The 538,439-nt window shown below is 44.8% G+C and overlaps 8 protein-coding genes and 8 long non-coding RNA genes across 64 annotated transcripts; 9 read left to right on the forward strand and 7 right to left on the reverse strand.

Annotated features, from left to right (window-relative positions):
• Positions 1 to 242: 242 nt before the first annotated feature.
• RIF1 (replication timing regulatory factor 1) lies at positions 243 to 29,521 on the forward strand. 2 transcript variants are annotated; one of them, XM_084523900.1, is made up of 35 exons: positions 243 to 431; positions 1,123 to 1,201; positions 1,797 to 1,893; positions 3,994 to 4,124; positions 4,242 to 4,336; positions 4,641 to 4,830; positions 5,736 to 5,828; positions 5,924 to 6,062; positions 7,317 to 7,468; positions 8,185 to 8,305; positions 9,157 to 9,330; positions 9,574 to 9,684; positions 9,942 to 10,004; positions 10,710 to 10,810; positions 11,174 to 11,260; positions 12,202 to 12,275; positions 12,398 to 12,578; positions 13,138 to 13,245; positions 13,471 to 13,620; positions 14,708 to 14,807; positions 15,888 to 16,152; positions 16,966 to 17,008; positions 17,297 to 17,499; positions 17,929 to 18,028; positions 18,406 to 18,537; positions 19,559 to 19,701; positions 20,734 to 20,823; positions 20,911 to 20,965; positions 22,219 to 24,960; positions 25,480 to 25,617; positions 25,906 to 25,983; positions 26,093 to 26,208; positions 26,941 to 27,094; positions 27,351 to 27,453; positions 28,364 to 29,521. In XM_084523900.1, the coding sequence occupies exons 1-35, from the start codon at positions 334 to 336 to the stop codon at positions 28,582 to 28,584; spliced, it is 6,927 nt and encodes a 2,308-aa protein (XP_084380026.1). In that variant the 5' UTR covers positions 243 to 333; the 3' UTR covers positions 28,585 to 29,521. The 2 variants fall into 2 exon arrangements, with proteins under 2 accessions (XP_084380026.1, XP_084380027.1); XM_084523901.1 differs by lacking the exon at positions 25,906 to 25,983.
• On the reverse strand, positions 28,708 to 148,925 carry NEB (nebulin). Of its 22 annotated transcripts, XM_084523878.1 has the most exons (155): positions 148,871 to 148,922; positions 148,109 to 148,142; positions 147,416 to 147,481; positions 144,606 to 144,650; positions 142,920 to 143,123; positions 141,871 to 141,978; positions 140,275 to 140,379; positions 139,849 to 139,953; positions 139,648 to 139,752; positions 138,840 to 138,944; positions 137,714 to 137,818; positions 137,410 to 137,517; positions 136,810 to 136,926; positions 136,050 to 136,151; positions 135,862 to 135,969; positions 135,663 to 135,767; positions 135,208 to 135,306; positions 134,636 to 134,740; positions 134,435 to 134,542; positions 133,640 to 133,951; positions 133,304 to 133,510; positions 132,555 to 132,659; positions 132,082 to 132,189; positions 130,940 to 131,251; positions 129,694 to 129,900; positions 129,345 to 129,449; positions 128,761 to 128,868; positions 127,754 to 128,065; positions 126,710 to 126,916; positions 125,931 to 126,035; positions 125,661 to 125,768; positions 124,949 to 125,260; positions 123,994 to 124,200; positions 122,929 to 123,033; positions 121,995 to 122,102; positions 121,155 to 121,466; positions 120,801 to 121,007; positions 120,215 to 120,319; positions 119,177 to 119,284; positions 118,112 to 118,423; positions 117,715 to 117,918; positions 117,129 to 117,233; positions 116,201 to 116,308; positions 115,538 to 115,849; positions 114,673 to 114,876; positions 114,224 to 114,328; positions 114,018 to 114,125; positions 112,657 to 112,968; positions 111,770 to 111,973; positions 111,322 to 111,426; positions 111,116 to 111,223; positions 109,755 to 110,066; positions 109,016 to 109,219; positions 108,567 to 108,671; positions 108,361 to 108,468; positions 107,414 to 107,725; positions 106,476 to 106,679; positions 105,608 to 105,712; positions 104,815 to 104,922; positions 104,009 to 104,320; positions 103,419 to 103,622; positions 102,830 to 102,934; positions 102,228 to 102,335; positions 100,562 to 100,873; positions 99,967 to 100,170; positions 99,161 to 99,265; positions 98,873 to 98,980; positions 98,151 to 98,462; positions 97,605 to 97,808; positions 97,307 to 97,411; positions 96,482 to 96,589; positions 95,499 to 95,810; positions 94,963 to 95,166; positions 94,666 to 94,770; positions 93,438 to 93,545; positions 92,425 to 92,736; positions 91,889 to 92,092; positions 91,592 to 91,696; positions 90,209 to 90,316; positions 89,360 to 89,671; positions 88,306 to 88,509; positions 87,975 to 88,079; positions 87,364 to 87,468; positions 85,880 to 86,191; positions 85,478 to 85,582; positions 85,116 to 85,214; positions 84,468 to 84,569; positions 84,162 to 84,269; positions 82,909 to 83,220; positions 82,687 to 82,791; positions 82,500 to 82,604; positions 81,705 to 81,809; positions 80,526 to 80,633; positions 80,316 to 80,429; positions 79,362 to 79,559; positions 78,387 to 78,491; positions 77,707 to 77,811; positions 77,511 to 77,615; positions 76,953 to 77,060; positions 76,152 to 76,265; positions 75,460 to 75,657; positions 74,640 to 74,744; positions 74,049 to 74,153; positions 73,643 to 73,750; positions 73,153 to 73,260; positions 72,116 to 72,223; positions 71,390 to 71,494; positions 71,198 to 71,302; positions 70,910 to 71,008; positions 70,595 to 70,705; positions 70,315 to 70,419; positions 69,536 to 69,640; positions 69,002 to 69,106; positions 68,441 to 68,545; positions 68,014 to 68,118; positions 67,792 to 67,896; positions 67,154 to 67,258; positions 65,239 to 65,343; positions 63,501 to 63,605; positions 63,221 to 63,328; positions 62,022 to 62,126; positions 61,222 to 61,326; positions 60,995 to 61,099; positions 60,330 to 60,434; positions 60,108 to 60,218; positions 59,530 to 59,640; positions 58,951 to 59,052; positions 58,722 to 58,820; positions 57,236 to 57,334; positions 53,989 to 54,099; positions 53,742 to 53,846; positions 52,828 to 52,932; positions 51,443 to 51,547; positions 50,477 to 50,587; positions 49,878 to 49,988; positions 48,562 to 48,675; positions 48,244 to 48,348; positions 47,689 to 47,793; positions 46,988 to 47,092; positions 46,008 to 46,100; positions 43,914 to 44,006; positions 42,450 to 42,542; positions 37,679 to 37,771; positions 36,771 to 36,863; positions 36,107 to 36,199; positions 35,558 to 35,650; positions 34,588 to 34,680; positions 34,207 to 34,299; positions 33,845 to 33,937; positions 33,324 to 33,431; positions 32,805 to 32,988; positions 32,049 to 32,141; positions 31,560 to 31,709; positions 31,158 to 31,267; positions 28,708 to 30,743 (listed from the first exon to the last, which is right to left on the reverse strand). In XM_084523878.1, the coding sequence occupies exons 3-155, from the start codon at positions 147,446 to 147,448 to the stop codon at positions 30,570 to 30,572; spliced, it is 21,726 nt and encodes a 7,241-aa protein (XP_084380004.1). In that variant the 5' UTR covers positions 147,449 to 147,481; positions 148,109 to 148,142; positions 148,871 to 148,922; the 3' UTR covers positions 28,708 to 30,569. The 22 variants fall into 22 exon arrangements, with proteins under 22 accessions (XP_084380004.1, XP_084380023.1, XP_084380024.1 ...); XM_084523897.1 differs by lacking the exon at positions 57,236 to 57,334; XM_084523898.1 differs by lacking the exon at positions 52,828 to 52,932.
• A 19,142-nt stretch (positions 148,926 to 168,067) lies between these two features.
• On the reverse strand, positions 168,068 to 177,586 carry ARL5A (ARF like GTPase 5A). The gene is made up of 6 exons (XM_084523292.1): positions 177,351 to 177,586; positions 176,534 to 176,594; positions 173,466 to 173,613; positions 172,442 to 172,525; positions 168,814 to 168,965; positions 168,068 to 168,288 (listed from the first exon to the last, which is right to left on the reverse strand). Exons 1-6 carry the CDS (start codon positions 177,394 to 177,396, stop codon positions 168,240 to 168,242), a joined length of 540 nt encoding a protein of 179 aa, XP_084379418.1. The 5' UTR covers positions 177,397 to 177,586; the 3' UTR covers positions 168,068 to 168,239.
• Positions 177,587 to 177,738: 152 nt separating this feature from the next.
• On the forward strand, positions 177,739 to 188,493 carry LOC311438667. Its single transcript, XR_014694261.1, has 4 exons — positions 177,739 to 179,909; positions 181,700 to 183,009; positions 184,225 to 184,460; positions 185,992 to 188,493. It is a non-coding gene; the product is annotated as an uncharacterized lncRNA (long non-coding RNA).
• Positions 185,401 to 249,891, reverse strand: CACNB4 (calcium voltage-gated channel auxiliary subunit beta 4; the record flags this gene model as incomplete). Of its 7 annotated transcripts, none has more annotated exons than XM_084523305.1 (15): positions 188,297 to 188,434; positions 190,984 to 191,036; positions 192,418 to 192,603; positions 197,491 to 197,586; positions 199,946 to 200,097; positions 201,388 to 201,497; positions 204,099 to 204,157; positions 206,001 to 206,081; positions 206,191 to 206,210; positions 206,586 to 206,662; positions 208,595 to 208,725; positions 210,654 to 210,776; positions 211,126 to 211,245; positions 249,667 to 249,750; positions 249,852 to 249,891. In XM_084523305.1, 14 exons carry the CDS (start codon positions 249,858 to 249,860, stop codon positions 190,986 to 190,988), a joined length of 1,299 nt encoding a protein of 432 aa, XP_084379431.1. In that variant the 3' UTR covers positions 188,297 to 188,434; positions 190,984 to 190,985. The 7 variants fall into 7 exon arrangements, 5 of the variants coding, with proteins under 5 accessions (XP_084379429.1, XP_084379428.1, XP_084379430.1 ...); XR_014694259.1 differs by lacking the exon at positions 190,984 to 191,036 and adding an exon at positions 191,732 to 191,797 and having other exon boundaries at positions 188,370 to 188,434; XR_014694260.1 differs by lacking the exon at positions 188,297 to 188,434 and adding an exon at positions 191,732 to 191,797 and having other exon boundaries at positions 190,993 to 191,036.
• Positions 249,892 to 252,277: 2,386 nt separating this feature from the next.
• STAM2 (signal transducing adaptor molecule 2) lies at positions 252,278 to 273,520 on the reverse strand. Of its 2 annotated transcripts, none has more exons than XM_084523300.1 (14): positions 273,370 to 273,520; positions 267,276 to 267,360; positions 265,857 to 265,932; positions 265,554 to 265,649; positions 263,441 to 263,587; positions 261,741 to 261,810; positions 261,207 to 261,393; positions 260,003 to 260,097; positions 259,505 to 259,587; positions 259,231 to 259,318; positions 258,682 to 258,736; positions 257,896 to 258,049; positions 256,183 to 256,352; positions 252,278 to 255,948 (listed from the first exon to the last, which is right to left on the reverse strand). In XM_084523300.1, exons 1-14 carry the CDS (start codon positions 273,407 to 273,409, stop codon positions 255,717 to 255,719), a joined length of 1,578 nt encoding a protein of 525 aa, XP_084379426.1. In that variant the 5' UTR covers positions 273,410 to 273,520; the 3' UTR covers positions 252,278 to 255,716. The 2 variants fall into 2 exon arrangements, with proteins under 2 accessions (XP_084379426.1, XP_084379427.1); XM_084523301.1 differs by having other exon boundaries at positions 273,374 to 273,394.
• Positions 273,521 to 274,057: 537 nt separating this feature from the next.
• Positions 274,058 to 275,800, forward strand: LOC311439235. Of its 2 annotated transcripts, none has more exons than XR_014694611.1 (2): positions 274,058 to 274,670; positions 275,286 to 275,800. It is a non-coding gene; the product is annotated as an uncharacterized lncRNA (long non-coding RNA). The 2 variants fall into 2 exon arrangements; XR_014694612.1 differs by having other exon boundaries at positions 274,058 to 274,607.
• Positions 275,801 to 283,684: 7,884 nt separating this feature from the next.
• On the forward strand, positions 283,685 to 388,128 carry FMNL2 (formin like 2). 8 transcript variants are annotated; one of them, XM_084523906.1, is made up of 28 exons: positions 283,686 to 283,939; positions 328,470 to 328,553; positions 334,746 to 334,826; positions 337,489 to 337,565; positions 338,712 to 338,795; positions 340,262 to 340,414; positions 348,949 to 349,057; positions 349,817 to 349,893; positions 352,329 to 352,422; positions 363,242 to 363,316; positions 366,885 to 366,995; positions 368,075 to 368,224; positions 369,993 to 370,094; positions 370,803 to 371,118; positions 371,528 to 371,725; positions 372,849 to 372,869; positions 374,719 to 374,843; positions 375,399 to 375,601; positions 376,777 to 377,011; positions 377,771 to 377,839; positions 378,001 to 378,081; positions 378,458 to 378,587; positions 378,892 to 379,055; positions 379,735 to 379,836; positions 380,342 to 380,440; positions 381,345 to 381,468; positions 383,207 to 383,340; positions 385,960 to 388,128. In XM_084523906.1, exons 1-27 carry the CDS (start codon positions 283,823 to 283,825, stop codon positions 383,296 to 383,298), a joined length of 3,273 nt encoding a protein of 1,090 aa, XP_084380032.1. In that variant the 5' UTR covers positions 283,686 to 283,822; the 3' UTR covers positions 383,299 to 383,340; positions 385,960 to 388,128. The 8 variants fall into 8 exon arrangements, with proteins under 8 accessions (XP_084380028.1, XP_084380032.1, XP_084380030.1 ...); XM_084523904.1 differs by lacking the exon at positions 383,207 to 383,340 and adding an exon at positions 384,609 to 384,702; XM_084523908.1 differs by lacking the exon at positions 383,207 to 383,340 and adding an exon at positions 384,609 to 384,655.
• Positions 388,129 to 390,021: 1,893 nt separating this feature from the next.
• On the reverse strand, positions 390,022 to 411,284 carry PRPF40A (pre-mRNA processing factor 40 homolog A). Of its 7 annotated transcripts, none has more exons than XM_084523911.1 (26): positions 410,775 to 411,284; positions 409,410 to 409,547; positions 406,524 to 406,604; positions 406,080 to 406,110; positions 405,842 to 405,864; positions 404,573 to 404,674; positions 404,361 to 404,471; positions 403,797 to 403,917; positions 402,489 to 402,513; positions 401,709 to 402,008; positions 401,224 to 401,332; positions 400,623 to 400,687; positions 399,838 to 400,002; positions 398,228 to 398,336; positions 397,866 to 398,016; positions 396,928 to 397,061; positions 396,535 to 396,649; positions 396,282 to 396,385; positions 395,994 to 396,110; positions 395,369 to 395,506; positions 395,155 to 395,250; positions 394,381 to 394,467; positions 394,201 to 394,297; positions 394,044 to 394,105; positions 392,650 to 392,784; positions 390,022 to 391,257 (listed from the first exon to the last, which is right to left on the reverse strand). In XM_084523911.1, exons 1-26 carry the CDS (start codon positions 411,138 to 411,140, stop codon positions 391,165 to 391,167), a joined length of 3,075 nt encoding a protein of 1,024 aa, XP_084380037.1. In that variant the 5' UTR covers positions 411,141 to 411,284; the 3' UTR covers positions 390,022 to 391,164. The 7 variants fall into 7 exon arrangements, with proteins under 7 accessions (XP_084380037.1, XP_084380043.1, XP_084380039.1 ...); XM_084523917.1 differs by having other exon boundaries at positions 396,282 to 396,373; positions 404,573 to 404,650; positions 410,775 to 411,283; XM_084523913.1 differs by having other exon boundaries at positions 404,573 to 404,650; positions 410,775 to 411,283.
• Positions 411,285 to 417,911: 6,627 nt separating this feature from the next.
• On the forward strand, positions 417,912 to 421,136 carry LOC311438908. Its single transcript, XR_014694426.1, has 3 exons — positions 417,912 to 418,047; positions 418,160 to 418,250; positions 421,068 to 421,136. It is a non-coding gene; the product is annotated as an uncharacterized lncRNA (long non-coding RNA).
• A 19,370-nt stretch (positions 421,137 to 440,506) lies between these two features.
• On the forward strand, positions 440,507 to 480,963 carry LOC311438903. Of its 5 annotated transcripts, none has more exons than XR_014694416.1 (6): positions 440,507 to 440,525; positions 448,262 to 448,381; positions 460,770 to 460,882; positions 463,397 to 464,559; positions 464,655 to 464,737; positions 478,360 to 478,818. It is a non-coding gene; the product is annotated as an uncharacterized lncRNA (long non-coding RNA). The 5 variants fall into 5 exon arrangements; XR_014694418.1 differs by lacking the exons at positions 448,262 to 448,381; positions 460,770 to 460,882 and adding exons at positions 440,673 to 440,788; positions 480,359 to 480,963 and having other exon boundaries at positions 440,508 to 440,525; positions 478,360 to 479,344; XR_014694419.1 differs by lacking the exons at positions 448,262 to 448,381; positions 460,770 to 460,882 and adding exons at positions 440,673 to 440,788; positions 479,072 to 479,852 and having other exon boundaries at positions 440,508 to 440,525; positions 478,360 to 478,500.
• Positions 479,412 to 481,307, reverse strand: LOC311438905. The gene is made up of 3 exons (XR_014694423.1): positions 480,989 to 481,307; positions 479,847 to 480,142; positions 479,412 to 479,548 (listed from the first exon to the last, which is right to left on the reverse strand). It is a non-coding gene; the product is annotated as an uncharacterized lncRNA (long non-coding RNA).
• A 13,059-nt stretch (positions 481,308 to 494,366) lies between these two features.
• LOC311438904 lies at positions 494,367 to 502,244 on the forward strand. 2 transcript variants are annotated; one of them, XR_014694421.1, is made up of 6 exons: positions 494,367 to 494,435; positions 495,526 to 495,606; positions 495,788 to 496,429; positions 499,466 to 499,531; positions 501,650 to 501,707; positions 501,791 to 502,244. It is a non-coding gene; the product is annotated as an uncharacterized lncRNA (long non-coding RNA). The 2 variants fall into 2 exon arrangements; XR_014694422.1 differs by lacking the exons at positions 499,466 to 499,531; positions 501,650 to 501,707; positions 501,791 to 502,244 and adding an exon at positions 496,966 to 497,009 and having other exon boundaries at positions 495,788 to 496,918.
• A 3,170-nt stretch (positions 502,245 to 505,414) lies between these two features.
• Positions 505,415 to 507,340, reverse strand: RPRM (reprimo, TP53 dependent G2 arrest mediator homolog). Its single transcript, XM_084523923.1, has 2 exons — positions 506,219 to 507,340; positions 505,415 to 506,129 (listed from the first exon to the last, which is right to left on the reverse strand). Exon 1 carries the CDS (start codon positions 506,994 to 506,996, stop codon positions 506,652 to 506,654), a length of 345 nt encoding a protein of 114 aa, XP_084380049.1. The 5' UTR covers positions 506,997 to 507,340; the 3' UTR covers positions 505,415 to 506,129; positions 506,219 to 506,651.
• An 11,384-nt stretch (positions 507,341 to 518,724) lies between these two features.
• LOC311438906 lies at positions 518,725 to 525,557 on the forward strand. Its single transcript, XR_014694424.1, has 4 exons — positions 518,725 to 518,786; positions 522,874 to 522,996; positions 523,807 to 523,899; positions 525,389 to 525,557. It is a non-coding gene; the product is annotated as an uncharacterized lncRNA (long non-coding RNA).
• Positions 525,558 to 534,329: 8,772 nt separating this feature from the next.
• LOC311438907 lies at positions 534,330 to 535,175 on the forward strand. The gene is made up of 2 exons (XR_014694425.1): positions 534,330 to 534,410; positions 534,522 to 535,175. It is a non-coding gene; the product is annotated as an uncharacterized lncRNA (long non-coding RNA).
• Positions 535,176 to 538,439: the final 3,264 nt, after the last annotated feature.

Raw genomic sequence — 538,439 nt, forward strand, 5'->3', positions numbered from 1 at the left:
GACCGCCTCGCCGCCTCCCTTGACGGACAGCCCCTCGCCCCGCCCCCTCCGCCTCCTCCACCAATCAGCAGCGGGCCCACACGGGCGCGGGAAGCGGCCGATGGCCGGGCGCCGCTCACCGCCCTCCGCCTCGGCCCTTAGCCCCGCCTCCCGGCGCTCCCCATTGGCTGAGCCCCCGCTGCCCGGGCTCGCGCGCCGGCCGTCCCGGCGCCTCGCCGCCATCTTAGGCCGGGAGGCAGCGGCGCGGCCGCGGGCGGGGGGCTCGGGGTGGGGGGCTCGGGGCCGCCGCCGCTCGCCGCGCCTCAGGAGGCCCGGCCCCCGGCCCGCCGCACCATGAGCGCCGCCGCCGGCCTTCAGCCGCTGCTGGAGACGCTGGAGGACCCGGCTGCCCCGCCGGGAGAGCTGACGGACGCGCACCTCGCCATCGTCAGGTGGGCGAGGGGACCGGGGTGGGTGGGGGGCAGCCTCGTCAGGCTCCAGGCGGTGCTGGTCTGAGGTGATTTTAACGGCTAACGGCTGTGCAGGCAGGTCTGGTGGTGTGTTCCGGGCCGGCATGCTTCAGGGGTGTGCTCTGAGCTGGGTGGGACTGGTTCTTAGTGGTGTGTGGGGCAGGGGCGGCTCTGCTGGTGCGGATCGGGGCTCCCCTCAACGCGGAGCCTGCCCCTGGAGCAGCCCCTGAGGGGTGTGTGCGCGGCTCACGTGCTCGGTGAAGTTCGTCCAACTTCCAGTAGTCGCACGGAGTTCATGTATTATCCATTAAAATATTAAAGTTAAATGCCATAATGTCTTCCACATCCCATAAGCACAAAACCCGTTGTTAATCACTTCAATTTTCCCGATATACCAGCATAAACATACTTCATAACACGCTGTTTTATTGGTATGTCAAGCAACACGTGCTGGCTGCCTCTTCTGTACTTCACCATCTTCTGTTTTAACTTCCCAAGGAGTGAAATAGTGCCCTGATGTCCTGGTCTAACTCCCTCCTAGCCGAAACCAGGACACCTAACCCCTGTTTTTAAACTCACTAATAAAGCGTGCGCTATAATAGCTTCAAAGTTACATAGATGATAACAAGTTTAATGGGTGAATGTTCCTTGTTTTCCCTTCTGCTCCGTAAAGTCGCTTGACTGGTGAGGAAGGCAAAGAATTCACTGCTGATGTTAGAAGACACTTCCCTCAACTTTGCAAAGTGTTTAAGGTACGTCTTTTCCAGATCAAAGATATGATCAGATGGTCAAGGCCAGACTAAGACTTGAACATGCGTTCATGTAATTATGAATTCCAGCTAGTAACATAGTATTAAGGGTTTGTTTGTGAAACACTTCTTCAATGTTATTAAAAATTACTACAGGGGAAAAAGAAACTTAGGGACAGGGATTCAGGCAGGTGTTATGCATTCAAATCAAATATTTGAGAAAAAATGCTATGTGTGTATACTAAATGCCATTTTTTTGGGAAGATTACTGTAAAGACTGTCCATTTTTTTCATGTGTTTTAGAATCAAGTCAAGTGATAGCACAGGGAAAAGCAAGGAAGTGAAGAGCTGCTGATGTGTAGCACATTCTTCAGTAAAGATGTCTAATTACAGAGAACAAAAATGTCTTCAGAACTTCAAATTGTTTTAAAGATCTGGAGTGTGTATAAACAGGAAGGCTTTCCTACATGGCTATATTTTCCATCAAGCATTCATTTTGACAGGTCTCTTCATTCAGCAGGTGTTGGTATTAAGACAGTTAATACTTTACATTTATTTTATAAGCTGAGATTTTTACATGCGTGTAACTTTTTTCCAGGCACACATTTCTAGCACAAATTCAGAGCTGAGTAATGCAGCGTTACAGGCCTTAGGATTCTGCGTTTTTAATTCAAAGATCACGTCTGAGTTACCAGGTAAGCAAACAAACTTCAGTGTGGTTGTTGGTTATGTGTATCTCTGTACCATAGTCCTTCCTTTATTTCCTTGTTAGCATATAAGACAATTTTGGCAGATGTTCCCAAAGTGGTATATTTAACAAAAAGTGATATATGTAACAAAACTGTTCCCAAGTGGTTATAATAGTTTTGTCTCTAGATCAGTGTGATCAGATCACTAGTTCCATCTTGTGCAAAAAAAAAAAAAAAAAGTTTTTTTCATGCTATTCCACTAATACTGGCGTAATAACTCATAGTTTGGTTGCATGCTTTGGTAGCAGTTAGGTTCTGTAATTGTTCTCTGGAATCTGTAATCAAAAACCACCCAAGTGGAAAAATAATGAAGAACATTTTTTTTCTCTGTAGAATGCGGGCCTGCCTGGTAGTGCTTTTCAGTGTTTTCCAGTGTTTACCTGGTAATTCCTGTTTGGTACATTAAAATAGCTTAACTTGAGATGTTTAACAGCACGACATTTAAAGTACTCCAAAACCTTACAGCCTGCGTTCCTGGAAGATGCTAAATCCCTGTAACAGCAGGTTTTGGTGCTGAAAACTTGAGGCTTATTCCTCAAGGTAAAAACAGTGGATTTTGTTAATCCAGGAGAGCTGATGTTCAAGCTGGCTGGTCCTCAGGAAGTACTGTTATGGGGTCAGGCATATCTAGTTGCAGTGGCATGGTCAGAAGCAGCTCAGTGTCACCTGTCAGTGTGCGTGTGGACAGGTTGTGTAGTGGTGGAAGGTGAAGGCTAAACTAGTCACATGTGGATGGTCAGAGAGCATTTTTACACAACGCTTTTTCTCGGTTTTTCTGTTTATATTTTCCAGTGTTTCTTGTCTTTTATTACTTAAACTGTAATCTGATTTCTTGAGGAAATGAAGCATCTGTAGCAGTGTCTGTGTGGTCCCTTTCCTTTCCCCTTTAGCTTTTTTTTTTTTCTTTTTTTTTTTTAAACCACTTAATAAACTGCAGTCAAACTTGCTAGATAAGGTCAGGTCCTGAAAATAGGTGGAGTTAGGAAGGTGGGACAGAAAGCTCAAGTTAGCTCAGTTCTTGCTTTTCCTCTTTAATGGTGAAGGCTTTTATAGACCTTAACATGAATTTATATATGTCAATATAGCAGGAAAACTGACTTTTTACAAAGTACTCTTAAATGAAGGTGAAGGCTCAGGAGTTGTAAATAGTTGAATATTCAGTCTTTAGCTCTGCTCCTTTTTAGGTAAAATTATCTTTTGGTTGTGGTGGTTTTACCTGGCTGGGGAGCTAAGCTCAACCACTTCCTCTCCTCAAAGGAAAAGGGGGTGAAAATATGATGGAAAGGTCTCAACAGTTGAGATAAGGACGGGAAGATCTCTCACCAATTAACATCATGGGCAAAACAGACTCAGTGTAGGGAGATCCATGTAATTTATTGCCTGGGTCCAATTTAGTTACCACGGGGTCCATCCCCCAGGAGCAAACTGCTCCAGCACGGGTGGCAGCTTCCCCCAGACCCCCTGCTCCTGCGGGGGCTCTCCATGGGCCGCAGGGGAACTGCTGCTGCTTGTCTGGAGCACCTCCTGCCCCCCTTCACTGACCTTGGTCTCTGTTTCTCACTTCTCTCTCCCAGTTGCTGTTGCACAGCAGGTTTTGTTTTTTTTTTTTCCTGTTCTTAAATGTGCTCTCCCTGATGGCCAACCCGTGCTGCTGATTGTCTCAGCTCTGGCCAGTGGCAGGTTGTTTTTGGAGCTGGCCCTTATCTAATGTGGGACAGCTGCTGGGCTCTGCTCACGGAGGCCACCCCTGTGTGCCCCTGCCACCAAACTCTTGCTACATAAACCCAAATATTTTGGGTTTTCTGGCTTCTCGTGATACCACATATAAGCTACGTCAATAGTATCTATATGTATTAATATGTTTTGATTTTTTTGATAAAATTTCATGAGAAACTTCCAAAAATTACCAAAAAGAAATGTTCAAGACGTTAAATTGCAGTCTAGTTGAATGGATCTCGTTGCTTTTGTAATGTTATATGAGCAAAATGACCTGAGGCTTGCTAAGAAGCCGGGTGAGAGTTTGACTTCTATGCATTCTGCTTTCAGCAACTGAAGTACACGACTTGCTTTCAACGGTAAACAGCATTGCTGTGAAAACTCCAGACAAAAACACTCGCACTCGAGCACTTTGGGTGATTTCTAAGCAGACGTTTCCTTCTGAAATTGTTAAAAAGGAGGTAAGTTTCTTAACTTTTTCATAGCCTGGGAAACAGAATCTCATGTTTCCAGCTGCTCAGGGAGAAATATTTGTATTTAAGTGCAACGTTCACTTGGATGTTCTTGTGTTTCCTCAGGTGTCCAATATTATTTCTACACTGGAAACAATACTTACTAAAGGAGAAGTCCAGTCTATGATCGTTGAATATGAAGCACTGAATGTTGTTATACGGTATGTGCACTGTTTTTTATTGACTCTCAGTTCAGCTCATATGCTTAAAAAAAAATACTGATGGCATATACAGGACAGCTGTAAATGTCAGTTTGTTCTGCTTTTGGGGAGGTTGAAATAACCTGTCAGCATTGCAGTTAAGTAAACCATTGAAATGGGATGTTCTAAAATTGTTCAGAATGGCTTCCTCTAAATCCAGAGTCGAATTAGAGCACTTATCAATGATACTAAGACTGTCTGAGTGTGTGAGGAGTATGCTGCCTGCTAGAGATGATCAATGCTTGTATTTGTTTTTTCAATTCAGCTTAATGGAGCAAACTCCGACCCAGATGGGAGAAGAGGCTGTGAGGTGGGCGAAGCTGATCATTCCTCTGGTCGTCCATTCAGCTCATAAAGTGCAGCTCCGAGGTGCCACTGCACTGGAGATGGGCATGCCCCTGCTGCTGCAGAAACAGCAGGAGGTGGCAGCTGTCACTGAACACCTAATGACCACAGTAAGTAGAAATGTGCTTTTTTTCTAGATACAGCAGGAGTAGTGATCAGGGTTTTTGTTTTGATGTTTTTTATAGTCTAAGTAGTAGCTTTTTGCTGCCACTAAGTGTTCAGAGCAACCTCATGATGGCAGCAATTGCGACAAAAAAATAATACAACAGCAAGGTTAAACATAGGACCACTGTAAAAAAAAAAAAAAAAATCTTAATGTTTCTGGCAAGCATTATTGATAAGGAAAGCTTCTTTTTAAATATTCTTTAGATACCTGTCGTTACAGCATTAATTCGTGGTATCATACTTTTGTTTCTTGAAGAGAATTTGGTGACAGAAATAGGGTCTATAGCAGAACTTGGTATGGCATCTTCCAGCTTTACCTCCTACAGAAGATGGGGCTAGCTTCAAAGCTAAGCTTAGTTGCTCAAGGTCTTTACCATTTGAACTGTGAATATATTGAAGGAAGGAAATCCTACAACCTTTCTGGGCAGCTTGTTCCAGTGCTGAACCATTCTCATTGTAAAAATAAACTTTAAAAGCAAACAAGCCACCACCAACAACCAAAAGAAGTAAATCCTTTGGCTGAAGTAGAATTTGCCACTAATAATATCAGTGTGACTTGAGAGTTGGAGAGGCTACGGGTAGTGAAGGAAATTGATTTTGTTGGTTGACATTATCAGCAGAAATAATTGATACCAGCTATTCATTTCAGCAAAGAAGGTAATCAAATAGTAGCAGTGTTTGACTGACTCACCAGGGAATGCTACATGGTACAAAACTTTATCTTTCTGATCTAGAAATAAGTTATTTCCAGACTGCATGTGTCTTTCCAGTTATCATTGATTTGATTACATAATTTTTACAATATCTTGAATGTATTCCTTGTATAAATTATTTTTCTTTTTGCCGGCAGAAATTAATCTCAGAACTTCAAAAGCTGTTTTCTACAAAAAATGAGACTTACGTCTTAAAATTATGGCCGCTGTTTGTCAAATTACTTGGAAAGGTAAGCAGAAAAACAGTCATTTTACTTATCTGAAGGTTAATAACTAAGTTCTTGACAGCTTAATTAATTGTAACTTTGAACTTCTGTATTTGCAGACTCTGCATCGTAGTGGCAGTTTCATCAACTCATTGCTGCAGCTGGAGGAACTTGGATTTCGTAGTGGCTCACCGGTAGTAAAGAAAATAGCCTTCATTGCATGGAAGAGTCTAATAGATAATTTTGCTTTAAATCCAGGTAGATTTAAAAAAGTTAACCTGAATTGCTTTGAGTATTGCCACTTTTTATAACTGGAAGAGTATAGATTGTTTCTCTTTCTTACCCTGGTGAAAACTATGGTATGTGCCACTGTATATACACAGTATATATGTGGTGTATACATAGTAATATATACTGTGTGTATAGACATAAGGGAAAGTGATGTAACTTGACCAGTAGTTCTGTCTTAGTTTTGCTACTAGGAGAATGGATAAAATTAGAAGCCTTTTTTGTAACACTTTAGTTGAGCCAAACAGTCAGCAATCAAATGGAGAAAAAACTTTGTTCTGTGTATAGTATTTAGGACTGTATGGATTAACTGGGGGGAGAGCCATGCATCAAGATTCTGAAGATGTAAAACATGTACTTCAAAATCTGTTTAAAGGGTACAAAAGAGACCGGAACAAGTCCAGTACATATATATCACAACACCCAAAATACCTACCTTGATTGTACTTTCTGTCCTGAAGAGGAAGCTAAATGCGGACATTTCTTAGTTTAGCTGAATTTCAGTTAAGTTGCAATTCTGAATTGTTTGCCATGTGGTCACTTCTAATCACTGTTTTCCATAGATAATTAACAAAGATATTTTTTTTTCTAGATGAAATCACTGGCATTGTTAGCGTACGTGTTGCATGCTTTATCATGGCTAACAAGGACTGCATGCTGCAAAAGCAGTCTGTCAGCAGTTTCTTATAAATCACTGGTGGACAGGTTCTGCTGCTGCTGAGCTGGCTAAAAGTTTTTTTCCCTTTAAGCACTTAGGCTTGAGCAAACTTCTGTCCAAACATGCTATGCCATTTCTGCTTCAGTGGCAAATGATCATTTGTGGCCTTGGTATGCCATATTTAAGGTCATTCATTCTCATTTTGTTGTTGATACACAGGTACGTTAAGTGTTTGGGTTTTATTTTGCTGTGGGAGATGTTACTCTTTAAAATAGCAAGCAGAATGGATTTTCTTGTGTTTATGTTGGTATGCAGTAGATTTCACTTCCTTTCTGGTATCAGGAAGAAATGCCTTCTATTTCCAGGGTCATTCCAGACACCATTTAAAGCAATTTAAATAGTCTGAAAGATTAGTGTGGTATTGTAGTTCTGCAAAGCATTACTGTATTTTAAGGTAAAACACAGTAAGAAGAAAGCTAATGGTTTAAAAAGTTCCCTTTTTGTTATTTTGCAATCAAATTATTTAATTACGTTGATTAAAAATGCTTTTTTTGTTTTTCTTCAAGATATATTGTGCAGTGCTAAAAGGCTGAAATTGTTAATGCAGCCCCTGAGCTCAATCCATGTGAGAACAGAGGCTTTAGCACTGACGAAACTGGAGGTCTGGTGGTATTTGCTCATGAGGCTGGGACCTCAGCTGCCTGCAAACTTTGAACAGGTAATACCACTGAAAATAGCTGTAGTGTAATCATTTAGCTGGTGTTCACTGTGCAAAGCTGAACTCCGTTACCATAGCTTTTGTGTACCTACTTTGTCCTTCTCTAGTTTGTTATTAGTATAAAACTGTCTTTAGGAACCAAACATGCTTTTTGTTCATGTGTATGTTATATAGGAGCATTTAGGAACATTTAGGGCTGTGTGCGCGATCTTTTTCAAGTTTCAAAAGACGTGAGAGTCTGTCTGCCTATAATTTGAGTATCTTAGTGAACATTTCCGCTCAGTGCATGGTAATAATAAACATGAGCAAGTTATTTAAGGATTGTTTTGTCCTTTTAAAAATATTCCTTAATATCATGGAGAAAAATATTTCAGTTGTTTCATTACTACTCACATTGTAATCAAAATGAGCAAAAAGTTTCTGGCTTCTGAATTTTGTTAAATGAAACTTCAGGATGGCAGTAAAGAAAAAAATGCAACTTTAAGCGAGGTACAGTTGGATCACTTCCAACATGAATTTTTATCAAGCTGTTTCATGTTTGTTCTTCAATATATGTTTTATACAGTGCCTTGGAAATAACATTATAAGGACCCAAGAAGCTCTGAAAAATTGATGCTGTGAATAGCAGTACAGCCTATGTGATATTTAAATTGTGTGATTCTTTGTGACTTATGGCTTGTTTGTGTTACTTTTATTGAGATTTGGTATTTTTGCAGGTTTGTGTACCGTTAATCCAGAGTACTCTAAGTCTAGATTCTTCTGCTGCATTGCCAGGAACTCCCTTGCGTGCACCAACAAACCAGAATCTAGGTTTGGCAAACTCTGCACAGAAATCAGGTATTAAAATGCAAGCCTGTTTCCACCTGTGTTTTAGATGCAGGAGCCAAGGTGTTTTGTGTAACGTATTTATGGTTTTTAATTTGTCTTATTATTGAGAACAGTAGCTTCTCAGATGAACATGTAGGAAACTTAGGTGGTGGTTTACATTGGTTAAGCTGAGACTGTAGTCAGTATCTCAAGCTACAAAATCATGATAATCCAACTGCTGAGGGCCCATCTTTAATGTCTAGGTTTGTGTTCACTTTTGCAATGGAGCTTTGACTTGAAACTTAAGTTTTTTGTGTTATATGCTCTATGTATACTAGTCTCAGCTCTGTAGCATTTTTAGGTTCTGTCTGAATATTACTGTAGTGATCATAACACTGCTCATAATGCTGTAAGTACGTGTGAAATCACATTAACTTGAGTGTTAGATCCAGGTGCTGAGGTACGGAACTGCCTCTCCCCTGCATGGAAAGCCTGATGTTCTCATATAATTCTAGAATGTTGCAGTTAAAAGCCTCAGGTTCATTGTCCAGATGTCCTCAATGTGTTTATAGTGTAGCATGTAACTTGTTCTGTTGCCGCAACTTCCATGGCAACTTTTGTTGCCAAAATAAAGTTTGGCATCTGAGACTGAAGTCCTTGGAAGACACATGCTTTCAAAATACATGATTAAAACTGTGATGTTAAACCCTGTCAAGTACGTAATGTCTGACTGATAAGAGGTTCCTTTTAGCCACCACTATGATATGACTTGCTCTTCTCACATTTGCTGTGGGGGTTCTCGTTTGTTGGATTTTTCTTCTTACTACAGGTGATACATGAGGTAACTTTTTCAACTTTTCTTTTTTACTCCGAACACTCAGGTTCTTATCCATTTGCAAGTCCAGCCACACCAAGAATGAACTTGAATTCTAGTACTGCAGGAGTGGTGGTGATTCCTTCTATTCAGCTTCTGGGAATTGAAATGCTGCTTCACTTCCTGATGGGACCAGAAGTTTTGGATTTTGCGAAGCAAAATAAACTTGTACTTAGTTTAGGTATGTGAGTTACATTTTTCCAAGTACTATTATGTTCCAGGTTTTGTTGGATATAAAGGTGTCCAGTAGCGTGAAATGCTTTAAATATTTAAAACTGCTAGTGGTCATCTTTAATATTGGAAATTGTTTTTAATTCTGTGAAATACTGTAAGTATACACATTCCTGATTTCTTTTTAAGACTTAATTTAAAAACAGACTGAAAAAATAGCTGATTTACAAAACAGGCTTTGTTCTTCTCCTAGAGCCTCTCCAGCACCCACTCATCAGCAGCTCATCTTTTTTTTGTAAGCATGCCACCACACTTATAAATGCCGTTCAGGATGGATTTATTGCAATTGGAAAAGAAGTTCCTGGTAAGAATTTAGTGGGAAAACTCTTTGTTTTTTTTTTCCTGAAAAATAATTTTGGGGGAGGAAAACATAAGGGGGAAAAAAATAGCTGCTTTCTGTAATACTTCTGTCTGCGCTATTTAAATAGAACTTACCTGACTTGGTCCAAAAGCTTATGCCAGTTTCTGCTCATGTCAATGTCTGTTAACACAGCTTGTGTTTAAATATTGTTTGTTTAATGTCTTTATTGCAAAGTGAATGGAAATATTTTTATCTTGTAGATTCTATGCTGAATAGTATATGGAAGGACATAAATGGATACGTAAAAACAGCTATTGAATCAGGTAACCTTTTTTTTTTTTTTGTCATAGCTTACCCATTAGTGATTGTCTTCTTTAGTAGACTTTAAGAAATGTTTGCTTCATTGGTAGTAAAACCTGTTTTTAGGCATCACCAACAGTTTTTTGGAATTGATCTCTGTAATCCATGTGCCAACAATACAAAATCATACCGAATCAATCCATTCAAGCTTGTCAGGGAAGACACCAATAGCATATGGGTGCAGCTGTGTGTCTTTTAGCAATAAGACACAAACACCTGAACTGCTTTTATGACTGAAGAAATCTTTCAATTTCCAAAAAGAATCCCATGCCAAGTCTTTGGTATTAAGAAAAACTCTGAAATATTATACAAAATATTAAAAAATATTTAAATAATAGTTTTTTATATTGAATGATCTAACTGAAAAGCATAATAGAAATGACGTGTTACTTGAACGCTTGCAAAATTTCACAGCTTTTTTTTAGTATGATGAATGTTAACAGGAAGGTGTTCTATTTTACTTGGTAAATTTAGTTTTTCTGTTTAAACCTATCGGTTTCAGTTACACTGCTCTTCAGAGGTACTTGGTATCCAATTTGATAAAGTACTTGATAATGTTTATAAGTATACAGAACTTCTTAGGATCTTACAGTCCTTGTATTTAAGATGTAAGTAATGGTCACTGCACATTAATTTGTTCTGCTGTAACTAAATTTACTTTATTCTAGGTAATAAGAAGGAAAAACAGGGGTCAGAAGTACTGACTATGTTACTCCAGGCCTTAAAAAACACTGTTAGATCGAATTCTCTTCCTGTGCAGAAAATACTGGTAAGTTGAGTGGGTTTGTAGGGTGTGTGTTTGTTTTTAAACCTAATTTCTTCTTGAATATGTAAATTCTGTTTGGTGGCAGTCTTTTGCACCTAATTGACCAGACTGGTGTCTTGAGAACCAGTGTTTGGTATGAACTGTGTAATTCTAATGATATGCCATAATGTTGCTTAAGGGTTTCTTAGGCGTTTTTCAGATTTATTAGCAGGATTGATCTTATTGAGTATATAATTCTCAGAACCTTCTGTTTCAAAGGGAAGCAGTTGCTACAGTTGTGCTTGCATTTGTTTTTACATTAAAATACTGCTATCACAAGGAAAAAAAAAAAAAAGAATTACACTGTTTTCTTCTTTTTCCTTTTAGTCTCTCATTGATATTACTGTTAAGGAATTACCTCCCAAAGTATTAGGATCACCAGCTTATCAGGTTGCTGATATGGATCTTCTGAATGTAAGTGACTTCTTTCCAGAGCTTTCTTTATGCTTAAAGGCATTAGGATATCATGTAAGCACAAATGTTTTTTTTTAAAATGTTTGAAGCTATTGTCTGCTACGAAAAGGTGATGGTAGTCAGTACTATTGAAAACTACTCTGTTCTACTCTGGTCCTAGTGAGCCGTAGCTGTACTGAGTTCTGTGTACTGCGTTGGAAGGGGCAAGTGGGTAACAGCAATCTGAAAAACAACCAAAAAAACACTACCACCTTTGAGAAAAGACGACGTTAGATTTCTTTTGTTGTTGTTGTTATGAGAAAATTTAAGTGTAACAAGGTTACGTGCATGCCTCAAGTGAATAGCATAAAGTTTTGTCTACCAAAACTTAGAGCTCAACTCTGTAAGTTTATCTCAACTCCTTTCCTGAGTTTGGATTTGGAGTTTTTTTTCCTGACTTAGTTAATGTAGTCAAACTTTAATTAAAGTGATTCGAGCTTTAATTGGCAGGTACTACATGCATTTTTCTAAATGCTTTAACATCAGCAAGAATGAAATAATAGATCTTTAACAGAGGTTGTCCAAAAGATGTTATGCTGTGAAACTGAAGAAAGCCAATCACATCATGCTCTATCATGTTTCAGACATCATAACATGTAATGCTTGCATTATGCACACCCACCTTATGGTGTCAAGGAAATAGTGATTAAGTACTATAAAACTCATGTGATGGTGGTTTTTTGCTTCAGCTATAGTGTAATTGCTGGAAAGTACAGCATCTAGCAGAATTCTTATAGCTTTTGCCTCTTTTTATTTTGAAATGTTAGAATTGACGATTTCTGGCAACTTGTAAACTTCTGGCTTACGGTTAAAAATTGAAGATACGTACATGTTTAAGTGAGGCAATTGTTTTATTTGTTTAGCATATATATTGCTTTGACATCTGAAATTTCTCTTGCAAGGGAACGCCAGCTTTGTTCTTAATTCAGCTGCCTTTCCATGATAACCTCTTGGAACGGTGTGTAACAGATGAGAGGTATGTGTTTCTTGGTTTTTATTTTGTTTTAATTAAATAAATTCCCCGCAGTTTAAGACTTCTTAATTTTTGTCTGAACTTCAGCTGAAATGTGTTTTACCTATTGAATTTCTCTTCCCTAGGTTCTTCGTAATCCTGGAAACTCTGGTGGGTTATGTTTTATCTGGGCCTACATCTCCACTGGCTTTCAGTGAATCTGTGTTATGTATTATTAAGAAGAATGCAAAGCTGGTGGAAAACAAGGAACATCTTTGGAGAATGTGGAGTATTGTTGTTAACCCGCTAACCGAATGGATTAATCGGGTATGGTTACTTTGGTTCTCTTTACCAGAAAACACACGTTCTGTGCTGATCTTCTATCTTAATGTATTTTTAGAAATTGCATGTCTTGATGGTAAAATTATATAAGCCTTGATGGCATTTATGAGACTGCAATGTGTGCAGCATTACCATGAACATTTGCAGTGACACTGTAATATTCAACAGGTTCTGCGGATGGCTTACTAGAAGTCCATTGATTTAACTAATCTCACAGTCATGAGATGTAAAAACATTAAAAATAGTTTGCTTTAGATATTCTGGGTATTAGCATCACTGCAACTGAAGTAAGCTTAGAAAAAGCACTTCTTTTTAATCCTTCAAATTAAGGGGTTATTCTGGAATTAAACAAAGCTTTTTATCTGTTTAAATAGTAGGATCAATGTGAACTCTTATAGAATGGGGGAATAACTAAATTCAAAACACCGTTGGCAATTCAGCTAGTGCAAATTTTACGTACAAAACAGATGATAGATAAGATTGTTCTAAATGCATTTGAACCTAGCATTTGCTTAAGAAATAAATTGCTTTTTTATCATTGCAGACTAACGAAGTAAATCAGGGTGATGCACTGGAACACAACTTCAGTGCTGTTTATAGTGCACTGCTGCTACCAGTAGCCCTTATCTTGCCTGTTCAGGAATTTCCACAGGTAACAGTTGGTACCTCATGCTGATTAGAAACAATGTGGGTTTTATAAAACTAAGTACTATCTAGTGATCTCAGAGTAGCATTTCTTTTACAATACATGTATGTATTAAGACTGCTGCTTTGAGGCTAGAATTCCTGAGTTGTATAGTCTTTGACAGAATACAATTTAAATTTTATCTCTGTCCACAGACACTAATAATCAAACTTTTTCTTTCTGTTGTTAAAGCCAACCATGAAATCCTTGCTGCGCACTTGGTCAGACCTGTACAGAGCATTTGCTCGCTGTGCTGCTTTAGTTGCAACTGCAGAAGAAAACCTGTGCTGTGAAGAACTTTGTGCCAAAATAATATCTGGGCTAGAAGGTGAAACTCCAGTAGTGAGTATAAACCTGTGACATTGAACTATATAAATATTTTAGCAGGCATTTTCAGTTAGATACATGTGTGAGAGCCTATTGTAAACTTCAGTGTAGTGTTTTCTATAATTGAAAGTGTTTGGGGTAAGACTTAGAGCTATAACAACATTCTTTGTATTAATGGGAGTTGGAATTGAACTAGAAATGGATGGAAAGAAATGAATGAAAGTAGTATAATGCTTGAATATTAAAATGAGTTAAGCAGTCTTTGGTTTGTCTTCTAAATATGTAAGTAATATTGTTTTGGTGAATGTCATCAACATCATGGTAAATATAATTTGGCCAGCTGGAATTCTTACATGAAGGATCTTCAGGTTGAATTAACAAGTAGCACCAGAGAAGTGTTATGATTAGGAAGGATAGAGTAGCAGTGTGGCATTTAGAGGGCATAACTTGATTTGGAGGGTTATGTCATTGTAACTTCTTGATGTGGCTGTATTCTGATAAACTTCAGTTTTCAAAAACAGACTTGTACGTAGAACTTAAGTATAGAAGTCGAATTGATACAAACTTTTTTGGCCCTTTTAATAGCAATGTTTTAATTATTTAGAGTTTGTGATGAATTGAAACAATGCTTTACATGGATCTCAGTGTGTAGCAACAACTCATTGTGCTTCCCTTAATGTAATTCTGTTAAAATCTTGTTGTTGTGCCTACAGTGGCTTTTCTGAAAATCAGATTTAGTACAGTTACTAAATTTAAGCACACACTGGGATGTGGTAATGTGTTATGCTAGGTTGTTAGTACCTTGTACATTAAATGCTAACATTTTGCTGTACGTTCTTAAATCTAACACCACCTCACTGCTGTCTGTTACTGTTTTGCTTCCTTAATTTATGCATATATTCTTGTGTCATTTGTTAAGAGTGAAAAGACTGAATCTTCAGCTTGCTTGTAAACTTGATTTAGTCTCACCTGACCATGCACAAAAACTTCATCCCTGCTTTTAAATATAAAAGTTGTTTTGCACTGCAGTTCTGAATGGCCAGCACAGTTTTCTGTCATCACAGTTCTGGGCTTTGCTGATGACTTGTGTTTTTTTCCTCAGGTGTCTTCAATGATGGATGGTCTCACCCATATTATATCAGTTATGGTTGACTGCGTCAACTTCGCACCCTATGGTATTAAATATCAGCCAAAAAATAGATGTAAGAAAACATCTTGAGTATTGGGGTTTTCTGTCTCTCTCTTTCAGGTTTGGTTGGAAGTAGGAGTTGCTGCAGATGCAGAAGTGATGACTGTAGGCTATCAATAGTCAATGTATGTTACTTGTATTAGCAAAGCATTGAAGGGACTGACAAACATTCTTAAAAATGAGCTGAAAACATCATCCATGCATATTTAAGTACTAGAGCTATTCTGATTTTTTGAGCAGCTGAGAAGTTACTGGGGAACTTGGCAGAGAACACTTGAAATTCATGTCACCATGAAGGCTACGTTCCTTGTAGGACACAGCTCTGTCTGGAGTTGCATTTGATATTTCAGCTATAATTTATAGATGAAATCTGCTTCTGCTTTGTGCAAACATAATCTGAAGCAGTAATGCCTGATCACTCTGTAGTCTAAATATGTATTAAGTACCTGTCTGAAATTGATGTTAAGCTGTTAGTGTAACAGTGAAAAGGCTACTGCTTGTGAAGCTGCTTTGCATTATAATAGTATACGTTTGTAATACAAAAGATCTTTGTATGCAAAATAGTCTTTGTTCCCTGCTTCTATTTAGAACTGCAGAACTGATTGCCAAAATAACTTAATTCAGTGTAAAACTCAGTATTTTTATAACTTCTCTGTCCCAGCTGAATTTGTTTGGTAGCAAGCCATTTTGTTGGACTGCTGAAAGAATGAAGTGCTTTAATGGGAAATGCTAATGAGAAAAAATGTGATGAAAGCTTTAGTTTTGAATGAGACTTGATACTTCCCCTTCTCTCCCCTCACCTGTTCCAGAATTTACACCTATCAGCTAACACTTCTAGGTTGGTTTACATCTCTGGCCAGTAGGCATGAAAGATGCTTAAAAACAGTGATTTGTGTGACCAACCATGAATAAAATGGGAGGAATAGGATCCGTATCTGTAGTGGTATGATAAAGTTATGTATTAAAAAATGTATGTCCTGTGTTAGGTCTGGTTTTAAACTATTAGTATAGTATAGTTCCTATGCACTGTGTTGTAATGCATGTTATATATAAAAATATTTTCTATTTTCTCTTTTTTTGTTTTTAATGTTAGCTCCACAGACACCTACAGACTGGTCTAAGAAGAAAAGGGAGCCCCTTGGAAAGCTTTCTTCTCTATTTAAGCTCCTGGTGATGTTAATAAACTCTTTCCATACGTTCAGTTCCAACGAAACCTGTTCAGAAGCATTGGTCTCTGTTGGTCCTTCAATTATTGCTATTCTTACCAACATCATCAGCCATGTTTCATTGCCTTCAGTGATTGGGATGATGTTTGCAATTTTTTCAAAACCACTGGCGGTGTTCTTTGAAAAAACAAAGTGAGTATTTGGATTCATTGTATTGCTGCATATTAATGAAATCTTGTGTACTGTACATCACTCTGTGCTTAAACATAGCTCAGGGTTATTCAAAGCACTGACCCTAGGACACTAAGAATGTTCAGCTTCTCTGGAGCCTCAGCTTTAAAGGCACCAGCCACTTTGCTGTAGATTCAGCCTAGCTGGTGCGTGCTACTCTTGTGGTGCACACAAGCACTGCAGAAAGAATGGATCTGTAAGATCATCACTCAAGTTGTCCTTCTACAACTGTTGTGTGTGAACTGAGCTGCTGGCACTTGAATGCATGGTGGTGCCAGAGCTAAGGGGGGCTGCCAGAGGTGGCCCTAGTGGCTCATGGCAGCAGTCAGCACACATGGTGGTCCTCGGTTCTTGCTGATGCAAGAACCTTTTGGGGGATTCCAAAACCATGCTTGTGAGTGGCAGTCTCCATTTGTAAGTTTTTTAGAAATAAAAACAAAAACTAGGTATTTATACATGGAACAGAACCTTCAGCACTTCTGAAGGCTTAATATTTCCAATGTTGCCATTACGTTCATGCCAAAGAGACATTTCTGTAAGACTACATTGTTTGGCTTCCAGCTGCCATTGAATTTCAATACTGTGATGATATTTAGTAACAGTACTTCATTTTATAGTGGCTAGATACTGGGGTAACTTGTGTAAGGTAATTTACATTGTGCAACATAATTTCATTGTTGTGTAGCAAACCTAGTGTGCGGTGCTTGTGTGTGTTTAATTCTTAGGATAGATGAGAGCAAAACATTTCATAACTCTTTTTGTTTGTTTTGGCAGGCTTGCTGACGTACCTAAAGCATACAGTAATCTTAACAACAAGGTAAATTTGCTGGAGAAACAGCCGTGGGGTGGGAAAATATATGGCATTGTAGAGTTCTTGCTGTTCATTCTGTGTTCTGAACAATATTGTAGTGAAGGTAGAGATTTAACTGTTTTAAACTAAAAAAAAAAAAAGTAACTAAGACAAGTAAGCGTAGGTATTAGTGAGGCTTCTGTGGTGTTCAGTCTGTAATATTATCTGGGTTTTGTGTGTTTTTAAACAAAAACAAAACAGAACTTTTAAATAGCAAATGAAATACTAAAACTAAATACTTCTTCCTTCCCTCAGCTTGAAAAACTCCTGGCAGAGATAATTCAGTGTTTGCAGTCTCACTGCACTGGCTCTTACGACAGCGAACTGCTAGAGCAGCTTTCTCCTTTGCTCTGTGTAATGTTTCAGCATAAGAGCAAACAGATCCGCAAACAGTGTGCCCACTTCTGGAACGCAACATTTGCTAAGGCTGCATCCTTGACATACCCTGAAGAATTAAAGTAAGAAATGTTTTTTTGTATATTGTGTGTGGCTTGGACTGGAGCAAAATATAAATAAGGGCAGTGCAGCTTAAAGCAGGTCCTCTCCCTGACTGTACGAGCTAGACCTAGTGAAGTACGTAGCTGTGGAAGGGAAAACATGGCTAGTATGCTGTTCAGTTATGCAGGGTGAGATATACATGTTGTTTTTTTCTAGAAAGCTTGGAAGAATGTTCAAGGAATAAACCTAGAAATCAAGGAATAAGCCTAGAAATCTGTATAGAGGTTTACTTGACTGTAACGCTTCAAATAAGAGATGTCAGGTTAGGTATAAGTGAATTAGCATTGTTCTGGTCACTGTTTATGTTCTGCCTCTTGTGAGAACTGGGGTGTCTGCTGGTCTCATTGCATACTTCTACCCTCATAAGTCTAAATTTTTGTGTTGAGCAGATCTGTGTTAAGCCAAGCCAAACAGAAAATTCCACTCCTGCTGCCTGGCTTTGAAAGCATTGAGATAGCTGAAGAACATAGTGCACCGTTCTCTGATGAGGTAAGTACTTTGTACCTAGTGGGTGCCTTCGTTGTGAATGAATTCCCCACTTCACCTAGTGGGTAACTTCCTGGGAGTGCAGAGGTCAATTTTGATTTTCAGTGTGATTGTCTTACAATTAACTTCACGTCTGGAATGATGAACTGTGCTGGATAAACACCGTCACGAGACTGAGCTGGCTGTTAACAGTTTATGCATTTTAAAACTTGGGGTTCTCTGAACTTGTTCAAAATAATGAATTTTTCCAGTGTCCTCCTCTACATAGTTTACATGAAAAAGGGAGTGTGTGTAGTTGTAGAAATGAATATATTTCAGGGTGGATTTGTGAGCTTGGAGTTTCTTCATACAACATATTGACTTTATTTTTCCTTGATTAGACGGAAAATTCACAGTGGGATGCAAAGATGAGTGGGATGGAAGTGAATCTGGGTCGAAAACGAGACTCCATATTGGCTCAGACAAATGAACTCAAAGACAAGCCCAGTAATGTGCAAGTAACACCTGCAAAGGTAAGGTGTTCACAAATAAGTGTGACAATCAGGTCTGTTATATTCTGCAGCTGAACATCGTGGTGTGAATGCTGAGGTAAAACTAATGAGTTGTATGAGATTTTTTTAATCTTAGCTGTACAGTGCACTTATTTTTTTTTCTGTTCAAATTCTCTAATAACTAAGTTTACAGATGGCTGAGTTTTTATGTGGGAATTGTGGAAGGCTGCTCGATGGGTCTGCCAATCTGTCACTTGGATTAGGAAGCAAAGGGTAGGACATCTCTGTTAGAAGGAGGAGGCTGGCAAGTTTATAGCTGTTACTTTTCTTGGATCTGGAACTTGAGTTTTGAGACTTTTTTGGTAAAGTAATTAATAGTTTGTGCTGTTACACCATCATTGAGATGTTCTGCTTACCCATGTGCTTAGCAACCAGCTTGTGGTAGATGAAGGTGGCAGGAATCATGTTCAGACAGTCACAGCTCCTGCGGTCCCTCCTAAAGCTGCAGTTGGGAGCTGTTGAAAAGGGTAAATCTGCCTGAGAACAAGGAGGGGTACTGGTGGGTTTCTGTCCTTTGAGTGTGGAGATGGCAAGTACAGATGCTGGTACTTCAGTTGCCCAACCAGGGCGGTGCAGTGCAAATTTTTAATGTGTTTGTCATCCTTCAGTGATATCAAGCTGTTCTTTCAGTGGGAGCCACAGTATCATATTCTTAAGAAACTACTAAGAAACAGCAAATACTAGTCTTTATAAATATTGAGGTACCCCCATGTGTTACAGATTTTGAATTTTGAGATGCTAAAGGAAGTGCAGAACCTTACAGAAGAGCACAGAGGAAGGGGTTGCAGAAACTCTCATAGGCAGTAGTGTTGGAAGAAAAAAGAAAAGGCTGGTAAAGAAAAATCAGCACCTACTGAAGGATTTGTGTCAATTAATATGCTGAAAGAACTGTGGTTACCTGAAAACTTTTCTATTTAGGATAGCTGTACCTGGGTCAGGAAAGCGTTGTCTTGTTTCTAATCCACGTTTTTCCTTTCTGTAGTTAAAACTAGAATTTTCATCTTCGAAGGCTAAAAGTGAGATCCTTCTGGAAGAAGAGAAATCTGTAGATTTTGTGTTCATTCCTCCAGAAACAAAACCAAGAATATTGACAGAACATCAAAAAGAAGTGCTTAGGTCAAAGAGGTTTGTAATTAATATTCTTTTAAACTTAGCATGAAATGTCATTACACTGAGTACGACATAACTTCAGTTCTGCTATCTCAGCTTGCTCAGACTGTGGTTAAGCCCCACTCTCCCATACAAGTTAAAATGTTCAAAGCTAACAAAGTTCCCTGGCTTACTGTCTCAAAGCAGTCAAATTATTTTCTGATCTGCAGTTCCTTCTGTGGCTAAACATAGTCTGTTATCCGTTTGGAGCTTGATACTTGGATTTCACACTTTTACTTAATGACTCTGTTTGCAATATGAAACAGAAGCTGGCATTTTTCTTGAATTGTGGAAACTTTGTTTTTCTTTCCTCATCTGATGGAAAAGCTCTAACTTTGAAAGGGAAGTCTTATGCAAGCAGCATGTCAAATTAGGCTATTCCCAGAATCCATCTTTAATTTGAAGATTCTTTTTCAATTTTCTTTTTTTGTGTGTGGAAAAAATAGCACTAGAGTATCTTCTCAGCAGATGTTCAAAAACAGACTGCAAGCAAAATTTGTGTACAGCAGCTCTTTACAGGAACCCAGCTGGTTAATACAGTCAGCATGTGTTGGTGAATTCTTTGCACAGTGGGATCCCAACCACAGCTCTTCATTCCCTACCCTTCCCCACGCACACCCTCCATAAGCATGTTGAAAAAGATTGGGTGCAGCTGAATACAGCAGCCTTCCACTCAGGAGTTGAATCATGATCTGCATCTGCTCGGTGCTTTCTTTTGCCAGTGGGACTGCTCAGGTTGTGGCAGCAGATAGCAGTGCCTTGTCCTTTCTTTTCCAGAATGTGGAGCAGAGTGTGTGGTCGCAGTCTCCTGATTCTTGGTGCACATTGCTTTGCTTTTTTTCAGCAGTCTGTGCTTTGGTGCATGTTGCTGTTTGAGTAGCCTTAAGAGTTTGGAAGTTCAATCTTCTTCTTACAAGAACTTGCTGTCGTGTGATGAATGCATTATACTACCCCATCTCACCTTTTTTTTTTAATACTCCAACGTAACCATTTCTGGTTTTGTTTCAGAATTGGTATTCCTGCTATGTACAACAATTTAGACACTTCACAAGATACTACCTTATTTTCTCAGTATACTCAGAGCCAGGAAGATTCTTTGTAAGTAAAGCGGCCAGTATAATGTTAAAGGTTCCCTCCCCCCTTTTTGTTTTGCAGCCCTTCTAATTTAATTAACTTTTATTTTAGGGAAAAGCCATCTTTAATAGAAAATGCAAAAGAAGATAATAAAAACAATCCTCAGGTAATTTCTCGTTGTCTAATGGTAGTTAAGATACCAGAATTGTAACCATATCCCTAATGTTTTCTTCGTATTAGTAGGTCTGATAATTGATGGCAAAGCTCTTTGATTACTGTGTATGATAAATAAGTGGGTTTAAATTGCTTTGAAAACTATTTGAGGGAAAAAAATGTGCCCCCAAATGTATCTGTTCACAGGAATCCTTTTCTTTCTCCATGTTGATTAACCTGTAAAGTTCCCAAGAATATCTTGTTTGTTTTTTTAAACCTCCTCTATTTTTTCCCATTTCTGCGTAATACTGATCCAGACTATAGAATACACTGAGAGCTCTTACAATTTGTATTTCACTTCATCAGTAGGTTTCAATTCGATACTAATTGTAGTGTTTTTCGTGCTCTGTTCCATTCTGCCTGACTTAGACTAGAAGAGGCCAATCATGAAATGTTTGAATTTAATTTCAAAATGTGAAGATTTAACAAGGGTTTTAATAACAGTTTTAACAAGGGTGCATTTAAATTACACAGCTTACTGGTATCATAGGGACTTACAGATCAACCATTTGGATGCCCCACCAGATATATTTTACTGGGGGGAGGAGGGGATTTGAAAGCTGCAGCGTAGACATACTATGACTGAACTGTGGTGCTGTTCTGCAGATTTCCTCATTGCCTAGCTTTATGCTAGGAATCCTAACGCTTGCTAACTTTTCCATAACACGTTTCCTTTCAGTGAGTGTATTTTGTATGCATCATGTCTTTCTGTAACTCTTTTAACTTATGAAAGTCTTCCTGCTGATAGCCGTTACTCAGTGACTGTGCTGAGGCTGCCCCATCCCTGCAGTGCCCAAGGCCAGGCTGGGTGGGATTTGGGCAGCCTGGGCTGGGGGAGGTCCCTGCCCGCTGCAGGGGTGGCACCAGGGGGCTTTGAGGTCCCTTCCAAAGCAAACCCCTGTGATTCTGCGGGTCAGCAATGTGCCCTTGCCACTAAGAAAGCCAATGGTAGTCTTGGCTGCACGAGGCAAAGCACTTGCAGCATGCAGGGGGTTGGCATAGATAACATCCAGAGGTCCCTGCCAGCCCCAGCCATTCTGTGGAAGAATAAACAAAAAAAATTGAAGGATATGTTGTAAGATAATTTAAAGGAAGGGTGGCTTGAAAATCCTCACAGGTGTTTTGTTTTCTATTCTACTAGATCTGCTTTTTATTTCATATCCATAGCAAAAAAAATAGATCTTGCTGTTCGTGTTTTTGGGACAGGAAGAAAATGAAAAGAGTGAAGGCTGCATCGCTGAACCAGATGAAATCATGGGGGACTGCAAATCAGATAACTCTCTTGAGGATATGTCTGCTACTCACATGGAGACCAACTCAGCTGTAAATAGTGAAGGGGAGTCAAAAAGCGATACAGCTGAACCGATGCAGGAGGAGCCAGCAGCTGAAGAGGGATTAGAGAAAAGTACTACAGAAACGGCCTTGAAGGATTCCTTAGGAGGAAACGGAGACGTTTCAAATGTCAGTAGCAGTTCGACTTCAAGTGATGTAATTTCTGGAACTCCCCAGCCTGCAAGCCGAAGGCAATCTTTTATTACTTTGGAGAAATTTGGCAGTTCAGAGAACAGACCCTTTAGCGCTTCGGCATTAAGCAGTGCATCAGAGATGTCTGGAAGCCCTTCTGTGCCAGATAAACAGGAAAATACAAATGTGTGCAAGACTGGTACTAAACCAGAAAAATCTAGAGAAGAGAACAAAAATTCTTCACAGTCTGAACAAGTATTTACTGCAATACGGAGGCTAACTCGCAGGCAGAGTAAAATGGAGCAGCTAGGAAATAAGCATTCTGGGTTAAGTAGGTCAGAACAAGAGAAAAGTGCTCAAGAGTCTGTTGCCAACAGTATGGAAACCAGTCCTGGACCATCTCCTGCCATGGAGGACACGGAACGTGTTCTCACTGCTCAGTCCCAAGCTCTCAGTTCTACAGAAGCAGAAATTAAAAAAGTTGAAGATACAATAGCAGAAATAGAAAGGGTTCGGGCTTTAGATATGGATACGAAAGAAAATACACCCCCAGAGGCAGCTGGTTCGTCCAGCCAGGTAACAGATGAGGATAATCAGGTCCCACACGTGTCCCCGAGTCAGAAAACACTAAGGCGTTCTGCGAGGCGACGGTCAGAAACTGGAGAATCAGCAGGTAGTCAAGATAAGGAAGATGGCCACCAAAAAAAAGACAAACGTAAAGAAGATGAAAAATCCCTGCAAAAGAAGTTGCCACAGACTAAAGACGATATATCCCAGAAGCAGAAAGCAGTGTCAGGGAAAACAACAGACACTGCAAATAGAAAAGAAAGCAGCCTGCCTGAGAGAACTGCTGCAGAGGATTTGGGCTCAGCGGGTGATGAGGAGGCGAACAAAAGCACTAGGAAGTCAGAAGATAAATCGAAGATGGACGTGGAAGGTCAAGACTGTAGCTCAGGTACCACAGGCGAGAAGAAAAAGGAACGCCCGCGATACCACACAAGAAGAAGCTCACAAGGATTGCTGTCCAGCATAGAAAACTCAGAGGCTGACGGCTGTGAGACCAAGGAAGAAAGCATAAAGAGGAAAAAATCTGGAAAAATGAAAACAAGAAGTGAGTCTCTTGAAAGTAAATTGAAAGATCTACAGCCAGGAAGCCATGGCCAGGAGGAGTCTTCCCAAGAAAACGAAAGTAAAAATCTTTCGGAAACAAACAGAAGTGAGCTAAGTGATGAAATCAGCACAGAAATGTCACTGTCTGAACCACAGGAGCTGAAAAAGGACCTGAAAAATGAAGTAATTCCTACAGATGCTGGTGGAGCAGGGGGATCTGCCTGCCCAGAGACTTCACCTGATGCACAGAACACGGGTGGGGAACAAACCAAGACTGGGGTGGTGACGGAACCTTTTACTGACCCGTGTGTATCTGAAGCTCTGAAAACAGGAGAGGAAAACACGCATGTTGAAAGGCAGGGAAATGCAGGAGACCGTTCAAGTGTTCTGCCTGAAGATGTGCAAGGAGCAAATGCTTCAGGTAACGAGCCTTCCTCTTTGCAAGTACCTGAGTGTCAGCACAAGAGAAGCAAAAGGCAGAGAAAGCTGAGGAGCTGCGATTGCTGTTACAAAAAGGCAAAGCAGACAGCAGTGTCATTCACTGAGCTGAAAACTGATGACAGTTCTGACCTGCATGAGCCCCGAACCACCCCAGTTCAGACAGCTGCAGATGCATCAGAAATGTCTGCTAGCTCAAATTTTGAGGAGAGCTTGGCCATGGCACCTTGTGCAATGAGCACACCACGGCTTCACTCCAAGGAACCCAGCACGCTCAACTTGGAAAGAGAGAGAAAACCTGAAGATAACCTGCAAGGGAATGCTGGCAGTATGGAGGAGGAGGAGGAAGCAGCGTGTGTAGCAGGTGAACTTAGCGATTCCATAATGGAAGTAAAAGTAGATACTGATGAGAGTGACGGAACTGAACAGGGTGTATCTGAGTGTGCTTCAGATGAGCCTGATGACAGCTCTCTGGCTGCAGGGAATCAAAGTGAAAAACCAGGAGATGCAGTAAAGGAAGAAGAAAATGAGAATGGACCAATGGAGGAGGTACCTGGGGCACTGAGCATTGCTGGTAGGCCTGAGAGAGACCAGATGAACGAACTAGAAAGCAATCAGGATGATAAAGAACAAGCTGAGAATGCTGTAGCAGAAAGTTATGCTATTTTGGATAAAGAGATGAAAGAGGAATTGTTAGAAGCTGAAATTACAGTGCCTGAAAATGTGGCTGTAGAGGGTGAAGGTGCAGTAGAAAATAGCAACGTGGATTCACCTCAGAAGGCAGAAAATGTTGATTCTTTTGCTTTAGTAAACGAAAGTCCTAACGGTATGCAGGCACGCTGCATGTGGTCTCCTTTGGCTTCTCCATCCACGAGTATTTTAAAGAGAGGTGTGAAAAGAAATCAAGACGATGATTCCCTGTCACCTGCTAACAAGGTACGGTGATGCGATTCGGTCTGATACTCACAATTCATTCTGTCCATAACTGGGATACGGAACAGTATAACGAGTTCCAAAGGCACTCAGTTACTGACTTTAACAGTATTTACAATGAAAAATAATGCTGAAGATGAAGACCTGTGTTTTTTTTTCCATAATGCACAAGCACTGGCAGGCTTGTGTTATTGGGGTTTGGGAGTTTAATTTTGGCACAGCTTCAAAGGCCAGTTCGCATGCCTGAGTGACAGTGGAACAAAAAACTGCAAAACCATTAAATGCACAGGCAGGGTCTTACCAGTGGGTTTTGAGAAGCATTTCTACAAAATGCATTGCATCTTCCCTTTAGCAGTGAGGTAGCCGCAGTTTCTGTACTTGGGTGAAGCATGATTAGTGTCATTCAAGAACTTGAGTAACTTTACCCATTTCAAACTGAGTTATTTTGTCTCTTCAGACTTCTTTCACCAGAGCGGGGTGGTTTGAGTGCATCTGATTAAAAACTACTTTTTCTAAAAACAGATTCGTCGTGTCTCTTTTGCAAATCCCATTTATCAAGAAGGATTGGCAGATGACATAGACAGGAGGAGCCCTGTCATTAGAGCCCATTCTTCACCATCTTCACGAAGTCTTAAAATCTTATCTAGCGTTCAGGCTAAGGTAAGTTCTTACATGTGTTCTGTATGTTGTAAGTCTTCTGTTTCTCATATGTTTCTCATATTAATGTAGCTGTAGTGTATGTTCATGGTCACTTGCAAACAGTTAACAAATAGTTAAAAGGGTGAAGAGTTAGAGAATCAGTAAGTTTAAGAAATAGCTGTAACTGTTTTAGTCTTGTTCAGTCTGTTGCTCTCTAAAGACAGATACAGTCTGATATCTAGATAGCTAGGAAGTTAGCTAACCGAATTCGTACAATCCTGAGAGATTTTTTCCTCTTTTTCTATCCAGCATATTACCACTCCAACCAAAGGATTTCTGTCCCCAGGATCTCGTAACCCTAAATTTAAGAGCTCAAAGAAGTGTTTAGTAAGAAGTGCTTTGGTTCATGTTTCTCTTACTTTTCTTGTATTCTTTATTTTTTCTTGTATTTGGTTGTGTGATAGTTAAATTAATAACTTCTCTCTGTTATTCAAAGATTACAGAAATGGCTAAGGAATCACTGCCTTCTCCTACAGAATGCATGTATCCTGCCTTAGCTAGCTGTAAGGCACCAGTTGATGTAATTTTACCTCAGATTACATCAAATATATGGTAAGTACATTGTTGCTCTGGAAGATCACATTTCAGTAGAAAATTCTTACTGGATCTTCAACAAAAAAAAAAAAAGGCAAAAGCAATATTTGTGATGCAAAGTGATAAATTAGAGAGACCTTTTGCGGGGAAAAAACGAAGCTTTTTTTAAAAGGGGAGAGGTTGGATGTGTGAGGGAGACTTCACTCAATTCCAGACCAGTTGTCTTTCCTGTGAAGAGCTTGCAGTCAAACACAGGGAACTTTCCCTAGTTTGTGAGACAGAGCAGACTGATCTTAACAATCTGTGACAAAGCAACTGGAGCTTGCAGTACGTTGAAGATGCCACCATCCTGCTGCTGTTTGGGAGTACCACAGACCAAGTGGGATTTTGGTGGAAAAGATCTACGTTTCAAACACAAACACCAGGTGCTCAGCTAATGAGACTTTGATATGTCAGGAACAAACTATACACTGTAGCAGGAACTGCTCTGAATGTTGTTTTCTAGCATACTCAGCTTCTTTTCCTTCCTCTTATGTGTAAGTGGGCTTTTGAATCCCATTTCCTGATTGGATATTGATAAGCTGCAAGAAAGTGTGCTGCTGCAGAGAGAAGAAATGTCTCTGGCATGTTTTTTTCCTTTAAGTGCATGTGAATTGGCATTTGTGTAAGATTTATTTAACGCACTACAGTGTTAAGGAGAAGGGACACATGGATTTTAGTATAATGAACTCTTTTTCTTCCCTGCTGCAGCGCAAGAGGTTTGGGGCAGCTCATTCGAGCAAGGAACATTAAGACAGTGGGTGATCTGAGTACTCTGACAGCATCAGAAATCAAAACTCTTCCCATCCGTTCTCCTAAAGTTTCCAATGTTAAGAAAGCTCTGAAAGGATATCACGAGCAGCAGGTAAGGTTTAATCCTAGTTCCCAGAAAGGTAATGTTAACCTAATGAACTGCTAACATTCCTCATGAAGAATAATGTATTTTTTTGTACAAGACAAATTTTCTTTAAACTGTGATCTGTCAAAGGTGGTCTTTCATGGTACAGGACTTGGTTACAACATAGTTATTGGGAATGAGGATTACATCTGGTATGGAGTAAAGCATGTCCCACCTCATAACTTTCTCTCTGAACGTGTCCTTTGTTCTCTCAAATGCCCAGGTAAAATCTCGAGGGTGTGAGGAATTGGTAGCGCTCGAAGATGAAGAGAAAACAGTAAACAACGTAGAGGATAAATCTGCTGATGAAGAGAAACTTGCAACAGGTAACTCTTGCCCACTTGTTGCATAGGATTTGAGTGTTTCTGCTGTTGCTGCTTCTCTTCTAATGGGAACACCGATGTTTGTTTTTGGAGCTGCATTAATAGCTGACATTATCATATTAGATGGGCATTAATAGCTGATATTATCATATTAGATGGGTGATTGAGTTAGCCACTTCATGAAGCCCTGTAGTAATGGCTTTTTTAAACTTGTTCTGTATTTGTGAGCACGATAGCTGTGTTTTTCCCTAAACAAGCTTGCATAAACAGCATGTCAGGCAGGGCTCTGCATCATTCTCTTTCCAAATCTCAACCAGGGTCTCTCCTGAGCTGTTTAGTACTGCAGTAACTTGGTTCTGGGCATGCCCAGAACCAAAGCAAATTGAAACTGCAGAGCTGAAAAGGTGCCTGGTGGCAGGGGAGGCAGTTCAGGTGTTTCTCAGGATACTCACTTGGGATTTAGGGGACTAGATTTTTATCTGAATGTTCCTGTGCATTTTTGGAGTTTGCCATTAGTTTATGGAGAGGCATCCCTAATTGTTCTTCCTGCAAGAGACTCTGAAGCATTTGGTTAACCAGAGAACAAAACCCAGGAGTAGCTTCTCATCTGTCCGATTTAAAGTTGGATGTTCTTGGGGTAATGTGTCTTGAAGGAAACTGTCAGTATCTTAATAGGATCGAATATTTTGGTTTCAGTCCTTAATTTTATTGTATAACCATGATCAAATATAAAGAAAGATCAGCTATAAAGTTCTGAGGGGTGCCTTTGTCAGAAGCTCACTCCACAAATACTTTGTGAATACATTTTTTTTGTACAAAAGCTGCAACATTGCACTACAACATAGTTCTGCTGGGACTTACACCTGACCACTGCCTGTGCTGCCCTGCCTACCCTCCCCTTCCTTCTTTTCAGATTTGATTGAACCGGTTGTCATGAATGCAGACGGCCAACCCCCGGCAGATCTTCTGAGCCAGATCGATGCCCTTGCTGCTCAGCTGACCTCTGAAGTTCTCTATGGCTATTCAGGAAGCCAGCTCTTTGAGATGCAAGAAAAACTCGCGGGCATGACAAAGTGTATCATGAAAAACCTGCAGTCCCGCTGGAAATCACCTCCCCACGACAGTTCCGATTAGTTGCTTGTCATTCCTAATTAAGGAGGATTTTGTTACAACAATTTTTCCCCAAAATTTAGCTTTCTTACTGGTGAATTAATCCTTAAAGTGTATGGTTTGTACTATAGAAGATTTTAAAAAAAAAAAAAAAAAAACACTCTATGAACAAAATATATCATGATTTTTCTTTTTTCTGTTGTGCTTTTAACTCATGGGACTGCCTATTCCCCGTTGGAGGTATTTGTATTATATTGCTATGCATATTTCTTTCAGGTGGCGAAAGAAAACTTGATGAAGGTGTGCAATAGCAAAGACTGTGAAACCAAACTAACAGAGTAGTTAACTTATTTTTTCACATCCAAAGTGTTCTTATGACTGCAAATTCTGTGGTAGGAGCTGGATCTTACAGCTCTGCTTGTGTGCTTCCCGGGTCTGTTTCCTTGGGAGTCGCTGAAACTCTTCAGCGCTGTTGGATATCGGGTTAAGCTGTGCTTGGTTCCTTGCAGTGGCAGTGGTCCAAAACCCTGGTGTCCTAGAACTGGACGGCATCCCTTTGTGCATGCCTTGTTACCGGAATCCCACTAAAAACTGACCGTAAAATGCACCCTGGCAAGTGCGAGACTTTGCAAAACTTCTCAGGCTTTTTCCTGTGCTCTAACAGCTTTGTTTGCAGCAGTTCTCTGGTGGAGAAGACCTTTTTTTCTCTGGTGGAAGTGAGTGGATTTGACTTGGGTTCTTTGTATATTATGTACAGACTTATAACTGCAAATGTTGGTTAATAATTTATGATGGAGTTTTAATTGCATGGAATGCATTGCTGCTTCTCAGAGACCTTCAGAGTTCTTGGGTTTTACTCCTGAAATCTAATTTGTATATATTGGACACTTATGGAGAGGAATTGCTGCAGGTGTTTTTAGAACTTACATATGTGCAAATAAAACAGCAATTAGTTCCTAAAGGTGTTAATGTCAGTCTTTAAGTTTAAATGGAAAGAAATGAGTGTCCTTTCAAGCTGGCTGCATACACCATGGATTGCTTTAGATTCCTTCTGAACACAGACCTTCAGAGCTAACAGCTGCATCTCCTCCTACTGTTAACTTACTGTGTGTACTTTTGTTCAAGATAAACTGAAGTGTTTTCTACCATTTCACCAGCCAGTCTCCAGAGATAGGAGCAGATGCTTCAGGAGAAGCAGATAACCAGTGTTCAGGTATGAAATAACCTGCCCAGCTCATTCACAGCCCCTCAGAGTTTGACTTAACATTGTTGTGGCTGTTTTTTTTCAGTTTTCTGAAGAAAGCCAAGTTATTTTAAGTGATTCCTGCTCTTCAGCATGAGTTAATACATCAGAGATACTGCAGAAACATCAGCTTTATTTAGTCGCTAATTTACAAGTAACAACTTCTGACCCCAGAACAACTGCATGAAAAACACATGCATAAGAGCTCAGCAAGCAGAGGGAAGAGGCTTTTACTTTGTGATATTTCCCCTTCTTCCCTGACAGATAAACTTTGGTTTGAGATACTAAGCTTACATGGAAAACAAATATATTCAAACATTTTTAGAACAGTCCAGAAAAATGTCTATATGGAAGAATGAATAGAGTAACGCTCGGTAGTCTTGGCCTTAATTTCATGTGTAGATGTTCAGTGATACTGAACTGGATTAAAATTCTAGTATTAGAACATTCTGATGGTAATCTGTATATAAATGTTTTAAATGAAAGTCTAGGTTATTTGGAAGAAAAGATTTTGGACACTAGAAGCAAGACAGCTCCCATGAGTGCTGTCTAGTAGTGTGCTTACGGGTAGTTGTCACATTTTGGAGAGCTGTTTTGGAAGTATTTTGTTCTGCAGGTTTTTTTTTTTCTCTGGTGGTTTATAAGGCACCATCAGCATGGAAGACAAGAAAGCACTTCAGAAAAGTGTTAGAAACTCTTCTAAGGTGTGAGATGCTGCTGGCATGTCTGGGCCATGCAGATGTGCCTTAGGGAAAGGGGTTTTGACTTAGACGGCTTCTACGTAGTTGGCTGGCAGCATGCCCGTCTTGCCAGTCCTCTGGACAGTCCCGTACATCCAGCCTTCATCGATGGCCTGCACGTTTACGATTGTGTCACCGTCTTTGAAGGAAACTTCATCAGCGTCAGCTGCCATGTAGTCATACATGGCCCGATACGTCTTCTGCAAGGTTGAGAAAGGAGAAAAAGAAAGACACACTTATACCACTGCTGTTAGTTCCTGGTCAGAATCAACACCTACATTCCAACACATTTCAGTACTTAAAGGTACCCCTGATGGCAGGAGCATTACTGGTCTTTTAAATAGGCTGGTTTCAGATCACAGAATGCCCTTTTCAATAAGGACACTGAAATTCAGCTTCAAAATTCAACTTCAACATCCTTTTTTTTCTTTTTTTTTTTCTGTTCAATTAATTCTCCCATAGATAAAGCCTTGTTTCTGAGAGATAGCCAGCACCCTGCCGTAGTGATTCCATGGTTTTGTGATTCTGAAGATAACCAAACACTTCCAGAGTCCATTTGAGCAAGAATACTTGCTCAGGCCTGGCTGTCAGTGCAGCTGCTCCGTGTTACTTACGCCAGCAGTCGATGGATGGGAAGGAACCGACGATACCGTTGTTTGCTGGGTGGCAACTGAGGATGACCTTTGTTGTGGCAACTCTATGGTTTTAGCATGCTTGTAGCCCACTGCGAAAGGAGAAAAAATGTTTTGTGTTAGTTCTTCTCCACTTAATGCTTTTATTTATTATGGTATTAGCAATGGGATTAGGCTCACTCCCAATAAAGGTACTGCGGTAGGTCAGGAGGTGGCTCAAATCTGCCTTTTACCCACTGAAACACCACTTGACATCAATCAGTTATGGCTGTGCCAGGTGTGCTTTTCCCTGGCCAAAGGAGTTGGAGGCAGTGACGAGCACTGTCCTGCTGGATGGTCTGGGTACTGTCTGTCCTTGGATAAAGCGCAGTTTTGTTCTCCTACCTGTGGTAGTTGAGGTAAAGAAGCCCCCGTTGCTGTAGTAGGACAAATGTTGATCCACCCCTTCTGAGGGCTCAGATTTTTCATCCCCACCGCTGATGCTCAAGGCACTGGCAGAGCGGGAGTGCTCCCGGCTGCGGCGCTGGGCTTGGACTGCAAGGAGAAAACAAACAGTGGGAGCTGAGTTACCTCCTTGCTTTGTAAGGAGAGGCATTTAAAAACAAAAAGTGCACATGTATACAGGTGCCTTGTGTGTGTGTGTAAATACATAAATACAGTTATCCTTATGAAAAAGAGCTATAGCTAATCTGTAGCCACCGTTAATTCATAAACGACCTGTGCCCATGTGTAACATTTTGAAGTACATTTGCATTCCTGCACGGGCAGAGTGACTGAACTGTCCCTTCATCACCCAAGCTCTTAGAGTTTTACTGTTCACATGTGTGTAAGCATAAAGCCTGTTTTGCATAAATAGCACAGACTGGAACAAACCTGAGATCATGTGTAAGCTTCTGGACTGAATGTTGTCTTCTGCTGGGTCGTAGTCAAAGACTGAGCCAGGATTGGTGCGCCACACACGAAGACCTGTAAGAGAAACAGCTTTTCTGAGGAGAAGCTGGAGCTCAAACATTTTCTAGAGAGCTTAAGCAGCAACCATCTGTCCTGAATGAGAGTAAAACTGTATCAGTAAAAGGGAAGCAGGACTTCATAATTCGTGTTTCTCAAATCTATAGCACAGACTTCTTATTGTTTTCATTTATTCTACATCGTGAGCTTTAGCATTCCTGCAACAAATGTGGAGGTGAACTTAATACAAGAAATTAGCATCTGTCACCTAGCATCACGTTATACCAGTGGGCAGGATGGGAGAGGCAGAGGAGGCCACAAAGATGATCAAGGGGCTGGAGCCCCTCTCTTACCGAGACAGGTTGATTAGATAGTAGGAAGAAATTCTTCACTGTGAGGCGCTGGCACAGGCTGCCCAGAGCAGCAGTGGCTGCCCCATCCCTGGCAGTGCCCAAGGATGGCACACAACCTTTAAGTCCCTTTCAGCCCAAACCATCATTGATTCTATGGTTTACAGCTGCTATCAGAGAATATATTGCACACTGATACAAAACATCATCTCCAAGTAATGAAAAATTTAAATTGATAGGGCTGAGCTTAAATAAAACAATTTCTTAAGGTCAGCTTACATTTTGTGTAAGTGATGTATTCTGGTCTTGAAAAAAAAATGCTTCTGCTTACCTGTGAGATTCTCTTGGTCCTGGTCCACACGCTTTCTCTCCATTTCTACTACTCGCCTTTGAATGCCTCTGTAGCTGATGTCACTGAAGTCCTGCATGTTCTTTTTCACACGTTCTGTAATGGGGTCAGTAACTACAGGTGTGAAAGTACCTTTGTTTTTCTCAAAATCTTCATGGTATTTCACCTGCAAAGTACAATGAAATGATGAAATGTTTGTCCCTCTGTAGATCAGACAACAGATTGGTTTTATTCCTGCTTTCTTAAGTAAAATGCCTAGTAGAGAGGCGTGCTGCAGTTCTGAATTTTTGCTTTCTCCCCCCCAAAGAACAATGAGGGAGAGCCTAATCCCAACCCTGCCTTTCCTGTGGAGTCACTCTTGCTTTTTGCATTTAGTGACGTGGGTGACCAGTTCTCAAACGTACATTGTCCCTGGTAATGGCAACCCTGGCATGTCTTGAGAACAAGGTCTTGTTGTTAGTTAAATCACTGCCAATTTAATACTCCCATAAATGCTCTTACCGTGGAAATGTGTTTCTGGGTCTCTCGTACACGCCGCATTTCAGGGGTATCCAGTACATAAGCAGCTTTGCCTTGTACTTGTTTTCGGAAGCTATCTGAATAAAGAACCTGCCAGGTGGGAAAAAGGAAGTGAGCACAAGGCACAAAACTAATTCTGCAGCATGAGAGAAATACAAAATATAGTATCAATACAAAAAATATTGCTACTGAAGAATATTTTATATTTCATACAGTATAAGACAGTAAACACAAGATATTTGCAAGAGATCTGAAGGCAATGTAGATTTTTGAAATTGAGTTATTGAAAAAAAAAACACAATAAACTAAAGCATTTAATCACACTGAAATAGTTGTGGCATAAAGTGAAACAAAAGCATGAAAGGATTTGATTTTAGCATTGTTACTTCATTCTTCAAAACTGGGTAGCCAGGTAGTACTATTAACATCTGCACTGTTAATTTGCTTTGAGTGTGGATTCCAGAAGTTTAAATGTTAGTTTTTAAAGTGTCTTTAGGACGTACCGAGCTGATGTTTTCTTGATTGCGTTTAGCTCTCTCCATCTCTGGAGTCATTGGTGTTGGAGTTCCTTTTGCTAGGTGTTCTTTGTACAAAACCTGTGGTGTACAAACAAGTCAGCCTGGCAGAACTCACGGCTTGGTCTGTAAGTGGGGTTATTGTTTAAGCATACTCATCACTGCAGGGGTAGAAAAGATCTGGGGAAGTAAAGCATCTAAAAAGTTATTTGCTAGAGCAGAAGGTAAAAACCAAAGGGAAAAATAGGCGAAAATAAGGAAAATTGAGTGAAGAAGGACATATTAGAAGTGGATTTTTTTTCAAAATGGTTATTCTTAGTACAAGGCAGTTGTCTGTCTTCTTTCAGTACCGAGCTAATCTGTTCTTGATTGCGTTTGACTCTCTCCATCTCTGGAGTGACCGGTGTGGGGGTTGCCTTCCCTAAGCCTTCTTTGTATACAACCTACAGACCACAAAGTAACCCAAAGTCACAAAGGCACAGATTGAAAAATGTGATGTTACTGGTTTTAGAATAAACGCCATCCATTATGAAAAGGAAAAAAAAAAAAAAAGAGGAAAAATGGTATTAAAAAGTTAATTGATAAAAAAATCCTTCATGTACTGTAATTTTAAACTATGACTTTTTACATTTGAGGGGAAAAATTAGAGGGTTAAATAAAAACCAGGCAAACTTAAGTTATTATTTTTTTTTAAGTTCTGTTTTAGCCCCTTTACTTCTTCCAGACAATACCGAGCTAATTTGTTCTTGATTGCGTTTCACTCTCTCCATCTCTGGAGTGATAGGTGTGGGGGTTGCGCGCCCCAAGTTTTCTTTGTATAACACCTGTGGGATACAGAACATGTATCCGGTATCTTAAAAAACAACAAAAAGTCAATAGGCTTTGAACACAAGCTATTACTTAGTTATAAAACTTCGAAAAAAGTCGTGATGGGTTATGATGCGTAGCACTGCACAAAAGCCAAACATCTAAAGTTATCGGGAGGGGTAAGAAAAACTGTAAAAGAAGAGCTTGTTATATCTGGGAGGGAGGGAGGGTTAAAAAAAGAAGGGCTCTATCCAGCTGCAACTATGACCGTGGCTCTACAGGTCTTGGGGAAGCTGCCTGTCTCCCTAAGAAATGTTTCATCTACCCCCCTGAGAAAGCAGCTCTGCCTGCTCTCTAGTTGCAGTTACAAAGCAAAAAAGGGAACAAATGGGATGAGGAGCTAAATGTGTGAATCTGAACCACTGGAGCTGGTTATGATCCAGGAGGCGCAGAGAATCAGCCCCCTGAGAGCAGACCCTGGCTGGAAGCAGGTGGTGAGGTTTCCACCTTCACGGCACTACGGTCACCCGTGGGGCAGGGAGGTGGGGTTTTCAGGGCAGGGTGCTGGGTTTTTGTTTATTTCCTCCCCCACTGAAGTCAAACACCACCGAAAAGCAACTGAGAGCTGGCCCACCAGGCACAGGGCCAGCAGGACACGAGGCTGCTGATGTCTGGATGGAGCCCCCGGTAACAGACCTGAGCTGCAGAAAACTCGTCAGTTTTTGGATCAGCGTGTTAACACCAAAGCCAAGTTATTTCAGAAGAAGAGAGATTAATTTGCAGAAACAGCTATATCTATTTTTTAAAACTAAAACCAGTTTTCAGTTGGAAGTTAGAAGGTTACTTTTTTAAAATATAGGCGCAAAGGGAAAAATAATCAATTTTTTAAGGTACCGAGCTAATGATTTCTTGATTGCGCTTGACTCTCTCCATCTCTGGAGTGATTGGTGTTGGGGTCACTTTCCCCACATTTTCTTTGTACAAAACCTATAGGATACAAGGGAGTATCCAGAGATCATTATAAAGGTAACAACACAACACCAACAACCACAAACAATAAAGCTTTGGGGTTATTACACCTAGGAGGGGTTAGGCTTGGCACCACTGCTGGTCCTGTGGGAAGCAGTAGGAGTTTGCCCATTAATCTATAAGATGCAGCAATGGACCCGTACGATATCAATTGGGCATGAAAGCAAAGAGCAATAAAAAATAGTTAAAAAAAAATGCAAAGAAACAATGTCCATCAGAAGAAAAAGAAAAAAGTCAAACATTCCTAGTAAAATCCTGCTTCAGTCAGTGTTAAACGGAAGCTATTACAACGTCTCTGTAATTTTTTCTACGACACAGGCTTATTTTTTAAAGTTAGGAAGCACAGATTATTAAAACTGCTACAGGGTGTTAAACACTTCAGATCTGTAGGAACTGGTTTCCTGTTAAAAATACCGAGCTAATGATCTCTTGATTGCGTTTGACTCTTTCCATCTCAGGAGTGACAGGTGTTGGGGTGGCTTTCCCTATGTTTTCCTTATACAATACCTATGAGACATAAAGGAGCCAAAGAAAGCAACAATAAATAAACAGTCAGCTGTAGAAAACCGTGAAGCCTAAGGCATCTTTTTCTGTTATTTAATGCCACAGGGCCTAGGCATTACATATATACATTTAAGGAAGGTACTTAGCAACATTTCAGTAGGGAGGTAGGGTTTGGCACACTGCGTTTTTAACCAAGGATGACCCAATACATAACTAGGTACCATACAAATGCGGCTACAAACTACTGTGCTGAGGGGCTGAGGATGTTATGAGTATTCAAATTACAATAAAAAGAACGTCAGCATTGCAGAGAAGATGAAGAAAGTTTGTTAAAAGTTTGTAGGATTAGAAAAGGGCATCAAAATAAGTCTTAACCACAACAAAAAGTGTCACAAGTCAACGTTATCACTGGAAACCACGGTGAGGGGTGGGTAAGAGGTAAGCAGGTATTGAAGCTGCTTTAGAGCTAGGATCGGCATTATTTTCGAGCAAATGTTACAAAGTCCATTTATCAAAACTGTTAAAGTGTTCGTTTAAATAGTGTTAAAGGAGACTTTTTTTCTTGGCAAAGTACCGAGCTACAGATTTCTTGATTGCGTTTGACCCTCTCCATCTCTGGAGTGATGGGAGTGGGGGTCCCAGTCCCCACGCTCTCTTTGTACAACACCTGTGTGGTAACAAGAAGCATCCAAACAAAATCAGAACTCAGTAATAATTACATTCAATGTGAAACCAAATATTTGAGTCTTCTGGATCTTAATCTGCTCTCATGCAGAGCTCTAAAAGCTACCCCTGAAGGCATTGAAGACTGGGATTGCACCAGGTAGGGTCTGAAGGCAAAGCTGTCCCTGCTCGTATCTTAGAAGGTGCAATGATCCAACACTGAAGCCTCTTACATCAATACCACTGCACAACTACATTGTCATGGTGGATGGAAGCTTTCAGACTGCCACTGAAACCTGCTGGAAAATCAGACCCTCCCTACTCTATGGAAGAGCACTAAAACAGGAAAGTGATAGGATTTAAAAAACAAAACAACAACAACAATAAAACATAGTAAAAGGAAGTAAAAGGAAATCGGAACAGGGAGCAAAAATGGTTAAAGGTATTTAGGAGTATGTGAATAATTACAGAAATGAAGAAACACACCCTCCCTACTCTATGGCAAGAGCACTAAAAGTGGAAAGTGATAGGATTTAAAAACCAAACCAAAAAACAACAATAAAACACAGTAAAAGGAAATTGGAACAGGGAGCAAAAATGGTTAAAGATATTTAGGATTATGTAAATAATTACATAAACGAAGAAACAATATGTAAGTAAGACTGGAAAATACAGTACAGTGAGGGAAAAGGATATTTTAGGAATTGATTATGTTGATTATATGGAAGGAAGGAGTGGAATTGTTCCATTTTTAATAAGGGTTAAAAAGTTCAGTTTAAGTGGAGTTAAAGGGAATACATCTTTTCCTCCACAAAATACCGAGCTAATGTGTTCTTGATTGCGTTTCACCCTCTCAACCTCGGGAGTGACAGGTATTGGGGTTCCTGTCCCCAGATCCTCTTTGTACAACACCTGTGGGCAATAGGGCTGGATTAAAAAGAAGAAACAAGCAAACAACAGTAACACGCAGCTTGCTAAGAAAAAAAGACTGTTTTTCAAACTCGCTCTGAGCCAAAGCTTGGAATAAAAAAGAAAATTTAAAACCTTCCTAAAAATGATAAAGCTTAAGACAAACTCTGCAGAGACTCCTGGAAGAAAGCTAGAGTACCTTTGCTATTTTCTTCTCAGAATGTATTTAAAACAAAAAACAACAGCAACAAAAAAAACACATCTGCAACAGTAGATAAAGACTTCCTAAAGGAAGACGGTATATCAAATAAAAGACAAAAAGAACAAAGGAAAAACTGTTTCATTTACCCATTCCATAAACATCACAGCAGGTTAAGCTGGCATGTATTAGAGCACTGTTACACTGAGCTCATTGCCACGGCTTTGTCAGGTGCAAATAGTTTAGTTTTGATATGGAAAGTAAAAAAAAAAATCAAAAAAAAAAAAAAGAAAGGAAACAGGATGAAGTGATTAACAGAAGGAAAATCTGGATATTATTTAAGAAAAAAAAAAAAAAAAAGATAATCAGAATCAAAAGAAGGGTGAAAGCTAAAAGCTGTTATTATTAACATTGCATAATCAAATCTGAGGAACAAAAATGATGTAAGTAATGATTACAGAGGAAAAAAATCTCAAAGGGAAGAGGATATTCCTTTTTAAGTTGATTATAGGGGACCAAGAGTATTTTGGGGTAGTAGAATTATTTTTGAATAGATCAAAAGGGAATGTTCTGCTTTGCAAACTGAAAAATACCGAGCTACAGATTTCTTGATTGCGTTTGACTCTTTCAATCTCAGGAGTGACAGGTGTTGGGGTTCCCATCCCCACCTCCTCTTTGTACAACACCTGTGGGATAACACGGCTACGTGAAAGGAAGGCAGAGGAACAAGCAGACAGGAGGAGCATTTTGTTTGCTGAGAGAACAAGTGGAACACGAGAGAGATGTTTTCTGAGTTGCCCTGGACAATCACACAGATTAAAAACCCCCAAATCCACAGCTAGCTCAGCACTTGGACGAATGAGTTGAACACCAAACACCACTACGGCTTGTAGCAGGACGCTGGAATACCTCCCTGGCTGGGCTGGCCGCTTCTCAAGGTACACATTTAAGACTGCTGGGTAGTTAGGACATTAAGTCTTTCATAAGTTATAAGGACTGATTTTTTGTCTTTTACTAGTAGTGATGTAAAGTTGTTCCTGGCTGTACTTAAGCCACTGGAGGGCCAGGCCCTAATGCTCCATCCCAAAACTTTGCCACACACCACAATGACGAGTCAATCCTTTCCCTAGGAGAAATGCTACCAATTATCCAGAATTTATCATCACAGAATCTGGTTTGCTTATTACAAGAAGTGCAAAGAGACATGATCACAATACAGGTGTACGTATGGACTTGAGAGAGGAGAAATCAGTTACTGGTACTCTCCTACCTTACTGGAAACTTTCCTCACCCCACAAAACATGCTAACACTGCCAATTCGTTACCCTGCAAAGCTGGGCTGCCAGCATATCTACAGCCTACACCACCTGGAAATCCGGGCCACTGGCTTTCTGCAGCAAAATTAAAGACCTCCTAAAGGACGAAGGTATCAAGTACAACAGGAAAGGAACAAAGAAATAAACGTCATTTCATTTACCTGTCCCATAAACATCACAGCAAGTTACACCAGTAGGTATTAGCGCACTGTTATGCTGAGCTCATTGCTACAGGTTTGTATCAGACCACAAATGGTTTAGTTTTTATATGCAGTAAAACCAGGATAAAAACAACAACAACCCACAACCAGGGATTGAAGTGATTAACAAAAGGGAAAAGCAAATATTAAAGAAAAAAAAATGTTGAGTCAAAAAAAAAAAAGATTGGAACACAGAACCCAAAAGGTACCATTGTTAAAATGATCTAATCAAAACAGGAAAGAAAAGGAGAAATACAAAAATGGAGTGAGTACCAATTATGGAGGAAAAAAGGTGAAAACAAGGGGAAGAGGCTATTGGTCTTTGTGTAAGTTGATTATAAGGGACCAAGAGTATTTTGGGGGTATTAAAATTATTTTTAAATAGATCAAAAGGGAATGTTCTGCTTTGCAAACTGAAAAATACCGAGCTACAGATTTCTTGATTGCGTTTGACTCTTTCAATCTCAGGAGTGACAGGTGTTGGGGTTCCCGTCCCCACATCCTCTTTGTACAACACCTATACGGTGAGATAGTAGTGTAAAAAAATTGAGAGCAAAAGGAAGAATGCATTTGATAGAGGGAACATGTCACAGTTATCTTTTATGCCCACCACATCCATTAGAAAGCAGGAAAAATGAGGAAGTTTAAGCCAGTTAACAATTGTGATCAATTCAAGAAAGTGTTCTGAGACCTAGAAATAATGCAGCCTAGGTCTGAGGTATGCCTCAACACAACCATAAAGCATTAGGAAAATGGAATTAGGCAAATTCAGAAAACGTTTTTTTAAAAAGGCAAAACACTTCAAGCTTCACAAAAATCATTAAAAAAAAAAAAAAAAAGAAAGAAAAAAAAAGAAGAAGCTTTAAAAATTAAGGGTCATGAAGCATTATGTGTTAAGATTACCAAAATACCTTTTAAAAATGATTGTGTAAAATATAACTAACAATGATTAAAAATTTAATAGCGGAAAGGGAATGTCTCTGCAAATTAATTACTGAGAGCAGAACGTTTACAAGTGTTAGAGTCTTCTAAAATGAAGTTATAGGGATCATTTTCTTAAATTGCACAAAAGTACCGAGCTAAAGTTTTCTTGATTGCGTTTGACCCTCTCCATCTCAGGAGTTACAGGTACTGGGGTCCCAATTCCCAGCCCCTCTTTGTACAACACCTGTGTGGCAACAGGGAGGTATTTTGGGGGGTTTGGTTTTTTAAGGAAAAAGAAGGGAAAGAGGAAGGTTGGGGAGAGAGAGAGAGAAGAAAAGTAATTTAATATAGTGAAACTTTGAAGTATGACAAATACAGTTTTGTCAGCCTTGTTCAATAGCTAGCAAAAAAAATAAAATTAAAAAAAAAATCAAAATAACCAGCTAATGGCTAATGTTCCTAGGAGGTTTGCTGTCTTCTCACCTGGGCATGCCTGCAAGAACTGCAAGAATGTTTTTTGTGAAAGCAGAGCTCGAACTACACCACCTGAAAAACTTTTTTTTGCATTTACGCCTTCTTTCCAAAAGGAGTCTGTTTACTTACATAAAAGATCTTAGTGGTCAGCTTTGCCTCTAAGATTGCCTCTCACCAGTATAAAAGAGACGTGATGATCACAGAGACAGTTAAACATAATGAAAAGTTGTAACAGTGGTGGCGTCTCTGAACTGTCCTATTAATCTCAAGTCAGGTCTGAATTTTGTATCTGTTACATCTGAATTTGGTCAGACTGAGTCAAAATTAGTCCTAAGACACTATAATTAAAACTGAAATGTAACACAAAATTACGACATAAAGCACTTCCAGTTGTGCTGGGGGACAGGAATGTGTTAGAAGCAGAAACAATTCTGGACAGAAATGCATTGCTACAGTAATTGTCCCTTAATTACACAATTTTCTTCATTTTTCACATTATAGTGATACCGGGATGCTGCCCAGGTTTTCTTACAAAGCCCTGTAGGATATAAGAAAGCATCCAGCACAACAAAACCAGGAAAATACAAACACAGTCCGGGTGCATTAGATTGCTTTGCTCACAGTGTTAAGAGTTCATTTTTCATTTGCACTGCACCAGCATGGTCTGAGGACTGACTGTTAGAAGGATTGACTTTGTTACCGAGGAGAAGTCACTCAGAAAGTCACTATTTCGGTGGGAAGGAAACATAAGGAACTGCTTAGCTGCTTTAAGTAAATGAGGTTAAAATTTCACAGCTGGAATAACTTAATGACAATTAAGTTAGACTGAGGTAAAAAAATAAAATTTATAGGATACTCACAAGGTTTTAGTTATTTGATTAAGAAAAGTTTGTTCAAAGTTCAAAAAAGAATTGAAATAAAAAATTAATATGGAAAAGTTACAGGGATTCAATTTGCGTTCTAAACAGCAGGTTGTGTTTCATTTAGTACTACCGAGCTAATGTTCTCTTGATTGCGTTTGACTCTCTCCATCTCTGGAGTGACCGGTGTGGGGATGCCAGTCCCTAAGCCCTCTTTGTATAATACCTGTGAGGTACAAGAAAGTTTCCACAAAAAAACAAACCAAACCAAACCAAAAAGAAAAACCACCACACTCAACACAGGCAAAATAATTAAATCTCACTATTTAGTGAGTTATGTTTAGTGTTATGGTCATTTTTTAATTAATTACACACTTGTTCTAGAGGCTAATATTAAGGAACTGGCTGATGGTTGATTATTCTGTAAATATGACTACAGACACCAGGAGATAAAGGGTTAAGATAGAACAAACATGGGGAGAAACACTGGATTGCTTTCACAGCTTACTGCCAGCTTTGTTTCTTAAAAGAAACTTATGAGATGTGGTAAATCACTCAAAAAAGTTAAACCACAAAAAGGTGGAAAAACTGAGTTAAAAATATTGTCAGGGAAGAGAAAGGAGAAGGGTGAGATTCTAAATCACTGAAGGAAACCAGAATACATGTTAGGATGTTATTCAAGAATGAGTTGCCTATTTTTTTAAATACCGAGCTAATGTGTTCTTGATTGCGTTTCACTCTCTCTATTTCTGGAGTGACAGGTGTTGGGATACCTGTCCCTAGGTCCTCTTTGTACAATACCTGCAGAACACAAGCACCCAGAAAGGTGAGAAGATCATATTCCTTCTGTAATACCTACAATACATTTGGATAGGCAATTTACCTGGTTAACAGATAAATACAATCTGGGATTATATGTAAACATGTGCAAAAAGTATTTTACTCAGTAAGTACAGTTACCAGCTCAGAAAAGCTCTTAATGTCTATATTCAGGTGCCTGGAAACACAGAAGTCAATAGAGGACTTCATTATAATAGGACACACATTTAAATACTCTGCTAATCTGGCATGAGAGGTAGGTATTTTCTGCTTTTCATCTAACTTTACAAAATGTCATGGTACTGCTTTTCAGGCAGTCACTATTCCAGAGTTTTTTTCCATGGTGTTAACAAACATCTGAATTTAGTTGTGGGGTACACCTCATTTTGATCTCTATATTTTCAGAACATTATTATTTTATTTCATTTTAAGGCTCAGTGAGAAAACAATCTCATATTATTAGATTTAATTTAACCTACAATTGTTTAACCAAAAATTGTGTTTTCTATGATGGAAGACACATAGACGTCCTGTCTAAAACCTAATCATGTAGAAACACATTACAAATGCACCAGCAGTTCTCGCAAATTTGTAAAATACTTGCAAACTGCATTTCATTGGTTGATGTCGTTGAAAAAAAAGAAAAAAAATAGAAAAATAAAGAATTCACAGCAAGGGAAAACAAATTACATAACTTGAAAGTTAGAAAAATGACTAATCATTTAAAAAAAAAAATCAATTATGTACTAGTGACCTCTAGAAGTCACTAGTACCATAAACAGCTCAAGAGAGAATCAGTACTTAAAATTAGGAACAGTAAATCATGAGATATTCACTGTACAGGAGCCATTGCTCCTCATTGTATAGCAAACATCTGAGGTACCAATAATCAAAAAAACATATCCTCCCTCAACACTGCGTTCAGGAAATGCTGGCTCAAAATCTGGAGAGCAGAGTTTAATTATCAGAATCTACACTTAACTAGATATGAGAAAAGCCAGATACTTTTTCCCATTTAAAACTGTTAATAGTTTTTGTGACTACAAAAAGAGGCTCCACGTATTTTTTTCCACAAAGTTCTCTCTAGCTGCTCATTTTTTTCTGAATAATTTTAAGATATCATCTGGGTATTTTTTGTCTTTAGTTCTGTGTTTAGAAAAGGTCACAGAAATAATGCAGGGAAGTGGCTGATGGTAATGATTACTGCAAAATTCAGACGTTTAAACTTCCTGACGCTGACTATAGGGATTTAAGAGATCTGTTCTTTCAACAATAAATACCACAAACAATATCAAAGGCTGGAGCTTGAGCTCTGCAAGATTATATGGGTAAGAAGAAAATATTGGCCACTACCGAGCTGATGTGCTTCTGTGTCTCCTTGACACGTTTCACTTCAGGGAGATCAGGAATTGGAGTTCCTTTTCCAATACTCTCCTTGTACTTAATCTGCAAAGGCAGAGACATTAGAAATAATTAGACTTACATTTAAGCACAGCTGATGTATATATGGGAAACAAATTGCATGACTGAAGAAACACAGGTTGTTTACACAAACTCATTGAAATCTCAAGTACTAGATGTATTCTAATAGCAAAGAAGTTAGCAAGGAACTTTCTTTTAGGATTACCTATTAAATAACTCAGGCCACAGCCTGAAATACAGCAGTTTAAGAATAACTCAGAGCAAGGTAAAAAAGCAGTCTCGTATGAACCAAAAGTTTTCAGTCGAAACTTAAAATTTGGATATCTAATATCTTTCAGGTGCTTAACTTCAGCAAGAACAAAACCCCTGATTTATAATAACCAAACCATTTCAATGTATCTGACACTAAGTTCCAAAAGCCTGTGATGTTTTTAACTAAAAAAAAAAATAATAACATAAAAAAAATCTTAGCTTAACGGCTTTAAAATAGGCACCTGGATTGCCATGCAGATTAATTAGAGCATTAACCTGATTTCAAGAAGGCTGAAAATTTCAAAGATCTCATTGGCTTCAACATGAGCAGAAAGCTGGTGTTGAAGTACTCCCATCATCTTTATAAGCAAGCTGTTAAAAGGTAACTGCTGAGGAGATTTCACCCTGAATGGTATTTTCATAAAAGGACCATCTAAAAACTGTTATAAATGCCTTTGAACAGGTCTGATATAATGTGGTCTTTCTAGCAAAGAAAGCAGAACTCTTGGTTTGTAAAAAACTATCTATTTAATATAGGTGAGTGTCATCATACAATATTTTAGCAATTAAGTGTTTGAGATCAGTGCTATTTTCATTTTTACTTTAGCATAACCAAAAAAAAAAAAAAGAGAGAGAATAGTATTTCACAAAAACGTATTTAACATAATATGCAATGAACGGCCGAAACGTTAGTACCTCTTATACTAAAATAATGTCAGAATTCAAATAAAAAGCATGAAAAAAATTACAAATCTTGAAAGAGTTATATACAATTATTCCAATATATGAGTATTACAACTTTTTAATAGAACATAAAGGTTTTACAAGACATGCTTTAGTAGTTAACTGCGCTAACATCCTCACAGACAAACTAACAAAGTGTGGGTTAGGTAAGTGCACAGTTGAGGTGCACAGTTGACAACTGGCTGAGTGACCAAGCCCAGAGCTTTGTGACCAGTGGCACAAGGGCCAGTCAGAGACCAGTCACCAGTGGTGTGCCCCAGGGATCAATAATGGGGGCAGTATCAATACTGTTTAACATTATTGGCAACCTGGGTGCTGGGAGAGCACAGTACAGGGCCACAAGGATGATTATGGGACTGGAATGTATTTGATATGTGAAGAGGCTTAGAGAGCTGAGACTCAGGGGGAACTAATCAACATGTATAAATGTCTCAAAGGTGGGAATGAAGATGATGAAGCTGAGAATAACTTCTGAGTAGTGCCCAGTGACAGGACAAGAGGTAATGGGCACAAGTTTAAGAACAGGAGATTCAATCTGAACATAGGAAAACATTTTTTAACTGTGAGGGTGGCCAGATAGTGGAACAGGTTGCTACAAGAGGTTGTGGAGTCCTTTTGAATACCTGAATCCTTTGAGATGTTCAAAACTCAACTGGACACGGTCCTGGGCAACCTGCTCTAGCTGAACGTGCTTGATCAAAGGGCTTGGTGTAGATGATGTCTTGAGGTGCCTTCCTACCTAAACAATTCTTTGGTTCTCTGCTAAATAAACTGTGTTTGGGATGAGATTAAAATCATGACAAGAACTTTCATGTTTTAGAAATGGATTGTAAGTAACAAATTGAATGTTAAACATTAGAAAGATTATTAAACCACAAGAATAGGCAAAAAAAATGTAAAAAGTAACCTTTAGCTGATAGATTATTGCCAAAACACAGTTAGCAAAATTTAAAGAAGTAAGAGGGAAAAAGAATATTATTTTAAGTTGAATTAGCACTCGTTGAGTATTAAAAATCAATTGTTTTGTACCGAGCTAATTGCATCTTGTGTTCGTTTAACTCTCTGCATCTCTGGCGTCTTTTCAATAGTAGTTCCAGTTCCAATATCTTCTTTATATAAAATCTTAATATTTAGAATCAAGACAACAAGGTTAAGCATACAAAACACAACATTATTTCTTCTAGAGAGTGAATAGATTCTCATGACGAGTGATTTGCAAGCAGCAGTGCAGGCTGAAAGCCAACTAAGAGGATCTCCAGTCACTGCTTACTGCCTATCTGAAGCCTCATTTACTATGAGTGCCATGTCCGCAAAAAAGGGGCCATTTATATTTCATTTATATTTGTAGTAATGCATTTTAAGTAGAATATCAAAACTTTTGTAGACCGACTTTAGGATTGAAAACTAGTATTTGTTCTAGTTTTAATTTGTTCTTCTTGTTCTAATTTTGTTTTGGTATGTTTTACAACATATTCCTGCTACTTACTAGACTAACAGAACTAGTGCCAACATGATACAGCAGACAACAGGCACTTCATGGTAATACATGAAACGTGAAACATTGGGCAGACAGTTCACTTTTCACTGAGAGAAAAAGGTTGCAACACAGCAAGACTGCACTACTTACTGTTGACTATTTAACTATATCACAGCTATGTACATGGGAAAGAGTGCAGTCAGGGAACTCCACAAGTGACAGTAGATAAAAAAAGAGTAGCATAAATCAGCTAATCAGTTTGGAAAAGTTCTTATGCACATTTAAGCAGGTCAAGAGCATAAGTATCTGTAAGGGAAAAGCCTAAAATTAGATTTACTCTAAGGGTGCTGAGGCACTGGAGGAGGTGGGCTGATGGGAGTTGTTCCTGCTCATGGCTGGGAGGATGGAAATAGATGGACTTTAAGGTCCCTTCCAACCTAAACTGTTCTATGATTCTAAAATAATTATTTTATTAAACACATTAAACTGTGGGTGTTTTGGAATGAGCACTGAAAACAGAAAATAACTATACCGAGCTGAAATTCTTCTGGTTTTCTTTCACACGCAGCATTTCTGGTGTATCTTGTACAACTGTCACTTTTCCTTTGCTGTTCTGTAGGTCCCACTGATACTGAAGCTGTTGAAAAAGTTGAAGTAAAATGCCAAATGTTGACTCTACACCATGAATGTTTACTCACCAAGCTTTCTTTGAAGCTAAGAAAAATAAAATATTTTCAAGCACAGCTTTTAAGGAGACCATTTTAACATCACTGTTAGTGATACAAAGACATACAGTTATAAACATTCTCACTTAAATTAGTAATAGGAGATCCTTAACTAGTTCAATCAAAAAATCTTGAAATGTGCCAGACTATGGCATTTAAACCAATTAAGTCTCAACAGTTAAAGATTTCAAGCCAGACTGTGGAGTAATTGTTCATGTTCCTGACCATACATTCCTGCAGTTAGTCTCTGCTGACCACAACTTCTGTATAAGTCTCTATTATTAGCAAAGGAATTGTAAAAGCATTGCAGAAAGAAAACTACAGACTCATTTTTGTTTCCCTGTGTAAGTGGGCTGCGGAATACATGGGGGACTTACTGGGGATCCCTGAGAATATAAAGGCAGCCTAGTTGGGATTAGAGTGTGATATTGGGACTTTGTTAAGTAACAAAAAAAATGAACATTTTTTATTATTTGACAGTAACTATGTTTGTTATGTATATACGTACTGTGCTAAAGTTCTTTTGATTCTCACGGACTCTCTGCATTTCTGGTGTGTCTGCTACAGGCACGTAGTATGGCATGGTCCTTTCTGCATCTTCCTTGTATTTTTTCTAATACAAAATACAAAATGCATTCCATTAATTCAAAAGTACTAATAAACAGCCTGACTTTTCTTATTGTTGCATAATGCTCATCTTTATGGGAGTACTTCTGTTTCAGATTACACCACTGCATAAGACTTATTTTAAACATTTAGAGTCATTAAGGAGTAGGAAAAATCAGCTAAATCTACTTAGAATTAAATTTGCTTTGGTATTGAAAAAACAATAGAAATGATTGTTCCATTTTATACAGTATTACAATAAATTAATTTCAGTATTGAAATCGATTTTCAATACTGGTTTTCAGTAAGAGATGCCACCTCACTGTTCCACAGAAATTTGTTTTTCTGATGTCTCTCCTGAATGTTGTGACAGGTAGCTTCAAATTCAGGTGCTCCAAATTAACATCTGTTCAAGGTTCCCACGTGAACAATGATTACATCTTTTCACTCTATTTACCTGGCTTGAAAGGTTTTTGACTTGCTGGGCATGAATAATCTCTGGAGTATCGACAACACTCGTGTAGTTGGCTTTCTCCATTTCTGCCAATTGTTTGTATTTGATCTGTTAGGGAGAGATAAGGGAGAAATCACATGTAGGTGCCTTTATCTTTGCAATAATTTTCACACTATTTACTCAGAAAGAAAAAAAAACAACACACACACACACACACACACACACACACACAAAAAAAAAAAAAAACACAAAACAAAACCCGCTAGCAATTATTCTTTAAAAAAAGACATCAGACATGAGAAATGGATTATTCACACAGACCTGACTGGCAATGTCAGTGGCATTCTTTGCTCTCACAAAATCCGGTGTCTCCAAAGCCAGTTCTGTCAGACCTTTTCCTCTAATTTCTAATTCCAAGGCTTTTTTATACTCTTTCTGCAGATTAAGAGAATAGACAAATATTTTATTGATGTGAAAGCAATCCCTTTGGCAACTTCAGGTATTTTCATGACCACATCACAAAACAGGAATACTGCTAATATAAACATATAATTCAACACACATATGACATAATTGAAGTGTTTATTTTATAACTTAAATCTTGAGAACAAACAGCCCAAGTGCAGCAGCAAATGGAGGCACACTACAGGCCAGCTGTGTCAAGGTTCCTTCTCACACCAGTAACCTCAAAGTGCAAGTTCCCTTAGGTCACCAGTGATCTGTGTAAAACAGTGACTTGTACAGAAGAGGAGCAATAGGGGAGCAAGCAGTTTATGAAATGCATGTGGTAGTGAAAAGTGGTCACATATGATTCACACTGAGCATGTCCAAAAAATGCAAGGGAACAGGATTTTCTGTGATAATGTAGGGCCCTTTGAAATGAATAGCCTCTCTAAAGATTCATCATCATTAGCTACTCTTCTTCTTTCAGTAATGTCTAAAAGATATATTTTTTATAGATTGGTATAATTCATCTCTTGCTATGGCAACTGCTGAACTTGGCTGAATATGTCTGTACTATTCTATGATAATACATGTAAAATAGAGGCTCTTTGAATAACTTAAAATGCTTGCCCTAAGTAAGTACAAAATGCTGTCAGTACGCAGACAGCATGCTTACCTTAAGAGAATTTGTTAACAAGCCATAACATAACTTAGTTTTTTCAGCTTTCAGCCTGGTGATGTTATAGCCCTTAAAATTTGAACTGCACTTATCCTGTGAAAATAGCCACTATGAAATATTTGTGATACCAGTCCGCTTTGTAAATAACATAGGTTACACATCCAGACTGTCTGTTGGCCATCTCTCTTCATCAAGATGGGGAAAAGTCTGCCTTGGCCATCGGTCCTGCAGCTTATGCAGTCAAAAACAGTTTATCTGTTAACCATCTGACCACTGACTGCAGCGTCTGTTTCTTCTTCACTTACCTTCCTGATAGTGACTGCAAAGCCAGAACCAGCTCACTTCTAAATTCTGTCTCCCAGTTTCAGACTTAGTTACCATACACAATCTTTTCTTCTCTCTACTTAAGAGTGTGTAGGAAATTACTATATACTGGTGTTATATGGCTATAAGCATTTGTCCATCTGAAGTTGTTACCTCTATTCAGGGATTTTCCAAATAGCTTCTGACATACCTCATTCAGGATTTGAGTTGCATTCTTTGCTCTTAACATGTCTGGAGTCTCTTCTAAAGCTGTTAATCCTTTACCTTTGACACCTTCCTCCAGATCCTTCCTGTACTCTTTCTGCATAAGAAAGAAAACGAAAACTGCAAATACAGACTAAAAAGAGTTCTACACTCTATGGCTTTATTGCAAAAAAAAAAAAAAAAAAGAATAAATAAATAAATAAATCTAAAAGCTCAGGAAAAAAAAAAAGGATCTGTTAAAAAAGCAAAGGTATATGGTTATATAAAAACTACTGCAAAGGAACAGTGGATAGTCATTATTATTGAAGACAAAATGCAAGGGCACACACATACACATCCCGCTACGTACCAGTTATGCTGATGAATGTCAGGAAAGGACACAATAAATATGAATACAGTTATACAGTTAACGGTTTGTCATATACAGTTAAATGTACATGACAAATTAGATCACAACACAAAATATTTATAAAACATGCTTAAAATGAATGGTTAGGATAAAAAAGTGGTGAAGAAGAAATGTTGTTGAGTATACTTAGTGGAATTATTTAACTTGACAGAGGAAGAAAACAGAACAATTGCTACCTCGCTTGCTATTTTGGTTGCATATTTGACATGTAATAAGGATGGTGTAATCTCCAAGCCAGTAAGGTTTCTGCCTTTAATGGACTCTTCAAAGTCCTTCTTATATTCTTTCTAATGAGAGTAAGAAGAAAAAAAGCAAAATAGCAAATATTTGTTACATTATTTTTAATTATATTTTAAAACCTCTGGGAGGATGGAGAAGCAGCAGCAGTATTAATGTCGTGATGACAATCTTCTACAGTCAGTGCTGCAGACAGAGAAAGAATAAATCTTCTTTCTATTGAAGTTCATGAAACAGCTCATTACTTCCAATGGAAACATGACCTGATCCTGTCTTTTTTTTTTTTTTTTTTTTTTTTTCCTCCTACTTATATATGCAGAGAAAACATTCAACGGAATCACTCAAATATAATGACTTAGGGCCTTATACAAGTGGTTTTCAAAATGTATAAGCCTTCACCTGCAACAGAACAAGATAATACTTCAAACAAACAGAAAATAACTGCTTCAGGAAATAGAATGACAGGTCAGCAAAGAACACTGTGACAGCAGAGACAAACAGGAAATAAATGGGTTTTTCAAACATAGAGTTCTCAGGTGAAAACAAGAAACAGCATGCTTTCTGTGGGCTGTAATAATTGACATACATAGTATACTCCTGTTGCAAATATTGAAGTGATGTGTAGTTCATATTACATTTCTTGTAAATACTCAAAGATTTGCTTACTGACAGCTTCTTGGTGAAAATTTACAGAAAATATACACTTCATAGTGACAGGGGGAAATTTCATGTATTTCAAATACAGTATCTTATAACCAATATAAAGAAATGTGTGATACAACAATAATCTGTCAATCAACATTCACAAAACAAAAGTATAACTGTATGTCTAAACCACTCAGAGTTTTACTATAAAAATAAATGTTAAAGTTTCTTTAATCTATCATTATTGATTTTAATCTTACCTCACTCTGCATGAGCTGAGATTCCTTTGCAGTAAGGTATGTTGGAGTTTCAAAGTCCAACATAGGTTTACCTTTTTCCTTCTCATACTTTTCTTTGTATTTCACCTGAGAAGAAAATAAAAAAGTTACCTTTCTAAATAATCAAAGAACCAATTCATCAACTAATATTTGCCTACTATGGTTAACTGATATCTGGTAAAAAATAAATTTCACTTTCATCTTCCTGAAATCCCTATTATTGATCCTAAAATGTAAAATCAAAAGTCAGCCTTGCAGCAAAATGTGTGTGGCCTAAAATTCTACGTTCATATTTCCTGTTACAAAGAATATTCAGTGCCAGCTCTGATTTCAAGAAATAACTGATCACAAGAAGGAAGACAGGTAGCTGCAAAAATCTAACTTGAAGGCACTGAGATTGTTCCTGACCCTGGTTTGAGTTCAGCCAGTTACATGTTAATGGATTGCTGGAATGTTAGTGAAAGGGCTTGAAAAGATGCAGTTCATCATCTTCCTACCTAATTCTATATATGTCTGTCCAGGAAGTAAGAAGTCCACCAAAAAGAAGATATTCTTGCTTCAACTTAGAGTATCTAGCCTTTAGGGTATTGATTTTCAAACTGTTGTGTGAAGTAATGCTATGTCTTTGGCTCAGATTTCAGTCTCAAACTAGTGCAATGAGTGGTGACTTACACTACAAACTGATGAGCAACCATATTCTTAGTCCTCTGCTATGTAGTTTTTGCTCTTCCGTGCTATTATTCTGCACCAGAACAATACCTATAGTCCTTCACATTCTAGCATTACTTCTCTCTTGCTTTAGGGTCAATAAATACTTGGAATAGAGAAGACTAGAGATTAAATCAGAGGATAAATTTCTGTGGAATGATTCACAATTTGCTGTATTGCAGAGGGAGAAGATGTCAACAGGCACGCTAAGAGCAGCAGTAGATATGGGTTTCACTAAAGGAATTATGTATGCAGAAAAATAATGGCAGAGCTCTCCTTTGTATCACTTGAGACTAGAAGGGATAAAGCAACTGAAAGTGTACTGTCAACAACAACCCTACTTCCAGTAATTTCCAGTTTCCAAGATAATCAAATCTTCTTTTCTATAGATGAAATTGACCCAATAAATGTGTTACACTGTGTAACAAGATCCAGGTACAACAGGAATAAGTAACTTTGAAATCTACTCTAGAATGAAGAAATCATATGGATATTTTGCATGTGTTTAAATGTGCAAAAATTTTCTTGAATGTGAAGTGTTTATAAAACAGAAAGGCACAGAAATTACTATACATCACAGAACTTACTATGTTGATTTCAGTGATGGAGACTTTAGTTCTCAATGATTGGGGTTAATGAGAAACACGCGACCAACTTACGTGGCTCTGTAGTTCTGATGCCTCCCTTAGGTGAACCTGTTCAAGATTATCTGGCACCACATGGTAGTGACCCTTACTCTTCTCATACTGCTTCTTGTACTGGTACTGAAGGGAAGGTGTCAAAAATCATCTCAATAAAAAAAAAAATCCCTCAGCAAATTTACTTCTTAGGTCCAATCAAAGCAACACTTCAATGGAACATCAAAGAGAAATTAGAAAGACAAAAAGCTAAACAAAAACAAGAATTTTAACTCCCAGTATCAGATATCACTTTTAAAGATGTGAGTGAAAAGTTATTTTTTTTGATCATTTCAATTGCAGCAAAGATATTTCAAAACAAAGATAAAAAAACAAAAAAAAAAAAAAAGAGAGAGAAAAAAGTAAACAAGAAAGATAAAGAAAACACAGTGGATACATGAAAAGGTAATAATGACTTTTGTCTTTTCTCAATAAAATTATTGAGCACTTTGTTAGACATAGTTCTGTACCTCTATATTAGGAGGATGTTAAATATAAAAATGAAAAAGCAGACCAAAAAAAGGTTTTAAATATATTAATCAGTAAAGAAAACAATTTAAAAAAAAAAAAGAAAGAAGAAAATAGTATTTGTTAGTGAGGTGCAATCAGTTAAAATGTAATAAAGAATGAATCCACTAAAAATGATTAGAGGATTTAAAACACTAGCAGTTCTACAACTAATACAGATTTCACTTCCCAGGGAATAAATGTGACAAAGTTGCTAGTTGACTAGGAAACAACCATTAGAGAAGAGATCACTACCAGGTGATGTACCATGAACAATAATAATTGCTTCTTTAGCAATCATTATGGAAATAGTTAGAAGAGATCAATTCAGAATGGAATCAGCAGGGATGAGAAAATCAAATGGATCTGGGGTTAGTTAATGAGCTTACAGCACTGGCGAGTTGGCTTGTACTCAGGACATGGTTCATGATCAGCGATTCAGACATGTCTGTAACAGGCTTATGAAGTTTCTTTAGATCTGCCTTGTATTTCACCTGAAGATAAGAAAGGACAAACATCAGAAAAGAAGGCTGCTGATAAAACCTGTGATGCCTAATATGTTAATAACACAAAGGAGCTCTTTCCTATAGGACATTTGAAACTTTTTGTTTTCCTATAGGAAAAGTGTGAGCATACCTCACTAGCCATGTTGTGAGCATCTTTCATGGTCTTGTAGATTTTAGCCTCCTTTAAATCATACTTGGGCTTTTTACCCATCTCTTTGGAAAAATTCTCCTTGTATTTCACCTGAATTAAAACAAAACAAACAAACAAACAAAAAAAGATATTACATCTGTTCTTGAGCGCTTACTTGTTTGGCTGCAGAAGGCAAAGAGATCCGAGCACATGCTGATTTTAAGCGGAGGAATAAAAATGCAGTAACTTGAAGGCATCCAATGGAATAAAGGTTATTTTAAAGATCACCTGACTTGGAAAGAAAATCTACATTTGAATTTACAAAATATCACTAGCAATTTTTCATTCAGTGCACATGTAACACCTCCTCACTGTAAAAATAATGACAGACATAGTCAAGAGAAATACATTGACGACACACAGATACATTCCGACCCTTTGTGAGATGAAGAATGTCTCATTCAGTGACACCTATACATACATAAAATATAATGTGTTTCACAAAGACAAAAACTGACATAGGCATAAAGAGTATTTTTTTTTAAAACTGTAAACATACTTCTTGCTGAAATATGAGCTTTAAAAACTGCCGTAGGACATACCAGCAATGAAGATGGCAATGGAACAAATATTTACATATATTGTTATACACAGACTGGGTTTTGTAAGAAACAGAGATAAAGAAAGATGATAACGATCACATGTAGAATAGTGATACAATTAATTACTAGGAACTAGGTTGCATAAGAGACTTAGTAACACTTCCAAACCACATCAGATTAACATTAGCAAGGTAAACCATATCAATATAAATCAATGTTTTAGCAGACCCAGGCTGGAGGCACATATGCCAGGTTACATAAATGAGTTTTGCTAATGCTAATGAGTGAGGGGATACCCTTCATCCATCATTACTTGTCCCATCCTACTGCTGCTAAAGGCCCATTCCTCACTATTTCTTGTGGACCTGTAAAAGGCTGCTTTATTAGGAACATTTTTGTTTTTAGTGAGTATATGTATTTTGGTTTTAGTGTGTATATATATACCTACAAAAATGCACAAAATTGTTTCAAAGGAGTTACAGAAGATTGCAAGGAAAAAACTCAAAGTATTAAAGATTGGACCTCAGTAATTTAGCCTTAAGTTCTGACTTTTCCAAACAGATCCAACAGTTGGTAATTATGCTCATCAGCATTACAGTAGCCATCAGTAGAAAAATTCTGAGGATTTCTCATGTCTTCCCTGTAGTAGTATTCTGACTGCATGGAAACAGGTGAGGCAACATTTCTTTCTGCTTATCAATCCACATTTATGTGGAGATATTTTATACTAAATAAACCAGCAACCTTCACATTTGGCCTAAAGAACAACAAATGAGAACTGTCATTTGTCTTTCTGAAATAATTTGATTGTTTTCAGGACCAAAATAACACATGTAAGAAACATACATAAGACTGTGGTTGATAAGGAAAAAGGATTAATGGTTCTTCAGAAGAAAAAAAGCTGATCTCTCAAGAAGTATTTATATGAAAATTGAAATGAAATAAATAAACTGCTGAAGAACTGATAACTAAGTTGAAGAACCTAAATGTTTTTAACTTATAATGAAATTACAGAAATGTAAACAGATAATTTTATATTAGTAAAAATAGAAAGATGCTTGAAAGCAGAATTAAATCACATTCCACAATCACATTTTACATTTCTGAATTCTTTGGCATATTCTTGTCCATACAGCCCCATATTACTCATGCTGTATTGCATTGCCTCTCTTTTGCTTTGCAAAATATGCCAGCATTCAGATAAAACACACAGTGAAACAGGCAAATCCACAAATTGCTTAACCTATGTAAGAAAGCAATATCAACATTTTTGACATAAAAGGAATCAGTATTAGCTCTGATCTCACAAAAATTAGAATCAAGAAGTAGACAAGACTGTTAAGTTATGCAAGCTATGCAAAATATGATGAAGAACAGACCCATCATGCCAAATTTTTTAAAAGCAGAAGAAATGTTATTGGAAGATCTATGCAAAATTGAGAGCAAGGATGCCAGATAGATGAAATACAACCAAAAAAATGCAAATGGATTGACAAATTGCTTTATAAAGAAGCTTTATAAAGAATAAATGTATAAGAATATATACCCAAGAGAAAAATAAAGTGAAAGATGATACCAATTAGTATTTGCCCCCTTACTCCCTTTTAAAATACTTGATTTTCTCTCAGGACCAAAATAATTTCAAAGTAAGTTTATTATACAAAGAGGAGAGCTGGCTAGCAATGGAGCAAAAGCATGGAAAAAGAGGAGCTCATTATCTCTGAATGGGAATAAACATAATTTCTTCTTTTTCTTGCAGTTCAATTGTTGTGGACCAGGTGCCAGCTTAAGACTCTCCTTGCTTCTACTGAAATTATTCTTTTTTTTTTTCCTAACAAGCATGGCGGCTGTCATTCAAGCATGCAGCAGTTACGTGCAGTAGTCACGGCTAGATATGGAAAAAACACAATCCTCCTTTTTTCGTTTGGAAATACCAGCGCAGAAATGAAATGCAGAGATCTACCCGCTGCCACTTCAAAACTGCTATGCAGCTACATAGGTTTTTTGTTTTACAAAGGTTTTGAAATGGCAAGAAATGTAAGAAAATATGTGCCCTCAAATCACTACAGTGTGTACTTCTCAGAGCTCTAGCGTTTAATCATACGCTCCAGAACAGAGTAGTTTAAATAGAAGTTTGAACAGAAAAGTTAAAATAAAATTCAAGTGTGAATATACTGCATACATAATGACTGTTCACTAAAAATAATCTGAACCATTTTGAGGTTTGTCACATACATATTTGTTTTTCCATACATTCTCAGGAAAATCAGCTCAAGCTTATGTGGCTGGTTTTATTTTTTGGGGTGAAAAAGGTTAGCTTCCCCATTACATGAATGCATTGGGAACTTCTATTAAAAACACTGGAAGTTCCAAAACCATCATGAAGAGCATAGGGTTTGAAGCCTCGTGTCGTATTTCTGAAACAGACAAATTCCCCATGCACTTAAATCCCATGCACAGTCTTTTCAGAGGAAAAAATAAAAAAGAGCAGTCTCACAAGTTTGGCTATGTTCAACACCTTTGACACAAAAAGAGCTGGTGCAACTGGTGCATTATAAACCATTTAACCACTTGGAATTGTAAGTACACGAGAAACTGATGCATAAAAATGGCATTCCCAGTTGTGTCACTTAGAATTATCTTACATGACTACTTAGCATATTAGCTTTCTTAAACGTTCTCATCCATGGGGTATCATAAGATGCAGCTCCATGCCCTCTCATATGCCGCTTGAGGTATTCCGCCTATAATGCGTAGCAAGAGAGCAAGATCAGAAATGCAAACAATAATAAGATTAAGCATGAAGTGGTGAGAAAGAACCAAGTAGAACTGAAGACCTGGTCAAAAAAACAAACAAACAAACAAAAAAAAACAACCACAGAAAAGCATGTGCTTCAGAATAATTGGAGAACGTATCCATTGCAAAATAAAACTATGCAAGCTTCTAGTAATATAGCATACTAATGCCAAAATTGGAGATTCTTTCAAAGGCACAAAATAGAAAGAAAGTGGCCAAAAGAAACTGAATGTCCTTGTCACAAGGGATAAATAAGAAGAGTTAGGTAAGAGGCTGCTTCTTTTAAAGCCAATACTCAATACTCAGAAACAGGGCAAAAAAGGAAAAGAAAAAAAAAAAAAAGAGAGAGAACATGGCTGACACATCAGCCTCAGTACTTATAAGATCTTGTCATGGCAACATTCAGTGTAAGAGAATTATATTTGCATACAAGTGCTAATTTTCATTTATTTTTTTCAAAATATTCTGCACAAGTGAATAACTTATCTGTGTCCATTTCACCACTGTAGACAAGAGAGGTGCTACAGCTTCTAGGCTTCTGCAGAAAATATGTTTTAATTCCAACAACCTTTAATTTTCAGGCAACCCTTTCTTGAAAACTATCAGCTGGCTTTTAGAGGTAATGATTGTCTTCCGTTTTGATCTTAAGGATGTACAGATTTATGCAACCTAACAACTCTGGGCTAATGGAGCCTTGTAAAAATAATTCTCTCTGTATCAACTGTTTTCAGCATTTCAGGGAATTTATAAATTTGTAAGTGACAGTTATTCAGGTACCTGTACATTTCTAACTTTCCATATTCCATCAAGATAAGAAACTGGACATTGTAGAATTATAACTAACATTTTTAAGAAGATGGAAACACTCAAAGATTTTAAAGATGACAGGATTAAATACAGAGAAATTATATGCCCCATCTCCACACTTCTATGAATCCTCTCTGCAGCCTGTGCAGACAGATCACTTCTGCTCCCATTGAAGCCAGCAGACTTTTAGTATCTGGGCACAGTTATCCACCAGCCTAGTCTTCGGGAAAGTGACTGGATGCACTTTGGGAAAGTGACATACACTGAATGGATATAAATGGCTAGAAAGAAAGTGGTGAATCACATCTGGCATCACTGTAAGCAAAATCAGACTCTCAAGGTTTGTTCAATGAAGAAATAGCTTCACATCAGGACTCAATTTTTACTTTAACACGTTCCTTTATAAATGTTTCCTTATCATTTAATCTAGAAATAATTCTAGTTAAAATACTAACATCATTCTAGAAGTTAATGTTATTTCTCTTTTCTCTCACTGCTATCAAGTTTCACAAACGTTTTATTATTACCTGACTAGTTAGCTTGGACACCTCTTTTGCCAGTTCAATATCCGGACGCCCCAGCATGGTGACACCAATGCCAGCTTCTCCACGCTTTTTATACTCAATCTAACAAAGAAGATCAAATTAAAAATGTATAGTTTAGTAGCGATGAAATACCCTTTTGATTTTACTGATACTGTTTTTAATAGTAACATTACTGCTAAACATTATACAGAAGATTTAAAAAAACACTCACGTCACTAATTAACTTGGCAGCCTGAGTTGCTTTCTTAATATCTGGTCGATCTGCTATAGGTGTGTAGTGGAGCTTTGACTTGGCATCTTTCTTGTATTCAATCTAAACCATGGTGACAGACAAAGGAAAAAAGAATATTCAGGTTTGTTCATGAGAAAGATAGCTAATAAGGACACAGAAATGCTGCTAGGACGGTGTGTGATGTTTTTTTTTAATAATTTCACAAAGAATTGTTTAGGGAATCTGTTTTTGCAAATGGTCAAATTACCTATGAAGAAATGAGCATATGCAATTCTGTCTGTATTTAAGGATAAAGGATTTCATAAGGAATGAAATAAATTATTAAATGTGATTTGCATTAGATTACTTCATGTTATTAATTATAAATATGACTATCAAATAAATCCTTTATTTCAGTGCAATTTTACAGCTGTAAATATTTGTATTTTTGTCCTTCAGAATTATACCTGAACAGGGAGGCTGGGAGGAAATCCAGATCTATGTAAATTTTTTTTGTCAGCTGACTTTGATCGAATTTTCTTACATGAACTGCTTAGTTCATAAAAACACAAAACTTACTGTACTCTGTTTTTTAGCAACTTCCATGGCATGTTTCACTTCAGGAGGCTCCAGCATGACAGAATAATTAGATTTGCCTTTCTCCTTCACAAACTTCTTTTTATAGTTTGTCTGTTGAGAGCAAGAAGAGGCATGAGTTTCACGGTGAGGTAAATGCTACTGAAACTTGGAATTAAGTTCACTGAAGCTGTTAAGACAGATAAAATGCAGTCTCCTGATTCTCATATCTTATGATCCCCAGCTTGTATGTCATAATCTACACTTTAGATTACAAAAAATTGCTATTTAGAGGTGATGATTTATGTTTAAACTGTTTTCTATTAAAAATGAAATCTGGATTTGAGGATACCCATTAGAACTCCAGCCTGTCACTTTTCTCTAGAGTATTTCAACAGCTACCCCAAAAATGGATTTTGCTCTTTGTTATTGTCGCTTTCTGGTAGGAATTTTTCTTTGCTGACTCCTTGGGCATTTTATGGCGAGCCTCAGCCATGTAGACTCAAATATGCAATAGTCTAATCAATTGTAGGTACCACTTAGTAACTTCATCATAAATTGGTATTGCAGTAGTTACTTACTTCGCTGACATTCTTGGTCACTTGTTTCACATGAGCCGTGTCTCTTGTCTCAGGCAGGGTTGTGTAAGACCCATGCGGTAGCTGTTTCTTGCTGTGTTCTTTGTATTTGTTCTGAAAGCACAGAATTAAAATAGGTAAAAAACAACATGCACACACACACACAGAGCCGACATATTAAAAGGATGTACTTAAAAATGGCTAAAGAACTGTCAGATGCGTTACCTCAGATACCAGAGAGCTGACATTCTTAGCCAGGAGGATCTGAGGTGTATCTGGAACAACAAGGCATGTTCCTCGAGCTTTGTTGTGCTTCTCCTTGTATTTTACCTAGCAGTGAGAAAAGATACCATTTTAAGCAGTGTGTATCTTGCTTTGTAATGATTTCCAAAGAGATTACTGTAGTTGTCACTACTTTTTAGTGCAAAAGTTTGCAGATCATCTCCTATTTGGATTTTTTCCAAAACAAATTTGTTCAACCCTGCACATTCCTGTAGCTCTCAATTGTAATTTCATTAATATATTTAATATATTGCTAATAATTCTTAAAGATGCATTGTTGTAAGCACATGCTATACCTGCAGCTTTTTTTGTTTTGTTTTCTGCAGGTAAGATTTTCATTTCAATAAGAGATATAGAGATATATCAAAGGTCTGGGGTGTTCAGGCAATATTGAATGTTAGTATTTATTTAATATGAAAAAAGCATAAACTAAGCCACTGACATTTACAAGACCAAATTTATTCATATTTTGCTAATTTATTAATGAAATAAATCAAATGCAACTGAGTACCATTTTTCAAACTGTCATTCTTAATCCAATCATATTGCCAGTAAAGTAGCTTACATAAAATTCAAGAAAAACAAAAATTGAATGCTCAAGTACTTACATCACTTGACAAGATGGCATTATTTAAAGCCAGTACTGTGTTTTTATCATCTGTGACAGAGAGTTTGCATCCCTTCAGGAATTCCCGGTCCAGTTTGTATTCATACTACAGAAATTAAAAACAATAATAAATAAAAGATTAAAAAAGGGAGTCCCAGACATTTTTTTTAATTTTGAAAAACAGAGATGTGGGGAAAGGGTCTATTCAGTTTATTCTGATTTTCTTACATCACTCTGTTGCAGAGATGACTTGGCTGCTTGAACGAAGTCAGGCCTATCAGCAATCCAGTGCCAATGAGCCTTGGCTGCTTCATATTTCTTCTTATAATCAAGCTGTTCACAGAGAAACATGAACAAAAAAAAAAGTCAAAGTTGTATACTTTACAGATCAAACTGATGCAAATTATTAATTGTTCCAGACTGAAAGATAAGGCAAGATGAAAGAAACGGCATCTTCATCAGATTAGGGCTTTCCTCTGAATCATGTGCAATCCAGTAGGAGCCCACTTGCTCTAGTTACTCCACTGCTGGGTCAAGAAAGGAACATGAATGACTGGAAACTGTCGTAACTTTGAGGAAGGCAAGTGCTTTCAGTTATTTGCCTGTTGCAGTGGGTGTAGGGCCACTGCTAATAGAAAACAAATGAGGACTTCCCATTAAGCTCTTACTCTGTCTACATAACATCATCACACACACACAAAAAAAAAAAAAAGCAGGTATATTTATGCCTTTTATGCCTCTGTCAAAAAAAAATAAAATAAAATAAAATAAAAAAGAAGAAGAGGGGAGCCAGAATAATAGTAGATGTGTGACAGGGAAGGAACCTCAGGTGACCTCAAGAACTTTCAGGAAGGAGCATTTGCACATGAAATAAATTAACACATATTTTATGCAGCAGCATAAGAATTAGAAGTAATGTCTGAGCTCAAAGAATTTAAGTGGAATTGAAAATAATTTCCCTCAGTCTCCGCTGCTAGTCCCAACCACTGTCCATAAGAAAATTACAGTATTCATAAAACTGAACTCACGTTGCTGTTTAGCTTGTAAGCATGCCTTGGAGTCTTAATATGAACAGAATCTGCTACAACATTGCAGTGAGATTTATTCCTCTCATACACTTCTTTGTATTTCAGCTAAAGAAAGACAAACATAAAAAACATTTACAAAGATAACACATAAAAGCTATAGTCAACAAGAAAAGCAGCAAAATATTAAAACTATAATACCAACAATTGCTTCTGTAAAGATAAAATCTTAACAGAATAATAGCTTAACAGAAAAATCTTAACAGAAAAATAATTTATATCACTAAAAATTTGTATCAATCTTCTCCTGGAAAGAAGGGACATGTTCAGCATCAGTATCCTTTGAATGGAAAATGTAGCAGGTAAAACTCACCATGAAGCACAGACTAAGTTTTAACAAAATCTACACATGAACAGTAATTCTGTCTGTTTCTACTTTTTTGTACCCAATACAGTATGTTTAAAGAAATTTATCTTCTCATAGGCACATTCAGGGCTTTCCAAAAACCCCTGTATAGAATTTCAAATTCACCATTTAGTTTGGAATAAAAAAAACATACTTCAATTCACAGATCACTTTCACAAATCTTTGTCTCTTAATGATCCACATTAGGATCTGGATAATATTACTTTTCCCCCTCTAGACTTGCTCACTACACAGAGGATCCATACAGCACCTGAATGAGTCAGCTGGTACCTAGCCCCACAGCACTACATTGAGTTACAGAAGTGCTACTATCATCATTTTATCTATGGAGATATAAGAAAAAACAATACAAAGGGCAAAGAGAAAACCTAGGCTAGAAGAGGGAATCAGGACCCGGACTTCCAAATCCTATAACATTATCCATTTCACCTTCCTTTCTTTTTCTTTATAGCCTTCCATTAGGAAGTAATGGAAGGCTAAAACACATACTTATGGTAGGTCAGAAAATTTACTTTACATATTCACAATATCTGTAGCAGAAATATATAAACACAGTAATGGATGACGTGCCTAACTCAAGGCTGCACAAAAGTCACTAACCAATACAGAAAGAAAACCCAGATGCAGAATTCCCAAGTACAATGCAAACAAAATAAGTTCACTCTAACAAGAAGCTTTTTTATGACAGGTTTGCACACAGGTTAAAAATATTACTTATCACAGCAAAAAGTTAATTAGATATTTTTGATATTACAGACAAGGATGATTTACTTACATCACTTATTCTGTCCTTGACCTTGCGCACGTGCAGTAACATAGGTGTATCATGAATCGTAGTATAGCCCTTAGGCTTCGCTTTGTTATACTCCAACTTGTAGATAATCTGAAGACACAAATCATAGATCATATTATTTCTCCAGTCTTGGTATCAATGGAAAAAAATCAAGATAAGATACATTTTTTTAACTGACTACTGAAAACGCTGTATTTTTATTATTTTTGAAGGTCAGAATTCAGAGAAGGAAGTATGCTTGGTGGGGACCGACCACACTTACATCACTAATCTGTTTGTTCACTTTTGTAGTCCTTAAGTGTTCTGGAGTATCCACAACTGTAGTGTACTTATCTTTCTTCTTTTCATAGTCTTTTTTGTACTGAACCTGGTGATTGGCAAAGAGAATACATTAACCACCCAAACCAAGACAAAACATCTTCAGGAGATAAAGTTTTACATTCATTCACAAAGTTGCAAAATCCTCCCACCAAAGCCAGTGAAAGTTAAACATGCACAAGAAACCAAACTTTGCAAACCCCTTATTTGCCTTAGAGGCTGCCTATTTGCAAGATTAATTTTACGTTTATTTCATTGGGTCTAAAAACTGTTTCTATCTTAAATTTCCACAATTGGGTTAAAAAAAAACAATCTTAGCAGAATAGTGACCTTTTGAATTCATAACAGGACATGATGTCATTTTAAAATATTAATTTGAATAGAGATAAATGTAAAACATCTTATACTACAGAAGATAAAATATAATGCCAGACTATTTTAAAGGCATCGATAGCAGAATTTCATAATTTCTTCCTTAAAATTCATCTTATCCTACTCAGGACTCTGTCTGGTTTTCAGAGAATTTAGTGAGAACAGACCGTACATCAATAATAGCAATTCTTTGTAGATAGCCTCAAGGCAGGTGGAAAAGGTTAGAATACATTTTTTAAAACCTTCATCCTCTATCTTGTATCAGAAAATAAAACCATGCTTTTAAACAAGACTGAGACAGACAAAATATTAAAGAAATTTATATACAAACAACAAATCAAAACACAACATCTATTCAGAGGAACATACAGGTTAGGCAGAGTGCTATTTTTTTTCTTCAAACGTACTCAAACTTACCTGCAAGGAGTTTTTAATGAGGTAATAAACAGAAATCCACCAATCAATTGAACAAAAATGTCTAGTAATGATCTTCAGTTCCATAATACTAACAGACTTTATTAACTGTGCTCATCGTGACATCTCCCTCACTCTCATGTGATTGGTTTCTATTGTTGCATTTCCAGTGTATAATTTATGTATTATATGCCAGTTTCATCTGAGCCAGTCACGAATCATTTTTGTCATTGAAAGGAGCAAAACAAGGATACTGCTTAGCAGATCTGATTTCAGAGCAGATATCAATATATATCAATCATGACTTTGACTGCAGACTTGTGCACAGTACTCTTCCTACATCACTTCCAAGGTCACTTAGAAGTGAGACATAATTCTCTTCTGTATCTAGGCACAATGTGTCACCGTTCTCAAGCAGAGTGGTAGGTAAATGTTGTAATCTACTCACCAAATTACTTCATCATAATCCTACCGAATTAAGGAATTTATGTTATGGGGGGTGGTCAGTCCAAGAAATGGTGGCAGAATGAGAGTTATGTTTGGAAAAGATGAGGAACAGCTAATATACAGTATCTTAAAATGTTAAAAAATGTGGAAAATGCTCTTTATGTAATTATCTGAATTATTACATAGAAGGATATATATCAATTATTTGTAATGAAAGGAGGAAATGGAGGCAAGATCAGCCTGAGCCGGGTGAAGCTCAACTCACAATAAATATTTTTTCAGATAGTCTGTTCTCAAAGCTATTTTACCATAGCCAGCATTAAGCACATGGAGAAAACTTTGGAGTCTGATATCTGTGGATACTTAAGAGAACTCACAAGCATTAAATATTAAAAGGCCAAGCAACTACATTGTATACCGTCTCCTACAGCAGCAGTTCTTCATATTACCTGGCTCCATAAGTATGTGTTGTAGAGAGCTGTCAGCATATCTGGCCTCAGAATTTCATTACATCCATGTTGCAGGAGCATCTTGGCAAAGGATTTATATTTTTTCTGTGCATGCAAATGGCAACGAAGTACAAAAGAGACTTGTGAACACCGTAAACAAACAATAACACAGCTCTAGATCCCAGACACTTTGAGAGTGGAGAGATTTAGGCAAAGTACTATATGTATTCATTCACATGTGCATACAATTCACATCGATATAATTAAAAATGTCAAGGGTATACATTGAAAGATTTTAATATTATCCTATTAAGGAGATTACGAAAATATTTTTGGGGAGATAAAGACGAATTATAGATAACGACAAGGGCACTCAAAGATCAATATGCTGCTGCTGCTTATGAGTAAGAAGATAACATTTGTGAAAGTCATTGAAAGAGCACTAATAAATAAATGCATGGTACAACATGCATTTTTTTAAAATCTCTCTAATGACTTCAACAGGCTTCAAGATCAGAAATTAATGGAAGATGATGTCAATTGATGCACAATATATGAAAGTACATACAGCAGAGATTAGCTCACTCAAAAAGTAATAACTCTTTTTGGGTGGCAAAACAAAGACTGTCTGATCTGAACTAAAAACATCACAATATCACAGGTGAAACCTCTGATACTGCCAGCTGTAGACGTTTCACACAGACAGAGTAGCTGTGAGTGAACCAGGCACTTTCTGGCAGCACTGGCGAGTGCTCCTACAGTACCTGACTGCTCAGTGTAGTCCCCCACTTGGCCAGGAGATTCCTAGGATCATCCACAATAACGCTGTACCTATCTTTGAGCTTCTCATAGGCAGCCTTATATAATTTCTGCTCAGAATAGCATAATACATCGTAACAAATTAAAAGAAGAGAGTGAAGACACAAAGAAATCCTGAGATCACAGTTCTAACCTTTTAAACCTCTTTATATGCAATACTTAAAGGCTGGGATTGAAGTTCATGTCCAAAATAGAAAAAGATATTTAAAAAAAATAAAAAGAGAGAGAGAGAGAACAAACAGGAAAAGAAAAAGAAAAAAAAAAAAAAACACAGATATTTCCAGGTAACATATGCATTTCTAAAATTCCGCTGGAAGGCCTAATTTACAATTTAAGGACACCTACATCCTATTCCTGCCACTCTTCAATAAGCCATTTTATAACCTACTTTATTCATGAAAAAGAACTGCTGAAACAACTCTATATGCAGCTAGACTCTTGATTTGAGTACAGAGAGAGCACAAAGAAATGCAAGGGTGAAATAGAATATTATATTATCATCAGACTTTTTGCAAGTGAAAGCTATAATCCTTCATCACAAAAACATCATTCATAACAGAAGATGTTTAGGCAAGTTCATTTCAATGTCTGGGACCCCACTGGCTATACTTTTTCTCATCTATTCTTATCAGATTAATTTTTTCCTTATTTGCTCTACCAAACAATAACAAGGCTGAATATTAACAATGTTCCACAACAAGTTCTGGCTCATTGCTTATCAAATTGAGTATGAAATTATAGCAATGGTACTGGAATGGTATCTGTGATGAACCAGTTTTTCTTTTACCTAGAACACATAATAGCATAATGCCTTCACTGACAAGTAAGCAATGTTTCTTTCAGGAATTTCAAAAAAGGAACAGGGGTCCAGATTTCACTTTTTAGTCACTGTAAACCTGCTCTGTTCTAGTACTCAGGCATATCATAGGTGCAACCTTATATTTCTTGATTTTAGTCTGAACTTAAGACACCTTTAGTTCTGAATCTATTTTTATTTATTTACCGTTTCAAAAGGAAGATGAACCCTTGACTATTTATTAACATACACAAACTTGTTACTACAGTATGAGACTCTACAGAAATCTTTATCACTTACCCCATCCATCAATTGAGTTGCATGTTTAAAATGCTTGTTAATTGGAGAGTCAGCTACATAGTTAAAATGAGACTTAGTCTTTTCAAATATCTCCTTGTACTTACACTGGAGAAAAAACAAACACCAAAAAAACAATATATTCCAAAGTTAATTCAAAGTTCAGTAAGGTAATGAAAACCTATAATTTTAGAAACTATTTGCAGCAAAAACATGGTAGAACTATTGCATATGTGTGTTTACCTTAACTACAAGCAAAAAATATTTTAGAGCAAAATAGTTGTAAATAAATAGTAAATAGGAATAAATGGTAAATGGTAATAAATAGCTTACAGGATGGAGCTGTCACATAGAGAAAACAATGGAAGATTCAAATGTTCATAATTTTAAAGCTAAACTTAGAATCACTAGAAAAATTATTTTGGAGCAGATATCTTTAGAAGGAACAGAGAGGATAAGTAAAAGATTGCTTTGCCTCTCTTTTATAGTAAGAACTGAAATTTTACATGTTATATCTTCAGTTCTGTCACAGCAGATTCATATCAATGTCTACGTCAACTGGATACTCCTGAGAAACATTTAGCTACAATATAAGCAAGCATCAAATAATATTTAGCAAAAATTCAAACTGTTTTACTTACCCCACTGTAGAGCACTTTATTCTTTTCCGCCAGAGCAAAATCTGGAGTATCCCATGCATAGCAGCCAATGCCTCTGAGCCATGATAAGTCTTCCTTGTATTTAACCTTTAGAAAAGAAGTAAAAGCTGCCTTCACTTTCTCAAGTAATAAGACTTGTTTTTCATTTTGGAAACCTACATATAAAGTTTCAACCTCTCACATCTAGGAACTATATGAACTCACATCACTAATAGCATCTGTGACTGCGCGATGATGGAAATGTTCTGGTCGGTCTGGGATCGATCTCCAGATTCCCAGCTGGCTCATATAGTTTTCCTTGTATTTCACCTTCAAAGAAAATTGGAGAATGAAAAGAATTTGAGAACACAACACTCCATCCCATGCAATTTTAAAATTTTCTTTTTTTCTTTTTTTCCCGAAACATCAGAAGTAAAACCGTGTAAATAAGATTTACTTTCATTCACCTTTTTAAGAGCAAAGGCAAGCAAGTGCCTTTTATCTTTCAAAGAAGGAAATAAATTAATGTTAATAGTGCTGATCATATTTTTCTAATTCTTCGACACAGTCAAAAAGAGCAATAGCATAAACAGCATGTTATAGGTTATTAAATGACAAACATTAATTAGGAGTGAAAATCTTATATACGTACACTGCTAATATCATCAGTGACCTTCCGATGATAGACGATATCCAAAGCATCTTTCACTGTGTGGTATTTCCCCTTAGTATTCTCAAAGGTTTCTTTGTAGCGCAGCTGGTAAGAAAAATAATAATATTGAATTAGCAAGATCTCAGTGACATGCAAGTCAACTCCTAAAACCATACTGAGATGAAAATACCTGATAAGAGGTATTCTATCCTGGCTCCAGCGTCAATCATTTCACTCTAGTCTGCACTATTTGGCAATTTCATGTATACACAACTTATTTTAAATCTACTTTTTCTTTTGTTTTAAGTCAGTACTTCTGTGCAAGGCAAAATGAATTATAATTATGAATGATAACAAATGAGAGAAAGCATTACAGTGACATCAAGGTAAAACTTAATCTCTGTCTTATCAAATGAAAATATAAACAGAACAGAGTGACAGTTTATTAGCCACACTGAGATTCTCTAGGCTTTACATGCTTGTTTGCCATTGATCCTTTTTTTGCACTTTTCTGAAGAAAACAAGAAAAAGCAGCAGAGAAAGTTTTTATGGACTACGTACATCACTGGCATTCAGGTATGCTCTCTTGGCTCTGATCAAGACTGGTGTGTCAGGGATAGGTGTGTATTTATCCTTCATCTTCTCATACTGGGTTTTATACTTCGTCTAAAAGAGACAGAAAAAGGGAGAAGTTACTTCTTTAGTCTTTGAAGCATTTTGCTAACCTGGTGTAATGTTAACACCAAGAGGTGCTACACTGAGTGCACAAAGTCATTCTTGCAAAGCTCTTCTGTCAAAACATTGTGAAACAAGCTCAGCTCTTCAGCTCTTTCAAGGTATTCCAGATCTTAGAGCCAATCCGCCACATACTCTGCAAACAAGTTTATAGAAGCAGGTGTCTTGTAAAATACTTAAGTGTAAAGAAATGTGTACTCATTTACCCCAATTTATAAAGGAAATGTGGAACTTAAGCATAAGAGACACCATACCAAATAAAGGGTAAACAGTTTTGAGCCTTTAACCTGTCAATAACATTAGAAACAAAACTTTGAAACAGTTCAGCATAGAGTTACCAAACAAGACCAAGTATCTTACCTCACTGACCATGTCCTTTACATGCCTAGCATGTGTGAAGGCTGGAGTCTGACCATCAGCATGGTGGTGAGGTCTCTCTTTTGTGGCAAGCTCCACATACAAGTACTGCAGCAAGACAAAAAGAAGAAAAAAAAAAAATTCAAGTAAGTTTTACTTTATCACCTTGAAAGATGATTGTAAGTTCACAATGCATACATAACCACCCAATTTACCCCAGGAGAAAATACTGTCTTCTTTCATATTCCATATTATCTCAGTTCATCTTTCTCTACTAGTACTCCCAATGTTCTGTAAATGCCAATAACGTGCTTACAAAACCAGAAGTCAAATGCTTCTGACATCAGTGACCTCTCTGCCCTAGATCTACACCTAGCTTTAGATAAAAGCATCCAAAGAGCCTGTTTTTATCTGGTGGGTAACATCATTTTGAACTAGAAGTACAGATATTAAAGTGCTATATGAATAAAGAAATGATGATGAGTAAATGGTAGGTGGATAAAAGCATTTATTCCTCTGACAAAGTTAGAGTTTCAGAGAATTTGAACACAACTGTAGCACAGTTCAGTGATTTGTTTCAGATGGACAAAGCCAGATATGTCCATTATAGAGACATGTCCAACATGAAAATTCATAGCCACTTGAAAATGAATGATGGCTATTTTAAAAAGTGATTTCTAGGATTTGATATTGCTTTGAAATGACCTGGAAAGATTTTGGTGTACTCTAAGAGAATATTAAGAGGGATCCCCAATTGTTTTCTAACAGTACAAATTTTTCACCTGGCTCTGTATTTTTTGTCCTTGTTTGGCTCTTAAGAAGTCAGGTGTATCAAGGATGGAAGTGTATTTTGTCTTCAGCTCCTTGCCTGCAGCTCTGTAAACAAGCTAGAAAAAGACAGGTGTGAGAATTATTTCTTATGCTACGCATACACATTTAGCAGCTGAGCAATCACAGCTTTGCAATTATAGCATCTCACATATTTATGAAAAAACAGTAAGAAGATCTGAGCGTTATGTAATTATAGCTACCAAAGATGGACAAAAATAATATAGAGCTTACTTCACTCAAATGGGTTTTTAGTTCCTGAACTGTCCTGTATCCTGGAGTATCCAATACCACGCTGTACTTATCCCGCATCTTCTTTGCTGTATCTGTGTATATGTAGTTAGACTGAAAAATAAAGGCCATATCACTTAGGAAGCTTTTATTCTTGGTAGCAAAGAAAATTTTACAGCATAACATAACAACACTTTGAAACAAATGACTAGATGCATAGCAAGACATGTTGTCACAAGTCTTTACTCATTGTCATAAGTTTTATTTCTTGGAAGTACATAGTACACGTCAATAAATCTATTGTTGTTAGAATCTTACCCAAAGCTTACGCAGCTGACGAGCACGGACCATATCAGGAGTGTCATATAGGAAGCAACCTAAGCCCTTCAACCAAGTCAGATCCTCTTTGTATTTAATCTATGAGGCAATTAGAAAAAGAAAAACCGAATGTTAAGGCTTGGTTCATTAATCAGTCGTTAAACACAGATATAAAGCATTTATTTATTACATAATAGAATGCAGGTGATAAGCAAAATTCTGCTTTCATTATAAAAGTATTAGGCCTGCTGTATTCAGATACCAGGTATCTTAACAGAAGTTGCTTACATCACTTGTGATGTCTCCAACATAGCGGCAGTGCAACACCTGGGGAGTATATGGCAAGGAAATCAAGTGTCCCTGCATCCTGAAGAAATCTGACTTGTAGATCAACTGAAAGACAAAGTAAAAATAGCATTTCACGTGTTTGATTATGAACATTCCAAATCCCTTCTGTTTCTCTGTTAGAAAGACACGTACATCACTGACAGCTTCCTGTGTTGCTTTGACTTGACGGATTTCAGGTGTGTCTGGAGTGGTATGAATCTTGTCCTTGTTCTTGTGGTATGTTGCCCGATACAACCTCTGTATTAAAAGGAGACAGCTACACGTTAAAAATTTAAAATGGCAAGAAGTTTGGCAGAATGTAAGTATTTGGTTTTTTAGGCCAGCTGTTTTGCTATGTATTAGAGCACTACTGGGAAAATGGGAGCAAACATACTATCTTCTAACCAGGCAAAGGTTTTCCACATTTGATAGGAGCATCTCTAATATATGGAGAATCTAAGACTCAAATCCTACAAATATGTAAATACGTATATTTAATTTCCATCCTATTAAAGTCAATGATCAAAGAAGTGAGTACATATGTATAAAACTCTACAGATTCAACATCATAAAGATGCAATAATTTCTGTGCATCTTTAATCAAACAGCAGCAGAATGGTTAATAAAATTAGGCTGCAAGTGATTTCATATGATGGTAACAGTTGTACAGGACTATATAAAGTCAGTGACAAAGAACTTTAAAAAGCCATGCCCAACTGTAAGGGTGAACCAATGATCCCTTGCCTTTCTTGATGGTATTTGTCTAACCTGTTCTTAAAAACCTCAGTGAACAGGGATCCTACAGTCTTCCCACACAATGTGTCCTCATAACCCTCATTACAAATACAAATGAAAACAAATAAAAAATGTTTCCTGTACCTCATTAATGACTTGATTCACTTTCTTCACATTTTCAAACCCAACATCTTTAGGTCCCAGAGTATAGCCCTTAGCTTTCATATGTTCATAGGCTTCTTTATATTTCAGCTATGAAGTGGCAAAAAAAAAAACACAAAAAACCTTTTAGTTAGAACAAAAACATTTAGAAACTAAATTTGCTTGTGCTTTTACTTACACTGCAGTTCTGACAGCAATTTAAGCAGATTTTTACAAACAGATTTTTGGAGATTGTCAAATGAGATTTAGCTACATGAGAGTTAAATACACCAGGCATCATCACTATTTTTACCTCTATAACATGGCCCAAGTTTAATAACATTGTAAATTTCTCTTGCACCTAATAAGACATCCATAACTACCTAAGGAAACTTTAATTTTGATAGTAATTGCTTCAGATAGTTATAAAGTTCAATAACATTTAAATTCTGTTAAGGTAAACAGTATCAGTGCTGGGCCCTGAGTGCACTAGTAAGAATTTATTGTTCTGACTGGCCACACCTAGGATGTCAGTCTTTGCCAGAGCTATGCTGTAGATGTATCTGTCTTCAGCCCTGCCTCTGTTCACAATTTCTGGATGGACCTTGGTCCTATATTGCAAGTAACTTGTCTCCAGCCCTGTTAGCAGCCCTGTTTCTAGCCCTGTTTCTTGGATTTACCTTGGACCTATGTTGTAGGTAGCTTGTCTCCAATTTCTGTCCTGTCTCCTGCAGCTCCTGACTGGACCCATGTGGAAGGAGCTTGGGCCTCACCTTGTGTGAGGCTGTAGATGTAAGCTGTTATCAGAACCCTGCTCTGCCTACCCTACTCAGTGGGACTTCACACTGGCTGATGAGGTCACTGCCTGTGTCGTGGTCACCATCAGCTCCTGTCTCAGACATACGCATGGAACTCTTGCTGCTCTTTGACAATCACACTCATATTTGAGAAATGACTGCCTCAATAATTGTTTACTCCTAGAAAATTGGCATCAAATATTCCCTTGAGACTCATGCTGTATGACTCAGTACATTACTTACATCACTGCCAATGTACTGGACATGTTTAGCATGCTGAAAGCCAGGGGTATCTGTAGGAAGGCTGTATCCAGTAGGTAGAGCTTTCACACCAGCCCAGCGATACAAGTTCTGTAAGGTGGTGGAGAGAAGGAGAGAGAGAAAAGGAGTTTGAGACAACTGTGTACAATATTTGAGAGTATTCAATAGCTAAACAGGAAATCTCTTATATACAACTGGCAAAAGATTTCCCACATAACTGTATTATAATGCATACTTGCAGATTAAATAAGGACATTTTCCCACTTTAATTTTAGAGCAGTGAAATCTAACTTCTTTGTCTGAAGAGCTAAAGACCAACTTTTAAAGAATTTGTGTTTTGAATATCAGAGAACATTTTGGATTTGCAAAAAATAAAATCAAGAGGAAATATGAACATGCATCAGAAACACAGGAGAAAAATATGGCCCTTGTTTTTGGCATCCTGTTAAAAAAACAAAATGTTTATACTTACTTCACTTTGTATTTTGTTGGCATGATATGCCCGCTCTAAATCTACTGTTTTATCTGTAGGAATCATTTTGCCTTTGACATTATGGTTATATTCACCACGATAGACAGCCTGAGGAAAAAAAAAAAAGTAATTAGAAGAGAGTCATCATATATTTTGTCACAGGAAGTATTGTTTGCAAACACATGGAAATATCTCCTAAAATTGATGATTTTTTTGATTCAGGAAATTAATAATTTTAATGATTGTGTTCTAGTGATTAGCTATTTAGTGATATCATAATGAAGGAATAGGCAATGAGGTGTAGGTAACCAGCAATGAAATAATTAAATGATTAAACATATTAAAAGTCACATTTGTAGAATTTGTGAGGGAATGGCGTATGCAATATTGGAGGTGAAACACTTACTTCACTTAAATTCAAGCCACTGAGGACATTCTGGACATAGACAGGAGTATCCATGACCACAGTGTAGTCATTCTTCATCTTTTCTGCCTTAGATTTGTACTTAATCTGCAGAGAGAAATTCAAGAGCTCTAATTAATAAGACTAGTCATTATTAATTGAATTTATTACATTACTATGTTACTAGTTACTATTTATTTTATTACTTAATGATTATACTAGTGAATCTGTAAGCAGAAAGTGTATTGAAATTATGGCTAAATAAATGAGCATGGCACCTGAGTACCTTGGTATCCTCTTCTCTAGGCAGAACAAATCAAGTGACCTCAGCCATTCCTCATTCATCTTGTGCTCTAGAAGCTTCACCATCTTTGTAGCCCTCATTTGGATGCTCTCTAATAGTTTTATATCCTTCTTATATGAAGCCCTGGGTAACCCTCTCTAGTGACTAGCCATATACGAATACTTCAGTAGAGAAGGATATATAACATTTTCCAGACCATATTTGGACTAGAAAAAAGCTACTCCATCCTTTTAATACAATGGTTTGAAAAACAGTAAGAAATAGAACCAATGTATCCAGTTCAGACTCACATCACTGCGAAGGTCGTAGGCATGTTTGGCATGGAGAATCTCAGGAGTGTCCCAAACGAAGCAGCCAATGCCTTTCAGCCAGTTAAGATCATCTTTGTATACCACCTAAGATATGAGAGCAAAGAAGCAATCTGTAAGACTTCCACTGTGGTCTAATTATTTAATGCCACCTCAGCCTGAAACATAGTTGTCAAATGATGACAAGTAAGATTCCTGGTATTTTGACCATTTTTGATTTGAGAAAAAATAATAATAATAATTAAAAAATATATACTTTTGGAATTGAACACATTTTTCTTCAGTGCTTCATTTCCACCAGTGAATTAAACAAACAAACAAACAAAACCACAGTAATTAAAAAAAACAACAAACAACTATTTGCATATCCTACCGGGCAATGCTTTATTGATAGATCACTGACCTGCTCCTGGACTGAACTAAGCAAGGCAAGCACATGGAAACTTTGTATCACTGGAATTTCCTCTCTCAAATTTCCAAAGTGCCCACATCTTATGCAACCAAATCATAAAGGATACTTTACATATAAAGATGGCTGAACTGGTAGAACTGTGAAGTTATGGCCCAAATGCCTTTACTGGTAACACTGAAATTATGCATCCTTAGCCACATCTCAGTCATAGACCAGTGGCCAAGTATCACAGAAACATGATACAGATGCTGTTTAGTGGTACATACAAAGGTACAAGTGTAACCTCAGAGTGCTCCAACTATTTCTTTGCAAAATCATTCCTGCTAACAGGACACAAATGCAAGAATCTTTTTTAAAAGTGATCTACAAACAAATTAGTTGTGAACTTACATCACTGAGTTGATCAGTTACTTTTCGAACATGGGCATTGATTTGAAGATCTGGTAGGCAGATCCATTCGTGCAGATGTGTGCGGTAATCAATTTCACTGATTTTCTTCTGTGCATCCTTAGCAGAAATTATGTCTACCATGTCTGGAATAATGTGGACTTTGGCTTTATTCTTTTCATAGGTTTCCTTGTACAGACGCTGCAGAGTCAAAACAGTACATTAGTAATTCTGACAAATAGCCTGAAACATTAGCTGATGATAAATTTTAGGCAAAGTTAGTGATATTATCACAAAATGTTAGTTGGAAAGCAATCACTTTGGCTATGATTGAAATGTCTATCTTGCCTGCTTTAAAAACTTGCAGGTAAGGAACCTTCCAGCCTATCATAGTAATTAACACAAGTGATAAAATCTGATTTGTCAAATTTTCATTGTACTTGTGTTAAAAGGAGGTAGACTAGGTGGTGCCCTGTTGTATACATAAACATATATTGCACTGAAGGTTTAGTACTGCAGACAAATTAATGGTTGACGCAGAAGCTTGAAAAGATATTTGTAGGTGTATTATTGTATTTAGCAAATACTGAACATTGCATATTGAAATACGATATCACATGTGGATTCTCTGAGTAGCCTCTTCTGAGATAAGTATGGTTTTATCAGAAAAATACATATCAGAATACAACACTTACATCAATATTAAGTTTTCCAACTCTAAGACACCTTGCTGTATTGGGATCATCCTCAACACCTCTGGGTATCGTGTACAGTGCTTTAAACTTGTCATATTCTTCTCGGTATTTTACCTAAGCAGATACAAAGAAAGACAACAAATAGACTCCAATGAGACAACTATATTTTTGGAACCAAATTCATCAGTAAGCAAATTACTTAGTTGAGTCTGAAAAGGAAGTATTTGAAGCAGGATCTTGGTTTTCTATTTCATTTTCAGCTGCAAAGAATGCACATTGTAATTCTCTTTGTAAAAGTAATGTCATCTGTCTAGAAGACTTTTAAATAAATAGATGCAATAAACAATTTAGTTATTGTTCCAGCTCCTTCTTTTAAAGATATCCATGAAGACAGTGATCTCTCATTAGCCACTGTTCAGCAAAGGGTCAGATTATGTTCTTTTATACTCAGTGAAACATCACTTAAAGACTTATATAACATTTGGTGTTTTTCTGACCTGAATGCTTGTGCAATTTAGTATAAAAAAGAGCGAATCAGGAATTTTCAAGCTGTTTCTATTACTGTAAAATGCAACATTTATTTCAATGAAAAGAAGCAGCAAAGGACTGTTACCCAAATTATCATCACATAAAAGTGATTCTCTACAAATACATATTATATCTAAACTGAAAATAGAAGTTTCTGTGATTCTAACATAATTTTAAAAAGCTTTGATAACTACAGAATATGCATGACATGAAAGATTTCATTGCTAGAATTGATGATCTGAATAAAAAAATCAAAGTATTTTATTCACTTACATAACTAGCATTATGCTTCAGTTCTTTTGCACGTGCTAAGGATACAGCATCAGAGGGCATTATATAGCTAGTAGCTTTCACTTTGTCCCAGGCTTCCTTGTAAAGATTCTGTGGGGAAATAGAAAGTCTCTGTGAGTAAAAAACTTCTGGGAAATAACTGATGTCCAGTAATATATCCTTTCTGTTTTTACTTATACACTTTAACTATTACTTAACATGAAATAAACTAGTATGGTAGTTTAATCTTGATAGCACACATAAAAGTTGACAAAATGCTTTCCAACTAGTCTTGTCCATTCTCATAAAACAACTTTATTTGGTTCAGGTGCAGCTTTCTTCAGGGAATCCATTTATTAATGCAGGTATTTTGACAAAACTAGAACTACAGATGTAAAATATGCCCTCTGCCTGAAATGCAGTTACCTTCTCTATACTCAAACAATGCAGAGGGCTGTCACTTGACTTTGGAAGCTTATCTTCAACCAGAGTGAACAAGCAAAATAAAACAAAATCCCACAGATTAGCACCTCAAGAGAAAAAAAATGCAGAAACACTTACATTGCTAAAAAGATGTTTCAAATTTTGAACTCTTTCAGAATCCACTGTTTCAGTCACAGTTGTATACTTGTCCTTAGTTTTATGGTAATCTTCTTTGTATTTCACCTACAGGAAGATAGGAAGATAAATTTAGTGAACTTGTTTCAGTTCTCAGGAGTGAGAGGAAAAGCCTCAGCAGACAAAGTGGGAGACTCACATCACTGGCATTTATGCCACTTTGCACTGCAGTCACGTAGACTGGTGTATCAGTAACAACACCAAAGTTCTGGAAATTTTCTTTTCCTGCAGCTGTGTATTTTATCTGAGGAAACAGAAAAAAAAAAAAAAATAATAATTCTGAAACTAAGTTCCCTGCCAGCTTCCTTTAAAATCAGTTCTGGACAACTGAAACCCAGGATTACAGTCCTATTATAACCAACTTAAAAGTGACAAGCCATAGAGAAGAAATACCTCTATATAGAAATACAGCAAGTATGAACTAATAATGAAAATTGCTTATCATGTACAGCACATAGTAGGCTAAGAAAACAATCAGCAAGGCAACAGACTATTCTCCCAACATAAATATCTTAACTAAGCTGTCTTGTGACAGACCTGTACACAGAAAGGCAAAGTGTTATCTTCTCACTGTTAAAAAAACTCAGCTCTGCAGTTCTTCCATTCTCCTAGTTTTCCTGCTCCTCCAGTAATAAAAATTATTGTTCTTCCACAGACTAAACTGCAAGACTGTATTATAATAATTAGAAAAAATATTTCTGATTTAGTAGGATTTACTTCATTCTGCTTTGGACTAGGACAGGTGTCAGTCACAGTGAATAGTAAATGGAAAAAAAGGTCTATTATATATATTTACTTGTTTGAGGAAAACTTGCTTACTTGGCTCTGGAGGTCATATGATTTTTTAGCATGCAGGATCTGTGGAGTATCCCAGACGTAGCATCCAATTCCCTTCAGCCAATTCAAGTCATCTTTATACACCACCTACATGGAAAAAAAATACCTAATCAATTAGGAAGAAATTTGCTCTCTGCTTGAATAAGGCATTAGTATTTCTTCTCTATATTCACCATTTACCACCTGTACAAAGTCAATGCACAACAATGAGGGCTCATTCAGAAATTATAATCTGTTTGGCAGTTTAAATGTGAGCAGACAATACCAGCCCATCTCACAGTTTTCCTGAATGATTTTTACCCACAGCATTTGCAAGGGAAAGTAAGCCAAATTACATCGTACTAAAAAGCCAGGCAATTAAAACCTCATTAAATTTTATTGGGAAAGTTTTTTGGCCTAAGTTGAGACACTGTTGACTATGTAATATGAAATTCAAATATTGTGCTTCAGTGTGCCAGGCGCTTAGTCACAGTGTGCCAGTCACTGATACAATCCCAAAAGAGTGAAGTGTTATAGGAGACTGGAAAAGCTTCTGGCTGCATGCTGTCCTACATGCTGTCCTGGCTCCTGTGCAAAGTGCACGCTGAGCACTGCAGCGCAGCAACATTCTGCCTGTACCACAGTACATCCACATCCCTTCTCTGCACGTGCCAGACAGTAAGCTTTCTACACAATCTCAACCAGTCAAACTGGTAAATTTTGTGAAAGTTTTGCAAATCTTAACTTTTAAGTTTTCCCAACTTACAAGTTAGTAATAAGTAACCAGACCACTACAATGTTCCAAAGAAAATAGCAAAGATGCAATCTTTGGTACTATGCCACTAAGCAATCTAAGAACGTGGTTATTCATTTCATGTTTAAATACTACAGAAATACATGAAAGTATTTTATATTTAAGTACCTCAAAAATGGCATGAAAGGTTACAAAAATGTCAAATCAAAATGTGAAATACATACATCACTCAAAATTTCCTGGGCCCTTCTGGCTTGAATAACATCATTTTCTTCAGGTGAACAATTCCACTGATGGAAGTAAGTTCGGTATTCAAGATCACTAAGGATATACTGGCACTTCTTAGCTAGCACATGATTCATCATGTCACTTGGAATATGGACATTTGCTTTGGTGTCTTCATAATTCTTCCTATATGCCAACTAAAAAGGAAAGATTGAGGAAAAGGTGAGAAGAGCGAATACAGTGTTTTTCTGTATAATTTCGAATCCAATAGGTTACAGCTAATAGAATAATCTCAGGCATGTTTTCTGGATTTAGTGGATAAAATCCCATGGGATTCAGTAGGACAAAACCTTAACTTAGACATTAATCACCATTTATTCTGATGAGGTGTTAGAAGGACACGAACAGTCTTCCTCAATTGCAGACTTAACAGTGAGTGTGAAAATTAACAAGACCTCAAGATAAAAAAGATATACATTAAAAATATGTTTTTAATCTAGTTACATCTCCCTGTTCAAATAAAGACAGAATATTTGAGATTATATTAACTTTATGCCCTGCATGACATGTTATATGTGCAGTGTTGATAATAATAAAACACCAACGTACATTTACCTTCCCAGTTCTTAAATTCCTATTTTATTTTTTTTTTCCTAAGACAAAAGTATCCTAAGACATGTAGTATTTATTTCTTGCTGTTCAGATTCTTAAATTGAAATAGAAAAAAGTTATTTTTTCCTATTCTGGTATATCTAATATCTAAACAAATTCCTTCGTAATCTCTTAAAACATTTCAAGTTAAATTATTCACCATATACAAAATACCATTCAGGAAACATAAGCATATTGAAAATACTGTTACTGATGTTAATTAGTGTGGAATTATTTATGCTTAATATGAGAGCTACATTACAAGGAAAACTGAAATTATTACAGCAAGACTAATTCCTTACCGCGCTCCTTATTTTCTGGAATGCTAGCGAATGAACAACACTGGGGAAATCACCAATCTCCTTCCCAGCCAGGTAATGTCCTTTCAGTTTCTCATATATTTCCTTATATTTAAGCTGCAAAATATTTTTGTAGAAATTTTAAAGTTCATTTAAACAAGATATAGGGAAATAAAAAAGGAAGGAATAGAAGAATGGAAGATTCACACTAACCTCGCTGTTTATGTAGTTTGCATGCTTGGCTCCGACAAGTGGAATGTATTTCTCATCCAAAGAATACCCAATGGGCTTGCTGATTTCCCAAGCATTTTTATAACGTTTCTAGACAAACAAAACACATACAAATTCTGAAAAAAAGTCCATTATATTTTCCAAGGGACCCGACTCTGCCATTTTTACTCACATGGAATATGACTAATATGACTACTTTTATAGAGTAGTTCCTTATTCCATGATTTATCCCAATAATGTAAATGCAGAATGTGCCTTTAGGAGATATAATTGGTGTAAAGCAATCAGAGTAAGTGTTCCATCTCAGAAAAGTACTGGAGTGGAAATTTGAACTGATCTCTGTTTTCTTCATTAAATTCACTTTCTTAAAATAGTTATCTGGCATTCAACATTTCCCATCCAGAAGATTAATAAAAATATGCAAAATGTAAATATGAACTCTTGTTTAAAAGTATAGTATGGAATTGATAGTGATAATTTTATAGATACACGTTCAAAATCATGAAAAATCTCCAAGTAATACTCTTACATATTATAAGAGCATTAATTGTGTCAATGGCATTTTTCTAATATACCATATTTTGTTGAATATTAAATAAATTGAGACAAAATTATAAAACCCTGACTCATATGAATTAGTCACTTAAATTTTCAAAAATAGACATTTCCAACTAAAATTAGTGAGACTATTGAAAACTAACTGCTTAATAATGTAAATCACATGCACTTAGCTTCTCATAAAAAAGTAAATGCAAATTTTATCATTAGTCTAGGAAGATATTATTAAATGGAATTATAGAGAGTTTTTGTCATACAAATGCAGCTACTACTACTACTACTTCCAAACTCCCCTTAGCAGCACTTTAAGAACAATTTAGTGAGGAAAGCTGTTAGCGTTAGGTTGGAGGTTGGACTCGATGACCTTGAGGTCTCTTCCAACCTAGAAAATTCTGTGCTTCTGTGTGATTCTGTGAAAGAAATGATCCTTAATCTAATCCTCCAAACCAGAAAAAAATTATAAACAAAGATTCAATGGCATTCCCAGTGCCATCTACTAGAGTAATAACAGAAACAAAAATTCAACAGTATTCTGAACTCCAGTCTATATTCTGTTGCTTTCAAAACAAACTAAACCTTAGTTAGATATTTATCAAATCTTACATCACTGTACAGTAAGGACATGTCTCTGGCATGGTTCAGTGCGGGAGTATCATCAGATCCAATGTACTGTCCTTTCTCAAGGTTAAATGTTTCTTTGTATTTTAGCTACAAAAGAAAGAAATACTATGTTAATTCCACAGTAGAAATAAATTATCCCAACAGGTCCATGTATCAGAAGTAGACATTTATTTTCTTTTACATTATCATATTTTCAGTAATGCTGTATAGTATATTCCAACCATTATGGCACACAGGCAAACGTCATCAGTATGGCACATCACAAAATATGTACAGTATTCTAGTAAAATTAAGCATACTGATCAGCAATTACAGGTTAGTAGCCACACCATGAACTCCACTAGCATTGTACAACTAGCTGCTATTCGCCAAGAACAGGACTCAATTTTAAATTACAATAAGGAAAACCTATGTAAACTGTAAATAAGGGACAACCTATATTCTTCTACTGAAAAATGTAAAATTATTTTGTATAGCAATATAGTGTCATTCACTCATACAGATTCTTACCGAACAACTTATTTAGATTTAGAACCTAGTAGCATACTTTAGTACTAGGTTAAGGGTTGTATTTGATGGTTTTAGCAGTCTTTTCCAAGAATGATTCCATGATTCTATGATTTACCCAAATAAAAGTCTATTAATAAAGAATGCATACGCACACACTCACACGTACATACATACATACAGCTAAACTGAGTACAGTCTAGCAAAAGCAAGTAAGTCATCTACTGATTCTAATAATATAACAGTTTCAATGGAAAAAAAAATACATACATCACTCTGATTGACAGAGTTAATCTTTGCCAAGACAATGTCTGGAGTATCAACCACACTGGTATAATTGGAGAAGTTATCAAGGGCTTCTTTCGTATATGCTCTCTGCAAAGAGATGAAATATTTTCTTAAACACTGCATGAGGAAGAAGAGCTAACCACATAGCTGCTAAAACATTTTCTCTTACCTTATTTATCAGTTCTTGTGCATTCTTAACTTTCTTATGTTCTACGGAATCCAGAGGAATCCAACCACAGCCACGGAGCCATTCCAAATCAGATTTATAAATATTCTGCATTATAAAAAGTTACAAAAAACAAAATAAATTATTGAATACGGCCTTATATAATATGGAAAATGCCCTTAGGCCAAACAAAGTGGAATACAGTATGCATATAAAATGACTTACATCACTTTGCAGATCATAGGCCTTCCTTGCCTGAATACAGTCATTCTGGTCAGGGTGGCATGTCCACTGGTGCAGGTATTGGCGGTAGTCAATATCACTGACCAAGGTCTGACACTCCTTGGCTGCTACAACTGACACCATATCTGGAGGGATGTGTATTTTGGACTTCGTTTTGTGATAATCTGATTTGTACAATCTGTCATTTTGGATCTCGCCGGCATGTTCAAACCACACCAGTTTCGGGTCATCTCTCATATTGGAGACTCCAACATAGTGACCTCTTTGTTTGACATAGTCAGCTTTGTATTTAAGCTGATGGAAGAGGAAAGAAATATGTAAATATCAATGCTGATTATATCTACTCTTTTTTTAACATGAGAACGGCTATGTTTCTGTCAATACAAAGAACAGATGAGACTGTGTTATTAAGACAGGGAGTTGTCACTTGCAGCCTTAGGTTGTCAGTACATGACCAGACAAAAATATTATAATACAAAAAGTAATAGTACTTTATATAGTATTTCCACGTCAAAATATATAATTTTCTAGTATATATATAATATATAATATATATAATTTTCTAGTATAATTTCTAATATACTACCATTCTTCAGTAAGGAGTATTTTCAACACAAGAGGAAAGCCTTGCTAGAAAGCATTTACTAATAAATTCTTTTAGCCTCAGTTTTACAACATATTTTTGTAATGCATTATTTAAGACTGTCTGAAGACTTTATCTTTATTTAAGGTATTTACTTCAAATTTTTGATAAAATGTATTTTCAGTAGTTAACTAGCTGTTGTGTAACAGTTTCACCAACAACTATGCAAAAGTTTAAAATGCTATGTGCATATCATCTTACAGCTTTTCCAGGAGGAAGCCACCATAATATGCCAAAAAGTGAAATCACAGCTACGTATTACAATCATAATATTTCTACAATTCTTTAAGATTTATAAAATACAGAAGTCCACCTAGTGGATTTTGAAAGGACTGCTTGTGGAGAAACTAAACACGGAAAGGAGAATCTCACCTTTCAGCACCGATATTCATAAAAACCATAATATTAAAAATGTCTTAACTATTTAGAAGACGGTGAACTTCACAGGTCATAAAATGTCTATTGGATGTTATCACTAATGCAAAGCCTTATATTTCTTTTTTTTTTTTTTTTAATTTGTAAGTTCTTTAACATTGCTAAATCTCAAGACACTTGCTTTTACTTGTGATGAAAAAAAATATATATATATTACCTCACTTTGGACATCATTTGAGTGTTTGGCATGACAGATCTGCACAGTATCAGGAGGTAAGAGGTAACCAGTGGCTTTTTCTTTCTCCCAGCTTTCCTTGTATAAATTCTGTGGAAAATAGAAGTGAGGAGAAATATGAAACGACTATAGTCACTGTCAATACTGTATATATGTAACCAATGTTAGAGCATAAGGGAAATGAATCCTTCCTTGAGGATGTTCTTAACAAGGCAAGTTTTCTAAATTCCTCAAAAGTATTATTAATGTGAGCAGAAACTCTTAGTTGATCAAGAAGAGAACATGTACCTGATTAAGAATTCTGGCTGCCTCACGAGCCATATCTAGCTGTGGTGTATCTGTCAGAGTATAATTTGACTTGACCTCATTCCACTCTTTGTGGTATTTTATCTGGAACAGAGAAAGAAATGAGTGCCTCACAACATCATCACAACACTGGGAAAACATTATTTCATGCATAAAATAACACTAATTATGTATAAAACTAATTATTCAAGGCTATTAAATATGATACATTAAATATACATCCAATTTGATATTTTTTTTAAAAAGGAAGTTATACAAGAAATTACAAAATTTCTCAGAAAAAAATAATAATAAAATAAAACTTGTTTTAATGTGGCTGGATGGATAGGGATTGGAAGGGACCTTGACAGATCATCTAGTCCAATCCCCCAAGACTGAGAGAAGGAAGGGACTAGCAGAGCTAGCAGCGTCTTTTCGCATGCCTAGGAGTGATATTGTGCTGCTTGAGGAGCTTCTTTCCTCTTAAGTGATGGAGATGAGTCTTGGTTCATCTTTATGTCATGCATTCACAGAATTCCCACACTTGGATCCTGAATTCTTTTGCTATTTTTAAAATTTATTTTTACAGATCATATACTAGTGTGTAGATACTCAGACCAAGTTAATAGCCTGACAACTTTTCAAACTTACATCACTAAGAATTTCCCCGCTGTTCTTTGCTGTGATATAATCAACTCTGTCTGCCACCGGAGTAAATGGAAGAGTTTCAGCTTTTGTACGGTACTTTCTCTGTACAAGAGAAAAGATGAAACTACCATCAGATTATACTGGAATACATTACAGTTTACACATCAATTCTGAATATATGGAGAAGAAAACAAAGTTTACATGGAAAGAAAACTCTCCATACATGATGAATACTCTGGTAATACTCCAGTTGTATTTTCTATAATAATAATAATAAATGAAATACTGATGTATTTAACCATTAAAAATACTTAAAATTACAGATATCCTTGAGAAAATCTTAGTACTGAAAACTATTTTGTTACCTCACTCAAGAGGTCTCCAGCATATTTGACATGGTTTATTCCAACTGAATCATTTGGCAACCATCCAATTCCACGTAGCCATTCTAAATCAGACTTGTAAATTGCCTGGGAAAACAAAATAAGGTCCCTACTGTTAGCCACCACTCCCTGCACAATCCCATAAAATTCATCAATAATGGCATTTCCACCAATTAAAAGGAGAGCAGTAAATCCAACATCAGCACTATAGCTGAATTTAGCACACTTCAAACTTGGTGGTATATAACAGCAGCATACAGTGTGCATTCTAAATAAAGAGCAATGCCAAAGATTCCCACTGACCCCAGTTAGAGCTGAAGCAGACTAAGAAGAGACAATACAGTAATAAGTTCAACTTAGGACTAAGTTTTCATGTTAACTCACATCACTTTGAAGATCGTAGGCCTTCCTAGCGTGTATGACATCATTCTGATCCGGAAGACAGATCCACTGATGCAAGTAATGACGGTAATCAATGTCACTGACCAAGGACTGGCCATGTTTAGCTGACTGGATAGACAGCATATCTACTGGCAGGTGGCACTGTGTCTTCCATTTGGCAAAGTGTTTCTTGTATTCTAGTTCACTCTGCACTTTTCCTATGTCAAGGGCAAACTGCATTCTTGTATCCGCTTTTGCATTTGGAACTCCAACATAATGTCCTTTCTGCTTCTCATGATCCAGTTTGTATTTATACTTGGTAAAGAGCAAAAATCATCATTAGTGACAGTTATAATGAAATAGAATCACAGTCATAGAATATCCTGAGTTGGAAGGGACCCACAAGGGCCATCAGGTTCAAGTCCTGGTGCCACACAAGACCACACAAAAATTAAACCATATTTCTGAGAGCATTCTCCAAACACTTCTTGAACTCCAGCAGGTTCAGTGCCATGACCTATTCCCTGGGGAGCCTGTTCCAGTGCCCAACCACTCTCTTTGTGCCAAATCCCTTCCAGTAGACTTGGGCCTCTCAAGATTCGCAAGACCACTGAAAAATGATTGAGAGAGGTCTCGCGATGCCATCAGCCAGCTCTCTGAGCACCCTCAGGTGAATCCCATTGGGTCCCATACAGTTATATACATCCAGCTGGAGCAGCAAATCCTGCACAAGTTTGGGGTTGGCTGGGAGTTTATCATTACCACAGTCAAGGTCCTCCAACTCAAGGCAACTGGGGTCCCAGATCCCAACATCAGTGTCGAAGACAGGCAACGGAGGCATTAAATGTCTCTGCTTTGTCTATGTCCCTATTTGTGAGGTGACCATCCTCATCAAGTGATGGACCAATGTTATCTCTGCTCCTCCTTTTGCAGTTAATTTTAAAACACCCTTTTTATTGTCCCCCACAGTACTGGCTAGCTTTCATTCTAAATGAGCTTTGGACACACAAATTTTCTCCCCACAATGGCATACAGCATCTCTGTAGTCCTCCTATGTCGCCAGACCTCACTTCCAGTGGCCATACACTTTCCTTTTCTGCCCAAGCTCTACAAGAAGATCCCTGCTCAGCCAAGACAACCTTCTGCCCAACCCTTTTGACTTCTAGCATTTTGGAATTGCCTGTTCCTGTGCTCTTAAGAGGTGGTTCTTAAAAAGTGACCAGCTACTGATAGACCCCAACACCTTTAAAAGCTACTTCTCAGGGGACCTTGCTAACTAGTACCGTGTGCATCCTGAAGTCTGTTCTCTCCATATCCAGGGTTGAAGTTTTGGTGGCAGTTTTCCTCCTGTCACCGAAGATTTTAAACTCATCTATTTCATGGTCACTATGGCCAAGATGGCCACCAATCACCACTTCCCCCACAAACCCCTTAGAGTATGTGCTTTTAAAGCATGTGAAAAGCTAGATGCCCCTTTTTGCACTTACATCACTAGCAATTTCTCTAGAAGCTTTGGCTGACTTGATTGGGATTGCATCTGCTCTCAAATCATAACTCATCTTCACTTCATCCCAGGCTTCTTTATACAGTTTCTGAAAAGACAGCACAAAGTCACACATATGCTAAATACTCTAGCATTTGTCATTAGAGAAACACATACTCTACTGCCATTTGCTTGCTGAAACATGAGATATTTTTCTCGTGTTACCTCTCCTCCTCGCTATAAATACTGCTGTAAATACTGCCTTCCAGTACATGCCCAGTGCCTGTAACACTAGGGTTGCAACTTATACAGCATAGAAGGATGTTTATAGAAGTTCAGAAAAAAATTATATGCCTTGGTCTCTCTTCCATTTCAACATAGTATTATCTCAATGGTGCATTATATTAATCATTTCTAAATATACAAGCATCTATTTTAAACTGTCTAAATACTTTCAAATGCTCCGCAGGGAGAAGGGAATGTTGAAAGCCCTGTATGAGGTCAGACTTCAAAAATACATGACTTAATCTTCAACTCTATAAGTAGCATCTTAGAATGTTAAAATTCACATTTTACTATTTTATTGAAATGTAGAAAATAGAATGATAAACATACCTTGCTGTAATTAAGAGCATTACTCTTGGCTAGGGTGATTTCAGGTGTGTCTGGCATAATATGGATCATAGTCTTGTCCTTTTCCCAAGCTTCTTTGTATTTTGGCTGTTAAAATAGTTGATTTTAATGATATTTTAAATATGGAATTGCACCTGTCAGTAACATAAAATTCCATAAACCTCTCCTGAATTATCAGCTCCAAAACAAATGTCTCAAAAACTATTAGGCAATTTAAAATACCACTGATCAATTTTACATTTTAGCAGAGAGATTTCACTTTAACTGTTTATAGCTTCAAAATAATGAAAGACTTAAGAATGTTGTAACATACAATGCTGATTTGTTCGGCATTCACTTTAGCCAAAACAACGTCTGGAGAATCAACAATACTGGTGTACTTCAGGCTTTCAATAGGTGTGCGATACACGTTATCACTCAGGAGATCCTGGGCATTCTTCACTCTCTTAACATCTGGAGAGTCATTAGGCAGCCAGCCAATTCCACGGAGCCATTCTAGGTCTGACTTATAAACAACCTGTGTCAGAGATCAAATAAAACGCCTTGTTTAAAATGACTGTCTTCAATATTTTAAACTACACAAAGCAGGATATGTTTTAGAAAATGCCCAGTCAGCTAGACCTAGATTAATCCGTTTTGTACATGAGAGATACTCAGTATCATAAGTAAGCCTGGGAAGCAGATTTTAAAAAGTTCATTTCTTAAGCAGCTTGGTCTAAACCTTATGAAATTAAATAGAGGAGAAACAACTCAACAGCATGTTGGTTATGGATGATAAAAGGAGTATTAAGAATAACCCCGTTCTCTCCAAAATATTTATTCCTCCAGGAAATTTGACAAAAAGGAGATCAAAAAAAAAAAAGGTATGAAGATACTGGGAAGTAGTGCTAACCAAAATAACTCCTTAAATGATATCAGGCAACATTGTTTACATTTTAATTGAGCAAATCCTTACACAAGAACATGAATCTCACCTCTGAAGCTCAAATGAAATAGAGGAAGAGTGTCTGTTCACTGATAAGCTGTAGAGCCAAGCAGAAAAACAGCTGCACTGTCTCCACATGTTTTTAAATCAGCCATTAAAACATCTTAGCTGCTATCCTACATAGTTTTCATGTTAATAAATTAATTTCTAAGCAGATTCAAATAAACATAAGTAATTGAAGGCTTCTGATTACGAAGTACAAAACATTATTTAACTCATAAGACCCATCAAAGAAAGACAAATGCTTCGTAGATCTAAAATGAAAAAACAGAGAAAAGCTCTAAAGATAAAACCTTTCTGACTGTGTAATATCATGCAATTAAAATACTTAAATACACTAAATGAAAACATTGGTATCTAACACATCTTTGCAAATACGCACATCACTCTGCAGGTCGTAGGCTTTCCTGGCATGGATCACATCATTCTGGTCAGGCAGACAGGTCCACTGGTGCAGGTAGTGCCGGTAGTCGATATCGCTGACCAGCGTCTGGCACTCCTTGGCTGCCTGCACTGACAACGCATCAACGGGCAGGTGGACTTGGGTCTTTGAATCGTGGTATGCCTTCCTGTAAATGCGGTCGTTCTGCAGCAACATGGCACGTGCAGCCAAGGACAGTTTGGGATCCTCCTGGGCAGTCTTGCACCCAATGTAGTGGCCTTTCTGCTTCTCATGGGCTTCTTTGTACTTGTACTGAAAAACATCAAAAGAATGTAAGCAACTTCACCTTTCTCACCTGAATGCTACTGACAAAGACCCTCATCCTCCTAAGCTGCCAACCCTGTGACACGTTTCCCAGAGGTATTGCCTCAGTAAAGACACAGCTCCAGGCCAATCAAAGGGCAATCCTTCAAGTGTCCCAAAATGGTGTTCCTCAAGGTATACAGAAATACATTTATCTTTTCTTAATGCTCAGAAGCAATGGAAAATGGTACTGAAGAGGAAACCTGCAAGAAGTAGTCTCTGCAAGAACACTCTGAGTGCCAGCCACATTCCACAGCTTTCTCTTTAAAAAGAGAAATGGTGGTGGTGATTACAAGAACTGCAAGTATCCAGCAGCAGCCACATCTGCGGCCACTGAAGAAGCACTCAGAATGAGCTTTAAAATAGCAGAGGGCCACATAACCATACATCACTTCTAGCTGCTATGCTAGAACCTTTCACCCAACTCTGCCCAGTGGGATGTGGGAAGAGACAAGACACAGCAACCACATAAAAAGAAGATGGTACCTCACTAGCGATGTCTCTGGAAGCCTTGGCATGTTTGATGGGAATGGCATCAGCTCTTATGTCATAGCTTTTTGCCTTGGCCTCATCCCAGGCCTTCTGATAATGTTTCTGCAAAGAAGATTAAACACTCATGTTACTTCCAGTCAAGACTCTGTGATAGCAAGGACTTTATTACTACTTCTCTTGTGCTTAACTGCTTGGGTACTCCTGGGCACTTTGGCAACCACATTAGGTACTTCCAAGAAAGTGAGTGTAGGGAGAGAGCCTTACCTTTCTTATTACCTTTAGTTTCTCTTTTAACATATAAAAAGGCTGAAGAGAAACTAAAGTGCCTTCATCTGTCTGAAGGCAACCAAGCAAGCTCAAAAACATGAAAGCTCTGTCTTTATGGGCATCTTGGCCCACAGAGGCTTGGTCAGCACACCTGGACTTGAAGTCTTTAGTACAGCTGGGTAAATATCATGCTTTGTAGTTCTCTGATGACTGTGGAAAATCAGAGACTGAATGCTGTTGCTGGTAACACCACAACAAATTCAGAAAAAACAGTATTCAAGTCATAAGTGAGAAAAGAAAGGGGGGGGGTGGGGTTAAGGAGGAGGAGAGAGAGGAAAGTGAAATGTCTACTGAAGGAACCTATGAAGTATTTTGCTCCTAATCCAATCACATCAGGAACTTCTGAACAATATTTTACATACATGGACATCAAGAACATCTTAGAATGAATGCAGTTTCTGGGCAAAAATTCTCAGCCACTTCCTGCTGAAAATGCAAAATGGGAAATTGCTTCCAGTTTTACAGGATCCCCAGGGTTAGTTCCATAAAAATAGGGGGTGAATCAACACAAATCTGCAAAACATCCCAGAACTGATGAGTCTGCAGGTTCCTTCAGCGACCTCATTGAAAATATTTGCAAGCTTTTCTCAAAGGAAGGAGAAGTCCTGCATAATTACATGCTGAACTTTTAATTTTGCTCACAAACACACAGCCTAATAAGTAAGGCAGGCAATTCCATGAGTCCCACCCTTAGGAATCTGAAGACTTTAGGGAAAAATGCACGTACAGAAATGTTCCACACAGGCAGTTCCATCACTTTCACATTCACACGGACTGTGAGAGATTATAACACCGATTCTAGATAAAAACCTGTGGTCTTTTTCCTTGACGAACATCTGGTATGTTAACAGTACATGCTCCTTCATTAAGGATACACTCTGCCCAGATGTTATCTACAGATTACGATACAACCACACCAGAGAACAGTGTTAGTGGATGCCAAACATTAGGGCAAAATCTAAAAGAGCTCAGGGAAAAAACTCTAAGACTCTAAGTAGGCACAGCATTAAGTTCATAACACTTTGCACACATAACGGTGTGGGTTCTTACGTTGCTGATGTTCTGAGCATTGACTTTGGATTGCAGCATTATGGGAGTATCAGAAGGTACGGAGACCTGCGTCTTATCTTTATCCCAGGCCTCACGGTACAGATGCTAAGGAGAAAGGAAGCATAATGACATTTCACTGGGGTATGAACACTGGCAAAACAAAAACACTCAAGAGAATTCTTTGGTAATGTTGGTTCACATTGGTTTCAAATTAAACGTTCTCACGATACAATCTGCAGTCTCTGACACTCAGAAATGTCATTGCACAAATGAAAGGTAAGCAAAAGGTGAGCTTACATCACTGAGCTGCAAAGCATTGATCTTGGCCTGCACGACATCTGGCGTGTCAGTTATGCTGGTGAACTTCAACTCATCCGGACGTGTGCGGTACAGCCTGTCGTTCAGGATTTCCTGGGCTTTCTTTGCTTTAACCACATCCACGGAACCTTCTGTCAGCCAGCCAATGCCTCGCAACCACTCCAGGTCCGACTTGTACACGTTCTACAAATAAACCATGGGTTACCCCAACGCAGAGACAACTCTAAGTGCACAGAGCTTCCCCAAGCACAAGGCTTTCCCCAAGCTCCTCCTCCAACAGTCACACATCAGCAGTCAGCGCTGAGACTGCAGGAAACCAATCCCTTCCTACTCACGGCTTTTGGTTGCCTTGCACAGCAGCACAAGTAGCCATCATTTAACATGCAGGCTCATCCACACAAATTCAATAAACCTTACCAGGACTGACTGCTTCTTCACAAACACATCCTTGACAGGATATTGGCACAGTCACAAACGTTGCCCACACATTTGACAGAAGGATTTTCAACACTCACATCACTCTGCAGGTCGTAGGCTTTCCTGGCATGGATCACGTCATTCTGGTCAGGCAGACAGGTCCACTGGTGCAGGTAGTGGCGGTAGTCGATATCGCTGACCAGCGTCTGGCACTCCTTGGCTGCCTGCACTGACAACGCATCAACAGGCAGGTGGACTTGGGTCTTTGAATCGTGGTATGCCTTCCTGTAAATGCGGTCGTTCTGCAGCAACATGGCACGTGCAGCAAACGAAAGCTTGGGATCTTCCTGGGCAGTCTTGCACCCAATGTAGTGGCCTTTCTGCTTCTCATGGGCTTCTTTGTACTTGTACTGAGAAACATCAAAAAAAAAAAAAAAAAAAAAACACAAAAAAAAACACATGTAAGCAACTTCACCTTTCTGACCTGAATGCTACTGACTAACAAAGGCCTTCATCTTCCTAAGCTGCCAACCCTGTAATAAAATTCCCAGAGGTATTGCCTCAGTAAAGACAAAGCTCCAGGCCACTCACAGGGCAATCCTTCAAGAGTCCTAAAATGGTGTTCCTCAAGGTATACAAAAATTCATCTGGTTTTTCTTAATGTTCAGAAGCAATGGAAAATGGTACTGCAGAGGTAATCTGTCTTGATTTGTAAGACTGCTCTGAGTGCCTGCCGCATTCCACAGCTTTCTCCTTAAAGTGTTTGGTGGTGGTGATTAAAGGTACTGCAAGTATCCAGCAGCAGCCACATCTGTAGCTACTGCCAAAAGCAGTTTTAAATTGTTTCTTGTTGTCTGTATATTAACACTTTGCTTTGTAGCCCTCCTCGCAATCTCACAAACCTATCACACGGCATCCTACGTGCAGAGCATTTACCAACAGGCAACCTCAAGCTGTAGAAGAAAAGCACTCAGAAAGGGGTTTAAAATAACACAGGGGCATAAAACCCTACTCTGCTTCTAGCTGAAATGCTAGAACCGTTTACCCAGTTCAGCCAAGCAGGATGCAGGAAGAGACAAGACACAGTGAACACATGAAAAGAAGATGGTACCTCACTAGCGATGTCTCTGGAAGCCTTGGCATGTTTGATGGGAATGGCATCAGCTCTTATGTCATAGCTTTTTGCCTTGGCCTCATCCCAGGCCTTCTGATAATGTTTCTGCAAAGAAAATTAGACACTTATGTTAATTCCAGACAAGACTCGGTGATAGCAAGGACTTTCTTAATAACTACCTCTCTTGTGCCTAACTGCTTGGGTGCTCCTGAGCAGTTTGGCAATCTTATTGGGTACTTCTGAACAGTACTTTGCATATGTTTGACATCAAGGCCCTGAAATTTGTTCAGAGAATGGCTACAAAGCTTTTGAAGGGTCTGGAACACAAGTCTTATGACGAGCAGCTGAGAGAACTGGGACTTCTTAGTCTGGGGTAGATGAGGTTCACGAGAGACCTTATTGTTCTCTGCAACTGCCTGAAAGAAAGCTGTGGGGAGCTGAGTGTCAGTCTGTTCTCAGAGATAACTAACAATAGGACTAGAGGAAACGGCCTCAAGCAGCACCAGTGGAGGTTGAGGTTAGAAAGAAGGAGGTATTTCATCTCAGAATGAGCAGTCAGGAACTGGGACGGGATGCCCAGGGAGGTGGTGGCATCACCATCCCAGAGGGTGTTCAAGGAAAGGTTGGACATGGTACCTGGGGACACGGTTTAGTGAGTGACATTGGCGGTAGGAGGGTGGTTGGACCAGATGAGCTTGGAGGACTTTTCCAACCTTAATGATTCTGTGATTTTATGACATCAGGAATGTCTGGGAGTGAATGCAGTTTCTAGGCAAAAATTCCCTGCCAATTAATTCCTGCTGAAAATGCAAAATGGGAAATTGCTTCGAGTTTTACAGGATCTCCAGGGTTAGTTCCATAAAAATAGGGGGTGAATCAACACAAATCTGCAAAACATCCCAGGCCTGACGAGTCTGTAGGCTCCTTCAACAACCCCATGGAAAATATTTGCCAATTTGTCACCAATTCTAGATCAAGATCCTTCTTGCTTAAGGACCAGTGGGTACACTATCAATGCACACTTGTTCATTAACAATACACTCTGCCTAGACAGCTCTTAGACACAGTCTATGGTTTATGATAAAACAACAATAGAGAACAGTGTTAGTAGCTGCCACTCTTTAGGGCAAAATCTAAAAGAGGTTAGGCCAAAAACTCTAAAACTCTAAGTAGGCACAGCATTAAGTTCATAACACTTTGCACACATATCGTTGTGGGTTCTTACGTTGCTGATGTTCTGAGCATTGACTTTGGATTGCAGCATTATGGGAGTATCAGAAGGTACGGAGACCTGCGTCTTATCTTTATCCCAGGCTTCACGGTACAGATGCTAAGGAGAAAGGAAGCATAATGACATTTCACTGGGGTATGAACACTGGGGAAAAAAACACACTCAAGAGAATTCTTTGGTAATGTTGGTTCGCATTGGTTTCAAATTAAACGTTCTCACGATACAATCTGCAGTCTCTGACACTCAGAAATGTCATTGCACAAATGAAAGGTAAGCAAAAGGTGAGCTTACATCACTGAGCTGCAAAGCATTGATCTTGGCCTGCACGACATCTGGCGTGTCAGTTATGCTGGTGAACTTCAACTCATCCGGACGTGTGCGGTACAGCCTGTCGTTCAGGATTTCCTGGGCTTTCTTTGCTTTAACCACATCCACGGAACCTTCTGTCAGCCAGCCAATGCCTCGCAACCACTCCAGGTCCGACTTGTACACGTTCTACAAATAAACCATGGGTTACCCCAACGCAGAGACAACTCTAAGTGCACAGAGCTTCCCCAAGCACAAGGCTTTCCCCAAGCTCCTTCTCCAACAGTCACACATCAACAGTCAGCGCTGAGACTGCAGGAAACCAATCCCTTCCTACTCATGGCTTTTGGTTGCTTTGCACAGCAGCACAAGTAGCCATCATTTAACATGCAGGCTCATCCACACAAATTCAATAAACCTTACCAGGACTGACTGCTTCTTCACAAACACATCCTTGACAGGATATTGGCACTCTCACAAACGTTGCCCACACATCTGACTGAAAGATTTTCACCACTCACATCACTCTGCAGGTCGTAGGCTTTCCTGGCGTGGATCACATCATTCTGGTCAGGCAGACAGGTCCACTGGTGCAGGTAGTGCCGGTAGTCGATATCGCTGACCAGTGTCTGGCACTCCTTGGCTGCCTGCACTGACAATGCATCAACAGGCAGGTGGACTTGGGTCTTTGAATCGTGGTATGCCTTCCTGTAAATGCGGTCGTTCTGCAGCAACATGGCACGCGCAGCCAAGGACAGTTTGGGATCCTCCTGGGCTGTCTTGCACCCAATGTAGTGGCCTTTCTGCTTCTCATGAGCTTCTTTATACTTGTACTGAAAAACATCAAAAGAGAGTAAGCAACCTCACCTTTCTCACCTGAATGCTACTGACTAACAAAGGCCTTCATCTTCCTATGCTGCCAACCCTGTGACGCACTATCCAGAAGTATTGCCTCAATGCAAATAAACCTCCAGGTCACTCAAAGGGCAATCCATCTAGCATCCAAAAATGCTGTTCCTCAAGGCATGCAAAAATTCATCTGGCTTTTCTTAATGCTCAGAAGCAATGGAAAATGGTACTGAAGAGGAAAACTGCAAGAAGTGGTCTCTGCAAGACCACTCTGAGTGCCAGCCACATTCCACAGCTTTCTCCTTAAAGTGTTTGGTGGTGGTGATTAAAGGTACTGCAAGTATCCAGCAGCAGCCACATCTGTAGCTACTGCCAAAAGCAGTTTTAAATTGTTTCTTGTTGTCTGTATATTAACACTTTGCTTTGTAGCCCTCCTTGCAATCTCACAAACTTATCACACAGCCTCCTATGCACTTACCAACAGGCAGCCTCAAGCTGTAGAAGAAAGAAGCACTCAGAAAGGGGTTTAAAATAACACAGGGGCATAAAACCCTACTCCGCTTCTAGCTGAAATGCTAGAAACATTCACCCAGTTCAGCCAAGCAGGATTCAGGAAGAGACAAGACACAGCAACCACATAAAAAGAAGACAGTACCTCACTAGCAATGTCTCTGGAAGCCTTGGCGTGTTTGATGGGAATGGCATCAGCTCTTATGTCATAGCTTTTTGCCTTGGCCTCATCCCAGGCCTTCTGATAATGTTTCTGCAAAGAAGATTAAACACTCATGTTACTTCCAGTCAAGATTGTGATGGCAAGGACTTTCTTAATAATCACTCTTTTGCTCTTAACCATTTGGGTGCTTTGTTTGTTCCCTGTAACCGGCAAGCTGCAGTAATATTCCCCACAAGTGTCTTGTCAGAAAACTCATGATTCAAAGTTAAATCTAGTGCAAAACCCAAAACACAAAGACACAGCTAGCACATTTCTGAAAACACATCACAACGCCCCCACTGAGGGGGGTGGTTGGACCAGATAAGTCCTGCATAATTACATGCTGAACATTTAATTTTGCTCACAAACACAGCCTATCAAGCAATACAGGTGACGCAATGAGTCCCACCCTCAGGAATCTGAAGAGTTTAGGAAAAAATGCACGTACAGAAATGTTCCACACAGGCAGTTCCATCACTTTCACATTCACACAGACTGTGAGAAATTATAATAACACCAATTCTAGATAAAGATCATTCTTCCTTGAGGACCAGTGGGTACATCAGCAGTGCATGCTCACTCATTAACAATACACTCTGCCTTAATGCAATCTACGGATTACGATACAACCACACCAGAGAACAGTGTTAGTGGATGCCAAACATTAGGGCAAAATCTAAAAGAGGTTAGACCAAAAACTCTAAGACTCTAAGTAGGCACAGCATTAAGTTCATAACACTTTGCACACATAACAGTGTGGGTTCTTACGTTGCTGATGTTCTGAGCATTGACTTTGGATTGCAGCATTACGGGAGTATCGGAAGGTACGGAGACCTGCGTCTTATCTTTATCCCAGGCCTCACGGTACAGACGCTAAGGAGAAAGGAAGCATAATGACATTTCACTGGGGTATGAACACTGGGGAAAAAAAACACACTCAAGAGAATTCTTTGGTAATGTTGGTTCACATTGGTTTCAAATTAAACGTTCTCACAATACAATCTGCAGTCTCTGACACTCAGAAATGTCATTGCACAAATGAAAGGTAAGCAAAAGGTGAGCTTACATCACTGAGCTGCAAAGCATTGATCTTGGCCTGCACGACATCTGGCGCGTCAGTTATGCTGGTGAACTTCAACTCATCCGGACGTGTGCGGTACAGCCTGTCATTCAGGATTTCCTGGGCTTTCTTTGCTTTAACCACATCCACGGAACCTTCTGTCAGCCAGCCAATGCCTCGCAACCACTCCAGGTCCGACTTGTACACGTTCTACAAATAAACCATGGGTTACCCCAACGCAGAGACAACTCTAAGTGCACAGAGCTTCCCCAAGCACAAGGCTTTCCCCAAGCTCCTCCTCCAACAGTCACACATCAGTAGTCAGCGCTGAGACTGCAGGAAACCAATCCCTTCCTACTCATGGCTTTTGGTTGCTTTGCACAGCAGCACAAGTAGCCATCATTTAGCATGCAGGCTCCTCCACACAAATTCAATAAACCCTACCAGGACTGACCGCTTCTTCACAAACACATCCTTGACAGGATATTGGCACTCTCACAAACGTTGCCCACACACCTGACTGAAAGATTCTCATCAGTTATTGCCACTCACATCACTCTGCAGGTCGTAGGCTTTCCTGGCGTGGATCACATCATTCTGGTCAGGCAGACAGGTCCACTGGTGCAGGTAGTGGCGGTAGTCGATATCGCTGACCAGCGCCTGGCACTCCTTGGCTGCCTGCACTGACAATGCATCAACAGGCAGGTGGATCTGGGTCTTTGAATCGTGGTATCCCTTCCTGTAAATGCGGTCGTTCTGCAGCAACATGGCACGTGCAGCCAATGACAGCTTGGGATCTTCCTGGGCTGTCTTGCACCCAATGTAGTGGCCTTTCTGCTTCTCATGAGCTTCTTTGTACTTGTACTGAGAAATGTTAAAAGAAGTATAATAAGAAATATTTTCCTACTGGTCATGAGTTATTTTCTTTTAAGTGCTCTGAAATATATTCATTTAGATTTTAGAAATGCATAATGTGTTCTTGCATCTATTTTACTAAATTCTTACTGGTGTATGACTTTCTAACATATTTTTATGTAAAGAATTGCTGTAGAATTTTCCTTTTGAAAATTATTGCACATTATACTCCTGCACCAAATTTTATCTTGGTAGTCATCATCAGTCTATTATACCGTGATCATTATACCGTCATCATCAGTCTATTATACCGTCATCATCAGTCTATTATACCGTGATTTTTCATGTCAGTTTTAGATTTTTACTTGATTCCTATTTCACAAATTAACTGATTAAATGACAGTAAAGGAAGAACATACATCACTCGCGATATCTCTTGATGCCTTTGCACTTCGGATTGGAATTGCATCAGCTCTCAGGTCATAACCCTTCTTTTTGGCATCTTCCCAGGCTTGTATATAAAGTTTCTACACACAAAAAAGGACAGAAAATGGTTTCTTAGTATTCATAAAGATGGAACTTCTACACTTTATATACTTTTTAAACATTCTAGTGAAAGCATATTTTAAAAGAACTGCATGTTTAAGGAAAGCTTTACTTAATTTACCAATTTTACGTTAATTTATTATACGTTTAAATATTCTTACATGGCTAACATTAGCTGCATTGGCCTTTGCTAATAAAATTGTTGGAGTGTCAGGCATGACGTGAATTGATGTTTTGTCTGCCTCCCAGGCTTCTGTATATAAACGCTAGGAGAGAGAAAAACAGATTCCATTAAGAAGTTTAACTAAGCAATAATGAGAAGACTGCAAACTTGAAAACATTATTTATCAAAAATATATCAATGATATAAAATAAAAGAAATCTTGAGGCAGAGCCAAATCTATACAACCAAACTAATATACTTGTCCAAAGAAAGTATTTTACACTCTGCTGGTGTAATTCAAGTAAGCTTTTTTTTATAGTATGTTCATGGCACCATTAGCTCTGTACGTACCCTAACACCATGCCAGAACCTTGTCTCAGCAGATTTCACAGTGTTGTCTAAGAACTGTGAAGATATTTACTTTGTTCTGTCAGAGATGTGTTTTGCATAGTGAAGTAGCTTTAACAGAATAGAAAAAGTATACCAAACAACCATTTACTATAGTAATTTAGATGGGATAGGAAAAAGAGAGATATTCAACCAAATCCTTAGTATTGCTATTGAAAAATATGTGACGTAGTAAAAATGACCAGAAAAACTTCACCTAAGTGTTTAGTTCAGACTGATACCCAAGATAGAATACCCTTTTCCTATGCAAAGGCTGAATTGGGGCATTCATCTTCTCTAAGTCCATAGCAAATCTGTACAGTTTTACTTTGCATTTTGTATTTTTCACCTTATGAATAAATTCTATCAGCTAATAATGCCAGTGTTTTTAAGGGAAAACAAAACAAAACACCTCACCTTGTTCATTATCTCAGCATTTTGCTTGGCTAAGACCATAGCCAAAGAATCTGTCACACTAGTAAATTTAATTTGGTCTGCTGGTTGACGATACTTCCTTTCACTCAGGATTTCTCCAGCTTTCTTAGCTTTCTCAACGTCCAGGGAACCAATAGGAACCCATCCAATACCTCTAAGCCATTCCAAGTCAGATTTGTAAACAGCCTGAAAAATTTTGAAAGTTCATCATAAATGCAAGTGTGTACAATATCAAAATATCTGTAAATAATATCTTATTTTATACAATGAATTTTATATATTTTTGCATAGTAGCAGCATATGGTTTTGAAAACAACTTTAATTTTTGAAGAAAGAGTAAGAGAATTTTTAAATAACAAAAAGGGAGTTATTGAAGATGTGTTACAAAGAAATTGTACCTCAGGTTAAGGACAGGGAAAATGGAATTAAATATATGTTTGATAATAATGTATTAAACATTTCACCTCTATGAACATGTCTGATGCAAGCAACTAAGGCATATTATATCTTTAAAAAAGCATTTTGCACAAAACCAAGTACATTTAATTATGTAATACAAATCTAACAATTTACTCACATCACTCTGCAGATCATAGGCCTTCTTAGCATGGATGACATCATTCTGGTCTGGCAGACAGATCCACTGGTGCAGATAGTGCTTGTAATCAATATCGCTGACCAACCCTTGGCATTTCTTGGCCAACACGATACCCAGCATGTCCACAGGGCTGCTGAAGTGTGTCTTTGTTTTCTCAAAGGCTTTCTTGTACTCCCTGTCACTCTGGATCTTCGCTACATGCATTGACCACATCATCTTGGGATCATCCTCTATGTTTCGCGCTCCAATGTGGTGGCCAAGCTGCTTGCGATAACCTTCCTTGTACTTGTACTGAAATGAAATATATTCATATGGTATAATTATCAATTTATAAATGATACACACAGTTTAACATAATCAGTAGTATTTTTGTTTGATTTAGACCTTTCTACTGTTTCATTAATTTTCACATTAGAAAGAATTATTACTGGTATTATTATCTCTGAATTTGATACAGTTATATGTCCTGTTTTTGGCTGGGATACAGTTAATTTTCTTCATAGTGGCCTGTACGATGCTGTGTTTGGGATTTATGATGAAAATAGTGTTGATAACATGCTGATGTTTTAGCTGTTGCTGAGCAGTGCCTACACTGAGTCCAAGACTTTTCAGCTTCTCATACTGCCTAGCCAGTGAGGAGGCTGTGGGCTGGGGGCACACCAGCAGTTAGGAGAGGGCACAGCCAGGAAAGGTGACCCAAACAGACCAAAGGGTCTGTCATTCCTACCACATGATATCATGCCCAGCAATAAAAGCTTGGGGAAAAGAAGAAGGAAGGCAGGGACATTCAGAGTGCTGGCGGTTATCTTCCTAATTAACCACTATGCATGATGGATCCCTGCTGTCTGGGGTTAAACCACACCGTGGTATCACACATTCAATTAACTAAACATTGAATGTCATGTGCTTATTAACAAGTCTGATATTCCACAGTATTTTTATGTCAAGATTAAATATAATGATTATCTTATTATAAAAATTTATACCACAAAGCCTTGAGAAAGAGAGTGACTTGGTCTTTACACTAACAGTTTAATTATCAGTCTTGATGGAAAAACAATGTTAAATATGTTATGCTCTTCGTGTTAGTGATGTTTTCTCATCTCTTAAATGAAAATTGTCATAGTCATAGCATATTTTTTATTCCATTTTTGTATTCAGACATCTTGATTTTCAAGACAACATTCCAATAGAAATATTTTTTCCAAAGGAAAACAAAAAAAAACAAGTTAGAACTTTTAGAATTGATTTACTAATTTAGTAATTACTAATAATTACTATATTTGGGAAAAGAAATTTTAAAGTATTTCCTATTTTGAATCAGAAATAAATTTGGTAACTCCAGCATAGAATAATACACCTTACTGAGTATCCTACTTCAACACCCATGGATATCAATGGAACTGTCATAGTGGACATAGATTTATTATTTCTATTATTTTCTCTATTTATTACTGCGGTATATAACTTGTGCATAAAAATACTGGCTATCCCTTTCATGTACTATAGAACATGCAGTAGAATCATTTGATTTCAGTATTATCTATTCTATACTCAAGGTACTACGTGAAAAAAACCAGCACACGAAAAATTCTGATTTTTTGCTTTACCAAATCCATACAGACATGATGAAAAGACTGCTTACATCACTGGCAATCTCTCTGGATGCTCTGGCAGCTTGAATAGGAATGGCATCATAACGCATGTCATGACCCTTCTTCTTTGATTCCTCCAAAGCTAGTTTGTACATTTTCTGTGAGAAAAAAACACATTTGTGTTTCAAAAATCAGGTAATTTACCCACTTCAGTTAAGCACTTCCGTGTAATAAAACAAATTGAATTCCCCCAAAATGTTGTTAATGTTCAAACAGCTTAAATATTTGAACAAAGCTCTTTCTTCTCTAGAAGGTAAAAAAACAAAACAACAGATTTCAAAGATCTTGTAATTTTATGGTAGATACTCAGGAACTGGAAATCATCCAGGGATGAGAAAGAAAGGAATGTTCTAAAACTTAAATTATTTATTTCCATACTTTGCTATAGAAATTATTTCTAGTTTATGGTAGATAACATATTTAAGAAGCCTGAGTTAGATACCTAGGAAGTAAATTCAAGGAAAAGGACAACTCTGATGTTATCAGCATAGCTGACCATTTGTGGAACTACAGAACTTGACAATATTATAATATTAAGTAAGAATACGAGATGACAAAATTCTACTTCTCTGAGCTCTTCAATTTTACTTACATGACTGTAGTTTAATTGGTTTTGTTTAGCTAGCAGGATTTCCGGTGTGTCAGGCATGACATGAACCATGGTCTTATCTTTATTCCATGCTTCAGTGTATAAACGCTAAAAAAGAATAGAGGAAGAGATTACTGTCGCTTTACAATATAAGTTAAATACTCATAAACCAAGTAAAACATAAAGGATATTAGGTAAAATTACAGGAAACAGCATGAATATATGCTTATGTTTTTAATCAGATACAGATAACAAATTCTCTTTGTAAAAATAACTTACCTGAGGAAATTCAGCACTTAGAAAGCAACTTCATTAATTAAGAAAAATGAATAAGACGGTGCATTCCTACTATTTACTACATAGACATGTTGAATAAAAGATTAAAATGGAATATGTATAATATCTTGAGCTGAGTCTACTGTTACATGGCTGTTAGTTTTGATTGAAATAAAGACAGCACACTATTTGAAAAAAGCATCAAAAAGCATCATCTCTGAACTTCGGCATTACTTGTCATCATGGCATTTCAAGTCTTCCATCTCCAGAGTTTAGCTGGAGAGTGCTGTTGTTACCAAATTGGATCAAGACTCACCTTATTCATCGTCTCTGCATTATGCTTGGCCAAGACCATCTCTAGAGAATCAGTAACACTAGTAAATTTGATTGTGTCCGGAGGCTGACGGTATAATTTATCACTCAAGATCTCTCCTGCCTTCTTGGCTTTTTCAACATCCAAGGAACCAATTGGGACCCAACCAATGCCCCGCAACCATTCAAGGTCAGACTTGTAGCAATTCTATTGGGAAAAAAAATACACAGGTTATTCTAATAATAATAATGCAATTTACGTAGTGCATGATATCAGAGATTTTTAATTAAACTCAGAGATTTTTAATTAAACTTCTAAAAGCTCAGACAAAATCTTAGCTGATATCACTGCAGTTCACCTAGATGCAGAGTGAAAACATTACCCAAGCTTCACAGAAAGGCAAATGATAAATAGGCCAAACTACAGAATTTCATTTAATGTCAACTAGTGAACATATCTTATTAGAGATCTCATTTTCAATAATACTTAAAGTCTTTAAAGTTGTTTTTACCACATTAGTATCTGATGCCCTGGACCACCTATGTAATGTTTCAAATACATTCCTCCCCAAAAATGAAATAAAAGGTACTTGCATCACTCTGCAAATCATAGGCTTTCTTAGCATGGATGACATCATTCTGGTCTGGCAGACAGATCCACTGGTGCAGATAGTGCTTGTAATCAATATCGCTGACCAACCCTTGGCATTTCTTGGCCAACACGATACCCAGCATGTCCACAGGGCTGCTGAAGTGCGTCTTTGTCTTCTCAAAGGCTTTCTTGTACTCCCTGTCACTCTGGATCTTGGCTACATGCATCGACCACATCATCTTGGGATCATCCTCTATGTTTCGCGCTCCAATGTGGTGGCCAAGCTGCTTGCGATAACCTTCCTTATACTTGTACTGAGATATAAATCAAAATATTATGTTTATATATTACGTATAAAAATCAGTTACTCATTTTAAATGTTTCTAATAACAAAGTCTCCAAAACTCTCTATAATCTACAGCCAACAAAATACATTCAAAGTAATTATGGGGCTAATAACATGGATTCTCTGATTAAATTTCTACGATTTGTATTAGAACCCTATATTGAGAAGTGTGAGATTTATTTTTTTTGAAAAAACACTCTAATATTAGTGAGAAATAATCCCTATTTATACATACGATATAAAGATTTAATTAACAAAACATTAAAATAATACCATGATAGCAGCATTATATTGTCCATAGTTTTTACGAAGAAGTCTTTATACATATATAATTTACTTCCAAAAATGTACATTTTGAGATTAGAGTTTAATTGAAATGCCTTTTACAGAATTTAACTGATAGTTTTCAGGTTGTAGAGATCAGATATCAGCACACAAAGAAATAAAAAGTTTATATCTTACATCACTAGCAATTTGCCTGGATGCTTTGGCAGCTTGAATGGGGATAGCATCACTTCTCAGATCATAGCCTTTCTTTTTGGATTCTTCCATGGCTTGTCTGTAGAGTTTCTAGATGAAGAATTAAACAATAGGATTCGTGTAACTGAATTCCTTATATTATATTCTGTGCAAAACAAACTGCTTGTGAGTAGATTAAAAAAAAGTTAAGATTTATTCTAACCCAGCTTTATCTTTCTTAAATCAAAGCCCCTGAGCAGTAGCTCATATGAATTTGTATTGAATTAGGATCCTTGTTAAATACATTAGATAATATTTTTTTTTTCTTCCAGTACTTTAATAACACAGATTACAACTTCATAGACAAGCTACTCCTTCACATACAAATAGAATAAAACTTACTTTCTAAAGCCTTCACTTGCTGATGTGAATATATTTATCTAAACTAACACTGAACACTGGGAACAATGCTCTTCACAATTGTGCTGGAAATTTTTTTTTGTCTTTTCCAGTGTTGGAATGAATTTTGCACCTTCCCAATGTTATGCACAATTGGAGAAAGAACCCCCCAAAATTCTATGGAGACACACTTATCAAAGAATTTATTCTAAGACACAGACACATATATACACGACTGTACAAAAACGCAAGTGATGCTTTTTAAGTCACAATTTTGATTATAAACATTTGGTGTTGCTTAAAGAAATAGATGGTATCATCTATATCAAGTTTATCAGGATATTGATAATCCAGCCATGAAACAGACCAATTACATCTGGAGATCTAACACACTCACCGCACTGTAGTTTTGCATGTTCTGTTTTGCTAGTGTGATTTCAGGTGTGTCGGGCATTATGTGAACTTGTGTCTTGTCTTTATTCCAGGCATCTGTATACAAACGCTGCAGGAGAAATAACATGTGTTAGGAGTGGAAAAAAAAAAGATGGCTATTGGAGATCCCCTATATAGCACAAAAAATTACAGAACTGTACTCCAAGTGAAGTCTAAAAAATCCTTATTCCTTACGTAGTAACAAGACCTTATATTCACTCCTCAAGATGTTTAATTTACAGCTTAAGAATTTGTAATGTAGAAAGAATTCAGTTTTAAAGGAAATGTTTACAAAAAAAAGCTTTCAACAGAAGGCTAATCAGACACACGGTTTTAAACGCTAAGAACAAGGCCTCACTGAAGGAGGAAATGGTTTTATTGACATAAATAGGATTGAGATTACAGCCACAGACTCAGAAAAACTCTTACATTGTGAGAGCTATGCTGAATTGTTTGAAATACAGATATTTCAAAGACTGACATGAAATAAGTAAATTAAGTCTTGGATTACTAGATATATTTGATAAATTATTAGGTTTATTAGACAAATAGCTAAATTGTTTTATTAAAAATTAGATGGAAATTAACACACTACTATACTAGGTACATGCTAGAGTATGTAGTAGGCTTTCCAACTCAAAATTAATATTTAACTTAACTTAGAAGATATTGCTATATTAGCACTTGCTAAAAATAAGTTACCTGTTGATTACCAAGAATGTAACGTCTCACTGTGCTTAAATTGCTTGCAGCAACAGACTTGTATTGCTAGACCTCTGTCTCCAGGGTTTAGCTGGAGGGTGCTGACATTACCAAATTGAATCAAGACTCACCTTATTCATCGTCTCTGCATTATGCTTGGCCAAGACCATCTCTAGAGAATCAGTAACACTAGTAAATTTGATTGTGTCCGGAGGCTGACGGTATAATTTATCACTCAAGATCTCTCCTGCCTTCTTGGCTTTTTCAACATCCAAGGAACCAATTGGGACCCAACCAATGCCCCGCAACCATTCAAGGTCAGACTTGTAGCAATTCTATTGCAAAAAGTACAAAGACAGCCATCTCATTAATATTGCCAGGTAAACATTTCATATATCTCATGCAAATAATGCTTATTTTCTGTTAGTCTCCTTCCTCCTACTTCAATCTGCAAAACACTCCTTGTTTACAACCTAGATTCAGATCCCAAGGCCTGTCTTCAAGAGGTATCATTCACTGAACAACATGTATAGGAACAGTCAAAGGATAAATGAGGTATTTAAAACAAAATTCTGAAAGCCAGCATAAACTTTTCCTGTAATGTATATTCCCAAGAAACAAGACGTCATTCAGTAAGGAAGAGCAAGTCTTAACTTAACTTAAACAATTTCCCCAAGACAGAATGGAAGAATTCCAGTCATGAATCTTAAAGAAAAAAGTCACACTGGGCAATTCCCCCTTTATATGTGATTAATCTACATATATAGGCATTAAAGTTAACTCTGATGATTATATTACTTATCTGCTAATCTTCTATGCTAACAGATTTGCTGCATTTAAACCTTCATACTACTCCATATTCCTTATTTACAGATTCATTCACTATTAAGGGTCTTATGACCTCGTCTTGGAACAAGTAGAGAAAAACACAATGCGGAAAAACACTGCAACAGAAACAGTTCAGGATCTTCTGCATTTTGTAGAGAGCAGTTTCTATCTTTTATATGCTTTGTACATAAGGGAAATTACATACACTTCAGAACTTCAATGCTCATCAGTGAGAACTCACATCACTCTGCAGATCATAGGCCTTCTTAGCATGGATGACATCATTCTGGTCCGGCAGACAGATCCACTGGTGCAGATAGTGCTTGTAATCAATATCGCTGACCAACCCTTGGCATTTCTTGGCCAACACGATACCCAGCATGTCCACGGGGCTGCTGAAGTGCGTCTTTGTCTTCTCAAAGGCTTTCTTGTACTCCCTGTCACTCTGGATCTTCGCTACGTGCATTGACCACATCATCTTGGGATCATCCTCTATGTTTCGCGCTCCAATGTGGTGGCCAAGCTGCTTGCGATAACCTTCCTTATACTTGTACTATAGGCAAAAAGATGTTTATTGAGTTTTGTTTCAGTTTTCTTCACATATTAAGAAAAAGCCATGTAGAACAACCTACAGAGAACTTAGTATGTGAAACCACGGAGTATTAAAGTAAGTATTCAGCTGATGAATTGTAATGTGCAGCTACAAAGGGATTCACCTAACATTTTCTGCCTGTTGTAACCTTCATGTTTTCCAAACCACACTATGGCCTACATATTAAGAGGTACTCCTCAATACGTGAGAGAATAAAAAGTGTCCAAATTATGGAATCAATAAAAGCCTAAAAAGCTCAATAAATATACACATCTCCATAGAGAGTCAGTAGGTGACATTCAAGCACGAATGAGAATTTTTAATATTAACATCTAATCATCAAGCAACCTACTACTTTTATAATGCCTTTACGTCTTACAAAAACTCCATCATGAGAAAATTCAAAACTATAGCTTATTTAAAGAAAAGAGGTTACGAATAAGAGACTTTCACAAAATTAAATAAATTAAAGGCCAAATTGATGGGTAAACTCAAAACTCTGTTGGACTATTCTGAAATACTATAAAAGATGTCATCTGCAGACATGGAGAAACTGTCCTGGAGGGTGAGCCAACCAAGGCCTCCTGTGTACTTACATCACTGGCAATATCCCTGGAAGCTTTAGCAGACTTGATAGGAATGGCGTCTGCCCGGAGGTCATAGCCCTTTTTCTTCTCTTCCTCCATTGCAAGCCTGTACAGTTTCTGAAAGACAAACAAGTGTTACAAAGTGACCCCAACAACACTCCTTCCGGCACCGCCTCTGCCCACGGATGGACACCAAGCTCACAAGAACCACCTACCTCACTGACGTTCTGCTGGTTCTGCTGGGCCAGCAAAATACCAGGCGTATCTGGCATAATGTGGATGCTGGTTTTGTCTTTCTCCCAGGCTGATGTATACGCACGCTGAAAAGGTGAGCACAACGTGAAAGATCATGCAAGCACACGGAAACAAGCACAGAAACTAAACCAGCTCAACAGGGCCTCTACCAGCCTTTAGGTCTCAGCAGACTTAGGTGCTTTCCTTTCCCCAAGACTTTTAAAGTCTCACCCTTTTCTTTTCTGCACCACACCCAATCTCTGCTCCAGTTACACAAAACAGATATTGAGCTAAAACAAGGAACAAAATACCCCCGAGCAGGAGGATGCAACACCCTTCCACCAAAAGCCTGGCACCGGAGAGAGAAGAGCTCTCGAGCCCTGCTAGAGGCACTACTTTCCCCCAGGCTGAAAACACAAGGGAATCTCACTTGGTTCATGATATCAGAGTTGTGCTTCGCCAGAACCATAGGCATAGAGTCAGGAATGCTCGTGAACTTGATGGTGTCCGGGTGCTGACGATACTTCTTCTCACTCAGGATCTGGCTCGCCCTCTTGTTCTTCTCATCGTCCAGTGAACCACTGGGGGACCAGCCGATGCCTCTCAGCCACAGAAGGTCCGACTTGTACACGTTCTGAAGTGAAAGGCAAGGACACAAAGAGTTCAGCAACATCCTCAGTGTGCGCAAGCACCCCTCCTAGCAAGGGAAGCTCCACCTGACAATGCACATTCCCCTGGCTCAGCCCACCAGACAGCATGAAGGGGCTCCCATGCAGCTCGGCTCCCATTACCTTGAGGTCGTGTAGGCTCCGTAAGCCTGCACCACCACAAGCAGGTGTTTGTGTTTGCCCAGCATTGGTCCTCCAAAAGGAAAAAATTGATTCCTTTGCCCTTCCCCTTACAGAATGAACTACTTTAGCCACACGCAGAAACCTTTCTCTCCACACCATCAAATAAAGACACAACTCTTCTGTGATCATAAAGTAGGATGCCGCACAAATTTCTGCCTCTCTGCTTCAAAAAACAACCACTCAGCAAGTCGGCATGGCCACAACACCCTCTCACACAATCGGCCCAGGATTACGGTCCACAACTGTATTTCCCCAACAGTGGAACAGAACTCAAGAAGGACAGCCCGTTTCTCACACATCCAGTACAGAACAACTTACATCGCTCTGAAGGTCGTACACTTTCCTGGCTTGCACAACATCGTTCTGGTCCGGCAGACACGTCCACCGATGCAGAGGATGCTTGTAATCAATGTCGCTGACCAGCTCCTGACACTTCTTGGCCAGCACCACACCCAGCATGTCCACGGGGCTGCTGAAGTGCGTCTTTGACTTCTCAAAGGCTTTCTTGTACTCCCTGTCACTCTGGATCTTCGCTACGTGCATCGACCACATCATCTTGGGATCATCCTCTATGTTTCGCGCTCCAATGTGGTGGCCAAGCTGCTTGCGATAACCTTCCTTGTACTTGTACTGTGGGATTAAAGAAGCTCAGTAAGTTTACGCTCAGCCCTTCTTCTTCCCTCAGCTTTATTCTGGAGCAACTCCTGTGAAAAGCACTTTCCTAATGGAGCCTGGCAAGATCACCACGGGAACAGGCACGCAAGCACAATGTACCCCACAGTGGGCTACACCTCTGTCCCACTCCAGGCCTGCACCGAGGCACTGGAGCCACACAGAAGCCTGGACAGCAACCCAAACCAAGCCAGCTCAGGAACCAGGAGCAATTTGCTTGTGCAGCAAGCAGCTCCACACTGCCCAAGAAGCCCCACTGAGAGGCAGGCTCAACAGCTGGGGTGAAATATGGGACAAAACCCACAAGACTGCTCCAGCAGGCAACCTGGCCTTCATCCTGTACTGCCCTCTATGCTCTCAACCACACAGCCCCCAGCAGCTGACACACTCCTGTGCACCATGCTCTCCTCGCAGTGTGGAGGACTCTTATTCTCCCAGCTCAGTGTGTCCTCAGCTGCAGGCCGCTGGCAGATTAAGCTTGGGCAGTAACAGGGAACTGCACTGCACTTTTCCCTCCCCCACTTCCAAAATGCCCAGGAAGCCTGAGCACAGATTGAGCTCATCTTCCAGGACTAACAGAACAAACCTAAACTACAGAATGTCTCAAGAGAGAGTAAATTCTGCCCCTGCACAGCTGCACCTGGAGATGATACTCTGCAACACCAGCTCGGACAAAGTAACGATGGCCTGACAGTGTCTGCGCTGTCCCAGAACACACAGAAATGATCAGTGTCCCCGTCATAACACAAAACTCGCTTTGGGTTTTCTTTTCAAAGGTCCAGCTCATTGGGGTAGCTGCAGGGAGCAGGGGAGTGCATAACAGCCGTGCTGATGGACTGGCAGTAATGAACCTCAGGCACCAACACCTTTACTGACTAGCTGAGAGGTAATGACAGGTACATGCTCTGTGTGCTACACACACCCAAGTTTGCAGTCCCTGGTCTTGAGCTGCAAGCACAGAGAAACTGTCAAAGGGGGTGACCAACCAAGGCCTCCTGTGTACTTACATCACTGGCAATATCCCTGGAAGCTTTAGCAGACTTGATAGGAATGGCGTCTGCCCGGAGGTCATAGCCCTTTTTCTTCTCTTCCTCCATTGCAAGCCTGTACAGTTTCTGAAAGACAAACAAGTGTTACAAAGTGACCCCAACAACACTCCTTCCGGCACCGCCTCTGCCCACGGATGGACACCAAGCCCACAAGAACCACCTACCTCACTGACGTTCTGCTGGTTCTGCTGGGCCAGCAAAATACCAGGCGTATCTGGCATAATGTGGATGCTGGTTTTGTCTTTCTCCCAGGCTGATGTATACGCACGCTGAAAAGGTGAGCACAACGTGAAAGATCATGCAAGCACAGGGAAACAAGCACAGAAACTAAACCAGCTCAACAGGGCCTCTACCAGCCTCTAGGTCTCAGCAGACTTAGGTGCTTTCCTTTCCCCAAGACTTTTAAAGTCTCACCCTTTTCTTTTCTGCACCACACCCAATCTCTGCTCCAGTTACACAGAAACGAGGCTGAGCTAAAACAAGGAACAAAATACCCCCGAGCAGGAGGATGCAACACCCTCCAGCAAAACCCTGGCACCGGAGAGAGAAGAGCTCTAGAGCCCTGCTAGAGGCACTACTTTCCCCCAGGCTGAAAACACAAGGGAATCTCACTTGGTTCATGATATCAGAGTTGTGCTTCGCCAGAACCATAGGCATAGAGTCAGGAATGCTCGTGAACTTGATGGTGTCCGGGTGCTGACGATACTTCTTCTCACTCAGGATCTGGCTCGCCCTCTTGTTTTTCTCATCGTCCAGCGAACCACTGGGGGACCAGCCGATGCCTCTCAGCCACAGAAGGTCCGACTTGTACACGTTCTGAGGTAACAAGCAAGGACACAAACAGCTCAGCAACATCCTCAGTGTGCGCAAGCACCCCTCCTAGCAAGGGAAGCTCCACCTGACAATGTACATTCCCCTCGGTCAACCCATCAGACAGCACCCATGCAGCTCGGCTCCCGTTACCCCGAGGTGGTGTAGGCTCCGTGTGCCTGCACCACCACAAACAGGTGCCCAGAAACTGTCAGAGCTCTCCTCAAGCATCTTCTGTGCAAAAGCCTTGGTAGGCAAAAGGGTCAAAGATCTGCCCCATCCAGTAACCTCCAGCTGACAGAGACACAGAAGAGGAACCCTTACACCCCACCGCCTAATGCTCTTTATACCACTCCAGCTTGTGTTTCCCTAGCACTTGTGATTCAAAAGGAAAAATTTGATTCCTTTGCCCTTTCCCTAGCAGAATGAACTACTTTAGCCACACGCAGAAACCTTTCTCTCCACACCATCAAAAAAAGACACAACTCTTCTGTGATCATAAAGTAGGATGCCGCACAAATTTCTGCCTCTCTGCTTCAAAAAACAACCACTCAGCATGACGGTATGGCCACAACACCCTCTCACACAATCAGCAAAGGTTTATGGTCCACAACTGTATTTCTCCAACAGTGGAACAGAACTCAAGAAGGACAGCCCGTTTCTCACACATCCAGTACAGAACAACTTACATCGCTCTGAAGGTCGTACACTTTCCTGGCTTGCACAACATCGTTCTGGTCCGGCAGACACGTCCACCGATGCAGAGGATGCTTGTAATCAATGTCACTGACCAGCTCCTGACACTTCTTGGCCAGCACCACACCCAGCATGTCCACGGGGCTGCTGAAGTGCGTCTTTGACTTCTCAAAGGCTTTCTTGTACTCCCTGTCACTCTGGATCTTCGCTACGTGCATCGACCACATCATCTTGGGATCATCCTCTATGTTTCGCGCTCCAATGTGGTGGCCAAGCTGCTTGCGATAACCTTCCTTGTACTTGTACTGTGGGATTAAAGAAGCTCAGTAAGTTTACGCTCAGCCCTTCTTCTTCCCTCAGCTTTATTCTGGAGCAACTCCTGTGAAAAGCACTTTCCTAATGGAGCCTGGCAAGATCACCACAGGAACAGGCACGCAAGCACAATGTACCCCACAGTGGGCTACACCTCTGTCCCACCTCAGGCCTGCACCGAGGCACTGGAGCCACACAGAAGCCTGGACAGCAACCCAAACCAAGCCAGCTCAGGAACCAGGAGCAATTTGCTTGTGCAGCAAGCAGCTCCACACTGCCCAAGAAGCCCCACTGAGAGGCAGGCTCAACAGCTGGGGTGAAATATGGGACAAAACCCACAAGACTGCTCCAGCAGGCAACCTGGCCTTCATCCTGTACTGCCCTCTATGCTCTCAACCACACAGCCCCCAGCAGCTGACACACTCCTGTGCACCATGCTCTCCTCGCAGTGTGGAGGACTCTTATTCTCCCAGCTCAGTGTGTCCTCAGCTTCAGGCCGCTGGCAGATTAAGCTTGGGCAGTAACAGGGAACTGCACTGCACTTTTCCCTCCCCCACTTCCAAAATGCCCAGGAAGCCTGAGCACAGATTGAGCTCATCTTCCAGGACTAACAGAACAAACCTAAACTACAGAATGTCTCAAGAGAGAGTAAATTCTGCCCCTGCACAGCTGCACCTGGAGATGATACTCTGCAACACCAGCTCGGACAAAGTAACGATGGCCTGACAGTGTCTGCGCTGTCCCAGAACACACAGAAATGATCAGTGTCCCCGTCATAACACAAAACTTGCTTTGGGTTTTCTTTTCAAAGGTCCAGCTCATTGGGGTAGCTGCAGGGAGCAGGGGAGTGCATAACAGCCGTGCTGATGGACTGGCAGTAATGAACCTCAGGCACCAACACCTTTACTGACTAGCTGAGAGGTAATGACAGGTACATGCTCTGTGTGCTACACACACCCAAGTTTGCAGTCCCTGGTCTTGAGCTGCAAGCACAGAGAAACTGTCAAAGGGGGTGACCAACCAAGGCCTCCTGTGTACTTACATCACTGGCAATATCCCTGGAAGCTTTAGCAGACTTGATAGGAATGGCGTCTGCCCGGAGGTCATAGCCCTTTTTCTTCTCTTCCTCCATTGCAAGCCTGTACAGTTTCTGAAAGACAAACAAGTGTTACAAAGTGACCCCAACAACACTCCTTCCGGCACCGCCTCTGCCCACGGATGGACACCGAGCCCACAAGAACCACCTACCTCACTGACGTTCTGCTGGTTCTGCTGGGCCAGCAAAATACCAGGCGTATCTGGCATAATGTGGATGCTGGTTTTGTCTTTCTCCCAGGCTGATGTATACGCACGCTGAAAAGGTGAGCACAACGTGAAAGATCATGCAAGCACACGGAAACAAGCACAGAAACTAAACCAGCTCAACAGGGCCTCTACCAGCCTCTAGGTCTCAGCAGACTTAGGTGCTTTCCTTTCCCCAAGACTTTTAAAGTCTCACCCTTTTCTTTTCTGCACCACACCCAATCTCTGCTCCAGTTACACAAAACAGATATTGAGCTAAAACAAGGAACAAAATACCCCCCAGCAGGAGGATGCAACACCCTTCCACCAAAAGCCTGGCACCGGAGAGAGAAGAGCTCTCGAGCCCTGCTAGAGGCACTCCTTTCCCCCAGGCTGAAAACACAAGGGAATCTCACTTGGTTCATGATATCAGAGTTGTGCTTCGCCAGAACCATAGGCATAGAGTCAGGAATGCTCGTGAACTTGATGGTGTCCGGGTGCTGACGATACTTCTTCTCACTCAGGATCTGGCTCGCCCTCTTGTTCTTCTCATCGTCCAGCGAACCACTGGGGGACCAGCCGATGCCTCTCAGCCACAGAAGGTCCGACTTGTACACGTTCTGAGGTAACAAGCAAGGACACAAACAGCTCAGCAACATCCTCAGTGTGCGCAAGCACCCCTCCTAGCAAGGGAAGCTCCACCTGACAATGCACATTCCCTTCGGTAAACCCACCAGACAGCACCCATGCAGCTCAGCTCCCATTACACCAAGGAGGTGTAGGCTCCGTGTGCCTGTTTCACCACAAGCAGGTGCCCAGAAACTGTCAGAGCTCTCCTCAAGCATCTTCTGTGCAAAAGCCTTGGTAGGCAAAAGGGTCAAAGATCTGCCCCATCCAGTAACCTCCAGCTGACAGAGACACAGAAGAGGAACCCTTACACCCCACCGCCTAATGCTCTTTATACCACTCCAACTTGTGTTTGCCCGGCATTGGTCCTCCAAAAGGAAAAATTTGATTCCTTTGCCCTTTAGCCACACGCAGAAACCTTTCTCTCCACACCATCAAAAAAAGACACAACTCTTCTGTGATCATAAAGTAGGATGCCGCACAAATTTCTGCCTCTCTGGTTCAAAAAACAACCACTCAGCACGTCGGTATGGCCACAACACCCTCTCACACAATCAGCAAAGGTTTATGGTCCACAACTGTATTTCTCCAACAGTGGAACAGAACTCAAGAAGGACAGCCCGTTTCTCATACATCCAGTACAGAACAACTTACATCGCTCTGAAGGTCGTACACTTTCCTGGCTTGCACAACATCGTTCTGGTCCGGCAGACACGTCCACCGATGCAGAGGATGCTTGTAATCAATGTCGCTGACCAGCTCCTGACACTTCTTGGCCAGCACCACACCCAGCATGTCCACGGGGCTGCTGAAGTGCGTCTTTGACTTCTCAAAGGCTTTCTTGTACTCCCTGTCACTCTGGATCTTCGCTACGTGCATCGACCACATCATCTTGGGATCATCCTCTATGTTTCGCGCTCCAATGTGGTGGCCAAGCTGCTTCCGGTACGCCGTTTTATATTGGTACTAGTTGAATAGAGAAACCACCTTGTTTTAAAGAAGTACCTAACAATTCTGTTTTCTTAGCAGACTGGCTAATTTTTGAACTGAGCTGTATTATAAAAATATATCACAATTTTTGGCTTTATTTTTAGCATTTTTATTTTATTTCTAGAACCTTTTATGTTCATTTCTATGATTACATTCTTTCTATTTGTAAAGTATTTTAATGAATTCTATTAACTTTGCACAATAAAGAATTACACAACCTCTTGGGTGAGGAGCAATGTAAGTGTTAAAATGTTAGATCTCTTCCTATTAAAGGGAAATGTCTACCTGCTCAATGCCACACTGTTATTTTCACTTGGTAGGACTTACCTCACTAGCTATGTCTCTGGATGCCTTTGCTGACTTGAGAGGTATAGCATCAGGAGGAAGATCATAGCCTTTCCTCTTCAGCTCTTCATATCCTAACTTGTAATGTTTCTGTTGGAGAGGATTTCAAATTAATTATTGCATATAAAGCTCTGGAGTGTTTTTCAATATGTAAAAAAGATCATCTTTCCTATACAATATGGTAATTTTATTCCTTTGATTATTGAAAAAGAAGTATGAGATTCCAACTCAGTTTCATTAATCAAATAAAATCCCATACCTTACTTCTAACAATGTGTATTTTGTAACTGATTATATAAAGTATATAAAAATAACTACCTGCAACTTCTCTGATGAACTCATCTGAGAACAAAATTTTTATTTTACTGGAAATATTAATCTAAATGAAGAATTGTCTTCTACAGAGGTGAATAATACAACCCCGTGATTTGTTACACCTAATTTTAATCACAATTATTTGTCTTCTTGATTTCTTATGATAAAGCTGCTGACGTTTTACATTTTGCACCTAATCTATATTTGTTCCATTGTAACCAGGAATTTGATGTAATGTAATCCTAAGAAATTCTAAAAATGTAGTTTGATATCATCAGACTTTTAAATAAACAACCAGCTTACTGAAAAGTCCTGAATACATATCTAAAATGTTTATATAATTGGTAAGGATGAAAGAGAAAACACCTAACTTGCACTTAGTATTTTCTTGGTAATTTTTTTCTAGCAACTCCACTTCCACATTAGAATCTAGCAATTTACTCGGGCTTCCCAGTGCATAACAATTTTCACAGGAAAAGATTACAGGTGTGCTTACAACCATGAGATTTGTAGAAATACTCTATTTCATTTTAAACTAAAGCTATAAAGAGTAAATCCAAATTTCATAAAAGAAATATTGTAGAGACACACTTACATCACTTGTGTTGATTAAGTTTGATTTAGCCAGTAAAATTTCAGGAGTATCAGGCATGATGTGAACCTGAGTCTTGTCCTTGTCCCAGGCTTGTCTATAGAGTATCTGAAAAGAGACACAAACAGAAATATCTTGTCTGATAAAAGGCTCACATGCTTGGCAGTGAATTCATCTTAATTTTTCTCAACAATTGCAAAGCAAAGATGTACCATGCAAGCATGAGTGATCAATGCAAGATATTTAAATAAAATAATACCCCAACTTCTTACTGAAATACCTTTTTTCCCTCTTCACATCCACGAATGTTCAACAAGGCAGCATAATGCCAATATGGTTGCATACTATGCAGTAAGGGGTATATTTGCAGTTTACTGAATAAATTGTATAGCCCTGAAGACCTTAATCTCCTGAATAAGGCATAATACTTCTTGACAACTGAGCAGTAAGGCACAGATTGCAAACATCTGATATTTTTATACTTTATATTTTTATAATCACATTCTGGTATGGTAATCTTTTCAACAAATGAATACTAACTTATTCCTACATTTATGAATCACATGCACTTGTTCCAGAGGCAACTTACATCACTTCTATTTTTAGCATTAGATTTTGCTAAAACGATATTCATGGCATCTGGGATACTTGTGAACTTAATAGTATCTGGGTGCTGCCGGTACTTCTTTTCACTCAGAATTTCAGAAGCTTTCTTGTTCTTTTCAGATTCCAAAGATCCCAAAGGACTCCATCCAAGGCCTCTGAGCCACTGTAGATCTGACTTATATAGATTCTGTTAAGGAAAAACATCAAAATCATAGTAGGTTCTTTCACTGTTCATGTATTAAACCATATTAAAAGACTAACTGGCATATTAACTTCAGTCTGATCTATACTGACATGAAAAGAGAGTTATTACAGAAACTTTTCCGTAAGTAGTAAATATCTTACAAAAACTGAATGAATGAGATCCAGCAGAAGCTTACATCACTCTGTAGTTCATAGACCCTCTTTGCTTGAGTGACATCGTTCTGGTCTGGTAGACAAGTCCAGCGGTGTAGCATTCGTTTGTAGTCAATATCACTAACCAATTCCTGACATTTCTTAGCCAGAAGGAAGCCCAACATATCCACGGGCATGTTGAACTTTGTCTTCCACTTCTCAAAATCTTTCTTATACTCCCTCTCACTCTGCATCTTAGCTACTTGCATAGACCACAACATCTTAGGATCATCCTGTAAGCTGCGGAATCCAATGTGATGTCCCTGTTGCTTGCGGTAACCTTCTTTGTACTTGTACTAAAATTAAAAAGATTATTGAAATTGCAGTAAGAATCAGGCAGTGGTAAAATAAATAAGGCAAATATATTCACTCAGTTCAATGTTCCTCATTACTAATGAAACAAGCAACTTGCTATAGCATCTCATGTAAAGGTTTAGTAGCCCCCTGATTCATGTGCATCACTTGGTGTCTGTGAATGCTTTCCCTGAGAATAAACAGAGTCTCCTGGAGAGGAAGAGGGAATAGCTCTAACAGTAGTCTCCTGTGCCATTTGATTTATACAGTTACACAACTCCAAAAGGCTGTCACATTGCAATATTTTGATGAATAAAATAATCAGCTTAAGCATTTCCAATGATTAATGAAATATGTTCCATAAATACAGAAGTTAATAATAGCAAGTTACAGAAAATAATAGAAATATATGTGTCACCATATCTACTTTGGAGTTGTAAAGAGGATTCCCAAGTATAGGCACTGGGATCAGCTAACTGGACTAAATTGCTGCTGCTCAGAAAGTGTAACATTCAGAAGAGCAGACAACCCAGTTTAAATTGCTTTGTATGGTTAGCCACTTCAAGGATGGACTTTGGCATTGCTAAGACCTAAGAACAACTCTCCTTCAAGCCTTTTCTTCAAAAAAGAAACTGACAAAAACAAATCAGGAAAGTGTTTCTTCATCAATTTTGCTTGTTTACTCCAAGACACACCTTAGCTTATAGGGGTGCACAAAGAACTGCATTTCAGACTGAATTAGAAATGCTTCTTACGTCACTTGCAATGTCCCTTGATGCTTTGGCAGCTTTCACTGAAATGGCTTCAGGTGTGAGGTCATAGCCCTTCTTTATCATTTCCTCCCAGCCAAGCTTGTACAGTTTCTAAAATTGAAAACAATTTTAATTAAAAAGCCTTAGTAATACATATATTACCTTCCACTTAGATATGCTAGTGATCCATATTACCTAATTCTGGTTACCTCAAAAGCTTCAGTTATGAGAGAAGTGCTACTGGAATGGAAACTGAGAAAAGGGAAAATGTGATAGGCAAGGAAGGTAGTCTTCCAAGTCTTAGGCCAGTGACTAAATAGCTTTTATTTACTGCAGCACTTTCCTATCACAGCTTATCTTTAGGACTTGACACATAACTGGGAAATTTGAAATCTGTACATCTGGGATAACTGAAAACTTTTTAATGGGCCTAACATAATTCTAGTTAATAAGGCTGTAAAGTAGTTATTTAATAGCCAATTCAGTTCAGGCACAATTGATTTAAAGTTCCAGCCCTAGCATGCTGAAAATTTGCCTCTGAGCAACCATGCAAAGCAAAATCTAATTGCTTTAAATAGCAAAATTTCTGATATTTAAAAGCTGAAAGAAAAGTTCAAATCACTATATGTAATTATTTTCTTATATATAAAGTTACAAATATACCCAATGAACTTATAATTTTATAATAAGGAATTTGTAACACAATTGATTTCGCTAGAGTATGGACTTCACACTTCCAGAGGTCAAAAATAGAAGTCACATTTTCCATATATTTTGCTATAATTTAGACTGTAACTTTGCTACCTTGAAGACGGTAACAATTGCTACTCTGAATATATATTATATATATTATATATATTATATATATTATATATATTGCTACTGTCTCACAGCAAAATTCTTGCCTGTGTTCTAAAACCTCTCTTCCATTTTTTCCAACCTTTATCAATTAATTTTTATTTTGAAATAGGAAGGATCCTTTAAATTTGAAGAAAATAGATACTAATTTGAAATGTAATAGAAAGCATGAAAAAGTACTACCTGACTGTAGTTTGCCTTGTTCTGTTTTGCTTGTAGAATATCTGGTGTATCCGGCATCACATGAACTTGAGTTTTATCCTTCTCCCAAGCTTGAGTATAAGCATGCTATTGAAAAGAGTAACATCAGCTGTGTTAGTATAAATGACAAAGGATGGTTCTTTCAAGGTTTTCACCTTTCTGTTTGTGCACTTTGCCTATGGATGGGTAAAAAGCATAAGATGCCAACTTAGATTTATTTTACTATGTAATGAACTACCCCAGAATGAGCTGAATTATGATCCAGTCCCGCTTCAAATGAGGTCTACCTACCAAGATTTTCAGGGCCAATGATTTCTATGTAAGAGTGAGAAAAACAGATGTTGAAGAGGTAGTTATGAAAAAAATGAGGTAAGATTTATGTAACCAATGCCACTTGTCAGTAAATGAGTGTTTCAATTAAGAAAAAAAATTGAAAAAGGAGAAATCTGTGACAGTTGTTTTTCCCAGGGAAACACTGCTACATAAAAGTGGTGACAGAGATTTATACAGCATTTATTAATTTGGATTATATTTGAGTGCCTGACTAATTTTCCCCATAAATACTCACTTTATTCATTATATCTGCATTATGCTTTGCAAGGACCATGTCCATGTCATCATTTTGTTTTGTAAAATGGAACATGCTGGGATGCTGGCGGTATTTCCGGTCACTTGCAATTTCTGTAGCTTTCTTAGATTTCTCCACATCCAGAGAACCAGCAGGACTCCAACCAATACCCTTGAACCATTCATTGTAATCCTGCTTGTACTCATTCTGCAAATCAGGACACAAAAGGAAAGTTTACAATTTATAAATGGTTCACACTAAATAATTCTGTTCTTTCCAAAACACAGCCATAATGAGAAGAGAGGAAAACACATACAGCTGTGAATGACAGTCAGAAAGAAAAGAGAAACTTACATTACTTTGTATCTGATTCATGTTTCTGTACAGTTCAAAACTCATTGCATCTGGTAGAAGCATATACTGGTGTATCAGTCGTTTGTAGTTTGTATTGGTTACACGATCTTGTGCCTCCTTAGCTGCCACAATACTGAGTGCATCAGAAGGTGTTTGGTAATGCGTCTTGCTCGTCTCATAGGCTTTCTTGTATTCACGATCAGACTGCATCTTAGCCACTTGCATATAATGGACAAGTTTTGGATCATCCTGAAGGCTACGGAAGCCTACAAGCTTTCCCTTGTCTTTTTCATAACCTAATTTGTATTTATACTGTGCAGAGAACAGAGACAGAAACATTAGTTTTAATTCATTTGTTTAACAAGCAATGTCTATCTTGTAAAGGGAAAAAGTAAATTAAAATAAGATTTTTACATTATTAAAAAAAGTGGTGCAATCAATACACCAGAAGGAAGGGAAGCCATCCAAAGGGGCCTGGACAAGCTAGAGAAGTTGGCCCACGTGAAACTAACGAAGTTCAACAAGTTTAAGTGCCAAATGCTGCACCTGGGCTGGGGCAATATCACATTTATAAAATATACAAGCACTAGAACAATAAGAAATGAACAGCATTTTTTTTTTCCCAGGAAGAGTCCCTCATTTATCTCCTAATCCTTGTAATGGAGAAATTCTTCTTTAACTGTGTGAGAAAACTTATTAGAATATATGCTGAATATGCCAGTTATTTACAAACAAGAAAATAAATAGACCTCACACACTTAGCATAGAAAATTGAGCTGTGTTAAGAAAAGAATGTTTTATAATGTCTGAAATTGATTGGTTTTTCTTTTCAGAACTTACATCACTAGCAATGTCCCTAGAAGCTCTGGCAGCTTTAATAGGGATAGCATCAGCTCTGAGATCATACCCTTTCTTCCTGGTTTCTTCAAAAGAAAGTCTGTACATTTTCTGTGAAAAGAAAGAAAAGACCCATCCTTTAAAAAAAAAAAAAAAAAAAAAAACACACAAAACTGTATACATTTTATATGTCAACTTGAAACACAGACTATTCATATGTTTAATACCCCTTGAATAGCTGTTTATGCCATTCAGGCTCACAAAGAGATGAATTCACCTTCAGAATTAACTTCAGTCCTAGTATTTATACACCAATGCAGCTGAACTGCACTATAATCAACAACAATAACCTAAAAAAAAAAGACCAAGTATTTGCACTTGCTTCCCACATGCACAAATACTGGTGAAAAGTTGCATCTAAAAATTAGATGTCTATTTACATGCACATAAAGATGTGCACAATTACAACCAACTCTTTATTTAGCATATGCAGATTTAACAACCAGCTACTGAGAAACCATCTATGATATCATGTTACATAAAGAATAGGTTCAACCTGCAAGACAGAATTTTGAATGTAGTACAAAACATGTATTAGGAAATAAAATAAATGTAGTAACAAACATGGTTAGTGCTCAAACTCTATTATTTTGTTAATAACTACTATATTTTAATGACCTACATGAATAGTTCATAATCTATCCATAAACATTGTGGCTTCTTCTTGACAACTTTCGGTATGTAATCTCAAAGAAGGAAGGGGGTGGGAAAGAAAAATAAATTGCTTATTGTGAAACTAATACAGGTTAGCCAACTGAGAATTAGGGAGAGTTTCCTATGATGTTATTTCACTTATTATTCCTAATAAAACATAAAACAAAGCAAAGCAAAACAAAAAAAACAAGTGCAACCTCTTAGCCTTAGAAACAGTACTCACATCACTTAAATTAAATGCATTAGCTTTTGCTAAAGCAATCTGTGGAATATCTGGTGTGATGTGAACTTTCTTTTTGTCTTCTTCCCATGCTTGTTTGTATTGGTGCTGGAGGGACAAAGGAAAAAACATGTCAACGTACAAAAAATAAATAAATAAATATAACAATATTTTTATTATTAAAATGTCACCCTTTTAAATACAATCCTTTTTTACAGTGATGCAACTCCTAATATGGTAAGACCATTTGTATTTTTATTTTACTGTTTAAAAGCAATGTGAATCAGAAATAGCTCTTATGAAGTTAATTGTGCAAGTCTAAAATAAAAGTTGAACCAATATCAATCTTGCTACAGTATTTTATTGGTTGTCTCTTGCCCAGCAGCATGTTCAAGCACATTCAACCGCAGAAAACAACAGCTATCAAAGTCAGAAGGTAGAAGAAAAAGAAGTGTTAGAAGAGTAGGTTGTCCACCTTGTCTGAGGTGGAAGATTATTAGCTTATCTCATAGAAAGTAAGTAGCAATTGAGAGAGAGGTAACAAAGGTTTTCTTAGAGGAATTAAAGCTAAGAAAAAACTAAAATTCTGATGATCACTGCATCTCCAATGCATGTGAACACTAGACATTTCTAAAGAGCAGCAGCAGATTCTATCAGTTCAGGAGAAGAACCAGGAAATAAATATCTCATTACAAGAGCATTCATATCATGCTGTAATTCCACATTGGTGTAACAGGCATCAGATGAAACAGGCTATATATTTAAAAGTTTAAATGCTATTTTCAAAAACAAATCACTCTGGTACTTTTAGCCTCTAGGGTTAAACTCATAAAAGTCTACAATCTTTTATGCTGGGTAAACCTTATGAATAAAATATTACGGTCATGTTTTGCTTTCAGGTATAGAAAGGCTCTATGAAGATGAAATACACTGACAATCAAGCATTCTCATTAGTTGCCAAAACTGAAAAATTTACACATTAGTCACCCAGTAAGATTGTGTATTGTTATAAATAACTCACTTCATACTTGTGCAAATTTAGACAAGTTTTAATGAACACCTTCTTACCTCATCCATGATTTTAGCATTATTTAAAGCTAAGACCATGTTCATGGAATCCATAGGAACAGAATACTTCAGCTTGTCTGGATGCTGGCGGTATTTCTTTTCACTAACAATTTCCATTGCTTTCTTGTTCTTCTCAGCCTCCAGAGAGCCCAGTGGCATCCATCCAACACCTTTCATGCTTTCATCGTATTCTGCTCTATATTGATTCTGGAAGCAGAAAGAAAAGAAAATAATCAGATAGATGCACATGAATATCCGGAAATCGTGACGCTTCTTCCCGTGTTTAATGAATATTAGATTTTGAATGCACTTGTTCTAAGAAGGACCAAATAATATCAAGAAGTATCCAGTGTTTTCTTAGAAATGTATCTGTTACAGTACTGTCTATATTTTATTATACTTCCCTTTATACAGTGTTCAGATCCTCCTTATGATGGATACAGATTGCTCACATAAGATTACATGCTAAGGTCCTCTTGGAGAAGAGGATCAGCCAAACCACTATACCAACAGAAAAATAAATAGATCTGTTTTCTCTAGTCTGAACATCACAGAAACTCTGAGAACACAGCTACATAGTTTTTTTCCCCTTTTTCTAAGAGGACATCTTCTTGGAAGTACAAGATAAAACTGCTGAAAAGTTAAGCTTTTCCTGCCTTGGCCTGAAAAAAAGGACTGCTGCTGAAGAGTCTGATAGGGCATTTAAACATCCATTCTACTTCATAAATAAAATGGCTTATTTTTGAGCCTGAATTCTTTAGCAATAGGTGTAATTTAATATTTCAGAGTCTTAGAAACACACAAAGGCTATCCTCATTGAAAGTCTCATTTTGTTTACCACATTTTAGTATATAACTGAATTTCACTAAGAAAAATCTATTTATCTTAAAGCATATTCCCATAATCTAAGGAACACTGTATTAGTAATGCAAAGGTTGAAGAGTCTCTCACTTACGTCACTTTGTAACTGCATCATGTTTTTGGCTAATTCAAGACTCATAGCATCAGGTAGAACATTGTAGGTATGGATCAAGCTTTTGTAGTTTGTATTTGTAGCCACTTCCTGTGCTTTCTTGGCTGCCACAACACTGAGCATGTCAACTGGAGTATGGAAGTTAGTCTTTGCCTTCTCATAATCTTTTTTGTATTCACGATCGGATTGCATCTTAGCCACCTGCATGAAGTGCACTAGCTTGGGATCATCTTCAAGGCTGCGGAACCCAATGTGCTTTCCTTTTGCTTTTTCGTAGGCTAGTTTGTACTTATACTGACAGCAGGAAAGACAAAGAGCAGGAGAAGAAAAAAAAAAAAAAAGCATGATTAAGCTCATTTCTATCTTTGAAGACAGAAAATACTGGTTCTTTTTCATCACAGAATTTCAGGCTTAGTCATTTAGACATATTTGTTCTTATAACCTATTGAACACAGGCATATGAAGCTTAGCAGCTTGCTGAACAAAGAGCAAAAAAGCACAATTCGGTGTTATTCTACGGGAGACAAAATATGCCTGAGAGCAAGTACTACAAAGGTTTATCACATTAAGCATATAACTGAAACCCAGGTTTTCCAAGATGCTTGAAAAATCACTTTTATGCATAACACAGCATTTTGAAAAGTTCTGATGGGCTCTAAAAAAATTCTGAATGCTACCAAGTAAACAAACTTACATCACTCGCAATGTCTCTGGAGGCCTTGGCTGCTTTTATTGGAATGGCATCTGTCTTCATGTCATAACCTTTCTTCTTGTCTTCCTCCCATTCAGCTTTGTATAATTTCTGATTTAAAATGTAAAAGAGAACAGGTACTCTATTATGAAGGCAGAAGTACTAAAGTACCCTACATCTGAATTCAAATATTTTCAAAAAAAAAAAAAAATTATAACAATTTTTGATCTATGCAACAGACACTGAATGCCCACTTTGAGCACAGTAACTCACATTACTCATTGTGATCTGGTTCACTTTAGACTGCAGAATTTCTGGAGTATCTGGCATAACATGAATGCTGGTCTTCTCTTTGTTCCATTTATCAGTGTAGAGCCTCTGCAATTGAAAAAATGACATTTAGCTTTCAATAGGCAATGCACTCATAAAATACGTTTGTTTTTGTTTTGCTTATATGCAATAAATAATGTTTTACAGTGCAAAGTTCCACAAACACTATAAATAATCTCCACAATTATAACCGCAGCATGAAAATCTTATATTCCTCCTCTTTTATTATTCCATTGGAGAAATTTGCAAAGTTTGTTTTGATAACTATTAAAAATTAAATCTAAAATTTTCAGTCTGCAGTTTTCCCTGTTTTATATATATCCTTATAAATATATATAAATATATAAGTCCCTTTAAAGCATAAGTGTTTTTTTTTTCATGCACTCTCTTTCCATGGCATACAAGGAATAAGGATCAGTGGTGTTCCAGATAACTAGGGACAAATGTAAAGAATTCCCATTTTCTGAGGATACCTGTAAAAACTTGACAGGATTTTAGGGTGTTTTTTTTTCAGCTCACTGTTATATATAAAAAGAGCACCGTTGCCAGAGTACTATACATCTGGAGAGGAGATTTTTCATCACATGCACAAAAGAGAAATCTTTAATCTCTACAACCACTGAAAATTCTGATGACGTCAGTGGGAATACACCCATCGCGTGATCTTGCAAGATGAAGACCCTACCTCTGGCTCAGTCACAATCATCTGAACAAGTTCTCACCTTATTCATGATCTTGGCATTTTGCTTAGCTAATACTTGTTCCATTGCGTCCATTGGAATAGAGTACTTCAGCGTGTCCGGATGCTGGCGATATTTCTTTTCACTGAGAATCTCTGTAGCTTTTTTGGCCTTTTCTACGTCCAATGATTGAATTGGCAACCAGCCAACTCCTCTCAACCAGTTATTAAAGTCTGCTTTATATACATTCTTTTAAAAAATAAACAAGGAAAAACACAGTGAGACCAAAAAAATCAGAATGCCTGTATAAAACAAACAAACAAAGCAAAATAAAAAAACACAGATGAGGCCTTAACATTTCTCCTGGTTCTCAGTTAGATTATTTGAGCTTTTGGTGAGTTTTGAATTTGTCAGAGGACTACTAAAAATGCAGACTAATCTTAATACTTCCTGGGTAAACAAAAAGTAGACTCCAATGTTACACTAGTGAAAAAGAAATGGAAATGAGTCACAGAACTTAATGGAAACTACAAAGATTTTTATAACTTAAACATGCATCCTTAGTGTGCATGGCATATGCATCTGTTGGAGGACAAATGCACGAAGGAAAAGTGAACCAAATAAATAAATCTCAAGTCCCTAGGTATGATCCAGGTATAATCCTTAGGTATAATACAAACATGTGTAACGTATAGTTTGATAAACTTAAATAAAATATACTTTCATATAGTCATAATTTAGACATACATAACCTATGATTTCTGAGAGTACAAATGATAATCACAGTAGTAACATACTGTAACATACTGCAACTGCAAAAATAAAGGAATTAGCAAAACATTCATTTTCTGAGAAGTAGTTAAATATGTGGAGAAACAAAGAAAGTTGTTATTTGCTAAGTAAGTTACCTAGAACTAATCAATTATGCATATTTATGATAAACTTTGGAAAATACACAGTTCCAGACCAGACATTAACATCTCAGTCCACTGATAATATCATACAGTTAATTTTCTAGCCTTAAAAGTTTAATATTGTAACAGTAATTCTGAGATGAAAAAAATAAGCTGATTAATTGTTACGTACATCACTCTGAAGCTGCATCACATTTCTTGATAGTTCCAGATTCACAGAATCAGGCAAGAGAGTATAATTGTGAATTAGCTGTTTATAGCCCGTGTTCGTAACTGCTTCTTGAGCTTTTTTGGCAGCTGTCACGCTGAACATATCCAAGGGAGTATGATATTTGGTCTTGCTGACTTCATAATCTTTCTTGTATTCACGATCTGATTGCATTTTGGCCACATTCATGTAATGAACAAGTTTAGGATCATCCTGTAGGCTGCGGTATCCAACCTGTTTGCCTTTGTCTTTCTCATATGATTCCTTGTACTTATACTACAGACAAAGCAAGAGAAATTCTTAGCCACTTTGGAAACAGAAAATATACTTTTGATAATTCTAAGAAGTTGAAGTTTAAGAATTTTAAAATTGCTTTTCATTCCAAAAATTTAGAAATTATTTTTCAGACTGCACAGGATTAATTGGATTCAAAAAAAGAAGAGGGCTGCTGGATTATTCAACTCATCTTGACCCCTGGTATAGACATATACCAGGATATGAAGTACATATCCTTCTGGATATGAAGTACAAGGCCTGTCTTGCCATTGCCTCTGCCATATTTTATTTTACTGCCATAGACTTCTAACTCTGAAGAACATTCAGATATTAATTAAAAGACCAGCATTATGGTATGGCTTGTGTCAGATAGCATACCAAGCTTTGATGTTGTCAGTTGATTGTAGCTGCCTGAAAACAGCTACAGTGATGTATAGACAGGCAGAGGTACAGATCTCCAGCAACAAAAAATACAGAATAGATCAATTATAACAGAAAACACTTTTTTTTTTTTTATGAGGTATATGTAAACATCTAAATTTGCTTATTATTTCACAGTACCATAAGAATTTCAGTTCTCAGGGTTAAGTATTTTTGTATCGTTATATGCATATTGGTATGCTCTATGGTATAATATGCTACAGAAAGCTGTAACAGTAGATTTTAGCATTCCTCTTTATGTAAATTATACTTACATCACTTGCAATATTTCGAGAAGCTTTAGCAGCAATAATCGGAATGGCATCTGGTTTCAGATCATATCCTTTGGCAATGGTTTTTTTCCAGTCTGCTTTGTAGTTCGCCTTGTAGGGAAAAAGGTACGAGATTGTAATGTCATGATATGAAATTTTAACAAAGTTGTTCAAGACCTTATTTTTATCGTATTCATGTGGATCAAAATCTGTGCAATTGCAGGGAAAAATGTTAACCTCTACACAAACAACAACTGTATTATAATAAATACAAAGGGATCTGGACAGACTTGAGAAATGGGCCTGTGCAATCCACAAATACAAGCTGGGTGGAAAATGGTTTGAGAGCAGCCTTGAGAAGGACCTGGGGGTGCTGGTTGCTGTGAAGCCCAACACATGTGCTTGCAGCCCAGAAAGCCAACCTTATCCTGGGCTGCATCAAAAGCAGTGTGGCCAGCAGGGTGATGGAGGGGATTCTCCCCCTCTGCTCTGCTCTTTCTATATTTGATATTATAGCATGAATATATAAAAGGTCATTTTTCTACTAAGTAAATGATAAATAAATAAATTGTCAGTTATATGCTCACATCACTCAAATTGAAGGCATTGACCCTGGCTTGAATAAACTGAGGAACATCAGGATCCAGGGTATACTTGTGTTTTACTTTCTCACCTTCTTGCTTATATGTTACCTGCAAGGAAAAACAAACAAATACGTGTTAACAAGTGCAAGAGAGGTATTATTAGTGTTAATAAATAAAGACAAAGCAACAACACTTAATTCTTACCAACATATTGAATTTTTACTATTTGTACAGTTTTTAAAAACTAAAGTGTTTTTTTTTCTTAGATGAAATGTCAAATAGTAACATAAAAATCATACACATAGTAAGAAATAAAATCACTATATTGCATTAGTAATGAAAAATTACTTACATCACTCAGTTGCTTGGTATTGTGCTGAGCTAAAACCATTGGTATTGAATCTGGTATACTTGTAAATTTGATGGTGTCTGGGTGCTGACGGTATTTCTTTTCATTTAATGCATCTCCAGCCTTTTTAGCTTTTTCAACATCCAGAGAACCAAGAGGACTCCATCCAATACCCTTGAACCAGCTGTTATAATCTTGTTTGTATGCATTCTGAAGGACAGAAAGAGAACATGGACTGAGATTATCCCACAGAACTGTTTAAAGCAATAATCACAGAGTCTAGCAATTAAGTTCCACATTAGCAAAAAGTATTTATAAATTCTAGAAGAGAACAACAGATTTGTTTGTTTGTTTTTCTGTGATTTCATAGGGAATAAAATGAGCTGCTGTATTTTTTTCTTCCTGATTCATTTCCTATAAACAGTAACATCCCTTCAGTATTTACTAAGCTTATTTTCTCTTACCCTTGTGAAAAATTTCACAAACTTCCTCTTAATCTTTAGAAGATTAATATCTTCTAAACTATCATATGGTGATCATTTAACATGGTTTAATTTGGTCTGTGTTTCAGCAGACTTTACCAGATTTGGCCTTTTGTTTAAAGGTCCACAGAGCAGAGACTTTTTTCCTATAGTTCCTTCTACAGTAAAGCATGTAGAATTCACAGACCTCAAGTAAAACATCTACCCTACATGCAGAGTGCAACCTGGTACGCTCAGTCAACTGTTTGAAATTGTATCTGCAAGAAGCACTAAGAAGGTCCTAAATGAAATCTCTAATGCTAGAGATCTCCAGAGGATATATTCCTGATAATATCAATAACCAAATTTTGTCCACTCCTTCATGCTCAATAGATAATAGTCCAGCTACATTACCACACCTATCTCACATGAAGACAAAGCAGGGAAATTAAAAGTCTTAAAGAATAAAACAAAATTATGTTAGTTGCAAAATAAAGTCTTCTGAGAAAATGTGAATTAAAAAAAACACATTTGAATGCAATATCCCACAAATCTGGTCTTCAAAGACATGCCAACAACAAAAACCCTTTGAGACTAATTCACCTGGAATGTATTATTTCTAAATTCTGACAGCTGATACTTAAAGCTTCTAAGGCTCTTCCCACAGACATAAGAAAAACGGACCATTCTGGTACAGCAATGGCAACTTTCACTGAATACAAACTCATATTTTATTTTCACAGCGTGCAAGAAAACATCTATGAAATTGCAGCCACTGAAATACTTACGTCACTCTGAATTTGCATCATATTCTTTGCAAGCTCAACATCCATAGCATCTGGCAGATAAGTGTAGTGATGGATCAGATTTTTGTAGTGGGCACCAGAAGCTACATCCTGAGACTTTTTCGCAGCCTGGATACTGAACATGTCAGGAGGTGTATGATAGTTAGTCTTGGACTTCTCATAATCCTTCTTGTACTCACGCTCAGACTGAATCTTTGCTACATGCATATAGTGAACAAGCTTGGGATCATCTTGCAGGCTTCTAAAACCAACTTGTTTTCCTTTAGCCTTTTCATACGCTTCTTTATATTTATACTAGAAACAGAGGAAAGAGATAAATAAATTGTGGCATGGCTATTGACGTGTAAACTAAAAAATAAGAAAAGTTCCTGTGACTCGGAACTATGCATTGGAAAAAAAAAAAAAAAGCTGCAAGCAGTTTATAAACATTAGTCTAAATGGCCTAAATGGCACACCCAGCAACTGCATCTACATCAGATTATCTTGCTCCACCATCTAAGGTAGTACACAACAGGTTACACACTTCACAGTAAGATTCATCAACATTAGCGTTTCTTGAGAGGAAAGGGAAGTGTTCCCTAAGCATTCCTGTACTGAGAGGTGTATGAAAAATATTAAAACCATTGAGACCATCCTTCTGTCATTTGAAAGCAATAGCAAACAGAGTACAACTGAACAGCTTCCTCTAGTTATCTGAAACCACTGAATCACATCCCGCTTCATACAATTTGGACTAGATGGCTTTCTGATTCATTTATAAGCCGTCTTTCACTGTATAACCAAAAGCATAGGAGCACATACTCCTATGGTCTCACAGTCCATAAGTAGATGCCTATTTAGCTAATTTTCTGGAAATTTGTCACCAGATAATTGCAAGAACTACTGATTTCATTTCTCCTGTGAAAATTGGTTTAAGAAGCTGTACAGTAATATTTGCTTATCTAAAGCAAACAATTAGAAAAAAGTAAGTTTTACACTAATACTTTGGGAAAGACTAAGAATCTCTTTCTCATTTTAGCAGCTCTAGAGAGACTTGCACAACATTTGAAATCTACCACATGGCCTGGAATGGATGACTTTTTTACTAAATGCCTAAAACAAGCATACCTGGAATAGATACTTACATCACTGGCGATGTTTCTTGAAGCTTTGGCTCGAGCAATTGGAATAGCATCAAGCGACACATTGTTTCCTTTAGCTATTAGATCATGATAGTCTTGTTTATAATACGCCTAAAAAAAAGAAAATCTGTATTATTCTAGAGAACCTAATAATCATAAGAATTGTATGCAAGTCAAAGCTACACCAAATCTACTTCAGGCAAATCTTTAGAAGCAGGTACTTCTAAATGAAGCATATACTTCATTCAGTGCTTTATTACTTCTCTATTAATTAAATTAAATTAATTAAATGATTACATAAGTACCTGGGATTTGTTTGGAAATTCAAATGATACAAAGAATGAAAAACTACATTGGTATCAGTTGATTATAAAGAACTGCACATCAGTGAAAGAAATCTGGAATATGAGTGTATCTGCAACATATTACTTAAAATTCATTAACAATGAGTAAAACGTTTAAAAGAAGTCACTTACATCACTGACGTTAGCTGCATTGTATCTAGCTTGGATAAACTGTGGGACATCTGGGGTAAGAGTATATTTATGTTTAACTTCCTCTCCGGAAGATCTGTATAGTTTCTGTAAAATATATGATACATAAATAAATCCTTCTTTTGTTGTACAGCTAGCCCCAGCTCACTCTGTGTTTATGTTTGATTTTGCAAATATACATTGCCACCTATTTCAAAAGACTGAGACTGCACTTTTCATGCAGAATAATTGATCTTATTGATAGAAGAAATGAGTCCTAAATACTCTATGCAGTCTTTATTCAGGAACACTAAAGAGCATTGAGCCCTCCAATGGACATAAAAACACAATTCTGGAAAACATGGGATAATAACGAATGGTAGGAGAGTACAAAACAAAGCTTGCTGTTTTATAATGATAGACATATTATCATTAATTAGACATTCTGTAATTCCTTCCTTATTGTAGGTGGGAAAACATCAAGAACAACTTGAAAATTTTGAATCATTTCTTAAATAAAGTGCATTTAAAATGTACTTAAAATACAAATGGACAGGCTTAGGTGATGTGAACTGAAAGACCTGCATGACTCCATGGAGCTTCACAGTTTACTGGGAAATTACTTGGGCAAAATCAGAGTACAAAGCAAAGACAACGCACAGAAACTCTTCCAAGGATTTTAAAGACAATGGTCAACTCTTCAGTAGATCCATCTCTACATTACCACAAGACCCTTTTCTTTCTCTACTTACATCATTGAGTTGAACTGTATTCTGTTTGGCTTGGACCATTACTGGAGTGTCCACCACACTTGTAAATTTAATGGTGTCTGGATGCTGACGATATTTCTTTTCATTCAAAGCATCTCCAGCTTTTTTAGCTTTTTCTACTTCTAGTGACCCAAGGGGGATCCAACCAATTCCTTTCATCCAGTTATTATAATCTGCTTTGTATGCATTCTAATAAAGAAGAAAAGGCAATATTTAGAACTTCAGGAATGAGAAAAAACAATTCAGGGACCTTCCTGAGGCTTCACAGCTTTTGCTTGAGGCATCTCAAAAATTCTGTTCACTTAAGGTTCTACTTACATCACTCTGAATTTCCATCATGTTTTTAGTTAGCTCCACATTCATTGCATCTGGTAAGTAAGTATAGTGATGTATGAGGTTCTTGTAATTAGCATTGCTGGCAATCTCTTGAGCCTTCTTGGCACCGACAACATTGACCATATCCAGTGGAGTATTGTACTTAGTTTTTGTTTTCTCATAATCTTTTTTGTACTCTCGCTCAGACTGCATCTTGGCTACTTTCATATAATGAACAAGTTTGGGATCATCTTCAAGGCTCTGGAAGCCAACAAGTTTACCCTTGGAAAGTTCGTAGGCTTTTTTATAGTTAACCTGTTAAAATACAATAGAATCCAGAGAACATCATAAGCATATGTATAGTAAGCATAGTAACTTAGTAAAAAGTAAATTAAAAGCAAAGGTATCCTTTGTTCTCTACAAAAAGTATCCCTCATATGCAAGGATGAGCCTTTTGTCTTATTTATGATCAGACCTATAATTAAGGACAGAGAGAACTCAGGTCCATTACTCATGGAGCTCTCATTAGTGATCTACTCCAACAATTTTCCTTAATCACACTGGACTGCAAGTCAGCCTTTTCACTCAGAGAGAATTACATAAAAAGACATCCTTTTCTAAATATAATTATATAAACACATCAATGAAGCAATAGAAAACCAATAAAAAGAAAATTGTGTTAAGGCCATTAATACTCTAACAACATGCTCAAAAAAGGCAATAAAGAAGTTATCTCTCAAATATAGTTTAAGTAAACTCTTATGAATTAAATAGTTCCTTTAAGAAGGATGCACTTACATCACTGGCAGCCTGTCTAGCAGCCTTGGCAGCTCGGATAGGAATAGCATCAGATTTTAGATCATATCCTCTTGATTTTAATTCTTCCAAACCAGTTTTGTAATAGTTCTAGAAGAAAAATTGAATTTTCAAATGAACAGTTTCTAGCTAGAAGAAACTTCATGTTGGAAGTTGAATAAAGAACTCTGGAAATATACTTACATCACTAATATTGTAGGCATTAACTTTGGCCTGGATAAACTGGGGCACATCAGGAGGGAGGTGGTACTTGTGAATAATTTTTTCACCTTTGGATTTATACAGTATCTGCAAAAAACAATAAAGAAAGAAAATTACCAGGACAACGTTTTTAGATAGTGAATGTTTAGTAATACTGAGTGGCACAACTCAAAGATTTTGTGCTACCTCACTCTCAAAGGAAGACAGAGATGAAATCCCAGTCCTCGCCATGTGAATGGCATGAACCCTGCTGACTTCACTGGTGCAAAGAATACTTTTAGCATGATAGACACAAAATTGCAAACACACCGAAACTTAACATGAACAGCCACTTGAAAAAAATCATTTAATAACCATCTGATTTCCAGGTGGTCTTCCACTGGAATAGCACTGCATATACACACAAATGTTTTTGTCCATATTTGTGCCTATATATGCACACACATACATTGATTTCACTGACTTTCTTAAAACTGAATGATTAAGTGAAAGCGGCCACAGTGCAGAAATTGATATGCTCAGAATACAGTGACATGTTTAGTATCTGTACTTACATCACTCAGCTGTTTACTATTGATCTCTGCTTGCTTCTGTACTGGAGAGTCAGTCACTTGAGTAAATTTGATTTGATCGGGATGCTTTTTGTAGGTGTGCTGAGGGAAAATAATAAATACTTTTATGGTAAATGTACATAATCAAATCCTTTTATTTAATAAGTCACAGCACTGTAGCATTACTTAGGATATCTAGCAGTTATGGCATAGGTGCAGATAAGCACTGTCCCGCACGATTCTTATGTTACTTTTGCTGTAACTGTCTTGATCACTAGATGCCGCAAAAGGCTTTTAAATTACAGATTAATAGGGTTTTTAAAAGTCACATATGCTAATAAATACAAATTGAAAATCTTCAAAATTAACAAGAATCACTCAGTAAACTTCCATATGCCTCAGAGCAGATACCCTGTATGTAAACAGCTATCTGATAAGCACTGCAGTGCTATACTTACATCTTTACACTGATCTAACTTCTTAATAGCTTCATATTCCTGAGTTATGGTCTGAGGGAAGTAGCACTTTGTCTTGTCCTCCTCGTAATCTGCTTTGTAATTTTTCTAGGGATAAAATCAACATTCAGTAAGAAAACATAGTTGAGCTTTCTCCAAAATAAAAGTATCATGGTGAGAACAGAATGACTGCCACACTTACATCACTCTTCATAGCTTCAACTTTCATACAGTGCGTATGATGTGGGTCCTCAAAACTGCCCAAATAGTGCCCTAAAATATTCTTTTGATATGCATCTTTGTATTTTACCTGGAAAAATAATCACAAGTTGATAAATAAAGGTAATCAAGAATGTTGGTACAGAAAGAAATGAACATAAAAATACATACATCACTAAAATTCTTTAGAACGCTATCAGTCTGAAACTTTGGTGTGTCACAGTAATTCATGCTTGTTCCTTTTGATTGTTCATAGGCTTCTTTGTATAATTTCTGCAAAAGAAAATAATGTCAGGTAATAAAGTAGATTGCACTAAAACTCACTCACAAAACAGTACAAATAACAGCAAAATCAAGAAATGATTGCAAAGAAAAGCTTTCCCAAAAGACTGAAAAACAGATGGCCTTTTTAATTTTCAATGCTTATTAAAAAAAAAAAAAAAAAAGAGAGAGAGACTTCTTAGTGACTTCTGACACTGAGAATTATGAAATCTCTTTTCAAACATACGAAAATAGGAAGAAAGAAATCAAGAAGGCCATTACACTCTTGAAGTAAGTAACAAGAACACAGCATATATGAATACATATAAGTACTACATATTTTATCATTGTTGACATCAGCTGAAGTTCCTTAAGCAGTAAAGGAAGAACTTCCATCTTGTGATCCATTTTGCACAGGAATCTAAATGAACTATACAATAACTAGGTATCACCATAACATGCTGCAAATATTGTTACACTCTATTGTTATACTCTGCTGCAGAGAAATGACTATATTATACTATTACGGTCACTAGTATCTCGTGACAGATAATAGGTTTATAAAACTAAAATACTGAGAGATCCAATGGAGAAGCCTTGTGAAGAAATTATGAGTTTGGTTAATTGTACTTGACTGAAAATTATCCAGGTGTACTTTGACAATACTTACATCACTCAGCACGTTTCCTGCAGTTTTCAATTGCCTCAGCAATGGGTTCTCTGTGGCAGGAAGCACATTATAATCTGCATTAGCTTTGTTCTTCTCATAGTCTGCTCTGTATTTTGTCTTTAAAGAATAAAAAAGGGGTGAGGTTTTAAAAATCAGTATTAGAAACCAAACATTCACTAACCTATATCACCTTGAAGTTTTCAGGAAAATTCTCTCTCTTTTTTTTACTTATGACTCGTATTGGCAAAGGACCATGAAAAGCACTCAGATCACGTGAGTGCAGGGATGACATGCTGGGAGACAGAGTCACAAAATAATTGATAGTTATTAAGTAGATGTCCCCACCTCTAAGCAGCTCACCAAACATTTTGATTTTTCAAATATCAGCTACCATCTTGGAATAGTCACATTCTTACAAATTAATGACTTAAGATCATAAGCTTGGCTAGGAGTCATTGTAAGCTTTGTAGTGGAATACACAGAATACATCTTTTGCACAGAATAATTTTTTTTTGACATTTGACAAAACAGCTTCAGCACAAACAGTCCTGACTACAGAACTATACTCTGGCTAAAGAAATGGGAGAAGTTGTCACATACCTTACTGACATTATTTGTAACTCGCTTATTAGCTTCATATTCTGGAGTCTCAGTCTGCATAAAGTAGATTTGGTCTTTCATGTTTTCAAAGTCTTCCTGGTATTTTCTCTATTAGGAAGAGAGAAAAATAGAGAAGAATGTATCAAGTGCAGTTACATTACAAATCAGCCACCCATGAAGTAGCTTAAATAGAAAAAGAGAAATACAGCAAGTGGAGCAGGAAAACTTGATCAGTATTTGCCGCATTAACACAAAGCAGAGGATAAAGCTGTTCATTTCAAGATTTTCTGAATAATTCACTTACCATACTTATATTTTCTGCATTCATTTTTGCAACTGCAACATCGTAGCAGGGAGTTTGACTCCACTTGCCTTTGATCTTGTTATTATAGTCCTCATGGTAAATAATCTATAATGAAAAAAAAAAAAAAATCCCCAGTTCAATTTTCACTTAACAAATTTGTTTTTAAAGTCTTCTTATTAAATTTGCTCCATACTTTACATCTGCATTATAACCACTTCAGCAGTTACTGTCAAAATAACCTGACATATGATTTCACCTAATGCTCCGGTTTTCAGTTATTTCCTTTGGTACCTTCCCTTAACCAAAAAGTAATAGGTGAAATGTCATCTACTCCGAAAGACTTAATCAGAAATACTCTCTGTGAGACATCATTAAGTTATTCCTCCAGTTGAGTTATGTTTTCTCACTAGTCACATAATATTGGTGCATAATATTAACCATCAGTTAAACTAGAATTTATTGTTATTCCTGCTGGAACTTGTTATAGGACGTAAATGGAAAATCCTTTCAATATATGGATTGGCATGGTGTGTGTGATTTCTGTTAGACTATATTCAAGCTGATGGAAATCAAGTATAAACTGTTTATACAGAAAGTTTAAAGCATTTTAAAAAACAGTTACTTTAGCAGTAACTGCTTAATTAAACAAAACATCTTATTGATTTTTGACTCAGTTTTCCAAATGCATTTTCAGCCACAATTGCTTTAGCACAAAAATACAACTTCTTCAATGCCATTTCAACTGTTAGCACATTGATAAAGAATGTATAATGCCAAAAATAACCATTTTTTTCTAAATTTTATTGTTTTGTAGATATACAGGTAACTATTTTATTAATTTCAAAGCAAGCAACTCATTTAGAAAACAGATATATACTTATATTTCACTGTTTACTTATAAGAGAAGAGTAAAATGGATTTTTTTTCTGCTTTCTCTTGTAAACATTTAAAATGCAAAGTAAGAGAGAAAAAAAAGGAGGAAGAATGGGAAGCAATGTGTATGATAGAAGCAAATGTTTTGTGAAAGCTAAATTTGCTGACTAGAATGAAGCTTTCTTTAAGTACCTTTTCGTCTCTCTAACTCCAAAAGGAAGATTTCTGCAAAAGAATTCTGCATTCTACTCACATCACTCAGCTGCCTCGTCACTTTCTTGGCTTGTTCCACATCAGGTGGGTCTGGCAGAGAAGTGTATTTAGATTTTCGTTCATCGTGCCCTTTTTTGTAGACAATCTGAAGATAAGAAAGAGGTAATTGGTTACAGTAAGTACCCACTAAAATCGCAATAGAGTATTTACTTTTAATTCTGCTAACACCACCATTAACTAATACCAGTCTGTCCACAGTTGCTGCAGCTTAAAATCTTTCAATCACATTTATTCTGGAGGAAAATAACATGGAAAATTTTTCTTGATAAAAGACATCAAAAAAGAAACAGTTCCCTAGGAAAGTTTTCAAGTATACTACTCTATTTCTCATGATAAACGAGACATCTGCAAAATTTGTGGAAGTCTTTATGTGAAACCTGAAATTTAGTTGAACAGTTACATGTCTGTGTCAACAGGAGTATCAGCAAATAGAATCCTGAGTTTGCCTCACAAACTCCTGAGTTTTCTTATTGCTGTTTTAGAGATACAGATTTGTAGATCCATCACAAAGCCCAGTGAAATGGGCTTAGAACCAACCTAGAGTTTCTCAACACATTTTGAGAGACAGAGGTCTTCTTACTGATTATCTCAGATCTTCAATTATTTCACTCATAATCCAACATCAAATTGCCAATAGAATACATACTTCTCTACTGAAATAGCACTACTGTCAGAGCTAACTATTAGTGCATATCTATGCATTTTTATCTTCTTACAGAGTCCACCAAGAAGCCTACCAAATTACACTGCTGCAGTGATCCACCTGTCTATCAGGCTTTAATACTTACATCACTCAGAGTCTTCTGAGCTTGTGCCACCCTTCTAAGTTCTGGGCTGTCATTGTATGGATAGAATAATGTTTTGTCTCCTTCCCAGTCTTCTGTATAGAGTTTCTTAAAAACAGAAAAATGCCAGAATACAGAATGAATTAATATCTGATTTGGAATGTTTCTTAAACTTCAGCTGCATAAACCTGTGATTTTTCTTACCTTACTGAACATTGCTGTATTTTTTATTGCATTCACAAGCTCTGGGGCATCAGGAGGAAGTAAGTACTTGTCCTTGTTCTCCTCCCAGTTCTGTTTATATAAGACCTGCACAGAAAGATCAGCAGGTTGGTTACTCTAATAGTAGAAAAATATTTACATTTGTTAATTTGTTGTTAGCCTGCCCTAAAGATTTTTGCAAAGTAAAAGTCTCAAAACAGTCACATTTAAAGACATCAACTGAAAACATTTAAAGTATTTATAAACATTTAAAGTATTGATACTTGCTTCGATCAGTTTCTTTTCCAGTGCTTGTAAACTCTTTTAGAGATACTGTTTCAGCACCCTGAGCTCAGAACCTTACTTCTATCAGTAACTCCATGATCCATTAATGTTCACAATGCTCCCAGGAAGTTACAACTTGCTCACCTTGCTCACTTGCTGCGATACTTTCTTTGCATGTTCTATATCCTTGGCCTTTTCATCGACGTGGCAAATAGTTCTAGCAACTTCACCAGCCATGCGGTATTTAACCTAGATCATACCAAACAACATTTATATTTACAGCAAAAACTGTCTTTTTTTTTTTTTTAAAAAAAAAGCAGAATATCAATATTTGAACACTTAATACTGCAAACAGCCCAAATCTGAATTCAGTAAAGCGTTTAGGTACATGTATGTGATTAACCTTTACCGTGGACTAGCTGTCGCTGAGAAATAAAACCTATGGAAACAAATTTATTTTGCAAATTAACCAAGAAAGAAAAGCAGCTCTGAGACTCTGTCAAGAGCTGTGAACCCAAGTGAGACGTAGTGCCCTTCTGTAATGCTGTAAACAGAGCTCTTTCCAAGAGTACTTCCATCCTGCATAACGAGATAGAGAGATCCCCATGCTACATAGTATGTCTTAATTTCACAGTCCATTACCATGGACCATACACTAGCTGCAGTTCCAAAAGCAATATAGCCACACCACCATGGCAATCTTGGGCATAAAATGATCCTAATGCAGTTATACTACTCCCAGCTTGACAGCAGGGTCAGTCAGTCAGCATTGGTGCGTGGACTGCTGTACCACATTCCTCAATATATCCCAGATCAGGAGTGGAATAGAATTTAGTGGATGCTCAGCTCCTGAACACCGGATAGATTAGGTGTCTCCCCTCTAAATTTTAGGGATTGCCATTCTTAGGGACTTAACTCTCCCTATTCACTGTACAAAGAATTAAGATGCTTTGGTAGGCAGATCTCAGTTTCCCAAACTGTGAGTGTATTGCTGAAAGGGAGACTGGAATTGCTTAAAAGAGAGGAGGAGGAGGAGCTAGCTTCCAGAACTTTAAGCATTGCATCAGTGGGGCAATTGTGCCTAGGCTGGCTTGCAAAAGTAAATCACTACGATTCACACAGAGGGGACAAAGAAGGAGCAAAACACCTTGGAAAACCCAATATTAAATCATGAGATGTACAGAAGTTCATTTTGCAACACTTGGAGAATTTTAGTATCATTTTTTCCAGTTTTTATGAACTGACTTTCCATTGCTTTATGAAAACAAAGATGTTTAAACATGTTAGAAGTAAAATTCTATGGCTATTCACCCAGCACTCAACTTAACCTCAACAAAAATTTGTCAGGCATATCATCCACGATGACTGCAGGACATACTGTGTTGTATCTTCAAATTCAATAATATCAGCATCACCGTCATCTCTTGTCTGTAACTTCTGATCAGAATTTTTCAAACCTCTTTCTCCACAATGAAACAGGACTATTATTCCACTGGTCAGGAATAATCATGTCTCCCTTACTGAAAGGCCTAAATTCCAATCTACATCACAGAACTCAGATTGTCATGTACTCTGTATTCCTTGCTCTTGTAATCTTGACAGTTTCTGCTAAACATTCAGGTTGCCTCATCAGCATATTATCAAAAAAATTATCACTTCTTATCTAACATTTAAAATTATGATTCAATTGGCTTCTTTACTACTCTATGTTTTTTTTTTCTTATGACATTTGATACCTACCTCACTGAGCTGGTCTTGCACTTTCTTGATTCTCCGAATTTCTGGGGTATCAATTGTGGAAGCATATGGCTTTCCTTTTTCTTTTCTAAATTTTTCTTTGTACTTGTTCTGAAAGAAAATAATGACTAATGTAATTAAGACATGTCTTAAAACTCTGGCAGAAATGTAAACAACAATTATAGATGTATTCATCTGGTTAGTGTAGGAATTTTGGACAGATCATTGACTCGCACAAACTGGCATTACTCAATTACATTTGCAGAGTTATGCTTATTTTAACCAACTGACTTTCTTCCATCTGACACAATGGAAAACATCCATTTCTATCTTTAGCTTGTTTTGGATCACTTCTAATTGAGTTTATTCTCATTAGGAGTTTGGTATTAATAAATATACAGTTACTTGTTTCAGTAACCAAAGATAAAGAGAATTGTTGCGTGAGCCTAGCATTCCTAGACCTGTGATCTCACATAACCCTTTAACAGTGAACACTGGTGAGTAACATACATAAAGGTTTAGGAAAAAGGATCTGACACCATCTTACGTACGTGAAGTGCAGTTGTTTTCCACCCGTTAAAACACAGTACAGTACTGAACTACTGAACTTTAGTTTCCCATACCAGGAATTTAGGTAAGTACTTGTTCCAACATACAAAAATTTTTATTTGATGCATAGAGGGGTAGAGAAATATACTACTATAAAAATATTGAGGTTTGCATTCCAATAGACATGGGCTTCTGTATCTTTACTTGAGTATCCAAGTCAGATAGTGCGGGAGTCCTATTAACTGACATCTATGAAGATATTCAGACATCTGCCACAAGCTAATTTTTGTGCTTAATTACTTAATGCACCTAAGCAGGAAATGGGCAAGGCATGGGTTAATTGAAAGAAGGAAACTTCCTGCTCCAGGCAAATAGCACTAGTACACATCATGAAGTGAAATACAGATGTAGTGAAAATAATAGCATGAAGGTTTGCAACAATACCTATTAAACATTTTTTATATTGGTGTTCCTAAACAAATAAAAGACATGGGACAATTTACCTCACTGAACAGGTCCTTCATTTTATTACTGTGTTGCAGATAAGGTGTCAAAAACTTAGATGTGTCCACTTTTGTCCGTATCGTCTTCTTTCTGACTGGAGGTGCTGCATCCTCAACAGAAGGTTTTTCATGCTCAACAGTATAGGTGACAGTTTTAGGACCTGTGAAGTCTGTGGTAGTGGTCTCAGTGATCTCAGTGATCACCTGGGAATAAAGAAAAAATTACTTGCTTTGCAATTATAAATCTTTTTATTATCATTATTGTATTTATATTTTAATTATATTTTAATTTTATCATAATTTTCCACCTCCTCTGCATATACAAGGATGCTCAGTTGCTACTCTGAAACCACTTACAAAGTGGAAAAACAGTGACACTTCCTATTGGGAAAATATTCATACTCATATGTAATTCACCATTCCACAATACTGTTTTCAAAAACTGATACACATCAGACACAGAAATAATCATGCTATTGCTCCCTTTAAATCCAGTCTGGCTACAGATTTTAAAACACCTGATGAATTCAATGGCTGGCTTCATCTTAAAAATAATATGATATTCTTCAAAAGTATAGTCCTAGTCTATTTGCTCAAACAGTATTCATTGAATTATATTTTGTTAAATTAAAACTATAGGAAGACTTTGGGAACAGATCTTTTGTTTGTCAGGAAACACACATAAAGTGAACCACTAAGCTTCTGTTTCAGCGTAAGTCTATGCCATAAAGAATATTTCATAGTAGCATACCAAAGAATTTATTATATTTGTATTAAAAATATAATATATATATATTAATTTTTATATATTATATAATATATATATAGATTATAGATTATATAATCTATAATCTATAATATAACTCCTTGTTACCTCAAATATTTGTTACAAGTGACATGAAAAAAATCTGCAAATGACCACAGTTAGATTACACAAGTAAAGGGAAAAGAACTAATATGCAAACTGGTTTCAGGCAGAATCTTTATGTATTTCTTTTCCTAAAAATGTTACATATAATGCATGCATGTCCCTATTGCTCATATATACATATCTAGTCACATCCTCAATAATTCTGTTCATCTTTCATCTTTAACACTAATAATTGTGTGGTTTGGGGGTTTTTTGTTTGTTTGTTTGGTTGGTTTGTTTTTCAATATGTTACCTAAGAAATCTTTTAAAGCCTGTTTTTCTTGTTAATAACAAGAAAAAAATAAAAATATTAAATAAATAAAATAAAATTCATTATTCATTAATAATTAGTTAATATTCATTTAAAAAATGAAACCTGTGTTTCATTTTGTCAGCTCCTGTGTAAACTTAGCTGCTGGGCAAATGACACAGTGCAGAACAAAAACAAGCATAGTCGTTTCCTGACGGACACATCCACAGTTCCTTCTGATGAAAACCAAACAGTGGCAGGTGGCAATTGCACACATCTAAGTCTACTCCCAACTGCAGTTCAGAAAACAGATAGGACAGATACCCTGCACAAGCTAGAAGTCCTCTTGGTCAGTACACAACAGGGTCTTGGAGAGGAAATAAATGATTTAAGAAGGAACTGTTCACTGATAGTTGTCTGCTTGCTATCAAAAATGAATCCTCAGAACACAAAAGATCACTAGTTCAGCTTTGTATATTAATTACATGCATATATAGATCACATGCAGTTTCACAGGAACTTTTACCTCATGTGGTTCACCCTCCTCAATAATTGTCTCCTCAATGTAGTACTAGTAAACAAAGGAGAAAAAAAAATCATTGTTAGGCCAGATCATACAGAATAGTAAGTTGTAGCTTCTCTTAAAAGGACTGTTTTAAAAACACACTTCTGGAGAAACACAGCTGTAGTTCATAGGTACCTATCCTTGATGATATTGAAGATCTTTTAATTTTTTGCATTAACGATTGGATTTTTTCTGTATGTTCCTGAATCTTCAATGCATTCCAGAGATCTCCTAGACTGCTTGCACGCAGCCACAGTGCCCTTCCAGCAGGCGCTGGGATGATTAAGGCCATCCCTGAGCACAAGGGCTGTATCTGTGAGGATTTCTCCAGCTGCCTCATGAAGTGCCCAGAGCGCTACACCCACTCTGAAGCTGCAGATCTGCAGGTGAAGCAAGAACCTTCCTCCTTTTGCCACAAGCTTCCAGCCTTCTCCATCCTGACAGCCAGCCCCCATCCCCTGTTTAACCAGGGTTTCCACTCCCTCCCTGCCATGTGTGCCTCAGGCTCTCGTTTCTCATGACGGCACTGTCAACTCTTCTTTTCCCTGACGGTGCAAGTCCTGCTCACATCTCCCTTCATCAACCTGCACTGCCCCTCCGTGACCTGCCAGAGCACGGATCCCCTAGGAAAGACGAAGGCTGGGCGCTGTGGCAGGCAGAGCCTCAGCCCCAACGGGGAGCCCGCAGCCGCCCTGCCGAGGCCGTCCCTGGGCCACACAGCAAATGGCGGCCGCGCGATGGCGCCATCCCGCCTGCCCGGCAGCCCGCCATGGCGCCGCGGCAAATGGCGGCGGTGCTGAGGGCCGGGTCCGCAGCCACACTGATTACCTGACAGAAATCAGGTAAAGGTGTTGCTGTGGGAGCGAGCAGCAGTTTTATCGAAAAGGTATTTAACCTATTGAAAAGGTATTTAACTGAGGTTACCTTTAGCAAGGTAAAAACTTAACATGTTACCTTTGAAAAGCTCCTCGGCAATCGTTTGCTCAAGTTCACATGCCTAAACTACAGGAACCAAAAGCTCTTTGAATCAATTCATTAAACATCTGACTAAAATTTAAGCCCTTTTCACAAAGTTGTTCTTCAGGCCAGGTTCACGTCGCTGGCTGATACTTTGCAGTCCATCTCTTAGTTTTGTTTTCAGGCAGTTTCTGCTCGCTGACCCTGTAAGGTGTTTGAACCACCTTCCCCAAATTCTTCAGTTATTCAGCACTAAAAGGTTTGCATCATTTCCTAATTTTTGTACATCACAAGCGGCTACAGTGTCCAGTGCAGACTAACAAATCCAGAGAAGGGAAATGTAGTATCTTAAAATCCTTAGCATTGTCTCAGCCACTCATTATTCAATCATAACATTCTACCCTTTCCAAAGACAAATCTCTGATAGAATTCATATAGGTTTAAAATAGAGGATGCATATAGTTTGAAAAAAAATCTGGAAAGGATTAATTAGCTTTAAGATATACCAGATGTTATTGTTCCTCTTTACTTTCTCTCTTTAAATATATTGGGGGAAGCTACTACACAACCCTGGTCTGCCTTAGCGATGTGCTCACAGGAAGGCAGTAATCAAAAATTAAAATAAATAAATAAAAGATTAAACAGACCTGTGCAGACATAAAGCCTGACATATAATAAGTCCAGTATCGACAAATGAACTTTGACAACAAATAAATATACATTTTATTACAGAGCGCACACAATGCTCAGGAAGCATAGTCATAACCTTATAATATGAAACAATGAAGAACTAGTGTCTTTTTGACTAGGTTGTACAACATGTGTGTGTTTCAATGGTCTTATTTACCAATACATATTTAACTAACTCAACTAGCAAACTGTATGACTTCATTCATTATTTAAATGTTTTGAAATTGGCAGCCAGGGCTCAATGTTTTTATACCGCCTGAAATCAGCAACCCATTGAATTTGGTGTGGAAATAAGAGTTCTGGGACATGTGTCTGCAACTCATGTTTATTTTCTTCCTCAAAGAGCCAAGCGGTTTGTTAGAATAACTGATACATTTAGTGATACAAATTTTCATGTCAGATGGTAAGAAAGTAACAAGACCTTTCTTCACCTTGTATATTCCCACAGCATTTGTTCATAACAGTAAACTATAGTTTCTCTAGTTCCTTGGGATTCCTTTAATCCCATCATTAAGACTAAATACTTAGGTGTATAGCTGTCAGTTTAAATGCCCAAACAGCAAATGAATCCCTGATGCAACTCCACAGATACCTACACAGGTTTAGGTCTATCTAATTTAGCTCCATCTCTGCAGCTTCTAAGACTAAGTGCACTACTGGTCAATAGTATGTTGGAGGGGAAAAACTGCTTTATCTTTGCATTGCAGTGGGCAGACAGACAGAAGCCAGGCTAGACAGTGGCTTCCAAAGTCATCCTCTCTAGCATGGATTGGATGACAGAGGGCAAGCCAGGGGGAAAAGGAGATGGCCCCCTGCATCTATAATTATGCAGAAGTGTAACCACAAAACCTCGTGATGGGGGTGTGGGATGGTTACAATCCTTTTTTAAATGCAGAAACTATGACAGGAACCAGAGAGATTTTGCTCCACTGAGAGCAACATTATGCTGTTGTTGTTGTTTTTTACTGATCAAACCATTTAGCAGATATCTAATCAAACTCTAATCTTCAGAGAGCAATCAGAAGTAACCATCTATGCTCATGAGCAGTGTTTTGTTAAAGTAGTTAATATAATCATTCACAAGGCAGAAAACAATTAATCTGACTCTCAGATTTTCTTCTTACCTCCACAACTTCCTCATATTCTTCCTCCTCCATTTTGAGGGTATTCTTCTGTCTTTCCCCCACTCACTGGTCATGCAGTGGATGAAAGTATGAATATACAGTATTAGCCCACAACTGACAGTGAAAAGCGACCTGTCATGTTCATAAAGTGCATGGGTCACAGTAACTAGCAAAATTATTACACTGTTATTGGCTGATCAATTGAAGAACTTGAACAACAGAAAGAACTACAGTTGGGATCTGCCATTACTTTGTTTCAGATTATTATAGGAAAATGTTGGATTAAGTTTCAAGCACCAATCAATACCAATATCAGTTACAATTTTGGACAAATACTTTATTAGTTGTAACACCTATATTAGAATTCAAAGAAAACTATAAAAGAAAAATAGAGGAAGAGATTTGTTGAAGTATGATTTGATTTTTTTCCATTACAGCAGTCATATGAAGGTTTTTCTTTGAGACTATTCTGTACAATTTGGTTGCATTATTAAAAATCTTGTATAAATGGGAGCTTTATCTGCATGTTCTGCTATATTAATTCACATATAGAAATATAATGTAGAAAGAGATTGTAAATGTAAATTGTTAAGTGACCTTATGTTAATTGTTAATGAGGCAATTTCACTTTTCCCAGCATTAGCCTATGCATATGCTTTTTTTTTTTTTTTTTTTTTTTTTTTTTTTTTTTACCTCCTGTGGCTTTTTTCTCTATATTTCCTCAGACCTGGAAAAGATGAAAAATCCACTGAATTGGCTGAATTACAAAGTACAGATTACTGTCCAAACCTCTAAATGAACTAATTAACAACAATTTTCCTTTGCTGTAAGGCACAGTTACAATTTTCCACCAGGGAATATAGCCCCGTTTCTAATGTCGGTACGGGATGAGGCTTTGCAACAGCTGTTCCTGAGTCCAAAGATATTTGCCGTGTAAGCTAATACTACCAAATGACAGGGGGGTTTTGTTTAGCTGGCTAAACTGCAATTCCTTCTGAGGCAAGTGAAGTCTAGTAATGCAGGTTAAATATAGGAACATAGGATACTGTCCCTTTTTAGTCCCAATATGTTGAGAAAAAAAGTATATATATTAAAAAATTAAAGCAGAATATTACCTCATAAAATAAATGAAGAATAACTCAGTCAAAAATTGGCACATCCTGTGATAAAGTAGGCAAAAGTTTATGAACAACTGTGCAAGAGCAGTAGGGACTTGCACATAAGGAACCTCTCTGTACAAGTTGTCACGATTATAACCTTCAGTTGCACTTCCAAAACCCAGTTTTGGGCCCTTTTCTCTCACTGCAGTTTCCGACCAGTCAGTTATTCGGCCAGACAGAAAATCTGACTCCCATGGGCAAGGCACAACTGCTAATTTCCGAAACTACAGAGTCAGGAAACAGCTTTAGATCCTAATCTAAGGAAAAGAAGCCAAATGTGATTAGATGTCCTTACCAGCAACATCTAGTAAATATCCTTAGGAGCAAAGCCTCTCCAGTCTTCCCTCCTGAGCAGTGCTGGGCGAGAGCGAGCCTGGTACATCAGCTCCTAATTACGCATGTGGCCAGCACAGCCAATCTGGCTCCAGCCCGCTCCAATTTCAGCCCTAAATATACTTGGTGACCCCCGAGGAGGCCACCTGTTCTCAGCAACATGATGGAAAAGGGAGCTGGGCTCTTCTGTGCTCCCGAGGAACCCCAGGAGATACCACAGCTCAACTGAACTTCACCGGGGCTCCGCTGAAATGGATCCCAAGGCAAATCCCAGGGAGCATTTGAACAGAAAATAAAACATATTGTTTTTTGTCTTTCAGAATTGATTATGAGTTTGAATTGACAGGGTGGATTTACAGCCTTTATTGTACCTGAATCAAAACTATCCAGTTATCAAAACTGTCAGGGGCTGTAGTGATAGGGTAAGGGCTTTAAACTAAAAAAGACTAGAATTAGATTAGATATTGGGAAGAAATTCTTTACTCAGAGGGTGGTGAGGCACTGGCACAAGCTGCCCAGAGAAGCTGTGGATGCCCCATCCCTGGAGGTGCCCAAGGCCAGGCTGGATGGGGTTTGGGCAACCTGGGCAGCTGGGAGGTGTCCCTGCCCATGGCAGGGGGTTGGAATTAGGTGGGCTTTAAGGTCACTCCAACCCAAACCATTCTGTGATTCTATGAAGCAATTCTAATGCACTGTTTTGGAAGATCAGGACTTGTATGATGAATGGAGCAGAATCATGGTGAGGATAACAGAAAAAAACCTCTTAGGTCATCTAGTCCATCTGCACTATAGGATTGCTTCAGCTCTTCAAGAAGGTGTATTTAAAAGCCAACGCCAGCTCTGATCTTCTCTTTTCATATAATAGATCACATAATTCAATATGTGATTGTCAGGAGCCCTTAAGAGACACCCTCATGTTCCTTAACTCTTTCCAGAGGTTAATATTTATATCCAGATGAAATATCATATCTCATTTACTACTGCCAAGGATTTTATATCTTACGCAGAGCTGTAGATCATTCTGTTTCTCCTTTAGGCAAGCTGTATCCTTTTAATTATTCAGCATTTGCTTTACTAGGTAATCCTTCCTCCTTTTAATATTATTTCTGTTTATATAGAAGTCCTTCAGTTTCCTAATATCTCTTGAAGATGTCCAGAAATTAATATAGCATGTCGCTGGAGTTTCATTAGAGCGGTGTCAGCCTTAGATTCTGTTCTCTAATCCAGTCAGTTCCTGTGCGTGTGCATTCCAGAAATAGCTCTCACAGTCATTTTTCTCCAAACTACTGCTTTTCAGTTGATTGGATACATAACATAACATCAAAATAAGTAATGACAAACCTTTTTGAGTAAAGGGCCAATTATTATTTATTATTATTATTTAACATTTAATTTTTTATTGTTGTTTCCAACTCAAATCTCTGTTGATCTAAAAATTAGCCTCACAGCCAGTGACTCCATCCGTCTTCTTGGTTCTCTTCAGCAAGTCTGGATTCAAGGCTTCTTTTTCACACTCAACAGTTGTTGCTCTCCCTGTAAATGACATTCCCCATAGTCACTGCTACAATATTAGATGTTATTATACCTCGCTCCAATCACCTGATTTAAATGTTTGCTAGATCACCAGAAGCAAGTATCCCTCTGTCCTGATGGTTATTCTGACAAAATTAGAAAACATTTTAATACAGGATGCATTTTTTTGTACAGTTCTCTTGAAAGTTTCTGCAAACAGTCTCCCTTCTTGATACTCTCTGCAACTCTCAGGTTCCTAGAGCACCACAGTCAGGTTCTGTTGCAGTGCATTCAATATATCTTATTTAGGAAGACAATCAATGAGGCCAAAATCTCATGAAAGATGCAAGTACCACTTTTTCTGGTGCTGAAATGCAGATGGTTTTGGTGTGAGACATGGCAGATATTTAGCAGCAGACAGTTCAGGGCTGGAAATGAAGCATGGAATAACCAAACAAAGTTACTGTAGGGGTTTAGGAAGTCAAACTGTTACTACTGAAACACAAAATTGGACAGAACACAAGAGGTATGTTCTGAGATACATCAGAACATGAAGAGGGAAAAAGAGAGTGCTCTTAGGTCATCCAGGGCTGCCCACAAATATTTCAATCCATTCATTTGCCATTCTGCTCTATGATTCTATGAACTCACAAATATCTGGATATTTACACACATCTATATAGAGATAAGTTCTTATTCTGTATTTATATATAACGCATAAACACATGCACTGTGGAAATTAACTACTACGCTCATTGTAACATATCATTCACTTCTCAGGACTGTTAAAGCAAGTATTGCATGCTAAAGTGGAACATGAATGAGGCAAATGGAATAATAATGGTTAATATTAATTTATTTTTTCTTCGTTGCTTCCCCTGACAGTGAAAATTTATGTCTGTGACTCAGATTTCAAGCCACTGTTTGCTGGAGTATTCTGAGAATACTGGCCTGACTTTCCAGGGAACAAGTATATCCAGACAATGAGCCCTGCTGGTAGGTGACAGCCTGGCAGGTCGTGTAGGGGTAGCACACCAGGACAGATTATTTTATCTGCAGTAAATAAATATGCACGTGCACAGCAGTTTTGAACTAAAAAGACAGAATATAGAGGGAAAAATAGGGAGGATTAATGACTAGGGACTAAAGGACCACTGCACTGTAAGCCCCTACACACCACCCAGGAGGACAAAACTGTTACAGAAATTCTGGTTTTCTACAGCCACCCCCAGCCAGTGCCATTTCTTTCTCAGCTTGAGCATTCATTCCCTTGTATTTCTTTTATAGCACATCTCTCTGCAGATTCCACATTAGAGTTCAGAAGAATTTTAATTAGCCGAGGCTGGATTCCGTGTCATGAAACCTAGGCAGTACAGATCACGGTAAGCCGGCAATTACTTCTTGAAGGCAAAGACTTTGAGGTTCAAAAGATTTTCTCTTCATCCTTGCATCTGTTTGACTGAAAATTACACGGGAAATCTGTTGTGCCAGATTACATTGGCTTCTCTGTGTCTTGCCCTTTGTGTGGATAAACTTACTGACATCAGTGGCGCTATATTTAACACCCTGAGGTAACCACTGGACCACCCGGATTTAACAAGCATTGTATCATTGTACAAGGACATATTTTCATACCTCCTTGTGCCATTGTCATTATTCTTGGACTGTCATTATTAGCTTACTTTTCATTATTTTCACCTTTCCTTTCTGCCTACAATATTTTGCACAGGAAAGTTGGGGGAAAAAATCTTGTACTGGGGCTGTCTCCCACTTGATAGCCCAGTGGTTTTGGCTTGCTGCAATATTAGAAGCATCTGAGCAAGGCATTTTCATGATCTCAGTACTGAATCTGCATGTCACTTAATTTGGCAGTATAACTTTGATTAAGCAAAAAAAAATCTGCCCTTTGAACACATGCCATGCATCTCTGCAATTTCTGTAACTCTCTTGCAGCCTAGGAACTGAGTTATGGTTTTAGATGTACAAGCAAAGGAAAAGGCAGTCTCCTGAGGCTAAACATCCTTATTTCTCAATATTTGACTTATTTTTCTTTCTACTAATTATCATGCTGTAAAAGTGGCACATAATCTTAGAAATATGCAAAAGCCACATCACAAGAACTTCTGCTGTGTTCAAAGAAAGAAAAGCTTACACAAGTAAGTAGAAGTTGTACATTTCTAATGGCTCAACTAAGCTTTCTTTGCATTAGCTCCGGGTGAAGGTACAAAGTTTGCAGATGATATGAAATTTGAGGAATGTAACAATGTGTTTCTCTTTAAAAAAACAAACTCTAATCAACTCTTCTATACCACAGAAATGTGCACAAACATCTCTTTCTTGTAATTGTTTCGAAACGACTAAGAACATCATCTATTAGCACAGATGTGCTGTTGACAGAGGTGGCTATGTGAGGAAAAGCTGTTCCAGAAGCACATTATTTGGTTCAGAATCAGCATCCACACCAGCTTACCTACACAATTTTTAAACCTCAAAGATCCCCTGCCCACAACCTCTGCAGCAGGGGCAGACAAGTTTAGGTGTGGTGTATAGGAATATTGCAGTAGGTTGGGAAAAAAATAATAAACTGAAAGGCTTGGTTAGACAAATGCAAGAGCAAATGCACAAACACTGTCAGTGACTGTGTCTTGGCTAAAGAAGGAAAATTTCCATCTGACAGGAAACTTAATTGGCTAAACTATGGATAATCCTAGGAAGTGCCAAGCTGCATAACACTGAGGAACAATACTTGCTGTCTCTGCAGGGCAGACCTCTAGCCCCAGGACAGGGAGCCGTCAGCACTGGGGTGCTGCACACAAGGCATAAATCCATCTACAGCTGCAGCGATCAGGCCTGAAGCACCACGTCTGTGTCCCGATGTCCTGGAGATCTGAGGCGTTCAGGAGTCTGAACCTGACAACGTCAGACCCACTGGTTTGTGAGGATCCCTGAACACAGGAGGCAGGTCAGTACCTGACGATGAACAGTGTCCTAGTTCATTAACAACTGACTGTTTAACTCACTGGTAATCAAAACAAAACAAAACAACAAAACATCAAAACAAAACAAAACAAACAAAAGCTAAAAACCTACAACCCACAAACAAATGCAAAAGCATCTTCCCTTGATCCTGTTTATTCAGATCAGAAATGTCAGAATCCTATGTATTTATAAAAGAAATAAGGTCATTTATATCACAGTTACATTTTCTTACTCCTGTTAGGTTATCCATCCAACCCAGACAAGTATTTGTAAACACGTTTTTAATAGAGGTACTATGGAAGTAGGGTGGGGTTTTTTGTTTGTTTATTTATTTTATTTTTTAGGAAAGGATACGTGTTCTAACAAGATGAACTTCACCTCTTACTCTAGTGCTGCTGATCATCTTTCTAAAAGTATTAATAGAAAATATTAGATCATAACAAATAATTAGATCATAACAAATAATACGTCTGGAGGCAAGGCAATCAAAATGCCATGGTTAAGTCATCCACAGTGTCTTATTTGCTTGTTTATTTTTTGCTACTGACAGGTTAATACATGATGAGTAGCTGCACAAGCTACCAGCTTTTCGGTACTGAAACCAATCGCTTAGCATATTGCCGTGAGTCAGAAAGACTTTGCAGGAAGGAGGGAATATCAGTATGAAACCAAAACTAATTTCATCCTTCCTGATGCTTCTGGAGACAGAAGGAAATGCTGCCTCATGGGTCAAGTTGTTTGGTTAGGCGATCTGTCTACGGGACACAGCTTTTGTTTACTGCCCACTGCCACCCTGCCACTGGTGAAATTGCAATCAGTACTTTTTTTCTGATAGTCCAAGCCACAAAATAAAGTCCAAAGAAGTATTAACCCACTGCTTGATGGTCTTTGGATATATGACCAAATTCTTAGTAGAACAGTATTAGCACAAAACAAAAACAAACCAACCAACCAAAAAAAAAAATACAACCATGAAGGTGTTTCACTTTCTTCTCCGTCTGACATCTAGGTAACACATGATCATCACCCCATACTTTTTCAGATAAAACACTATTTGAAGTCACAGGGAAACACGTATGTACCTTGTTGTTTGCCTGCTGTGATTGTATGTCCTCAAAAACCACATACCAAGGACAGTTCTCACACAAAATAATTGCTTTCCTTGTCCATTTGTTTTAATCTTACACGGTCACCTTGCTAATGCCCAGTAAGGATATTTCAAACATGGAATCAAGAGTGGATTCAAAGGGAAAAACAAAAGAAATGAACAAATGAACACCTGGAAAGAATGTGACCAAGATGCCAAATACGTGTTAACCTTTTTTCAGCTGAGTTTCATGAAGCAGAGAGAAATCAGATAAATAAACGCGTCTTAACCTAGAGGTCCAAATAGTTGTAGGAATTTAAAAAATAATATAAAATACAAAAGCACTACAGATATAAATCACAATGTAAAGGATACAGTATATTGCCACGAGACATTCCCACCCAGCTAATGGTCAGCACTGGCCTTGGTTATTTTGTTTTTCTCCATCCGAAGGTGGCCATTTGCATGAAGGGTTGTAGTCCTCACTTGACAGCATCTGTCACAGCCTCCACAGTTCTTTACTTAGATTATTTGCAAGTCTTAAAAGAAAACATTAATCAAAATATGATGTCAACAGCCTAATTTATCCCTCCTGCTAGTGCTCCCAAGACAGCAACAGGGTTTTGCTCATAGGCACTAAGCAGAAAGAAGATACACTGAAGATTTCTTCAGGGAGACAAAACCAGCTCTGATTGTATCGATCAGATTTCCAAACATGAGCTTGTGGGACAAACTTAGCTATAGCATACAACTCTTTCATATGCAACTCAAAATTTCTAGTTTTCCAAGTATTAACTACATTGGTATGAACTAGGGAAGGAAGGGGAGGTTCCTTTCAAATCTTTCCTCCTTACTTCTATTTATAAGGTAAATAAACTTCTGTATTTTTAGGAGAGGCACAAACATCAGCTGTAAATCCCAGTGAAAAGCCATGCCTGGTTCCCAGAATTTCAGTTCTTACCCTGTCTCCAGCACTTAGCCCTTTGGCAAGCCCCTGTCTTGCTGTTAGGCCATGAAGATAACACAGCCCTTGTATCTTCCCCAACCTTTTTCATCATTTTTACCATTGCTGCAAATCATTAGCTTACAGCAACTGCTCTGCGAGCTGTAGCTGTTACCTGTTAAGCAGACAGCCATAATTTACAGCCACAGATGCCCAGAGAGCAGCTGCAGCAGGAGGAGGTGCAGTGGGAGACAACAGGTCTGCTCTGACTGTGGGGCAGAGAACCTCTGGAGCCAGGCAGGTGCCAAGAACCACAACCCCTTGTAAGTGCTTGTATAAAAACAGTGGGATGGGGACCATGCTACATCCCTCCTCCTTGTTGCTGCCTACTGTTTCTCAGCATTGGCAGGTCTTTTTGCTCTCACTCCCTAAAACAAGCTCCAATCATACTAATGCTGAAGGAAAAAATCTCTTTCTTCTTGGTGGCCAGCCTCAGCTGCACACACAGGAGTTGCCACGCTCAGTAGTCACAAAGCAGCTGGCTGTTGGGGCATGGTCCCATTTTCTCACATTCTGCCAATTTATTTCCCTGGACTTCTCAAACACCTCTCAGTTGCTATATATGTGTTCTTTCCCCAGCTTCTTAACAAACTCAGCAGACTCAGAGTGAATTTAGAAGCACTTCAGTGGTTTTTCATGAAACTGAGGTGAAGCAATTTCTTGAGAAGGCACGAGCCAGTCCAGGTTCATTTATATCCCAGTCCACATTCAGATCAGTTATTAAGTCATCACATTAAGTCTATTTCTAACAAAGCTTGGCAGCAGGAGTTTCATGTGGCTTTGAACAGCACTGCCAACTTTCCACATCATCCCACCACCAGCAGATAGACGGATGGGTGGAGACAGCTCCAGTGTGAAGGCATTCCCTGCTGTAAGTCACTGGGGATGAGGGGACAGAGCTGAACTGCCTGCTGCAAAAATCATGATTAGTCCCTCAATTCTGAAATCACCTCTGCTGCCTTTTCCAGTTCCATGAGAACTGCACTGATAGCCCTGCCCCGTGTGAGACTGCAGGGAATAAATAAAATACTCAGTTCTTAGGCCCTGATATCTTTTTTCACCAAGGTCATGCTTTTTTCCAAAAAGTGAACAAACTACAAATAGAAAGGTGTGAATGAGACAACAGCCCTTTTAATTTTTTTATTGTGCAAAAGAAGAATAGCGCTAGGATCAGTCTTCTCCGTGGCATCCAGCCATTCCAGGGGTTTTTCAAATTCATGCTGGGTTCACCTGTAAAGCTTCTACTAAGTGGTGTCATGCACTGACACTCGATCCCTCTTGCTGTGAACCTCCCTGTCAGCCCCCATTGCAAACTAGATCCCAAAGGAAAGATTAAAAACAAACAAACAAACAAAAAAAATGCAGTTTGGAAGAGACATGGGCTTCTGAAGGAATCATCACAGGGCAAGGTCACAAAAACTGCTATAAAAGAAGGTCAAGACTGAGATCAAAGCTCATGCAGTATACTCAGGGAATACCCTAATAAATAAATCTTCCCATCAATACACAATTCATGTGCCTCTGGTCCTGCTGCTGCCTAATAAATTGCATGGCTTTATTAGAGGCATTCTTTCAAAGGGATAGCCCACGTGGTGATGAGATGTCTAATTCCAATGCTACAGACTTTGGTAAACTGTAACCTGTGTCTTTGAGAGCCCTTCTTGCAAACTTCTCTCTTTTTAAACACATTTATATGAAAGTTTACTAATACCTCCAGCTGAAAAACGAAGGGGAAAGATTGCAACATGCTTAGCATTCCTAACGTGCATTGCTGCGATGGCATCTCATATCCTGAAATACCATCTGCGGTAGTCCATAAAATATTGAGTGCTTACTCGTCGTGGCCAGCAATACTTTGCAGAAGCAGTGCCCAGTGGTGGAATGCTCCCTGAAAGGTCAGTGACACAGCACGAAGGTCATGAACACAGCAGCCACCAGGAGAAACTCTCTGGACTATTGCTAGCAGCTGCATCCATGAGCAAGCCACTGCTGCTCCCGTTTCACGCCTCTGGAGTGAAACTAGACAAAAAGATAATCACTTCATCAATAAAGTCACATTTTGTTGCAGTGAGGAACTGCAGCCCCACAAATAATACCCCTAGCTCTCTTGGCCTTGCACCATTCTGCACCAAGAGCAATGGATTCAGCGGTACAACCTGCAGCAGCTCATGAGCTGATACGGCTGCAGACTGAAGTCCTCCCACTGATGCTCCATCGGTGACACAAATGAGGATTCTGCCTGAATAACTCACACCAGAGGTGGAACAAAAAGAAACAACCGGGAAAAAAATATAAGGCTGAAATTCAGCCCCATGGAGACAAATTATTTCCTTCGCCTTTCATTAGATAGCATTTTCAGCACAGGGCACCAAGCCATCGGGTTCACAATACCAGCCCTTAGCCCTGTTCCTGTGTTTGGGCCAGCCCCCATCCTTCTCACAGGGCTGCCCTGAGCGCCTCCCTGCCCACCCGTGGGGATTTGCTGACTGCCCCGAGCCGGCCCCATCACAGCGCCTTCATTTCAGGGTCGGGCAGCCTCCCGGCTCATTTTCATGAAAACAGGAGTGAGGCTGAAGGCTGGTGACTTCACAGCTCTTTTTATAAAGCAGCATTATGATGGAGGACGGACAGAAGCAGCTGCAGAACCACCCCAGCTCTGGCACAGGTGCCCTGAGCAGGGCACGGCACCGCCACCGAGCCGCCCCGCAGGCAGCAGCAGCGGGACCTGCCTGCGTGCCTGGCTGGGCTGGCACCCTCAGCAGCGGTGCCGTGGAGGAAAAGCTTGGTTTTGGGCAAGGAGACAACTCGTCCTGGAGTCTGGAGGCGTGTCGAGACACAGCCTGCTGTGCTGGAGCATGCACTCAGCTTATTCTTGTTAGGGTGAAGGTTTGTTGAAGGACGGGATGGTTTAATGCAGTCATTCTCTTCCCGTTAAAAATCAGGTGTAATGATCTAACACACGCACAGAGCTCCATCAAATTCAGACGCCTTGCACTGCAGGACCTCGCCTTCAGGTTTAGCACTGCAGCACAAAGACTCAAGAGCAAGACAACTCCAGTAGAAGTGCTTTAACCCCTAGATCTCTGAGCAATGCATGGCACAAATATTTCTGTTTGTTGAAGGTTTGGGCATTGGCAGTGAAAATGAAGGAAATCGTTTTCAGGTTTAGTGGAATCATTTCTACAAAGAAACGGCGTGTTTAAAGCTATCATAACCTGTCTGTTTAAAAACATCTCTTCCACAGCCTAAAAATACAGGAAAACACATCAATTTCAAATTTACTACAGAAGGACTTTTTAGAGAAAGCAGACCCAAGACAGACTAACGCAATTTTCACAGAGTAAATGCCTTGAGGACAGACACCTGCCAGCAGTGGCACACATCTTCCAGGGACACCTGCATTATTAACCCTGACTTTAAAAGGTCTTCCAGGGTCTCACTGCTGGTCTCACCGCTGCCCTGGCTCGAGGCTGAAGCAGGGTGCTGGGTAAGCTTCCATCCCTGCCTTGCTCACAGGGGACAGACAAAGGCAGTGAGGAGCAGCCGGAGCAGAAGATGTGTCGTGGGCACGGCCAGAGGCCAGCAAAACCTCCCTGAAACTGCAGCGTGGCTGTCCTCAACAAACAGCTCGTCTCAAGACACAAAAACTAACGTGAGGAAGGGGTTGCTGGCCTTCCAGCAGCCCGCTAAATTGCTCCGTGACATCGTAAGCATTTATCTGGACTAAGAGGGGACCGAGTTTTTAGCAGCACAGTCAAGGGATGATTTAGAGGAAAGATGATAGTCTACAGAAACACGCCTGGCACACAGGGGAGCAGCCTGGGCTAGCAGCTTCTGCAGCACTGGGCTGTAAGGGGGCAGGCTGTAAGGGTGTGAGTGAATCCCACGGGGACCAGCTGCAGGGCCAGCACGGCCCCACCGTGTGCTTGAAGCTTGCAGCATCATGAAGAAAGCCTGGAGGAGCACATGGAAGAGAAACCTGAGCAATCACAAAACAGCAACGTGGGACACGCGTTCCTGTGGGGAAAGGAGCTGAAGCTCAGTGTGGTCTCCCTGAGCCCTGCCACAAGGGAGAGGCCCCGCACTGAGCAGGATTTCCACCCCAAACATTCAAGAGAAAGGTGAAAAGCTGAAAATGCAGCTGAGCTGAAGAGAAGAAGGCCCACATAACTCAAAGCTCAACCAACAGCATGCACCCAGGTGAGGCTTAGCAGCAGGTACCTGCAAAGGGATGGAAGCTGACACGGGGAAATCAGGAGGTTTGTGTGCCACGTCCTGCCCATGCAGGTGGTGACCCAAAGCTGCATCTCCTCACAGCTGATCCTATTTTAGGCCATTCTCCTGCCTGACAGGGAGCTGTTTGGGCAGACCTGCCGAGAGCTCCAGCCCCTCAGTCCCATCACCCTCCTGCCCCCTCTGCTCCCCACCACCTCTTTCCACACCCTGCCTGTGCCAAAAGAGCCATTTGAGCAGCCTGAGCGACACTGAGGAACAAACCTAGCTGGGACTCATTCAGAAGGTTACAAATTAAAGTGTTTTTATCACAGATTTAGGTCTCCTCTCTTCAGTGCTGCCACACAAGTGTTCGTGGTGCTGCAAGAGGCAGAGAGAGGACTGGGATTTATTTTAGTGGCTATGCAGGCTTGAAAAGTTTGATCAGCTCAGGTATAGCTCAACTCCCTTCAAAAAAGCTTCCAGCTTAAAGTCTTTGCTAATAAAAAGGAGGATCCTGCCCCCCTCTGGCCTCCCTGGAAGGAAGCAGCCCATGGAGCATCAGCAGCTGCAGAAACCCTTCACAGCGGTTTTGGACCAGGAACTCCAGGCTCGATGCAAACCCCAGCTGCAGAGCAGCTCCCAGGGCTCAGCAACATCTGAGAACTCAGGGCTGGATCCAGGGCTGACCGGCAGGAGCCTGAGGTAGCTGGAATTGCTCTGGGGCAGCTCCCACCACGCTGCCAGGCACAGATGCATACTCTGAAAAAAATGTCAAACCTGCTTTGAAAGTGCTATGGGTAGGCTAAAAATAAAGAAATGAATTATCCATCCGAGTTAATATAAACAATTATGTTTATTAGTTGTTTATACAGCTCTAATATGCAGCCATTAATTCATGTTTTAAAGCTATCCGTACAGGTTCACGGGGTGTCTGTTGGGATTCAACAGTACAAGGACCTCAGAAGCAAGTCTTCAACAGTACCAGTATTTATACCAAATCTTTATGTACAAAGAGTTCAGACAAAATATTATTACTCCAAGATCTGCATCTCTCTGCATGACCCCAGTAGTTTGCCTATACAAACACACACACACATTTGGAAAAAGAACACCTGCCCGTTCAAAAGAACCAGGGACCAAAAGCAAGACAGAACAAAGTCAGTAACAAGAATCAGCTCTCGAGATGTCAGCTGTACTGTAGTTCTGCATCTAATTCAGCATCATGTTAAAGATCTGTTACACATTCAGACAGAATAAATCAACATACACTGTGCAGTAAGAGTAACAATCTGTAATTTTAAAAGTATGATTTGTAATTTTAAAAGTATTAGGATCTAAAAGATACCATGCTTTAACTCAAAAAAAAGACAATTAAAGAGAACACAGCAGTCCAAGTATCTTGCACTCAAGAAAAAAAAAAAAAGCCAAAAAGCGACGTAGGATTTCAAGAAATGTAATTACAGTTTCACACAGGAGCTGTTAATGCCTAAGGCAAGGCTCATTCCTGGAGGCCTGCTGTCTGCAGCATGTTTGGGTGCTGGAGGCAGATGTAAAGTGACCAGAGTTCAGCACTAGCAAACAACTTCTTGTGCGCAGTTAACAAGAATAAAAGGTATTTAACACTAACACACAGGAATTAAAACCTTCCAAAATACTTATTTTGTATTTTTTTTTTAAATGGACTAACGTGGCAATCTACAGTCTAAGCACCAAGGGCACGTGGTCTTGGGGAATGAACAGGTCAGAGAAATCCCGTACTGAACGGGACAACAGTATCTCACAGAGAGGCTGTTTTGGTTTTTAACTTCTCCAATCTGATCAGATTTAAAAGACAAGTGCAGTTTTCAGAGAAGTTGAAGCAAAGCCAAGCAGTATCACAGTGAGGAGGCCGAGCAGCAGCAGGACGTGGGCAGGAGCTGTGCTGAGGACCAAGGGCCGGCCAGGGGCCACGGGTCACCGCAAGGCAGCGGCTGCAGCGGGAGGCAGCAGGATCAGCAGCATCTTGCCACCCCTCTCTCCACTGTAACAGTGGTGTCACACCTTTACTGCACTTAACATGTCTACACATTACCTAAATCAACAGAAAGCTTACTCTGCAAGAGTACCTTCAGGTGGACACAAGTACTGTGCGGGTAGAAGCAGAGCAGCCAGTCCCAGGTTAACACCCACGGCACACGACTGCATCCCTGCAGAGCGGAGCGGCCGCACACCGCTGGTGCAGCCACACGCACACGGTTGGTTTTGCTGTTGTTGTTTTTGAGCAGCTTCAGTTTCATCTCTCTTGCTTTGTAAGCAGTTACCTGCAATCCCCCTCCGCTCACAAGGCTGCAAACAGCAGCGTGTGATATGTGACTGCGTAGGAGCAGCACACCACTGGAACTCAGCTTTTTCTACAGGAAAAGAGCATTTCACCAGTAAGTTCATTTTCTGTTCTACTTAAAACCAGCACACACAATTACCAAAAAACCCTCCAGCAGAAACCCCACCAGCACAGAACAACAGTGCTTCCTACCCCAGGAACGCCTACACAACCCCCTGCGCTGGGTGGGAAATCAGACATTTGCTCTGAAAAAGTTTTGCTGCAACAAACACAAAAGGTAGAATGCAAACTGTACAGTTTTGACAAGCACTTTCATCTTAAAATAATAAATATTGACAGCTTTCTTTTTTAAGGATGAGCAATTCTAAAGTTACAAATAAATGTGTCCACGTGGCTGTACACAGCCCCTTACCTGCCCACCCTCAGCCCCCCCAGCAATTCTAGACCAAACGTGTGCTTGTTTCACCTCACCAAACAAGAATTAAAAGAACTCGGTAAGTTCCCTCCAACTAACTGAAAACTGGATTTTAAAAGCCAGGAAAGACAGAAAGAGGTAAGGGGGAAACAATTCAAGGAATGTTCTGATCAAGTTTCAGAAGATGTTATGTAAGAGAATCATAACTGAACTTTATTACAATAAATAGCTTTATAAAGTTTTAGCACAGATTTAAGACACACAAGTGCTCAGGCCAGCCCCAAAGTCCTCACATTAATTTGAAGCAGTAATTTTGTGCGCTCTGGAATGACATTTTATTGCAGTATCGGAATTAGCCATGTATTGACGCATTTCTTTCAGAAAGAAGACAACCTTTTTAGAACGTACAAAACACAAGTGATCAAAATAAACATGACCCTGGACACATCCTTACTGGGCATACGTACAGATGTTACTTTGCATTTGTAAAATCCCAACGGAGACAATATCCTGTAACGCAACCACAGCATCAGCATACCGACCCGAGGTGTACTTCCCACTCAGAGGGGCAGGGGCTTAGTGTTGGAGGCTGGAAATGCAACCAGCGTCTGGCTGAGCTCGGGATGAGGCAGCCCTGGAAGCTGAGCGGCACAGCTGGGGAGCGGGGCTGCAGGCACGGACAGCAGGACAGCTGGGGACACCTTCCAAACCTCAGAACAAGCCCTACACAGACACTGGGACTGGCTCGGCTGCTGCTCCTCTGTCACACAGAGACAGTTCTTGAACTTGTCAGCCACAGAAATGCTCAGGCTTCCCAAGCTGAGGTTTGTTTTGTTTTGCTTTTCCTCTTCGGACCTCTCAGGAGGCTACATCTTTTCTTGGCCACCTCTTCTACCCGCCATGAGTAGATACAGGAAATATTTAGATAAGAGCAACACTGAGCTGATTATTTACAATGATTTAGAGCCTTCTAGGTAAAGGCAGCATGTTCTGTACCAGCCAAGTCTTCCAAATTTGCAAATAAAAAAAGCTTAAAAAAAAAATAAACACCACCCAACTCACGCCTCGCCTCATGAGAAATCTGGCTTGAAAGGTTAAGGGGCAGTACACGGATATGACCCTGTTATGAACAAAGGCTGCTATCTGATGGGAAGAAATCTTTCAAAAAGAAGTTTCTGTACAATACAAAAATTAACCAGTAAAATCCAAGTAAGGCAAGAATATAATTTCTGCTTGTGATTCTAAAGAACACCAAAAAAAAAAAAAAACAAAAGTTGGTGGCAACCACTTATTTCTCACTTTTCCACATTTAATATACTCATTGCAACAATTATATCCAAGTCACACTTCTATTTACAGTACACGCCGTGACCATATGCTTACACACGTTACTCTTAATGCTGTTCTTCACATCCTTCCTACCCCGTAATGCTCAGTGAGGCACCACTTAAAGGCTCAATGTTACTTTTGTTTGAATTAGCTGAGAAACCTTCTCAGACATAACTCGTCTGAGAGCAGCAAAGTTAATGTTTTATTAGCTGATTGAAAAGGAACTACTTGCACGAGGATGTTTACAAGGCCAAGTATTCTTGGATTAAGTTATTTAAACACAGTCCCTTGAAAAGAATTCCAGCAAACCAACCTGCTACCAGGACAAATTTAGTATTTCCTTTCCCAACGAAAGCTAGCCATGGAGAGCCCGATGAAGGGAAAAGTGCTTGGCATGCAGAGGACAGAGAGCTCCGAGAACCACAAAATAAATTCATCACAAGCTGTGTTAAAACCAGTGAGTCGGGAGGGGAAGAATGCTCATTTATACATGACTGTACATAGATGCTTTTATAGAAATAGAGCTGTTTTAGGAAAATGGAAGTTTTAGCACACAAAAAAGTGGTTAGGGGATTAGCTTTAGGCACTTGGGCTGCATAGACATCGTAGGTGCCTGTCAGATGCACTTAGCACTCTCTCACACACACCCCTGGGAGCACGCTATTTAATACATAGGAGAACAGCTACTAAGCCTCCCTAGAAAAAAAAAAAAAAAAAGAATATAGAAAAAATGGGCCAAATTGATCTCATATTTTCCAAGTTCTATATCCCACCTCACAGTTAAAAATCTGTGCAATTTTCAGATCACAGAGACAACACTGAGTACAGCCAATTTACAAAGTTTATTACTTGCTAAACCAAAAGAAACATCTAAATATTAGATTATTGAAATATGAATTACTGGTATGGTTTTTGCTAGAAAAATGCTGTTCTGCAACATAAACTTAAATAACCGTTTTTTCAGGACACCTCCCCTTTTCTGTGTAACATCCTAAGAACTACACAAAGAATGAAGGGAAAGCAGTCTTAAGCTTTTTCTCTGAAAGGCAAGACAACACACGGAGGGTAACAACACAAAAGCCATACAACTCAAGGTGATGACTCATGTTAAGACAATCAATTCCACACAATAACCGAGAGAAGCTATAAACAGCATCGGTGCAAAGTTAACTTGCTTGTCTATGGGCAGAGCTGTGTAAAAAGCCATGAATTGTCCTACAGGGAAACGAAAAAAGCTGTAAACGAGAAGCACGTAATAAAGGGCTTACGTGAGGTCAAAAGTTTGTCTGCGCTTCTCTAGTTCTGCTGCATGAGTAGGTTTGAAAATGTTTGTAACATTACTGACAAGGCAGGGTGCAAAGGAAAAGAGCATCACAGCCACAACAGCGTCCTGAGGGTGTATGCTTGTGTAGCCTGCTCGCTAGTATGTGAGCAGATACGCTTGTTCTTGTGATAACCCTTCAGCCAGACAGACTTTTCTACAAAAACTTCCCCTGCGACACCTGGATGCAGCTATTTGGCTTTCTCCAGTCTTTGCTGCACCTCGAGCAAGATCCCAGCCACTGCTTGGTGCTGTGAGAATTTGGGACAGCCACACAGAGCATGTGAATCTCTGTTTAGAGGGCAGCTACCACAGACAAAATCCACCCTCAGAGGCTGCAAATCTAGCACATGAAATGAAGGCACCTCTTCCTTTGCTTCCTAAGCCCTGGCCCGGAATGCTACAGGCACGCAATGCTTCAGCAAGCACTGGCCACCACTGAATTCTGCCTACTGAACAGCAAATCTCCCCGTTACAATACTGTGGCATCACGAAATAGCTGGAAAAGGAGCCTGCTGACTGCATGCGATACGACACGCTCTCGTAGTCGGGTTAAGGCTGCATTGCTTGCCATCCAACACACAGGCAACGATTTGCTTTTTGGCTTATGAGCTCGTTAGGGCACAAGGGACGCGGCTTGAACAAGCAGACTTCATGTGTGCAGTTATTCCCAGCTCCTGCTGGGGGTCTGCTGCCACTGCAGTACCTTAGAGGCCACAGAGAACATAAGTGGCCAGGATACTGAGAGGGAAAAGGACAGTCAGTGCAAGTTAAGGCGTCTCGTTGCAACAAAAGCCATACCTGGAAAAAAAAAACAAAAAACACCACCACCACGCTTTCATTACATGGACATCGTAGCTCCTATAAATTTAAAGTGAGGGAGTAAGCAGCAAATTCCAGCAAGAAGTGGCTATCAAAAACCTGCTCCGTGATATTTCCTCCGTGAACAGGAAGGACTCATTGTCTTAAAAAACAAACAAAAAAAACAACACGCAACCTTTACACATTCAGGCAAGAGTGTACAGTACTTAAAAATACTAATGCAAAATATTTTAAAGGCATGAAAGGGAAGACAAGACTCAAAAACCAGACACTTAGGTTTATAAGCATGTCCGCTTTTTCTTTTTTGAGACTAGAAAATGTACAGTTCCATTTTATATGCAAGAGTGCACAGTTTGTTTCTTGAAGATACTATCAGATAAACGGAGAAAGTAATCTTTGCATTAAATTGTTATTTCTTCAAACATTTATACATTTTGCAATACACCAGTTACATACCAATACCTATGTGCATGCACTCTAAATATAGGCATGTACACGTTAAAATGTTTAACAAAGACAGCAGGTTCCCTAGCCAATGAGCATCATAAAGAGATACCAAAAATATATTAAAAAGTTAAATTCTTTACCTGCCTTTGTTAAATACAGACTTTTGAAACTGACTCCCTTCTTTTCCCCACAAATTCACGACATGATCCCCGGTGAAGCAGGCAAATGGGAAGGCAGGCGCGCTGACTGGATTACCCCACGACCAAGATAAGCACCTTAGAAAGTTCGCTCTAAGCTTGTTCTTTAAAATGTCTTTTCCGTCCTTATCAGTTGCATGAGCTACGAAAGGGAAGGACATTATAAACGGCGCCTTTATTTCCTTTTACTATTCCCTTCAAACTCACATCTCCAACAGAAAAGCCCGGGATTAATGCTACGTGCACCTTGACAATACTGGTAATATTTCAAACCATCCCACTGAAAAGCCTGTACCCTTTAAAATGCTAATTCTGACCGTCTGCGTGGCACAACCACCCCTTCAAACACTACAGCAAGGAAAGAATCACACGGTGTCTGACACTTCTGATAACTCACCTGGGGACCATGCAAGGGAGTTATATTTTCGGGAAGTACTGCCCTGGAACTTCTGTGGGAACATGATCAAGGGGTCACTTACGGCTTTTCAAGTAGTGTAGTCTGCTTTGTTCCCCTTCCCACCCCAGTCCCAGCCGTTGCATATAGGTATATCGACATTTGATGCTATCAAAGGGAAGCGCGCCTCTTCCTCTGAAAAACACTTCCTGCGGAGCACGACTAGCTTTGTACGATTCCAGTGGGACTTTTAAACATACTTTTGTCTCTCTTCTTTGGTTAAGGAGGAAAAAAAAAAAAAAAAAAAGGTGACATTTTTCCCTTTAGGAGAGTTAAAGGTACTTCTGCGAGACTTGAATCACAAAGGAACATGTGCTGCAAAAAAAGAAAAGCAGTAGCATCGGACAGCATGACATGCACTTGTTGGAATCATCTAATCCAATGACGGCTACATTAAAAAAAAAAGAAAATTTGTTTTGTTTTAAACTCTTTGGCAAATTTGTACTGTTTGCCAATACTGTAATTTGAAGTTGAACCCATATGCCCCAAGCCAGTATGAAAAATCTAACTGAAAAATCACGTGAGAAACCAGCAGCTGTCCCCAGAGAGAGCTTGCTTTGTAAAGTTGTGGTGAGCCAACTGTCTGCTGGGCCCTCCAGCCATCCGGATAACGAAGGAAAAGAAGCTGTGACACGTTGGCGATGTCAAATATTAGTACTACTGTCAACATACTGATTCAGCTTTACACACTGGTCTGAACAGATTGCAATTAACCTAAAATTGAGGTATAAATATACACAAATATGTACAGTACACATACAGGAAAATATTTTTGCATTTGTAACATCAGTAACTTTAAAAATACTGGAAAGTTGATATCTATGCCATTGATTTGTTTGCTAATTTACTGGAATAATGAAGCCACATCTTCGACTAGAGAGGACTACAACGGAATAGTAAAACCCCAAAATAAAAGTTCCTTTCTCTTGCTTCATCTTCACCACGCTCAGCATCAGACTGTTCTGAGTGGCTGTATCTTGAAAAGGTTGATCACAGCTTTTATGTGCATCCCCGGAGGAAAACAACCAGGAAAACAAACTTGAGCCATCAACCGCATCTTTCTTTTTGCTGAGTGGTCTTAATTTTTAATACGTTGTGTGTATCTACGTAGAAAATAAAGTTGTCATCAGTTCATTATAAATACATCTAACCCAGTAATTCTGCCACTGTGAGGGTAATCACGGGTACAGCTTTTTTTAAGCAAAGTCTGTGCAAAGGGGTCATTAAAAATCATCTGATCTTAAGTCTTGACATCATCCATTCGAGTCCTTGGCAGAGTCTGTAAACAAAAGAGATAATTTTTAAAGGAACACATGCACTCCTCGGGGTAACTTCAGATGATTAATTCCGTGGCACCAATTTACACGAAGAGCAATTAAACTCTTCCTGAGAGCTCTGTAGTTCTGACTGAAGGCATCATTTCCAGAAACAATTCACTTTTTTTAGGTCTTATTATGCAATCTATGGGTGAGAGACTTCAGTTCCCAGCACTTCCAACAAACACACTGAAGGTCTCTCTAATTGTGATTATTCTTAATAAACCACGACAAATCTCAGGTTGTTCCCACCCTCGCCCTCATGAAGCCCCAGTCATTTAAAACTACACCTCCGTGAGATGGAATTGCAGATTTGATTTGGAAGTTGGGGTGTGGGTCACTCTGATCCTAAGCCAGCATGTTCTGAACACAAAAATTTAAGTGCAACATTATTACTGACACGGGAACAGCCTGTGTTAAAACCAACTACCACAGCAAAAACACGAAAATCATTCCAGACTCCCCTCCTACAGAGGAATAACTCTTACCCCTCTCCAGTTAGAGCACAGCACGCCTGAATGTGCCACTGGTGATCCTTAATTGAAGTCAGTTTCAGAAACTGAGAGATTTCAGCCACTGTCATACACTCCTTAACATCTTGCTTGTTAGCAAAGATCAGCAAACCTGCTTTTTTTAAGTCCTTGGGAGGAAGAAGAAAAAAAAGAAGGTAATTACAAATGTATCCTTGGAGGCAAAAGCTATAACAGGAAACTGGTGAGTTGTGAGTGGTAGCAAAAGGCTAGCCCGTAGAACACCACAGGCTGATTAGTGTTTAACTTCAGGAAATCTTTTGATCTAGCAGACCAGATGTCCAATTTATGCCTCAAACTACCTACGCCACGTCGTTGTCCTGCAGGAGGAGCGGGACACCCCGTGCCCCTGCCACGAGCACTGTGTGCGGTTACAGCAGTGTCACCCACCTGTTTCAGGGCCAGGCCTTCTGCCTAACCCCCCCTGCAGAGTGCTTGCTCCAGTGCCATTTTATTTGGGGGACACTCAGCATTTGGAGGAAATCTTCACTTACATGGCTTTAGAACCAAAGGACAGACATCTAAATGAACACGCACATTACTCTGAGTGTCTGTATAACGCCCCGTGCAATATTTAAGCCATCAGTACAATAATTCAGAGATCAGTGACTCTAGGGCCAAGCTTATTTTATCTCAAACTGCTTGGAATTACGCTAGTACAGACACATACTGTTAAAAATCCGTCTCTCTGAAAGCAGCAAGGCTTTCCCAGAAAGCCAAAACAAGCCAACCACTTAAATGCCTGTAAGGCAGCCTAGTTTTTACCAGCAATAACATTAATTCCCAAATGACCCTCTGGTTCAGAAAGCAGCTGGAACTGACCTCAGCAGGCCAATTTTGCTTCAACAAAAATTCAACTGAGCTAGTTAACAAAAATGATTTTTTTTTTTTCAAAGACTGCAAGGAAAACCCGTTCTAGGTAAGTATCTGATTTTCATTGCAGCTTATACGTATAGTTGTTCTCTTCAAGTCTCGTAGCATCGGGAGGGGGAGCAGAACATCACTGTGCTGTGAGCCAAGGGGCACTTCAGCTGCTGGATGGATGCTTTCTGAGCACAGCAGCAGTCTCCCAGCGTGAAGCAGGGCCACGTATACTGCTTGGAGTTTCAAACTTCCCTCATTTCAATTTCAGTTCATTAGCATGTTCAGATTACGAAACAGAAGACGCAGACATTGTTTAGCTCCTCCAACAGACTAAGTAGTGCAGCTGAGAAACTCAAACTGTGGCAGCAGCAGACAGGATGGCGACAGCCCCCCCACGGCACACACGGTGCTCCACCAGAGCCACGGCAGCCACCAGTGACAGGTCTGGGACCATTCACTCCCCTCTGGTTTCCTAACTGGTCTTGCCCCAGCTGCTGTGCCCGGGTGGCTGAGCAGCCAGCCACACCACACCAGAGACCTGAGCTGGTGAAACCAACAGCCCCAGGCACGGCCACAAAAACCACAGAGCTCGCACAGGGGAGGGCGCTAAAAAAGAGAACCAAAACCCCGGGCAGCAGGACCCGGGACCTTCAAGCTGCTACGAGCTGACACCAGCACGAAAGAGACTGGCCTATCTTCTTCCCTGCTCTCCCAGCTTTCCTGGGAGACCTGTATCTTAAATCCAGTTTATTTTATTAGAACTTTTCCCCTTGGGAGCATCACAAGGTGTAAGTTCCAGACCTCCACATCACATTTATGTTTTAAGAAGTTAAACATAAGGACTACAGACTCAGGGCAAAGAATCAGGCTGCCTCCGACACGCCAGGAGAACGAAACAGTTATGGTTTAGATTACACAGAATCTGCGTGTCAGCTGGACAGCGGTTGAGGTTTTGCAGTTCACAGTTCTGCAAAACACAGTTTCTTAGTTAACTCCCACTAAAACATCACAAGATGGTTAAAAAAAAGATAAGGAAACATTTTAGGAGGTCACCTGCTTCTGAGAAAACAGGTTACCTGTCCTCTGGCTCTCAGCAAATTACTCCAACACAACACTGAAGAAAAACTTCAGTAATAGGGTATTTAAATTGTGGTTAATTAACAATGAAAAACAAAAATAAAGACATAGAAAAAGCCCTTTTTTTTCACAGTAATCTAAAGCATTTGAGAGTTTTCAAAGAGAATATATAGACAGCCTTTGCCCATCCCACAGCCACCCACTAAGCAGTGGCTGTGGCTGAAATACAGATGTGACATTTTGGGATGTGACATCAATTGTATGAGTGTCTTTATACTCTGACATGTTTAAGTTTGGAAACTCGATGCCCTCTGTGTCAACTCACACAAACTGAGTCAGTTTGCATCAAACTTATCCTGGGTGTCACCGTAATAGTCACGCTTATAAAAACATCTTCAGTAAAACTCCAGCCTCTGGCCCTGCTGCACTTCACCACGAGATTATGTACGTTCCTGTGCACCCCATTAAAGCGTTGGGGTGTTTCAGACCACACGATAGATGCTCCTTGGCTTATGTGGCAGTGGAGTATTTATAAATCAGACATGGATGGTTCAGTTTCAGACCTAACACAGGGCTCAGTTTTAAAGAAGGTCTTTAAAAGTTAGCAAATCGTACTCTTATTCTGTAATTCCAAGTAAATGCAGAATGACAGCTCCTATAGCTTTCTCATGTACTTTAGGAGTTTATTTCATGCACTTATCCCAGTTACTGTTAGGTTATTATTGCACAGGTTTCCTTAGAATTGTAACAGCCTCAGCTTTCAGCCATAAGATCAAGACCACAGGTGTGGTCTGTAACCCATCTTTAACAACTGGAGGACTTCAAGAGATTTCAGATCAAGAAAAGGGGGAGCAAACATCTACTGCAAAACTTTCCCGAGCCCCAGCTCCCCCCTTCACCCTTGCTCATTTCATTTCCTCTCAGATTGGCTTTCCCCAAGTCTCTCCGTCTCTGTTCATTCTTTTCCCTACTTCTGTGCCTTAGAAGACTCCTCGCTTATCCCTCAAATTGGAAAATAGATAAATAAATAAAAACCAAGAAGAGCAGACGATGTGGGCAGTGGAGGTGTGTAGGAGGGTTTACATTAATAAGGCAAACTTAAACTGATTTTCCCTCAGAAGTTCCCCAAACAAATAGTTTCATTAGCTTCCAAATGTCAAAAAGGCCACAGGCAGTCCCTTTCTTCAGTTCTGTAGCTATTCCTTATAAAATACACTAGTAAGACTGTATCAGTTTCACTGTGAAAACAGAAAACATTGAGCAACCATGAAGCTATCAAAAATGGTAATTAAGCTTTTGGAGGAAGTAATATTTGTAAAAAGTTATCTCATTCTTAACGTGACTTCTGTGTTTTTTCAACATCAGCCCATTTACAGGGCCTAAATTCTGTTTTGCTGAAACACTCGGAAGTTGGAAAGTTATTTTTGTGGGAGGTAACTAATTTGATATTAATTTACAAATTTATTGGGAGCTTCATAAAAGACAGAACCTCCAGAGGGAACAAGATGGATCTGATAGTACTACCCACGGCTGGGAGCATGACTTAAATAGGAATTTTCACAAATTTTGTGTGAGTGTTTCCTTATCCTTATCAAATCTTACCCGCAGTAAGCATTAAAACAAAGAGAACTCAAAGCCTACTCACCTCATGTGCTAACATTTTGTAGAGTTCTTCTTTAGTCACAGAAATCCTCTCTCTGTCGGTGCTGTCCACAACAACTATTACAAACTTCAAAAAGTCAGAAGTCATTAGTCAGCACTTCAAAGAACACGCTCTGCCTTCCAGGCCCCGCACACTCACGCAGAACAGATTATCAATCCCACCAGATTATGCAGATAGGCAGCTGGATTATCAGCTATGATCTCGCTCCTTACACACTTCTCCCGGCCACAGCACTGCTATGGTTAACAACGTGTCCCGTGCTCTGTGCACAAGGTAGCTCTGACAGCTTTCTGACTTCCATTTTCAAGTGAATCATTTGTACTGAAAGCAACTGTTTGTCTGCACTCCCAGACCTGGTTTGGCTTTTTGCTTAGCACGCAGATCCCTCAGATAATTTGCTTCCTTAAATAGGCAAAGCGCATCATTTTTTTCCCCTTGTTTCAAACTCTAACCTGCAGGTGGGTATTTTCAAGGGATTCTAAAACACACATCATGTTCGTGCTGCAAGAGCACGCACACAGATACATGTCAGAGTGCCTTACAGCGAGGCACAGGAAAACAAAGATTATAGAAATTAACCTTCAGAAAAATACCAACAAAACCACAAGTGCTAGCACGCAGGAAAGCTTGACTTGAAGCATAGTTTTACTCAAGCTCAGTACACGCGCTGCAGCTTCATCACCAAACAGTTCTGAAAACTCTTGGGGTGAGCCTGGGAGCCTGCGAGACGCAGCTCCCAGTTTTGGAGGAAAACTTTTGGGGCTTTCAGCCTTATGCACGAGGGGTTTCGCAGGTTTTAAAGCACTTGCTACAGAGATGCAGCAGTCACAGCGAGGAGCCTGCAAACACGGGGAGCTGCAACACCCAGTGAAACCAGGACCTGCCCCAGGGCTCAGACCCTAGCGCCCTGAAGGAGCCACAGCACCATGCAAAGTGCCCCACGTTCGCTGCAGCCCTTCTCCAGTGAGAGTTACAACAAACCTGGCAGCGGGGTGCTCACACTCACCTCGGTGTTTGTATAGTAGGTGTTCCACGAGGACCGAAGAGACTCCTGCCCTCCGATGTCCCACATGAGGAAGCGCGTGTTATTCACCACGATCTCCTCCACGTTACTCCCTATCGTCGGCGAGGTGTGCACCACTTCGTTCATGGAGCTGCAGGGAGAACACAGCAACTCTGAGACACTGCCAGCACAGAAACACCAACTTTTTGGCATTAGTGAGCCTATTAGGACTCCAAAGCAACCTCCTTCTGTAAGAACTAAAGCTGATGGCTGTTTCAAGGCTGAAAGCTCAGTGAGTGAATTTTAGCAAGCAGACCTTATGCAACAAATAGGGATGGGGGGGGGAAGAGAATACAAAAATTTTAAAAAAGACTCCGTGACCTATATAACAATTAAATTGTAAAGCTGAGAGAGCATTTGTGAATAAAACTCAGTATTTAAATCATAAAGCTGTAGGAGTATTTGCTTCAGAAACTGTCTTAAGCAGCCAGCTCTTCATTTTCCAGACTGACTTTGGCAGGCGCGCAGTACGGGAGAGCTGTTGCTTTTCTCCAAGAATATGGTTAAGCCACAAGACTTCCAAGGCTGCAGAAAAACAACAGCTCCTCAGCCAGCTCCACCGAACACAGCTCGCCTGCCTCTCCTCCCCGTGCCGGCCACTACAACACGCTCCCCCTCCCTACTTCAGTCACTTTCTGTCAAGCTTGCTTCTTTTCTCCAGCACAGCCCAGAGATTCTGCTTGGTGGAGATGAATGCGGACGTTAAAGATGGCAAATGCGTTGTTTTAGTGATGCTCGGGGCAACTCTGTCACCAAGACAACCAGCCTGACACAAATAGTGATAGCTACAGGTGTGCTCTGGGTGCTCCTCAAGTTCACGTTATTTAAACTCTATTGTAAGGGATGTATTAAAAAACAAACAACTAACAGCAGGCTTAAGGAAACGAGCCAACCATTTTCAAAGAACTCAAATATTTTTTCTTGTGATAACCATGCGACATTTTTTCATTTTGTACATTTGGTTTTTTTTAACTGCTTTAGCAGAGCTTTTCATGACAGAGGCTGCAATTTGAGACTTGTACGAGTGCCGGACGATTTCCTGAAGAGGATACAGATAACGGAGGGATAAAGGCACAGCCTAGTGTTCTGGAAAGGAATCCCAGCTACCCCGGGCCTTAGCAGCACACAGCACGCTATCTTCTCACCACACACACTTGGGGGAAGCTATGATAAGGGAAAAAGGATTAGAAAGAGAAAGAACCACAAAATCAAATTAAGGAAAACAATGGTGTAACAAGATGCCTGTGGCTGATTTAATATTTAAAAACCAGGTTTCAGCGGAGCTCTTTTAATGTTTGGAAAAGCCTATCGCGGATCCCCTTTCTGGCTGAGCCTGCAGCCTTCCACACTCAAGCCGCTGGCATTTCTGTCTGCAATACAATCGGTGGATTTTCTGCCCCGCTCCCCCAGGACCAAGGTTAGCGTGGAGCTTAATGGCCTTCCGAGACACCCGAACACAAAACCCGACTGCTGCCGAGGAGAGAGGGAGATCTGAGCATGAGAATGGGAAGAAATTAAGTGTCTGTGGGGCTGCCCTGGTCTGCTAGAAGCAGCACTGCTGCAACAGTGCAACACCAAAGCCATGGGCACTGCACTAACGCACTGCTGCCTCTGCCCCGCTGCCGGGCAGAGCTGAGCTCATGCTCAGGGCACTGATCTGCCACGAAGCAGCTGTGTCCACATTTTCATTCAAAAATACAATAAGCAAAGACTGTAAGGATGAAATGAGCAGGAGGAACAGGAGACTACTCATCTAGAGCAAACTTTGTATTCCCCTTCCTCTTCACCACGAGAGAAGGGGAAGTCCTGCTGCACTAAAAGGGTAGAAAGGAAAAGGACGTGCACAGAGATCCGCGGCACAAAAGGGAAAAGAAAACACTGAGGCTGCAGAAGTAAGAAGATGAAAAGAGATAAAAAGAAGAATCATGAGATGTTTGTGGAAGATGCAGGAAGACACGGGCAGCTTTAAAACACACCAAGGATGGCCCTCAGCAGCAGCAGCCACTAAAATCAGTCCAAAAAATTGACTTCCTGCTACTTATTCTACATTTCTCAATCTCCGTTTGATAATGACAACCACCTTCATCTTTTCACCACACAACCTGCTAGGACATAAGTGGCTGGAAATACTGCACGTTTCACATTCCAGAAAAGCAAAAACTGATCGTAATTTGACAAAAATACCCCAAACCCATGTCATTTAAAAGCGTATTTTAAGCTTAGGATTGGAGCAGGATGGCCATGTCACTCAACAGGTCCTATTCCTGGTACCGAAGAGTTAGGAACACTTCCTAATAGCGGACTACCTCCTGTGAGAAAAGGCAAATCTGTTTCTATTGCATGCAGACCTTGAGCTGCCTGGCCCACCTCGAAGCTCCCAGTCTGCAGACAGATCTGCAGCCCTTTATCGGGCAGCAGCTGAGGGCCAGCGATACGAAGCTCATGCGAGTTTCACGCAGATCAGCAGCAAGGTGAGCCCCAAAATCCAGCCTTGGGCAGGCAGCACGGATGTCACCTGCTGCAGAGCTAAGGCATCCTGCACTCAGCCTGTGCCCTCTGTCACCACCGGCAGAGCGCACCTCGGCAGGCGGGACACAGGGCACGGCAGGGAGAGGTCAGGCTTCACTGCTCTGCTCCTCACGAACAATTTCTGTAATATTTACACGCTGTGGCACGGATCAGTGCACCAGCATTGTCCTGTGGCTAACCCTAAACATAATAATATTTTATGGAGCTGGCAAACAGCCTGCACTGTGACACCAAAAGCAGTTGTGATTAAGTGTAACAGCAATGTAATTTGATAAACAAAAGCTCTCAGTGGAACCTTATGCATACATCAGGGAAAACACAGACCTTTCCGAAGCCTAAACCCATGCTCTGACCCGTTGCCACCTATACCAGTGATTAATTTTCAGCACAGAGCTCTCAAAGGGAAAAGAAACAGGGAAAGCAGCAAGACCTAGTGAGAACAATGGGAAGCACACGACGCATCAGCTGCAGTTCATACTTACAATTGGTAAAGAATGGTCGTTTTTCCTGCATTATCCAGACCCACAATGATTACCTTGTGCTCTGAAACAAAAATATGACAGGTAAGTCACACAGCTAACCCTGCTATCACAACAGCGACTGCTACAGAACAAGGGTCACGCAGCATTTCAGCCTGACCTAAGCACGCACATACTTTGGGTGCCACGTTTCACGGCCGTGTCTAGCAGCCAGTTTGTCTGTGGAGATGTACAAATGGGTTTATCAGCCCGGGAAGGCATGCCTTGGTTATTTTTTCCTGTCTATGTACCTACAGCAGCGATTTCTGAGCGGCTGCGCTCACATTTTTTCCTTTCTCAACGGCTGGAGTTTCTGCAGACGTTTGCAAACCGTGTCAGACCGTGCTGTGTGTCACCTCCCTGACCCCGCAGCTCCCCAGGGCACAGCTCTGGCACGTTCAGTGCTCGTGTCCAAGGCTGTGCAACACCTCAGCCTCCCTTCACCCAGGCGCTAAGAGCAGGGCGCTGACAGTACGGGCAGGGCGATGTGCCTGTGGCCCACAGCCCTCGTGTCCCTTCAGCAGGTCCGGAGCCTGGCAGAGATGTACCTGTGAGCATTTCCAGCCCTCTCCCACGCCGTTTCGCAGTGCTCGGGCCACCCAGGCTGCTCCAGCACCGAGCTGAGCACATTCAGGAGCCCGCAGCGCGTTCACCTCAGCGATTTCCAAGCCAGGCGAGGGGGCTGCGGGGACGGGTTTTTCCCCCCCCCAACCCCACCAGCCCGGCCCCACAGCCCCGCACAGCCCTCGGGAGCATCCCCGGGGCCGGCAGCCGCACTCACCCTGGTGGTTGAAGAGCCGCCAGATGCGGGTGAGCAGGATCCCCATCCTCGGCCGCTGCCCGGGGCCGCTCAGGGCCCGGCCTGGACGGGCGGGCGGGGGCCGCTCCGGGGCTGCTGCTGCTGCTGCTGGCTGTGCGCTCTGCGGGGCGGCCTCGCCCCGAGCTCCGACATCGCCGCTCCCCGGCCCCGCAGCCGCCTCCTCCTCCTCCTCCTCCTCCTCCTCCTCCTCCTCCCCGGCCCGCAGCCGCCGGCCCGGCCCGGCCCGCAGCGCTCAGGGCCCGGCCGAACGCGGCGCGGCCACCGTAGGGCGCGGGGCGGGCGCTGTGAGGCGCGGGGAGGAGCCGTTATGGAGCCTCTGCCCTCCCGCCCTCCCCCTCAGCGGCCGTTACGGGGTGGCCGCCTCAGCCATGGCGGCTGCTGAGGCGCGGAGGCAGTCACACACGGAGTCAGTCACAGACATTTCGGAGAAACCCTCCCTGATCTTGTTGTCCGGCCCCCAGTGTCACCACCACGCCGTGTCCCCAAGCACCACGTCCAGCCTCTCCTTGAACACCCCCAGGGACAGTGACTCCACCACCTCCTGGCTGTACCTTGTGGCAATAAATGTCTCCTCATGTCCCACCTGACCCTTCCCTGACACAACTTGAGGCTGTTCCCCATACTCCCGTCACCTGTGAGAGGAGGTAGCCCCCATCTCCCCACAGCTTCCCCTCAGGTGGCTGCAGCCAGCAAGGAGATGTCCCCAGAGCCCCCTCTGAAGGGTCCGTCCCCCAAGGAGCCCCCTCTCACCCTCTGGCTGCCACCTGCAAATTAGGACAAGCCTGCCTGGGCCCAGAAAAGGCACTGCCCCACACGTGCTCAGGGCTGCAGGTGGCGAAACCCCTCAGCCACGTTTCTTTCAAGAGCCCAGGGTGCATATAAATAAATTTCTTTGCAAGCCTGCCGCAGTCTCAGTGAAACATCGCCAGGGGCAGCCTGCAGAAACTGAATCCTGCCCCTCTCTGAAGAAACTCATCCCAAAAAGGTTTCCAGAGAGCCCCCAGGAGCCAGGTTTCCACAGCACGTGTGGCCTCTCACAAACACAGACAAGGTGTGTGCATCCCTGCATCATAGGAGAGGTGAGACATTTGGGATGGACGCCCCCGTTGGGACATCCACCCCCACCTCTCGCCCCTCTCCAGGAAATGACTTTGCTTGGAAAGTACAGGAGACGGAATCCACGCCGTGTTCCTCGTGTTATCTGCAGGTTGTCTGGCCACACTCACGCTCAGCACCACCTACATCTTAACCTCAAGGCCTTTACCCTTGTAAGCCGCCGTACGACTGCTTAATTTACATCAGCTGGTAATGTTTTGTCTCTTGGCGAGACTGGAGATTAGCCGTAAGTTTAAGCAGTGTGTATTTTCAGCACTAGTGTTCACATTTGTCAAAATATTCTCTGCAGAGCTTGAGATAAGTCCCACAGCTCTTGAGGGGCCTTGGTTTCAAACCACACCAGCGGGCCTGATAAACACACCTGCAGTTACCTGAAAAAGGAGGTTTAACTTTGCTGGCTTCTCGGAAGAAACGCGTTAATGTGAAAAAAGCGAAACTGGTGGTAAGCCTGTTATTCGAAGTTGAAAACACAATTCTGATGGTGGCTCCTTGCTTTTCTTTTGTTTTCCCTGCTGCAAACTGGCCCGTAGTTGAAGTAGCGAGGTCTGGAGCAATCTGAGTCTCTGTTCACATCTGCAGGATTTCGTGCTTTTTGTTGCAGTTGAAGAAAATGAACATCCTGATAATGAGCTTGAATACTACAACTTTAATCGGATACAAAATAAATCCCACGCTGCACCAGTAACATCTGTAGTCATCCAGGTCGAAAATAACTGGATACAATATATTATTGTCTGTGGCCTTCCTGCTTCACGCTTCTTTCCAGCAATGCAGTGTCGGCTGCCTAAATGGCAGGAAACCCAGACAGGCTCTGCTGTGTGAGCCCAGCCACTTCCAGCCGGTCTGAAAGCTTTGCTCGGTGAACAATCGCCGGCAGGCTGGGAAAAAAAGCCTCTCTTTGAGGAGGAAGGCTGTTTGCTCTGTGCAGTTTTGGTTCCCTGTTTTTACATGACCTCATTTTTAACCTCGGACACGGCAAGCAGCACGACTTGGGGAAAAAAGCAAGACTTTATTGCGTGTAAGCACAGTGCACAAACACACCTCCCTGCTGGCCAGCTGCTGAAGTTACCAAGATTCAGGTCCTCCTTTTAGGGCAAGGAAGGGCGTCCGAGTGCAGCACCTGCAGCTCCCGGCTGGCTGGGGAAGGCGAAAGAGAAACCAAGGCACGCGGCAGGAGCCGCCACTGCCCACGTCAGCACGGCAGGCGCTGGGCAGGGCTGTGACCGTCAGCAGGGCAGCGCAGCCGCTCCTTTCGGCAAGTTCAGCATTCAGCCTGCAGAGGAACTACTCGTCCTCGCTGCTGAACCTCAGCGGAGAAGCTCGGTGCCGGGTACTTCTCTACCAGCAGTCCCCTGGTGTAAACACCGAGTGATTCCGAAACCCGTGGGCTTGTCCCAGGGTTAGGTAGGTGTGACCGAACTAGGCGAGAAGGTAGCAAAACACAGTTATTTCGAACCTTTAACTAGAAAGACATTGTTTTTTTCCCCGTACCTAGTTCTTGCTAGACCCTGTGGCTTTTTGAAGCAATGTGTAAGCTGCAGCAGCACCTGCCAGAGCCGGAGCAGGCGGTGCTGTGCGTTGGGGCCAGCGCCCCGGGTCCTGCCATGCCGCTTGTCTGTACCCAGCCACTGCAAGAACGGGGTGGCATTTTTACAAGATGAAGGAATACACGGTGTATTTTATGACTAGGAAGCTGTTAGGATTTCATCCCTTGCTTCCCTCTGGTAGTCCAGCCATAATCTAAGGCCTGGTTCAACATTCGCTGCACTGCTGCTTTCCTACGTGATAGCGCTAGCAGTAGCCTTGCCATTCCTGGTGGAAGCTTTCCAGGAATGGAAATCGGCGTGGCTTTTTGTAAATACAATTACACAATTTCCTCCTGGACATTCCAAAGGCCTTTGTCAGGTCGTGTACGTCTTGCTCCAGGTAACCATGAAGCAGACTGGGGGCACTCGCATACCCCCACGGGTCAGAAGTGCGCTGCTGGCCTGTGGTGTGGTTTCTTAATTAAACAGCTTTGATTAAAACTCACATGCTTCTATCTAATTCTGAACAGTTAGACAAGGTAATTCAATTTATAAACGTTTGAGCCCCTGCACATGCACTAGATACATAAAAGTCAGAGTTGATTCACATCCTAATTACACAGCTTACCTGCTGAATGTATTTCTGCCCGTCGAAGGCAGCCCCAGAAGGCTGCAGAAACACCGCGGCTGTTGCAGGTGCCATCAGCCCAGCAAATGCAAGAGGAGCCCCCGGCGCCCGAGGAGGAGGTGGGTGGCAGGAGGCAGAGCAAACAGCGGCCTGTGGTGGGCTCCGTGCAGCGCCGTGCGACTTGGTCCTCCACTGCCGTGCCTGCTGAAAGCACAGCCCCTCAGGTTTGGAGGGTCACAGCCTTTGGTTGGGCTGCTCTTACTCACTCTGAGGTCTTTTTGCTTCCCCAACAACTCCAGAAGGGAGCTCGTTCTGTAATTCCACTCCTGCAGTTGCTTTTTGGATTTAGCTAAAGGTAGCACCTTTCAGTGCTTTCTTGCTTTCAAGACACTATAAACAGCATTTGGTTTTGCTTCAATTACTCCTTCACTCCTTAATACCTCACATTATTCTGGTAAGAGTTTCTTTCTAGGAACAAATGTTAAACTGATATGAGATTATCCTGGGGATTGGATTGAAAGACCATTAATGTCCTTGAGAATCCTTCAGCTGAGCAGTTGGCCGAAAGCATTTTATTTCTTGATGGAGTAGTGAGATATCACACAGATCTCTGTACTTCTGAGTTGCGACTATTTCAGAGCAGATAGACTCAAAAATAAACCTCGTTCATCTGAGCAGATGCACGTCTCTCTCCAGAATCTCATTAATTTTGACTAAAAATGCTAACACGTGAAGCTGCTTCCGAAAACTATCGTTAAACAATAAAAATGCCACAACGTTCTCAACTGTTTTCGTGACTCCTCTGCATTTTCCCAGTCCTGAGTACTGAACACAGAGACCCCGAAGACTTTTGAACATTGTTTGTAGTTTTTGATTTATTGTAGAAAAGTTATTGTAATGCAGGTCGGTTTTGTACATCTAAATTCCATAAAACAAATCCATAGAAATGAGGATGCTACCAGCATGCAGTCTGCATCGTCTTTTTTAAATGATTCTGATCACAAAAATAACAACACTTTCTTTTTTTTTTTCTTGGAAAGCCACTGAAAGCCGAGGGAGAGCAGAGCATGCAGCACTGTACACATTTGCATAGTATGTTTTACCCAGCATGCCTCGTCGAATGCTACACAGACAGTATCTATAGAGGTAAGAACAGAAAGGGGCAAATCAGCAGAAAACGCACATTTCGGGGTATCTTTTCCGGCAGAGGCAGTGATGTCTTCACCACGGTGACTCTGACCTGGCTCCCGGCGAGGCTGGGGCAGCTCGGCCAAGCCATCGCCAGGAACCAGGCGCAGCGACCAGCAGATCTGCTGGCAGCTGAGAAGCCCAAGGTCCAGGGTTTGCAGCTTGAGTGCTCGTTTCTTCTTTCTGTAGCCCTCCATTCCTCACACAGACACATGGTTGCACTGCCCGATTCTCCCCATGCTGCTCCCGTGCAACCTCACTGACTTTGCCTGCTCGGGAGGAGAGCCAGGCCTGCTGCCAACACCAACACACCTTGAGCCCATGCACATGTTCCTTAAGCTTGCTTGCCTTTCGGTTTTAAACTCTCAGCAGTGTCCCAGCGCGCCGGGTGGGCCCTTCTTCTCTCCTGCACCTCCCGGCCCCGCACACGGTAGCGTTACGGCCCCGAGTAGGGCACCGGGAGCGCTTTGTCATGGACCTTGGGTACCGCCAGCAGTCACCTGCCACCATCGATACGTTGGCCGTAACTGGAAGTTTGCTTACGTGCACGGAGTTTCAGCTTGGAGGAGGAAATCGGCAGAAATGAAGGCAGCGGACTTTGTAATTTTAAAAGGTCCTTTCTTCGTTAATTACTATGGAGGGAATAGAAGTTGTTGAAAAATCAAGTCACGTATGCAAAATGCAAGGCCTTAGGAATGAACTGCTGGAGGATCAGGCAATGAGTTAAACCGACTGAAAATGCAGTAAATCCATCGATGCTGGATCAAAGGATCTACCCAGTTTTTCAGAAATACAATGCCCAATGCAACAGTGGACTAACTGTAAATTTGTGCTGTTACAAATGTGCTTCTTTTCCCTTGCTCTGTTTTTACATCATTGGCAAAATACACTGATCTGTACTGTACAATACATTTCCTCACTATATTGATTTTCTGCTTCTGCAGAGTAGGAGTAATATCAAAGGGGACTCTGGCATCAAGTTTACTCAATTTTGTTTTTCAGGAAATACTTGTAAGGCAAGTGATCTGTGGTATGTGACGTTTACGGCCGGACTTGCAAATACTGACTCTCGGACAAGGCAGTCAAATGCGGTGTCAGCAGCAGGTGTTTGCAGGACCCAGTCCAGACAGTCCTGCACTGCCACGACGTCTGAGGGGAAAAGGTGAGTCTAGAAACATCACTGAGACCAAGCCAGCGCTACGCCCCGCCTCGCCACATTCAGAGAAATCGGCTATGAGTCATAAAAGGAATGACACGCTCTTTTATCTGCCTCAGAATAATTTCTGCCTTCTCCCCAGTTTTGTGTATGCTCCGAGCAGACTGTTGCTCTGGACTTCTTAAACGGATTCCGTGTCAGGGAGAAAACCTTTGTCTCCAGCCTAACAAAAGTTTGGATACTAAGCAGAATCCTCAGCTCTTTTCCAAGCTAGTTCCTTTCACAACATTATTAAAATGTCCCTTTATTTTTCTCTATAAAATAAATTGCACTCGAATAACAATCTAACACAGGTTATTCAAATAGCTGCTCTTCAAATAACGTACTCTCTTTTGGCCTCACTTTAACAATAGTGCTAACTTCATTTCCCCAAAGCTGAATTTGGCTATGTTACAGTACCTTGCAGTCTTGTTACTCTCTGGAGAAGCAAGGATTGAAGGACTGGGAGGTGACTGCATCAAAAGACACGGCAGCAGAACGCCAGGTAGCTAAACCTGCTTTAACACCAACTGGGGCAGATGACCTAATTTTAAAGTAATGACTTTTAGGAGAGAAAATAGATCTGTGTAAGTGGTATTTTACACAACATGCATCAGATTTTGATTTTGATTATTATTTTTTTCCTTTGTGGTCTCTTAATTATTTTTTTCTTTAAATACGTGAAGGCTGTGGAATCAAGGACAGGCTTAAAAGCACTGAACTTGGAAAACAAAATATATCAGAGGACACATTTAATATATTCCTAAAGCAAACATGACTAATGAAAGCCCTAATTTACTCAAATTAGTATGCTCTAAGGTAACAGTATTAGCAATATTATCTTGAGAATGGTAGAGTGATAGTGGGAAAGAGGTTTGGGGAGGTCTCAGAGGAGTCTACAGCACTGAGACCAAACTGAATTCAGAAGACGTGCAGTCAAACTGAACTGCAGCTTAAGGGCCTATGCACATCTAGAGTAACCACCATCATTTTCTTGTTCCTACACCTGTTCTCCTTTTTGGAATTTTCACTCCACAAGTACGTGCTAAACCACATTTTAAAAGCAAGGGACACAACAGGTTAAACCCCCAAATACCAACTTCAGAAGCTTTCAAACCTGGAGAAAAAAAAAAAAAAAAAGAAAAGAAAAAAAAAAAAAGAAAAATGTTCTTCTATCTGCAGAAACCACCAGCAACGCCCTGCGAATGGGCGCTGGCAGCTGCCCTGCTGGAGGCACCGAGCGCCCTCCGCCCCACGCCTGCTGGCGTGCCTGGGTCACTCGGAGCCAGCCAGAAAGACACGGTGCCAGAAGCGGGCTCGGCAACGAGAAGTGGTGTGCCTAGCGAGACACGGGGCGTGCTTCACAAACTCCTCTTGCTTAGCAAGTACAGAATCTGGGGCGCCACCTCATTTCCACGGTAAGACGATTTTTCAGAGGAAAATCTAGGCGTAGGGCCACGCTGCACTAGCGGTGCTCGACTGATTTTTACCAGCCCACCACGTTTAGAAAATGATCACAGAATTTGGCCTACTATTTATAAACTAAAATTTGATGTAGAACGGCTTTAATTGTCTTCCCTTTTAAACAGCAATTTCATAATATACTCACTGAGAAAACCCCGTCAGTTGTGAGGTGCACATCCCATAGGATAACTGCTCGGCCATGTAGCTAAGTATAAGAACCTGTACATCTGTTCAATACAACTTGCCAAAAAGGAAATATTTTGAATTAAGAATTTAACAATGAATGGTCTTTAAAGGGGCTACAAGATTTTTAAAATACTTTGCTAATCCATTCACAGGCACATGAATGCACTGACATATATTGTCTTTAGACCTTAATACTGCCGTATCACTTTTATTGGGCAAACTATCAGCAATCCAAAAGTGTCCTAACAAAAAACAAACAAACAAAAAAAAAAACAGGTAACAAAAAAAAATGTATAAACATTTCTAAAATTCTCTGTATAAGCCAGAGCTTAGGAACAGAACTCTGATCTTTACGGTAATAATATTTTAATAGCAAGAGAAATGGTATGAGGACTGGAAAATTAGTCGTACTCGTATTCATTGAGGAATACATGAACTTCACAATTTTATATAGCGCCATTGCATAATAAATCACAATACAGCTGGCTAGCATTGCTGAAGTTCTAATACAAATACTATGAGTTAACATGTCCTGATCAACATTGCAGCTGTTACTGATTACTGTGTTTCCTAAAAATAATTTATTTTTAAAAATGAAAGAGTTCCAGTAGCTCGTATCTAGAATAAATTAATAATCTATCAGCATGTTCAGTATATTTGTACTTAAAGATATATCTATCTTCAAAGAATAAAAAAAACACCAAGCAATGAGATCTGCTGGATCTTTTATAATTGAGTTCTTATATTAAAATGGAATGGACAGTGGGAGAGAAGAGGGTAAACTAATTACATACAATAGTAAAGTAAACTTAAACCCATATAATAAAGGAACTCGATAGGTTCCTTCAAGACAATACATGACTTCCCTCACGAGATCGATTTATTAGAACAAAGAAAGTAGTTTTGGCACTTCAGATGCTGCAGGTGATGGAATTTATGCATATGTGTTGTGTAGATCTTTCCCTTTACTAGCGTGACATGGAAGACTTCAAAACAAGGCTCCAAAAGGCTCTAGAAATAAATGCCATTTTTGTCTAGGAAATGATAAAGCAGTAACCTTGTTTACTAGAAAATATATGTAGGTGCTCCGCAGCTACCTGCCATTAAAATGCAAATATCTTCAAGCAATTAAATGATCTGATCCCTAATGCTACTACAGAATAAAGATAAACAGCTGTCTAATCTAGCTTTATACATCTCAGTGCATCCTTTGCAATTAATACTTTAATGCACACAAACAAGAAACTTATTAAAGCTTATAGAAAAAATGTTTTGCCTAATGCCTTCTTTCTCATGCAGGTATGTGTGCTGTACATGTAATAAAGATTTGTAAAAATTACTGGAGAATGCTCCACTGTGCTATAGCAGAAAATATTAGAGAAGGCAGCTGAAGCTACCATTCCCAGACCAGATCTCGTGGTGCTTTCTCACCCTAAATGCGCTTTTGGAATCTGCAGGCATTTAGTTGGAGAAAATCGAACGGGATCAGGTCTGTCGTGTCCATTCTTAACTCTACTACTCCAATGGATGCAGGTATTCTAAATTTTTTCTTGGTAACTGGCCCATTTGAATCACCTAGTAATGTTTAAGGATGCCTTTTAGGCAGAAGAACTGTTTAAAAAACTAATCATGCATCCACGATTTTTTAATGCTGCTAGAGATGTACATCATTTTTGGCTATACCAGATATGAGATGAATTACTTTTCTTGTTAGTAACAACAAGAAGATAACCAGACTCAATGGTGGTGGAAAATCTCAGTGATCTTTGTTAACTGGTCCAGAAAGTAGAATAAACTGTAGTATCCAGGAAGTTCAGTTAGTGCTACATGCTTTTAAAGCCCGCTTTTGGGAAGAAAAGAAGCGGATACAAAAGTCAATGATCCTCATTTTTTGCAAAAATAGTTTTGCCATGAACCTGCATAAAAAATGCATGTTCAGCATAGTTCTGTCAATTTTAGAAAATGCATGCAGTGTGGAGCTTTAGGAGTCTCTGCTTAAAGACATCAGTGTGTTGTACAAAATCGTCAGTTCTGGTAACTTTTTCCATCATATTGGATCTAAGGCTTCACTGATGATGTAAGACATAAGGTCTGATCACATAAGTTTATCTATTTAAAAAGAAATGAAGACTCAGTGGGTGAGAAGAAGTGATCATTAAGAAGTAAGGCAGCAGTATCTCCAAAGATTTATCATAGTTCTTTGAATTAAAAACGTCAGCTCTACGACTTTATGCGAGCAATTTTTTTTTTTCTGATAACTCCATTTTTATTGCAAGCTAATTCTGACCAATTTCCTATTTTAACTTTTGATACTTTATGCGTGTTTAACCCCGCCCCCTTCCCTCAGATTTCACTACTGAAATTTAAACTGATGTTCTTCTGGAGAATTCTTGTGCGATGCTGGAATTTTCAGACATTCAAAGATGGATTTTGAAAGATGTAACAAACAGGTACTCAGACGTACTGGAATGTGGGTAGTCTACATACTGGGTAAGAAAAGTGTATTGTTTTTCATTTAAAAAGGCAGAATAGTAAAAATGGGAGAAAAAATTACTTATCTATCCACCAATATTCTGTTTTGGGACTACTAGCTGTATTCAGGTAAGCGAGAGAAAAAAAAACAAAAAAGCCTATTCTCAACCTCTAACCATACAAACCATTCCTACGTTTGTTCATGTTCCTATTTCCCTTGATCCTGTCATAGTTCATCTTTGCTGACCGCAACACAAATGCCAGTACTGGCTAAACTAAAGAAATCATTTTGCTGCAACACTCATGCCAGGTCAAAAAATAATTTCAAACTGGAAAGTATTTTGTAACTGCTGCAATAATTTGTGATATTTGGCACTCTCAATAAATAGTTTGTTTGGTTTGTCTGAAAAAGCCATTCTGGAAGTAAGCAGTTAGAATAAAATACTTTTATTCTAGAATAAAATACTTTTATTCTAACTCTAAATGTAAATTGAGCTTCCAGCAAACAAATACTGTAGCTGACTTTCCAGCTCCTAGTGATTTGTAATTTTCAGATTTTTCGTTTTATTTTCTTCAATTGATTGCAACATGCTCAAGTCGACTTTCCAGTCAATTCACCCGAATTCCAACAGGAATTGGCTTATAAATTGGTTCCAACTGGAACTGGTCATTTGGAATTTCCAGCACAGGAAATTATTTTATAAGTGCCTTGATAAGTATCCTAAATTACAAACTGATGTGCCTAACATCTAATGACAAGAAAAGGCATGGCTATAAATGTAAATGCTGTACTAAAAAAAAAACCAAAACCCAAATACAACCTATATGATCGGGCATAAACGTAAGGGCATGGTAACTTTTTTTGTCCCCTACTTAACATCAAATGACAGCAGACTGTAACCTCAGTATGACCGCATTACATCTGCCAAATTAAGATGAATTGTTTTTCCTAGCTACGTTATGGCAAGTTATCAACTGATGAATACTATTTTTCCCCGGGTTCTTGAACTCAAAGCCTATGTCGTGAATCATGGCTATATCCTCCAGGGGATCCTCGGTTCCTATGGGGTTTGTAAGTGTCCTGGTATGAGTCAGAGTACTCTTCTTCCACTAGAGGATAGTGATCTCGGCTGTGTTGGGAACTGGAAGACAAGCGGTTCCTGCTCTTCCGAGCCCTTTCATTGTGATAATTTTCATCTGAGGTCATTAGACTTCGTCGCTCAATGGGAGAGTTCTCTGCAGAATGGCTGCTGTGCCTCATACGCTGGCTCTACAAGTGTCAAAGAATCCAAGCATTAGTACAAATAAAGAGTATTTTGTATTTTCAAGCTAGTTTTGAAACTTATTCTGAGGTCTTTCAGAATCCATCCACTTTTGAGTAATTCATTTTATAATAAAACCTGTATGCTTACAGGAATGGGTCACAACAACAGTCTGGTTCCTAGAGCTGAAAGCAGACTGATTATTATATGTATATATATGCATATATATATATATAATGTAGCTATATATATATAGTATTATAATGCTTTTTTTTCTTATGGTATTCACCTTGTTAAATATTACAGGCCATTTAGCATGAAAAGTGAGCTGATGTATTCAGCATTTATCACTTTTCTCTGATCACGAACATAGTTACATTCATGCCTCTATTCTGCTTAGAAATAGTTCATCATCGACCTATGTATTTCTACAAAACATCTGGAGAGGGTTTTTATTCCTGTAGCTTTTAAAGCTGCAGCTCTCTGAGCCCTATTTAAAAACCTCCCCAGGACCAAACAACTGATGGGCAGCTATCTAGCTGAGGGGTGGTTAAAATATTAACAAGTTCTTCCAACTAAAACATAATAAATATAATAAATAAGGCGACAGAAAATCTTTTACTGAGATAATTAAAATATTTAGCCTCTGCTATCCTCACATTCCCATAAGGATAATGCATTACATTTGCCACACAGACAAGATTAGTTGATTAGTTTGCTTTTTTTTTTGCCAGTGAACTGGCACGATGAAGAAGTAGCCTATGCAGAAATAACATTTACTGTCACCACACTGAACCTCTCAGCAGTCCGGCCATCCATACTCTCAGAACAAACTCAGTCACTGCTTCTCCCTCCCTAGATTCTAGCCCCAAAGTCACTCTGCTGCTCTGTCCTTTAGCAGAATGTGCCACAACAGCTGCCCCCTCGGGGCCTCCTGCTCACAGGCACAGACAGCACCGTCTGCTCCTCTCGCTTCTGAAATTTCGGACGACGCTCTCTGTGCTACAAAACCTTCCTCCTATTGCTACAACCTCTCCATGGCAACTGTTTAACTGCATAATTTATACTAAAAGGCTTGTCTGCATGGGGAAGTAACGGTGCGGGCGGGTGTCCACTTCCAGCAGAGCAGATCGGATGTCCCATCCCCGTACGTGGATCGATGTTACCAAGGTTACTCGGGGACACCAGCCCCTGGGTGAGCGGACACAGAGGTGTCGTTCTGCACACTCACACGCTCCATTACTGGGCAGCAACTCCTACCACGCTATCCCCAAGTTTTCCTTCTAGCACCATGTTTTAGTAGTGATCGTACGCCAAAGTCCACGTATTTTCTTCAAGGGCAACTTTAACTACCTGTGCTCATGCCCTCTGTCTTCCCTGCAGTAATTTCCTCTCTGGATGCAGCCTGCTCTTTTCCTGAACCCTTTCTGTTTCCCTGCTGTGACTGTGTAGTTATTCTGAGCCCACTATTTACCTCCTGAGACTGTGCAACTGTGGCACAACCGTGGTGTGGCTGCGCGCTGCTGTCATGCCCCATGTAACTTTTGATGGTGCAGCACGATCTGCACCATAAGCTGGATTGCATTTTCTTCAGTTGTGGACTTAAAATGCAATTCCTGGGGGGCCTAAGAAACACATTCCCCGAGACATGAACTACAGGGTTAAGGCCATTCACTGGAATTAGCCCAAACTATGCAGATCTAGGCCTAACCAGAGATCAGCCACAAGGGCTAACCACTGGCCCCTCGGAGCTGGTGATGACAAAGCCTGCTCTTCCTACCACAACACGCCTCCCTCCTACCTGCAAGCACACGCAGCTGGACGCCAACATCTTTCCCTGTTAGGCAAGGTCAGGTGCACCAGACACAGCCCCTGCGGTGGGGCTCAGCTGGAGCGTGCTGCTGAGCAAACCCTCCTCCCTTTTGCTCTTTGCTGTACACACACCAGTTAACTGCACCCTCACGTCCTTCGCGGAAGATTTAAGTTAAATCAGAAGTTTCGGTTCTCGGTAAGCTGAACTCCAAATGGCAATCGAGTTAAAAAAGAAACGCTCCCAAGTCCTGATTAGGTCAAATGCCATCAGATTGTCCCAGCGGATCTGCACCTCTCTCAGGTGTGGCTGGTATAAAAAGCTCTGGGCTTCTGATATTCAGTTCCCCAAGAAGGAGTCACAAGGTCATAAGTAAAATTTCTTAATTTATCATAATCACCTACGCTAGTTTAATTCCTAGGATTCCTGTGGGTGCTTTAATCACCACCATCACATCGCTACATTTAAAACTGATGCAAATCCTTCCGAAGGTTTGAATTAGGGCACATCTTTTAGGAGGACAAGCACTTCAGGTGGTGGAAGCCTCTAAGATAAGCACGTACAAACACCAGAACTCCTTAAATGGGCTGCAACACTTGAGTGGCACTGAAAGGCAAATGCTGCTGTCTTTAGATGGGCACAGCATTCACTCAGGGAGAAATTTACCCCTCTGCAGAGTACTAGCACCAGTCAAGTCCCATCTAAGCCTTCACAAGTAGGGTGAAGTGGGGATTAAGTGATGCATACCTTCAGCCAGCCCACTGCACAGGGGTGATTTTCATCTTCAGTGTGAGTTTTCCCTAAGTAAATGGAGCAACATTTCACAGTCACTGCTGGTGTCCATTGATCAGAGAGAAATAAATGCCTGAAAAAAATTCTGTGGATACACCCAGTTTTCAAAATGAAACTGAAGAGGTGAAAGTTCTACAGATGGGATTTTATTGTCATGAAGGGATGGAAAACTGAAATTTTAAGGCAAGTGAAAATGGAAACAACATTTTACATGTGCGCTTTATTAGTAACAGAACAGTGTTTGTGCATTCAGCCAGTCAGGAAACAGTGACTTACTGATCCTACTAAAATCAAGCACATCATTAGAAACGTGAGTACCAAATCCCATGCACCTTCTGTGAAGTGCAGTTCACCCACAGAAAAAAAAAATAGAAAAAAAAAAAAAAAAACCAACACAAAAAAGCTTTCTATTAATTGAAAACACTGAACAAAGAATTGTTTCCTTCAAAATTGTTACCTGCTTCCAGATATTCTACAAGCAGAACAGAAGTTAAATTTGTCAGGTGAATTATTCATTAGAGGCAGTTTGTTCAGCTCTGCTTTTGACATACAGTAGGAAGTGCACATTCCTAAAAGCCACACGCACACAAAACACCTTCTGAAACTTTCAGACTTAAAAGTTCACCGCAATCCTGATCATTCAAGCATTCAGAACTATTACTTCAAAAACATTTTCTGTTTTCAAACTTAGTAAAGCACGTACTTCTCATTAAGGACTATTTACATGCCACGTTTGAAGTTTCAAAGTTCAGCCGTTTTTGAGCTATGCCTGTGGAAAAAAATGGTCAGAATTTTTTTCAATGGGTAAGAGATGAATATTATTCACACTCAAAGAAACTCAAACAGGTGAAGGCATTTTGCTGATACGAGAGACAAACATGGAAGTTTTTCACCCAACAGTGAATGTTTTGTGAATTATGAGGGTAACAAAATGGGACCGGAACAGCAACTGCTCTACATTCTCGACTGCAATAGCTGTTAGCTCAACTGCTGTGACAAATCATAGCTGCTTACTCTCAATCTGAGAGGATCTCATTTTCGCCAGCATTTTTTCCAGGTTCAAAATGCCATTTTTTAATACGGCTATAATGCCACTCGACAGTGTCGTCTGTCCCCTCCTCAAGAGCTAGCTCCTTGCCAGAAAATTTATGGCCATTTCAGTTCCCATTAAAGCCAGAACAGTCCCAGCACTTCAGCACACAGCTGCATCTCCACTGCTTACAGGCCTCTATGCTGAGGGCCTCTTACTGCTGGCTGTGGCCAACCAGTGGACAATAATTAATGAAACAAATCAGAATGATGCTCTATGTTACACCATTTTCCCAAAGATAATAAAAAAGAAGAATACCTGAGCTGCACTGCTGTTGGGGCTGAAATGTGTTTTCATACCTGTAGTCCAGAGATTGCAGCAGGATATGGTGAAAGTGCAGTGGATCCTAAATTTCGCCCAAGAAGAGGAGTCATGGGTGTGCTACTGGTGGTGTGAGTAGCACGCCAGTATGCCTCAAGATATTCTGCCAAGTGTTCGCAAGCGTCTTCGAGCTGATTTTCATCCAAAATTACATCAAACATTTCCTGATCACAACAACAAAGTTCGGTTCATTATGATGGTATGGAAGAAATGAGAGATGTTAAACAATTCCCATCATTCTAAGCCTTTAGAATTAAATAAATAGCAATGAGAGCACAGCAATTGCAAGGGAAAACAATGTGAGTGGGCTTATATGGTGATCAAAAGCCAAAGCTCTCAGAATTCACCAAATCCTTTCAGTGAGAGTTGCCAGATGTTGCATGGGGCCCACCACAGACAAGGGCACGGGACTGCATGAATGAATTCACTGTGCTCAAAACCCAGCACAACAGAAGGCAGGACCTAAAGCTACTGGCCAGAGTAACACAGGGATGCTTACGTTGGTGTTGAACCCAAGACTCATGCATGCTTGCACTTCCAGAGCGACTCGTGCCCCTAGCAGAGGTTTTCAGACGAGCGATGCAGCACGCTGCTCTGTCAGCAGCCCTGCTGCTCACCGCTGTGACAGCACGGCCAGCAACCCTTCAGTCTGTCCCCACGCAGTGTGTAACTACCTGCTTATGCCTAGCTAGACAGACAGCCCTGTAGCTGCTCTCGATCTGCCAGGCCATGTAAGAGCTTTTCCGCTGCCATACATGTATTTTCAGCAGTGAGTTGCTGTACCTCGTCTTTAATCTTGACTCTCACCCTAGTGGAAAAAACCTATCGTGAGATTCTCACAGGAAACGACGAGTGCAGGTGGTGCAGGTGCTGAGTAACCGATACCAACCACAGCGGACTCATACAGCTACCCAGTGGACACAGAGCTGACGTCTCCAGCATAACATACCAGCTGCATCAGGAGGTTATTAGAAATCTCCGTCCTGCACCTACCTTCTGTCCAAAAGGCTGCTCCAGCACTTACTTCAATACTAAAACCATTTTATTGGTTTATTCTTTCTCATCAGCACGGTAGAGAAATGTCTCCTCCCCTGCTGGCACGTATGGAACATCCTTTCACTTGCAGTGCTACGAATACTCCCAACACTGCGTCCTTTCATTGAACTCAGTGCTTATTGCTCCTTCGTCTGCTCCTCTGTGTACACACCTGACACACTCCAGGGGCTCACAAGGTGCTGTACAGGCTCAGCTCAGCCTGCTGCAAAGTGAGCAGCGATGGGACCTCCACTGCTGCTACCTACGGCCTCTTTCGCAATGGGGTAGCAGCCTCATGCACTTCCAAATAGCACCAGCCAAAACTCTAGCTCCTAAAGTACTTAAACCATGCAGCTCTGGGGCAGAACACGGCTTCATCCGGTATTTTGACAGTGATCTCAGTTAAACCAAAATTAGGGAGGAAGAGCTTCCAACAGCAGCAGTGGAAGTGTCACCTTTTCAACAATTAACTCTGCGATACCGTAGGAACGGTGCCGGTGAGCCTCTCAGGCTGCCACTTCAAGGTCACCTGGAAATGCTGCAAAACTGGCAGGATCCGGATTCCAGGGCTCTACAGCGTTTTACAGAGAAAAACTATAAAGAAAGCACTTTTTTCTCTACAAAGAGAAAAGCTTTTTTCCTGCATTTAACAGTTCTGCTCATAGCTAAACTGCATTGGTTCTATTTCTATGTATCTGGGAGGAGTTAGAAGAGAGTTCGAAGAATCATTGTAAAAGATCCTTGTTTGTAAGGCTCATGGAGCAAAGCAATTTCTTCCCAGTTCTCTTTAAAATGCAATTTATTGACTGCAGTGTTTTACCACACACATAAAACATTTACCATGTAAGCTTTTCGATATATTAGTATTTCCTAAGTGATACGCTTTAATACAGAGATATTTCCTGTATTTTTTCAGTAGCCACTGCCCTCTGCTATTGCTTTTGGTTCACTCTGGTGCCACTGTAAAATATTCTAAGTGTGTTACCCCGTCAGCAACACAAACTAAAATTGCCTATTGCTATTTTTCGTTATTACCAATGTGTTTCAGTTTTAGGGTAGAATTAGGGCATTTTTTAGGTCATGTCACATAGACTGGAGGGATATGTACCCTCTCTCTTAGCATTGGCATGAATCCAGAAGTAGTAACAACAATCATAATGAAATGCATACGTCCAGAATATTTACAGCTGCATGATTAGCACGGTTCCTGTTTCTCTGAGCCATATAATGTCCCTGCTGAACAGAGCCACGCAGCGAGAGGCATGCTTAGCCCTGGCTTGGGCAGCATCAGTGAAAGACTAGCAAGGAATTAATAATGAAAGCAGTTCCTGAACTTAAATATGCCAAAAAGAGAGCTATTTTGGTAACGTCTAGACACACAGCACCATCTGATTACTTAAGACTGACTTGCAGCAAATGAAAAAAAAAGAAGTGTGGCTTTTATGGTTTTCAAGCATCTTCACTTTAAACAACTAATGCTCTTGCAGGAATTTGAGCCGCAACACAGACAAAGCAGGTCACGGCGCAGAAGACAGACAGGGATGTCTTTGGTCTTAGCAGTGTACCTATAGTTAATTAAATCATGAATCAACTCAGTCTTTTAATTTAAACGCAAACAAATCTAAACACTCATGAGCAAAAATGAACACTTTCTGTCAGCAGTGAAATTTGGTTAGGAAGGTCCTGCTTGCTTCACCACGGACTCTGGCTAATACATTAATGTAACGCAAGCCTTCGGTGTGAATTCACAGCAATTTCATTTCAGATTTTACCAGATAATTTGAACGCCGGTTTAAAAAGCTTAATTAAGGAAAACACAAATTCTGAAGGCAGAGCTCGTGGCTCTGGCTCTGAAATGTGACCTGGTACAAGGGCACTTCACCTGTGTATATCTGTATCGCGTGGGGATTGTCTTGAAAATCTTGTGTTTGGCTCGTGACAGACTAGGCTCTACCCTCACAAACAATTTGGGAACACTTTTCTTATCCGGGTGGGGTCCCTTTGTTTTCTTGGGCAACAAACTAGAACCGCAGGACTGGGTATTAAGGCAGACTTCACTGCATCCTGGGACAGCGTTCAGTGCTATGCTGGAGGAACAAGCTGCAACACGCACCTGTGCTGCACGCTGCTCCTTTCAAGCAACGCAGCTATTGCATCACTTCAACTGCTGTGAGCAAATCCCAGGGGAGCAAGAGGAAATGACTGCACAAAAGAGCAACTGAGGCTGTGAAACGCACACGGGTTCCTCTGTGCAGGTGGAAAAATAAATAAACCCTTCAAAATGTGAAGAATGAAAAATGTGTGGCGGGTTGCTGTGCATGCGAGCTCCTGGTGATGGGTAATGCAAACAGAACCAGCCCGATTCTAACAGGTGCAGGGGCAGTTCCCTTGGCTCACCCCCCTCAGGAGCTGGGAAGGCAGCCACAGACCTTCACAGGCATTGTTTTGTACTACAGGAAGGTGTACAACATTGGTTTAGCTAATTGGACCCGAGTGCCTCACAGGAATTCTCTGTCATCGCTTTAAGACATAGCAATTCAGTAGAAAATTACACATGAAGAGCGCAACATAGCTAACTGCTCCAGAAGAAACGGGGTGCTTTGAGCAGCTTTCGGTGCTGCTCAAAGAGGGAAATGAGGACGAGACAAGGAACAGTCTCCAGTTACTGTAACCAGACGCTGCAAGCGGCGGTGCCCTTGGCAGAGAGAGCAGAAACGAGGCTTTTCAAACCCAAAACACCCAAACATCGTGCAAAACCCCCAAGATTAAGTGCTCTGACAGATCTACATCAACTACTCCTCAATTTGTGTCTGGGACATGCTCTCTGACTTGTTGGACATGAGAGCACTGGAGTAAAGGAGATGTGGCTCAGCTGAATCCTACCAAAGGGAACAGTTCGAAAGCACCATCTTTGCTCGTTTTTGCTATATGCAGGAGGAGTGTCCAGAAGTACCCGAATTATCTGTTTATGGCCAGTGGGGACACGAGAGGAGGAGTCTGTGAAGTTTGGTATCCTAAGAAGCATACAAAACCAAAGTTTAATGGAAATAAACCCTTGTGGGTCATTACTCCAGAACAAAAGCTGTTTGAACTTTGTTTTATCTGAAATTTTAAGTCAGAGAGTACGATCACAGAACCCTTCCTGGTGCCTGCTCTGAATTTCTCTGATTCTCCTCACAGTGCTTTGCTGTGAGAAAGATGGTAAGCCACAGGCTGCATTTTCTGATCACCTTCCTGGTAGGAACAGCAGCCTCTGCACTACCAGATCAATGCTGCTCACAGCTATCACACTGTAGAAGCAAGCCCTCAGCCAAGCCAGTTTCCACAGCATGGTGTTCTCTGTCATGGAAAACAAGCCTGGTTTTCAAAAATAAAGACAAGTTTGAGCTGCCTGGTGCAGTTTCCTGCAGAGCACCTGCCTGCCTTGCCAAGCATCTAGGACCTCAGCTCCTTAAGCAGTGTGATTCGAGGTGGTATCGGTACCTCTGGGAACAGGTCTGTGAGCAGTGACCAGGCTCGGGTGAAGCACCCGGAAGAGTTTCCCTGGTGCTGCTGCGTCAGGAGGCTGAGGGAGCACAGCACGTGTGTGCAGCCACGCAGGACTCACCCACACAGTGGGCTGGACTCACTACGCAGCTCAAGGAAACTCCTCCGCAACTTCCCTCAAATCAGGGCTTGGAGACTTTGGCCCTTCAGCACCCTGAGCCAGCGCTGCTCCTCCAATGATGCAACTCGCTAACGCACTGCTGGAAGTTCAGTTTTACCACGTCATTTCTGCCCTGTCAGCTTGTCAAAGATAAAAGTAAACCCAGCTTCGGAGATAATCAGGAAGAAAGTAGCAAACACTTTTCTTTCTTAGCAATAAAAGCTGCTCTAGGGTTGCAGTTGCAGGGCTGTCTGAATCACTGTGAAGCGAAGCGATAGCATGTGAACTCAGCTACAATAAAGGACCAACACGGCAGAAATCTTTAAAACTCCACGTATGACAAGTTCTTTAGCCTTTCTTCTGTACTTACTGGTGGGCATTGTGCAAGTTTATCAGCTGCCACCAACTGAACATTCAAGTGTTTACTTTGTGACTTTCCTCTAGATTTAATCAGTCGCTGCAAAACCTGATAGGGGAAAAGAGGAAAATGTGAGTTTAAGAACCACGCATCTCCACAAAGCTCAGACTGACTCCCCACCGGAGGATTAACAAGTTCAGAAGCTCTCCGTTACATTTAACAAAACTGATAAAATATTGCCCTTGAATATAAGCATGAACCTTGCTGATAACCTCTCTGAAAGCTGTGCATGATTCCTTCCGCATCACATTTGATCCCTTGCAAGTATTTCAAAAGCAGTGGAAATGGCGATTTTGATTTATTCTGCTCTAAGTAATAGGTTATTTATGACAATTGTAATCTGAAAGACCACAAAAAATATATATGTAATATATACATAAACAAGGATGTTGTGCTGCATAGCAATAATGCTATGACTTTATCTATTCAAAGGTACATTCTGGGACCAAAAGGTATTTTACACCACACAGTTTGTATTCATTTTTTTTTTTTTTTTTTACTTCCACTATGTTCATTGGTAGATTTTCAGAGGCAAAACAGTTAGGAAAATCTAAATTATTTCTCTGTAAAATCTCAAGGAAAATGACAGGAACATAGAGAGCATTTTTTAAGTTGGAAGGACCTCTAGAGGTCTCTGTGCCAACCCTGTACTGGAAGGAAGGCCAGATGATCAGGCCTACGTTAAGGTTGAGGGAGGGCAGAGAGAAGAAATTGCATTAAACATCCCATGTCAAGTCCTGGATCTGAAAAAAAAAAAAAAACAACAAACTTTTATTCTCTTCTTATCACTCTTCACCTCTTCAGGTGCAGATGTGACCCTGCTTGCTCCCACGCTGCCCTCCAGGTCCCAGCTCAGCTTCACCCCGCAGCGCAGGGCCTGCTGGAGCACCCCAGCAGCTCGTGGTGCCACAGAACGAGCTATTTGGTGAAGTTAAATGACTTGGCTTGTATTCACTGAAAGGCTGTACAGGGCAGTGGCTCCCCTAATACGAGGCACCAGGTAATAGCATGGTGCAATTCCTCTAATATTCACTGGTGTAATTTGTTGTTAGGCAACAGGGACCTCCCTCTGCTTCCCACTTACCTGGAAATACAGTGAAGGATCTGAGACAGGTTATTTGGTGTAAAAATAACCATTATTGCAAAAAGGAAGTTTACGCCAATGTTCAAAAAAGGCATGTCCTAAAGGAACACGTGAACTGTCGGAGGCAGATGTTTTCTTTCTATCCACTTACACTTATAAGAAAATTTGTTTTGCCTCCCCCTCTCCCCAGCCTTAGCTGCTAGTGATTGCTCTTGTGGTCCCAGCTGGGAGCCGTGCCTCCTGCAGATGTGCCAGCTGAGCTGCTCACCTGCCCGTGTTACACAAGCCAGGTTAGGAGTGACTCCATTTAAAGTCACCCTGGCTCAGTGTGGGCTAGGACAGATGTTGCAAGGAGCTCAACACGGAGATCTGAGAAATCGTGCAGCATCTCAGTGGCAAGGGCTGCATGTAGAGAGAACGTGATCTGCGTGCTAGCAATTAAAAAGGATTTGCTAAGCCAGCAAAGTCTTTGTTGGATATGAACTCTGTGGGAGTTTCATCAAAATCATTTTTTCAAACAAGTGCTTGTACACCTGGTGGACATTTCTGAAACTCAGACCTAACGGATTTCCTTTGGACAGTAAGCCAAGGGAATTCAGTCAATATAAAATAAGCTTCAGAAACAATTCTAAATGCATCTGGCCTTGGGAGGGTACGTTGGGTCAGGTAACATGCTGTGCTAACATAACCAGTTTGTGCTCAGTTCTACCCTGTGTAGACCAGGATGACTGTCTTAAGGAAACACAAATCATTTAGTTTGTTTCCACGTCTTCTGTGAAATAACTGCGTTTCCTCCCTCAAAGAATTACAAGAAACCCTGAAAGCTTTCACCACTGCGGGCAGCCACGTGAACTACTCTGCGATGCCAGGCACTGAACCCATCTTTCTTTTTAAGTGGCATCTCCAAATGAACAAGAGAGTTCAGGAGAGGATAAAATAGGGAGAATCAACACCTGCTTCAGGGGAAAATGATGACTGTGAAGTGTTGATTAGCATCTTCACGAACAATATGCCAAAGGCGGTATTAGCGAAAAAGTAAATGGCAACTTTAAAGAAAAATAGTTACATGACCAACTCCTTCCTCTCCAGGGAGAGAAGAGGAGAAAAGAAGCGAATACGTGACAGATGTTAGTCATCTTTTGACACACTTCTGGAGGCAAAAAGTGGCAGTGACAGAGCTCTAGAAGGATCTTTGAGCCTCAAGCGGTTTGTCTGTATTGCTGCTACTGCTGGAAGGGCAAAGAAAAAAATGCCTGCCTCCAGGAATGCCATACAGCTGTTTCAAAACTCAAACGCAGGTCATTTAACAGTCAGATACATTACCTTTGGAGAAGACACTTTAACATGGACAATAATTGGTGCTAAAGATGTCTTGATAAGTTGTGCAGGGTGATTGATAGTGTCAGCATCTAGGACAACCAGCTGCAAAGACCTCGCCAGCTCAAAGATTCTTTCAATTTCACTCTGTACTTCAGCTGGAAAAGGAAAACAAAATGGGAAAAAGCCATTCAACCACGGCATTGCTTACACAAACACCATCACCCTTCATGGTCTGTAAGCACTCAGCACATGAACTCCATATGTGAATTAATGTAATTTCTGGAAAATAACCTGTTACTTAAGGACTTTTTTTGTTTGTTTTATTAATGTTACCTTGGAAACGATTCAGTTGTCTGAAAATACATACCTACTACAAATAAATGCATGTTCCAATTAACACAAAATAAACCCAGGCATATTTTCCAAACCTGCTAAATATCTTAGGAGTCTTTACATTTTTATTTTTTTTTTGCTAGCAAGTGATGCAGTGATATTTCTTAGAAGAAATCTCTTCTGGCTTGAGAACTGCTCCTCAGAGCAATGTATGTTCACAGGCCCAAGAAGATGTAGCACTCCCCTCACAGTTCTTCATTTTGGGGGTGCTTACTCCTGGACTAGAATGCCAAGTGGAGGTGAAGAGCCCTGCCTCCCATACCTCAAGTTCAAACAGTCACTCAGAATATCAGAGAATTAGGTTTAGGTGTCTTTTCTTCCTGAAAAGATTAAAAATAACCCATCCTACCTCCTGGGATGGTGTCCCAGAGAAGAGATTATTGGTTTGTGTATACTACGCACAAATTTCCATGCCTTGTTAAAGAAATAAAGATTTATCAGGACAGGGTAGCCCAGAAGTCATGGTACTGTAAGGGGAGAGTGGGAGGACCTACACCCTCATCTCTGCTCTCAAATCTCAGGAAATTTAAGCTGTAGCTATTCAGCATTAAAAAAAATAATAATAATAATTAAAAAGAAATTAAAAACCCAGCCCCATGGTCAGAAACAAGAACCTTCTTCCCTCCTGGCTGGACAAGGTGAAAGCTCCTTGGCACCTTGTGATGTGGAATTAAAAGCCCAGGCCTGAGAAGAGGGAGCTGTGAGGCCAACTCCCCTCTGGGAGGAAACAGCCCTGAACCCACCTTCTGGCTGCAGGCCTCTAACTCACCTCTGGCTAATGTCAGTGTAATTGTTACAACAGCTGTACCAGGGCTTGCTCCAGCCCAGGCATTGCCCAACGTGAGGCTGACAGAGTACACTCTGCTCTGTTGTCACTCCTCAGCCGGGCAAATCTTGTCTCCCAGCAGAGTATGTGAAATTCAGAACTCAACACTGAAATGCTGTCGGCACACTGAGAATTGCAGGACTGGTGACATCTCCGAGGCTGAGATCCTGTCACTTTCCCGCAGTGAGCAACCGCGTTCAGCATCAGATCCGTGTCAGTGTCTCACCTAAACTGGATCTCGTGTTTGACCGCTCGATTATTGCCCTCTTGCTTGGATTATTTAGAACAGACCTCTTAGCAAGAGAAATGTCGGCCGTCACTCTCGTTATTGATATCCTAGGGGTAAGAACACAGGACAGAACAGAACCACAGCAGTTACATTCTCATCGTGCCACGCGTGGTTTACAGCTGCATTTCATTCTGAAGTGCAAATACAATAAACATCAGGCAGCCATTGGTATCATTAAAGAACAACGAAAGAGAAACTCTGGGTAACTGAGCAATGTTTTCTGTTGCCTACACTACCGCAAACCCTTGCAGACAGCTTCTGCTCTTCTACTTAATACATTAGCTCGCCTCTTCCCCATCCCAACCCTCACCCATCCCCTAGATGATTTTACACAACGCCAGAAATAACACAAGTTGAAGCAAGTCTTGGGGCATACAGAACAGCCGAGTCATAGCAGCACCAGCACTTCTCCTCCCAGATGGTTAAACTACAGCTGACGTTGCTGGCAGGTGAGGAAGGGCCGTATTTAGACATCTGAGGAGCAGACTTTGTCACGTCTGAGTCACTGAGCAGCACTGCCGGCCCCGGGAGCTTGGTCCTCCAGCACACACCCTCCTTTTTCAGGCAGAGCTGTGCCGCTGGGCTAAGTGAATCAGCCCAGAGTCAAACTGGAGAAAAGTTGAGCCTGTGAAGCCTTCTCTTCAACTCAAGGAAGGCAGGTGACCCTTTTCCATTTTCACTGATCTGTCAGTGAGCTGGTGAGAGACAAAGAGGGAGTGTCCTCCTGTATCCTACACAAGGGGAATTGGGATGTGGAACAAGCCAGTTTTATGTACCTGTATCTGAGAATTTGCCTGTAAATTGGGTTATAAAACAAAGAACACGCAATCACTCCACGTGAAGCCCAGTTAGGAGGACTGTGATGAGTCAAAAGCCGTGAATAATGAAAAGAAAACAAGCTGGAAGCGACTCGCAGCCATCCCACCCAACATAAGATGGAGCATTAAAAACAAGTCCCAAGGATTTTTCCACGTAATACGTAAATAAATTTACTGCCAGCAAATGCAGTAAGAACAAAACATATAAATGAGTTTAAAAGGACTGCAATAAATTAATGGGTCATGGGGCTAAAGGTGCTAAAACACAGCAGGGTCTGGGCCCCACCTCTGGCTGGGGAGGCTCCCCCATCTGTGCTGGTGCCTGAGCAGTGTACTGCAGGGCAGGCTGTCAGTGCTCACCTGCTGCACCTGGTCTAGCACAGCACAGCACAGCCACAGGAAGCGTTTCATTCTCCCGAGGGAGAGGTAATGCCACCTGTCACTGCTGCTGGAAGATGTTAAGGAAAACCTGTGCCTTTGCTGCCTTACATTTAGCGTGTGTGTAGTCTGGCTTGCTCTTTGCAACAGCAACTAAATAGAAGGCGGTTAGAGAAGGATGCTGCTGAAGGCTCTGCAGCTCGGTCCCTGAGCAGCAGCTGAGCTCCAGCAGGCTCCTTTCAGCCCGGCTGCACAGCGCAGCCCTCGGGCTGTTCGTTTCCTTCCAGCCAGGAGAGGCTGTCAGGGGTACAGAAGGAGCTGACAGAAGACGAGCACACGAAGGGGCAGGGAAGGAGCGCTGCTAGCTCAGGTCGTCCTGAAGCCTTTTCCCTGTGTTGGTACCACGGACCTGCTGCAAAACTGCAGCACAGATGGAAAAAACACAAAGCAAACCAGAAGGATGGCGAGGGGGAAGACCCCAAAGCCAGAAAAGCTGGCAGAGAAGCAGCTGAGGTTCCAGAAAAGGAACTCAATTGTTTTATCTAAAGGTTTAAATTCCACGCTTCTGCCTGATCTAGGTGCCAATCTAGCTACCAGCAGTAGGACTTACAACAAAAGGGCACAGTGGGACAACCCAGAGCAGAGCAAGGCAAGGTGTGACCCTACCTCCCAGCAGCTCGGGCAGCCTAAACAGGTGCTCGGAGGGCATTACACGTGTCCTGCTGCTGATCTCTGGGGCTCAGGTCTCTGCCGAGCACATTCTCATACAGGGTACAAAAATCCACCTCCTAAAGGGGATATTCACAGCAGTCCTGTCCTGGTAACTCGAGATCACCTACTGCCTCCAGTTCCCGTGTGCCACCAGCCGAAGGGAGCACACGCCACGCTTCCCTCCCTACCCCTAACACAAAGGTGCACCACAGCTCCTGCAGCGACCTGCAGTGAAGCCAGCCCAGCTGTACTGCTCCGCAGTGGGGAGAGGCTGTGCTGACAGGGTGCAGAAACAGCTCAGAACCACAACAAATTGAACTGCAAGCTGCCACATCCCGTGCTTCACCCTGCTCCTGGTTGTACAAGGGCACAGCCTGCTTCCCAGGGCAGCTCTGAAACCCCAGGCCTGGTAATGCCATCTTTAAAGTGGTTTTGGCACTCTTCCCATGTCCCCTAGTCACCTCTCATCCAGGTTTCTCCTGTAACTTCACTCTGACAAGATACAGAGGCAAAACTATTCGCTTAAACCCGAGAAATCCTACTCCAGACAGCAGATTTGCAGACACATGCACTTCTGGTAATACACTAGCTGCTCTCCACCCCAAAGCTGGCTGCATTTCAGTGTTGGTACAAAGCTGGTAAATCAGTTTTGAACATGCATCAGGCTTCTTACATTCAAAAAATCGCTAAAACATTAGTAACACGTGGGGAACAAAGCAAGGGAAGGACAGTGTTTCTCACCTCCCATCAAACCTGTGCTTCAGGAAGTCAAAGAGAGCTTTCTGCATCATGTCAGTCACCTTGCAGAGGTGAGGAAAATTGAACAGGGAGGATTGACAGGGAGAAAAAGAAGTCAAAAGCAAGAAGAGAAGTAAGTAAAAGGTAAGGATACTGCCAACAATCAATACCTTTTATAGGTAGCAATCATTTAATCATCATGCTCTCGGCAGCAAGCGTTGCAATAAATACCTGCAGGTTTCCTGACTCACTCTCAGTAACGCAGCCTGGAGGATGTGAGAACTGTCACCCTGCTCCTGCCTTCGTTAGCACGGAGGCATTAGGAGACACCTCACCACCTCGCACAGCACGACCCTTCCCAGCAGGCTTCAGCATATATCAGAAACTTATGGGACTTTTTGGGTCCAACAGATCATTTGTTGTTGTTTTTTTTTCCCTCCTGTAATGTTACTAGAACTTGCTGAAGACTCCAGATAGAAGATCTATCGTGTTGGATGACTGCTCTAAGAGAAGAGCAAAACTACTCTCAGAGAGGCCTACAAGAAGGAAAAAAAGATTTTCCATTCCTGTACATGGGAAACACCTGAGAGACGTTCAGCCCCAACAGCAGATGTCACCTCCTTCCCTGCCTGGGCCCCCTGTCCCTTCCAGTACGGCTCTGAGTGACACTGATTAGCTGCCAGCCTAGAAAAAGCCCCCAGGCCTCTGGCAGTTCAATTCTCCCATGCTATCTTTCAAAGAGGTTCTTACACAATTTAGCCAAAAGGAAAAAAATCATGAACTTTCCCATATAGGTTGCAAAGGAAGCTCAGTGTGTTTCTGCTACGTGGAACAAAATTTGAAACAAATTAATACCCTAACTGCGGTACCCTTTACACACCTTTCGATGTTCCAGATGTCATGTTTAGTATTGTTTAGGATTATTTTCTTACACAAAGAGGGGAACATATCTGTAGAGAGGTATGTTTTTAACAAATGGCCTCTCTCCCCTCCAAACCAGAGAGCTCCTAGGCAAATTAACCTGTGGTGAAGCACCGTAAAAATCAATGCATGACAGTTACTCCTGTCAAGAAATGTTGCCACAAAATTAGAAGGCAGACAGTAGAAAATGAAGTACCTAATTCCTGCTCTCCAATCTACACTTTATATCATTCTTACAAAAAAATAATGATGTAAGAACACTGCATTACGCTAACAATAGTACATTGCTGCCATCTTCATAAAAGAGCCATTCCGATGCTTAATAATATCATATAAAGTACTAACAACATTAATTAAACTAAATGAAGTGTAGCTTTGATTTTATGTTCACGTTCATTTAGGTCCTAATTCAGCAAAACACTTAACAGATGGGTAAGTTCACCAAAATGCCCTGCTGAAAGCCTGTGTTCATTTAGCAGGTGTTAAATGCTCCTCTGAATCTGCAGCTACCTTGAAAAATGGTTCTCCTGCTTATCTATACTCGTTATCTATCTTACCTACTCCCAAGTTGAAGAGAGGCAAGTAATTTAGAAGGGCTAAAGGTTTCCGTATGTATATACTTCAGTATGCTAGTAATCTGGAAAATATAAACATCAAGAGAACATGCTGCAATGACAGTCAGTTGCAGGTGCTGGAGAGCAAACATGCTACAGCACTCCAGCTGTTACATTTGCCAGCACCAAGTTTCATGGGAAGACAAAGTTTTCCTAAATGAAAAAAGGAGACCAATAACCTTACAGGGGAACTTCCTTCAAAAATGTTGGCTAACTAAATTCAGAGCATCTGCTAGTTTGACTAAAATTTTATATGTATATGGAAGCCTAGTTAATTAATTGGGCAACACAGCAAATGTACTAAGGCAAACGATGGACAAGAAAACATTAGCAGAAAAAAACATTAAGTGCAAGCACCTGGAATACCCACCTCGTAACCTTTCAGGGACGGACCCACTAAGACGACAGGCCTCATCGATGGGACTACGTCATACGGGGGAACATGTTCTGTCTAGAAGAAGAAAACATCCCTTTAGATCGTTAACCAAAGCAGATGAAAATTCTAGGAATTAATGTATCAGGAATAAATAAAACAAAATGAAAACAGAAGCATTACTTACCACTTTTTGTTTCTGTTTTGCTAAAAGACCAAATAAAGAACTTGGTTAAAACACACGCTGTGCGTAACAACTTGCAAACAAAAATCCCTTTCTCAAGGCACTTTTCATTTCCCTCAATGTACCTTGCTCTTCATCAGCTCTACCTAAATTGGTCACTCATTCCGTTCTGGGGGGAGCTGCCCCTTTTCCTGAGATTTCTTCTTTTTTCCCCAGTCCCTTAGCAACTACTGCATGTCTAGAAATAGATGTCTTTCTCCACCTCCGCATGCAAGCACTTTTCAGCAGAACATCTTAATAAGTCAGCGAAGAGGGAAAACATGCACTTTCCATATATGATTTTTAAAATAGAAGTATTAGAAATAGCAAGAGTTTCCTTAAATAAAATTCTGCCTTACCCGTGGATGTGGGTGTGGCTCGAAATGTGCCAGAAACCATTTCTCCAAGACTTGAAGAAGAATTTCCACTCGATTTCCTATGGCAGCAGATAGAACCCCATTAGCACCAGGTATCCAGAGATGTGAACTTGTGAGGTTGGAGGCAGCAGCTATGAAAACTGCCCCATGAGAAACTACACAGTAAATGAGAGTCTTTACCCCTACTCATGCTGTAAGAAAGCTTCCTCTGCAGGGAGTGGTGAAGACAGGAGCACAGGGAAAGTGAAGAACCTGTAACTAAGCAGACCCCTGTGTCCAGAGTTGCTGTGTGCAGGCTGCCAGGGGAGTGCAGGTCCCAGTGCTGACCGAGCAAAGCTCTCAGGAAAGCTCAAGGCGGCCACAGGAGGGCTGCTGAAGCAACCTGGTGACTGCACGTGGCACAGCAGCTCGGTACAGGCAGCAAGTCCTCAGCACAGCACTCAGTATTTTGTGTTCCATGCACCCTGAGCAGCAAGGGGATGCTACTCCAAACCAGTTTGGTCCTTGCTTTCCTGCCACGTGCTCTCCGAAGTAGGGATTGTTCACCCCTGGTAAGCTTGGCAAATCCTCTGCACGCATATCCTAGACACTGCTGCAACACTCATGATACTGCAAATAATCACTAGCGATAGTTACTGTGCTTCAGGACTCTAGACACCCTCTTTCATAGGTAACTTTTTACTGCCTTGTTCAGGAAAAACTAGAATTCTTCATCACTTAGAGCCTTCATTAGCACAGGTAGTCACAGCTTTTCAAGAGATCCTAAGGTACAGATATTATGTGGCCATATCTAATGAAGGCGCTCAAAAATAAATGATCTCACCATCCTTCGTTGCAATCCTCTTTTATAATGTTTCTCCTTCTTTATACTTGATTTTATTCCCAATATTCTCCATAGATGAGATTAGACGAATCTTTGCAGGAATTGGAGATTTGGTGGAGTCATGCCCGGTCACACAAGCAGAGCATCCTTCTGCTAACACGCCACATACAAACCAGGATCCTAAACACTCAATTTGATACCCCTCTTTCCCTGAGACACACTGAAACACTGCCTTTCTCTGAAGCTATTCCAGAAATTGTAAAAGCAACTTGAAAAAAAGCACAGTTAATGCTGCTCGATCATTCTAAAAATATTTCCCCAGATGGTTTATACTTGAAATCATTCCTGACCTTGATTAAGTGTATTAATTCCCTGACAGTGCTATACAGGCTAAATTGTGCTCCTCTTGCTGCTCCATACTAGGTCTAGATTCAAATGGTTCACCTGTCTTTACTCTGCCATACTAAAGTTTCTGTTCTCCTCGCGTGAACATTTAGATTTCATTTTAAATTAGAGGGAATAGATGCCACTAGTAAAATAATGATTTTTTAAAAGCATTTTGTGTATTCAGCCAATAGAAGAGAGAGCCTGCAATGTCCAAACTGAGACTAAGGGAAATCAGTTTTACTTCCTCGACCTGTGAGCAAGTTTGTATTTTTCCAGGGATTTGCTATCTCCAGGTCTAGCAGTGTGGACACACAGAAGGGTCAGGCTGGAAGATGAAGAGGAGGGAAGCTGAAGGCCAGATTCATCTCTAGGATGTTTGAAAAGTCTGGTTCTGGCCAAAATGGAGGGGAAAAAAGAAAAAAAGAAAAAACCCACAACTTTAAGAATATGAGAGTTGGGATAAAAGCTGGCAGCCTTTGAGCACCAAAGGCTTGACGTAAACTCCCAGGGACATAAAACTCTCTAGCCCTTCAGAAATTTCTGTTGTTACCACTCCTCCTGTTTAATTTATCTTTTCTAAAGCTGATACAATTTTTTCCTTGTTTCTCATAGTCAACTTCTAACATGCCTGTTCTCTGCAAATAGGTATTTTCATTTGGAATCGCAAATCAAACACTCATTCGGATACACGGCAATAAAAAAGAATCAAGTGACCTTTGAAAAATATTGTCCGGTGTCAGAAACGATTTTAAATTATTTTAAAAGGTTACAGCACTCTTACCCGCCATGGAAACGTCCTCTCTTCTGCTCCTGCTGAATGCGGATATTCTCCAGTCTAAGCGGGCTTGGAATAAAGCCAATCTCACAGCCCTCCTTAACCAGCCTTCCTATCCACCAGTCATTATTATATTTCTGGAACACAGAAAGGTTACTGGCTTCAGATCAAATGCTTCACGTCCAAAACTCCCTCATTTTGTTATCCACAATTCTTAACTCGGCACTGAAGTCAGAGTACTGGACAATCTGCACAGATTAAATGAAGTTAAAAGGTGCTGGGCAGTGCCTGGAAGGCTGATACCTACAGCTAGAGAGTGGAGAGCTGCGTAGCAGTGACAGCACTTGCTTATCTGTTAACTGCCCCAACACACTCTGCTGTGTGACCTCTCCTCTGGTGCCACCAGCTGAGGTGCTGAGTGTGATGAGATTTAATGATGAGATTTAATGACATTTCTGGTGACCAGATTCAAACCGGGCTGGACGTGGCTTTGGGCAACTTTTTGGGCAACCCTTCTTCTATCAGCAGGGCGTGGACTCCTGAGCGATGCCCCTAGAGGTGAGATTGGAATCAGGGCTGTGCTGGGAACACCTGAACAATAGGAACAACAAGGATGCAGTAAGGGAAGCGGGGCTGTGTGCAGCAGGTCACCACCTCCCATCTGCTATTCTCTGCCTTCAGCGTGTGGGAGGACTACAGCTCCCTCCTGTTGGTTGCCATGCCCAGGATTTCTTCTGCACTGTCAGTAAATGTTGCACTTCATCTTTTAAGCACATAACGTATAGCCTTGTAGGAGACAGATGAGACATGCAGGACATGCTCTCAATATAGCAACTCAGCAGTTCCTGCTGATGGTTCCTCTTGGCAGCACGGCGACCTTACTTCTACCTAGTTCAGTGTTCTCAAATCTGGAGCCATGGTTATTCTAGTCCAAGTGGTCTCTGCTGAAACGAGGGCAGCTGTTTGCTTCCAGCTCTGAGGGCTAGCAAAGGACATTTCCCTGATGGGAAGCAAGTTTAGGAGGTGGGCAGCTCAGGTATGGTGCTGGACGGGACAGAGCACATCCCTGGGGAACAAGGAGGAGGGGGAAAACCAAGTCTACACACACAGAGAGGCAGATGCAGATTTCACAGTGCCCCGCTTCCTCAACAGGGAGTGAAGCACCACTCCACACAAATATATGTATTTAAAAAACAGCCCACAACTAAGCTAAACAAAAAATAACATAAAAAATCTTTAAAAAAAATATCAAACTTCCATCTGTTTCCAGCTAACTGAGAAAATGGAACATGCAAATCAACTGCCTCTCCTGTGTCCTTCTCAGGGAGAAAGAATTTAAAGCAAACCCCTCTGTTCCAGCACCGATCTCTGTCTCTAGAGATGAAGAAGCAGGGGCTTTCCTCCTAAACAGGCTCAGTCTCGGGGAGATCAGTGCTTTGAAGCAATGATGGACTAATGCTCAAAGAAACAGACAAATTAGACAGACAAACACCCCCAAATAAACCCCCAGAACGCGGAGATAAAGAAATGGTTTTGCAAGCTGCAAGCCTGTGTGCAGATCTACAACACAACAGGGGTTATGCAAATTTCGAGGGCTCACTTCAGATTAATAATTGCAGAAAATATGCTCAACATGCAGTAAGATGTATTCTTCTCTGCTAAAGCCATATTCAGGGCCTATTTATTCCTATTTCTTTTTCCTTATTTTTGTACATTTTTGTCCTGCAGCCTCTTCCTTATTTTCCTTTCTTCTTGTATTATTCTAAGTCTCATCTCTCTTGCAAGCCTCTCTGGTGCTTTATGAAGACCGGGTGCAAACTGCTGCTACTCCCCTTCCTGATGGACAGACTCCCTTTCTATTACTTAATCCATCACAAACTGGATTTCATCGACAAGAGTCTGAATCTACCATGTTGAAGGGGATTTAAAATACAGCAAGGTTCTGGTTCCTTCCTGTGACATGAAAATGCAACTGGAAATCAGTGACATCGAGCTTCAAAAAGTGCAAGATAAGCACCCCAGGGTGCTGGGACTCTGAAAAGGACAAACTACCGCTTGGTTTTACCTCTTTAATGTGTAGGAAGTCCTTGGCATCAAAAGAGATGGCAGTGCTTGGGACAGGAACATCTTCGTCCAGAGCACCGCAGTAACTCACATTAGTCTTAACAGCAAATGCTACTGGTTTGGACTACAAACAGAAACAGACATCACAAACAGCAGAAACTTTCTGAATCAAGCATTCATCTGTTGTATCCAATTACCAGAAGTCTAGCACAGGGTATTTGCCAAACACATCACAATTCAGACCTAATCATTTCACACAAGCCACCAGAGTTCAGCTCACTAAAGCAGATCCCTTTATACGAGAACATTTGCAGAATATTCCCCCCACACCTTGCTTGCAGGTTATGTCACTTGATTCACAGCCTACTTCCAAAGATACCATCGTCACTATAAACCAGCAGTGTGAATTTTAACACCAGGCAAAGGATAAGCGCCACCTAACTCAGCTATTAGAAAAGTTTACAAGAGTGCACCTTCGCCCTCTCGAGTTGTATGGCTGCTTGCTGTTCTCTTTCCTGGCGGATTGCTTCCCTGTCTTCTTCCAAAGACACATCAGAGTCTGAGGGTCTGCTTGTGTACGAATCCGCTGAGCCCTGAAAAGAAAAACACGTCACTAAGAAAACAGATGTAAGAAATAGGAACACCTTCCCCAGTCAGGTACGTAAAATACCTTTAAAATACTGGTTTTGTAATTCTGCTGCGTGGGTTTTACTTCTTGTTTCTGCAGAATTTAGCAGAGAAGTAACATGGCTTTACCTTAGCCAAAGGCAAACCCCCAAGAAAAGCCTCTCCCCACTTTCAAGGAATCCCTTCGCACTGGGTCACATCCAGCTCAGCTGCAGGCACGGTACAGAAGTCTTTGTAACACTGAAATCCTGTTGGTCAGCCTTAGACTGGAGACTGCCAGGGGCTAGGTCACATCAGATACAATTCAGGTGCTATAAAGCTTGCTTGGAGCCACCCCGCCCTGTAAATACGGTGCCCTTGTGCCAGCACCTTCCTCCTGCTGTGTGCTGCACTCACACGAAGCTCTGCTCTCTGCTCAGGAGCAAAAAATGGCAAAATCACAGTGCTAAAAGCTACTCGACACAAAAGCTAAGCAGTGGTATGAATAAAACCGGCACGTACGAGCAGCAGCAGCAGGTAACCGCTCACGGGGACAATAAGGCATGGCCACGGCTACGCCTCCTCCCTGGACAGCCCTCGGGGTGCGTGGCAGCAGGGCAGGTTTGCAGAGCAAACTCTCCTCCTGCTACAAAGCAACGGGACTCCGGTGTCCCACGCAGCGAGTGACACCTGTCCTAAGCCCAGATCTCCCTCACAAGAGCCACAGTACAGCATCGTGCCTTTCAAATGTGTTTTTTCTTCTTAAATCACTTCATATCCTGCAGCACAGGGACACGTGTTCTCCGTAACCTGCCACAGAAGTCAACATCCCTCCTCTCCTCTCCGTGTACACCACCACTTTCCCTCGTTATTGGAGAGAGCATGAAGCGAGCCAGCCCCCACGGCCGGGCAGCAGGACGCCCCTGCTCAGCACCTGAAGGGGACCCCGATATACCCAGGGAGGCTAAATCCATGCCATCAAATATTCCAGCCCTAAAATTACAGCTCCGTGCGGGAGCCGGCATTGTTCAAGGCAATCAGAGCAAAAGGACAAGCAGAGCAGGAGGGCGCTGGGAGAGCAGCAGGACATGTGAGCAGCCCGTTGCTGCCCGAAACGCTGCGAGCAGGCACCGCGCTGCCTGGCTGCTGGCATCGCTTCCCTTACTGCAGGCAGCGAGGCTTCAGCAGCAGCAGGAAGAAGGAAAAGCAACGGCAGTGTCCAGATAATAAATGGGAAGGTGCCCCAGGAGCTCAGCACACGCTGGTGTGTCCGAGGCCTGAGGCTGAGCCACCAGCACTGTTGTTGTGCTGCTCCTCTGCCCCAGTCCCTGCCCCGTGCCGAAAGGTGGATGGAGCAGGGCTCTGGGAGGAGAGATATCAGCTCCAGGCACACAGGGGGCTGCGGGAGGTGCCTGTGAGGCACACACGGTGACCACACGTGCATGGGCACACACCGACGGATCTGCTCAGTCCTCTGGCTGGGCTAAGTGCAGGGCTGCCGAGGAAGTCAGCAGCAATAACACCGACACGTGATGCACAGCTTCCCACCATGGTTTTTAGATGTTTCTGCCTGAGCACTGACCTACTTTCTGCTGTCAGAAGCCAGGAGCCTTCTCCCAAGGAGCTGACGCCGCGAGGCTTCCCCGGGCTGCTCCCCAACATGCTCCTGCGGGTCACAGCCAGCGCCGAGGGGCTTGGCTGCGAGGTGCAGCCCCGGGACCGTGCCTCCCGGGATGGGGAGCCACAGGACAAGGCGCAGATTTGCAAATCCTGGAGAGATGGATGAAAAAGCAGCCCGAGGCGAGCACAGCAGCACAGGCCCAGGAACGTGAGTGCCACGTTTGGTTAGAGCAAGGCACCGAGCACGGCTCCTTCGCCCTTGCAAGTGCCCCCCGACTCCGTGGGCACCCCCAAGCGCTGTGCTCTGCTGCCAAGGCAATGCAAGGTTTGTTTCACATCTCACAGCCATTTTATTTAGGCTTCTGTGAGTTCATTTTTTCTCCTGCGATTTATTACTGATCTTCTCCCTCATTCATTTCCCTCTCCCGTCAATTAGCACAATTCAGCTTTGACACAAACGCTGAGGTTTGAAGCAATCCCCAAAATGGGAGGGAAATCGCGTACTTTGGCCAAAGCAGAGGGAACAGCAGGTCTATTTATTCGGCAACTACAAAATCCTGGCAGCTGAGCAGTCCTCCTGCCCGCTGCCGGGTCTGCTGCAGGGCACGGGCCGAGCTGGCTGCGGGGCTGGGCAGGGCAAACCCCCGCTGGTTTCGGGCCCCAGGCTGCCTGGGAGGGAAACCCACCCTGCTCCTGGACAACAGCAGCCAGCCAGGTCCTCTCCCTGATGGGAAGGGTGGAAGAAAACATCAACTTTTAGCTGGTAGGGTCTCAGGAGGAGAAAAAAAGACTTCAGTGAGGCTGCAAATAATTTTTTCCAGCTGCCAGAAATCTACAGACCCGAATTGCTCTCTCAGCAGCCGTGGCGTGCGATGCTCTGTCAGGCAGCTCGTGCAGTTAAGGCAGCAATCCATTAGAGGCTCCACTAAGCCAGGTGACAGGCAGGCTCTTTGGAGAAGATTTAGGGTGCTCCAGGAAGCATTTCTGAAACCGAACCCTGAGCAGAGAGAAAGCTTCTGCCTTCCCCGTGAACACCAGGGCAGTGTTGGCCACCTGCAGACACCGGGCACGTCTCTGCCCAGGAGCTCTGGTGGCAGTCCCCGTGCTCGAGGCCCTGTGCTCCCCGACCGGGTGGTCAGAACTGCTCAGGAACAGAGAACGGGCACTACAGTCACTTGGGGACCGGAGACATTTTTTTTCTAAAGAAATGTATGGCTGTAAGGTTTTGGAAGCCAAGCATTGTTAGGTCTCGATTCTATTCATGAAATAGGTTAAAGAAGCCAAAAATCTGCTCCCCCTGTACTTCCTATCCGCAGGGTGCACACGGCTGCGGCACACAAGGCAGCTTCTCCTACCTGCCAGAGCTCCTCGGCGGGGAACGTTCACCCTTTTTCACTCTAACAGGCCGAGCAGAAGTTGGGTAACTGGGAAAACAAAATTCTCCAAGGCAAGACACGGCACCAACCCAAACTGCAGCTTTCTGACTGCCCTGGGGTACTGCCGCTGCCCGCAGTTGGTGCTCACCTGGTGCTGGCGCTCAGAGCAGGCAGCCCAATGTAATTACCGGCAGGTGATGTAATTAAGAGGCAAAAGCAGAGCCGTGGGGATCTGTTCCTTTGGCAGGAGGACGCTGCCACGCGGCAGTGAGCCTGGGGCCAGGCAATCTGCGGGCTGCACGACTCCCCCAGCACGGCCAAGGCCCCATCCTCAGCACCGGGCTATGGGATGGGAACAGGGAGGCACCGAGGGCTGCTGCACCCTGCGGAGGCTTCGGTGCCCTACAACAGGTCCCAGGGAGCCACCACAACCCCAGGGACTGCACCTGGGCCAGGAGAGGAAGGGGTGTGTTGCTCACACCTTTGTCTTTGCGGCTTTTGCTCCCTGGGCACAAAAGCTCCTGTGCGACTTGGCCCCCTGCAAGCTGTCACGGCAAGGAACCCGAGGGGCTGATCCCAGCAGCAAGGCTCCGCAGAGCTGGGCCCAGCAGAGCTGTAGGGATGGATTCCAGCAGGACTTTGTCACAGCTCCGTGCCCAGCAGAGGATGTGGATGTGCCACGGGAGGTCCAGAGGACAAGGTTCAGCTCCCAACCAGACCATTTGCTCGCTGAACAGCCACCGACACGAGCCAGCTGCATGGCCACTGCGCCTTGGGCTGGGATTTCAGAATGAAAGGCTCGGTAATTAGTTCCTCCGATATGTTTGGTAAATTTATTTAAGACAACTCATTAGGTGTCTCAGCAATTTGGAAATTACTAGGTAGTTAGAACATGTTGCTTCTTTGTGAATGCTAATTATTAGAAAATAGGGCAACTGTTCTGCTAGTTCTTTTCATGATCTCTTTTCCTGAATTTGAGATCTTGCAGTCACATCTCCTTTCTCGAGCAGCCCTCAGCTCGGCACAGATTGTGTTTTTACATCTAAAAACACTCGTAAAAAAAATAAAAAAGAAGCACCAGTAATAAATACACTTACTGCCAAAGCGCTGGGCTCTTCAAATGAGCATTCACGGCACAGCCGGCTGCCTCACGTGCACGACGGCACACGTTCACCTGCTGCTGTGTGCAGAAGCTCAGAGCTTCACGACCCACGGGGACCACGGGGAAGCCCAGGCTGAGGCTGTCCTGGGGTGCTGGCAGAGCCCCTGTGCTGCAGGCCCTCAGCTCCACGTCCCTGCCTGGCACGGAGCCCCAGGAGAGGGGCTGTGCGTGCCCTGCGGCACTGCCAGCATCACCTTCCTGTGATGGGAGGACTCAAACGTCTGCCTACAGCACCCACAGAAGTGCAGGATGGCAGACGTGAACATCCCCGTATTCTTTTTCCATCCCTCCAAAATAAACCTTTGACCTTTTGACCCAAAAGACCATAAATCCAAGCAAACTGAATGAGGAGGATTGATACCAGAGAGATGGCAGACGGCTCGGATCGCTCTTCTCTAAAATTGTGCCTGCACCACCACGTTCGAGCAGGACACCAACTTTACAAACGCCTTTTTTGTTGCTGTGTGAGCCACGAAAGAGCTCGTGGCTGTCTGGGAGGGCTCTGATCTGCATTTGTTCCCACTGCCTGTGGTTAGAGGGACGACCGAATGGAGAGCTGCACACCTCTGCTCAGGATTTTGCTTTAATCTCTGCAGCTGGGCCCTCTTTTCCAGGAGAGCTATTCAGGAGGCCCACAGGAGGAAAAAAAAAGGTGTTTTTCCAGTGATGAAAGGCACCAAGCGAAAGCTGCAACGTTTAAAAACGGGGCTTTATTTGTTCTTAATTACTGTGGCTCTTGAAAGCAGAGAGTGATGTTTGCAAGGCTCTGGGGGAGCTGCTCCCAGGGGGTTTTCTGACACCTGGTCATATCGGGGCAGCCAGAGGAAACGCACGGTTACCCTGACCAACCTCTGCTGGCAGGGGGCCCTGCGCTTGTCCCCTGCACGAGGGCACAAATGGTTCTCAGCCTCAGGAACGGAGGAGACAAATATTGCCCCCAGGCACTGCCAGGCTTTTCAAGAACCCCCCTGCCTCTGCAGTTCCCCGCAGCAGGAATGTTCAACGCCATAAAAAATGAGAAATATGACAAGTGGGAGACACGAAGGGGAATTTTCCCCGAGACCCCACTGTCGGGGGGATGCCACCTGCCTTCAGCGCCTGCTTTTCCCGTTCAACCCAGGCACACAACCCTCTGTAAGGAGCTCTAGGATTACAGCGTCCCAATTTCCTTCTAGCGCGGTGCCACCACTTCCCACACCATCGGGCTTGGAACAACCAAAATAGCCCCGAATATTCCTCTCTGCTTCCCAAGCAGGAGCGGTTCGAACAGCCTGAGCTGCCCGAGGACGTCACCAGGCTGATTTAGAAGAGCACGCGCTCACCGACGCCGGCTCTGCCGCTTGCCCACGGGCTCGTGGGGCACGAAGCAGGACCCCAAATGTCCCCGCAGCTTCCCAGCAGCTGCCTTTTCGCCTCCACAAGCCTCCAAACTCAGATGCCTAGGAACGGTTTTAAGCACTAATAAATTCAGCTTGTGACCAGAGCACGTTACTTTTTTATTTCCTTTCTGTTTTCCGCTCTTTCTTTTCCCAGGACCCTGCTCGAGCTGCTAGGATCCCGTTTGTCCTGCAGCAAGGAGCACGCCGAGATCGCCCGGCTGCAGGATTCACAGCGAGGGCACGCCGCTAGAAATACCTTCCTCCAAAGCCCTGCTTTTTCAAGCACTGCGCACTCCGTAAATAGCAACTCCTTTCCCCAAAAGCTTGCGGTCTGCAAACTGAACGTGCAGAGAGCAAAACAGAAGTGAAGGGGCACCCTGTGCTCACCCACCCGGGTAGTGTTGGAGCAGCGCTTTATGGGACCTAACTGCTGTCATCGACCCGGGGAAGAAACACCGGTTTAACACTTCTTATTGCCAGCACCAAGGGCAAAGCTTCTCTACGAGTCACTGTCACATCCACAGCCTCCAGGATCTGGCAAAAGCAATGCAGGAGGCAGGCCCCAAGGTCCTGCTCTGTGCCAAAAGCCCCTGCTCTGTCAATTCTCACCCTAACACGACTGTACAGGAGCAGCAGACAGCACGACGTTAAGCACCTGGGTGTTGTTCTGTGCTGAAAGAGGGGGAAATGCCTTGTCTGGAGGGAAAGCTGTCAAAAACTTGACAAGATTTAAACCCCTTATTTTGGCCTAAAGCTTTCGCTGTTATTTTGGGATATTCTGCAAAAGGTACGTCTGTTCAAAAAATGCCTCTGCTGGCAAAGGGTCTGCTAACGGCCTATAAATCTGTGCTCAGATGTGCCCAAAAAGGCAGGGAATGAGTATGGTGCTAGAGCGAAGTCAAAGCCTGGTCAAGGGTCTAAAAAGGTTCACTCGTGGGGAACTCCCAGGACCCTGCTGGCTGCTAGGGGTCATCTGTGTCAGCCGGGTGATCCTATTTACCTCCGAGGGCAGGGGACACTTGGGGACGAACACACAGACACAGCTTCTAGTAACACTGATGCAAATATTAACAGTTACTCCATCTGGAGCCTTAAATGAAGCATTTTGCTGGTTACGTCTGCACCCAGCCCTTGGCAGCACCCCACTGAGCTCTTCCTACACTGCTGGGGCTCCGCAGGGGGCAGGGTGACAGTGGCCAGCCCTCCCCTCCGGCCTCGCTTCTGGTACTCTGGTACACTGGTAATGGAATCTTGAGGGGAAAAAAAATACACCAAGTTTTTAAACACTTTCTTTGTGCTGCTCACTGAATGCACGTGACCGAAAGCCATCACTGGAGCCTGTGTGAGACCTGCCAGGGCCAGCGCTGCTCCCAGCACAGGCACTTGGCCCGGTGGCACACGGTGCTGGGGATGTCACCGAGCATCACATCTCTGTGCCCCGCCACTCCCTGCAGGTCCAGGTGCTGCCGGCACCAAGGGAGGCTCCTGCAGCAGGGTTTGTGCCCAGCTCTGCAGCAGCGTGCAGCAACAAGCGCAGAATCCCCAGCTCCCTGGGAGGCACGCTTCCCCTACCCCCTGCCCAGCAATGGGGCTGGGACTGGGGGAAAACCCTGCTGAGCCGTGGGGAAGAGCAGCTTTGGCCGGAGCAGAGGGAAGGAGCAGGCTCTGCCTCGTCCTGGCAGCCTCAGCGCCGCGCGGGCTCGGTGTCAGCAGCACCGCGGCAAGCCGGAGCCATGGCAGAGCGCGACTCGCTCTAGGAGAGAGGAGGAAAATAAAAAGGAAGAAAAAATAAAAGAGCGCCCCGTGGGATCCCCCGAGACTGCAGCACGGCTCCAGCAGGCAGGCAGCCGCTCGGGAAACCGCCGCTGAATTTCCTCCTGAAGAGGAGTGGGGGGGGAAGGCCGGCAGCCACCTTCCAGCTGCTGGCAACCGGCAGCTCCCGGAGCGACGCAGCCACTGCAGGTGGGCTGGGAGGATGCAGCCGAGGGCAGGAATTATTTAACAGCAGAAGAAAGCAGCAGGAATCGGGACGTTGGGGCTGCGCTTGTCGTTACTGCGAGGACACAGCCTGAGCTTCCTCTTTCTGTAGGAGAGGGGAGCAGCCAAGGGAAGGGGAGCCGAGCTCTGGTAATAGCTCTGTGAAATAGGGAGCTCTGGTGCCAAACAGATCTCACCAACCGTTCACGGATTAAATTTCTGTTAATGAAGGAAGACACAAAATACCTGGGCCGATTTACCTCCCTTGGGGTGTGTGCTCCCACCCAGCAGCTAGCACTTGCCTGCAGAGGAAGCGAGTAACAAAGCTCCGACCAGAAGAGCCTCCCCCTGCAGACAACAGAACAAACGGGGTTTGTGTGTGTGGATTTCGGTACCGAGGCCAAACACGTCTTCCCGTGAAGCACAGAGCTTCACACACGACATCCACGGGACCAGATGCAACCCCGAAGCTGTGGGCAGAACGTTTCTGCCATGCTGATGCAGTTTCATCTGGAGAGCGTCACACAGCGCCAGGCTCTCCTCCCCCTTCGCAGAAAACAATAGTGCAAAATGAGAGGCTCGGAAAGAACACGGATAATAGCCAAAAGCCTCGAGAAAATGTCTGGGCACAGACAGACCAAAGTGCCAGGGAAAGAGCTTTCCCTGCATCGTCCCAAACCCTTTCCACTCTGCCTGCCCGAAACAGCAATGCACCGAGCCGGATCAACACCTGTATCCAAACACAGGTTGGTTTTACAACCAGAAGGTGCAAACTGGACTCAAAGCCAGGAAGCAAGCGAAGTAAGACATTCAGAAGGGAGCAGCAGAGCTAAACTTTGTTAAATGTTCTTAAACGTGGTCAGAGACGAAAACCTCCAGCACAGCAGTAACTGTTGGCAGCACCAGCACCAGCAGTGACATCCAGTGCCAACTTTCGGAGCCGAAGTCAACTTCTCAATTCAGTTCAGCACAACTCCTGTGAACGCGCCGCCATCCACAGTTTGTGTCTAACAGGAGCTATTCCAGTCTGCAGCCCTCCCTCTCTTCCCCTCCCACTCGCTGCATGTTTGGCTGCAGCAGGCCCAGCAGAATAAAGGCGAGGATTGCTTAGTGCCTGCTGAACTGGATCCGCTGTGGAGGGCAACGCCAGGCACTGGAACACTTCCTGCAGCTCTGCTGCTGAGGACAGCAAGGAGCAAGTAACAGAGCTGAGATTAGCACAGAACAACGCAGGGAAGTAAAGTGAAATTGATTTTTATGATTATTTTTTGCATCAGTCTGCGTACTGCTCATTTTCTAGTAAGACACTGATAAAAAGCGCCAAGTTCCAGTATTCCTGGTTTATGGTGTGGAAACCACAGGGCTGAAGTCTCAAGAACATTTTAACCAGGATAAGCACTACACGGCAATACAGCTCCTTCTCGTATCTTGGCAGAAGTGTTGAAAACAGGTATGCTTAGCAAAAACTCTGCTTTTTCCTCTTTTTTATTTTTTTTTTGAGGTGCAAGGCGACCTCGGGTCCCTGCTGCCTGGTGCTCTTGTTGGACAGACATCTCCCCTAGCAGGGGAAGCCGCGCTGCCCCCAGACGTGGCTGGTGCTGAGGCATAAACCAGCGATGGGGGCAGCTCTCCCAGGGCTGGAGCCTTCCTCCTGCTGCTGCCAGCACCAGGCACCACAGCTGAAACTTCACCGCCGGAGGACAACGCTGGGCTTGTTCTGCCAGGAGCAGACGAGGGCACCACGGATTGTTCTGGAGGATGAAATCTTACCATGGGATCTCATGACACAGGTAGCTTCATGGCTCGTTCATGGCCACAATCGATCCAGCTTTTAAAAAAAATTATCTTCCAGCCTCATAACACCAGACTCAACAGCACCTACAGCAACACATATTAAAAGAAAATTGGACATTTATGGTAAATAATCCCTAATTGTGACACCACTGTACCAAGGGCAAACAGCCCGCGGGAGGACGCTGAAGGCTCGAGCCGAGCAGCGCCAGAGCCTATTTGTGGGGAAAAGGCCTGGCATGGAAAAAACAGGAAGGGACTCGCAGGGAAAACATATTTGGTTTCAGCAGAATTGTCCCAAAATAGAACGGCTCGGGGAGTTTGATTTGAAGTGTTAGCAGCTTGTTCAAACACGCGCTCCACCACTTCGGCGCTGAGCAGGATGAGACGGGATATTTTTTCCCCACGATTTCTTCCATGTTGCTGCAATAAATCACGTCGCTGCCAGCCTGGTGGAAAAGCACAACCAAACAGCTCCAGATCTGTAATTTGTACAGCCTTTGTACTACTCCATGTTTTTAGGAGAAAAAACAGAATCATCCCCTTTGTCCTCCTCCTCCCTGGTTTCTTTGCTGTGCTGTTGGGAAAGCAGAAATCCTCCCAGCCCCGACAACCAAAGCAGAACCTGCGGGGTGCTGCTGCGCCTCCTGAAATAGTCCTAAAAAGCAATTAACCCCCTTTCTGACAGGGCCAGCTTTGGAGACAGAAGGTGCAGAATGAAGCTCTGTGCATGCACAAGGGCAGGCTCCCTGGCTTCCTCCAGCTCTCCGTGCCAGGCAGAAAAGCCTGGCTGGTGCTGGACACACGCGTGGTTCCCCAAAGAGAGGCTCAAGCTTTGGACTCAGCGCTGTGGGGCAGGCAGAAGCAGGGGGGCACACGGTGGTGATCAGGAGAGGTGATCGCCGCTGTGTGATCCCAAACCCATCCCCTGCTCATGCTGAGTGCGTTAGGAACTGCAACAGTTTAAGAAAGGTGACTCCAAGGGGAGGGGAAGGCAGTGAAGGAGCAGGAGCCGGGAGGAGGAGGCCAGCAGTTACTCTCCAGGTGCTGCCCACGCTGTGTGTGGCCACTTGCCTGTCTAACCCACCTGGCTGCCCAAATCTCCTCTCCTTTTCCAAGAACTGCTCTCCCGTGTCCTTTTTCCAGGTTTACGAAGCACCCAACACAAGTTCCCTCGAAGCCAAGCACCAGAAGAGCTCTGTACACAGAGGGAGCTTCACCAGGAGTGAGTGGCAGGCAGCAAAACTCATCTGACATGCAGAAGTCTGTGGCATAACATCTGAAGAGAAGTGAGGTGCCCTCCAGTGATCAACCTCTTCGTCTTCCAGCAGCCTGCCTCGCCACGGGTGCACCTGAACGTGAGGACGTGCTGAAGGCCCGGCAGGAAGGAGGGGACGCTGCAGAGCGAGGCACTCCGGAGCTGGAAGCGGGGCACGGCTGGCACAAAAAGCGGCGACGAAGCACTGTGGAAAAATACCAACTGGGATCTGACGGAAGTTTGTGAGCAAATCTCCCCAGCGCTTGCAAACTCAGCATTCAGGCAGCTAAGTGGCACTTTGAAATTAATTACTGGGTTCAGAATGACCACGAGTGGCTGGCAGGCTTGTCCTGCTGGGAGAGCCATCTGCAGACACGCGAGTCGCTGGTTTTGAAACCAGGCCCTGCTGCCTCTGGAGACGCATCCTCAGCGGAGCGGACATCTAACGGCTCCACACCATGGTTCAGGGAGATAGCAAGCAGGCCGTGACACTGCCAAATCCCAGGCTAAGCCTGTCCCCTCGCTGCGTGTTCTCTCTGTGATGTGCTCCTTCAGCACCAAGGGCTCCACTCCTCCCCCGGGCGCCCTTGAGCTCACAGAGCGCTGTTTGTGCTTCCCAGCAGCGGCATTTTCTTAACACTGGGATGTTTCTGGGGCAATCCACAGCCCAGGAGCAGCCCTCGTCACTTCAGTCAGACCCCGAGATCACTCAGGAGCTGCCCAGAGGAGCCCCAGCACTGGGGTAAGGCCGTGGAAGGACGCACCTTGCTGCTCAACACGCTGTCCCCGTCAGGTGGGCTCTTGCACGCCACTGAAGTTGAACACACAACGCCAGCTATTCCGCCTTACGTCCTTCCAGCTAGATGCCTTGAAGGTTCTCTGTTTGGTTTGGTTTAGATTTTAACGTATTTTTGCTGAAAACAACACTTCTATGGAAACAGCAGGCGGTGATTTCTAAAAAATCTTCCTCTTCCCGCAGGTTTTCTTCGCCTGCCAGGCTATCAGATCACAACACTGCACTTAGCGCACACAAGATCTGAGTCAGGCAGAAAATCACTTTAAAAGTGAGCGCAAACATCAGCCGCTGTGACAATAGCTGCTGCTGTAGTGGCGCTAGGAAATTGTAGCAGGAAAAAATAAGCAAAACCACCCAAGCAAAGCCCCAGAGAGAAAACAAGCTGGCTTTCCAGTGGCTGCCAGGCAGCCCTTCACACACAAGGGAAGCGCTGGGAGGACGATGATTCATTAGAGGCGAGCTGTGAGGAGCTAATGGAAGCACATCTGGAACTGCCAAAAAAATGCAAATGCTCTGACTGTGTAAAAGCCAAATCTGCAGGAGAATTCTGCAGACTTCATGGACAGAGGATAATAATCTCGTGGTAACAAAGCTACCTGACAATTCCCACCTGAGACAGACTTTGGTGTGTACGTGAAGCTAAAAGCCCTACAGAAACAACCAGCGAGTGGGGAACTGGCAGCGCTCTGGCACACAACCCCGCAGTGACTAGGTCCTAACATTACTCAGCTTTTTTGGGTTAACCACTAGAAAACTTAACTATTCAGACGGACAAACAGAACAGCTATGCTCGAAGAGGAATGAGTGCCATCAGATGACATCTGGCACTGCAGACGCTGCTCTCACAGCTCACGAGGGCCTTACGAGACTGCCTGCCTGCTGCTCCACGCAAAGCAGGGCTGCTTCAGCAGCCTTCACCTCTCTTCTCTTGCCTTCGGTGACAAGGAAAGAAAAAGGGAAGCTCAACGTCCCCCAGACAGCCCGCACGGCTGCACGCAGCACAGTGCCTGTGCGGTCTTACTCTGCAGTTAATTGTACCTACAGACCACACAAGGCTCTGAGGGTGGGAAGGCTGCTCCGTGCGCTGCCCCACTGCCACAGAACCCTGCTGGGGAAGCAAAATGCACTGCCCCAGGAGCAGCCTTCATCCCTGCCTGCTAAATCTGTCAGGGCACTTCAAATGACAGCCAGATCCAGGCAACTAACTTCCAGTCCTCAGCTGGTACCAGAAGGGACCCGTGGAAACCTCGTACCCCATCAAAAATCCCACAGCTCATCTGGCAGCCTGATGAAGCCTTCTGCTTGGTCTCAGCTGCGTGTTGTGCCAGCATTTCTGTAAAACAGATCTGGTGTCACAACACTCACTGCATTAAGGGGCTCTGGGATGGAAAGAGACAGACTTTGCAGGCACGGAGAGCAGATTTCATAGGAGGGCACAAGTGAGTGCTTTTGACCACAGCCCAGGGCACACACGCTCTGTGGCCATGGCCCTGCTGCACCTCTCTGTTGGAGTGCCAGAGAGCAGAAGTGCTGCACATACCGGTGTCTGCCCCTTTGGGAGAGTTTTGTGCTATAACCACCAAAGTTACGGGGTGAAAAACGTTCCCACATACACATTTTCTTTCTTACGCTCAACCTACTAGCACAGAAAAGACACACGGGGCAAGAAAAGGCTCCCTGCCCTCCCTCAGAGACCAGAGGCACCCACAGGAACCCAACCAGTGCTGGAATACAGACATCCCTAGCCGGGCTCGGGTTTCTATAACCACGTTTGTCTACACAAGCAGCACTCAGAAACATGATGCATGACAGGGAGGGATGAACACTGCAGGTGAAATGCACACACAGCACGGCACGCCTCTGAAGATCAGCACCAGGGTCAGCCTCACAGGCTCCCTGTAACCACCAGAGGGCTTTGGTTGCCTAGAGTGCTCTTGTGGGTCAGGGCATGGATCCCACTGACAAGCGTTTATCTAACTCCCTGTGATAAGGAGTGGGAACTGGCAGGTACCTCTGAGTGGAGGGAGCACATCTCCCCGCTCACACAGCAGCAAGCAAGGAGTCCTGCTCCTCTGGTGCACGGAGAGCCCCCTCCAACACCAGCAGCAAGAGGCAGGCTGCAGGTGCAGGGATAAAGAGCTGGAGGGAAGCCACAACAGGGCTGGAGGCAGGCCAAAAGGCTACAAGGAGTCAAGAAAATACTATGCAAGGTGCATGGGAGGCTGAGAAGCAGGAGACTAAGCTGGAGAAAAAGCAAATATGTAAAGGAAGGGAACAAAAGGAGCAGCAGAAGACAAAGCCTGATGCTCTTTGCCACCCCAAGTGACAGCACGTGGAGGACGAAGGTGGCCTGGATGGAAGTGCTGACATGGCCGAGCTGGGACACCACGCGGCGCCCTGCCTCCACGTGCCAGCTTCTGCCCCGCAGCCGCTCCCTGCTCCCACCTTGTCCCTCTTAAGCTGGGCTGTGTCCTGCACACTTCTTCTGCCCAGCAATTCCTCCTGCTGGCCGGGCTGCAGCACCCGAGCTCTGTCCTTCCCCACCAGCAGAGCGAGGCTGCACCTGTGGGCACGGGGCACCCAAGAGCAGCAGGTCCCGGCAGCCCCAACAGCCACCTTGGGCACATGAACCCCCAAAATCCCCCAGATTAGACAGAACAGGGCAACAAGCAAGGCAAAAACCCACTCAGAAGATGTTTCACGCTATAAAAGCCCAAACTTTGTGTTCATTACAAGGGTATTTGTGTCCGTGAGAGTTGTTTACGTCCCTCTGCACCTCCATCCCTCAGCGTGGCAGCTACTTTCTGCCTACAACCACTGGTGGTTTTTTTCGGCTGCAGCAGTGTAATTTTCCTCCCCCAAAAAGCCTCGCACTAGCTAGCTAGTGCATCATTTACTCGGCATTAATCATCACAGCTGGTAAGACATTGTAGTACCCGTGCACATGCCCAACCCATTCCTTCTTTATACACGTAAACATGTATTTTTGCACACATTTTTTATATGCACACAAACACGCTGTAATAGCAACTTAGGTTAAAGAAAATCATCTATGCATCAATTCACTCTCAGAAAAATGACATCTTTCTTCCTGCCTTTAATAGGAAAACTTCACATGCACAATTCCAGAGTGCTCTCTCAGCAGTTACCCCGTGTATCCTCTCCCAGAAGAGCCTAGGGATACATTCAGTGCAAGCCTCCCCTATCTTTAAACACCACATAGCTCTCCAAAGCGAGCACATTTACCCCATTTAAGTGCCACACGCTCATTGTTCACCTTTTCTTCCAAGGTAAATGAAGAACTGCTATGTAGGACTTCTTGTGGGTGCAGCTTTACTGTTGAAGAAGCTCGTGATGGCTCAGCGAGGTCACTGCCTGTCCCCCCACGAGGTTAGCTCGAAGCAGAGCTGGAGCCAGCCAGCAGCACACATCTAATTCAGGGAAAACCTGCAGCGGTTAACCCTTGATCACCAGGTGCTCTTCCAGATGCTCCTTTCCCTGATTTATATTGGGAAGGAACAGGTTTGCTGCGATAAGCCCAACGCAGCAGCCCACCTCTCCGTGCTATGAGAGGAACCTCAGGAAGGGAAGGTGAGCAATTTGTGGGTTTGGACCATCTACAGCAGCACCCAACAGCTACAGCACAGCTGCAGCTCCTACCCCAGCTCCACGCTCGTTCCTGGTCCTTCCAGGTCTGTGGTCAAAACTGATCTTCTGAGCCCAGCAGGCTGCCACAGCTGGACATGCCCTGGGACTTCCTTCAGAGAAAATGCCACATGCCAAATAACACAGCTGGGCTGAAAAAGGCAGCGTCAGTGTGCCAGCTTGTATTTCGTGCTAGGAACACCAGCTTGCTCTCTGCTAGTTTCTTACATCAGGCCCCCCTATAGGAAGCTGCTGTAGGTGTTTTGTAAGGGCAGCTGCCTGCTCGAGGAAGATGTGAGCTGCACCAGAGTGACTCATCTCGGTACGGTTTATTTTGTGCTAGAAGTATTTCAAGTGGCACAAGTACCCGATCACACCTCCCCGTGCCTCAGGGAGCACAAAAGCAGCGTGCACGCTCATCCTGCCCCGGGTTCCTTGGCACAGCACACCTGGGCCGTGCCTCCCAACCCCCAGCACCCAGAGCAGCACCGAGCCCTCCTCAAACCCTCGCAGATATTTTCTCCTAACCTCAGGGTTAGGTCCTCAACCCTCGGTTTGCTTTTCGCTGTATTAATCCCATTATGTCTGCCCTCCCTCTGGCTGGAAAGGAACCCCCCGGTGCCCCATCGGGCTACCTGCTTGCCAGAATATGGTCTCAGCGGGCGAGCTGGGCTGGCTCAGAGCCCCAAGCAACACCGAGGTACTTATGGCATTTAAGGCAAGCGGAGGGCAGCACGAAGCAAGCAAGCACACGGGGAATTTTACCTGCTGTGCGCCTCAGCCTCGGGGTTTAGGCTCTGCGGGAGCCCTGCGCTGTTTTGAGGCTCCGCGCTGCCTTTTTACTCCTTAAACAGGCGGCGAGGCGCTCGGCCAGCCCCTGACCCCTCAGATTGAGCATCGCGGAGCACTGACAGGGCTACGAGCGGCCCAGCCACCCCATCGGACCCCCAAAAACCCGGGCCCAGAGCCAGCCGCTACCACACACACCGCGCCTCAGGGCCCTCAGGGCCCGGCCGTTACGCAACGCCTCAGCCCCCGACCCCCAAGCCACCGCCGCGGCACCCACCGCCTCCGAGTCCTCGAAGCCGTGCAGGTACAAGTTGTCGTACATGGGGCCCCGAGGGCGCCGGGGGCGCGGAGCGCTGCGGCCGGGAGCGGGCGGTGCGGGGCCGGGCTGCCCTCAGGGCGCTGCGGACGCCGCCTCCCGCCGCCCACCGCCGGCACCCCCCCCCTCCTCCGCCGGCCTCCCGCTCCCCGCGCCGCCGCGCCGCTATTGGCTGAGCCGCGCCGCCGCCGCGCCGCTATTGGCTACGACGCGCGGCTGCCGCGCTGCTATTGGCTACGACGCGCCGCCGCCGCGGAGCAACGGCCGCCGCTCGGCGCCTCAGCGATGCCCGCCCAAGCCCAGCGGGCCCCACAGGGCAGCAGCGGCGGCCGCTGTGGTGAGGGAGGCTGAGGGAGGGCGGCTGCTCGCTGAGGGGTTCATCTCCACGTCCTGGTTTAACATTGCCCCTCCGCCCTGGGAATTTTCTCCCGAGGTGATGCAGCACACAAACAAGCCCCAACCGCAATGATTAATAATAATAATAATAAATAAGCCCTTCACTCGCGCACCCCCTGACCTGCCGCCTCAGCACGCCTCCCTCCGTCCCCAGGCTGGCAGACAGCACCGAGGGACAGCCCTGTGTGAGGCAAAACAAGACAACAAATCCAGGGAAATGATTTACAACTCACTTCCTGCTGCTAATTAAGCTAATTAGCTCAGATTTCATCTTCAGCGCAATCTGATCAAACATCTCCACGTTGATAAACACTCGCTGTCTGCCCCATTTGTTCCATCTCCCGCTCCTCCCAAAGGCTTCACTCAGTGCTGCGAAGTTACCACTGATCGCTTGGGAGGTGGCCAACAGGCGTCTGAGGCAAAGCCAGAGGCGTTCCCCTCCCCATCTTCACAACCTCTTATCAACTTCTTCAAAAATTCCCCCAAATTACGATAAAACCTATTTCCAATGTGCTGCTTCCCCCGTGCATTCTGTGCTTCTGTCCATACAAGCTCCTGGTTTGCCAAAAGCCTTTGTGTCTGCATGAACGTTTACCTCACCTGAAGTGCCTGTCAGGGTTGAGCCCTCAGGCTATGGGATCTTCCAAGGAACAGCAACACCCCCAGCCCGTGAAGGAGCTCATTGCCAGCGTTACCCGACAGACAAAACGCGAGGTGGTCACTGACGAATGTCTGATGGCTTTCCAGTGGTCCATCTCAAACAAGGGAGCACTTTTTGTCAGGAGACAAAACCCACTCCATACGACTAACATTACCTGGCTCCTTTTCCCGGCCATCACCACCAGACACCAACCCGGCCCTCATCCCACTCGTGTTATCCTCCCAGGGCCGGAGAGCACGGCCGGCATGGCTGGGGCACTCCCCAAGTCTTGACCAAGGCCGTTCAGCTTTCAGTCCCTGAAATTGCCTCTAAAATTCCCTTTGAACTCCCCTAGAGGAGTTAATGGATGAATGTTTAGGGCCTACACTGCGCAGCATTTCGCCCCTCCCCAGCCTGAAGATCCCTGATGTTACAAGCTTAAGGAAATAAATACATCGGTGGTAGGTGGCTATTAAAATTTAAAAGGGGAAGGAATTCCTAAGTGCAACATCAAAATCATTTGTCAGCGCAAAATAAAAGAAGGACATGGGATCACGGGAAGAAAAAAAAAATTGCATCTGAGCTTCGCATAAATTTGTAATGAAATAACTTAACTCAGAAGTCAGGGGAAGAGCTGTTTGATTTCCAGCACTTGCATTGCACGCTGTCCTTTTAAGATACAGAGGTTATTTAAAATATATATTTAATGACTCGACTTGAAAGGCTCCTAAAAGACGCTATAAAAAACACACAGCTCATTAAATAGGGATTGTACTGGAAAGATGTAAACACAAGGGATGCCCGCACGGCCCGCTTCTAGCATTTACCTTGGGTGCCTCCAGCAGGGCGTGAGGGCCTCCCCGGCCCCCAAAAGAGGGGCTCCGAATCCCCCCGAGGAGCCTGGAGCTGCACCCAGCTCTCATCACCCACTGGGCACAGTGCCTGGACATGGGGACAGCCGAGCGGGGACAGTCCCAAAAGCTGGGAGAAGGTTGGAAATGGGAAGCGAGCAAGGGTTGCAGAAGGGGAGGGTGTAAGGCTAAGGAAAATAATTTGAAATAATTTATTTCAGTGACAAGCCATCACTAATACTCTGTAATTTGTAGTGCAGGTATCTATGCATGACTGCTGGAGCACAGGGCATTAGCTCAATAAATCACGTTATGGTTTTACAGCGAGTGATGCCATGTCCCACAAAGTCAGATCTCACCGCTTCCAACTCAGAGCAGGCAAAATGGAAGGGGAACAGAGGGAGAAACAGTTATAAGCTCAATCTTTTCTAGGTGAGCTTCCCTCAAAACAGGTCAAACAAACAAGCAAAAAATCCACCACAATAATAGGTGAGGGTCACACATTAGCTGAAAATTGAGAGATGAAAATCATGCCTGGCCTCCTTCTGGAAGAGCATACAGATGCTCTGGTATTATGAGGCATGGGAATTTCACTGCCTCAGGCCAAAGAGCAAGGCTCTGCTACCTGTCATCCTCAGTCTGCACTTGGCTAGCACCAAGGCAACCAGCATCCAAGAACCCATCACTCTGCGTGTCTGCGCGCTGGTGGCTGTGAGAGACCCGATGGAAACATGTCATGGATGGGTAAATGAGCTGAATTAAGTCTTTCGAAGGTCTAATCCTTTAAAAATACTTTAAATGGTGTCAGCTGATGCATTATCCATTTTGCATCATTCAATTTGCTTATGACACTAATCTTCAAAGAGTGGTAAATAGGTATTTCAAGCAGCCTGGCCTCTACTGTTAAAGGGATTTAATCGCGGCGCAGTGCAATCTCTACGAGCGTGTGGGTTATTCCTCGCTGAGCACTGCTGTCCTCTGGTGCTCTCAGCAGGACTGCTGTGAATTAGGTTTCCTGCGGATTTGCTGCAATACCGCATGCAGGGAGCGTACCTCAGCCTTTGATCTCGGGCCACAGCTCCACGTGTTCCCAGGGGCACAGGGGATCATGAAAAAGATGCGAACAAAAGACCCCAAAATCATCCAGTTTCTACGGGACCTACCCAAGGTGCCTGCCTGCCCCACTGTGAGGAGCGCAACGAGCCCGTATGGCGTAGCAAGGAAGGCATCCTTTGGAATCACCAATCAATGCTAATTAAGCTGTTGTGGCATTTTGAAGCAGCGTTAACACCGAGGTCAATGCTCTGTTGCACCCCGCTAGGGGATGGAGAGGCGGGGACTGAAGTCGGAATACTCCGAGCATCCCACAGACCTCCAAAATCTGTGGCTCCCTCCAAACCCGCTGATCACACCAGAGTTTATCCCCATTCTGTTTTTGGATTGGAACCAACCCTTCTGGGAGTACAAAGGGGAAAAAAAATAAAAAAGATAAATCCTCTTCGAGGCATGCATCCCTGTATTCCTGCCTATCAATTATTCAGTCATGTCGGAGCTATCCAAACGTGGGAATACTCCTTTTCCCAGAACATGAATTTTGTACAGAGCCACGGGAAATTGTGTTTAAAGCCCAGCCTAATGATTACACAATCAAATGACAGCACTCGTGTGGTTCGTTTAGGAGATGGAGCAACGAACTATTTGCATAAACACACTGAAGGGCCATTTGAGCGAAGGCACGGTGACTGGATTGCCAAGTCAAGTAAATACCTCAGCACCGCAGTGCGCAAAGCCAGGATGTAAGTCAGCAACTTCTGCCTTTTCCCTGCTTTATCAGACTTTGCTCCCACCTGGGGTTTTGCTGTGACTGATGGACCGCAGGCGGCAGGACCCCGAGCACCCTGCTGCTGCGGAGAGGGGTCGACACAAATATTCACCCCGAGGCAAGACATGAATATTCACCCCAAATATTGCCTCGAAGAAGATGGATGGAAGTTCCTTGCAGCCTCTTCCTTGTCCAACAGAATGGTTCCGATCCTGGGCTCACACCATCACTTAGGACTAATGAGATGGCATCCCTGCAGAGGTGAGGGCACGTTAACAAGAGGCATTAGCGCTTACATTAACAGCACATTTGGGTACAAACCCTCTCCTTCTAGCACGCAGCAACTGCAGCATTTATCAGCAAGCTTGACCCAGAACATAGCACTGGTTCTGGTCTTTCCTCACTTGCATTTCGGGACCTGTTGAAAAACACTGCGCCCCGCCACGTGACGCTGCTCCTGCTGAAATCAGCAGAAGAGCCCGAGCCTGTATTTCATTAGCATCACGGAAAAGGGCTGTCAGCATTCTCCAGCCATCCACCTAGGGCAGAAGTCGCTTCCATCACTTGGAGGGAGTCCAGTTGCTCACTCTTCTAAGTTATCTGGCACAGCCCACTTGCTCGCCCTTCTCCCTCTAAAGCAATTTATTTCTCTGCCTCTCTCCCTCTTCCCTCTGTTTTATAATACGGATTAGGTAAGCAGCTGGTTTTAGCAACACCAGCTCCTGCCTCGGGGTGGAGGAACGAATGAGCTAACCTCCTGAGATCCCCACTAACCCTGTTTTCTAACATCTCGGGAGCCGTGAGAACTGGCTGACATTTGTGGTATTTGCCTGTCCCAGAAGTTATTAGCCGGGCAAGTCCTTAGACTTCAAAAGGGAGAAGCCTTGTGGTGTTTGGGAGATGTCTTGGCACGGAGGGTTCAGTGCATTTAGAGGCTGAATTCAAAGGGAGAACTGGATGCTATGCTTTAATTCTCTGAATTTCAAGTAATAAATTAGTCTGGTAGGGTCTAATTTGGCAGTTCTTCTGGAGGAAGTGAGGTGCCACCTATTCTAAAACACATTTATCTGCCACTGTTACATAAAGGCTGCTATAATTAAAGAGAGTGTGAAGACTTCATTGTCACTTGCTCCCGATTTAAAGCACCTACGAGGAGAGGTAACTGGGCTATGTTTGCAGGTACCCTCTATATTTAACTCGTTGTGAGATTTCTCTTTCCTGCGGGCTCTATGGAGATTTGCAAAAAGCTGAGCTGTGGGAAACTCGGAACCATAGCTACAGCCTTGCGGAGCGGTTTTGATAAAGATCATCTCCACCTCCCGAGGCAGATACGAATGTGCTCAGGTTTTCGTAACTCCAGCCAGCCCTGCTCTAATTATGCCTTCTGCTGGTGCGCGGCGTTGAGCACGGCAAATCTGAAATGACCTGCAGGACGTAGCCCACGGCCACAGCACCGCGTTAACCTGGGTGAACCTCTCAAAGCCTGGGAGCTTGCAATGAAGGACCTGTAGAGCAGTCCCGGTGATAGCCACGGACCCGCACGCAGCCATCGCCCTCCAGCACAACTCCAGCCACCGAGCAGACATCCAAAATGTGGTCACATCACAAAAAGACAGCTTATTTTTGGGGCTGGAGTTGGGTCATGGCTCTTGGCTGGAAGGAGGATATGGGGGCTCTGTTTTCAGAGCAGACAGGCATTTTATCTCCCATGCCAGAAAACATTTTGTCCAGAGGATTAAGAGCGTATTTTATTTCTTATTTTAAGCTGCTCTTCTCTTCTGATGAACGTTCATCAACCTCCTTAACTGCCCTGAGTGCTGATGCCGAGCGTTGCTGTATGCTTCAGACTGCAGCTGATACAATTATGGGAAGCTATCAATAAAAGCCAATCGCTAACTTTATGGGAAGCTGCTGCTACCTCATCTAAATTCTGGAATTTAGAAGCAGCAGTGAACCTACAGCTTCTGTTCGGTGACACAAACTGATCTGCACTTTGCTGCTTCTCCCTGGGGCTTTACAGGGATGGCTTGATTAGCCCGTCATGTGTTTTGTTTTGTTTTTTTTTTTTGCTTATTTATTTATTTTCTTATGCTTTATAAGCCAATTACCATATACTGCAACACAGCACTTGAATTCCATGGCAAGGGCCTACGGGAAGCTTCAGCTCGTTTCAGCAGATTTCCGTGCCGCCCATCCAAGCGGAGAACCGCATCCAGAAGCAGCCGAGCAATGACGGAGCTGCCGCTTAGCCAGCTCGAGGCCCTTCAGTATTTAGGCAGGGCACTTGAGAACCAAGTTGGGGGGGAAAAAAAACCCACAAAGATACAAGATTTTTACTGCCTATTTAAGTAAGAGACTTTACAGGGAAGAACTTATTCGAGAGACCTTTTCTCACCTGCCAGAGACCATCCGTTTAGGATGTTCTCACCACCCAGGAGTACACCGTAAAATTTGCGTATAAAGTCCTGAAAATAAAGGCTGCTTATCATCGTTATGGGGCTCTCCTGGAAGACGTAAGGTCTTCTCTTAATTCCTTCAGCATCTCGGCGTACTCCACACGCCAGCAGCGCCGTGTGAGCCCCTTTACAAATCCGAGGCAGTCAGAATGGCTAAAAATACCTCCTGCCTTTCCCTTACAGAAGAGAACAATCATAATTCTAAAATCCTTGCAGCACAGCCCGTCTCCCTGTTACGGGTACGAAAAGCCCTGTGTGTAAAGGGGGCCGGTGCACGAGGAGTTATTAAAATAAGATGGAGCAGAATCTGATCCTCTGCTTTTGGGAAAGATATTTGAACTGATCTGTAAACCTTTACAACTCCCAGTCTGAAGCAATGCATCAGTGCACGTGCTGCCAGTGCCAGCCTGTGATAGCTGGGGGTACTTCAGAAGCTCAAGCCATTTCTGATGCTCTGAGCATTTAGACAAATATCAGTATTTTTTCACTTTCAGGCAGTTGTTAGATATCTATTTTCCCTCATCTCTCAAATCCTACAGTGACACACCAAAAAAAAAAAACAGAATGGTTGGTTTATTGCAGCCTCCGACAAGATCCTTACAGAGGCTACTTTAAATAAATAAAAAGAAAATCCCTAAATAGACTGCTGGGGGGAAAGTTGTGTGCTAGATCTGTAACTGCCTATGAGATGGGATACAAAAAACCAGGAATGAATGAGCAGCAGCAATATTTAGGGTCTCGTATTTGCTACAGTCCAAAAAAAAAAAAGAGAATGAAGCACGTGCAAGGAAGTCACTTGGGAGTGAGCGTGGAAAAATTCAGCTCAGACAGCTAGGCTTGACAGAGATACAAGCAGAAAACAGAATATTGTAATGGGAGCTGCCCAGAATAATAAATAATGGCAGTTCTGCCATCTCTGCCCATAATCACTGCGAGCGATACAGATAAAGCAGCAGATCAGAACCATGTGTTCCCGGAGCTTAATTCAATATCCAGAAGAGGGAGCACGGAATTAAATGGCTACAAAAGTCAAAACTGATAAGAGGAAATATTTATCCAAAGAAATCCAGAGCATTAAAATAAATGATGCAGCCAGAAGCTTGTAGCACTTCGCCCTAACCAGGAAAGGATCCGGTGTTTATTTGAACCCTGCAGCCGCTGCAGCTCAGCAAAATGAGAAGAGATGGCACAAACCCTGCTGTCGGCCGGGATCCCTCGGCAGGGCCAGGCTTAGGGAGAGACCCAGCACTGCGGGCAGCTGGTTCTCTCCCTGGTTGCTCATTGACTTTATTCTCCCGGAATACTTGCCACGTGCTGCTGGAGGAGACTCAGAGTCAGGCTCCTCCAAACTGGGAGCTGCTGATCCCACAGCACTCCGACAGCGCAGCCTTTGGGCCCCACGCCTGCCAGCACGGCTTCCAGACCTGCTGCAGGGAGGAGAAACCCGTTCTGCTCCAGGTCAGAGCAGAAGTTACGACTTGAACCCTCATCACTGCTACTAAACCTTATCCTGCAGTGACACATCACACGTCTTAGGAGGGAATATTGCTGCCACCTCTTGGTTCAGCAGGATAATAAGAGCAGAGGAAGATTACTGACTGCTGCTCTGCACATGGGGCACCCGAGCAGCTTCCCTTCATCTCCCCCACACCCCTGGAAACCTCTGGTTTTAGGATGGCTTTCAAAAACGAGCTGGTAGTAGGGCAATCTGATGTTACTTCTGTTGACCTTGACTGTCAAGTCTTAGGCCAAAGAATTTCACCTGTGCCCCCCAGCCCTGCACCAAGATCTGCAGTTTTGTGTTGGAAAGAATTACACTGGGCTGACAGGAGTTGCTGCCAGGAAGGCACCTGGTTTTCACTTGAAAACATCAGGAAAAAGGTGAGCTCGCTGCTGAGGCTGCCATCCAGCCTCTGCTCTGGGGAGGAGCTGCCGGCCGTTGTGTTGAAGCACCCCGAGCAAAGCCTATGAAGGTAGTTAAAAAAAAAAAAAAAGTTAAAAACAGTTTATAATATAACAGTTTATATATAGGAAGATATTGCAGCAACACAACCAGCAGCAGCCCCAGGGCTGGGAAGGGCCCCTGCAGCAGCTGACAGACAACGCACAGCGTTGAAAGCTGGGGCACTGTGCACAAGATCAGTCCAGCAGCCTTACAGGCTCAGCCGTGGACAAATAAAAATAAAAGGCTATTTATTAAACATGCTTAGTGTTTCTCACAGTGGCAGGAAACAAGCATGAAGGATTAAATAGCTCCTTTTGTCAGCGGGCTCGCTCCTTCCCACACACGTACGCTCCGCTCTCCCCAGTGGGTCTGAAAGCCCCAAATTCTGCATGCAGCTGATTCAGTTTTATTCATCTTGTGAAGAACCCACCTAAAACTGAGTATCTAGCTCAAGAGGTGAAGCCTGATGGGCCTGATACATTCATAAGAACATTTCCTTAAAATGCCAAATGTCTTTCTTTTATGCAGATCATAGAGCAGACATTTGGATGCCTTCATCTTACCCGAGCAATGATGCAGGAGTAGTGAAAATATTCTGTCTACCTGCAGCTCACTTCCCTCTTCCTTCCGAGTGTTACCAGCCAGTAGCTCCCAACGTTCCCCCACCTTGCCACCATCCATGATACAGACCAAAACGCCGATTTTCAGAAATGGAGAAGCTGTTTCCAGAAAAAGCTTTTGTTGTATGAAGAGTGGTAGGCACGGTTTGCCAACCACAACCAGCAAACAGCCTGAAAGTACCCTCAGACGCCAGCCTCACCTTCCCAGGGAACTCACCCTGCAGCCAGCCTGCTCGTTAGCCCCTTAGTGCAATTAATGCCCCCAGCTCCCCAGGAGGAGCCCTCTGGCCTCCCCCTGAGCCCCAAAAGCCATGATCACCTTTACAGGGCGAGGAAGCCGTTTGGCTGTGCTGGCAGTGCTGTGACACCTCGTGCTTTGCTTAACGCTTCAGTCTCTGGAGGAAGGACAACACAAAAAAAAAAACATAAAATCAGCTTTAATTCCAAATTCCTGGCCAACACAGCTGGGGGAAACCACCCACAAAACTCAGAGCTGCAGAGCCCCTTGAAACAAGCATCGCTACGTGCACTGCCATCAAGTGACACCAAAGCAGCCCTTCTGGTATGAGCGCAGCCAGCTTTCTCTTCCTATAGCCTGCACCAGTTAACAAGGGACACAAACCTGGTTTTCTGCTGCTACGTGGCCTTCCACTGCTATTCTGAATGTGGGTTACCATGGCAATCGGCAGAACCCGGCACGGATTTGTTTCGTCAGACTTGCTGCACAATTCGGGGCACCCAGCTAAATACTAGCCTACTATTTCCTCCAGACACACTGGGAAGGGGAGCTTCCATGAAGCTCATGGTTTCACGAACAAACCCTCACAAAATGTGACAGATTAAAGCAATTGCCATTATTTAGAACCGAGTTTAATTCCACGAGCACGTGGGAGTGTTTACTGGGGTTTCAGGACTCCAAACAACTCCAGCTTTGGAGAATCTTCAGCATTGCCTCCGTGCTCCCCATGCCTGGGGAGGAAGCAGGGAATCACGTACCTGCACTCGCTGCCCGGGGCCTTGAGAGCAGCCAGTGCGGGACCCACAGAGGTCCCACAACCCTGCCCCATACCTGGGAGATGCTGTAAATGCCCCAAAAATGCAGACAGCTGGAAAGCACGGAGCAACAGGGCTCACAAATGCCCAGGCAAAAGCTGGGTGCAGCACCCAAAGCTTTGGGCGCAGCACAGCAAGGGATGGGGCCGCTGCCTGCTGGCATGTTACCCCTCCAGGACTGTTTTGTGGTTTAATATGAGGGTTCTCACAATTTCCTATTGCCAGAATAGCAGGAGCAGGCTAATTTGCATTAGCAAATCTGGGTTTCTTTGCCTTTTTTTTTTTTTTTTTTTGATAATTGAAAAGCCAGGAGCTTATACTTTAAAAAAAAAAAGATCCGGTTTAAGTTTACATAACTCCAGCTCTCAGCAATGCCACCGGTTTAGTGGTAAATTACACATGTATTTGCGGCCTGATAGCATGGGATTTTCTTCTTCTGGAAGCGTGAGCTGTAATCCCAACCCCCTGTGCTTGGGACAAACCTTCCTTGTGCCGCTGTGTGAGCGCAGCACAGCGCAGGGCACCCAGCCGGCCACAGCTCTCCCCTTGGCCTCCACAGGGTGCTGAGGCTGGTCCTCTCCAGCTCCTTCCACACAAAGTACTTTGAATCCTGCCCAGAACTTCTGAACCACCTACATCCACATTTTGTAGCTTGACAGGACGGGAAATATTTAATTTAGGAAGTTAGCAAATGCTTTGTAATTTTTTTATTTGTCTTGTGCATTGCACAGCTGTAAATTCAAAGCAAGAGCCAGGGCTTGTGCCCTCGGCTCCAGAGACCAGAAAGCAAATTCCAGGATCTTGAGACTGCTGAAGAGCAGCTTGAGCTAATTCCTGTCTCCTGAGCTAACCTGAGCATCCGATCACACATCCAGCACCACAAATTGCACCCCAAAACAAACCAGCAGGAGCAGCTCTCTGGAATTGAACTGTCCCGAGCTGGTGATGTTCGACTCTGAGCCAAGCCCTTTGCTGAGAACTTGAAAGCTGTGAAGATGGCCTTGAATTTCCCGAAAGGACACAGGCTCCAGGGCTCCGGCTGTGTGCTCGGTGAGGAGGGGATCGCAGCAAGCCGCAGTGCCAGCCCCATCGTGTGGCCTTGGCCAGAACTGCACGATTTTAGCACACCCAGCAGTCATCCAGCTTGGTCCTGCAGCTTTATCCTGCCTGGAAGGCTAAGGAAGAGATTTGGGAACAGATCCCCAAGGACTACACCCCAGTAACAGGCGCTGTCCTGAAGGTGGGTGCCGGGAGGCAGCACCCCTCCGAGCCAGGCGTCTCGTCCCGGGGAAGGGATGCTCCGCGCCAAACCTGCCTGAGAAGAAAGCACAGGTTGAAACCTGCTGAGGAGAGCAAGGGGATCCAGCTCCAACACCACAAACTTTGGAAAAACCAAACGGGATTAAGGCTGGAAGTTATTTGCAGCTGGGCCAGCACACCTTCAGCACCGCGAGGAATTGTTAGGCATTGGAACAGGCTGCCCAGGGAGGTGGTGGAGTCACCATCCCTGGAAGTCATTAAAAGACGTTTAGATGTAGAGCTTAGGGATATGGTTTAGTGGGGACTGTTAGCTGTGAGGTTGGACTCGATGATCTTGAGGTCTCTTCCAACCTAGAAATTCTGTGAATCTGTGAATTGCAGACACAGACGATGCCGGCTGAGGAACAAGAGTGGGAAAAGCTGGCCACAGTGCTCCAAGCTGCTGCTTCCCACACCCAAAACCAAGAAAAAGAGCAAAAAATGGGAACTGCTGGAGGTGAGAAGTGTCCCAGAGCACGCTGGAGCCTGAGACCCAAAAGCTAAAGCAGCAAGTTGAGGCAGAGCAGGAAAGAAGTCATGAAAGCGCCAGCCAGCAGCACAATGAAATTTGTACAGAATGAGGCTATCAGGAAGTGGAAAAATAGAAATTGGCCAGCCTGTGGCTGGTGGGCTTAAGAGCAATTCACACGTATATTAAGAACAGAACATTAAATATGTTGTAAAAGGCTTCGGGTGTAGCTTCTGCAACTCTAGGAGTGATAGCGGTGACACGGAGGTGAAAGGAGCGCTAACGCAGAGCAGACACGGCTATGAACAAGAGCTGTTCGCTCGTATTTAGAGGTAAATAATGTGACATTCACATCTAGCAGTTCCAAATGCCTTTTCCTCTATGAATAAGAATGAAATAAAAGTAACAACAACTTAATTTTGGGGTTGTCATACACAATCTTCACCCAGGCGTACTACTAAAATTGGCTGAGGAGCTCTCTGAATTGTTAAAAATTGACGGCTTATTTTTAAGTAAGCCTTGAAACGCTGAGGAACTTCCAAAGGACGAGGAGTGAGGCAGCAGCGTGTAAATGCTGAACCTGTGCTGTGTCGCTGGCACCCCTTAGCACGCTGCTGGGCAGCACGGTACGTTGGCCATCCTCGTGGAGCCCTCCCAGGCCGAACTGCAAGCTCCGGCACTACCAACAGCCTACAGATCACCAGAAGGCTTCACGAGACCAGACTACACAAACCCGAGTTTTTCTAACCTCATTGCTTAGGAAATCTGAACCAGCAACTGCATCATTCCCCAGCCAGTTGGATTTCATTTCCCCGTTGCACACCAAATTGCTTCAGGGGCCATTCCCACAGGCAGTTTTTCCTTCGTTTATCACAGTGTGGACGTGCAGGGGCAGCAAACTTCAGTTTTAGTGCCAATGGCAGGCAGGGGACACGGACTCTGCGTTACTGGCACAGGCAGTCCTGCCTGTTTCGCCATGGAAGAAGCTCGGTGATTTCAGCAGGAGCAGGACAGAGCAAAAGAGATTTGGCCCCAGGTATTCAATCGCTGGTTGCTTAGGTGCAGCACAGGAAGAGAAATACTGTGCTTACAAAAATAAAGCAGAAAAGGAAAAATAAATCCTCAAGAAATTATACATGAGGCCTGCTCTGCCCCTCTGTATATAGGGTCACTCCTGATACACGGTAAAACACACCGTGTCCCTCTCCAGCACCCTGAAATCCCTTTTCCCCATCTGTCCAAAGGAGAAGCTGCCCTCCTCGCCAGATGAAGCCCCCACAGCCGCAGCCTCGTGCCGCCGCGCTCCCCGGCGTGCCCACGTTGCTGCGCCCACACCTTCACTGCCACAAAAATCACACTTCTCCCAACTTGCTCCTTCTCTAAGGCGCCGCATCCCCGTAGCAGGCTGATTTCAGCCCCAGAGCTGTTTCATCTCCTCGTCTTCCATGAATCCTTCACCTCTCGGGTCCTCCTCTGTGCACTGTTGCTCCCCTCCAGAAGCACCCCGTGGCCGTGGTGCTCGCAGCCTGTCTCACAGCAGGACCAGCCTTCTTTCCTTTCTTCATCACCTTCTTATTGCTGTGCTCAAAGAAAGGTTTCTCTCTGCCCTCCACCCAGGGTGAAGGCTACAGCCCTGAGGACTCCGATGGCTGTAGCTTGCAGGGAGATAACCCAAGAGGCAGCTGCATCCCCACGAGCACGCCTGTATTCACACATCCCCTTACTACAGCTGCCAAGGGATCTCTCCAGAGAGCTCCGAAGCACGAGATGCGAGCTCTCACGTGGGAGTGCTCTGGGAGGAGGAGTAAATTTAGGAGCCCCTCTTCAGAGCAGGGTCCTCGAAGCACAGGTCTGTCGTGAGGAAAATAAAGAAACATCCGGAGCTGCGCGTTCAGCAGGAGTTTACAGCTGATCTAAAAATAAAGGTGGGGCAAAAGGGAGACATTTGAGTCAATGTATGTACTGTAGAAATTTAGGGCATGATTCATTAGCCAAAAAAATCCGAACACCCTCTGCAGCTATTTTCAAGGAGGTACATGCATAATTTATGTGGAACACGAGTGGGCTGCGATTTCCCCCACACTGCTTCTGCATAAATTACACCGGCTTGTAATTCATCACACTTCTGTTTTCCTGCATGTAAGCGGTAACCTCTCATTTCACCAGCACGGAAAGCAGAGGCATCTGCCAGGAGGACGGTGAGGCACTCGCGGGTGAAACCGCTGCGGGTTTGACACGTGTGCGTGGTCCCAGGCAAGTGGGAAAGGGACAGCTCACGGCGTGGGGACCCTTCACTGCTGTTTCGTTGCTGATTCCCAGAGTTAACGAAGTGCAGAAGTCTCTCTAAGCCGCTCTCAGAGAGGACCCGAAGCACAAGATTGCACAAGGTTTAAAACACCAGGAGATTTGTCACGGAGGGATGTCAGCTGCTCAGTCACTTGTTAATGGTTTAAATCAGAAAAATCCCGAAGTGCATCAAATGAACTAATAAAACCCCTCGGCTTCTAGCAAGGATGAAACCTGCCTGAACCCAAAACGCAGAACAACAGCTCTGTTAGGAGCAACCACACAATTCACGGAGCAGAGCACAAAACCTTGCAGAAGCCTTGTGATGCGAGCAGCAAGAGGGCCTGGATGGGGGGCGCGGTGCTCCACGGGCAGCAGCCGGCCCCGTTGTGCAGGGAACGCCTCCACGAGCAAAGACAGGAAAAGCAGAAAATGCAGAAAATGTGGTGATTGTGTAAGAAATTATAATACGGAATAGGGAGCTTGCACAGAGATGCCCACCAGGGACAGCAGCACCCTTCTGTACCTCCACGTCTGACAAGAGAGGACCCGGCCTTAGGAATGAAGTGGCAGAGGGATGAGTATGGATGGAGGAGGCACACGGCACAGCAGGGACACACCACGTCCGTGCCACTCTTCACACTCTTCTTGGGGAGACAATCAGCCTACAAAGTACTTCCTTCAGCACCTGTCATGAGAGGCAAGTTCATTAAAACATCCCCAGGAAGGCAGGCCTGGAAATGCAGTCAAACACACGGGTGTGCTCTGCCTGGCACTGCTGACATCATTTTACCTTTTTAAACGCACTTTCCTGCTCTGAAAATGGTGTTTGACAGCAAAAGCTGCCTGCCTCCTGCCTCCTGATCACTGCTAAGAATAAAGCACCCGCACCCAAGTGTCCTCTCCTGTACCACAACTTGAGGTCAGCTCGCCATTAACACTGCCAATTCTTGCTCTGGCTGAAAAAAAATGGAAGAAAAAAAATAAAGAAAAGTGCGAAACCAGAAATGAACCACCAAGAGCTGCCTGTATCTTCCATCTCCTGCATCTCACAGGGGCAGTCCCCTGCCACACAGCCTCCTGTAAGCAGGCAGCACACCCTGAGCCCCCAACGAGGAGGAGTAAAGCTGGAGAAGACAGTAATTGTGCAACGTTTCCCATTCTGAAAAGTCTCCACTAAGGTTTTTTGTTCGTATGCTCCTTGTTCTGCAAACCAGCCAGGGACATGTTCTGCCCCTGCTTCTCAGTCTCTCTTTTCTCCTCTCCTTTTTTCCTCTGCCCCCTTTTTTTAAACTTTTCCTCATCCCTTCACATCACTCCATGACTTTGATGGTGGCACCCCATGGCCTGGGCAGCCCTCATCAACCAGGGAGCAGTCAGTTTTAAGAGAGAAATGCAGGATACGACACACACAGACACAGAGAGAACAACATTTCTAGAAAGAAAACAACAACAAAATATCCCGGAAGGTCCACAGTGAAATTTAAAGCAGTTCATTACATCGGGATTTGCTGGATTGGGCAGCCCCAGCCCCAGCAAGCCGCAGAGGATGCGGGATGATCGGCCGGCGGGCAGGTTAACGCGCCTCGGGACATTGACCCCACCTGGCCATCAAACCTAAGAAGTGGCTTTTGTGCTGAGGTTTTCTTTTTTATTCTTAATAATTTCAAAAAGGATAAAAGAGGGGGAAAAAAGAACGGCAGCTGATGAAACTTCTCCTAACGAGGTGGCTGGCCATGGAGCTGAGGTGGATGGAGGCGGTGGTGGTGCGTTCTCCTCGAAGCACCAGGACGCCGTGTAACAAGCACGGGGCTGGAGCCCCATGCAATCATCTCGGCTTCCTCCACATTCAGCACAGACAATCGCAGCGCGATTGCATTCGACACGAGCTCCCGGTGTCCATAGAAACTGCCTGACAGCACCCGCAGCCCTCCCGAAAGCCGCTCTCCTTCCCCACGCGGCGCTGCGAGCCCCGGCCCTGGCTGCTGTGTGAGCTGCTGCCCCGTGGAGGACACGGCGGGGGAACAACCCCAGGGCACAGAGGCCGTGGCCAGGACACCGAAGGCCAGGGGAAGGCTCAGGGCTCCTGGGGTGCTGCATCTCTGAGCCCCCGTGGAGGATTTTCCCCTGCTTGCCCACCCAGCAGCACGCAGCGGGTGCTGCCCTCGTGTCCCGAGCGGTTCTGCACCTCCTGTGTCACTGAGACACCACCGTGGGATAAGGGGAAGGCATTTACAGGTCACGCCGGGAGGATACGTGGAGGCAAACACCCACCCCATGCACAGAGACGGGCAGCTCCCAGCCACGGGGAATTTTGGACGGGGAAGAGCCAAACCCTAAGTTTTTTTATCCGTACCTACGCTGCCTCTGCTATTAATATCTGACTTCTCTCGTGTGACTTTAGGCTATTTTAAAAATGAAACCTTGTTCCCATGGAGACAGTAAGCCGGCCAGCACATCTGCTGGAGAAGAGGGGATACAATTTTTCAGTGAGATTTTAAAGGTTTGGGCTTCCAGGAAGCCGTGCCAGCAGCTCCACCAAGCACCCAGAAGGGACGCTGTTGGTGTAAGGAGCTGTCCCCTACACCATCTCCCTCCCCTACACCATCTCCAATGCTCTCATTCTTCAACCCACCCTCCCCGCCACATGCCTTGCTTCTCATTAGAGAGCTGCTCGTTAGCTGAGCGTAACGAACCTGCCTCGACAGCTCCTAGGTGGCCCTGCACAAACCCAAACCCCACAGCTCGGGGATCTCCTCATTTATTTATCAGCACCACACAGTCACGATGGTGGCTTGCTTGCAAACAACGACAGAAATCCTTTTCCTTTTCCAGCGGAAGACTTAATGGGAGCATAATTTGAGATTCAATTAGCGCGTTAAGAAGCATTCAATTAAGCCTCCCGGTGACACAGAGACAGATGAGGAACCGAAACTCGCGGGCAGCCTGCTGGCTTCCTCGCGGTGATAGAAGGACTACAGAGGGAAGCCACATTTCCTATGCTCCACTTCCCAAGAGGAAAAGCCACGGAAGTTTCCCTCTCCTGCCACTTCAGACTGGTGAAGCTCGCCCTGCAGCCACCCCTAACCCAAAAACCCAACCAAGGCAGGATTTTGGGAGGCGGGGATCAAGGCAGCCCCGTGCCAAAGGCCAGCACTCATACGTGGGACAGCCAAACCTCCCGCTGTGCCCAACACAGAGACCAAGAAAGGAGGATGCTCCGAGGGACACTCCAAGTCTGCAGGAGAGGTTAAACCAAAGTCAGCAGGGATTTATCAGGGTTTGAGTTAAAAGTTGCACCAGCTAAGCACAGGGATTTGAGAACAAAGGCGAGTTAAAACAATGCCGCCCTGCCACGAAGACGAGCCTCGCGTTCTGTGGAGATGGGGATGAATCTTTTATTCACCTGTCAAACGCTTTAACAGCTCCTAAATGCTGTATAGAAAAAAAAAAATAATGATCCAGCCCTGTGTCGAAGGCATAATCAGATTCCATGACAGTAAGTTATATTTTAGAAATTAATGACTCATCGTAGAATTGAGCTCATCCTGGTAAATCACGGAGATTCTGATCTGCTCCTTGCAGATCTGTGTTTTATCAATCTAAGCAGCACTGGGGTGTGAGAAATGCCTGGTTTGTTGCACATCTAGACTGGGCTGGACACTCAGCGTCACCCACCTCCCACTATCAGGAATCGGTGTTACAGAAGACCAAGGTCTCAAGGTCATCCACTGATGGCTCACTACATCCTCAGGAAAATGGCTTTAAAACAAGAATTGAAGGGAAAAAAAGTTTACGAGAAGATCACTGCATCTGCCTAGGTACATCGCTCATCGGCAAGGACCAAAATTAGTTCCTCTTACCCAGGAGCAGGGATGAGATTGCTCTCAGTTTGGCAGCAGATCCCAGCACAGGCACCCTCCCACCCAGGATCACCACTTTTCAGCACAGTCAGCAAATACCATCAACTGAAAAGCTCCAAATTGCACTTCTGGCCATGCAATGCTCTTGCAAAGTGCTGGTGCACAGCACTCAGCTGGCATTTTCCTGGGCAGATGACTGAACTCGTGTGCTTCCCAGCTGAGAAGACACCTGGGATGGCAACTGGGTGCTTGGTTATGTGTCGTGTGTGCTGAGGGAAAGGCCCTCAGATGTTATCAACACCACAAAGGGCTCAGATGCCCTCAGGGCTTCCCAAATCTGATACACAAAAACTACTTTGTCTTGTCTGAACAAAGAGATGACTGAACGTGGATGCCAGCATCCAGCTAGAGCACACCGCCTGGTCCCGCAGGGAGAACACCACAATCGCGTGTCCAGAGGCAGAGGAAAAAATAACCTGGAAACAAAGCAGCAAAACCCTTCTGAGAGAGATTCACTCTTTTTTCAACCATTAAAAACGTTGCCGTGGCTTAGGAGATGGTCAAATAGCAGAAGGCTTTCCTGTTTCCTTTTCCTCTCAGTATTACAGATGAAAAAGCCGCAAGCACAAGCACTACCAGGGATGCAACGTGGGGTTTAACTATCCTAAAAGAAAACCAACTTTAACTTCTACCATATTTAAAAAATAATCAGAAAAAAAAAAAAAAAAATCAGAAATAAAATTATGTCTAAATATGGCTTTACGTAGCTGGATGTGCTTGGAGTGGACAAGTACACTCCACCTGCAGTCTCTGGCAAGAGGTGAAGAGAATTTCCACGGACTGCTCTCTAGTCCAGTTACACAGACGGAGCTGTTTGCTGTGCTTCTGCTCCCCAAATTGTACCAGCACACACACAGGCTGCAGTGACTCCTGGCACACGCAGCTGGGAAGGAGGAGGTGCAGTCTCTGCCCCGCCAGGACCCCCTGCAGCAAGGGAGCAGCCCCTGGGGCACTTCACTTGACGAGATTTTGGGTAACTTCTGTTGTTGTTCGCAGGTCACCCAACTTCTCCCAATGGAATTACTTGGAAGAAAGCACAGGCAGCGAGAACGCTGCTACCAGAAGTCAAAGGAGAAAAAATACTCGCAGTACAAGTCACCTCATGTCAACACAGGAGGTGGAACCAAAATCCTCGGGGAACAACAAACAAGCCAACAATGAATTATTATCACAGCCTTGGCAAAATCATCAGCGCGTGTTTTCAGCTGGCCTACTTCTTCTCCTATGCCACCAGGCTGATAATTGACTTCTGTCCCTTAAGGGACTTGTTAAATAGACTCGAGCAGCACCTGCCACGTAAGAAGAACAATTTTGTACCCCCGGCCTTTGCTCAAGCTCGGCGTTAACAGCTTCAGCACCAGGCCTGCTCGCAGCCTCGGCAGCACCCAGGCAGCACCACCCAAAACCTGCAGCATTTTGGGGGTGCTGGAGCTGCTCGGCTGCCCTGGTGCGGGCTGGATGGGGCTGAGCATTGAGCAGCCCTCCTGCAGCAGCCAGAGGTGCCCGCAGCACACCGAGAGCAGCACCGTGAGCTCTGTCCTGCTGTACCACCACCAAACTGTGCTGCAGACAGCGGATCAGGAGAGGAACGCTTCCAGTTACCAAACTGGAGACCAGCTCCAGCCCGTTCACAAATCAGCGCTGTAATTGATGGTTGTTACTGGCATTAAGCTAAACATTCATCCCCACGGACCTTAAAGCAATTTTAGCCCTGGAACTGGCCCCAGGTGAGCAGGAGAAGCACGGCTGCTGCCTTCCAGCAGGAACCTGCAGGAGTTTCAGCCCCAGCGAGCACCTCGTGCTGCCGGTGGAGCAAAGCACAGAGGGGCAGGTCGCCCACCTTCTAACACGGGACCTAAACCAGCCCCACGCCGAAGCAAAGGCAACGTGTTACCGCTTTGCACAACTCGCTGCCCTCCCAAAGCAGCCTGAAGGTCGCGCGAGGCTACGAGTGACCTTACCCTCGGAGAAATTACCCTCTGACTGCCAGCCCTGCCTACCTGTCCCCACTCGTACATCGCTCGGTGCCTGTCCTGCAGCGCAGAGCTTCTCCAGCAAGAGGCAATTACGGGCACTGTCAGCTTTCCACACGCACGGTACGTTTGTAGCTCTGCTGTTGCTGACACACAGGAGACTCACAGTGACTGCCCGTGCTTATCACTGCCCGGTCCTGACAGAAACACAAACTCAGAAGCTTGTCCAAACATTATTCTGGCACTAAGCTGGACTGACCGATGAATTTAAACCAAAAGTTACATGTGACGTAATGAAAAGTCGAGTAAAGAGCTCAAGGCTGGGGGACCTGTGCATCCCCTTACACAAAAAGGAGGAAAAGAATAAAATATCCACTGGTATTGTGAAAACTACTCCACACCTCACAACACATAGGAGATCCAAAACAGATTTAACCTCCTCCGAGACACTTCTTGCAAATCTTACTACCAGAATTTATCTTTCTTTTAATCATACTTACACCTCCAACATTACTTGAAGGCCATTCCTGTTACCAGGACTTGTTTTCCACTTCTCAAAGAAAAAAAGCTACCCCTGAAGTGCTCGTTCCAGCACTCAGGGAGCACAGGCACACCGCAGCGTGTACAGGAGTGGCGAGGAGCAGGATTTCCACACGGTGAGGAACATCACACTGAACGCACAGGAAGAACTAACGTGACCCTTTCCTAAGCACTGCTTTGATGCAGCTCCTCTACTCACGCTCCCTCAGCGAGGGGAAGGTGGGAGGCAACCCAAGAGTTATTTCTGTTGCTCAGCTCACACAATCCAAGTGAAACCTTCCCACTGATCTCATGCAGGGAGCTAACGCGCTTGCCTGCTCAGAAGGTCTCCAGGTACAGAATGACCGTGGATCTCCTGCCGTCCGAAAGCGCTGCAGTCTGAAAAGTCATCTCGGAGAGTGGCTAAAATAAACTCATCTACCTGGCTTTTCGGAAAGGATCGACGTTCAGGAACGCAGCTGCCCTCATTCTCCCTCAGACGTGTGTTCTCACCGCCTGCAACACGTGCTTACAAACGGTGCCTGTGGCTACAGCAGCGTGGAGAGCACAGCAAATATCGTGTGCACAGCATCCACGGGAGGATCTGAAGGTCTGAACCCAAACCTTGGAAGCCACAGGACTGTCAGAGTAGAGAACAGGCAAATAATCCTGGCACACTGCAACTTCCATCCCAATTCATTCAATTGTAGGGCTGCAAGAATTGCAAAATGTTATTTATTACACTGCCACATCAAAACGAGGAGCCTTAGATATTTGGCAGTGCCCCTCAGAAGCACTATGACCTGTGTAGCACGCACTGCTACCCCACCAAGGGGGATTTCAAAAGTAAATCCAAGTTTCCACATCTTCCCCAAAGGACACCAAACACTGAATCCCACAGCACCTCCAGAGCACAACGAGTCCTAAGCCATGAAAACCAAAAAAAGACCAAAAAAAGTGCAAAGCAGAAGAAACATTCAGCATGTTTGGAGCACAGCTGAGCCATTTGATGCCACCTCATTCACCCGTCACACCCAGCAGCTTTCCCCAGGCACTGCCGTGAGCGCTGCCAGCTGCAGGCTGTCGGTGCCAGGCATTGCAGGCTGGCTCCCTCGGACACCCCGTGCTCAGGAACGACCCCAATTCCCCTCGAGGTGTCTCAGTCCCAAGCCCTGCGTGAGCACCACACCCGTGAGGCACTGGAGGAGGCATTTCCAACAGCCTGAAAATTCTCCGGGACACCTCCAGCCACGTGTGTCACCTGCTGGGCTACCACGACGTGCTCACCCACCTGGCGGTGCCCTTCCATTTCCTTGGCGCTGTCGGATTTTTACTTCGTTTGGCCGGGATCCCTGCAGCTCCTCCTGCCCTGCTGGAAGCGAGGAAGGGCCGCGCTCCATCCCTCACCCATGGGGCAGCCCCACACCTCGCACATCTCCACAGATGCTTCCAAGCTCGACAAGCCTCCCTCAGCTTGCCAAGGGCCCTCACCTGCTCTCCTTCGGCTCCTTTACATTTCTACGAGCAGCACCGAGAAATTTGGGGGGTTGTGAAGCCACATGCCAAAGGACCTTTCACCTCTTCCACTTCCCAAGCAGATTAATGGTTTTACTCTGACCAACAGCACTTGGGACAGAAAGCGAAGCTTCGCCGGCTGCGGCTGCTAGCCGCTGTTTTATCCAGGGAACTAGTTATTAGCAGGAGGCTTCGTCTAAATTGCTGTAACGCCGGGGGAAGCAGGGCTGGGTATAATTAGCAGCGAGCAGCCCGGAGCCCCTCAACTCCTCACGGCAAGGAAGGCCAAAAAATGGGCTCCTGCTCCCTCAGGAATGGGGGTTTCTTGTCAGCACCGCCACACACAGCACCCCAAAACCACCCCGCGACCACCTCAGTGGGTGGAAATAACGATAACCCCGCACAGGAGGAGCACGCAGCGAGCACTCACACAACTTCACCAACTCCAAGCGAGCCCCGGGGGGCCGAGGGGGAGCCCCCCAGAGCCCCTTGAAGCCCCCCGGAGCCCCCCGGAGCCCCCTCAGCCGCTCACCTGCCTCAGGATGAAGCTGGTGGACGTGGTGCTGCCGTCGGAGCGCTTCAGGCGGCTGCGGCGGGTGGCCGTGCCCCTCGTCACCTGCGCCGGGGAAGGCGAAGACATCAGGGTCGTGCCCGCCTCAGCCCTGCCCGACCCGACCCGACCCAAAAACAACCCAAACCCGGCCCTGCAGCACCCACCGCGGCCATGGCAGCGAGCGAGAGATCGGCGGCGGCTCCCGCGCCTCAGCAGCGCCCGGCAGCGAGGGCGGCAGCGAGGGGACGGGCGGGAGGCGGCGCTGGGGGGCGGGAAGGGGATGGGGACGGCACCGGGGCCCCGCCGCCATCTCGGAGCCGCCGCGCCCCTTCCACGCCTCACAGGGGCGACCCCAACCCCGTTTGGGGGTCCCCGGGTGCCGCCTCGGCAAGCAGGGGACGCGGCCGTGTGGTGGCCTGTGTGGAGTTATAGGGCGGGAGAGGCGTTGCTGTGGGGCTCTCCTCAGCCTGGGGCTGTGTGGGGCTGAGCACCGCACCCGGCTCTTCCCCCACCCCTCCTGGGGTTGGCTGTGGGGCACTGTGTCCATACTAAGCTGGGTAGCTCAGAGCTGACAGATTTATTACACACCAAAATCATTCATGATGAACAGAAGTGATCACGAACTGCCAGAAATCACCAGCTTTTGGTACAGCGGTGCAGAAACCAGAGCTGCCTCACAGGCTGGCTCCGCTGTGCCCCATCCCTACCCCATCCCTGGCAGAGCACAGACAGGACCACAGGCACTCACTCGGGACAAGTCCCAGCCCCGAGTCCAGCTCAGCCTCCCACAGCCCAAACTGACCCCAAAATGCTGCCCCTGGGTGCCCCAGCCCAGCCCCAGCGGCACTGCCACCCAGCACTGCCGAGCATCGATCGGTGTGAGTTCGCATCGGCTGCCATTCATGAGGGATGCTGCCATTTCCAGGGCACGGAGGGATAAAAATAAATGGAGATGAAGCAACTCGCCTCAAGTCGAACAGGAAATCTGGAGAAGAAGTGGAAGCAGGACCTGGATTTCCTGCTTCCCACTCCTGTGCTTTAGCTACAAGTACATTACACCTCCCACTGAAATGAATGAGAAATGTGTGCATCTTTGAACCGATCCCGCTTCTACTCCAGAAAGCTTTGAACACAGACCAGCTCCCTTGGAAAATAACTTTTTTTTTTCAACCAACTGGGAAAGGGATCAAGAAAGCAAGCTGCCAAAAGCATCAAAGCACCACCACTTCTCCAACGTATGCGGTAGCAACTTTATTTATATTCAGAATTACATTAGAGCTACCTTTTTCAGCCAGCTGCCATGACCTTTAAAGTTTGTGAAAGCAATTAGTGCAGCCAGCTACCAAGTGTGTGAAACCAAGGCAGCATTACGGCAAGCATCTGCATAACAAGCTCAAATCATGCTCCAAAGGCTCCACGCAGAACAAGCACACCTCTGCTGAAGGCCCAAGGTACGACAGGGTGAGCACATTTCTTTCTCTCACATTGTAGACTTTTATTTTTTTTTATAAACCCTGGATGAAATTAGGCAGCCTGGTTTCTTTATCAAAGATGAATGTGGGTCATGAATGCTGTAGTCTAAATTAGATTATTTTTAAATTCACCTTAGTCGTTAAATAGGTACTAGTAAGGATACTTTTAAAATTATTCTTACTGTGGCTATGGGGCTCGCTTCCCAAGTCAAGATACTGTCCAGAAAATTTACACCATCATCTCACTTTAGCAAGGTATAGTTATGTCTGAGATTTGAAATGAAGAACAAAGTAGTTGCCAGTGATTTAGTAAATGCGTTGGCTTTGTAAGGTTCAGATGTGTAGTTTAAAGTACCCTGAAATCAAGCCAGTAGGGTCAGTGCCTCCAAAGGGTGCTGTAAATAAGGGGTGTAGTGCAGCGCGGTGCTTTGTAGCTAATAATGCCATCCTCAGGTGCAGCAGGCTCCTTGCACACAATGGCTTGGCATCCATTCACAGCCTCAGCAGAAGGCATCTTTAAAGCACAAGGATTTATTCTTCCTTTGAGCTACGAATCCTTCTGGGTAATTCGTCTCCTTGAAAACCTATAATAAGCCCTAAGCAATTACGGTTCATTCTCAGGATGTGCGATACACTGCTCTTAAAGTTTCATTGTATGTGTTTTCTATATAAACGCCTCATCATTTGTGGCAGTTGTGTGCATTTCCATTTTCTTTAAGGTTATTCTCTTCTGCTCCCCATAGCTGTTACCATACGCATTGGTTAGCAACCAGCACGCCGCAGCACTCCCTACCACGCTGAGCCCAGCTTACAGACAACTAAAGGTAACGAGCAAGGGTTGCCGAGTAGAGGAGCTCACCCAGCAGAGGTGAAACGCAGCACAGCTCTGAAATTAGGCTCGCCTCTTCCAGAGCACTGGCACTGCTGGGAGCGCGTGGGAGCACGCTGAGCTGGAGGTAAAGTGGGCGCACGGCTGAGCGGGCTGGGGAAGGAGGAAGGTGAAGGCTGCAGCAGTGAAGTTCACGATTCACGCTGTGAGTGGCACTTCAGGCAGCTTTTGCCTCGTCTTTCTGGCAAGGATTTAACCTAAGGAGTAAACAGAAGACTCTTCGCCCGTGTTTGTTAAATAAACTTTGTTTTATTCACACAAGGCAATGCACACATATTGCAGACAAGAGGCCAAACGGATATTCCATTAAAACAGATCCCCTACCCTTAATACTGCAAACTCTGGAAGGTAATTTTCTGTAAGAACTGTGACGCATCTATTAACCAGCACATATTCACCTCAAACCCCAGGCAAAATAGAAGTAGAACCACAACCTGCATCCAGAACTCAGGCATGCTGTGTGCTGGGGGTCAGTTCGCCAGCTGGCAGACGTTACAATTCCAGTGGAGCCAGCAGAGAGATGAAAATCCAAAGTGCTCAGACCCTGCCCATTTATGTTTCTTTTCCTTCATTTTCCATCTTCACTGATTCAAAACAGTTTCAAGTCAGTTTCATGTAAAATTTAACTGGTAAGAGCCATAAATTCTAAAAAGTTATTTATTCGACAAATATATCACAGTGTTCAATGTAAGCAAGAGTAGTGCCTATTATGTCTTAGAAAAGATGCATAGATAAAAATAAGAAAAAACCCTTCCTATCAGAAAATAATTACTGTAAGAGATTGCAGCTACAGCCAGGTCCTGCTCGGCACTCCTTTCTAAAGGACAGCCTTCCAAAGATTTACAGTTCCACAAGCCTATAGACATCAATGAACAAAAGCTAAATGAACACAGAACATTAAGGTCTACCTGTTACAGAAACAATTTCAAGATTGTAATTTTTATACCAAATTTAATAGACAATGCATTTGTCACATCAAGGCCATATGAAATACCAACGAGTCTCAACACGCACCTCTGAACGGTGGCATTACAGACATGAAATCATTGCTTTCAGTTGACTATATCTTAGACGTAATAGGTTGCCAACCCACACTAGAAGAAAACGTATCGAGCATCGATATTTTTAACACCCATGAAACAAATATTACAATAAAATTCTCCTTATAAAGTTGCACGAACTTCTATGTTAACTAATAAGAGTTTATACGAAAAAGCAGAAGTTATCTACCCTTGATTCCTGTTATAAAACAGTAGGAATAAACCTAGTGTAGAAATCCGAAGTTAGATAAATCCTTTGGCAGCATGTTCAGTTACAATCAGGCCTTAAAAATAAATATGATAATGTATAGAAGTTTGAGGAGGAAAAACAGTTCCTATTAACACCGAAACCCTCTAAATACACTATTTTAATAATTAAATTATTTTACACTATCTACAAGTTGCATATCACAGAATTCAGAATATAAGAGATGACGATCACAAATCTGGCTTTTATAAAATTTCAGGCTTTAACAGTATGCATATATGTAGCTGTGTAGAAAATCTCGGACAAATGAGTATATACATTATTTATATTCATAAAATAATTAGAAGTAATCAAATCACATCTGTCCAGCCATCTCCATTTAGGATATTCAACATTTCTGCTGGATCAAAGTTTTGAATCCAATAAAATTCTCTACCTTTATCTCATTACTAATAAACATGGAAAATCTATATAAATGACAGCAAGGTCTAGTTTAATTAAAAACCAATTTGGAACGAAATAAAACCTTTAAAAAAAATCTCAAAACAATAAGAATTTTGAACAGCAGCATTGAAATTAATTATTCCTCTTAATGCAAGGAAAAAGTTCTCCAAGTACTCCAGTATTGCAACGTGTTATGTATGCTAAGCTACTTCAGAGGGAAGGATACAAGAAAATTAAAATCTTTTAAAAGGAAAGATAACAGATTCTTTCTAACTGCACAGATTTAAATAATGATTTAAAGAGCAGGTACTGAATCCCTTATTCCATAAGCATGAGGCTGCAATCGAATAAAGTCATGATACTAAGTAATTAAATAAAATGCAAAAGCAATGGAGGTGGCACTGAGTGAACGGTGGTTTTTATTACTCAGCAACAGTCTACAATCTGATAGTTCTCATTTGGTAGAAAAATTATACACCAAACATACTTATTTAGACATTTTTGGAGTTTCAGACATTCAACAAGATGTTTTATCAGTGATTTGCTTCCATTATTTTCCCAATCTAAAGATTATTACTCATCGTAAAATTGTTAAAATATGTATAAATACGACTACGCTGAAGTGAGTAGGTAAACAGGAGAATTAAGTGATTTTTTCAGAGGCTGAAACCAGAAAAGAAAAAACATTCCTGAAAGGTAACTCAGCTCAACTGTTCCTCGTTAAAGGAAAAAAAAAAGAACCTACCCATTTAAAAGTGCATCAGGGAAGAAATTCTTAGATTTCTTTTCTTAGCCACCAAATGCTTCACTTGCACAGTCCCAAGGCAATTCCTTTTCTAAGGACGTCTGGTATTTTCAGTATGCAGCCATTCCTTTTATTAAATGAGGAGCACAATCACAAAGCACGCATAGTCTGCCTATACGTGGTCTGTTAAATGCACCTTTCCCAACTGGTTTAAGAGTTTCCCTCTGTAACCAGCGTTTATTTAGACACATAGATGGCAGCAGCAAAAGGAAATCCTAGAGAGGCAAGAACCCCCTGGTCCCATAAAGATGCTTCCTGTTCCACTTGCCTCCCCAATGGAAACGGAACAAAGGTGGATTCTCAGTCTTAAGCTTCAAACATTCTTGAGCCCCTCCTTTACCACACAGAACTACAGCTCTCCTTCACTTCTACATACAACAAAAAAAGGGAAGAATACATTCTGTACAAGACCTCATATCCAGAGCACCCACAGTCTGCTGGGAGCATCCCTCGCGTGTACCACCTCTGCCAAAAGCAAGTTCAAGCAACCCCCCGCCATTTCTTTCAAGAGAAACACATCAGAGTTCCCTGTAGCTTCCCAAAATCTAATAGGCAGCACTGCAAAAACATCATTCCTCATACTTCTGTAGGTACGTGGTCCTCTCTGTCACAGTATCAAATCATTTTCTCTTCCAGCTCTCATCTGATTAACTCATGCAGCTGTTCCAATTATCTAGTGCACACCGTATCATAAAGCTCACGACAGCAGCACAGAGAGAGGGAGGTGTCTCAGCAGAGATTTTCTAAAGCTACCTGGATAGAAAGATGACAGTGAGACACCAGAAGAGACAATGCGTAATGAGAGCAACGCATGACACTGAGGATGCGTCCCCAAATTGCCAGAAACACATTAAAAGAGAAAATTATTTTGGGCCAATCTTTTTAGTTATACTCAGACTCACAAACAGCATTTCTTGAAACCGCTGAACTAAGGGCTCAAAGTAATCTGAAATTATTTTAAACCATTACCTAATCTAGTTCAAACTACCTTGAAGCAAATGATTAACAACCGGTTCTGATGTATATTTTTACTCAGCATCACCCGAATGCACTAAAAGTTGGGTTACTTAAAAAGGAAAACGCATTTTGATATCTGTGACAGGCATTAATAAAAATCATTAGGTTCAGCAAATTGTATTCATTGCTTTAGAAATACGAGCCTGGTTTGTGTCTAAAGGAGGGGCTGTTGGTGGTAGTTTGTTTGTTGCTGCAGAACGGAATGAGCAGGAACTGCCATGGGATAACCTGGTCCTTGGGGCAGGCTGGACGCGTTGTTCTGGTAGGCTGCCATATCCACCGAGCCTCCCATCTGCTGCGGGCTGTAGGCAGCTGTGCTGGCAGCTGACGGAAGAGCCGCGTTCTGGTTCACGTACGTCTGGTTCAGCACAGAATCTGGTCCTGGGCTGTAAGGAAACAAACCAAAACAAATCTAACTCTGACAAGTTCCCATCTATTTCTCTGACAGGCAGATTTGCAAGTGAGAATTTTGCCTAGCCCAAAAGCAAGCTGTGTGTTTTCAAAGCGGTTAAACAGCATTACACGTCACTGTAAATACCTCATGGAGATACAGCCTCTAGGCAAAGCAGTAAAATTACCATCAGGAATAGGGTGACGTAAGAGCTTTGCTGAAATGATACCTTAAATAGGCAGCTTGAGCAGGCTGAGCGGCTCCAGAAGAATTTATATTTTGAGGCAGAGACCTCAGCTGCCCCATCTGATCAGGTCCTAGGCCATAACCCGGGGAAACGGTGACTTGGTGAACACCCTGGATCATGTAGTTTCCACTAGGTGGCTGTACAGGATATGACTTAATTAAAAAAAAAAAAGCATACCTTTTAGTTTCAATTAAGCAGCAGCAAACGTGGCACAGAATAACAGTTACAGTAAACAAATACATTAGGATTCCAAGGCTCAATAAATACCAATTTTCCAACACATGCAACTTCTAACACATATGAGTAGTAAATAGGCATCTCTAATTGCTATCAGCAGGCACCTTTTTCAAAAATGCCCTGCTAACAAGGTCTGTCCCTATTATCTGGAAGATCCTTTTGTATCACGTACAAAACCTTTGTCCCTCCCAGAAACCTTGTTTCTTCTTCTGTAATTTGCCTTGGACTTTACAATATTCGGCCCTCACACATTTTGATGCACAAACACAGTTGAGTGGGACGAGCACCATAAAAGATTTGTTGTTTAATGCATTTTGGGAATAAAAACAGAGGAATATTCTAAGACTATAACATAAGAGGAAATAAAAAAAAAAAAAAAACTTTTAGATTGTGGCATTTCTGATTTGAGATAACACAAGTTTTCAATCAAAATTCAGATAGAGCAGGTGGTATAACATGCTTATAGAAGTCTGTGCTGCTCATTGCTTTTGGACTTGGGACAGTACTGGGACACTGAAGGAACAGACAGTTTTGTGTCAAGTAACTGTGCTAGGCCCAGCACGAGTAGCATTATCTCACATTTTCACTGCTGGAAGCATGTATCTTGAAAGAAATAGTAAACTCCCGTTGCCTTTTGGCTCACGTTACTTCTTAACCTCCAAATATACTGAATTTTTCATCGTTACCAGAATTTAAGGCCATGGAATTACTTTTAACTGACAGATTTTCAGATCTAGCAGTTGCTATGGCAACTATTCTTTATTCTTTTCCCACTGAACAATTAGCATTAAAGTAAAATTCACTTGAAGTAAAAACACTCGTTCTATGCTTTCTTTAAAAAAGGATCTTTAAAATCCCTCTCCCCTCTATTTTTGTTTTCTTAGGACACCAATGTGGCACACAACGGATACTGTAAATCAGTTCTGAGCAACTACACCCACTAATGCAATACCTTTTTTTTTCCCCCCTTGGGAAAAAAAAAAAAAGCTAAAACCAGATGAAGGTTTCTATACTTAGCAAGTGCACTGGGCTCATGATTAATGCACTAATATTCAAGTTCACTCACATCCCTGCTATTAGATAAGAAGGTAACATTTTACTTTAAGACTGAGAACATGACTCATCGCAAGAATATCCACCAAGCTGCTGAAACACACAATTCTCACTAGGAAAAAAAAAAATCACAGAAAGAATCTTTTAAGTATTTTCAATCAATCATCTTTATGTTAAAGTGAGCAAAATTAACATCTATAGCTTATTGTATGAGCAGGTAACTGCAAATTAAAGTACTCTGTTCTAGTGCTTAAGTGATATTTTGTTCTAAAGGCTACAGAAAGTCACCAGGCAATGTCAGATTGTTCGTAGGCTAGCAAGAAAGCCTACACTTCATTTTGGTGTCATCTTTTTAAATAGAAATCTATATTAGGAAAGTCTCTATTTCCAGAAAAGGGTACTGACCTGCACTGAAACACCAGAAGATGTAGGTGGGTATTGTGCGGGATGGTGGAGTTTTGAGTAGGCTGAGTACATCGGTGTTTCATTCATCAGTTTGTTATAGAGCTCCAAAGCTTCCAGAACTTTCACATTCAGTTCAGATAATTCTGAATGTTTTCTGTTTCAAAACACATGTATGCAAACACTAAGATCCTCTAATATCTAGTGTTAGATGGTAAAAAAGGAAAGCACTTCATTAAACAGGTTTGAGCATGCAAGAAAAAAAATCTTGAAAGGTAGATGGCTGATTCCTTACTCATCTGTATCATAAAACAGTCAGAACCCACTCCATTCCTTCTACCAGTGAAGGAGAGCCAAAATGGTGAACAACCATCCTTCCCTAGTTGCAATAAAGCAGGCAACTCCACGACGCTAGTCGATTTTTCCTTCCACCATTAAATATCCCTGAGTCTGAGGGGAAAGGGGTAATGAAGCTGACGAACAGATTTTCCTGTCGTGGAGGGCAGTGAGCATCAGAATGAGAATGTCAAGTTCCAGACAGATAGAACAGCCCACAAGCAAGTGCTAAGATAAAATACACCAAGTAACTTATGCAGTATGTTTAGGAGAGCAGCGACAAAATCTTCAGTACAGAAGTCCTGGTGTGGGTACTAAATGTTAAAAAGTAAAAGTAGAATGGTCTCATTTTTTCTTGCAAGATTTTCTACTTTGAGAGATGAAGGAGGAAATAAAAAAATCAATACAATTTGAAGCATTAGTAAATCATGCAGAAGCTACATTCTGACTCACCTATCTATCTCTTCTAGTTTTTCATCTATCATTGGACCCATTTGTTGGCAAATATCTGTAACGACAAAAGAGTCAAAGTAGTTAACATACTTCACAACTCAATTTTAAATCCAGCCAAAATATACTTTGAAGTACGCTAAGGATACAGAATTGGACAGTGCCCCTGGTTATCAGGCGTGTCCAGTTCCTCCAAACCAGAGAAAAACCCTGGTTGTTCTGCTTTGTCACCCTCTCTTCACTTTATGTCCACAAACAAGACTACTGATGAAAACCAGAGAAAATTTTGCATTTCTGCTTCCACCTCCAAGGTTTATGGGGTTCTCATCTTTCACTGGAATACTACCTATGAATCCATCTAGGCCTCCTGTACTGAAGATATTCCCTTATTTTTCACTTTTTCCATTCTAGAAAACACTCTAAAACACTTTCCCCCCCCAAAGTACACTCAATTGTTCTTGCACACCTTGAACAAAAGAATTACCAGCTTCATCGATGGAAAAGAGTTGTGAGAAGAAATACAAGAATTAGCAAACTTAGTGCTCAAAGTACCTTCTGAGTCTAGAAGATCTGGAGAATCAAGCTTTAGATCTGTAGGATCTATACTCTGAAGTACCTGCAGTGTTTTATCCATCTTATCCTGAAAGGTGGGAGATAAGATTAATAACAGCAGTTTCTGAAGCATGGCAGAGACTGTTTTAATTTTCAAATTAAAAAAGGTCTTTATATTAAAAAAAAAAAAAGTTCTCTCAACTGGCAGCATCAAAGCAATGTCTTAATCACTTAAAAATATCAGTACTTCTGTATATTGAAAGTGACTGCATACCTCGTCTATATAAACAGGCTCAGGTTCTGCTTTCTTAATTTCTTCTGTAGTATCCTCAGGAACACAATTTTTATCCACAGTTGCTGGAAGAACAAACAGTAGTTTCCTTCCTGTGGCTGCGTTACTATGTTCACTTAAAGTACACATTTTAATTGCTTAGCATCAAGTCTTTAAATGAGATAGAAATTTGAGTAAGTACATCAAAGAGTGATGCAGATAGCTGCTGGAGAACTAGTATGTTACTCTCAAAGAATTATGGCAAAATGAACTGAATTACTGCAGCAGGGAGAAGGTAACAATGTACAATAAAAATGTATCTTTAAAGTGAGCTACAGCAGTGGTATCCACTTGCTTGCTTGAAACAATGTCAGGATTTCTCCCTGGATTCTTTCCTTGGGCTGATTTCAGGAAATGATTTTGCTGATGGGCTAATTAGTACTCCCACCACAAGGCTGCCTTTCTAAAAATAACGTGTCAGCTTTTGAGCAGCTAACTTACCTGCCTCGGGTTCAACGCTTAAGTCAGAAGTCACAAAATTAGATGGAAACAATCCCACTCCTCTATGATTTTCACCTTTCCACCAATTGGCGTCACTGGGGAAATAAAGCTGTGTTACAAAACCCTGACCATCAACAACATTTTGTGCCTTTGACAGAAAACCTGTGATATCCGAGACACTATTTCCTAGGTGCCCAATAACAGAGGCAAAGGAGAACATCTGTACAGATTAGCAGCCCGGCAAAGCCAAGAGCAGGAGCTGGGGCATGGAGGTGGGGAGGAGAGAGGGCAGGCTCAGGGGAAGTAAAACCATTTAGCAGCAATCACTGCAAGCTTACAGCACAACTCCTCAGTTCTTCAGAGTGATTAGATGATAGCCCATTACTGCTTCACCTCAAAGTTTACAAGAAGTACACAAGTGGGGACTAACATTAGAAATATAATTAATCTGTCACAGCCTGTTAAATCAGAGCAGCGTTAGCAGGTTCTGCTTCTTAGCTGTCATTGGAGCAACAGTGACAATAGTGACAGTAACTACCTGCAGCATTTTTCCTCAGTTTTATTCCTAGCAAACGCGATGCTTGAGAGCCAGAGATCTAACAATTTCAGTACTGCAATGTGCACAGTTATTATGCTGTGTTATAACCAAGTTATAACTGGGCCAGTGGCTTGCAGTCCACTCAGCTGGGCAGAGGCTACTTTCTCCTTGCCACTGGTATTTTATTTATTTTTATTTATTTTTTATAATATAAAGCAGCAAACCAGGGTTAACCAGGATGCTATCCATCAGAATCACAGCACACTGCTTCTCCACTGAACCTCAGCAAAGCAAGACAGCTGCACAGGAGAACTTCAGAGAGAAAAGGCAGCTTCCTTTGATTACAGCCACCAAAAAGCTCCAACAGCATCAGAGAGTTTCAGTGGTGGTGGGTGGGGCTCTGTTTTAGAGAGATGGCTCATCACTGGGGAAATGTATGAACTGGGGGAGGAGGGCAAGGATGGCCTCAAAGAAGTGTAAGATCCAATTTTTTTCAAGGGTTAAAACAATTTGGGGTATGGAACAAATAGCAGAAGATAAAGGGATCTGGGGAAGGCCAGAGTGACAATATACGTGCTTGTGGAAAAGAAAGCCCTGGGGGGAAAAAAAACTGCTAACAAGACAACAGTTGTGGAATAAAGGCACCTTCATCTGAGCGCGTTATACCTGTCATCCAAAACAAAAATAATTTCTCCACTTTTAAAGGTGAGCTCATTGTCCTCGACAGCTTCAAAGTCATAGAGAGCTCGCACCTTCCTTGAGTTCTGACTGGTTTGCTGAATGTCTGCAGACGGGTACAAGGATTTGGTTTCCATTTGTTGCTGTTTCTGCTCTTGCAATGACAATTCAATAGCTACAGTTAGGAGAGGAAAATAAAACAGGTAAGTCTGTATATTTATCCCTGTATACAAGGGCAGTTTGCTTTCCTAAAAGAAATACTTATTTTAACCATAAAGACCATGTTTATATTATCTTTTTTTTCTCCAAACTATGAGCCATTTATTACATTTCAACAGCTTTACTCTGCCCTACAACAGAATGAAAAGGTAAGACATTAAAATGTTTCATAACTCGTGCATGATTAACATAAACTTTAATTCCCAACCCGCTGTGCCCTCGCGTTCAGTTCTTGCAGCTGATTTCCATGCATTTTAACAAGACGCTCCAGAGCACAAGCCAAGGCTGTGACTAGTAATTTACCTTTAGCTATATCTTCATCTTCTTTGTTTTTACTTAACGATGAACCATTCTTAGCAGCATTTGTGGTAGCCTGCAAATGTGTTAACAATAGAATAAGTTCATGGTACAAAGGAAGAAGAAAGCTCTATAATTATATACTTAAAAAAATTAGTAATAAGCTGTTCCTGATTAATTGCCTTATCAGAATATTTCATTACTGACCCAAGATGATCTTCTAGATGAAAAAATTTACTGTTCTCCAGAATCTCATCCATGTTTTATTTTGTTTTCAGCAGCAAAGTAAAATAAATAACAATCTAATTTATCTAAAAGATTTCATTTAAATACTTACTATCGTTATTTAAATGAGCTCTGTTTAAATGACTACACTTTCTGCCTTTGCACTCCATACCTCCCCTCAAAAGGGAAGGAAAGCTCTTGGGAGTCCTACGTTTGTGCAGACCCAAGTTATTAAGCTGCAGCCGGACTTGCTAAAAAAGTGAGATTTTTCTCCGGTCACACCAGAAGACACCCTCAGTCTCTGTTGTTGGGAGTGTGGAAACAAAAAGCGAGTGTTAGGAGCTGCTGCCTTGCCTAACTGAGCCTCCACAACAGCACAGAGAAATCATTCTTAGAGCTTTCATTCCATCAGGTAACTCATCCTGCAGGAATGAAGAACCTAGTTTCAGACACTGGGGTTATCAATAGACCTAGAAAACAATTCTGTGCAAGTATACCAGAAACTACCAAACCTCAGTTTTACTGTTTGCAGTGAAGCGTGTGAGGTAAAGACAAAGATATAACTTCGTATGTATTTGGAGGAAAGAAAGTACAATTGGTTGCAGCTCTCTCAATCTTCCACGTTTCTACCATATGTTTTAATGCTCATCCTAGATTCAGAAGTGAGAACATCTTTGCAGAGAAAGGCAAGATTGCAGAAGTATTAAAAAACAACTCTGTTTAATACAGAGAAGAGTAAACTTCACATAAGGAAAACTCAACAGAAGCCAGAGTTCTAATCTTCAGGATTGATTTTCACCTAACTCATATTGAACATAAAAATATTTAGAGACATCAATAATAAAGCACAGAAAATAAGAAAACCTGTCACCGTATCTGCCAGCTAGATGATCAGGCATAACACACCAGCAGAAGGAAAAGAGAGAGCAAGTGAGGTTAGGGACTGGAGCCACCACTGCACAGCCAGGGCAACTCCTGACACAGGAAAAAAAAAATGAAACGGGAAATGGGGATTTAGGAAAGAAAAGCACAGAACAGATCAGCTTCAAAGATGCCTCAGTTCTAGATACTGCCCTTTGTTTCATGAGGCTCTGCAAAGGAAAAATAGAAGATATGTGCTCCAAGTCAGCAATTAGAACCATGAAACACCAAGTACAAAGTGTGGGTGTAGGATTGCTTAGATTTAAGGCAGCGACAGCTCGACGAAGCTCTAAAAAAATGATCTGAAGAAAGACAGATCTAAAATGAAACAACTCATGAGGACATCATGAAATAGCTATTAGTCTGTTCTTATTTTTCTTCGGAAGGCAAGGAAATAAAAAAAGCAGAATGAAGTGAACCTCTGTGTCGGGAGGCAACCAGACTAGAACAAGGATCCTCCTCTCCTCTGACCAAAAGCACCTCCCACGGACAGCTTTTCATTTTGTTCACTGCCAGAGGCTCAACAGGAGCAGAACAATGTATTCCTAACCAGCTTTTACCTGTGATCCAGCTGCAGGAAAAGTTACACCTTCTTCTTTTAAAGATTTAATTGTTGCGGATATTAAGCTACACTGGGGGTCCTTCTGAAATTCTTCTGACCACTCCACCATTAGACTTTTCAGTTTCTCAGATACTTTTGGATGAGCCTAGAAGACAAAATTGCATAGGAAGGAATACTTCCACCTCAAAGTGAGCAGAAACAGTTGTAAAACTTTGTTAACAAAGCCGTTTTTTTTTTAATATAAATACACTTAATAATCAATTCATTGTATTCAATAAGACAATAAGAAAATTTTGAAAACATAACCTAGCAAACATGACCTTTTATACACTGATTCAGATATTACAGGCAGCATGTTTAGCCTCTGGAGCATCCTCCTTCGACCCTCATAGCACTCCTCCACAGCAAATTCTCTTGCACAGCCAAATCTTGGAATTTACAGGCAGCTCACCCATATATACTGCTGTAATTTTAGTGATGTCAATTTTAGGTGGTTAAAGAAAAAGACTGACAAACTTTTCCATTTCTCAGACGTTAGCCATGTTTCTACCTCAATAGTTTGGAGAGATTCAGGCTGCCTACCTCTGTGCCTTTCTCCATCCTCTACCCTCATCTAAAGGATTTACGGCTACTCTAAATCCAGGCCAGACCACTGATTTTGTGCAACACTGCAAATTTTACCTGCTAACAACCTCATGCCAAGAGATAAACCACCTGAGAAAAGTGAGTCAGACTCAGGCATCACCCTACTGTATGAGTAAAGGACACACCTCTGAAGCGTAACTTAAACTCCATCCACTTTCTAGTTTTCCTTCCAATTAACTAAAAGCCTACCATTTGAACCCAAAGCCTCCAAACTAACACTGATACCTGCTGCTGAGTGAGGGTTCTGGGGCTGGTGGGCTCACCTGTATCTGCTTCAACCTGCCTTGTACAGATGGAAGCTTGGGACTGCACAAACACAGTGCGTGGCCACGATTTCCCATCTGAGTGTCCTTCAGAGCACAGTGCAAGCCTGTGGCTCACCCACAAACACGCTGAACAGTCAGAACATTGACGAGTTTGGGCTCAAGCATGCATTTAATTGAAATAAACCACCTAGCCCAGAAAGTTCATTATCAGCACAAAGATATTTGTTACACTTGTCTGAATGAATTTTCTTTCAGAGAAAAGGAGGAAGCACGATTTTATAGCCCCTCTGAGGATTCTTTCTCCAAATGAGGAAGGGACAGGGGAAAACACAAGTGTGCTTCCCACCAACAAAATAAATTATGCTCCAGTAGGCGATTCTTCAGCAGGATTAAAGGTTTGTTGTTACATCCACAAGCACTGTCAGACCATGAAGGTCAATGTTCTATTTCAGAATGGACCATGGCTAATGAGAATGAAGTGGAGGACTTCAAGACCTATTTTTCCGCAGAAAGCAAGAAACAGAAGAGCCATGAACTCATTTTGCTTCCCAGCAGTTTTATTAGTTTCCTTAATTGCTTTGCTCAACCTCTGATGGTTCCGGGCCTCCCATACATTTGAAGACTATCTTCTTCAGTCATTCTTGTCTTCAACTGGAGCAGTAATTACGGTAGAGCTGTTTCTGCTTACTCAGTTCTTTACATCTAGATTTAGATCCCATCAGCTGCTTGACCCCAACCACTGAGGTCTTCCTTTCTCGGTTAACTCCTCATTCAGTGTTCTGAGAATCTCCAGAAACTCAGGTGTCTGAAGCCTTCCTCCTTTTCCTTGTAAAAATATAATTTAACCTTCTTACTGGTTTCCCTTTGCACTTTAGCTTATGAATTTCATTAAAGACACATAAAAACTCTTTTCAGGGAAAGCTGCCTTCACTATTAAATTAATTGGGCTTAGGAGGAGTCACAGATTATAATTAAAATTGCTTGTGTAATTTTGTTAAAATTTGGGGCAGGCAGTAAATGGAAATACACAAATTTCAGGGATAAGAAACAGCCAGCAGTATTTCCAACTGCACCAAAACCAGAAGATTTGATTAGCTAGCAAATTAACTAGAGCATTAGTTTTGCCAGTTCTTTGCTACAATGAGAGAAAGCATAGAAATCACCAAATAATTCTCCCCCCCAAAGTTATAAGATAATTACCTTGTTTATTATACCTCGAGCTTCACTAGCAAAGTCACGAGAACACACTTCTAAGTGAAATATTTTTCCACAGTTTGATACACAGGCTCCTAAAAGCTGACAACAGAAATACAGCGGTGAAGACGTATGCCAACAATAATCCAAAATAAAAGCATGCACAGGAAGTTCACCCTTTGTTCAGCACGCACTCTCCCAGTGACTACTGAAGACACACAGAAAGGTATTAACCGATCAGTACACACTTCCCAGCTCCATCACCTAAAGGAACAGAAAGGTTTTGGGAAACAGGGACAGTTTACTCACTGTAAGTGCTTGCAAAGCCACATGGGGAACTTTATGATTTACTCTCTTCATGATGGCTTTAAGGCAATCCTTTGCTCTAAAAAAGGAACAAAGAAAGTATTAGTGATGGATGCCACTGACCTAATTTGCAGAATGAATGAAACCAGATACTGAAGTTTGCTAAGCAAACAAAACCGTCTCTATTTTAAAAAATGCAAATGCAACCTAACCTAAACTTTTCCCAAAGCAAGCCTGAAAAAAGCGCTTAACAACGTGTTTGTTCTTAAACGTGCTGAATTGGAGCAGACTCCATTTTTATTCTGGCATTTTGTATTAATTTCCATAGTACTGCTGACAGGTCACAAAGAGAGCATTTGCTACTACACTGAGGAAACAGATTTGACATAGACAATGAAAGAAACATCTGCATTAAAAAAAATACCTCTGCAGCAGCAGTGACTGAATGGCTATTTAACTGACTACTGTCAGTCTCTCTATAGATTTAATTTAAAACACATTCACAGCTTGTTAGCTCTTGGATCTCGTTTTCAAGTCTTGATTATAAAAATTGAAGATTTTTTGTGTTGACATTCCCTTTTTCCCCAGAAGGAGAGGATTTAAAATAGTTCCCTCCACAGAAATTTCCTAGCATTAAAGATTTTTAAAAAAGGACCCAAAGAATATTCTACACTTTTTCCCTTGAGGCCTAAAGATTCCCAGATTGAAGGGATCTGCCTCTCTTCCCTGTGGGACAGGACATAACTAATACAAAAAGAACTTTCTCAGTGTAGTACCCTTAAATACTACAAATAAACGATAAAAAATTAAGATCACTTGAGAATTCAAGGTATGTACCAGTTCAAGTTGACTACAAAATTTGAAGCATTTTTCCACTGTAACAGATTACCTCAAAAATGAGCAGATACTTCTGGCAGTTACAAGATCACTGAATTACCACTTACATTTCTGTATTACCACTTAGGCTAAACTGATCCAAATCCAGGTGGGCATTGACCTCAGTTGTTTTTTCTTTTTTTCTCTTTTCTCCTATATCAGTCCCATCCTTTCTAATCAACAAACAGATAAATTCCTCATCATAAATAGCAAACTGTCCTAACTAGATTTTTTTCCAAAGAAACTAGTTCACCATTTCCTATTGACATAGTTCCTTCTCAAAAGGAATGCAAGATCATTAGATATAACAAACTTGGTCTACTGTGCAAAACCTCATAAAATTGGGATGCATGCAACATCACCCAAATGCTCTACTGGACATCTGGTTGGAACATTTCTTTTAAAGAATTTTAAAGCCAACTGCACACGTCCGTAGAGCTTACAGAAGCATCAGATCAGTAGCATTTTGAGATGTATTTCTTCTGAAACAGTATTCTTCTTCATGAGAACATGAAATTCACGTTGTGATGCTGAGACATAGCTTACCCATTGGGAGTACTGCCAACTTTGTCACATATATCCATAATAAGACCCCAGTCCTCGCTGGTGTTGTATTCATTTGTAGCCTTTTCTGTAACGAAAACCAAGACTGATTAAGCATAAAAATACCCTATTAAATTCAGATTCTAGGGAGCAAATGCCTTCACAGCCATACAGAAAAGGCAACTCCCCATATAAAACACTGAAAGGCAGTGTCTTCCAGAGTGCTAATTCCTGCTGTTTTATGAAGTGTTCTGCATGTATTTTCATAAGGAATGATGAATAGCACGGGACTAACAAATGCATCAAGTGTTTTGAAGATCCAGAAAGTAAAAACTAAGTGTAATGTTGTAATTAATGAAAAAACTGCTTCTGTACACTTTGCTTACTTACTGCAAGTTTAGGCCATAACCCTAAGTTGGAGTTTGCTCAAGGCCTTCCAATCTTTGCATTCATTATAATTATATAATATAGAATATAGTACATATTATATGTATTGTGTATTATGTATCGTGTATATTATATGTGATATATAATACATATCATATATAATTTCCTTATTTCCAAGGAAAATAAATAAATCCTTTCAGACCCCTGAAGGAAAACCACCTCCTCCTTCAATGAACTTCTTACAACACTCCTCCACTAGATTTTTTCCAAGAAATCTGAATGCCACAAGCGTAGAGAAAGTCAGTGACATGAAAGGGTTACTGAAGGTCCCAAAACTGGCCAACAAAACCCCAAACTGCTTCATCTCAAGAGCGTATCCCTCCTTATCCCTTACAGCGTTCCGTTCACCGTGTTAGCAGACAAGGGATAATGCCATTTGTATTTCCCATCTTTGGTACAACCACGTTATTTTAATGCCATGTAAATATTACAGCTCTATTAAAACAACTCAAAATCAGTATTTGACATTTGCCATCTTATGATTTAATTTTACATGCCATTTTTGTATTTTGACTAAGCTGCAAGGTAAGAGCCCTCAGATATTTATGCCACGTAGGAATTCCATCAGAACGCACTCCATAAACGCTGCTGGCAATACCATCATTACTACTTTTATAGGATTTTGGGTAAGAGAAGTCATTACATCCCTTTGGGACTGAGCACTTCAAAGGCTGTTGAGCAGATTAACGCAGCGCATGATGGTCACTATTAACACGATGGCGCTCTGTGGCAGCAGCTGGTGCAAAACGACCCGGCCTGCTGCCAGCAGCACTGCCCTGGCTAAATGCATTTTCGGGTGTGCAGTTCGGCATCTTCCTGATAACCAGCTCCACCGCTCAGTTCTGCAGCCAGGAGCTGCAACAAACACCCCCTGGCAGCAGAGCGGCCTCCCCAAGAAAACACAAGCACAGCGGAGCCCCCAAAACCTTCATTACAGATCTAAAAGCAGACCAAGGAGCAGGAAGGGAAGCTGGCAATTTGGGCCACACGTTACCTTCACAGGTTGGAATTACTCTTCAAGGGAAGCAAATCCTACTTGAAAGCATGTTCCTACCGCACAAAGCTCCTTAAAATACTTCCCCAGAAAAGACACAAGTGCTAGATTCTAAGTGCATCAATATTTTTAGGACACTAAAACTAAATTAATGGCTCGTTCTTGAAAATAAAGGAGGGCCTGCAATTTGAAACAGCCTGCCGTGCTGTTTATTTAAAGAAAGCCAAACAAAGAACCCCTACGTGCAGGGCATTGCCTGGGTGTGTGAACTGCGAGTACTGAACCAGCACAAAGGAGGCACCAGAACAGCACAACGCGACGCTCGGTGCACACAGCTTCACCTGCTGTTTGCTGTGGTGCTCCACCAGCTGATGGTGCTTTTTTGAAAAGCATCACCTTGCACGCCTCCATCCCCGGGGTGCAAATCCTGCCAGCAGGGCTTGCCAGCCAAATTCATCCCTCTCATCTAACAGCAGCAGCAGCTGTGCTCGCCACACCAGCAGCAATACCCACACAGCACACCGGGCACATGGTTTAATCCCGCTGCCTTGTGGCAGCCCCAGCTGAAAGCTGTTTCTGCTCTGAACCCCCAGCTGCCTGCTGCACACACCTCTGTGCCCACCAGCAAAAAGCCAACGGTGAGCAGCAAGAAATGGGAAGAGGTCAAGAGAAAGGCATGGAAACTGAGAAAACACCAGGGTGCGTTTCACACTTGAGTCTTTGGAGCCTCAAAACGCCACAGATGGCAGCGACCAACGCCACGCTTTGGTTTTTCCAGTCCTAGCAATGCCTCAGGAGGCTGCAAACTCACCTGAGGCACAGAAGAGCTTTGATGTAGGTGGGCACAGCTCGCAAAGCAAGGCTGCAGACAGGCACTGCCATGTGTCTTAGCATTGTTTCCCACCTCATTGACTCCAAAACCTCAAATCCAGACCCCTACACTTCTCCCTTCCTACGCTCCCTCCTCTTTTCCTCCACTACTCTCCTTTTAAAATGGAACAGCAATCAAATAAGGTAACTAACTTCTGGAGAGGTTCTTTAAAAAAAGATAATAGGATCCATAAAATGCACCTGAGGTGCTCTGAGCAGACACACGCATTGGATTTGCAAAAGCCATCTCCTCTGAAACGTGGCAGCAAAGAACTGGGCTGAAATAGAGCCGTGGGACAGACAGGTAGGAGATGCGGAGCGCTCTGGTTGTTTACAGGCCAGTTGAAGTGCAAGCCTGTAAAATTAGTGGGGAAAAAAGCAGCATAAACACTTCTCCTTGCACGGACACAGCTGTGTGCCACAGGCAGCTCCCTCCTCCTGGACCCACGCACGCTGTTCCATGGGCAGACACAGCCCCACTGGCTGCCCTGCAGCAGCCTCGCTCAGCTTCTGAGGTTTCCTTCCTTGCCAGCAGGACGGATTAATGCATTAGCAGCATCTGCCTTCGCGCCTCGCACGAGCTCCAGCTGAGGAATCATCTTGGAGAGTAACTACCCTGCAGATGCTGAGACAGGGACCTGGATCCAAGGAAGCAGATGTGGGAAGATGCCTTCTGCAGGGCTCCTTCAGTGCTAGGAGAAAAACTTGCAGCGAGGGGAAACGAGCAAGGCAGGTTGCTGACAGCTCGCCCTCGCTGCTGCCCAGCGCCCAGCCTTCACCTGCAAAGTGTTTTCTTATTCTGCCCTGAGCTTGCCAACTATGCCAAACAACACGTCAGCTAAAAAAATAAATACTCAAATGCAATATTTTTTTTCCCTGTGTCAGTTTTTACACTAGAAGCAGAGAAAACCAAGCAGTCACACGTGGACTTCACGCAAGGAGCCTTCCAGCTTGGTGTGCCATTAGTTAAACCCGATCAGTGGAACAACAGCCTTCTAGAGGCTGATTTGCCTCCAAAATGTATGCAAAATAAAATCTTGTAGGCACAATCAATCTTGCATCTGGAGCGTTACACAGCACCACTCTCAGTTTGTAAGAACAGAGCCAGGGTAACAAAAATGAAAGGCTAAAACCTGGAGGACAATCCTGACTGCTGGTTTTTGGAACCACATAAACAAATTCCTGGGAACCCAAAACTTAGCCCTACACCTTCTGTTGCTTACCTCGCCTTCGCCTCCCCAGATTAGAGAGGAGGCAAGGAAGTCATCTAGCTTTGCCTTAATGAGCAATTATGAAGATGATCGCTGTGCTCACAAGGCTTGCACTTGCAGTAAGGCAGCACGGTCCACTTGGTCCTCACTGAAAGGCAGCCCTGCTTGGAAGGACCCCGGGTAATTAACTGAATGACCCTGGGTAATTAACTGAATGACCCTGGGGAAGGAGTGGCAGAGGGAAAGCACCCGGAGTCAGCAGGCCAACAGCCTGAGAAGCGACCAGCACTGCCTGTCGGTCTGGGAGCCCTCAGTAACCACCTCCCGTATCAAACATGGAACTGCAGCTCCACGGGGCAGGAAGCTGAGTCACTCAGATGAAGGTAAGGTCTGCGGGCTGGAGGAGATTTAAAGAAGTGAAAGAGAAAGATCCAAGCAAGAATGACACCAAAGCTCGCAATCAGCTTGTCCTCAAGCATCTGCGAGGCCTTAGACCAGGCACTGAAGCAAGAATTATCACTGGGAACTGAAAGGGGAGGTGCTGAGGAGACGCAGGTGCTGTTCCCAGCGAGGCCACCTTCCCTGGGGTTGATTTAAGCACCAGCTGCTCTGTTCGGATGGCAGGGAGGTATTTCAGGGGAAGCCACGTGCAAGCTGTTAGCCACAGCTCCTGGCTCGCTCCACGAGGCGAGGAAGGCGAGCTGGGACGTACAGCACTCCCAGGGTGGGGAGCGTTCCCTTCCTGAGCGCCTCCAGAATCGCTCTGGAAACCAATGCTGCGAGCCCTGGCTGACACCGACCGCGGGAGAAGGGTCAGGAGGAAGCCAGCAGAAAGCTGGGAGGTGTCTCCCGTGGAAAGGACGAGCAAAGCACCACATAAGGAGGAATGTAAAGCAATCGGGGCTGGATCACACAGCCAAAGGTGACCGTAGGACAGAACACAGACTCAATTAAAGATCCTCCTAGAAACACGAGCTCGGTGGCTGGAAACCAGAGCAGGACAGGCACACCAAGTCCTGGCACAGGAGGACGTGGGCCACCAAGGGAAAGCAGCACAAAGAGCAAACAGCCCCAGAACCAAACACCCCAGCGAAGGACAAGGAAACAAATCTCCAAGCTACCAGCAACCCGTGACACTGCGGGCGGGTCTGGGAGTCATTGGAGCTACACAAATACTTCCTGCTCCCCTGCTGCTGCCAACCTTGTGACAGCAGGCCAGCTGCTGGAAAGCTGAGGAGGCACAGACCTCTTCCCTGCTGGAGGAAGAGCTACTTGAGAGATGAAGGCTGTGTGGCAGCCAGGGTTACGCTGGAGGACAGCACGTGCGAGTGAATGACCTACCAGCAGCATCAGGCAGGAAATTAAATCGCTTCCAACCCTGTGAAGAACTCAAGGGCTGGGCTAGAGAACCAGCAGAAGGAAAGCAAACTCCGAAACTAGCCCAGAGGTTACAGGAGAGCTACGGGCAGCAGCCAGGAGCTGGGACTGCAGGCAGCCCTGCACGTTTTGCACCACGAAAACAAGGCCAACTGTGGCAGAGCGAGGGAGTGTTTATCTACACTTTCTAGAGGTGCCCTGAGCAAACCCCAGTATGAAATGCGTGGTCCGGGCAGATAGCTGCATCGACCCGACTTGTCGCTGCTCCCAGCAGCGGGGCCCTGCTCCTCCCTTGGGCCTTGTCGGGGCAGCCCTGCCTCTTGTTTTCACCAGCACTTTGCAGCCCTCGATGGTTTAAGTCACCAAATTCCCGAATCATCACCTCCACAGATGATCTGAGCCGTCAGCCAAACAGCTCTGTGAAATAAGTTTTGTGCCAAAATGCCTGAGTTAAAGCAGCTTGGGGGGGAAGTTCAAAAAAATCTGGGTGGAGGAGAACACAGGAAAGGAGCTCTCCTTCCCTGCAGCACCAGGACATCAGCTGGGCTCACCTACGTGCTTGGTACCTACCTTATTTCTTAAGCAAAATGAAGGAAAAACAGTGACATAAAAGAGTTAAATCCTGACAGAAGCAGTACGTGCAAGCAGTTATGGTCTGCATGTATAGCACAAAGTTTAAGAAAGCACAAGTGCACAGCCCGCCACCTTTGCAGTACTACAGGAAATATACTGCTATACAAATATATAGAAGAATACTCCTGGAGTGTTTGGGTTTGGCCATGCACGCAGCACACAGCTGTGACAGCTCCAGGTCAAAAAGCCTTCCCTCGTGCAGGTACAGCACCTGGAGCCATGTGAAAGGTAACCCCAGACGTAACCCTGGGCACACAGAAACTTCCCACCCGCACACACCGAGGCCTTGGCAAAACCCGCAGGAACGCAGCGCTCCCTCAGCCTACAGCCGCAGCCTGACGGCAACCACAGCCCCGACCCTCACGGCTACCTTCTCACTTTCCTCTTCCGGCGCCCCGAGCCAGCAATGCCTTCATTTTCGGTCATTTTCTCTCAGAGAGCCCCACACCGGCCCGCCCCGGGGCCCACCTCCCCCCACCACCAGGCCTCGCTCCGCCGCGGGGCCAAGGCCGCGAGCTCCCCGCCCCCCCCACCGCCTCCCCGCGCCTCCCGGGCGCTCTCTCACCCACGTCCTGCTCGAAGGGGTTGGCGGCGAACAGCGGCATCGCGGCGGCGGCGCCCCCCGGGCCCGGCCCCGGCCCCGGCCCCGCTCCTCCTCCTCCTCCTCCGCCGCCGCCGCCGCCGCCACAGCACCGGGCAGCGCCCGCCCCGCCGCGAGGTCCCCGCGGCTGCCCCGCGCCGCGCCTGACTGCGGCGGACAGGCACGCACCGGGGCAGCCCGAGAGCACGGGGTCCTCGCGGCGGTGCTGTGCGGAGGGCACGCCCCCTCATGCATAGGCCACGCCCTCTTCTCAATAAGCAGTACCCCTCTCTGCAAACCACGCCCCCCTCATCTGCATTAACCACGCCCTTCACCCGCTAGGCCACGCCCCCTGCTGGTGGTGTGGCGTCACGCGCGGGCGCCATCTTGTGGCGGTGTGGGGCCGGGCGGGGGCGCTGCCCCGCCGCCATGTTGGCTGCCCCCCCCCCGGGCAGGGATACTGGGCCCTAATTTAACTCCTCGGCTGTAGGATAAAAGCCCAAAGCTTTATAAAACCCCAAAGCACAAAGCTGAGGGGCTCAAGGTGCTCTATGGGGTCTGGGGTGGTCCGGGCGGGCGGTCTCTGAGGTCCTTCAGGTCCCTCAGAGCTCCCCCGGTGTTGTGCTCCGTGAGGGGCGCACCCCCCCCGACGGGATCGTGAGGTAAAGTTAAGGCTATCTATCGGAATGTAAAGGAACTGTGAGGGAATAATTAAAGGTTATACACCAGAAAGTGAGTTTCACTGGAAGAACATGCCGATATTCCTTCAGGAAGGGAGGCGGCGCCTGCACCTCAGCGCGCTGGGTGCCAACGGCGCCTGCTGCAGGCACTGCGGGCTGCACACACACGGTGCCCCGGGGCTGGCAGAGCCCAGCCGAGCCTTAACCGAGCCGTAGCCGAGCATTAACCGAGCCGTGCCGAGCCGTGCCAGGCAGCCCGCAAGCTGCAGAGGGCGCCGGCAGCTCGCTGAGGCGAGGCCGGGCAGCACCGGGCAGCGCCTCCCCCTCCGCCTGCAGGTCGTTGACTGGACCGAAACTCGGGGTTTCAGTCAGAAAATCGGCCTTGAAGCAGCGCAGTGTTGTCTCTGTCAGCGGGACGCTGCACCTGAGGGCTGCCCGGCTTCCAGAGGGGAAGGATTTCAGGGGAAGGACCCCCAGTGCCCAGCCCCTCGGCTTCCAGCAGCCGTGCACGGAACAGAAGCGCCTGCGGAGCTCCTGCTCCAGGTGACGGCACAACCAAAGCCACGGGACGTTTCCCGGTGGCTCCTAATCAACCTAAGTTCCTCGGTAAATAATTAAATCCGAAGTGATAACAAGACATGGGAGGAGAAAAGAAAAAAAATGGGGCTCTGCCAATTATTTGAGTCCTGCAGGAACAAGCTGTTAGTGAAGAAGAACTCCTAGGGAGCCCTAGAGAGGAGGGCAGAAAAACAACTCTAAAAAAGTCACTTCTGAACCCGTTTCTCCAGACCAAAGCTGGCAGCAGCGAGCAGGCCGTGCCCACCTGCAGCCCTGCTATCAGCCACGGCTCGGCTTCTCCTCGCTCGGTGCTGCCCTGGCACACATCAAAGGGGCCTGCTCCCAGCTTCCCCCGTCACTTTTATAACAGCGCGCTGTCATAATATTTAATTTCAAGCCTTGGCTTTTATAACACACGTGTTGAAGGACAATTAATATTGTCCAAAATGTTTGCTTTTAACGAACTTGGGGAGCACTTAGGGAGCTTTCTCCTGCTGCCTAAAAGCCCAGAAGTGACTTGCTAAGACTTTGGGCTTTGTTTTGTAGCTGACTGGGCTCTCTGTATTTCCCCAGCTGCCCCCTGGTTGACTTGCCAGTTTTTGTGGTTTACTGAAATATTTTTTGCTTTTTCTAATGCTCTCTCTCCCTTGGTGCTCTGTGTAGGAGTCGCGCAGACAGAGAAACCGATTAAGCAGAGAAATGCTGAAAATAAGTCTGCTAAAGCATTTCAAGATGTCCACATGAAGACTCTCTCCCCCTCAGCCCTTCTGATTCTCCTGGTAGGTGAGGCTTGTGCCGAGGGAGGCTGGAGAGCAGCACGCTCTCGAGTGCTCGCCTTCTGCATTCCTACTGCTTTCTGCTCAGCAGCTGAGCAGACCTCGTGTCCCTCGTGCCCTTGCATGCGAGGAGCCTCTGCTTGAAACAAGCCTGGGAAAGCCTGAGCGCTTTTACGAGTGACTTCTCCTTTATGCGCAGCCTGATGCCACTTAGATGCAACGTGCCCTCCCTGCTTAAAGACTTTGATCCATTACTGTTAAACTTTTTTTTGGCTTTTGTTACGCAGCTTAAGCATTCAAGTTGCCTCATGCAGGCACTTAGGCGCTTTTTCATGCGTGGTTATTGCAGTACACTTGGAATCGAGCTGCTATTAACGGAAATAGATTATTTTTTTCCAAGGAGAAGTTGTATTTCCTTGTACCTGCTGTTTCACGGCGCTGTTTGCCTTTCAGCTGCCTCCCCTGACGAGCCCCAAAGGCCAAAGGGCTTGCGTTCGGCGTGCTGGGGCTCCTCGAGCTGCACCCCTTCACATCGCACAAATCCCAGAGGGTTTCACCCCGAGGAACCCTGCTGGGGCTGCTCGGTGCTTTCCAGCACACAAATGAACATTTTTAATTATTCCCGAGCTCCTGCACCCGCCTGGACGGATGCGGAACAGGAGAGGAAACAGCAGCCGGCCCTGCAGCCGCTGTGTCAGGCGGACGCGGTCACACGCTGAATGTGTGCTCGGCCATCAGCTGATGGCACAGCACACAACGCAGCCGGCGGGTGCTGCCAGTCTCGTCCCCCTTCCTCAGCAAAAAAAATAAACCAAAAGAACCCCGTGTCAGAGAGAGACTCGGGAGTTCACAAGACAGGGACTGGGACGAATGAGCGAGCCCGACAAAATGAGCCCCCATGCAGCGAGCAGCACAGGTTGCTCATTCCAGCTGTGCATTTTCCAGGATTTACCCCAAGCTGCAGGTTCTCTGATGCTGGAGGAGAGGGAATTGGCTTTTTTTTTTTCCATTGTGGAGGAGGCTCCAGGAGGGCGCGGGTCCCAGCGGGTCCCGCAGCCCGGGGGCACCCCACGACCACCGGAGCCCCCCGTGTGCTGCCGAGGGAGGCGAGCCGGGCTCGGGGAGCCGGAGCAATGTCACCGACCGCCTCCTACATCTGGTACGTCTCAGGATAATTTATTTTAACCTCTGAAGATACAAGGGAAAATATTTGAAGGGGATGGAGCCGTGCCAGTATTTCCAGTTCATTATAAGCAAAGAGCTGTTGCTTATAGCACTTTTTTGGAGCGGAGAGCAGTCTGGTTTTAAATCCCTGAAGCAATGAGGCATCGTGTACAAGCCAATGTAAATTCTTCCTCGCTAAAGAATTCGCTAATTAAAAAACTTTAATTTTTAAATCCAGCCTAAAGTTTCCCCTCATTTCCTCCCGTTCCATAAACGTTCTCCCTGCCCTTCCCCGGGCACGGCCGGCTGCCGGGGCTCACCCCAATTTCTCGGGGCCGGCTCCAGGCACAGCCGGGGCTGGGGCGTGCTCGGGGCCGGGCCCTGGGGGAGCTGGGCAGGGCTGGCTGGAATGTTAAATCGCCTCCAAAGATGCTCAAACCCCAAAAACTGCGCGGCTGGGGCCAAAGGTGAGGTGAAGGCCCGGCAGTGCCCCAGCGCTGGGTGTTTGGGTGGCGTTTGGGACCCCGTGCCAGCTGCGGGTGGCAGTGGGGACATCGGCAGCGTGGGCACTGGGCACGGCGAGTGCTTGTAGGGAAACCCAGAGCCACGAGCAGGGAGGCAGCTTCACCAGGAGATGACACCGCACAAGCAGCTACGTGTGAGCGTTAGCAGCATTCGGGCTTAATTAAATTCCTGCGAGGTTTTTTGGGTCTTCATAAAGCTCCTTTGAGCTTTCTGCCAACTAGGATGTGCTCTCTGGCTTCGGAATATGAAAGCGAGTGGTGTTGTGTTTTGCAAATATGTTTTCTAATGCATGCAAGTGCTGAGTGTGCAGAAGCCTCCCTGCTCTCCACGATTAACAAAATTACAGAAGCAGCGAGGGCAGCAGCCCGTCTTGTTTTTGACGATCCCTCGCAAACAGGAGACGGATCAAAGTGTCCCGTGATGCAGCTCATTAATCACACCCACACCGCGAGGAACCCGCGGCTCCTCTGCATTAGGGGACGCGTTGGGAACTGTGTTGAGGAACAGAGAGGTCCTGCCTGCCTTCCCCTCTTCCTTCCTTCCTTCCTTCCCCTCTTCCCCCGGCGCAGCACCGAAGGGGTTATCCCGCTGAGCCGGCAGCCCCACGTGGCACAGAGCTGGCATTTCAGCCCGCAGACAATGCGCTGTGCTCCCTGCATTCATCCCAGGCGCCCGCTTGGCATCGAGGCCGAGGTCCTCACCCACCCGGCCACGCTCTGCAGCTCCTCTGTTCCCGCTAGCAAAACAAAGCGGAGCTGAGTCGGCAGCACCGGCACAGCGCTGGGGCACGGAGAGGTGCCCTGATAGATGGCTTTCTGATAACGCTGCTGCAGTTGGTGCCAGGGCACTGCTCGGAGCCCTCCTGAGCGACTGCCGGGGCGATTTGCAAGGCAAGCGCTCAGCCAGCAGCCAGCAGGGCTCCACCACCGAGGCTGCTGGAGCTCAGCGCAGTGTTTTGGAGAAGACCTGGGCAAGGTGCTGCAGACACCGAGCAAGCCCAGCGCTCACAAGCTCTCCCCATCCCCTGCTCGCTGGGAGACAAATGTTATTCATCAGCCCTGCAAGCCGAAATCTGTATTTTTCTCCTGACTTCTGCAACTCATTTCCAGGCCGCTAAACGGCTCCCATCGGCTGAAAAAATGCGATTAATTTTATTCCTCTTGCCCAACCGTCCTCGGGAGTTCTTTTGTCAGGAGGCTCCGGGGGCAAAACAATGGGAACTTGTGCGGGGTGGCCGCGCACCGAGCTCGCTGCCGGCCCGGCACAAGGCTGCCATTGTCCCACCGCCACCGAGGCCACGGAGCCGCCGGAGCTCGGTGCCGGGACCCGCACGCTGGCAGGCGTTCTGGGCAGAGCAGGGGAGAAGGAGAATGTTTGGAATTAATACAAACAACCCGCCGAGGTCGGGAAACGTCCCCGTTTGATGATGGCTCTGGGGCTTCTTCGATAGCCACGGGTCCTGTGGGCTGAAGGCTCCAGGCGGGCGCACAGACACACATCTCGCCTTGCCTCCAGCTCCCGTGTTCAGAAAGTGCTGCTGTACGCCCAGATACGAGCTCTGCTGACTATTGACTCATCCCCTCCCATTCTTTGCTGCTCCATTATCTCATTTTCCCGAGCCTTTGCAATTCTTTGCCTTTCTGGGAACTCAGAAGTTGGGTTTTGTCTGCCTGCCTTCCTGCCCGTAAATCACCGGCGGGCTCCCAGCCGCGCCACGGGACACCGCTCGTGGGACATTTGCTGTGAGTGGGACGGCAGCGGGCCGCACACGGGGCTCCTGGGGCTGTTTGGGGACCCCTGCCCAGGGCTGGGGGCGTGCGGGGAGCTCTGAACCCATTGGGGTGATGCTGAAGCCCCCGGTGGGTGCAGGAGGGGCTGGGGAGGCAGGGTGTGCAGGTGGTGTGCCAGCGGGGGGCTGGGAGAGCACACCCTGCAAATCTGTACCCCATGTGTGGAAAAATTCAGCCATAAATTGCCTTCATTTCTCAGGATCCTGGTGGCAGATGAGCGAGCACCCCGCGTTTGGCAGGACACCTCCCGGGGACACGTCTCGCAGCAGACGCTCTCCGCGCTCCATCCCACGGACCAAATGCTCACGCTGCTTCCCAGAACCACATTTTTCCCCAGCCCGTGGGCCGGCGGCTCAGACTGGCTGCCTTGGGAAGCAGGAGGATGAGAGCTTCCCAAAAATACCCCGGGCTGCATCCCCACGGCCGGCAGCGCCCGGCAGCTTTGTTCTCAGTGTGCAGTCGTGGCTGTGCCGAACCAGCGCTGCCTCACCTGCAGAAATTGGGCTCAATAAAGCGGCAGAGGCAGCAGTCGGGGTGTTTGCCATGACTGCGGCTCCTCTGCGAACGCACGCGCTCAGATTCCTGCTGAGAGTTGCACTCTGCGGGCTCTAGAGAGAGCTCTCAGCGCCGCGTCCCCGCCGGCTCTGCCGTGCACGCAGCCTGGCCTCGGTGAGCGAGCCCAAATGTTTCTAAGAAATAAATAAAGGATAAGAAGAGAGATGCAAAATCCTCTTGGGCTGAGCGGCTGCAGGTCCCCGTGCCCATGGATGTGGGGATGCAGTGTCTGGAGCTCGCTGCCGTCGGGACTGCCTCTCATCTCCCCAAGTCCAAGGCCGTCAGCACCGCTACAGCAGGGCGTAGCTGCGAGGAGGAAATCAGAGTCAAAGCCAATAACCCAATTCCTGGCCCTTCAGAGTGACTGCGGCCTTTTTGGGTTCCAGGTGGCTTGCAGATTCGTGATTAATTGATTTTCGAACAAAACATGCGCCCTGCAGAGAGAGCCTGCGATGCTGCTCAGCCCAACGGGCCGGCCCATTATTTTACACCTTATTTCTGCAGGCTGCTGGGGCTAGATAAGGCAGGCTGCGGGTAGCAGGAGGAAATCTCTATAAATACAAGGCTACCAGGCAGTGAGGGAGATGAGCAGATACGTGGTGCCGGGCGAAACACGGCAGCCCCAGTGAAACCTCCTCCTCTTCAACAGCTGATGTGCACACGGATAAAGGCTATCGCTCAAGTCCCTGATCTCCTATCATCAGGGTATCACTGCAGAAGATGATTTTCCTTGAAAAGGCTATTCTCAGAATCCTTTTTTTTTTTTTTTTTCCCATTTATTATAGAAGAAGTCCTCTGTAGTCTCCCAGGCAAGGTCAGCTGTTCCTGTGCTGCCATCAATAATCTCTTCTTATGTGCAGGCTCAGCTCACGATGGGGTTTACGCTCGCAGCACATCTTTATTACGAATGAACACCACCTCTGCCACTGCTCAGCTCGTACCCGGCCATTTATTAAAGCCTGACGCTGACCCTCCAGCTTCAAAAGCGCTAAATCAAATTGTCTGGGACTGCACAGAAATGTCAGCTCGGGATCTATCAGGAAACGCTGAGCACTGGGGAAAACGAGGATTCATAAAATGATCCTAGGCCAGTGGTTCAGAGGAATTTAAGAAAGGCTTGAACCCAAACTTGCAGCTTTGTCTTGACACAGAGGTCTTGGTGACAGAGCTATAGGATGGATTCAGTAAAGGCTGGGAAGTATTTGTCCCATTCCCCAGTGAAATTCCACATGTGATTACGGCTCGGAGCTGGTGTGGCCATTAACCCCAGCTCGGCCAGGGACACCCTGCTGCCATCACCCTGCCTGAACAGCTCGGCCGCCTGGGATGAGCTCTGGAAACGAGAAATGGTGTAGCTGGTTTAAATAAATAATTGCAAAACTGAGGTCTTGTTAATTAATTTTTATCCCAGAGTAATTTCTTTAGTTTAAGCGTGAGCCAGCTAAAGAGCTTTTTATTCAGCAACGCCGCCGCGCTGATTTTAATGCTTGCAAATGTTGGCACCCCAGCGACGGACTGCAGCAAATTGTTCAAAACTCATTTTGTTCTCTTAAAAGGGCTCCTTCCCTTTGTGCACGCTGCGTTCACGGTGAGCAGTCGCCGTGCGCATGGATGGTGATTTTCATTAAAAACTTCGCCGGTCTGGTTTTGAACCGAGTGTGCCTTGTAGCGTGAGTGGGAGTTGAGCTGGCTGCAGGACAGCCCCTGGCTCCTTGCCTCCGCGTCAGCCAAGGAATCCAGTCGGACCTGCCGTTACCCTCACCTTCCCCAGGTATGCATGGCTAGCAGCAGCTCCCGGTCCCCCGAATGCCTTCCCTCATCCAGAGGGATTAAATAATGCTGAGATGATTTCCCCTAATTCCAAAAACTAAGTTCTCGTGGTCCTGCTTTGCAGCTGGGAGCGCTCTGCAGCACGGGCAGGTCCGCGGCTGGGCAAACCCAGCACCCGTGGCTGCAGGCATCACCCTGCACCCTGACCCCCAGCCCTCCTCTGCGGTACTCTGATGCTCCCTTATCTCACAGGGCTCTTGAGAAGCTTAATTAAATAAAGGACAGCCTACAGATTTAAAAAAAAAAATAGTTTATGAAGGATATTGTAAGCATTTTAGGGTGTTAGCAGTTTTAAGAAATTCTTGTCTGTTGGACAAGAACGTTTCCAATCATGCCGCACTCTCCTCTTGCTGAATATTCATGCACGTTTTCTTGCTTTTCTTTCCCCCCAGATGAATCTCTGCGTGGATAGTTACCAACTGCTACCAGGCAAAGCCAAAAATATCCCATGTCCCAGCAGAAATTGATGGATCTGGCCAAACCCCTTTGCGGAGCGCACCGGTATGTTTACGGCTGCCTGCCAGGTGAGAGCGCTGGTGAATCCCTGCGTAATTTGATTGAGGAGATTCACTGCCTTTCCTCAACTAGCTGGCAGCAGAAATGCAGAACTATGCACGTAATGGCTGAGAGCCTTTAACGATGTTTGCAATTTTATTCGTAATTGAGAGCTGGCACGGCACCGTGCACCAAAGGGGTGCAGATGCAAACCCCTCTGCAATGCTAAAGCGAGAATGGGCCAGGAGGCAGCGAGCGTGCCCTCGTGACGGTGAGGCTCGGTGAAATTCATTCCTTTTTGGAAGGGCAATCGCACACTAATATAAAACAGGGATGTGGATTGCCAGGTGGGTGGCAGGGAAGGAATCAGGCCTCAGGTGGAGGATAAAACAGCATCAGTGCGATGCAGCGGGGTCACCAAACGGGTCAATGCTGTCTTGGCCAAGATGCAGAGTTCTCCTAACCCATGGCAGGCTCCTCGCCGCTTGGCGGGCACTTGTAATGCCACGGGGTGCACGGAGAGCAAGCTCCAAGCATTAACAGGGTCTGGGCTTGACCGTTGTGATCTTTTTGGTCCAGAGTTGACAGGAAATGGTAAAAAAGTCAGACAACAACATCTGGCGAGAGCATGGCTTTGATGCACAGGGGACAAGGGCGATCTGTGGGGTGACGCTGAGGCAACACTGAGGTGTTTATGGGTTTGTTTAGGCAGTGCCACCTTGAGCTCTGGGCTTTATTCACACCCCATCTTGAAAAAAACCAAACCCGGTCTGCGGGGCTGGAAAGCAAGGCCGCCCCAGGAGGACTCCCTGCAAATTGCTTACACAGCTCGTGTGGCTCTGAGCAAACGTGGCTCAGGTGGCATCTTTACCCCAGCTCCTGTCAGGGCACCCCAACTCCTGTCAGGACACCCCAAACCATTTCTGGGCACCCCAAACCACATCTGGGTGCCCCAAACCATGTCTAGGCACCCCAAGTCCTGTCAGGGCACCCCAAACCATGGCTGGGTGCCCCAAACCATGTCTAGGCACCTCAAACCACGTCTGGGTGCCCCAACCCCTGTCAGAGCACCCCAAAACACTTCTGGGTGCCCCAAACCATTTCTGGGCACCTCAAACCATGTCTGGGTGCCCCAAACCATGTCTGAGTGCCCCAACTCCTGTCAGGGAACCTCAACCCCTGTCAGGGCACCCCAAACCATTTCTGTGTGCCCCAAAACATGTCTGGGTGCCTCAACTCCTGTCAGGGCACCCCAACTCTCGTCACGGCACCTCAAACCACGGTTGGGCGCCCCAAACCACGGCTGGGTGCCCCAACTCCTGTCAGGGAACCCCAACTCCTGTCTGGGCACCCCAACCCCTGTCAGGGCACCCCAAACCATGTCTGGGTGCCCCAATTCCTGTCAGGACACCCCAACTCCTGTCAGGACACCCCAATTCCTGTCAGGGAACCCCAACTCCTGTCAGGGCACCCCAAACCACGGCTGGGCACCCCAAACCATGTCTGAGTGCCCCAACTCCTGTCAGGACACCCCAACTCCTGTCAGGACACCCCAATTCCTGTCAGGGAACCCCAACTCCTGTCAGGACACCCCAATTCCTGTCAGGACACCCCAACTCCTGTCAGGACACCCCAAACCATGTCTGGGCGCCCCAATTCCTGTCAGGACACCCCAACTCCTGTCAGGACACCCCAACCCACGTCCGTGTGAGGCGACCCCCGCGAGCCCGCCCTTGTGAGGTAAGATGGACGCCGGGGGCGGCGGGGCGGGCTGAGGGGGTCTCGGCGGGACTACGAGTCCCAGCGCGCCGCGGGCCGGGGGCGGAGCGGAGCGGGGAGCGGGGCTGTGTGCGGGGCGGCATGCGGGGGAGCCGGGGCCGGAGGAGCCGGAGCCCGAGCAGGAGCGAGCCCGCCCCGGGGGGAGGGCGAGGACGAGGGCGGCGAGCCATGGCGTTCCGCCGGCGGTGCTAGAGGGCGACCGCGGGGCGCCCAGCCCGCCTGGCTCGGCGGCGGCGGCGGCGGAGCGCGGAGGCAGCGCGGAGGGGCCGGCGGGGCCGCCGCCGCCATGGGCAACGCGGGGAGCGTGGACGCGCAGCAGCCGGAGCTGCGGGCGCACAGCGCGCCCCTCAAGCTGCCCATGCCCGAGCCCGGAGAGCTGGAGGAGCGCTTCGCCGTCGTGCTGGTGAGCCCCATTGTCTGCCCGCGGCCGGCCGGGGGCGGGGAGGGAGAGAAGGGGAAGGGGAAAGAAGGGAAAGGAAGGGAAGGGGGGAGGCAGGGAGGCTGGGAGGGGAGCGAGGGGGGGGTGCCGGAGCCCCCCCCTGGGGTTGTGGTGAGCCACATGGAGGGTTTGGGCTGTGGTTTGGGTTCCCCCGGGTTAAGGCTGCACCTGGGGAGCACAAAGGGCGCCCTGCACCCAGCTCCACGGCCCTGCACCCGGGGTTTAACTCGCGTTTGGTTTGAAAGCAGGAGCTGGGCAGCACAAGGGGTGTAAATGTGTGTGTGTGGCACCCCCCGAGCCCGTCACGCCCCGCAAAAGCTGCCCCAGAGGGTCCTGAGATGGGCACGGGGACACGCAGCCCCCCCGGTGCCGCTGCTCGGGGTGGGCGCTCCCCGCTATGTGCATGGGTTTCGTCCTGCTCAGACCCAATTAGATTATGGTGTCTGAGGGAAGAATCAGCCTATTCAGCCGGGAACCCCCCGCCGACGAGCCAAGTGCTGAGCGATGACGAGGTTTACTGGAAAACGCCTGCCCTCGCCCCGCGCCTGCAGCCCCCGAGCCCTGCTTCAGCGCGTCCTGCCCCGGGGAGCCCGGCTTAACCCTCATCCACAGCCAGCAGGAGGAAAAATTGGGGACCTGACGACCGGGACGGTGCGAGGGAGAAGCAGCAGAGTGCCGGAGAGACACACGGAGCAGGAATACAGGAGGCAGCAGCACCGAGCTTGTGGTTTCTTGAAGCACTCGCAAGGAGCGGGTGGCATCTGTTTGCAGGAGGTGGGCTCAAGTTCGGGCTCGGAGGAGCGGTCACTGCTGTGCTGGAGGCAGTGATGGCACTGCAAACGCTGTGGGATCGCTCTGTCGGGTCCCGGCTCGGCTCCTGGCAGGAGGAGCTGCAAGATGGGGCTGGAGGGCCGCTGCTGGCACGGCAAGCTGAGAACTGCCTTTAGCCTGCTCTCGAAACCAGCGAGGGATGGCTGGGGTTTGCTGCAGCTTCCAGGAAATATCTGACCGGTTTGTGGAAGGATAAACTCCAAGGCTGTTATTATTTTGTTTTCTCTGCAGCGCGGAGGGGGAGATGGCTGTGGCGCTGGTTAAACCCCAGCAGTGGGCAGGCCGTGAAATAGCCGAGATTAATGAGAAAGGAATGGCAGACTGGGGAAAACCAGAGATTTCTGTAGGGAGAGGGGATTAGTCAGGAGATGAGTATGAAGAAAGAGATGCTGAACTTCCCGGGACTGGAGCTCACCTTCTCGGCACTCTGGTTTAAGAATTTAGCCTGGCACAACCATTCCTCGTGCACCGATGGGATCCTGAAGGGCTTTGCTGGCAGTGCTGATTTTATTACTGCTAATGAGGTTTCCAAGACCACTTTTGACGCCGATGAAGCTGCCTGCAGGTACACGACCGTCACGCTGAGCTGGCTGTCCCTGTTTGTGCATAAACCCTGGGGCCGTGAGGGGAAGGTCCCTGCTTTGCCACGCTCGTGGTGCTGCCCTCTGAGCCACGTGCATGTCCATGGAGAGCGTGCAGGATGGTCACATTTTTACCATAAGTGCTGTAACGTTGACTGCTGCCTTATTTTTTCCACTTGGAACATGCTGCCCTCATCTTCTCCAGTAGCTCTGTGGTCTGTGCGGCGGGTGGACGAGCAGCAGGGTGCCTGGGGATGGTACACGTGTGCGCTGCCTGGTGCCTGCTGGGTCGTTAGCAGCCGTCGTTTTGTGGCAGGTCGCTGCTGTAGCAGTTTGGCTGCTTCAATCACACGCAGTCATCTTATTGCCTCCTTGGTTAGCCTCACTCTTTGAGGTTTGAGGCGCCTAAATTGCAGGAGGCGATGGGAGAAGCGCTCCGGGTCACTGTTTGTCAGCGAAGCTCTCAAATCTAACGGTGCTGACGTGTTCCTTCAGCAGTGACAGTGCCATGGGCATTGCTGAGGGTGGGCTGGGTCAGTCCCTCACCGTGCTCCACCTTCCTCTTCAGCTGCCTCGGATTTGTTTTCTCCCATCTTTCTCCTACAGACACATGAGGGACATGCGCGTAAATCCCAAATGCTGGTCTCCAACCCTAATTTATCGACTGGGAAGCCGTTGTTCAGCATGTATGAGTGCCCTACGTGTCCGTAGACACGCTGGGTGATGTGTTGTGCTGGGAGGCACCGGGGCAGGAGCCAGGCTCCCCATTGCAGCAGCAGCAGCTCCGGCAGCAGGGTGGTCTCCTCTGAACCCCTAGCGGGGCTGCGTGTTTGCAAACGACACGTGGTTGGGAGGAAGCGGCCGGGACGGAGCTGGCAGGGCAAATCGTTGCCTAATGAGCTGTGATTGACATAATGTGACTGCCGGATTACATATCTGCGGGGAGGTTAGCAGGAAATATCCTCTTACCCCCACCGAGAGCTGGTCGGTTTCACAGAGCTCGCTGTGCCCGCTCCCATGGGACAGAGGGGTGGTTGGAGGGGCTGGGGGCACGGAGCGAGGGCACGGGGCTGCTTTCTGCTCTGCTCTGCCTCTGGGGACATGAGACCAGCCTGGAAAGTCCCCGCTCACAGGGCTCTGCTGCTCGGCACCTCTTCTAATTCCCCTCCTTCACCAGGGATTTGGGCCGAGCATCGTTTTCCACGTGGGGCGAGGGAGCAGCGCGGTGTCTATTGCTGAGGAATTCGTGAGCAGGGGGTGAGAGCCTGTAACGGTTCCCAGCTGTTTTCCATTCTTTTTCCTAATCCTCTATCAGATGCAGCGTGCATTGTTTGGTAATGTGTACAGCTTAGGGGCTGCAGATCATGGAAAGGGACGTGGCCTTGTTGCAGGGGGGGTCTGCAAGGTGCTCTTTGGGTCCTGCCATTTGGATGGGGCTGGCGGGGCACCGGCGTCCTTGGTGTGGTTCCCAAATTTAGCATAACTCTATGGGGATGGGTTTCAATTGAGATGCCCTACTCCTGCATCGGGCGAAGTTTGCCTTGTTTTTATGGGATCTGAAAGCCATGGGGTGGAAGCTGAGAGGCACTAAATTAGCTTTAGGAGCAGCATTCGGGAAAAGGAGTTTACTGAAATTTCAGAAATTGGAGAGCCCTGTTGTGTTGCCTTCTGTCTGACAGATCCCTGCCTCTGGGCTCCTTCCTCGGGATCTCATTTAAACGCTTCGAGCAGTGATACCTTTTCCCCGAAGAAACAACCGAATAAGTCATGTTTAAAAATAGCTGTTTGTGACGGGTTCAATTCACGGAGCAGACAACTGCTGCACGGTACAACATCTGTCAGGCTGCCTCATAAACGGCATTTCCAAGCTGTTCTGCCCAGGTATCGCAGGGGAATATTTGTGTAGAGCTGGGTGGTTTGTTTCTGTTGGGCGTCGGAGCCACGAGGGCAGCCCAGTGGGCGCTCAGCATTCCTGAAATCAGTTCAGCGCCTGGGAACCTGCAAGGCTTCGAGAGCGGATGCACGTGTGTATGGTTTTGTGTGTGCCGAATTTCCCTGTAAAATAATCGCCTGAATTTGTTGGGCTGCTGTGCCGGAGCTCTGAACCCATTCTGTCAGGCTGCGTGTGTCACTTGGTGGTGACTGCAGCGCGCGGGGACGGAGCGGGGTGGGCAGGAGGGATGGGTAACAGCGGGTCCGTCACCTCCAGGAGGAGAACAACACCAGGTGAGAACCACGTGCTGCCCTTGTCGCTGTGTTTCAGGTGTGCTTTACCCTTCAGGATGCTTTTTTACCCTTCAGGATGCTTTTTTACCCTTCAAGATGCTTTACCTTTCCATGCTGAGTAAACAGAACTAAAGCCTACAGAAACATTCCTGAGCAGCAAATCCAGCAAAATCACCAAGGCAAACGCCAGATTTCCCCCACGTATTTGTTCAGAATAACCCCAGCCACTTCAGAGCTGGTGGAACCTCTCGTTTCTCCAGGATTTTTGACAAAGGTTGTAAATTATTCAAGGAACTTTGTAAAGAGCCCAGCTCCTCCGTAAAGCAAACCAGCTGCCTGGAGGTATGCACGCTGCCTGCCAGCCCTGCTTTTTGCCCGTGTGGCTGTTCAGCAGGAGGGCAGCGTGTTCCTGGTGCTGGGGCAGCCCCGGTGCCCTCGTGCAGGGCTGCAGTGGGATGTCAGTGCCACGTCCTGCCTGTCCTCTGCTCCCCCTTCCAGGCTTCCACCTGCTGAATAAAATACTTTTCCCAGGAAGGTGGCGTAAATCTGAGTCAGCCAGCTCTTACTCCGAGGGGGTGAGTGACCCTCCAGGAATTGCTTTTTTTTTTTCCTTTTTTTTTTTTTCCCCATTGTTATTTGTAGCCTCGAGTGCATCCTAAAGTGAAACCAAGTTTTGACCTTCACTTTCTGATCCTTTGTTTGCTCATTGGAGCGTTACCGGACGCAAAATTCCCCCAAAGCAAAGTTCCCCCAAATACATTTTTAATCTTGAGCTGTCAGCGTTTCTGCCCATTTCTCAGTGCTGTTGCATCCAAGTCAGAGAAACAAGAATGAATCCAGCCTATTGTTTGCTCCCTTTGAGAAATGGGAAGGTCCCCACAATTGATTTCAGTTTTGCTTTTCTTTCTTGCCGTGCTGCGGCGTGTGGTGGTGCTGTGCTTGGAGCAGCCGCTCTGAGATCGAGTTGCTGAATGGGAGCTCCCAAACAACGCTCTTAAATCACAGAAACAGCAAATTTGAAGCGATTTAACACACGGCAGGGCCTTTGCTGTGCTTTTTCGAGGTGGGCTTCCCGCGAAGCCGGCGTGGTGGCAGCCCGGTGGGGTGCTGGCACCCAGCGCTGCCCGCGCCCCAGCTGCCGGCCCGACCCCGCGCCCAGCACGAGCTGAAGGGCTCTCCACAGCACAATGAAATTAATTATGCAAAACATGCTAATTCAGCCACGCTCTTCAGCAGCAGTTTATTTTTAAGCATCTGGGCTGTCTCAGGCGTGTGAATGGAGCGCATTATGGCGGGGACCGTGGCGCTCGCTGGTGCAGGGAGCCGAGGAGGGGAGCAGCAAGCGGGGCGACTGCTCGCTGGTTCCTTGTGGGGAGTAAGGAACGGGGCTGGAGGTGAAGGTCATTTGCTTTGGTGGGTAAGGACTGAGCCTCAAAACCAGCTGGGAAGCCAAAGCACACGTCCTGCTTCCTGAGAGGAAGAGGGAGAAAGGCGCATCCCGGCCGGGGCTGCGGGGCAGCTGCTGTCGCTGGGGGAAGGCTGCTGCAGCGAGTGATGTGTGGCCACGTTTTAGACAAGCCGAGATGAATTATTGTTTGTTTTCCTCTTTGTTTGTTTGGGAGAGGCCATCTGGGAATTTGGGATGGGAAACGAGTGACACCAGCTCCTTCAACGTGATTTATAATCGTGCTAGAAAGAAATCCAGCCCGAGCCTCGAGCGCTTCAGAGCTCCAGCATCACCTCAGCCTGCTTCTCCGATAGAAGCATCTTCAGCTGGTGCTGCTGGAAAGAAAGGCATTTCCCAATCTCAGGCCCTGCTCATTTCAATTCTGAGGGGTCAGCGTGGCAAAACGAGCAGGGTTTTAGCTCCGGGGTGTGCAGGCAGCTACGTGACGGGCTGCCCTGCTTTAACTGAGCCTGGTTTCCCTCGCCCCGGTTGTTTCGGCGTCGATCATCGGCTTTCTAGTGCTATAGCTCTAGATGCACAGCAGAACGCGTGGTGTGTTGGAGAAGGCAAGCATTAATTTGTCCCAGGCACCGTCTCCTCCTAAAATAGCGCCTTCCTGCCTTGCCCCGCCGCTTCCTTGCATAAAGGCTTGGATAATGTATAGCTCGCCCGCGCTCTGTCGTAACTAACATGCTGGAGAAATTAGCTGCGTGTTGGTTTTCAATCTGCCGTGGGATCTCTGACAAAACAAGTGCTTGTCTTCTGTAGCCCTGCATCTTTAAACATATATTTGGGGAGGATATTCAGAAGGCAGCACAATAGCCGCATTGTGTCGGCGCTGAATGGCCTTCAGAGGAGCGCCGTGCGCTGCGTGGACCCCCAGGACTCTGCCCTGCAGCTCTCCGGGGTGGCTGCAGGGCTGGCACAGCGCCTGCCCGGCCGTCCTGCAGCTGGAGCACGGCGAGGCACGCGGGGACACCCTTACCAGCACCCCGCCAGCTGCCCGTCCATCTACCAGGGCTGCCCGGTGCCAACTGGGGCTGGGATTCAGCTGGGAGCACCGTCACCGATGGCTGTGCTCTTGGACACCCTTCTGCTGTGCTTTTCTGCTTTTTTTTTTTGGAAGCATTCATAGGAGGATGCCCCAGCCACCGCCGCCAGGCTGTCGTGGAGGTGGTGGGACTCAACGCAGTGCTCTGCTTTGGCCGCAAATCGGTCCCGCTGGGAGATGGTTGAGGCCTCCAGGAGGCTGGGAAGAAGTCTCAGTCCTTCTGGGGCGTGTTTGGGTGTTGTGGGAGATATCTGAAAGCACAGGAATTGTTGTTGTTGTTTTCTTTTTTTTTTTTTCCTTCTTTTTAAATACACATTATCTGGCCAGAAGTCATTTTACTATAAAAGGACTTGGGGAGAATATAGATTGTACATCTGTTCCTTGTTTGTCTCCAAAATGACTGTATAGTGGAGGCCAAAAGCAAAGAATAGAGGGTTGCACAAATTGGCAACGTTTCTGAAGCCTTTCAGAAGCCAGTAATTAACGCGAAGAAGCAAATGGTTGAATCCAGAAATTCTGGTTGTTCACCCATCCGATGTTCTGGCACGTCCCTCTCCTACTCCTGCCGTCCTGCCTCCCTCCTCAGAGGCCTGGGAGGGATGGGGATGGCCCCGTGGAGCGTGCTGAGCGCTTTTCGGACAAACATTCCCAATAATTTAGTGCGTTTGGGAGTGCTTCAAAGGGCTTTCTGCCCGGCTCTGCGAGCCTCGCAAACGCAGGAGACGAAACGAGCTGCTATCACAAATATTGAACTCGCGGTGTGGCCCAGAGGGAGCTTTGATGCTGTGTGTGTGTACGGGAGCCTCTGCGGAGCTGCAGCCTCGTGCTGGTTCGGTAGATCCCCGCTGTTTGTGCTCAGCCACAATAACCCAGCGCTGCCCTGTCGGTGGCCGCGTTGCACCCTCGGAGCCAGGCAGGACACCGGGCACCGAAACGGGATGTGGTGGCCAGGGGGCATCTGGAGCAGCATGAGCTTCAGAGGGGAGCTGGCCCTAAAGCAGGCATCCCCAGTCTGTCCTATATTGAGCATCGTGGGGCATGGCATCCCCTACAAACGGAGGGAGATTTGTCTGTCGGTGCGTTTGCACGAGGTGCTGCTCGATGGCACAGCTACCAAAGCTCTTCAGGGAGGCTGAAGGAGCAAGTGTGGTGTAATGATGGTTCATAACGTGGGCTGTGGGTTAGGCCGGGAAGAATTTGGTAATAATGTCAATCCCTCTGTGCTCACATCTAGCTTATGGATCACTCCGAGGAGCTGTCGCAAATCTGGTTCTCTAAAAATCGCGTCGCCTTGCAGTGAACTGGTCTGGGGGTTGTCACATCCCTGCACTGAGCCTCTCCCCGCGCACGGCGAGGGGGCGTGGAGCTGTGGAAACGCAGCTCTGCTCCCTTCCGAGCTTCAAGTACAAACGCCTGTTCTCTTGATCACCTAAATGAATATCCAAGTACGGTAAATGCACGTCGTTCTTTTTGTTAAATAAAACACGAGCTCTGTGCTTTGCAGCGTTTTTCACCTGTGGCTCTTTCTCCAAGCCTTGCTGTGCCGCAGTGGGAGGACACGGGGTGAGAGCTATCGTCGTCGTCTTCTTGAAAAATAAAGCTGGAATTGCCACGAGCCCCCAGAACTGAGCAGCAGGAGAGAGATTAGAAGTAAATGTCTCCCAACTGCCCAGCGCTTGCTGTAAGCAGCAGGAAAATGAAATGGAAATCCTCGCTGCCTCCCCCCGTGAACATGTGTTGGACACATTGGGAAGCCCGCTGTGCCTCTCCAGCTAGCGTGGTGATTTGGGACCTGGCAGCTGGCATTTGGCTCTTTGAAGTCACCTTTGCAGACCCATATGAGCTTCCCTTTAAAGCCTTTCATTTGTCTCCCTCAGCTACCCAGAAGTCGAAGAGCAGCGCTTTAGTTTGTTTACTTTCTGGCATTTTAGGGCATCGTTTCTCTTTGATGTATTTACAAATCTCCTTTTATCATCTCCCGAGGTTTTGTTTGCTTCTCACCTCCTGCTCCCATTCTTCATTTTCCGCTGTATTCTACAGGTGAGGTGTCAGTTTTGGTCCCCCTGTGCGTGTGTATGAAGTGAAACGTGCTTTTTTGGTGCCAACAAGCCGTATTTCAGAACTGGCTGAGCTGTGGGTTTGGATTAGGGTGTGAGGAGGAGGTATGTGGTACGTTCATCCCCAGGCAGCTCGCTGGGGCAGCACCGAGCAGAGGCACTATCAAAGCTGTGCTGGGTCTTGGTAAAGGAAAGAAAAGGAAGATGAAAGGAGGTCGTGAGGGTCTAAGGAATCATCTTGCCTTGGGAATTAGTTCTGCGTTTTCTATCAGTAGAAGAAAGACAAATCTCTTCTTTAATCTGGAGATGGCTGAGTGCATGAACGGCGTACTTGAAACACTGGGGGAAAGTGCTTTTCTTTTTGTTTTGAAAATGCACTTTTATATGAGAAACTGTAATGCCTGGAATAGGTATTCAAGGGTGATTTCTCTGCTGTTGGATGAGTGGCGGCTGTCCTGCCACTGCTTGCTGCGGGACCAGCAGAAATCCTGCCCGAAACACAGCTGTGTGCACCTCTAACCCCAGCCTGCTGCTCAGCCCGGTGTGCAGGTGGGCTTCCTCTGTCCTGAGGAGGATTTTGGCAGCAGGTGAAGTGCTTCAATTAAAATATAACAGGACTTGTGCAAGAATTTACGTGAGCCGTGTCCTTTTGTGCTCAGCAGCGGCAGGATCCTTGGTCAGCAAGGGTGATGCAAATGACTTTGTTGTTCACGGAGCGGGGCAGGAAAACCAGCTCGCAGTTTTCACATGCTGATACTGCTCCTGCATCCTCAGATGCGGCCCCGATTACAGCTGGCAGTCGGTGGATGGAGAGCACGCCGCGTTTTCTTTTAAGATGAGCAGCTCAGATAGCCCCAAACAGGAGGGAGCCAAAGGCTGGTCAAGCGTGAAGTTCGTCGCTGGCACGGGACTTGCACGGCTTGAAGAGGCAAGAAGATGTACAGCCAGGGAAGAAAAGGACTTGTGCTTAGAAAGCTCAAAGCTGTTTATTTGTTTTTGCTAACGTTTGTTTCTGAAGGAGGATCTTTGTCAAAGGTGAATTCGCTGTTCTGTTTAGCCAGTGGAGAGAAAATTATCCTGATGTGCCTGCAAGGTGTTCAGTGAATTAATTCTCCATTAAAACCAGGTTGCTCTCAGGGGCTCCAGGATCTTTGAGGTGTGGTAACCCACGGAGGCAGAGTATTCCTCGTGTTTCTGGTACAAAACACGGCTCTTGTGTTGAAACCATGCAGGGAGTATATATAAATAAGCACGCGGAGGTGTCTGCGTTGAGCCAGAAACCTGGTGTAATACTGCTAAGATTATCCTACAGGCTTGTTTGGGTACGTTCCCCCAGTTTCTGCTGCTGTGCCGAAACATGCGCCTCAGAAAATACAGGCAAAACAGAAAACCTTCCCCTCTGAGCACTGACAAAAATCCCTCTTTAGATTTATTCCGTTTTCAGGAATGCTCAGGTGAGGAATTGCTCGGAGGAAAGCCCCGTCCCGAGGCAGCCCTGCCCCAGCGGTGCCCTCACTGTGTGCCGCAGGCCGCTCGTCCCAGCGGGGCCGGCATCTCGCAAGGCGTTCGGGGCCTGTTTACTGCAGCCAGAGCTTTTCTCACAGAGATAGTGCTGCAAAGCAGGGCGTCTTCTGCTGACATGGAAATCGGGGTAGCCAAAACACCGGGTAAGGCCTTGAGCGTGGCCGCCCTTATCCTGCCGGGCTGTTCGTCTTGTTGACCTTGTGCTGCGTCGTGTTGCCTCCACGGGCACATCTCTGTAGAAGCTGCAGTCTCCAGCTTTTAGTAGTGGCCTAATTTTGCTTTACAACTTGCTGCTGCTGCTGCTCGAGGTGCCCGGGGCCTGGCTGCGGGCTGCCTCCCCCTCGTGCAGTTGGGAGAGCCTGCTACTTTCCTTAATCCCTCGCTTGCAATATTCGGTGTGCAACGCTGCCTTTCCTCACGGGAGCTGGATGCTGGTGCGGCGTAATACTGAGGATTTAGGTGGTGGTTCAAACAGCAAATCAGTAGATTATCAAGCGTTATCAAGCGTTATTCACTACCCATGTGGGATCCTGAAGTGGATTTTAGTACTGCCACGAGTGCACGGAGGAGTCAGGAGGAGCCAGGCCGCGCGCTGGCACCTTGAGCACGGCTGTTGGGAACATGGAGGGCTCCTCACGGCACTGCAGGACGAGCTGTCACATCAACGGGGCGCTTCAGACTCTAAGGAACTGCCTTAGCAGTCTCCCCCGAATTATCTCGAAGGCATTTCTGGCTTTGTGGGAGGGAATGTGGCTGAAGGAATACCAACATGCCGTGAGCGAGCGCCCTGTGTGAGGGAGCGCGGCTGAGAAGTGTTTGTGTTCGTAGGGCCTGGGCAGTGGGCGAGCTGGGGGCAGGGATCCTGCCTGCGGGGCTGCTGAGCAGCAGGAGGGCAATTTGACAACGTTTAACACAAATTCATCCTGACGGGAAAGGTTTAAAAGAGGGCTTTTGGGAGCGTGTGGCGGCCTGGGAGGCACACACCCACCTCACAGCTCCTCTTTGCTCAGTGTAAAGTCTTGCAAATCTCAGGTAACTGTGATGCCATTTTTTTCTTTTTCTTTTTTTTTATGTTGTATTCCGGTCTCTGGAAAATGTCACCAAGTGCTGCAGCTCGTAAGAAATGAAAGAGAGCCCGTTCCTTTTTACGAGGTGGCCTGCTCCCTCGCCGGGGAGGAGGAGGTCACCCGGAGGGCTGCGGGCTCCGTGTCCTGCGGGCTTGGGCTTCGCTTCTCAGCCACCCGTGTCCTCCCGTGCCTGGTGGCGCTGGGGGTGGGAGGGTGAGATAAAGCCTTGTAGGACTGCCATGAGCCAGCACACATGAGTCAGAGGAATGCCCTCTGCATGCAGGGACGGGATGTGGTCACACTGCTGAGGCACGAGGCGCTCAGCCCCCAGATCTCTCCTCTTCTTGCTGGGACTGCACCACCGGGGTCAAAACCTTGTGGTTTTTGAGGGTTTCCCCCACAGCATCCCATCTGCAGGAAGGAGAGGGCTTGGTGCCATTTATTTAATTTAATATTGTTTAGTGCAGAGCATCAGGAGCTGGGACAGAGACCCCCATGCGCTCCTCACCGCTGTGGCTGTGCCTTCTGCTCACCGACATCTCATGCTGTACAGGTGCCCTGACACACGAGTGAGCTTTGCTTGGGATTTTTTTGCTGTTCGGATTGCCCGGAGGCTGTGTGTATGCCAGCACTCCTTGTGTAAACAGGGAGATCCCTTGAAGCGCATGTCACTCCCCTGCTCCGAGGGTTTTTGCCGTCTGAGATGTGTGGCTTGTTTGTAACATCTGCTGGGCATTGCTTTTAATTTGAATGCCGCTGATGTTTCTGAAAGATGCTTTTCATTAGGGTTGTGGGGCCTGATTCCTGTGACATTAAAGGCTCTCCCACTCTGAGAGTGATACAAAGGCATCTTGGGGGGGGATAGGAGTTGGGCTTACACTTTGTTTAAAATTCTGCTGCCTGGCCATGCTGGGGGCCAGGGCGACAGCAGCAAAAGGCACTACCTTGTAAGAAATCTTTGTACCTAGATCGACAAGGGCTGCTGGTGATTATGTGTGTGTAGGTGCAAATCTAATCTGTTGTCCTAATCTGACAAATTTATGAGGAGTTGATGCACTCCAGAGGTGATCTCTGCTCCTCCTGCTCGGTCAAAACACAGTCTTCCCGGTAAGTGTGGTAGTTCTTTGAGTCACGGGAGTGGACAAATGGTTTTTGTTCACTTGTCTGGATGCATAAAATGAAATTAATACCCGTAGTTCTCTCAAAGAACTTCACCGAGGCAGTTGAGGGCAGAATTTGGTCTGCCTTTTGTTAGTTTTAATCTACAACACACTGCGTTCTTAAATTAGAGGAGATTCATCCTAGAAATGCACACAGTCAACGCTTTGAAATACACTGAAGCAATGCATTTTCTACATAAATTATATAAAATAAAAAAAAAAAAAGCAAAGTTCGAACCGATGAGCTTGCAACAGAGCCTCTTTCTTACAGATGGCGAGCTGCTGGGCAGCGCAATGAGAGGCAGATGTCCTCTCTCCTACCCCGTTGGGAGCAGCAGGACCGAACTGGGCTTCATTTGCAGCCCTGCTCGAAGCAGCAGCCTCCAGGGCTCATGGGCACGGGGCGAGCTGGCAGGAGCAGGCATCGTCCGTGTGTCAGGGCTGTGCCTTTTGCTAACCCCAGAGCGCTTCTAACGCGGGTAAAACTACTGATTTTTCGTAGCCTGGCTCTTTTTGGTAAGGAATTGAACGTTTTGGGTTAAACGTTCAGCCTCAGACAGACCCTAAATAGTGGCTTTACTGAAATAGTCGCTGCTTGTCACAGTTAGGAGCATCTCTAGATGGTCTGACAGGAGGGACAGAGTAATAACTGGTGTTGTTAGCCGAGTGATGGTGACTGTCATGTCATCGGAAGTGCAAATTTAATTGAAAATTTAGAAGCAAAACCAACTCCTTGTTGTTTATGGTGTTATTTCCTTAAAGCATCTGTTTATTTCTGAATGCAGCACATTATAGATGAGCTCCTGTAAAATGAGAAGATGGTTTATTTTGCCTTAGGGAAAGCAACAACCAGACTTAAAAACCTCCCAGAGCAGATATCTTTGGAGAGCATTTTACAATTCCTTACGTACTTTCTGTTACGTGCTCAACCTCAGACTACACGAGAGCATAAAACTTGCACATCAGTATGCAGCATCTCTTCCGAAGGCCTCCCAGAGCCTCTGGCCCGTGGCAGCCCCACGTTGCATGGAGGGTACGCTACATGCACAGCCATTCTGCTTGGAGTCTCAGTCGTACACCATTTAGGATCTGTAGAGGTTTTTACTGCTTTTTTACTTACTCGTTAAATCATCTGGAAAACATATTTAAGTTTTTATGTCCTATGTTGTTTTTTTTTCTGATGTTAAAGCAGTCTAAAAGCCAATGCAAGCGTTCCTTGGTGCGCAGCACGGAGAGCTCAGAAATGACATCCAACTGCAGCAGAGCATCTGCGGTCAGCACGGGGTGCATAAAGATTGGCTTCGTGATGTTTAAATTCTGGAGCACAGGTTCCTGGTGATGAGAAATTCCCTTCTGGACTGAGGCTGTCATAGTCCACAGAGAAAGCCCCCAGCCCAGGTTCTTCTCTTTCCTTTCTGAATGCACGCGGTATTTGAACTTCACCTTTCCCTAGAGCTGCCTCACGGCCACAGACGTGGAGTTACCAACCTTCATGTGCTGAATCCTCAAAAGCTGTTCTTGTTCATGTCGAGTAATTTTTATTAATTTATGAATCAAGAAGCCAGTAAAACCTCGAGTGAGATTTAATAAGCTCCGTTAGCAGTATTTATGCATAACAGAAACAACACAGAGCTTTGTTCATGTATTCCCTTTCTTCTCACCATCCTGCAAATGTGGTGGAAGGGTCGAGTACAATGGAGACCATCCTTTGATGCTAATTGACAGCTAATCAATTAACTGCTTCCAAGTAAAGACAAGGGGAGGCAGTCTCACATTCTCCCAGGTCAAGTTTAATAACCACTGTGGGGAGAAATCCTGATGGGAAGCAACGCGCTGTGCCGTTCAGATAGAGCACCAAAATGCTTACAAAATGCAAGAATTGTGCAGGATTTGGTAACGTGACAGCGACGTGCAGGCTGTGTGGGATGGCCAGAAGAAAATTCCCCAAGTCAGTCACCCCTCAGCAGACCAAAGGAGATTTTCTCTCTGAGAATGTGGGATGGAGAGCCTGCCTTCCAGCCCTGTAATTAGAGTGTTATTTTCCTTTTAACTTAAGAATATTAGAGCTCCAAATCCACCAAAGTTACAGCCAATCCTTCGGCTTCATGAGGGACAGATGCTTGGGAAAAAAAAAAAAACCCGCTGGGTATTAAATGGCCAGGCTGTGTATTAAATGCCAGTATTTAGGGCAGAGTTCTGCAATCCGTGTTTCCTGAGGAAATCCAGGAAAACGGAGCTGCGAGATGCAGGCGTGGAGGAACGGGCGCCCGCGCTGCCCTCTGCCCGGGTGACCACCAGCGGGGGTGTGCAGATTGCTTTTCCTCCTCAGCTGCTGCTCAGGATGTGCTGACGGTCTGTAAAACAAGCAAACAAACAGAAAACCCAATTATTCCCAAGCAGTAAATAACCTGCGAGTGCATGGAGCTGCTCTGAATTATTTAATACCCGCCGTGTTTCTCACTGGCAGCAGCGGCTTTATGGGTTTGTTGTAACGTTTGAGGAGACGAGGAAAAGATTTGCTGTTGTCTGCTCCTTTTATAGAGTTTCTCAGATATATTTGGCTTGGATAGCCCCGTTTTTCTTCCTGTGTTGCCACTGACTGTGAAAGGGTCTCATTCTTCCCTTTTTCCTTTTTTTTTTGAGGGAAAGTCTGTCCCTGCCACAAACCTCCTCTGGCAGGAGGATGCAGCCCTTGGAGATGGCAGGACCGTAACCCTCCCCTGGCTAACTCGGTGCAGCTCCTTTCCTTGCAGGTGATATCACCTCCGGATTTTCTCTCTGCTGGGTCTGCAGGTCTCCTTGGCGTGCTCCTTAAATGGCTTACACACAAAAACGAGGACAATTCCCCCGTAATTTCCAGGGCTGCCCAGGTAAGACTCAGTCACTCAGCACATCAGCACGCAGGTTATTCACAGCATGGCCAGCCGTGGAGCAGGGCTCATCCCTGCGTTGGCAGAGGGCTGATTCCTTGAGGCAGAGCAGGGCTGGCAGCGTGTTTGGCACAGGGGGGAGCAGTGCCACGAGGCAGGCTGCTCTCAGCCACTGCTGTCAGTCCCCTGATGCCAGGAGAGCTGGTCCAAAACCAACCTGAACACGGCGCGGTGTCAGGGAGCCTGGCTCTGGCCCACAGATGTTCAAAATGAATCACGCTGCTTGTCTGTGTGCCTCAGCTGGGGTTAACTCCTGGCCTACGGAGAATAAAACCGGGCTTTTTATTGCTTGGGAGGCTGCATTGTTGAGCTAATGCCATGGGTGCTCGGTGATGAATGCTGGAGCACCAAACAGCTGTCTGTGAGAGCAGCACAGTTGGGAGGCAATACGCAGCCTACCCGGCCAGCCAGATGATGCGATTGAATCAGGAATAGATAAGCAGAGCCTTGTGCTTCCCTCTGCTTCGTGAGCGGGGCTCTAGGAGTTCCTGCACATCGGCACTTCCAGGAGTGAGCAAGGAGAAGTTGGGCTGAGCAGCCTAACACGCCCAGCAGTGCTCGTCCCTGCTGGCTTCCCTCTGATAACCCTCCACGCATTTCTTTGGAGGCAGCAGCATTACTGACGTGACAACCCAAAAGCAGCAATAATCATCGTTCTGGTCATTAATTTGGGACGTGGGCTGGAAAAGCTTAGGAGTCCAAGAAGCTGGGATGTGCCTGGGCTCCGGCAGCCTGCTGCTGCCTTCGGACACCACCCGGCCTTACAGCTGGGCTGCTCCGACGGACCAGAGCGATGTGGGAATATATGCCAAAGTGTGAGCACGCCTAATTAAGAGCTGATTGACTAATATTTTTATTATAGCACTGCTGAGACTGCTGGTGGAGGCAGCTCAGCGCGTACCAGCACAGAGCAGAGCTCCCTTCTGAAAATCCCTCTAGCAAATGCTTTCATACTGGGTTGAAATGTGTTCCAACACATGACATTGATTTCAACTTTTCGATATCTTAAACTTTCTCTGCAGCAAAGCCCCCCAAAAATGGTCCTGAGAGCTGTTCATCGACTCTGCCCTGCAGTAGATCTCGGTTCCTAGCTCCTGGCAGTCGCTGGCTAGAGGCAGCAGTACAGTGGAGAGGAGCAGCACAGCCCCGCTCCTGAACGCAGCTGCTGGGAGCATGGGAGGCAGGTGGCTGAGGGCAAATTTAGGGAAATTAATGGTTGGAGATGGGCAAGATGCAGAGAAACGAGGAGGAGTTATTGTAGATACTCCCCATACTTTCACTGGTACGAAGGTTTGGACCCATTTGTAGAAGTTGTCCCCCGTGAGCTGATGGAGCGGGGCGTTCTAGAGGAAATTAATTTAATTTCCTTTATTTAATTTATTTAATTTTATTTAATTAATTTAATTGCCGTTCAGATCTTCTGAGCTAGGAGGGAATAATCAGAGTAATTTCCTCAGGTAGGGCATGGCACAGAGGGACATCCCGTGGTGGTGGGCAGCGTGTCAGTCGTCGTTACCGGGCGAGCACCGCAGGGCAAAGAGTTTCTGCAGCCTGGTGCTTATTTTGCTGTGCTTCAGCCATTAACGCTTTGGGACGAGCATCTCGCCCTAATTAGGCCTGATTTCTCAGCTGGCCATCTGTTCCCTGAGCCCTCTCTAAATCTTCCTCTGCTGCAAACCCTCCTCCGGCCGCGCCGAGGTCCCGGCTGGCCCCGGGCTGCTTTTGTGTCACAAAAACAAGCCAGCGCCGAGCCTTCCTCCTCTGGACCCGTGAGTAGCTCGTGCTGCCGAGCACTTTTTGGATGGACTTAATAAATGAGTCTATCTGGACAAGAAAAGACCCAAAAGACACCCATGACAGCGAGTTAACAAACAGCTATTGCAGACAATGGCCTTTTTCTCAGCCTCAGACTGCGTGTCTCTCTGGCTCCGTTTCTTTTTGTGAAACGCCAGGGCTCTTTTCTCTCCTCCCCCCCTGCATTTAAACTCCTTTTCTGTCCAAAATCGTCATTCAGCTCTCCTACGAGTGGTGCTTTTACGACATCCACCGCAGTATTTCTCGCAGGCGCTGCGTGCGCTGGGGATTAGCCTGGCTGAGCAGCTTCTCAGGGGGAAATCCCTTTGCTCTTACTGCTTAACAAAGAGAGGCGAGGGGTCTGGGAAGGCTTCACCTTCCTGCTCCGTGCTGATATGACAGCCCCCGAGCCGGGCACTGCCTGGGTGCACAGCCCGTGCTGGGGACACCCATGTGCAGAGGACGCCAGTACCATGCTTGACCAGGGCTCACAACTCTTCCAGCCCAACAGGAGCATGAGATCCATGCACACCTGCAGTCCTCTGGCCTCAGGGGACTGGAGAAGTGTCACCATGCCAGCCCCGAGCCTTGCAGCACTCACTTTGGGCAGAAAAACTCGTGGGGTCACAGCCAGGCTGGGGAGCGGGGTGGTGGCACCAGCTTGTGCAGCCACCTGCTCCTGCTCGCGGCCAGGGCTGTGAGGATCAGGCACCGAAATGGGCAAAGTGCTGGCGCTGCTCCTTCAGGGCAATGCGCAGGAGAGGGGCTTGGATGTAAGGGTTTTGCCATTTCTGTTACACCCAGCAGCCTGGATTTGGGGGTCCTTTATCTGGGGATATTTCCATGATGGCATGAGCAGGACTTCGGTCAATCGTGCCACATTTTGTTTGGGACTCTAACGCGTGATTTCACATTGCCCAGGTGAGCCACGCGGGCTGATTCCTATTTTTCTTTTCGGTGCCTTAGCAGTGCTTTGGGGTCAGGCTCTCCTTTCAGGCTCTCCTTTCCCAGGCTCTGCAGCGTGCTGGCACATTGAAGTGATGGATCGTGGCATGCTGAAATGCTGCTTCCCATAGCACCACGGTACGTCTTACAGCTCTTAGCTCTATAAGAAGAAGTTCAGGGACACATATTAAAGCTTTCTATTTTCTGTCTGTTTAATAAAAGCTGCATTCGCTCTCGGTGTGTATACAATTGGTGATTTATTTTCAGGAAGGATGGAAATTCTGTCCCTATGGTAGCTTCTCGTGAGTAATCGGTTTCATCCTTCATATTTCCTGTGTTTTCCTTTTTAGCAGAATGCAGCCTCCTTAGAAGGGTTCAATTTACATTGAATTCACATTCAGTTCTGTATTTATTCACGGTCAAATTCTGGTTTTAGTTAACTTATAGACAACTTCATTGACGTCAGGAGAGGCTGGATGCATGCGGCAGTGTGGCTCTCCACGATTTTATGCATTTATTGCTCTCATTTTGGCTCGCGGATGCAGATCTCTGGTGTCTGTCATTACAAAGAACAGATGCCCCTCATTTCAGACCCAAATTTATTCCTATCCCACACAGCTCTGGGTAGCGTTCCTGCCCTGTTATTGTTGCACGCCGCGCAGACGCGTGTGAAGTGGGAGGTCATGGGAGCAGGACTGCAAGCGGTGATCAATGCTTGAGCCCTGCAGGCTCCCAGCGTTAGCAGCTTCTCACTCTGCTCTTTCCACGTTCTTCCCTTGGCACTGCTGCAGCAGGGACGGAGCCGTGGGGCAGATTCACCGCAGTGTGACCGTGAGCCTGTCGGTGTCCTGCTGGTCACAGCACCTTCTGGCGCTGCCCTGCGCCGGGCGTTTCCAAATGGGAAGCTGTAAACGCACGGTCTGTGTGTGCTCTGTTCCCTGGCGAGCTGTAGATTTGTAGCTGTGAATGAATCAGGAGCTGCACCTCTCAGGTTTGGTGCTGCCCTGTGGTTTTGATGCCTCCTTCCCAAGCGTGGTGAGCTGCGAGTGCTGCCCCCGTGCCCCGCAGGCGTTGTTGTGGGGTCGGGAGGAGTGGGACCCCGCTCTGCACGCTCCAGTTGCACTCGAGATGTGCAGGCTCGTGCCCTGCTGGCACCTCACGTGCGTGCACGCTGCAAACGGGCCCTCGGTGCTGCTGCTGGCGTGCCCTGAGCCGTGCAGGGAGGCCCTGAGGGAGCAGCTCCGGTTGGCGTGATGGGAGCTCCTGCTCAGCCCTGCGTGGCGGCACCAAGCAGCCATCCAAAAAAAAACAAACAAAAAAAAACCAAAAGATCACCTTTTTCAACTTTTTCTCTTTTAAAATAATACTTTGCATGCTCTTTATAAATACTACCTCGTGTCTGAGCTGTGGGCTGCCTGCAGGAGAGCAGGATGGGGTTTGCAGCCGAGTTCCTCTTGAATCACCGAGAAGCTCCCGAGCTGCCGCTCTGTGTCCTGAGCCCACCCCGGCCCCAGGACAGCTCTTTCTGTCCTCGGTGTCCCTGCCGGGGCTGCTGGTGCTGCCAGCGAGTGCCATCTGCCACCTGCATTTCCACGCCAGCCCCTTTGGAAGCAGCCGCCTGCGCCCAGCGGTCTCCGGGCCGCCTTCCTCGTGGCCGGCGGGTCGCTGGCACGTGCCCTGCACCCTTTGGCTGCCTCGTGGCTTCGTGTCCCTGAAGCACCTTTTAGCAGGGAAACGGGGGGCTGGGGGGAAGCTGCAGCCCTCTCACCTCACCTCCAGGCAGCCCCTGGGAGCTGGAGCGAGGCGGCCGCTGGCTCCGGCTCCTTCCCTTCCCCTCTTTGTCGCGGGGGTAATTTATAGGTGCTGATACAAAAGCTCCCCGTTGAAGGCTCATTGGGTTTAATGAAGTGAGTTTGTCGTGCTTGGAAATGAAATAAAACCCCAGTAAGCCGGTAACCTTGAGACGGGAGGAGAGAGAGGGTGATTAAAATGCTTTATTCTGAGATGTCCGGGACCGCGAGCCATTCACGGGTACGCTCACTGCTTAAAGAGAGCCCTGACTAAAAGCTAAGGATCAGCAAAAAAAGATTGTATGAAAAAAAAATATCAAATAGTGGTAGCAGGGGAGCGGTGCCTTTCGCAAATCGCTTCCCCAGAATCACACCGCAGCCCCACGGGTGCTTCCCGGTCGGATCGCAAGCCCCAACTTATACCTTCTGCATTTTTGTGCTGGGCTAATTGCAAATACCTGCCTCCGTTCGCAGGCAGGCATCGCACAGGAGCTCCTTCCTCCTGCGAAATTACAGCCCCGGCGCTGGACTTGCCGGAACATATTCTCACATATTCCCGTCCTCAAAGCCGCCGCTTTTCCCCCCGAATTTCCCCGTCCCTCCCGGATGGGCGGCGCCGGGGGATGGCAGCGGGAGCAGGGGGCCCCTGGGTGCCAAAGTGGCCTCGTTGTGCAGGGCAGGGAGTGACAGGGCTGGAGGTGGGAGCCCTGCTGCTTCTCACCCCGCTGGGGAGCTGCAGGAGGCTGTTTGGGAATCGCAGCACCGAGGATCTGCACGCCTGGCCTCGGTTGTGGCTGAGGACCTTGAAAAATCCAGGGCGTTCACATGTGGATAAATAAATCCTCATGCTTTAAGGCAGAAGGAGCTTAGCCTGCCCTGGCTCCCCTCAGATCCTAAAAGAGTGTGCAGTGCGTATCCATCTTCACAGAAACCTTCGGAGATCTGAGGGTGCAAAGTGTCAGCACTGCAGGGTGGGTGCAGCCCCTGGGCAATAACACGTCTGTGTGGCCATTGCCCATGAATTTGGGAACGTGTATCTGGGTGCAGCACCAGCTGATCCTACAGGGACGTGGTAGGAGGATGCAGCATAACCTGGAGAAATTGGGATGGCTTCAGAAATGCAGGGACTGACAGGGAAGGAAGAGCTCCAGCCCCTCTCTGCGGGGACGGGGGCAGAAGGGGCTTTGTGGGCGCAGGGGCTGTGCCTGCACCTTGGGGACGAGCTGTGTGCCGGGCTCCTGTCCCCTTTTGTCCCTACCTGAGGGAGCTGGGACGGTGCCTCGGGAGCCCTGCTGGCCAGAAATGCCCTTTTGGTGTCCAGAGGTGCTGATCCTCAGCTGCCGGGGCCGGCTTTGGTGCCTTCCCCCAGACGCCGAACCGGTCAGGTGCGGGCCTGGCTTTTCTTGTTGCTTTAGCCACCCTGCTGAGCGTGGCTTCAACCAGCAGCCTTTATTTTCTTACGCCCACGTGCTTGTTTACTTCCTTGTCGTACCTCTCGGAGTTGAAAGGGCTCTTTCATGAAAAAAAAAAATCCCTGGCAAGCAGGAGCTTTTGTTGTGGTTTGGGTGATGCCGGGCCGGGCGCAGGGTGTCTGCGCTTGCAGCCAGAGCGTGGCCGATCCCGGCGGCCACCCGCTCCCTGCTGGCTCCTCGTGCCCGAGCCGAGGTGGAGGTGTGGTGCACGGCCTTCCCGGGACAGCAGGACACGCGTCCCCAAAAGAAAAGAGGATGTATTCCCCCAAAAAGGCCGTGGGACTCATGTCCCCCCCAGCCTGCCGCTCTGGGAGTGGGCTGTGGGCGATTCGTGGTCAGCATTTCAGGGCAGTCCCGTGGCAGCAGCCGAGAGCTGGGACTAGTATTAAGTGTTTGCATGCATTAAATCCCAGAAAATGAACCCAAAAAAGCCCCCTGGCTAGCCTGGAGGCTGTGCACTGAAAGGCTGCCGCGTGTAAAATTTGCTCCCCGAGCGCGTCAGCAGAAAATGCAAGAAATCAGCCAAGGCAGCGGGTCCTTCTGCGGGGCTGCTGTCAGAACTGCTCAGCACACAGTGTTTTACTGTCTTTGAGCGCTCACATTGTGTTTTTTTTTTTTTGAAGAAGTCTCCTCTTTTGAAGAGTATACCCACAAACGGAGAGCAGCCCCAACCCCGCTGTGGCTGTGACCTGTCTGAGCCCCCAAAGCTGCTCGTCGCAGCGGTCACCGTGTCACTGGGTCAGCGCATCCCCGTCCCCGGCTGGCACCCGGGCAGCCTCCCGCCGAGCTGCAGGGCTGTTTTGGCTGCTCAGCGTGGCTCCGTGCCACGATGTTCCAGGCTGGACGTCCTCGGGTCTCCGCGGAGAGCTGGAGGATGGAGCAGGCATTGCTCCGAGGAGCCGGAGGGAGAACCGGAGCCCGGCGCTTCCGCAGAGCGAGCGCTGCCTTTGTTCTGCTGCCTCCCGTGCCCGAGCAGCCCTCTCGGATTTGTTTGGAGAGGGTTTCGAGATGCCTGCCTGCGAAACGCTCGGCCCCCGAGGGGATACCAGAAGAATGGAGGGTTTTCGTTGGAGCTGCGAGCCTCTCCTCCCCGCCTGGAAATTGCTGGCGATGCGCTTTCTTCTGGCTTTTAAGCCTTTGGGATAAAACGGGAAACAACCAGAGGTCAAGTGAAAAAAAGAAGGAGTTGTGCGGCAGGAGTAGGGAGCGGGGCTGAGATGTAGGTCAGCTGCACGCAGCGCAGCGCCGCAGAGAGGAGCCGTTCTCTCCGGCTAGATTGCACTCAGACTTTTTGAAGTCCACATCTGGTGAGCAGATTGAAGGTAGGAGCCTGCGGTGTTTGCGCAGAGCTTCCTTTGCTCCCTTTCTAAAAATACGACTCGGAGCCCTCCCGTTCGGTGAGGCGCTGGAGCTCTCGCTGGGCTCCCCTCCCCTGCACGCTGCCGAAGCGGTGCCGCAGGTGGATGGAGGCGCCCCGTTTTCGGGTTGCCTCCTGCTGCTCACACTTTGTGAGCCTGTTTGGGTGCAGGAGAGGAAGGTGGCAGTGAGCAGGAGTTTTTTTCTCCCTCCGGACCCCAAGCAGCCCGGCAGGGCTGTAGGTGAGGGCTGGTGCCCGTGCGCTCTGCCTGCTTCTCCCTCGCCCCCTGGCTCTGCCCTGCCGGTCTCGCTGGAGCTGCTCCAGGCTTGCGTCAGGCCCCAGCCCTCTTTTCCTCCAGCTCGAATCTGGAAGAGCTCTGTCGAAGAGCTGCGGAAAAATATTTATAGACAGGAAGGGAATCTGGTCTCCCCCCACCCTTTGGCAGGGTAACTATCAGTTTCCTTAAGATACGCGCTTGGCAGCGGCGAGACCTAATTCCTCCCGTCGAGCATGCTTCTCCCTAGCATTCATCAGATGCAAAATGTCACGGCTTTGTCGTGTAGCTTAATTTCTTCCATTCGGATATGTGTCAGGAATGAAGGCAGCCGAGGAGGCCACAAAAGCAGCATTGATGCCGTGGTCCCCACGCGTGCCCCCGCGGGAGGAAGGAAGCGGTGGCGGGCCGGCAGCGCGCTCAGCTCCCGGGGGGACCACCTGGAACCACTGCAGGAGCTCCCTCAGGCCCCTCGCCATCCCAGCTGAGAAAAAAAAAGCCATCTAGTTTCAAGGAAAACCCCTAGGCGGTGTGTTGGGCAGGTGGGAAGCTGCCCTGTGCTGCCAGGCTGCAGGTTCAGGTTCCCTTCTGCCCTCGCCTTCGGGACCAGGCAGGCTGTGTCTGGGGGCTGGCTCTGTTGCCACGTGCAGCATTCGAGGAAAAAATGTGGAAAACCAATTCGAGGAAATGGTTCTGCACCTGTGAGAGGCGATGCTGTTCCCCTTGGAGCGGTGGATGTGGTCCTTTGAAGCGCATCGGAACCGAAGTGGCGTCATGGGAAGAGTTGGAGCAGCGAGAATAGCGCTTTGTGCTTATAATCTGTACATTTTAGGTGCAGCGGGGGTCTGGTTTGCAGAAGGGGATGCTGTTGCACTCGTGTAGATGTCCCTGAGGAGAGGCACGGTGCCAGCACACCGGCCGTGACCCCGCTGCTCTGCCTGGCTGGAGCCCGAACCTCCGCCAGCTGAGATCAGTGCAGTGCCGAGGCGATTTCACTTTCTGTCGGGACTGGGACCAAGGCTCAGGGCTGCCAGCCACAAGGCAGAGGATCAGCCGGGAGCCTACACCAAATTATTTTGTTTGCAGTGCACCTCGGTGTTTGCCTTAATGTGTGTTTTTATACAAACAGCCCTCGGCAGGCTTCAGAAGGAGACATAACCCCTTTAATCCTCGCCGTCCCCTCCGTGCCCCTCAGCTTTCCCTTTTTGGGACCCGCTGCCCTGTGGAGCTGGCAGCACCTCGAGTCGGGGGCGCCTCTTTGCACACCAGTAGGCTGCTTGCGTGCTTGTTTATTATCCCTTTTACCTCAGAACCAGCAATTTTCGTGCTGAATAAAGGGGAAGACTGAGAGTGCAGGTGCTCTGCGGGCCCCCGGTGCTCACCAGTTGCCCCCAGTCCCTCCTCTCCTCCCCATCCCAGCTTTTTCCAGCACGGCTGCTCTTGGGAAGAGATTTCCAGCCGTGCCAGGCTGAGCAGGGCTCCTGTGCTTGAGATGCATACACGTATTTTCATGCTTGGGACACTGGTGACACACTTGGTGGTGTGGGGTGTGCTCCGGGGCTTTCTTCTCGAGGAGCATCAGTTTTCTGATTAATACTGCCGTGCGTGTCCCTGGAAGTGGCACTTGCACAATCCTTTCCAGGAAGGGGAACGGGGCGCATCTCGCCTCGCAGAGCCCGGTGGAGGAGTTGAATAGCTTGAACTCCCTTTAATTAAAGGTGAGGAAACCGAGATGTGGGGAGATTAAGGACCAGTTTTCTAAGGCAGCGCGGCGGCTGGTCGGGACGGGATTTTCCAAAGAGCTCGGCCCCATTGCAGCAGCAGATGAAGGGGCGGCTTCCCAAAGCACCCCGCCGTGCTGGACGTGCTGCAGGGCTGAGATCCGGGTGGGAACTGCCCCCCGGGCACAGCGAGGGTGCTCCCTTCCCTCTCTAGGTGGCTGTGGGGACGTTTTGGACCCGTCCTCCCGTGGTGCTCTGTGTGCCCCAGCACCTCCTGCATGGACGGAGCCATCAGGACAAATGAAACCATCTCAGCAGAGGACATTGCAAGCATTGATAAGGCTAATTAATCTAACTTGGTGCCGTAGTACCAGGAATAATTCGTGTGTCCCCTGACAGCCTTTGAATTCCATGGAAAATAAAAGGACGCAAAGTAGTCTGTAAAGGTGAGGGCAGGTTATTTTCATTGGAAATACTGAATGCGAAGACTGCAAAGTAACCTGAGACATGATGAAAGCATTTCTTCCCCGCTGGTTCCTTTGCTTGGAGTGGAGACCCCCACGTGGCAGAGCTGCCCGAGGAGGGCAGGCGGGATGGGGCGCGCATTGTCCCTGGATATTCTAGAAGGAAAACATGTAGTGAATTAAAGGAAAGGTGTTTTCCTCTTGAGGTATTTTCCTCTGTCCTCTTGCGTTCAGCTGGGTCCCGGCGGCTCTGGCAAAGAGCAGCACGGCCTTTTTTCTATTAAAGAGCCCACGGAAGCTGCTGGGTCCCCTCCCTGGCCTCTCCTCAAATCACAGAGTGGGATCTGGGCTTGCCTGCCGTGGCGCAGATGTCAGCAGCCGCTGTGCCGCACAGCTTCAGTGCAGCCGTGCGCTCGGTGCCTTTCACATAGCTCTTTTATTCTTCTGTGTGCCTGTAGTGCCTGTCCAGTCAGTCCTCGTTGTCCTCTTCCTTTTGGAAGAGCCAGAGCAGTTCAGAGGAAGAGAGAGAAAAGGGAGGGCAGCCTGCACTGCGTTGTGCGGCATGCAGCGGTGTCCGCGCAGCTCATCGCTGTCTGCTCCTGGCTCCTGCTCCCAAAAGTGTTTCTTCCCTTGAGGGGGGATAGGTGGGACTGTTTTTGCTTCCAGCACACCTTGGGAGGGACCTCGTGCAGCGCTCTGTGCTCACACACTTGTGGGGGAACTGGGAAAGGGGCTGCCTCAGCTGTCTGCACAGCTCTTGCTCTCGCTGGCAGGACGCGGCGGTGGAGCTGTGCAACGCTGCACCACAGCCCTTGGTTTTCAACCAAAAAGTAAACAGACACGGGGCTGAGCAGTAACAGCTTTGGGTTTTTGCTAGAAGTGCGCTGACCAGAGCTAGGCGAGAGGAAAATATTTGGAGAGTGGCATCTCTCCTGGCTGCTTCTCACAAAGCGCTGCTGTCCGTCAGCGCCAGCCTGAAACTCAGCAGCCACGACCTGAACTTGACCGGCATTAAAGGCAAGGAACAAAACCCACCTTAATGACTCCATACTGCTTTTCCTCCTTTTTTCCTTTATTTTTTTAATCAGGAGTTAATTTTTTCCTGCTTTTCCTGCTCCCTGCAGCAGCTCCCCACGTGGACGGGGAGCGTGGGTCCGGCTGCCGGGGCAGAGCTGGCTCCTCGGGGCAGAATTGTCCTGGTGAGCTCCTGAAGGAGCCCTTCGGGTTTTGGTTTTAGGCCTGGGGGAGAGCTCAGCCGAGCACAGTTCAATAAATGTCAGATCTCCTGCCCGGGGATGCGTTTCCAGCACATCCATCCCACCCGGGTGTTAGGGAGGGGTGCGTTTGGTTTTCCCTCATTATTACATGACAGCTTTTAATGTCCCAGCGGTGAGATTGGAAACAATCAGCATGGAAAGCAAATCAATAGGAACTCGGGGACAGCGGGACGGATGCTGCTTGACTTGATTCTGCAGGAAATCTTTGGTTGAGGCGTGGGACTGGAGGAGGATCTCCGCAGGTTCTGTACGCTGCAAAGACACAGCTGACGTGTCCAGGACTTGGATGATGCCCGGGCTGGTTAAATGCTGAGAGTTTTCCGTAGATAATGGAGAATTTGCTGCAAGAATAGCTGTTATTAAAAACAGGCACGAAAAACTGTCAGGAGACATTTTGTATCTGATAAGGGAAGCAGGAAGATAAGAACTCTGCACAGTGAAATCTCAGCCTAATTGCAGCTAGGAGGGAATTTGTGCTGCTTTATTCTCCACGACCAGGATTTCAACACGCTGCTTGGATTTTCTACACATTTCCAGGCTCGGGTGCATCTCAGGGGACCGCCTCAGTAACTTCCCTTCTCGCAGGGCCCGTGATGGCAAAAGGAAGGTGGTTTTTATGTAAATCTCTCCTGGTGAGTCAGTGGTGCACCTGAGCAACGTGCTGGCTAAATAGCCTTTGGCATAGTGCATTTTCCTTGGAAGGGGCTCATCGGTTTGGACTCAGAGCCCTGCCTCAAATTCATCTGTGCGGGAGGGCTCCCTGCCCTCGGCTGCCTTTTGTCGTCCTGGATGGCAGTGTCACTGGGTCGGGGGCAATATTTTGGTCTGAGTTGGAGGAGCAGCCACATGAAAAGCTGAGTTATTCCTGAATCAATTCCTCTGGTAGCAGGGTGAGCAGAGGCACACACGTGGCAGACGTAGGTAGGGCCTGGCCTTCTGCAGGGCTCTGCGTAGTGCCAGGACGTGTTTACTGAAAAGAGCTTTTATTACCTTTTTTTCTAGCTGTGCTCAGTTTGCATTTCCACCGTAAATTTTTAACCGCAGATTTGTGTTTTTGCTCGGTGGAGGAGCTCCGTGAAAGAAGGCCAAAAGCCTGACTTGAAGTTGTTATTGTGATTTCTGTCCAAAAAAATCATTGTTTACTTTACCATTGCAAATGTATACACATGGCACCAGCAGCTGGCTGGAATTATTCGGGGGCAGATTCTGCTTTTGTTGAAGCTGGTGTAAAAATAATTCCTTTGTCTTCTCTTACAGCCCGCTCGGGGGCCTCTGCGAGCACTCGGCCCCTCTGAAGAGGGGTCTGTGTGCGAATATATAGGAAGCTTTGTGTCGGCGGGTGGTGGACCAGCTGAGTATTTGGTGGTCACACTTTAAAGTAGGTTTGTTAGCGTTTTCCTGACGTTTTGTTGAAAAACGGAGCAGAAAGCAGCCCTGTATTTCGGTGTCCCCATGCACAGATCCCCCCTGTGCCTTCTCCGTGGCCCAGGTGCCAAAACTCTGCCCGAGCAGCCGGGCGGCACACGCAGCGTTAGGAAGCAGCGGCCGAAAGCTGGAGTCCTTTTCTTCCTCTTCTCTTGAACCAGGTGGAAACAACGACCAGGGCATGCGAACCGGCGGGGTGTGCAGCGTGGGTAGGGTTGGGAGTGCTTTGGATGGCACGCTGGTGTCTGCAGGCTCCTCAGCACACCTCAGTACCCCCGCTGTGTGCCGGGTGAGAACCGGGCACCTTCCCGAGGTACCTGGACCCTGAGGCCAGCTCTGCGTGCACCACGGGAGCCGAGAAGCGCCGGTCCCATTGACAGACGGAGCCTATTTCTTACAGACCACACAGGAGCACAGAGTATGTTTTTACAGTGCTCTGTTCCCGAGGCCCATACGGTTTCCGTTTATTTACCAGCAGAGGTGCATGGGGCTGTGGGTAGGTTTTCCAGTGCTGTTCCTTCGATGCCATGCTTTCGATTGCAGCCCGGGAGCGTTCGTGGTGACCCCCAGCAGTGTCCCCAAGGTGCTCCCCGCTCGGGGCTGCCCTGGACCTGGCAGTGCCTCCCGAGCGTGCAGCCTCCCTGATGTGCCAGCTTATGGAGCTCTGCTCAGAGCCCGCAGGATTATTAAACTGGGAAGGCAACGGAGCTTGTGTGGTAATTATTTATGCAACTAGAATTAAGGGCAGCGTCTAACTGTGGGAAAGAAATGGAGAGAAATATTCCTTCCTTGGGCTGGTTCAGGGCAGCCGGCTGTGTTTTCGTAGTCTCCAGCGTTGGACTTCTTGAAAGATCCTACAGAGCCTCCCATAATCCTGAAATATAATCTCTAGCAGAGATATTAGCACGTACCCTCTCACACCGAGTCAGGCAGAAAGCTCTGCTGCAGAAATATGAATAACCCAGTGCATGATTCACACGGGTTTGGTTCAGCTTCATTGATTGGGGTTTATGAACAACTTTGATCCCAGAAGGAGGGACGTGCACCCGATGTGAACAGTTTCAGGCGACACGCACCCTTTATTTGCAGGTACCCCCCTGTTTTGCTGTAATTCATTTGTATTCTTGGTACGCTGGCGGTGCTGGGATCGTTTTTCCTTGTTCACACAGTGTCTGCTCGGGCTGCACCGCTCCCTACACCCACACTGTCTGCTCGCCCGGGCTCTCCGAGCATGTTAAAGCTTGACATCACCCTTCAGTCCCAGTCTGATTTCGCAATAACAAAAAGCAGAATTTGGAGAGAGAGCTGCCAGTTTTAATAAGCGCTAAAACACACCCAGCCAAGTTTACTTTATTGTTCTTGGGATAGACAAAAAAAAAAATTGTTTGCACAATAACATATTTTGCAGGGTTTGGCTGACTCCAGCCTTTCCTGCCTCCTCCTTTGTTTTCCGGATGCATCAGCAGATGTCCATGAAAGTGCTAAATCTGCACCCTGCCTGACCTTTGCTATTGAGGAAGGTAAATCACTCCTGGCAGGAGGCTTCCCAGAATATCTCCAGAACGATACTATTGCTATTGTAAACAAATCTAATTAAAGAGCTTTTTTTTTCTTCCTGCTAATATTTTAATCAGTAAGCTACCTCATCACAGTGCCTATTTGTGGTTTTACACTTCAGTGCTTTCTCAAGAGGCAAAAAAAAAAAATAAAAATAAATTGCTAGTGATGTAAACCTCAGGGTTTGTTTTGCTGTTGTTTCTTTTAAAGACATTTTGTGGGGCAGAGAGTAATGCGGAGATTAGGCCAACAGAGCGATAAATATTTGAAATACGACTTGGAGGAGGATGTTTTAAGTCTGCATTTTGTACGTGTGGCTGTGGTGGAGTTCTCTGGGCTCCCCTCCCCTGCACCGTGGTGCTTCAGGGACAAGGGAAAGCTGAGCAGGAAGGGGTAGGGATGGGAGGTGTGGGGCTGGAGGCCTGTCAGCAGGGCCTTGTGGTGCTGCCGTATTTCCGTGGGTTGTTCTTCTTGTAGTCACGTTAACAATCTGGCTGCCTCTTCAGCAGCAGTTAGGAAAGCTTGCTGGGATGTAAAGGTTCCTAAATCAATACCTAATCCCCGAAACAGCCGTATCCCTTTCCAAAGGCGGTGCCTGTAGGATCTTGCTCAGAGATCTGGTCAGCGCCCAGCTTTGGGAGCTGAGTTCAGACCTCCTCGGCGGCCGTCCTGCCGGCTCATGCTGTCCCTGGAGCACCTGGAAGAGCCTCACAAAATTCCCCTGAGCAAATCCCCGTGTCCTGCTTACTCTGTCTGGGGTCCTGGGGGATCCCTGCCCCACCAGGGGCTGCAGCTCTCGGGCACCATTGTGCTGGCAGGAGCTTGTGCCCAGAGCCAGGAAGGTGCCTGGCAGGGCGAGGGGACAGGGATTTGGGCTGGGGCTGCGCAGATCTCCCAAAGGTGTTGTCCCAAATGTCTTAAGGGTTGAATTTTCCAGTGTATGTGCATGCAGGTTAACAATTCGCTCCACTGTGATAAGTTTTGTGAAACACAGGGCTAGAGGGTTGTGCTCGTCTGGGGTGTTGGTGAAAATAGCGAGGATGGCAAGGGCGTGCTGCTGACTGCAGTGGGAGCTTTTGGCTTGGCCTGTTTGCAAGATCGCTCTAGCTCACAAGACAAGTAATAAAATCATTTTATTGATTTAAACAACAACAAAAAAAATTCAAAACGATGTCTACATATGAACAACGTAAACACCAGCATAAATATCAGGCTTTGTACTTTGGCTTAAAACAACTCAGACAGGAAACTAATACCAACGCCCATTTCAACAGATGTCGTGTGCCAGGAAATCAATATAACGCCTTTCCAAGGCAGAGCCACGTTCTGCACGAGCAGTGAGTAATGAAGGCACGGCTTAACGAGGAGGGAGCCGCACAGCCCTCGGGAGGCACGAATTTCTTGTCAGGAAGAGCGCTGTGGAGGTGTGCGCTGAGGGTGCCGCAGGGCCTAATGGCCTGGCAGGGGCTGTGGAGGTGAAGGGCTCTGCCTTTTTGCTGCTGTGGTGGTCAGAGAAGTCACACCGAGTGTCCTCGGGATGTTGGGGACCAGTCCCTGTGTTGTGGCCTGTGGTGGCTGTGGGTTTGTCCCCGATCACCTCAGCGCTGCGTGTGGGGGCACAGCAGGGCCCAGGCGGCCCCGCGCCATTCCTGCGCTTAAATCCTCACAGCAAAACCAGCCCTGCTGGGACCTGGGGCTGCCGTGGGGTTTTCGAGTGGTGTGAGGAATGTCTGCTGTGTCCTGGGGACAGAAATCCGGCTGATAAATCGGTCCTCGAGGGCTGATGTGGCTCGCACCAGGAAGTCAGGGGAGGAGTGTGCTGAAAAGGCTTCCCATTCTTCAAGCACTTGGGGTTTGAGGTGTTGTCTGCACAAACAGTGGGGCTAAGAGTTCAGGACGGGGCAGACTTCAGCGGGAACAAAACCAAGCTGAGTAAAGATACATCCCTTAGAAAAGCTGGTAAAGATATCTCCCTTAACACTGCGGGGAAACCAGGTGGCAGCGAGGGCTGGGAATTAGTTTAAAAGTCTGCTTGGTAATGTCATTAGGGCGTTGCTCTGACTGGAAGAAATCAGGGCCCTGCTGTGTCCTAACCTCGTTTATTATATTATATTTATTATATTTTATATTACTAACCCCAGTTTTTCCAGAGGTGCCACCAAAGCACCCAGAAATTGTCCCCTGTTCTCGCGTGAATGGCAGGGGGTGGGCAGGGGCTGTTCTTTGTAGTGGGCAGGATGGTCCTAATTTTAATGGTCCTTAATTGCTAAATTAAATCATAACAGGCCTTGGTCAGTGTGAATACCAGCGTTATTCGTAGCTCCCTGATGTCCTGCCCCACAGGCCCGTGTCACAATGCTAACCACAGGCAGCCTGTGCACGGGGAGCTGCAGTGGAAGGGATGTTAGGAGGGTGACGCCGTGCAGTGAGGTGTGAAATGCACCCAAACAGGGGAATGACACGGCCCAGGAGACGAAGAACTGTCATTAATTAAACCCATTGAGATGGACTTCAAGGGGTTCTGGGGCCGGCCTTGCGGGCAGTAGAACGAAGCACCTGCAGCTTCAGACGGTGCCTGCAAACCCCGTTATTAATGGCTTCCCTGCGCTGTGTTAGATGTTTTGGTGGATATCACAAGATCCTAATTGGTAAAACATGTTCTGCTAAAACAACCCTCTGCCCTCATGCTTGGCTGGCCGTCGAGACGCTGTTTGTCAGGGAAGAGAGGAGGTGCAGGAACTGAGAAATCCCCTCGGAGCTACGCCCAGGCGGCGCTGGACCGAGCTCTGCTGGGTGTATCTGCGGGGAGGATGTGGTGGGGGGGGTCCTGCCTGTGTGCTGCAGCCTGGCTCACCCGTGGGCTGTGTGTGACAGCTCGGTGGGTCTCCCTCACACCTCAAAACCCCTGCTGGTGGTGCTGGGGCTGGCTGAGGGTGCCAGCACCCCTCTGGCACCCCGGTGATCTCCTGCTGGTCCTGCTTGGCTGGTGCAGGGAGCATCTTGGTGTGATTTAGATCCATGGACAATTGCATCGTTTCTATTATTTCTTGTAAAATTATTTATTCCAGAGGAGGAGCAGCCTGTGTTCTTACAGGGACGGGTACTGTCCCAGTCCTGCTTGTGGAGTGCCCTGTAGCAGCGAGCAACCTGGTTGTACCATCGTGGTGTTTTCTGGATTTTGTCTTTCCATGAAGGTAGCAGGGGGAGCATCAGCAACTCCACCTGTCAGCCCGGCCTCTGCCCATTGAGAAACTGTCTTGCTGCTGTAAATGTTGTCCAACTGCATAAAGCACTGCCTAAACCCCTCTCCGGCTCTTCCATTCATTAGTCTGCAGGCACCTCAGGCTCCTGCTGATGAGGCCGCCTGCCTCTTCTGCAGCCAGTGCTCCAGCAGAGAGGAGGGCGGCTGTGGGCACAGCACCTTCTGCCTGCTCAGGTGGCCCTGTGCGGGCTGCTCACGTTTTGGGGGGCACCCAGAGATCCAGCACAGGCTGTGGGGCACGTCCTGGTCCACCACTGCCGCAGCCCTGGGTGCTGGGCTTTGGCTCTGGCTGGGCTGCGGATGAACTCTGTCTCTGGGAGGGCTGGAAATGCAGCTCGTTTATTCTTTCCCAAGCACTTGAGTGATGTTCAGTTTTGGGTGGTTCTGTTTTTCTTCTGACAAATGCTTTTGGAAGAAGATGCCTGCTGCTGGGGATGGCCGGAGGAGCGGATTGCACAAGCCCAGCGCTCGCTGCCAGCAGCGGGACGCCGAGGGCCAGCACGGGGCTGTGGCAGCTCCGGGACGGTGACCACCAGGGCCGACACCTCTGGTCCCCATCCCGCAGCCAGACCGAGTGGCCGCCTGAAGGAGAGGCCTCACATCGTGCTGCCGGAGGTGATTTATTGCTGGTATCAATGCAAAGAGTTGCCTTTCATCAGGGCGCTTGCTACGAATGTGAAACACCGAGAGAGGTGCTGCTGCCACAGCCCTGCTGCAGACAGAGAGAGGCACGCGGGGAGATGCAAGAAATATGATAAAGAACGGTGTTGTGCTCTTCTTCCCTTCAACAGATGGTTATTTTTGTTGTCCAGCATGACCTTATGTGTCTGATCCTGTGTGCTGTCTGTTTTTGTTGTCACCGTAGGGAACACGGGCGCTTCTCTGGCATGCAGATGTCCTTCAGCTGCAGGACTGGCAGCAGCTATTTCTCGACCTACCTGCTCTGCTTTGCTGAGCCACAGCTCTGGCAGGGGGAGCTTGCCAGCACCGATGGGCACAGCCACGGCCGTGCCTAGGAGGAAGCCGGCAGAGCTCGAGGTTCCCCAGCGCAGGAGCCCTGCTGCAGGCTGGGAGCTGTGAGACCTGTCTGGGGAGCAAAAAGCATTAATTGCGACTTTCTGAGCTGGGCGATTTGGGAATTGATCATTTTTTCTAACCCCGTGGTTGCTCTGTGTTCTGTTTGGCAGGGTGTTAGGATGGGCACTACCCCGCCAGCTCTGCACCGGCTCCTGCAGAGAGGAATTAGGATGGATGTGGCGTTTGGGGAGCATCACGCTGGCCTTGTAATGCTCTCTTTCTGTCTCATTTTAAACCAACAGCACATAATTGTAGCTGGTATTAGCTGTGTAACCGAGCAGGAAAACTCCCCATTTTAATGGTATGAATTGCAGTTAATGGGGAACACCGGCTGGGAAATAATAACGCTCACCTCCAAAAGCTCCTTTCCCTTTTTCTAACAACCTGGCTAATGAGTATTTGGGGCAAAAGCCATGGTTAGGACTTGCCCGAGGACATTTCATGCTAGCTGCAGTAAGCAAAGGGGCTGAAATCAATGCCCCTCGGGGGGAAGACGTGGTGGGGGTGTCGCTGGTTTGCAGGGGACGGGCTGTGTTCCCCTGCAGCTGCCCGGGACCCAGTGCTGGTACCACCGAGCTGCTTTTGGATGGGAAATGCTGCACCCCGTGGCACAGCTCCACTGGGAAATGAGCGAGGGGAAGGTTTGGGGCTGCCCACGGACACACAGCTCGCTCCTGGTTGTTGCTTCTCCTGGTGCTGGTGGTGTAGGGAGCTCAGTGGCACGGCGCTCTCCCCTCCTCGCAGCAAGAAGCAGGCACAGAAGAAGAGGAGGAGCAGGGCGGAGGGAAGGGCACAATCCCAAATTACAGGCAGGCTCCAGGCTGGACGTGGTATTTTGGGTTTCACAGCTATTTTTAAGCGCTCTGCGGCCTGTTCAGGCGTGTGCCAGGAAAGAGAAATCCGGGCAGGGACCTCTGCAGCTGCAGCTCCCGTGCATCTCCCCACTGCTGCTGTCCCAGCCGCTGCTTTTCTCCTTCCCCTGCTGTCTGAGCAGAAGTTTGTGGACGTTTCCCTGGTGCTGGGTGTTCAGTGCTGAGCACGAGCTGGCCCCAAAGTGGGGCAAACCTGCTCGGTGCCGATGCCTGACGCTGCCAGCCCTCTGTCCCGCGGAGCGACTGGGAGGAGGACCTGACCTGTGCTCTTGGGTAGGAGGTGGTTTGAGGATCACCTCCATCCTTGTGGGGCCAGTGTGGGACTTCCACATCTGCATCTGCAGGGGCAGCACGTGCAGCTGCTCCTCGCTGCTGCCATCCTTGGAAATGCAGGAGGAGGGAGGTTTGCTCACCCCCTGCCTCTGTGGAGCTTCGGGGACTGGCCCCTTGCCTTGCAGCACAAACCCAGCCCCGAGCTGAGCCGAGCAGCTCGAGCCAGCCCGAGGGAGAGGCGCGGGCTGCCCTGAGATACAGACATCACAGTGACAGCCTCGTTAGCGGAGCAGAAAAGGCAGGCTAATTAGCTGGAGCTGTGCTCAGCGAGGATGCCCAGCGCTGCGTGGAGGACGGGAGCCAGAATTTCCAACCAGAATTTCAATTTCGTGCGTAACCAATCGTGCATTCCCTTTTTCCCCCCTTTTACCATGAATCCTCCTTCACCTCCTAGGCGGGTGGTGACAGCAGGTGGATGGGGGCAGGCAGCTGAGTCCCTGGCTCTGCTGTCACAGCGTTGTCCCCATCCCTGTCCCCGTCCCCAGCAGGGGCACAGCCTGCCCGTGCTCCTCCTCGTGCTCCATGGGCGCTCCCCACACCACCAAAGGGCTGCAGGAGATGCCTGCACCAGTGTGCACGTGGTGCTTGCCCCTATCAATGCTTCCCGGTGAGCTGCTGCTTCGAGGAGGAAAAAAACCCTTTAAAAGAGATGTAAGCAGATCCCCCAAATGCCTGTGCTTACATTCACAACTCAGTTTTTCCTGTCCAGGGGCTGGCACCTCCTTGGCTCTGCGCGGCTCTGCAGCAGGGTTGCCTGCGGGTGCTGTGCTGCGGTGGGGACATGGAAATGTGGTTTCAGGATTAATCCTGCTCGTCCCCTCGGTACCGTGCCGCCCCAGAGCCTCTGCCAGCTCATTGCCATGCAGTGCCACGCTGGGCTCCTGCGCGAGCTGTTTAACCTCATTGGCATGCCGGGGGCTGCCCGGGCTCCCGGCGTGGGAAGCGGCAGAAAGGCAGGGCTGGATTCACCAGCGGGGTCACCCCGGCAGTCCCGAAGAGCTCAGGCTGCCATGCGTGCCCGAGGGACTTGGGTGTTAAAAAAGGGGGTTGTGAAACACTCCAGTCCAGCTTCCTCGTGGAGGTGGGGACAGGAGGAGCGTTGCCTGGCTCCGACCTGCTCAGCCCGTGCTGGGGCTGCGTGGTGATGGCAGCAGAGCAGCAGCAGCCAGGCAGGAGGTTGGTTTTCCAGCAGGAGGAATTGTGCTGTTCCCGTGCACTCCTTGCTCTGACCCAGCGAGCAGTGGGCCCTGGGTGTCACCTGCTGTGCCCACGGGGCCACCAGACCCAGCGTCACCCTGCCCGGGGCTCCTCCTGCTCACTCCTCGCTGCGCTGGGCTCGGCTCCCGGCGCTCGGAGCCCCCTGCTCCTTAATTGGGGGTTAATCACAAGAGCATTACCGCTTAATTTGGGGCTCTTAAAGAGCGGCAGAGCCTTCTGGAAAGGCATTAGCTAGCTTAGCCTCCTTTTTCTCCCCCTTCTTTTGTTGATATTTACAGCGTCAAGGTCATGACAAGGGAACTGCAGGAGGGGCACAGGAGGGCCACGTGCTCTGAGCTTTGTTTTGGGGGAAGGAGCAGGCCTGGGGTAAAATAAAGGGTTTTGGTCATTCCCCAGTGCCATCGGTGCGAGACGTGGTGCCCTCCTGCTGCGAGCGGTGCCACCGGTGGCAGCTTGCTCCCCGCCGAATGGAAAGCACCAGGACTTAGCCCAGGGAGGGAGATTTACGGCCAGGTAGCAGGCAGCCTTCACAGCCTAAGCTAGACAGCAATAAAAAAGCGTAGATATTCACCAAACGTAAACATGACCTCAGCTTCGTTAACACCTGCGGGTTGTCTCCACCTCCGTGGCAGCGAGGGGGGGATTTTTGGAGGTTTCAGCAGTGCCGTCACCTACACGGGGCTGTCTGGCATCTCCCTAAGGGTGCCCTGCTCGCCTTCAGTGCCTGCTCCAGAAGTGCCCGGTGAGTTTGCTTCGTGCCACTGCCACCCTGGGAGCAGCCAAACCCTGCCCCGAGCAGCTCACGGCCGCGCCGAGCTCCAGCAGGAGATGGAGCGTTGCAGGGCAGTGCCCCGTCATGTTTCTGGTTGGGGTTTATCAGCGCTCATCAAAGGGGTTTTTTGGTGAAAGACGAGCTGCTGCTGTTTATGCTCTCCACATAACGCACTCGGGAAGTCACGAGGCTGGTATCTCAGGCTGGTATCTCGGGGGTTAGCAGGGGAGCTACCTCCGAGATTACACGATTAAATTAGGAAGGTGTTTGGGGGTAAACAGAGGCCATTGTCGGAGGTGTTGCCGACAGGTGAGAAGAGCAGTGGGGATGGGGAAGGGCGACCCGGGGAGCTCGGCTGGGGCTGGAAGAAGCCCTCAGCTGGGCCGGGGAAAAGACAAAATCCATGAAGCGTGAGCCATTCTGGTGCACGCTGGAAACTTCAGCCTGCTGAGCATAAGCAGAAGCCCAGAAAATGTGGTTAGGGCTTTATTTGGAAAAACTTAACCCAGCAGAAACTTTTATGGGAAGGCGCGAACATTTATGGGTCTAGCACCGAGCCGGAGGACCCGCGTTGGGAAGGCTGCAGTAAAAGAGGTTAAAGAATAACCGAGGCTGGGGGGTGTTTCCCCAGGGCAGGGTTCAGCAGGGCTTTGCCCCGTGCCCCACAGCTCAGGAGGGTTCCCTCGCAGCAGACCTGTGGCCGGCACCAGCTCCTGGTTTGCATTTCGTGCCAAGTTGTCTGGCAGCCTGTGTGCTACATAAAAGCTAACGTAGTGCTCGGTTTGACATCTGGGGGGCTGTGCAGGCTCCTTCTCGTGCTGGAGGACGAGCTGGGAGGCCGGGAAGGGGAGCAGGAGCTTCCCAGCAAGGATTGCCCGGCTGCAGACGTGGGCAAGGTCAGGACACGCAAGGACAGCCCGTGGCCATCCGGGAAGGGAGCGGGCTGTGTTTGCAGCATTGCCTTGCTGCCCCGTTACTCAGGCAGCTTCCCAGTCAAAAAAAAAAAAAAGCAAAAAGCCAGTAAAAAGCCCCCAGTGAAATGGCTGCGAACTTTCCATCACCGAGCAGGGCGTCCCGGGGGCTTGCAGCACAGTGCAGCCTTGTTCGGTCTCGGTGTGGCGGCTCAGAGGCAGCGCTGGGTTTTGCTGAACACAGCAAACCTTGTGGTGCTCGTGTGAGCAGAGGGTTATTGCTTTTTGGTGCTTGGCTTCACCTGCTTGGTGCAGGCGTTATTGAACGGCTTGGCCCTGCCCCACGTGCCAGCACCGAGCCTGTCCTGGCCGTGCTCCCTCCTGGTGCTCTCGTGGTGCTTCATGCTGTGGCTCTGCCCTGTCCTCAACCAAAGGATTTGCTCAGTTTGCAAACCCTTGGGGCCCGACACCTCAGCCCTGAATGGCAACAGCAAAAAATACTTAAGAACAGGTGAAACGTCAAATATCAGGACTGGAGGTTTGAAGGCACGTGATTTTTAACATTATTCGTGTGATGGTGTGTGTGTGCTTGTGCACCACGCATTTTTACTGACTCTTTTATTATCAACCCAGGCAGCCTTGAAATAAGGTGGGCAGAGCCGTGGGGGTGGGTTATGAAGCACAGAGTGGTCCTGTAGGAAGGATCCCTCGTTCTGGCTACAGGTCCCACACCCGTGGTTGCCTTTGGCTTGCCGTGCGCCTCTTCTGCTGGGTGCCGGCGGTGCCTGCAGTAGCCAGCCCTGTAAATATCCCCAGCGCAGAGCAGGGTTTATGGCTCGCCCGTAAAAATTCCCCGGGGTTTGAAGCCTGGCGTATGGGAGCCTTTCCTCCTGTTTACATTTTTGTGTATAACAAGCTTCCAGACGAATTGCTCTCGCCCTCATCGAGTAGAGGAGTGTGGAAAAGAGGAGGGTGAGTGGTTTGCAGTTCTCCAGAGGCGCTGATCGCTGCGCTGCTCACCGCTTCGCCGTGTTTGCTTGGTCCGAAGGCACCCACTGCACCTCCTGGAGAGCCTCGGCCTCCTGAGCTCTGGCTCACGGACACGCAGACCTTCTGTAAAATTAGTAAAAAGCTAATTTGTAAAGGTCTGTTGTGAACGTGTACCAGCTTCGCCCCTCTGGGCAGCCCGTCCCCGCAGCTGCTCTTGGTGGAGCAGTGCCTGGCCTTAGGTTTTGAGGGGAATTTCCCACATTTCGGTTCGTGCCCACCGTAAGTCTCAGCACATTTTGTTCGGGTGTCTGGGGGCTTTTGTGTTTGTGTGGTGTTGGTGTGCACATTGTGTCCTGTTTTTTTTTTTTAAATTATTTATATTTTTTCTGGACACATTAAAGTAGATCAGTTCAATATCCATATGCATTACCTTAAAGAACTCAACAGAATGTGTCCATACGCATGCCTGTGTTCATGTATGTGTATAGGGGAAGAGCTGCCATCATCTATGTGAAATATAAATAAAAACCATCCAAGTTTCCAGAGAATTGAGGCTTTTTAGTTCTCTTGTTCAGGGGCATTTCTGCGCTACCACCCAAACCTGGCTGTGCCGTTACAGGTTTCTGTGTGACACACATCCTCCAAAGGGTAGGTTGAGGAAGGGGGCTGCTTTCTTCGTCGTGTTGTATGTGCCCCAGTGTGCAAAATGAAGCCAATTCTGTGCTTCAGAAGCACCCTTTCACCATCCCGTGACCTCCTGTTAGTTCAGTAGAGCAGTGACAGGAGGGTATGAGAAGAAGAGAGCCTCTGATACCATCGACCCCACAGTTTCCCCACGCCACCTGCACACTTATGGTGGGAGAAGGCTTCTTCCTATCAGCAGTGCTTGTAGCAAGGTGGGAGCTGCCTTAAAAATTCCAGATAGAGGAAATTTCTCTACCTGCTTTTTGATTGCTTTGCTGAGAGCACGGAGGGGTTTGGGCAGCCACTGCTGGGTGCTGCTGTCCCTCGGGGTGGCTCTTTTGGGACAGAGCGACCGCGAGGCAGCCGCTCGCTGCCAGCCCTGGGACATCTGCTCGTAATTCCGCAGGGATTGTGCCGAGCAGCATCAGGAGGGATGGGAGTAAAAGGCCAGGCTTTTATTAATTAATAAAATTAATTAATAAAATAAGGCCAGTGCCAGGACCGAGCTGGGCACCCAGGAGCGTGTGTGGCACGGGGGGAATAAGAGGCACCAAGGGGCTGTTTGCACGGCGGAGAGCAGCCACATCCCAGCGCCGGGTGGGAATGCTCCCCCTGCAGATCCAGGGCACGGTTAGTGGCAGAGAGGGCTCATCAGTGAGAGCCCGTATGTTTAGATCAAAGACCAGTTGAATAAGAAAAAAAAAAAGGGGAGAAGGAGGATTAGAACAATAAGTACATTTAATTTTAGCATGGATTCCTCATAGAGTCAGCATGCCCAGGATTGCTTCACTTGCTTCGAGCTTTCCTAAATAAACACAGCAGAGCGGGGCTGAGAGGTGAAGCTGTGCAGACAGTTACAGAAAGCTGAATTTTCATATTGTACGGGAATATTGAGGGCTGGTTTAGTGCCTGGGTCCTGGAGTGAAATTTCGGTACTGCCCAGAAATACGGAGGGGGCGTTTCAGTAGGCAGCTGTTAGCGGGGAATTCGGTTCCTTTCTGCTCCTGGTTTCTGGAGAGACCCGGGCACCTGGCAGTGCCAAGAAGTGAGCCTGGATCCGCTGATGATCCCAAATTTTCTTCCCAGGCTGTCCCCAGCCAGGAAGGCGCCTGCTTGCTTTCAGCTTTCCGAAGCCGGGAGGTATGGATTTGACTTACGGACCAATTTGGGATTTACTTTGTAAGAGCTCACCAGACATTAATAAAAGCTTAAAACAATTCAGACTGCGCCTGAAACCAGTCCTGACCATACCGCAGGCAAAATGAAGGCTGCAGCTCATCAGTGTGGAGGCAACGGAGAGGAAACCAGGAGAGCCGGAGATGAAAGGCGCTGGGACCAGGCTGTCTGCAGGCTTGAGGAGCGTAGCTGAGGAGCTGGAGAGTAACCTCAGGTTAGGAAATTCCAGCTGGGGATAGGGGGTCCTTGAAGTCTGCAGTTGCAAATCAGAACTAAGCCCAGTCGGAGGAGAGGCAGAAGGAGAAAGTGCGTGGGGAATTAGGTCCCAGCAGTATAAGCCTCCCTGCCACGTCTCAGCGAGGGCTCGGCGTTAACCCGCGCCCTGCCCTGCCACCACGGGCACTGCAGCTCGGCTTGAGGGCACATTCACTGAGCTGAAATTTAATATTACCATTGCACCCCAGTTTTTAAGGCCCCCAAAAACAGCACAAGCTACGGTGATGTTGAGTTCAAAGGCTGGGAGCCAGCGCCGCAGAGCTGCGGCCAAGCTGAGCCCTGCAGGATGCGGCCGTGCCCCCAGGGCTCCTGGGCACCCCGGGGAGCTCCAGGGAGTAGGAAATGCTTCTTTTTTGCTCTTGGAGGCTGGTGTTTTAGGGGTGGCTGTGCTCTAATTGGCTTACTGAAGCATGCAGGGCCTTCCCTGTGAGCGGATGGATTAGGAGGACTCTGCCGTGTTGGCACATTAATGTCAGGATTCATAAATAAAAGGGATTTGGACTTAAAGATGATAAGATTAATAAGAAAGAGCAACAGCTTAATGCCGTTAATTAGCAATGCTTATACCTCGGAGTCACTCAAACTGCTGCTGCATTTGTTTCCCAAAACACGAAGCCTTTTAATTCTCTCCAAAACGAGGAGCGAGTCACACAAAGCAGACGTCGCTCCTCGCCCCAGCAGCGTGCGGCTCAGTGCCGCTGGGACCTGCAGTGCCCCGTGCCAGCCCTCCCGGTGGCAGAAATCACCGGAGCTGCTGCGTGTTGTGACATTTCTGTGACAGGAGCTGGTTCGGCCCCTCCTTTCCAGGTATTTCTGTTCCCAAATTACCGTGTCCCCAGGGCGCTTTGGCCCTCGGTGGCACCTGCCCCGCTGCCGTAGCGTTTTCTGAGCATAACCCTGACCGTGTGCCCCTGTGCGTCCTGCCTGTGCTTCTGCAGGTGCTCTCCTTGCACGGGGTTCCCTTTTTTTCTTATAATGCACTTGCTGGTCCTGAGAGATGCAAACAAACCACCCAGCCTTGGGCCCAACACCCGGGTGATGCACCCGAAGGGGAGCCACGTGTTTTGTGCCCTGAGCAGGGTCCCAGTTCCCAAACCCACAAGCTGCGCTGTTCTCCCACTAAATTCAGGCGCTTTGGCACCTCAAAACCTAGTTTTGATGCCCTTTTCTGCTTTTCTTGGGGCAAGAGAGTTCAGCCGTCGGTGACAAAGCTGTTTTAGGGTGGCCTTAAAACGGGAGGTTCTGTTCCCTGCGTTTTGGGGCTGTGCTCGCTCTTTGGGGAAAGACTTGGGATTGGGTGGCACTGGTGGCTCTTCAGGGACCTGTGCTGGGTCACTTAACTCTCGCTGTCGCACCGATTCAGATAAAATCATCAGGAAATGGTCAAAGCAAGGCAGGCACGTGTGAAGTGTGTCTGTGTGGAACGAGGCTCTGGACAAGCCCGGGTGCGCAGCGCGGTGCCGAAGCGTCTGGCACGGGCCTCGGAGCCGCTGCTGGGGGGGCCAAGTGGGACAGAGCCGAGTTTTGTTTAATAGGTTAAAAATATACATTTCCTTGATGCGCTGCTGGTTTTATTTTTAACTCCTGAGCAATTTAATATTTTGTAGGCCTGCTAGTGTTTCCCCCGGTTTTCCATCTGCTACTGCGATTAATTCAAGGCCGCGCTTTACAATGCCAGTCTGGAGCAAACGAAATGGAAACCTTACCTATACGACTTGGCACGCGGCAGCAGACATGAATAACTTTGGAATTTGCGGGGAAAAAGAGAAGTTATGTGTGTGCGTGGAGCCAAAACAGGGCTGGAAGCCGGCCCCTGCAGACGGCAGCGCGGCGTTGGGGTCTGGCCGAGTTGTGGGGGGAGGCGGTGGAGGTGCTGGTGGAGGAATGGGGCCGGTTGTGTGAGCTTTAGCCTCCAAAGCTGCAACGAGGGTAAGGATGGGAAGAGGAATTGCAGGCCCTAGACCTGTAGGTAGCCAAAAAGGACCTGGAGGTGGCGAGGAGACGGCTGAGACACCTCCCGAAAAGAGAGCTCGAGGAGCTGTGGGCACAGGTCACGCTCTGTGTATGGGCAGGGGCTGAGCCCGGCTGCACGCACGGGATGTGGAATAATTCTGCCTGCCAGACCAGGGCCATCCAACCTACATGGCAGGAATTGTTGGAAAAAACGAGAGGGTTGTGAATGGCAGCAGCTGGCGAAATACAGGGGGTGGCTGTGTGCAGCGCAACCATGTGGGGCGAAGGAGGTCACGTTTCGGGATGAGGTCAGATTGAACTCATTTCGAAATGAGCTCACACCAACCTGCTGCCTAGGGCTCGTTTTCCCTGTTTGGGGCTCTCGTCCACGTGGAGCCCTTGCCATGGTTGGGTTCTGCAGAGGTTTCCAGGCTGGTTTCGTGTCCGAGCGCCAGCGTGGTTCGGGGAGCTGGTTAGGGACATCCAGGTTGCAGTTCGGCAGGGCGAGCACTGCAGGCAAACAGCGAAGCTCCTCCTGCAGCTGAGGTGTAGTGGAGCTCTGAAATGTGTTTGCGTCCTCAGAGGGAAGGAATGGCACTCGAAAAAGCCCCAGGAAAAATACCGAGAAGTGCATTAAAATGATAAGAAGAGCTGATAAGGTGTATGCGAAGAGGCTGCGAGAGGAATCGAGGGCAGATAGGATCGCAGCCTGTAAATGCTGTCAACATGACAGCATGGATGAGCAAAAAGAAGGGTATTTGTTATCTGATAGAAAAGAGGCTTTGGGAAGAGCAGCCACTGCAGCTGCAGGTGACGCTCATCCGCTGGGGTGGAGGTAGAGGGGGTCCTGTGGGAGAGCAGCAGGCGCATCTGCGAGATGCAGGAGGCCAGATGAGCTGGAGACCTGTTCTCCGTGCCTTCCTCGGGGATCCTGCAGAGACCGCGAGGTCAGAGGGCGGCCTCGGGTGTCAGAGCATTCCCGGCAGGAGGAGGCGTTTGCAGCCACACCAAAGATTTCAAAAGAAATCTGTGCTGGGGTCGGGAGTGACTGTGCTCCGCGCAGCACGGCCCTGCAGGGAGGTGGCCGCCGTCCCGCTGGGGCTGTCGGCGGCTGTCCCTGGCCAAGGGGTACGTGGGCATGGAGACAAAACCAGCCCAGTGCATTTCTGATAAAGTGCTTCAGAAATACCGATCCCTGCTGCATGACCACTCGACATGCGGGTTGAAATTCCTCGGTCACCGCTCCGTCCCGTGCCCGGGACGTCCCCTGTGCCACTCGTGGCCGTGTGGGTGTTCCCAAGGACCCCCAGGACAGGCCGGGTTTGGCAAGGCTGTGAGCCTCCTGCACGGGCTGTGAAGGTGCGTCCTGATACAGCAGGGTCTTGGTTCCTAACCATGGGTTTATTGAGCACTGCTTCGCTGCGGGAGTGTTTCTGGAGCAGCCTGTGGCCTTGTTCTGTGCCCGTGGTGCTGTGGGTTCCCATCACCTTTCCCAAATGAACCAGGGGAGCGCAGAGCTCAGTGCTGCAGGGCCTGGCACCCCGCTCTGCTCCCAGCAGGGAGCCGGGCTCTGCAACCCACTGCTTGCGTCCTGGGGGTTAATTCGGGTGACTCCGTGGCCAGACGAGCGCGCCGAGGAGAATGTGAGCTGCAGACGGAGAGGTGCTTCGTGGCCCTCGTCTTCAGGCACTTGGCCTTCCTGCGCTGCCCTCGGCTGATAGGGAGGCTCTCCAGGCTCCGTGTGTGCAGAGCTCTCCAAACAGCACGGCCGTGCCCTCCTGCTTCCCAGCGTGTCCCCGTGGCAGCAGAGGCGCCGCTGGCCCTGCCGTGTGACTCACTGCTGCTTTTGGGGCCAAAGTCGGTGTTGGGAGGGAATGTTTCTGAATAACTCTGTCAACGGGGATTCCCATAAAACAATTAGAGCGACCGCAGCCATGTTGTCTTGGTTTGCCCGTGACTGACTCCTCCTGATCCCGAGCCCGCTGTGGTCCCTCACGTTGGTTTCTTTCTCTCCCTGCAGAATGCGATGAACTTGCCGCCCGACAAAGCCCGGCTGCTGCGGCAGTACGACAACGAGAAGAAGTGGGAGCTCATCTGCGACCAGGTAAGGGTGGCCAGGAGGGCTTGCAGCAGCCACCCTGTTGAAAGCATGCGCTGGTGTTTGGGCAGCGCGCTCCCAGGGCTTAAAAGGGGAGGTCGCAGAGGATTTGAATGGTTTCAAGCACTCATTTGTTTGGCCTCACGCTCCATTGTTGGGAACAGCTCACGGAAGCCTTGTGCTGTGAATGCTGCTTAGTTTGCAAGGCAAAAGTTCGAGCAGACCAACCCTTCATCCCCTCCTGGTGAGTGCTCGGAGCTGGCTCTGTCTCGACCTGTGCAATGCTGAGGAATGGTCTGGACCCAGTGAGCCTCTGGCTTTCCACATCACGAGCCATTGTCACAGCTGGCGGTCGCTGTCACCTTCACCAAAACCTCAGTGGTGATGGTGAACTTCCCTTCACCTGCACAGCACCCTCGGATTAAGCAGCACCATGTGCTGAGGCGTCCTTGGTGTCCGTGGGGTGCAGAGCTGGCAGTGCTGTGCAACAATGAACAGGTTGGCTCTGCCACGGCAAGGAACAGAAGCTGTGTTATTTAGAGAAAGGGGAGCATGCAGAAGGGAGGGTGTGCAGCTGTGAGCCAACAGCAAGATCGGGTCCTGCCATAAACTCCAGAAGTAATGGCTAATGAAAATAATTGATCCCGGACCGACGGAGGGGGATGTTTCCTTGGAAAGTAAACACAGAGGTACCAGGATGAGAGTTTGGCAGAAGGTGCAGTCATGCTGTGAGGTCAGGAACATCATAACAAATAGATCCGTGAGACATTTCCCTTTCATCCAGTTCAGCGGCGGAGCCTCTGATGAGATCCAATTACCCCGCAGGAAAGCTGAGTGAAGAATTGCTCGCTTTTTCCACGAGTTTTCTCTGCAGAAAACCTAAAGCAGCGAGCTATTTTAAAGCTTCGCTTCAGCCAGACGCCGAACAAATTGCTTAATCTGCTGCGAGCGATTTGCTTCTCCCTGGCTGCGTGCTTGGAGCGTGCCCATCCAGCGCGGGGACGTGCGGGCTGGGCAGGGGCAGGGGCAGGGGCAGGGGCAGGCAGCGGCGCTGAGATCACAGCCCTGGTGTGCACACCCTCCCTCCTCAACGCAGCTGCTGCTGATTCACCGAGCTCTGCAGCAGGACAGGAGGGGCGGGTGGGTGGGAATGCAGCAGAGGGAGTTTGCAGCGTGCAGGCACTGTGCAGCTTGCAACCCGCAGTGCTCCCCAGGGGCACGGGGATCCGCTCCCCACTGCTCCGAGGAGGGGACGCAGCACGAGGCAGGAGCCTCGCTGGGACTGGAAGGTCCCCAGGGGACAGGGGGTGACGTGTGCCATGTGTGTGCCATGTGCCGTGCTCCCTGGGGTCCCACCGTGCCGGGGCAGCGAGGGGCTGCATCTCCGTGAGGGGTCCCCGGTGGGTTTTTGGCAGCCGCTCTGAGTGGGAGCAGCATGAAGCAGGTGGCTGCAGGAGCACCAACGCAGCATATGGTGTGTGAAATACTGATACCTGCCCGTGGAATCACAGTACTCAGCCAAAAACACTTCCAGGAATGGGTTCTGTATGCAGCGTGCAGGCTGAGATGTGGACGAAAATTTCAGCTGTTTTCTGTCGGTATCGACCATCACACCTTTATTTTGGTTGCTGGAGCACAGAGGCTGTCAGTGAATATAACAGCTTGCAGGCTTCTCTCTCACCTTCCTGTGCTGCCGTTCAGCTTGTCGGGAAGGGAAAAGAACCCAAAGTTGCTGTGAAGGGGCAGTTGCTCAGTGCTCTGCAAGGCAGGCCCTGGGTGCTCGACTCTGAAACATTTTGAGACTGCTAAAGGAGAGAATTCGGCCCAGAAAAGTAACTCTTACTTTAAAAAAAAGTGAGAATAAAAACCAGGGGAGCTACTGGTCTCATGCTTAATAGTAATAATAATAATAATAATTATTATTATTATTTCAAATCTGCTTTGGTTCGGTTTCTGCCCTTTCTGGTGAGTCACTGCAAGGGTTGCTGGGCTGGTTGTGGGGACTCATCCCGGGTGGTATTTTCTGTTCCTTTGTCTATAAAACTTGGGAGTCATTTACGCTTTGCTGTGGCTTTCCTGGAGCTTGCTGCCCTGCCTCTCTGGCTTGACCAAGGCATAAATGTGAGGAGGAGGAGAACGAAACCAGTATTCCTACTGCTGCTCACACGTCTGCACGATCCTGACAGTGTGTCAGCGAGGTGGGGTAGGCAGGGAGGCGACCTCGGTCCCAGGGGGAGATAAAAATCTAAGCAGGACGAGTAAAAGCTCGGGGAGGGCACACGGGGAGGTGGCAGAAGCTCACTTGGTGGCTGTGGGCTGGCAAGGAGTGAGACCTGGAGAGAAAACCCCCAGGAGCCTCGTTGGAGAGCTCCAGCCCTCGCCCTCCTGCCTGCAGCATCCCCGGAGGGGCCGAGCTGGGGGTTGTTAGGGAAGGACAATTAATTCCCTGCTGGTTCTCCAGCCTTGAGGCCCCGTTGGCAGGTCCTGTGGGGAGAGGAGCAGTGCTGGGATGGATCTGAGCAAGGATGACAAGCCTGGAGGTGATGAGCCACCCCTTGGTTTGCTGCCTTCACAGAGCTCTGCCTGGTGGTACCGCGGGCGTTTCGGTCCCGCAGCGTGTGGTGAAGTGTTGGAGGGGACAGGGATGCTGAGGGCGAGGCTGGGAGCATCGTAGGAAGTTCTTCATTGCCCTCTAATGGCAAACCACGGCGGGGCAGAGACCGGGGCCTCCTTGGAGGAGCTGGGGGTGTGTGGGGAGGGAATGGAGGGAGCCGAGATGGACGCGGTGTGAGTGACACCCCAAATGCCTTCACCGGGGGCGTAGGAAACCCTTGTTTTGTGTACCAGTGAATCTCTTGCCCTGCTTGGTTTTTTGTTTAAAGAGCCCAAAGTGGGTAAAATATGGCACCCTGCCTGCTCACCTGGGGGATATGAATGCTACGAATGACACGAGCTAGCGAGGGCAGGGCGGTCATCGCAGCGTAACTCGCTAATGCAGAAAACGTCCCGAATGGGTTTGGAAGGAGAAGACCTCTGGAAAAGCCACAGCTTCCTGGTTTCGGGATAAATACGTTTCCCAGATCTGGGTGAGCAAGGGATGTATCGAGTTCTCCTTCGCATCGCATCGAAGGGGAAGCGCAGAAATCCAGCAGTTCCTCTTGGCTGCTGCCATCAAGCCCTCCACCCCCCCTTTTTATTTTTTATTTTTTATTTTTTTTTAATTTTTATTCATCAGGAAAAGAAAGTGCTAATGCTGGAGGCTGCTGGTGAAGGAAGCACAGGAGCAGCGTTGTGCTGCCCCAGCTGAAGCCGTTCCCCGAATTCCCCTCCTTTATTGCTCCGAGGGGACGCGCTGGGGCGAGCTCATCGCGGCGTCTGGCAGCGCTCGCACTTTGCAGCTCCTAGGCTGCGGTTCCCCTGCCTCCTCAGCGAGTTTTGGGGGAAGAAAGGGCCCTTTATTCTTGCAGGATGGATTTACATGCTAGGTGGCTGACGGAGGCGGGGTCGGGTTATTGTGGGTCCGTGCCTTTCTCGTTTCGGGGCTGTAGGTAGGGTTGGTGCTCCCGAGTCACGCAGTGCAGATAAAAGAGGCATTTTATTGGGTTTTGATAACTTTGTTGTGTCTGGTGACCACGCAGGGACCTGGTAATGTCCCAGCCCTGGTGTCACCCACTGGCTCGTGCTGTGTGCTCAGTGAAATTTGGAAAGATGAATTTAGATTTTAAACTTTTAATGTGTGTGGTAAAAATCCCTCACCTCCCGGTTCAGGTAGCGTGAAGCTGCTGCCCGTATGCATTTTTATTTGGAAAGCAGATTTGGCCGATGAGCAATTACGGACTGCCAGAAGAGGAGAGGAGGAGAAGACAGCAAAAAGCAACAGGTTTTAGCTCCTTATTTATGGTCCTTACGGAAAATGAATTAGGCACGGACAGCAGTGCCTCGGTGGTAGCCAGGGCGTGTGTTTGCCTCGCCGATGAAGTAGATGCTCTCGGGGACACCAGAAGGAAAGGATTTGAGCTGTCCTGCCTGGGACCTGGTGGGTGAGTGGCACAGGGCGACACTGAAGGCTGGTCCCTCGTGACCTTCCAAGGCAGAAAAAGCACTTCAAGGGCCAAATCTGCCCTTACACAATTTTTTAACTACCAGAATGTTTCACTCCTTCCCTGGCAGGTGCAAACAGTGGCGTCTGGACTTGGTATCTCCAGAGCTAATACAAAACCGTGGTGGGGGAAAGAGAAGTGGTGCTGGTCTCCGAGGTTCGGATCCCTCTGGTAACGCTCCTGCCCTGCCATGGGCCACGCTCTCATTTCCAGCAAAGTGCTGTTTTTGTCCATCTGCCAGAGCAAAGAACTTTTAAAATGAGTTAATGGATGGAATTACTTCTAAATAACTTGTATTCCTGCCCACTGTAAAGCCACGGTTGACGCTGTCCCATGAGGGCTGTAAGCGTAAACGCGAAGCTGCCCCAACTGCTCTGCACCGAGTGCGTGAATTAAGCTAGCAGTTCAGGTACTGAGTAGTGACATCTTAATCTCTGACATGATTCACTTGATGGACTTTTAATTTCTTCTGTGTACATCTGCCAACGTCTGCGGGTGTTCCTGCTTTCCCCCTTCCCCTCCATCGTGTCTGTTTTCTAAGTGCAGGGGGGCACGAAGGGCGCTGAGCGGTGCGAGGTGGGGGACACGGCACAGGGTGGCACGGGGGTGACAGGGGTCCTGGGCTTCCCTTTGGCCAGGGAGCTGCCCGCCAAGAGCTCTTTGCAGAGCTGCTTCGATATATAAAGGAAATGCCAAATCCCAGGACTTACAGTTTGCCCCGTACATCTGTGTGAAGGTGCACGGAAGAAAAATTGTTAAAAAAGAGGAGAGAAATGTCTGCTTCTGTCTTTCAGAGCTGTAGCCCAGGGCTGGGGGACCACTGGGTAGATTTATTGGTCCATTTTCTCTTTCTGACCGTGATATATTACTTTTTTTTACAGCAAGCAGCAAGATAATAACAGGAACAAGTTTTGGTGTTCAGACAGTACGTTCTGGTCACTGGGCAGCAGCGCGCTCTTCGTTATGAAATAACTTCCAGATAATGTAGTCAAAATTGCATCCTGACCGAATAAGTGGGGGTTTCAAATATCAGTTATAAAATGCGAAGCTGTAACATCAGGAGGAAATTGTTATGAGATCTTTCCTCAAGGGAGAGGGCAGAATAGTTTAAAATTCTTCCAGGATACAAATAGTATCAGGGCTTGGGGTAATGCTCTTAGCAGGTCTGGACGCAGCGCGCTGCTTGCAGCCTGACTTGTGCTTCACAGCAGCTTTGCAGAATAAATGTCAGCCTGGCCGTGCAAAAGCAAGCAGAGACCAAGAGGGACTCAAAATACAGATGTTTTGAAGGTTTTCAGTATTATGAGAAGTTTTCAAAGCGGTTGGTATGCCCTGGAGAGGAGTGCGGGTGACAGCACGCGGCGTGCCAGCCTGGCCCAGCTGCGATCCCCTCTCTGCTCTGGGGTGCAGAAGATTGGAGAATCTGATGGGTGTGTTGTGGGAAGGTGGAGGGAATAAAATCAACTGCAGTTGAGCAGTTCTTGTGCCTGCAGGAGGTACACGTGCTCGATTGTACCCACTCATCATGGCGCAGGCACAAGTAGAGTTAAACAGTACCTATCAAAATACCACTTGTCTACTGCTAACGTACTGCTCTTGCATTTATTTTTCCAAAATCCAAATAACAAAATAAAACTTCTTCTGTGAATGGACCACGCGGTGTGTTTTTGGGCTCGTTCCAAACGACAGAAAGGTGCCTCAGCTCTTGTGGTGACGGCTCTCAGTCCGACATGGACACACATTCGCTCTCCAGCCCCTCTCTTTTCTCGCAGTGCTCTGGCTGCCAGAAGCCCTTTGTTTGCAGATGTGTTTGTTTATACGTGTAACCAAAACCATCGAATATGCAGGACAGGTTTTTACGCCTCCTATATAAATATCAAATTTCAGAAAATCAAGGCGCATGTAAATATCTGGTATTTGCATGCACATTGTATATGCGTAGGTTAAGTATTTATGAATATAGGGCATGCACATACAAATTCAGATTATACATACGTCCTGTTTAAATATGTATGTGTGTGCATGCATTTCATGCGTATAAGAAGTAAATACAGAAATGTTACCAAATGGCTGATGTTTGTTCTTACATCCTTTGCAGGAAAGATTTCAAGTGAAGAACCCCCCGCACACGTACATCCAGAAGCTGAAGGGCTATCTGGACCCGGCAGTGACCAGGAAGGTGAGGAGCGTCCTGTTTCCTCTCATCCTCTCGTCTTTGTTCCTCCACGAGGATGGTCCTGGGGTCCCAGTTCCTTCCTGCCTTTGTGTGGAGGCTCTGTGAGGGTAGCTGGGAGAAGTCTTGGAGATGTAACAAAACGCAGAGACAAACAAAGAGAAATTGGAAGGGCGCTGCGGTTTGCGCAGCTGAGAAAGAGGAACAGATGTTGCAAAGAAAGGGACGATCTGACACATGAAACAAATTGTTTTAATAACTTTAGCTTCAATAAATAGTCTGACAAATTGTCGCTGAGCTACGCTCTAGGTCTGCCTTTCCTCATGGGCAGTGCTGGTGGCAGGTAAACTGCAGCTCTGAGCTGTTCTCGGCATTCACCTGGAGGGATTGGGTTCAGCTGGCACGCGGGCACCTCTTGCTTGCGGTCCCATCAGAGAGCCTCCCGCGTACTTCTGCCTAATATTCATCCTGAATTGTCTGCTAATGACTCACAAAAGACTCGGGCACTCCACCTGGCCTTTCACAGATGCCTTTGTTGGGGTGGACGCCTGATCACGGGAGAGCTGCTGCGTAGGTGCAAAGGGACCCTCCTTGTACTGCCGGTGTTTGCTGGAGGTGGTGCTGTGGCTGTGCACACGAGTGGCTTTCTGCAGAGTGTGGCAGCTCTGCCTGGTGCTCAGCAGGTCCCAGGCTGGGGAAAGCAGCCCTCTGGGAAGCAACCAGCCCTCTGGAGGAGCAAGATGTGTAGGGCTGGGCACAGCATCACAGGAACGTGCACATCCCCGAGCGAGGCTTCTGCACCAGCAGGGACCTGTGCCTGGTGCTGACAGTTCTTCACTGCTCTTGTGGGCTTAGAAATAGCTGCCAGGGGTCTTAGAAGTATAAATTTACATCCTGTTCAGAGGACGGTCACTCAACCTTTGGTATTTAAGCACTGTGGACATCAGCTCATATCCTGTGCCGATAGTTCCAATAGCCCCAAAAAACCCAGCACGCAGCAGTTCCTGCCATTGACTGCTCCTCTTGTCCTCCACAGTCGCTGCTTTGTGCTGCCCTGCAATTAGCCGAGCTGGGTGCCCCGCAGTAAAACACAGATCCTGACAAATGCTGCGAGCCAGGGCCAGCTCGGGGGGCTCCTGCAGACACAGCGCCGAGCCCTCTCTGCCCTAATGCCTCCTGACAGGGCTGCTCTTGTCGGGGGCCGCGGCGAGGAATAGGAAGCCATTTAGGAGGAAACCTTTAAAATTTGCCCGTAGCTGATTGTAGGTTTTTGTTGTTTGTTTTATTTATTTATTTATTAAAAAAAAAAAAAAAAAAAAGCTGAACGGGGGTCTTTGTGTTTTTCCCCTGCAGGGTTTTGAAATTCGTTGAGTGTGTTTGGCTTCGCTCTGCGGTTAGTCCCTGGGCACACATTGAAGCCTTTCTTACCCTAATACTACTATAGGAGCCCCATGACAAATGACAAAACCGAAGGAGCCTAAAAATAGCCCCATTGAGTTCCTCTCTTTTGTCGCATTATTCTGCATCACCAGCAGCCTGGGCTGCGTGTCGGAAAGATTTACAAACGGGCTCCTGGACGGATGCTGGATGCTGTGGGCAGGGCTGGGGTTACCGGAGCTGTGCCCGTGATTGGGGCTGGGTCAGGCTTTTTGCTGCTAAATCCCCACGTGGCCAAGGGCTGGTGGCTCCCAGCGCTGCTGTGAGACGTGCGCTTGGGCTGGGAGCAGGGACTGTGATGGGCTTCTCATCCCACCTGAACTTTGAAACAGGAAAATGAAAAGTGTGGTGATCCTCTGCTTGCCCTGGCCCCCCCAGCAGTGACCCAGCTCACGGTGCTCCCCGGGGGCCGGGCAGCCCCAGAAGTTGCTGCGGGCTCGTGGCAGAGCACAGAGAACAAGGTCCCTCTCCTGCAGCGGCCTCGCTGTGTCCTGGATGCTGACAAACCTTCCCAGACCCATCCAGCTCTGCCTGACTCGATTTGGGTGTGCACTTTCAGGTCTCCTGCCATTGCCAGAGCCTGCTCCGAGCCCTGGGGTGCCGTGGGGCTCTTGCTGCATCACGGGGAGGTTTTGCCAGGCAGTCCTTTCTCCTCCTGCACAGGGATGACACAAAACATCATCTTCTTCGTACTGCCCAGCATTTCGCTTCTGCCATTTCAGGGCCTCTTCCCAGCTTCTAACTTTGCAGATACAATTTTGCATGCACAAAGTACTAAAACCTGCAGATAGTGGCACATGTGTAGCTCATTACCGCCTCGCACCCACAGATTTGGTAATTAGACAGAAATTACAGCAGCGTTTTGGTGTGGGTGTGAGGTCACAAAAGTGAGATTAAAACATATGGCTGGGAGTGACGCCCAAACACCGTAGATCTCAGTGGAGAGGTTGTTGCTAAAACAAAGCTTGTATTGTAAAGAAATGTGTATTTATCTACAGGCTTTTCATTTTCTTAATCCTGGAAGCTCAAAATATACACGGGAACAGAAGTTATTTTTCTGTTTGTTTTTGTTGACTGCCTGCCTGTTGTTGTTGCGTTCCTCGGGATTTAGGGGAGGTTCTCAGCTTGCCTGAATGTTTTATGTGCTCAATCTGTGCTGTAGGAGATGCTGGCGTTTTTAATAGCATCACAGAAGTCTAAGTGCTGTTCTTGCCTTCTCACTCCATTACAGAAATTCAGAAGACGAGTCCAAGAGTCTACTCAAGTACTCCGAGAACTGGAAATTTCTTTGAGAACAAATCACATTGGGTGAGGATTTTTGGTGACCTCCGGCCTTACTAGATTTGCACCTACTGATGGATGTCTTTCAGAAAACATCTCTGCCTGCTAGGCAATGGTACCACTTATATTGGTTGTTAAATCCTGAAGGGCTCAGGTAAGGGGTAGCTGGGTGTCTCAGGAGAAAATTCAGCCTTAATCCTTTCATGGTAGGGTTAATCCACGTCTCTGTGAAGGCCGTCAAGAGATTGCTGCTCACCCGAAGTAAGTCAGGGCAAAAGTGAGAATAATTGGGTCTAGAATAGTACTAGCACTGCAGCTATAAAAATATGTATATTAAAACATGCTGGTTTATAGCTGAACATGATACAGTTCACGAAGCCTGGCTGTAAGTAACGTTGCCAGCATTTTGCTTTCACAAAGCAGAAAATTCTTCTCGAATAGCACAAGTAAAAGCACGGCCAGGGCTCCAGGTTTTTATTGAGCAGGCCGTCTCAGTGCGCATTTCTGCCCGTTTCATCTGTCTGCTCGAGGCCTCGGCACAGGAAGCCTCAGTGTGTCGACCAGAAAGGCTTTGCGTAATTGTCAGACTGAAATTCACGGCAAGAGGTCAGCGCTTTTCAAAAAGGAGAAGGCAAAAATGACTGCGAAACGTGCACCTGGGCTGTCAGAGCCGGGCCTTGCTGCTATTACTCTTCCACGTGTGTGCTGTCCGTATGCACCTGAAAGACTGCCAGAGGCCAGGGTGTGGAAAATAAACACGAGAAGTGCTGGAGGACAAACCAGAGGACAGACGTGGTCCCTGCTTGGGAACCATGGAGCACGGAGGAGGAGTTGGGCAGCTGAGCTCTGCAGGACATCCGTGGCCCTTGGTATTTATTGGGCCAAACATCTAGCTGCTGGGTGTGCATTGGAGAGGGGGTTTTATGGTTTTGAAGTGCGGTGCTTTTCTTGTCCAAGCACTGCAAAAAGGCTCGTTTCAGTACATTTGTAAAGTCCTCTAACTAAAAGACTTCTGTTTTTTCAAAGTCCTCTTTTCCTCAGTGAGAAAGAAGAGGTTTAACTCGGCAGTCCCATCTTTCCTGCAGTGGCTGTGTCTTCAGTGTCTGTGAAAAGAATTCCGGTAACTGCACAAAACCAGTGAAATGCTCTGACGTCTCATGATTTTTCCAACAGATGGGTCAGGGAGTTCTTGAATGAGGAAAACAAAGGCCTGGACGTTCTGGTGGAGTACTTGTCGTTCGCACAGTACGCGGTCACGTAAGTAAGACTTGCCTCCTACTCGCTGGGCTTGCAGGGCTAAGCAAAACCCCCAGGAGAGGGAAATGCTGATGGGATGCTCGATGAGATGCTCAATGAGATGCTCGATGAGATGCTCGGCTTCTCCTGTAGCAGGGCTGCCATGCTCGGTGCCAGAGCTTGGCCCAGTACCGTGTGCCTGCTGCAGAGCAGGAGCAGAGAAAATGGTAACGCTAGTCCTAAACTATTGAATTATAGCATCCTGTAGAGGAAAAAAAAACACTTTAACCTTTGTGATTATTTATCTTTAAGGCTTTACTGGTGTTTTTTAGCCTTGGTGGCCTCTGACTTTCACAGGGTACAGTGCAAAAGCGATTAAAGGAATGTATGGAAAGATGCAGACTTCCTTAGAAATAGGTTTGTGATTAGTGCCCAACCCCAAGGATTGCAATACTGCCTGCCTTGTTCAAAGCCCCATCCCCACAGTAACCACTACTCACACAGCTCCTGGCAGGCAAAGGCACCTTTGTTTTGTGTGCCCACAGGCTTTCCATTCACTGTATTGTAGCATTAGATTTTTGTGTAAAATTGTATGAAACTAAGTGGTGGGTTACAGATGCCATTGTAGCTGGGAGCTCAAGCCGAGTGGAGCTGATGTTTTATTTTTAAAAAAGATGCCATCAGACGTATATATTGCCATTGCACAGAAAAAGGACTTTTGGTGGAGTTGCAGTTGAATCAATGAAACAAAATTATATGTTTGAAAATGTTACTAACACTGGAAAAAACTGTGCGCAGCAAAAAGATGTCCTTGTATAAAGACTTTGTTCCTAAAATTATACAAATTATACAAATGTACGCAAGTTAGCCTGCTGGGTTTTTTCCCTCTCCAACGTGGTGAACATGAGTAATAACCTCAAAAACTGCAAGGGGAACAAGCAATTTTTGCTTGAAAGAGCAGTACGATGGGCAGTGAATCAGAAATCAGAGAAAATCTATAATGATTATGGTAATGTCTTGCATATGTGAGCAGATCAGCAAGGGCCAGGAAGGCAGTGTAAATGCTCAGTCACATACTGATGGAGGAAACTGAATTAGTACTTGCGCAGCGTATTGATTCATTGCAATAAAATGGAGACAGCTTGAAGTATTCGCCTTCTTTCCTTCAAGGCATTGCTGTTCATCTGCAAAGTGGCTGATGTTGTATTTATTTGACATGGGAGTAGAATAATACGTAGCTGTTTGATCCCTCTGAAACCGAGCGCTCGTGTGGTTAGCTTCTCCCTTTGTCGAGGTCCAGATTTGCAGCAGTATGTACTGAAGCTCGCTCTGAATTGCAGCTGAAGGGAAATTAGTTTGCGGTGCTTTCTTCCTTTCTTGTTGTAATCTTCTGGGACCTGCTAAGTCTGCAGATGTTTAACAGGAAGGGAAGCGCTGTGTGCATCTTTGCTGTCTAACCCAGCTTTGGAATTTCTATTTCCTTGCAGCTTTGACTTTGAGAGTTTGGAGAACAACGTGGAAAACTCCATGGACAAGTCCAAACCTTGGAGCCGATCTATTGAGGACCTGCACAGAGGCAGCAATTTACCCTCGCCAGTTGGCAACAGCATCTCCCGCTCGGGCAGGCACTCCACTTTACGGTAAGGCCCCGAAGCAGGCAGCAGGTGACCTGCAAGCAGCGAGTGCCCGAGTGGGAAGAGTCAGCATGGTTTTCCAATTAGACTGTTTTTCATCTTCACGTGTCGCTGTGCTGTCGGTTTTGAGGTGGAAAGAAGTGCTAAGCCAGTAACACGGGGCAGCATCGCACGGCGATTGAGGAAATGAAATGAATAAGGCTGCCTCCCTTTCCAATGGCAGAATGATCTAAGGGTGCGTGATATGTTTCCGTCAGGTACAGTGTGACTTGCACAGAGGAAGCAATTACTCTTCTCCAAAGAGTACCTCAGGATTTCCATGGGCCCAGCCAGGCTGGAGCTCTGATCTGGTGTCTCATCCAAAAAGGTCTCTTCTCGCAGCACAGCCCGTCCATGCTGCTACGAACAAGATTTATGTTTTAAAGGCCACTTCCATGCTTCAAACCTGATGTTAATTTGAGCACCGCCCCGGGCTTTACTATGAAGTCTCTCTTTCCAAATACCGTTTGTTGTTTTTTTTTAGTTTGTGGAAAAGGCAGGATCCCTTCCCAAGACTGAATGTCAGTCAGCTCCGTTACAGGACCTTGCATTCCTACGATCCTTCACTATTACAAGGCATGCTGAGAGCATCTTCAGGCTGGCAGTACAGTTACTCAGGGGCACAGCTCGGAGTGCTGAGGGGGATTGACTCTGTGCACGTTTTGATCTTTGGGGCTTTTGTAGAGCTTTGCTGTGAGCATAAAGGAGTCCTACAGAGCTGGAAGCAGTGAGGACCTGCAGATTTTTTCTGTGTCTTCCAGTCGAGGTTCAGTTCTGGTTTGTCACTCAATGCTCACATTGGCTTTTTAGTTCCTGTTCAGTGGCTGCCATCCTCCTACAGCCTGAGTGGTGGCGGGTGCGAGATCTGGAATGTATCAAAGACATCGGGGAGAAAGTAGGGAGGAGGAGGCAGACAAACAGCTCTGGCAAAGAGATACAGGCTGTGGAGTGCAGCAAAAGCACTTGACTAGGTTTTTTTTTTTCTGATGCTGCAAAGGTGATTTCAGTGCTTGTGGTGTGTGCTTCGATTTCTACCTACTTCAACAGAGAAGGCAGGGTCTTGTGTTTGGAGGACGTCTGATCCTGCTCTCTGTCTTTGGGAGGCATGCTTGTGATCAGTTATTCCAGAAATGCCTAAGTCAGGTATACATTATGTGTCTCTTAATTTTCTTTCTCTTCATTTCCTTCCATCCTTTTTCTTTTTCCATTTTTTTTTTCCATATCCCCCTCTCGTCTTTTATTTTCCATTTCAATGTCTCCTTCCCCACGTCCACCGCTTCCCTCCCTCCTTCAAATGTTCTTCCCCGATTCTCCCTTCTGCATCCTTCCCTCCTCTGCCCTCCCTCCTCTTCGTGTACCATCAGATTGGTTTCTCTGCCCGAGCAACTTCAGTTCAAACGCCGCCAGAGCTGCTTTTCACCCTCCTGCCTCTGGAGCGGCTTCACTTTGCGCTCTGCTGATGAGGCTTCGAGCCGGAAAACCTCGTAAGTGCCAGGAGTGAGGGCGCACGCAGCACGGGCTGTGCCGCGCATGGGAGCTGCTCCCATGCCCTATAATCTGAGAACCACACGTCTTGGTAAGCCTTGGTGGGAGATGGCAGCCTCCAAGATGTGTGGTTTTCGCATTATGACTTCAAAGCATAGTGTGCTTCCGCAGAGTGGGGTTTTCTAGAAGAGGCTGAAATACGTTTTACCTGGACACAAGGCAGTAGTTTTCGTTATCATGCTGCAAAAAGCATTATTAGTTTCATGCCTAAGACACCGAGCCTTAATCATCATCCATGTTGTTGAACCTTTTAAGTAGAAATATTGCTGGAGCGTTGGGTTACCTGCACTCATATCCCGGATGGGCTCAGCAGTGTCACCTAGCACACTGTGTGTCTGCCACGTGCTCCCCCACCGGACCAGGGCCTTTGGGCAGGAGCTGTGGGACAGGATCAGCACCTTTGATGTGTTTGTTCTGTAGTGGGGATGGTGTGTATTAGGAACAGGGAAAGGTAAAAGTGGGTGGGAAGTTTTAAGACTTGTTTTTTGATTAGTTTTTGATTAATTAATAAACATTGGTCAACAGAAATGGAATCTTCTCCTGAGAACCAAGTAGGGTCTCCACAGGAGGGTGTGCAGGACTGAATGTGTCATAGTTCCTGCCCCGTGCTGGGCAGGCAGCGTGCCTGAGGCATGGAGGGAGGCCCAGGCCCCAGGTTCTGCTCTGCAGAAGCTCCTCTCCTGTCCTTGCTGGGCAGCCCATGTACAGGGAGATGGGAGGAAGGGGGCCTCCTTCTGGGGTGAAAAGGGATGGGTCCGACCATCGCAACAGGGTAATGTGAAATTTAGGAACTAGACTCGTCCCTGCCATGCCAGCATGAAAAATGGGAACGTGCTCGGCCTGGATTCCCTTTTATTAAACAACACGATCTGGGGAGATGTCTCCCAAACTAAGTTAACTGCAGGTCAGGTGCTGTGCAATCTCATCTGCAATCTCATCTGTAGTCTGGTGGCACTGAGGTGGCACAGGGGCTGTCCCCTCGAGGCACCTGCTTTCTCCCTGTCCTCTTTCCCCACCCGTTGCATCTTTGAGCGCTCTCGGTTTCATTTCTGTGTGCAGCACCTCCCCCAGTTAGATCCTGCCATCTCTTTCGGGCGGGCGAGGGGCTCCTGCCAGCTCTCACACGTGGTTTCCTCGATTTTGGTGCCTGCCTGGCAGCGCCACACTGCTGGCTCGCCAGCCTGTCCTCAGGGGTCAGCCGCTGCCACCCCCAGGGCCCTGCAGCTGGTGTGCCCTGTACCCATTACATTGCAGCAGCAGGGCTAGGAGATAAGCACAGAGTAACCCTGGCAGGACGATGCCCTCGTATGCCTGCAGACAACACATCCCCATCGCAGCGAGCAGCCCCTCGTGCACAGCCAGGACTGGGTGCCCTGCCACGAAGCCTTCCTGGCTTTCTGTGCTCCCCTCTGCGTGGCTGAGGCTCTCCGTTTGCACGCTGTAACTTTACTCGACTTCCTGGAGCTCTTTTTAGCAGTGCTAGGCCTTGCCAATTCCCCGCTCGGAGCTGTTTCCTTGGCAACTGAGATTTTTTTTTTTAAAAAGAGGCACAGGGATTTGGGAGGCAAGCACCGAAATGGGGGTAGAAGGATAAAAACGGGGATGAATCTTTGGGGAATTTATTGCTGCTCTTTTTATTTTTTTTTCTGAACAGAGCATTGCTTTCACGTGAGAGCTAGACCCTCCTCCCAGATAAATATTCATAATGACTTCGCAGCGTCCCAGGCCATTAGAAATTCCCTTTCTTCCGAGCCTAATACTTCAGTTTTTTATGTGGATTGAACTCGGAAACTTATTTTTGTGTCCAGAATCTGCAGAGTTCGTAGTGAGACAGCAGTCCAGACAGACGTATCGTAATCCATAAATGGGCTTTAAAAGCATTCAGGATTTGGGCTGTGCTCTGGCACTGCTTCCTTCTCGTGCCGCAGCGATTCAGCAAGGGCTCTGCCATTTCCACTTCCACTCTGCGGGGAGCAGCTGACGGTCACCGTGCGCTCTGTCAGGCCCTTGCTGATTTAGCTGAGCGTGTTTTCAGAGCAATCAGCTGCCCCTCCTGGGATTTTCTGCTTTCTTGACCGAGGGACCTGCAGGTCTCGGTGCCTGCTCCCGTGCTCAAAGCCCGGTGGGACGCGCACGGCGTGGCCGTGCCGAGGGCTCCCCGGGGTGTGTTTACAGCCTGCGAGCCTGCGAGAGGGGAAGAAGAGTTGGGGAAGGCCAAACCAGACTGCTACAATTTTTTCTTAAGCAGCAAAGGTCTCTTTAGCATTATGGATTACTAATTTTCCCAGATTTTTTTGAGAAGAAGACAAAAACTGGAGGCCCAAAGTGATTTATTCTCTCCACACGTGCAGCTCAAAACCAGCTTTGTTGCCCTTGTTTGAAATGCCAGAAAAGAAACATTTGGGGCGCTGGGGCCACCCGCTCTGTCACACCCAGATGAATATTTTTGCCCTTGCATGGGCAGAGGACCCAACTGCAGCTCCCTTGTTCCCGTCCTTGTTCCTTCCTCTGTGGAGGCTGCAAGTTCCAGGTCCCCGTGGAGAAATGCAAAGTTGGTTGGAAATTTCCCCCCCCTTCAAAGTCCCTCTCTGCCATTAGAGCAATGTTTGTAATGCAAACACCTCCTCCTCCAAAGCACCAAAATCCCAGTGGGAAGCAGGAGCCCTGGCACACGCAGAGCTGGGAGAGCTGCCGGGAGCCACCCGGGGCCGTCCTCTGCTCCCACCGGGAGGGAGCCAGCGGGACACACGAGGGTGTAGTGCTCTGCAGCAGAAAACAGGATAAAAATGGTGAGAGAAAGCAGCTGTAGCTTGGGTTTGCTTTAATGCTGTGTGTTGGAAGCCTGCACCTTTGGATCGGGCACGTGTCCTCGTGCTGAGCGTGGAAGTCTTCCCTCGAAGCTGGTGGAGATGGCAGGAGTTTGAGTTATGTGCAGGTTTACCATGGTGGAAGGGGCTTTTCCTTCCTTTAAGTTCCCCAGCTCATTGCATGGGTGTTTTAATTAGCTATATGTGGGTCCTTGGTATCTAAGGACTCTCTCACATGGTGCACTTTCATGGAAACGATGACCAAATTATTCCCGAACAGACAGGCACTTCCCTGAGACCTAGGCAGGAAAAAGAGCCCTAAATTGTACGTTTGAGCACAGGGCTGGGTGGTGCTGGTTTCGCCACGTGGTCGCAGTGTCAGGGCTTGGAAAGGCTGGATAGATCTCACACATTTCCCCAGCTGCCAGCCCAGGACACGGCGGTGGGGTAGCTCGCTCAGCTCGGTGCCGCAGGGAAGCACCGCGAGCTGCAGGAGCCTGCACACGGTCAGGTTTTCTGTTTCTTCTTTTTTTTTTTTTTTTTCTTTTCAGGAGTAAGGTTTTATGGTTCTTCGTTGAAGGAGGGGCGAAGGAAATAAAAGAGGAGCCATCTGAATTTCATTACTAGTATAAATACACGCTCGGTGACACAATCTCTGACCTGCAGCAGACAGGAAATCAAAACCAACAGTTCACCCAGATGCTCGCATCAGCCTAGTGGTTAGTAACAAGCAATGACATGAAAGCAAAAGAAGATTGTCCACCCTGGTTTGGCTCATGTCGGGCACAGGGGCTGTTGCAGTTACCACTCCTGCAGAGAAGGCAGCTGGAGCCTTACTTGCAGCATGCAGAGTCACTGGAAAAGAGTTTCTGTACCAAAAACCCTCGTCAATTCTTGGCATTCGCGTCTGCGCGAAGAAATTTGCATCTGTTGAAGGGAACCTCTCTGAATCTAGGGCAGAATCCCATCTGTGCTGGGAATATTTTCTCTGCACTGCAGCTCCCGAGTGCATATCCTGTGCTGGTTTCTCAGCCTCGTCGCAGACCGCCGTGGGCAGAACCGAGAGGCTCGGGGTGCGCGCTCCGCACGTCGCCGACGGGGGCTGTGCGAGGTCTCCGTCCTTCACCAGTTGAAGGAGCCTTGCCCCCGGTTGTTAGAGCTGACAAAACTCTCCAGATGCATAAACACATCTTGAAATCGGAGGAGTCGATGCACCAGACACCGAGGAAGCTTTTTTCTTCTCTCAGCGGCATGATAGAGATCTAAGTGCTCTGCTTATTAAAATTTAAATGGAACTAATGTATGCAGTCTTCAGGAGTTTAGGGCTGAGATAAGTCATTATAGGAATGATCTGTGTGTGACGAGAAGTGGCTTTTAAATCTTTTTATTGCAGTGTTTTTCATACTTAGTGAAATGTGTATGGAGATGCGCTGGCACGGCGTGTTTCCACGCTCTCCCGCAAGCGTTTTCACACCTCCTGGTTCAGACTGGGTATGGGCTCCAAAGTAAACATGGTCTTGATTTTGGCACAGGAAGGGATGCACCCCTTTTCCTGCTGCCCAGGGCAAATGCATGGCCTAGGTAAGCACAGAACAATTTCTGTATTGACGTCTGCCGTTTCCCAGGCAGGTCAGGAGATCGCCACCTGAAGCTGCTGGGCTCTGCCCGTCCAGGCTCCTCGGAGGAAAGCTGTCATTGCATCTGCATTACTTCTGCACATACTTTCGGTGTGTGGGTTGAAGGGAATGCCCCGTCACTTTGGAGGGAAAAGAGCTGCCCTAGGTTTTTCCCCGTCGGTTCTGGGAAAGCGTTTTGTTGCCGGGGATGACCAGAGGGAAGGGCCGGGAGGTGTGCGAGCACGGGAGCTGTCGGTGGGACTGCTGGCACGGCCACAGAGCCCTGCAGCACACCGCTGGGGCTCCTTGCCCATCCGTGGTGCCACCACGAGCAGCAGACGAGGTGCCCCGGCACCCAGGGCGAGGTGCAGAGCCCGATAATCATCCTGCTGGCAGCTTGGAGAGAGCGGGGCGGCCCCACAGTGCCTTCCCTGACAGAGGAGGGAATGAGCAGCAGGTTAAAACTGGAGCCGGGGGAGTTTTGCTTACCAAATGTGAAGCTGCCCACGTCTTGCCTGTGCTCGTCCTGTGTTCTCAGCTCTCTGCCTCCCCTGTGCTCCCTGCCGGGGTCTGCTCCCCGAAACTCGCTCCGAGTGCGCCCAGCGCTCCCCGTGGCTCCCAGAACTGGGGCAGCTTTCCTGCAGGCCTGAGAGCCTTCTGGAGTGCCCGTCAGCCGATTTATGCATTCATATATATGGAGAAAAAAAAAAAAAAAGCCGTTTGACTGAATTCTGCTTTGAATTTTGGGGTTTCTTTCATCTCGGCGCTCCTGGGAAATGAAAGCAGAGCGCAGGCACTGCTGCAGCCCGGGCACTGCGGCTGTGCGCCGCGCCGAGCTCCTCTCCCGTAGTCTGTTCCCACTTGTTCGTGTATTTATGAGTATTCTTTACTCTTATTATTAATAATAATGAGGCTAATCACTGATTTTAAAAGCTACACCTTTTATTTAAACAAAACGAGTAGCGTGGATTAGACAAGTAAGTGCATAGTAGAGTTGGCGGTGAGGAGGGCAGTGAGGAGGTGTGCAGCTGTGCTGAGTAACCCTGGGTACCAACAGCGGCTCATCTAAGCTCAGGTTTGGCACCTAATCATGGCTCAGCATGCCACACTCCTGAAGCTTTTCCCACTGCACTGTTTTCGCATATCAAACACAGGAAGAGCTCCCGTGAACGTTGTCCAGGCTGCAGCGGTGGCATTGGCAAGGGTGAGGGTAGCAGCACTCGTCTGAGGTAGCCTTGCTTTTGCTGATGGCTGTGTTTAATCCAGCAGCCAAGTTTCACCTACAGATTTCACTTCCCTCCCCCAGCGGGGCTGCTCTTAGCACAACAGATGTCAGAATTCACAAACCTCGTAATCGCGGGTGCCTCATGGTGCTTGCCTTTCTGCCTTTCTTTCCAGCAGATTTATGCTTTCTTCCCCGGCTTTCAGGCCTGAGTGTGATGGTTTGAAATGCAGAATGACCACTGTGACCTCCTGGGGGTTTTGCCAGCCCCGCAGCCTGCCAGCCGATGCCCTTCCTGCTCTGTGACCACGGTGGCCAGGATATTTCAGTGCCACCTTGCCCCTCCAGGCCCCTGGGCTGGGGCTGGGGACCCGTGGGACAAGCCTTGGGCTGGGTCACTTTGCTCCTGCTCCACTTCAACACCCATTATATATATATATAATATATATATATAATATATATCAATATAATTCTGTATTAGTAGTAGTGCATTGCTGTCAGGAGGCTTTCTGGACCGTAGCCATGATCTCGTTGTTTATTCAGCGCTGTGTATGACTGCAGGAACATACAAGTATTTCACATGTCAGCCCTCTCCCTGTCTCCAGTTTCCCGTGCTCAGCTCCCAGAGCGTGTTTCGCCTTAAAGAAAATCAGCAGTGTCTCAGGAAGAGCTGAAATGTGGCTTTTGTTTACCGTGCCATGGAAATGACAGATTGAAAGGTTTCCCTCTGTCTTTATTCCACGCACTTATTTAATAGAATTGAAGGTTGATTTACCAGTTAGGGGTTACAATTAAAATAATTAATGCCTCTGTGCTGCGGAAAGTTCCCGAAGGCTGCATTTTCCTCGGATCGTTTGGAGGGCTTTCAGAAAGCTCAGCTGCAGAGCAGAAGAGAGGCACCATTCTTAAACGAAATGCAACCAAAATTAATACGTTTGCTGATGCCTACAACTGTTCACTTCCATTAAAAGTCTGTGTCTGCACCGGCAGAGCATAGACAGAAAAAATCCGGGATATTTCTGCTGTGGTAGAGCTGCGGATGAGAGCCTGCAGGTCCTGCTCCCTCTGCTCCTGCTTGCGCTGCTCAGTTCCTTCAGGGCCCGTTAGCCTCGTGTCCGGGCCTCCTGTGCTGCTAAATAACCAGCCCCTGGCCTCTTTCCTGCTTTATTTGCATGCGTGTTGTCAGCTGGCCGTGTGCTCTGCAGAATGGAGAAACGTGTCTGTTTTCACCAAGCGGAGGGATGTTTCCTTTCCTTTCTTCTGCCCACCTACAGTAGTCCCCTGACTGATGAAAGCTGTTTTTGTCTGCAGGTACAATACCTTGCCAAGCCGAAGAACGCTAAAAAATTCCAGATTAGTGAGTAAAAAAGACGATGTCCACGTCTGCATCATGTGTTTGCGTGCCATAATGAACTACCAGGTATTTCCCTTTGCATTCTTCTGGACCGCGTCACTTTTTGTTGTTGGGAGGGAAAGGTTAGTGGTGAATGATGAAGGTAAAACTGCTGGGAAGGTTTAAATCCTTGCTCATTCGTAGACAGCGCAGCGGGGAAGCCGTGCACAACACAGCCCTTGTCACAGCTGGCACACTAACGCTGCTAGGTGTGTGAGCTGTGCTGGTGGGGATAGCAGCTCCTGGGAGCTCCAGGGTTTCTTTCCTCTAACAGGAAGGATGCAAGCGATGGTGCAGTTGTGGTACTAACTGAAACCACGCTTATAAAGCAACTCTTTTTTTGGGTTTGGAGAGCAGACCCCGCAGCACTCGCGCAGTAGCTGCATGCGGCAGTTGCTCGGTGGCAGCACGCCTGGGGAAGCGATCTTGGCAGCTGAGGTGCAAATTCCCCTTTGGAGAGTAAATGGCACACTGGGCTGTCAGAAATAAGAAGTGTTTGGGGGGGCAGGAGCAAGCAGAGGGGTTGTCAGTGCTGCAGGAGCAGCTCCTGGACCCCTTTTTGTTGGCCAAAGCGAGCACCTCCGACGTGTGGTGACAGAGTCGTTGTTAGTCACGGCGTGAGATGGAAATGTGCTGACTGCCTTGATAAAACTCAGCACTGTTTTATTTGGCTTACAGCGTTGCCAGAGACTGCCAGATCTGGTCAGAGATACGTAATTTGTTGGGTTTTAAAAATAATGACTTCGGTTTCGAAGCTGAGACGATTTTTTCCCCTTCTCGTTTCAGTACGGGTTCAATATGGTCATGTCGCACCCGCATGCTGTCAATGAAATTGCACTGAGCTTGAACAACAAGAATCCCAGGTAGGCTGTGCGTGCTAGCAGGGAATTAACAAAGTAGGTAAGTTAAGAGGACATGGAAAGGGGTTTTCATGGATACGTTTATGCGCAAATCGGTAGCAAAAATCAGACCTCACTCTGAATCACGTTCAGTCTGTGTTATGGTGGGAATAGAGGAGCAGTTGCCATCAGCAGTAGTGCCATTGGTTTCAGGAGCTGCTGACTCTTCAGCTGTATCTTTGCTGCTTGAGCTCTCCAACCCTGCTACAGTGCAAAGAAGACCCTGCTGATCGTGAGCAGCTTCACGTGGGATTTTCCTGAAGAAGCTAGATTTTCATCTATAAACTTCGAGGGGGCCTCAGGTTTGAGTGTCTTCGAGAGAGGGTTTTGTTCTTGTCCTGCATCTGTACAGCACCTGACTCAGCATCGGGTGTTTCTTCAGCCTCAGCCCCAATTTTGTGATCGCACAGTGGAGCTAATTGCTGCAGGGCCGTGTCCCCTCTCCTCCCCGCACACCCTGGTGGCCCTGGTAGCTGCTTCCAGCACGGCCTGGAGCTGCAGCCCTCTTGCACCTCTAATGAAACCAGATCTGACATTCTGCTGCTTGCAAGGAGAGGTAAAGCTAGGGGATGTGACAGAACTAAGCAGCACCGTATGGAGAGAGCAGAGCGCCTTTCCCTAGGCTGTCCACTTGCCTTGCAGTGCTCTGCTTGTTTTGTCCTGGTGGAAGTAGGTGCTCCCTTCCTCACTTCTCTTTAGGCTTAAATCAGCAAGCCTGGGCACAGCGTAAATGGGAAGGGTATGGGAAGTTTATTGCTTTTATGATTTTTTGGTGTCTTGAGCCTGGAAATCGGGTGATGGAGAGACAACTTAAGCTTTTGGTTGTGAAGGAGGTGAGTTGTTTAGGTTCCTGATTATTTAAAAAAAATGCATTCAAATGTGGCTAAAACACCTGAAAGCCAATTTACCGTTATGCTGTTCAAAACCTAATTCCTTTTTGTTTTAGCCCCATCATGATTTTTGAAGAAACCTGAGTTTTGGGTGCTTAGGGCTGGCTGAGATGTGCACAGAGGGAAGCAGCAGCTCTGAGTCGCGCTGCAGCGGTGACCCCAACCACACTGCAGAGCTAAATGCCACGAGAGCTGGCAGGCCAGGGGGAGGACGAATGTAGGGAGCAGTCAGAGGCTCCATCCCTTCTGTGTGTGCCCACAGGAGTGACACCAGCACGGTGGCACTGTCCTCTCCCTGTCCCCAGTTGCAGATGTGCCAGCAGCAGGCAGGTGAGGGCTCCAGGTGCTGTGGAGACCTGGGCATCCTCCTGGCCACGCTGTGCACACTCATCTCCGTGCCCTTTCCCTGCACACACAGCTCGTGGCCTGTCCTTGCAGAGGATGTTACTGATGAGCCATAGTGAGAGCTCCTTGAGCCTGTCTGAAAGAGCTTGGGTTTTCTTCTTGTGGCAGGAAAAAAAAAATTGATGAGTAAGGATTGAAAGTGATCCATATAAAATTTCCTGGGAAAGTGAACATTTTATCTGGTTTCCAAAGATAACCTTGACACTTTGAAAGCCAAAAGGTATTTCTTTTTTCTGTAACATCTGGTTTGAGTCAGTGCTTAAGCATGAGACTAATTTCATATGTGTCTGCATGATTTTAATATCTGCTCATAGCTCATCGGGCCATAAGGTCCGGTTGGTGCTTTTGCCTTATGTGACCCTGTAAGAAAGCACTGGGGCTTATTTATATTGGAGCTGCAGTGAGTCTGTTGCATGCTTTCCTCTCAGTAATTGATTGCCTTCTCCCCCTCATTGCTGTGCCTGTGTTAGCACTGCTGTCAGTCAGTTGCCCAGATTTCTGATCCAGGAGGGGAGCGATGTGCTGAGGCATCCTCTCCTCACTTCAGTGTGCCACAGCTTACTTTTTGGGGGGCCACGAGTAATACAAATTGTCACAGAGAGTAATTCAGATCTGTATTGGGAAATACAGATGTGAGTTTTAAGCACGTTCACCAAAAAGTGGACGCAGGGGGAGCGGGCAGGCAGCTGGCTCCTGGCTATGTGCGGTGATCCTGCTGTGCCCCCAGCCGCCTCCTCGCCGACCCTGTGCAGGGGAGCTGCTGGGAGGGCCAGCTGTGGAGGGCTGACGTGCTCTGCCTTTACGGATTGATGTTCTGCCGTGGGTTTGCTTGGATTTCCACAAGTGCAGTTTGTGATTTAAATTTTTGCATGTTTCGGGAAGCATTAAAATGGGGGAGAGCTGCATGATCCCGGAGACTCAGCGTACCCCGGATCAGACGATGCTCAGCATTATGCATCCTGCAGGTTTTCTCGTTTCAAGAGACTGAATGCAAACTACTGGATGCAAACTACTTCTCCCAGCGTCTGCACATCATTTGGCAAACAGGTAGAAGGTGCTCAGCACATGCTTGTCATTGATTGCCACGGTTTGGTTTCTTCGCAGGACAAAGGCCCTCGTCTTGGAACTCCTGGCCGCTGTTTGTCTCGTCAGAGGAGGGCATGAAATCATTCTGTCTGCGTTTGATAACTTCAAGGAGGTACGTTTTTCTGCTTTATCAGGATTTGATGGGCATATCTGTAGCTCTCGGTGTGTTAGCTTGAGCTTTCTCACTCATCTAAATTCCTTAGACTGAGGATTTTCCACTAACTGTAGATTTTCCAAAAATCACTTCAAGCTGCATAGACAGCAGCGGTCGTGCCGTTGTTTTGTGCAGTTTCATGTAAAAGAGCTGTAATCCCAACAAGGTGAATCCAGTCTGAGAATTGCTCCCTTTACCTTTTGGTCAGTTGAGCTGTGCCCCAGAAATGGAGGGCTGATGGAGATGTGGAGAGCTTTACTCCAGTTCCTCTGTTTCTGAACGCTTTGGTACGTTCTTAGATGAAATAACCAGGAATTGTGGATTACAGCTCCTATTTTCAGAGCCATTTACACAAGCCTTTGAAATGCAAAATTCCTGGTTTTACTATCAGCAAGAATTTTATTTGTGAAGGAATCCCAAAACCAAGCCTCTGTGATAAAACCCTGACTCTGCTGGAATTAATACAAGTATTCTGCTTTGCTCAACTGGGGCAAAACTGTCATTCGTCTGAGTGTACGTTCGGGCGTAGCAGGTTTGCATACGGGGGTTAATGGGACTCCAGAACATTGTGTGAATGTTCAGAGTTACTGGTGTGGGAATCCAGCTCAAGAAAGCTGCTATTCTAGTTTATTTTGAATATTGGGTATATGTGTGGATGTATTATCAAAGAAAAAACGAATCTAGTCTTACCAGCTCAAAAATTGTTAAACTTGATGAGTCCCAGCTGGACTCTGCATAAACATGTAGCAGGTTTTAGCTCAGTGCCTAAGTGGGTTAGTGATCAGCGAGCCAAGCTGTTAGGTTTTTTACTTTTTGTGTTTTGGGAATTATTTCTGGTGGAGAGATACCGATCTCTGATTTACATCCGCTGTAAACATCTGCGTGTCATGGAGCTCTACCATAGCTGCCGTGCTGAGGTTCCTGCCGGTATATAGAGCCGGAGCAAAAGGTTTGGAGTCATCTCCAGCGTGCTTCTCTTGTGGAAACCTCGGGTGTGCAAGACCAGACCTGTCCAAAATGTGAGCCTTGGTGTGTGCTGCCTAAGAAGAGAGCTGCTGGGAATGGCACGGCCACCGGCGAGGCTTCACCTGGGGTGAAGATAAATTCAGGCTGGGATGATTTTGTGACCGTGAAGAAAGCCTGACTCGTGGGTCACACCAGCAAAAGGGGCGGTCAGCGTGGCTTTGTGAAAGGTGATGGTGGAAGGGAGTGCAAATGAGATTGTTGTGAGAACACCTCTGTAATATCTGAGAAGGGCTTTAAAGAGGAGCAGCACGAAACGTGTGAAAGTGTGGCGTTGATACTCCAGGCTGAAATTCTCCGTGGCTTGTTACTGCCCTGTTAGAGAAGCAGCCTGACTGGTTAGGGAGGACAGCGTGAGGAATGGCAGATAAATCTGGCAGAAATGCCACTGGTTGGGATGCTCGGTGGGGCTCACTGGGCAGGCCCTGGTGCATGTCACAGGGAGGGGTGGGCAAAGTCCCTTCTGCTCCCTTTCCTTCCTCTGCCCACAGCCAAGCTTTTGCTCCTTCCTTTCCTTCCACGTACACTCTCATCTTTTTCCTCCTGCTGACGTTCAGAAATCATTACATAGCCCAATCAGTTTGTCTCCCATCACGTATTTATTCCCCTGCTGTTTGTGCTCCATGAAGCCATTTGTCTGTGGACCTGCTGGATGGATGTTGGGGGTGAAGCGGGTGAGCAAGGAGAGGGATTTTACCTAATTTCTGCCTTCAGCCGCTCTGTTTGTCCAGTTACCCTGCTTATTCTTGCTCTCTACTGTTGTTTTCCACTTTCCTCCTGGGCAACTTTGGGGAATGGTTTCAGGCCTTTCTGTTTATCATTCATCCAGCTGGTCTGTGAGAAACCTCGGAGTTCCCGGCATGGAAATCGTCCGGGGCTCCATTTCTAGCAGGATGCTTCCACTTCAAATTACCGTAAGCTCAGTGATATTTGTGTGGCTTCTCTGAGTATGCATGGCAGGGCCGCCTCAGCTTCCCTGTGGTTCTTTCATCAGACGCAGCATGCATATTTAGGGCAGATTAGACTTGTTGAACTAGATCTCTGCCACCCTATCTCCTCGCCATAAAATAACTTCAAAAGAAACCCGAACTCCTGTCTAATGCTCTCCCTGTAATAAAGTCAGTAGAGAAAACAGGATATTTCGGACCAAATTCTGCTCTCATTTGCATCGGGGCGAACATCAAATATTTCATTAGGCTTTGAGCTTTGCTCTGATGTAAATGAGAACAGGATTTGGCTCTCAGGGTTTGCCCGAGCTAGCAAACCACAGCTGATCTGAATCTTGTCAGGAATTCTTTTTGAAAATGGCTTTTCACTTGAAAATGATGTTACAGGCCAGCTTTTTCTGGCTGAGGTCGGGATTTTTAAATGGACGGTTTGTTTTCCCGAGGTGTCTCCTGAAAATTGTTCTCTCTTGCTTCCTTCCCCTGCAACCCTCGGTTCCCCTGCAGCGGGCTCAGCACTGCGCCCTGCAGCCACAGCTCCTTGCTGCTTTTTCAGTGAATAATTAGGATAATGTTGAGCGGGTCACTTCTGCAGATGGAAACACAAGGATGTCCTCAGGCCACCAAGAGCCTGCAGCAACCTAGGAGCTGGGGAAGGCAGTGAACATTGCAGAACTCAGCGGGGGAAAACCCAGAACTGCTGTTACCACCAGGGAACAGGGAGTGTGAGGTGGGGGCACGGAGAGGCAGGTTTTTGTGCGAGGTGAGGAAGCCAGGCTTCACAGTCACACTGATTTTGGGAAAGGTGAGCCCCTGCTTCAAAGCAGCGAGGGACAGAGCTGTTGGATACCTTCTTGTTGTGCCAGAAGGCAGGCAGCAGTCACAGTGCAGTCCTCGTCCCTATGGCACGGGACAAATTAGTTATTTTCGGGGAGACATCAGTGTTGGTTTCTCATCTGTCTCTGTGCTTCCCCTTTGTGTTCTCTGCGGTGCTGACAGGAGCTGAGGATAAGCAGGGGATGGGGAAGGCTGCTCTCGTGGTGCTTCCTGCAGCCTGCTCCGTGCTTTGGGAACTGTTCCCTAGCGGCAGGACAGCAACCTCCACCCTCTGAGGTCCCTCCTGCCAGGCCAGTGCAGGTGCTGGGAGAATCGTTCCCAGTTTCCAGGCCAAATTTATCTCATCAGAAAGTGGCACCGGGTGTGCTCGGGGCCGCTCGCGCTCTGTGTGTCCAAAGCTTCCTTTTTCTGTAGGATGCTTGGCTGAATTCTGCTGCACTTAGGGGAAATAACGGGGAGTTGTGTGCCACACCAACCCCACGTGGATAGCCAGGGGCGTTTGCTGTCTCCTTATCTGTCTGGTAGTTTCTGGCCCCTTGCCGGTTCTGTTCGCAGCCACCGCTTATTCCCAGCCTCTCGCGCTGGAGGAAAATGCTGCTTGAAAGGGGCAATGGCAGCTTTGGCTGGACGAGCTATTCAGCACTGCCCCGACCCCTGCATTTACCCACTTGCAACCGGGCTTCCTTAGCAATATTCCCAGGTCCTTTGTGCTTGTTTCCATGGATTTGTGAGAACTGGCTACCGGGTTTTATCCGAGTTGCCTGGGATTTGCATTACGGGATGAGCAAATGCACTTTAGCAGAATGCCAGGGGGAGAAAATGAGAGTAAAGTGAGCCTCCAGACAAGTCGGTAGGAGCCGCGGGGGTCACAGAGCAGATGCTGGGAGCCTGTGCCCCATTTACATCGAAGCAGGCGGAGTGCACCATTGGAAAACAAGATATATTTTCCTAACGCCTCTTCAGAGTAGTTAATTCATTTTAATAGTGTGACTGTATGTGTGGATACACAGAGAATGAAGCTGCTGTCTTTTCCTGCCAACAGTAAACCCTTTGTTTTACCAGCATTTCGTGGCATACTGCTTCTTGAAGCAGCCGTGCTGCTCGGGGGTCACGGAGGCGGCGGTGCACCGGGATTTGGGCTCCTCGTGGTCCTGGTGAGTCTGTGCCTGGCCGTCAGGGGCCGTGGGAGCCAGCACGGTGCACGTGTGCAGCTTCTCACGCGTTCACACTCGCTTTGCACCGACTTGGAGGCTGTGCTGCTGTGCCACTCGCTCGGGGCACGAAGCGAGTGTCGGTCAGACTGTCCCTGCGCTGTGGCATCGTCCTGACAGTGGGCCATCACCAGGGGCTTGCTGCGGGCAGCTGCAGCCCTGCAGGAGGGTGCTGCTGGCCCGGGCACCGTGCTTTTGCTGGGCTCACTGCAACTGTACGTGGTGGTGCCCAGATGGCAACCACGGCGCCGGATCCTCAGGGCCAGTTCTGAGCTGGGCTGAGGGCTGCTGCTGCTCCACCGTGCAATTTTGGAAGGTTGTGCATCCCCAGCAGGAGTCCCATAACACTTTACCTGTTGTATATCCATATTTCTATACATACATACACATGTATGTGCATAAAGATATACACCCCAGTCTGCTGGGCTAGGTGGAAGGACCTAGTGCTTGCAGAGCAGGCTGCTGGAGAAATCTGGTGAGAACGGCCAGAAGTAGAACCAGCAAAAAAGTCCTTGTTAAACACAACTAAATAACAACTCATTGAGGCTATGAATGCAAAAAGCTGTTTTCCAGCTCGTCTTGGCCTTGCTTCATTTTATTTTTATTTTTATTTTGCAGCTTTTCTAATTAGCTGTTTAATTTGCATTCTTCATAAGCTTTTTATTTACCAAAAGTGTAGTAGCCAATGAAGGAACAACTGCAGGAAGTTTACTTGGTGAAAAACGTCCGAACCCAACAGCTCTAACGTATTGCACAGTGAAAACAGTCACAAAGACTTTTTTTTTCTTCTTCCAATTACTGATTTCTTCAGTTTTTGTGTAGATCTAAAAATGGCAGTTTTGGAATATACTTTGCAGCGTTCTGAGCTGGCATTTTAAGGAGAAAAATCTTAGATTCAGCTTTTTGTTAACCTCCATTTTGAACGTTGACTTTACTTAAATAACAACTCACTATTTCTGAGAAAAGACCAGAGGGCTCTACCACTCTTTTTTTTTTTTTTTTTTTTTTAATAAGCATAATTGTAGTTTTAAACCAAACCAAGGAGGCAGAAGAATTGACTGCGATCTGGTGCGAGACAGAAAGCCAGCCAGAAATAATCCTGGCTCTCTGCAGGAAACACTTCCTGACTTTGGCTCTAACCCAGCAAAGCAGTTAAATTGCTTATTATATAAGCATCTACCAAAGTAAGTGAATTCAGCAAGGTGAGTGTATGCCTGTGTGCTTCTCCATATGGGAAATAATTTCAGAGCTTTAAAATAAAACACGAATGGAGGTGTTTTTTCTAAGATGAGCCATATTTCTCAGAAGACCACCTCATTTTGCTCTGAGACAAGAGGAAATGCCGAAAATACACTTGGAATTCAGATAATCCAGGAGACTTTTGGGGAGCTCCTCTTTTTGTGGTTCTCCCAGTGTCTGAACTTTGCTGTCTGCTCGGCCGAGAAGAGTCAGCGTAGCTCCCTGCAGGCCTGGGGGTGAGGAAGGAGTGGGGTGCTGGATGCTGGCTCTCCCTCTCACTTTAACACCAGTTTAATTGACTTATCTGTTCGCTGCTCTGCCACAGGTGAGCAGAATTCAGTCCCATTGCACATCGTCTACTCAGGACAGTGATGCTGGGCTGTGACAGCAGGATTCATTTGGGTTGCTGTGCGGCGAGCTGGAAAGCCGAGGCATGGCAAATGGACCTCTTTGTTTACCTCCGGCAGTTTTCACTCCGGCGGCGTGAGACAATATTGTTCAGCCCCAACTTTTCACAATAGCGGATTCAGAGTCAGATTTCTCTATTTGAATAATGAGTGACAGCACTGAAAACAGCAGAGCCGGGTTATTCTTACAGGCCATTATAATAACTCAGGGCTAGAAGAAACAGTTTGCAAGCGCTGGAAAATGTAAACGCATTTGTTGTCTTTTCTACTGCAGCAGTATTTTCAGAGTGCCTTAACCCTGCTGGTAGAGAAGTAAGAGGTATTTTAACCTAGTAAGTATTAAGTAACTGTTTACTTAACCAGTAACTTATGGGAAAATTGATTTTTTGTTCTTCAGCGAACTGCAAAAATGTCAGCGTGATCAGTCAAAACAAAGTGTTCCTGTTGAGCGCTGCCGGCCCGTGGTGGGATCTGCTGACCACAGTGGGCTGTTGTGGGGGAGAGAAAGCCAGCATTGTGCCGCCGGGACAAAGGAGCACAGACAGGAGGAAAGGTTTACAAAGGGTCGCATGGATTTTTGGGTTGCACATATCCATCAGGCTGCTTATAGCACCGCACCCAGTATGGGCTGCGTTCGTGTGCTTAAAATAAGCTTTGGGCACCACATGGTTAGACGGTCACTTTAACGTTTGCACTGGCAGATAGTGGTGCTGTGTTGCAAAGCCTCTGCTGAGGTTTATGTGTTTCAAATTCAGCCCTTTAGTAAGAAGAGACTCGCACCGGGGTGGCTGCAGCAGGCAGCTCCAGGGCTGCATGGGCTCCGCGTCTCAGGCGTGCGAGCATCGGTCCTCCAGATGTGGAGGAGGCAGAGATCTGGCAGCTGGGGCTCATAGTGTGCGATTTGTGCTGTTGGCCAACAAAGCTGCAGCTCCAGAGCCTGAAAATACGGCGTGTGTGCCCCGCCATCTCCACACGGAGCTCGCTGCGTTGGCTGGTGGTGGGGTTTGGTCGCAAGCTTGGTTCCCCAGGTGATGCTTCGTGTCCTTAGCTAATGACCTGGGGCAGGAGGACGATGTGCTTCGCTCAGCCTGGGTTTTCCCTTTGGCTGACACTGCTCATGAAAACGTGGCCCTTTTTTCAAAATAGCCTTACTGCCATGTGCTGCCTGCCCCGCCTGCCTTTCTCCAAAGGCCACGTGAGTGGGAGCAACGCGAGCGCTGCCGCCTTTGAACTTTGCTCCTGGGTGGTCTGGATGTGAACTGCGCGACCTGCCAGCACTGCCAGGTGGACAGGGGTGCAATCCTCACAACATTTTTCATACCAGAGCCTTCTGCTTCCTTACAGCGCTGCCTTGTGCCTTTGTAACGCATCCGCAAAGGGCTCACCTCGTTAGCACCCGGAGAAAGGACCCTCCGTGGGTGGCTCTCCATAAAGCCACATTGTTCTTCCAGAATGACGTGGGCTTAATGCAACCTAAAAAGACTTTTTTTCGCAACCTAAGTAGAGACAGAGGCTTATTATAGCTGCGGTAACCCATTTAATCTTTCTTCTTACATAGAATAATGCTAATAAAAGAAAGATCAGTCTTTCTTAGTCCCAGCCGTACTTCCAATGCAAATGACAGACCTTGGAAATTTATTCAAATATAAATGGCAACATATGGTTTTATGCGGTGGGATTTGATTTCAGCGTTCGCCTTGGATTCGGGCCAACCTTCAGGCTGCAGGCTTCATCTACAGTCTCGCTCTCTTTAATCTTCCGGGATAAATTATATCATTTCACGAAAGTCAGCTCGCTGTCTCTCTTGAAGCACACATGTTCCCAGCCCTGACTCATCTGATGACAGTGTGAAATATCTGCAAGCAGCCGCTGAAAGCCACAGGTTGTTGGTGCTCTTCCTGTTGCTATCAGCTGCCGAAGCCAGCCAGCCGGGGCTGCTGGGTTCCCATCCTTGGCAATTGGCTGCTGGGCTTCTGTCACGTCAAGTTGCTCCCCGATTTAATTAGGCAACCCCTAATGGGGGCTGGTTGTTTATGTCAGCTTCTCTCAGCCATGTGGAACAGTTTGCATTAGATTCCCCAAAATCAGTCCTTCTGGCTTGTGTTGTTGAGTGATCGTACGTGCCTTTGTCATGTTTATTTCCACGGTACCTGCTCTGGTTTAAGTCCTCCCATTTTGTCTGAAGTGGCTGCGGGAGAGGTGTGATTGTTTGAGGAGCTCAAACCTGAGATGAACCTATTTCTCCTTTTGTCGTGTTGACTCCAACTTTTTTTTGGGAAAGGGAGAGTACGAAGAGTGTAGGGAGGGCTTGCTGTTGGTTGCATTGAAATACCATGCCGGAAAAAAATGGGCTTGGAGAATATCGAAGGGATGAGCACAGCTGAGCAGCCTGTGGTGCAAATCAAGGAGAGGCTGCTTCGGGTTTGGTTTGAGAGGGAATTGGATCGGGCCCAGTGTGTGCCTCTGAAATGAAATTACATTGGCAGGCTGCTGCTGCCTTTGATCTTTACAGTGCAAGTGGGTCCCTGACGCCCTGCCAGATCCTGGTTTTGGCTCTTCCTGGGGGAAGTGAGTCTCTTCGCAGCGACTCATCCCTTCTCCTCCTGAAGGGCGTGCTGCCTCTGCCTGGAAGCATACGTGGCCCAGGGAGGCGTGCACGAAGCAGCAGCAGCCGTCCCAGGCAGCAAGGAGGGAGTCTGATGGCCCTCAGTAAGAGGGTGCTCAGCAGGGTGCTCACAGTAAGTCCCTGAGGTAGGTCATGGAGCTGCACGGTCATTGAAGCTGAGTTTCATGGCACAGAAACCATCCCTGGTTCTGCAGGCAGAGAGTGCTACGGAGATGCTCTGGTCCCTGCCAGAGAGCACACATTTGAGCTCTTGCTTTTAAATGCACACTGGTGCAGCCAGATGCTCCCTATGATCTCTGTATCTTCCCAAGGGTGCTTCTTGCCGTTTTGGAGTTGAGTTTGGACATCTGGTGGCTTTGCAGAGCCTAAGTCTCTGAAGTGAGGCCAGCTCTTGTGCCACCACCATCTGCAAAGCACAGCGTGTTGCAGGGCAGGAGCAGGAACTCACTCGTTTGCCCTCGCTTTTGGTTAGAAACATTTTGGAGCTGCCCTAACTCTCCGTATACAGTGTTTGGGCACTGATCTCCCACCAAAAGATGATTCCTGGAAGGCTTTGTGAAGATTACCATGAAGAAAACCCTGGGGTTAGACGGCAGATTTACAGCCTGAAGCTGAGTGACCGGTGTCTCTCCAAACTCACCCGTCCTTCCCATGTCCCAGGGCCCTCTGCTAAGCAGGGACAGCTCGTGCATCCTTCTCCCACTGCACAGCTGCGGGTCAGACAGCACAGCAAGACATGCTGCATCCAAGTGGGTCTGTCTCAGCTCTGTTTCACTGTATCTTGGACCTTAACATGTGTTTTACAGGCAGAGTAAAAGTGTTCAGTGCTTTGAAACCCCTTCTGTGATGTAGGCTGCACAGAGAGCTGAGTCCTTTGGGTCTACGATTGTGACAATTTGCCTGACCAACGAGCACAGTCTGTTTGTCACAAGGGTGCAGGCTTTGTCACTGAGGTATTTCTTCTGTCTTCTGGGTTTTTAAGGTTTAGCTGGAAACACGCTGCATTTTAAACACCATTTTAGCCAGTGCTGGTTACACCTTCGGCACCTAGCAGATGCGTGTGGTTGCTGAGCATGAATAATAACCCAGTTATGACAATTTTGTATGGGAATGACAGAAGATGTGTGATATACACTGCAGATAGATTTCATTCAGTCGTAACAGACAGCAGAAAGGATGGAGAGAGAGCGCCCAGCAGCACACCACAGGCAGTGCTCTGCAAATCCCACCATCAGCTTAGTTTAGGTCCCATTAAACCATCCAAAACCTCCCGCTGACCTCAGCGAGGTCTGCTCGGTGCCTTCGTTGTGGAGATAAATCCTGCAAGACAGGGACAGCTAAAAAGAGAAAGCTAAGGGGGAATAGTAATAGTAATGCATACTTGGGAAAGAATTTGCTTTGGGGGAGTAGGTGGAAGCCTGGATCAGGGATGTGGTCCTGCTGTGGAGGCACTGGAGAAACACATCCAGAGAACCAATCCTTGCCCCAGAGGGTTTAGTTCCCAAAGAAGCACCCAGTGCTCCCGCCAATCCTAATTACCATTCATTGGCTAATTTCACACAAATGCTGCAGGATGAGCTGGCTCTGGAGGGAAGCAGCAGCTGATGTTCTCCGATCTGGGACGGGGAGCTGCGGTGGTGGCTGCCGGAGCTACTGCTTTGTGAAGTGGCTGGCTCCTGGGGTTGTAATCACGGGGATGCATCTGTGTCCTCCTCTCAGCAGCAGCCAGCACTCCCCAGATGTTCGCCTGAAGCCTGGTTAAGAAAGGAAGAAGCCTCTTGGGCTCACCAAGGGTTTTGTGCTTCAAACAAAAGGAGGGCAGCGGTGCCCACCCCACGGTCCCGGTCACTTGGCAGCGCGTTTAGTGTTTTGTGAGTTTGTGGGGAGTCACTCAGATCATTTGTCTGCTGAGAGAACTAGGACTCAACCAGAGAAGCTATGGGGGAGCAGTAAGAGTTAAGCAATACACTGAGACCTACGTTATCTTAGATCTTATTTCTCCCTCCAGTTGGACGTGTTTCCTGCCAGCACCCCTGTATTACAGCTCTGTGATTCCGAGCAGCTGATTGTTGTGCTGATGCATTTCGCTCCTCATTTAGCCTGTGATAATTTTCCTTTTTTCCTCTCTGTAATTTGGTCTTCTTCCTAATCACATTATGTTGCAGTGGAAAACCAATTCTGAACTGTAAGAGAGGCCAAGGCTTCCTGTGGCATAGCGTGGTGTAACTCTGTTGTAACACTTGTACAAGCAGTGGGTATCCCTAAATTTTTAGGGGGAAAAGAGCTATGAAGAGTTACGTTATAATTGGAGCACACATGTTGGTTGACCTGTGAATCCACAGCTGGATTTGTCATGAAGAATATTTGTAACAAGAAAGGGAACGAGGACAGAGGGAGGTTTTGAGCAAGCACAGAAGCTGCTTTTTAAACGTTTTTAATACTCTCTCTTGCAAAATGCAGTTTAATGTACACGTGGTGATTCTTTTCTAGGTGTGTGGAGAGAAACAGCGCTTCGAGAAGCTGATGGAGCACTTCCGAAATGAAGACAACAATATAGACTTCATGGTGAGCACTCTTCATTATCAGCAACCTTGGGTTTCCCTACTTACTGTGTCTGTTCCTGCTGTCACACGCAGCAGTGCCATGTGTATGATCCCTGGCCTAAAATTACCACAGTGCAATTTTTTAATATTCTAAACCGCATAGTATAACTCTCATATTTTTTTTTTAGTTTCGGTTGACTTCAAGAAATGTCTGCTACCATAGCAAAGGCAGTAGGAAAGTAGCCTTTTGGTTGCGTGTACTGCTTCTATGTGGCAGGGTAGCAGCATCTGCAACATCAAGATGCATATTCTGTACATGTGCCAACATCCTCAAAATCACAGACAGGGAAGTGTGGGAGCGACTCAGTGCAGCTGCTGTCTGTCCTTATCTGCAGATAAAAATAGCAGTAGTTTTCACCACTTTGGTTCCTCAATGTGCATGTGTATGATTATTCACCAAATCCACTTCCCCTGGAGCACAGCAGAAAACAGCAAGAGAGGAAGATCTTACTGGCACCCACAGATGCCAACACCAGCTTGCACGCTGGAAACACGTGAAAGACAGAGGGACGTGGCAAGGATGAGCTGGCTGGTTACGTATTTGATATAAAAAAATACTTCTGTATCTATTTCTTTAAAGCCTGTGGCAAGTGGGCGGTCATTTTGGTTGGAAGTTCTATTTTTAATTACGAAACAGATGCAGTTCAGATATGGTTGGTGCAGTCTCCCTTGCACTACTTATGCCCAGTGCCTGGAATATGACACGATCCCATTTGTAGGTGAAAGAAGAGCAGGAGAGTTTCCCACCTGGTCATGTTGGCCATTCTGTAGGGTCACTGTGAAGCGTGTGTGACACTTTATACCATTCTAGTGCAGAGCTTCATGATAAAGACCTCTTCCTGCCAGGAATTAGGCATTAAACCAGCTGGTGGGGTGTTTCCTACTGGTGTTGAAGACCCCGGTGTCAGTGACTTGCAGCCAACAGGGCCAAGTTTGCACCCACAAGGTGGTGGCAGAATCAAAAGGAAGCAGTGTGAGCAAGATAGGATGACCTTTTCCTCATGGTTTATGAAAAAAAAAAAAAAAAGTGTTACAGTGATGCCTGCAATTTTACTAAAGTTAGCAAGCTGCTCTCAGTAACTCTGTGACACGTTACAGTTGGGTTTGCTCCTTATTATTGCAGTCCCAGTAAGGACATGTTGCTAGTCACAGTATACATTAAGTGTTCTCAGATGTGCATACAGTTCAGCCTGTAATTTAACAGAAAGATTTGTCAGGCCCAAGCACCCAACTCCTGAACGTTTCTGCTGTGCTCCCACGAAAGGGTGATGGTATTTGGGGAGCAGGAGAGCGGTGCAGCGTAGTGCAGCCTGCAAGCAAGACAGTGGCACCAGCCTGCAGCCTGCACCTTGCTGGGAGCTACAGGATTTGTCCCCTTTATTAGAAACAATCATCCCTCATCGTTATTTAAGATAAGAAATGGTGTATTGCGAGGTTGGAACAGGGAATGTACCTGTCAGCATGTCTGTACAGGCCTGGTGAGCTGTGAATATTCAGCATCCAACTGGGCAGCCTGTTTCAGCTGTGAGAACATTCCCTGGTCCTCTCAGGTTGAATGTAGTGCTTGAAAGAGGATAAAGAGAGATTTTTTTCAGAACTTGCCCAACTACTAATAAAGTCTGCGTCTTTGGGTTGCTTCCATTGACTGAGGGCTTGAATATATGACAAGCCTAGAGCTAGAGGAGGGAGCTCATGACAAATGATTTGGCAGATCTGCTCGTTCCTGTCACCATCTGGCCCTAACGCGCTCCACATGCTGCTGCGAGCAATAGCTGAGAAATGTGCCTGGGGGCGAGCAGGGGGCGCGGGGCTGCCAGAGAGGTGCAGAGCCGAGGAACCAAGGTGCGGAGCTGAGATGTGGAGCTGTGCAGTCGTTCCTTTCTGCAGGATGGGGTGAAATGGCTCCAGGATGTTAAAGCTCGGGTAATTCAAGTAGTTGTAAGGAGTGAAGATAAACAGAGAGCTATTCCTGCAGGACCTGGCTTTCGGGCTGCCCTAGATGGAGAAGACAAGAGTTGTCTGGGAAGCTGGAGCTGAAAGGGGCTGCAGTTAATTGCGTGGATCTAATGGGAGGAAAGAACAACAAAAAGGCAAAAGTATTTTAGAGAAGGTTCCTGTTGTTGACATTGACTTACTTCATTTTAAAAGCAACTTTCTTAGATTAATTTTCTTTGACTTGATAAATTCCTTAGTTGTGTATGTAAGGATCTGAGAAAGGAAATGAGAATTTGGCCCTCATGTTCTAAGAGCCAAAGCAAGTATAACAAAAGCGCTTTTGAAATAAGGAAATTTGGCTCTGAGTGATTTGACAGGACAGCAGTGTTCAGCTGGCCAAGGCCGGCACCGGCCCTAGGAGGAACCAGAGTTCACCACAGAAACTGGAAGGAGTCCTCTGCCATGCAGGGAGTCAAAACCAACTGCACGAGCAGGGTTGTGTGGTAAGAAATGGGTGCACGTTGAGTGGCAGGGGTGAGACACCCCAGGAGCTTGTGTTCCTGTGGTTCCTGGTGGCTCCAAAGCTAGCTCAGGTTGGGAGAATGGGCATCCCAGTCCCAAACCTGTTGTCAAAGGCCACCGTACAACAGACACTTGTCCACTAGTTTATTCTTTGGGCCTTGAAACAGAGAACTGGCCACTTTCCAGCAGCAAACTGGAAATCCAGAGGGCAGCCTTCAGTTCTGTCTTCCCACAAAGCAGCCCAGAGACGTGGAGTCGCCTGGAGGCTTAGTTTCATTCTAGAAACCTAGGAGCTACCTCAGTCAATGCTGGGAACGTGGTGTTACTCCTGTCACAGTGTCTCCAGCAGGACTGGCTTATGGCCTAGAGGGACACGTCAAGGACGAGGCGAACCCTCTCAGAGCAGCTCAGGGAGCGACGCAGAGGTGGTCACCCAAGAGCTGAAAGAGCAAGGGATGTGCAGAGTGGCATTTGGCTGTGCCTTATGTTCCCATAAAAAGCAAACCTTTGTGGGGTTCCTGGCCCGACTCCTGCCCTTCTGCAGGCGGCTTGCCCTGCTGCTCCTAGGGCTCACGGCCCCCTTTGCTCCAGGGCCTTTGTCTTGTCTGTGCTGTGCTCGGACGTGGTGGCGTGCCAGCTCGTATGGTCTGGGCCCTTGCTCAGTTACCAAACCACAGATTTTAAAACACGCTTTCTGCAAATAACAAAGCACCTTTTGTAAAGTTCCCCTTTCCAACTTAAGGGTTCCAGTTGAAAAATTAATCTCACTTTTAAAGGCAGTTTTGGAACACGGCATTGTTTTCTTAAGCACTTGTGTGCTTGTGTGATGTCTCGCAGTGCGAGCTGGCACGGCAAGCCAACCAGCGTGCAATAAAGGTAGGCTCCACAGACATGACTTAATTGCTGGAATCCGTGTTTCCCTTTATCACAACAGACAAACAAGCTGATGGGGAAAAAAAAAAAAATAGCTGCAGAACAGCAAATCAGAGTTTCCCTTGGCAGCAGCCGTAACGAAGTGCGGTCACTAGCGCTGTGTGCCCTGCCCTGCTGACCCGTGATGGTTCCTCTTGCAGGTGGCCTGCATGCAGTTCATCAACATCGTTGTCCACTCGGTGGAGGACATGAACTTCCGAGTCCACCTGCAGTATGAATTTACAAAACTGGGCCTGGACGAGTACTTGGACGTGAGTATGGGCAGGTTCCTGGCGCTCACCAGACGGGTGAGCGTATTTGCAGCGTGGGGCTGTTGGCACGTGTGGGCTTTGCTCAGAGAGCTGGGCTGCTCCTGCCTGTGCCCTGAGGGCAGCAGGAACACGAGGGAGGCTGTGGAGGCAGCAGGCAGGCAGTACGAGGAGGCCAAGCCTCCTGCTGCCCCAAACGTGCTGCCACCGACAGCTTTCAGGAGGGCAGCACAGGGCGGCCCCACAGCCTGTGCTGAAACCGCCGTGCTTCGGGGGCTGACAGGGCTGCGGCCTGGAGCCACCCTGCTGTGAGGGGAGAAAAACCCACTGCTGCGAGCTGGAATTACAGACCGGGAGCTAAATTGGTAGCTTCGTCTGATAACAAGGCGAGGATGAACCACAGCCGCTCTCTGTGGCAGTGGCGTGGCCCTGCATGGTGCAGGCCGCACGCTGACCTTCGGCCTCCGGCTGCGAGCACCGTGCCTGGAGGCACTGGCTGCGTGGAGATGGTAGGGATGGGCACAGTGTCTGCCAGAAGTACTTGTACACACTGGTACCAGCATGGCACTGTCTGGGGTCCAGGGGTGCCCCAAATACTAGAGTATCCTCAGAAACAGGCAGAATGGTTGAAACTGCACTCTGATGTTTTCTTTTGAGATAAAATGAGCTCATTTTGAATGTGGCAAGCCAGCCCAACACGAGGCGAGTGAAGACAAAGGGAGGGTTTGCTCTGGGCCATGAGGCTGCTTTGTGCCTGGCCACGAGTGCTGGCTTCACCTCTCCGTGCTGGCTGCAGGGCTGGGGCATGCAGGAGAGCAGTGGTACCCTTTGTAGTAACAGAAGACGTGACAGTGCTCATTTTTATTTGAAAGTTCTGGATGTTTGGTCTTCAAAAATGACTGTTTCTCAATTTTGACCCCAGCTAATGTTAAAATGCAGAGTGTTGTTAAAATATTAAAATTCCTGAATGTTGGAAGTGGCCGAGCTCCCACTGTTCTCCCTCCCCTTTTCACTGTGTGCAATTATGTTGCTTCAAATCGCTGCCTGTGCTGAGTGACAGCTTTTTATTTTGGGGTTTACAGAAATTGAAACACACGGAGAGCGACAAACTGCAGGTGCAAATTCAAGCTTACCTGGATAACGTTTTCGATGTGGGAGCATTACTGGAGGACGCTGAAACCAAGAATGCAGCCCTGGAAAGAGTTGAAGAACTGGAAGAAAATATTTCCCATGTTAGTACAAAACTGAAGTCACTTTCTGGAGTGGAGCAGAGCCTGCTCTGCACAGGGGCTCTGGTATTGCCCCTTTCTTTCAGGAGGTGGACATAAAAGCATAGCGGGGGCTAGAACCTTTGGGGTGAGGAGTACTACTTTAAAGGAAGTCTGTGGGACTGCTGTGCTTTCTTTATGGGGGGTGAAAAGATACTTGGCAAATGAAGGAATTCTGGAAATCTCAGGCAGGTAAACTTCCTGGGAGCTTCCATGGTGTATTTTGAACCTCATATGCTGCATATTTTAGTGGTGGGCCGAGGGGGGAATTGTCTCCACACGGAGGTGCTGAGCAGAGAGCAGTCTTTATTCCTGCTGGTGGGACCTCGCCTCATGTGCCTGTGGAGGTCCTGGTGCCACAGCTCTGCATCTTTGGAGGTTTTAGCTTCTATTTGGTTGTGGTTCCGGGTGGAGGCACTGGGCACACGGAGTGACTGCAAAGCGTTGTTGTGAGCCGGGGAAGCTAATTTATGTGGAAATGGCAAATTCCATAGCAAATTCTCAGTACCAGTAAATAGAACAGATAAGGATCTCTGACTGTAAAAACACAGTGAAAGCTCTGTGTGGCTTCCAGCACTCGCAGCAAGGATGTGTGAGTGGGGGCAGGCAGGTGGAGTGAGACCACTGCTGCGGGGCTCCTGCTGAATCCCTGGGGCAGGGCCGTGTCCCGTGCTGGAGGAGGGTAGGTGTGGAGCACATAGGTGCTCTGATGCCTTCAAGGAAGCAAGGGCTTAGTAATATAGACTGAAAAACAGCAGTGTGCAGATATTTGGTGCTTGCTCATGGCTTTTCTGTCCCATCTCTTCTTGGTATCAGTCACTTTAGTGTAGAAAATGTGGCTTGGCTGTTTTATATTAAATAAAAGTGTTTTCCATACTTTAAGAAAGGGTTATTCTACTACCAGTCCTATGTGGCCATCACTTAGAATAAATATATTAAAAAAACCTTCCCGTGCAGTATCTGCCACTCTTGAGGTGCTCTTCTGCTAGAGAAAAATGATGTGGTGGAAATGGCACGGGTTGCTTCGCAGATCTCCTTTCCACTGTTCAGAAACTTAATGGTGTACTTTGGTGCTAAAATATTAAGGGCTGACTTCTGATCTCCTGTTACATAAAGTAGACTAATCCCAGGAGTATGGACATAATTTTCTGTTATGTGTTGACAGAAATATTAATAATAGAATTGCAAATTTTAATCTCAAACATGCAGCGAGCAGTACAGCCTTCACCAACCTTGCCTGCATCGGAGTGATTAGTGGTAATGGAAAAAAGCCAGCACGAACTTCGTGGCTTTTCAGACCCCTTGGTAAAAAACAAAAATAAATCAAAAGACCATGGGAAAGAGCAAACTCTCAATAATTGCTAATTAAATTAGCTCAGTCGTGAGAGGAGATATTTACAGGTCCCACCACTTCGGCATCTATTGGCTTTACAACAGTGCCATTGTAGGACTGTGGGGTTCTTTGGGTTTCAGATCAAACTTGGTGTGTATACTAAATAATTGCATTTGAAGTTCTTTATTGTAGAGTAGACTCTCTAACTGGACAGGCTCGTGACTGCAGTCCAGCCAGGCTGCCTGCTAGTCAGAGCTGAGGGGTGATGTTCGTCATCAGCCCTTGGTGCCACCTGCCTCCTCCACGCAGGACCCCTTGCTCTTTCCAGCAAGTGGTGCTGACATTTTGCTTGAGAAAGCTACTGTTATTTATCTAATTCATTTCTCTGTTGTACAATAGTTATCTGAAAAACTCCAAGATACGGAGAATGAAGCTATGGCAAAGATTGTGGAACTGGAAAAACAGCTTATGCAAAGAAACAAAGAACTGGATGTGATTCGGGTAAGTGCGATAGGAAGGCTCTGGCTGATGCCACGTCTCAGCGGAGGGATCTGCTGTGCATTTCTTGTCTGGGAGGTAATGACTGTCTTAATGGGTTGAGCAATTTCCGTCAGCTTTCTAATTTGGAACCCAGAGCAGATTTCAAGTAGATTTATTTGTCTGTGCTCTCAGAGATGGACATTTAACGCTCTGAGTGTGCCAGCAAATCGGTGAACTAGACAAGCACATCCTATTGCTCAGGTCTGTAGCGTTGCTGGTTGAGTTTTGCACATGTGGTTGGCTCCGGAGGGGGGGTTGAGGTGGAACTGGAGTCTTTGAGACTCAGGTAGCACAGCATCAAGCACAGCCTGCTTTCTGTGTACAATCCAGACTTTTTGATCAGGAGGGGAGACGCCTTATGGGTCAGTATCTGCTCATAAACAGAGCAACCAGCAAGGTATCAGATACCCTGAGTTAAAATTGAGGTAGAGCACATCTGCTGTGCATAGGACGCAGTACTGCACACAGCCTTACCTCTAGTGTGGGAAAAACAAAAAGGAGGCCTTCCTCCCCAATGAAAATGTATGGTTTGTGTTAAAATGCTTCGTTTGATAATGCCTGGGGCAGCCCAAGGTCTGGTGTCAGGCTGCCTTCTGTTGCTGGTATATAAAATTGGTATTGTGTTTTGTGAATAAAGCTGCAAATGCCGTGTTTGTGTGGCATTCACAGGAAATCTACAAAGATGCAAATACCCAGGTTCACACCTTGAGGAAAATGGTGAAGGAAAAGGAGGAAGCCATCCAGCGACAGTCAACGCTGGAGAAGAAGATCCACGAACTGGAGAAGCAGGGTACCATTAAGATCCAGAAGAAAGGAGATGGTGACATCTCTATTCTCCCTGTGGCTCTGGCCTCCGGGATGGTGCCGGCAGGCTCAGAGGCTGTGGCTGGCGCGTGTGTCACACCGGTTGCTGGAGCCGCAACTTCTGTCCCCTTGCCACCACCTCCACCACCACTACCAGCCTTAGCAGCAGCATCGGAGGCAGGTAAGAAGCGTCACGTCCCCAAAATATGGGCTGGCTGGGAGCTTGAGAGCTGGGCGTTTGTTGTGTTGGGGTCAGGCTTGGTGGCTTTACACCAAAAAACCACCTTCTGTTGTTGTAAGGAGCTTGCAGGTCAGGTTTGTTTGATCCATTTCTGAGCTCTTCAGTTGGCAGGAAAAACAAACAAACAAACCCCACCAGCTTCTTTCGTTAGGGTGGTTTCCTCCCGTGCTCATATACTGGGGTAGCGTGGTGAAGGGTCCAGCAAACACCCGCCTGGTGTAGTGTGGAGAGGAGAGCAATGGGAGGGACAAGGAGGGTGGTGGGCCCTGCTGTGAGTTGTTCTGCAGCAGCTCATGATGTTTTGATTTCTCTTCATGGCAGTGCCTCTTCTCTTCTCTCCATTTTTTAGTGCAAAACGGCCCTGTGACGGTGCCAATGCCGCCTCCACCCCCGCCTCCACCACCACCTCCGCCGCCGCCACCTCCTCTCCCAGGCCCAGCCTTGGACACCGCTCCTGCAGCTCCTCTGCCCCCGCCGCCCCCGCCCTCAGCTCCCCCCCTGCCCGGGACAGCCTCTCCCACCGTGGTTTTCAACTCAGGGCTTGCAGGTAAAACTCCCCGGCGTTTCCCCAGCGTGCTGAGGGTTTGCCTGCAAAGTGAGCAAAGGCAAGGCCAGGGCGTGTGGACTGGAGGGGACAGGATACTGAGGTGGGGCTTCTTTTCTCTTAGTCGCCTAACTAATGCTCTTTATCTCTATCTGGTATTATACTTAGAGGGATTTACGAAAGGAAAGATCATTTATCAATCAAACAGATTTGGTTTGGTCTATGAGAGATGACTTCTTCAGCGAAACTGAAGCTGTTGCCAGAAATATTTTTCTAACATCATCATTTTTGGCCTGAAGTGAACAAAATATGGTTTTGAAAGAAATGCAAAGCTTCATGGTTTTGATTTCTTCTCAGAACATGATGAAGAAATATCTGTGAAAAAAAAATAAAGGCAAACTTTTTGTAATTATTTTGGAAGGAAGAAAAATTTCCTGACCCATCTTCCATCATGTTTTTATGCTCTCTCTATCATATGCCAAGCATCTCACACAGCAAGTGAATGTTAATTGGTATCACACCCCTTCCCCTGCAGGAAATCTCAAGAGTACATTATGATTCCAGAGACTGAGAAAGTCTGATTAATAGCTTTTTTTTTTTAAACTAATTAAGTATTCCAGATTCGAGCCTTTAAAGTCTTTTTTTTTTTTTCTTTTTTTTTTTTTTTTTTCTGAAAGTGAAAAGCATCTTGGAATTGGAGGGTCCCAGAGAGTGTATTAAAAAAAAAAAAAAAGAACAAAGGATGATGCTTGGTTGAGGTTAGGGGTTAATGTGTCCCCAGTGGGTTTCAGAGCAGTCCTGCAGCGTGCAGCGCTGCTTGGCACCGTGGCTGGGGGAGCAGGGCAGAAAGCTTTCAAGCAGGCGCTCCCTTCTGCCTCTGCGGGGCCAGCCTGGTTCTCCAGAGGTCTTTCCACGTGGAGAAGACCCCTGCCTCAGCCTGGTGTCCTCATGGTGTGCAGGGACAGAGCAGCAGAGCGAGCCGTGCTGCAGCACTCGGTGCTCCTCGGGTGCGGAGGCTGCTGGGCACAGTCCCTGCGGGGTTGGAGGGGGAGCGGTGAAGCGATGAGCCTTGCTGTTCTGACCATCACTAACATTTTTTTCTCTGTTCTTTCTGCTTCCTGATTAGACGGGCCAATCAAGCTCTTCTGTAGGTTGCTCTCTGCTAAGTATTTAACTCTCTTCTCCCCTGTCCCCCTCTGTCCCTCCGTGCTGTGCCCTGTGTGTGCCCACAGACGTGTCCCTGTCTGGGAGGTGGAGGGGGGGTGCAGGCTGCTGCAGAGGGGCTCTGGGTGGAGCAGGAGCACATGTTGGCTTCAGGATGCTGCCAGCCAGCAGGATTTGGCCACTCGGAGGCCCTGATTCAGCAAAGCACTTCAGCAAGTAATTAAGCTGTGTGGTTTCTTTGGAGATGTCCTCCAGCTGCGCTCTTTACACCGTTCACATCAAGGATAGGCTTTTTTCCCCAAAAAGGCTGAAGCACGGAGACTGGGCAGCCTCCACCAGTTGCAGATGCCTTCCTTGGCGTCTGTACCCTGCTGGGACCATGTCCCCACTGTGCTGCCCTCAGTGGTGCGGCTCCCAGGGGCCTTGCCAGCTGCTGCTGGGTCTCTGTAAGGGAGGAGGAAGGGAATTTTTAAGGGATTTTGATTAGCCGAGGTGGGAGCTGGCTCACGAGGCAGTTCGTTTCCCTTCCTGTCCTGAAATAACCCAGCAGCAGTCACTAATCTATTCTAATGCATGCATCAGATGAAAATGTTTTTTTCATGGATGTTTCAGCTCGGAAAAAAAGTCTTTTTTATTTTAGGAATTATTTAGGTAAACACATTAATTGTACAAAGAGCAAAACTGGTTTAGATGAGCAGAAGTTTATCATGCGTGGTCATGTCTTCCAGTTGGGTGAACGTATTTCTCAAAATACACTTTCAAGCTGAATATTGTGCATGTTCGCTGTTACTCACTGATGGATCTTTGTTTCGAGCAAATTGTCTTGCCAGTAATTTATTCTTTGCAGTGTCCCTGCAATATGGGCACGAGCCCGAAAGGTACACAGAGGCACAGCTCAATTCTTTTAGAAGTGGGAGGACAAAGTGAGAGAAATGTTCTCATCATTCACCTGGCTCCAGTGCACAACAGGAGAGTGTCCCCTGAAACAGGTGGTCTCTGTCCTGCCCAAAATGTGCTCACAGACTTGCTAGGCAAAAGTAAAATAATTATTTGCTCAAGTGCTATGCAAGCTGGGAAATCCATCTTCTGAAATCACGGGGAAAAAGAACCCTAACATCTCTACACAGCATCAAAAAATGAGCAAGATTCCTCCCACTACAAATGCAGGGTAGGAAGGAGCCAAGACTTGGATAGAAATGGCTCATTTTCTAAAGGATTTTGGATCAACACGTTGGTTAATTAATGAACATCCCGATTTCGTAGTGACTAACACCACTGTGTGTACATCAACATACACAGAAATGAGCAATTAATTACCAAAATTACTGATGTACCCTGCACTTCTGGAGGAATAGCAACAGAGTTGTGTTGTTTTCCTTGCCCCAACGTTATTTTGTTCTCTGTTCACTGATTACTGGCAGTAGTTAACCTTCATTTCCTGTAGCTTCTCTGTGTAAGTTACTGGAGCACACAAACTCTGCACAACCCGAGAAGACCAGACTCATTACTTCAGCTGTGTGAAAGCTCTCGTGTGCTGCAGCCCACGCCTTGGGCTTTAAAGGACAAACCTGGCCCTTCTGAAGCCATGCTGCCCCATTGCAGCAGGGTACCAAGACCTGGGGAAAGGGGCTTCTCTGCTTCTCGTCCCCTGGCTTTGGTTGAACTTTGTGACCCATCGGCTGCCAGCAGCGCACCCTCCCTCCACATCTCTGAGGGAAAGGTGTCCTCAGCTGCAGCTTCCCATCCTGCAAACACTGGGCCTGACCCAGGGCTCACGGGGCATTATTCAGCTGTCAGGGAATTTATCGTTTCCTTTCCTCTGGTGTCTCTAGCTGTGAAAATCAAGAAGCCGATCAAGACCAAGTTCCGCATGCCAGTGTTCAACTGGGTCGCCCTCAAACCCAACCAGATCAATGGGACAGTCTTCAACGAAATAGATGACGAAAGGATCCTGGAGGTACGAGTGCTGTCTGCTGACTTCTGCTTCCCATTTCTGTCCATACCCTGAGTCGGTGTTGGCTTTTGCAGAGAGAGGTTTTGGCAAACAGCTCATCAGTGGCCTGTGGTACCCAGTAAGGAGTCCTTGTAGCTGCTGGTATTGATTATAAAAGGTGCACACCTATTATGTGCAGTTGTTTGAAGCAGATCAAACGAGGAAGATTTGGTTTTCCCAGCCTAAAATCGCTGCTCCAGCCTGGTGGGTTTGGGCACGTGTGGGCTGCATGCCAGGGAAAGGAGCCTAAAGCAGCACGGAGCAGGGCTGAGTACTCAGGTGTTGCGTGGTCCCTGTGCCCTGAAGATGCACAGAGCTGCATGGACTATTTGGGGTGGAGGCCAAATTTCCTGATTACTAACTCAGGAGCACGTTTACTACACCCTGCAGCCACCGCCTGCAGTACTCTGCTGCAGCCACGGCAGCCACAGGGCTTTACTGCAGCTCTGGCCCACTGTTAGGCAGTGCTGGCTGTGGTATTTGCTGCAGGAGGGATAAATCATGTGCTTTCCTTTTTAGGATTTAAACGTGGATGAATTTGAAGAAATATTCAAAACAAAAGCCCAAGGTCCAGCCATTGATCTGACTTCAAGCAAGCAAAAAATAACTCAGAAAGGGTCGAACAAAGTCACGTTACTGGATGCGAACAGGGCCAAAAACCTTGCCATTACTTTAAGGAAAGCTGGAAAGACGGCAGATGAAATATGCAAAGCTATTCATGTGTAAGTAAAACACTTGTCAGCAAAGAAGTCATAGTCAAGATTTACTGTGGTTTTTGGTAAGTGGAATGGTTTGGAATTGGCAGTTGATGTAAATGTTTCTGCATCTGGAAAAAATCCAAGAGTAAGGATGGAACCATTCTGAATTCCCACAAATCAGATCCCCTTGTACTGAAGTATGTTAACTTGCAGCTTTATGTTGCTGCATCACTCTATAGGCTTAACAAATTAGCACGTCTTTTGTTAAAGAGCCTAATTCCTGTGTATCCGCCGTGTGCCGTTGCACACTGAGTCTCTCCTCCTGTTTACACGATGCTTTCTGTTCCAGTGCACGCTCAAAGCCCAGGGTGTCAGGGGCAGGCAGCTATCGCCGTGTGCTCTGTAACGCACAAGTTCAGCCCAAGTGCACTGGAAGCCTTCTGCATGCAATGAGCTTTACGTAATCGCCCCACGCAGTGCCAAGCCCCGATGTGATACAGGTGTATCCCACAGACGGGGCAGGGGAATTCTGCTCTGCCCTGTCCCCTGGTGGTGCAGAGCCTGGGCTGCCAGCTCCACTTTGAGCACAGGTGGACCTGCTCCTTTGGGCTGCTGCTGGAGTCGCTCAGAACCTGGTGGTGTTCGTGGCCAAACATCTGCTATTTCTCTCAAAGTGAGGTCTTCAAAATTTGCAAGTACAAGCATTACACTGGGCCTGGGGAGGAGAGTCACACAAACCTGCTGTGGATTGAGGCAGCTCCAGGGTTTACGGGGCTCTGGCCCAGTTGTGTAAAACAGCTCTTTGTTCCTCCCAGCACATCTTTGATAAAAATGAGATGTGGCCATGCAGGGGTGGGGGCACTGGGCACATCGTTCAAAACAGAAACAAGATGCCAAACAGCAGCGTTCCCTTCAGCACTTCTGTCTGTGTCATCTGTTCAGTGCTACCTTGTTCACACCTTCATGTGCAGGCAGCTTCATGTGCAGGGCTGTGTCCCTCAGCCCAGCCAGGACAACACGAGCAGGGGTAGCATCACAGCATCTTTGTAGTTTCTCACTGCTTTAGCTGATGTGTAGCTGAGCAGTGTAGGAGGCAGAGGTTGTGCCACTGGCAGCTTTCTCATTTCTTTTACTTGTCCATCACTTCAGGCAGACCCTTGTTGTGACACTGCTTCCTCTGTCTTTTTGTTATCACCCAGGTTTGACCTGAAAACGCTACCAGTGGATTTTGTGGAATGCCTCATGCGGTTCCTGCCCACCGAGAACGAGGTGAAAGTGCTGCGGCTCTATGAGAGGGAAAGGAAACCCATCGAGAACCTGTCCGACGAAGACCGGTTCATGATGCAGTTCAGCAAGATCGAGAGGCTGATGCAGAAAATGACCATCATGGCCTTTATAGGCAACTTCGCAGAAAGCATCCAGATGCTGACCCCGGTGAGCAGGAGACAACCCCCGGAGATGCCTCTGTGATGCATCAGCTGTGCAGAAACAGGGTTCCCTGAGGCATCAGCCCCACATGAGAGTTGCTCTCTGTGGCACGAGTCAAGCTTGGGGGGAGCATTGCAGCCACATGCAGGCGTGGGGCAGCCAGTGAAGGTTATAGAGGTCTTAATTTTTCTAGGAGATGGTTTGAGTGTCATGGAGTGATTATGAGTTCTCACGGAGGCAGATTGAGAAATGATTACATGAATGAAAAAAGTGTTTTTCTAGCTATGCTTTCATTTATCAATGGCTCAGAGATCTCAGGTGCTCTTTGTATGGCAGCCTGTATGCTGGGCTGCTCCATATCATCCTTCTTTTTCCCTGTAGAAGTTCAAGACCAGTTTAAATGAAAATCTAGTTGTTTGTGTCATCAGAAAAAGTTACTATCAGTGCTGGGCTGGGAGCTCTTTGATGTGTGTCCCATCCAGTCTGATGCATCTTTCACTGTAATAAGGACTGAAATGTAAAGACAGTTTTACTCAACCACATCTGAATGTGCTAAATCTGCAGTGCAAAGGAATTATTTGAAATCCTGACATGCCAGGGCAAGGTAACATTCATGCTAGGGCCCACTGTATAGATCAAAACTAGTTTTTTGTTTGTTTGTTTGTTTGTTTGTTTGTTTTTCCCAAAATGTGAGTGTGTTGAATTTTAATTTTACTTTGGGGTTTGATGTGCATTAACTAGCCCTCTTCCTGTGCTTACCTGCAGCAACTTCACGCAATAATAGCTGCGTCTGTCTCAATAAAGTCGTCCCAAAAGCTTAAGAAAATCCTGGAGGTAGGTCTGATTTTGGTTATGTTCAAAAGCTCAACCACTCGCCCCGTGTGTGTGCTGGAAGCATGCATGGATGCCTGCATACAAACTCTCCTTTCAGAGGCTGCACAGACGCTGTGCATTTGTCCTGAAAATTCGTGTTCTGCTCTGTTTCTTTCTGGCAGATAATCTTGGCTCTCGGTAACTACATGAACAGCAGTAAGCGAGGAGCTGTGTATGGATTTAAACTACAGAGTTTAGACCTGGTGAGTAAACTGGAGGTGACGGGGCCGGTACCTTGTGGGGGCACAGGCTGTGATGCATTTCTTGTAAGCTGACAGTGGCTGCTGGCTGCCTGGGGGCTCAGCTGGGGCTGTCCAGCCAGTAGAGGCAGCCTTCCCACCACACTGTATGAATTTACTGGGCTTATCATCATTTTGGAGGCCCCTCAGGAGAAGGACACAAATCCTCAGAGGCTTTGCAGTCCACAATCTGAAAAGCACAGAGTAAACACTTACAGGGGCATTTGTAGCTGTCCCTGTCGGGTGGAGAAACACCAGGAAAAAGCGAACACCACTTCAGTCACTCTGTTTGGTGTCCGCTGCACCTTAACCCAGCAATCTTTTTGCCTTTTCTCCCCAGCTCTTAGAAACAAAGTCAACAGACCGAAAGCAAACCCTGTTGCACTACATCTCCAATGTTGTCAAGGAGAAGTACCAGCACGTGTCCCTCTTCTACAACGAGCTCCATTACGTGGAGAAGGCTGCTGCAGGTACTGTAACCACTGGGACCATCCGAAAAATAAAGACAGGTGGTTTAATGTGTGTGCAAAAATTGGTCTTGTAGGAAAGCCAGTTTAGGACAAGATGCTGAATTCTTGGTGTCAGCAGGCTGGCTGAGCTACTGCAGGCACAGGGATCGGTGCTGACACTGTGTGAGGGACTTCAGGGTGAGCCACACAGGCTGTGTGACACACCGCTGTGTTTGGGGACACTTCTCGGCGAGGAGCTGTTCATGCTGTGGGTTTGGGTGCTTGCGGAGCAGGAGTGGTTCAGTGATTTCATTTTGTTTCCTAGTGTCTCTTGAAAATGTCCTCTTGGACGTGAAAGAGCTCCAGAGGGGCCTGGACCTGACGAAGCGTGAGTACACCATGCACGACCACAACACGATGCTGAAGGAGTTCATTCAGAACAATGAAGGAAAGCTGAAGAAGCTGCAGGATGATGCCAAAATAGCCCAGGTAATTCGTAATTTTTGGAGATTGACACAGGGGTTTGAATGATGCAAAAAGCAGAGCACTGTCTGTGCACACACAGGTGTTTTCTGCTGAAGCCAGACTAGTTTGCAGCTGGTTGTGCTTTGAGTGAGGAGGCACTCTCCAGGTTCCCTTTCGTTCTGATTTAAATGTGTAAAATGGCCATTACTTGTGGAATGAAGATTTGTTGGCCTGTTGTGGTGTATAAAAAAAACCTCTTCCATGCTGTTGTCCTCACACATACTGTATCCTCACACATACTAACCACCCATTCTTCCTCCTTCATGGTGAGACTGAGTTTAGATTATTTGCTTGTGCTAGTATTTTCCTAGCATTTTTTCTTCTGGCTGCAGATGTATCTTACCTCTGTCAGCCTGGTGATAACCCTACAGATTTTCTTCTCAACAAACTCTGTGGTTCAAACCCTCATGCTCCCTTTTGAGGCAGGCTTCAGCCCATGAGTGACCAGCAGCATGTCACTGCAAAAAGGAGCGGCAGTTGTGTGGATTTGTCTCTGAGTTCATGTGCTAGATGTAGATGTGCTGGTGTCAGCCAAGAGTTTCACACCCTGAGGAGATGTAGACCCTTACACTGAGTTCAACAGTAATGGCTGGCGAGTATACCATGAAGTGTGTGCAGCACAGTCACCGTCTGCTTTTTGTAGGATGCCTTTGATGATGCTGTGAAGTACTTTGGGGAGAATCCCAAGACAACGCCCCCCTCAGTCTTTTTCCCAGTGTTTGTCCGATTTGTGAAGGCCTACAAGGTGAGCAGGAGCATCCTCATCTTCTCTTCCATCCTCAACATTTATCTGGGACTCGTGTGGCTCAGGGTTCCCAACACAACAGCTTGTGGCTCCCTCTAGCTTTGATGCAGCGTGAGCTGTCCTAGAGAGCGCAGTAACACCGCCGGAGGCAGCACAAATAGTTGTTTTGGGATTACTTTCAGGGCTGAAAGACAATACAGCTGTCTGAAACGCTGGGGGAGTCCTCAGACACTGAATGTCTGGGAGGCTGCAGTTGGCACCTTTAACCCTGAGTATGCGTCTTTTGGGATTGGGAGGGGGAGGTTGCGTGACCTAGAGAGGTCTCTCCCAGCCCATTTTTTCAGACTTTGTTTAGAGGTAGTTAAATTGCTACACCCTAAGCTTGTTTTCTTGGAAAGTCCTGTGGTAGCAAATGGTTGTGTTATTTATTTTTAATATTTAGGTTCTCTGTGGCAATTTGAAGCTATAACCTGTTTTTTTTATTTGTTTTTTGGGTGATAAATAGCAAGCAGAAGAAGAGAATGAGTTGAGAAAAAAGCAGGAACAGGCCTTAATGGAAAAACTTATGGAACAAGAAGCACTGATGGAGCAACAGGACCAAAAGGTATGAACCACAGGCTGGAGTCATCATGTTCATGTTTTCCTGAGAGTTCAGAAACCACAGCTCTGTGTAAGAACTTAAGTTGTCTAGACTTACAGATGCCCAGAAATGTAGTCCCAAGAAGTTTTTTTCCTTATGGGGAGAAAACCAAACTGGGCTAAAGGAATCCAAGTGTACAGTTATGCTACTTTGACATTTGCAAAATTCAAGAAAACTGAATAGACAGCAAGTCACCTGGCCCATATTGCTGTTGGTTATTTTTTTTTCTGCTTTGGCCTTTTATCTGTCTGAAATCCCACCTGTATGAATTGTGCAGAGCCTCCCTTCTTGCAGGGACACGTAACGTTCCTTCCCAGATCTCTCCCTTTTAGAGCGTGGCAGCAGGAGTCAGCCCCGTGTTACCATTTTGTAGGAATTTTCCTGACCTCTTTTTTTCCTGAGCTAATGCTTTAGATTTGCTGTAGGAGGTTTCCCATGGCTCTACACTGGCCGCTTCGGTGATTGATGCTGCTTCACACAGCTCTTGTCATTAACAGGTATCTTTAATCCCAGCCAGGCATTTTCCCTGGGAAAGGAAAGCCTGTTCTCATTCCCTTCATGCTTTTCAGAGGTAAAAGGTTGGAGTTTCAGTTTCAAGTGAGGAGAAGGCTTGGAACTAAATTACGAATGTAAGAAAGAAAAACAGCCTGGCAGCCAGGGGAACTTGTGGCTCTGGCCTTCCTCTCCTTGGGGTGTGAGCTCACCCCGGCCTTGGGTTTTCCTGGTCTTGCAAAATTGGGCAGAAAACTGGCAGTTCCTCTTTGTTGGTTGCTGCAAGTGGGATCACCTGGTATTTGAAATGTTCAGGGAAAGAGGAACAGGGTAACTGGAGGTCAAGCCTTACAAATCCTCTCTTCTTTGCTTTCAGTCTCCTTCACATAAAACAAAGAGACAGCAGCAAGAGCTAATTGCAGAGCTCAGACGGCGGCAAGTCAAGGATAATAGGCATGTGTATGAAGGGAAGGATGGTGCTATCGAAGACATTATAACAGGTAAACCCACTTTGTTCCACCGTCCCAGAGGCCCTTTCCCAAAGGACAGAAATGTGTATCTGCCTAGTAGCTGTCGTAAGTGCTTTATGTACTTCTTGAGGAGTGTTACTGGAACACAGCTTAGGAAATTGTTTACTTGATGTGAATCAAATGTAGAAACTTACGCTAATGGTACGTAACAAAAACCCCAATACCTTGCTTTTACATGTCCACTGTCAGTGCTGCCCGAGTTTGTGACAAGCACAGGCCTTGGACATGTGCTCTGTTTCTCTGCTCTTCTCTCAGCATGTTGGGACCCACTCAGGCTGATACTAGAGTAGGCAGCTCAGTGCCTGACCTCAGCAGATACTCTGGTGGCGATATGCATGCTGTGCAGATCTTTCCCAGAAATCTTTTTTTTACCCTTAAGTGGAATGAATGATGGATGTTTAACATTATTAAGAGCCTACGTTTTCATTAAAATGTACTAACAGTAATTGCAGCACATTATTGCACAGTTACAGCAAATCATTTAGTCAAACCTGAATGATTTATGACCCTAAACTGCTTCTGGTTTTACTGCTTTTCAGTTTGTTAGACAAAGCCCACACTGATCACCAACCTAGGGTCACAGGGAGAGGCACAGAACCCGCTGGCACAGCCAGAGACAGCCGGGACACTGTGTGCAAACGTTTGCAGATAGAGCTGTCGTCTAAATTGTACTTTGCTCAGGAGACAAGTAATTTTTATCCATACATCTCCTCTGGTTGTGGTACATGGATTTTAGTGCGTGTTCTTCCCCTGTGATGTGGAAGAAACATGATTTTAACACTTTGATAGCTGTACAGTAATTTATTTCTGTTGCACAGAAACTCAGAAAAAGGCCTTTGGGCAGGATTTCTTTGGCTCCTTCTCCTGAATGTTTTCCATGCCATTTTTTCCTGCAGGAGGGGAGGAGAGCTGTTTTATCTCTCAGTAAGGAAAGCCAGAGAATTTTTGCCCAACGAGATGACAGGGTTGAAACGCTTTTGCTGAAGCTTTCACAACTCTTTTTAACTTTGATTAATGGCTTCCTAAGATAATAGTCTCTAGGAGGCAGACTTGCTGTAATATCTAAGAGCTGACTGCTTCTGCAACTCCTTCAGACTCCTTGAAACTCAAAGAGTTGACAAAGTGGTTCTCCTGCTCTGTGGGGGAAACAGATTGTGTGAGAGGTGACAATCCACATGCAAATGGCAGTCCAGTGCAGGGAGGGCCAGACTCAAATAACCCCAGCATTTCCTATGGTCCTGTGTCCAGCATTTCTATTACAGGGCTGTCTCTGAGGGCCTCAGGCCATGGAATAATACAGGGTGGGCACCGAATGTCAGGTAGAGCTTGAATATGGCCTGCAAGATCTTTATCAATGGTATGGAAATAGTCAAAAGTGTCATTTAAAACTGGCTAGTGCCTCATGAGGCACACAGAAAACCCCTGCTGGTCTGGAACAGGCCACTGTCAGAAACCACAGCCCTTTCTGGAGTAATGGCTTTTCCATTTAGCAATAGCCCTTCAAAACCATTGAACACTGTGTAGCATAAGAAATACTCAAAGACTTAGAACTGCCTCGTTCCCAAATGCTGGTAGTGTCATGAGACAGCTGATTGGAACATGTCAAACCGTTCCTGGATGTCCTTAACCAAGCACTAACAGTGTACTAATGCGACAGATCCTGCTCCTCACTGCTCTGTTTGTCTGTTTGGCTGTTATTCCCATGCAGTGCTGAAGACTGTGCCCTTTACAGCTCGAACCGCCAAGCGTGGCTCTCGGTTTTTCTGCGAACCTGTTCTCACTGAGGAATTCCATTACTAAACTATTCCTCTTTCACACCTGATGCTCTTAGAAAAAAAAAAGGTTGCTGTAGATTTTTGACACTTCTCCATTTGTACGGACCCCAGCCAGGACCATGTGAATGTTGAGTGTATAGTAACGCCCGGCGTCCGCCTCACGTTGTGTTGTTGTCACCCTCGTTGCATGCTCTCGTCCTGCCCTAACTTTTTATTCCATCCCATCGACTTTGTCTTCGATGCTTTTGGCCATCCTTGCATCTCAAAGGCATCTCTAATCCTCATGACAAGTGCCATAGAACAGCAAGTGGTGGAAGTCACGGCAGCACGGTGGGGGCTGGCGAGGCTCAGGGGGCCAAACGCAGCCGCGCAGTGACGGTTCACTTGTCTTTTCTATGTCAGCTCTTCTGGCCTACAGCTCTTCCCTCTCTGCAAATCTCCATATTTAATACGCATGTAATAAGTGGGCTGTATGCCACGCAGAGTTACGGTCTGCATGAACTAAAGGGGACTCTCGTGGGCTCTGCTTTCTGGCGTGGAGGGGTTGTCCGTAGCAATGTCCGTCCTCTGCAAGGAGCCGCGGTTTGTTTCAGACTTTCTAACCAGCACCTGCATGTCTGCATGCCAGATACGGAATGAAACGGACAGCATCAAGTCTCCTCTCATTCGGTCACATCCACGTTTAACTTTTTTCAGTTCCATGCCAACTTTATCTAAAATCAGAAACGTTTTTGGAGCATTACCCAGTTCCAGTGCTCTTGGTGGGCTCAGCATGAACGGGGGGAGACGGAGGCAGCGACGCTGGGGAAACTCAGTTATTTGCCAGAAGCAGGGAAATTGTGACGATGAAAAGCTTGACATGGAACTGAGCAATTTACATCTTGTGGTGTAAGGTGTAAGAAGGGTGTGTTTAACCCCGCATGTTTGTTAACACTGTTGTCTTGAATTAAGGATCGAGTGGCTTAAGAAGACAACAGTGTTTCACTTTGCCATGTGTATTTTTATGAATGCTTCTAATAAAATTGCAAACTATAATCAGCTCAACAATTATTTGCTCTTTCAAGTTAATTGCTGTGTTATCTTCCTGGAGCCAATCTTCAAAGCAGCTTGGAATTTGGTTAGCAAGAGGCAAGGGTGGCCCTCTTGTCCTTTCCTCTCCTTGTCTAACCTCCTCTCGTAGCCTCGGCCTTACCCCTCCTGGTGCTCTGTTGGCTAACGTGCCCGGATCTTTGAACGCTGAGTTGACTTGCTCTTCATTTTCCATCCCATTTTTTACTTAACCATCATTTTGTGTTTTTTTTTTTTCTTTTTTTTTTTTTTTTTTCTTCTGTTTAGCCCTAAAGAAGAATAATATCACTAAATTTCCAAATGTTCACTCGAGGGTAAGGATTTCTTCTAGCACACCGGTGGTGGAGGATACACAGAGCTGGCAAGCATCACTTTTTACTTAGCTTCCTCCTCTCTCTGTATGCCAGACAGCCTGTCAGTAGTCGTGGCTAAGGGTAGTGCTGGTGAGAGCCCAGAGGCCAGTGCAGGTCCAGGCCCTGTCCTCACCCTTCTGTGGCAGGGGCTCGGTAGCCCACTGGCTGCTGACCCCTGCGTTTTCCCCTTTCCCTCCCGAAGTTAGCCCCAGTTTGGAGGTTAGCAGCCTCGTCCCCAGGTTGGTTTAGCTCCTGGTCCCGTGGTCTCCATCACCCCCCCTTTGGGTACCAGGGATGGGCCAAGAGCCCCGGCACGGCCCCTTCTGCCAGGGGCTGCAGGGCCTGGGACTACCAGGAGGTTTGAGGGAGGCCGTGCCCAGCCCAGCACAAATTCACTTCCCAGGCAAAAAAAAATTAAAAATCTGCCTGCCCAGGAGGTGCAGCGTGCCCCTCACATACTGCACCCTGCGGGGAGGCAGCTCTGCAGCACAGGGAGCCCCGCCGGTCCCCTCCACAGCGCTCCTAACACCGGCTCTCGTTCCAACGTCCATCTCCAGCTTTCTCCATCGCTCGACCCATCGCATGCTCAGTGTCTCCCTTCTCTTCCCTCCCGAGCTGTCACCCCCTAAGCAGCAGCCAGGGGCGGGCCGGGGCAGTTTTTGTGCTGTGCAGGGGCGTTGGGGTCAGCAGCAGCTCTGCGGGCAGGCGGGCTGGTGGTGGTGGGGCAGCCCTGGGTCTGCAGTGGGTCGCAGAGGAACGGCTGCTTTTAAACACGGGTGGGTGGGGAGCATGAAGTCAGGCTGTTCTGATAAACTCACGTACCCCTGTGCCCTCTATTCAGTGAGTTTCATGCCGCATTGCAAAATATTTGCAGCTCGCATCAGGGTTTTAGAAGCTGCAAGGCCGAGTAAGGCCAACTGGCTTCAGCTGCTGTTGCCTTTGCTAACGAGGTTCCTCAGCACCAGCTGCCCAGGGGTGGGGCGAGGCTCAGGCCATCCTGACTGTGCTGACTCCATTTGGGCTCAGCTGCACCTCGGCGCTTCCCCCAGCGTTTCCTGCTGCTTGGGCGCGTGGCCAAAAGGGCCCCTCAGTCAGCGTCCGCTCACGGCTGCGCCCCTCGGGGTGACGGCCCCGCTGCTGCTCCTACCCAAGCTGCTTTGATTGGCTTCCAGCAGGACCTTTCCTTGTCTAGAGAGCGTGTGTGTGCGTGCGTGTGCCCGCGGGAGAGACCCCTGTGCTGACGGCGGCCGCTTTCCTCTCCGCAGATCTTAGAAACCAGCCGTACCGACGGGCCGATGCGGTGAGGAGAAGCGTCCGGCGGCGCTTCGATGATCAGAACTTGCGCTCTGCAAACGGTGCTGAAATAACCATGTGAGCTGGAGACCTGCGCCTGCAAAGTCGAGGGGGTGCTCGAGCGATACCTTGTCCATGTGAACTGTGTGCTCTGCCGCTTTCTGACAGCCTTGGGACCGGTAACGGTACTTCCTAAAGGGCTCAGAGACCTAGAAAATGCATAGGAACGTCAGCGATGGGCTCTCCACTCAACTGTAGCTAACAAGTGCCTAAAACTGAAGTACCTGCTCAAATTAATCAAAGCAATAGGACTTGATTTGATTGGGTATCTTTTGACACCAATACGTTACTCAGTATTTTTAACCAAAATGTACAATATGTGTTGGTTTCGGGTGTTTAGTTTGGTTTGATTATATAAACGTTTAGCGATCGGCCTTCTGTCGGCCGTACCTGGATCCCGGCTGGTTGTGAACAGGCGGTACCTGGATGTGCTCTGCGGAGAGCTCCCTGAGCTCGGAAACGCGTTCCTGCGCTGTCAGCTGAGGGATTTACCTTGGCTTCAGATGCACTTATTGGCTTTTTCTTTTTTTTAAAAAAGAAACAAAACACTTAAGGGCTTTTTCTGTATGTAATAGGGAGATGACGACAAGAAGACCTGTTCCTTTTTCCACCATACACAGACTCCACACCACTGTAGGTAGGACGTGGTAACACGTAGGTCAGCGATCACACGATTTGTAACAAACAAACACTGCTCTTCTCCTTAGGATTCTGATTTTGGCGGTGTGCAATGCGGGGCTGAGGCATGAGGGATACTTGCGGGGACAAACGCGTTGCAAATGCACAGAAGGAGAATGGTGGCTACGGCAGTTACTGTGCTCTTCAGATAGGGGCAGCTTTTGAGTAACAGTGTATTTATTAATTAGCACTAAGGTATTAACATCTCAGTAATCAGTATTAGGCTTCTGAGGACCATTACAGTTCAGTTACTAGCACAGAGAAATCATCCCGTGCCCTGCTGTGTAGGATTAACATCCCCTTACAAACAACCCAGTTCGCATCTACGTTGTAACCCCCCCGGCGTCCTTCGACAATCGAGTTCAAATTAAGTCCTAAGGTTCGTTTGTCGGGTTCATCTGTTCAGTAACACTCCAGACGGGTTCCACATTGCATTTCCAAAGCTTAAAAAGGGACGGGAGCTGCGCTGTGCACGCCCCACTGCCAGTTTGCCCCAGTACCCCAGGGTAACGGGACACAGCGCTCCGTGCCGGCCGGGCACTCGATTTTCTCAGACGTGAAGAACTGGACTGCAGATAAAGTTGTACTTTCCAAGATACATTTTGCTTACAGCTTACCTTTCCTGGTATCGATGCATCAATATGTTAATTGTAAAATTTATTGTATAGTATTTAACCACTGAATTTCTTTTCTTTTACGTTGTGCTTATGTGAACCACTGGTGAAGGTCCCATTTTTCTCGGATAATGTGTAGTTATATGATAATCTGTTTTTAAATGTACAGATATTTTGCTACAAAATTGGTGCAGTTTTTTATGGTTTTTACACTTCTCTTTTATTCCCACTTTAGCCTCTGGGTAATATTGTAAATATTGTTTAAAAAAATGCATCAGCCTGTGCTATACAATCTGAATGTTATTTTAACTTATAGTTTTTGTTTTTATATTTAACTAAATGGACAGTTTGGGGCTCAGTTACCACATTGACCTCTGCTTACCTATTTACAGGAAGTTTACTTTAAAACTGCCACCTTCTTGCATTTACAGCAACATGTACTTGACATGCTAAAGAGAACATGCCACGTGGCCTCTTTCTTCACTGCTCGTGACAGAAGAGTGTTTGAATCTGTGTAAAAAATTTGGCTGTTAATTTAATAAATTGGTAGTCAAACGGTTGAAACCAGTAGCTTTCATATTCTTAAGCTCAAAGGTATTTTTTTAAAACTTCAGACAAAAATTCTCGTTCAACTGGACTATAACGCTGGCATGTTCTCTTTAATATTTTTCTAGTAATAGACCTGCTTCTTAGCAATATTAGAAATGTTTTATAAAAGCAGTTCATGTTACTTTCCTGGTCTGTTCCTGGCATAAGATCAAATAAACTATTTACACTACTAGCCCGCAATCCAGGCTTTTTGGGCTGTGTGAGACGTTCAGAGTGCCCCTGCTCCTGGTGCTGCCGGTGGGCACAGCCACGGTGTGCTGCAGCCTACACCTGGCTTCGGCGCAGGGCTGGGTTTTAAAAAGAAAAAGGACAAAGAAGGAAGGAAGAGTGGTGCTTCGGGGTGGTTGGAGTCTGGATAAGGCTGGAAGTGAAGCACTGAGGCCCATTCGCCCTCCCCTGCCAGCATCCCGCCCAGGCAGAGCCTCCTCTCGCAGTGGGTGCCCCCTGCAGCACCCGACTCGTGCAATGCCCACTGAACGCACAGCGCTGCTGCCCACCAGCCCCAGCACCTCACAAATTCGCCTTGTGTTTCACTATGGCCTCACCATATTAAAGGCCTAAACTAAGAGAGACAAACTTCATATTTTAGCCAAAATTCAGATTTAATTTTAGAAGGTTTAACAAAATAAATACAGCGCAATGTGGGGGGTGCGTGGGGCTGCCAGCCCCGGCCCCCAGGCGGCTCCGAGGGGTGGTTGCCTTTGGGAGGGCAGCAAAGCAGAGCAAGTCAAACACAAAATTAAACATCACCATAGGTACCGTTAACATTTAAAAATAACTGCTTTTGCTAAAATCCTTTAAAGTTCAAGGCAGAAATGAAGCATCTGAACGCAGAGCATCTTCGTGCTGCCCAGTGGGGAGGCACAGGCAGGGGATCTCCACTGCATCCTGGACAGGCCAGCAGAGAGGTGAGGCCACAGAAAAGGAGGGAAAAACGAAACAAAATAAAATGCCCACTTAAAAAGCCTTGTCATTTCCCTTAAAATGAAATTATGCCTTACCAGGATTATTTTCTAAAAGCCTCGTTTTAAGATTTTGTTTTGGAAGATCTGATTAAGAGACGTAATAAAAAACATCTGATTTTTAATTTTTTTTTTAATGGAAAAATAAAGGCAAACCTTCTTAAAAGCAGTATTTACTTAGAAACACATTTTCCTTATGTAAGTTCAGCAAATGCAAGGCATTAGCAAAATACTGTACACAAGTTCTGTGTTTGCAAACCATTATGACCAAACCCTAACTCCGTTCCCTCTGCATTTCCCCGTCCCGCATCTATATCAATGTAAAGCCAGTGTAAGACAAGATTTTCAGCTAACCTCACGTTCTAGAAATCAGTTGCAGTTTATTTTTTTCACTTGGGCATTGCTGCCTGTTCCACTATTTACACATTTCCATCTTAAAATACAAATCCAGGGAAGTGAGCTTACAAGGGTAACAAAATATGTGGGTGAAGTCGCTGCTGACCGCACGCAGCCCTCGAGCACCGAGTTCCCTCTCTGCTTCATGCTGCCGGGGAGCAGCCTGGAGCAAAGCCCCTGTCAACGTTTCAGGCTGCAGCTTCCCAGATTTGTCACAACCATTTCACTGTAATGAAGGAAATACCACACATCCTGCTGCCCAAGCCCCTGCATTTATTTAAGCGATGGGCAGTGAGTGGGGGATGAGCAATTAATGCTCAGCTGGAAAGCAGCAATACCACAGTGGGCCCTGGACTGACCCTCATCTACATACCAAATGATCTCAGTTAAAAAAAGTTATCATTTCCTGCTAAATAATCAGCTGTCTCCAGCATTTTGCATTTCAAATGACTAATTCTGATCTCGAGCAGTATGCTTAAGAAGCCTGAGTCACGTAACCACCCTAGCAAGAAAATGCGCTGCATGAATTGGACCTTTGGGGTTATTTTTGCGCTAGTAACAGCTGTCATACATTAGGAAAAAATGCACTGAAAACAGAGCTAAACTCTAAATACAGCCTTCAAGTATCGTTGTGTGAGCATACATTGCTTAAATCCAAGAACCAGAAGACAGTAATTTATCAGAGCTGTACACAGCATTTAAAACTAGAAATAAATACTAGTACACACTAGGAGACAAGGTTTAATAATTGATAAAAATGTACAAAAATATTCCAATCAAACGTTTCAGAATGTGTACCACAGCGGTCACTGCTTGTTGCTGAACTTTCCTAAGAGCAATCAGAAAGGAGACGGAGCTCAAGCTTCTTCCTTTTCCCTTTTTAAGGAAGGGTTTAGCACACACTGAGCTTCTAGACACGGATACTGCAGCTGCTACTGACAACCCGGTGGTACATTCTTCAGCAGGTTCTTAAGGCAACATACTGAAATTAATTTACAGGATTTTTATTTCATTTAAGATTTTAACGTGAAGATAAATGCTGAAACAGCTGCAGCTGTTCTGGATCAGGTTTTAGCTAACACAAAGGGCAGCTGCGAGCAGCAGCACCCTCTGCCGGCACGGCACTGAAGCACCCACTGCGTTTGTCGGCCACATCTGCATTTTATTTACCATAAACATTCGCTTGGAGATGAGACTTAGACGTGAAGCTCAGCCAGGATGTCAGGTCTTCTGCTTCACATAAATGCTCAAAATTGTTTTGGCCAGGAATGTAGTTCATAAAAAAACAATTCCAAGATCTGATTATTTTTGCAGTAAAGGTGAAGAAAGGGATTCATTATTCCCCTTCCATTGCCTTCCCCTTTCAAAAATAAAACCAAATTCATAAGACAAATTAAGCCACAAGAAACTATATTAAAAATCTTTCTAAAAAACGAAATTTTACCTGCCTACATTGGCCAGGAGAGACAGTGTTACTACCTTTCTAGGAAGGACCGTACTTAGGAGATGCTTTGCTAGAAAGGTGCCAACACTTTCCTTAGCCTGCAGACAAGATCCAGCAAGAACTGAAATGCCTTCCACCGTGTTGTTCCCTTCAAAGGGCTCTCTCCATGGCGAGCAGAACACCCATTCTGCCTAGCAGGTCAAGGACAGACATTCAACTTGAAACTCAGAATTTCGTTCACTTTTCTAGATTTGATGCCCGTAATAATAGTACTTGAATGTATTTAGGTGGTCAGATTAAAACCCACTGTTATTCCAACAATGGAACTCAGGATATCAGAACCCACATCCTGAATCAGACATTGGTTTCTTTTATTATGCCACAATGTAAACATATTTGGTATAAATAACGTTCTCATTGATCTTCATCCAGTTGTTCCAAAAGAGTCCGCCTCTGTTTTTCCAGCTCCCCTTCGCTCAGTTCACTGCCTGAAGTATCCCAGTTACCCTGCAGAGAGAAAAAGGCTGATGGTGAGTGATTTATTTTCCACGCTTTGTTCTCCGGCTGAGGCACAGCAGGGGCCCCCTGTTAGCCTCCTAACCCTAATGCAGCGTGTTAGGGAACGCTCTGCACCGAGGCTCCCAGCTGAAGCCCAGGCTCTCTGAGCACGAGAACCCCCCAAACCTATCCTGTACAGCACACACGTCCACAGTTGTTCCTGCACAGGATTTTCCAGCAGGACTTTTCTACAGACATTTTTACTGATAAAACACATTCAAGAGCAGTGTTTCTGGTGCCCCCTGATTCCTGTAAGCCCTGCAGTATTTAAGCCACCTCCTCACGGTCCCAGCACGCTGCTCAAAGCCCCGCGAGCTGCTCAGTGCCTCTCTCGCAGGGCATTCAGGCAGCAGCAGTCACAACAAGAGGCGGGGAGGGAAAGAGGGACATTGCAAGCTAAGCCGAGGTCCTCCAGTAGACAGTGACCACTTAATCACACCTGAGTTCATGTTCGCATTCAGCCACATAATTGGGTTTTTCAACGGCGTTCAGATGAGGCCAAAGCAGGTTCTTATTTTAAGAAGATAATGCAGAGAGCAGCCATCTGCCCTCCCACCTCCCACCTCCCCAGAACAGCGCCATCAGCACCATCCAGCTAACCACAGCGAGGCAGATGATTCCCACAAAGACACCCCAAGAAGCTGATTCCTCCCCCCTCTAATTATTTTTTTTTCATTAGGAAATGTTTGCATGTCTTTGAAAACACTGTCCTAAACACCTTCCAAAACCAGTTCCATGCAGAACCACCACAGCAGAGAGCAAGATCACAGTTACAAGTACACTGCTGTATGATTTTCCGGCTTGAGAAGTGCAAGAATTTAGATTTTCTTCCCATATCAGGCTAACAACACCCAGCACAGCAATTGCTACCTGAACAGTGACAAGAGGACTAAAATTTTAGAATGGAAGAGCCCCACGATCAGTCAGATCTTTACCCAGCTGTGCTGCTCATTTTCCTTTGAGATCAATTTGGCAAATTGGATGGAAAAACAGAAAGGCAGTCTCATCATAAATAGCACTTTGTCACAGTATGGACTGTGCTCCAGTACGGTCTATAAAATAACGTGCCTCATTCACACTTTACATCACCAGCAACAAACAGCATTTAGCCAAATAATTTCACACATTAATAACTAAACACTAAGTGAGGGCACAGAGTCTGCATGGCTCAGCTTTGGCTGAACATTCAGTCCTTTTATATATGGAGTGGGAACATAAATAAAGCTTTAACACCTTACTTAAAGGTAAACCTTTTATGACCCTTTAAAATTGCATACTATAGCAACCCACTGATACATAAAGCCCAAAGGCATTACACAAGAAGGAAATAAGAAAGCTTACAGAATCTTTTCCAGGTCGTTTTTTAGTCGGAGATTTATGTTTTGATTCAGATCTTTGTCTAGCTCTATCCTTTTCACTTTCTCTCTCTCTTTCTTTTTTGTCTTTGTCTCGTTCAATATCTGATTCTGGTGAATCCTTTGTAAACAAAGGGAAAATATTAAATATTAATATTAACTGTGTTAGATATTAGTTTACAGAATACCAACACTTCAGAGAAGTCTGACTTCATTTTAACATAGGCCATATTAGAAAGAAACTGCTTGAAGCGGTTACTAGTTTAACACATCCTATTAACCAGGGCAGAAACAAGTCTTTTCATATCACATTACTAAAGTGATTTGAAAAGAAAAGGAGAGAGTTTTAAGAAAAACCATTTACCATTTTCAGTGCATGCTAAGACAGAGCACGCTGGGTGCCATACAATAATCTCTTCCATACACAAATGCCATTCATTTAACAAGATTTTTTCCTGCTCCGGCAGGGGGATTGGACTAGGTGATCTTTCAAGGTCCCTTCCAGTCCCTAACGTTCTGTGATTCTGTGATCTCTGGAAAGGGTGAAGGCTGGTACACATTTTTTTCTGCTAACACAGTTGCTTTGCCATATTTGACTGCTTTAATGCTGCTGGGCTTTTACTGGACTGAGGGATTAGGTGCTGCAACCGTGCTTTCGTTCTGCTTCATCCCAGTGTTACCAAGCTTATGTGAACCTGTGCTGCGATCCATTAGTACTAACGTGTTACTCAGTGCCTAACAATCAGTATCCCTGCTCTTTGTGGATGCTGTCTGTTGAAGGGCACAGCTAACTGCTCAGAAGTTACAGAAACAAAAGAATAGATCAGTTTCAAAAAGCTCTGCAGCAACAAGGAGTCCAGAGACACCAACTTCTTTCTTTACCCAACACACAAATATTTTACCCAAAAATATTCTTTGGCCTCAACTGATACAGAGTGAACAAAAAGCTTTCTGTTCTTTAGGTTGTTTTGATGCTCCAGCACGTCTGATGTCAGAGCTTCTAACCCAACCCTGATACTCAAGCAGACAGAAGGAACGTTGCTTAGCAAAAGGAAAAGATGGCAGGGATTTTATAGAGCGCTCCATGGTAAAAGCCAACGCCAAGACTTGCCATGATGATAAACAACAATTAGCAGGCTACAGTCCTTCATACTCCCTCAATTAGTTGCAGTTACCCCCCCCCCCAAATTCTGGGGTTTTAAGTACTTTAATATTAATGTGTATGTAACAAAGTGACTATTATACCAACACCCTGTCTGATCTCACAGAATGCTTACTGTAAAGACAGCTGGTGATCAAATACCTAAAAAAGGATTGCTAAAACTATAAGGTGTCAAGTTGTCCCTTAACCTAGCTCAAAAAAAAACTAGTTGCACTTACAGACTTATGTCTTCTCTTCTTGCTCTTTTTCTTGTGCTTTTTTGACTTCTTGTAACTTCTCTCTGCAAACATACGGAGAAACAAAAAAGGTAAGATTACAATTACCCAGCCATAACAGAGTAACACTAATTTTAAAGCAAAGAAAAAAGTCTCATACCAGATTCTGCACTGGAAGAACGCTCAGACACAGATCTAGATTCTGACCGTTGCCTTTTCTTCTTTGAATGACTATCATCATCCTCAGACTCTGAGCCCTTGATACAAAAAATGCGGTTAGCAAGAAGACAGCATTCCAAGTAATTAATTACAGGAGTAGGTTTTACAACAAACGCCTTACCGAACGAGAGCGAGACCGCTTCCTGTGATGTTTTTTAGACTTTTTAGAATGTTTCTTGTTCTTTGAATGATGGTGCTGACACTCGTGCTAGAGTACATGAAAAGGCAAACATTAGAATTGATCTACAGGGCACAGCAAGAAACTAATGACATCTCTCATCATCCACAAGGCACCTATAGCTGGCAGTGATTAAAGATAATCAAGCATTTTGTGTGTCAAAAAATTATACACCATTACCATTACTGCCATATTAAAGCTGTAGTAACAAGCGTTTAGGAGCAAGGAAACAGCTAGCTTCAGGCACGGATGCACACAGCTCCCATCACCTGTATCCTTGTTTCAATGCATCCGAGTACTTGTTCAAGTTGGCCTAGAATACACTGCATACCTGGCTTTGCAAGATTTGAAATTCTGAAATTAAGCCATTTTAAAGTCTCCTAAGCTCCAGAAAATGAAACAAAACCCATATAGTGTAGGTGTTTCAAACTCCTATCTCACACAGTCTAGAAAAAGACAACACCTTTTTCAACAAGAACAGTTAAAAAAAAAAACCCACAGTAAATGCTGATTTTAGTTAACTTTTGAAAATTAAAAGAACAACTACATATCAAATAATAACATGTTTCTTCAGAGCCTCACTTTCAAAATGAGGTTGTAACATCCATCCTTTTGGGAAATGCAGAACGTCTGTCTCTTAAATTATGTGGAAAGGGAGACAATCAGGTAAGATTTTTTTCGGTATATTCTCTAATCAGGAAAAAATAAAGTAATTACCTCTAGTACATGCATGAAATCTTTAAATATTCTTTTTCTTTCGGACTCTAGAGTGATGTCTTCAAATGCTGGCTCCTTCACAAATCTATCTCTGATCTGTAAGAAAAACAGCAATGAATTACTAATATGAAATAAGGCCATTCAGAAGTGCTAGCATACAACAGCCTGTTAAATATATTTGGAAAGACTTTCATAGCTAAGTGACAATACATACATCTTCCCAGACAGCATCCAATTCAATCGGAGGAGTAGCTTGTTTCAGCATACTCTTGAAGGCAGACTCTTTCCGCTTCATTTTACGAGCTTCTTCTTTTTCCCTCTCTCTTTCACGGGCTTCTGCCTTTTCTAGCAGCTATAATAAATTAAAGTTGTGAGATTATTTGAAAAATATCAAAATGGAAGGTTAATAATTCAGTTTCATGCAATTTTTGGAAAGCCCAATGACAGTTTATCTTTTGAGTTTTCTATTTGTCATTTCCACCTACCCGCTACTTTAAAGCGTGCAAGTGTTTCTCAAACAGAACCTAAAATATATTTAATACCTGATGCAAGCCAGACTGACAAATGCATGAAAACCCCTTAACAAGATAAATTACAAATAAGCACGGTAACATTACTGAATTCCTACTGAAGTGTTTCACTTTTCTCAAGATGAAATGCTTATGGTTTCAGGTAAAAGTCTTCTTGGAACTGTTACAGGATAAATGGCTCTAAAACACAGCCTTTTTCTTAAATGTCGTGACAGCAGTGATAACAATACGGTGAAAATAAGTGCCAATTCTTATTTTACAGGGATTTTGTATTATAATTTTGGAACATTCCTATATATTAATACTTACACTATTGAAAGCCAGCTTGATATTTCCTGCATCTAAAGTTGTAGCTCGTTTAGTTGAACTGATGACCGTAACAAAGTCTTCAAAAGAAGTGTTCACTTCAACCACAAATCCTTTATCCTGTAAAAAAAAATCCTTTGCATCAGGTAAGTAAGGAATTCTCACATTAGTGGCAACATACACGACATTAACACAAAGTAAAATCCTACCTCCTGGTAGCAAAGATTTTACTTGAAAGAGATATTTGGCATTAGAATAGAAACAACATAATGGGGCGTTTTCCCCTCTCACCTTTAAGATGTCTTTTATTATCTTCTTTTCATCATGGTAACGTGCTTTTAAGTCTTCAACATAGAACTTGAAAAGATCAAGTGCTGTTGATCCTGATGAAAAAACTAAATAAGTCAAAAGCTAGCTCTAATAAAAGAGCTGCATTTTTTTTTTTTTTAATTAGAAAACATACAAAAAACCCTGCTTTACTCTACCCTAAGATTAAGAGCTTCACACCTTACTTTTAACAGGGTTGGAAGGAAAGAATTCTTACCAGGTTGACCAAGCATATTAGTGAATCTGATGTCAGAGCTTATGGTTGGGTACAACTCCATCCAAGAGGACATTGAATGTAATTGTCCATGCTCATGAAGTTCATCTAAAAATATCTAAAATACAAGCAAATTGGAAATTCATCATCACTTATACTTCCGACTTTGCTAAGAGCTGAAATGAATACTCCTGACAACTGGATTTCCGTATTCATTAAATTTTTAATTTTCCATATTCTCGCAGTTTCTGGCAAACAGATTTATTACATCACAAAGTGGTGCACCTCTGATATTCGATTCATTATATGTACCCATAGCCTATCCTATGGGATAAGAAAACACTGAGTATCTAATCTATATGACATGTCTAGGACAGAAAAATGAAGTCCACCAACCTGAAAAGATTCTCTATTTTTACGCTGCCGCCTTCTTTCTCTAAGCAAGCTTTTCTGTTTTTCTTCTTCCTCCTCTTTTTCCAGTGCCCTGATATGTTCTTCAAAACAGATGAGCGCATCTTCCTTATCCATATCTAGGAACAGGTAACAACAGAGCATTAAGAGTAAAAATTAAGTACTGCTACTCAGTAACTGTAAGAAAAGTCTTAAGAGGTAACTGTTGCCAATTTTTACTATTAATGGAGTGAGGTGAAAATTCATTGACCACTGAAATATATTAAAGACCTGTGCAGCAGCAAAACCACCAACCCTCCTCCCCTCCAATCTGGCAACCTGGCTAAATTTTCTTTGCCAATACAGAGCATGGAAGTCTTGATGAGAAAAATATTGTGGAGGAGCACTTGTGCATCTCCCTCTAACATCCCAGGTATCTTACAAACACAGGAAAAAAGTTAGAACACAGTAACTTTATCAAATACTTCAGCAGTTGTGTAGAAGCATATGTTGCTCTTAACCAACCTATTTACAACAAAGATGTAAGCATAATGGAAAAAAATACCTTCTTACTCAGAAGAGTAAAAAGGATCACTGCTTATAAGAAAGCAAACACAGAAGAACCTCGGTCTAGCAGAAAGCATTGTATTTGCCACACTGCTTACGCTGTCAAATCATCCTTCAAATTTCACAGAATAACAACTACTGAGGTAGTTTAAACCCCGTGAAAGAGGAATCCATTGCTTTATTATTAAGAATAATAATTTTCTGAAGCTAACGCTCTTTCTGAGGAGCCAAAAGAAGACAGGTCCATTTACATGCACTGCTCAGCAGCTGTCACAGCTGCTCCCAACCACACAAGAGCAAGCCATAGCCAGGACCCCTCACTGCTAAAGACAAATCCACTCCCTCATCCAGAAGAAACGCGCAGATTTTTTACATACTCTGAAGTTCCTCGTCTTCTGCAAACGTAGGATTGTCCATCAGATACTGCTGAGCCTCTGACCACGTAGTGCAGTAAGTGACATTAGCCATGTTATCTAGTATGTTCTTTAACGCTTCCCAATTCCTCTTTCGCAACTGTTTGGCTTGTTCCTGAGGAGAAAATGTAGTAATGTAACAATGCTTATTTGGCTCCCAATCTCTTTCCTACAAATTCCCCCCTTCTGTTTGACTGTCCCTGAACTACGCACAGATTTGTGCTGCTTGTAAGATCTCTTTACCAAGGGGTGTAAACTAATTTACTGTTAAGTCAAAAACAAACAAACAACAAAAAAAAACAACAAACAACAGGTACAAAAGTTACCTTCTCTTTCTTAGACAGAAAAAAGAGGACATCCTCATAAATTTCAAGACGATCACGCTCAGATATTGCATTCCAGACTTCCATCTCCCCAAACATTTGTTCAGCTTTTCTAGACAAAGAAAGAAAAAGCACACCACAATTTACTGGTGAATACTAATTTAACATGTTATTGCAAGACAGTGGGACATCAGCTACATTATAGGCAGTAATGCTTTTGTACAACATCTCCCTAATTTCTCTCTTGGACAACTTCTGTGACAGCTTTATCTCCCTCTTACAAACAATGAAAACAGTTGAAAATCAATATTCCTCTCCATAAAGTCCAGGCTCACCTACAATTCTAGTAAGGACCCTGTGAAAGCAGCTGAAGAAAATTTTCAATGACAGGCCTATCAGACACACCCCCCTTTGGGCAGTTGCAATGTCTTTCTTTTTTCTTTCCTATTTGTGAACTAGACAGAGAAGACTAAAGTTGCACCGTCCTTTAGATTCAGTAATGTTACACAATAGCTATCAGATTTAACCCTTAAAAAAGAACACGTAATAAACAAAATCAAATTAAAAAAGAACATGAGTTTTAAAAGCCACACAACTACCGATTTTTTGTAGGTGGGACATTACCTAGAATAAGTGGTTGTCTGCATTCACCTAGAATCTTTATCACTTAGAAAACCACAGACAATGTTGAGTTTATCCACCACAGTGACTTAAACTTTACACAACTGTTTCTCAACACTTCATCAAGTCTTTCTGGAGAGAACAAAGCCTTAGCAGTCTGCATGCCTACTACCTGAAACCAACCATCAGTATTCTGGATTAAATTGTGCTTTAGAATCAATCCAAACAAATGAAAGTAACTTCTAAAGATAATCTAGGCTTAAAGCACAGAAGGGACTGTTCACGTGCTTAACATCACACATCTAACGAAGCTATCACAGCTTTACACTCAGACCACATTCCAACAGACTCCAGATTCAGTATGCATAAATGCAGGATGCTGATTCACCTGTCTTACACTAAGTTGCTTGATGTCAGTGCTCAGAAGTACTTGACACAGTACTCAGAGAGAAGAAAAAATCTGAGTCTGGACAATTTGTCAACTGAGATTTTAAATTTGACTGAACTTTGATAATACGGATTTCTGGCAGGCTTGGTATTTGCTATGGGCTTAATAACCTGACAAGTCTATCACACTTCTATTTTAACACTTTGGATGTTGGTCCCAGACATGCCAAAATTTGACAGCATTTACACAATATCACACTTCAGGAACAAGCTATCAGACTTTCTTTGTTCTTAATGGCAGATGTAACAGAACAGCTCCCAGTGTTGCTGTTCACCTTTACTTATTTGAAATTCAACCATATGAGTTGAATCAGTACACCACCCTTCTGTGTTACCTCTTTTTTCTTTCTTTCCTGCCTATTTTGCCTGACTTCAATACATTCTGTGAAAATGAGAAGAGTTGTTTTCCCATAAATGTTTTACTTTCCAGCTTTTCAAGGCTGAGCAAATGCAAAGGCTAGCATTACTAAGAGCAAGCCAGGAACGTTTAAGGATAAACTTGCCAAGTTAGCAAAAGTCAGAACTTCATTTAAGATTGATCTTACTTGTATCTTGTTGTGGATGTCATCTTTTCATGGTTTTCAAGAAAACGCTGGAAGGATTCTTTAGCTTCTTTGTATTTTGATCTTGCTTCTTCTTTTTCTTCTTTTTCTGTTTGAACTTTGTAAGCATTAAAGGCTTGCTTTTTTTCACTCAACTTTGCCAAAGCACTTTGTATAAAAACAAAAACACGAATATGAATTACAGACAGGAAATTAAATTATAAAAACAAAACTGTAGAATCAAAACATAAAATAGATCTGAACAATTCAAATATTTGAGACAAAGTTCTATTTAATCTATGTGGCCAGTCATCGCCCTCTCTCTCCTTCAAGAGAAGTGAAATATCATTTAAAAAGAAAGTAGTAAGAACAAGTCATATAGAAAAGCAGTTAAGAATAAAACAAACTACTATCCTATTATCAGGTTGTGTTTACACATTTCAATATTTTTATAATTGATATGCAACAGTTTTTCTGCCAATGTTTATGGCAGCCGTCCATTTCAAGAAGTAACCTAGAAAGTCTTCAGTTCCAGTCAAAAGCATGCCTTTGTTCTCAAGCAAGTCATTTAAATTGACAATACAACTGTCAATTGCCTCATCTTCTGCAAATCAAAAATTAAACCTAAGACTTGTGCTTTACATACTAAAGGAGCAGCATTCCTTAACAATGGCATATGTTCACAAGTGGACAAGTATATATTAAACCGATCAAAAAGTTAAAGTAAAGTCAAACTACCTCAAATAATATTTGTATAGAAATGTAACGAGAAAAGAATCAAGCAGTACCTGTATCTAGGATCATTAATGATCATTTTCATAGCTTGCTCCCAGGATGCATTAGATGGTACTCTCTGTCAAGACATGACATCGTTACTTTGGCACCAATATCTAACAATGAGAGCTTCCTTAACAAAAAAAATCCTCAGAAAGAAAAGCACTACATATTTTGGGGTTAAGACAACATTCATTGTTACAGAACTTAATTAACAGTTTATTAACAGTCAACTTGAGAAATGAAACTAGATTCTTTGGTATTATCACTATTCCTACAATAAATTCTCCTGGAAATTTTTCTCACTTGAGAAAACACAGATCCTATACACTGAGGGAAAACCAATGCAAATCTCATTTTACTCTTATTTAACCTCCATCTTTAAAACAAAGATGATAAAAATTCAAGACTTAAACAATCGTACTTCTAAAAAAGGCTTAATCCGTACATTGTTTTCACTGTATTTATTTTCCCACATTTCTTGTCTAGCATGTGGGTCCTCTTTCACAATGGTGAGAAACTTTAAAAACAAACACAAAAGCCCTCTAGCTGTACCTAGCAAATGTAGCTTGTGTAGTTCTATAAAGCATTAAGAATAGTAACCAACTGAAATACCTTTTCTTTCAGGAGTTCTTTAAATGCTTGCTTTGCTTCTTCCTTTGTATTCCATGTATAGGTTTTTTTAACTGGCTGTGCATCATCGTCCTCTTTCTTTGAAGAAGCACTATAAACAAAAATGAATTATTTTAGTATTTAAGCATTTTTTTTTCCTAAGTTAAAGTCACTGAAGAATCATATAGGGTAAGTGTATAACATTACCCCCAGAGAAATCTTAAAGCTATTCAAAATTTATCAGCTGTGAGCCACAAATGGTTCTATAGTAGCTTTAGGGGAAGGCTGACAAGAGGACATTAGATTTTTAAAAATAGATTTAATACTCCTTCCTCTTTCTTATTCATTCTTCACTGCTGCCATTGAGATCTATGATCACGTTTCATTGAAGAAACAGCCAGTTGTCAAAGAAGCCTGGCCACCTATAACCAAATCTGACAATAAATACACAAGTTCAAAACCCGTAAATCCTACATAATTTTACTTACTCTGCTGAACCCTCCTGCTTGGAAGAATCATCCGCTGCATTAGCTGCAGCTTCTGCACTCTGTTCCTGTGCAGCAGGTGCAGAAGTTGCTTGCTGTCCCTGTTCCTCTGCTGTGGCTGCGGCAGTACTCTCATTTTCTGTCCCAGAAGCTGCAGCAGTTTCTCCTTCAGAGGCTGCTGTTGCTGCAGTAGTGGTGGTGGTGACAGCTGCTGCGGTTTCGGCAGCAGTTGTGGCTGTGGTGCTTGCATTTGCTGCTTCTCCTGTAGCAGATGCTGCTGCAGTTGACTCCTCAGGTTTGATGCTGTAGGTATCAGAAAAGGCAACAGTAACATTTAAGCACGGGAGACCTTAACAGTTTAGAGAAAACTGTAGTTTAAAGAAGTTCAAGTAGGAAGGGAGAGGCTTAGGTCAAGTTACAAATATTTTTATCTTAGAGTAATATAAAATAATCAGCTCTGAGATAGGAAGGTTTCACTGAAACTATGCATTTATGTATTATATCATAGGATAACGTCACAGAACAGCTGCGGTTGGAAGGGACCTTGAAGATCACCCAGTTCCAATCCCCTTCCATAGGCAGGGACACCACCCACTAGGTCAGGTTGCCCAGGGCCTTCTCCAACCTGGCCTTGAACACCTCCAGGGATGAGGCATCCCCAGCTTCTCAGGGCAACCTGTCCATACAAGGACCATGTTTAAGATTCAAGGACTACATTCTACTTTTAAGAAGTAAAGGCAGCCTAACATAAAACACAGCACTAGTAACACACTCAAAACGTACCTGTTTTCTTCTGCTTTAATCATTGCTAAAGGAGAAGAAGGAAAAAAAACACAAATCAAAATACAGCTTTAAAAAAAATGTTTTATGTATGGTAAGAAGTCATTGTTAGCATGATTTAATAAAAGCACAGCTTTAAGTATCTTCATTACCACTGTTCTTTGAAAAGTGAATTTAGTTACAACTGAAACAAAATTTAGAAAACCCATTAGGGTATATGAAAGGGATTTCCTCATTTTAAAGTAATTATTTCAACTTCAGACTATTTCAAAGAACAGAATGTCAAGCTTATTGAAACAGATCTTTCTTTCTTTCTTATTCGAACATTCATTGATGCTCATTAATTGTAGTATTCCATATATTTATTTCATAGACAGCTGATCTTTTAGTTTTTCATTAAGATCTTATTTCCCTTATTATATCAAACAAAACTGTTTTAAAAGTGAAGAATGAGAGCACATCATCATGTTTGTTTAAAAAAAAAAAAAAAGAGACAACATTCTGTGTCCCTCCCCTCCTGTTTTTACAACAGAGGACAATACAAACATACTAATATATTTTTGCCACAACAGTTTCTCATATTTTTTTAGAGAAATTAACTGGAAATAATTACCTAAGCAAAACCTGACAAAGTTTTGGCTTTCAGTAGACACTCTGCTTTCAGTATAAAACATATTACTATTCTTAAATATTACCATTCTTAAAATTCTTCCAAGACACCAAAACAAAATGCATTTCCTACTTGATTATAAGCTATATAATATTATTGGAGTCCAGCACCATTTTATCCTGTTTTCCCAAGTCAATGAGGATTACTACAGTAGCCCCTCTGCTTCTTGTCTTCCCCCACAAACCAGAACCCATTAAAGAATTCCACCGAAAGTTCACATTTCCAAAGAATTGGTGGCTAAGTGTGAAATCATACAAGAGACTTAAATGAAGCATCACCTAATGTAATGAGAACACGCACATAGCCCTGAACCAGCCACAGCACATTACAGCCTAATTCAGTTCCTGTTTAAGGACACCAGGGGGAGCTTCTGCTGCTGCCACTACATAAGTAGGCAAGAACTAAGGGCATTATGGAAAACTGGGTGGCAACTAGGTAGGAAAATACAAGGAAAAAAGAATGCTCCATAGAAATCTCAGACTGCACTAACTCTGTAGCATACAGCTAATTCCAGTAGTTTTCATTTCTAGCAGAAGTGTAACTCCTGTGCTCTGATAACAATCTTTTGCCATAGTTCATGCGTGTATGCGCGCAGCTTGCAACCCTCTGTCACTGTCCTTACTCAACTTTGTTGACATTACCTTCAAGATCTTCAAGTTCTTTGGGTTTTGCCCAGCGTGATTCCTTTGTTTGGGAATTATAGTAGTATGGCTTTCCAGAATCAGATTTGTACTCTTTCCAGGGACACTTTGACAACAATTGCTAATGAAGAAAAAACAAAAGCATAAAATCAAGTTTACAGTAATATTTTATAATTAAAAGACTGCCAGAAGTGAGCCATAAGCACCAAGCCAAGAAATCATTTAAGGATCAACAAATACAAGGCATCTACTTGCCAAGGAAAATCCTCCCTAGTGGTGTAAACACATCACTTATCTAAATATTGAAGAACGCCACCCTTTTGATTGGGAAAATTTACATATACATTGAGGAGAACTGTTTTAGTTCTGTCCATTTTGCAGCTTTAAGTTCCATCAATATAAGGAATTGTATATAAACATATTTGCAACATCTCTAATTTTAGGAGTTTGCTCCCAATAATAAAAACCAGTAGGCACACCTATTCTGCATGGTAGTCATGTAGTAAATTCTTGCCTTCACACAAACTTCCACAATACAGTAACTTTCCTTTGAACTTAGTTTACCTCAGCTGGTGTTTTGAGATCATCTGGCTTCTCCCACGTGGACTGCTTTGTTTCAGTATTATAGTAGTATGTTCTTCCATCAGGTGATTTGTGTTCCGTCCACGTAGATTTCTAGGAAATTTGAATATGACATTAATGATGAACAATAACTTATGACCAAGATGCTACCAAAAGCCACTACAAAGTGCAATACAAGTGGAAAGCAGATAAACCTGTTTAGAGTGGTCTTCATTAACAGAACTGTTGGTTGTGGCGGTTTGCTGAGCTGCACAAACTACAGGATGTGTTGTCTGAGGGCGAAACAAAACAGAGCTCTGAAAAGACATTCTGGTTACTATTTGTTTTTCATTTCAACGTGCATATTAAACATAGTAAATAATTCAGCAGCAAAGAAAATGCACCAAAACAAGGTCTAAACAACACTAAGTTGGTACTGTTTTCAAGAATCTAGTTTGTGCTAAGCTATTAAGTCTTCCACCCCCTCCCATTCAGCAATCCAAGGTAGCCAATTGCCATCAGAAAAGAAAATAAAAGTTAATGGGATCAGACCCTAGAAACTTCAAATAATAATCCCCAAAGCATGCCATGTTTTCAAAACTAAGAAAAATTTGCTTCAAGGAAATCCGACTTCAAGAGCTCAACGTGAACTCAGGAGTACCTTCTTAATGCTTCTCAACAACAGCTTACATAAACTTACTGAAATCAGAGGTGGCAGAACTCAGCTTTAGCTGAAATCTGTTCTGAAAATCTGCCATTTCAGTTAGTGACTATGGCTGAGAAGAAACAACCCTTTCACAGGTCAATTACACAGAACGCAAGTCTCGGAAATAAAAGGACAACTGATAGTCACTTATATTCATCAAATAAGTGATATTCATTTAATAATTACACTAGGCAAAAATGTGCTTATAAACAGCTCTTGTAATAGAAGGGAGATTTTAAAAGAAAAAATGTTGGAACAACTTTCACTTCTTCAGTACAAAGCTACAACTCTACCCCGAATAACTGCCTAGCCTGACACTGGCAGACTTAGAACTCAAGAGACAGCTTTAAAGTAACATGGGTATTTTTGACCCATCTGAACAGCAAGTGAATTTATCCTAGACACCTAAAAAAAAAAATCAAAATAAACTGCCCTGCATACCAGAATAACTAGACAAAGATTAATTTCAAAGCTCAAAAATTCATGGAAATAACAAGAAAAGCACACCTTCTACTTAAGTTCAAGCTCAATTCCTTTCAATAAAAATACTAATGTCACAGAAAACATTATGAAAACCTTGGCAAAGCAGAAGAAATGCATTTGAAGCTATTAATTTTAACATTAACTACTAATTGATAATCTAATGAAACCTTAAATCATAGATAGGCCAGCAAGCTCCATAAAAGGAGGACAAAAAGAAAGTTTTAAATCAGTAGAGCCATGTTTGTGCAACACCACGCTTCTATCAAAGACTTCTAGAATTGTGATTTTCACCTACCTGAGTTCCAGGTGGCGTTACACCTGAAAAAAAAAAAAAAAAATCAAAAAAGGCTGGTTACTTTTTTATTCCTAGGTAAAAACACACAAAATTAGAAGAAAAATAATTTCTCTGGGGACCAGTGACAGCTAGATTATGTTTTACGGAAGTGTGTGTGTGTTTTTTTTTTTTTTTTTTTCGGTACTTCACCTAATTTTGGTGAAATACTTTGAAACAGTAACAAAGAGCTTATACTCACCTACTTGCGCGTCCATGCTGTTCACCCCTGGCTGTAGAAACAATCAGCAGATATTTAAGCACCAAGTACAATTGTAATTAAATCAATAAATACAGTACTTATCCAAACGAGTGTGTCTAGCAGCAAAATGCCCTGATGTCTTAAATACGGATTCCTCGCTTCCCATCACCCACACACTTATTACTGTTGACTTGAATTAGGAACATCAAGCTACTTCTCAGAAAGGCAATACACAAAATCAGCTACAGTGGGGGTCTCTCCTGCCATCATCCCAATATTTCTGTCTTTATCTCCCAAATAAATTATCTCCTACATAAAGCTTCATCACAATTAGCAATTGCTGTTTTCTTCAGCTGGACTGTGAAAAAAAAGATATACCCCTGCTAAACAAAAACAGCTGACACGAAGACATTTTAAAATTCAAAAAAGTGAAATTAAACTCACCGGAACTGTAGGCTGCATAGCAGCTTGGGACATGTGGGACATCATCATTCCAGGCATTACTGACTGCATCATTCCAGGCATCTACAATTAAACAGTATTTCAGATATACTTTATGATATTTTAAACATTAAATATGCCACCTCTCATCTTTGTTCTAAAATAATTATATGACACTTGCTTTAATACAAATGAACCTTCTAAGCATTTGGCAACAAAAAGTAAGTTACATCTGTAGAATCCCGATGCCTACAAAAACTTACAATAGGAGTAACACATCTCAATTATTCTGAAGTCTGATATGTAATATTAACAAAGACCACCACTTCAACAAAAGAACAGCAGCAAATGATGAGGTATGTAATCTGTGTGATAAGCTATTACAGGAAGAAACACTTTACAGGGACACTAGAAGAATGAATTTCTGCAAATAACTTCAAGATGAAGAGAGCTATTAAATTTAAACACCAAACCCACTAATTTCTGAACTCCTTTTTTTTTTTTTTTTTTAAAAACACAGATGAAAATCTTCATGTAGACATACAATATTAAACCATGTACAACATGAACTTGGTAATGGGGATAAACACTGTACCACAGCAAGGAAAAGTTTTAGTCTAGCCTCGTATCTGAGTTTGTTGGGTGATCTGACGAGATACAAAACACGGAACTGCTACTCTGATAAGCTAGCCTTGAATCCAGTATTTACACTGACAGTCTCAGGATGGTAAAGGGATGGTTATGTAGAAGTTACGCACTGAACCGATACGCTGAAAAGCTGATAATGCTACTGAAAGTATTTAATATTTTGTATGTTTCCCATTATTATTAATATTTTTTTTACTGATCCTGACTTCTAAGAACTGCTAAGCTATTAATAAGTGGCAAAAGGAACAAAATATATAATCGAGGTATTGCCTCAACAAAATTTTTTGGCCACCGATCCCAAACAGATCTCTAGAAGTCAACCCCCTTCATCCTTTCCATTGTGCCCCTTTACCTTTATTGTCCTTGGCAGGCTGGCCAAGAGACCCCATCCCCCCGTATCTTCAGGGAGCACCAGGTTACCACTCTCCTCATCTTGCATCTCGTGGGGAAAGAGGGTATGTGGTAGGGCTACTGCTCCACCCTCAATCCACAAGGTTTTCTTGGGAGGGTGAGGGAGGAAGGAAAGACTGGAAGGCGGTCCCTCCTATTCCTCGCCATCCTGTAGAAGCAGGAGAAGAAAGCACTCTTGCCCCACTGCTGCTTCCAACTAAGGGGGCTCTGAGAGCATCAAGCTTCTTAAAAGCCCTGGCCCAGGTCCTGCAGAAACCCTGAGCATCGCTCTGTTTCTGTGTGGCACTAACACACAAAGTAAAAAATAAAAATAAAAATAAAAATAAAAATAAAAATCTGTTGGGGAGGTGACCCTACTCATTTCCAAAAGGCCTTCCTTCCTCTGACTGATGCTGAGAGGAAGCCACACTACTGCTGCTATTACCTATGCCAGGAGACACTTGTCCTACAGGGGCTCACCTCAGAAAGGAGACAAGCTAGGAAAACACCTCATCCTGCAAAGTTTCCCAAATAACCTCCAATAACTACTGGAAAAAGTGGTTACCACCCAAGGAAACAAGCCAACACGAGCTGACACTTCCACCTGTCCCATCCTCAAGGCCACAGGATGATCGAGCCTCTAATCCCCTCTCTGTCATGCCATTTTCTTTAGCTTTTTACTCTACATCTACCAAAAATGCCTCAGTTCTCTATCTACATTGCTCACTAAAAATATTAGACACTGAAATGGGTAAGAACGTTACACACATATTACACGGGTAAAAATGGTGGAATATAAGTAAACAAACCAAAACACCTGTTAAGCAAAGGAATAAAACAGAATTACTGTTTAAGTTTTTAACAAACACACACAAAAGCTCACACTTAGCTATCATACTAAGCTCCTCCTCACCTTTTAAAACTGCATTAATTTTGCAGATCTAACAGGCTGCAAAACCATGCTGAAGAGTCCTCTCAGGCTCAGTGTGTCAGTGGAAAAAAAAGAAAGCACATGCTCTATCCAAGGTACTGCAAAGGAGCACAATGAGCGGCCAGGATGACCTCAGGGGCTCTTCTTGAGGCGTTAACTATTTCTGCCATCCCCTTACCAGGATGCTTGCAAACTCTCAGTTTCTACTTAGGCAAACCATTATCACAAGCACTTCTTACATCCAGCAAGAGATCTGCTTCTATACAAGTTCAAAGTTCAATTGGAAACCACACAGGAAAAGATTTTTCATTATTTAAAATAAAGCTTTAAATGTGCAAAAGGCACAGCTATGATTCTGGCTACTGTACCTGTCAACCCAGCTTCACACCAGGCAATGAGAATGGCCAAGTTTATTTGTCAAACTGTGCATTCCACTAACAACAACAGCATATTATACATCACTCCCCAGGATTCTGGAAGGAATTCTGCAAAAACTCAAGTTGCAAGTATTTTCCCCTGTAATTTTCATCCACCTGGACAAAGCAGATAGCCAAGAACAAAAGAAACACAAAGTTCTCTACCTTTTCTACTTCCGAGAAGAACCAATACTTCTCGATCCTAATGTGTACTAAGAGGACAACCTGGCTTCTCCAAAATCCATGCAAAACCAGCAGCAAGTTTTTTATTCAATTTATAGGTTCATACCTACATCTACTGATGCTTAAAGGGCAAAATGAAGTACCCTGATTATCTGCTATAATGAGAGGAGTTTCTGTGTGTTCCACACGGACAGGAACTGTGGCATGAGACACCCTGAAAGATTAACCTTAGCATTGCAAGCTAACGTGAGACTTACCTACACGCGGGGATGACCTGACATCGTTATGGGAAGAAAGAAAAAGACACTAAAAATGCGTTACCTGCCCCATCGGCGGTCCTCCCATGGGAGGCATCATCTGAGGCATCATACCATGCGGAACCGGCGGCATGTTCGGTGGCCTCTGCCCCATGGGGTGCATTCCCATGGGCGGGTAATGTGGCATCCCTGGGTGTCCCATCTGAAAGGCAGCAACGAAGGAAATGCAATGAGTGAGAAGCCACCAATTCAGAAACGCATTAAGAACAAAGAGAGGCTGAATGCTGAACTGAAAGCTATTTGATCAATTTTAACTCAATATTGCTTAACAGTAATGACAGTAAGCATTTGATCTTCCAGGTCCTCTAGAGTCATGAACATTAGATCGAACAAAGTTTCAAAACCAACATCCAAGTGAAACCTCGGCAAGCCTTTCTCAAGCCACCTTACGGCTTGGCACAGACAAATCACAGAATCACAGAACTGTAGCGGTTGGAAGGGACCTCGGAAGATCATTGGGTCCAACCCCCCTGCCAAAGCAGGTTCCTAAGCAGGCTGCCCAGGCAGGCATCCAGACAGGCCTTGAATATCTCCAGAGAAGGAGACTCCACAACCTCCCTGGGCAGCCTGTTCCAATGCTCCATCACCCTCACCGTGAAGAAGTCCCTCTGCATGTCAGTGCACAACTTCCTGTGCTCTAGCTTGCAGCCATTGCCCCTTGTCCTATCCCCACAAACCACTGAGAAGAGGCTGGCTACATCTTTCTGTCCCCCACCCCTCAGGTATTTATACACACTGAGGAGATCCCCTCTCAGCCTTCTCTTCTCCAGGCTGAACAGCCCCAGGTCTCTCAGCCTTTCAGCCTCTCTTTGCCACCTTAGGGCTTGGCACAGACAAGCACACTAAGCTTGTGTTTGTAACTCTTTCTACACGCTCTTCTGCACAACTCTGAGTGATTTTGCTCATCGTGCAAAGTTAAACGCGTTCCTTTCACTCCCCACATCCTAGTCTGGAAGAGTTTTTATAATGAATGAGATCTGGAAGGGTTTTTACAGTGAATGTGGTCACCATCTCCTTATTAAACAAGGAAACTCTGTTGCTCTTGCGATGCCTGATACAGCCATGCTGCAAGGACACAAATGGCTACGGATATGAGATATCATTCATTTAAAATTTTTGAATTAAAGCATGAGCCTTCAGTTGTGGCTGCAAGTACTTGTTCTAGGAGTACTTTAGGAGCCGCACAGCGAGGGAACTTCCTCGCAGAGCACACAGCAGAGCCTCACAGCACAGTTCTGCAGGTAATTGCTCCAGCTCACTACAGACCCACCCCCTGAAGGGCTCATTCCGCTGCGGCGGCCGCATCCCCACCCCCCCACGCCCCCCAAACCCTCTCCCCCCGTCCTCCCGGCGCTCCCCCCGCACTCACCATCAGCGACCCGCGGTCCACCGCGCCGGGCCGCATGGCGGGGCTGAGCAGGCTGCCCCCGCCGCACCTGCCCAGCAGCCGGCCCCGCAGCGGCTGCCGCGAGGAGGGCCCGAAGGGCATCAGCGGCTCGGGCTCGCCGCGGGGCGGGAGCAGCGGCGCCAGCAGGCTGACGGGCTTGCCGGCCGGCCAATCGGGGCGGCCCGCCAGCCGGCTGCCCTTCGGCGATTGGTCGGCGGCGGCGGCGGCCACGGGCCGGACGGCGTCCCCCGGCGTCAGCTGCATGAGGGGGGGCGGCTTGGGCAGCGAGAAGGGCAGCGGCTGAGGGGAGGCCGCGGCCGCCGCCGCCGCCGAGTCGCCGCCTGACATGGCCCGGCCGGGAGCGGCTGCGCCGAGCCCTGAGGGGAGAGGGGAGAGGCGGGGGCGGCCCCCGGGCTGGGCCGGGCCGGGTGAGGGCGGCGCGGTCGGGGCCGGGCCCGGGAGCGGAGCCGGAGCGGGCGCGGGGGAAGCTGCGGCTGGGCCGAGCCCGAGGCACGCCGGGAAACTGGTCACGTGGGCGCGGGGCGGGGCACCAAGAGCTGGGCGGTACCACAGCGCCTGAGGGAGGGGGGGAGCGGCGCCGCGGCTGACGCCCTCCCTGATTGGGCAATCACGGAGGGGTAGGGCGATCCCCCCCCTGCGCCAGGAAGTAGATGGAACGCGCCGGCTCGAAGGCTTGCGCGCGTCCGTCCCCCCCCGCGTCGCGGCGCGTTGGTATGGACCGAGGCTGGGGCGCGCGCGCTGCAGGGCGGCCGCGGCTCCCCCCGCCCTGGGCGCGAGGTGGTTGGCGCCCGCCGGGCCGGTGGTACCCGGCCTGAGGGGGGGGTGGTTCTGTCCCCATTTTTTGGGGCAGATTTGTGTGAAATCGCGGGGTTTTGTGCTTTCTGGGAGCCCCGGCCTGCGGCCTCCAGTGAGGGCCGGAGCCGGAAGCCCTGAGAGAAAGGGGAGGGGGAGAAAGGGGGAGCTGGGAGTTGGTCTGGTGTGGAAATCCAGCACAGCTCTAACCGAAATGGGGCGTAACCTGGGTTTTCAATAAAAAAAAGTAAAATATGAAGTTGTGTGCTCTTTGTGTGTGGTACTTACACGGGTTTTTTAAATCATGCGTCTCCTGAAAGTGGTTGGCGTGAAGAATAAAGTTACATTTAGGTAAAACGTAGGGTGTGATAAATCTTCTTCAATTATGTACATTTACAGGTAGCACCAACACACGTTTTTGTTTCTGGGTATCTGTAATTTAAAATGCAGTTGAGCTCCATATAACTCCTGTAGTTCATTAAAATCAGGTGTGAGTGTGGCCCTTTGGATCTAGTGGTGTTTGGGGTGTCTTTTTTTTTTGGGGTGGGACACATTGGATACCACAAGTGTAATAACTTCCAGGTGTGGAAATACTCTTTACAGGTGTCCTGTCATTTAACATGTCCATTCAGTGGCAGTCTTCAGTCCCAGGTGACAATTAATAGGATTTGTGTGGGATGGGCTCCAACAAAAATCCGAAGTTACCGTCTATGTGGGCCTGCAACAAGATCATACTGCTGCTGCAGTGCTCTTTTGGCAGAGCATATTTGTTGATAGAAAATGTTTCTAGCTCTGCCAGTGGCATTCCTCGTCATCAAACGTGCCTGTCAAGTCAATTAATTATCTCTAAATAATTAAGGTTCCATGTAGGTGTTGTATGAAATGCACAGATTATCACCTGCGCAACATGCTCCAGGTGATCCTGCTTGGCAGGGGAGTTGGCCTAGGTGATCTTCAGAGGTCCCTTCCAAACTCGGATACTCTGTGATTATAAATCTCTGTAAATATGATATACCCAGGCTGAAAGAATACACGTCAAGTTTCACAGGGCTTAAGTGACAGCATCCAATTAAGACTTCTCATCTAAGTAAGGTGCTAAATTCCCAACCGGTTGTCCTGTGGGAGCCGAGTGCTGTTCTCTGTGCTGCGTCTGAAGGGAGCAAAATAACGTGGCTCTGCCAAGTTACTGATGGAAAGCATAATCTTGACACTTTCAGCTGGCCTTTTTAGGTGTATTATAAAAGAATTAACGATCCTAAGCCTGTTTTTGGGTTCCTGTTTGAAAGATGGAGACAAACACATTGGGCAAATGATATTTGAGCCACACACCTTGCTTCTGATTTTCAGTGTCTTTTTGATTAAGTCTTAGTTATCCTTTTATGAAGATGTATGATAAATTTGCTCAGACTAATGTTAACTTCCGTGGTGACCAAAGGAGGAAATTTAAAAGCATAAATAGTAGTAATATGGGAGGATTGAGTTGTTGATCTGTAAAGGTGCTTTTACTTTAATAAGCTTTTTTAAAACCATGTTGAAGTTTTGAATGTTTAATCACTGTGCAATAAAACAGGACAGCTTGTGAACAGAATATTAAAACTTGATTTCCGTCATACCAAACAATTGGTGTAGCTTCATCAGTTTCTCAGATCAGTGTCCTTTCCTGACAGGTTGGCATGTCCTACTGTACTACAGTATTAAAGACTTGATTTTCTTTTTAATGTTTGAATATGGTTCTAAATGCAAAATTACATACTTTAGTGACTGCTGTTTCAACCAACTTCATTGTGAAGCTGAAGCAATTCTTTTGGAAACTGCTCATCTCTTGCAGACTGTCCGGTTTATACTTTCCTGGCCAGGTTTCCATGTAAAGGGGCTGCATGTACAGCTTTCTGCTACGTGGCTCAAATCCAGTTGCAGACAGCACACTGCTTGGCAGAAGGTCCTGATCTGGTATTCATCATGGGAAGGAGTCAACCCAGCTGTGAATTCCTGGGTCTTGGCGGAGGAGTTACCAATCCCATTGGTAACACTCTGTGTCAGAAAAGCATTGGAAATTTGGCTTCATAATTATTTATAACTGCTATGACTTAAAGATGTGGTCAGAGCAGGTACGAATGGCCAGGCACGTCTGCATGCATGGAAGGGGTACAGGCTCTGCTGGGCCTTGAGCTGTACTGGTGCCAAGGTAGCTACCAAAGACGGGAAACCATCCTGCTTTTGGCAGGGAAAGCTCCGCTGTGTTAAGGTACTACTGCCTTCACTCAGTAAACGCTTCGGTTCAAAGTTCAGTGCAAAACCAGTTTCAGACGTGGCTTCCTGATTTATTTGTTTATATCTGAAAGGGAAGAGCAAGCAGAGCTGTGAGCTCTGCCATCAAAATCTAAGTTGTGAAGAGACTTGTGTTTATGAGCGTGTTCCTGGGTGAATTCTCTGCTGTCTGGGGAGGGCTGAACTCACGATGTGCCCATCATGAAAGTGATGAGTATCAGTCCTTGAACAGTTTTGTGAAACTTAGGTTTCACAAAAGCTATGAAAAAAAACCCACCATCTAGTTCCCAAGCGTTACAGGAGGGATGTATGCATACAACATGAACAATAGTCTAGAGACAATGGAGGCAGGAGTTTTGCTAGAAACTAAGAATTTACCTAATGTCTTGTTTAAAAACATCTTGCGAAGCTGAGCAGTTTGTTTGACACAAGCAGCTATGTTACAGCTGTTACTGTGTTCTTGCATTCATCTCCGGAGTGTGTGTGGGCAGATTTCTTCGTTTGCTGATTACACTGATACAATGCATTCACCTGGCAGTGTGATTAACCAGCCACTGATAAGTAGCCCCAAAAGAAGTCAGCCATGTCAAATGGGCATGTTGCAGAGTTGTCCTTAGGGGCTGTCAGAAGAGCTAGAAATCTTTGGGACTGTTTCTAGGGATTTTTTTTTTTTCTTTCCCAAATAGAATGGAAGGAACTAACATTGATCTATGTTACTGTGGTAGTAAGTTACTTACCGTGTATATAAACTAGGGAGTAACCTGCCTAAATAATTGTTAAAGTCCAACAGTTGATATATATGGCCATTATAATTGTGGTGTTGTGGATTTAGGTGTAGTGATTATTGCTGAAATATTTATTATTTTAAAATTAGATGCATTCATGAAGCCTGGACAAAATACTTTTAGAGAAGACAAATGAATCTGGTAAGAATGCACAGGTGAAACTGCATATGTAATAAAGGATTGCATGTGCACTTAAGATTATAGTAAGTCTGTGAACTCAGTGGGACAGATAATGAGTAAAGTGGGAGAAGGGATGGAGATATGGTAAAGAGAGAGAAGATATATAGAGAGAAAAATATAAAGAACTTATATATAAATTCTGTATCACAGTTGTGTTTCAGTATAAGCTGAACTTGTGATAACCATGCCATGGTGCTGCAGAACAGACAAATGCTGCACTGAGACACACAGGAACGTAGCTTAAGAGGTACAGGACGTAATCTTTGCCGTGCTTTGGATTAAAAAATAAATTTAAAACCTAACTTTGTCATAAACTCAAGTTGGAGAACAATAATTTATTTGGAATTTAAAAACTGGCACTATTATCTTGATACTGCCATGCACAGAAAGGGCAGTTTCTTTACTAAAAGTATCCGATTGAAAATTATTTGCTGCTAAAATGAGTTAAAATTCAACAAGTGTAGTCAAAGGTTCTGCAAATAAGTTCTTTAGGAACTAAAATAAAATCACACTTAGCCCCTGAGCATGAGTTGATGTCAGTGATGGTAAGTTTAGCTTTCTGTCCCTACGATGTAGCTTTAAGTGGCGTGTACTTCCTGCAATTGCATAACTTGTAATGTGTCTTTCTTTTTTTTTTTGAATTGCACCGCCTATCTTACGGTGTGTTGTTTCCTCATTCGAGAGGAGCAGGCATTCAGGGAATGGGGATTTTATGTCTGTGCCTGACACCTGATTCCCACCCCGGCACTATCAGAACAGTGTTACTGCTGTGCTGTGTGGGTACAGGCATTGGAACAAATGCTCCGCAGCCAGGCGTGAGCTTGTTGGGCTCAGATGCTGAGCTGGGGAGCTGCCCTGCCTCGTTAGTGTGGCACAGGCATAACGAGGCAGGGTGCAGCAGTGCTCAGTGCATGTCCTGTGTCCTGCAGCGTGAGAGCAGGGAGAGCCCATAAAGACCTCCTTCAGACATTTTTAAGTGTCTTGTCTTATGGTATGCTGGCCATGGCAGTAGCCTTGTACCCTTGGTGTTTTACTTTTAATCTTTCTTGGATTGTGGGATCAAGGAAAATTTCTTTGCAAATATCCACTGTAGTTCTTAGGTTGCGGATAAGAGATTAAAAATGCAATCGGCTTGCATAGCTTCAACACTGCGTGTGCTTCTGTATGTATTTATGTATCGAAGGAATGTGCTGTGCATCGTGATTTCTGTGTTGTTCAGCCTATGAAATAAAGGTATTCTGGTGAGGAATGGATTTGGTACCTCTGATATGTTTGCTAATCACATATTGCTTTCCTGTGCCAGAGAAGAAAACCAGTTTTACCACACTTACAGACATTGCTTCCCAAGGTCCCAGGTTTGTTACAAGAGGTGAAATTCAGCCAACTGCAGGACCAGGACCAGGATTTAACAGGCAGAGCTTTTGCTGTTTCCAGTCCTGCTCCAAGCCAGTTCTGTCGCTTCAGGATGGAGATGCTGAGCAGCTTGGGCATTAGCTCCCCAGTCACCATTTTACAGAACTCATACCTTGAAATTAGAGTTAAAACTGTAAACTCGCATCCTAGTGACTGCAACAGAGCCCAAATTAACAGTTTCCTAGTACACAAACATTAAAAGGCTTTTCCTTAATCATCCTTTTCTGGCATGGTATAATTACTTTTTTTTTTTGATTTCACAATTGCTGTCTGGAATTAATGGTGTTACTGAAGCCTCCCACTTCACCTGAACCTGCTTCCTACCCAAACACGACCTGCTCACCTCTGACAGAAGGACTGCCATTCTGCAGCTAGGAGAACTGCTTGGTTGAGCCCTGTAATTTACAGCAGTGAGGTGCTGGCTCCTGTAGCAGCAGTCCCTGATTTCTCTGGCATGTCTTCCAGAGCAAGGATATATAAAAGATGTCCTTCTGCTCTGGTGCGAGCACTCCACCCTCATTTTTGCATGCTTTGCTCTGCAAGCTATGACTCTGCTTTTATTTACTGCACACTTTCACCCGCTGCCACCTCCCTTCCCTGTTGGAGCAGACTTGAGCTTCAGTGGTTTGAGAACCACAATTCACCGCAGGAACACCAAATCTGGAAGGACTTCAGAATGCAGCTTGTCCTCAGGACTGATGTGATTGAGTTTGCATTTGGATTTAGGAGAGCTGAATTTTCCAGGATGCTTTTTTTTTTTGTCCTCGCAGTAAGCATAGCTTGAAAAAGTGGGGTTGAAATTGCTTTTGCTACCTCAAGGTGCAAGTTTGCTATTTACACTCTCATTTTTATTTGCATTTCGTAGACTTACTTTAGGCAGTAATATTTAAAGGAAATGATTTATTTTTATTTTTTTTTTTTATTTTTTAATTTTTTTTAGTTTTCCTGAAACTTTTTGCATTGCTTTGCATTTGTTTTGGTAGAATACATATTTTTCTTGCAGCCTGCCTTCCTTTCCAGTCCCCCAGGAAAAGTCCCTGGCAGTACATCTGTATTCTGAAATCCATGGGAAGCCAGGGGGAAGGAGTGCTTGATCTCAGTTGCTTGTATGAGGGAATGGTAGATTAAATTAGTTAAATATAATTAAAATATTCGGTATTTTATTTTTTACTCTTAGAATTGCACTTTAGGTTTCTATGTATAAAGTAAACAGATAACTAGTCTCAAACATCTTTAGACACCTGTCGCTTCATATATAGGCGGCTACTTTTTGGGAGCACAGCGGTTTCAAAGGCAGTCTGTAATCTGGCCAGCAGGGTGAGGGCTTGCACACAGAATATGCTTGAAGACTGCGAAGCTAAAAGAAAATATTAGTGAAGCTTCCAGCACGTCTGTCTTGGGATTCAGTTAATAAACCAGGAACAGCTTGTTAAGGAAAAAAAAAATAAAAAAAAATCTAAGATTATTATTTTTATTTATATAAATAATATGTATGTTTTAACTTCAGAGTGCCATTTAGAATTCTTCTACTTGATGCGCACTGGTACGATAATTTCAAATGTTGTCATATTAAGCAAAGAACAAGGGACTCCAAAAAGCAATGTTGCCTTAGCAACTGCAGTCTTGGTTTCTGGAGAGATTAGAACTATTGTTTTCTAACATTGACTTTAAGAAATATCTCTGGGCGTTGGAAAAAAAAATTGGTGAAATCATATTCTACATGAAGCCAGTTATGTTTTTGTTTTGCAGGTGAGCCTAAATGATTACTTCATAGCACATGTGCTCCAGGCTACAGAGTAGGTTGCTTTTTTATTCTGTTGGAGCTTCATAACTTATTCAAGGGTTGAATGGATTCTGTTTATTAAAAGTATAGTATAATGATGTTGTTTTTTTTCTTCCCCTTGCAAGGAGTCCCAAGATGTATTTTGTTTAGAAGCATTCAGCTCATAACCTCAGCGTATTTGTCAAGAATTATAGGGAACTTTTCCCTGTTCCAAAGGTATTCTTTGCAGCTTATTTCTTCCCCCTCAACAGGGGTACTTATTTTTCACTCCTTTATTCTACAAAAAATGAAATTTTTCAGTGGGGTATATTGCATTATAAATAATGGAATTACACCAGATGCTGGGTGCTATGTTATCATGGCATTTTGTTGTGATTATTTTCTGCTTCCACTCATGCTGTCAGCTATCATGGAAAAAGTGAGACCAAGAGTAGACCGGCTTCAGATTAGTCCAATGTGGGGACCAAGGTAAGGGGAGTGTATGTAACTTTTTTTCCTAAAAAAACATCTAAATCAGAGAATGAATGCAGTGTTATTTCTGGGGAGCTCTTGGTGTATCATGCTCTGAGGAGAAAAGGAATGGAAAGCGTAGCCTCTGGGGAGCCTGATACATGCCTGTGAAGCATGTTGGTCCTGGAGGTGCTGTTGTTTGGATAACTTTAGAGCCTGATGAATTCAGGATCTGGGAAATCATTTGAATCCTGATTCTTTGGGTTAGTTCAGGAAGATAAGATTTAGGATGTTAGGCATCGTGAGGAGCAATGCATCTAAAACCAGCATCCTCTCTGGTGCCTGGAATCTGTGAGAGAGTGGAACTGCCAAGCTTTAGGAAGGAAGTGTGCGAGGCAGATATAATGAAGGTAGTGGAAAATGCAGAGCAGAAATATGTGACGATAAAAAATGATTCTCACTTTGGGTAGCTTACTGCTGCCTGAGTGTGTGTGAGGCTGAGGGGAGCTTTCCTCCGAGGTGAGTAAGGTGCGTGTGCTGCAGATCCCATGGGTAATGGTTGGACTTTCACCTGGCTTGCTTTCACTAGAGTCCTTGTTAAAATGCAGTCCAATGACTAGTTACTGATTTTGATAAAGCTAATCAGGGATTTTATGCTGTATAATTACGTATCCTACTTTATTGTTTTCATATGCTTGTTTTGTTTCATAAAAATCATGCCATCAAACATAGATCAGTAATGCTTGTTGCTTGATCCTATGGCTGTATGGCTGATGAATTCATGGATTTAAGACAAATAATCCGTATTTCATTACTAGCAAGTGCTAGAAATAAAAATGTACTCTGGACTATTGGTTGAAAAACAAATCCTAAAGTCATAAGAGAGGATTAAAGTTGGAAAAAAATCTCTCAAGAGAAATGTTAAAAAACGAAGGGAGTAATGACATCTGCTTAATAGCATCCAGCCCCCTCAGCCAACAGCTATGACCCTTTGAAGCCTCTACATACAGGAAATAAAACCAAGGAGGGCAGAAAAAAAAAATTAAAAAATGACTGTGAAAAAACAGAGTAAAAAGTAGCCCGGGTTATCTGAAATTTTTATTTTCTACATTGGAATGCTTTGAAGTCTGTCTGAAATGTGTTCTAAAATCCACTAATGAAGCTAAAGATAAAAGCATAGGGATAAAGCTTAAAGGGCAATAGAGCTACATTTAATTCACAAACAATGCTGGCAGTAGGGAGAGAAATCTTATAATGCGTGGACATTTTCCTTGTTTCTGAAGGTGGTTTCACTTCAGAGCACCTATCAGCAAGGAGGGTTTTTTTTTTTTTAGTTGAGAGAAAAACAATGACAGGCTTTTAAGTTAATGTCAAGTGTGATGGAAAAGTCAGAAAAAAAAAAAAAAAAAAAAAAACTAAAAGGGTATATTTGGAAATAATGTGGAAATGCAGCTCACTCAGTGCTAAGTGTGGCCTGTCCCTCAGGAAGGGAAGACAAATCAATTCTTTGACAATCTTCCTGAAAGAAGATTTTTTTTTTAATGTGCTAAATTAAATACCTTATTTCACTTCTCAGGGAAACTTTTTAGTGCACTGAGAAAGAAATCCATTTGTTGTCATTCAGAAAGTTGTCTCTTCTGTTAATTATTGTCTCCTGTGAAATTAAGCTTGAAAATCAGGGTAAATTGAGCTTCACTGGATAGAAGAACGTATTTCATTGGGCTTCTGATGAAAATGCATTTCCTTGTTTCTGCTGGTCTCGTTTGGAATTCAGGTGGCTAAACAAGCAATGGGTGTTACTGGTATAAGACCACTGTAAGCGCTCACCTTTGCCAACAAAAGTCATGCAGAGCACTGCAAAAATGTTTCCCTTTATTTGCTAATGCAAATTGTGCTACAGATGACTAAATGCTTAAAAGAAACAATTATCTCATGGTGGGCATTTCCCAATCTGATATTCAGTCCAGCAAATCATAGTATAGGAAGAACAACAGAATCAACATTAATGCATTAATCTGATGTTAAATGTGAGAAATAATCTGAACATGAACAGAGGTTATGGATGTGTGAGGAAAATCCAGTTCCCTTCCCCATAGTGTTCCATGCCACAAGCGGGCATCAGAAGAGCACTGCCCCAGAGGTGTTAAAACTGTCTCCAAATGATCTTCTCCATAGTTACTCTAAAAGGCTTTTTAATTACCCTGGCATATGCCTGCAGAATGAAATAACAGGGAAGCTGAAAATGCCTTTTTCAATAATCAGTTTGAAACAAGTAAACACTTTCTGGCTGGTCGTTCTGCCAAATTTCTATTCAGCATAAATGTTTGGGCTTTTAAAACGAGTAACTTCTTAGTATTTCATTTGACTTTGACTTAAATGTTTGCTGCTCCTACCCCTCTCTATAGAGGCCTTTTTGTGAATGGAAAACTTCATCCTGCATAGCTGTAAAGTGTTTTTCCTTAATTTTCCATCATGTTTGGGTGTATTGGCAGTCCACATGGCTTGCTATGGAGAATGAAATCAGTCTGACAGTACCAAATGTTACCTGCACACCTGCTTGCTTTTGGCCCTGTTTGTGTTCAGCAGCAGCGTTATTCTTCCCAATGCACGATGGAAGATGGCGTGTACCCAGCAAGAGGGAGCAAAAGGGCCTGGAGCTCTCTGATTTCTCCTGCCTTCCTCCTGGCTCGCTTTCCTCAGCAGAGAAATCCAAAACCTGAAGTTGAAGGGAAGCCCTGCAGCATCAAATGGTAGCTATAGAGGAGAGGGATTTCCTGGTGGCTGACTAAATGGAGAAACTTCACGAATGAAAGACTGCAGTTGTCATTAATCTAATTTGGAATTCGCTTTATTTCCAGAGTTAGCCATGGTTATGAGAGAGTTTTTGATTTTTGTATTTTTTGTTAGCACGTTTAAAGGTGTCAGACATGCGCACACAATGGGAATCATATGCAAAGTATGAATAAAACATATTTTAATTAAGGCAGTCTGTGTTGTGTTGGCCCAAGTTCTGAACAAACGCTGTCCATTTTCATTGTTTCCCTCGTTCTCCTTAAACAACCTCAAATTTGAGGGTTCATAAGTACTTTCAGGAGGTATTCATCTGGTTGTTTGTGTTGATGAACGCCTTTGAATGCAGCTTGGGGCACCCATCACAGACTGTGTTAGGCTGGAAGGGGCCTTGGAGCTACCTGGAGGCTGGCTCGCTGCCGAAGAGCTGCTTCCTCGGGGGGCTGGGGGCTGAGCATCCCCGCGGGTGGTGGTCCCAGAGGGACATGTGGCCACCCAGCTCTGTGCAAATTCTGCACAGGAGTGATGCCTTTGGGCTTCTTCAGGAGGGAAACGGCAGCTCAGGCACCCCTCTCGCTCAAGCACTCGTGGTGGGAAGCAGCCGCGGTATTTCTGCGCTGAGTTCCTGCAAGAAAGGGATGTAGGAGATATAGTTGTATCATTGCTAGCACATAGGAAACGTGGCAATGAACTTTTTCCTGGTACTTTAGAGCATTAAAACAGCTGTTTGAGATCAGATCAGCAGCTGTAGCAGTGATCCGATGGTGATTAGTGGGCTCAGGGACTTGTGGACTCGGAGACAGGCTTTTTTGTTCTTATCCGTATTTTGCTTTTAGGACTCCTGCTTTTGCACTGTGTGCTTCTTTACATGCAAAAAGTTCTCCCAGCTATAAATTCTCACTGAACCCCACAGCAGAGAGCTCGTGGTTTAAATGCCTCCTGCAAAGATTTGTTCTGAATTATTGTCATCACCGTACTCTCAGCATCCCGATGGTGCAAACAGCGCTGATTGCGTATCAAAGCTATTGTTCCTGCCACAGGCTGGGAAGGAGAGCGGAGTGCAAGTCTGCCTCGGGACCTCGAAGATAATGCATTATAAATAAACATCTGAAATTTGTCTGAGGCTGCAGCGTACGATGGCATGGAGCGCTGGATTCTGACCATGCTATACAAAGATTGCTGCTAACGGGTTTTGGCAGGGTCGTCTCTCAATCAGAAAGCCGAAATGATTGCAAATTGTCTGCTTCAATACAGATCATACAGCTGCCTGGAAGACTGTGGAAGGAGGGTTTAATTAATGTTTGTTCTTGTCAATGTACTGATCAGGTTTTGATGCAAGGTTCTCTTCTTTTGTGCTTTTTTTGGTCAAATTTTATTTTAAACTTGTATTCTATGCTAAACAGTAGCTCCAGTGGAAACACAAGCATCTGCCAATGAGGAGTTTAAATTTAGGACGTGTTGTAGAGATCTGAGAATGTTTTTCTATTTGAGTAAAAATGTTTTCTATGTTTTCCTCCTCAGCTGCTGCTACGGGATGCTTTAAAACAACAATAATCCAAGATGTTTGCTTTCCAGAACGCCTCTTGGTGCTCCCCTGCTCGGGCTGTGCGATGCCCCAGTGATCCCGCTGGCGTGCCCGCGCCAGTAATTCACCGTAAGCTGGAGGAATCCATCTGATTTCTGAACTCCTAATCCCGCAAAGCCTTTAAATGATGGTTATTTTAGCTTCGTTTCTGATAAAACGGGGCTTGGGAGACGATGACATTTGCTGTCTGTTTCTTCTCTGCTCTGCTCCCTGTCACCACCCAAAAAGACCTCTGGAGCCCGTTAGGCAGCGCTGGTGGGACTGGGAGCCTGGGGCGAGCAACGGCACGGGGTGGTCGGCAGAGGAGATGGTGTTTATCCCCAGTTTGAAAGGAAAGCTGTTGGTTGAACCTGGCTTTTATTACACAACAAAAATGTGTATAGCAGCTGAAATGGGGAAGGCTGGAATTTTAATGTGCTCCTTCAGTGGCCCGCAGGTGAGAGTAAAAGCAAGGTAACACACTGTGGCGTCTCAGATCTGAACTGCCACCAGATGGGGTGGACACCAGTGAGAAGGACCCCAGTAAGAAGGTCCTGAAGTTCCCTCTAACTCCTCTTGGAGGCTGGGGATAAAGCCTACAAAGCAGTACACATCCTCAGCGTAAGGCACCTGGCCTGCTGCTTTTGGTTCGTCTTACCCCATTGCACACCTGAGGGAGAGGGGAAGCTTTAGCCTTGGTAAAACCACACAGAATTTTAGGTTGAGCCCCTGCACAGTGTGGTGAGTGTGCTGCTTGTCTGGGTACAGGTCTGAGCTCAGAGAAGGCTCAGTGTGGACAGCTCTGGTCGAGGCCCTGCCACGGTTCAGAGCTCGGGCACCTCTCCAAGTCCAGCTCTCTGGAGCAGCTCATGCAGAACAGGCGCTGACGTGCAGTCTTTGGACGTAGGACTTTTTTTCTCGTCACAAATTAAGAAGGAAATAAGTTCCCTATAATGCATTTATACATCTTCTTGCACTATCCTCATCCTCCTAGTGTCATGGGAATTAGTGTGAGCCTGCGTTTGGTGCTCCTCAGGGCCTTTTTGGATCCCCATCATCGCTGCTCAGCAAAGGGCGACTTCTTCAAAGGGTGAGTGTTGCAAAGCTCTGGTCAGCAGAGGCTGTGTTAGCCAAAAACGCACAATTCCCTTTTAGACCGATCCTTTATATATTTGCCCTTTTTTATTATGCACTACTTTGTTACAGTTCAAGAAAATAAAATAAAAAGCACAGGGATTTGGGGACTCGATTAGTACTGCTGCGAAAGGAGGTGGCTGATTGGAAAAGGAGCTTGGTTTAAGAAGCGGCAGTATGGGAGGGTAAACTGTGACATCAAAGGTGCGTGCTGGGCTTTTTGCTTTTACTGAAACGTCTGGGCATGGAGCATAGTTGTACCGAGTGCAGGCTGGCCATGGAGGGGAGCGTTCTTTGAATTAGGCTGGCAGTAAGGGAACGCTGCCTTTCTCTTGCACCAAGTCCCGCTGAGAAAGGTGTTGCAACCTTTTGTGTCGCCTGCCTAGCCCCCAGCTCCTGCCTGCCTGCATGCAGCCTTTGTCAGCCAGCTCCTCGTCCAAGCTGCACTTTGTGCTTTATAGGGTAGCCACGAAAATGTGTCTGGCAAAGGATTTTTTTCTTAAAAGATGTGTATAAAAAGCATAATCACAGCAGGTATTTTATGACTGGCAGCTCAAAATGTATGTATTAATAAAAAAAAATATTTTTATAAATTTTAAAGTCTGTGAAAACTGGCAGCAAACTTTTGTACTTGTGATCCAAGGCAGTGAAATGTTCTGTCCTGCTCTTCTGCCAGCTGCAGATGTCACGGGTGGGCAAACAAACTGCTGCTCCTGGTTCAAGTTTCTTAACTATTTCTGGTTCAAAATATTTGAAAGAAGCACATTTTAAAGCCAATATGATTTTTGCGTGGCCTGGTTGATTTATTTCAGAAAGCGTTTCTGTTAAATAAAACACATTGTGAAGTTTAGCAGGACTTTTGCTGCAGAGGGGCTCCTGGAAAGGCAGGGGAGGGAGCGAGGGGCAACCTGAAGCATTCCTCCTCGCAGGGAACCTGCTCAGCTCCATGGGAAGAGCAGGGCCAAAGCTGCGTGGTGGCCTTGGCTGCTGCAGGATGAAGGGAGGCATCTCCCGGGAGGGATGGGGATAAAGTTCTCCGATGCCAGCCAACAAGAGGTGCACCGTGAGTGACAGGATGCTGGTGACAGTACTCTGATGGGTAATTTTCCATCTGCTTGTCTTGAAATACGCAGCAGAGTGCTCAGATGCTTTTACAGCATGGCTCAGGAGATGGCAGCTGCGTCTGATACCATCAAAGCACCCCTTGTGCTGAGCCTTACGCCTTGATTTCTGAGCAGTCAGGTTTTTTCTGTAGCTTTAAGATTTCTTTCAACACCCAGCTTTCCAGAAGCGCAGGACGAGGGAAGTGCAGTCCAACCCCACGTAATGAAACGGTGGCAGATATGTAATGCAATCATGCTTATTTGGTGTCATACCCTCTGTGCGTTTTTTTTTTTTAAACTCCGTTGTGGATTGAAATGTGATCTTTGAGCCCTAGTCATTCCATGCAGTGTCCGCCTCTTGGACAAGTGTGAAATGGCTTCAGCACTTGTGGATGATTCACAGTTTCTTTATTACACAGTGTGTGAAATTGTTGTCTGTGCTTTGTTGAGCATGCATGACATTCACTGGGGATTTTCAAAGTTTATTTTTAGCTTTTCCAAATAATTCACAGATTTGGATTAAATTTCAGTCTATGTAGCAATTTAAAACAGTTGGTGTATGCTAAACGTCTGTCACTGAAAACCGTGACCTACAAAAACTGTGTTATAATATCCTAAGCAATGAATTATTCACATACTTGCACATACTGTAAATGCAACGCCAGCTTCAAAAATCCAGACTGAGCTTTTGATCACATCATCCCAGCAGGTCTGGCACTTGGCCTGCGCTGCAGCTTTCCTCCACACCCCCAGTGGAAAAGGAGAGAAAAAGCCATATAAAATTGTACAAAGTAAAGCAAAGAAAGAACGGAAGATGGAGAAGAGAGAAAAGATGGAATGGCTCTAGTAAAGGCATAATGCCCAAATGTACCATGTCAGGAGTCTCTGCTTGCTGTCTTGAATTATCAGGGACTTGGGAAAGGTTTTTTAGAGAAGGTGAAAAAGAACAGAGTGCTGGGAAAGCAGTTGATGTGTTTATACATGCGCGTTTCCAGCCACTGCTGTCATACATGCGTGTAGCAGGATCACACTTTACACCAGAGGACCAGTTCTCTACAAGTGTAGCAGGATCAAACTTTACACTTGAGGACCAGTTCTTTACAAGCGAGATATTCATATGAATTGCAAAATGATACAGGCTTTAAGCATAAATCTCAGAGCAAGTGAGCCGCTATGGTTTTGAGGGAGAATGGTTCAGTGCGAGGACACCAGCTTAGAGCCTGTATCGGCTTTATGAGAGGAAAACACGTAAGGCTGACATTTCATAGCACTGTTGTCTCTGCAGTTTTTATTTGTGTGCCTCATAACGGAGATATTTTTTTAGTTTAACTTTCTACCATGATTGGTACGGAGCTGTATGAAGAGCTGACCGTGTTTGCAGAGAAAATGACATCCGAGTCAAATGTTACTTTATATGAGCTGTTAACTACAATGTACTGTTCAGTTTGGTTTTGTAGGACTTTTAAATATTACCTGAGCAAAATGAAACCTTTAGCTTTATATTTGCATTTTTGTAATTAACTGCACCATGTGAAAACATGCAAATCACCCTCAAAAGCTGCAGGTAAAACAAGCGATGCTATTTCAGCTAATTTCTTCATCAGTAGAGCTTTCTGTGATTTTACTGCAAACCAGATGAGAATTTCTTGCTCTTTCAGCCACTCAGAACAGTTTTTGGCTGCCCCGTTTTGTCAGCAGTGATGTATTGTACGTCTATTTTGAGATGCTTGCTATTTTATTCTTTAAGCAATGAAAATGCATCACAAAAACACCCAGCGCATCTACTGCACGATCTCGAGGACAAAGCAAAGTCTGCCTGTGAGGATTTAGCTCTTGACGGGAGAAAGTATTTTTATTTGTTTTATCAAAGATAGGGTCTGAAACAGTGAATAAAAAGAAGTATAAAAAGGCCCACTAAACTACTTCCTTCTCATCATTTCTGCTGCCACTGAAATGGGAATTTGTTATTAATCTGAAAAGACTTAAAAATTATCTCAGTGGTTAAATTGTCTTTTGCTGAGTCCTTTATGCTTTTGATATAAATAAATAGAAATTTCTATTGTTCTGGGCTTTTATCTAAAGTTATTACCATTCTTAATGTGAAAGTGATTCATCTGTGGCATTGGTATTTAATAAATTTCAGTTCTGATGCTTGTACAATCACACTAAGTAGTACTTTGCGTTGAAATCATATATAGGTATTAAATGCTTTCCTGAAGGCTGCTCTTCACATAATGATATCTTCGGAGCTCTCTGCAAGTATCTTGTAATTAATCGTCCCGACAGTCTTGCGAGGAAGCTGGAAAGCGCAGCGGGCGCTTGCAGTGTGCGGATTGCAGCCCTGGCTGCCCCAGCAGCATTCCTCAGAAATAATTAGGGAAAATATTTTATTTTGGTTTCTTTTTGGACTTTGTTAACCAAACCAGGTTTTATTACTCAGATTAAGAACACTGCTACAGTGGAGCCAAGCCTAGTGCATCTCTCAGTGTGCCCATACAACCAGAGTCTGTGCCCATATAATTTCAGCGTGTGTAAAGGAGGAGTAGGATGAAGCCATGTGGGAAGGTCCCAGGAAATTACTCCAGGTTTCAAAGTCATTGGTTGCTGGAGTTCCCAACCCCAACTTTCCCTTGGTGTTCAGAAAAACTACCTTTCTCTGCTGGATTCAACAAGCATCCCTTCTCCCCCTCCCTGTAAAGCTGGCATGCGCTTTGAGAAGAAAATTAATTAAACATGTTTGAGGAGAAAACTAAGTGTGGGTGAGGCTGCAGGTGGCAGCCACTTGTGCGGGGCCCTGCTAATGGGTTGGGGGGCTCCCAAACATCCTCCAAGACCTCTGCTTGCCCTGCCCATGGCCTGCAACAGTGGGGAGAAGGTGTTTTGGACGGGGTCTGCCAGTAGCAGGGTTCTCTGCTTGTGAGAGGGACTTCCAGCATCTGAATGTGCCGGAGAGCCTGAGCGTTGGGGTCGTACCTTGTTTTCTTACAAACCTTTTAAAGTCCAGGCTGGGGAGGGGTGCACAGCATCTCCCTCCATAAAAAAGTAAGCAGTCTGCAGTGGAAGCAGGGGGTGAGGCAAATTACACAAACACCCTTTCCTCTCCCTTTCTCTGCCTTCTGGCTTCTGCCCTGACCCCTGCCCATTGCTCCCGCACCCATGCTGGTGGGCTCAGCTGGCCAGGGCTGAGGTGAGCGTGCATCTGTCCCCGCAGTGCTGCTGGGAATGCTCGCCCTCCCCTGGAGCATCACTTGCCGACCGAGAGGCTGAGGTATTACAAAAGGCTTCGCAAGTGATACAAAATGATTGTGCTCTGCTTTTGTACGTCTGCAAAGTGATTTTGTCTCGTCTGTCATCCGAGTGCTCATTTCTATCTGAATTCCAGTTTTGCTTCCACTCGTATTGTACAAAGGTCCATTGAAACAGATTAAAATTAAAAAAAAAAAAAAAAAAAAAAAAAGCAGCAATCAGCATACCTCAGTGGCATCCATGGCAACAATTTTCCCCTTGCAATTAGTTTGACTCAGGAGACAATAAGACTGTTTACCATGCTAGAGGAGATAAATAAAGACTAATAGCCATCTTTTTAATAATGCTTCCCCCTCTAAGTCTTTCATTTTCTCTGGATTAATATTCATGATTTATGTTTGGGAATATGTTATCTTGCAGATCTGTATTTTTTATTTGGGTACTCATCTTTTACATTTTTTTTTTGGCATCTGGTCAGTGTCATTTCGTAAGCAGAGTTTCACACGGTGTATGCCCAAATGCAGTTCATGTACTTAAGAGATGAAGAACTAGACTATTTCCACAAAGTGTAAGCTGCATAGGAAATACGTTTTGAGCAGCACGTGCCAATATCAACGCTCACATCTCTTGCTAATTCCCAAGAAGCCACCCTCCCCTCCCAGTGGCACCCCTGCGGTGCCTGCATGGGCTGGGACACGGCCTCAGCGTGGGGAAAGTCAGCAGGTGCAGGGCTGAGCTTTCACACTGCAGCATGGAGCAAATGGGTCTTTTTCAAAGAATTTTCTCTTTTTTTGTCCTACTTTTTTTTTGGAAAGCAGAGAGGCACAGAAAGTCGATTCACTGGAACTGCAGCCACACATTTTTGCACATTCACTGTGTGTTGCCTCAAAAATCCCTTTCTTTGCTAAGTGAACCTGAGGTCCAGGCTGCAATATTTCTCCAGAGCTGGGAGCTTTGCTCTCCGGTCACTGGCAGGGTGCTGCCCTCCCCGTCTGCGTCCTGCCCCTCGGCTGCCCCTGCCTGTGTTAGGGCCCTGTGCAGCCACTGCTGAAACCAAGAAATTACAAGAGAAAAACTGCAGAGAGCATCTGTTTCCTTTATCTCTGTACACGTTGCAGCACGCAGAATGCAAGGGCCATATATTTTTAGATATAGGGTATTATAATTATATATCGCATATGTATTTCAAAATAAAGTCTGTCCTACAGTTTATAGTGCCTTAACCTGTCTAAAGCTCACCCATTTTGCTCAAATATCTCATATCACAACATCGAAATGACTTCAGGGGGCTGGTGCACACTGGTCCCCCGAGGCTCCCTGATGCAGATCCAATCTACATTGTCGAAGTCAAATGTATTTTTGCCAGCTGTGCCAATTTTTGTCTTTCTGATGAGGGCTCCTGTGAGCTGGCATGGTTAGGGTGACTTACAAGTTCATGTTCTTCTGGAATTGCAGCAAATTAGCTGTCCTTTGTTACACTTTAACAGTGTCTGAGATAACAAACTATAAAATCAGTATTGACACTTGTAAAAAACTCAGGAACCAAACAACTCTCTCCTAGGTCTTAATAAAATTGACTCCAGGTTTGGACTGGTCATAAAGGAAGGGACAGGAAAGAGCCTTTGATAATGCCATGGTGTTAATTTCATTAAGTCTTCTTCACAAAAATATGGCAGAAGCTCCTTGATTTTGTTTGGCAATGAGCTATTTGTAACAGACAACTAACGCTGCAGTCCTCGCAAACTGTGAGGCTTGATTAAAAGACCCGGTGCCATCAAAATGACGGGAATGGATGCTCTCAGGGCTGTTAAGTCCTACTGAGAACAATCAAAAAGTTGAGTTATGATTCCTCAATTAGTTGCAGGGTTAACTTCTGATGAAAATGAGGCATCCAAAAATGCCTCAAACTGTGTCTGACAAGGCTTTCTGTAATGAATTGCTCGGCTCTTTTGTGCTCCAGCACCATTCTTGGCTTGGAAAGCTGCAGGGACGCTACATGTTCGCTGGATTTTTTAAGTCAGAGAATATAGGTGCTGTATTTCTCACTTACTCTGCTGTATTACAAGGAATATGGAATATTGTCGTTATGTCCCAAATACCCCCTGCAGAGAACAGCAATTAGCAATTCCATCACGCCCCCAGCCGAAGCGCAGGGCCAGGCGGCGGCAGGGCTGGGCAGGTTCATTTGCTGGCGGTGCATAACGAGCAGGTCCTGCTCTGCTCACGTGCTGGCCCCAGACATGCACAGCTGGGACCTCAGCACTCAAAATTGAGAAGAAGATGCCACAGCGATGATGCAGAGTGGAGGAGGCCAAGAGGACACACAGAAAACAAACACAACCAGCAGACTGAGGGAGCGTCGAGGTGAGCGGAGGCAGCTGGGGAAGGGGAGCTGCCGGAGGGCACGGCAGAGACCTGAGCTACCCCAGCAATGGGCCAAGGCACTTCTGCAACACCTGCCTCCACCCAGGTTAATCCATAGCACCCCAGTGCAGGGCAGGCTGATAAGACAGGCATTAAGCTTAGTGTGTGCCCACAAACATGCTGGGAATGCTGTTATTCCATCTAGCTGGCCTGCCAAAAGGCAAAGAGTGACAGCAGGAGATCAGCGCAAGGTTATGTTATGACTCAATAAACTGCCTGTATGAGGAAACTCGTTAATATCTAACTTGAGTGTCTATGTCTAACATGGGAGTCCAAATGTTCCTTGAGAAAATCACTGCGCATGGTCAGAGCGGTCTCTCCTGGTATACAATAACTTCACTGACAGCAGCTCCAGCTCCAGCAGTCTCCATGGGAGACTTATGAACTGCTTGGGAAATAAGAAGAGAAATGACTTGAATTAGAAAAAAAAAAAAAAAAAAAAAAAAAAAAAAAAAAAAAGTAGTGTTACAGCTGTGCAAATGTCTGGGAATTTTAGCGTTGAATTAAATGGCGTGAGGATGTTGCCATGATACTCTCCTAAGCACCTTAGAAATACCTTGCACAATTTGCTAAGCAGGACTGTAGCTACATTAATTGTATGGCTGCTGCTCGTGCACTTTGAATAATAATAATTGCACTTTAAAACGAGTTCCAAAAGGAATCCTGTTAATACTCCAGGACTTGTTTAGTATGTGCAGCAAGTTTTTGGACCGTGGAGAACATAAAGGATCCAAAATAAATCTCACTTCACAGGCAGATGATGCACATCTTAATGCCTCCATAATTCACTGTAACAATACCGAGTGATTATAGTAAGCTCAGTCTCTCATTCTGCTGAAAAACTGTTCATAGGGGAGATCACCATCAAAAGTTGTTTATTCATTTGCTTCACATGCACAATAACATAAGGTAACACAATAATAACCAGATTTTCTCACTTATTCCCTGTTCCTGTTGCTGTAAATACCAGGAGGAAACAATGAAGATTTATTGTTGAAGAACTTTGTAACCAGGCATGGCTACAGTCCTTGGCAAAAAGAAACCTACATCTGTGCCTTTTAATTTTATCTCAGTTATAAAGGCCCTAAATTTTAACTATTTGAGTAAGATTTCCTGTTAATCTTAATGGAATTTCATCAGTAGAATCTGAACAAACAGGAATTGAAAAGCTGCAAGTAACACAGCATCAGTTTATCCAGTTGTGTAATAAAACATAAAATATATTTGTAGGTGACAGAAGAAAACCAAAAACAGCAAATGAAAGAAGTGAAAATTCATGGCAAAGCTGGCTGTGCTATCCACCTAAAATGTGCTGTTTCTTTAGAATGGCTAATCATTAATAACAGCATGAGCTTCGGTTTTATCTAAGTACTGCTGAATTTTATGTTCCCAACTTAGGGAAATCCCCTTTAACAATTTGTGTGAGTTCCTTTGAGATGGGGATCGTTCTCCCATCACTGTGTGCAGCTCTCACACTTCTCATACTGTCCAAATTAATAACCTGTAATTATACTAAAATTATCTTAAACATTGGTGAAGATGGAGGAGAGTGGCTCTTTTTAATTAGACAACAGAAGTAGACTGAGTCGGACTTTTCTGTAGGAAAACTGAGGACTTTTCTGGGGTAAGAGCTGCTGGTGTTTTCTTCACACCCAGACAGCTCAGGGACAGTTACTTGCTGGGTTTCAGTGACCTCAGAATTTAACTCAGGAACAGAATTTGTGGTGTAAACAAATCATTTTGAAATAAGAATGGATTTCAAGGTTCCTCATTGACTTGTTTTCTGACAAATAAAATGTAACTCGCTTGTTAGAGTAGGTCATTTCACACCAGTGAGTGAGGGTGTGGAAGAACTCAGCTCACTCCCTTTCTTACAAGGCATTTTTTTCATGGAGAGATTTATTTTCCTCTTCTTCTTTGCATATTTTTCCTTTTTTTCTTCTCCCAGGCTCTCAGAAAGACCCCCTGTGTGATATTCAGGAGGGAAGGTAGATGAATGTGTCCTGTCATCTCCCTTATTGCTGTGGATGGGCTGGGGATTCTTTGCTCACTGCTCTCAAACCTGTTGGCAATCCAGTCAGAACTGCAAATGGATATACGGATGAATTCAGTGTTAATCTGTTTGCTGATGACTACCCCTCAGAAAGGGGATTATCTACAAATTAGGAGCCTATACTGCGAAGGGAGAGCACTCTCTCAGTCAAATCCAGGCTTTATTTGAAGATTATCTAAAGAATAAAACAGATTCTCCATCGGCTGTGTTTAACAGTTCATGTCTGGAGTGGCTGAGTTGCCTGCAGAGCAGCATTGTGGCTGGCCACATCCATTTGGGGCAGCTTTGTCAGCGACAAGATGAATTATATCCCGATTTAAACACCAGCAACAGCACTTCCTACTTCAAATCTTCAAGGAGAGCCGTGATGCTGGGGATGTGTTTCCTGCCTTGTGTCCAAACAGCCTGCACATTGCCCTGCAGTGCCCCACACACCACAGCCTGCAGGCTCCTCTGCTCCTGCTGCCTCTGCAGCCCCAGCCCTCGCCCCCAGCCCAACACTGAGTCACTCAGAGACATCCTCCAGGCTCATCTCAGCCAGGCTGTTTGTTTTATGAGCGAGGAACCTAATTAAAATGGTGTTGGTTGCAAACGGCATGAGTTAGGGCTCGCTCAGCAGGTGGCTGAGGGTTAAGCCACGTTGCTGCCTGCATGTTGGCCTGGGGCTCTCCTGCTGCTGCTCCAGGGTCAGGCCGTGCAGCAGAGGGAATATAAAACCTTGTATCTGGAGAGCCCGTTTATGGGAGAGCCTTAATGCTGCTTTTATTGCCGTGGCAAGAAAGCAAAATAATACCAGCGATGTGTCCTGTTTGTTTATCTCTGGCTCTTCTACACCGAGTGTAAATTCTTCATTTATGTACACACTCCTGGAAAGAGACCCGGAGAGTGCAGGCTGGCTGGAGGCTGCTCAGCTACAGTCCAGAACGTGATCCCAGGCACTTGGCTGGCGGTGTGTGGATGCCATCAGCAAGCTCCTTAGAAACACGTCTTTGGGCACCGCCAGGTTCTTCCATGGACATGCCTGGGCTGAGCTGGGCATTTGGGCTCGTCTGTCCCCAGGTGGGCATTGACCTTCAGAAAGGTGGTGGCCCTGCATGCTGGGTCCCCTGCAGGACCTGGTTCCCAAAGTGATTTGATCATGCCAGTGCTGAATGCTGCTAAAAAGCAAGGTGGTCACATCATCTGCTTGTGGTTCCTAAGAGAAAGCCCTTCCTGGTGTCCCAGGGCACTGCAAATTGTTTGATTATAGAATTTTCTCCATCTGTTCCCATAGCGTGCAATGCTGCAGCCACCTCCAGTATGCCTGCACTTCCAAGGCAAGGAGAAACAAAGATATAAAAAATGAACAGGGAAGAGAAGGGGAAGAGAAATTCCAGCTGTTTCTAAAGCAGCAGCCCAGGAACATTTCTAGGTGGTGTTGGTTCATTGCTCCCCAGCCTGCTGCCAGCCCTCCTGCCGGTCTCCTTCTCCCACTCCTCCGTAAGGAAAGGCCAGCTGTGAGACTGCAGGGTCTGTCTCTCCCTGGTGTTCAGCTCTGAAGAGCAGCACTGAAAGCCAGAAACTTAAAAGCCTGGCGGAATGGGTACTTCAGGCCACTCTCTGGTGAATGGCTGCTTCAATTAACATTTGGCTGTGAAAATACCGTATTGTAGGCAGGCTATTTATCTGGCATGGCATTATCTAAGTGCTTGCCCTGGTTTATAATCATTTCCGTTCAGGGCAGCATTATCATTATGTTTTACTATTTGTGGCACTAACGTGTTCCAGTGTGCCTTTATCCAGCCTGGTGCTTGCTTACATTGCTGGTAACTTAATGGCAAAAACAAATGCTTCAGTTAATTTTACACTTGTGTTTGTACTGATAAAACCTCACAGCTTTGTAGAGAAAGATTTCATATGCGTGAAAATAGATTTATTTGGGAGAATATGTACACGGTATAAGTAAACATTATAGTATATGGCATTTGGTATAGTTGCAGTAATATAGCTGCAGTTTGGGTTAGGTTCTCCTTTTAGATGTGAGAACTTGAATGTCTCCTCAACCAGTGACAGGCTGGCAAAGCTGACTGGCAGGGTTTGCTCTCCTGCAGCTCTTACAAGGCACAGGAGGAGCTGCAGGGAGTGGGGCTGGGGCAGAGCAGCCCCCAGAGCCTGGCTGCTGCAATGGGCATGGGTGGGGGGGCTTTGTCCCACCTGGGTACCCTGTTCCTGGTGGCGGAGGAGATGGCAGCAGCCAAAGTGGGTGGCTGTGCCCGAAGCTGCTGCAGGGGCTCAGCAGCCACACGGTGCTGGGAACCCTGCGAGGAGGGAGGCAGTGGTGGGTTTGGGTTCAGCACCGCGTACAAAGTGAGTAAAATGGTTTGCTGAGCATGTTCTGCCCAAATTATCCACCGATATCTGCGATCCCTAAAAGTAGGCTTACCGTTCGGGTCGGATTGTGACTGCTCGCTTTCCATCTGTAGTCTTTTTCATTGCTGTTTTTTAATCAGCTATTTGATTTAGCTTTCATTTTGACTTCTTTCACACCCAGCTGGAAAGCTTTGAAGGTATCAACATCACCACAAAAAAGCTATTATTTTCAATTAGCTATTAAAGGCATCGGGGTTTGATGCAGCCTTGCAGATCAGCCTGCCTGTGTTTCTTGTGAGTTTTGGGCTATCAAATATGAATTACTAGCTTTGATCAAAGTCCAAACCAGTTCTTAATGAATTATTGAATTCTCGGGGAAGCTGTACGCCATTTCCAAGCACTCTGCAAACTTCTCCTGCAGCTCCTGTCACGTTCCCAATGCTGCCTGATTCTGCAGCGTTTCTCCAGGAGAGGTGGGTGCAGTGTCTAGCTGGGTGCTGAGATGCAGGCGTGGACCCCCACACGCTGAGATCTCATGGGGAAGGACTGAAAATAAGCAAAGAGCAGACAGAGCAAAGGGGGAAAAGGCACAGGGGGTTAGCCCTTCTTCCAAATCCAGACTTCGTCTCAAGAGGTGAGACACCATCTGGTTTGGGTTGCTGAGACCTTTGGTGTCTTCCAGAGACTTAAAGTTAACCAAGGAACCAGCCTTTACAGAGGTAAATTGGGGAGAACTTGAAATCTAAGGCAAAACTTAACAAAAGGGCATGAAGTGACTTACATGTTTGGTATGCTTAATATTCTGAATTCTCATTTTGATAGCAGAGAGCATAGTTTTGGGTTATTGATGCAATTTTCTTTCTTGCATCTCTCATACTAAATTGAAAGAATAAAATCTGGACAGCTGCCTTGGCATCTAGCAGAGATGTGAATGCTCAAGAAACAGTCTGAATAATGTATTGCTGCTTTCCTGGCTGATGTCCTTAATATCAACTTCCCTACTCTCAAACATGTTGGCACGACTCTTTTGAAATATTATATTGCCAGACCAAGTCTATCAGGCCACAGCATCCTGGCTGGGAGTCAGCAGATCCCTTCTGCTGCCCCTGTTGAGTCTCTGCAGCATCTCTTGGCTGCTTGACATCTCTTCTGCTTCCCCACCTGTGCAACAGGGCAGTAACAGCACCCAGTCCCCTGGGAAGCAGCTGGGGACCCTGAGATGAGAAGTTTTAAGAGTCAATATTAACATTTTAATGCATATTGCTAGTGGTTTCAACATTTTTCTCATATACACAGCAGCATTTTCCAAGAATTGGATGTTTTTGAATTGATATCACCGCATTGGTGGTTACTAGAGTGCCCATGAGCTGATTTAGAGAGATTTGCCTTTTGCAGCACAGCTCCTTCTTTGTTTCCACATTTCTCCTTTGCTTCATTTCCACATTTCCCGTTAATATGATGTGTGTTAATTTTGGTGCTCTTTAGCCCTACATACAGACTTGCACATTCACAGTCCCTTGGTGCCAGTCAGCTGTTACCACCAAGTTATTCACTCCTCTTTCTTGTAAATGCCTCCACCTATAAATAAATCAAACAAAATAAACAATTAAGATATAAAATAATTGAGGAGTAAATATTAACATATAAATGAATCCAGGACCTGAACCCTCTCCCTGTGGGTCTGACCAGTGCAGAGCAAGGTCCCCTGTGTAGCTGTTGTGCTGCCGTGGGTGGCTGTAGAGGGATGCCAGCTCACGGCAGCCAAGGAGATGTTCTTGGGAAAGTAACTCCGGGTCAGAATTTATTTTTTATTTTCAGGATTTCCAAATCTGGGATTGATTACACAAAGGGTTGAGTCTAAATCATGTTGACATCAGCTCAGGGGTGAACTGACCCCTCTTGCTTGCAAAGCTGGACACGGGTGAAGCTCTAGGCAGGCCTGTTGGTGAGGTACTGCAGCAGAACGGAGTGAAAAATGGCTAACCATTGTAAGGAGCAAATTATCTGAACACCTGGAAGTAAAACCATATGCTGGGGAAATTAAAATATTAGAAAAGAATACAAGCCAGGCAGCTATGAAGGAGGGATTCTGACATCTCTTCTGTTGTTTTCTGTCACATTTAACATTTCCAGTAGATTAACCCCAACTTTTAGCGCCCAACTCTACCAAAATATCTAATATGCTTCATTTTCGGTGTGCCTCACCTCAGTATCTTACAGCCAGGTTCCACAGAAAAAGGCAGTTCGTTCTGCCACTCGTTCTGCCCAGCTCACTAAGATAGGAAAACTTGGAGACCATCAAGGGTTGAACACCACCATCGTGTATGAGAAATGGTTTATAAAGCACAGGAGGGGTGGAGAACTTTCTGAAAGCAGGCTGTGCTTTGCCTTAAGGAGTGGGCATCCTGAGTGTTTAACTTTATGATTCCTCACGCGTTTAAACGGTGCAACTGAAGTCAGTGTGACCTGCACCAAAGTAACTGGGTTGTGCCTCATACAGCTGGCTCTAGAAAGGCAATCTGTGATTTTTATATCCATCTTGGCAAGCTTAGCCCTCAAGACTAGTGGAACAAGCACAGCCATGCACTTAGTGTCAATAATTTATTTGTTCATTAGTGCATCCAGATTCGGTCCTGGGTGCTGTTTAAATTGATGCTTAACTAAGTGACAGCCTTTCTTACTGTGAGCAGGTGCTGCAAATGCTTCTGTCAGTGCATCGTGAGTTCAGTTACCAGTCCCTGCTGTAGTTCCTAATAGTTTGTTGCACAGCCATTCAGAAAGGATTCGCTGTACTCTGAAGTCCCAGCTCACTGCAGGCCTGGAGACTCCAATCTTAGGGATGTGGTTTAGTGGTGGGCTCAGTAGCATCAGGTTGATGGTAGGACGGGGTGATCTTAAGGGTCTTTTCTGACCTAGGTGACTCTATGAGCTGTGGTGCTACCCAAGGGCTTGGGGGTGAGAGCTCTTTCTTCCCTTTATGTGTTTCTTCAGTGGTTGGCCAAGCTGGTGCAGCAAGGCAGCTTTGTGTTTGATATACCTGACCTCAGAGGTTATGCTGGCATTTTGCCTTTGTACGAGCAAGAACACTGCAATGCCCCATGTTGAATGCACAAATACTGTGCCATTTACAATGTCTGATAACGTGCAGATCCACATGGATGCACGCCAGGAGAAATATGCCCCAAGAGAAAAGAAATGAAGAAGAAAGTCACAAACCGAGCCAACACGCTGGATTTGGGGACATTTGGAGATTTAACAGCCATTAGCATAGATTTTGATGTTTGTGGTGCCGAGGAAGCACAAACTTCAAGAGGAGAAAGTCTCATGTACACACACACACATGTACGATGGTCTCAACTCCTGCCCTCATGGTAGCACAGGACATTTCCCTTCCCCCTGACCCCACAGCAACCTCCCTGTGCCAACTGCAGGGAAGGGAGACATGGGAACCCACGCTGATCCCCTCGCAGAGCATGGGGACCTGTCTCCAGATAGGGCTCAGCACCTGCACGCTGGGCAGGACGCGCCCCAGGACCAGCCAGCTATTTCCAGACCACTGCTGGTTGCTCTGCAGATAGGTTTGGATAAGGGATTTAGGCCAGCAGCCAGGAGCAATGGAGACAAGTAGTCAGAAAGGAATAAAGAGAGAAAGGCTGCTCTTCCTAATGAGTGCAATAAAACAATAAAAGTGCAATTATGCAGTAAAACTATTGTCATTTTGGGTTTAGAAGATAATGCACTAGGCAATAACGCTCATTTTAGCCTGTGTTTTCAGGCATTTTTTACCCTCTGACATTATAATTATGTACTACTATCTGATTCCTGCATCTCTTCATTTTTATGGGTACTGAAGCATTGCATCAGAACAGTGTCAGATCCAGAAATTCTGTAAGCCCATGCTCGTCCTTAACTTCATTTTGCCAGCTCTTTAACATACACTGAATTGTAGTCTCTCCATCCTTCACATTTGTTGAGTAACATGATAGCATGAGAGAAATAATTACAGCCAAAGTATAAGATGCATTCCCAATGCTGAGCTCACTGTATCTATTTCTCTTGCACATCAAATCTAGAAATTGTGCATGAAATCATTTTTTATCAACTTCCCCCTTGCTTCCTGTTAATAGCATAATTTTATGGAGGATATAAATTATAGCTTCTGTTTAATTTTGAAAAATGTCCTATTCCCTGCAGTTACATTTTGTCATAATAACCACAAATACTGACAAAGGCAGAATAATCTGCCTTATTGGTGCTTTGTTTTCTTGCTTGGCAAATAGTATTTGTCTTCCCCCTCCCTCTCTCGTTCCCCTATTTTTTAGGGAATCAGTTTGATGGTGGGTTATTAGAACAAAAGGAGTGAAATATACCCATGTTCTTTGTGTGTGTCTATGCTTAACTATTTTTAATATGATCCCTTGGCTTTAAGCCATTTCATATGTAGTGTCACGTCCTAGTGTTTTGAAGCTTTCAAGCAGAGCTAGCCGCAGTTGGTGGAGGCATTTCTGCTTTGGAGTGGTCTAAAATGATCTCCTGGGAGTTTGAGCAAATGTCTTCCTTGCGTGTTAAGAACAAATGCCAGTATTTAGATTGAAAATTCTAACTTTAACCTATATCTGCATGCCAGTTTTACAGCAGAGGAGAGTCCCGCTTCAACCTTACTTTTTTAGGACCGTTCTTGCAATGGTGTAGTAATAATAATAACCACCCTCTGTCCTTTAGGAAAGCACCATCCTTCAATTTGTAATTGACTTGGGTCTAATTCTTAACAGTGGTTCATTTTGAACACCGGGATTTAGTCACTGCTTTTCTAAAGGTTAATATAAATCTGTAATGAATGGTACAGATTAAACATTGGTGACATTCTGTTTTCCCATCTTGTATAGATAAAATATTTACACTTTAACAGAGATCAATTTAGAAAGCAGGTGCAGCTTTGATGTTTACATCTTTTAATCAGCAACCTTAATTAACAAGTTGTTTGCTAATGATTAATCACCTGCACAAATACCGTGTGGATTTGTCAGTTCTGAAGTTACAGGCATCTTGGATTACTTTATTTTCTTTTCACCTTAAGATGAAAAATGACATCGGATGGTGACAACTGTGTCCTACTGAATGCTTGAGCTGGGAAGGCGCAGAGGCAGGACTGGGTATTTTCCAACAGCCCTGGTCTGTGTGCAGAGCAACACAGGCGCTACCTATCAGGCTTTGGTAATTGCTATAATTCCTTTAATATTATCCTTCCCAGATGCAGCTTTGCAGGGAGGAGGTGGGGATGATTGTTACTTGCACCTGCAGGTAGCTCCTAGCACATAAATTAGGCTGGGGAGGGTAGGAGAGCTTTTCTTTTGGTGTCAGCATGACTAAAGGCACAGGTTTGTTTTCATTGTATTGTTGGGGGTCAAGCTGTTAGTGTTTGAATTGCCTAATAAGAATTTTAGAATTTTAATTTCAAGTTCTTATCCTTTCTTTGAGTGTTTTGGTGAAAATTTTGAGGCTTTTTTTTTCCTTCTTTGTTCTAGTAGCTTCTTCTGCCCTCAGTGTTGTGCTTCTGCATGCAGAACCAAGCCTTCCTTGCACAAACGTGGTTGTGTTGATGACTTCCAGCAAGGTACTAGAAGCAGCAAAACCAAAAGAGGTCTGCCATGAGAAGAGGGATTTGCTGTTTCTGTCCTTCAGCTGCTGTCATGGGAGGGTTTCCATGGGTGTAGCCTGAAGGTGCCCCCTGGGGCAATAGGAGCTTGGGTGCTGTGTGAGGGCAGTGCTGCTGGGAGCAGTGGGGGCTTCCCTCCTGCAGAGCCCCCCAGTGTTTTTTGTTGATGACAAATCTCTGGGCAAGCTCATTAAAGATAAACTCCCTGCTCTACAGCTTGCAATAATTTATTATTGTTAAGCTATAGTTTGCTTTCTGAGCAGAAAGGCGAGGTTGAAAAGTGCCTCTGTTCTGGTGGTGTCATTAAGCCTTAATTCAGTACTTCACGTTATGAAGTACTTACTGGCTTTGTTTATTCACACGAAGGCTTTGACAGTGATGAAGTTGGAGAGGCCTGTGTCCTCCTGGGTAGTCTTCATGGATGCTCCCCATAAAGCTCCGAGGCCACTAATGATCCCCTTACTTGCAGCAGTCCATTAACTCATTTTATTCCTACATCACAAACCATACAGCTGACCTCCTGAGTGATGAGGAGGTGTCGAGATGATTTGTATCTCTTCGGCTGTTTTATATTACTCTGCCTCCTGTGAAACGAATTATAATGCAGTATCGTTGAGGAAATAAGATTTAAGGGAGGCTTTGTGAAATGAGTGCAATATTTCAGGAGGTATAATTGGGAAATACTTAGTAGAACAAGACACCTTAATAACTGTCTTCAGTGGAAGTCAAAACATCTGAATCTCCTTGAAGACAAGGAATTGATTGCGCTGCAGTGCAGTTCTCCAATCGATTGGTAGCCCAGCTCTGGAGACAGGAGCTTGGCATTTAACCTCGCACAGCAGAGGAATGAAACCTGAACCCAGTGTGTGGGGAGCTCCGTGCTGTGCTTTAGTGGGAAATCTGTCTCAAATGCCAGAATAAGAGCTTCTGCCTTTTTAAAATGGACTCTTATTTCCTTGCTTGACAGGCTGATAGCAGTTGAACTTGTGAATAATTTAAGGATTAATTGGAATGTATTTAGGAGAGTAGCCATCACTGGAGACAAATGCTGAGCTTGCACTAACGATGGTGCTTGTGTGCCAGGTGAGGAGGAAGTGGGAGGTATTGTCTGTGATTTCTTTGTTCTATTACCAATATGTACCTTGGCTAACTACATGCAGTCTTGGGTTTCTGCACTCACAAAAATGGTAGCTATTGTGCTCCTGCATTATGAGTTGGTCATTATGAGTTGGTTAGACATCTTTAATACCCTACAGAGCACTACTGGGTGTTCCAGCATGGCACTGACAACTTAGGAAGTGCAGGTTGCAGGCTGGTACTGGCTATCTGTTCTGGGTGCTGGAATATGGATTGGAAGAAGCCTTAAACTTACTGCTGTTAGTTTTTTTTTTCCTTCATGTCACAGCAAGGAATAAATGATCTCCACTGAGATTCATGCTTGATGAAATATCTCCACCAGCCTGAAACTTTAAATATTTAGGAGGTAAGTTCCTGAAGAAAATGAAGTGGTAGACTGGGATTTGACACTTGGCAGAACTACAAATGGAGAAGACTGTTAGCCAGCCAGGTGGCATGGTCATATCTGCAAATACTAACCAGGAGGGCCTCCTAGAAAAGTCTGGGTTCAAAGTCATGCTTTCTCTTGTGCTTTCCTTCCTCTGGCTATGTCCTAGTGAGTCTGGGCACGTTTCTGTGTGAAGCAGGGCTGGAGGCTCCAAGAGGGCTGCTGTGCTCCACTCTGACCTGCCATTAAGTGATCCCTGGCCTCAAGCTCTCTGCCAGGATATATCAGCACCGGCCTCTCAAGGGACTTAAGCAGAGAAACATCTCGATTTGGTGAGAGAAGGGACTGTGTATGCAGAACTGTAATCTAGTTTTGCCCTGTAGCATGGTTCATGGGAAGCTATTTGTAAATGTTGAGTTACAGCAACCAGAAAGGCTTTTAGTTACGGTACAAAGAGAATGTGAAAGATGACTCTGAATGGAGGGAGGACAGGGAGAGAAGTCAAACCCTTGTCTGGCTGCGCTCCAAGACTGCCCCTCCAAAGCAGAACTCATTTTCTTGCTCCACCATGGAGATCGTTGCATGTCCTTTATTCTAGGCAGAGAGAAGGGGTGTGACATGTTGGACATTAGAAGCTGTGCTGAAAAACGTCTTTAAGATGCATGTCACTGTAAGCCTCCATTGCAGAGGACAAGCTGAGTTCTCAAATAAGTGAGCAAAGCATTAATCCTCAACTGAAGGCTGTGTTTTACCCAGCCTGACTCCATTGTCCAGAAATGCTGGCCCTGATAGCTCAGACCCAGGGACTCAGACACTTTTTTTTGTTCTGGAGCATTTTCTTAGTTGTATCTGAACAGTCCTGAGCAGCTTTGTGGCTGAGACATCAGGTGCACAAAAGGGATAAAAGTCCTCATACAGCCCACAATTCTTAGCATTTAACAGCACCTTTCAGCTATTGTGAGATATATTATTCCATATAGTGCATGAGGATTTGGTCTAGTTTAAAGAGGTGATATGTGACTATTAATTTACTTTACTAGAGAAATGGCAAAGATGCTTATAGTGTTAACAATGTGCTCCTTTATTTCCATATACTATGATTTTATGCCTCCTTACGTGCAATGATTTAAAGGTTGATGCATAGTAATTGAATATAGTTTATAATGGGACAGGATTTCTTAAATTTGTGTTTGAGTGCATATTGAAGTTTTTAAAATCCATATCTTAATGAAAGTGCACTTAGAGATGGAACTTCAAATATGGAGTTTCTCATTATTTCTGTTAATTATTTGGCAGAGAAATACTTTGTTTTCCTTTGTGAACTTACACCTCTGTAATCTGTAAAACAAGATTGTGTTTCAAAAGATAAAACTGGAGACTGATTTAGTACCAGAGTTCCCAAAATGGGGTGTTCTCATGCAACAGTTTTCTCTGGAGTATAAGAATTCCTAGGGAACGCACGAAGTCATCAAGAAAAATAGAAACCTTATATATGTGTACACTGCCAGTTTACATCTACAGAAATGCTATTTAAATAGTAGCATGTCCAAATGTTGTTGTTTTAGTGGATTTTATTGGGCACCAATTTAACTGTAAAGAGTAGATGCATTTCAGGATAGCAAAAAAATGTTGTTTTCCCATTCTAGGAGGCTTGTCAAAATCTTCATGTCTCTTCCTCTTTCATATTTAGAAGAGATGGATATCTTTCAAAGATTCCCATCCCAGAATAGTAAATTGATTGAAAAATGCAGATGTAGCAAATGGTTTGGCTGATGGTGAGAGCATTTGCTTCAATCAGCAACTTGAGCTTCTAGTCGAGATCAACTCTCCTATAGGGATTTGTGTGGTATAGTGCATTTCTCTAATCAAGTACATGGGATTTTTATTAGTTTTGGCCTGTTATCTTCACTCGCCAGGCTACATTCCTCCAGTGCCCTTCTTGGACATCAGGTACATACAATTGTCCTTTTGTTTTTGCATCTTGACATTTATTTTCCTTTAAATAGGGATTTACAAAAATGCACTTCCCTCTGGCTCTTCATGATGACAGCAACACCTGGTTGGCTGTAACACACAAGGAGTTTTGAGAGAACTGATAGTGCAGACACAACAGCACTGCGTTACTAACTTTTTTCCTGTGCAGAGTAAAAAGTCTCCTGGTGTTTGCTTTTGTTTGCCTTTAATTCTGGCAAAGCATAATGCTGCTCTGTGATGCTGTGTGAGTATCTTCTGCAGAGTGCTAATATCTTGTGAAACCTACTCCACAAACATGGTATTTGAGTTTATTTCAGCTGATGACTTGTTCTTCTTTCCTCTATCAGTAATACTTACATGACCTTATTCTGATTATTTCTTCCCAGGGAAGAGGACTGAGGCTTCATCTGAGAAGTGATTTTTAAAGAAATGAAAGCCTCCTACACTTCCTTAATCATAAAGAGGAAATATAAGGCCAATCTTGATCCTGTTAGACTCTCTAGGCTTCCACACACTACCAGTCTTAAGATTAAAGAATATTTATATGACTGATCTTAAGTTCCTGCTGTTCTTGTGTGCTTCCCATCAGTATGCTGCAAGTTCAGTGCCTGTTGTGCAAAATTAATTCCTGTAATATCCAGCTGTGATACCCAAGGGAACTGTGACTTCAAATGGGGAATTAACACAAGAAGCAAATCAACCCTTTAAATGAAACCTGGGTTTTGTGCAGATGCTGTTCAGAACGAAGAACGTGTTTGCACCTTTGTTTGACATGGTAGAGTCATTAGAGAGCCACAGGTCATTGGATGATGAAATGTATGCATTTCTGCAGATTTTAAATGCTTGGTTTAATGTTGACAAGTGGCAATAATTCAGGTGCTTCATAAACATCAGGATTTTTCTTCTCCTAAATGAGGAAGACAGCGGTGAAGGAAGAAGCCATCTTCTGAGCTAATTGTCAAGATATGCTTAAGAAGAGAATTGTCAATCACTCCCTTGTCAGAAGTGTATAGAAGAGAAATCATCTTTTCACTATTAATTTCTGCTACAAACTTAGGTATTCCTGATTTTTTTTTTACCTTGAGGGAGATCAGAGTGGTTTAATGCTGAATGGCAAAATACCATAACAGCATGTGTGCAGCGGAGGCAGTGGGCTGTACACAATCAAATTGGAGGGATTTTCGGTGGCAGATCACATTAAAATAAGAGCTCAGGAAGAAATTGGCTTTGCTTTTGCATTTAGTAGCACATCTTATTCATTCAAAATGGGACATTCAAAAAAAGGTGCTCATCTTCTTGCAAATGGATCTTTGCTATTCCCCGGTAGCCTGTAATCTTCCTGTGAAAACAACATAAGCTGATTTGGAGGAGGGAGGTGGTAGGAGAATTGCTGAGAAAACACTTTGTGGAGTTGTTCCAGGAGCTTCATGTGTGCGGTGCTCCTCTGCTTTCCTGGACCAGCACAGCTTGTGCTGAAGGATGTAGGTAGAAATGAGGATAAATTGGAAAACTGCAGTGTTTTTTGTCTTGTGTGTTTGATAATCTCCTAGAAACTTAAAAAACCACCACCAACAAAAGAACACAAGTATATTTTCCTGTCAAATAAAGATATTCTATAAAATCTTCAGCCTGCATGGGCTAAAGGAAGGGAGAGAAGATGTTTAATGAATGCAAAAATATTGCAAAACTTCCTTACTACAGGCTTGTGCTTAAAACTTGATTAATGGATAAGCAATGCATGGGGATGTATGACCAAAATACAGTTGGTTTTTATCTTCAGTAAAGTGAAGTTAACACCATAAAAGTTGACATACACAGAGAAACAGTCTTTTGTAAATTGCCACTTTATTTTTCATTTGTTGCTCAGAGAGACAGCATAGACAGGCATCATTGTTTCAGTGGCTTCTGGATATTTTTTCATTTTGGGACTGATGTGAATCCCATTAAAACTTGCTGGGAATCATTTGATTCACCTGATGGCTTTTCCTCCCACTCAGCCCTGTAAAAGATCAGAATGGTCTTGCTTTTACTGTTTGTTAATTATTTTTTTATATGCTCCTGGGTCTGCTATTCAAATTATTCTAATATCCCCCTTGCTGAGGAACAGGGATTTTGCAAGTGACACCTCCTGGTAATTTCCCTACTGCTAACCAGGGCCATGGGAGAGCTGGAGGGGGGAGGTATTTATGGCTGTAGGAACACTGCCATGCACCAGCTATGTGCAGTTTGCATGGACACTGGCTAAACTAATTGGCTTTCGAGCAAAAACACTGGCTTCTGGATCTGCATTTTCAGTATTTCTGAGTCACAGCATGGCTGATTTGGAAGGGACCTCTGGAGGGCATCTGGTCCAAACTCCTGCTTGAGCAAAGCTGCCTGGAGCAGGTTGCCCAGGGTCATGTCTAAATGAAGCTTGTGAAGCAGCACCTCTTTACTCCAGCTGGGATGTAGCAGGCACATTGACCTGGAGGGTGGGAGCTTATATGAGCTCCCAGTGTGTGAGTGCATCACTGTCACCTGAAAGTTGACTGCATTTGATCTATGCTCTTATTCACAGAGCAGGAAGGCAGGTGCTGTCCTGGAGAGTTTGTGCTCAATCTGATCCACCTCTCTTCTGCCCCTTGCTATAGCTCCAGGCACAAGTGGCACCAGTGGTTTGGCAGCAGTGTGTTGTGTTCTGCCCAAAGCATCTTGGCATGTGGAGCAGGACCTTGACAGGAATTTATTGCAGGCTGGCACCTGGGGGAATGAATACTATTCATATTTCTCAAAAATTCTCTATTTGTGTATTCTACATTTTATGCACAATGAATAAAAGCATCTGGGAACTTGCAGTTATCCAATTTAATAAAAGAAGAATTTACTCTCTGATACTTCCCCATTCTTGTCAGTTACTGGGAGTTTATTAATTTGACCTCTAAGCTCAGGGCAGGAGCGGAGAGCGGATCAGTGTCACTGTGTCACTTGTAGGTACCTCTTCCCAGCAGTGACAGGATAACCAGCAAATTCGGAGTGAAATATCATTCCTCATCCTTGTGACAATAAATTGTCACACTGAAGCATGAGATGTGACTAATCACACTTTAACATGCATAAATGCATGCCTCGTTACAGGCTGTAAAATGAGCTTGCCCCTCTTTAATATCTCCAGCTGCTGTGCTCGACTCCAGCCTGCTGTATTGAACAACTGTTCAGTTCTTTGTCACCTGGTTGTGATAAATGTCTCTGCTCTGAGCTTATAAAGTGAGACTGCGGTTGTGTGCCCCCCTTTTACCTGTCTGAGGGAAGAGGCAGAGAATGGGCAAGTCAGCTGTGGTGAGCTACCTGCTCATTGCTAGCTCTGGTCACTGGTAGAGATGGGAGTGCATTAGCTTCCAATTTAAAAAATCTGTGTTCAGATCAATTTGTGATGCTTCTCACTGACTAGAAACAGATGTGAAGGTAGCATTTACTGATCACTGCTTCAAATAAAAGCTCACAAGCATGTTGTGTTAAGAATTTTCAGAGTCCAGCGTTTGCCTGTTTCAGAGCCTGGCCGAGAGCTTTCACTGAGACAGTCTCACAAAGTTGAACGTATTTAATTTGGCAACAGATACAATGGATTTGGAACTGCTGTTGATAAATACACTTCCTGCAGTAGTGCTACTATATGATAACAGTACTAGCAAAATGCTGTCCCAGTTCTGCCTCACCAAAAACTACAGAGCTTACTAAGAAGACTTCCTCGTCTTGGTGGAGGAGAAAGGGTACAGCCTCATCTAGGTCCCCAGTTCCCTCCCTCTTCCTTACTCTAACATCTTATTTTTCTTCCTTTTTTCCTTCTCACACTGACTCCTAGCGTTTTTATATCCTAACCATATCTGTTTCCTCTCTGGGGTGATGTCTAGTATGATTTGGGTGAGGAGCTAAGTACTATAGTCATGTGTACTTCTTTAAGTTCATCATATTTTGGGGTGTGAACTTTAATGTTCATTTTACAGATAATGAAGCAAAAAGTTTCACTGTGGCGCTCAAGATTCTGTTCAGCTGAAATTCAGTTATATTTTGAAGAAATGCCCACTAGAGAAGATCAGGTTTGAGGCCATCTAAGCGATATGGAGGTACGTGGGTCCATGAGGTGCATCTGAGGGCCCTGGGGGAACTGGCAGATGAAGTTCTTAAGCCATTGTCCATCAGATTTGGTAAATTGTGGCACTCCAGTGAAGTTCCCACTGACTGGAAGAAGGGGAACTTAACTCCTCTTTTTAAAAAGAGGGGGAAAAAGACATAGGGAACTACAGGCCAATCAGTCTCACCTCAAACCGTTTTATGATTTTCTCTAGGCTAGGAAAAAAGATGGGGTAGGCTGTTGTGGGGGACAAATGGTTAAATACTGCTGTTGTGTTCTTCTCCATCCAATTTCCTTCTCTTTACTTTCATTTTCCAAGGAGAAGTTGGTGTTACTGTCATCTGAGCCACTTCAGTGTTATGTCTGTATAAGTGAAAATACTCTTCAGAAATGCTAACCCTTGTGGGACAGATGGTTATATTTCTAAAGCACGAACAGTAAAGAATGGTGGGAGCAGGTGGATGGAGTGGTTAAGTGTGTGATAAAGGTTCTGTAAGAGCAGTTCTTGGGGACAAAAGGGGCTGGCTGAAGGACAATGATGCAGTTTCACAGCAACTGCCTCAACTTTAAAATCTTATTTTGCCACTTGAAAGAAAGTAAAATCTTCTAGCTTCACTGGTGTGTTACCTAAGGTACTTCAGTAACCTCCAAGGAGGGTTTTTCCTTGGTATTTTGCTGTCTGGTAGCTCTGAAATGGGCACTTCGGTTCCTTCAGAGCCAGCAAAGATCTCTGCAGCCCCTAGGGAAGGGCTGGGCTTAACCCACAGGCTGCTTCGCCCACGGAGTCAGTGCTGAGAAACAGGTGAACAAAGGGCACAAGACAAAATCCATCTGAGAAGTGAGGCGTGAGGGGAGGGGAGGCTGGAGAGCAGTGTTATTTCTAAAACGTGGTTATAAGTGACCTTTAAATGTTCACAGAGGTCTTAAGAAAAGCGAGAGGAGAGGGAAGATATTTTTTGTTTAGCTAACTTTAGGTCACAGAGGACAGCAGAAATATTGGAGTTGTGCAAAATATATAACGTCCTCCTTATAAGCAAAAGTTTAGAGTCAGCCACAGGGGTTTTGCACTGTAGCATTTCATTTGGCCCAATGTATATATCAGAGGTGGCTGCTTGTCTGCGAGCAGAAGGAGGAACTAAAGACACCACAAAAATATCAGTTCCCGAGGAGAAGTTTTTCCTCACCAGTAAAAATCAGGATGTCAAGTCCCAGATCTATATATTTCACTCTATCTTGTAGAAAACCAGAAGTTCAATGTAAGCAATCATTTCCTTGTCATTTTGGTATGTTGGCAATGAAGCTTCTGCCTTCGCCTGCACTTTGATTTCAGGCATTAGCTGTCACCTACTGTGAGCTAAATTGTTTTAAGGCATGAAAGTAAAATTTTTCATCTAGACTTGATTCACGCTTCCAGTGTAACTCATACTCTTAATTAAGTCCTAAGTGAATTTGCTGTCATTTTTGAGGGCTAAGTCGCTTGTCTTTTGGTACCAGTTCTGCCTGAGCTAGACCACAGCTAAGCTTTTGGAGGTCCCTTGCTTCCAGCTTAACTGCAAACCAGCAGGCTTTGCTTTCAGCCTTTTGGGTGCCAGCATTGGTCTGAACACTTCTCCCCTTACTTAACCAGGAAACCTAGGACCCAGGAGCCTGCTACTGGAGTACCAGAAAGGTTGAGCAATAAGACTCTGCCATCCTTCAGGTTACTCAGTTCCTTCCTAGAAAAGCATGAAATAAGAAATACTGGCTGCTGTGTGACAGTGGTTATTTAGTGAGTAACAGTGAAGTTAAACTCTGTTGCTCCCTGCACAGCTCTCAGTGGTATGAGCAGAGGGGGTGGTGAGTAGTTAGGCATGTATCAATATAAAGGCATTAGAAATTGTTTTCCTTGTTCGCTTAGCTCTTTCCTTGCTTTACTGTCAAATTCTGTTTCCAGAATATGAGAGACTTGAGCAACCATCATAGCATCAGTGGCCAGTCAGCAAACCTGTCTTTAATTTGCCTGGGGTAAAGGTGTTTGCAGGGGAAGAAATGTAAAAGTTTCAGAGACTCAGTCCTGGATAATGAAGTATGGGGGGAGAAAATCTTGCCTCTTTCAAGGATTCAGTTAAATGATTGCAAAGCAGTGACAGTGCACACGTGTGCTTCTCTGCCAAAATGTAACAGCAGTGCTGGGAGTCCCTTCTTCTGCATTGCACTGGTAACGGGGGCTGCTTTCCAGCCAACAGACATCACGGGGGGCACCTGCATGAGCACAAGTGGGCTCATCTATTAACGTCATCCCAGAGATGGAGTGCCACTACAGCCTCTATTTTTAGCAGTATGAAGTGTGATGAGCAGGGATTATCTTGTTTATGGTATTATTATTACATAAAATATGCTCCTGAATCTGTATAAGGCTAATATGTACTTGGAGGAGGAAGAAGTCATTAGGTTTCTCCTGTAAAGATGGATGTGTAGTTTTGAGGAACAGTATCTGTCCCAGAATAGTTAGCAGCTGCTGCAATAATTCTTCTGAGGTTATAAAGAAAGCGACAGGCTTTCTGGGGTTTGTTTTGGTAGAAGTCCAAGAAAGAAGAAAATTGGGCTTCAGGCATCAGATTCATCACCAGGGCTGGAAATGAAGGAAAGCCAGTGCAGCCCTGAAGCTTTGCTTCGCGTGCAGCAGGAGAAGGTCCTGCAGCTGCCAGTCCTGCTCCCACGAAAAGGGGAAACAGCCCCATGGCCCCAGTTGATCCTGGGTCAGAGAAACATGCTAGGCTGGTCACATCTTTTACAGACACTGTTTTGGAATAGCTGTGGATTTAAGCACGTTCTTCTGTGTTGGTTGATAAATATGTCTACTGCTCTATGACTTTAAAAGTACAGGAGTAGATCTGTTTTTAGAATGAAGCAGGGAGTGAGAGTGGTTACAGCCACCTTAAAGCCTGATCTCCATGTAGTCATATGGCTAATATTCCTTGTGTTGATAAATATTCCAGTGCTTCTCATTTCATAGCGGTCCTTCACTTTAGAAGAATACACAAATACCTCACATACCTGAACAAAATACCCCCTTCCCCTGAAATAGCCTAACTGGAGGAAATGAAGCATAAAATACTGCACAGCAGGTGGCAATGATGAAATGATAAAGAAATGAAACTGGCTGTATGGTTGCTTTTTTTTTTTTTTTTTTTTTCAATTCCCCAAAGGGAAAAGATGATTCACAAAGTGATTTGAGGTAGATGCTTCAAGCCTGAGCAGCCTCAATGACTGAGGGTGCATGGTACTTAATCTACCTCCTTGGTCTACGTGGGCAGCAAGCATGTTTTATTTTTATATTTTAATGAGCACACAAGTCATATCAGGTTTCCGGAAAAGACTAAATCATAACAGCATTCCCAGAAGCTTTGTTTCCTCTTTTAAACTGTCTGCTCAAAACTGGAGAGGGAAAGCAGCAAGGCTGGCAGGCAGTCACCAGACATCTGCTCGGGGAATCCAGATTCATGCTCTGTGCCTGAGCTTGCTTCTCCTTCAGCAGGCAGCAAAATAGGGTGGGAGAGAACCTGTAGGTGCCTTATTACTTTGTAGTCAAGGAAATTTTGTAATTAGTGATCTCTTTGTGGACTAGTATCCTCTGCCTGATTTCCCTGCGCTGTTCTGGGCAGTAATGCAGCCCTTGGATGTGTCCTCTTGGGATGAGGTGGCTTCCATCCCAGGAGCATGGGCAAACCCCCAGCAAATATCTTGGTGCTGTCGAGGAAGATGAGGTTGCTTTTCTGATAAAAACTTCTTAAGGGATGAAGTACAAGTAATGAGGAGTAAATTCATCCTAACACATAGGTTCTACAGGCTTCACATGGTGTAATTTGGTTTTGAATTTGAGTTTTGTGGAGCAATGGTTTTAGCTAAAACCTGCTAAGTTCTCAAACTGGTGTAACTTTGCAGGTGATTTTCTTAGGGTTCCTCTGAAATCCTGGGTACAAATAGCTGTAAGGAAAGTGTTACTAGATGAAAGAAGCAGCTTCTTTGTACTCTTGTGCTCTCTTATAATCAAAGTTTTGTGTTATGTGGTGAAAACCTGTGGATCAGTTGATTTTTTTCTAGTCTTCACTGTGTCTGCTGGTGGTCCTGGTAAAGTCCAGCCTTACATGGACCATGGAAACAAACTTTGTGTACTGACTGTAACCTTCTCCATTTAAAAACTGGGACAGAAGCTGCACTTTTCAATTCCCACTGCATGTTTCTGTTCCAGGACTAGGCAGCACGCTTGCCTCTTCTCAGGAATCCATTTGGCACTTCTTGTGAGCAATAAAATCAAATTTGAATCAAAGGAAAAAGTAAATGAGGACAAGAACAGCCTGTTGTTTTGATGTCAGATCAGAGCCCGTAGGAAGCACTCTGGCTGAAGCGGGTTGCTGTTAGGGTTTGGTCAGTTGACGTGAAGATGTGCTGCAGGGCTGCTTTCAACAGGGGCCTCAGAAATGAGGGACAAGGCCTGGGCAGAAGCAAACCTGCCATGGAGCTCCCATGGCCCTATGGATAGGGATCATGCAGGGGGCACAGAAAACCTCTCAACACTTGGAAAACACCAAAAGGGAGATGGCTTGCATAAGTCTGCTCTGGCACCATAAATGTGTGCATTACGAAAACTACAGGGTGAAGCATTGCATCCTTCGTGCGGAAGACTTTTCTTAGTCATAAGACTATATATGTGTGTGTTTGTATCTTTCAAGTTTTATATTTGATCATCTCTAGTAAGAGTAAGTTTCAAAAGTTCATTAAATTATTGAGCAGTTTTTTGTTTTTCCCAGGAAAAAACATCTTTAATCTCTTACATTCCCCCAAAGAGGCGAATCTTTAAAATGTATTTGCGTCTAATGTGGAATTTATTTTATGACAAAACAGGAGATACTTGTACATGAAAAATAAATACCAAGAATAAGTCATGCATTTTTCATTTTGTGTCTGAGTACGGAGAGTTGAGAAGTTTAAATATTTAAAATAAGCCCTCTGGTGCCCAGTAGAGCTCTGGGCTGTGCATATAGGGGTGTGTGTGTGTGTGCTGGGTGGGGGCTGAACCCCCCATGCCTCAGGGGTCTGTGCCCTGCACTCTGGTAACTTGGGGGTGGAGGGTCCCGTGAGGAGGGAACTCCCTTGCCTGGGGAAATGCAATGTTGGATGGTGGGTGTCCCAGCTGGGATGGCTGTTTGCAGGGATGGGGATGTGGAGAAGCCCTATCTGTGTTGTGTATCTTTTGCTGGACTCTCACAGTACCTTGTTTACTTTGTTGTTTACTGCATAGGTGAAATCCTCATGGCAAAGTCTATCTTGGCTATTCACTTTCACCAAAAATTAAGTGGACTCTTGTCTGTTCTTATGGCTAAGGTCCAAGTGATCCAAACCTGTAAACCAAGCTGGGGAAGAGGTAAGGCAGAGAGCAAACCCCTGACCTCGTGGTGATTCCTCTGCAAGACAGAATGGTATTATGTCTTTAAGTTTGCATCTTTTTATCATCCTCAATTACAGTTTCTCTTGCTTGTGTATAGGAAAGCTCTGATATTTCTCCACTTTTGCTAAAACTAAGCTTTCTCAGCATAAAGATCAAAATTATTTGCTAGCCATTGGGACTAATGATCACCTGCATCCTGTGAGCCTTCAAAACCATCTTGCTCTGTCAGACAATCACACAGTGCACCATCATATGCAAGAAGAGTAAAGCTTGGCATGGTTGTGCCAGGCAGCACGTACCTGAACTGTGCTGCTTGCTCTGTGTGTTATGTGTATTATGTCAGATCATCACCTCTGAAGTGCCTGCCTTGCTCCTAGGTCACTACAGACATCATTTGTATGGGGGTCTCTCTGTTGGCAAGTGGAACCGATAGCATCATCTCCGAGTTGCTGAAAAATAAAGGATAGAGCAGGAATAACAAATTTCTCAGAAGTTAATAAGGTCCATATGACTCATGTAGTGAATTTGCATTTTGTCTTCCTTGGTTTCCAGATGCAATTATTTTTTTCACTGCTTTCTTCCTTTGCTTTTTGTGAACTGGTTTCCTCTGACCAGTACCAGTCCAGTTGAGCAGCCTGTAGGTTACCAGATTTTCATTATCACACTTTCTCTTACCTTCCCCTTTTGCAAAAAGCTTGCCATTCTACAAATTGTTCTTCATCAGAGATAATGTGCCCATCTGAAATGGAAGCACTCCTCCCTTTAGTTGCTCCCAGAAAGTGGCCAAAACACCTGCAGATGCTGATGGGTTTTAAAAAAGGAAAATCAAATGTTGTCTCAGCCAGAAGGCTGTTCAATTAACTTTTCCTGCTGGGAATTATTAGACCTGAGGCTGTGCTGTTGGGAGGAATCATTTCTTAGCATCAATGCTAAATGAATTAGGACTTTGTTGGTAACAGAGAGGAACTTATCAGAACATGAGGCAACAGCAAAGCTCTGAAACTTTAAAATATACAAACATCAGATGGAGTTACCCTTTGGAGCACCATAACATTTCACTGAGAAATGCATTTAAATGAGAATGTCCATAAGTAGATTTTTTTTAATCGAATGTCAAGATTTGCTATAAGAATGGCAATGTGGACGTGTTAAGGGAAGATTTTTTTGGGGGGGTTATTTTTCTAAACTTTACCACTTCCTTAGCACAAGTTCTGTCAATCCTGCTTAGCTCAGCCTGTCTGAATAAAGGGCAAGCAGCTCCTGTAGGGCCAGGACCTCTTGCCATGGTGCTTAGATGTCATTTGGAGGGCTCTATGGATTGCCAGTCAGAACCAAAGCCTGCTTTGCCTGAGCACTTGCTTGTATGCAGGTGTTTGGGCAAGCACTCTAGTTCAGTCTAGCAACCAAACTCTTGAAGCTTTTGAAATACTGATTTTAGTAGAAAATAAAGCACAAAACACTTTATTTTTAAGGAGGTGAAGCTTCCATCCACATATTGTTTTTGGAAGAATTTGAGCTGAACCCCAAACTCTTTTCTCAAGAAACTTCTCAAATCATTGTCAAACTCTTAGGTATTTTTATCTGAATCTGTGTTTTTAAACAGTAATAATTTCTTACCTTTTTTAATGAATGCTACCAATAAACTCTTCTGCAAGGCAGTGATGCGTTTATTTTTAGCAGTTTTAACTGAGATATCTGGTATTGCTTGGACATGTGTGACCAGAATATTGGCCTCATTTCATGAACACCTGAGTCCTGAGCAACTTCTTGAAATTAATACTGATAACAGCCCTGCGTTTTCTTTTTTGACTGTTTTGTTCAGCAGGTGTGGGTTGATTTTGGCAGTGATCACTGATCACAAGTAGGAGGAAACCCTATATTTTGTTATCTCCTCCAGGTGCAGTACTTGCAAAGAAAGCTGAGGGCTTGGAGGTGATGTTTTGCATGGTGAGTGAGCACATGGCTCCTGTAGTGTGTCTGCAGGTTGTGTGGCTGGGCTCATCTTTCCTACTGCACTCTAGGGAAAGTTATGAGCATCAGAATGAGTGCTCTTCAAAATGCACAAGAGGAATATGTTGTAATCTATTGTTCACTGCCTAGAAGCCCTTTTGATTTAACCATTTTTCTTTTCTAATAGTTCACCTGCTTTTATCCAGTGCTTCCCTTCTTAATACACAACTTTTTTATATTTGTTTCCTTCAGACCTGTTCTACTTCCGTTATTTCATTGCTTACCTGATCTTTCCTTTCTCTATATCTTTGGTTGTGATGTGATTTTATTCCAGTCCTTCTCTTGCCTTCTGGAAAAATAAGTTCAGGGATGGCATCTGCAGCTGAGCAGGAGGTGCAGAGGAGATGCCCAGCTAGCAGGGTATATTTCTAGTGAAGGGTTCCAGTTTCTGTGAATTGCTGTGGGAGAAGCAGAGGCAGGGCTGTGGCTGGGGGGCTTTGGTTTGTCAGGACAGCAAAGCCTGGGCTTGACGGATACCAAGTGGGAAACCACGGCAAGTCACTGGGTGAAACCCATCCCTCTGCCACCATACTGCATGTTTTTTGGAGGAATTGCACATAGGTGTAATCAACAAGAAACCCAGTTGTTACCTGGTGGTGTCAAATAATGAGCTGAATAATTGCCGTGTGAGTGTTGCTTTTTGTGTGAGAGCCTCTTTGAATTTGTGCCTTAATGCATGTGTGAGTATTCCAGTGGAGCCAAGCAGGAGACCTTAAAATGATTGCTCTGACCTGAAGCCCTGCTGTGCTACCGTATCCTCCAGAAACTGGCTATTACCTCTGCTCCAAGACATGTCTCAGAAATTGCAGGGGGTGACCTGCTCACATTCCTCACTTCAATCTATACTTGTTAAATGGCTGCTGGTGAGGGCTCAGCTGCTCCAGTTGTGGTTGTGGGAGAGGTTTGGGCACGCTGCTTTAGGGGCTGCTCCCAGGTAATTAAAGCACGTCATGCATCACCTCCACAGGCTGATTCTGAATTTGTACTTATTCCCCAGGGTTGAGCAATGTGAAAACTTGAGAATTGGGCAGAAACTGTAAACCTGAGCTGTTGGGATCGGAGTGGCTCAGTGTGGCCAGGTTGAGGAGGAGCTGAGTGCTGAGCTGCTTGGCTGCTGGGGACTCACAGACCCACTGGCAATGAGCTGGGACCCAGCCACAGGCAGAGCTACTTTCCAAAAAGAAACATGTGCCAGTGATGGGTATTTGGGCTTTAAGCTAATAAGCAACCTGGAGAGTGGGCACAGCCCTTGGCAGTACTGCCAGAAAGGAGAGGGAGAATCACAGCCTCTGAGCAGCGGTGGTAATGGGAAGTGCGATTAAGGCAGGTATGTCAGCTTCTCCCTAATTGTGTCCGTGCTGCAAATATAGATGTGTGCATGTGAGTAATGGCTGTGCCTCTGCAAGCTGCACGCATCTGATAAGCTGAAGGTGCTGGAAAAGAGACCTTCAGACCGTGCTGTTGTTCCTTGCAATGTTTTGGGCACATCTGTCCCAATTTCTGTGACTTGTTTGGATTTGGGAAGGTGATATGCCTACAGCTCTGTGCTGAGAGTCTGTTAGTGAGAAACTTTTCTTCTGCTGGTGAAAACATCGTAGTCCTTGTGGATGAGCTGTAGGCTGACTTTTTGTACCTTCTGTGCTTTAATTACTGGAAAATCCCTGGAATCAGAGGATGGCATCACATGGTTTATAGCTCTGCTTTAGCCGGGATTCAAATGCCTTACTCGGTCAAAATTTGCTCTGAAATTCGAAAGAACTTGTCTGAATAAGGCACACAGGATGCACTTTATCGTCGGCGTGTGCCGTGGGTAATTGTACTTACTCAGCTGTCCCAGCCACGTGCAGCCTGATAAGGCGAGCAGAGCCAGACGTATCGCAGGCTAAACCAAACAGTAAGATAAATCCTTACTTTCAGAATTAACTAGGCAGTAAAGCATGTTGTTTTTCACTAAGTGTCCATAAGATGTAGCTGAATAAGGTATTTGCTCTCTCTGAATGGAGCAACAGCTCTATTAATGTATGGCGCAGCCTGGATTTCCTCTCCCCAGCATCATAGTGATAGCAGCATTACAGGGACTTAAGGCAGAAGATGCTCCCTGTGGCTTGCTGAGAATAAAACGTGCCCTGCTATGACTCCTGAAGCCATGGTCGGGGTGATGGGCACTTCCACAGGACGTGGGCAGAACCGTGTGTGATGTGCAGCTGGGTGCCTGCCGGCAGGTCCGGGACACAGGTAACAGCTAAATGCAGTGACACAATTCCCTCAGAAAATACACGGACCTGTTATGTTTTAGTTGTAATTAAGAATGCATTAAACCTGGCGTTATCAATTAATCAGACTTTCATGCCAATTAGGCTGAGGCTTGGGGGGAAATATATTCAGGGGTTTTGTAAGAGACAAAATGGTCTGAGAAATTTGCTTTTATGTGTGATGAACAAGACAGCTTAAAGATAGCACCAGCCTTTGACAAGCTGCTCGAAAGGGACACAGGGTTATCTCTATTTTGAGCAAATCACAGTTGCAATAAAAATTGGAAAACTGTCAGTTTCACAAAGCACGAGAGAAATTCTTACCGTTGGTTTTCTGGGAGCACCAAGAAAGAACAACAGTCTGGGGTTACTTAGTCATCCGAAACAACAAAAAGCCCTGCTGCCTCGAGTGTGTTGCCAAACGTGGGAGTTTGGGTGAAAAACTGGTAGTGTGAAAGCCTAGGGAACTTGGGGTGAGTCTACTCCAATTAGTTTGGTGTGGAGGAAAGGTGGACTTATTAAGCACACTTTATTACTGCAATCCACATTAATATTTTTCTTTTTGAAGATGAGTAAATACTAACAGCTTGTTTAATAGAAGCTAACAGGTGCTAAGCCAACACAGAGGGGGTTGGCGAGACATGGAACCTGCACAGGGCAGCCTTGGTCGCTTCTATAGTGATGAAACCATGGGCTGAGAAATTTTCTTCTGCATTGGAAATTCATCAGGAAACATGAGATCAGCTATATTGTGGAGGGAATAAATACATTTAGTTGGGTAGTTGTCTTGCTGAATAAGAAAAAGATCGGTAAAATTCTGTATGCGAGGGTAGTGTGGCTTTTTTCCTTATACATGTGAATTATGTGAGCTTAGGAATCCTCCGTAAGCTTATGGGAAGTCATAGAGAACTAAAAAATAAAATGAAAAAATGAGGCTTCAGCCTTTAGCTTGAAGGTTTCCTTGGATAAGGACAACAAATGCCAATAAAATAAGAGTTTCTTCACTTTTTTTCCTTTTGCGAATTACCTTCTGTCTCCACAAACTGTGATGCCTTCTGTTGCCATGGCTCTGCTGAAACTGGGGGTGAAGTTTGCTGGCTGTGATGAGGACAGGTTTTTGCAGCATGTAATCAGGTAGATAAGCTCTCTGTTTGGATCCAAAATGCAAACTTTCTCAGTTGTGTGTTTCAGGAGATAGCCTTGTTCAACAGCTCTAATGCCACAGTGGCAATTGCTCGTTCTGCTGCTGCTGTTTTTTTTTTTTTTTTTTTTTTTTATAGGAAATAAAAGTGAAATTGTTGTCTTAAAAGTTAGAGGGTACAATGCACTGAAATACTAAATTTTTTCAGAGTTTGTTAAATATTTGTTTGGAAGCATTTCAGGCTCTTTGGGCTACTAAGACATTCTTAACATGAAGCCATTTATGAGCTTGCTTTAATTTCCACACCATTTTCAGCTCCAGACAAACCATTCTAGTGATCTAATTGAATTAGAGAAATAAAGTTTTAGAGGCAGGAGCAGTGTGTGGGGTTCAGGAGGCTGAGAAGGTGGAGGCTCTCTGAACCCATTTTTGGCAGGGCCAGGACCCCTTACTTTGGTAGCTACCTTTCTCCATTGCTTGTTGGCTGGTTTAGTTGATTGCTGTCTATTTATTTCTCCATGTCCCTACTGTGGAAACAAGTATTTTGTCTGTTAATGACCTTTGCCCAAGTGTTTTTTTTAATATCCCATACCTTTTGCAAACCCTTCTTATACTGTTTGTATTGCATTTGCAGATGAGATTGAATCTAAACAACTTATACCTTTGCTTTAGCATAATAGAATTCTTGAATAAGCAAAACCATTTGGGATGTCTGTATTCCGGGCCTGGATGCTGAGCTCTGGGTTTACATCTGTATATTCCCATGACACCTTACTCACAGACTGTGTTCCTTTGTTTTTGTCTGTGACTGATTATAATTAATGGTCTGGGTATAGAGTTACTTTCAGATGTGAAGTAATGAAATACAGTTTTCATTGCAATGAACTTTACAGTGTCAGAATTTGGCATTTTATTTGTTGTTTTTATTCTGATAAGGCTGCCTTGAAAGATGTGACATTTTGTATGGTTACCAAAATGGAAAATTTCCTCTGCAAATGAGTCTTATGGAACTGATTAGAAATGAGTGTTTTGAATGATCTCCCACTGCTGCTGCTCATCTGTCTGATGAGACCTGAGATACTGTAAGCCCAATTCGTACCAGCCTCTCAGAGGCGATGAAAAGCAATTTTGTGAATTCTTTAATAATGTCTTCAACTTAATTGACAATCTCAGGCACACATGAAGCAGTTTGTTGCTTACCAAGTGAAAATTCCCGTCTGTAGAGCTGATCCTACATCATTCTTTCCAGCAGTTCCCTTCAGAATCGATAGATGAAGAGGAAGGCAATGCAATACGCAGGAATGGAAACCCATCAAAATGGTCATTTTTATATAGGTTTGTTCTGATGTTCTCTGAAGCCAGTGCAGAGAGCCCCTTCCAAGGGGCTCTGTGTGCAATAATCCCAATCAAACCTCAGGGAACTAAACTCACAGTGAAAATTTTCAGATCGATAACAAGGAGGAAAATATAGCTGCTCTTTATTTAAGACTTTAGAGTTTGATACGCATGGCTTTCTGATTGTTTTGTGTGTTTTCCTTTGTTATAAAAGGTGTAGGACAAGAACCAGCCCTCAGCATTCCATGCTTTAAAACCAGGCTACCATATCAATACCCCACCTATACCTACACTTACCTAGCTGGTAAGACACCCTTCTCCATCTAGGTAAGACTCTTTGACTTAAGCTTTATTTTAATGTTTTGAGTTCAGATAAGTCACCTGAAGATTTGATACCCTTTACCTTTCAGCTTTGGTCTGTATTAGGGCTGTCAGATGTTCTGACAAATGGGCCCCCAGTGGTTTGTCTCCATAATATGATCCCACCCAGTCTTTCCCCAGTCTAGGTTAAGAAAACTGATGGTCAGTGTATTTGACTTTGATGAAAAAGTGTTTTTTCCTTCCCTTCACAGACCAAATTACCCAGGGATGTGTCACTATGTGTTCAGTTCAGTCATGTATATTGACACTGTCTAGATTACAAGTAATTTTTAGTGAATAAAATCATAACATTGAGCAATGATGGAAAGGAGCGAGGAACAACTTTTATCCTATGTCTTGATTAAAAAGAATTTTTCTTCTCAGTGAGCTGGAAAAATATTTGCCTTCCCGAGGAGAAACTTTTTCAGACTATCAAATGAAATGGTTGCCAGTTGACAAGCCTGAGAAACAAACACATACAAGTCAAGATCTTTTAGTTGCTGTGTGACTCATGTTGTTGCAGCTGAAAATGTTTTTTGATGGACAACTTGTCAAATAAGAATTTCATTATAGGAGACCTATGCATAAATGTATCTTCAAGACATAGAAATTACAGTGTGGCCTCTGAAATGAAAAAGTGCAAAAAAAAAAAAAAAAAAAAAATTGCAGATGCTCTGAATAAAATAGGATATACTGGTAGGTTTATGATTTTCACTTCAAAGTAAAAGGTTCATTTGTCTGAAATAAGAAGTGTAATTTATAAAATTAGTATTCTGAAATGTGCAATCATAAAATAATACAGTATTCTCTGGTGTTACATGGCAATTGCTGTCCTTGAAATTGAAAAGTAATGCAAGGGGGACAAAATGTGTAATGAAAGGGCAGGAAAAATACTGGTACCAGAGGCACTGAGAGTAACATAGTCTTAAGCCATCCCTCCACATGCTGGTCTGTGCGGTGTGGCCCACCCTTTGGTACAAGGCTAATATTTATATATTCAGAGGTGTAGTTTTTGTGTCTGCAGCTGTGTATTTGTTTCACCTCTAGCACATGTAAACTCTCTTCCCCAGAAGCTCAGCACAGGCAGCATTCCCTAATCCCAAGCCTGCTCTTTCCCCCCACCCCGCTGACTCTGCCTGGCGCTGTTCCTCAGGCTTTCAGTGTCAGCTCCCTTCCCTGACTGTCCCCTCCCGCACCGATGGGCGATATTGATCTCATGTCATCTCACCTCCTTCCTCACTCTTCTCCCGAGCCGTGCTTGCTGGCCTATGCACCGTGACCCCCTGGCAGTTTTCTGGCAGTTCGTCTTGGCAGAGCTGCAGCTGCTTGGGGTGTTGCTTCCCCCCCATCATCACTGCTGGTGGGGAGCTGTCTCCATAATTAAGGCTATCAAACACGTGGCTGATGCCCCTGCTCGCTGGCTCCATGCTCCATCTTATGGCATCGCTGTTTGGAGTGGTAGCGTACTGACCATGAATGAAATTCCTCCTTGAAAAGGGGCCCAAAGTCATCAGCCAGCACCATCGATTGTGTAAGGACGCTGATCGATGGCTTCTGTGGCGAGCCCCGTGCCTCAGCTGGGCTAAGCCCTGGTGTGGCAGGGACCAGCAGGCACGAGCCTCCGAAACGTGGTGTGGTTCCCACTTCCCAGAGGTTCTCCTCCTGCACCTTCACAGCTCTGTTTTTTTATTTCTGTAGCATTTGTTTTGGGTGGGTGAGTTATAAAGAATCACAGCCTGCTCAGTGCTCAGATTGCTCTCTGCTGGCATCTCTGTGGATGGAAAACACACAGCTGGGGTTCAGCAGAGGGATTTGCAAAAGGAGGAAAAAAGAAAAGAGCAGGTGACCGGTGCTGAGGTTATGCGGACCTTGCCTTCCTCCCTTCTGGATAAGGAATAACTGCTGCTTGATGGGGACGCAGAGCCTGGATCAAGCTTTGTGTAGCCATTCCTTTATGGACAGGGTTTATTTATATAGTAATTTGAAGTGTTAGAGTTTTTGTTGTTGTTGTACTTTTTGTTTTGGCTTGGTACGCTGTGTGGTGCCTCAGCCAGACTTCTCTGGGCATCAGAGTTCGGATCAGGAGCACAACATGATGTCTGCAGCCCAGGAGCTCGCTACAAACTCATCAACACTTTTTTTTTTTTTTTTTTATTTTTCACAGCTGTAAATCAGTTGCAGTCTTTTCTTGGGCTGAATACTGCCAAAATCCTACTTTAATCTAGAGTCTTCAGCCTCTGCCACCTTTAAACACAATTTGGATGTACTGATGCACTTCCCATGTGGGATGAGTTTCACGGTCCTTGTGCTGGGACGTGAGCCGAGCAGCAGCAAGGGCAATGGCCAGGGCTGGCTTCATCAGACCAGGCAAATCTCAGCTGATCCTTTCTGCTGGCTAATTGGGCATTAATGATCAAAAACTCTCAAATGGCATCATCTTACTCTCTTTTTCTGTTTCTAATCCCGTGGTTTTATTTCCAGGTGTCTGGGGACATTAAATGGCAGAGAGAAGGGAGAGAGGAAGAAGAGACTCTCAAGCCCAGTGGAAAGAAACTTCAAAGCATCACCTATTTATCTGAAAATCTTTAATGGTTCAAATTACCCAAGAATCTCAAGAAGCACTCAGTGAAGGATGAAGAAGTAGTAGTGTGACTTATGTATGATTGACAAGGAGAGAGCAGGATCTTCCCCAGTACGCATTTCTGCAGCTCTTCTGTTCCATTAATATCAAGTTAAAATATTCTTTTAGGAGTCCTTCCAAAACAACAAGTTTTTCTACATCCAAGTGTCTTTGTAGGAAAAGACTTTGTAGGAAAAAACTTCATGGGCTTTTTTGGTTATTTTCTTTTCTCCTTGTATAGAAATGCTAATGGAATGGGCTGGAATAACAAAGGACAAGCAGGCTCATTTTTAAAAACCATTTCTGATAAAGCTTCCCCAAAGCCTCTGCTGTGCAGAGAAATGATATCTCAAGCTACAGACACAATTACCACCAGTAACCAAGACCTTCACTTGGAAACAAGACCGAGCTGCAAGCCCTCCTCACTCCCACTCCTCGTGGCTGCATTTGCAGGGAGCTGTGCAGGGTGCTGGGGTGGCCGCACCCAGGGATGCTCTGCGATGCTCCATCCATCACATGGCACATGTCCTCCTGGCACCACGGCCATCAACAGCTTCAGATTTTCTCAAGGGTTCCCATTTTACTATCAGAACTCTTCTGTTCATCAAGCTACAGTGCAGGAATAACTTAGCTGGCAGCTTGTCAGGCTGAAATCTGGAACTGCAGTAATGGTTGCTCATTTGGTAGGACCAAAGAGCTTAATTGCATGCACCAAATGACTCAAGTTCCAAGCAGTTGTATTCTCATTTTAATTAAGCTGTATGAGTCAATAGTTATCTCCTCTTTTCTTACACTGAGCAATAGCTTTCCTTCATGAACAGCATCGTTGATAATGAAGAAAAAAAGTTATTTGAAGAAAAATGTATTGCTTAGTACTAGAGTGAAGCCTTGCACAAAGTGTCCCAATGAGTAACAAGGAGCTATGGGGAGGGATTTCTTCCTTTTACATCTTTTCCCCAGGTTTTGATGCCTCTGCTGACATTGTCACTATGCTGGTGGATGAGCCTCTGAATGATGTGCACGGGTGTGTCTGAGTGCTTCACAGACTTATGTATGGAGAGAAAAAATCCTGTTCACTAACTTGATATTGGATGTGTAATGGGCTTTAATTATATAAAGGTTTTCTGAATTGCTTCTTGAAACCAGAAGATGTGTTTGGACCACCCTAAGAAGGAATGCTCAGGTGCTGTAATGACCAAGGGGTGAGTTTCATAGGCTTTAAGTTATTTCACAGTGCTAGGAAAAGTGCCCCCCATGCTGTTACACCTTGTCTTGCATCCTGGTGTTAGAGCCCCTTGTCTGGGGAATCCATGTAGGAAGGGCTGTGGCTCTGAGCGCACGAGGGGCTGTCTGTTCATTTAACTCTGCCAGGAGAGGTGAGCAATGGTCCCTTAGCCCAGGGAAGGAATAAATATTAAGAATGATGCACTGTAAAAATGTCACTTTAGGAAAAGGAGCCCACTTTAGAAGAATATATTGATTTTTCTTTCCCTCCCCTCTGTGTGGGTAATGCGAACAGCATTCCCTTGCCGTTACCTGCCTGGCAGTGGCTGCTACAGCCTCTGATTAATGGCTCTCTTGTCTTGCCAAGTGGCTTTAATTCTGCTTCAATTTGAGTGGTGCTGCACCATACACAGTAAAAGCAGGTTTTCACATGCAATATGGTCAGCTCCCAGCAGCAGGGTAAACTCCTGCCTTTCAGAAGCAGCCGTCCTCGGGCAGGAGCACGCAGGCAGCTTTATCTGGGCACGGGGCTTGGAGGAAGGCAGCGGTGGCCAGAGCCTTCCCCACCGCCCCGGGCAGTGCCCGGCAGGCTGTGTGCCCCTGCTCCCCCTTGGCTTTCCCCCCGGCACGTCAGCTCTGCCTGACAGCATGCCAGAAGATCCAGGGCACGTCTTTCCAAAGGTTAAAGATGAAAGGTACAAGGCGAGGTAGACAGTTTAAATGCTTAAAATGAAGGGGAGACAGCTGCTATCCGTATGCGTGACAGCCCTGACAGGCTTGGCTGTGGTTTTATGCAGAAAATACCCTTGACAGTAGCAATCCGGGCTTTAAAAATATGATTTACCCAGCCTAAAGCGATGGACAAAAAAAGGTTCTCCCATAGTTTTATTATAGTGTAAATATGCTTGCTGTGTTCTCAGTTCCACCTTCAGTGTTGGTCTCTAAGCATTGTAAGAGTTTATAGGTAAATTGGTCAGTTTTTGGTCATGTTGTCTGCAGATATGGCACAGCTCTTTTGGTCTGGGGCCGAGGGCTTCCAGCCTTCTTCCTCCTGCCTCCTCCTCTTGCCCTGGTGCTGGTGCTTCTGCTGCTTGACATTGCTGCCCGGAGCAGTGACTGCATGTGGCTGCAAGAAATGCTGAGAAAAAGCCTTTGTGCCAGCCCAGAGTGTGTTGGGAAGCCTGGCTGTGCCTCGAGCAGCACCTCAAGCTCTGGTCGTGTCTCTGAATGAAGAATGTGTGTGTTGCACATGTTACAGGATGAAGCGTGTGTGTGTGTAGCACATGTTACAGGACGCTTTCCTTGCTCGTTGTCAGCTTGGGGACAACTGCTATGAGTGGCTTTAGGGGACAGATTTTAGGAGCAAGAACTGCCTTACAGAGCTGCACCATAATTGGGATTATCTAGAACTAACTCCAAATACTTAGTGTTTAAACTGAGTGTTTAAAGTGGACAAAACCTGAGGGAAATGGGGAACCAGCTCCCAGCAGTGCCCTGGTTTGCTGCCCCAGCCCCACTCGGTGGCAGAGCTGCTGGGGAAGGGGTGAGGGCAGCCCTGAAGCCCGGGACCCCCCCAGCCACACAGCCTGGCGGCTCTGCGAGCACCTCCTTGGGCAAAGGCACCTGGCTGTGATCTTGCTCCCAAACTGGCATCGTTAAAATGTTACCTGAGGTGATGCTGAGCAGTTTTGGAGGGTTGAGTTTGTTTCTGCTGAAAGTAAATATCTTTGCTGGGATGGAGGCTTGCGTGCAGGTGACCCAAAGCATCAAGACAAACTTATTTCATTTAAATATTTGCTGCTGTTTGGATTTCCATCACTTCTAAAAACCCTGTAAAGTTCTGCTCAGTAGCTATGCAAGGAGTCTGCAGTAACAGCATTCTGCTTGATCTGGTGCTTGTTACTGGTCTGCTGAACTCGGTGAGCACGGACTGAAGCCCCCTTGCTGTTTCAGGAGAGCAGCAGGACGGGACCATCGCCGTGCTGGGCTCCTGCAGCCAGGCACGGGAGTTATGGCTGTGAGCGCTATTAAAAGGAAAGTCACTGCAGGAGGGCAGTAGCTTTGAGGTGTATCTACTCATTTGAAATATTTCAAAATTGCTTGTAGCACAGAAAGGCGTATTACAAAACAGAAAATAAAATATTGCTCTCTGCTTTTATTCACCTCTAAAGGTAATAAACAGTCAGAACAAAATGCTATTTTATTAGTGTCTCCTATTTTTTTTTTCCTCCCATGATGTAATTTATACAGTAAGAGAAATAAATATCAATCTTTAAATTGCTCTCAGTGGTGCAATACCAACATGCATTGCAGCTCTGATAATGTGCTTGATTTTTTTTCTAGCTCAGTTAGTGTCACGCTGCAAAAGTAAGTTGTATTTACACATATTTCTAAGCAATGTGCATGACAAGCTGCAATATAAATCAAATCCTGTGAGTGCAATGTGAGACTACTACTCTGCCCCTGATTTTGTTATTCCAATTTCAGTTCCTTACGCCATAGTTTGTGGGGGAAAAAAATCTTTTCAAATCCAGTCTGGTTGCTGCTAGCTCTGCTTTAATGTGATTTTGCAGCGTTTGGAAGGCAAGGTGTATTTATCCTAAACACATGCCTCCTTGCATGTAGTGGGAGCAGCTGACTGAAGTGCTGCTATCAACCTGATGTAAATCTATATGGGCAGAGTTTCATTAAGCTACATACATTTTATTAGTAGTATGTCAAAAGTCTTAAGTTAGAGCTCTGAGTAATGAAATTTGCTTTTGTATGTACACGTCAATGTGAAATAATGCAACCTGCTCTAGCGTGGCCATGTGAGGAAAAGCACGGGCACAACCAAGGGTACGGTGAGCAGTGTAAGGGGACAGGAACATGGCAATCCCTCCTGGTTTTGTTGGCTGAGAGGCGAATCTCTCCTTCTCCAAAAGAAACTGCCAGTTCTTTCACCCTTAATTACAGAAACTCACTGAGCAAGGCTTTTAGCTTGCCCTGTGGATGCAATGGCAAAAGCTAATCAAATACTTCTTCTCCTTGGTGAAAACAGAAGGGCCTCATGTCTGAGGCCAGTGTTTTCACACCTGCTTTATTTTTGTGTTGTGCCATTGAAGTCTAACATGGCATTACATTCAACCTGGCAATAAGCGACTGGTGTTGGAGGCTGCTGCAGCACCAAAAATGGTGAGCCCAGCTCTCAGTTCTTATGTATTTTGTCTCCGGCAAACTAGTGACTGTCTTAAGATTAATTTTAAGGATAGTATTATTTCAGCTCTTCATTCTCCTCTGGTTTGGACACATAGTCCAATTTTAGTCCCATTTGAAAGAAGCATGTATTTCTCAAAATAACTGTTAAATTTCACAAAACCTGGCTATTGCTAGGGGAAAGAAGTCCTGGTGATGACTCCTGCTGAACGACATGCTGCTGGGGGTCCTGGGTTCCTCTTGGTCTTTGCCTGACCCTCATGGTGTGGCTGTTCTTCAGGGACATTTGGCGTGCCTGCCCCTCGCTGTGCTGTGTTGGGGCACATGTTGGCGGTGCTGAGCATGAGGATGTGTCCAAGCACCGTTCATCACCTGGTGTAGGCTGGTTTTTGCTCAGAGCACCATCCATTGATGGGAATGGATCAGCGAGCCTCAGTGATGCTTGTATTGCCACTGCTCTTAATTAAGGCTGGGTTAATTGCCCCGGGTCTGCCCAGCACTGGCTCTGCTCGCCCATCATGTCCCCAGCACGCTGGTTGCTGCTGCCCATCTCACCCAGCTGGCAACAAATCAGAATTTACAAAATACTTACCTGCAGGGTTTTTCTGCTTTCTTTTGTCTGGTCTCCTGGAAAAGAAACCCATCATAACCCGCATATGAGCCTTCAGCAGTTCGATTTGTCTGTTTCTTCCTGCTGTTCTGCACAAGGGCATGCATGCTTAGCCTGCCCAAGGATGTTCACGTTTGCATGTTTCAGTAGCAGTTAAGGTTTGTCCTGGAAAAAAAAAAAAAAGCCTTGCCACAGACAGTGCTGTACAGCTGCTGCCCTTGAGGTGTCATTTTCCCTTTAATAGAGATCAGTTCAGTAAAGCTATTTTTTTTAGTTAGCACCTCGGCCACCTTCCCCTCTACCCCTCCTTGCCCTCTGGGGCTCGACTGACAATTGTTGAAGAATTTATTTTTACGCCTGGGAACCTCGCCAGCTTGGAGCAGTTTCTTTTGTGGCAGATGCTTCACGCTGTCCATGTGTTTATTAAATCTCATGCTGATTACTGCAGGTTCCTAATTTGTCCTCTGGACTATATGCTTAAAGAAAAAAGGGTGGACAAAAAGACTTGAAATTTTAAGAAGGCGTATAGCGAGAGGGTGACATATGGCTGGTGTCATGGCTCCTTTTTTAGTCTCAGTTTACTGCACCATCTTCTCATAAAACCGAGATGGGCCTTACCTTTTAAATTTTATTTGTACAGCTCCTCGGGATGTGAGACAAGAAAAGTACTTTTTACAGTTTATTGTGTTGTACTCTTGCATCATCAGGTCCCCAAGGCTATGAGTTGCGTAGCCCTCCACGCAATATGTCAGAGTAACAGGGAGGCATGGGAGATGCACAAATCGAAGTGCACCTTGCCCCTGTGAAATCCCTGATAATAATATAATATTATAATATAATAATAATCCCTGATTTGGCCAATAATAATAATAATTGGCCAAATCAACAGTAGTAATTAATACTTCAGGACAGACAGCATGAACAGGCGAAGTGTAAAATCAAATATTTAATTTTCAATCAAAACATTTTCAGATCAAAGAAAAAAAAATCTGTGCAGGGATGAAAACAGTTTTTACCCTGATTGGCTTCCTCTTGCTGTTAAACCAGTATGTAAATTATTCACCAAGTCTAACACTAATGCTAACGATTTTGTGCTAGGTTAATTTAAACAATAGCTTTACCTCTAACCTCTGTGTTGTTATCTAGTGCGAGGCATCCATGGATGGTGTTCTTTGGGCTGTTGTACAAGAAAAAACCAAGGCAGGACCCACAGGTGAGGGACAGAGGCTCCTCTGGCTGTCCCCAGAGGGGACACAGGGAAGAGCCCTCCAGCTTCACGGTGCCCCAGTCTCTGCCCGTGCCCTGCTGATGTTCAGAGGTGGGTGCACCATCCACCCCCTTTCAGCTAGCTGCCACGGCTATTCAAATTAAGTCTTTAATTAAAATAAACACAGTAGGCTTTCAATTAGACCAGAATGAAAATTGGGAAAGTTGACTGACTGTTTCTCAAAATCTTCATGAAATATGATAAGACTTCGGCGTTATTATAGGACTTAGTTATACCTTCAGTGCAGCATGCCGAGCTGATCTTAAAATAGTGTGATTTGTTTCCTACCGTTTGTTCCTTTAACAAGCTGCTAAACTGCTGCTTAGTGGCCCAAATTATTTCCATTAAAGAAATATTTATTGAACTTTATCTTAATTTAAATGTGAATATTTCCCTTAAAGAAAAACTTGAGTAAAACAACAGGTGCTAGTGCAAAGAAAGGGTCTCTGGGAGCCTCAAAAAAGCAGTTCTGCTTGGAAATGATGGTTTTGGATGGAAAAAAAAAAATTGATGGTAGAGGTAAAGCCAAAATGTTGGACTGGGCATACCTAACTGGCACCATATGATGAGTTATCCAAGCCTTGAGGTCTTTAGAAGACTTCATACATTTCTGTGGGGTGCTGGAGACAAGCAGTGCTCTGGATGGGGCAGATGTGGGGTGAGGTACCAAGAGGCCTCGTGGCACTATTGCAGTGATTCCTTCAGCCCTTATCATGCATCAAAACACTTTGAGAAGGAACGCACATATCTGACCAGAACAATAAAACATTAATTCGCTACCTTTGACTCCACAAACGGTACCTGTGGCTAAGTAGAAGGCACAACAGGATCTTACTTTTAGCCAATTAATTGTAGAAAGTGATGGTAGGCTTTATTTCTGCTCCTGAGTTTAGAGGTGGGTTTTGCAGTTTTATTATTACACTCAGCTGCCTTAAAAGCCTCATGCTGGCTTCTTCAAAGATCTGCTGAAGCTGGAAGCAGCCACTTACCTTTCTTTTGATTTTTTTTTTGGTTTGTTTTCAATAATGAATGTGTTATTCGACTATGTAAATGTGAAGTCTTTCTAAAAATAAGAAGTATTTTTAAGGTGCTGTTTTTGTAACATCACCTGAACCAGTTGTTCGTGTTCCCTCTGCTTTCAGTATTCTTCCAAGCGCCTGTTTGGGGTTAGCATCTGATGGGCCCATAGCACCTCCTCAGATAGCATTTAACAAATAGGGTAGGATGTCAATTTGGATGTAAAACACCGCTGCTGCTGAAGTTGATGGCACAGGTAGCATTGGCACCAGCAGGGCAGTGCTTCATCCTCGGGCTTTTGTGCTTGGCTTTCAGAGTTTTTAAATTATTTTCATGCCTGAGTGCTCCGTTTGGACAAGGTTCATCTATATTCATACAGCTGTCTGCAGAATTGAGTTTCGTTCTGGAGTTGCTCAGTCCCTTTGTCTGAACTCGGGGCTGGGGCTGCAGGACTTGGGAGGCTGGTAGTGAGTAATGAGCGGCGCCGCCTCCTGCGCAGCGCCAGGGCCGAGAGCTTGCTTACCAAATTTATCTCTGCCTTTGCTCTGGGCGTAGTTCCAGGGATGAATTTGGCACTTTTCCCATATTTTCACCTGAGGGAAAAAACACTTCTCCGTTCCAGCAACCATTTCTAATTTTAGTTTGCTGGAGGATAAGCATGATAAATAATTCTGTTTTCACACAAGAGTTTCTTTGTGTTAACTGTTGAATTTTTTGCCCACAATAAGCACTCTGACCAGAACATACATATATATTTTTTAAGTTATTCTGACTGAAATTCCCTATGGGAAAAACTAACAATACTTTATCACAACCTGATCTCCCTAGTCTAAGTTGTACATTCAAAAAACTCTAGAAGCAGCTGTGCTTTGCTTGATTTATATTGCTAAATTATTCAGCATGTAAGTCCAATTTACCAAAGGGTTTAAAAAAGCAATTAGAAAACTTGTGACTGGCCAGAAATTGCTTTATGCTTACCATTTTGTGTGTCCCAGCCCCCTGCCCCTTAAGGTATGGCACTTGGAGATGTGGGAGCAGTGGGTAAGTACTGAGCATCTCCTTTGAGGTCATTATTTCATTAATTATTTCATTAATGACTTCAAATGAGAGGGGGACTGAGGCCTGTTGCATCTAGACTTTGGACACACAGATTTTCATGGGAAAGAAATATTTCTTCACATGAAAGATTACCACTTTGCCCTATGGCTTCTCCAGACTGTTCTTAAGTGGCACTTTGGGATTCTGGGCATCCAGCTGAGCCTGCAAAGGTTTGTTTTGTGTTCTCATTGAACTCTACACCTGCCCAGTTTTGAACTGTTCCTATGAATTTCCTCAGAAAATGTGACCCTGGTTCACACCTTTACACAGACAGGGTCAAGCTCTGTAGTGCTGCTCGCATTTTCCTTCTTTTTAAGGTGTCATTAAATAAATTGCATTCTTAGAAACTCAGTAAAACCTGTATTTTTCGTCTTGTTGGACTTTTTTTATATACTGCCAGTGCCATTTTCTTCCTCTTTCAGACAAGGAGAGGCCCTGCAGTGCTCCCTCATGCTCTGCTCTGGAGATCTTGTGGGGTGAACGCTGCTCTGGCAAAGCAAGCACAGCACTGAGCCCTACTGCAGCAAACCAGATAAGCAGAGATTTAAAAAAAAAAATAATAATTATTGCTTTGGTGAAGGCTAATTTTGATTTTAAAGTGATTGGTGATCCTTGTGATCTGTCCCAAGGTGCTTTAGCTTCGCAGTGATTTGGGAGCAGCATCACAGACCCGTCCCACTTGCAAACTGTTGCAAGGTGAGCAAATTCACAATTGCAAACTGTTGGCAGTGGAATTTTTTTAAGTTTCCTTAATGAATGGAGAAGATTATTTTTAAATGCAAATTTGACTTAAAAGTACCAGATCTTGAAGTCCCTTTTTGGGTGTGTGTAGATCATTTACGTAGCTATCTTGTCATTTGCCTTAACTCTTTCTTCATGCTGTCCTTGAACCAAAGGAATCAATGTGACTGTTCATCACTGAGATTTCTATTCTCTGGATATCCTTTGAGCCCCACTTAGGCAATAAGCATTCATGCTTCTATTGTGGCTGGGAAGAAAGGTCAGAGATTTTTCAAAACCCACAAAGAATCAGACTTTTCTACAGGCAAACACCATGCCAAATGCATTACTGGTTTTGAAGCTCACCCCCAAAATCTGGGGAACAGAGCTGGGCAGACTGTCCACATATTTTAATCTAAGACGGGTTTAAAATATACTTAAATACATCATTAAATGTGCAAAAAATAGGAATAAATAACATCTGTTTTTCTCATTTTTATCAAACTAGAAGGGCTCATTAAATCTATCACAAGATATATGGCTGCGAGTGTTTGTAATGTATCTCATGCAGATATTTTATGTTTAAAGCAAGATCATGAACTGAAATTTTGAGGTCAGATTAAACCTTGTTAGCAAACCATCTGTCTAATGGGTAACAGCCAGTGATGGATATCATTGAAAGATGGAATAATTTATGAAGCTTGGAAAGCTTTTCCCTTTTCGGCTGGGTTCTGCTCAGTGGGAACAGCAGTGCTGGGGGGATTGGTGGGGCTGCAGTGGCCGGTCCCATGGGATGGGGCTGCCACCTCGAAGCACTCCCCTGGCACCCCGTGCCCATCCTGGTACCATAGGTGAAAATAACCCAACAGGGATTTACACGGAGCCAAGGCTCCTGTCGCAGGTTGCTGCTGCTCTTGCACAACGTGGGGCCCTGACCTTTAAATAAAGGCAGAGGGAGTTGTCAAAGGCAGATAGAGCAGTGTGAGGGAAAAACAGGCTGCTACTAAGTGCAGATCAGAAGCTTGCTGTGGTAAGGTTTTCTCCTTATTGTACCTCAGGAACAGGAAAAACCTTGGGCAAAGGGAGGCTGCTGGTGGCATTATGCATCCCATTTAAAACAAACATCTGACAGTGACAGTGAATCTGTCTTGGGAATTGACTGCTTTTTCTCTGGAATATGATAATTATTGAATTTGAGTCTCTTTTTTATTAACTGGTGGTCTTTACAATAGAAGGGAGGCTTTAATTGCTGTTGTTTTTGATTTTCTCTCCTTTGTTGAAGAGCTGAAGACTTTCAAATTTTAAACCTGTCAAAACATGAATTCGTCATGAAAAAAGCAGTCAGGGAGTGTTTGATGATTGAGCCCTGCTGGTAACACAAGTGGTGAACAATTGAAAAGATCAAAAAAAAAAAGAAAAATAAAGCCAGCTTGTGGATGACTCTGTTGTGCTTTTCCCTGCAAAGCTGATGGTCTGTTTTAATGAAGTCTGTATATCTGAAGTCCTGCTAGTCCTGCTAAAGAAAGTAGCCAAGCTAGTTTTTATTATTATTACTAATATTATTAATTAATATATACTTAATATACAATATATAATCAATATATTAATAATTAATTATATTATTAAATATAATAAAATATCATTATTATTAATATAATAATAATAATAATAACAACAACAACAACAATAATATTTTATTTAACAAAAAGAAGGAAACCTCTCAGGCATCCTTGGGTGGCCTGTGGTTCTCCAGCCATGATCTTGCTCCTTTGCTTGTCCTCAAAATGTACCATTTATTCTGTTGCCTCCAGCTGGGTGGCACAGTGGATGAGTGTGACCATGGGATGCTTCCTGCACTGAGCTGTCCTCCGATGTGATGCCCTCTCAGGACACACGTCTGTCTGCTTTGGTTTCCTGCACCTGCCCCCCTGGGAGGGCAAAATGCTCAAATATCTCCGTGGACAGGTAGTGTTGAGATGCTGAAAGCTGGTGCTGGCAGAGGCGTAGGTCCTTATTCAAAAGGAAGAGTTTCCCACCCAAATGAAGATGGTTTTTATGTTCTCGGTTGGCTTTTATACAGATTGGGCAGCACGTGGAGGGAAGCTGGCTGATTTCTTATGTGAAAGTATATCCAAGTTTTAACGTGGTTGTCTTTGGGCTTTCACAGCAGAGCCCTGCTGAGGCTGTGGTTCCTCACTGAGGTTCAGTATTTTGTTCAAGTATTGGAGGAGAGAGAGTCAGGGGTAGGAGCTGGACATGGGACATGCAAGGCAGGGGTGGTCTGCCTCAGAAGATGAAGTACTCTGCCCACTTTAAAATGGTAATAATAAAACCTCACCCACAAAACAAACAAACAAATAAAAAAAACAAAAAAGGCTTGTCAATAATGAATGACTTGCTGGCTACAACGAAATTCTGGGGGCCAGCTGTGTAAAGGGGTAATGATTAATTCCCAGCAAGGTCTGGAAGCTGCAGGTCTATGGAGGTATTTTTATCCCCAGCCCCAGCAACGAGGGGAGGCTCGCTGTACAGATTATGGCAGTTTGTGTTTAGCAGCTGGGCTTTTTAAAACAGACATCAGCATCGGTGTGAAAAATGTCCAAGGGAAGCAAGGATGTTCTCCAGCGATAGGGCACCACCAAAGAGCACCCTGGAAAAAATAATTGCCCTGCAGCAGTATTGAAACCTAATGGATTTTCCTGTGCAACTCCAAGGCAGGCAGGAGAGGAAAATCAGCGTGTTTCACTGGGCACAGCATCGTGTCGTTTTCCCATGAGGATGTGTTGTAGCTGCAGCATGGTTATGTAAATGCCTCCATGATAAAGCAAGTTCTTCATTTCTTTTATGCTCAAATCAGTATGTAAAAAAAATAATAAAATAAAATAAGAGAGAGAGAGAAACTCTGGGAGATTTGAACAGTGCAGAAAATGCCATCGTACCCTGCTGTTACATAAATTCAGGTTCTCTCCATCTCTAAAATCAATTGTCCTGGGAAGCTGCACTGCAAGCTGACACATGGAAGCACTTTGTCACAAGCAATTATAGCATGCTACAGTAAATTGCTGCACAATCTATTACATTATGGGACACTCGATGTGTGCAACATTTTTCTCTAATCAGTCTGCCTAATTACCCATTAGCAGAAATGAGATTTGTAAGATTTTCCTAAGACTTTTCCAAAGAAAGGGTATTTTTAAAAGGAAATGGTAAGTTTCCCTATTTAGTATTTTGAGTTGTATCTGCTGAAAAGACTGTTCTGTTCTGAAATAGGGGAAATTGTTGTTTAACTAATGCCTTCTCACTGGAGAGCATCCTGTGGCACAAGCCACCACCCTGCACTGATCTGGCAGACCCATGCACAGGACTGTGGTTCTGGGTGGTTTGTGCAGGACGCTGTCCAGCTCTAACACTGACTGGAAGACAAAGCTGAAATATTCCTTTATCAAGTACAGGGGAATTTGAAAATTTAAGCAGCTCAAAACCACGTTATTGTGACTTTTTTCCTGTTTGCCATGATTAGCAAATCCAGTGCAGGAGGATGTGAGCAGAGGCAGGCTGTTTAAATCCATACAGCCAGAGCACTTTTGCTTCTATTAGATCATAACCACTTGCACCAAGACACAGCTTAAAAATGTCAGAAATGCCACTTATTTGAAGAAATGAGGAGACATTGCTGACTGCTAGGTGAGATGGGAGAAGGAGTATGAAAACTGAAGCTGGTACAAGGGACCAGAAACAGCAATTCTTTTCGTGACACGTTCTTGCAGATGCAGTCGGTGGGGCAGGTGGCTGTGGCAGGGCATGTGGCACTGTTTAGTCTTGGATAGCATCACAAAGAGCTCTGGGGCTCTGTGCTGAGGCTTTAGGAGGTCTGCCTGGAAATCCTTTAGTTCAGTCTACTGCTTTATGTACACAAAAAAATGAAGGTTTTGGTACCTCTTTTGCCCTTTGGCTGGCATGCCTCCCACAGACTGTATATAGATTGCAGTGGCTACACAAAGGTTATGTTTTTTAAGCGAGGTATTCATGTTCACTTCACTACAGCTGCACATCTTCAGTAGCAAAAGGTAAGCTGAGATAATAGCAGCCTTCATACAAAGGAGAGTTTGGCTACTCTCAATGGAGAGCATTTTATGGTCACCTTTCTCCCACTTCACCTCCTTGATCACTTGAGGCGTTTATCCCACTTTTTCCTGACGGTCTCCTCTCTGTGTGCCAGCACCTCCAAAACCATTGGCACCCTGAGCATCCCGTTCTGGCAGCTGGAAGGGATGCAGGGCTGTGCTCCAGCTGTGCCCCCAGCACCCTGCTGCTGCCTCCAGCTAGCGACAGGTCTGTGTTTCACACGGGGGCTGGGAGCCCGGCTGGCTCTGCCCAGCAGCGCTGGCTCTTTGCTCGAGCAGCCAGGCGTCACGACAACATCTGCTCTCCGTGCTCGTCTGCAGATGCCTTGGCTGAGACAAGAGCAGAACGAGCATGGTTTTCACCGCTTCCCCCTCTGCTGTTTGTAAATTGCTTTTCCCAGATGAACTACTTTATCTGTTAAGTGCTGCACTTCTAGCTAGTTTTGCCATTGCTTCTTGTGAGGTCTCCTTTCCTTCCTGCCCTTCACTTTCTCATTACGCTTTTGTACGTCTGTTCTGGCATAATTTGGCTGGTGCTTTAAACTCTGGTGCCTTTATGAGTTATCGCTCGTTCTGACCATCTTGACAAAGACTTTAGAAAGGCTTGCTCCTTTCTGCAGCCTTGCTTGGATTTTGATTTGATTTGGAGGTCTCATTTTAATTCACTTTCACCTTAGGAACAGGCATAATTTTGTAATGACTTAATTTCTTTTTTCCCCCTGGGTAGCAGGGAAATGCAATCACACTTAGGTTCCTCTGGTAGCTCCCATCCAGCACGCAGCAGCAAAGTGTGCTTTGTGGCTCAGATGTGCTGCACACATGCTTGGTTTTGGGGAACATGACAGCCTTACCTATTTTGAAGGAGATGCCCCTTAGGCAATAGCCATGTTTCATTTAGCAGTTAAATTAGATCGGTCCCAGCAGCTGCGTTTGGGATCTTTGGGAACGTGACCTCTGGAGATGCTCTCTCCTTGCCTGCATGGTCCTGCAGCTCCTGCAGCACTGCCAGGAGGTGCATCGGGAGCTCCGACCCATGGCGCTTCCTCAGGAGGGAAGCTGGAGAGCATTAACCTTTTGCTCCAACCTGCCACTAATTGCAAAGCTGTGCACAGACAGAACTGCAATCAATGTCGCCGAGGAGTAAAGGGGGGTAAGGAAATAATTTGGGAAGCAAACAACAAAGTGCTGCTGTACAGGGCAGCTGAGTGCCGTAATGAGCTTTGCTGCTCTGCTCGGCGATGTCTGGAAATGATGTTTGAGTTATGTGATAACACAGCACGGGCATTCACAAAACCTGAAATGGTCACTTTGCATGCAGCCTATAAACAGCTCCAACCTGGGCTTTGAAAGTAGCAGACTGGGCTCCTGAGCAACTTTTCTGTTTGATTTCTGGTGCTCAGCTCCCTTTTCTCTCCCAGAAGGCACACAGTGAGACCTTACGTGTGATTATTTTTTTCCTAATGTCCCTCAGAACGACTTCATCCTTCTTTCCCCTGCTTCACCAGTTGCAGCATGCCCACTGCTGGGTGTTCGTCAACTCCCAGGCTGGTTTTTCCCCTCTCTTTATAGGAGTTATGTAGTGGATCCAGACAGAACAAGCTAAAATGCAATAGCAACCATCAGGTGAACACCATCCTTTCGAAGATAGGACTGTGGCACCTATGCAAAGACGTGGGTTTTTGGACATTTTTGCTGGGGCGCAAAACTCAGGTAAATCCTGACTTGCCAGGCCTGACCCAAGCATGTGCAAGCCCTGTGGCCGAGTTGGCTTCATCCCTGCAGGGCTGGTGTTGGGACGGGGATGCTCCTGCCTCCCCTCTGCTCTGCTGACATGCTGTGGTGCTGAGCAGAGCTGGGACAGACATCAAAACGTGTCCACATACATATATACACATGTATATATGGCTTTGGCAACGGGTAGATATTGCCTGGGCAGCTAGTGCTTGTGTAGCAGAGATGTGGTATTTTTAAACTAAAGGAAAAAAGACTTTAAAAAATAATCTTGTTAATAAAAGCTGATTGGTTCCTAACTTAATTAGAGATGGGAACAAGGGAGCCCGAGTGACATCTGTTACTTCTGCCTTCTGCAACATTTTGTTTTTTCCATGGATGTCACTCAAGGAGAAGCATATTCCTTATCCATTTCTTCTGAGATATAGTTTCAATTCCTTAGCAATTAATATCAGAAATAGCTGTTACGTGAAATGAAGCAGTAACATTTTTTATACTGTGCTGTTTTTGTTCATTCCTTTTATTACACAATTTTATTTCCGATTGTTAGTTACAGTGTGCAAAACAAACCTCCTATGTTTGTTTGAATGCTAATGGCTGTGTGCTGGTTCTGCACGTCCATCTGATCTCTGGAAGGGGCCGACCTGGCAATGCACGCTGCCACCCGTGGGAGCTGCTGCCTGGGGACACCAGCCCCGTCCACAGGAGTGGCTCTGAGGAAGAAGCTGAGGTTGTTTGTCACCTCCCAGGAAAACCTTGCCCCGTGCCTGAGGACTGGGTTTGAGAAGAACAGGCATGAAGCAAAGCTGTCGCTGCCTCGCAGGTCAGCCGAAGGGTATCTGGACCTGGAGCATCCCCTGCTCTTTTGTGACTTGCAGGGATGTAGCCAAGTGCTGAAGTGCTCAGCATGTCCCAGGGGTCCCCTATATAGGTGGGAGGAGGCTCTGGGGGAGCTGAGATGGTAATGGCCGAGCAGGAGCAGGCTCGGGGAGCCGTGAGGGTCGGGTTGTGTCTGCTGGCTCCTGCCCTGTGGAGGAACACAAGATAAAAACCTTGAAACTGTTGCTTACACAAAACCACAATAACGCACAGGGGATGCACATGAGAGTAGTAAATACTGTTTTGCAGTTAATTCAACTACTTAAAGGACTCTTGTGTAAAACAAATCTCATTGCACACAAATCACATTGCATCCCTGACATTACCTTGGCACTTTGTGCTCCACCTTGTAGCCCACTTTGTACCAGAAAACCCTCTTTCTCTCCCTCCCTCATCCAATGCTTTATTTTTGACATGAGACACAAGCTCCTGTTGATGACACTTACCATAAATCAGCAGCAGTCGGGGGCAGGGCCCAGGACAGGCTGCAGAAACCTGAGTGCCATTGATCCGCGTGATTACCGCAGGCACCAAGCCTTCCCTTCCTCCCGTCTGGTTGCCGTCTGCAGGCTCGGTGTGCCCATCCTCTCATTACTTCCGCAGCCATAAAATGCCTGATTTATTGTATCGGGCTGGGGAAGAAGGCTGTTTAACTCGCCAGTGCCCTGTCTGGGCCCCAGGGTGGGTGTGAGGGCTGGGGATGTAGCCTTGCACAGGGCAGCGTGGCGGGGACTGTGCCAGGCTGTGGGGACAGAGGACAAATCGAAAAGCATTTAGCTCTGTACTATGTACCAAAGGATCCAGCTCTTTACTAAGTACTACAGCAACAGAATTTTACTCTCTGAGCTGTGGGATTGCAAGATTAAAAGAGTGCAATAAAGATTCAGGAGAGACCAGTTTTTTGGGATATCTCTGCAACCGACCTGCAGCTGCCCACCTTTGTGTTCCTCACCACCAGGATCTGGCTAAAGGCTGGGAAGGAAGACGAAGTATTGCTACCGATGACACCAAGCTGGGAAGAAGACCAACCAGCGTGGTGCCATGCAAAGAGCAGTGAGCAGCAGAGGGGTGTTAAAAGCCACTCGGGTGACTTTCATTCTGCTGGCTCGAAGTAGCGTGCGTGGAAAACACACCTGAAAGCTGGCTCCTGCCCCAACCCCAGCCTTGTGCTAAAGGGGGGTGTGTTGGCTGCTGTGATGCTTTTGGGTACTAGCCGTGTATTTCTGGTCAAAGCTTGCCCCAAGCATTACTGGGGCTCTCAGAGCAGCACATCTCCACCAGCATCGCACCCAGCAGTGGCTGCCAACCCCTCCGGGACCACGTCTCCAACAGGCTGGGGTGTCCCAGGGGGGTTCAGGAGCACTGCTTGTCCGTGACATCACCTGCAAATTCCTAATCATGTTTAATTGCAGAACCCAGGGAGTACAGCACACATCAGATTTGAACGGGCTGTGGAAAGGACAAAAAACATTAGCAGTTGTAACACAGAGCAAGTTACTGCTCCCCCGACAGATATTTAGCCTTCTGCCTTTAAACATATGAAGGAAATATAAAACAATAAAATAAAACATCACGGGAAAGCTGTTACCTTTCAGATCCAAGTATAAATATTTAAACTCGAGGTGGCTGAAGTTTCGTGGCTCGCTGTCAGAAACGGGCTGAGGGAAACCAGCCGGGCTGGCAGCGCCATGGTACGGAACATGTCAGAGGACAGCACTGGGGTGGCTGCGTAAGCTCTTAAACCCAGACGGGTAAATTAATTTATTCTGTGCTTAACGGTGCCTCGGCACAAGCCCAGGTGCTGCTAATCCTGAAGGCAGGCTGCCCACAGCACCAGAGCCGGGGCATTTTCTGGTTTGGCTCTTTGAGTTTATTCCTGGGGGGGTTTGTAGTGAAAGGTGACGATGCACTGCAGGGGGTTCACTGGAAATTTAAACGTTGGTGTCCAAGAATTTTATTGCAAGCTAATTTTAGTTAAATAGCCTACCTGGAATTCACATGGAAGTGAATGCTTCATAGTTTTCATTTCATAAGAGCTGGAAAATTTTCTGGCTGGGCCATGTCCCCCGTTTAGCTGCAGCCCCAGCAGGGCCCAGCTACCCCTTGGTGCCAAATGCATCTTTGCTGTGCGACTGGTCTGAGAAATCTCACATGGAAAGTCCACAAAACAAAATTACTAGTTCAGTCCTTTAACTCACTTTCTGCAGGAATTTATTCATCGTCTCCAGCGTAGTGCATCTCAGGGTTAAGATCTCAGAGATAAGCAATCAATATCCTCGTAGTGGGGGCCTGGGGGTTTGGGAATTACCAAGACCCTGGGCTCCCCAGGAGGGTGCGTGTTAGCTAAAAGTGCATTTACAGACACAGCAGCTGGCATCTGTTAGAGGTAAATGGTTTGAAAAAATATCTTTCCGTTCCTCACTCTGCACTATTTGTTTTGATCATGATATAAACAGATAGCTTAATAAAACGCTGAAGTATAGCTGCTGAGACTAATGCCCAGCTGGCAAAATATGTGATCTCTGAAGCAAAATCTGCCACATTTTGAATGCATATATTAAAACTAAGGCTTGCTGGTATGTTTTTATGATGATTAATATTTACAATGCTGTGTTTACAACTCACTGTGAAATGAATATCCATTTACTATTTTAAAGTGCTTAATTTTATGAATCATTTCCGGCTACAAACCCAGAATTTAGAGCAGTGCGTAACTTCTGTACAGCTGGAACTCTTTTGCCTATCCATAAATTCAAGCAGTACTTCCCCAGATCCCCATTTCCTTCTTCTCCAGTAAAACCCAGCCTCCACCATGTGCCTCAGAGAAAAGTATTGTGTTTTGGTAAACCATCGCAGGGGGATGTGGTTTGCCTTAATGGACTCATTATTTGCAGTGACACCCCTGTCCCCATGCAGCCCCCTCTTCCCTGTGCAGGTCCCAGTTCTGGGGTTTAATGTTGCTGTGAGCAGAGCTTCCCGGTTAAACCAACCTCCACCTATGCAGTGGGATGGCTGAAAAGCCACACATTTTCACAAAAGATAGTTCTACTAAAGTCTTTGAAATCCTACATTATTATTATTATATATTTTTTTTTTTCATTTTTCCTCATCCTGCAAGGTAAGGTTTCCTTGGAGAGCATAGTTACCTTTCTGGCAGGAAAACCTGATACTGGAGCATCTTATTTGAAAATAAGGATGGGGTAGGTGGGCTGGGAAATAATAAAGTGACACATCTATTGCATGAGGAGTGCTTTAATTATCTTAAAGATTATTTAAGAGAGGGCTGAACTGACCTTTGGGTGAAGTTGTCCCATCCATGCCGGTGCCCTTCCACTGCCCAGGATTCAATTTTCTCCAAATTTCTGCCACACTCCTCTGGCTGCTCGCAGGGTGAGGTGCTGGTTTCCTCGTGGTGCATGGTGCTTGTGCCATGATTACAGTGGTTTTCCTCCAGAGCAGCTGGTTGCAGCGTGGGGACATTTGAACCTTGCATCTTGAAGAACTTCTCCAATCTGGGAAAGCCTATGATTCTGTGAAATACAGCAGGGGTTATAGAAGTTGGTGGGTCCAGGGGTAGCTCGTGGGGATTCCAGCTAAATGTGGCACGAAGGAGGTTTGTGTGTGACGTGTTTACGCAGGGACGGGCAGTTCTGGAACAGCTTCTCCAGCCCTTCCATCAACACCACTCTTCCTCCATCAGCGTTACTCCACAGTCCCGATTCCTGTGGTAAAATTGCTAGAAAAGCCGAGCTTGGCCTGAGCCCAGGCTGCCATTAGGCGAAGAGGAGGGCTGGAGGAGGCGGCCCTCCTCCTTGTGCCTCGCTAGAGGCAGGACCAGGCCCCTTGCACACGAAGGGCACTGCACCATCACTGCCTGCTGCTGCTGGGTGCTTGGTGGACTAGGTCAGGGGAACACATGGGGTGCCACATGGGGCTTGCCTCTCACCATCCTGGCATCTCCTGTGGCTGGAATTAAATGCAATGTCCCCTCCTGAGGGACCTCGGCCTAGCCTGGGCGAGATACAAAGCCCCAGGAATTATTTGCCCCTTGCCCCGCCGTACAGAGGTGGGGGTCAGTGCAGGCAGCCCAGGGTTGGCCTCAGCAGGCTCGCTGCAACACAAAACCGCTCACAGAGGGAAAGAGCTGGCTCCTCAGGTGATAATTTCCAGTAATTAATACCGCAGGGAGAGCTCTACCCCCTAATAGCATAAGAGCCCAGAAAGCCTGCTAGGGAAGTGCCTTTTTCTCAGGGTAATGCATTTCGTTTCTGCGGGTCATTTTCCTGACAGAAACCAGAAATATTGCCTTGTAACAGAGCAGGGCTCTGAGCCTGGCTCCTTGCACACACCTCTGTTTGTTTGCACCTAGCAAAACTGATAAATTTTAAAATAAAAAGCTGTGCCTCATTTTTTAGCTAATTAACCAATTTAGTGCTCTTTGATTTAATATTTATATAAGGTTCATGGATCAAATCCTGCAACTTGTAACTATAGGTAACTAGGGATCTATTCTTGCTAGGTGGCCTCTGAATTGGGTGGGAATTCTTATTGCAGGGAGGTGTAAATACAGGTGTTAAGGATTCAGGTGGCATGACTCAAAATGTGAACATCTTCAGGCAGAGGATTCACTCAGCCCTGAGCAAACTCTGCTGTGGCTCCTTCAGAATTGGCTGCAAGCAGCTAATTACAGATCAGCTGGTAAATGACATGCTTTCAAGAGCTGTTCCAGGCCTGAATGCAGGACACAAATAAACTGAAGGAGGGAAAAGGAGCAGAGCCCCTCACTAGCACATCTCTGTAAATGTGGCTAGTTGTGTTCAAGCCTTCGCGTTCTGGGGAAAGCATAAAAATTAGTGGCTGGTGGAAACGTATCAGTTACATTTACTGGAAGGAAAGAAAAAGGCAAACACTGTTCCCCTGGAGCTCCCCCATCCCCCAGTCCTCGCCATGCACACACTGCGCTGGCTGCACCAGGTGAGGCAGGTGGCAGTGAGGGCTGCAACCAAACAGTGCTGTGCCTTACACCCAGAGCCAGTAACAATGTGCTCAATGAGAGCACGCAGACAAAGAAAAGTATCAGGAGCCTCATCCCCCAAAACCGAAAATGATAGTTTATAGGAATTATTTCTTTTTATTTTATTTCAAGAAGCTCAATTAAACAAAAGTTTTAAAAAGCAAAGCTCTCTCAGACCTGGAATCCACCCCAAAATGCTTTCTAGAGAAAATAATATATTTCAAGTGGCTTGACAGCTGTAGCGATCCTTTTGTACTTTATTAGGATAAAGAGTCAGTCTTCTCCATCCATTGTGGAGATTTAATAAAACCTGCTTTCTGTAGCTCAGCGTTTCCTTTGCTTTTCTCTGCTTCTTCACTTTCCTTTCCAGCTCGTGGCAGAGGGGAAAGCAAGGCACAGCAGTTTTGCAGTTTGCTCCTGCTCTGGGAGCATTTTGCACACTCTCATGACAATGTTCCTGCGAGCACAGGGTGCAGGACTGAGCACAGAGCTTGCAGGGTGTGGGGGTGGGATGCTGACACCTTTCCTCCCTGGGGTGTTACAGAGGGAGTGGGGCGAGGGGCGCTTGGCTCAGATCACACTTGTAGAAGGGAAGAGGAGTGAGGTAAAATAGTCCTTTGGCTTTTCTTTTCCTTTACATTACAAGTCTCCCAACCTCACTATTTTGCTCATCTTGATTTGGGGGAACACAAGAAGAAGGGAAGGTTTTGTGCCCTCAGCCCAGCTCCCAGCCCCATCCATGGGGGACTCCCAGCTCCATGCCCGGCCCCCCAGCTCCATCCTCCCGGAGCAGGGACGCTGCAGGAGGTGGGTGCCCAGCGCAGGATGCCAAGCTGGTGCAGAGAGAGGAATTTGGGGAAGAGGAGGAAGGGTATGCTGGACTACACTGCTGGGGCTTGGTCCTGGCAGCACGGCTATTGCAGTGCTTGCTCGTAACTACCGAGCGAAAAACCTCGATTCTGAGAAGCTAATGAATGCACAGCAGTCTCAGACAAGTACAAAAAGCAGCATCTTGCTTGGCCCCAGGGGAAATTTTCCATTACAGCAGTGGAGACCTCACTTCAGCAGAGCCAGCTTCTGGTTTGCAGGACAGTCTGCGTTAGCAGCACCAGCAGAGTCTGAGTCTGGCCGAGGATGCTGCACGTGCCCCCCCAGTTCTCATCATGCTCTGTGCAAGGTGCTCACATCCCTGCTTAAAAAATGAAAAGGAAGGTGTTGTTTTCTTCTTCTTTTTTTTTTTTTTTTTTTTTTTTTCCTTTTTATTTTTCCCTAAGAATTCCAATAAAGCAGAGCATGGCTCGGCCCCCCTCCTGTCCGCTGTCCCACATGTGCACCCCCAGCACGCTCATGCAGACAGGACAGGCACGAGGCAGCCGTGAGGGCAGGTTGGCTGCAGCCGGTTGTACTGACCCCAGCAGTCCTCGTGTCCCCAGGTCAGGATGACAGTAAAACGAGCACAAAGAGCCAGTGTTAACGACTGCTGAAACTGAAAAGGAGGAAAAACCCTCCTGGCTTCCTCCCGCTTTGCTGAATCCAAGTGCAATGAGCAAGCAGTTTTATCTCCAGAGGCAGCATGGAAGTAGTCTGACCCAAACGAGTCTACATTAATACTTTCTTGCATAAAATGTCAAAATGAAACACAGAGTAATTCATATTTATGGGGAATATAAATTGCTTTTTATTTAATCTTGCAAGCATGAGAAAGAAAATTAAATTAATTCCTGAAATCCAGATATAAATACGTTTTGCTGTATGTATAGTAACTTGCCAGCTATTACTCTAGGAGATTTCTTATATTTTGTCTCTGCTTTATAAGCTGGAAGTCTCAGCAAGATTTGCAATAGAACGGAGGATCTTCCAATCAATGATGTTCTTCTCCGCAGGGTGCAGGGGCTCCAGCTCCAAGGCTAAAACCATCCTGCTTTGAAACCCAAAGGGGCTGAGCGGCTCTGGCATCATGGCACCTGCATTGCTTTGTCAATGGGAAACTGAGTAGTAATGTGGATTTGTTAAAATCACGAGAGGAGAGGCAGCTTTGAGAATGGAAAGATGAAGGGGCTGCATCATTTACCCTGCCTGTCTTATTTGTGATGAATTTGGGGTTTTTGCACGTGCACCTGATGCACGTCTGTGCCCTCCTAGCTTCAAGCTGGACCTTGCCGTGCAGGAGCAAAGCTGGAGACAGTAATGTGTGTCATGGGGAGCTGCCACTGCTGGCCAGCACAGCCTGATCCATGCAGCACGCTCACTGTGAGGGCCCCTTTGCTCTAACTTTTTCTTGTAGGGCTTATTTCAAATGCATACAAACCCTATAGAAGGCAGAAGCATTCCCTGGCGAGAGGCACCTGTGTGCTGCAGATGACTCTCCCAGGCAGCTGGACTGCTGCTGGCTTTACGTGGTTTCCAGCAAGGATTTCCCGTCTCCGTACAGGTGCCCCCAGGCAGCCCCCGGTCCCGATTGCCCCCAGCATCGCCTCCCCTCCCACCCCCACTGTGGAAAGCACAAAAGACAAAATCAGTGCTTCCCCATAGTCCTGCTTCCCTTTGTCAGGTAAAGGCAGTGTTTGATTTGCTTCAAGTTAAAAACAATCCAGATACTATGCTGTAGTGTATATATTACAGCATCTCATTGGAAATTGGAAGAGGAAAGAAGAAGGAGAAGGTGATTATCAGTCATTCTCTCAATAAAAGACAGAAATTTTAGAAAAAATCATCCTTGTTGTGGGATATGTTGGATGTTGGAGCTCTTTCCATTCTCTAATTATGCTCTTTAGCACAGCCTTTCTATTTAACCTGATGATTATTGCAGCTGAAGATATACTGATGTGTGAACTTTTTAAAGCTTGGAGTTTTGTTTATGAACGAGGTGGAATCACAGAATCATTTTGGGTTGGAAAAGACCCTTAAGATCATCAAGTCCAGATATCACCTAACGCTAAACCACATCCCTAAGTGCCACGTCCACACGTCTCTTAAACACCTCCAGGGATGGGGACTCTGGGCAGCCCATTCCAACCCCAATCCCTCCTCTCCATGAAGAAATTCTTCCTGATCTCCAAGCTAAACCACCCCTGGCAGTGCTTGATGCCCCGCAGCGCCCCGCTGCTGAGCTGGCCCTTCCTTCCCCGGCCGGTGAGCGGTGCTTCCTGCTGTGTGCGCTGTCCCGAATTGCTATCAATCAATTCAAGGCACAAACAAAGCAATTAAAAATCAATAGCAATGCAGCTATTAGAGAGCAAGATTTCATTAGGGTTAATAATCACAGGAATTAGGGAACTAATCAGCCCTAGTGATCTCCAGGAGAAGCCATTGCAGGCTCTGCATCCAGCCTGCCCACAGACCTCGGTTACTGTGCCAAACACTTAGAATAAATGACTAGATGTTATTTTGTAACTAATGGTCATGATAATGACCAAAAATCAGGCTTGTAGCTAATATCTTACTTGTATACTTGGCAATAATCCTACTTTCTGAAGGATAAATAGGAGCAGTGTGCTGTGCGGGGAAGGCTCGTCCTCTGTTTCTCTGTGCCTGAAGAGACCATTATTTTTTTCCATAAAACCAGCTTGCAGGCACTTACATCCTTGTAAATTCACTTTGGTAGCTTTTGTCTCTGGGTCACAAACCAGCAGCTGATATCCCTGTGGCCCCATTCCAGGGTACCCACCGGGCGAGCTCTGCCCTCTCCCCATAAAATCCAGCCAGTGTTTGGGTCATTTCTTTTTCTCTGCAAGTTGAACAGGTCCTTGGAGACTGCTAAAAGTCTTAGCAAAACATCCTAATCACCCAGAAATCAGGAGGAGCCTTCTGGGTGTGCTGCCACTAATCAGTCCATTTGCTGCAGGCACGACTCATTCTGCTCCTTAATTCAATACAGCAGATGCAAACCCATTTCTGCTCCACTCCGCATCGCTGCTGGGTGGGTCATCACGAGCCCACCGTGCACCACTGCAGCACCACAAACACGAGGACGGTGCTGCCACTTTTCCCTGTAACATTATATTCTGCTCATAGTGGTGCCCCAGGAGCAGGTGCTGGGGGCAGAGAGGTGAATTATTCGTGCCCTTCAGGGGGTGTGATGAAGGGTGATGGGTGTGTGGCTTTGCAAACCCTGCCAGTAGCAGCAATGCAGATGTTTGCCCACCGTGAATGAATACCAGCTCCTCCTGAGCTATGCACAGGGTGGTCAGTGGGACACATGCACCCTGCTCCGTGCAGAGCTGTTCCTGTAAATCTTTCATGGCAACATCTCTGGTTGACTCCTCAGGCACCCCAAAGCAGCAGGAAGATGGTGAGAATCCATGATGGACCAGAGCGAGGTGGTCTGAGAGCTATCTGTGGAAGTGGTATGCATGCAAGACAAAATATGAGCAGTGAGATGAGGTGAGGAGACAGAAATTAAGGTCTGAATATGAAGAAAAGATTTTTGGTCAAAGCCCTGATGAGAAGGTTAAAGGGATGACTTAGCAGTATGAAGCCTGTTGTGGTTTTCTGTTAATTGATGTAAAAAAATTCCGTTCATCTCTTTTTACAGATCCTGACTAACTAACTTTCTGGGAACCTCTGGGGTTGTGGCATGCTCCCTGGTGCTGCTGTAAGTTCCAGGAAATGTGCTGGGATATCCAGAAAAAAATCTGTTTATTTATAGCATCCAACATGAAGAATACCAGTAGAGATATTGACAAAAGGCACGGATCAAGGAGAGGAGAGAAAAAAAAATAAAAAGGGCATGTTAATGTAGGCTATCTCCGATAGTACTGGTGAGCTTTGGTATTGCTCTGGCTCTGCCAGTCATTTTCCAAGCTTACCATGTAGGGTTTTTAATTACATCTAATGACAAAGTAGCCAATCAAATCTAGACACTTTTTTTTTTTTTTCCTTTTAATTGAAGTTAGCTAGAGAGCTCATTTTAAAACATCACGTAAGAAGTCTGAGATTTAATACGTGCTTCTGAAAAATAGCAATAATAACAATTGACTTTGGCTTTACTTCTCAGCTGGCAAAGGCATGGAGCCAAGAAAACCTCATCCATGCCATGTAATGACAAAACCAGGCCAGGGGTCTTCACTGGGGTGGGCTTGTGCTTGAGGTCGAGGCACTTGTGGTGTCACTGGGGCTGTCCTACCAGGGCTCAGTGCTCAACGATGCCCCATCTCCTCAGCTGTTAGTTCTGCCTTCTCCTTCGATGTAAGAAAGGAATGTGAGGTCCTTGTGTAATTCTATTAATTAATCTCCTGCATCAGCTCTTTGTTTCCATTGAGTCATACTAAAGGAATGCAAAAGCGATGCGAAAAGGTGATCACTTCCAGGCAGCTGGTGTTCTTGAAAAGACAACGTGGGGACAGTCTGACAACTTATTCATAAGCAATAATGGTCTTTAGTAAGCCCTGGTCAAGTGTTTGTATCTGCCAATGTGCATCTGTGTTTGGGAAATGATCTGCTCAGAGCCTCCCTCCAGGAACACGAGCCCTCAGTGCAGGGGCCAGACCGAGCTCCATCTCCTTCAGAAGAAGCGATCAGCCCCGTTCTTCTGTGGCATGACCAGCTCTGATTAGGAGCACCTAGAGCACTGCTTCAGCGCCTCTGACACCGTTTGTCTCTGAATACACAGCACCGAGCTGCTTACATTAGCTGCTGTTTGTGGCAGGAGACAAGTGCACATGTTTTCACATTGGGCTTGTAGCAGGAACTTACACATACAAGTCATGTAAGAGATGCAAGAAGACCATTTCTACTTAAAGCTGACAGGCAGAAATAAATTATGCACATACTTCAATTCAGGTAATTACAGACATGAAAATGCAGATCTTTTTGTGTAGGAAACACTAGTTATATGCCACCTTTTTGTTACTGAATTTGTCAGTTTTACATTTTTGCTGTGATCTTAGTGATTAAAAAAAATTGCTAGCGAACAACTCACCCGTCCCCTTACTACAACAGCTGAGCAAGATATGTCTCGTGTGCCAGACAAGCTCCATATGACAGCCATGGGACAGCCGGCTCAGCCTTCAGGCAGGAATCACCTCGGGCTCGTCTGGTTTGGGTCAACAACTCTTCCCAGGTCTGCCCTTGGCTCTTACGGCTTCTTTATTCTGAATAAATCAGAGTGAAAACATGCACCGATGTAAACAGGGAACAATCCAGTCCAAGTCCATCAGATTGCTAAAATGCTCAGAGATTTGTATATGTTTGCATGCTTTTTTTTTTTTTTTTTTCCAGATGCAGCCCTGTGATTTCAAATTATAATAAGGTGACCCGACCTTAATTGAACTAACCTTTATAGATCAGTTGATAGGCTTAAATATTTGCTTATATTAGCAGAGAGAAGGAAACCAAAGTCTTTTGCATAGTTACAATTGCCAAGGAAACCACTCTGCTGGTATCCACGTTGGGCATTTCATCTGCTCCTGTGTGTGGCTGTTGGAAACCTGTCTGATTATAAGAAAAATGCTTCCAGTCTGACTAGATGTCTAGTCAATGGCTGCGTAATTTTCTATCAGTTCATCCATGAGCTGCTGCTGTCCTGCTAAAGTTTGTGGAGTCACAAGCTGTCATTTCTAAAAAAGGTACGCAGTCAAATGTGGAATGGGACCCTTGATGGGAAACTGTGAATTAAAGAATGGTCTGTATTCAGAGTGTTTTCCAGGCATCTCATAGTTTTTCCGAAACAACCTTTTAACTATGTGATTTATTTTAGCCTTTATTTTAAACTAGGTCCATCTTTAAGGATTTCTGCTGCTTGAATCACACAACCAAATCAAACACGTTCTAACAAAGACTAATTGGACTCTGTTTAAAAATAAGTGTTTTGCCTGGAAAAGCACTTTTCTGAAACTGAGCAACGTGCTTAAATGAGTAGTGACACAAAGCTCTACACAATTCCTAACTCAGAAGTTCTCTGGGGATTACACGTGTACTTTAATAAAGATATATCAAAATTAAGCACTAATCTAAGAGGCAGCCTTGTTCTCAGTGCTTGTTTTGGGACCAGCCTGTCCCTTTTCAGGCGAGGGTGATGGACAGAGCCTGGACCATGGGCACATACTGATGGACGTGCTCTGATTTCAGTGCTCTTCACAGACACCTCGATTTTCACTCCTCTACCTCCACGTGTGCTAACGAGTTGTGCTTTGAATCAACTTCTGATCTGTGTTTTTTAATCCAGCTCGGAGCAGGCTGTCTGTGGGGCTTTGTGCTGGAGAGCCAGTATAATTATTGCAGGGAGGTTTTCGGAAAGCTGTGCTCACAGCAGAGATAGCATCTCCATTCCTCTCTCGGTGCTAATCAGTTTATGTGAGCCTGCCTTATGCACAGCTTTCTGACCATGCCAAATTCTTCCGAAACAAACACTTCATCCATGGTTATCAGACAGCAACATGCCTGAGAAATTACATTACACTCAGCAAAAAGCCTCCGAAAGCACGGATTTGCCACCTCTTTCCCTCAGAGAGCTGGACAATAGCGGATTTTTGTTATTGTTCATTTTTCTTCTGTCATAAGATCTATCTTTTATTTTTCCCTTCTATATTCTGGACAATTTCTAATCCTTTTCCGTAGGCCACACAATAATAGCTTATTTTTCAGTTTAAAATGAAATATGACTGAAGTCTCCAGTCCGCAGGCTGTCTGCCCCAAACCTCCTTGTTTTCCTCTTATTTTTGTTTTCCCTATTTTAACACAATTCAGATAGTAGCCATAGAAGCCTAATCTGCATGTTCAGAAACTGGAGAAAAATACCTGGCAGGTGCTGGCTTGGCACCATGGCCTGCCAGCACCCAGGCTCTATTTGCAGAGAACAGTAGCTCTCTTATCCCAAGAATGAAATTTAAAAATATATATAATAAAAAAAAAAATAATAATCATAAAAAAGAAATGTAAAAAATACTTAAAAAAAAATCTTTCTATATAATTTAGAGGAGAAATGCACTTTTCTTCCCACTGGGAGGATAGGGAAGGTTACTGAGCAGGACTATGCTCTTCATCACCCAGTCGTCACGGGCAGGCATTGTTTCCAGGATGGAGATACCAACCTTTGTGCCCCAAGGCAGCACGTGGGCTGCTGGAGCCATCAGTCACTTGCTCTTTTTCCAGCAAATGCAGGGCGCAGGGTGGGTCTGGGCATCTCACAAGAGGAGAAAAAAGAATTAAAGGAGGTTGTTTTTGCTGTAAAGCTGCTGTGTAACACTGCCACACGCTGTACCTGGGCACAGCCAGGGTGGACGTCATGGGTGCCCCCTTTGTACAGTCCCTTGGGGATGTGCTGGCTCTGCTGAAGTCCTGCAGAATGAGATCTTCCCCAGTCATCGAGGCAGACGTGCTGCTTGGGCCTGCCCCTGAGGTCTGCAGCCCTACCCACGGCTGCAGTGGCTATCAGCGATGCATTTAGCCTACATCGTGCTATGAGCTGGGACTGTCCTGCACCAAGCTTTGAAAGCACCACACTTCCTCTGTCCCCTTGCCCCCCCCAGGGAGTAGAGGTGGGATCCAGAGGTGGTTATCACCTTACAAGGATGTGCTGACGTGCACATATCAGCATAAAAGACACTGCATGCACTCTCCTAGATCTTGACTTTGTCATGAGCAATTAGAACTCAACATGACAACCTGTTGGACAAAGAGTTCAGCTCTTAAGCTTTTCTATGGCTGAGGTCCAGAGTGATTCCAACCTGGCCAAGCACTTAGGGGGAGAAACACAATTACAACTGCGTGGCAGGAGCCCTGTCCCTTTGGTAAGGGAAAGGTCCTTTTTCCTACACCACTGTCTGAAACCGTAAGACCCTTTGCAGTTGAAGGAAAAGGCTGTGCCATTCTCAGAAACAGTCCATTTATTTATTCCTACCTAAACTGCTAGAGACCAACTAAATAATGCTATGCTGTGGACAGGGGCAGAATATATCTTGCTCTCAAGGGTTTGCATTAGTGGCCACCAGGCTCATGAAGAATGGCAGCATTGCCCGAAATGGTAGGATGGTATTTTCAAAAGCATCAAGGAGGCTGATGACAAATTTCCCTAGCACTCTGGTATGTAAATGCCTTAAGCTCCCTCTGTAGTGTTTGCTCCGATGCAAATGGTCTTTAAATAAGTGCTGCAAAGTCTGCGGTAGCGAGGAGCTGAAAGCTGTGTGCGCTGCACAGATGCAATGTATCCTTCACAGAGCAAACTACGAATCTCCGTCTCACAAACAAACAGTTTCCATCTGTTCCCTCAAATTAATGATTCCTAATTAGGCAAAATACATTATTTCTTTCATGCAAATTCAGCGGTGATTCTAAAAATGCAAAAGGACCTGTAGGAAGCTGTGTTTGCATGAGCCTCTCAGGCAGTGGCAGAGGATGGCTCACTGCTTGTCAGATAGCCAGGGTGCCATCCGACAGATACACCAAGGAGGCTGCTGAACCTGCTCCTTTTGTAGCAGAGCCCCGAGTTGCCTTACATTTGCAAAATGAGGTCTTGAGCTGAGGAATGAAGTGCATCACGAAGAATAAAAGATGGGAGCAATTTAAGAACTCGTGCTGATGGCCAATTGACTCATGCTCTCAATCTAGCCATTCTGCAAGCAGAAGGAGTCGAGATGTGGATGGAGAGAGATGACAAGCAAGAAGCTGTACGTGCCCATTCCATTACAGCTCTTGGGACTGTGGGCTGAAGTCTGACCCCAGGTGTGTGCAGTGCCCAGCCCCCTGCAACCCAAGGGGCAGCACGACCCCAGCTGGCAGCTTGGTGAGCAGTCTGCGCTGCCTGGTCTGTTCTGCTGGAAATGGCTGGTTATATCACATTTAGTCTGCTGAAAAACACTTTAAAGAGTGCCTCGAACCCCACAGAAAGCCTCCCGGTCCCCTTGCTGTTATTAATAACAGCACTCATCACAATTTACATATGCGGCTGGAAGCCTTGGAAGGGCTCCTTTAAACATCCCCTTGCATAAATAGGGGCGATTCCAGCCCACCAGTTTCTTGGTTCTGCTTCAGGAGGATGAGTTGGGTGCCGGAGTCGAAGCAGCAGCAGGCTCCAGGGGTACAGGTGGGTGCTGGGCCACTCTGGGGACAGGTGATGGTGTTTTAGGGGGACGAGGCCACTCCCCATGAGCTAACTACCAGAGGAAGGGGTTGGGGTTGTTGTAGGGACCTGGTCTCCTACAGCGTCACTTGATGCAGCTGGTACTTTACACTTTTCCCTTTCTAGCTTTTTCTTTTTTAAATTCACATTTGGTTCCCTGGACTCCTTTGCTCAGTTTTCACATCTCCTAGCATTAAAGGTGAGATAATGCATCTCTCATTGCGCCTGGTTAATTAGCTATCATTGGGCAGGCGATACTCTCTACTTGTATTTTCTGCTCTTTTTTTTAAGCACCTGAGGATGTGCAGTCCAGGGACTGCTGATTTGGGGTTGGGCAGTAAAACCTAATCCCTTCTGAATCACTTATTGTTATGAGTGACAAAGAGTTTATCGGAGCATTAGCTGCTTCTCTGGACTGTAACAGCAAGCCTGGTCTGCTGCTGGCTACAAGCAGTTCCCCTGCAATTATTACTTAAAGCTGATGGCTGATATGAAAACTGCTCATCATCAAAGCCGTCTCAGCACCATCAGGCTCCATTTTTCTATCTCAGCATGCATGTAGAAATTTTACTTATCTAGGATAAATATTCATGCCAAATTCCTATCGAAATATAGAGAATAAAATTTATCACTCATTAGATAAATGGAGCACAGAAAATATAATGAATGCTGTAGCCATTTTCAATGCAAAATCCATATACATTATCCTGCTATCCCCCAAATTGCTCTTTGGGTCAAAGAGACACTGCAGAAATATTAGTGAAGTAAATTGCTGAGCCCGGTAATTAAAATATCACGTAATGGCAACTCATGCTTACCCCTGTTCCTTACATCATTGCATGAAATTTGGCAGAACTTTTCAGGGCTCTCCAAGGTTTCTGGTTGGTGATGGAGGTGTGCAGGTCCCAGTGTGGTCGTGTTGGTCCTGCAGGCAGCTGTCTGCACCACCAGAATTGGGTTTTGTGGATTCACAGCAGGTGAACACCAAAGTGCTGGAGAAACACGAGAAGGTTTAATCACATTCAGAACCTTTCCCTTCTCCTTGCCCACCCAGGTCATGAGGATTTTTGTGCATGTGGCTACGTGTGTGCACAGTCTACAGCAATGCAAATGTTCTGTGCAGTAAGTTCTGCAGGTCAGTAAATCCACTTGAGGAAAAAAAAAATAAAAATAATATAAAAAAAAATATATATATTTTACCCTAATCCCCCCACAGTCCCTTTCCTGCTTGAAACATTTACATCCCTACTGTCCAGGATTTGGGCACAAAGCAGGCTTTTATTTTTATATTGTGTACTTTCATCTTGTTTCCTGAGGTCACCAGTGGCAGTGCAAGAGGAGAGCTGGCCAGGCTGAACTGGAGGGGAGGATTTGCAGGTGGGAAGCTGTTACCAGCGTGCTGGGCCATTTATCTCGGTCCTACATGCAACAGCCTATTTAAAATACGGATTTAATAGAGCCGATACTGGTATGGCTGGGGAGAGAACACCGAATTCAATTTGCAGTGTCAGTTCTGGTGACAGGTTCATCTGTAATGCCGTGAATTAGTTGCAGCAGCTTTACCTGTGGCCATTTTGCATACGTTGTCTGCCTGTTCTAGATATTTTAGCCAGCTCTTGTTTCCTAAATGCAGGCCTGTTTTTTCTTATCTCACGAAACTGCAAAACTTGGTGTCGTTTGAATATGCTTTTACCTTCCTGAATCTTGTCCTCCTGTCCCATCCTAGAGGGCCAACTGCTGGTGCATTTCCTGGCCTTCACCCTGCCAGAAAATGATTCCTTGTTGCCTCCAGCCTGCTCTGGTTAGCAGTAAGGGATTTTTTTAGAGCATTAAGGGAGCCTTCATTCAGCCCCTTCCCATCCCCTAATGATCTGTATGAGGACCTGGGGCTGTGCTGTAGATAGCCCTCTCTCTGCGAGGAATTTTTCCAGGATTGCTGCTCTTTGGAAGAGTGCCTGGTACGTGAGTATGGCTATCCATCACCTTTGGAGCTACTCAAATGTTTCTCTTCCAACTGCACATATCCCACTTCCCTGGGACATACTTTGCTACTTGCCTTTCGTATGTTTCCATTTTCCCACTTTGGATTTCCACCCCCCAAAAAAATTATCGTGCCACGGTGCTGGGGCTTTCACAATGCAAATGAGGGCAGCTGCACCCAGATGGCTGAACAAACGATGACTTCAATTAACTCTGCCTCCAGCATATCGTCAGAGGTGCTTTGTGCTGTACTCCTATCAAGAGGTTATAGCAATGCAGTATGTCTCTTTTACAGTCTCATTAAGTCATAGCTGTGCTGGATTAAAGTCTCCATCTTATCAATCATTTTTCTAAACTGTACTAGAAGCGAACAAAATCTGAACTGGAAGGCAAGTGTAGCACGACACTAATTATGGGCCAAACTTTGTGTTGCGTTTTAGCTTTTCCAAAAGCAATGCATGATTCACGTACTTTCTACTTGGTGATTATATTTTTTTTCTCTTAGATTTGGAAGGAACAAACTGCAATTTTTTTCTGAAATAAAATAATTATACCACAGAGATCTTGTTAAGTATGTCACAGTTCAAAGATGGGAGATATAGTGGTGTGTTATCCCTCGTTTGCAGCTGCAATACTGAATTGCATCTCTGGAGAAGCAGGGTTGTATCAGGTGTGGATTAATCTCAGTGCTCAAATATTACCTTTGGAAAGTGTTTTGTTTACAGAAGCCAGCATGCCACAGTGCTTGGGAACAGCCCCAGCAATGCCATTACACTTAATGCTGTGCTCCAAGCTGAGGTAGCAGGGATGTAACCGGACTCGTATGAGGCAGCATGAGGATATCTGCAGGAGAGCACAGCTGGCCAGAGGTTTGTCTTTGCCTTCCCCAGAAGGAAGACGGAGATGGGCAGGAGCTGGAGGTAGGAGAGAGAACAGCATGGCTGCTGCCCTAAAGCTGGGCATAAACCCCTCATGGGCACCCTGGCCATGTGTTTGAATTCCTCCGGGATCTGTCTGAGGACAGTCAGCTGAGGGGAAATGGAGTGCAGTCCTCAATTTCCTTTCCAGCACAAACTGTAGGACTGCTGTTGGGATTGTTTGCACGTACCTCACTGTAAAAAATGACCCAGACCTCTAGTCAGCTGCATAAAAGCCTATCTTAAATAAGGAAACCGTGTATTTATTGTAAGAATTGAAGTCACTGTGGTAAAAGAAGGCGAAAAGGCATGCATTATTAAGTGCAGCAAAGCTTTTTTTTTTTTTTTTTTAAGTGTTTTCTTAAAGAATACTATCTATGGTATTGTTACTAGATTACTAGATAGGAACAACGCAGCTGTTAGTCACAGGGGGCAAAGGCAGGAGCATTAAACAAATTTGTTCTGAAAATAAGTAATGAACTAGCTAAGGGCTCTTAAAGTTGCCTGAACGAGCTCTAGCCTACCTGGAGAACCCCAGAGGTATAGAACTAAATTTCGCATCCATCCATCCAAGGCATGGTAGGGAAATGGCAAAACTTTTGAATCATGAATTACAAAAGGCCAGTACAGGTGCTGCTGGTCTATATGGCTTTCTACAAGATAGAAACTATCAACCACACTTTACCCTTGATACAATGTGCATTTTGTTGTTGTTTAACATCGAAAATTTATTTAAGCATAAAGAAAGCGGGCTATACCTACAGGCTCTTAAACTGTCTGCAGAACCCCAGTTCTGAAAGGGCTTCTACGTCATGGCAATTTAATCAGCAGAAGGTAAGACATTGGGACCAAAGGAACAAATAAGCATATATATATATATATATATTTTTTTTTTTTGTTCAAAATATACCCATGCACTTTTTAAACAGAGGAATACAGATTTCTGTGTCAGTGAGGTTGTTGTCTCTGTGCTCGCTTTAGTGAGGCTGCTACTGGAACACTGTGTTCAGCTCTAGCATCCCGAATTTAAGAAGATGATGCCAATGATTTGGCAAAGATTCAAATAAGCGCTATGAACACAGTTACACTGTGAAAATGTCTTCTGGTTAATTGCAAGAACGTCCAAGGCTTAGAGCTTGCAAGTCTCATTCATAAAATGGGAATTGGTTATGCAGAGCCTGCCACTGTGGGGAAAAAAATGTAAGAAAGAAATCTGGGTGACATGAGATATATTCAGACAAAAACTATAATTTCTGAACACCAAGGATAACTAGCCATTGGAACTGTTGTGCTGAATCTCCATAGATAGGAAAATTAAACTCAATACTTAATATTTTTCTAGACATGATCTAATTAAAAAATTGTTCATTAAGGGAAGACAGTAATGATATTCCACCCTCCATGGTACGTGAATAGATTTCAGTGTGCACATACAGAGATGTTACCACCACAAGCAAGGAGTTTACTGCTCCTTGGCATGCTCTTTCCAAGACTCACATGCTTGTTAAAATCTGAATCTGAACTACTTAAATCCACATGCATGGATTATGGATTGGTATCTTCTGGAGAAGACAAAGAACCGTATTTTGTTTGAAATAGGTAAAATTTGTCACTGCTTCCTTCTGCTCCCCAAGCAATCCTTGCGTGGGTAACTTCTCCAAGGTGTTGGTAGTGGAGGCAACTCTTCAGGAGAGTGATGGCCCCGGGGGATATTGCAAGCACAAATGAACTCTTCTGATTAAGTGAGTGACCCACTGAGCACTTTGCTTCGGGGCTTCATTCTTCAGCGAGGTGGCAGGAAACAAACAGGAGCATCCGGTTGTCTGTGCCCAGGTATGCCCTAAAAGGGGGTTTGCAGCTATAGGAGGAGGGAGTGGAGCTGAGGTTATCTGCCACCTGCAATGAGCAGTGAGCGAGGAGGAGGAGGCACCAAGGCAGGGGTGGAGAAAGGGCAGAAGTGTTATAAAAGAAAGGACTGAAGTGTTACGGAGGTTATAACTTCTCCTTGCTCTGCTTTCCTACGAAAAGGGGTGTTTCTGATCTTCTGGAAACAACAAAGCCCCCACTTTACTGTTAAATCGATCGTTGCTTCCCTAGCGGAGTGCTGTAGCCCAAGGACACCGTCCCCCAGCCGAGCAAGCTGCGACCCTGCTTGGAAACAAGGTAAGCTGTTGCCTCCTTGCCCTGCTGGACAGCAGAGCCAGAGCTGAGTCAGATGCCCCCGACATGGTGCCGAGCCACAGCACCAACGGAAATGAGCAGCACAGCACAGGGCTTTGATAAATATTAAAAATAGTGCAGTGCTTCGATTGCTCCCTGATCTTCATTTGCAAATGGTATGAGAACGTCCATGTAACTTTTATTGAAGTGTTTTTGCAATGTAACTGCATGCTTTCTGCAGGCCAGCTGCACTCCCACTCGACACGGGGCTGGTTCTGCATTGCTCCTGTGGTGCTCGCGCAGAGCCCATTGCTCTGGTGCCTGGCGCTCTCCACAGGCACCATTTGCACAGAGCACGTGTGCTCCCAGCAGCACTCAGGATCTAGGAAATTGTTTTTTTTTTTTTTTTTTTTTTTTTTTTTCCTAGTGCCACCCTTTATGAACTGGGAAGATCCCTGGGCTGAGCGCAGGGTTGCTGGGGTACAGGGCGTGACTGGCTCATTGACTCCAGAGTTGTTTCAGTCGTGGCACTCAGGAGCTGAAGCTGCGCCAAGTGCCTCACCAGGCCTCACGCTTCCTCTCCCTTCCACAGGCATTACAGCACAAGCTCGTAATATTTTCCCCAAAGCCTGCTTTTAATTAATGTATGCAGTTTTGTTGTCTGTCCAAGGATATGGCAAATGTTAGGTGTCATTAGCTAATACCTGCTGTGCTCCGTTTCCCAACGATGCTGTATTTTTTTCTAAAGCAATTCATTTCTCGCTTTGAGAATATCCTGTGGACGTGCTTTGTTCAAATTCAAGATGTTATTTGTGTACAAAAATGGTCATGGTGTACTATTTGAAAAGGAGCTAATGTGATAGCAAACAAATGGAGTGTGTAAAAAACAAAATTACTTAAGATGCTGTGTGATTTCCTCTTCTCTAATACAGCATGAAAATGCCAAGGAGATTTGTGCCCAGTGGAAATCAGCAGGCTGGAATTAGGCGATATTTACTGACAGGGATTAATCCTCATACAGGTGGTGTGGAGTGAGGCTGGTTAGGCTGTGGGGCAAATGAAATTTCCCTGCAAATGAACCAGTGTCAGCCCAGTCCTAACGAGGCAGGGAAGGGGGTATTTAGTGAATGACAACATTGCATAAACTCATCTGGTAGGAAGAGTGCCAACTAATGTCAGCAATCTTTTCCATCTCAAACACATACTTTTTGGTGCGTAGACTTTATATTTGGCAAAGGGGAAAGGAGATGTAGGCGTCATTAATAATGAAGCGATTTTAATGAAAGTTTGAATGGATTTGTGAGCCACTGAACATGTATTCAGAACACTTTGAGTGGCAGTTCCATTACACACACAAATGCCCTAATTGGCAATCGGATCTGAGAGCACTGCGCTTGCTGTCAAGCAGCCACCAGCCTTCTGGGGAGATGTGGCTAATGCTGGCGGAGTGAATTAAACAAAACTGCTTCTTTCTCCACGTCCTGAGATTGCTGGTTATAATTCAGTTTGTTCTCTTTGTTTGAAAACCTTTGAGTAGTTCTTATGTGAAGTTAATATTTACAGCGTGATCGGCATTTCTCATTCCTGTAGCTTCAGCAGTGCACAGCAGTAAATGGAGTGGTGGAGTTTCCTAAGGCAGCAAGGGAGAGGAGCAGGTCCAGCTCTTTGTGAATGCAGCAGCATCCTGTAGGGAATATATTCTTAAGTTGAGAGTAAAAGTCACAGGTAAAAGAATTTTTATATCTTCCCAACGGAGACTGTTCCACAGCCTGATATCTCCCATGTTCAAAAGTTTCTTGCAAGCCAGAAAAATGACTCTACTCCATGCCCAGCCTTTTTCTTTTTTTTTTTTTTTTTGTTGTTGTTGTTGTTTTTGTAGAGCTGAGCTCCAAACCATTTTCTATCAGCTTGTCCTTTAGAGTTTATCATGCATTCTGCATTCTTATTTCCATTTTTTTGTTGAAGGTTGCATTTGTTTGTTTATTTATTAACATGAGGTGGGGATAATATGCTTTAACTCTCAGTTAGCCTTGAAGAGGTCAGGCAGTTGAACTGGATGATCTTTGAATGTCCCTTCCAACTGAGCTGTTCTGTTTCATTCTATTCCATTCTGTTCCATAGTTGAAAAATGAGAAGAAAAGGAAAAAATCATTCGATACCTGGAGGAACTTGAGAAAAGGTAGTTTTTTTCCTTATATCTGGTCTGAACCTCCCCCGGAGCAGCTTTGTGCTGTTCCCTCACATCCTGCCAACTGTTACCAGGGAGAAGAGACCAGCACCTCTCTTTTATCACCTTTGTTGCCCTCCTCTGGATGCTTTCAAGGACCTTAACATCCTTTTGATATTGCGGAGCCCAGAACCGCACACAGTACTCAAGGTGAGGCCACAGCAGTGCTGAATATAGCGGCCAGCTGGCTGTGCCATGTTTAATGCACCCCAAAATGCAGTTTGCCCTCCTGGCTGCCAGGGCATGGTGCTGCCTCACGTGGAGCTGCTGCTGACGTGGATGTCCCAGCTGCCAGCACTGATGGTCGTGTACCCAACCAGAGCCGGGGCTGCCAGCTGTTATTTATTGCATGGTATGTCCACAAACGAGGCACACAGCAACACTGAGCTTTTCTGTGTGTGTACATTTTCCTTTTGCATTTCCTACATTGTAAAATAATTCCTAAGGCTGTATGAGGCATTGCGGGCCAGCCCTTGTGCTCCTGGCATGGGGCAGAAGCCAGACCCCGCTGGGAGCCGGGCAGCGGCTCCATAGCAGCGCTGCTCCTGCACGGCCCTGCTGGCGCTCCGAAATGGAGGCAAGCAGGGGGAAAATACTAACCTGATTGTGCAGGAATAAAGGACATAAAAGTGATAGATTGCTTTGTGTATTTTTCATATCATGTGCTCATGACACTTTTTTTCCATGTGCTAAAAATACCTTCTGTAGCTGCAGAATGGGTCCCCAGCTGCTAGTGGCCAAGTTGATGGATACGCTTGGTCCCGAGCAGTCCGGGCTTCCTTCGGTTTCCTTCTTCAGTGACGGCATCTGGTCCTCAGCTACAAGCAATTTTTGGCATTAAATAAAGGCGTCCCATAAAAGAAACCAACGCCCCACAAGGGTGGGTGAATTGTGTGGCCACCAAGGTCTGGGCTTAGATTCGGTGAAGGAGGAAAGAGAAGATGGTGCTGTAAAACTTTGCATTTCAATGTGTGTGTGTATTTTCCTACCCAAGCAGGTGCCTCTATCTCTCCTATGAACACCCACTCCTTTTGGGAAGCCTGCTGATTTCCCCAATTTTGGCAGTACCTGAATTGACAGATTCGCCAGGCTCTTTTTTAATGTCACAAAAACTTTTCCTTTTTATCAAGTTTCAGGTTTTTGCCCCTCAGTGTCCGTGGTGCTTTTCCCTTGCATTTCGTACAGTTTCTGCTGCTGGCTGGCTTCTCTCTTTCTTCTTTTTTCAAAGAAACCTGCATCACCGTTCCAGTAATAGGAAGTACTGGTGCAGAGGAGACTGGGAGCAGCAGAATCGTCTGAATTGTCTGAAAAAAAGCTGGCTGCCAGCCACCGGGCACACATGAAAGTATGATGTGCGATAGCTATCACTTTTTAATGGTGAGCTAACAGAAAATTAGATTTTTGGACAGCAAGTTTAAACCTTAATTATGGAGAGGACACTGCTGTTTTATAATATAAAAGAATTGAAAGACTTGATGTCCCTCAGGGCTCCTTTCGCTACACCAGTCAGACAGCCCGAGTCATGGGCTGCTGAAATCAATGGCAACGGCAGAAGCCGTTCACGCACACAAACAGTGATGGGAGGAAGGAGAGAAGAGCATTGGTAATGATTCATTCTTTAATGGTAATTAATATGGGCTCAAACCCAGCTAGGGCTGCGTGTTCAGATGGGTTGCCTACCCGAATACGAGCCTGAATATTTTTAGGAAACCCTTCCTCCAAGGGTCCTAGCTCCAGCCAGAAGCAAGTACTCTCTCTGTCACTTACAGTGAAGATTTTTAAATTTTTTTTTAAACTGCAAATAAACAGTGGGACTTGTTTTCCTTATTAAAGCTAAATTGCCTTTAAAATCAATGTGCATTTTGCCTGAATACAAACCCATAATGACGCCCTGTACTTGCATATATCTTAACTGCTAAATGCACCTTTTCTGCCTACTTCAGACATGGTTTGATTATTATTACGACTAAGATGTGGGAAGCATACAATTAAAATTGTATAGCCATCAAGACAAATTTAGCCCGAGTACACTCAAAGAGTTATCTAAAAGCAGCTGCAGTTGCTGGAGCGTCTTTAATAAGTGTATCTCATTTAAAATATTGAACAAAACACTTCAGTGCCTGTTTGGGAAGTGGCTAAGATACCTCTTGATTTTAGTTCTGGAAGATTAACGTGTGTTTTGAGCTGAAAGGAGGCAATCTTTTATCTCGTGTTTCCCAGGCTGTGCTCCCAGCTAACTGGAAGGAAGGAGGAGACCAATTGTGGGACGGGAGAGAAATCAGGTGGAACCTGGCAGGCTGCTGGCAGCATTCGAGGGGGTTTTTAGGAGTATTTAAGGGGTATTTACACAGAAAAGGGGCTCTGGCTCCTGGCTGATGCTCCACAGGCAGTTAGAGAAGTGAGATTTGAGCTAATAATGCATTTTAGGCCACTATGTTAGTAGCTGATGTAGTTTAGCTGAGGCTGCCCCAGTCCTGGCGGTGTCCCTGGGGTGACTTGGGAGAGGCCCCTGCCCACAGCACTGAGGGGTTGCAAATAGTGCCCAGGGAGGGAATTACTCCAGCTGCTGTGCTCTGGTGGGGGCTGTATGGATTTTTGGGCCTCGTTATCTCTGAAACAGTGGCTGGGAGGCTGTGGTGAGGTCCTGGCATGAGTCCTGCTGAGAGGCCCTGCTGCAAAAACCCATCCCTGCCACAACCACCGAGCATCGCGAGGGCTGGCGTTTTCAGACAAACCCGAGATTTGGAAGAACTCTTGTCTAACAGTAACAACAGAGAGCTGGTCAGGTCTGCCAGGTGATTCCTCAGTGGAATCAACACCTATGCTTGCCCCTCAGGTGAGCAGGCTGGTGGCTGTGCACACACCAAACACCTCTCCTTGCACAACTGGAGGCCACCTGCACCCACGCCATGTGGCACGAGCCAAAGCTGATGGCAGGGCTGTTGCTGCTGCTTCTTCCCCGTGCTGTCCTCTCCCTGCCTGCCCGAGTGGATTGTAAATATCCCAAACCTCCTCCTGGTCTCTGAGCACCAAAGTCCCCGCGGTACAGACGGAGAGTGCAGCCTGAGCGACGCCAATGGGATTGGAAGCATGCGAGCACCTCAGCTGCACGGAGCAGGAAAGCCCTTTCCCCAGCCTGTCTAAACTGAGATCTCTTTGTCGAGCTTAAAAACAAGCCTCAAGCACATTGGGGGTAGGGGACCCTCACCTTGGATGGGGCCCTTAGATCAGAGGCAACCACATCTTGGGCTGCTTTTGTGAACTCCACCAATTTTCTTACGGAATTTACCATCTTTTCTTACCGGGAATTTACCATCTCACAGATTTACAGTGCTGGAAAAAACTGTGGCTCCTGGCTAAAGTTAATCAAAACGCCTTCCACTTTAAGTGTTTGCCATAATTAATAGAGTACATACCGAATCTAGCCCTCAAACAAAGTTCAGATATGCCGTGCCCTCCTTGCAAGTCAGACTGCAGCAGTGGCTGTGCACTGCATTACCATGAAGTGACGCAAGTTAAAAAGTTTGAGATGTTTAGAAATGAAACAGTGAGAGTGAGTGAAACGTCTGTATTAGGAGTTTTCACTCTTATTGTGTTGTCTTTAAACACTGCATTATCTTCTGTTCCTGCAGCATTAAGCAGTAAAGAAAGGAGGAGAGTTTTGGTTAAATTTCTCACTGATGTTTCAGTTGATAGATAGCTTAGTAACGTTTATTTTGATTTAATGACAAATTCCATAGCGTATTTGTTCCCGAGAGAACAGGCAGATCTGTTCTTTTTCTTTCCCTTAAATGAGTACACGGCTGAGATTTCTGCTCATCTTAGGGAATCATACTACATTGCGAAATTCTGTTTTGTCTCATTTTCTACCAAAAGTTTATTCACAGTCAAGAGGTCGTCTCAGGCTCCAGCTTTATTTCACACCCTTTTAAGCTCCGGTGCATGTTGTAAATGCTAAGTTTCACCTTAGTCTATCTAAGGGGAAACTTGTAATAGCATCTCCTAACGACACCCATAATAATTTGGTGGTTTGGCCATCTTCACACCAGCTCAGCAGCAAGTGAGGGAAAACCGAGCAGTCTGAAGTCCCCATAGCTCTTCCAGAAAACTTCCCGATTATTATCAGCATTACAAACGGCGACAATTAACAGTCTTGCTCCAGGACTCGGGGTGTCAAGAGGGAGAGCTGGCTTATGGGGCTCGAGCCTTTCCGCACCCATCCCGCTGCTGCAGTCCCCAGCAAGCGTTTGTGCCGGTTCCTCTCCTCCCACAGCAAATGTGGCCACATTGATTTATCGCTGGCAACCAGTCCAAGCCCTCAGGGATATGATAAACAGCTATGCAAGCCTCTCATAGAAAGATGTTCTGTTATCCCTATAAAGGAAATGGATGAAGGAGAAAAAAAAAAATTTATGAGAGCATAAATATCTCCCTCCCCCCGCTGTAGGGCTGTAGGAAGTCACCTGTTGGCGACCCTGCGGGCGGGCAGCCGGGTGCACTCGCACTGCTCCCTGGAGGGGGGCACGGGGCCACGCACCGGGGGCGTCGCGGGGCAGCCCCAGGCGAGGATGTGGGGCACTGTGGGGCACTGTGGGGCGGTTGTAGGGCGTTGTGGGGCGGCCCCAGGCCAGGACGGGCGGCGGTGCCCGGCCGGTGGCGCGGCCCCGCGGGTCGCCCCCGCCGCTTCCCCGCTCCCCGACCCCCTCCGGCGAGCCGCGGCGAGGCGGAGGGAAGGCGCACGGCCGGACCTGTTGCTCTCACGACCCCTTTTATTTCGGCAGCCGCCCGACAACCGCTCCCCGGGGCCGCCGCGCCGCTCCCCGGGGCCGCCCCCGCTTGCCCCCGGCTCCCCCGACCCCGCAGCCGTCGGGGCGGGCGGTGGCGGGGCGGCGGCGCTCAGTAGGGCCCCACCACCACCGCCTCCGCCTCCTTGGACGGCCGCCGGTCCTTGACCAGAAAGTTGATCATGCCCTCGGACTTGATGAGCAGGTTGCAGCCGAGGAAGAAGATGCCGAAGACCACGGTGAGGGCGAGGACGCACATGACGGCGATCTGCACCACCCGCATGATGTACACGCTCCGCTCGTCGTCCGCCGCCGCCGCCGCCGCCCCGCCGCCGCCGTCGGTGACCACGGAGGCGGCGGTGCAGCAGCGCAGCGCCCGCTCCAGCTCCAGCGCCGCGCTCCCGGCGCCCGCCAGCAGCCCCGCCGCCGCCGTGCCGCCCGCCGCCGAGCCGTTCATCCCGCCCGGCCGCCCCGCCGCCGCCGCCGCCGCATGCAGGCGAGCCGAGCCGGGGCGAGCAGAGCCGTGCCGAGCCTAGCCGGGGCGAACCAAGCCGTGCCGAGACGAGTTGGGGCGAGCAGAGCCGTGCCGAGCCCAGCCGGGGCGAACCGTGCCGTGCCAAGCCGTGCCGAGCCGTGCCGAGCCGCCCCGCTCCGCCCGCAGCTCCGCGCCGCGCCCCCCGCCCCGCCCCGCCGCCCCCGGTGGGCTCCGGGAGGGGGCTCGGGGGCAGGGGTTTGGGGGAGAGCAGCGAGGGGCCGGGGAGCGCAGGAGCAGGGTTTGGGGGACAGGGGTCGGGAGAGAGGGGCCGGGGCCAGGAGCTCTGCAGGTGGGTGTCGGGGCTGGGCTTAAGGCAGGCGCCGGGGGCGGATGTGTCGGGGGTGGGTTTGGGGAGGGGTTTTGGGTTGTCAGGGCTCGGGGTGTGGGGAGGGGGGGTTTGCAAGTTGGGTTTCCAGGGAGCAAGTTCTGAGCGTGGGGGGTTACGCACAAGGGGGATTTTGGGGAAGGGGTCTTTGAGGGTTTCTGTGAGAGGGGTCGGGGAGCAGGTTTTGGGGAACAGGTTTCGGGGATGAGGGGTTCTGGAGGCAGGTTTGGGGAGCGGGTTTCTGCCACACAGGTTCTCGATGGTGTAGGAACAGCCAGACCAGCTCCCTGGGGACCACTGCCGACAGGAGCTGCAGAAACCCAGTGGGATTTTGGGGTTGCGCCCAGCCACAGGCATGTGGCAGCGTGTGGGCTGTGCCCCCCTGCAGCCCCACAGCCCACAGCCGGCTTCTTGTCTTCCCTGTGGGAACACCCCACGTGGGAGCGTGCCAAAGAGCAGTGTGAATTTCCTAAATCCATATTGCTCTCCCTGTAGATTTGCCCCTGGGATTTTCCCTGTGAAAGTGAGGAGCGAGTGTCCCAGGAGGGGGTCCCAAACCCTGGGGACGCACCCGAGTGCAGTGGGGACCAAGGCAACCCCATAAAGAGCCCCGTGTGCCATGGCTGGGTGACTGGGAATGCCTCCAGGGGGGATTCTCTATGGGATGCTGTGCTGGGGCAGCGGGGACCAGTGTGGGGCAGGGCCAGGGAACCCCTTGGGATGCGGTTGGGTACTAAGGGGGTCTCCAAAAGCAGCCCCTCAGGGCAAGGCTTCTCCCTGATGCCACCAGTGGCACCCAGTCTGTGGTTTGGAGGTTTGGGGGATCCAGGGAGGGAGGTGGCAGCTCCCTGGCCGCAGGGCAGTGATGAGGATCGGCCGCTCCCACGCCGAGCCATGACTTGGGATATTGCTGAGCAGAGGATCTGGACGCAGGCACTGCCGGTGCCGCGAGCGCTGCCGTCGTTAGCCCTGCCCGCTCTTTGCTGGAGTGGGGATTTAATTACTGCAAAGAGAGGGAGAAATCTGTGTGCCAGGGGCTGCGAGCGAGCAGTGCCCATGGCAGGCTGGGGGCGATGGCCATGCGGCACATCACACTGTCCAGGGCTGGTCCTTGGAGGAAAAAATGGTCTCCTGGGAATAAACTAATGGGGCGGTCGAGGCCAGGCGCTCAGCAATGATGCTTCCCGAGCCCCTTGCAGCTAATTCATCTCAGGGTGGTGGCTGTTTCGTTAACTGCTCACAGACAATTCCCCAGAGCCTGGACACAGCCCTCTGCTCACATCCTGGCCTTGCTGCCCCTCGTTCCCTCGCACAGTGCCTGTGCAGGGTCTGTTCCCTGCAGTGCCAAGCACGGCTGGTGCCGCCTCCTGCCCAGGGCAGCCCACCTACGAGGCCGTGCTGGACGAGGTTTGCTGCCTTATCAGATGGGACACGAGGAGAACATTTTGTTTTTACCGTTGGAGGAAGAAGATGATATTAATTCTAATTAGCGACGGGAGTGCTGGCAGTTATTTCAGCCAGAGGAAAGTGCTGGAAGAGAAGATCCAGCCCCACATGGCTCCTCGCAGTGCGCAGTTCCCTTGCCAAAAGGTGGATTGGGGTCGGCCCCTCGCAGATCTCACATTTCACCAATTTCTGGCACCTCTCCCCCTGGTTAGGAAGTGGTTCACAGCCATAAGCTGTGTTGGGAAAGTGCTGGGTGCTCCTGCACCTAAAAGTTAGTGGCTGAGGGTAAGGAGGATCCATGTGAGTGCTGCGGGCCACTAGGGAGTTTTTTTTTTTTTTTTTTTTTTTTGTGCATAAATCATTTGGAAATCCTAGCCTGAAAGTGCTTCAGAAATGTGTCCTAGTAAATGAGTCTCAGTGCCCTGAGGTAGCAGCAACATTAGACCCGTGCTAGAGACCGGGACGTCACAGCACAATAAAGCAGTGATCGTGTAAAAATATGCAAAAGAGGGAAACTGTGGAGAAGGTAATCCCTGGTCATGTGCATGGTGCCCTGTAACACTGAAATTTCATCTACTTTGTTTTTTTTTGTGATGAGGAGCTGATATCCAAACAGGCAAATGCTTTTCTGTGTGCTTTTCAAACCTCCCCTCTGTAATTTAACAGTGGGTTTAAGGCAAGGTGTGCAATTTAACCCCTCAAAAGTCCTGTCATTGCTTTTGCTCTTTTTATCCTTATGATTTGCAAACCACAAATGGTTTCAAGAGCTTCAAAGAGTGAAGAGTATTTCGTCTTACCCATTGAAAAAAGTTTCTACAAGCTTTGGTGATGCAGATTTCAGCGCCTGCAGCACCACGTGTGTGCAGAGTACTTGCTGTGAAGGATTGGGAAAGGGCGTGCTATGTTCCCTTCACCCAGCACTATAGGTGCCTGGAGGCTGGGGGCACCCGGAGCTCACCTGCAGGGCAGCCCCCAGCCTTGGGGGCAGTTTGGGATGAGGCTGGGATGGGGCTGCAGTAGGAATGGGGATGGGATGGGGTAGGGATGGGGAAGGGGATTGGGATGGGATGGGATGGGGTGGGGTGGGATGGGATGGGATGGGATGGGATGGGATGGGATGGGATGGGATGGGATGGGATGGGATGGGAATGGGTGCTTTGTGCCTTTCCCATAGGTAGCAGCTGGCTTCCAAGAACAGACACTTGTGGGAGTGAGGGACATTCTGGCCAAAAGCTGCCTTCATCCTGCGGGACTTGAGCCGAAATCCAGCTCCCTAGGTGCTGCTTGGCCAGCTCCAGACAGCAGTGCCCGGGAGAGGGATGCCCCCAAAATCCTGCTCACGATGCATGCGAGCCACCTGAGCTTGCACAGAGCAGGGATCTGTCTGCAGAGGCTGCTGGCTGCGCTCCCCACCCAAGCCAAGCCCCCCCCCGGTGTGTCTGTGCGGACTCGGGCTGGATTTTGGTGCTGAGCAGCACAAAACTCCGGTCCGCCGGGGCCGAGGGAAGCCGAGCGCAGATTTCAGGTCGTGCAGTGACATCTAGTGTGTGCGGGGAGCTGGCGGCCGCCCTGCCGGGGACACGGCACGGGCACGGGCATGGGCACACAGCCCCCGTGCTGGGGTCACAGGGATGGAGCCGTCATCTCCCTGATGTATGCGTTCTCACACCGCATGGTAAAGTTCGCTGACACCTGGTATCTAACGAATGATTTGCAGCAGAGGTGGTGGCTGTCTTGTTTTCTTCTGTTCTTGCTCCACACGCTTCATCTTCAGATGCTCCCTCGCTCGGGATCCCAGCTGAGATGAACACTGCCTGACCACATTTTGTTCTTTGGCTGGTGTGACGTGTACTGAACCTGGCCTGTGCTTCCTCACCCCAGGGAGCAGGACAAATCCCCCCGACACACTGCTGTCACTCAGTGGCCACAGAGGTTTCCCCACAGCCAGCACTGAGCAGGGCCAGAGAGCCAGCACAGGAGATGCCACCGTGCAGTGTATCTCCTTCATCTCCCTGTGTAATTCGGGTGCACAGCCACAGACATTTTGTGGATAATACCGAGGAGGATCGAAGCACAATCCCAAAGGGCTGCCTGGCCCACCCCGTGGCTTTGAGTGTGCAAATATTTCCTTATTTCCTGCTCAGTGGGACCTGGGGACAGCCCTAAACCCAGCCTGAACCCATGGTGCTGGCATGAGCCATGGGGACCAGGGCCTGCCATGCCTGAGTGGCTTCCCCTGAGGAACAGAGCACAGAGCATGGGGATCTCCCCAGGGGATTTTAGAAAACTGTTTGTTGTTGTTGTTGTATTTTATTATATTTTTTTACTAGTGACTTCGTTTGTCATCTCAATTTGTTCTATTTTGATCAAGGCAATGAAAACAAGGCTCCGTCTTCTAAACTATTTTATCCAAGGAAGTGAGAAATTGTGTATTTATAAAACATGCCAGTCAATGGATGCGTGGAACACACTCTGTTCCATTTCGGGTGTATTCCTCTGGTAATTAGCTATAAATACAGTCTCATTTGGTGACTGATTTTAAGTGTATTTATTCTACTTAGATGTGGAAAAATATTCATGTTGATCAGCTCCCCCGAGGCCTTCATCAGGCAAGCTTAATGAAAAGAACAGACAGGTGCTTTTTATGAGAGCCTTTTTTTTTTTTTTTTTTTTTTTAATTTATAAAAAAGCTTGTAACCATCCCTCTTTCATCCTGGCCTCCAGCTGAGAGCCCATGCCGTCAGCAGAGTTAATATCTCACAACAGGACCCTCTGGGCTTCTGAGTGTAAATATTCACGGCTTCATTCTCCTCCCTTTTCTTATAAAAAGTGCAATAACTGATTATGGGAGCTCGGAAAATAATGCCATGAATTTACAGGGCTTGATTCAGCTCACAGTTAGGGTGATGCAAACAGGAGTGTGAGAAAACGGAGTGACATCGGTGCCAGGCTGATGCAACTGGCTGTCCCTTGGATGTATGATCTTTTTACAGAGTCCAATTCACCTGCAAACATCCCTGCTGTGGGCATCCCTGCTGCAGGTCTCCCTGCAGAAGCAGTGGCTTGTCTCCCCGCTGCAGGTTTGCTTTGATGATCAGCTCCTTCACCTCTGCAGCACTGCCTCAGGCAGCAAGCGCTGCTGGGTGGATTGCCAGAGCACCTGGCCAGATGTGCTGCACAGGATAATTTGTTCCCAAAAGATTGCAATTACGGAAATGAATATATTTACTTCTTTTTCACTGAATAAAGCCACCGGGCTCTGTGCTCACTCTAAACTGTCTTAGCATGTAATTTGGCTGCCTACTGGGATGGAGGTAATTAACGACAGAGGGGGAGACAGCTGTAACGATTGGATACGGACATGACACAAAGCGGCACGTCTCTGTGTTACAGAAACACTTTTCTCTGCTAATCCTGTGGGAAGTGCGAATCAATGCCCTCACCAACACAGCAGCAGTTTTTGGTGCCCTCCGTGAGCTTACAAATCACACCCAGGGAGCCAGCCCTCGCGGGACAAGCCTGGTTGGGCATGTGCAAAACCAGGGTCTGACGAGAGGTGCTGCTGCGTGCAGGCGTGGGGTGAGCACTGCGCGGTGCCAGACGTGGCTGTGCAGTGGGACTGAGCTGGGGACATCGCCCCCAGCCTCCTGGACACTCATGGCATGGCCACACAGGGCCAGCAGAGCTGCCTTTGGGCAGAGAGGCTGAGTGCCTGGGCTGGGGATCGCGGGGGTGGCACCTGCCTGTGCCTTTGTGCCATCGGCGGGCTCAGGTCTGGCCCCGCGCAGCACTGCGTGTTCATTAAAAGCTGCTTTCAAATTAAGTGGACTTCAGCAGCAGTTTTCTCATCTGAGTTACTGGTTCTCGGTCATCAAAGGCATTTAAAATGTTTCTCTATTCAAAAATTAACCGAGAAATGGGTTTGTGGAGGCTTCTCAGCATGCACAGCAGTGATGCTTCTTCAGGGTCAAGACCTGCAAAGACGAGTTTACAAGTGATGCTTTAATGAAACCACTATTAGCATTTAAATGGGAAGGCATTGACCAAATTTTTAATAAAATTACCCCTAAAAGGGAGCTTAAAATAAGCATTCTAAATTAAACCAATTTCCTCAAGCTCAAACTGGAAAACCTTCGGGTGATAATGGAGTTGAACGAGCTGAAATGCAGGAATGCTAATACACGAATCAAGGAGGAGAAAATTGTCTTCTTTGACGTCAGATGAGTTGGCTGGGTTTAACTGTACAGTTTCAAGGCGTAGGCATCACCACAGCCCACTTGGGCTCCACAGGGACTCCTTTGCTGTCCGGCTCCTTTGCTGGGGACAGGTCTGGGTTGTAAGCACCATGCAGAGGGGACAGGGGGCTTTTTGGGTGAGAACAAGTGCCAGCAGGCAGCAGGAGACCCGCGGGAGGGCTGGGGCTGCCCACACAGCTGCTGCCTCCCCCAGCACAGGTGTGGGGCTTTCTGCAGATAACACCCGGGCTGTTATCACACACCGTGCCTCTGGTGCTGGCAGCTGCAAGCAGGTCTCTTACTCTGCTGCTGGCAGATGGCACTTTGCAGTTCCTCTGGGGTTTGGAAAACATCAGAGGTTGCTTTCCTTAAAATGGTATTTCTTTCTGCCTTGTTTTTCACCCATAATTGATACTAATGTGTTTTCACTTAATTTCAACACCAAGTTTTCATTGTGCCTCTGCTCCGTAAGGATTCAGACCCATTTTCCTGTACCCGTTTGCACTCCTCAATAAACATTTCATTTCCCTGCAAACCTCCAGCATGCAGTACGAACATGAGAAGGATCCCTGGGAGCTAAAACCATCCCCAGCTGTGATGTCCCCAGCATGTGTGCTCAGCAGCCTCCAAAAGCATAAGAAATATGGTGCAAACCAGGCTTTCAGCTGTAAAAATATGATTTTATCCTTCTTAGGTGTTAGTGGTAGACCAAGAGTGAAACAAATTTTGGAGAATTTTTTTGTAAGATTTTGTTTAAGGGAAATATCTGCCACTGTTAATCAGAACTTTTGCAAGTTATTGTCAGTCTCCTAATCACAAATTACCAGACAATATGTCAGGCTGTGCAGTCTGTCATAATCTGATGATATTTAGTCAATGTTTTACTTAGCATTTTAATACCTCAGCATGCTCTAGATCACAGGATAATGGAGCAAAAAACCCTGTCCTGCCTTCTCAGGGTCTGGTAGTGTTTTCTTATATAATGAGCAAATAAAAAAGCCCCACATGCTTCACCCTCTGTGATTTAATGATTTAAGGGCGGGCGCATTTGTTATGCAAAGATCCTGCCCAGCCTGCCTGTGCTTTCATGCCACAGCCTTGTGTGAAGCTGGTGGGAAGAGAGGAGACGACCAGAGGTCCCCAAGTGCCACCTCCTGCTCACAGCAGCTCCTCCAAGCCAGCACCAGCCCTGATTCATGCTCTACAGCATACAGGATCCCCGCTTATAGCAGCAGATGAAGGGATTGAAGTGGGAAGGCTCAGCATCCTTCTCGAGAGTACTTGTCTAGTTGTTTACATTTGTTGTAAAATAGCTTTTCCTCCTCCGCTGTCTTTTTAAGCTGTCTGGTTTTTGAGTTTTCAACAGAAACCTTTTTAATAAACCCTCACAGTGTGACCTTATAGCATGATAGTGTGGAGGATGTGTTCTCGCTTTAGAAGTACAGTGAAGTTCGGTGGTATCTCTCCCTGAATGATACACCCCCGGAACCCTCCTCTGATTTCTCTCAAATGCTGTCAGTCTGCCTCTGCTAAGCGAGATCAATTCCCAAATCCATCCTCGAGGAGCACTGCTGAGATCCTTCCTCCTGCTCATCACTACTTGCTCTTTTTGCACACCCTCGAGGTATTTTGGCCAATGCCGTGCCACTCACTGACCCCCCTCGTCCTCCTTTTGCAATGAATCCCACCTAGCACTGCTATAATGCTTTTGCAGAGATGAAAGCCCACATTCCTGTTGCTGGTGTGTGTTGCAGCAGCAGGGCACGCTGAGCACCTGCAGCCTTTTTCTCCATCATCCATCCACCTCTCCATGTCAGCTAAAGAGCTGTTTATGAGGAACCACCTGAAATCAAGGGCAGCAAGCCATTAATTGAGTTAAGGACGTTGGGATGTGCCAGGACACCCAAAGCAGTTGTGCTAGGGTCTGGGATGCACCCTGGGACACGACGGAGGGGGGATATGGAGAAATAAAGTGGAGATTGTAGATAGGAGTAAAACATTAGTGAATAAAGTCCTGGGTAGATTTGGTGAATGGAATATTGACAATGTTTTAAAGTGTAAGGGAGTATTAAATGGAAAAAATAATTGGGTAAATACAGCAATACTTCCTTTTTCCTGAGGAAGTTTAACTGCATTAGGTTCTGCTTATTCAGATTGCATGAGCTGAGGGCTGCAAGGGATGGATTGAGACCTTACTTGGCATCTGGCTGCTCCCGCAGTGGTGCAGGCTTGTGGGGTTTGGAGGGGAATGGCAAAAGGATAGGGTTGTTCTCTGAGCGAGTGCTCCTCTTTGGCTGCCCAAAATAAAGAGAGATTTATCCCTTCAAACTGTGTTCTCTTCCACTGCACTGCCGCTGCCTGAAAGGGGGCAGTGAGGTGAGAGGAAGCGAATTTCACCTTTCTAATAGCATTTTTAACATCTGTTCCTCACACAGCTAACTGTGGCTCTGTGTGCAGTCTGTGGTAGGGTGACTAATAAAAATGACTCTAGTTACCGGATTAAATTTCAGCCTTCTGAAACAGTGGATCAATATCTTGATGTTTAGAGTAACAAGTCGTTTAGAAGTTGAGTAATGGCCTAGCAGTCTTGAGATGGGAAAAAGCTAAGAAAAAGCCTGTACTTTTACTATATAGCTGCTTCCTCTGGTTGGTAAATTGTGGAAGAAGTTAGAGCTCAGGGGAAAATGGGCTGCCCTACAGTGCATGGGAGCTCAAGCGGAGGAGCGGGCACTGGCTTTACCTTGTGATGGGGGCAGGAATTTTCCACAGGGTTTAAAAGGACAAAGTCAGTGCCAATCTTTCAACTCCATTGATCGGTGAGCATGAAGCATCTTCTGAAAGACTAGATAAAGTACTAGATATAGTCCTAAAGTACTTTCCCGTGTAGGAGAGTGTCTTTCTTGCAGCTGCAGGAGCTCGCAGCTTCACGGGGGCAGTGTGGGCAGTGCTGGTGTGCCGATGTGCCCTGTGTGTGCCATGTGTGTGCTGTGTGTGTGCCGTGTGGTGCCCTGCCAGCAGAGCCAGGTGAATGCTCAGCCCTTGCCGTGGGAAGCAGCACATCTAACACAGCGGCCAGAAACTGCTCCAGTAGCCAGGGGACAGGAGCGTGGCTTCTGAGTGCTTCCTACAGCTGGGTGAGATGTTATTCCTTGATAAAAATAGAATTTTTAACCAGCAGTCTTGGAAAGCACTTTATACCACACCATTAGGCTCGCAGGGCAATAAAAACATTTCTTTGCCTGTCCAAATGTAAAAAGGAAAAAAAGAAAATCAATCTCTCTGGAGCCAGTTGTTATTTAATGTTCTTACTTTAGCAACGTGGCTCAGTCTGTCATGGGTGAAGTCAGCTTTTTGTGGTGCTTGTTCCAGGAGCGAACAAAGGCATTTATCTCCGAATTGCTTTCACATAAAGCCATCCTGACACAGGACCGTGGCCGGGGGAGCTGGGGGAGCTGGGGGAGCTGCTCTGCTGAGGCCTGGGGTGCTTGGGTGCCTGGGCCTCCTGGTGCCACCAGGCCGCAGGGTGGGAGGGCAGCAGCTCCTCCATTTGGTGCCTTTCCCTCAATGAGGTTTTATTTTAGAATAAAACCAAGTGCTCTGTGAGCAGGACTGGCAGCACCTGATGATTAGGGCTCATGGGCAGCAATGGCAGGTTTCCAGGGTCAGCCCAGGCCCTCGTGGGGATGGCGGGGTGGGTGAGTGGCTGTTGTGCCCTTGGAAGCGTCTCAGCTGCCTCCCAGAGCCACCACCAGAGCTGAAGGGAAACTGAGGAAAAAGGAGATGACCTTACAGGTGGATCATAGAATCATACAATCATGAAGAGGGGCATAAATCATATAATCATTAAGGCAGACCCTGGTGTCCCAGGCCAGCAGGGAAGGAGCCACTGGGTACAGCTTGGGTTTGAGTGCCCATCCCACAGCCCTCACTCAGTTACGAGCCCAGGGAAGCAGAAAGGATGTGATTTGGGCAGGACCTTTCCCTGGGTGGGCTGCCCTGGGATGCACACTGGGTGAGGTAGGTGAGCAGTGGGAACAGCCCCCAGGCTATCTGCCTGCCTTGGCGATGCAAAATGCATGGGGCTGCCTCTGCAAACTGCTCTGAGATGGCTTAAACACACGTCCAGTTGGCTTGCAGGCACTGAGTTTCATGCATGTGCAAGAAATCTAAAACCTTAATCACATTTTTTTCTGTGCTCTCACAATAAATTTGTCAACACAGGACATGGAACAGCTGCAAAATGTGGTGTGGTGAAACGGGGAACAGAGCTCCTTGTGAGCATACCTGTAGTGGGAGCTCGTTGCATCTCTCTTACTTGGTGCATCTCTTGGGGATTATTTTGCTATTGGCTTTGTCCCTAGATAATATTTATTATTCTGGTCAGAACCAGCTGAAAGGCGTAAGCAGAATGCAGCCTGCTTCTGAACCCCTGGCTGTTCAGAATGCCTGCTCCTCTGCGCGCCAGCCTGCAGCTTGGCTTCCTGTCCTGACACTTACAGCCTTCTGAACTCCACTGCTGGAGCCTTGGTGTGACAGAGCCTCAGGAAGGACAGCAGGGCACACACTGCATCCGGGGAATCTGCACGGGGAGGTCTGAAGACAGCACCAGGAGCTGCCGTGCTCGGTGCAGCCTCTTGCAGGGCTGCGAACACCCAGCACAAGTCCTCCCCGTGCCAGGGACACCAAGTGCAGCTGGAGCAGTGAGGATGCTCGTGTCCAGCCCACCCGCAGCTGGCACCAGTGTCCCCATGCCCCGTGCTCCAGCAGGAGCCCTGCCCAGCTCCATCAAGTCGTCCCAAGCCAGAGGGCTTGCAGCTGGCTCTTGTGAGTCACCTCCTTGAGCACACTGCAGCCTCTTTAAGCAGTCTGCGGTGGCAGCGTGAGCTGGTTTGTGAAGTATTTTAATAGCAGGATGGCTTGGCAAACCTTCTGTGCTGCTCCGCTAATGACACAGTGCCAGACTGCAAAAATGCCGCAAAAATGCAGTGAAATCAATAGAGTAAGACAAAAGAGCAATCAATGCTTTATATTTACTTAATTAAATACTATCTGATGCTCAACCTCTAAATCTTTTGGACTAGATTAGGTTTAATATCTAATTATCAGCCACGTGAATGGTATTGATTTAAAATCATGATGTTTAAGTGATCTGTTTTTCAGATATATTTAAAAAAAATGATTAAAGCTTTCATTCTTGCATGTAGGATGGGCACTGGAGAAATTTTCAGGAAAACAAACAACTGTTTGGACTGAGTGTTATAAAGCTGGAGAATTTTGCTAAGATGAGTTTCTTTTGCAGCCTCTCTTGTAGTACTCCGATGCGTTTTTTCCCCTTAGTTTAATAAAGGCACTGCTGGAGCATGAGGAATACTGATGAGCACATGTCCAATGTGACAGGTAAGGTAGGTCCTCTGAGCCCCAGGTCTCTGCTGATGGCTAGGCACTTGCTAAAGAAGCTGCAAGCCTTAAAAGCTATATACTATCAGCCCTGTAATATCAGCTACAGTGCTTTTTTCCTGTCTCCCCCTGCCAGATATTGAAGGAACTTGAGCTGTGAGGCTGGTGCAGACAGAGCCAGCTGGCTCTTAGTCCTCCCTTTAAAAGTCAGCTTTCAATGGCCGTTAGAGCAAATTGAGAAGATGTGTGTAATGGCTTTGGCAGGGCTCGATGCAGAAAGAAGGCTGGATAGTGTATGAACAATGGGAGGTAAGTTTGTGGACTTCTGTCTTTGCAAACCCCATGAACGCCCCTTTCCACTTTGCAGAGAGAGGGGCTTTAAAGTTGGAAATTGTTAGAATACAGCTGCCTTTGCCATGCTATTATTTAACAACTTTAGCATCTAATACGTGTGTTGTCCTCAGTTCTCCGTGCTGCTCACTGTGGGGCATTGTAGGGATGTACTGGTAGGTATTTTCCATGTTTTGGAAGTCCTTAATGCCAATTTTTGTCTAAGACTATAGGTGCTCTTCTCAGGATGGCTTTCCACGGGCGCTACCATTGCCAAGCAAAGTCAGAAAAATTGTTTTTCCCTCTCAAGGGCAGCTGGGAATATTCTGAAATCCAGCTTTTCTTTCTCAGAATGATTCAAATATTTGCCCATGATGCAGCTTCTAATGATGAGCTCTGTATTTGGCACCTTTTGTTGTCCTCTGTTTTCCTTTTCTTTTTACAGGATGCCCACATTTTTGTATTTCTTTGCCTGAAGCCTGGGCAGAGCTTAGTGATGTTTGTATTCTGTATGTAATTATTTTACTGCAAGCGTTGCACAGAACTCCAAGAAGTCTTCTGTGTTGAAAGACAACTTCTGTAAAGTATTAGATACATAAAATTTGCCAGACTTGGAAACTTTTTTGTCCAGAGTCTGTTAATTTAGCTGGTATGTAAGGGAATGTGTTTTTTTTGGATGCTCTTATTGAATGAGCACATCCCAGGCACTGGAGTTTGGGATCAGGGTGCAGGTCAGGCTGGAAAGGGGACTGGAATTTATTTTTTCCTTCTCAAAAGGAAGAAAAAAGATCTGGTAAGAGTTGTGTGTGCTACCCCTGACAGATACCTTTCTGCATGCTGGTCGGAACAGAATACAGAAACAGGAATAGGAGTTACACTGAGACCAGTCGCTAATAACCTTTTTTTCACACCTTCCACACTGCTTGGGATTTCTTCCAGGATCTGGCCAGGAGGATGTAATCCTGCTGACATAGCTCCAGGCTTAAAATGAAATCAGTTAAGGATTTCATGATCTTCCTTTCTTTCCATCAAGTTATTCTGAAAGCATGGAAGGAGGAAATTGAAGTGGTTGGATTTTTCAGCTGTTCCTCTCCTGTTATGCGTTTGTTGAAAGGAATCAGTGTTTTGCTTCTTGCACTCATGCAGAAAATATTGCCAGAGGTATCTGCTGTTTTACTACAGAGCTGGTAGGAACTGAGGAGTGCTAAGCTCAGCCTGTGCCTATCCTTTATCTTGCACAATGATCCCGAAGCATGATAAATGCCAAGAGAAGAAATTAAACATAAATTGAATTTTTTTGGGGGGTCTTATTATTTATGAGCAAATAAGGGAATAACTTCTAATAAGTAATATGATAAGATGCCTACGATGGTTAAGCACCATCCAGGTGAAGTGCTGTGCTCTCCTACAACCACCAATGTGTGTCCCACGAGCCTGATGCTTCAGATTCCCCGGTCCCAAAGAAACCTCACCCTCCTGCAGTAATGTATCCAAGCACCTGGGCAGGGAGTTTTGTTTGCAGTGGCTTTGGTGTAAGTTCTGCCCCCCCGGGACACATTGCTCAGCGTCCATGGGGTTGTTTTGACCTGTGTGTGACAGCCTGTCTTGCACAAGCATTTCTCAAGCTCCTGTCTGTTGGGGCTGTGCACAGCAGGGGTGCTGGTGTGCGTGGGGAGCCCAGCGTGGGGCTGTTAGATGTGGGTGCTTTCTTTTTAGGCAATTTTGTGACTCCATCTGGATACATATTTCCATATCATCGGCTGTTTGAATATGCAAATAGCTATATTGGGAGTGTGAGAGAGGGCTGAGAGAAATGCAAAACTGGGGTACTCCAGCAAGAAATGTTTTGAGGTCAGCCTGATGCTGAAATCGACTTTCAGTGGAGTCCGGAATGCATTCAGCATGTCAGTGGTGCTCTGAGATGTACTGGAAAGGAGGGCTGTGGGAAACAGGCTTTTGCTGTGGCTCTTCTTGCCTAGCAGGTTATTAAATTTTCGAGCCACTGTTTTGTTGTGAAATAGCTGTATTGGAAAGCACTCGAATGCTAGCACATTAATGCAGCAAATGGAACTGAAGGATAACTGTAATTAAAGCATTAGGATACAAAGAGCCTTTCAAGACATTCCAGATGTATCCAGCCCTTGGAAATCAGAGAATTTGGTTGCATTTAACAGCCTTTGTTGAGCTTGCTGGCCACCCAGATCTGGTTTTGGCAGGTCCATGCAAAAACCTTTCAGTGGCTTGTTGCTGCACATGGGGTCGAAACTGGGACTAGTTTCACCCCCAGCAGCTGGCTGATGGCCTGAGCACTGGGCTGCAGTTCGAGGTGACTCTCCTCTAATTGCAAGGCACGGAAAAGCCCCATTTTCTGTGTCTATCCTGCCCCTTGCTGCAGGAGTGCTTGTGCTGCTGGTGACAGTGATGTTGTCTGAGTAGCACCTCCTTGCCCACACCTGCCCTGCTTCCCAGACGAGAAGCAATTTATTCTCCTTTCCACCCAGTTCACTGTCTCTTCTGAGAAGAACTTGTCAGTCAGGTGTAATTGCACTAAATTACATGCAGCAGATCGGTGCGGAAGCACTGTCAGAGGGCCCTGGTCCGGACGAGCTGTTGGTGCAGCACCAGGCCAGGAGAGCCAGCGTCAGGGGAACTGGCCCCATGTCTCTTGCAGGCTTTTCACTATTTTCATTTTTTTTAGGTGTGCTGCATAGCTTTTCTTTTATTTGTCAGTTACTTTAGCTTTCCAGTCAGTAGAAATAATACGAAGCTTAGTGGGAAAGATGTTAAATTCCTAGCTGATCTATGCAGCTAGCTAACAAGCTAAGCAGGCTGAATCCCACAGAAAGGTGGGCCATGAGCTGCAGTCCCTTCCACACGCTCGGTTTAAGCCTCTTTCTGCAAATAACACTTTGAGGCACCTTGCCTTGCTGTGGCCTTGTGCACCCTGGTGTCATGGGCTCCACACAGAGCCCAGGTCCCTCTGCCTCTCAGGAACACCTTACAAATCCCCCAGTGCTGCATTTTAACTGCTCCATTGAGCACTGCAAACTCAAACTGATCAGTGGGCTGGGAAGTTGCAGGTGAAATCTGCAGGGCTCAGGCTGCTGCATGTGGCTGGCAATCCATGGCCACCCCTGCTGGGAGGGTTTTCATGGCCTGTGTATGAAGGAGTGAGGGAAATATGTAAGAGGAGGCAGGCTGGCTGCACGTGCTCCCACCTGGGGCAAGAAGTCTGGTCTCTAAGTGATCCCTGTACCTCAGTGCTTTGTGGTTTTGAAAAAAAAAATAAATAAAAAATAAGGGATCTGGTGAAAAGACACCAGAAGAGAACACTTCACTGTACCCACGCATATGACTGGATACAAAGCCATAAAGAGAAAACATCTGTTCCTTCCTGACCCCTTGCACAACTTGTGTTGTTTTGGTAGGGATGATACATACACCAGGGGGACGCTTGGCCTATGGACTCCTCTACCCTGAGCAGCGCTGGGTGTTCAGGTGCTATTTTGCACTAAAAATATTCATCTTCCATAAGCATAGGGAACACTAATCCCATACAAGGATTACACTTCTGAGGATAATATTTTACAGCATCCATAAGCTCAGATGCATGGTGGGTTATCACTCATCTCTGCTTCAGAAGAAAAGAAGGGCACAAAGCCGATCCCTCACTGAATTACCGTTTTCTAAATGCATCTTACAAAAGTCCTTCCCTTTGTTACAGACAGGGCAGGAGTTTCATGGTACTGTAAAAGCAAGCTTCTGACCATTTCATTGGTTTTGGAACTTTTATTGGCTTTTTCACTGTTACTTTAAAGTCATTTTTGTTAACATTTGGTAGTGGTCAGGGCACAGAAGCTGTGCTGTCTGTCTGACCAGGCAAATCCCACCTTGCTGCTGCTTTTTCCTGGCTAGACCAGTGCGGGAGCACCCAGGGTGCAAATCTTTGGGGTTCGAATACACCAAACTCCCTTTCTGCGACCACACACCTTGCAGTATCTCTCTGGTTGGCACCTGCTGTCAGCTGGCCGTGTGCCTGGCTAAATCCGCAGTGCGCTCCGTACAGGTGTTACTCCGATGGCACGGAGCTGCTGGGATTGTGGGCACGGAGCTGGGCAGTGTGGCTGCGGGGGCTGAAGGAGAGGAATCCATCTGTCCGGGTTTGTGCTGCTCCTGGTGTTGGCCCAAGGTCATTTCTTGCTCTGCACTGGTGTTACTGAAACTTTCTCATGAGTTTTTTGTGAGTTTTGCAGTAAGAGGTGCTGGGACAAGGGATGTGCCCAAGCAGCAGGGTGAGGTGACCGTGGGGCACTGCGGCTTTCCTGCACGTGGAGAAAGTGGGGACCAAAGGGCAAGAAACCTGGGAGCACTGAGGGCAAGGAGCGACCCACTGTCATGCAGTGATTTAATTCCTGTCCCCAGTGGAGCAGGGCTGCACCAGCGTGATGCTGTGCCAGCACTAATTAGCCAGGTTAATCCCCTGCATTAAATTCAGCTGTGCTAATTATTCTGGGTCCCGTGCTGCAGCCATGCTGCTGCCAGTTTCTGACCCCGTTTGCTCCCCCGTGGGCCCCAGCAGCACTGCATCGGGCATGGGGCTGCCCCATGGGAACTGGCTGGCTCTGGTTGCATTGCCATGGGCAGTGAGCAAGAGGCAATTTAATTTTTATTTCTTTTATTTGTTCCCTCAAGATTCCACCCAGCTGGCTTTGTTGCAGGTGGGCAATGGTTTCACCCAAAGCAGAAACTGGAATGCAAAAAGCAAATGCATCTCATACTCTGGAGACGGGCTCACTGGGGACCAGCACGCAAGGAGCTGCGGCCAGAACAGCCGCTCTCAGGGCTGACAGGCTTAAAAATAACCCGTAAAAACCCACTACCTGTGGGTAGTGCAGAATAAATGTGGCAAAAGGGTTTTTAATATGCACTAGCACCCACCAGCACAGATGCTGATGTTACAATGGTTAAGCAATATTAACTTGTAATCTCGTAATTTTAGGTTCATTGCCTCGCAGCGTGCAAAACCCACACCTGCCAGAAACGCATTTAAAGGGAAATCGTAGCATGGGTCCCATTTCAGCTTATTAAGGCAGTGAGTACTAATTATGTTTTTTTGTTTGTTTGTTTTGTGTGTGTGTGTTTTTTTTTTTTATTATTATTATTTTTTAAATGGATTTCTAAACAAAAGCTTTTTATTTATTTATTTTGCAAAGAAATTGCAACCTGCTGTTGAAGGAAGCAGAGCTCAGGTAGTGCTTCTGCTATCCCAAATGGGCAGGCTGTACAGCTGCCCCCACTCTGCCTGGTCCTGCTGCTTGCCCCGAGCCCTGGCACACCTCATGCTCATTTACTAAAGATCAGCAGCACCTGAGCTGTGCGGGGATCAGAGCTCACCTCTCTGCAAGACGTGTGTGCAGTGTTTTTCTAAGAAATGATCTCTAGAGGAGCTGCTAGCCGTAGCACTGGCTTTTCTCAATTGGCTTTGTAAATTTAGGACATGCTTAGAAATATTTTACACACAGAGGTAACCAGCTCCAATAGAGGAAGGAACCCATAGCTCAGAGAGAAGTACAAAAATTAGGAAGATGATCAAATAAAACATCAGGCATGGAGCTATAAGCATTAAATATTAACGTGAAAACTCCAGGACTGCAGCTTAGGATTTGCAAACACTTACGTGCTCGAGGAACTTTAAAAATTAAATTGATGAAACTTTAATATTTAAGCGCTATGTTTAAAATTTAACTGGTGCATTTCGGCAGAGCGGCGAGGTCGACGCTGGCAGGGGGACCCCCTCGGCGTGCCGCAAGGTGCTGCTGCTGCCCCCAGAGCCCCCAGCAGCACGGGCAGTGGGCTGGAGATGTTGGGGCTGGACTTCAAAGTCTGTGTGGGTCCTGTGCATGTTTGTTTTGTTGGCCTCTCATGCAGCACTGGCCTCTGGGATGAAAATGGGCTTGGGAATAAAAACAGGCTTGCCTTAAGGTTTTAACGCACATGTTAAGACTATGGAAGACCTTTCTGCAAAGCCAGGGAAATCAGTACATGATACTTTCAGTATTTTCTGTTAAAACACAGCAAAATAAATATGCTTTTCATCCCTCTTTAATAATTTTCCAAAAAAACCGTGAAGGCTACAGGAAGACCTAGTTGGGGGAAAAAAAAATCCTTTAAGACTGAATGAAAATTTTTACTGGTGGATGGATGCATTCACCTGAGTACCAGTTTTGTTTTGTAAATGGGGGAATCTCTGGGCTCAGCACCTCTGGGACTCGTTCCTGGTGCTCGCAGAGCTGCTCCATGCCCCACATGCACAGCACCAGGGCCAGGCAAGGGGCAGCACCCTGCACCACCCTGATGGGGGATGTACATGGCCTGGGGCCCTGCCTGCTCCCTGGCAGGTGTGATGTGGAAGAAATATCCTTTAACACGGTACTGGCAGTGCATCCCTTCCACTTGTTACTTTTGATGCTACCTCCAATGGCACTGTGCTCTTTAAAGCTTTTTAAAATGTATTTATTTTTATTTTATTTAGTAAAGAAAAGCTTGGTTAGACAGAACACCTTAAATATCTCTTCTTTCAGCTGTGGTGTTTGTTCTGATGTGCCACTACTGCTGTGCTGAGCGGCTGTTTTTATCTCAGTAGGATAAATCCTAAATAAGTAATTTCCTTGTGAGAAGAGAGACTGCACTTACGCTGCGAGGGGGCTGCACGGAGTTGCTCAAGTCCTGCCCAAACCTCCCTGCTGGGGAGAGCAGCGCTTGGCACTCAGGGCACAGACCTGGAAATGTAAAACCCAGGCACAAAATTTAGAGCTTGGGAAAACTGGGTATTAATAACGGTCAGCCTCATGTATGCTGATTTCCATACAAAGAGCTGCAATTTTATGGCCAGAGGCAAGCTAGTGCTCATTTTGCACCTCTGCTTGGCACAGGGAGCCTCACCCAGCCCTCAGCTCCTTCAGGAGCCAGCTGCTCTGCTGGCAGGGCCGTGTTTTTGGGGCAGGTAATGGTGACTAAAGACAGAAGGCAAGGCAGAGCTGTGCCAGAGATCCTCTCAGAGATCCACCAGCCCTGACACCACATCGCCAGCAAGAGCATCCTGTGTGTTTTTATGGGGCTTTGATTATCAGTGAGCAGCAAACGATAACACCGATGGTAACAACAGGTTATACACTGCTCCTATGGGGAGCTTTACAGCTGTGTTTTGGGAAGGACAAAAGAGATTTTCCACGTGCTCACCTGTTAAAGGGTGTTAACACTCTGTTCTCCTCAGGTCCAACCCCAGCCTCTGCTGTACCCAAATTGCTTACCTGGGAAGGAATCAGGGACAGGTGATTTATTTGGGTATTGACATTCAGACAGCGAGCGGGTGTTTTTAATTTGATATTTGTATACAAAGAAGGACACACATGAGAGACCATAACCTAACTTTTAATTACGTGAGTAATTGCGGTCCTCGGAGCAGGCATTTGGAGCCAGAAAATGAATAGTGTGAGTTATTTCATCTTCTTAATTAACATTCAAAATGCATTTTTATTAAGAGTCAGTTAAAAGGTTGACTTTAAAACAGCTTCTGCCATTTGCTATCATTTTTCAAACAAATATGGCAAAATTGCAGCAGCTCTAGCCCTTTCAGCTTGCATATGGAAAATTTCTTCATTTAATGATGTTATGTCTTCATTCATTTGTCATTTTTAATTAACATTTGGAAGTAATGAGCAGTTTGTCTTTGCGTGGCAGATCTTAATGCTAGATTGCGTTTTCCTGCAAAAAGTTAAAAGGGAAGGTTATTTGGCACATTCCAGTTTTTTTGCTGTTTCCTGGCAGTTTCTAACTCCAGCAAAACATTGATCTTTGGTTTCCATTCTCCAGAAGTATGTTGGGGTTATTTGCACCCACAGCTGAGAGCACTGTACGGTGTTTGTACAGAACCAGGGTAATAAGGAGAGGTAATTGTGCACAAGTACTTTGAAAGGACAAAGTTCTTGTACTTGGGGCAAATAGTGTCCGGACAGCACAGCTGAGTTCCCAGCTTTTCTCGCATCTTACCCAAATGCTAGAGCAACGCTGCTTAAATGCACAGGCCCAAGGATAAAAGCAAGCAGAAAACAGAACTGCAAAGCCAAAAATCAAACTAACAGCGCAAAAATACGGTACCTCAATACAAATTAAAGAAAAAAAATATTAGGGAGCAGAGCTGGCCTCCTGGTAATGAGCAAACAGAGCCTGGGAAACATCCATTTATTGCCTCCTGACTTTGTAATGTGAAAATCCCGGGACTGTGAGGAGTTTTTACAAGATTTGCAGGCTTGATCAAGAATGGAAAATGTGCTGTGTATTTGTGCAGCAGCGAGCTTTCCAGAACAAAGAGAAAAGGTCAAATTGTACCTGAGCTCAGATTCTGAAACTTCAGCGTAATGCCGTTGGCAGCCTTTCACCAAAAGTGGCATTATTTCCACCAAAATGCTGCACGGTTTATATAAACCAACAGAGTGCAAAACCACTTTGTTTCACAAATGTCACCATCTCAGGCTTTGGCCAAGCTGCTTCGCCTTGGTCTCCCACCCTTCTGCCACCCCTTCTCCCCACTTCTCAGGCACGAAGCCCAGCTTCTTGCCTGGGAAGAGGCAGAACCAGAGGGCTCTTTGGTCTCTAAACTCTCATGTGTTGGTTACACCGCATCTCCTTGACACTGCTAACTTGTTTTTTTACCCACATGATATCTGAATGCAAAAGACTTGTGCGTGGCTCTATGAATGTGTTTGTGCTTGGCCATGTTCATTACAATTTGGTCGTGGCTCCAAGAAGCAGCAGCTCACTGGAGATTGGTGGTTTGTTTGGGGATCTGGAATGGGGCAGCAGCAGGGCAGTGGCAGCAGGGCACCTCCAGCATCGGCTGTGACACCCCAAAAATCACACATTGAAGCTTTCCTGAGGATGGAGCCACGAAGGCAGCTTCTAAGAAGGATTTTGAGATGCAGAGCCATTCAAGATGCAGGGTTTCTTCCTTTTATAAATACATGTGTGTTCGTGTGCAGATAAGATACTCTTTGAACCCAAGTTACATTATTGTGGCTATGACTGAGGAGCCTCCCACCACCTTCATCTTGCTCCTGGAGGACTGGTGTGCCATGGTTTAATGCGAGGCTCTGCATCAGGCCTGTGGGCAGTCTGAAAGGCAGCCCCCACTGGGGAAGCTTCTTCCCAGTGCTGCCAGCACCATCCCACCCCAAACTGGTGGGTGGGAGGCTGCTGACTGCGGTGGGCAATACAAGAGGGAAAGCGACCTCGCAGATCTTTGACTCTTCGCTGGCTCATCAATTAGTGAAAAACAGCACCCTGCCTAAGACTTTTTTTCTCAAGACCCTCAGAGATTAATCACATTAAAGTAGGTCTCATAAATAATTCACCACTGCTGACTTAATGCCTTTTTTGTGCAAAGGCCAATTATCAAAACAAACATTCAGCTCTATGTAGATCCGTAAATGAAAAATCATTTCTATGACATGTAATATATGTTTTCATTTATAAATTGTACCAGCACATGCAACTTTAAGTGTCTCTCCCTCCACACTTCTTTAAAAGGGTCCATTTAAAAAAAAAAAAAAAAAAAGAAGAAAAGGATGTGGTAAAAACCAGCCTGCCAAGAAGGACAGAAGAACTTTAAAGGTTATTATAGCTAGTTTTGTTTCCAGATTAATGGAACTTTATCCTAATGAAACCATTCTTTTACTGGCTCACGTAGATCCAACTTTGGCTCTTGTTAATAAAGCACCATAATTAGCTACTCCGGATGGCTGCCTGGGAGGTTTGCAGTGCTCACCCAGGCACAGCACGCCGGCCTGATCCAGCCCTAGGGACCTCCTGGGGAGGCTGGGCAGGCAGCCTCGAGGTCTCGCCACCCAGCATCTGCACCGATGTGTTAGGGAGTGGGGGTCCCAGGGAGCTGGAGGAGAAGGAACTGAAGAGGACCTGGTGGGTAAAAGCCCACAGGTGTGGGCTCCAGCTCTCTCCTCTTAGACTGTTTCCAAGGGTCTCTGATAAGGCCCATTCAGTGTAAGTGGTGCTTCATCAGGGTGGGATGCTTGACTGCAAAACCAGCACGAGGTCAGGAAGCTCTCCTATAGCAGCAGGGTCAAGACAGGAGCTGCACAGACCCGAGCTGTGGGAATGGACAGTGGCTTCTTTCTGGAGCTCCTGGGGAGGAGGCATCTCCAGCAGAAGGACATCTCCTGGGGTGACCTACTTTGCAAGGGCAGCCTGTGCATTTTGCTCGATTATTTTAAGCAATCCATAGTGCAGCATTGCCTGAAGAGGTTTTCCTGTGTATCATTCTCCAAGAAAACACAATAGCAAAATTCTCATATAGTTTTCAAGTTAAATTTTGAAGTCTTGAACGGGTTTGCTCTGGCTTAATGAAAAAGGCTGTGCATAATTCATTAAATTCATTCCTGCAAAAATTTGCATTTTTTCTTGAAAATATTTCCTCAGTTTTATAATAAACAAGTCAAAGTTATAAATCCTAAATGTGCTTTGTGGTGGCGTTCATAAAAATAATATACTTCGAGTGCATTCTAAGCACACTCCTTAAAAAGCTCTTGTGGCTCAGGCATGTAGGCAGAACCTGCAAAATGCTCCCTGACAGCTCCCCGCAGCGGTTCGGGGACTTGCCATCGACCGAGCCTGTGCTGTATTAGATTATCTCACCGGCAGCTGACTTCATAACACATGTGGCTAAATCCCTCATCTATATGAAAGTGAGACCTGGATCATTTCAAATTTTAACCTAGAAGTGGGTTTGTGGAAAGGTACGTCTTTAAAGTTTTATGGCGTTAGTGCTCAATATTCAGAGAGCTCCTTTGACTTCAGTAAAAAGTGATGAGATTTGAGGGAACTTCTGCTTTGCTAGATGAGATATTCGGTGTGATTTAAGTGACTCCGTTGATCTTGCAGAAGAGTCTCTCAAACATTATTCACTCCTCTGAGAAATATGGGATTGTTGAAAGCCGTTAGATTTTTACCATTATTGTTTAGGTTGTCTTATAGAAGGATGGATTGTCCCGTTTCGCTGATCACAAATCAGTATCATAAACACTATGTTCTGTAATTGCATTTCATGTAATAATTTATAGTTTCTTTAGTAAGAATATGGCTTATGGCACATAAGATAGAAGCAGTAGACATATTTAGCTAATGGATTTTTCTAAGCCACTGCAAAAAATTTATTTGCATTATAACTTCTCCAAGCCATCCGTTTTTATACTTGTATCCATTTCCAAAGCAAAGCAAAATAATTTGAATCAAGTCCATCTGCTCCGGCTCAGAAGGGGGAGGGAAGGGGAAGGAAAGGCAGGTTATTTTACAAGTGAGGTATTTGGATGTGAGATAGGAGGATACTTTGCATGCTGTGTATTAAGTCTGGGCCAGGTGTGCTCTGTTTCCTTGCAGCCTTTCCAGTGGAGCAAAAGGCAGCACGGCAGAGTCCTGCACAGCTTCGCCTTGCCCTGCTGCTAGGTGGTGGGTGAGCACCCCCAGCCCTTGGAGGGCTTTCCTTTGCACGGCTGGCTTGCTGGACTTCCACGGCAAGGGCTTGCTGGTGCACGTGCTCCCATGAAAGGTGCAGGGGGTGAAGCTGCACCTTGTACGTTCCCCGTCTGAAATTGGAGCTAAGGAAATTATTCTGAACTTCTCAGCTGCTGGAAGGGCTGGAAGGGCTGCCTCCTCCATGCGGCACTCCAACCCCGTGACTGCTGCTCCCAAAGGGCAGTTTTCGAGAAAGCTGCAGCCCTGCTTCTTAGCCTGACACCAAGCCCAGAAATCCTTACGGCTTTCACTTGGTGCCTGGCCCTGACATTTGGGTAATTGCTTCACCCTTTGTGCGCTGCGGCTCTGTGCCTTCTCTGACGAGACGTTTCCTGGTTCAGACGTTTCACTCCTGCTTATTAACTCTTCCTCTCTGGTCATGCTCAGTGCTACTCTGTCCATAATGTATTTGGGAAGGAAGTTGGCAGTGTGAGATACTGCCAATGAGAAGCAGTTATGCCATGCTTTGCTTTGGTCATTCTCTGTGGGATTGTGTTTATAACACTGTATATTTATTGCTCAGAGGCATAAGAGGTGGCACCAAACCCTGGTGTTGGTAGCTAAGCTTGATCTTTGGAACCTATCGATACATAGCCACCTAGCTCACTCTGGTTTTATTTGACACAGCCAAGATCATACCAGTAAAATTTTAGCTGTAGCATAGACGCTTTTGCACAAGTTGTTACAAGGTTTTGCAAAATGTTTGGTTTAATTAATATTTGCCAGAAACAGGGATGCTGTGCACACAAGCTTGTCTGGAAGGCTTAATTTTGTTTAAAATTCCAGACTAAGAAGGAGTCTCCAAGACGTGCTGTCATCTGTCACTGTTCACCCAAACCCTCTGCCACAGGTTTCTTAGGATTTAGAAAATATGCTAGGAACCATATGCTAGCCCAAGCACAAGAATCATTAACTGATAACGTCAAAAGAAATAATCAGCTGGATTCTTTCTCATCTTTATTTTTGTTGTCTTCTCCTCTGTCTCCTTCATGTTCAGTTTCAGTTTTCCTATCTAGGTTAGGTGTTTGGGGATTTCTCTATCTCCTACTGTGATTTCTTCACGTCCGATTTTCTCTTCTAAAGACAGCCTTTCTGTCCACGGCTGATAAGGCTTGTGTTTGGAAGATCAGGCTTTTTCCTTCACTTGTCTTTACCTCCTTCTTCCCCAGTGCTGTTTCTCTCCCCTGGCCAGTTCTCTCTTCCTCTCAGGGGAGCGTGCCTGGCTGTTCTTTCCCTTCTATTTTCTTTTTCTTGCTACCCCTGTTATCTGCAGCTCAGTTTGTCTCATATCTTTATGAAAATATTTGCTCCTATTTTTTTTTATTATTTTATTTTTTTTTGCTTTTTCCCTTCAGCCTGCATTCCCTCAACTTTCTATTCCTCTTTTGTTTATATCTCATTTATATTCCAAGTTAAGTAAAAATGTACTGCTTTTGCTTCAAAGAAGTAAATCAGACTGGGTTTGCAAGGCCTTTTGATGCAGGACTATGTCGCAAATGGATTCAAAACACCTACGGTGTCAGGCATAAGGTCATTCACAGCTTGATGGCTAGATGTTATTTTGACATGAGACAAGGTGTTGTTTTTGTTGTTCTTTTGGTTTGTTTGTTTTTGCTTTGTTTTTGTGTGTGAATTTAACTTCATATCCCATGTTTTCTTGGCAAACCGTCCTAAAAGCCCTCTTTGTTTCAAAATAATCATTAGTCAGTATGCCCATCTGCTCCGAGGACCCTCGAGGTACTTGGCTGAGTCTGGTTTCTCCGTGATTGCTCAGTAGCAGGAGGTATTACAATCCACTTCTCCCCACCCTTAGGGGAATGCCACCATTCTGCAGCAACACCGTCTCATGTGAAGATGATATAAGTTAGCTTTGACGACTCCAGGAAAAAATGAGGCTATGCATGGAGCAGCATGATTAGGAGTGGCCCATGACCCCCTACGAAGCTATGTAGGAAACCCCTGAAAAGGGAAATTTGGAGAGTAATTTCCAGCATTCAGATCTGTATCGAGTGCACACCATGTGTTGTAATGTTAGCGATGCAGTCATCCATTGAGCCATTTCAAAGAAAGCTGGTGAAAAAGAAGTCCCAATTTAAAGGTTTATTGTTATGTTCAAAGTTGGTATTTTAATAAAGATAATGAAGAATTCCAAGAATGCACTGAGAATTTCTGGGATATATTTTTCTGCTCTAACCTTCATTTTGCATTAGCATTTTATGCCAAAATAATTTATCAGCTGACATGTATATACATATCTATGCACATAAGTGTGTATATGTGCATATATGCATGCATCAGACATGGATAAGATTTTAAATAGCTTTTGCTGTTGTGGTTTTTAATTTTGTTTCTGTTGATGTGACTTGGGTCTATTCAAATGATAAAGATTTGACTTCATGGGCTTCTGTATAGGCTTAAGTTTACAGTTATGTTCTTAGGCTGAGTGTTTCAGTAGTCTTTGGGGTATCTTTTGGAGTAGTTATCGCTGCAGTAGTGTCAGAGAGATTGCATAAATTGCCACGAGAGTGACCAGCCCCTGAACAATACTTGTATTTGTGCTGTATGCTAAGATGACCTCAAGCTGCAAGACTTCTCTGGCTAGTTTTAGAAAGCACTCATTAGTGAGTAGTGTCCCTGAGTTCTCGTGGTGTTGTGAAATGTTCTGATTTACCAACATTAAATCATGATAGATCCTTATTTGAAAATGTCTATGAATATAACCATGCTGCTTACCACCTTAGCTACAAAGCACACATACCTTCTGTAATTTTGGAACAGTGTAAGTACAAAGAGATGTAGAACAACTTTCTGACTACAGCAAGTAGAATTAACTGAGAGTGGTGACTTTTTAACAAGATGTCTACGAATAGGAAATCAACATCTGCGTTGTTTCACAATGGCAGTATTGCTTTTCTTGTACTTTCTGGTAAGCTCTGATCCAATAGGTCTATTCTCAACACCTCTGTTCACCTTTAACAAAAAAATGAATAAGCAAATACAATATCTTCTATTGATTCTTAACTACCCTCCATGCAGTTTCTACAGCTGAACGTATGAAACATAGCCATAGCCTGTGCCACATGCCAACAAGTTTGAAATGATTGAATTTGCCTCTTTATTATTCCATTCTAATTCCCTTAAGGACTTCAGATATATAATTTGGGGACTCAATCTAGCTCTGATTTTATATCCAGTAGATTAACTTTCAAGTGTCTCCTTGAGTACCTCTGCACAGAAGAAAACAAAGGAACAACATACAATTCTGAGTATTGCCTTTCCTCACAGATATCAAGCTTGCAATGGCTAACAACTGACTTTCTGTTCCTAGGACAGCAGTGTAATATCAGTCTCCAAACGTGGTCTTGCAGCATATGACAAGATTTCCAGCGTTTCTGCCTTTTAGTCAGAGCCAGTAGCCACTGAATAGATCAAGAAGTGTTTGCATTTTGCTCACTATTCAGTTTCATTTCCATCTAGTTAAACATGAGGGGGACATAATATATTCATTTTGCAAGAAAATTCTATATTCCTTTGAAGTGATGAATGATTCAGCAAGGCACTATCAGAGTCAATAATGGTTGCGCTAAGCCGTCCTACTCTCCATTGTCATGTAATCAAAATACACTGCAGTAAAGGACACTTTGCATTCTCCCTTTCCATGCTACCAGCCCGCTAATATTCTCTATAGCACATAGTCCATGCATTATCTAAAATGCCTGTTGCTTGGATCCTCTGCTTACAATGCCTTACAGTTGAGCTATCTGACGTTTCCATGCATGGAACTATTTTAATTCAACCATAACAGGTCTTTTCTATCTCTATGTCTCTTTCATTTTTAACACTGGTTTTCTCGTCCTTCCTGATGTGAAATCAAATCACAGCTGTAGGCAGTGTCAGAAACGAATCGGGAGTGGCAGGGAGACTGAATTACATCCTTACACCTTTAACATAGTATCTGGCTGTGGAATTGCAGACAAGTTGGTGGATGCTAGGTCCTGGCAATATCTGAAAAGTATTTACGTATGTACAACTGCATAACGACCTCTTAAAATCTTCCTTCATGTTTACCCTTCCTTCATATTTACCCTTGCATCTGTGTGGTAAGGAAGTGTGCTTGTCTCCATTTTACAGGTAAGGACAAAAGATTCAAGGAGAGCATTCAGCGAGGTTAGCTGTAGCCCACAGAGACTGATGATCCTGGCCTTTTTTTGCAGACAGTAGGAAGTGGTGTGAGGTATGGTTTGCCAGAGCCCTTCTGCCCACATTTCCTGAAGCCAGATTTGTGGGTCCCCCTTCCACCTGCTCCCAAATAGCTTGCCAGAGTTGCATGTGAAATCCATGGACATGTCAGGATTTGCATCTGGAACCTCCAGACCCCTGACCTCTGGTCTATCATTTCTCAGTATGCTTGTTTTGCTAGGGGAAAGAAGAGCTGAGTTAAAGCAGAAGGATCACGCCAAGAGCAGCGTGTGAAAACACGAAGGCACGGGCATGTGTGCCTGTGCTTGTGCGCTGCAGTGCCTGGAAGTGCAGTGGCAGCCACCCGGCCCCTGCAAAACCTCTGCTGCTTTACAGTCAGCTGTGTTTTCATTACACAAGCAGTAACTGAGAATTACAGATCATTTTAAGTTCAAATGATTAAAAAGGACACTTTCCAGGCAAAAATATTTCCATAAATACTGTCAAAATGCTGGGAATAAAAATTTCTATGCCACCGCAGAGTTTGGATGTAACAAATAGGTAGCTCATCTCTGGTACAGCACAGGCACAGAGATTTGCGTCCAAAATGCAATTTGTTTAGATGATGTTAAGCTCCTGAAAACACAAAATTAGAATTAAATACCTTCTCAGCCATAACCATAGAGCTGCACTCGTGATGCTAGAATACGCTGGAGCACAAGTGCTTTAGACAAACATAACAGGGTGAACAAACAAACAAGCAAGAAACACTCCATATGCATAAAGGAAGCAATTTGTAAGCATTCTTGTTCTCCAGCAAGGCAGAGCAAGCAGGCAGCAGTCAGAATGATCAGCAGTTTCACAGAATGTAGATATTACTATGTGTGTCCCCAGCTATCATTATTTTAATTGTCACTTTGTCATTGCTGGTGATATTTTTTTAGCTCTTCTTTTCTGTATGTCATTTTCTAAATAAAGGCTTGGGAAATAAAAGCCTTACTTTGGGCCGAGTTCTGTCTGGGGGAGACTTATGTTAGCAGAAAGGAAGTTTGGTAACTCTCTGAGATCAGAGGCCAGAAGCTCACACTGTTCTCCTCCACTGTGTGCCTTGTCTTTAGCTCGCATGGTCTGTGGGGCCAGCAGGACTGGGGCAGAACGTGGCCCCCTTACTGGTAGGGTCTGAGCTGCATTTGGAATGAAGACTTCAGTCTGAAATGCTGTAGCCAAGGTGAACTACAGCCAGAGTGAGAGATCCAGGGAGGTGCTGGTCGAAGGGACAGATGAGGCTGTTGTCAGAGATCAGTTTGGGGTCTACATGTCCCTTTGCTGCCCTACTTTCAAAGGACTTCTTTGCTAGGATCAGATCCTGAGTATAGCATCTGGTGTATATGGAAAAAGAAGAGGGTTGTTACGCGTGTTAAAAAGCATGTCCTGTCTCTGGTTGTGTTTCAGAGGAAAGGTAATTTCAGTCTATGCATCTCCCTTCAGTCCCGGATACCAGAGAAAAATCACAGAATAAGGACTGCAAAAAGCCTCCAAGAAGCAGCACTATGGTGGCGTCATCTGAGGAATAATTCGTTCTGAAAATCTGCATGTTTAGCTTTTACACTTCATTTAATTGCAGAGAAGCAAAGATATATTGGTGATTCTCTGCATAAGCGTTCAGTGTGGAGATACATCATTGAGATGGGTCTTCAGCCCCGACGCTAGGCATAGCAGGTGATAAACTGAGTTCTGCTGTGTGAGGTGTGATGCTGAACACTGCTTTTCTCAGCTGCCTTCTCCATGTGCTGCACTGTGCACCATTATTATATTTTTTTTTTCAGATACAAATTTATTATCTTTTGGTCTGTTTTACAGGAAAAAAAAAAGAAAAGAAAGAAAAGCAAAGCTCAGCTAGGCTCAGTAATAATGACACAACAATGCATAAGCGGTGAAATGAGCAAAAAAGTATTTTATTGCATAGGATTAAAATTAAAGTTGTACTATGCAACTCAGGGAATAGTATTTATGGGTGATTTGGCTGCACATTACAATCAGGGGTGCACAATACTTCTATCTAACACTTATGCCACATTGTTGTTGAAGAGATTGACCTGCTTTAATTTAATTTTCTTTAGTTGCTTTTCCTGGCCATCAATGAACTATTTTTATTTTGTATGTACTGAGTGTCATGTTTGTGAAATCCCACCCAAGTTGTCATTTTGACATGCTTCTGAACGTCAATGTCTGTAATCACGGGTCTGTTCACTCTGCTTCATGCCATGTTTGTCTCAGAAAAGGTTACTGAAAAGATCTTAAAATTAACAACTGTAAAGCTGAAACCTGTAAAGCTTCTCTTATATGCTAATCTCAACCCCTTTTCTTTCTGGCATCCATCCATGTAGCTGGGGGAAGTAAATAGTGGGTCCCCAGACAGATGGCCGTTAAGTCCATCACTTGAATGCCAACCAGTCTGGGAGCTATCAACCTTTCGGAGAATTGAAGGGTAAACCAAGTAGATAACAGCAGTGTTTTTCTGGCCTCCTGTTTGTATGTTTTCTTCCTAGGCTTTGCTCACATTCTCTGTAACCTAAGGCAATCTCTGGTGCAATAAGGCTACCAAACTTGGTACTCTGTATTCTTATCAGCTTTATTTTAGTTGTTAAATATAAAACATCACAAGCTGAATATTATCTTCAACATGCAGATGAAGGAAACAAACTCTTGTTCAGATGGTGCATCATATTCATTTAGGTTGGAAAAGACCTATAATGCCACGTGTTAACCATAGCACCACTAAACCACATCCCTGAGCACCACATCTACACATCTTTTGAATACCTTCAGGGATGGTGGCTCAACAACTTCCCTGGGCAGCTTGTTCCAATACTTCACAACCCTTTCCATGAAGAAATTTGTCCTAATATCCAACCCAAATCTCCCCTGGTGCAACTTGAGGCCATTTCCTCTTGTCCTATCGCTTATTTCTAGGAAGAAGAGCCTGATTTCCACCTTACTACAACCTCCTCTGAGAGTGATAATGCCTCCTGAGCCTCCTTTTCTCCAGGCTAAGCAGCCCCAGCTCCCTCACCTGCTCCTCAGAAGGTTTGTTCTCTAAATGTAGCACAGGTAGCTGTGATCTTAACTGAAGTTTGGGTAGGCTGGAATTTCTGCTAAGGTGGTATTCATATCAAGGAAAGCCACAAATCTGAGGAGTTTGTTTATAGCTGGAGGCCAGCCTAGCTAATTGGACCTAGCAGTTTTTGAAGCATGATCCAAGATTTGGACAAAACTTAACTTGGATTCATATTATCTGAACACTTTATAAAGTGTGATATTTTAATTGAGCACTGGTGGAAAGTGGTGAAACTCTCGGGCAGTTTTACAGAACAGCTTTAATATGCTGTTCTTTCTTTCAAAACACTGCTGCTCTTTGTTTAAGAGAAGAAAACAGCACAGGTATCAAGGGAAGATCCTTGCCTCTCTCTACTCCATTTGCTGTACATACATTTTTGACATGCCTCCCTGGGGCTGCCACGAGCTCTAAGCTAAATAGTTCATTGTGTCTGCACATGCCATTTTTCTTTCTAGCTGTCCTGTCTATCCCTGGCAATTTTGCTACATCCGTTGCATTTTTAAAGATTTAATATTGTGAATTATGGTAATAGTGAGTATTAGTATGGAATATTCCAGAGGCTTGTGCACAGGGGCCACCAGATCTTTTTCTCTGAGCACAATATTTAAGGTTTCATCAATGTTCAGCCTATACTTTTCAGAACATGTTGTTATTTATCAGCTGAACCTGATCTGCCATGCTGCTAAATTGATGATTTGGCCAGAGGCTGTCAACCATAGAGCTTAGTAGTCTTACAACATTGTTCTTAGTTT

The sequence above is a fragment of the Aythya ferina genome (genome assembly GCF_964211825.1).
Source record: "Aythya ferina genome assembly, chromosome: 6".
Lineage (NCBI taxonomy): Eukaryota > Metazoa > Chordata > Aves > Anseriformes > Anatidae > Aythya > Aythya ferina.

Coding starts and splice junctions, on each gene's coding strand:
- NEB (XM_084523878.1), bottom strand. CDS start 147,448: ATGGAGGAGGAAGAATATGAGGAAGTTGTGGAG. Junction 81,810..82,499: donor ACTCTGTCAATCAGAGTGAT/GTATGTATTTTT, acceptor TTTCTTTTGTAG/CTAAAATACAAAGAAACATT. Junction 57,335..58,721: donor TGTCCAAGCTAACTAGTCAG/GTAATAATAAAA, acceptor TACGCATTATAG/GCGGAATACCTCAAGCGGCA.
- ARL5A (XM_084523292.1), bottom strand. CDS start 177,396: ATGGGGATCCTGCTCACCCGCATCTGGCGGCTCTTCAACCACCAGG. Junction 173,614..176,533: donor ACGACCATTCTTTACCAATT/GTAAGTATGAAC, acceptor TTCTCCCTGCAG/CTCCATGAACGAAGTGGTGC. Junction 172,526..173,465: donor CCTACTATACAAACACCGAG/GTGAGTGTGAGC, acceptor GACTTTTTGAAG/TTTGTAATAGTTGTTGTGGA.
- FMNL2 (XM_084523902.1), top strand. CDS start 283,823: ATGGGCAACGCGGGGAGCGTGGACGCGCAGCAGCCGGAGCTGCGGGCG. Junction 372,870..374,718: donor CGGGCCAATCAAGCTCTTCT/GTAGGTTGCTCT, acceptor TGGTGTCTCTAG/CTGTGAAAATCAAGAAGCCG. Junction 379,837..380,341: donor GATTTGTGAAGGCCTACAAG/GTGAGCAGGAGC, acceptor GGTGATAAATAG/CAAGCAGAAGAAGAGAATGA.
- STAM2 (XM_084523300.1), bottom strand. CDS start 273,409: ATGCCGCTGTTCGCCGCCAACCCCTTCGAGCAGGACGTGG. Junction 261,811..263,440: donor TTCCTGCAGCTGGATCACAG/GTAAAAGCTGGT, acceptor ACACATTTGCAG/GCTACCACAAATGCTGCTAA. Junction 256,353..257,895: donor CTTCTGGTGTTTCAGTGCAG/GTCAGTACCCTT, acceptor TTTTTAATTAAG/TCATATCCTGTACAGCCACC.
- RIF1 (XM_084523900.1), top strand. CDS start 334: ATGAGCGCCGCCGCCGGCCTTCAGCCGCTGCTGGAGACGCTGGAGGAC. Junction 4,831..5,735: donor CTGAACACCTAATGACCACA/GTAAGTAGAAAT, acceptor TTTTGCCGGCAG/AAATTAATCTCAGAACTTCA. Junction 17,500..17,928: donor ACATACCCTGAAGAATTAAA/GTAAGAAATGTT, acceptor TGTGTTGAGCAG/ATCTGTGTTAAGCCAAGCCA.
- RPRM (XM_084523923.1), bottom strand. CDS start 506,996: ATGAACGGCTCGGCGGCGGGCGGCACGGCGGCGGCGGGGCTGCTGGCG.
- PRPF40A (XM_084523911.1), bottom strand. CDS start 411,140: ATGTCAGGCGGCGACTCGGCGGCGGCGGCGGCCGCGGCCTCCCCTCAG. Junction 394,106..394,200: donor TTCTTCCAGTGCAGAATCTG/GTATGAGACTTT, acceptor GTATGTTTGCAG/AGAGAAGTTACAAGAAGTCA. Junction 392,785..394,043: donor AGAAGAGAAGACATAAGTCT/GTAAGTGCAACT, acceptor TTGTTTACAAAG/GATTCACCAGAATCAGATAT.